The sequence below is a fragment of the Anabrus simplex genome, chromosome 2 (assembly GCF_040414725.1).
Source record: "Anabrus simplex isolate iqAnaSimp1 chromosome 2, ASM4041472v1, whole genome shotgun sequence".
Classification (NCBI taxonomy): Eukaryota; Metazoa; Arthropoda; class Insecta; order Orthoptera; family Tettigoniidae; genus Anabrus; species Anabrus simplex.
This window is the reverse complement of record NC_090266.1, coordinates 1,046,446,021-1,047,022,736: the sequence shown is the minus strand read 5'-3', so window position 1 is coordinate 1,047,022,736 and position 576,716 is coordinate 1,046,446,021.

The following is a 576,716-nucleotide window of genomic DNA, read 5'->3' as shown; positions in this document are numbered from 1 at the left end:
AATTTGATAAAAGTACAGTGCATTAGGTTTGGATTTCGCTTCTGAAAGCTTAACGTCTAAACATAGACCGTTCAAACGCTGGTTTGACAACTCTCGATTGCTATTGGCAGTTGTCGATAATTATCTTGGATGCGACTGGCTATGCTCCTTGGAGGGGTTCACTGACTTGCGACTTTCTCACAGAGCTTTTTCTTAGGTCTTTTTCGTCTCTAGTTTAAACACACTTCAAGCCCATTTGATATAGTCCCTCTGTCGGCAGCCCTGAAGATGTTTTTCCGTGGTTTCCCGTTTTCAAACCAGGCAAATGCCGGGGCTGTACCTTAATTAAGGCAACGGCCGCTTCCTTCCACTTCCTTGGCCTTTACTATCCTATCGTCGCCATAAGACCTATCTGTGTCGGTGCGACGTAAAGCAAATAGCAAAAAAGATATAGTCCCTCGTCACAGTTCACTTCACTGATATATAATGAACGATGCTAATAATATTAATGTAAGCGGTTTTACGTACAGTAGCCATATTTTCACAATATATATATGGCTTTGCTGGCAGGACCTAGTGTTTACAATGCACTACGTCTTCTGGAATGGGCTAGAGCACTTTTGTTACTTTCATTGATCTGTCTCTGTCCTATCCTTGGCTTTGACAATATGAAAGTGACTGAGGTAGGAGCGATGCTAGTAATGCCATTCCTTCTGCAGCCAGTCCCTGCTATGAATGGTGTAAAAATGTTGCTCATAGGGTCTGTTGATGCATGCATTTCAGTGGGCTTGGCAGACTGATATGTAATAGCAACTTCTGGCTCAGTAACGAAAGCAACGGGAAAGTACCTCACTCCTCATTTTCCTAGGCCATCTATGACAGCTGATGACACAACTGTTGAGGATCAAACCAGCCTTCGGGCTGAAGACTGAACCTACATACACATATGCAGCACGTGCATCATAAAAATGACATACGTTAACAAGACTGAGGTAATTCGAATTAAATAGCAGCAATTCTTGACCATATCTGAAACAAATTCTATTTCCGAAAAGTTTCCTGTGATGTGAACAATGTATGCCTACCGCACTTTACTAGCATTTTACAGCCGATCGGGGATGCAAATCAAGAAAGAGATCATTCCATCAGCCAGACAGACAGTAGACACATTCCAAGACCACTTGTCACAGTAACCCATAGGCAAATAAACTATCGCTTTTGTATATCTCCAGTTTTATTTGCTCTGCTATGAATGTTACCTACTTATCCCGTAGTTTATCCTTTCCGGTAACAGCTTATAAATTAATTATAAAGCGTGTAACCTAATTCAGTTACGAAATATTTTTGCACTCTAACCTGTCATATCATTAAATCCCGAATTTATTAATATATATTTTCACTTTAATCAGAAATGGTGTCTGCCCGCTACCGGACTTCTGATATACACATCGAGTATCTCACATGGCATGATCAAAGTTTCAATGAAATGTTGTTCAGCGGATGATGATGCTCTTTTTTGAGCCAATCTAAGCGCCTATTTATCAAGATGCCGGCGCCGCGACGCTCTTCGACCGAATCTAATCTTGTGGTCAATTGACCCAGTGACCGCTGTCAACTACCAGCTAGAAACAAAGCTCCATCGCCATCACGTCGTCCAGAAGAAGGAGAAGAGAAATGAGTCTGAGTAAGGATTCTGCCTTGGAGTGAAAAGGATGTCCAGTGAGATTCGGCTTAATGATACATCCAGTCTGATCGATAAGGATTACATTTTAAAGTATCCATATGAAAATATAATCGTAGTTTATTGTTAATCAAGGTCAATAAAACCTTCCAGGCTTAAACAATATATAATTTGATGATAATGATATTGATGACGATGATGAAGATGATGATGATCGTTATTGTTGTTTAATGGGACCTAAGATTTACGTACAGGCCCCTAATGGTACGAAATGAGATGAAATGTAATGACAGTTTAAAATTCCATAATTCATCCATTGAACATAATTCAAAACTTGATGATAAAGAATGAATGAATATGAATGTAAAATAATCAGCGGATCCAACTCACAATATTGAAAGTTAAAAATAATTCCAAAATAAGTTCACTGACTAGAATGAAAAAACACGACGAAAAACTATGATTATGAACTTAAAACGATCAGTGGATCCGACCCACAATGCTCCACTTTCCCAGAAACTATCTTAATACAAAACGCAATCCTGAATCGATGATGCGTGTTGTCTAAATTGGTCCAAAATCCAGTCAACGGCCCCTCATAACGGTATTTAGCGCTAGTAAAGTAGAACCATGGTATTTCACATGTAGCGATACTAATCACAAGTAACGTAGACTCACGGTATTCTACTCATAGGTAATGTACTACGCACGGGTAACGCAGACGTATGGCGTTTCTCACATAATGGTGCCACTCGTAGGCAAGGGAAACCCATGGTGTTCCTCACATAGTGGTACAAATCACAGGCAACGCAGACCCACGGGGTCGCTCATCACAGGTAACGCCCACATTACTCCGTAAAGAATGGCTAAGGAGTGCAAGTGTAGGAACTGTTGGTGTGGCCAGGCATTAAGGAGTACGAAGGAGCAGTTGGTGAGATTGTGAGAGATAATTAGGATTTTCTCAGAGGACAGGAAGGAAAGTTGGCCTCCCTCAAACAATGTACAGGATACAGTAGGTGTAAAAGAGGGACTGGCAGGAAAGGCGGGAACTGTAGAAGACAGGTGGTCTAATGTTTTAAGGGAAATGACATTGCAGGCTAAGGGCTCTATTCAGAATCAGAATTTAGGACAGATGTCTTGTGGGAAATCGGTACGAATCACTGAAGGTAGAACAACAGAGGGAAGATGAGGAACAGGGAACTGTTGCTGAGAAGTGTGGAAGAAAGATGAAAGGAAAAGGTAGGAAAGGGAAATGTAGAGTAGAGGATAGAAAAGCCAGGTGGAACAGTGTCATGGGAGGGAGAAAAGGGAGGAGGAAGTAGTTTCTGCAGCCGTCAGAAAAGGGTACAGGTATCTGGAAGTCAAGTAGGGTTGACATAAAAATGTTAGTGTTGAACTGTAGAAGTATTGTAAAGAAAGGAATAGAATTAGGTCATTTAACAGATATATACTTACCAGATAGTTTAATAGGAGTTGAACAGGGTTGAGAAATTATATAATGGATGCAGAAATTTTATCAGGGGATTGGAGTGGGTATCGTGGAGATAGGATAGTAATGGTGGGAGTGGGAGTATTCATTCTGGTGAAAGAAGAATTTGTAACCTACGAAAAAGTTAAAGATGACAAACATGAAATTCAAAGTGTAAGACTCATCACTAAAGATAATAGGCAACTTGATGTCTTTGGAGTGTACAGACCGGGAAAGGGTAACGCTGACTCTGATTCGGAATTATTTGATAAGATTATCAGCTATGTGGGAAACGATTTGGAAACGAACGTGATTGTAGCGGGTAATATCAATTTACCAAATGGCAATTGGGAAGGTAATGCAAACGACAGGATGCATAACCAACAAATGGCAAAATAAGTTAATATGGGAAGGACAGCTGATTCAGAAAGTGATGGAACCAGATAGAGGAAAAATATTCTGGGCGTGGTGCTGGTACAACCATATGAGCTCTATAGAGAAACCACAGTAACAGATGGTATTAGTGATCACGAAGCTGTTTTTGTGGTAGTTAAAAATAAACGTGAAAGAAAGGAAGATATTAAAATTAGGACTATTAGGCAGTACCATATGGCTGATAAAACAGGCATGAGGGAGTTTATAAAAAGTAACTATGATCGGTGGAAAACGATAAACAAAAATGTAAACAGATTCTGGGATGGGTTTAAAGCATTTGTTGAGGAATGTGAAAACAGGTTTGTACCTTTAAAGGTGGTAACTAATGGTGAAGACATAGTGGCGGATACTATAGTATACACGGGTACTGTTAACCCATAGTAATCCACCCACAGGCCCATTATATTCCTCACATAGTGGTACTATTCGCAAGAAAAGTCGAATCATGGTGTTCCTCGCGTGATGGTACTAATCATAGGGAATCTCGTGGTTCAAAATTCAGCATCCCTTGGTCACCCATTAAAACAGAGAAGTAAAGAGACTAAGAAGTAGGTACAGATTGGAAATAAATAGAGTGAGAAATGGCTGTGGAAGTAAGGAGAAATTGAAGGAACTTACTTGGAAATTACATCTAGCAAAGAAGTCAGCTGAGCATAACATGATGGCAAGCATAACTGGCCGTCACAAACATTTTAGTGAAAAATGGAAGGGTATGTATGGGTACTTTAAGGCAGAAACAGGTTCCAAGCAGGATATTCCAGGAACATTTTCAATTGGGTAATCACATAAATGGGATTGTAAATAAAGGGTGCAGATCTCTGCACACGGCTATGAGGGTATTTAGGGGTTGTATTAAGGATGTAAAGGAGAGGGCATATAAGTCTCTGGTAGGACCCCAACCAGAGTATGGTTCCAGTGTATGGGGCCCTCGCAAGGACTAGTTGATCCGCGAACTGGAAAAAATCCAAAGAAAATAAGCTCGATTTGTTCTGGGAGATTTCCGACAAAAGAGTAGCGTTACAAAAATGTTGCAGAGTTTGGGCTGGGAAGACTTGGGAGAAAGGATACGATCTACTCGACTAGTGGTATATTCCGACCTGTCACTGGACAGATGGCGTGGAATTACATTAGTAGACGAATAAGTGTGTGTGGTGTCATTAAAAGTAGGAAATGTCACGATATGAAGATAAAGTTGGAATACAAGGGGACAAATTTGGGAAAATATTCATTTGTAGGAAGAGGAAATAAGGACTTGAATAACTTACCAAGGAAGATGTTCAATAAATTTCCAGGTTTTTAATTTTGGAATCATTTACGAAAAGGCTAGGAAAGTAACAGAGAATGATTCTGCCACCTGGGCGACTGCCCTAAATGCAGATCAGTAGTGATTGATAGTGAAAATAGTTCCTAGAAACGCAGACCCATGATGTTTCATCATCTGGTTGTGGACATCCCAGCGAGTGTAGCCTCTTTTTGTCTCGTTGGGGGTGTTCAAAATGATATTGGACAGCGGGGAGCCTCCGTCATAGTGGCGGATACTACAAACCCATGGTACTAATCATAGGTTAATAACATGGTTCGAAATTCAGCATCCCTTGGTCACCAATTTAATCGCATCCTACGACAGGTAGGGAATAACGTGGCTGTATTCTTCGTCTGCGTCCCCCACCCACACGGGTTGTGCGTTTGGTCCGCGAGAGCAATTTTATTTCGCTCAAGTCCGCCGGCAAGCCGGTTTGGACCCCTGTATACGCCACGTGGGAGTATCACCTCTCCCCCTGCGATGACAGCGTAGCAGGTTCGTGAAATATGTAATTTACTAAAGAGTAAGGTATGTGCAGTAGTGTAGCATACAACACAACACAACACAACACAACACACTTCTTCAGGAAAGTGAGAGGTACGGTTCAGGGTGACTGTGAGAGGATCTTCCATCTGAGAATCACAAGGCGTCAAGCAGAACATCCAATCAAACTACAACCGAGTCATAAATGAGTGGTATGAACTGAAGATCCATGCCTTACAATCAAACTAAAGTTTACAACAGTGTTTAAGACTGTCCGATGAAAATATGCTTTCCTCAACAATGTCAAGTCAAAGATTTTGCTGCGTACCTTACTTTAACGTGAGTGTTGATGGTACAAGTGTTCTAAATTTTACCTTTTTCTACTTATGCAGTTAATAATAATTTTGTTTGGCAATTACCCGGTCAGCCATTGCAAGGCAGACCCTCCAACGAGGGTGGACGAAGTCTTCTTTCTGGAGGAAAATGCGTGTCAATGTGGTAGAGTATACAGTTGTTAGCGGTCTGTCAATCACGGGAATTTTTGTAACTGCACAAACCCCCACTCCCAGAGCTAAGGGAATTAATAATTCAAGATGCAAGTACCACAACCCAGCCAGGAATTAATCCGGGACCAAAAAGGCCATGTCGTAGACCATTCAGCCAAAGAGCTGGGCACCTATAAAGCTGTAGACTCTTTAGTGTGTGTGTGTGTGTGTGTGTGTGTGTGTGTGTGTGTGTGTGTGTGTGTGTGTGTATTTATAACTGAGGAAACATTTAGTTTCGTCCTTTACGTTATTTACCATAGATCACATCCAACTGATGTTACAAGACATGAAGACTGAAAGTGTTCAGCATTTTGGAATAGTATTCACGGTTCTTGAATTAATACAGTAGTAAACTATTTTTCTGAAATTAGTTTGGAAACCGAGGGAGAAAATCTCACTCAGGATTACCGAATGAAGGCACTTCCTTCTATTTGTCTGAAAGTTGAACATTTCCTGAAAAGCCATTATGGCAGCTATATACAAAGATATCATTGTCCACATCTTATAATGCACGTTTAAGAAAGGCACGGCTTACCAATTATGCTTGCCATCACATTGATATTTAACTACGACAAAAACAGCTTCATGATCATTAATACCATCTATTACTTCGCTAACATCTCCACGAGCGAAGTAGTCACCAGAGTCAAGGAAGGCGCACCGAACACATGCATCTACATTTATGCAGATGATATGGCTCTTGCCTCAAAAACCATAGATGGACCTCGTTGTAGAGTGGACAGAAGAGAATTACTTGGTGATAAATGAACGAAAGACATAATTTGTAGGTTTTAGAAAAGGAGGTATCAATCAATCACTACTGATCTGCATTTATGGCAGTCGCCCAGGTGGCAGATTCCCTATCTGTTGTTTTCCTAGCCTTTTCTTAAATAATTTCAAAGAAATTGGAAAGTTATTGAACATCACCCTTGGTAAGTTATTCCAACCCTTAACTCCCCTTCGTATAAATTAATATTTGCCCCAATTTGTCCTCTTGAATTCCAACTTTATCTTCATATTGTGTTCTTTCCTACTTTTAAAGACGCCACTCAAAAATAACACGTAAGAAAAAGATTTCAGGCTTGTATGTCATGCCAAATAATACCTAAGTGGTTGTTATAGTGCCTACATTGTATATGAGGCGCCTGATAACTGCACTACCTACTTACTAATCGATGTGAGGAAGTACAGTAGAGTTGTTTCACGGAAGCGATCGATTTTAACGCGGAATAAACGTACACAGTCCGCCTCTGTGGTGTAGTGGTTAGCGTGATTAGCTGGTACGAGGTACGAGGGCTGGAACGGGGTCCACTCAGCCTCGGGAGGTCAACTGAGTAGAGGTGGGTTCGATTCCCACCTCAGCCATCCTGGAAGTGGTTTTCCGTGGTTTCCCACTTCTCCTCTAGGCGAATGCCGGGATGGTACCTAACTTAAGGCCACGGCCGCTTCCTTCCCTCTTCCTTGCCTATCCCTTCCAATCTTCCCATCCCTCCGCAAGGCCCCTGTTCAGTATAGCAGGTGAGGCCGCCTGGGCGAGGTACTGGTCATACTCCCCAGTTGTATCCCCCGACCAAGAGTCTGAAGCTCCAGGTCACTACCCTTGAGGCGGTAGAGGTGGGATCCCTCGCTAATTCCGAGGGAAAAACCGAACCTGGAGGGTAAACAGATGATGATGATGATGATGATGATGATGATGATGATGATGATGATGATAAACGTACACATCACCTCATAGGTGATGTTCTAGAGGCGGTCAAAAAAGGGGTTTTCATTTATAGTAGGTTTGCTTCCTTTCCTACCAAACACAAACAACTTCGGACACTCCCGGCACTAAGAGACATACGCCATTTCATTTCATCTCATCTCATCTCACCCCCGAACCAGTATCAGGTAACGGGACTGTGGTATAGACATACATAATGTGTGGTAGTATTTTAGGGGGATTTCTGAAATATTCGGCATTTTCAGATAGACTAAAGTATCAATGAAAAATCATCAAGCAAGCGTAAAACATAACATGACTGTTAATCCCATGACCATATATTACAGGATTTGTGGGTTTACGTGGGATCTAAATCACATTCAATTGCGTTGATCGGGATTCAAACTAAGACCACCTGCACTTGTAAATAATGATAAATGTGGTGGTTCGTTATAAAGCATGAGCACATGTTACTTTCTTTGCCCACAAGTAGTGGATAGCCTAGTAGCCAGTAAGATTGTGTAAGCTGAAGATCTACCAATTCCCTCGCTTCTGTAGTAGAGGTTCATTCTACACACCTATATACTTGTACGCCAGGATTTCTCAGTCCGCGATTTTCCATGACTGAAAAAATCTTTCCCACACTCTGTATTGCCGGTTGAGTTAAACAGAAGGCTGCTAGAAAGTGGTGTACAGTTTATGAGTTATTTTTATCACCACAAACCGAATATCGAAATTTTCTTCTGTAGAAAAAACCGGCTTATTTTTTTGAGTCTCGACGCCTTATTCTACACAGGTATTTGTGAATGTTATACGGACATTTGGAAAATGGTGCGTTATTCGTTTAACTTCTCAACTGTTTATATTTAGAGACATTAGGTTTGTTACGGAGTTATCCGTGGTAGTTAGAGGTGAAAGAAGGTGCTGGATGGAATAGGTCTCAACAACGAAATTAAAATTAATTAAAAATTTAACAAAGGTTATATATTCTTTTCGAGATCAAGAAATAACAAGTATAACAGGAACTCAGTTGTATATCAACAAATTAAGAATGTACAATTACAATTTGTTAATGGTTTTGGGCTTCGAGCCCCTAGACACACAATCCTTGAGCAATGAGCCCAACTTTACTTATGTATAAGGTTCAACAAAGGAGCAGAAAACCCCAATCATACCAAGGAGCACTAGCTCCCAATTACCCAGAAAAGCCTCCTCGAGGCACACAGAAAATCTACTTTTAAGAAAGAGCAAACCCGCTCTCAAAATTCAAGCCCATCAAAGGCCACACCAAACTCCACCTTCAAGCTTCCCTCCAGGCACACAAGAACAGGGGTAAAAATACCCAATCTACTGAGGCCTCTTAAGTAAAGAAACAGGTCAATTACATGGCCCAAAATTCTGAGTTGAATGGAGGCGTAACTTGCACTCCTAATACCCCTTTTTAAAACCTATTTGGCTCTTAGGCCGCTTATGCAAGGGCTAATCCCATACTACGGAGGTGACACGAGAGGAAATTAATTACATTATGAAGCGAAGAAAAACAGTTATGAAAACGTAGTCACCTCAAAAATAATATGAGAGGGAGCTCGAGAGGGTTAGGCACTCTCTATCCCGATTTGTAGTTAAAGAGACGGAATTTATACCAAGTGTCTTTTACATTTTAAAGGAAGGTTGCATGATAAAAGTTTCGAACCTGCCCCGAGGGTTAAACTGCTGAGCTAGCAAGCAAAGAAGTTATTAAAAGGCCATTACCTGATGGATGAACTGCCGCCTGAAGAAAGAGGCGCTTCCCGCCCCCTGCTACATAATCACACTAAGAAAGATGTTACTGAAGTGGCCCGGAGACAAGAAAATCAGCAATTTATATACCCTCGCAGAAAATTCGAGACGTTTCGTGATTGAGAACCCACACCCCCCTCAATTTTATTGGCTAGGATCAAGCAACATATCCATATCGGAGAAGACATACGTAATTGGTCAAAAATTAATTAGAGAAATTCGGGATTGGCTAAATTCAAAACAAGCGGAAGGAGAAGGGTTATACAGCCAACCCAAAAAATGACTGAAAGAAATTTAACAAAGAACAAACTTATGAACACAAAATTTCTCAAAAAAAACAGTTCCTTCACTTCGCACCAGGGTGCACAATTGTAATTCTTCAGTAGTGCCATCTAGAAGAGAATGTTCACACTTCTCACTACAGAGAAAACAAATATAAATCGAAAAAGACACAGTTCAGAACTCCACTAAATTTACAATAGCGGCATCTTCTGAGAAACTTTAGAATTAACATGGTTGTTAAAGTTCAGGCTTCCTCCAGTAGAGGAGTTTCAACTGGCGCAATGTTTGAATTAGCGGCGCGGAGGTGTACCGCCCGTTACATGGTTATTAGAATACCGAGCGAATTGACCATGCGGTTAGGAGCGCACAGTTGTGAGCTTGCTCTCGGGAGATAGTAGATTCGAACCCCACTGCCGGCAGCCTAGAAAATGGTTTTCCGTAGTTCTCATTTTCACACCGGGCAAATGTTGCGGCTGTACCTTAAATAAGGCAACGGCCGTTTCCTTCCCACTCCTAGCCCTTTCCTATCCCATCCTCACCATAAAACCTGTCGGTGCGATGTTAAGCTAAGTGTAAACTAATGTTATTAGAATTACGTTGCACAGGATTTACTTAACGTGCTGGATGCCAGCGACACAGAAGTAAGTCACATTTATGCACTCTGAAAAGCAACAACCTCAGCCGGGACCAAGCCAGCTATATTAGGAAGAGGACGACTAACCAACTGTGCCGTCGACGTTTGAATTTATAAGAAACCAAAGCTTTTCAATTTCTAAGTCTACTTTCTGGTTTAATATAGGCCTCTTGTCTGTTACACGATCGACCCAGAGGTTGTTTGGATCCTCACATATCACCGTCAAATGTTATGCGGTTATAGGTGCCATAATGAGGCTTACTAGAAGAGCGAAATTGTTCATTATTGTTTCCTCACTGAGCCAGAAGTTCCTATGGCAGTATGACTGATCCTATGAGTATCGGCTTCCACAGCATCCAGATGCACTAATCGAGCTATTAACGTCACCACCCATAGCTCAGCAGCTTCCATACCTACTTAGACAGAGATGAAACCGAAGACTTCAGGGAGAGCTACATTTTGCTCTGGGCTGTGCCAAAAGACAGATGAAATAAGGGATAGTAATAGGCATAATCTAAACCTACAGGTGAAATCAATGCATTCACACTAATTCGACGATATTAAATTTTGGCTCATAGCATCCCTCTTCACTTACACTCTAAGAAACATTCGCTACAAATTCTTCATTGGAATAGAGAGATATTGTATGTTAGATCAATCTACTCATATTTAGTCAAATGCCTTGAGCAGCTGGAATAAAATGAATGAGATTTTGGTTTGATTGTGCTCTACCAAGTGTTCACAGATCATTTCAGGGAAAATTAATCAGGTGTCTCAATGTCACTTCTAAATAATAATAATAATAATAATAATAATAATAATAATAATAATAATAATAATAATAATAATAATAATAATAATAATAATAATAATAATAAAATTGTATGACCCTTGAACTCTCGTTAGTGTAAAAAAACCTGGGCTGAGTCGATCAGGCGGTACAGTGTTTGTTTTCTGAGCTCAAGTTCGATTCCGGATAAGTCTGGTGGTATGTGACGCTGTACAGATACGTCAGTCTCATGTCGGTAGGTTTACTGGCACGTAAAATTTTGACAAATTGTCGCACAGGAAAGATACATCCGTACACGACACTATTCGTAAGCTGGGCTTACTTGTCAGTTGTGATAGAGTGTTGCGGAATGCATTTACCCTTAACGATTAGCCTGATGTTCATTTCTAGTGTGGAATGAGTAAACTCCAGAAATGGAAATCTGGTTTCTAAATTTTTCGAATTTCTGACGGGGAATTGCATCTGTCTTTGTGAGAAATACAGGACTCACCTTCACCGCCTCGGCCAAGCATTCTCCAAAATAATGTTGAAATGGAGGACTTTCTCCCTGAAATCAGTATATTAATGAGACTGCAATGGAATTCTAGTGTTCACACATGACCACCTGGGGGCTACATTCGATCCCTTAGCTTACGGCAAAGGAGACGAAAACTTAACCAATAGTGCCAACTCATCAAAGCTGGGTGGAGGGAGTAACACTGTCATTAATTTTTTGTTTCTACTATCGTGGAGTTTTAACACAAATGGTCTCTGTTGTATGTCCGGCGCTCCCTTCTCGCCTCCGCCAGCCAGCTGCACGCGCGCCTGTGTATCATTCTGCTAGCTTCGACGCGCAGCCCTCAGTGCGCGTGCCTGACCATCGAGTGTACTATAAATAGGAGCTCCCTGCCTGCTCACTTGCCCACTTGCCCGGTGTCCAGCTCCAGAATACACCCTACGTCGAGCACGGAGGCTACTCCTCTTGAAAATGTGCTTCGACCAGGTGGACTGAATTTCTGGCAGTACGAGGTTTCACCTCTGGTCACCGCTCCCTTACCTGTTTCCGCTGCCTATGTTCCGTAATTCTTTTACAAGCCATTTTCATTCCCTAATTTACGCAAGCTCCCTTAGTTTCGCTAGGTGGAATTTCTTCAATCAATTGAACTTGCTTTTTAGGAATTCAAGCACTTCCACAAACAAGGACTCTCAAAGACATTTATGTTAGTGTGCCAGATAGTTCTCGACTATCAACGTGTCAATTCACAAAGACTATCTTTTCAAGATAGAAGTGTATATAAAGACTGCAAACCTGTACATATTGTATAAAGACAGACTTTTCTCAAGATTCAATATTCCTTTTTGCTTCAAATTAAATTTCAGTTATTTGTGTAAATATCATAAAGTGAAGCAATAAAAGTTGTGTTTTGTAAACTTCAACCTTGGTTACAACAGTCTCAATCCCTCTTCCATGAAAGTACATGGCTCGGACGACAGGTATTTTATGTACTGTACCTAGAGACACGAATGGCTGGGTCAGATAAATCAATCATTGGAATGAAAGTAATTTCCACTAAGTGTTTGACGCTTTTAATGAGGACAACACTGGATTCAATTAGAAATTCACTGGAGTGAAACCATTTATTCTAATGAGTGGAGAAAGAAAGCTTGTAACATAACATTGTGTTTCACTTTAGTGCAGCTAGTTATTTGCGATAATTTCACCTAATGGGGTGATCGTAAATGGAATTAAAAAGCTAACAAAGTATTGAAAATGGGATTTCATAGGAATGTTTCCACGTGAATGGCTCTCAAACTAAGAGTACTTGAGGAGTCTTTAAGACAGCCCTGCAGGTTTTCGTAACTCTTACGTGACTTTCAGACGTTTGACGAACCTCCAGTGTTATGTGGAATCAGAACTTCCGTGACATAACATTTCATTTGAGAAACCTCGCAATCGTTTGGCAGGGATTAGAACCGTGGTCACATGGGTGGAAATCTAGTGACGATTTTGCTCACGATGAACTCACCTCACTTCGAGGTCGGGAAAGCTAATTATTCTTAATATCACTATAAGTACCACATAACACCTCTTTGTATGCGCATTGAAATGAAATGGCGTATGGCTTTTAGTGCCGGGAGTGTCCGAGGACATGTTCGGCTCGCCAGGTGCAGGTCTTTTGATTTGACACCCGTAGGTGACCTGCGCGTCGTGATGAGGATGAAATGATGATGAAGACGACACATACACCCAGCCCTCGAGCCGGCGAAATTAACCAATGATGGTTAAAATTCCCGACCCTACCGGGAATCGAACCCGGGACCCCTCTGACCAAAGGCCAGCACGCTAACCATATAGCCATGGAGCCGGACCTTGTATGCGCATTATTAGGCCTAGTTGCTAAATGAAATACCTTGTAGTATGAACAACGAAGGGAAATTTACCTGTGGATGATGCAAATTTACGTGTGTCTGAATAGCACGATGACCTACAGGGCATACATTTTGCAAAAGTGGTGATTGTCCGAGTTCACAAAATGATCAGAGCAGACATTTAATCCGCACCATGGACAAGTCACTACACTAATCACTCCAATTAAATCAAAAGCTAATCCCTGGAATGAAAGTTATACAAGATAAACATACATGTATAGTGTCGTATTCATTATGTCATCTTCAAGACTGTTAGAATTCAATAATACCCTTTTGCTAATAGTTTTAACGTCAATCCAACGCAGACAGTTGTTCCGCGACGCTGGGATAGGAACAGGGTAGGACTGGGAAGCAAGTGGCTTTGGATTAAATTAAAGCTTAGGCTGGCATTCACCTCGTGTAAAAATACAAAACAACCAAAAACGATCTTCAGGCTGGGCTATCTTTTTTTTTTTGCTAGGGGCTTTATGTCGCACCGACACGGATAGGTCTTATGGCGACGATGGGATAGGATAGGCCTAGGAGTTGGAAGGAAGCGGCCGTCGCCTTAATTAAGGTACAGCCCCAGCATTTGCCCGGTGTGAAAATGGGAAACCACGGAAAACCATCTTCAGGGCTGCCGACAGTGGGATTCGAACCCCCTATCTCCCGGATGCAAGCTCACAGCCGCACGCCTCTACGCTCACGGCCAACTCGCCCGGTCTGGGCTATCAATGACGGTGTTCCAACCCACTAACTCTAGAGGCATGGAAGGAACCTCTATATCTCACTTAGTACCTAGGTTACAGATACCGGAAGCCTTCACCTTTCATTCCTCCAGGTACCTTCATGGCCTGTACAAAGATAATATTGTCCTGTATTGGATTAAGAGACGCCTTCGTCACCAGGAATTAACCTGGTACTAATGTCGGCTGAGTGGATCCTAGGAACACGTGCCTCTCTAAACATAAAAATCTCGTTTCGACTTCCTTACGGGAATTGTACCAACGTCATTTACCACTTCGGTTCGTTTCCGACAAATAAACCCAAACAAAACAAACCCCATAGCACAACAGCCCCGAAGGGCCTTGGCCTGCCAAGCGACCGCTGCTCAGCCCGAATGCCTGCAAACCACGAGGTGCATGTGGTCAGCATGACGATTCCTCTCGGCCGTTATTCTTGGTTGTCTAGACCGGGGCCACAATCTCACCGTCAGATAGCTCATCAACTGCAATGACGTTGGCTGAGTTGACCTCGAACCAGCTCTCAGGTCCAGGTAAAAATTCCTGACCTGGCTGGGATTCTAACCCGGGTCTCCGGGTAAGAGGTAGGCACGCTACACATACACCGCAAGACCGACCTCCGATAAATAAGTAAAGTAATGCATACACAACCTTATATGGTTAATGGCCCTTAAATTGTATGAAGAGACGTAAACTACCTAGCAGAGGTAGTAATGGCGTGCTAGGCTAATTTAGAAGGTAGAATCCTAGAAAGTAAACAACAATAGAGACGATATTTCCCTGGAGACTCACTCAGCTGATACTGTACAGCCGAGCAAACTTCTAACCACGCTATCCTATTTAGTGTCGAGGTTACGAATGGTGGAAGCCTTTATCTTCCACTTCTCCAAGATTCTACATGGCCTGAACGGAGATTACTTCGTTCCCTTTGCTGTTACTATTATGACAATTCTCGATTCACCTGTATTGTTATAAGTGTTATAACGCTTGGAGCTTCACATCGAATACGATCCACTGGTTCCTGATTTTCAGTTTCTAGAACTTCACTAGTATTCACCAGAATTTGCACCATGATCCTCCTGGTGAGGAAACACTCAGTTTTCACGACCGTTGATTGGTTTCTTCTGCACAAATTTGATGTTTTAATGAATTTAGTTATTCAAATTTTGTAATTTAACTTGCACTTTAAGATTAAAGTGAGCTTTTATTTACATGGTAAGGCATATGCTGCCTAATCTTTTACTGTGTATTAAATCCGGAGACAGTAACTTTGACGTGTTTATGTGTACAAACGTAGCAAATATAAACAAATACAGTTAGCAAAAGCAAGATGATGTAAGTGTTAAATGCAGTTTTTATATCCTCTGCAGGATGTAACCTTGAAGCGTAATTAGAATTCTCTTCAAATTATGACAAAATTTGGCACTCTCATTTTTAAAACTGGATAGGATATTATGAGTCTTTGGTTGTTCATTGTTGTGTATAAATTTCTCGTTTCATATATGCATCAAGTATTTTCACACGACAAACTCATTATTTATTGGAGGTACTTGAATGTTTAACACTCCCTCCTGAAAAATAATGTTTTGTGACAAGTAAGTTTACCCTACGTCGGCAGATATATTCAATTCAGTGCATCTGCATTTCATTCGCGGAAATCACGTAATACAACAAAGTACCCCAGCAATCAAACTAATTACTTTCTATACAAAAAGTCTAGAAATTTATTAATTAGAACACCACTTCTGAAAATCCACAACCTTGTTCTCGTTGGTGTCGATTTCTTAACAGTGTGAAAAGAACTTTCTATGCGATCGAACACGATTTAAAACAGATACAAAAAGCTGAGACGTGTATGGCTCCTTGGATGAACGGTCAACGTTGCAGCCTGTGATTTACAGGTTCACGTGTTCTATTACCTGCCTGTTTATGGATTTAATGAGTGTCTCTTTAATTCATCTGACTCGGCGCTGAGTTCTTGTGTTTGTCTCAATATACACCTCTTGATATACACACAACACACCTCACTACAAACCACCACAGACACACACGACAGTGAATACATTCCTCCCCCTCATAGAGTTGGCGTGAGGAAGAGCATCTGCAGAAAAACAGGGCTACAGTCACTTTTGTGGCACAGTTCGCACTCGTGGCCGCACCAGACAAGGTGTGGTTAATGTAGCAGAAGAAGAAGAAGAAGAAGGAGAAGAAGAAGAAGTTAAGTCATATGAGACATATGAACCACGTGTTTCGTCTGATTAAGTCAGCATCTTCAGATTCCTTACATCAAAATCAATAATAAAAGATCTCACTGGAAAATATAATACATGTATTACACGTAGAAAATTTGATGAAACACTTTTCAGTAAGATGAACAAAATTGTGTAAAAATGGTTGTATATATAGCACATCCATACGTAGCTCTACTTGGATTTGAAATCTAAACACCCCTAGTCCGAGCTATTCAATTTTGGGTGAACAGTCTAGATTAGTTGTTCTGCTCGAACCAAGTTAGATGATTATTGGGTGACATGTACTTCCTTTTGTACTACCAAGTGTCGCGTTACAGTTTATTATTTCAATGATGCAAGGTAATTTAAGTCTGGGAATGTGTAGCCGAACTGTGGCGACCCCGTCCCATTTTCCGCTTGCGACCTGACCACCAAATTACATCACAGCACACGTCTCATCCCGCATCTCCCGCTGCATTATAATCTCATCTCACAGAAGCCTTCCACAGCTTTCCGGCCTGTCACTAAAACCACCCAATCCCATTCAGGCATTTAAATTAGTTCAGGCCACGTCGCCCTACTTAGGAATATAAAGGAAGTTTTTCTAGTGCAGTTTATTGGAATCATATACCAAGAAATGCCTTTCTCCCCGTAAATTTCGAAGTTATGGCTACTACTTCGTTCAACTAGGATGAACTGTTAGAATTAGCATTTCTTCCTTCAGTTTAATTATGTTTGTGGAAGTATCACGACATATCTACCTGAGTGATTGCTACGAAAGCTGGTATTTCAGTAGAAGGCATACTGGAAAGTAAACTAGTTTACACATTCTTAAAATATTCTTTATAGAGAAGGGTTTATAGTTGGCTCGTAAGTGCTCTAGCAGATATACCCTGACCCCCAGGGTTTTGTACGTGCACCTATCTCCGAAGAGATAGGTGGTACGTCAAGTACCGATACCGGTGCGCCCATTGGCGCTCCCTCACTCGGTCTTGTTGGGTATGTATGTGTGTGAGTGTTTGTTTGTTTGTTTGTTTCAGTGTAAAGTGGTGTAGCAATTTAAATGTAATTGTTTGTCAAGGTTTCTATACAGTTAATGTGTTGTAGTGGGTTTGTGGTGTGTTTTCAGTATTGTGTGTGTTGCCAGGGGAGTCGGTATTCTGTTTGTGAAGAGGCTTACACAGTAATTAAGTGTTACATTGTGGCAGTGTTGGAAGGTGACCCATCAAGGTACTAATCAGGCCCATTGTTGGATTGGCGCTACTTATTTTGCGTACGCGTTAATACGTTGTTGCGGGTGGAATTCAGTTTAAACATCCTTGGTTTAGCAGCTAATGGCGCTCCGGCTCGGCTGTACCAGAGGTTCTAGTGTTTGATACATTAGCAGTTAAGGAAGTTGAGAAGGTGGGAAGGTCTTACTGGACTTGCCGGGTGGTATATTACTTGGTCGAGGAGGAGGGGGGGGGGGGTCTGATTAAGCCTGTTGGTTATAGTTTTTTTTTTTTTTTGCTATTTGTTGTACGTCGCACCGACACAGATATGTCTTATGGCGACGATGGGGCTGGAAAGACCTAGGAATGGGAAGGAAGCGTCCGTGGCCTTAGTTAAGGTACAGCCCCAGCATTTGCCTGGTGTGAAAATGGGAAACCACGGAATACCATCTTCAGGGCTGCCGACAGTGGGGTTCGAACCCACTATCTCCCGAATACTGGATACTGGCCGCACTTAAGCGACTGCAGCTATCGAGCTCGGTGTTGTTTATAGTATTTGGGAGTTAAGGCCACTCCCGTACCTCTGAACAGAGGGGCAGGGTGTGTGCTGGTGGGTTTTTAGAGGTGTGCGTATCTGTAACGTGCTGCAATTGCCTTCCTTATGTATGGGCAGCCTGGGAAGGAAGCGGCGTGGCTGCCTGGTTCCGAGGAACCTTACAATCAGTGTGGCGGTGAGAACCACCACACCTGTTGCAACGGTTGGGTTCCACAACGATTCATTTTTGAGGAAGAGTGTACAATGGAAAGGCAGTAGAAACATTTTGAACACTTTCTGTTCACCTATTTTCTTGTAGGATGATCCATTATTGGTATCATCAACATCTGCCAATCAAGTATTAGGCCGGGTGGCCTGTTATGGCCTCAATCCATCTTGTAGCTGAAGTCCAGTAGACCGTGTAACCTAGCTCGGTATCGTGCTATCTGCTTTGAAACTCGTTCACTAGGCATTCTGTCTCGCCAGTTTTTCGTGTAGATTCCTATGTAATTCAATATACGTTCTAATTTTAGTTCTTTCACCACAACTTTTTCCTTTTATGATTCCATCGTGTGTACCCTGCTGTGCGTCTCATACATTTCATCTCAGCAGCTGTGATCCTGGTTTCATCTTGTCTCCTGATCGTCCATATGTGAGGATTGGTCTAGCTAGTGATTTGTAGACTCGAAGTCTCTCTGTACTAAGGATGGGTTCATTATTGAGTTCACTGTGCCTATGGATTTGTTGAACTTCACTATCTTATTAGAAATATTTATTTATTTTATGCCTTTGCATGTGGCGAAGTTAAGGCTCACGGCCCTTTCATACACTTAACTACAATATACACTACATAGTCACATCACTTGGAAAAATCACACTGTTTATAGTCTCTATAAACTATCTACATTAAGGGATTAAAACAGTATTATAAATGTTGTTTTGTGAATGATTAATATTATCTATCTAGATCACCTAACAATAGCTCCATTTTTTTTTTGCTTTACGTCTCGCCGACACAGATAGGTCTTATGGCGACGATGGGACAGGGAAGGGCTGGGAGTGGGAAAGAAGCGGCCGTGGCCTTAATTATGGTACAGCCCCAGCATTTGCCTGGTGTGAAAATGGGAAACCAAGGAAAACCATTTTCAGGGCTGCCGACAGTGGGATTCGAACCTACTATCTCCCGAATACTGGGTGCAATTAAGCGACTGCAGCTATCGAGCTCGGCAGCTCTAAATTATACTTGCTCTCAACACATTCACATTCATACAAGATGTTCACGTCTTTATTAGGAAATCTCGACAAAACCGTTTAACTGAGGCTATTGAAATGCTTTTACGTATATTGACAGGGAGAGTGTTCCATAGCTTTGCCCCAGACACCTGGAATGAATGCCTGTATACGGATGAGTGATTAACTGGGATATCTACTTCATTGTCGAATGATAAGGAGTAACCGAGATAATTGAAGGTGTTAATTCTTCCTAACAGTTTGGTGTTGAGACAAATCTTACCCGGGATTGGTTCTATACCCTTGAAAGCAAATATCTGTGCTTTTTCTGTAGATATTTCCATGTCATATTCAGTGGCTATTCTAATGAGATGATATAAGGAACCATTGCTTATCTATCTGTGAATATTCGTTAAAAATCGTATCTGGTTGCTTTCTCACAGGGGGATGTACACTCTTATTCTGAGATATCAGGAGAACATAGATCAAGAGATTCCGCTTAAGGAAAAAACGAGTCGCAACATGGATTGTGTTAAAAAGCGAAATGTTGTATCTTTAAAATATCGCTAATATACATAGAATAACAAAGATAGTTTACCAAGACAGTTAAGTTACAGTTCCAGTTCCAGGAAACAAAAACGAATTTACAGAACTTAATTTCCTACATATAGATCCCTCACCCGTCCGGCTCCTTGGCAGAATGTTCAGAGGGCCTCGGGCTCGAGTATCGGCGGCGCCGAGCATTTCAACTTATAATGGTTAATTTCTCGAGCTCGAGGAAAGACACAATATGTGTCTTTGTCTTAAAATACGTATTTTACTCTACACAAACTCTCACTACACTAGCAACCATCGCAAAAGCACTCAACAGTGAATGCATCCTTTCACCTAAGATTGGGTTAGGAAGAGCATCCGGCCGTAAAACTGGGACAAATCCATATTAATTGTCGACTGCAATAAAATTGAGAAAAAGACCAGGAAGGTGAAGGATCCACTAGCCCTGTAGTCGGGACAAGCGAATCAAAATCAAAACTATCATTTTTATAATGTTTCATAACAATAATACAACAAGTCATCTGTAATTACAGTGGCAGACCATTATAATGCTATTACATAATAAGGCAACTGGAAAAGCAAATTAATAAATATTCTGTCTCCATTAAAATTTAAAAACCGGGCAAGTTGGCCGTGCGGTTAGGGGCGCGCAGCTGTGAGCTTGCATCCGGGAGATAGTGGGTTCGAACCCCACTGTCAGCAGTCCTGAAGATGGTTTTCCGTAGTTTCCCATTTTCGCACCAGGCAATTGCTGGGGCTGTACCTCAATTAAGGCCATGGACGCTTCCTTCCCATTCCTAGGCCTTTCCTATCCCATCATCGTCATAAGACCTATCTGTGTTGGTGCGACGTAAAAGAAGTAGCAAAAAAATTCTACTTTCCTTAGCTGAAAATGTCAATTTATTTTCCAAACACAATTAACACTTAGCAGCACAGGTCACACACAGAGGTTGGTTGTCCGCGCGGTCATCATGCATCCTTTCCTTGGCACATAATCCACTGTTAGTGTCTCATTCAGCTCTTCGCGACATAGACAACCAGTATTAACACCTTCCTCTCTTCCCTAACTTGTTTTACTCAGGTAGAACCTGACGTATGCAGAACCTGGTAGAGTTGGCTTAGTGTGTGTATGCTTCAAAACAGAGCCGGCGCAACCAACAACGCTTCACTGTTTCGAAGCAGCGAGATTGCTTCGTGTGTCGCGTCGCGTGAACAGAAACTCCAGTCGTTCCGTACATGTTAGCCGTATCGATGCTTCGAAACAGAAAATGTTTGAAACAGTGGCGGTACTCTGTTCATCCTCTCGCTTCGATAGAAACACTCCGCGTCACATTGCCCTGAAGGTGAGCGACACTCGTTAATAGACTTTTCATATACCGAAACTCGAGAGGAGTTACTAAAAGAACAATGTACTCCGCAATGTAAGCTCTTTGTTTTACACAGAAAAAGGACAAAGCAGGGCCATATTTAAAAAAAAAAGACGCTCCCGTTTGTCAGGACCAAAAGTTTCGAAAATTATGTTTTTAAACTTCAATTTGAAAATGAAAATCCACAGCTTGTTTCCAATCATTCGACCGGGTCAGGAATGGAATGAATGAAGCCCTAATCTAGCGGCGAGGATAGGAATTGTCCCAGCTGCCGAAGCCTGTCGCACTCCTCTGAGGCAATGATTAATGACTGACAGATGAAATCTTAATGGAAAGTGTTGCTTTAAAGAAAGATGACAAGGAAAACCGGAGTACCCGGAGAAAAAACTGGCCTGCCTCCGCTTTGTCCAGCACAAATCTCACATGGAGTGACTGGGATTTGAACCACGGTATCCTGCGGTGAGAGGCCAGCGCGCTGCCGCCTGAGCCACGGAACCTTTCAATTTGAAGTATATTTTTAAACTGGATTAGGTGAAGTCTGTTACTGTACATATAATACCGATCTTAGACTCTTCTTAGATTTACTCATTTTATAATCATTCAAGTTAATTAACTATCATACTATGGTTTCGTAACTAGTTTATGTTGTTTGCTAGTATACGTAAAATTCCGATTTCCGATTCTGTTTAGATTTCATTACTCATTTTATAATTATACCAAGTTCGTTCATTTAATTAACTATTTTACTGTGCTTTTGTAAATGGTTTAGGCAAAGTTTGCTTTTGTACACTTTTCTTACATGTCATTAATAATTTTATAATTATTCAAATTAGTTAATGTTCTTGTGTACTTTTATCTGTAAAACTGTCCGCTTTTAGTATCATCGTAAGCGTGTAAGCATAGTGAAGAAACAAATACACTTTATTAATACTATAAACTGCAGGGGCGGTGCATGGTATTGTTGCAGCGTTGCAAAACACCCAATAATTTCACACGTCATTTGTCGTCTTTCCTTCCAATTTTGTAGTTTAATAAACTTAACATACACTCTAAAATGTGTTAAAACCAAACATCGTTGGTCGTTCGGTGTACTAATGCGTCGTAATGGACCAAAGAAACTCTGCCGTCTTCGAACCAAACTCAGGGGGTTTGCTTTCCTACGGAACTCCCTAGCGCACAGCGCGCCGCCATGTAGTTTCAGCAGGGACGAGCTTAATAAGCCTGTGCACAGTGTTATAGCATCAGGTAGCAAGCCCGCCAGTATCGGTCCTAGGGAGTTGCACGAGACAAGCAATTTCCCTATCGAGAAACAATTCCAAATGCCCCAGTTGGATTGCACCACTCTGCGCAGATGACTTCCCTGCTTTCTCTCCTCTTACCCCTCTGGGTGGGGGCGGTAGAAATAACACCCACGATATCCCCCGCCTGTCGTAACAGGCGACTAAAAGCGGCCCCCGGGGCTCTCAACTTAGGAGCGTGGGTTGGTGACTAAGGGGCCCTTAACTGAGTCCTAGCATTGCTTCCATTTACTTGTGCCAGGCCCTCATTTTCATCTATCCTATCCGATCCCATTAGTCAACTCTTGTTCTTTTCCGACCCCGACGGTACTCGAGGCCCAGGGAGTCTTTCGTTTTCACGCCCTTCGTGGCCCTGATCTTTCTTTGGCCGATACCTTCATTTTTCGAAGTGTCAGATTCATTCATTTTTTCTCTCTGATTAGTGTTAAGTAGAGGATGGTTGCCTAGTTGTACTTCCTCTTAAAACATAATCGGGCCGATGACCTAGCTTTAAAGAACAAACGTCATCAACAAAACAATAGTACCACCACAAACTTTCTCTCCTCTTGCAACGGTAATTTCTTTTCCACGCCACCACTCACAAAGTTACCACCATAGGTATTTCATCGGCAACCATAATCAATTTGATTCATCCTCAAATTTGTTTTGAAGATATACTTTCGTAGGAAAAGTTTTCTTATCCCCATAACTTCATGTTAACCGTGAAACGAGCTCTGGGCCAATATTGCCACACGTGGGTAGTTGGGTGGACTATTGCGACATGGTGTTGTTGGTGTTATTGCAAACGTTATGTTTACATTTATCATGTGTTGGTCTTAGTGTGTTTTGAAGTGACTGAGTGTTTTGGTTCTAGATAGTTTCTGTATGCGTTATTATTTCTGATGGATTCTGGACTGTGAGTATGAGTTCGTCACAAACCTGCCGGTGTTTGTGTAGTTTAGTTTTTACTATTTGTTGGTGTCGTTTCAAGGCATTTGCTCTCAAACCTACAACCTGTGGGTGTATTAGTATTTTATTGTAACTGAATGTTTAGTTTGAAATATTAACTTGTCAAGGTGTAATCCTATGTTTAGTGGAGTGGGAGTGAAAATTAATACTGTAAATAATTTACAAGTTAGAGAGCTTTTCCAGCTTTCTGATGAGGAGAAACTTACTGTAAAGACACTCGCAAGACCATTCTATCTTCTATCTTAATCTGTTTACCCTCCAGGGTTGGCTTTTCCCTCGGACTCGGCAAGGGATCCCACCTCTACCGCCTCAAGGGCAGTGTCCTGGAGTTGCAGACTTTGGGTCGGGGATACAACTGGGGAGAATGACCAGTACCTCGCCCAGCCAGCCTCACCTGCTATGCTGAACAGGGGCCTTGTGGAGGGATGGGAAGATTGGAAGGGATAGACAAGGAAGAGGGAAGGAAGCGGCCGTGGCCTGAAGTGAGGTACCATCCTGGCATTTGCCTGGAGGAGAAGTGGGAAACCACGGAAAACCACTTCCAGGATGGCTGAGGTGGGAATCGAACCCACCTCTACTCAGTTGACCTCCCGAAGCTGAGTGGACCCCGTTCCAGACCTCGTACCACTTTTCAAATTTCGTGGCAGAGCCGGGAATCGAACCCGGACCTCCGGGGGTGGCAGCTAATCACGCTAACCATTACACCACAGAGGCGGACCGCAAGACCATTACCGGATTTAAATATTGTGCAAAAGATTAATACTAGAAATGGACAGTTTACGAGGGGGTTTAAATGGGTTATCTATAAACATTGTGATTGCGAAGTAAAAAATGCGTTATTCTGCTTCCCGTGCCTGTTGTTTGGTGTGGAACCTGCGTGCACCGAAGTAAGAGTTACGGACATAAACCACTTAAGTACCAAAATAAAGAAGCATGAATCTTTAGTTGTTCACATGCAAGATTGTTTAATACTGACACTTCATGGAAGTTCAACGTAGCTGCACAACTGGATAGTCCGTATAGAAGGAAAATTGCGGAGTATTACGAAGAAGTTAGGCACAACAGGCATGTGTTAAATATTTTAATAAACTGTATTCGTTCCTGCGGTTCTTCTGAACTGGCCTTAAGGGGGCACGATGAAACTAAATCATTATCAAACCCAGATGTTTTCAGAGGACTAACTAATTTTAGCGCTGAATTGGATGCTGTGCTAAAAGATCATTTGGAAAAGGCAACTATTTTCAAAGGAACATCCAAAACAATCCAAAATGAACTTATGAAATTATGTAGGAGGTATGCCAAGAAGAAATATCAAAATAAATAAGGGAATCAGAATGTTTATTGAGTGTATGAACCAGATATTGGAAGTTGACTCTGTAATGAGTGAAACTACAATTGGTCAGGCTCTAGGCCATATAAAAGTTATTTCCATTTGTATTTTCAATTATTGGTTGGAATTCTTCCGTAAAGTTATACCACTAGTCGAAGTTCTCTTCGGTGAACTGCAGCACGGAGACACTGGTGCGGGTTCTGGACATAAGGCCGTTTCGGAATTTGAAGTAAATGTCCGCAAGATCCGAGAAGAAATTGACCTCCCGAGCGGTAATGAACCTACCGATTGCTCATTGAAGAAAAGGAGAGTGAACAAGACTGAGTGGAAAAGAGAAGCAAAGGAAGTGTGCGATGTGATAATTTCCCAGGCTAAGGATCGTTTTAGCTTCTCAGGTCATCTTGTAGCTTCATCACCGTTCTTCCAGAGAAGTTCCCCTAACTGAAAGTACGCCATCAACTATCTTCCATCTATTTATCACACGAATTCAGGTCATTGTCGGGTGCTGTTAGTCTAGTACCACACGACACCTCGTAATCTGCAGGCCTTCAGGCTGAGCAGCGGTCGCATGGTAGGCCAAGGCCCTTCAAAGGCTGTAGTGCCATGGAGTTTTGTTTGTTTTTGTTAGTCTAGTAGAGTTTATAATAACCAACAACCTAGAGAGGACGTTCGCTGATTGCTTGAAACTGCTGAAGTTTATTCTTACAATTCCTATGACGTCTGTCGAAGCAGAAATACAGTAAGTTTTTCTACTTTGAAGAGAATAAAAACTTTATTTATGAACTCTATGACCCGGGACAGATTGTCGGCCTTGGCAATACTTTATACTGAAACAGATCTGGTGATGGAGATCGCAGACTTCAATGAATGGATGACTGACAAGTTTGCATCAATGAAAAACAGGAGGGAAAATTTTCAATTATAGTGAGGTCGGAATAACTGTACCATAGTTATATTGTATAATTAGCCTCTGTCCGACTCGTTGGCTGAACGGTCAACGTACTGGCCTTCGGTTCAGAGGGTCCCGGGTTCTATTCTCGGCCGGTTCGGGGATTTTAACCTTACATGGTTAATTCCAATGGCACGGGGGCTAGGTGTATGTGTTGTCTTCATCATCATTTCATCCTCATCACGACGCGCAGGTCGCCTACAGGCGTCAATTAGAAAGACCTGCACCTGGCGAGCCAAACCCGTCCTGGGATATCCCGGCACTAAAAGACATACGACATTTCATTTTTCATTGGCCTCTTATTTCCTGTGTTTTAATTGCTGGATATATTTCAGTTTTAATAGGAATGTAGTTCATTACTGAACAATAATAGAGTTTCTTGTTATTTCTGTAAGCTTTTGATTTTACAATGCGCCACTGATAAACTGGTACCAATTATACTGTACATTATCTATAATACTGTATTTTGTATATTTGCTCATTAAATATTCCACGAGCCTAATATTTCGCCGTTATCAGAACGTCGAGTAGTTTATTTATTGAATTGATCTTAGCTATGAAGCGTGGTTCATGATTCACCACGCCATCGCGAAACACTGCTTCTCTTGGAGTCCGAGACGGATGTGCGCCGTGTGTCAACACAACTGTTTTATCACGCAATCGCGAAACACTGCTTCTCTTGCAGTCCGAGACGGAAGTGTGCCGTGTGTCGACACAACTGCTTCATCATGCCATCGCGAAACACTGCTTCTCTTGCAGTCCGAGACGGAAGTGCGCCGTGTGTCAACACAACTGCTTCATCACGCCATCGCGAAACACTGCTTCTCTTGCAGTCCGAGACGGAAGTGCGCCGTGTGTCAACACAACTGCTTTACCACGCCATCGCGAAACACTGCTTCTCTTGCAGTCCGAGACGGATGTGCGCCGTGTGTCGACGCAACTGTTTTACCACGCCATCGCGAAACACTGCTTCTCTTGCAGTCCGAGACGGAAGTGCGCCGTGTGTCAACATAACTGCTTCACCACGCCATCGCGAAACACTGCTTCTCTTGCAGTCCGAGACGGATGTGCGCCGTGTGTCGACATATTGCTTCGAAGCAATTCGCTGTGCCGTACTCAATGTTTCGAAACAGGCAACAGTTTCATTTCGCCCATCTCTAGAACCAGGATGATGTCGTCGCTCCGGAAGAACAGTGACACAACTGCACAATTTGATCAAACGGAGTTACGTGGTCGTCTGGGTTCAGAAATACGTAGCGCACACGTGTGAATATCGTTCGAACTGTAGTTATGCTCTAGGCCGCTACAGGGAAATTGCGCCGTTGTAGAAATGTTAGCTGTTTGTGACCGCACTTCAGAGCAATATCGCCGCATGCCTCAGTTTTGACTTCGCGAGTGATCCTTCGTGTCCATTGGAACAATGACGTAAGTGTGATTCCTGGTCGAAACTTCATTGGTTGAGAAGCTCATTACATGACAGTTTTGTTTTTTATTACTTTCAGTGTTTATAGTTTTATCCTGTTTCGTTAGCAGAATGGTACCAAGACGTAGGATCTTTTTCTTCCTGATACTACTGACAGTTTCAGAAGTTCGACTCCATGGCTAAATGGTTAGCGTGCTGGCCTTTGGCCACAGGAGTCCCGGGTTCGATTCCCGGCGGGGTCGGGAATTTTAACCATAATTGGTTAATTTCGCTGACACGGGGGCTGGGTGTATGTGTCGTATTCACCAGCATTTCATCCTCATCACGACGCGCAGGTCACCTACGGGTGTCAAATCAAATGACCTGCATCTGGCGAGCCGAACTTGTCCTCGGACACTCCCGGCAATAAAAGCCGTTTCAGAGTAACAATGACGCATTTGCAGAAAAGGGGTCATTTTGGGCAAAAATAAAGTAATTATTTTGAAAACATGCCTGTATCTTGTAGTGCGCTTGTATATGTTACAATTTTCCCTGGTTACAATTTCCTACAAATCTAATATTTTGCGTAAATGAATCTTAACGAAAAATAAATCGGTTTTTCGCGTCTCCTGCACAATTGCAGTTTTGACAGTTATGACACTGTTCATCCGGAACGACGATGTGACCACTTTAGATTTTGTTTCCATAGCTTTCAAGAGTGTTTCTTCATTAAATTTTCTCTTTAAGCGGAAATGTTTATCACTTGTTATAATTTACGGTTAACATTTTGTTTCTTTTTATTTCATTTCCCTTGTGGACTCTGACACATAATCAGAATTCGTAATTTGCGTTACTAATCAATGTATTTGGAGCAAGGGAAGAGAAATTGTCGTAAACTATAGGAAAGGACATGCGAATCCACTGGACGCACTTGCCCTTACACAAGGTGGATTCACTTCCACCATATCATTCACTTAGATCATTGCGTGCTGGCCTTTGGTCACAGGGGTCCCGGGTTCGATTCCCGGCAGGGTCGGGAATTTTAACCATAATTGGTTAATTCCCCTGACACGGGGACTGGGTGTATGTGCCATCTTCATCACCATTTCATCCTCATCACGACACGCAGGTCGCTTACGGGAGTCAAATCAAAAGAGCTGCATCCGGCAAGCCGAAGTCCTCGGACACATCCCGGCACTAAAAGCCATACGCCATTTCATTCACTTGGATAAATAAACGCCTGTCTTCGAGGCTAGTACGTAGATTGCGACCAATTCTATGTGTTTGATGTTAACTTTTGTGCTAATATAAAGACAGTTGTGAAATGTCCCACAATTACTAGCACTTGGCAATATTAAAATATCAGTTCTGTGAAAGCAATATGAGGAAGAAAGAAACATTTACGTGTGACTTCCGGCTTAAGCTGCAGGACGTTCATGTCATCATGTAGAGTACATCACACACTGGTATCACCAGCTACTAAACTAGCATCATTCAGATGATTCATATGTGGTATGAAAGAAAACGCAAGAGTGCAAACGAACTTGCTGCCTATGCTCACTTGTCCAACCCTCCCCTATCTTGGTTCACGTCCGGGATCAACAGCTACGAGAAAAGCTTCCTTTTAAACGAGGAATTATTATTGAAATTACTTCTCTAGTACCTGAAGAGGGGCTTTCATTTTTAAAAAGTACCCTGTATATAGAATAGGATAGTTCTTGAATAACTGATACTCATATACGTACATTAAGTTTAGACCTGCACCTGGCAAGCCGAACATGTCCTCGGACATTCCCTGCACTAAAAGCCATTTCATTTCATTTACTGACCCCTAAATTGAGCAACCTCCTCCACAGCGTAAGAGTTTGCGCTATTAAATGCCATCTTTGGAGACCCGGGATCTATTCCCGGTACAGCAAGGTATTGAAGAATGCAAGGAGTGCTGGTTGGTATCTAGTTGAAAAGGTACGTGCAACTCAACTCCATTGGGGCTGTGCCTGAAAAGAGCTGCGTAACGTCGAAGAATACAAGAACATGACTTTATTTCACTTTTACCTAAACAGAGTTGCTAGCCGTAATTCGTATAATTTACAGTCCCAATCGTGCCTTTTCTGGCGACATCTAGCGTTTAAAGTGTTACTTTCATTGACCTGTCTCAGTCTGATCCATGGCTTTGACAAAATTAAAGCGACCGAGGTGTGAAATTGTATATGTTATTTGCTTTACGTCGCAACGACACAGACAGGTCTTATGGCGATGATGGGACAGGAAAGGCCTAGGAATGGGAAGGAAGCGGCCGTGGCCTTAATTAAGGTACAGCCCCAGCATTTGCCTGGTGTGAAATTGGGAAACCACGGAAAACAGTCTTCAGGGCTGCCGACAGGGTTACGTCTCAAAACTCACGAGTCTCAAAACTCACGGGCTAAAATTAGTAACAAATAGTATCAAAACTCACGCATACAAACTGGTTACTTACTTACTCTTACCCATGGCGCTACAGCCCTTGAAGGGCCTTGGCCTACCAAGCGACCGCTGCTCAGCCCGAAGGCCTGCAGATTACGAGGTGTCGTGTGGTCAACACGACGAATCCTCTCGGCCGTTATTCTTGGCTTTCTAGACCGGGGCCGCTATCTCACCGTCAGATAGCTCCTCAATTCTAATCACGCAGGCTGAGTGGACCTCGAACCAGCCCTCAGGTCCAGGTAAAAATCCCTGACCTGGCCGGGAATCGAACCCGGGGCCTCCTGGTAAGAGGGAGGCACGCTACCCCTACACCACGGGGACCGGCGCATACAAACTGGTAGCTAATGTAAACATTGTAATGAGTCTCAAAATTCACGACTCCGGACAGCAGGTGCTTGCGATGACCGCAGGACGGATGAGCTGCGCGATGACTCACGCTTTCCTTCAACCCATGTTTTTCCACCGACTTTTAGAATGGTATTTTTTCATGTACTATTAACAGGCATTATCATCCTACCAAAGATCAACTTCTCCAAGTGTAACACTGATCTTTACTCAGTTATTTTGCTTGGTGCCATCGAACAGTGCACAACATGCAATTCATTTCTTCACAAAAGGGTAAAATAAATTTAGTGTACAATGGTTATAGGCAGTGGAGGCTCGTGATGAAATTTTCAGGGGGTTCACAACAACATTTGTGTTCACGTCTCAAATATACCAAAGTAGAGTGCAAATACGAACAAAATCATTTACTTGAATCATTTCACTAAAAGTTCCTTGTACGGTTGCTTCTCTACTCATAATATGGTAGAACCCTTATAACCGAGAATACATTTTTCTGAGACTAATTTGTGAGTGTACAAGAAGATTAAAATTACGACTGCCGGCCTGAGTCACTCAGGCTTTGGCTGAGGTTGAGGCTCTGGCTTTCTGATCCCGTGATTACGAACACCTGTTCAGAATTACCTACTGGCGAAATCTTCCGGCGATGTAATGCAATAGTAATTTCTGGGAGGTGTGGCCAACAGTAACAGGGGAGGTGGTGGACCCTTGTGGTCAGTTGTAATACTATCTCTGGTTTGAGGGTGGTTGTAGAGGGAAAGGCACATTCCGTACCGTGCTCCTCGCTTATGGAGATATCTGTCCATAAACCATGACGTAATCTCCAAGCGCATGCGTATAGAGTTAAGGCTTGTAGCAAAATATCCAATGTGCTCCCTGGCATTGTCAGCCGAAACGAACAGCTATCAGTGTAACGGAGCTTCGATATAAGTCGAATGCTTTCAATCGATTGACGAAATCAGGTCGAATAAAGGATAAAATTTTGAATTACAGGTATCCATGAATGCGTGAATATGCGTTAGAACTGGGTGTTCACGTGTTCATGTGCTCTTGAGAGCCCACCGCCACTGGTTATAGGTTTTGCAAGCAACGAGAGAACAAGTCGGGCGTAACAGTACGGTTTTGCCATAAAAGACTGTCATCCGCGTGTGCCGGTAAAGTGATAACTGCAAGTGACAATAGCGTTTTTAGTGAAAAAGCTCACCAGTGTGTACCTGATGAAGCAAGCCTCGATGTGTACAAAGCAGTCAGCCAAGTCAAGAAATGAGATCGCGAAGAACATGGAACATCAGTTACACAGGTAAGTTAAACTTTTTTTTACGAGTTGGTTTACGTCGCCCCGGCACAGATAGGTCTTACGGCGACGATAGGATAGGAAAGGCCTAAGACTGGGAAGGAAGTGGCTGTGGCCTTAATTGAGGTTTTTAAAATTAATTTCGTGTGGCTATTTCTAGCCGAGTGCAGCCCTTGTAAGGCATCCGCCATATGTAGGTAACTGCGTGTTGTTGTGGTGGAGGATAGTGTTATGTGTGGTGTGTGAGTTGCAGGGATGTTGGGGACAGCACAAACACCCAGCCCTCGAGCCATTGGAATTAACCAATGAAGGTTAAAATCTCCGACCCGGCCGGGAATCGAACCCGGGACCCTATGAACCGAAGGCCAGTACGCTGACCATTCAGCCAACGAGTCGGACGCCTTAATTGAAGTAAAGCCCCAGAATTTGCCTGGTGTGAAAATGGGAAACCACGGAAAACCGTCTTCAGGGCTGCTGACAGTGGGGTTCGAACCCAGCCGCGCGCCCCTGAACTCACGGCCAACTCACTCGTTTTTATTTTTGAAGGGTCCGCAGAGAAAACTAAAGACCGTTATAAAATCGTGCGCGTGTCTGCTCATGCATTGTAGCTAACAGCCTATTATCTGTATAGTTTCAATAGAAATTGGACCGATGACCTAGATTTTAGGCCCTTTCAAACAACAAGCATCAATAGAAATGGTTTATAAATTACATTTGTTCCGAGTGAGTACTTAAGGCATATTGGTACTATTGGTCATTACGCTATTACTATAAGTTAGGTACAAGAAGGTAAGGATAATATTTTTTGTTTCAGGTCTGCACGGAAGAATTTGAATCCTTGCGGCAAAGTGGATATGAATTTATCACTAGGGTACGTCAATTTTCCAGTGTAAAACATAACTCTACAGGCACCGAAATAAAGCCCATGGAGTCCAAAAAGAGCCAACACATCGAAACGATACTAATTTAGATGAAGACACTCTACGCATGACCGATGGCAGTACATTTCTTCTTGGAGACAACAGGGATGGAGAAAGAATATTAGTATTTTCAAGCGCAAAGGGAAGAGAATGTCTCAAAGCGCCTAGGACATTTTTAATGGATGTTACTTTCAAAAGTTGCAGCAGCCAGTTTTCACAGCTATATACGATACATGCTGATCTTGGAAGCACCAGTGAGGAAAAAAACATAACACCTGCCATATTTGCTCCTCTCCCTTATAAGACAGAAACAAACGCTAGATTATTTAATATCATAAAACATGAGATCCCAGAATGGAACCCAAATGAAATAAACGTCGACTTTGAGGCAGCCGCTATCAAAGCAATAAATGAAGTATTTCCTTCTATCAAAGTGCAAGGATGCTTCTTCCATTTAGGCCTATGTCAAATTCTCTGGCGAAAGGTTCAGGATGTCGGCCTCACTGAAGCCTACAAAACGAATCAAGAAATCCAACAAACAATTACAATGTGTGCGGCACTTGCCTTCCTGCCGCCTGAGGATGTAGACGAGGGGTGGATCTACATTCATAGTAACGCCCCCGAAGATCAAATGTTGACGGTATTTTTTGACTATTTTGTCGATTATTGGCTACAAAATCCACTAGTTCCCGTGGAAACGTGGAACTACTATAACAGAAGACACACAACAAACAATTCTGTGGAAGGGCGGAAACAACAACAAAAAAAAACAACAACAATGTTCTGGGAAGACTTCACCCTCGAATAAAAGACTTCATAAAAGGACTTAAGCAAGAAGCTGAGAAATCAGATAAGAAGGTAATGAGGATGGAGTTGAACCTAGAGAGTTTAAAAAGAAGAAACAAATACTACCAACTTGATAAGAGGATCGAACGAAACACAAAAGAGTATGAGGAGACAAGAGATGTAGGTGCATTTCTGAGAGTCACTTCCCTCATTCTTAAAATAGGTTAAACAGAAAGTAAATCTTTCCTTGTTAAATTAATCATGTAAATATGTAGAAAAAAGTAATGGAAATAGTGAAAGAAAAGACCAATTGAACCAAATTAAGCATACTAAACCAATTGACAGAAATATAAATAGTAAAAAAAATAAAAATATAAAAATACATAAAAATAAAATGCATTTAAAAAAACAAAGCTTTACAGCGGCTTATGGAACTATGCCCTAATTTGAAAGGCCGAGTGTGGTTATCCGCGCGGGTCCATGGCATCCGTGTGTTTCTCAACCCCTGTCGCGTATACTTTGTACAAGGCTACTGTTCTCTATTAACCTTGGGCTACACGACAGACCCACCTCTTGAAAAGGGGGTTGTCAATTACAAGAGGGCACGCAGTTCCGGCTGGCGCTAACAATGGACCTTGTCGCACAATTCCGATTACATTTTCAAATATCTACAGTCGGTATGTGGGTAGGTTGTAGTGATTGAAAAATTGAATACAAATTATTCGCATATTCGATTATTTAATTTTATTCTATTAATCCAACTGCTTCATTTTTCGTTTATTCAATTACGGTATTTCTTCCATTCGATTATTTTTTCGATTATTAATTTGAAATTCCATTCGAATGACTGGGGCAAATGTATAGTGAACGCTTTCGAAATAATGGAACGAAAAGTAATCCTAACGTCATCAACTCATCAATCTCATCACAGGGAAATTAAAATCACCTATCTCCACCCCCTTACAGGAAGTGTACGAACTCATGCTGCTCACGTATGAATGAACCATGCACTCAGATGCCATTACATAAAATGCAAAGATTAATATATTGCATCACGCGCCCACGCGGTTACGCAAAGTGCAATGCTATTGTAATAGCTACTTAGCTCACCATATTTATCAAGTCACAAATTAAAATTCGTCAGAATTTTCTTTAAAATATGGCGAAGTCGTTGCTCGCTATCTTTGAAATGATGTCGCTAAATTACTTCAAAGAGACTCCAGATCGATGATGGTGATATTTTGTGATATTGGTTCTTTCCCACGCCAAGAAAATACACAGTAAGGGTTGAAAACAATGAAGGTAATTTTGGTGGTGGTACTGTAAAATGAAGTGGCGTATGGCTTTTAGTGCCGGGAGTGTCCGAGGACATGTTCGGCTCGCCAGGTGAAGGTCTTTTGATGCAACACCCGTAGGCGACCTGCGCGTCGTAATGAGACTGAAATAATGATGAAGACAACACATACACCCTGTCCCCGTGTCAGCGGCATTAACCAATTAATGTTACAATTCTCGACCCTTCCGGGAATCGAATCCGGTACCTCTGTGACCAAAGGCCAGCACGGTAAACATTTAGCCATGGAGCCGGACTTGGTGATGGTTATTACTGTTTTAACGGGAAACCTAATACCGCCGGGGTTTGGAAAATACCAAGAGTTGACTAAGGATAGATGAAAGCAAGGAGACTGCCACAAGTGAGAGGAAGCAATGCCCGGATTCAGCAAAGGGCCTCGAGGTCGCCAACCCACGTTCTCTTGCTCAATCAATCAATCAATCAATCAATCAATCAATCAATCAATCAATCAATCAATCAATCAATCAATCAATCAATCAATCAATCAATCAATCACTACTGATATGCATTTAGGGCAGTCACCCAGGTAGCAGATTGCCTATCAGTTGCTTATCTAGTCTCTTCTTAAATACCGGGCGAGTTCGCCGTGCGGTTAGGGGCGCGCAGCTGTGAGCTTGCATCTGGGAGATAGTGGGTTCGAACCCCACTGTCAGCAGCCCTAAAGATGGTTTTTTGTGGTTCCCATTTTCGCACCAGGCAATTGCTGGGGCTGTACCTCAATTAAGGCCATGGACGCTTCCTTCCCATTCATAGCCCTTTCCTAGCCCATCCTCGCCATAACACCTATCTGTGTCGGTGCGACGTAAAGCGAATAGCAATAGTCTTTTCTTAAATAATTTAAGAGCCCCGGGTCCCCTTTTTAGTCGCCTCTTACGACAGGCAGGGGGTACTGTGGATGTTATTCAGCCATCCCAACCTACAGGGGAAAAATAATGGCTGGTGAATGAAAGAGACAGGGGTGTAGCTTATAATTATTATTTTTCGAAAATATTTTGCTGTTGTCTTAAAGCTAATGTAATGAACTTTTTCCCTTTCAGATAAATTTATAAGAATGGCGTGTGGCATCCGAAGAGGTCTAGTGCAGGTCTTTAGAGTTGACGCCGTATAGGCGACCTGCACGTCTGTGAGGATGAGGCCCTACCTAAGGTGAAGTTTAATGCTGAAGACGGCCCAAACACCCAGTCCACGAGCCATAGGAATTAACTAATGAAAATTAAAATCTTCTATATGACCGGAAACCGAACCCCTGGACCCCTTGGCCCAAAAGCCAGCATGCTAACTATTTATGCATAAAGCCGGACGACATCAAATTAAAGTAGGTATAATGCCCGCTGCCAGTAAAAAGAAACAGTCAGATGGTAATACTGGGGCTTAGTTCCATTATGCGGCCAGAAGGCGGCATTTACTTCAATAAGGAATTTTATTTAGACATATTAGAAATCAAGATAGTTAATTCAATCATTTAGTTTTTTTTTTTTGCTAGGGGCTTTACGTCGCACCGACACAGATAGGTCTTATGGCGACGATGGGATAGGAAAGGCCTAGGAGTTGGAAGGAAGCGGCCGTGGCCTTAATTAAGGTACAGCCCCAGCATTTGCCTGGTGTGAAAATGGGAAACCACGGAAAACCATCTTTAGGGCTGCCGATAGTGGGATTCGAACCTACTATCTCCCGGATGCAAGCTCACAGCCGCGCGCCTCTACGAGCACGGCCAACTCGCCCGGTCATTTAGTTTCAACATTTGGAGATTCGTTTGGAAAAATACGTGTTTCTGTTTTTCGTAATAAGAGTTCATCTATTCGCTTATTTCAATCGATTATCTACCCGATACACTTAAACCAAAACATTTATTCATGGCGCATCCGATTACTCTGCGCGATATAAATGGATGATATTTGAAACTCATTCCATTAATTGATTTGGTTATTGGATTATTAAAAGTATTTCATTATCCCGTCACTAATACGGTGGACATTTATCCATTCAAAGAAGAACTGGCCCTGCTCGTGAGTTTTGAGACTGGCCCAGGTAGAGAAACTTGCTCGTACTAATCGTCTTCCTGGAATTCGTGAGTTTTGAGACTCGTGAGTTTTGAAACTCGTGAGTTTTGGGACGACACGGCCGACAGTAGGATTAGAACCCACTATCTCCCGGATGCGAGCTCACAGCTGCGCGCCCCTAACCGCACGGCCAACTCGCCCGGTAAATTGTATAGGATGATGCTGGATTTAGAATGTTAAACTAGTCGTATTTCTTGTAATATTTCTTTTCCATGGAATTGCTTGTACTCTTGTTGTTGTTGGTGTTGTTGTTGTTGTTGTTGTTGTTGTTGTTGGGTAATTAGGTTTTAACATTATTATCACACTACTGTAACTGGCCATTGCCAACGGGATATTTCCCAATTGTGATGTTATTATTGTTAATAATAATAATAATAATAATAATAATAATAATAATAATAATAATAATAATAATAATAATAAGCGATGAAACTAGTAATGTCATTCCTTATGCAGCCAGTCTCTGACATACTTGATGTGAAAAGTCAGTCATAGGGTCGGTTGGGGTGTGTATTACAGTGGGGTTGGCAGAATAATATGTAATAACTTCTGGTTCGGTGAGGAAAGCAACAGTAAACTACCTTACTCCCCACTTTCCTACCATGCCCCTTCATTGACACCTAAAACATCTATAGCAGCTGATGGCGGCGATGTTGAGGATCAAACCAGCCTTCGAGCTGAATACTCAACAAAAACATAGTTCTGATCACATAGGTAATTAATATTACAATATTCAAGGTTGTTGCTTCATGGTTTTCATGCTCTACGCTACATTCTTCGTTTTCGTACATAGACGTGCAGCTAGTTCATACATAAGGTTTAAGAATTGTTCGAGAGACCGCAAAGGCATCAGACGGATATTTCATGGCCAGCTATCAGTATAAGTTCGAGAAATGTAACATTTTTCCCCTCCTGGCCAATCCTCAGTTATCCTGTTCCACTATAGAGCTCATACACTCAGTATGAGATTGTGGCCGTTCAACCACAATAATGTGAGTGTATCGGGATCTGACCACTCGAGAAGAGTTTCGACACATAGAAAACATCTGAGAGTCCACTCTTGACAACGACAAGTTAGTGATGCTGGACCAAATCTTCTTACAACATGCAGTGCAGTGCTTGGCAATAACTAGATGGCATTTTAATTACGGCAGTTTTCAATATTCGTTTATAATATTATGAGTTCGACAAAAGTGAATATTTCTAGTTGAAGTTTTTATTACTACTTCTAGGCCTACTGCTGCTGCAGTACCTACTTTCTACAAAGTTAATAGTTTTACATCTCACAAACTACCTTCTCGGCCTGAATGATTGTCCCATACGGTATAGCGCTGTCCTTCTGCGTATACCTTGGCGGGTTTGATTTCGCTCAATATAGTGGTATTTTAAGGTGTTAAAATATGCCAGCCTCTTATCGGTAGAGTTACCTTTTCATAAGGGAATTCCTACGGGACAAAATGCTGGCAACTCGGCGTCTCCGAAAGCCGTAAACGTAGTTACTGGAACGTATGTCCTATAACGGGTGATGATGATGATGATGATGATGATGATGATGATGATGATGATGATGATGATGATGATGATGCTTGTCGTTGGAAGGGGCCTAACATCTACGTCATCGGCCCATAATGTCACGAAATGAGATGAAGTGTAATGACAATTTATAATCCAAAATTCATCCACTGACCAGAATTCAAAACGTGATGATGAAGAATGAATGAATGAATTTAAAATAATAAGTGGATCCAACTCACAATACTAAAAGTTACAAATAATTCTAAAATCGATCCACTGACTAGAATGTATTCAAAAAGGCGACGATGGACAATGATTATGAACTTAAAACAATCAGTGGATCTTAAAACAATAGTATTACTGATCAAAGAACTGCTTGAAAAGCACAATCCTGAATCTATCATGCTTGTTGTCTAAAGGGGTCCAAAATCCAGGTAAATGGCCCCTCATAATGGTACATATGGCTAGTAAAGGAGAGCCATGGTATTTCTCATTTAGCAGTACTAATCAAGAGTAACGTAGACTCGCGGTGTTCAACAGATTATGGTACTACTCACGAGTAATGTACCCGGTACATCGCACAGGTAACGCAGACCTATGGTGTTTCTCAATTAATGGCGCCACTCATAGGCAACGCAAACATATGGTATTCCTCACCTAGGTGTACTAATCATAGGGACCCGAACTATCCCGTGATGTTCCTCACATAGCAAAGCAAAGTCATCTCCGTACAGGCCATGAAGGCCCATGGAGGGGTGGAAGGTAAAGGCTTCCACTATCCGTAACCTCGGCACTTGATGGGGTAGAGTGGTTAGCTCTACGCCCGGCCGCCTTTGCCCCCAGGAATTAACTTGGTACTCATTTTTGGTGTAGGCTGAGTGAACCTCAGGGCCATATGCACCTCCGGAAGTGGAAGTCTCATTTCTTAAATTTTACGACTTCCTGACGGGGATTCGAACCCAAGTCCTTCCGGGCGAGCCGAGCACGCCTTTACCGCCTCGGCCAGGCAGCCCCTATGTTCCTCACATAGTGGGTACTAATCACAGGCAACGCAGACCCATAGCGTCCCTCATATTGTGGTACTGTCCGGCTCCAGGGCTAAATGGTTAGCGTACTAACCTATGGTCCAGAGGGTCCCGGGTTCGATTCCCGGCTGGGTAGGAGATTTTAACCTTAAATGGTTAATTCCCTTGGTTCAGGGACTGGGTGTTTGTGCTGTCTCCAACATCCCTGCAACTCAAACACCAAACACAACACTATCCTCCACCACAATAACACGCAGTTACCTACACATGGCAGATGCCGCCCACTCTCATCGGAGGGTCTGCCTTACAAGGGCTGCACCTGGCTAGAAATAGCCACACGAAATGATAATTATATAGTTGTACTAAGCACAGGCAACAGCCATACCCGTGGTGTTTCTCATATAATGGTACTAATCACAGGCAACGTAAGCCCGTGGTGTTCCGCATATTGTGGTACTAATCACAGGTAATGTGAACGCACAGTGAACCACTCTTTACTACTACTAATCACAAACCTATTGTGTACCTAATATAGTGGTACTACTCGCAAGTAAAGGCAGCCCATGGTGTTCCCTGCGTAATGATACTAATCACAAGTATTCGCATGGTTATTAACCAATCATCCCTTGGTCGCTCCTTGTAGTCGCCTCTTACGACAGGTAGGGGATAACGTGGGTGTATTCTTCGTCTGCGTCCCCCACCCACAGAGGGTTGTGTGTTTGGTCCGCGAGAGTTATTTTATTTCGCTCAAGTCCGCCGGCAAGCCTATTAGGACCGCCGTTTCCGCCACATGGGACGCGCCACGTGGGATTATCACCTATCCCCCTGCCACGCCAGCGTAGTAGTTTCGTGGAAATCCTGTAACATTACTTTATTATTATTATTATTATTATTATTATTATTATTATTATTATTATTATTATTAATGTTTTAGGAAATGCCGAGGTGGCGAAATTTCGTCTCGCAAGATTTATTTTACGTAGCAGTAAATCTACCGACACCAGCCTGGCTCATACACTGATGTTGGCATAAACAGTATGTGACATATACATTTTACTATTACCGAGCAAGTTGGCCGGGCGGTTAGGGGCGCGCACCTGTTAGCTTCCATTCGCGAGATACTGGGTTCGAGCAACACTGTCGGTAGCCCAATTATGTGGGGTAGGCACTACAGAGATTTAGGGCCAGAAGCATTCACTATCCTCGTGTGTCTGTGGTGGTTTGTAGCGTGATGTATTTTGTGTATATGGAGAGGTATGTCTTAGGATGAACACAAACACCGAGTCCCCGAGCCAGAGGAATTAATGTGACGTGGATACAATCCCCGACCCGAGTGGGAAACAAAACCGGGGCCTTCTGAACCGAAGCCCGCTACGCTGACCAGTCAACCAAGGAGCCAGACTCTTAGCTTACATTTCCAATAATATATTATATCTAGACATCATTGATTCAGTTAATTCTTTATCAACCGGGCGAGTTGGCCGTGCGGTTAGAAGCGCGCAGCTGCGAGCTTGCATCCGGGAGATAGTGGGTTCGAATTCCACTGCCGGCAGCCCTAAAGATGGTTTTCCGTGGTTTCCCATTTTCACACCAGGCAAATGCTGGGGCTGTACCTTAATTATGGTCACGGCCGCTTCCTTCCAAATCCTACGCTTTTCCTATCCCATCGTCGCCATAAGACCTACCTGTGTCGGTGCGACGTATAGCCACTAGCAAAAAAAATCTTTATCATTAACATTTTGGTAAAATGTCAGAGTTCTCCTCAGAACTCAAGAGGATATCTTGTTCCATGCAATAGGCTAGTCTTTCGGAATAAAATACTAACAACCATACAAGCCTCCAGTCAGCCAATTGCATGTAGTCGCGCAGTCTCCTATTCCCCACCCTCTGCGTCTTATAGCTCCCTGTGGCGGTCCGTCCGAGTTCCATCTTGCCAATTAGTACAATGTAGCACATGGGCCTAGGCCAACAGTGGCTGCTTCCGAGCGATAACATCATTATCTTGTTTTATGTGATTTTGAAATGAGCTAAATATTTATACTGCCATTGTGTTGTGTTTGTATGTGTATCGTTATCAGGACTGTGTATAACAATTTAGAGTAGTATACATTTTAGGGTCCGCCTCTGTGGGATAGTGGTTAGTGTGATTAGCTGCCATCCTCGGAGGCCCAGGTTCGACTCCGGACTCTGCCGCTAAATTTGAAAAGTGGTACGAGGACTGGAACTCGGGAGGTCAATTGAGTAGTGGGGGGTTTTGCGTCGTATCCCACTTCTCCAGGTAAATGCCGGGATGGTACCTAACTTAAGGCCACGGCCGCATCCTTCCCTCTTCCTTGCCTATACGTTCCAAACTTGTTTCGTAGTGGCTTTACGTCGCACCGACACACATAGGTCTTATGGCGACGATGGGATAGGAAAGGCCTAGGAGTTGGAAGGCAGCGGCCGTGGCCTTAATTAAGGTACAGCCCCAGCATTTGCCTGGTGTGAAAATGGGAAACCACGGAAAACCATCTTCAGGGCTGCCGACAGTGGGATTCGAACCCACTATCTCCATTGTTCCCATCCCTCACAAGACTTCTGTTCAGCATAATAGGTGAGGCCGCCTGGGCAAGGTACTGGTCCCCCTTAGCAATTGTATCACCGATCAAAAGTCTCACACTCCGGGAAACTGAACTTGAGGGGTAGAGATGGGATCCCTCACTGAATCCGAGGGAAAAACCAACCCTGCGCCGTAAACTGATTAAATAATAATAATAATAATAATAATAATAATAATAATAATAATAATAATAATAATAATAATAATAATAATAATAATCATAATAATAATAATTTCGTGTGGCTATTTCTAGCCGAGTGCAGCCCTTGCAAGGCAGACCCTCCGATGAGGGTGGGCGGCATCTGCCATGTGTAGGTAACTGCGTGTTATTGTGGTGGAGGATAGTGTCATGTGTGGTATGTGAGTTGCAGGGATGTTGGGGACAGCACGAACACCCAGCCCCCGGGCCATTGGAATTAACCAATGAAGGTTAAAATCCCCGACCCGGCCGGGAATCGAACCCGGGACCTTCTGAAATGAAGGCCAGTACGCTGACCATTCAGCCAACGAGTCGGACATAATAATAATAATAATAATAATAATAATAATAATAATAATAATAATAATATGCAGTAGTGTGTATTATAGCATATTTTAACTTAATTCTTCTTATATGTTTTGGAACCCATTCGGGAATCGAACTAGAGACCCCTTTGACTAAAGACCAGCATGCTAACAGGGTTGAGTAGCTCGGACGGTAAAGCGGCTGGCCTTCTGAGCCCAACCTGGCAGATTGAATCCTGGTTCACATCGGTGGAATGTGAAGGTGGTCAAATATATCAGCCTCGTTTTGGTACGTTTACTGGCACGTAAAGGAACTCCTGCGGGTAAAAGTCCGGCACCTCGCGTCCTCGGAAATAGGAAAAGTAGTTAATGGGACGTAAAAGCCAGTAACATTATTACTGCTAACTACTTAACAACGGAGCCGATCTCTATACAATACTCTAAATACTTTAGCACCCAGTATAAGATAGTTAGATACATTGAAAGAAGTTTGGAAATATCTTACTGAACAATGTAACTTTCATTATACAAAATTTTTGCGATCGGTCAAGTCCTTCTCGACTGCACACTCCTGTCCCCCACATGTTATATGCGTTGCACGTCCCAGGAATTCAATGAGTGTTCGAAGTCCTCAATATAAGATCCTTTAAACCAGACAATTATAATTATGAATTCCAGTGAAATCTACTGTTCCCTATAGAGTAAGGTTACACAGAAACTCACCTCAGGAAGTTCTGCGACAACTTTCAAAGTAACTTTAACGTCGTTTATTAATAATATTATTAATAATGACAATAAACCGCCTGTTTTCAGTCATTCGACCGGGTACAGGAATGGAATGGATAGAGCCCCCATCTAGCGGCGAGGATAGGTATTGTGCCGGCTGCCGAAGCCTGTCGCACCTCTCTAGGGCAATGATTAATGAATGACAGATGAAATGAAATGATAATGGAGAATGTTGCTGGAATGAAATATGACAGGGAAAACCGGAGTATCCGAAGAAAACCTGTCCCGCCTCCTCTTTGTCCAGCACAAATCTCACATGGAGTGACCGGGATTTGAACCAAGGGACCCAGCGGTGAGAGGCCGACATGCTGCCGCTTGAGCCACGGAGGCTCTAATAATAATAATAGTAATAATACTAATAATAATAATAATAATAATAATAATAACAATAATAATGATACGCGTCCGCCCCTGTGACATAGTGGTCAGTGTGATTAGCTACCCCCCTCGGAGGCCTGGGCTTGATTCGCGGCTCTGTCACGAAATTTGAAAAAGTGGTACGAGGGCTGGAATGGGATCCACTCAGCCTCGGGAGGTCAAGTGAGTAGATGGGGGGGAGGTTCGATTTCCACCTCAACCATTTCCGAAGTGGTTTTCCGGGGTTTCCCACTTCTCCTCCAGGCAAATACCAGGATGGTACGTAATGAAGGCTACGACTGCTTCCTTCCCTCTTCCTTATCTATCCCTTCCGAACTTCCCATACCCCCAAAGCCCCTGTTAAGCATACCAGATGAGGCCACCTGGACGTGGTAGGCATATTGGTCCTCCTTCCCAGTTGTATCCCCGATCCAATGTTTCACGCTCCTGGATACTGCCCTTGAGGTGGTATCCCTCGCTGAGCCCGAGGGAAAAGGAAACCCTGGACGGTAAGCGGATTAAGAATGAAATGAAGAACAATAATACGCTTTAATATTTCCTCGAGCAACACTGATTTTTAAGAGGTGGTGGGTGAGAGGAGTTTTGATCTGAAAGAGGATTTGTCGAAGTACCTTTAAACGTACAGCTTCACTTCTTTCATATTTAGGCATTTGTACCGGACACGCGGAACGACTGTGCTGGGATTAGAACTAGCTGACTTCAGAACAGAACGCGATCATCGAGCCTACGGTAGACAGTCAGTTGTACTAACCGTAAACGAGTTTTGAAATATATATATAAACGATGGTCACCTGTCACCCAGTCGTGTCTGTAGGAGGACAGCTGTTGAAGTCGCCAAGGTCGTGTGAAAAATATAGTTCTAAATAATTTTGTTTAGTTTGGCTCGAAGCTCAGAGATGCGAAGCACATTACGTTAGGATGAAAAACTACGCATCGTACCTTCAGATAGCCTCTACTCCTTGGTCTCAACGTTCAAATTGTTGATCCCACCCTGTCGCTCGTATTCGATTGCCAGCTGTACAAGTTATTTTGTACTAAAGGTCTTTTCTGCTCTGATGGCGGGCGGCCAACATGATGTCAGGGAAAGCGGGGAGCATAGGGCCGACCAATCCAGCACGACGCGAGAGGCCGTTAAGGGAAAGAGACAGAGGTCATTATTACAACGTTGCCAGGTGCGTCCTCGCGCGTGTTAATGTTGTGTTGAAATCCATATAACTTTGAAATACAGAGCTTCGTATGCTATAGTTCAAGTATGGCCTGTGGATGAGTTTTATTATTTTTATTATTTTATTATTTTTTATGTTTAATATTTTATTATATCTTCGATGTAGTACGATATGAGTTAATTAATAATGCATATAAAAAGTGCATTGACAACAGACAGAACAATAATTCGTTCAAAAGTACAGAGCTACACAACACATTTGTTCAGTGTCGGAAATTCACTCTTTACGTAATACCGTAACTGAGGAGAGTTCTTCTTATTGCATCTTTATGGAATCCTTCGATTGCCTTTGTTATACAGTACCTTTTGATTCATTTGCGCGGTGATTGAAATGAGATGGAACCAGATAACTGGGTACGTAATGTCTTTACCTTCCTTTACTATTCGCTGAACGGTTCGCGAGTTATGCATACCAACCCCAGTAGTCGAAGGCAGGACCGCAACGGTCCATCCATTTGAGTTCTAAGCAGAACTTCTTATTTTATTATATTAAGAAGTACATTGTAATTACTTCACTCCCTGTTGGTTCATAACAAGGCTTATATAAATGATCAATAAGACAAGCTTATATAAATTGTCAATAAGATAAGAGGCTAGTTTCAATAATAACTAACCCTAACATATTACAATATATTTCGTAACTGTGTCACAACGTATCCTTGAGTGCAACTCATGAGTAACTTTTTATTGTAACCTCCCAGTAAATAGACAATGTACGTCACCTTTGTCATAACATATTTTGTAAGATGTTGACACGTAAATCCAGAGATGAATATACTATATAAGATAGCGCAATCAAGCTATAATTAACTAGTCGCCAACCACGATTCGTTCACACAACATCTCTAGGCTTCACGTCTCTCCATCAGAGATACTGGACTCTAACATATCAACCGATATGTAGTTCAGACACTGTATTAATTGGACGGCTGTTAATAATATTAAAACCAACTAACATCAACTGGACTTCTCTTTATTTTGATTGAATACCACGCAGCGCGATACTGAACTTTCGGAACCTTGATAGCTTCAGTATACGGAATAAAAATATAAATTTTGTTAAGCTATCAAAAAACTTAACTGGGGGGGGGGGGCTCGTCCGGGATAGCTAATGATTATCCAGCCAGATAGTAACTCTAGTACAGCGTTCTGACAATCTCACAGGAGACCTTTCGTCACTCTACTAGCGACACTAAACAGCCACGATATTCTACGAGTAAGGTAGTAAAGTATTACAGACAACTTCACGAGGAAGCCTTTCGTGACTTTACTAGCGACACCAAGTTAGCTATTCGCAATTCTGCTGAAATTCAACAAAATAAGCCAAGCTGCTCTGAAGGAAGTAGAACGACAACTCCGCCAGGGGCCTTTCGACTACTTCATCATCGCAGACTGACGGAGGCGAGCGACAACTCCTTTCGAAACATCCGCCTACTGACAACGCCAGTCGATTGGGTGAAACCAACAACGCTGACCAGGCGCCTTTTGGATCATCACGACGACCAGAGAAGACCAACCGGACCACCACAGCTCATGCAGGATGCAGTCAACGCTGATCATCTTTTCATGTCTGTAAGTCCACTTCAAGTAAATACCTTATTTGTGAGCCATAATATTGTTAACCAGCCTAGTTCATTTCAAATGCAAAGTAGAAGCCATTAAATAATCATTAATAATAATAATTATTCTTGCCTTTTAAATAAACTTGACATTAATTTTAAATTAATAATAAATTAAATAAAAGAATAAATTCAACTAATTAATTATCTATAAAAACAAGTTGAATACTAAATTAATTTTCTAAACATTTCTAAAAATGTCTCAAACTGAATTATTATCTAAATTTGAGTACGCTCAAATACAATTATTACCAGAATTCAATGGTAATTCTTCTTGCAGCTTAGACTATTTCATAGCAAGAAGCGAATCATTTAAAAATACACACAAGAGAACCGCAGCTGCTCCCAATGCTAATATCATAAATGATTTCTTATTTAACGTAGTAAAATCGAAATTAAAGGGTGAAGCAAGTAGCATTTTAGATTTGGATGCTAATAGCAGCTATGAAAAATTCAAGGAAAAATTAATCCGAAAGTATGGCAATGTTAAAGATGAAAGACTCTTAATTCAAGAGATTTCTAATTGCTATCAGAAACGTGGCGAATCATACACAGATTACCACGATAAACTTGACACATTGACTCTGCAATGCAAAAGCCTATGCAAAATTAATTATAGAGATCAGATACTAGAATTAAAAATCAGAGAGCTAGATGAACTAAGTTTAAACACGTTCAAAGCTGGCATACTAGAGCCTTATCGCTCCTACCTAAGATATGCCACTGTAACTGATCTGAACCAAGCTCTCAGACATTGTAGGTCGTATGACAAGGACAGGGCTCATGAAAACTATATGGACCAGTTAAGAGGAACCCAGAGAGTACCTCAAAAACGGATTCCAACACACATCACCTTTAAACTACACTAGACACAACCCATTTACAAACTCTAACTTCACCACTCAAGGAGGACAGAATAATCAGTTCGTTCCTCAGAAACAAACGTTGCCTAGCCCAATGGCTACCCAACAAAGTATCAAACCTTTCCAACAGACAAGACAAGCACCTTTTAAAACTAATGTACCCACAAATTGTCCTTACCCGACACCAAACAATATTGGTAGACGTTTCACTCCTAACAGAGGTTTCCCACAACCAATGTCTGGTGTCTCAACAATAAGAGGTAATATGAACTCACACGAAGACACACAGCCAAAAACTTCTTATCACATAGAACAACTGTTTCAAGAAACAGACGGATTCGACCCTCAGTCAGACGAATATAACAACCAGAATGATTTTCATTATGGGTTGAATGAGTACGAAAATGAAGATCAGAATCAGGATTTTCGTATTACCCAGCCATCAGAGTCGAAGACCTGAATCACATTAGTAACACCCCTAAGCTACCGTTTATCAATCTATTCGGACTGAAGATATTAATTGACAGCGGAGCTTGCAATTTAATAATGAATCCAGAAGTAGCATATTCATTATTTTCAGAATTCTTATTCAAAGAACCTTTTTGCATTAAATCAGTACATTCCGAAACGATAGGAGAAGACAATGTGCAATTCCCTATTTTTTCTGAGCATAACATAAATTCACCAGTAAATTTCAGAATCATGCAATGGCATGATTACTTTGATGCCTTAATAGGTACAGCCGATTTTGCCCAGCTAGGCGCAAAAATCGACTATGCATCGAACCTAGTCACTCTAGCTGACAAGGACATACCATTTTATTTTCACTGTTCTGCTAAACAAAAGAGTTTTCGACCGGTAAATGAAGCATACAAAATTGCTATTCCCGTTAATATTCAACAAGGAGATGCATATGTTCCTAGGTTTGAATACGATGGCGTACACTTTCAAGACGCAGAAGATTATCAAATCTTTTGTCCCTCGGATACTCAGTTAGAACGAGAATTCACAAATCCAGTTCTAGTGGAATCTTTGGAAAATATTCCTATTCAACCAATAGAAATAAATGCAAATGACGAAACAGTTTCAAATGTAGCCATCCCCGGAGATGATACATACCAGAATGATATGGACAATGAAACTGTGCACTCCAACCAAGAAGACATCTGAGCGGATTTTAAATCAAAACCGTAATCAGATCATAGTGAAATATGGTAATTCTCCCAAGATTCTTGAACAGAAATTATTCAAGAAATATACCAGACACATTATGATTGTCACACAGAAAAATCTCCAGAATGATTTGAGTAATCATTTACTAAAAATTATCGTCACTTCAAATAAGTATGCCACTTATTTTAACGACGTAACTCTAGAGATACCTTTCATTAGAGCATGCCAGAAGCTATTCACTTCCGAGCTAATTATCATCAGAACCTCCAAATTCTTAGAGGATATTGAATGCTCAGACACTCAGAGGCAATTAATACTACATTATCACTCTGAAAATCATAACGGTATAATAGAGACATATGAACATTTAAGAACAAGGTACTATTGGCCTCACTTAAGAGAGCAGATTAGAACCTTGATGAATCAATGTAACCTTTGTCAAAGGAACAAGTATGAGAGACACCCTAACAAAGTAACGAACCAAGGTCCTATTACAGCTGACCACCCATTCTCTCAAATACACATTGACACATTTCACTTTGAGCAGAATCGTATATTAACTATACTAGATGTCTTCTCAAAGTATGGACAAGCTTATGTCTTACCAAATGGTACAACATTGGCTGTATTAAGTCAACTGCAAGTGTACTTTTCACACCATGGGTTTCCGAAGAAAATCACTCATGATCAAGGAGGAGAATTCGAGAACAAACTCATTAAGGAATATTGTGCAGCCACTAATATTGAGTATCATGCCACTACTCCATTAAATTCTTCATCTAATTCCCCAGTAGAAAGACTGAATTCTACTCTTCTCGAGAAGTTACGTATTTCAAGGGACTACGATAAATTCACTCCCATCTCAGAAAGCTTAACTAATATAATTACAAATTACAACTCCTCAATCCACTCCACAACTAAACAACCTCCTTTCAACGTTCTATATGGTCCATATTATCAAGCTTTAGACCATATATTCTCACCTTCACCCAAAATCAATGAGTACATTGAAAGACAAGGTAATCAACTTAGAACCTTAAAAGTCAATCACACTAAATCTAACTCTTCCAATTGGGATCATACATATCAGATCAATGATACTGTATATGTATTAGACCCGCTCACTAGGAATAAGAAATCAAAGAACCTGTACAATGAAGGTATAATAACCCGAATTGAAGAAAACAGGGTATATTGCAAAATGAAAAACGGAAAAATCCACGTAAGAAACTTTCGGGATATAAAACCTAAAAGGATTCTTACTATTCCAGGTTCGCCGCCGGATATGGCACCATCCACTACCAGTCCATAAAAACACAAGGATTCTATGCTGACCCAATGGGATCCGCAATAATAATTAATGGTTACCATAAGTTCATGTTTCATTTCAACCTCACTAGTTTGAGATATTCTTTTAATAATATTCAAAACACCGCTAATAGTCTAATAAAAAGAAGTAATAATACTTTCCCTTATTTGATGACAGAACTAAATGAAACTATTAGGTAATCTAAGACAGAATTAAATAAATTACTACCCACCACTTTTATAACAAAAAGAGGTTTAATAAACGGTTTAGGCTCTGTAATAAAATTCATCTCAGGTAATCTAGACCAAGATGATTTAGACAATTTAAACAACCTATTAAAAGCATTAAGACAGTCACACCAATGAAATTAAACATATAAATAAATTAATATCATTTAGCAATCTATTGCTCAAAAATTTTATAATGAAATGAATGTGGTAAACAACAATATGAAGGTAATCCAAGGTATCCTTCAAGAACAAGACTTCAAAATAAACATACTTGAACATCTGCAATATATTCTATTCAGTGTTAATAAATTTAATAAAATTGTGCAAGTGCTTCAAGAGACAATTAGTTTATCATTCAGTGAAATGACAAATGTTAAATTATTTTCTCAAAGAGAATTAACTAATATTGTAAACCATTTGAGATCAATTTATCCAACCAAATCAATAATTCATGCTGACCCTTATCATCAGTTTGAAAACTTAAAAATGTCTAAAACACAAATTCTAATGCTAAATGAGGAAATGACAGTGATTCTCGCAATGCCAATTACGGATGCCAATCAATATCAACTGTATTCAATCTCTCCTGTGCCTAACAAGAATAACTTAATATTAATTCCTACAGAGAGATATTATTTACAAGGACCTACCTTAAAATGGTCTAATGTACCATGTGTAAAAAATACACAATCCTATGTGTGTATGTACTATAATATCAGAATTACTAATTGTAATCTGACAGGCACTTCAGGATGTGAATTTGCTTTCATTAAGAATAATGTACAATTGTTTCAATCACTGAACAAAGAACACATTTTGTTCTATAATAATGAACCCAAAATAATATTACAAACATGTCCTAATTACCAGAAAACTATAAAACTTTCTGGACCACATATTGTATATAGTAATGAATCTTGTCCTAATTCAAGTATGGGTGTAACCCTACAACCCAATCCAACGAATTATATCCATTCGTTCCCAATCTTGTCAAACCAAAATAATCCTCTAATAAAGAATGAAATAAATTTCCATTATTCCCACCTTGATGTAAATAAAATGAAACTAGATCTAAAACCTATCCCTGAAGGTATAACCACTATAAAACAATTTCAAGCTGTAAGTGGAACTTTTATACTCATTATAATATGTATAATACTGTTAGTTTTTAGAAAAAGATTGTATAAACTTTATACTAATTTTAAGAAAAGAAAAATTAACATAGATATTACCGAGGACGGTAACAACCCACTAAGGGGGGAGGAGTTATGTATACCAACCCCAGTAGTCGAAGGCAGGACCGCAACGGTCCATCCATTTGAGTTCTAAGCAGAACTTCTTATTTTATTATATTAAGAAGTATATTGTAATTACTTCACTCCCTGTTGGTTCATAACAAGGCTTATATAAATGATCAATAAGACAAGCTTATATAAATTGTCAATAAGATAAGAGGCTAGTTTCAATAACAACTAACCCTAACATATTACAATATATTTCGTAACTGTGTCACAACGTATCCTTGAGTGCAACTCATGAGTAACTTTTTATTGTAACCTCCCAGTAAATAGACAATGTACGTCACCTTTGTCATAACATATTTTGTAAGATGTTGACACGTAAATCCAGATATGAATATACTATATAAGATAGCGCAATCAAGCTATAATTAACTAGTCGCCAACCACGATTCGTTCACACATCATCTCTAGGCTTCACGTCTCTCCATCAGAGATACTGGACTCTAACATATCAACCGATATGTAGTTCAGACACTGTATTAATTGGACGGCTGTTAATAATATTAAAACCAACTAACATCAACTGGACTTCTCTTTATTTTGATTGAATACCACGCAGCGCGATACTGAACTTTCGGAACCTTGATAGCTTCAGTATACGGAATAAAAATATAAATTTTGTTAAGCTATCAAAAAAACTTAACTCGCGTACTAACTTGACAAGCTTCCGACACTCTCTACTGCACTTTGTACACGCTCACTAAAGGGCCATTATTTTCTGCTTCCTTTTGAAAATATTCATGAACATTGCTGATCATTTTTCTACCCTGGCTCCTTATCTCCTTCCTCTTAGCCATTGTAAGATATATAGTGCAGTTATTACATACAACAACAACAACAACAACAACAACATAGAGCAATGCAAATAGAAACAAACTAACGTCACATCACATGCCACGAACACGCTAATCGAAGAATGCAGTAAAGGGCGCGGCAAGCATTACTCATAAAGCAAGAATTATCCTAAAACAAACTTGTCTAGTACCGGTAAGCTCTTTGTAATGCCCACACGCACACTGCAAGGCTACTCGGCAACACAGCAGTTCGGAGAGCGAAGTGAGCGCGGCAAACTCCCCGTGAGACTGAGTAGTTCTCAGCGCCACCGCCAGGCGATCTTTTGCTTGATTGGGCAATAACATACTGCTTGCACCCCACTTACCCTGACAGCATTTAGGCCGCCCGCCATCAGAGCAGAAAGACCTATAGTTTAAGTGACTGAAACAGGATGAAACGAAGCTCAGACCATAACTAATCTGAGAAGAGGGTTAAAATCCCAGACTTGTCCACACCATAATAGGCCTTCCGCGGCTTCTTTCTTCAATTTCAGGTGAACGTCTGGATGATGCGTAATATTTAGGCCGCTTTCTTTCTCATTGTAAGGTAAGGATGTATTCTGCCCGAAGGCAGGTCCGAACCTCCGCAGAGGTGTGCCTGAGCCGGAGTTTACGTGCGGTAGGGTGGCCAGTTCCTTTCCGCTCCTCCAATTCCTTCCCCCCACCAACAGCGCGTGGCAACCCATCCAAATCTTGACCACGCCCAATGTTGCTTAACTTCGGAGATCTCACAGGATCCGGTGTTTCAACACGGCTACGGCTGTTGGCTTTCTCATTGTAACCATAGTCAGTTCAAACAGCACACATGAAGACATACACTGACTGACAGAGCAAATGCAACACCAAGAAGGAGTGGTTCGAAAGGGATGAAAGTTGGGGAAAAAACAGAGACGGCAGGGACGAATAATTGATGTTTATTTCAAACCGATATGCAGGTTACACAATGCGCACGGCATCGACTCAGTAGGATGTAGGACCACCGCGAGCGGCGATGCACGCAGAAACACGTCGAGGTACAGAGTCAATAAGAGTGCGGATGGTGTCCTGAGGGATGGTTCTCCATTCTCTGTCAACCATTTGCCACAGTTGGTCGTCCGTACGAGGCTGGGGCAGAGTTTGCAAACGGCGTCCAATGAGATCCAACACGTGTTCGATTGGTGAGAGATCCGGAGAGTACGCTGGCCACGGAAGCATCTGTACACCTCGTAGAGCCTGTTGGGAGATGTGAGCAGTGTGTGGGCGGGCATTATCCTGCTGAAACAGAGCATTGGGCAGCCCCTGAAGGTACGGGAGTGCCACCGGCCGCAGCACATGCTGCACGTAGCGGTGGGCATTTAACGTGCCTTGAATACGCACTAGAGGTGACGTGGAATCATACGCAATAGCGCCCAAAACCATGATGCCGCGTTGTCTAGCGGTAGGGCGCTCCACAGTTACTGCCGGATTTGACCTTTCTCCACGCCGACGCCACACTCGTCTGCGGTGACTATCACTGACAGAACAGAAGCGTGACTCATCGGAGAACACGACGTTCCGCCATTCCCTCATCCAAGTCGCTCTAGCCCGGCACCATGCCAGGCGTGCACGTCTATGCTGTGGAGACAATGATAGTCTTCTGAGCGGACGCCGGGAGTGCAGGCCTCCTTCAACCAATCGACGGGAAATTGTTCTGGTCGATATTGGAACAGCCAGGGTGTCTTGCACATGCTGAAGAATGGCGGTTGACGTGGCGTGCGGGGCTGCCACCGCTTGGCGGCGGATGCGCCGATCCTCGCGTGCTGACGTCACTCGGGCTGCGCCTGGACCCCTCGCACGTGCCACATGTCCCTGCGCCAACCATCTTCGCCACAGGCGCTGCACCGTGGACACATCCCTATGGGTATCGGCTGCGATTTGACGAAGCGACCAACCTGCCCTTCTCAGCCCGATCACCATACCCCTCGTAAAGTCGTCTGTCTGCTGGAAATGCCTCCGTTGACGGCGGCCTGGCATTCTTAGCTATACACGTGTCCTGTGGCACACGACAACACGTTCTACAATGACTGTCGGCTGAGAAATCACGGTACGAAGTGGGCCATTCGCCAACGCCGTGTCCCATTTATCGTTCGCTACGTGCGCAGCACAGCGGCGCATTTCACATCATGAGCATACCTCAGTGACGTCAGTCTACCCTGCAATTGGCATAAAGTTCTGACCACTCCTTCTTGGTGTTGCATTTGCTCTGTCAGTCAGTGCATATCACGTAAACATGTATTAGTAGGTACAAGGCTACTGACAACAATGCCCTAGCCCCTATCATTAAGCAACTAAAAGTGCACGATAGCCGACTCACATAGTCACTGGGTTTTTTTTTTTTTTTTTTTTTTTTTTTTTGCTAGTTGCTTTACGTCGCACCGACACAGATAGGTCTTATGGCGACGATGGGACAGGTAAGGGCTAGGACTGGGAAGGAGGCGGCCGTGGCCTTAATTAAGGTACAGCCCCAGCATTTGCCTGGTGTGAAAATGGGAAACCACGGAAAACCATTTTCAGGGCTGCCGACAGTGGGGTTCGAACCTACTATCTCCCGAATACTGGATACTGACCGCACTTAAGCGACTGCAGCTATCGATCTCGGTTCACGGGGTTTTTAATAACACAGCCAAAGCATACGGAATTTTCTGAAATGTTATGTCTCTTCAATGTGGATTGTAATGTACGTAAAACTGCAGGTCCCACGGCTAAGATCACAACATCAACAATCACCTGAAACTACAAGCTTGCTTGCTTCAACCAACAACAACAACTCATTATTTACTTATTTTAATAACAATATAATATATACTTGATATCTAATCAACACTTCGCCGGGCGAGTTGGCCGTGCGGTCAGAGGCGCATGGCTGTGAGTTTGCATCCGGGAGGTAGTGGGTTCGAATCCCACTGTCGGCAGCCCTGAAGATGGTTTTCTGTGGTTTCCCATTTTCACACCAGGCAAATGGTGGGGCTGTACCTTAATTAAGGCCATGGCCGCTTCCTTCCAACTCCTAAGCCTTTCCTATCCCATCGTCACCATAAGACCTATCAGTGTCGGAGTGCCGTGGAGCCACTAGCAAAAAACTCACTTTTTCTCATAGAGAATTAATATTTTTAAAGTAAAAAATTTGACTATCGTCATGATGTCCATTTATGGACGGTGGTAGACTTCTTTCTATAACGGTTTTGATTTGGGAGTTTTTGTGTTTGAAATAAATTAAAGTAACTGACTCTGGAAGGGATACATGTACAGTATTTAAATGTGCTTTCCTTTCCTTGACATTCTCAGCATAAGGAAAGAATGTACTTTAGAAGAATGCATGGGAACCTCTCACTGTTGAATTCAAGAGGCCAAAAGCATGTACAAGTCTATCAAGAAGAGATTGAGGGAATTAGCTCCAGCAAGTTAACGCCGTGCTTGCAATCAGTGAGGGTATGTGAGGTCGGCATCTGTAATACGATAGATCAGGCTGGCTACGCGGTATGGATCATATAGTTCTAAGCTTGCATTCGGAAGATGGGAGAGTTCAACCTCTACTGCCAGTAGCCCTGAATCGACTATATTATGATTATGCAAAATTTCATAGAGCTTTCATTTCGCTGCGCGGTAAAAGTCTTTAGTTTTACTCATTTGATATACAAATTAATCAGAAACATATACTAATGCAATATCAATTAATTCCTGCCAACGTTGGTTCAAGTTTAAAATCGAATCTTAGTTTGCGGTTCCTAATACCTCAAGAAACCACGGAAAACCATCTTCAGGGCTGCGACAGGGGGGTTTGAACCGACTATCTCCCGAATGGAAGCTCACAGCTGTGCGCCCCTAACCGCACGGCGACATCCTCGGTACGTAGCAGACTTAGAATATCCACGACAGCCAGGCTCTGAATATTCAAGTCCTGACACCTATGAGATCCATAACCTGACTCCACAGAACATTACAAATCTACAGTAGGCCTAATTGTTTTGTTAGTTGAAGACAGTACAAAGAGGAATAAGCTCTACACCTAGGTGTTAAGAATGGCAAATAAAATACATGTTTAAGATCATTAAAATTCAAGTTGTGGTCCTTCAGATCATCAGATAGTATTTATGATTTCTTATTGTGATAAATCGCCGGCTCGATCGTTTAGGGGCAGCCAGTCTGCCTCTTACACGGAGGCCCCGGGTTTAATTCTCGACCACGACAAGGATTTACACCTTGATCTGAGGGTTGGTTCGAGGTACACTAAGCCTACCTGGAGAACAATTGAGGATCTATCTGGTGGTGAGACAGCGGTCCCGGTGTACATCGCCAAGAATAACGGCTCAGAGTATTCGTTACGCTGACCACGCGTCACCTCGTAATCTGCAGGACTTCGGGTAGAGCGGTGGTTGCTTGCTAAGTCTAGGTCCATCAGGGCTGCAGTAGGCCTACCATGGAATTTGTTTGTTTGTTTCTTTGTTTGCTTGTTGTGATAAACTTACTTTTAATAAATGTCTCACCGAGCGAGTTGGCCGTGTGGTTACTGTGGCGTAGCTGTGAGTTTGCATTCGTGAAGGTGCTTTTCCGTGGTTTTCCATTTTCAAACCAGGAATATTTAAGGCCGCGGCCGCTACCTTCTATGTGTCTACTCAAGTTTTCATTCCGTCCCTGTAGAGGACGGTGGGCCTCCTAGACTCTAACGCCGTCCCTCAGCTGAGGAGATTTATTACATTTAAGGAGATATCCGGAGAAGGTGAGAGGTTTGGCAGCCGTGGCCTAAACTAGGAACTGTCTCGGCACTCGCTAAGAGCAGAATAATGGAAATCTACGGAAAACCGTTCTCAGGACAGCCATCCTTGCGTAACCGAAAACCTTCCCTGTTAGTGCGAAGTTAGACCACTAACAAAGAGTCTTAGGAAGTAAAATAACAAATTCAATAAAAACTGAAGAAGTTCTAATTCCACATCAGATCACTGCATAAATGCGTTTTGTTTTCCACGTGAACACTGCTCGGTGTGAATTTTAACGGTTCTAGCAACTTGCCGTATTTATTCATTTGGTTCCTAGAGGAAGGATTAGTAGGCCTAATCTGGCGAAATATACAATACGACCAATACGAAATATTATGATATGCCAGGAATGTCAAGATCCATCTGAAGTATTAATTCAAATGGTTACATAATGATACATTTCAGATTTCCTCATTTCCGTAACCCCACATAAAACGAATCTTGTTCTTCTGAACACAGATGATGATGGCCAAGCTAAACATGTATATTACCGAGCTCGATAGCTGCAGTCGCTTAAGTGCGGCCAGTATCCAGTATTCGGGAGGTAGTAGGTTCGAACTCCACTGTCGGCAGCCCTGAAAATGGTTTTCCGTGGATTCCCATTTTCACACCAGGCAAATGCTGGGGGCTGTACCTTCATTAAGGCCACGGCCGCTCCCTTCCCACTCCTAGCCCTTTCCTGCCCCGTCGTCGCCATAAGACCTATCTGTGTCGGTGCGACGTAAAGCAACTAAAAAAACATGTATGTTATTATTCTTTTCTAACTGTAACAGGGTAAGAGACATGATAATGATTGTGATAGTTGCCGTTTCAAGAGGCCAAACATCGACGTCCTCGGCTCCTGACGACATGAAGTGGAACTAAGCTCAAATGTTAATGTAAATAAGTCAGTGTCTCTTCAAATAAAACTATATGAAAGAACAACTGATAAAATCTGATAGCCGCCTCTGTGGTGTAGTGGTTAGCGTGATTAGCTGCCACCCCCGGAGGTCCGGGTTCGATTCCCGGCTCTGCCACGAAATTTGAAAAGTGGTACGAGGGCTGGAACGGGGTCCACTCAGCCTCGAGAGGTCAACTGAGTAGAGGTGGGTTCGATTCCCACCTCAGCCATCCTGGAAGTGGTTTTCCGTGGTTTCCCACTTCTCCTCCAGGCGAATGCCGGGATGGTACCTAACTTAAGGCCACGGCCGCTTCCTTCCCTCTTCCTTGCCTATCCCTTCCAATCTTCCCATCCCTCCACAAGGCCCCTGTTCAGCATAGCAGGTGAGGCCGCCTGGGCGAGGTACTGGTCATACTCCCCAGTTGTATCCCCCGACCAAGAGTCTGAAGCTCCAGGACACTGCCCTTGAGGCGGTAGAGGTGGGATCCCTCGCTAACTCCGAGGGAGAAACCGAACCTGGAGGGTAAACAGATGATGATGATGATGATGATAAAATCTGATCAAAAATATATTATATTGTACACATTTATAAACAGCCCTGTTCAGTGGTAGAAATGCTGAGCTTAAGGCTACGGCCGTACGAGCAGTTAATGCTGTTGGAAGTCAGCAGCAAATACAGGAGAAATAAATGTGCACCTTGTGTTGCAATGTGATGGGCCACACTTGCCAGTAAATGCAGTTCGGTATTCGGGAGATAGTAGGTTCGAACTCCACTGTCGGCAGCCTTGAAAATGGATTTCCGTGGATTCCCATTTTCACACCAGGCACCGCCCTGCAATAATTGTACCTTAATCAAGGCCACTCCCTTCCCAGCCCTAGCCCTTTCCTGTCTCATCGTCGCCATAAGACCAATCTGTGTCGGTGCGACGTAAAGCAAAAAAAAAAAAAGAAATGCAGTTCGCCGGGAGCAGTTCAAGATCATGCTGATGAAGGGATAGGCCAAAGCCCATTTCTTTCACTGCATAAGCTGTTGGACAGTGGCCACATGAGACAATATTTACTGCGTATTTCATTTTCGTTCATCACGTATATAACAATAGTATATTTGCGAAATATGGAGTATGTGGACCGTGAACGTGTCATTCTGAAGGTGGAGAAGTATGCATGTTTGCGCAATACGCTCAGTAGCAGAGCTAAGAAGCTCGGCCTCCCCAGCAATAATTGAAATTGGAAAACCGAGCTCGATAGCTGCAGTCGCTTAAGTGCGGTCAGTATCCAGTATTCGGGAGATAGTAGGTTCGAACCCCCACTGTCGGCAGCCCTGAAAATGGTTTTCCGTGGTTTCCCATTTTCACACCAGGCAAATGCTGGGCTGTACCTTAATTAAGGCCACGGCCGCTTCCTTTCCACTCCTAGCCCTTTCCTGTCCTATCGTCGCCATAAGAGCTACCTGTGTCGGTGCGACGTAAAGCAACTAGCAAAAAAAAAAAAAATAAAAAAAAAAATTTGAAAATGGGCCCTCGTTTCCCGATGGGGAATGTTACATGTTTATTTCGTAGGACCGTAATTACAATGAACAGCAACGACAGCGACATTTCGCCACTTATAACTGACAATAGATCGTGAAAAGAGCTCACTGACATTCGATAATATTTAAAAGATGTGTCTGGATAAAGCTTTAGGTTCTCATGAATGGCAGATTTACCCTTCATTGACCTTTCACTGATAATAGGATGAATCCAGTGTTGCCAACTTGGCGGATTTTCCGCTAAATTTGGCGGAATTAGAAAACTGTCGGCGGAGAAATATATCATTTAGCGGACAGCGGATTTTTTGGCGGAATTCTACGTTTATTATAGAGGAATTTAATGTTTTATCCATTTTACTTTTTTTTTTTTTTAATGTGTACCCCACTCTGTCTCCGAGCCATTCCGCATTTCTTGTTAGGAGCTAGCAGCGATATGAGGAAAACATGTTATTTGGATCTGATGTTATGAGATCATGGTATTATAAATTTGTAATGCGTGAGGAAAGGTTACTTATCTCTTAGTTGACGAATGACGACAGATAATGAAACTGCGAGACAGTAGCATTTATTTTATGCTATGAAGGGAGACCGTTTAAAATGAACTAGCCTGTTCTGTGTGTGGCCCTGGGGGTAGGGGATTCACCTAGTTTGCACCCGGCAGTAAAACGCCTACAAGTTTTACCTCGCCGGTTTCGAAGCAGGGGGCTAATCCCAGTGAAACTCACAGATCAGGTGAGTGCAGATATTGACTTGTATTATTATTATTATTATTATTATTATTATTATTATTATTATTATTGCTCATTATTTGAGATCGGATTTCTTGGCGGAATTTTAGCGGATTTTTAGTAGAATTTAGCGGATCTTGAAAATATAAGTTGGCAACACTGGATGAATCCACCACTTTCCTTTTTGTCAACGCCGCCTCAGCCGTACAAGTAACACGGATAAAGCAACATTCGCAGCAAGATTCATAACTGAACTAGATCTTCGGGAACAACAGGTGTTCCTTTCTCTGCAGCAACTGTGCTACAACTGCATTTGCTACCGCCGTGTGGCATCCAGCGACAGCAATTGCCGTGGTACAATGTTCGCTGCTTGCTGCAACTGCATTTACTGCCTCATGTGGCCTTTGCCTAAGAATGAATGAATGAATGAATGAATGAATCAATCAATCAATCAATCAATCAATCAATCAATCAATCAATCAATCAATCAATCAATCAATCACCACTGAACTGCATTTAGGGCAGTCGCTCAGGTGGCAGATTCCCTATCAGTTGTATACCTAGACTTTTCTGAAATAATTGCAAAGAATGTGAAAATTTATTTAACATCTCCCTTCGTAAATTATTCCAATCCCAAACTCCTCCTCCTATAAACGAATATTTGCCCCAATTTGTTCTCTTGAATTCCAACTTTATCGTCATATAGCGATATTTCCCTCTTTTAAAAACACCACACAAAATTATTCAGCTACAAATGTCAATCCACGCCATCTCTCTAACGACAGCTTGGAACATACCACTTAGTCGAACAGCTCGTCTCCTTTCTCCCAACTCTTCCCAGCCCTAACTTTACAACATTTTCGTAATGATTCCTTTTGTCGGAAATCACCAAGAACAAATCGAGCTGCTTTCATTTGGATATATTCCAGCTCTCGAATCAAGTAATCCTGAGGAAGGGTCCCATACATTGGTGCCATACTCTAGTTGGGGTCTTACCAGAGACTTACATGCCCTCTCCTTTACATCCTTACTGCAACCCTAAATACCCTCATAAGTATGTGCAGAGATTTCGAACATTTATTTATAATTCCATTTATGTGATTACCCCAATGAAGATCTTTCCTTATATTAACACGTATGTACTTAGGCCTACAGTGATCCCCACAAGTAACTTTCACCCCCATCAATGCAGTAAATTAAACTGAAAGAGCTTTCCCTATTAGTGAAACTCACAAGGTGACTTTTAACCCCGTTTATCATCATACCCTTGCCTGCTGTCCGTCTCATAACATTGTCTGTCTTTTTGCAGTCCCTCACAATCTTTTAACTTATTTATTACTCTATACAGTATAATATCAACCCCAAAATGCCTTATCTCTGATTCCAGTTCTTTACTCATATCATTTATATACTGTAGGCTAAATAGGAAGGCATAGAAGTCAAATAATACTGCCTTGAGGAATTCCCCTCTTAATGATTACAGGATCAGATAATGCTTCACTTACTGTAATTTTCTGAGTTCTATTTTCTACAAATACAGCCACCCATTCAGTCACTCTTTTTGTATATTTACCGGCACGTAATGGAACTCTTTTGGGACAATATTCGAAAAATGTGGCACAAATCTTGTGAAGTGTGATGTGTAGTAATGTATACAGCCACAGTCTTGGAATATGTTCTTCAGGTCTTTAAACAGTCACTTTTACACAGGTATTCTGGCTACGTGCAGTAAATCATTCAATACGAAATCAGGGGAAATATGAATTGTTCGGAGACTCACTGGCATTTCCTAACCGTCTTTCTTCCCATTCTAATTATGGCGGAGATTTTTCATAAGTAACGAGTCTCGGGCCTCCTCTCCTAACAATGGCTCATACCGGGCGTGTTGGCCGTGCGGTTAGGGGCGCGCATCTGTGAGCATGCATCCAGGAGATAGTGGGTTAGAAAACCCCACTGTCGGCAGCCATGAGGATGATTTTCCGTGGTTTCCCATTTCTACAACAGGCAAATGCTGGGGCTGTACCTTAATATAGTCCACGGCCGCTTCCTTCCCAGTCCTAGCCCTTTCCTATCCCATCGTCGCCATAAGACCTATCAGTGTCAGTGCGAAGTAAAGCAACTTGTAAAAGAATAGGAAAGAAAAATGGCCCATGCGACGCAAAGACCAGACTAAGGAAACAACATTGTTGGGAGATACAAGGGTTTCTGATGTATCTGAACGTTGCTTTGATTGTCCTAAACTTTGAACAAACACAGGATTTCCGGAATCTTTCCGTGAAAAGGAGTTATTTAAACTAATAGTAAATTGTAATATGCCGAGTGCGCATATTCAGGACAGAATTCGAACGCCTCAATCAGCTACGCTGTATTGAACACTTGACCGACCTTCGTCGATCGTCGGTCAGCTGCCTGGGCTTCCGTAGTAACATTTGAATTTTGTATCTCTCGGCGTTGCGGGTCTCTTCTTGTCACTTCCTTGATGGATCGACAGGTATCAGAGAAAGAAATAAATACTTTGTATGAAAAACGAAATTATGCTGATTCAAATATTTTTTAACAAAACGCTTTAAAAGTTGTTAATTTTATAGAGGTAATTTGACAACGAAAAAGAAAAATGTTACAATCACATTGATTAAATATTGCTTAAAAATAGCTGAAAGACAAACATTTCCCTCCTTAATTACTTTTCTTGAAATTGAAATGTGTGAGAGGCAAAACCATTATGAAAAGTACGAAGAACCAGAAAGTCGTAAACTCGACTTCCGAATACGACTGTCTGTTAATCCACTTGATTCGTGGAAAATCTGGCTTTCATAATTCAATACCGAACTTTCATTTAATTACGGTGTCCGGCTCCATGGCTAAATGGATAGCATGCTCGCCTTTTGTCCAAGGGGTCCCAGGTTAGATTCCTGGTCGGTTCGGTGATTTAAACCTTTATTGATCAATTCCGATGTTTCGGGGGCTGGGGGTTTGTGCCGTCCTCCACATTAGAATTCATCATAGGCAGAGCCCCATTCTCACAGACCCGCTGGTCGGAAGACCTGCAAAACGCCTCTCTGGAGCCACACGCCGTAAATAAATTTAAGTTTATCCACCGATTTAGGTACCATGCGTTATGACACATATTTTTATGCCTGCTAGTGTAACACTACTCTGTAATTCACTTCACAGTTAGTAAGGTAAGACATGCCAGTAAATGAGTCCCACTAACACACACTCCTTTACCTAGTCCACCACCAAGGTCAATAATATTATTCACGAAAAGAACAAATCCTACATCTCCGAAAACCGTAAAAGTAGTTAGTGGGACATAAAAAGAAATAACGTTATTAACAAATCCTTAATAATTATATCTCCAAATATTTATAACAATGTCTCGACCCAGTCCTATCCTTTAGAATACCATCAATGAACAACGGACACCTACTCCTATCGTGTACCGTATCCATATAAATAAAATTGTAGGGGGTCCGCTGTCTGTAATTTCTTTTGTTATGCCAATTTTTCAGAAATTTATCCCTTTTAGGTCAACTCAAGACCGAATCGGTGGTTTTTACGTTTCGCGTCTGTTTGTTTGTCTGTTTGTCTGTCTGTCTGTTTGTCTGTTCCACAATCACGTCGAAACGGCTGGATAGATCTCAACCAAACTTCATATTTAGAGTATACTCATCCCGGGGAAGGTTTCGATATGCATATCGTTTTAAAATCTTTGAATACACGGGTGGTTTACAGGAAAACCAGAATGGTTTTTCCTCCATCACGTCGAAACGGCTGGATAGATCTCAACCAAACTTCATATTTAGAGTATACTCATCCCGGGGAAGGTTTTGATATGCATATCGTTTTAAAATCTTTGAATACACGGGGGTTTTATAGGAAAACCAGAATGTTTTTTCCACCATCACGTCGAAAAGGCTGGATAGATCTCAACCAAACTTCATATTTAGAGTATACTCATCCCGGGGTAGGTTTCGATATGCATATCGTTTTAAAATCTTTGAATACACGGGGGTTTTATAGGAAAACCAGAATGTTTTTCCACCATCACGTCGAAAAGGCTGGATAGATCTCAACCAAACTTCCAATTTAGAGTATACTCATCCCGAGGAAGGTTTCGATATGCATATCATTTTAAAATATTTGAACAGACGGGGGGTTTATAGGAAAACCAGAATGGTTTTTCCACTATCACGTCGAAACGGCTGGATAGATCTCAGCCAAACTTCATATTTAGAGTATACTCATCCCGGGGAAGGTTTCTATATGAATATCATTTTAAAATCTTTGAACAGACGGGGGTTTATTGGAAAACCAGAATGGTTTTCCTCCATTTTCTCTTATACTATTGATTTTCTGTAAACTTCGTCTACCGTACGTGAAACATCTTTTCATTATAAACAACTTTCGTTATGTTCATAATTTACCTTACTCTTCACATGACGGAGAAATTTACAATTTTCCGCTGGTATCATGCTCTGCATTTAGTGACCGACAGACCGACAACGAACCTACAGGTTACCATGGCAACGTCTCTGATTGCATGCCAGCAGGGAAGTAACGTATTGCCATTTTCCTCATCATGCTTTTAAATTCGTGGTTGTTCCTTGGGTAGAAGGCAAGAGAGGCGTCAATCGGCCTATCTGCGGGATATTGGCGGAATATCGTTGGATGTTATAACCGCCCTCGAATAGATTAAGTAATAACACCATTAGTCATCTTCTTATTTGTTTACCTAAGAATCACTGGACCTAAATTTCTCCTCTGTTACCGCTTTATTATATCCATAACTCACACTAGCATAATTTATTGAGGGGCATTTGATTTTCCAATACATTCACTTGGCATTTACATATTTGTCGTTATCCGGCTGTCCTCAGTTATAATCCATTTTCTATTACTTTTAACTTTCTTAACTGTATTATTTTCTTCCTTAATTACGCCGTATGTACGCGAGTGCTACAAACTACTGGATGTATTTCCACCAAGACTCATATTTAGAATACACCTGTCCTTGATAGGTTTTAGGGCAAATATTGTTTCTAAATCCCTGAACTGACTGGGGGTTTATACGAAACCGAAACAGTGATTTTGTACTTCCACAAAATATACACAACCAAACTTAATGGAAATCTACCTACCTTGGTAGAAATTAATTTCTAAACCTTTTTTCTCATGTGCATCATTTCGATACGAGGATTAATAAGGGAGATATCATTAACGGACCGTTTTTCTGTACAAGCCCCATCGGACTTAACTCACGAGCGGGTGCGTGTAAAGCGTATCCCTTACAACTTGAAAACTACTGAAGACATTCGAACCAAAATTTATATTTAGCATCCACCTGTCCAAAGGTAGGTTTTAAAACTAAATAACATTTCATGTTCCGGAATGGACTGGCGGTTTAGAGGGAACCGAAATGGTGACTTTACTCTTCCACAATATATACAGAACAAGACCAACCTGACTGGAAATCGACCAAACGTAATTGAATTCCACCTCTAAACCTTTTTTTCATGTGCATTTTTTCGTCAGGAGGATTAATAAGGGAGATATCATGAATGGTCAGTTTTGCAGGTTAAGTCCAGCGGACATAGCCCAAAAGGTGTTTTACATGGGGCAGATTCCTTATCTATATAAATCAAATCGTAACGACTGTGTGCCTCTACATTGACTATTTTGGCGAAATTTTCGTACACCTTTCCGTTTAAGGGGTAATAATGACCATCTGCATAAATTTTTGGTTTAGTTTCCTGAAAGTCCTACTTTTTACTCGCCTCGCCCAAAATCCAGATTGCGGCATAATCTGCCAGAAGAAGAAAGAAGATTATTGAAATTTGACAAAGTTATACCTTTTAGCCTGTAATGAACGGAAAACTACCAAGATCATTAAATTTTTCACTTTTTATCCCCGAAGAATATCGAAATATGCAGGCAATTTTAATGATGGTGCACACCTTCGGAAATTCTTATCACATAACGGATTGCACAATCTCCGTTCAATTTCGAATGATCTACAACCTTGGTCTTATGACTTTTTGCCGTATCTGTATGCCTTTTACGTTTGATTTTTCTCTATTAATCGATGCTAAGTCAATTTGGAATGTTCACATGCATAATTCATACTTTTAATTACTTATATGAAATACAGAATCATCAAACTCTTCACGAAAATTGGCCCACCCAGTAGCCATATATGAGCCAAATGCTATGAACGTAGCTGTCACATAATTATCCGAAAAGTAATGTAATGTGAGATAATCTTACAAAAACTTTACCCTGTTCCACGTTTCTAACTCAATCTGACCCAAGAATAGACGACATATCATAGGACCAGCCGTTTAGGCCACTAAATCCGGCGTGTCTTATGGTATTATCCTTTGTCGATATGACGCACGTTTAGTAGCAGTTAATCTGTAAATGAAGGTCTTCAATATTGTAAACACGCATATACTTTCGTATGTCGATCTATATATATTCACTGATGTCGATTTGTAGCGATCGAGAAAAGGTGGGTCTGCTATTTTAATCAGTACTCCCCACACCGACGTTGACTGGCAGTAGGAAAGGGTTCCTTCTCCAACTCCTGTGTAACTGTCATTAGGAAGGAAGGCCTAAAATTGTAATGAACAGTTCACTTCTCGATTTGACTTGCAGCAGGCAAGTGAGCATGCAGTTTTGTGTAAAACTCCCCTACCCGATTGTGTTTGGCAGTAGGCAAGGGTGCCCGCCATTATAAAGAAATGTCCTCATCTAAAATGTGACTGGCATTAGGCATAGTGGCCTGCTATTTTGATGGAAACTCGCCAACTTGGTGTGACTGGCAGTAAGCTGGCTGGCAGTAGGAAAATGGGCCTGGGATTATAATGATAACTGCACAACTCAATTTCGAGTGATAGTACGGTACTGCCTGCCATTATAATAAAAACTCGTCAACTATAATCTGTCTGGAAGTAGGAAAAGGGGGCTGCCATTTTAACGAAAACTCCCCAAATCGATTCTGTCCGCGTAGTAGGCAATGGGGCCTGCAATTATAATGTAAACTCCCCAACTCGATTGTGAATGGCAGGAGGCAAGTGAGCCTGCCATTATATCACAAATCCATAACAAACACTTTACATTGGAAACAACGTACGGGGACCTCCCCATGCTCTTTCTCGGATAACGCTAAGATACATGCAATTTTAAAACAATCTTATTTACTGCATGTACACTATTTACTTCGATATTCGAATACAATGTAGAATACGGTAGCGAAGCACGGGTACATTCGCTAGTCCTTAATAACGTCAATAATTAAAGACCAAAAATAGTATTTACTACAAACTGAGGGCTCAGGCTTATCACGATTCTATGTTCAAGCACAAAGTAAAATTCCAATGAAAAGTTAACTTATGCCCGTTTGATCCATGACAAACTACGGTTAATAGTTTCACACAAGAAGATCAACTATCAGTAACCAAAAATATTCCTTTCTTAATCTTCTTACTCTCCAGGGTTGGTTTTTCCCTAGAACTAAGTGAGGGATCCCACCTCTACCGCCTCAAGGACAGTGTCCTGGAGCGTGTGACATTGGGTCGGGGGTACAACTAGGGAGGATGACCAGTACCTCGCCCAGGCGGCCTCACCTGCCAAGCTGAACAGGGGCTTTGGTGAGGGATGAGAAGGTTGGAAGGGATAGACAAGGAAGAGGAAAGGAAGCGGCCGTGGCCTTATGTTACGTACCATCCCAGCATTTGTCTGGAGAAGTAGGAAACTTCGGAAAACCACTTCCAGGATGGCTGAGGTGGGAATCGAATCAACCTCTACTCAGTTGACCTGCCGAGAATGAGTGGACCCTGTTCCAGCGCTCGTACCACTTTTCAAATTTCGTGGCAGAGCCGGGAATCGAACCCGGGCCTCTGGGGGTGGCAGCTAATCACAATAACCACTACACCACAGAGGCGGAAACCTAAAATATTGAGAATCCAAAATACCTCCAATGTCGTATCCACTGAGTGACGATTCGAACTATGCAACAAATTCAATCATGTTCGATCCCAAACGCGTATCATTTATTCAAACATCGGTTCGCTTAACTCACTCAAGCCTCCGAAATGTCTCCAATAATGAAACTTAAAATCAATGTGAAGTTGTCACACAACAAAATATCTCGAATTATAACGAAAATACATCTCCACTTTGAGGAGTCTAGTATTCAAATACTTGAGGTCTATGAATGATATGCATAGTACTTGCCTTCCTCACACCTGCTGGACGGGCAGTAACAAAATTAAGTTCGGTGGACATACAGTTTCAGGAGAAACCATGCTCATGGGATAAAGGTATTTGTTACGAAAATAGCACCTCGCTTATCTACATTTACATGGGCATTATCTCCATCATAACGGGGCTCCATATTGTATAAACATTTCACCTCATTGGTGCGTTATCTTACAAAGCCTGTCCCAAACCTTCGTCCCACCAAATTTCCACAGGTCATTCCAACCTCCTATTAACTGCACAATATCTCACTCAAAATTCACAGGACATCCCACTTCCTGTTAACATATCAGAGCACATTTGACTTTACCTGAAGTGATACCAATATCCAATACTAAATACGATGACTGATTGTTAATGTTCGATATTTCGACATAAGGAATTTGATCTAAACACACCCAATTTAACATAAGTTGTTCCAAAAATAACACGCCACTTAAATCCGTTTAACATATTCGATATTTTACATTTTACGCTAAGAGCAAATCGCATAATTACCATTATTATTATTATTATTATTATTATTATTATTATTATTATTATTATTATTATACTCTTCACCAACACTAGCACTGAATTTATTATAATTATTTTAATGGCACACATATGAACGCGGGATTTATCTAACAACCAAACCGTGCACATACAGACACTGCACCGACCTACACATTAAATTACACAACTTAAAGTTCCACACGTACAACGATTTTCTAACAATCTAACATACGTAAAGTGATGGTGAAATCTACCATTTATGAAACATTAAGGCGACACTCTAGGACATGTTAATTACACATAATATAAATCATCTTACATACCTTGTTGTTGGCGGAGAGTAATCTCCGGCCAAATTTCAAAGCCGGCAGCACCCCAGACGCTTACCCCAGGGTGATAATTGCCACAGTTTCCACAATGCAACTTCCTACTGTGGATTTTTTTATCGACTTATAACTTGCATACTAACACCGGTTTTATATACACTTAGTTGCATCGACACACAACCGATAAATATTCTTCCTCATGAACACTTCGCGTCCACGCTCTTAATCACTCGACAAAAGACTGCCTAACAAACCTCCCAGACGATCGCCACCACCTCATATTTCACTAAGAATACCGGCGCCATATAGTTCGTCTCAGTGACCCGGATTTAGATATCACCACTTCTTCTGTTGAAACTGATGGAAAGAACAGATAACAAAGTGTCAGGTAAAACCTGGATCAAGTAACCGCTTCCTGTTATAGGGACGGTGCGCATTGCAAGTGTTGCGCTCTGGCGGCAATGCGGTGCGTCAGCTTTCGGGAGTCACGTGCAATGTGTGTGCTTAGGACAGTGTTGCCAATTTAGGGGTATTTAATCGCCCCAGAGGGGAAGTTTGGGGGATACAAGAGACAGGGGAAATTGTTTTCTTTGGGGGGGGGGGGGGTTAAAATGTTGAGGGACTATGGGATGACATAATATTTATTTATTTATTTATTTATTTATTTATTTATTTATTTATTTCATTGCTATAGCATGGTAGTGTGTCGATTTTATCTTGAGGCTTAATTTTTCGCTGTTGGCCCGCCCGTCTTAGACATTGTAGTTAATCATGCAACGTCATGATTTTATCTTCTAGCAGCTCTTAACGTACGAATCCTTCACGCGCCTTGAGATTCCCTCTTCTCGTCTCTTTTAGGAACGCAACAGCCGCCTTATCCTTTTTTTAAATATCGACTACCAGCGGATAGGTGTATTTATGGACAGTCTACTGAAATTTTTCAATGAATAAGAATTGCAAACTACCGATACGTCAAAACATTAGAGACATGCATATCTCTCGCCTTCTCTCTCTCTCTCTCTCTCTCTCTGCCCCTCATTCTCCTCGCCATCCGCAGCAGCATTTATTCCTTTTGGTAAATGTTGAGGAGAATCACAAGCTTCGGGTCTCGCACGTATTTCATTGACCCGTTGGTAGAGTAAACGTTACTAGTTGTCAAAGTCATGTAGGAGGGAAATCCCCGCAATACGTGGAAGTAGCAGTCTGATAACTCGAAGCAACAGTTCACGCTATTTGCCCGGTATTTTAATTAAATTCTTTCTTTCTTTCTTTCTTTCTTTCTTTCTTTCTTTCTTTCTTTCTTTCTTTCTTTCTTTCTTTCTTTCTTAATCTGCTTACCCTCCATGATTGGTTCTTCCCTCGGACTCAGCGAGGGATCCCACTTCTACCGCCTCAAGGGCAGTGTCCTGGAGCGTGAGACTTTGGATCGGGGGATACAACTGGGGAGTATGACCAGTACCTCGCCCAGGCGGCCTCACCTGCTATGTTGAACAGGGACCTTGGTGTGGGATGGGAAGTTTGGAAGGGATAGACAAGGAAGAGGGAAGGAAGCGGCCGTGGTCTTAAGTTAGGTACCATCCCGGCATTTGCCTGGAGGAGAAGTGGGAAACCACGGAAAACCACTTCTAGGAAGGCTGAGGTGGCAATCGAACCCTCCTCTACTCAGTTGACCTCCCGAGGCTGAGAGACCCTGTTCCAGCCCTCGTACCACTTTTCAAATTTCGTGGCAGAGCCGGGAATCGAACCCGGACCTCCGGGGGTGGCAGCTAATCACACTAACCACTACACCACAGAGGCGGACTAATTAAATTCTGTGAATTTAATATTGTGAATAATGGCAATGCTATTCTTCTTATGATTTATTGATTATTATCATTTGGGGTTTATTTTCTCACTTATAGGGATTTTAGAAGTGATCTGGACCGGGCGAGTTGGCCGTGCGGTTAGGGGCGCGCGGCTGTGAGCTTGCATCCGGAAGATAGTGGGTTCGAATCCCACTGTCGGCAGCCCTGAAGATGGTTTTCCGTGGTTTCCCATTTTTACTCCAGGCAAATGCTGGGGCTGTACCTTAATTAAGGCCACGGTCGCTTCCTTCCAACTCCTAGGCCTTTCCTTTACCATCGTCCCCATAAGACATATATGTGTCGGTGCGACGTAAAGCCACTAGCAAAAAAAGAAGAGGTCTGGAGGGAATTAGGACTTAAATGTTGGCAAGACTGCCTTAGGCTTCTCGTCCATTGGAAGCGGAAACCTGCAAACGGTGAGTTCGGATGAATCTGTGCAGTCTGTTCGTCCGAAATCCTTCGTACGTTATCGTCCTTTGGCTGCGTATTCGGCCGAGTTGTTTTATTACAGGTGGTGCTTTCTGACGGTTTATGTGATCTTTATGCATTGCATGAGGGGCTGCCTGGCCTAGGCGGTAAAGGCGTGCTCAGTTCGCCCGCAAGAACGTGGGTTCGAATCGCCGTCAGGAAGTTGTAAAATTTAAGAAACGAGATTTCCACTTCCTGAGGTGCACATGGCCCTGAGGTTCACTCAGCCTGCACCAAAAATGAGTACCAGGTTAATTCCTGGCGTTTAAGGCGGCCGGCCGTAGAGATAACCACTCTACCCCATCACGTGCCGAGGTTACGAATGGTGGAAGCCTTTGCCTTCCCCCCTCCAAAGGCCTTCATGGCCTGTACGGAGATGACTGCGCTTTGCTTTGCTTTGCTTTGCTTTGCTTTTATGCATTACGTACACCTCTGCTAGCAAGAAGAGCTCTAAAAAGGAGTCGGGTGTGTTTAAATGATATTTTATTAAAAAGACAGCCCCGGCTCCAGGGCTAAATGGTTAGCGTGCTGGCCTTTGGTCACAGGGGTCTCGGGTTCGATTTCCGACGGGGTCGGGAATTTTAACCATAATTGGTTAATTTGGCTGGCACGGGTACTGGGTGTATGTGTCGTCTTCAGCATCACTTCATTCTCATCACGACGCGCAGGTCGCCTATGGATGTCAATCAAAAGATCTGCATCTGGCGAGCAGAACTTGTCCTGGGACACTCCCGGCACTAAAAGCCATACGCCATTTCATTTCATTTCATTTCATTTCATTTCATTTCATCGAATAGACAATATTTGGTGAATATTGACGTAGCCCTATGTGACCTGATATGGAAAAGGAGAGGGATAGTACTTCGTTTATTTTCGCATGAAATGTAAAATATTTCGATACATATTAAACGAAGTACAGCATCATGTAAAGAAATACAGTAACTTTCGAGAAACTGTTTCACCTGAAGAATATCTAGCTGCAAATTTAAAGTAAGCAATGTTCATTTTGAAGTGGGAAGCTGGGGAATTTTTCTCCTTCTACTTATGTTCCCTCCCATTTTAACATTCCTTTCATAATTCCCAACCAGGTAGAGAAAGTTCAATGTCATTAGAGACAACAGCGAGAGAGAATAGGAACAGCGGAAATGAAAAATGAAATGGCGTATGGATTTTAGTGCCGGGAGTGTCCGAGGACATGTTCGGCTCGCCAGGTGCAGGTCTTTCGATTTGACACCCGTAGGTGACCTGCGCGTCGTGATGAGGATGAAATGATGATGAAGACGACACATACACCCAGCCCCAGTGCCAGTGAAATTAACCAATGATGGTTAAAATTCCCGACCCTGTCGGGAATCGAACCCGGGACCCCTGTGACCAAAGGCCAGCACGCTAACCATTTAGCTATGGAGCGGAAATGATTCACTGCCATCAGCGCGATAAAGCTTGCCTCGAGTGGCCACAGCACTCGGGAGTATGTGTGAAGGGTGGCGTGCCAGATGCGACCCGTGCCACTAGCGACCGCATAATCTGTAACCGTGCCGGATGCGACCGGCGTTGACAGGATGCGACCGGCGTTGACAAGCAAATTGTCATTTGATAAGTTGTGTCATCACCCAAGATAAGGTAAGCTAAACGAAGTGCAATGTAATTTAAAAAGTCTTATAAGCAGCTACTGCCCCTACTTTACATAACACTTCTGGGGGAAACTCGTTTTACAACACGAAATATGGTGATGCGTTTACGTCTTTTCCCACCGGGCGAGTTGGCCATGCGGTAATAGGCGCGCGGCTGTGAGCCTCCATCCGGGAGATAGTGGGTTCGAATCCCACTGTCGGCAGCCCTGAAGATGGTTTTCCGTGGTTTCCCATTTTCACATCAAGCAAATGCTGGGGCCGTACCTTAATTAAGGCCACGGCCGCTTCCTTCCCACTCCTAACCCTTTCCTATCCCATCGTCGCCTTGAGACCTGTCTGTGTCGGAGCGACGTAATACCACTAGTAAAAAAAAATGATCCTAATTCTCTGAAATTATTTACGACTTAGGCCTACTTACTTATCGTGTCCTATTAGTGCCGGGAGTGTCCGAGGACGTGTTCGGCTTGCCTGGTGCGCGTCTTTCTACCTGACGCACATGGGAGGCCTGCGCGTCTGGATGTGAGATTATGATAATGAGGTAGGGAAAGATGAAATCCGGTGTCGGCACGTAGCCTACTCCTTTAGAATAATACCGAGGGGTCTGCTCAATATTTTACGTCCCCTTCGACGGCCGAATCACCATCAACAGCATCATATTCCCTCACTTCATTTGAACACTGCGAAGAGGTTTGGATTTGAATCCAGGCTTTTGGCATGCAATCTAGTGATTAGAAACTGTCTACCACCAACTTTCCTACCCTGCCGGCCAACATTATGATGGTGAATATTTTTTTCATCCTGGCTAAGTGGCTCGACGGCTCAGACGGTTGAGATGCTGGTCTTCCGACTCCAACTTGGCAGGTTCGATACTGGCTCAGTCTGGTGGTATTTGAAGGTGCTCAAATACGTCAGCTTTGTGTCAATGGATTTACTGGCACGTTAAATAAGTCCTGCGGGACTAAACTCCGGCACCTCGGCGTCTCCTTAAGCCATAAAAGTAGTTACTGGGACGTAAATCCAGCAACATTATTATATTTTTCTTTCGACTAACGGCACTCGAACCTGCTAACAACGGTGTCAGACCTTTATTTGAGAAAAGACCAAGTTAGCTACTGATAAACAATCTGCCACTTGGTGACAGCCCTTAATGCAGATAAGTTGTAAGTGATTGATGGGTCGCATGCGGCACGATGCATATCCGCTCGGTCGCTATTGGTACGATAATGGCCGGGTCGCATCCGGCACGGTCGCATCTGGCACGTAACCGTGTGAAGTTTCGTTGTCAAAACGCAGAATGATACCATTTATCTGAAATGAGAAACTTCAACAAGATTGTCTATAATTTAAAGTAGATAATGTTACGATGAGGTACAAGAGAAGAAATATCAGACGTAGGAAATAGAAGAGAATGTCAACAGTGCAGGAATTTCCTTCTCCCTCGAACAAGTGATCCAAGTACATAGAAGGAATCTGGGCTGCAGCATAACACAGTTGATTTTTCTTTAATGCAAACCCCTGGACGAATTACGCGACATTTGTGTGATAAGCAATACTGACTCACCGTTACGTGCTCGTAGGTCCTGTCGTATCTAACAGCAGGAGAACTGATCTGTTTATTTTGAAGGAATTACTATACCAGATGGTCATAATCACCATCTCGCGATGTTTTTTTAACTTCATGACCTTGTCGACTGTTAGATATTCGTTTATTTCCTCTCATGAAACCATGCTGGGCACCCTGATTGTTCCCCTGTCTGAAATGCGATATCACATTTCTAGCTTGCTCTCTCTTTTACACTGACATTATAAAATTGCTGCACACCATCAGACTGCATAATTTCGAAAATTACTGGTATTATTCGAAATTACAAATTAAACAAGTTAAGCACTGAATAGTACGTATACATTCTTAAAGCACACTCCCTTTCAATAACTGTACGATAACTATTAACAACATAATTATTTTCGCTCTGTTCAATTGCTCCACTTCTCAACTGTTCCACAATCGAACGTGAAATTACAGACGTGTCATTTTCACATTCTTCTTTTAGTATGTGAGAAAAAGTACAATAGATGTCTCTTGTTTCTCCGAAAAACTCTTTCTAAGAAAGAGGTTCCCTTTTATTTCCTGTAGAGTAAATCGCACGTTTCAGTGTTTTATCGTGAATAATTTCTTGGACGGTTTCGCCTTTAGAATATGGGTGGTAGCAGGAACGTCTTGGTTTTTCCGATTGCTGGAGAACGGTTGTTTTTGAGGAATCTCTTTTACTTTTAATGAAAGAGCACAACGTAGTAATGTGTTTACAACGTTCTGATAGGTCTCTTTACATCCACATTCACCTTTTATGGCATTCCTGTCATCTTAATTCATCTGAAAATAACATGCATGCACCAAATTATAATTATATGATGTATGGTTAAAGCATTATAAATCTAATTAACAAACCGTATACATTTTGGCTGATTAAACATGATGCAGTATCTTTATATGAAACTAGAAAATAAATAATACACCTTACTTTGATTTTAACAGAATAAGGTTGGCGATTGACAGTAGTTTCCCGTAAACACTTGCCAGATATTCCTTCGCCTAGTCTCTCTCTCACGTTAAATATATGTTGGCTTTTTTTTTTTTTTTGAAGATTTCTGCCCTTTTTCAATGTGAAAGTTTTGAAATATAATGAGTCCCATTTTATATTTCAAAATTCAACGCATATTGCACTTCCTCGTAAATCAGTTCACGAAGCCGTATCTCAATATTGTGCATCGTATGCTTAGAAGGAACAAATACGAGTTACTACTTGCAAATTCCACGCGGAATAGCATACATAATCCCTCCCGTAAAGTATGTCCGTTCTTTCATCTTGAGGCGCTTGCAGTCAAAACAGTTCCACTAGCACGGTCTATATAGACGTTTATCAGCTGTACTAATACGACACTAACTCCTTACCAACGCGCTCTGCTAATTGAAATTTATTTAAAGTATTGTCGTACTGTTTGAAAATCAGTTTTAACATTTTGATGTTACACATTTTACCCAATTCGTATGAGTTTTTTCAGTTTTCATTTAGAGTTCTGATCCTCTGAACTTTTATAAGTACCGGAAGTTAACATCCAAGAATCCGTATAAACAGTTGATTCGAGATTTTAAGTCGCAGCGCTGGTAGTGTTTCTTCCGAATGCGATTTTTCCTCGTCTTCTCATCTTACTTCCTGTAAAAAAAGGAAAAGCGGAATGTAGAGGATATAATTCATTTTAAAAATCAAGTCATATCCGTGCAGGCCACGAAGGCCCTTGTTGGGGTGGAAGGTAAAGGATTCCACTATCCGCAAACTCGGCACTGGTGGAGTAGAGTGGTTAGCTCTACGCCCGGCCGCCTTTGCCCCCAGGAATTAACCTGCTACTCATTTTTTGTGTCGGCTGAGTGCACCTGCGAAAGAGAAAATCTCGCTTCTTAAATTTTTCATTTTCCTGACGTGGAATCGAACCCACGTCCTTCCGGGTGAACCGAGCAAGCTTTTACCGCCTTGGCCAGACAGCCCCTAATTGATTTTAAGCTCTGGTAAAATAAAATGGCGTATGGCTTTTAGTGCCGGGAGTGTCCAAGGACATGTTCGGCTCGCCAGGTGCAGGTCTTTTGATCTGACCCCCGTAGGAGACCTGCGTGTCATGATGAGGATGAAATGATGAAGAAGACGACACATACACCCAGCCCCCGTGCCAGCGAAATTAACCAATCAAGGTTAAAATTCCCGACCCTGCCGGGAATCGAACCCAGGACCCCTGTGGCCAAAGGCCAGCACGTTAACCATTTAGCCATGGAGCCGGACTCTGGTGTAAATTTCCTACTCTTTGACCCATACTTCCGTAACTCCCATTCTACCACTGACCTCGTTTAAGGCCATTCTTCTTTTACAAGAGTACATGAATGATGTCCACAGATGTTTTAAGTTCCTAGTACCGAGCAAGTGGCTGTGCGGGTTGAGTCATGTAGTTATGAGCTTGCATTCGGGAGATAGTGGGTTCGGAGCCCACTGTCGGCAGCAATGAAGATGATTTTCCGTGGTTTCCGTTTTTTTCACACAAGGCAAATGCTGAGGTTGTACCTTAATTAAGGCCACGATCGCTTGCTCCCCACACATCTTCCTATCACATCGTCACCATAATTATGATCTATCTGTGTCGGTGCAACGTAAAGCAAATTGGAAAAAAAATCCTGGCATGATGTAACAAGAGGGCATATACAGAATGAAGCGAAATTCGCGCACTCGGGCGTCGCAGTGCGACTCCTCACATGCCAGCAATAAAAAAAAGTCTCTCACAAAAGTTCTTCCTGCATATCCGGGAGGAAAAGGTCGTTGAAGAGTGGCAATCTAGCAACACTGTAACCACATGTAGGGTAACTACCTCTGTCAGCACAGATTAGTCGTGCTGTACAGTTTGTAACGGTTCAAATCCCGTTACAAGATTATATCTGTATTATTATTATTATTATTATTATTATTATTATTATTATTATTATTACATCTGTTATATTATTACTATTATTGTAACTATTATTATTGTTCAATTCAATTCTGCAATGCTTGTCGCTTGCGTGATTGTAGTCAAATTGTTACGTATATATATATATATATATATACATACGTATGTGTGTGTCTAGATTAACACTAAAAACATGTACAGTAAGAGTTGCTGTATATCAGATGTGGATGTAGTGTGTGCAATAACTTCCGACATTGTAATATTGCGAAATACTGCTGGAGTAACTGCAGAGTCATTGCTACGTCATCGTGAGCATTTAGCGGTGAGCTCATTTTCTTAGAGATACCCAGGGTGCCGCCGGCGGTTTCACCATTGCATGTAACATTTGTCACGAGGTGGGAGTAGATCATAGTTATTTCTGGAGATTGCGTATGTGTTTCAACCAAAGTCTATATAAGGTGGCTGTATATTGTAGCGTCAGTCATTATTCAATTGGAAGGAGAGGCCACAGTTGGTCGGAGAGTCATTAAGTGAACGAGATGGAGAGGACTCAAGTGGGTCATTGAGTCAACAGGAAGGAGAGGCCTCAGTCGCTCATTAGTCATTAGATAAACGGAAGGTGAACAGTGAAGAAGTCAAATGGATAAGTGAGCAGTGAGGGAGTCAATTGGAAAGAGAGAACTCAGCCGGTCAGTTAGTTGTGTTCGAAGGATAGGCTTCCCATGAAGTCATATAGGACAGACTTAACAAGAAGTCATCAGGATGGAGAAGAAGCAGTCACATGGATACATCACCAAATTAGGCTTGACACATCTACAGTAAACACCAGATCAAAGGAATACGTCGTAATTACACTCAAAGTGTTGAAGGTACAGTCAAGTGAACCGGTGAGGGATAAATTTCATGTATAATTGTTTAATGTCCGGTCAAGAAGAATTCAAATTCATGCCTAGTTTCTTTCAGTTGCAATGTCATAATTTCATATTCTCATCTGTTTTATAGCAGCAGCACTTACTATTGTTCTATACAATTTAAAGAATATATTTTGTTCGATCAAATACATTTATCGTTTCATTTTTAGAGTAGAATCATATAACCTCAAATTTAATGGGGAAACCGAACGCCAATCTCCTTTTCCCACAACTTATATGGTATGTTGTCAAAAGTAAGCTTATTACCCCACACTCTAGAGATATTCAAGAATCTCATTGCTGCATTGAGTTGTAGCTGGCGCCCTTCAAATAACGTATGTGTAAGTAAGCAGGTAAGAACCAGGTGTGAGTATAAGGTCCAACGATTGAGTATTTTATTTAATGAATATTAATTTTCATATTTTTCATTTTAATGCATTTTTATATATTTTTAATTTAGTAAAGGAATTTAGGAACATTTACAAGTTGGAGCAATGGATAGAGTTTTGTGTTAACATGCAGGAGGTCGAGGGGTCGATCCTAGGTTGAGGCGTATGTTTTTTATTTCGTAAATGTAGTCCAGGTCCGCCTCTGTGGTGTAGTGGTTAGCGTAATTAGCTGCCACACCCGGAGGCCCGGGTTCGATTCCCGGCTCTGCCACGAAATTTGAAAAGTGGTCTGAGGGCTGGAACGGGGTCCACTCAGCCTCGGGAGGTCAACTGAGTAGAGGTGGGTTCGATTCCCACCTCAGCCATCCTGGAAGTGGTTTTCCGTGGTTTCCCACTTCTCCTCCAGGCGAATGCCGGGATGGTACCTAACATAAGGCCACGGCCGCTTCCTTCCCTCTTCCTTGCCTATCCCTTCCAATCTTCCCATCCCTCCACAAGGCCCCTGTTCAGCATAGCAGGTGAGGCCGCCTGGGCGAGGTACTGGTCATTCTCCCCAGTTGTATCCCCGACCACGAGTCTGAAGCTCCAGGACACTGCCCCTGAGGCGGTAGAGGTGGGATCCCTCGCTGTGTCCGAGGGAAAAGCCGACCCTGGAGGGTAAACAGATGATGATGATGAAATGTAGTCCAGGTGGTATGGTATCTGGCTTCTTATTCGTCAACAGCGATTGCAGCGGGTTTTCTAGAAATGGACGAACATTCGTTTTCATTTGTCAGCTTTGAAAGACGCCCTTTCCACGTTGTGGCGTGAATTTATTCACACCATTTCATCTACTAGATGCGTTACAACGTGTTCAGCGTTACTAAATTTTGTAAATGTAGGATACATGTGACCTAAGAAACGGTGTCTTACTGTGTTACAGTATGTAATGTCCGATGGAAATTAGCAAATAAAAAACCACCTCAACCCAGGATCGAACCCTCGACCTCCTGCATGCTAACCAAAAACTCTATCCACTGCACCAACTGCACAGCACGATTAATACATGCTGACAGAGGTAGTTACCCCACATGTGGTTACAGTGTTGCCAGACTGCCACTCTTAAACGACATTTTTCTCCCAGATACACTCGCAGGACGAACTTTTGTGAGACATTTTTTTATTGCTGGCATGTGAGGAGTCGCGCTGCGACGCCCGAGTGCGCGAATTTCGCTTGATCCTATATATTCAAATACTATACCACATCACCACAAAAATCATAGTCTTAATTCAAATAATCCTAAAACCCTTATAGCAGTATCCTCTGATCAGTGGAAGAGTATTGGCCTCCGGATCCAAACTTGGACGAGGTAATCGGTTATTTGAGGGGGCGAAAGTCGGTGCATTAGTCACCATATCGACATGTAAAAGTTCGTCGATGACACGTTTAGTCTTTACCCGACAAAATTCATTAAAACTCCGAAATAGGCCGTCGAAAGACAGGTCTGGTTCCTGTGCCACTCGTGATTAAAACGTAACGTCGAAATTAGCACACAGGCAGCTTAAACGGTGTCAAATCAAAATGTTTCACATGGATGTTGAGTTCATATGATGATGATGATGATGATGGTCATCTTCATGATTATAATTCTACTTCGACTTCTTTTATTATTATTATTATTATTATTATTATTATTATTATTATTATTATTATTATTATTATTATTATTATTATTATTATATCTAATGCTGCATATAAAACAGCAAAGCAATTGTCAGTCTTTTTCTGGGGAGAGTTTGGATAAACATGGAGCAAACCGTACTCTGGATAATCGCCTCTGATTTCCGTGCGGTCCAACGTCGAACCACAGAACTTATAATTCCCGATCCTCCCAAAGCCTCCAAGAAGGTGGATCATGTGCTCATGGTTATAAATAACGTGAAAATAATACCATGATGCCGGGCTCAGTAGCTCAGACGGTAGAAGCGCCGGCCTTTGGTCCATGTTGGCGGGCTCGATTCCAGGCAAGTCCGGTGTTATTTTAAGATGCTCGTACGCGCTCACGGAACATAATTTCCAGCACGGTGGAGTTTATGAACATCTCAAAAGCCGACAGAGAGACGTAAACGCAGTAACATTATTAATACAGCGCTAGAAGGGATTTTTTTACACAAATTAGTGGAATATGTGTGGCTATATAATTGCAATAGGCGTACAGTATTCAGAAACAGTTTTAGAGTAATCTAGTGTCCCGAAGGAGATGAAATGTTGTAAAGTAGATCTGTCATTATTTTTGTGGTGTCGTTGAAACGAACTTAAACATTAGAATTCATTATTTTTTAAATCCTGGCCCCATGGCTTAATATCGCCAAAGAGACCTGCTGTCCACGTGTGGGATCGTTGTGTCATAGAATGGTTCTCCTCTGGACTCGATACTAGTGACCTATCTCATTACTTTTGATTCTTGAGTATGAATAGGCGACGCTAATGTGACATACTTATATAAAACGGCCATAATTTCAATTTGCATTACTGTAACGACAACAATTCATCCCGATTCAACTGAGAGTCAATTGCATGAGCGCAGTTATGGTGACAAAGGAGGCTGAAGTGGGGAAGACGTCTACAACAATATGTAGACTGCAAAAGCTATCATTATTCTCATATTGATTAACATTCAATATCTCCAATTCAATGCTCTAAATTATCCACAAATTTCTTATATTTCAGAGCGAATAATATAACTTTGATTGCTAGGTGGTATTTCTGTTCCTTATAACAAGATTGTTTGTCTGAATTCATGAGACTTCCGATGCTGCAGGACGTTATAAGAACTCCATCATCCTCACAATGAATTACGTAAATAAACAACTTATATTACTGTCTATTCAGAAGGCAATTTTAATGAATGTATACGTTTCTGCGTTTGTCGTGCAAAGATTTGCGAGAGGTCTATATTTGAAAGATTGTTGATATTATAATAATTGAGAATATACAGTACATGTTACTGTTCCTAGTACGGTAATACACATAAAAGGAGGGAAGTTATACTCGTATTTTACTCAACATGTACAGTGTACAGTTTTAAGACATTTGATATCTCCTGTTTTGGTCCCTTTAATATTGTTACGACACTGTATACGAATCAAAGGGAAAACCTGGCTATCTCTGAACTTACATACCCAGTTTCGAGAAATGTTGTAAAGCCGTTCTCATATAATGTCCCAACAAACAAACAAACAAACAAACAAACAAACAAACAAACAAACAAACATTGAAGTGAACGGACTTGCGAATATGGTATGCCTAATCCGAGACAAAAATGAAGTAGGAGGCAAAAATTGGAAGTTAACGGAGAAGACTGAAGTTGTATTTACATAGGTAGATGAAAAGTTTACACTCCCCATACACAGTGATGGGAAAGTACAAGAAAAAAGTAATTGGGGGCGAATTACAGTTATCTAAGACATGTTTTACTCAATTACAATTACAAATTACTTCTTCAACAGTTACAATTATTTCACCGAACGCCAGTATTTAAGAGAAAAGGAAAGTCTTTAGGATATCACTCACATTTCTTTTCACACGGGGCTGGAATTATACCAAAGTTTGCAAAGAAAAATTAGATTATTTCATCTTTTATTTTTTAGCACAGTGACATTAAGTCGCTACATCATTAAGCGAAACTAAACATGGTAGCCTGGAACCTTCAAAATTATTTTTCACGTTATTTTAAATTTAGTTATTGACTTTTCGCATTTTAAATCATTTCTCATTTATGCAATAAATAGTTCTTAAAATCCTCATCAATAAGCCTCCACCTCTTGGAGGTTTTCTGAAAAGACGCTCTGCTGGGGCACTTGAAAGAATACCTGTGTTTAGTTTTAAGAACATCCCCAGCAGTGATCGATATATTAGGATCAGTCTGTTGCCTTTGGAAATACTGGAGGGGTAAGAAAGTATCTCATCCAGCACTGGAGAATCTACTGGTTCTGTTGCAGTAAAACTGACAATGTTATTTCCATCGTCACTTAATTCCTTCTCGTTTCTGCTTCCGTGCGATATATATCGATTATTACAATGGAACGATTACAGTTTTATTTCACGAAATACTTTACGATTAAAATACATTTTGTAAGAAGTAGCATTACAATTAGAAATTACTAAAAACGTATTCGTTACATGCTCTGCTTGTACGTAACTTCAATTTTTCATAGAATTGTAGTTTCGTAATATCGATGATGTGTGGGAGTATGAATAGCTTTATTAAACACACTATGTACAAGAAAATAAAACTAAACGTTTAATATTTACACAAAATGTTAATCGTCTCCATAAACCCTCACTGGCGATGTTCTTTTGGTGCAGTCCAGAAGGTGACACAGAGAACAGTGCTGCACTGGACAAAGGCAGAAGGGAACCATGTTGTGCCTATCGTGTCGCAGGCAAATTCTGTAATGGAATCCGTGGAAAGCCATTCTTGCTGTCTTTCCACACTCCGGTAGTCATGGCTGGAGTTCAGTAGAAAGCTGGCAGTATTCATCCTGCTTCCTCGCATTTTCGTCTACGAGTTTCTGACTTGTTTCTGTATGATGGGAGATTCTGCGATGATTTCAGCTCTTCAATGAATGAGGGACTTCCAATTTAGGCGTAGACTAAACGTGATGGAGCGAATTTCCGAAGTCTGAGGGCTCTTCGAAGACAGGCAGTCCTGAGTCTCTTAAGTCCTGCCAGATGTATGTAGGTCAGGAAAGGCCATATTGCCTTGACGGAATATGAAGCAATGGGGGCTACCTTTAGTTGAAAAAGTGCATAGGCCGTCTCTAGTGATAATTGGTCGTGTTTCTTAATAGCCCATGTGGCTTTTGCTGCTATTATCGTTCTGTCTTCAATGAGATGAGTAGATATTTTGCCTGCCACTTGGAGGGTAACCCCTAGGTATTTGAAATGATTAACCATTTCTAGATTTTCTTGACTGCATGTAAAGGAGTCGCCTGCGTTGGTTAGATGCCCGCCCTTCCTGAACTTCATGGTTTTTGTTGTTGCGTTATTTGTAGTTAGATTGTACCGCCTGTAGCCTCCGTGGCTCAGGTGACAGCGCGCCGGCCTCTCACCGCTGGATACCGTGGTTCAAATCCCGGTCACTCCATGTGAGATTTGTGCTGGACAAAGCGGAGGCGGGACAGGTTTTTCTCCGAGTACTCCGGTTTTCCCTGTCATCTTTCATTCCAGCAACACTCTCCATTAACATTTAATTTCATCTGTCAGTCATTTTTCATTGCCCCAGAGGAGTGCGTCAGGCTTCGGCAGCCGGCACATTTTTCCTATCCTCGCCGCTAGATGGGGGCTTCATTCATTTCATTCCTGACCCGGTCGAATGACTGGAAACAGGCTGCGGATTTTCATTTTTCATTGTACCGCCTGACCCAGATTTCCATTTTGTCTATCGCCTCTCCCTCTTGAAGGTTGTCCTTATTTTCAGAAACATGATTATATCGTCTGCATAATTACCATTACGTTAGCTGATATGACTTCCTCCACCACATCGTGCGTCATGATGTTGAACAGTACTGGGCTGAGAGGGTCTCCTTGAAGCACCCCATTCGTCTGGGAAATTTCTTCCGATTGAGTCAATCTGTCGTGTAGATTGATTTAGTAAATTTATAATATCTCTTGAATAAGACTCAACAGTGCCTTTGTTGCAAGTGCGCTGCTTGCCGGCTGAGTGGAATATTCACAGATCTGACAATCAAGAGAATAGGTATATCATGCAAAATTATAATATGATTACAATAACCACATACCTTTGTCCAGAAGGTGTTGGAAATGCTGTCCTTGTGCCGCCACACATCATTCACACCTTTTAAGAAAATTTACATTAACACGCATTTATTATTCTTCAGAAATTCCGGTAATTTACTGTCTTATATTGTCTTTCGTCGCCTCTGTGGTGTAGTGGTTAGCGTGATTAGCTGCCACCCCCGGAGGTCCGGGTTCGATTCCCGGCTCTGCCACGAAATTTGAAAAGTGGTACGAGGGCTGGAACGGGGTCCACTCAGCCTCGGGAGGTCAACTGAGTAGAGGTGGGTTCGATTCCCACCTCAGCCATCCTCGAAGTGGTTTCCCGTGGTTTCCCACTTCTCCTCCAGGCAAATGCCGGGATGGTACCTCACTTAAGGCCACGGCCGCTTCCTTCCCTCTTCCTTGCCTTCCCCATCTAATCTCCCTATCCCTCTACAAGGCCCCTGTTCAGCATAGCAGGTGAGGCCGCCTGGGCGAGTTACTGGTCCTTCTCCCCAGTTGTATCCCCCGACCCAGAGTCTGAAGCTCCAGGACACTGCCCTTGAGGCGGTAGAGGTGGGATCCCTCGCTGAGTCCGAGGGAAAAGCCAACCCTGGAGGGTAAACAGATTAAGATAAGAAGATATTGTCTTTCATTTCTTCCAATGTATGTGGGTACAAATAAACATTGTTTTTTTTAACTTCCCCCATAAATAGAAGTCATATACGATATGTTCTGGGTATCGCGCTGGCCATATTCCCTTACTGATGAGCCTATCTCCAAAAATTTCCTCATTTAATTTTAACGAGAGATAGCTATATGGGCTGAAGCAAAATCTTGTTGAAAATATGCCTGTTTACGTTCAATGTCACAAAGTTCTTCCAGGAATGGTCTGATTATGCTTTCCCTATACCACTGCCCATTAACTGTATCTTCAAAGAATTTAGGCCCTATAATTCTGTACGCATTCACAGCACACCAAACACCATTTATTTTGTCATGCAATGGTATTTGGTGTACATGATCGGGTTTTTCGCCACTCAAGTATCTGTTGTTTTGTGTCGATATATGACCATTTAAATAAAACCATGCTTCATCAGTAAAGAAATTTTAAAAATGTGAGTCAATAGAACCATCGTTAACTTTGTCCAACACCCAATTTCAGAAATTTACTCTACTCTATCGCAGGGTTGCAGTTCTTGAACGACAGTTACCTTACAGGATTTTAATTTTAAAAGTTTAGTGGATTTCCAAGCCGAGAATTGTGAAACTCCCGATTACTGCGCTAGCTTACTCAGAGATTTTTTTCTAGGACTTCGTAGCAACTTTTGTCCTATTTCATCGAGTTTTTCCTCTGTAAGAATACGGCGCTTTACTTTCCCTTTCGTGTCAAGAACACAACCCGTTTGTCTAAATCTGTTCACAAGTTTACGAGTCGTTTATCTGTGAGGTGCACGAACACCAGGTAATTTGTCCATAAACAGCCGTTTTACTTGTCTACAGGACTCTGTTCTCACGTAGGAATCATACATGAAGATTCTGTGTTCTAAAGTAAACTCACGGTTCGGCATGATAACGGCCCTATAACACGAAGACGAACACAAACACGTTGTCTCGCAGTCTATCACGTCCCTTCAACTGTCTAACCTCCACATGGTGTACTGTACGGGAAGCGGTGCGGACAGAACCGGTTAGAAGCAGTATTGTTCGCCGCCAGGTGCCCTCGCTACGAGAAGCTTGCTGGCCGGCCACCACTTGAAAAAAAGCACTGTAGTAATCATGTGTACCTAGGACCTCTAATAGTTTTTCTAAGAGTATTCCCCTGTCAATGCTTTGGTGAAGTCCATAGAAACTGCATAAGCTCGTATTAAGTAAGGTTACCAATAACTTACCCATCAACGCTATTGTATGACCGTAAAGAGACTTAACTGAAGAATAATAAAGCTATAATGCAAGAGGCTGGGTTTAAGACCGCAGTGAATTTCGCTATCTTTCGTATCTGTGTACTTTTACTTATTTTTTTACATTCTCTGATAGTAAATGATAAAATGGCACATCACTTCAGTCATGCATCGTCTTTTAAAAAGTCTTACATCAACTAGGCCTACTGGGGGAAACAAAACGTATCAGAAAGAACAAAATAATAGTGCACTTTTAACGTCACCATTCGTTCTCTCAGTAACTGTGCAACGTTGATGGACTTAAAAATTACGACGTTTTCTTGGAGACACAGGATAACCCCAAAGTCCGTTAACATTTGACGAGGCAATACTTCACGGACTATTGCAGGTAGAGAGGTAATAATTGACACACATGATTGGAATGACATGGGGTTTTATTGACACGAATATAAAGTACACAACATGACCAACAGATACCGCTGGATAGCAACACGTCAGGTGCAAATGGCCACACATGCTTGACAAGGTATGAGGTTTTAATGTCACAACAACGAGTGCACGAACAAACCAACAGATGGCGCTGGACAGCAACACGTCAGTGATGCCGCATGTGACCCGTGTACGGTATAAAAGGAGCTGTCGTGGGAGACAGCGTCAGATGCAATCGCAGCATGATGAAGTTACCAGAAAAGGCACTGTTAGTGAACCTTTATTGTACTTTATTTTGGTGTAAGAAACCCATGTCATGCCAGTCATGTGCGTCAGTTATTACCTCTCCACCTCCAATATTCCGTGAAGTATTGTCTCGTCAAATAGTAACGGACTTTTGGGTCAGCCTGTATAACAAATGTTGAATCTGAATACATGAATTCATATACCAACGCTACCAGCGTACACTGTAAGGGCTCTTCAGACAAAATTATTTCGTGTGAATATTACATTTGATTAAGCAAAGCTAAAGCATTGATGGATAACAAGCAAAGATGCGTGATTTCAGGATAGTAAATAATAATTTCAGGATAATAGTTATTAACAACAACAACATTAGCATTATTGAGGGATTAAGTGATCAGGGGTAGTTCTGTTACAGCCAACCAAATGCATTACCGCTAACACTGCCCACAGTGAGAACTGATAGTACTGAGCTTTAGGTTAAAAGTAGCTAAAAGGAGTCAGATACGTCTGGGCTGTAATCTGTAATCCTTATTATTAATAATTTGTAAGGATCGTTTGCTGAAATGTATAAATTGGCAGGGAGAGATCCAGTACGGTGGAAATATACTAAGCAACTTGGACTTTGCCGCAGACTTGGTCTGTGCTGAAAGCCTGCAATCTGATATCTTGGAGCTTGAATACCAGATGTGCGATTATGGCATGAAAAGTAGCATTTCGATGTCCAAAGTGATGTAAGATGAAAAAAAAAAAAAGCATAAGAGGATTTAAAATCGGGTAGGAAATGCACATCTGGAGAGCTGGATAATTTCAAGTACTTACGTGTATTTTCCCGCGATGATCTAAAGTAAGTAGAGTAAAATCTAATGAAGATGTACTATAACAAATGTCATGAGATCGCAGCTGCGATCAACGCTTTCCTGTAAGAAGGAAGTAAGCTCTCGGATGAAATGGTCTTTACATCGTTTTGTTCTGTTCTCAGAACGATTTTGCTGTACGCGAATGAAAGCTGGATACACCCGGAACAAATTGGAAATAACAGCAAGAACGATTGCTGGTAGGAAGATGTGGGAACAATGGCAGGAGGGTACTACTGTAATAATGAGGTGATAGAGTTAAGTATGAACTCTATGGAGGAAGCTATGCTTATAAACTGAGTTCGTGGTGGGGTCATGTGAGTCGATGGAGAAGGAGAGGGTACCAAGGATAATAATGAACTCGGCTATGGAGGGCAAGAAAAGTAGAAGGTCACTGAAGTGATGATGGTTATATTCAGTATCAAATAGTCCAAAGATAAGAGATGTGGAGCTAAACGAGGTCACTGAGTTAGTCTTTTTCAAATAGAGATAATCACAGAGCCTTGCAGACTGAACGCTGAAAGTCATAACAGTCTACTACGAAGATCATTTTATTAATAATATTAATAGCTCAAAACGTTGTGTTAATATACGAGACGTATCCGAAGAAAGAGTACTCAAACGTCAAACGATCTTATCCAGAAGAAGAAGTGGTGTAAAGTCTACATGGAAAATAAATATCTTACACGCTTGGAATTAATTAAATTGACTGTTGTCTTGTCAGATGACGTTTCTTATTCGAAAAGAAGAGCCATGTTCAGTGTCCGTATGACTGACGAAGAATGAGGAGTTCTAATAATTGTAATATTACGCCAAATGTGAGGAAGAATCTTTCATGACAAACCACAGCGAATCACAGATCTTGAGAGAATTTTCACGGAGAGTCTGAGCAGTGAATCGAAGTGGTCTTTTTCAACCAAATGTCTTCCATAAAGAAAAAGGATCAATGTATTTCAAAATAGTAGAATCAATGGAAGTAAGGCATTTTTTTTACAATTTGCTTTATGTCGCACCGACACAGATAAGTTTTATGGCGACGATGGGACAGGAAAGTGCTAGGAGTGGGAAGGAAGCGGCTGTGGCTTTAATTAAGATACAGCCCCAGCACTCTTGGAATGAAACTGGGAAACCACGGAAACATATTCAGAGCTGCCGACAGTGAGATTCGAATCCACTATCACGCGGATGCAAGCTCACAGCTGCGCACCACTAACCGCACGTCCAACTCGCCCGATAAGATCATTTTTATAGCCATGCATTTTATTATTTTACGTTAGGCCTAACATTCACTACCATTTCGTAGAAGAAATATTTTCTTGCGTTTGCACTCTTTTGTTGTCTGGCTCCGTGGCTGAATGGTCAGCGCAGAGCTCTTTGGTTCAGAGTGCGCCGGGTTCGATTCCCGGCCGGGTCAGAGGTTTTGACCTTAAATGGTTAATTCCCTTGGCTCAGGGACTGGGTGTTTGTGGTTTGTGATGTCCCCAACATCCCTGCAACTCAGACACCACCCATAACACTATCATCCCCCACAATAACACGCAGTTACCTACACATGGCAGATGCCACCCACCCTCATCGGTCGGCCTGCCTTGCAAGGGCTGCAACCGGCAAAAAATAGCCCCACGCAATTATTAACTGTTTTATAGCATAGGAAATTCAAGAAATCTGAAAGAAATTTAATTACAAATTATCGACTTCGAAATCTATTACAAAAGCTTCAATATGCTAGATAAAAGTTCTTTCGATTTTGCTCACACGAAAACACAGAAAAAGTCTCTCCCCTTGAAAAGAATTGTTCGTAAGTTTTATTTTTTAATTATGTTGTAATTTGGACTCTCTAATGAGAGAAGAGTTGGAAAGAGATTAGTTAATAATGAAATCACAATGTCATTACCGTCGCACTGCCCCTCGTTATTTATTATTCCAGGTCTTTCACGTTGAATAACAAATGCATACAATAGCTTGCCAGACGAGTCGCAGTCTGCCACTCCACTGTTCTTTAGTCATTTGCTGCTTTCCCATATATCCTTACTTCACTTCTGATAATTTTCTAGAAATTAAACTTCGTCGTGACTGCATACGAAACTCTCAAACATACTCCAGTCGCAAACCGTTATAACAGTACGGATGACTCAGTCTCATATCCAGATACTATATCTTATTTTATGATTACGCTGTAAAAGAGGTGGATGAAAGAGATAGCGTACCCATGTCCAAGCTATACGCATAAATTGTCCTACACGCATCAAATATGTATTTTGCATGGATTGTAACACTTAAATATGTATCAATATTTATTCAATTACTGTCTTTAATTACCAAGTATGCTAAGACATCATCTCTGATAAAACCATGAAGAGTTTGGATTGTTCGTTTCTGGACCACAGTGACATTGAGTGGCCAAGTATATGTTGGCCTTTTCTTACCACCGATACTAGATCATTGCTAAGATAGCATCACATTTCACATTCTAAGAATTCACTTCAAATGCTAGGCCGTTAAAATGAGCCTTGTATAGACACTTAAATGCATGATATGATCACAAATGTTACCAATCTTCACTCAGTTTGGTTATAGAAGGGGTGATGCACAAAAAATGCATCGAATTTCGCATTTGAGGTTGTTCATAAACAACCACCCCGTGTCGTTGGCTTCCGAGAAGTTAAGGAAGTCCCATAGAGCAAAATAGCGATACAATTTTTGTTAAACATACAGCATTATATTTAGTATTCTTCTTTAGTCCCAAACATCGATCAACAACAATAATAAATGGCCAGTTTGCAAGCGTCAGTGAATGAAATTGTATGGATTTAGGCCCCTTTCACACGATCCACTTCTTTTCGCGCCACTCCACTCCACTCCACTCCACTTCTCAGACACTGTTTATTCTTACTGTCCACTTCTGGCAACTTCTAGTCCCCACCACACCTTTTGCGTCTTACTTTGACTTTGGACCATGCACGCGAATGTTTTCCTTGGAATTTATATTCTTACGAAAAAAAGATTGAGAAGAAAGAAGAGTAATACGGTTCGTTGGATACAGTTCGGCAAAAATTGGAATCACTTCTTGGGAAACTTCAGTCCACATTTGAGTTTTTAAAATTTAATTTGAATAGTCTGTCGTTCATAAATCCCACAGACAAGGACGATTTTGTATTTCAGTTATTAATTACAGCATCTATGAACGGAAAAGACATTTTGAGACAAAAACTTCGGACATGTGACGCACATAATGTTGACCGTATGAACGAACTAATCTGATCATGTGAGCTACCAGTCGCTAAGAGTGAAAGGGACTTCAGGCCGGTTGACAGCAGCCTGCTGTTGACAAGAGTGGACGGAGCTGGCGCCACCCGAAGTGTCTCGCCTGAATACTTCCAAGCCCCTTTCTACACCTGTGGTGGAGTGGAGTGGAGTGGCGTGGAAAGCAGTGGATCGTGTGAAAGAGGCCTTAACGTTCTATTTTCAAGCGTATTATAAATGAACTCTTGATTAGAGTTAACATTTATAGATGGATGCAGTATTTTCTCATTTGTATGTTCAAAAAGGCCGAAGTAAAATACGGTATATCTTCCACAGAAATATCAATCCCATCTATGGCTGAGACGGTATTGAAACTGCGCATGCATAGGTGGTGCTGAGTAATGGTAGTCAGAGCACTAGTACGTCCAAACGTGTAAGGTCAGTCGTGCTGTAATACCGCGTTTTGAATTATTTGATGAAAACATATGATAATTATCTCACTTCTCATATTTCCTAGTACACTTCATTATAGCATCACTTAGATTTTTGTGTTTTTCTAGAACTAGATGAACTTTGGTGGTGTAATTTGAGGATCCAGCCAGCCTCCTGGTTCGTGACTTTGGAGATAGAGTGTTATTTCTGCCGCCGAGTAAGAGTGTTTCAGGATTGTAAGTTATACAAACTATTATAGCTCAAACAACAACAGTAACAGACGGTAGAGCACTGACTTTCTGAACCCAAGTTGACGGGTTCCTTGCCAGCTCAGACAGATGGTATTTGAAGGTCTTCATATGGTAAATTTACTGACTCCCAGAAGTACTCCTATATAGTATATAATTTCGAAACCACAGCTTCTCCAAAAATAAAATAATAATAATAATAATAATAATAATAATAATAATAATAATAATAATAATAATAAGAAGAAGAAGAAGAAGAAGAAGAAGAATCCGCCTCTGTGGTGTATCGGTTAGTGTGATTAGCTGCCACCCCCGGAGGCCCGGGTTCAATTGCCGATTCTGCCACCACCTGGAACGAAGTCGACTCAGCCTCGGGAGGTCAACTGAGTAGAGTGGGGGGGAGGGGAGGTTCGATTCCCTCCTCAGCCATCCTCGAAGTGGTTTTCCGTGGTTTCCTCACTTCTCTTCCAGGCAAATAACGGGATGGTACCTAACTTCAGGCTACGGCCGCTTCCTTCCCTCATCTTTGTCTACCCCTTCCTATCGTCCCATCCCCCCTTCAAGGCCCCTGTTCAGCATAGCAGGATCGTCCGCCTGGATGAGGTACTGGTCCTCCTACCCAGTTGTATCCCCAACCCAAAAGCATCACGCTCCAGAACACTGCCCCTGAGGTGGTAGGGGTGTGATCCCACGCTGAGTCCGAGGAAAACCAACCCTTGAGGATAAACGGATTAATAAATAACATTACCGATAATTAGCCTAAATTTGATTCTTGTGATGAGTTGATGAAACAACTTGGCTATAAGTCCTTAGCAAAAGGCAAGTAATTGCAGTTCTCCTATTTGTCTATAAATTATTTAACAACTGTATTGTTAGCCCTAACTTGCTCTTTCTGTTTCACATCATTAGGTTTGTACCTGTCTGAAGCACAACCTATATATATAAAATAGCTTGTCCTGACTGACTGATTCATCATCGCCGAGCCAAAACTACTGGACATAATGAAATGAAATTTTGGCGATACATTCACATTAAGATTTAGGTGCTCGTTAAGAGAGGATTTTTGGATATTCCGTCGCTAAGGAGGTGAACAGGGGGGGTGAAATTTTAAAATTAGTGTATCTATATCACAAAACTTTATAAGTTTATAGATGTAAAAATTAGTATTTAGAATCTCCTTTAAAAGTAAAGAAACACGTACGTTTTTGTTTTCGGAAAATCCCAATAGGAAGGGTGGAAAAGGGTGAAAATGTGTTGAATGCCTTTAATGAGGCTAATTATATTGCAGAACCTGAAGATATTACAGACCTGAAAATTGGTATTTGGGATCTACTTTATAATAATAAAGAAACAGGTATTTTTCGTTTTTGGAAAATTCAAATAATGAGGGGTGAAAAGGGAGTGCGTTTTTAAAATGAGTGTATCTACATTTTAAAATTTTAAAAGTTTACAGATGTGAAAATTGGTATTTTGAATCTCCTTTAAAAATAAAGAAGCATGTATTTTTTGTTTTCGGAAAATCCCAATAGGAGGGGTGTAAAAGGGTGAATAATGGGTTGAATGCCTTTAATGAGGATACATATATCTCAGAAACTGAAGATATTACAGAACTGAAGATTTGTATATGGGATCTCCTTTAAAAATAAAGAAAGGCATATTTTTTTGTTTTTGGAAAATACAATTAATGGCGGTTAAACAGGAGAGACATATTTGGTTGAATTTTTTGAAAGACAATATCTACAGAATATCTGAGAAACCTAGAATGTTACAGACGTAAAAAGTGATATTTGGAATCTCCTGTAAATGTAAAGAAACATAGGCGATTTGTTTTTGGAAACTCCTCTTAAGGGGAACTAAAAAGGGGGTGAAATCTTAAAATGAGAATTTATACAGTATATCTCAAGAAACTTAACATGTTACAGAAGTAAAAAATGGTATTATTATCTCTGTAAAAATAAGTAAACGTGTATTTTTAGTTTTCGGAAATAACACTTGGGTGGAAAAGGGGGGGGGGGGGTAAAAGTGACTGAAAATGTTGAATTCTTTTAATGAGGCTACTGTTACCTCAAAAACGAAGATGTTACAGATGTATGTGAAATTTGGTATTTGGAATCTGCTTTAAAAGTAAAGAAGCACTAATTCTCGGAAAATCCAATGAATGGGGGCTGAAGAGGTGAATGAATTGAAAAATTAATTGACTTAATTGTATGAGAATACTTACATCTAATAAAAACTAAAGTTGTTAGGGCCTACAGACGTGAAAATAGGTATTTGGATCTCCTTTAAAACCAAAGAAAAGCCCGATTTTTTTGGGGGGGGGGGAATCATCTTGGGGGGCGGGAGTGAAAAGGAGTTGAATTCCTTTCATGAGGACCCATCAAACAAAAACTGAAGAAGTTATAGTCGTGATAATTGGTATTTAGAAGATCCTTTACTATTAAAGAAACAAGTATTTTTTTGCCGGAAAATTCACTTGAGGGGCGGGGGGGGGGAGGAGTGTGAAAGTGAAAAAGTGAATTATTTTAATCTCAAAACTGAAGGTAATAGACGTAAATAATGTTGTTTGGAATCTCCTTTAAACACAAAGAAACACGCCTTATTTTAATTTTTTTTTGGGGGGGGGGGTAAATAAACTTAACGGCGGTGGGGTGTAAAAGGAGTTGAGACCGATTGATTTTACTGTTCATAATGTATTTATAAGGAGCCTCCGTTGCTCAGGCGGCAGCGCGCCGGCCTCTCACAGCTGGGTTCCGTGGTTCAAATCCCGGTCTCTCCATGTGACATTCGTGCTGGACAAAACGGAGGTGGGACAGGTTTTTCTCCGGATGCTCCGGTTTTCCCTGTCATCATTCATTCCAGCAACACTGTCCAATATAATTTCATTTTATTTGTAATTCATTAATCATTGCCCCAGAGGAGTGCGACAGGTTTCGGCAGCCGGCACAATTCCTATCCTCGCCGCTACATGGGGGCTTTATTCATTCCGTTCCTGACCCTGTCGAATGACTGGAAACAGGCTGTAGATTTTCGATGTACTTATTCTGATCATAAACCGATCACTTTTAATCTTTCCTGGGTTCGTTTTCAAGAGCCACCTTTTCCTTCGGAGAACGTTCTTAGATTACAGTAGATTCTCTTGGCATATAAATAAAAATTTAAACACATTTGAAATAAACGATAGGAATGAGATTGACCGTCCAATTTTTCACCTCTATAATAAGGTCAATAATGCACGCAAGTATGTCATTCGTATGGCCAGAAATCCCCCACACTTGCCTACGCGCGACAATGGTGCTGGTCACATTATCGACAATGACAATGGTAGCAGATGTAATTTACCGCCAAGTAGCGGTCTTGCATCTTGCTGTTGGGTCCAGAACATCTATAATAATAATAATAATAATAATAATAATAATAATAATAATAATAATAATAATAATAATAATAATAATAATAATAATAATAATAATAATATTAATAATAATAATAATAATAATAATAATAATGTTCTGGACCGTCGGCAAATGTGCGGACCGCGCTGGAAACGAGTCCTGGACGGGTAATGACTAAGAATGCAGTCCGGTCGCGGGTTCAGTACCGCCAAGGCACCCAAGACGACACCACGCCTGATCTCCTGAAGGATTTGTTCCATATTAAAAATGCTTATACGAAAAGATGGCAAAGATTTAGGGACCCAAGTGACCGGGTGGAATACTTGGACCTACCTCGGGAAAGAAAGATTGAAAAATGGGAGGAAACTTGCCGTAATCTATTAGGAAAATAGTCAGATCGCGAATTTTGGCGGATTCTCTCAGAAAAAGAGCCAGATCGCGAATTTCGGCGGATTATATATAAAACAATAAGTATTCAAATATAAATTTCAGTACAATACCGTAGCGAAGCACGGGTATCTTGCTAGTCTATATATATAAAATAGCTTGTCCTGACTGACTGACTGACTGACTGACTGACTGATTCATCATCGCCGAGCCAAAACTACCAGACATAAAGAAAAGGGGGATGAATTATTAAAATGAGGATATTTATATCTCAAAAACATAAAAGTTTACAGACGTAAAAGTAGGTATTTTTAATATTCTTTTAAAATAACGAAACACGTAATTTTTTGTTTTCACAAAATCCCATTGTGGGGGATGAAAAAAGGGGGAAAAGTGGTTGAAAAAGTTTTACGAGGAGACTTATATCTCAAAAACCGAAGATGCTACAGACATGAAAATTGAAATTGGAGTCCCCTTTGAAAATAAATAAACACGTGTTTTTATGTTTTTGAATAATCTGATGAATAGGGGGTGACCAGGAGTGGCAAACGCGGTGAATTTTTAAAGAGACTATATCTGCAAATTACCTCAGACACGTAACATAATATTACAGATTTGAAAACTGATATTCGGAATTTCCTGTAAAAATAGAGAAACATAAATATATTTTTCGGAAAATCCACTTAAGGGGAACTGAAAAAGGGGGTAATTTCTTAAAATTAGAGTATCTACAGTATATCCCAAAAACTTAATATGTTGCAGACGTGAAAATTGGTATTTGGAATTGTTGTATGTCCGGCGCTCTCTTCTCGCTCTGCCAGCCAGCTGCACGCGCGCCTGTGTATCATTCTGCTAGCTTCGACGCGCAGCCCTCAGTGCGCGTGCCTGACCATCGAGTGTACTATAAATAGGAGCTTCCTTCCTGCTCACTTGCCCACTTGCCCCGGTGTCCAGCTCCAGAATACACCCTACGTCGAGCACGGAGGCTACTCCTCTTGAAAATGTGCTTCGACCAGGTGGACTGAATTTCTGGCAGTGCGAGGTTTCACCTCTGGTCACCGCTCCCTTACCTGTTTTCCGCTGCCTATGTTCCGTAATTCTTTTACAAGCCATTTTCATTCCCTAATTTATGCAAGCTCCCTTAGTTTCGCTAGGTGGAATTTATTCAATCAATTGAACTTGCTTTTTAGGAATTCAGGCACTTCAACAAACAAGGACTCTCATGAACATTTATGTTAGTGTGCCAGATAGTTCTCGACTATCAACGTGTCAATTCACGAAGACTATCTTTTCAAGATAGAAGTGTTTATAAAGACTGCAAACCTGTACATATTGTATCAGACTTTTCTCAAGATTCAATATTCCTTTTTGCTTCAAAATAAATTTCAGTTATTTGTGTAAATATCATAAAGTGAAGCAATAAAAGTTGTGTTCTGTAAACTTCAACCTTGGTTACAACACAAATCTCCTTTAAAAATAAGGGAACACGTATTCTTTGATTTTCGGAAAAAACCTAGGGGGGGGGGGAGGGTGAAAGAATCGAAAAATTAATTGAACTATTTGTATGAGAATGTATATATACCAAAAAATGTAAAGATGTTACAGACGTGAAAACTGGTATTTGGACTCTCCCTCAAAAATAAAGAAACGCGCATTTGTGGGGGAATCAACTTGGTAGGAGGGGATGAAAACGGAGTTGCATTATTTTCATGAGGATACTTATATCTCAAAAACTGAAGATGTTGCAGACATGAAAATTTGTATTTGGAATTTTCTTTCAGAGAAAATAAACCCGTGTTCTTTTGCCCTCGGAAAATCCACACAAGGGATTGAATTGAAATATTAAATTCTTTATGTGACGATATTTAAGTCTAAAAACTAAAATGTTAAAGAAGTGAAAATTAGTATTTGAAATCTCTTTTAAAAGTAAAGAAACACGCATTTTTCGAGGGAGGGTGGGTGGGGGGGAGAACTTGGGGGCGGGGGCTGAAAAAGAAGTTTAATTCCTTTTTATGAGGATACATATATCTCAAAACTGAAGATATTACAGTCGTGATAATTTGCATTTGGAAGCTCCTTATTAAATAAGCAAGTATTTTTGGTCTGCGGAAAATTCACTTAAGGGCGAGGGTGAAGGAAGTGAAAAAAATAATTATTTTTGTGGAGAAACTTATATCTCAAAACTTAATGTCACAGACGTGAAAATTTGTATTTGCAATCTCTTTTAAAAATAAAGGAACACGCATTATTTGGAGGGATGGAATCAATTTAACGGGCCTGGGTAAGGAGTTGAATTCTTTTTATGAGGACACTTATATATAAAAAACTGAAGTGTTAGAGACATGAACAATTGAATTTGGTATCTTCTTTCAAAGTAAAGAAACACGTGTTCTTTTGTCTTCGGAAAATCAACTTAAGAAGGTTGAATGAATTGAAAAATGAGTTGAATTCTTTGTATGAGGATACTTATATCTCAAAAACTAAACATGTTAAAGACGTGAAAATTTGTATTTGGAATCTCCTTTAAAAATAAAGAAACACGAATTTTTGGAAGAGGGGGGGGGGGGAATTCAACTTAACAGGCAGGGGTGAAATAGGACTTGAAGTACTTTTATGAGAATGCTTATATCTCAAAAAATGAAGATGTTACAGACGTGAAAATTAGTATTTGGAATCTCCTTTAAAAATAAAGAAACAGGCATTTTTCGGAAAATCGACGGAATGGGTGTGGGGTTGAAAATAGGTATATGAGTTAAAATATGTTTATGAGTATAATTTATCTTAAAAACTGAAGCTGTTACAGACGTGAAAGTTTGTAATTTGAATTTCGTTTCAAAATAAAGAAACACGTATTTTTGTTTTCGGAAAGTCCACTTAAGGCGGGAGAGGGGTGGAAAGAAGTGAAGAAGAGTAAGTTGAATTATTTTTATGAGTAGCCTATACATTTATCTCAAAACTGAAGGTGTTAAAGACGTACAGATATGAAAACTGTTATTTGGAATCTCCTTAAAAATTATGAAACACGTATTCTTTTGTGTTCGAAAAATCCAATTAAGGGGCTGAAACGAATTGGAAAAGCGGGTGAATTTTTTAAATGAGTACCGGTATATCTGTTTGTCACAAACTTAACATGTTAGAGACAAATAAAATTGGTATTAGGAAAGTCCTTTAAAAATACAGGAGCATGTACCTTTTTGTTTTCGGAGAAGGCAATTAACGGGGGGTGAAAAGGAGTGAAATATAGTTGAATTATTTTTATAAGGATACTCATATCTTAAAATCTGAAGATGTTACAGACGTGAAAATTGGTATTTGGAGTCTCCTTTAAAATAAAGAAACATGAACTTTTGTTTTCGGAAAACACTTAAATGGGGTGGGGGTAGGGGAAGGACTGATCAGGAGGTTGAATTCTTTTTATGGGGATACTTATGTATATCTCAAAAACTGGAAATGTTACAGATGTGGCAATAGATATTTGGAGTTTCCTTTTAAAAATAAAGAACATGTAACTTATTTATTTTTTCGACTTGAGAAAAGACTGTTTCTCACATGTACAGTTCTATGTCATCCGACTCGTTGGCTGAACGGTTAGCGTACTGGCCTTCGGTTCAGAGGGTCCCGGGTTCGATTCCCGGCCGGGTCGGGGATTTTAACCTTAATTGGTTAATTCCAACGGCACGGGAGCTGGGTGTATGTGTTGTCTTCATCATCATTTCATCCTCATCACGACGCGCAGGTCGCCTACGGGAGTCAATTAGAAAGACCTGAACCTGGCGAGCCTAACCCTTCCTGGGATATCCCGGCACTAAAAGCCATACGACATTTCATTTCAGTTCTATGTCGCATGGATGTCTTAGCCAAAAAAGGTAATACCACAAACATGGTTTACGAAGAATTTCTGGGGTAAATGAAACTCAGTTTTTGGGTGAGTTGTTTTACTCTAGGAATGTCTTAGTATAATGCCGAGGAACGATTACTTTGTTCAAATGACGAAATCCACGCGAGCGAAGCCGCGGGTAATTGCTAGTAAATAAATAAATAAATAAATAAATAAATAAAAACCGATTATTATTATTATTATTATTATTAATATTATTATTATTATTATTATTATTATTATTATTATTATTATTATTATTATTCAAATATAAATAGTGTCTAACGAAAGAGCAAAACCAGCAACTCCCAGACAAGCAAATGCTGGTATGAATTGAGCTATTTGACTTAGTCAATTAGCAATATACAGCAAGCTAACCAAGTGTTTTTTATGAGGTGGTTAAATTAAAATAATTTTCACTGACACATAATTTACGACGCCAGGCGCCTGTCCATCGATGCTTATACTCGCTCGATAACACAACTGGAAATGCAAATGGCTTGTAATGCCTTGATCCACAATGAGACAGCCACTCTGCAACAAGTGGATTCACATTTATTCTGTTTCCGCAATTCCTTGCTGCATTATAAATTGTGCATGTCAGTAGTATAAATACCTCGTCTCGTTCTGCTCTCTGTGTAATGTAATCACGCAACAACTTCAGTAATAGGTCTACCGCGGGTGGGTGTGTTGGGGGGGTTGGGGGTAATTTGGTAGGTTTTTGACTTACCTGAATAAGCGAACTTAACTATTGTACATAGTAACCCTTCTAGAGATTCTGACACACCGTGTATTTAAGAATATGCCATGAAATATCCGAGCCGGTGTAGGTGAACCGTTAAAGTCTCTGACTCTTCGATTCCCGGCTCGCCGAAGGATTTGAATCCTTATCCAAGAGCTAGAACGGAGTTTACTCATCCTCGAGAGATCAACGGCAGATCAAAGTAGCAAACCCGATTAAGAAAGCCAAGTAATAGGCTTGAAGAATCGTGGCACTCCAAAATCTACAATCCATCTGGATGGGCAGAAGTCGTCTTGGTAGGTCAGGGCACTTGACGATGTGCATTGACCATGAGTTTACTATTTACTAGTTTTGAAGGTTTATTTAAAAAATACTTACCTCTCTGTCTTCATGCGGAATGGTTTACGGAGAAAATCTCCCGGAATCTTACAGTCGTGTTTTTGCCATGCGTGATTTTTTCACTTGTATTTCATAATTATGGGAAGTGTATAACGAGGAACGCAATACGCTAATTTTTTAAAATATGTGAACATAAATGGGATCGGATGAAACTAATTTATGGGGATATAACTTTAAAACAAAGTTAACTGTAGCAGTTACGGTTGAAACAGACATAGTGGAGCTCGCCGACAGGCGGCAGATTTGCCGACCCGGCCAGTCGTTTGCTGACGGTGCAGCGACGGGTTTTGAAGACTTTGCCGCACTCCAGCGCCATAGATTGAATAGCCTACATTCAGCTGAATTTACGCGGCAACTGCATCATTGGTAAGTATTGCTGTAATAGATTATTAACGCTCTAGATCTATGGAGCCGAGCATTCATGAGAAGCGTGGGTTCGAAACCCGCCGTTGACTTTCCTGAGAATGTTTTTCTCTGGTTTTCCATTTTCACTTCCAGGCAAATGCCAGGACAGATTCTATTCATAGACCACTGCCGATTTCTTCCACCTCCTTTCCCAGTTCCATTCACCATCATTCAGTTCATGTTCATTAGCTCCTCAACTGCGGTTGATGTCAGGAAGGTCATCTGGCTAGAAAATATACCATATCAATTCATCTCACCTCATCCCGGACCTCAAGAAATGGGGCTACGGGGTAGATATGCATACATTATTAGGTTACTCCACGCTAAGTCAGCTTTGGCCCGGTACCACAGCCATGTTATTTTCTGTAGTGTGGTCTGAGAACTGTAGTTTGTCTTGCCTCATCTAACGTCGCGCTCGGTCGTGTGATTTGTCAAAGTCGGCAAAAACCGCTCTATGTGTCAGTCACAGGCGGCGGCAGACTCGGTGGCTGACTCAGTAAAAACCGCTCCGTGCGTCATCAGCCTAATCGTTTGAATTGAGTGGTCTACGGACGAACACGAACTCCACAATTCAGAAAAGGTCGAGAAAATGTCAACTAATCCCCCTAACCGAATTCTGCCAGAAAACCAGGTGTGTCTGGCAAGCTTGTATCTAGCGGGAGAGAACAGCATAGTAGGGATGAATCTAGTTGCGATAATGTAAGGTACTTAAAAGTGCTGTTAGACGTCTTGGATGTTGATACCATGGAAACAGTGGAAAAGTAGTGTATAGTAGAAGAACAGTGTAAAACTAATGTATGGTGAAAGGAGTCACACCCTCCTACTTTAATTTAACATTTAGACATTATAAGAAAGTGAAATCCACTGGTGATCAGGACTGGAGACGCCCTAAGGAGAACAGTAATGCCGAACTTTTCACACTGGGCAGTGATCATGTTTTGTTTAGGCGCGTGGGAAATCACACTCATGATCTATCTTGAGAAGAGTACAGACAGACACTTGCATTCGGTTAAATATTTTCGGCTCTGGTTCTGTACCAGAAACTGACAAGGAAACCAAAAAATGACATCCAGAAGAAAATTGTGCAATGGAAAAATTGTGAAATGGCTAGATTGCACTTCTTCAAATGTGTTTGGTACAAAGTTTAAATGTTATCGTTAACTAAAAATATATTCTGAATGAAATTACTTGCAATTGAAACTCGTTATGATATGGTTTGCTGATGTGTTGCGGGGAGTAAACAAGAGAAAATCACAAGTCTGCTGCTAGTTGCGGAGTCATGTACTAGCGGTAAGGGTTGTTTTGGGGCAAATTGCGGAGTTGAGCAGGTGTAAAGTTTCGGAGTTCGTGTGAGCAGCGGTCTACTGCCTAAACAAAATTTGGATTAATTATAAATAGAATATCGCGAAGTGTTTTCTTCGTCTTAGGAATTCAGTCACACAGATTTAAATCACGGAAGTCAGCTGGATGGTGGAGCAATTTTGGGCTTCATACATTGAGAAACTCAATCACAGCTTTTGCAACATGCACTCGAGCATGCGAGAGTATTACGCAAAATGCTTGGAACACAATCCGCGACATGTTTCAAGAAAAGTCTTCACACATCTTTCCTGCACACGTTATCCCATAATTTTGCAGGACAGAAAATAGTCTTCACCCACGTATACTTGTGAGAATAAGGAGTGACATATACAGCGAACACCACTGTAGGACAAGCGGTGACTAATATACTAAAAGTCTAACAAACGTAACCCAAACTACAGATAAGATTCTCGCATCTAAAAAGGAATCCCGAGACCTGTAGCAAAACAAAAGCACCATCTTGGCACCATTCTGGAGATATTGAGGGAAATTCCTAAAAATCTTCTTTCTGGATCTCCAGCGTCACTGCGGGTATTGAATATATGATTCGGTGAACATCTAGGCTTCAGTCTTATCGGGAAGCAAGCTTAACGCGTTCAGCTTCGATGGTTGGGGTCTGGGTATCATTAAATCATATTTGAATGCAGAGCACACTGAAGGCTGCAGAAGAATGTACCTTTCCTTTTTTTCGCTAGTGGTTTAACGTCTCACTAACATATCGAGGTGGCGGAATTTAGTCCCACAGGAGTCCTTTTAGGTGCCAGTAAATCTACGGACACGAGGCTGACGTATATGAGCACCTTCAAATACCACCGGGCTGAGCCAGGATCGAACCTGCCGAGTTGGGGTCAGAAGGCCAGCGCCTCAACCATCTGAGCCACTCAGCCCGGCGGGTGCTTTTTATTAGCTTCAACGAAGTTCATCTCCACGACACCAGCAGGGCACACTGAAGAAGAATATGCATCCACTTACGTTACTTGAGATGTTATGACAGCTTCTCACCCTGTGCTAGGCTATCACACTGTCGTCACTAGCAGACGTGCCGTATTAAAGGAAGTTCAGTCACCCAGAGTGCGGAGTGCAACAGCGTCACAGGCACTGAAATCACACTCCCTTCCGAATGCGAGAAATAACATTCAGGAATGCATTGAAAATGACCTCGTCCACGTGGACTGCTGAAAGTTTTACTCACAGGGTACCTCCAGAAGAGAAATATAAATATTTACAGAGAACGATCATCATTCACGGAAAGATAATACAATTTATTGTGTAACAATAGGTTAGTCCAAACTCCACTTCTATTATTTCAATATTCGTCTCAGTTTTAGACAGATATATGCGGGGAAGTTATAGTCTTGAGTCCTCCCTTACAATGAACCAACGATAACGCCTTTTAATTTGCTACAAATTTTAAGACTCAGAAATGTCAGAATTTTGTTCCGAGAAGGTGTTCTTTAAGTGTCAGTTAATCTGCTAACGCGGTTCTCCCACATTTATGTACAGCTGAATGTCAGGCAACTGTGCCGGGATTTGATCCCGGACCATAACACAGGAGACGAACGGCAACTCAGCTACGCTTAATACCAGTCGATGGCAGATGTTCGTCTGTAGGCCTGCAGTACCATGGAAATTTGTTGGACTTTTGAGTGAGTTTATCTTGGCGTTTATTAATGTGTTCTTGTGTCCAATTACAATATGTCCGAAAGTTTCTCGCTTAACCATACATGAAATGTTATGTTTAATAATATACTCTGAAGCATAGATCCATCTGTGATGATGTGTAACGTGTTCAGTACACTGTGTCTTCCGATCCCATGAGCTAAACAAGTTTGTTACTTCCATCGACGTGCTTCAGTCTGCCTTTGGCTTTGGTGTAGCTCCCTCAGTGGAATAGCCTCCGGATGGCAAGATTGAGTGTTCATTCTCGGCAGAGGTAGTCGGATTGTTGAATGGCAGAAATAAGTCCTTTCGACACCCTGTGTCGTACTATGTTGACATAAAAAAGATCTTTGGTGACAAAATTAACTTAACGTCAGCCATCGGTCGCCCAACAGATCTCCAATTCCTCTGCCGTCTGGCAGAATGAAATGGAAAGTTATAAATGACGTGCAAGCAGCCTAAATGGCGTCAAACCAAAATGCTTGCACACAGAAGTCGAGGCCATATTATTATTATTATTATTATTATTATTATTATTATTATTATTATTATTATTATTATTATTATTATTATTATTATTAGCGTATTCTCCCAATAATGATAGACGTTAAGCAAACAACTCAATCAAGCTTTCTTTGGGTTCTTCTTGTTCTTCCAATAGGCTTTCATTCTCTCTGAGAAGGCTTGTTTACGTTCTTCCGACCATTTCGGTCTGCACTGTTTTTGCTTTGGTTGCTCTGATGTAACTTCCCACTTGTTGACTTTGTGTCTGAAGGTGTCTCTTTCTAAAATGTCTGTTGCACATATGTTTGCGTTTTTGAGGTCCTTTCGAAGTTCGTCCAGCCAAGGTGTTGAATTCTTAAGTGAGCTAACATCCTGACTGACTGACTGACTGACTGACTGACTAACTGACTGACTGATTCATCATCGCCGAGCCAAAACTACTGGACACCGAGAAATGAAATTTTGGGCATAGATTCATATTAAGATGTAGGTGCTCGCTAAGAGAGGATTTTTGGATATTCCGTCGCTAAGGGGGTGAAAAGGGGGGTGAAATTTTAAAATGAGTGAGTCTATATCTCAAAACTTTAAAAGTTTACAGATGTGAAAATTGGTACTTAGAATCTTCTTTAAAAATAAGGAAACACGTATTTTTTTGTTTTCAGACAATCCCAATAGGAGGGGTGAAAAAGGGTGAAAAAGGGGTCGAATGCCTTTAATCCGGATACGCTACTTATATCTCAGAAACTGAAGATATTACAGACCTCAAAATTGGTACTTTTGATCGCTGTGAAAAATAAAGAAACACATATTTTTTGGTTTTTGGAAAATCCAATTAATGCGAGGGTGAAAGGGGGGTGAATTTTTAAAATGAGTGCATCTATATCTCAAAAGTTTTAAAGTTTAGAGATGTAAAAATTAGTATTTAGAATCTTCATTAAAAATAAAGGAACACGTATTTTTTTGTTTTCGGAAAATCCCAATAGGAGGGGTGAAAAGGGGTGAAAAATATGTTGAATGCCTTTAAAGAGAATACATATATCTCAGAAACTGAAGATATTACAGACCTCAAAATTGGTACTTTTGATCGCTTTCAAAAATAAAGAAACACATATTTTTTTGTTTTTGGAAAATCCAATTAATGCGAGGGTGAAAAGGGGGGTGAATTTTTAAAATGAGTGCATCTATATCTCAAAAGTTTTAAAGTTTAGAGATGTAAAAATTGGTATTTAGAGTCTTCATTAAAAATAAAGGAACACGTATTTTTTTTCGGAAAATCCCAATAGGAGGGGTGAAAAAGGGTGAAAAATGGGTTCGGATGCCTTTAAAGAGAATACTTATATCTTAGAAACTGAATATATTACAGACCTCAAAATTGGTATTTGGGATCTACTTTAAAAATAAAGAAACAGGTATTTTTTCGTTTTGGGAAAATCCAAATAATGGGGGTGAAAAGAGGAATGAAATTTTTAAAATGAGTGTATCTATATCTCAAAACTTTTAAAGTTTATAGATGTAAAATTTGGTATTTAGAAATCTCCTTTAAAAATAAAGAAACACGTACTTTTTTGTTTTCGGAAAATCCTAATAGGAAGGGTGAAAAAGGGTGAAAAATAGGTTGAATGCCTTTAATGAGGCTACTTATATTTCAGAACCTGAAGATATTACAGACCTGAAAATTGGTATTTGGGATCTACTTTAAAAATAAAGAAACAGGTATTTTTTCGTTTTTGGAAAATCCAAATAATGGGGGGTGAAAAGGGGGGTGAATTTTTAAAATGAGTGTGTCTACATCTTAAAACTTTAAACGTTTACAGATGTAAAAATTGGTGTTTAGAATCTCCCTTAAAAATAAAGTAACACGTATTTCTTTGTTTTCTCTAAATCCCAATAGGAGGGGTGTAAAAGGGTGAATAATAGGTTGAATGCCTTTAATGAGGATACATATATCCCAGAAACTGAAGATATTACAGAACTGAAAATTTGTAAATGGGATCGCCTTTAAAAATATAGAAACACGTATATTGTTGCTTTTGGAAAATTCAATTAATGGCGGTTAAACAGGAGTGGCAAATTGGGGTGAATTTTTTGAAAGACTGTATCTACAGAATATCTGAGAAGCGTAAAATGTTACAGACGTAAATACTGGGTATTTGGAATCTCCTGTAAGTGTAAAGAAACATAGGTGATTTGTCTTTGGAAACTCCACTTAAGGGGAACTAAAATGGGGTGAAATTTTAAAATGAGAATTTCTACAGTATATCTCAAAAAACTTAACATGTACAAGAAGTGAAAAATGGTCATTTTTTATCCTATTAAAAATAAAGAAAAGTGTATTTTTAGTTTTCGGAAATACAACTTGGGTAGCGGGGGGTGAGGGGGGGGGTAAAAGTGACTGAAAATGGTGTTGAATTCTTTTAATTAGGCTACTGATATCTCAAAAATGAAGATGTTACACACGTGAAATTTTATTTTTGGAATCTGCTTTAAAAGTAAACAAACACGTATTCTCGGAAAATCCAATGAAGGGGATTTGGAGTGTTAAAGGATAGAAAAAATTAACTGACTTAATTGTATGAGAATACATACATCTAATAAAAACTAAAGTTGTTACAGACGTGAAAATTGGTATTTTGATCTCCTTTAAAAACAAAGAAAAGCGCGTTTTGGGGGGGAAACAATCTTGGGGGGGGGGGCGGGAGTGAAAAGGAGTTGAATTCCTTTCATGAGGACACATAAATCAAAAACTGAAGAGGTTAGAGTGGTGATAATTGGTATTTAGAAGATCCTTTACTATTAAAGGAACAAGTATTTTTTTGCTTTAATATCACTTTGTGAGGGAGGGAGGTGGTGAGGGAGTGTGGAAGGAAGTTAAAAACGTGAATATTTTTTAAGGGGATACTTATATCTCAAAACTGAAGGTAATAAACGTGAACATTGGTATTTGGAATCTCCTTTAAACATAAAGAAACACGCCTTCTTTTAATTTTTTGGAGGGTGGGGGTAAATAAACTTAACGGCGTTGGGGTGTAAAAGGAGGTGAGACCAATTGATTTTACTGTTCGTAATGTACTTATAAGGAGCCTCCGTTGCTCAGTCGGCAGCGCGCCGGTCTCTCACAGCTGGGTTCCGTGTTTCAAATCCCGGTCACTCCATGTGACATTCGTGCTGGACAAAATGGAGGCGGGACAGGATTTTCTCCGGATACTCCGGCTTTCCCTGTCATCATCACTGATCCTGTCGAATGTTAGGAAACAGGCTGTAGACTTGCGATGTACTTATTCTGATCATAAACCGATCATTTTTAATCTTTCCTGGATTCTTTTTCAACAGCCATATTTTCCTTCCGAGAACGTTCTTAGATTAGAGTAGATTCTCCTGGCATATAAATAAAAATTTAAACACATTTGAAATAAACGATAGGAATGAGATTGGCCGTCAAATTGTTCACCTCTATAATAAGGTCAATAATACACGGAGGTATGTCATTCGTATCGCCAGAAATTCCGCACACTTGCCTACGCGCAACAATGGTGCTGGTCACATTGTTAGCATTGACAATGGCAGCAGATGTATTTTACCGCCAAGTAGCGGTCTTGCATATTGCTGTGGGGTCCAGAACATCAATAATAATAATAATAATAATAATAATAATAATAATACCTAAATTCAATTAATTTCAACCACCCTAATAACAACAACAACAACAATAATAATAATAATAATAATAATAATAATAATAATAATAATAATAATAATAATGTCCTGGACCGTCGTCAACATGTGCGGACCGTGCTGGAAACGGGTCCTGGACGGGTAATGACTACGATTGCAGTCCGGCCGCCGGTTTAGTACCGCCAAGGCACCTAAGAGGACACCACGCCGGATCTCCTCAAGGATTTGATCCACATTAAGAATGCTTATAGGAAAGCATGGCTAAGATTTAGGAACCCAACTGACCGGGTGGAATACCTGGACCTAGCCCGGGAAATACGAAATCGATTGCTGGAAAGAAAGATTGAAAAATGGGAGGAACGTTGCCGTAATCTCTCAGTAAACGAGTCAGATCACGAATATCGGCGGGTTGTATATAAAACGATAAGCATTCAATTATAAATTTCAGTATATTACCGTAGCGAAGCACGGGTATCTTGCTAGTAATTTAATATTCTTTTTGACAGTCGATTTTCTGGTAATCTTGTAATTATTATTATTATTATTATTATTATTATTATTATTATTATTATTATTATTATTATTATTATTATTATTATTATTATTATATCAAATCATAGGAAAGTGGCTTGCATTGCAAAAAGCTTAAGGTCAAACTGAGACGTATCGTCGACTTATTTCTAAAACCCTGTAAATGTGATTCTGGAAAATTGTGAGATATTGATGCTAATGATAGCAGGAATACGTCTGCTTTAACGTGTAAAATCGCCTGTGCCTATCTTCAATATCTTTTATGACAATTAAAGAACCGTATGTCTTTGAACATCAAAATATTACCTTCCAAGATAAAAAAATACCTGTACATGTATTATACAACAATCAGCGCTACGTTAAATGTCGTAAGTCTGGAAAAGTATCTGAAATAACGACATACTGTACGTAATCTGTGGAGAGGTGCTAGTCTTTGTTGAGTCCGTGTTGAACGTTATTTCTTGCCTTTACTGCATAATGGACCTGGCTCCTTGGTTGAATGGTCAGTGTACTGGTCTTCGAATCACAGGGCCGAACGTCGAATTCCCGGCCGGGTTTAGGAATGCGTAATTCCTCTGGATCGGGGACTGGGTCCTTGTGTTCTTCTTAATACGCTTCTCTTCTTCTACATGCAATACACGATTACTATTCACCGCAGGAAACACGCGGCAGTGAATTCATCCCTACATATACGATTGACGTCAGGAAGGGCATCCGATCGTAAACCTATGCCAAATCAACATCAATTGCCGACCTGAAACATTGGGGAAAAGGCCACGAATAAGAATATTATTATTATTATTATTATTATTATTATTATTATTATTATTATTATTATTATTATTATTATTATTATTATTATTATTATTATTATTATTATTAGAGGACAGACCCAACATGCAAACGGAATTTATTGAGTTGCAATATAATAGGGATTGAAGGAGAAATTCAATATTGAGGAAATCTTCAAACTTTATTCAAAACATTCTCGGAGAATACAATGCTTCCCAAGGACTACATCCAGTAAGGATTGTTTCCAGCATCCGGTAAGGCTACAAAAAAATGTTGACCATACAGTTAATGATATCTATTGCATTAATTATAGGTCTGATATGACAGTAAGGATCAAGACTAATATTCTAAAGTTCAATATTTTTTAATTGGACCTATACAATGATTTCTGTTAGTCATTACACTCGCTACTAATTACATATTTCCATGAATTAAAACTTTAAAAAGAGAGTTAGTTACAAGGCACTGCCGCAAGAAGACGTGAATATCTGCAAAATGCTGTGGAAATAAAGAAGGGCAAACTTCAACATTTCAACGTCTAAAAGTCCTCGTTCCGAGAGAGCACGCTTTACAATGTGATAAACATGCTACACAATTAATAAGTACGTGGACGATTTGTTGGAGAGTTCTAGGTTTCAGATTCATTGCAAATTCTTGCAAGATCCTTTTTATGATTAATAAATGAATAAAAGAATTATAAGGGCAGTAAAAATAATATTCGTTTTAAAGATGAAAGCACACGAAACACAACAAATAAAAGAACGTAACTCTTACTAGGGTTCACAAAATAATAGTGTCAAATGTCGTCTCATAAAAAGAGCAAAGGGAAGCAGCTCGATTTGTTCTGGGTGATTTTAGTCAAAAGAGTAGGGGTTACAAAAATGTTGCAAAGTTTGGGCTGGGAAGACTTGGGAGAAAGGAGACGACCTGCTCGGTCAAGTGGTATGTTCCGAGCTGTCAGTGGAGAGGTGGCATGGGATGACATTAGTGAACGAATAAGTTTGAGTGGTGTCTTGAAAAGTAGGAAAGATCACAATATGAAGATAAAAATGGAATTGAATAATAATAATAATAAAAATAATAATAGTAGATATGTACTTCACATTCCACTAATTACATTTACGATTTTCTGAGACGCCAAGGTACTGGAATTTAGTCCCAAAGGAGTTCTTTTACGTACCAGTAAATCTACCGACACGAGGCTGACGTATTTGAGCACCTTCAAATTCCACCGGACAGAGCCAGGATCGAACCTGGCAACTTGGGATTAGAAGGCCAGCGCCTCAACCATCTGAGCCACTCAGCCCGGCTAAGTTGGAATTTGAGAAGAAAAATTGGGGCAAATATTCGTTTATAAGAATGGGAGTTAAATAATTTTCCAGTTTCTTTGCAATCATTTAAGAAAAGGCTAGGAAATGAACAGATAGGGAATCTGTCATCTCGGCGACTGCCCTAAATGCAGATCAGTAGTGATTGATGGTGGTATTGAACAATGATAAAATTTACGAAATAATGAAAATGGGTCGTGCTTTATGTGAATTGTATCAAATATGCTCAATAAGAAAAATACATTCATGTTTCCCACAAAACAATATTGTTGGATATAATATTCTTTGCATCTCCAATGAAAATTGATGGAACAGACTTACGGGTTTTTAGCAATAAACTGACGATATATATACGTTTTCAGTGCCGGTGGGAAAGGAGAGGAAGAGGATTAGGAAGGCACTGGCTGTAGCCATATTTACGGTAGAGTGCCAGGAGAAAAATTCGGAAACCATGGATACCCATTTTCAGTGCTACCGACAGTGGGTTTCAAACTGACTGTCTTCTGAATGCGTGCTTACGGCTACACGACCCATACTGGATAGCCAACTGGCTCGCTATGAATTTGACAAAATTACAACCAGTATGAAGCCAGTTGCTGTGATGAATTATGTGGCTTGTGTGGTCGGTTGGTGAATATATTTCGGTGGAATTAGTAGACTGATACATAATAGCACCTTCTGGCCCAGCAAGGAAAGCAATCGGGAGCTAACTCACTCCTTATTTTTCGAATATGCCTCGGTTGTGAAGACCGAGATTTTTATATTAGCTAACTGTGAAATACTACCGATCAAATCATCGTTTGGGCGTAGGATTCAGCATAGTCTATATACGCAGTTTGCACTCAGTGTATTTAGAAATAATACGGGAAGTTATCAGATATGCATCAGTGAGACAATGCTGGACGATAAACTGATCCGGATATCTGCCAATGGTTCCAGTCCATAGGTGCAAATGTATTGAAATCTAAATTACTAGGAAGCAAAAATTGGCACATGGCAAAGGTGGGTCGCATATGTCTAATGCGACCTGGTCCAGTTATTTTTATTAATGTGGAAACCAAAACTAGAACTCGCTTCCCGCCACATTGTTGTATCAATGGCAAGCTTGGCGCACCACCAGCTGGATCTCCGCCAATATCATGCCTCTACTGCCGCACTTAAACCTCACTTCCTTGTTTCTTGTCCAAGGTTGGCAGTAAAGCTGGATTTTCACTCCTTACTTCAAGTTCTCGTGTGGTAGAGCAGTGCGACGTTCGTAAATCCAGACCGGAATATTAAGCTTCTGACCCAAATACATGAGATAGCCTGTTCCTTTCCTTTCCACAGGATACTCACACCAGGACTAACTTTCTAAACGGGATACAAATGAGAGGGGGAAGGGGGTGCGTTAGATCTGTGTCTACGTCCAGCCGTTTTTACACCGCCCACCTCTAGAATTATCCTAGTACTCATTCCCGGTGGAAACAGAGTGAACCCGAGCACTAGTCACCTGTCCAGAAGTCCATGAAGAATGTCCCCACCTCAATTAATTCGCGAAATATTAAGCCACATAAAGGAATTTTCATAAACGAATGTTCTCAATTGCGTAGAAATTCCAATAAAAGTTCATTTCTAAAATTTTCGATTTTGTGACGGCGAATCGAACCCATAATGATCTAATACAGAATTCAATACATTTGAGAATTGTCAAGCCATAGAAATAACGTCACAACATCCCGGAATTCGGAAATATTATGTACTACAACGGACCTCTCATGAATTACTTGAGTACAGGTTCTGTACTCTTGTTTAATTATATCAGATTAGATGGATCTTAGAGCTTAGTCCCCTAAGTCAGCCAGTAGGACGGAGTTTTGAAATAGACATTCCAAGCATGTCATAAAAGCTTCAAACTGAGAGATCATCATGGAAAAATGTTAATAATTTAATGGCACACAAAAGAACTCCTGCGGGACTAAATTCCGACCCCTCGGCGTCTCCTAAAACCGTAAAAGTAGTTAGTGGAACGTAAATCAAATAACATTATTATATTATTAATAGTAATAATGTCATTTGGTTAAAGCCCTATCAAACTGTTAATGTTCTTGAGACTGCAAGGAGGTTGAAATTTTGCAGCACATAAGTTCGTAGAAAAAAAAACCCGTGGCACAACAGTCCCCAACGGCCCATGGCCTACCAAGCGACCGACGATCAGCCCGAAGGCCTGCAGATTATGAGGTGTCGTGTGGTCAGCACAACGAATCCTCTCAGCCGTTGTTCTTGGCTTTCTCGTCGTCAGATAGATCCTCAACTGTAATCACACATTCTGAATAGACCTTGAACAAGCCCTCAGATCCAGGTAAAATTCCTTGACCTGACCGGGAATAGAAACGGGTGCCTCCGGGTAAGAGGCAGGCACGCTACCAGTACACCGCGGGGCCGGCACATAAGTTCTTAACGGCCTGGAAATAAATGGCACTAAGACACCATATGGCAAACAGGGATGCTGTAGTAGATACAGCAAGGGAATGTCTAAGAACAACTGTGTGTAAAGATGGGAAAAGGCGAACATCTTGGTGGAATGATGAAGTAAGAGCAGCTTGTAAACGTAACAAGAAGGCTTATCAGAAATGGCTCCAAATAAGGGCCGAGGCAGACAGGGATTTGTACGTAGATGAAAGAAACAGAGCGAAACAAATAGTTGTTGAATCCAAAAAGAAGTCGTAGGAAGATTTTGGTAATAACCTGGAAAGGCTAGGTCAAGCAGCAGGGAAACCTTTCTGGACAGTAACATACAATCCTAGGAAGGGAGGGAAAAAGGAAATGAACAGTGTTTTCAGTAATTCAGCTGAACTCATAATAGATCCCAGGGAATCACTGGAGGGGTGGTAGGAATATTTTGAACATCTTCTCAATGTAAAAGGAAATCATCTTGGTGGTGTTGCCAACAGCCAAGCTGATGGGGAGGAGGAAAATGATGTTGGTGAAATTACGCTTGAGGAAGTGGAAAGGATGGTAAATAAACTCCATTGTCATAAAGCAGCAGGAATAGATGAAATCAGACCTGAAATGGTGAAGTATAGTGCGAAGGCAGTGATGAAATGGCTTCAGAGAGTAGTAAGATTAGCATGGAGTGTTGGTAAGGTACCTTCAGATTGGACAAAGGCAGTAATTGCACCTATCTACAAGCAAGGGAACAGGACGGATTTCAACAACTATCGAGGTATTTCATTGATTACTATACCAGGCAAAGTATTCACTGGCATCTTGGAAGGGAGGGTGCGATCAGTCGTTGAGAGGAAGTTGGATGAAAACCAGTGTGGTTTCAGATCACAGAGAGGCTGTCAGGATCAGGTTTTCAGTATGCGCCAGGTATCTGAAAACTGTTATGAGAGGAATAGGCAGTTGTGTTTATGTTTCGTAGGTCTAGATAAAGCATATGACAGGGTACCGAGGGAAAAGATGTTCACTATACTGGGGGACTATGGAAATAAAGGTAGATTATTGAAGTCAATAAAAGGCATTTATGTTGACAATTGGGCTTCAGTGAGAATTGATGGTAGAATGAGTTCTTGGTTCAGGGTACTTACAGGGGTTAGACAAGGCTATAATCTTTCACCTTTGCTGTTCGTAGTTTACATGGATCATCTGCTGGAAGGTATAAAATGGCAGGGAGGGATTTAGTTAGGTGGAAATGTATTAAGCATTCTGGCCTATGCTGACGACTTGGTCTTAATGGCAGATTGTGCCGAAAGCCTGCAGTCTAATATCATGGAACTTGAAAATTTGTGCAATGAGTATGGTATGAAAATTAGCCTCTCGAAGAATAAATTGATGTCAGTAGGTAAGAAGTTCAACAGAAATGAAGGTCAGATTGACGATACAAAGCTAGAATAGGCCGATGATTTCAAGTATTTAGGTTGTGTGTTCTCCGAGGATGGTAATATAGTAAGTGAGATTGAATCAAGGTGTCGTAAAGGTAATGCAGTGAGCTCGGAGTTGCGATCAACAGTATTCAGTAAGAAGGAAATCAGCCCCCAGACGAAACTATCTTTACATCGGTCTGTTTTCAGACAAACTTTGCTTTACGGGAGCGAAAGCTGGGTGGACTCAGGATATCTTATTCATAAGTTAGAAGTAACAGGCATGAAAGTAGCAAGAATGATTGCTGGTACAAACAGGTGGGAACAATGGCAGGATGGTACTCGGAATTAGGAGGTAAAGGCTAATTTAGGAATGAAATCGATGGATGAAGCTGTATGCATAAACCGGTTTCGGTGGTGGGGTCATGTGAGGCGAATGGAGGAGGATAGGTTACCTGGGAGAATAATGTACTCTGTTATGGAGGGTAAGAGAAGTATAGGTAGACCAGGACGACGATCGTTAGACTCAGTTCTAACGATTTAAAGATAAGAGGTATAGAACTAACAACACTAGTTGCAAATCGAGGATTGTGGCGACGTTTAGTAAATTCACAGAGGCGCGCGGCTGTGAGCTTGCATCCGGGAGATAGTAGGTTCGAATCCCACTATCGGCAGCGCTGAAGATGGTTTTCCGTGGTTTCCCATTTTCACACCTGTACCTTAATTAAGGCCACGGCCGCTTCCTTCCAACTCCTAGGCCTTTCCTATCCCATCGTCGCCATAAGACCTATCTGTGTCGGTGCGACGTAAAGCACCTAGCAAAAAAAAAATCACAGAGGCTTGCAGACTGAACGCTGAAAGGCATAACAGTCTATAATGTATGTATGTATGTATGTATGTATGTATGTATGTATGTATATATGTAAGAAACCATGTTTAAGCTACCCAAATGCCACCGATATCAGCCGGAATCGAACCCTCCATCTTTGACAGAAAGGCGGTCGACTAACCGACAGCGCCACTGCATTTGGCGTTGAGGAAGAAGTAGAGAGACAGAGTGTATGTGAAATCCAATTTTTAGGAAACAAGTAGTGGTGTAGATTGTGTTAACTGCCACACGGGGGCTACGGGCTTCCAAGGGAAGGAGGCTTTTATGATTCTGTATAATTCTGCAGTGAGTTCAATATAAAAAACTCTCCCTTCAAGCATATTTCGGAGAGTATCTATTTAGAGCAGCCTTCAATAAAGACATCAACGCGAGGACATTTATGTTTTTGGCCATCTGTTGATGCAGAATACCTGCTGCTGAGTGGGCCGAAAGACCGCTTTTAAATAGCTGAGATAGTACATCCTTGAAGTCCGCCTAATCCATCCCAACTCCAGCCTATAACACACCATGACACAAAACAACAATAAGGGAGTCCATGGGAGAGTACTCTATGCATACAAGGTTATTCACCTCACATACCTTTATACATGGTGAGCAGAATAAAGCGGAACCGCTCCACCCTGTGCGCGGGAATTCCTGAGTGAGTGCGTCGGCCTGTGGCAAAATACAGTGCCGGATGTGCACTAGTGCTCAAAAGTTAAGCATAATCATTAAACGAGGCCATACGGCCTGATAGGAATGTCAGACGAATTGCTGAACAAACGGAAGCTGACTCATACACCATACGTCAAACAACTTGTCCAGAAACAGTATCAGACGGGTTCTGATAGCTAAGGTACAACTTTGACAACAACTAACAAAACTTGGCAATATCATTCACAACAAAATATGCTGTTAACAGGGTGTATGGTTCCCCCTAACGCCCACACATGCTTCGCAGCGACGTGGCATGCTCCCTATCAGATAGTCAAAGAGCTCTTGTGGCAGACGATAACATTCCTCCGAAAGGGCAATGCGGAGGTCTTGGAGGGTCCTTGGTGGAGGCTGACGGGATGCAATTCGCCTTCCCAACGCATCCCAGGCTTGTTCTATAGGATTCAGATCCGGAGACCTCGCTGGCCAGTCCATGTGATGAATGTCTTCCCCAGCCAGAAATTCATCCATCAGAGTAGCGCGGTGCGGTGCGGTCGGGCATTATCGTCCATTATGAAGAAGTCTGGACAACCGCACCTCTGAAAAGTCGAACATGTAGTCTCAGTACCTCATTCCTGTATCTCCGAGCGTTAAAAGTGTTCCTCGGACCACCCATGAAGATGTGCAGGTCCGTACGGCCATTCAACATGGTGCCGCCCCAAACATGACGCCACCACTACCATACTGGTCCCGTTCCACGATGTTCCTGTGGTTGTATCGGCTACCCGTTTCTCTCTATATTAATGTGCGACGGGAATCGTTCTGCAAACTGAAGCGGGATTCATCTGTAAAGAGAACATACCTCCATTCATTCATGGTCCAGTTTCTATGTTGACGGCTAAACAGTAAATGGGCCCGTCTCTGTGCTGGAGTGAGCGGGACGCACACGCTGGACGTCGGACAAACAGCCCTGTTGTTCTGAGCCTCCGGTACACAGTTTGCCTGGAAACGGCAACCCGTGAGACGACTGCAAGCTCCGCCGACAATTGTCTTGCAGGTGCAATCCGACTTCGTCGGGTGGTTAAGGCCAGATATCAGTCCTGCTGTGGCGTGCTTACCCCTGGTCGACCTCGTACTGGCCTACGACTAACATCTCCTGTGTCTCGAAATCGTCTCCAAAGCCTGGAAATGACACTTTGTGGCACATTCATAGATACTGCGATTTCGGTCTGTGTCTAGCTTGCTTCTAGGCGGCCGAGCATTCTACCCTGAAAAACGGGGTCCAAGTGGCGTCGTTGTGCCATTATGTTTTATCGTTCACCACGAAGCTACACTACGCACACTCTAGTAGGGTAAACACGACTGAAGGAATATGGGGCGCAGGCACTGGCTGTGTTTACCTTGCGGTTACGACACTAGTTAAAGCAGGGAACACTCCTTTCATACACAGAGCGAACACGTAAGCTTGGTACGTGCATACGTCGTGCGATTTGCGGTCTATTTCCTGTTGCCCTGTCCGGCTCCATGGCTAAATGCTTAGCGTGCTGGCCTTTGGTCACAGGGGTCCCGGGTTCGATTCCCGGCAGGGTCGGGAATTTTAACCATCATTGGTTAATTTCTCTGGCACGGGGACTGGGTTTATGTGTCGTCTTCATCATCATTTCATTCTGATCATGACGTGCAGGTCGCCTAAGGGAGTCAAATAGAAAGACCTGCACCAGGCGAGTCGAACATGTCCTCGGATACTTCCGGCACTAAAAGCCATACGCCATTTCATTTTTTCCTGTTGTCCTGCTTACTCGTAACTTATGCTTAACTTTTGGACACCTAGTGTACTCAAGGCCGCGCTGCCGCGCCAGATTTCAGTCTTTGTTGAACGTTTGCAAACGTGGCATGTATTTCGTTGGTGACATTGGTACAGTGCATAAATTCAGTGCAATGGCTCAGGTGGCTCAAGTCGGATTTCGGTATTGTGTTCCCAAAGAGTATTCATTTACGATTCATAAGTCCGTACAGAAAGTGCGAGGGCCGTAAGGAGATTATATCAGGAGAAGTTTTGTGATTTAAAGTTCCAGGTCGGACTTCGATTCATAGATTAGTAAATAAATTACGTAAGACTGGAAGTCTTCTTGATAATAAAAGTAATAAACCACGTACAGTACTCACACAAGAAACTGTAGGTAACATTGATTACTCTCTGGAAAAGTCTCCTACAAAATCACACATTTTAGACGAATTTCAAAATAACATTCGTCAAGAAATTGCTGCCATTTATCAGAGGGAACTGCAGAGGGTAATGAACAATTTAATAAGCTGGTGCCAGAAATGCTTGAACAACGAAGGGAGGCAGATTCAACATCTCCTGGCGTGATATATGTGAGAACTTTTAGTTTGTGTGTTGTTTGTTTATTTGTTAGAAATAGATTACGTGATAATGTATTTACTGCGGACTTCCTGTCACGCACGCAACTTCCGTGTGCAGGCTACGCTGCGGGCTGCGGGACTGGCTCCGCTTTATGTTGCTCACCTGTATACCGAGGGTTAGGGGTATACGTGCAGATATTTCTTGTAGCAATAGAGAACGATGTGACGAACCGCTATACATAAAACTTTCAGTAATCCGCGGAAGTTATTTTCTAGAGCAAAGGGATACGATGTTTTTAGAATAGGTAGTACGCCTTGTTATTGTAAATGAATAGCTTTCCGATGATAACAGGCAAGTCACGCGCCATCCGTGCCAGACTGGTTTCTGTTTATGTTTACGAGCAACTGAACTACGATAACAGCTGAGGCTGTACCAGGGTATACCATGTTACGTTACATTCTCGCCAAAATGGTTTTGTTGTTGTTAGTATTTAGTTTCCGTCTTAGGGGCTTCAGACAACCCTAGTTATCCGTTTTTGACCCTGGAGATGTATCGAATTGTCACTGTTAATACTGGTTCATTTGCTGTTACTTCCTTTAGGGGATTGGGAAATCTGTGGTCGTCAGCCCCGTGGTCTAGTGAGTATGGAAATGACCTGTACGAGCGTGTGATATCATTTTTGGCTGGGATAGGACCGCCGGGACGTAAAATACAGTACGATCCCCGTTGAGCATTGCGTAAAGGTAGAAGGAAGAAGGAAGTTCCTTACGCCAACGAAAGCAAGCATGGGATAGGATGTCCAAATGAGTAGCATCGGAATTGAATTATTGAAGCACAGCGAACGCTTTGCTTCAAACGAATAATGGACATGTTATAAAAATAAATAAATTAAACGTACCTACATTTCGTGCTTCCTGCCGGGCTGCGTTGCTCACATGGTTGAGGTGCTCGTCTTTTGACTCCAGCCTCGCAGGTTCGAACCTGGTCCATTTCATTGTTATTTGAAGGTGCCCACATACTTCACACTCGTGCCGGTAGATTTACTGGCACATAAAAAGAACTCCTGCGGGACTAAATTCCGGCACCTTATCGTCTCCAAAAACCGTAAAATTAGTTAGTGGGACGTAACGCAAATAACATTATTATTATTATTATTATTATTATTATTATTATTATTATTATTATTATTATTATTGACTACTCGCCAAATGACTACTCGAAAATACTTCTCATCGTTTATAACTATGGATCTCGAAAGTAGCATAATGCCCTAAATATGATGACATTTTAAAATTGGCTTTACGTCGCACCGACACTGATATGTCTTACGGTGACGATGGGACAGCTCCAGCATTTTCCTGGTGCGAAAATTGGAAACCACGGAAAACCATCTTCACGGCTGCCGACAGTGGAGTTCGAACCCACTATCTCCCGAATGCAAGCTCACAACTGCGCGCCCCTAACCGCACGACCAACTTACTCCAAGCTCTAATGCCGGGCTGAGTAGTTCGGACGATAGAGCGCTGGTCTTCTGATTCCAATTTGGCAGGTTCGATGGAGGCTCAGTTCGGTGGTATTTGAAGGTGCTGAAATACGCCAGTTTCGTCTGTAGATTTACTTGCATTAAAAAGTTCCTGCGGCACAACATTCCGGCACCTTGGCGTCTCCAAAGACCATCAAAGTAGTTATTGGGACGTAAAAAAATTACATTACCATTTCTTGCTTGCAAACGAAAAGCATATGTGTAATGGTAAAATAAAGCATTATAACTTACTGCTATATTTGCAGTGCTTAATAAATTTATCAAAATAAAAGTGGCCAGTCTGAGTTGCTCAGACGGTTAAAGTACTGGCTTCTTGGTTCCAACTTTGCAGGCTCGATCTTGGCTCAGTCCGGTGGTATTCGAAAGTGCTCAAATACGTCAGACTCGTGTCGGTAGATTTACTGGCACGAAAAAAGAACTCCTGCGGGACTAAATTACAGCACATCAGCGCCTCGAGAAACAACAAGAGTAGTTAGTGGGGCGTAAAGCTAATAACATTACTGGTATTATTATTAAATTATTATTATTATTATTATTATTATTATTATTATTATTATTATTATCAGGTCATTAAGAGCTGCAAGGCAGGGAAGAAAATAGTAAAATGTGCGTGGTTTAGGAGGAAACAAGATGAAATGTACTTCACACGTACCAACATCGCTCGCAGTAATTAAGTACAGATTACAATGCGTAAGACCAGAACCAGGTCTCTTGGCGATGAGTCAGCTGTCCCTTCGTATTGTGTTTAGCACGAAGGACGAAGTGTGACAAACAGGTTTTGTGTATAAACATCAAACATGCACATCAACAGACACACACACGTAATGAACCCAAACCACTTTCAGTGTAGGATTGAAGAACTGGCGAACTGCGTTCAAGGTATTGACCTAGCGTCTTAACAAGCACGTTTTCCATGTGTTGTGTTCAGCTTTCGCCACGTACAAGGCAATCGCCCACAAACTCTCGACTTATAATTTTTGTTACCGGTACTTCAATTTTTCTGCTCGGATTTATGAGAATATCGAACAATCGAGACTAAAAATACTACATCGATTGAGAACTGAACTCCCAACTCAATACGCTGCAGAAATGCAATTGTTCAAGTGACCACGCTGGGCTTCTATGAAGGCTTCACTTCTCCGTACCGGGTGTGTTGGCCGTGTGGTTAGGAGCGCACATCTGTGAGCTCGCATCCGGGAGATAGGGGGTTCGAACTCAAATGTCGGCAGCCCTGAAGATGGTTTTCCGTGGTTTCCCAATTTCACACCAGGCATTGCTGGGGCTGTACCTTAATTAAGGCCACGGCCACTTCCTTCCCATTCGTAGGCCTTTCCTGTCCCATTATCGCCATAAGACCTGTCTGTGTTTGTGCGACGTAAAGCAACTAACAAAAACAAAATCACTTCTCCGAATCCAGTGGCGACGCATTCGAGCCATGATACCAGGGTTGTTCCGAATATCCTCTGCTGCTTAAAATATACGTTCTCGGAGGTCATCTGAAGTCGGTACTTTAGTTCGATATACTTTATTTTTGTCTCTCCCCAGACATAAATATCCATTAGATTAAGGTCTGGAGATCTGACGGGCCAATTGATTGGTCCACGTCGTCCTATCCACCATTGGCCAAATGTCTGATCCAAATGATCACGCAGTAAGCGGCTTATATCAGGTGGTGCACAATAGTGTAAAAATCACATGTTTCTGCGTAGTGGAAACGCTGCATCCCCTGAAAGCTCTAGTAACGTACCTATGAAGAACTCCAGGAAAGATATCCCTATGAACCGTGCAGGTAAGATGATAATAAAAATGTTATTGGCTTTACGTCCCACTAACTACTTTTCACATTTTTCGGAGACGCCGAGTTGCCGGAATTTAGTACCGCAGGAGTTCTTCACGCGCCAGTAAATGTACTGACACAAGGCTGACGTATTTGAGCACCTTCAAATTCCACCGGACTGAGCCAGGATCGAACCTGCCAAGATGGGGTCAGAAGGCCAGTGCCTCAACCATCTGAGCCACTCAGCCCGACAAGATGATTGGTGCCGCGGTGCGTAAAGTTGGGAGGTTTTGTCTTGGCTCAGTTCGGTGGTATTTGAAGGTGCTCAAATACGTCAGCCTCGTATCGGTAGATTCACTGGCACGTAAAAGAACTCTAGTGGGACTAAATTCCGACACCTCGGCGTCTCCAAAAACTGTAAGAAGTAGTTAGTGGAACGTAAGAACTATTATTATTATTATTATTATTATTATTATTGCTAGTGCCACAGATAGGTCTTATGGCCACGATGGGATAGGAAATGCCTAGGAGTTGGAAGGAAGCGGCCGTGGCCTTAATTAAAGTAGACCTACAGCACCAGCATTTCCCTGGTGTTTAAATTGGAAACCGCGGAAAACCATCTTCAGGGCTGCCACAGTGGGATTCGAACCCAATATTCCCGGATGCAAGCACACAGTCGCGCGCCCCTAACCGCACGGCCAACTCGCTCGGTATTATTTTTATTATATTACCATTATTATTGTGGAAGCTCTAATTAAACGGGTCAGATAGTCATCATTTTACCTATCGGCACTTCCTGACCAATAACAATCCTTCTATTTCAAATACCTTGCGGCACTTTAAATACTAATGTTGTTTGCTTTACGACCCACTAACTACTTTTACGGTTTTCGAAGACACTGAGGTGCCGGAATTTTCTTCCGCAAGAGTTCTTTTACGTGCCAGTAAATCTACCAATACCCCTGTGGACGGGGGATGTAGACGAAGAATACATCTACGGTATTTCCTGCCTGTCGTAAGAGGCGAGTAAAAGGGGCGACCAAGTGGTGAACTGGAATCATGAGATTACTTGTGATTATTACCATTAAGCTTGAAACACAATGGTTCGACGTTACTTGCGATTAGAACCATTATGTAAGAAACACCATTGGTTTGGGCGTTGCCTATGAATAGTACCATCGTGTGCATTCCACCGAGGCGGGGGAGCGGGCGCGCGGCATCATGGACTAGTGTCCCCTAATGGTACGAGGTGCAACGAAATGAAACGACAATTAAAACTTCAAAATGTATCCACTAATTAAAATGTAAGACGAATGATGATGACAAAATGACTATGAATCCAAAACAATCATTAGATACGTCGGTAAGGATTACGTGTACCTGTACTTCTCACATAGTACCCTAGACCGGTTTTTGAGTACAGGAACTGGTCTGGCATGTGTTTCTACCACCCCTACTTACCCAGTGGCCAGGGGGAGGCACAGCAACACGTGTTGGCCTTCAATAACAAACAGGTTCAACGACCTCTATACTCTGCTACTGTACTCGACTACGAGGCCAGTATGACCGGCGTTTCCTACTACGGCCGTTCAAAACACATTAGGCCCTGATATATTCAGCTTATTTATGGGGAAACTAATAGGACAAGGCAAAAAGTACATAGCATATGTTCTGAGATGTATTTTTCTTTACCGTCTAGCTAAATATCTGCACGTATACCCCTAACATTCTGTATATGTGTATAGTCCAATTTTGGCTGTGTAATGTATTTTTGTACATTATGTGCTGGACGCTAATGTTTCGAAAACATGCCAGCATTCGTTATCAGGAAGACTGAAATTCCCCTGCTTCATACACAGTTACTAGTTCTCCAGGAAGCTACAGTGAATATCGACATCATCATCGATTCGTTAGCCTCCTTCACCCTGAAGTCCGCAGCCCCACTGTGAGTGAACGCCACGTCGGACATGCTGTCAGTTCTAGGATAAAACCTCCCTGCCTCTGTATGTAAACACTGTGACACAAAAGTGATCGGCATTAAATACGTAATTCCCAGGATATAAGCACGGCCGAAAGACAGGAGCACATTGCCAGGAAGATTATTTGACCATTTAATACACGGAGGTTTGTCTACACTCTGTCAATACTGTGTCCTTAATTGCCAATCGTCTCTCAGACATCGGCATCGTAAGCAAATACTTACGTATTATTATCTATCTCAGGGTGGATAGGGTACTAAGGAAATCATAACTACTTAAACAAATTAAAAGGGCTTACCGACTCACATTTATTTATAAAGTTATTGAAATTTTAAGAAATTAAAAAATTTACAATGAAATTCGTGAAATTGTACGTTAAATGGAAAGAGGAAAAATAACAAACAAAACATATTAATCATTATCTAATACGACTGATTAATACTTTTATTTTCTAGGCCCTTTCTGGAAAATCTCATCTTTAGAACATCACTACACGAAATATAAAATGAAAATCAAAAGTGGATTTCACCGAAAACGTAGTTCAAATTGTATTAACTAAATAAATCTTAGTCTCTCGGGATTGACCTCCAAGCTTTCCTGGCTCATGGGGAGGAGGAAAGTGAAGTTGGTGAAATTACACGCGAGGAAGTGGAAAGGATGATAAATAAACTCAACTGTCACAAAGTAGCAGGAAGAGATGAAATGAGACCAGAAGTGGTGACTTACAGTGGGAAGATTGGGATGAAAATGACTTCATAGAGCAATAAGATTAGCATCGAATGTTGGTACGGCACCTTCTGATTAAAAAAGCAGTATTGAGGACCGTTTATGGAAAAATTGCTTTCTGCAAAAAATTTGGAAATTTACTCTTTTTATTGATTCGGTTTCATATATACGACGGTAAGACATGTTTTTGTAGAACTTGCTTTTTGCTGCAGTAATAATCGGTAGGAGTTTGAGAGATTTTCCAAAAAGCATTTTATACTACTCATGAGTTGCAGCTAAACGATTATCTACAGTACTGATTTTTATTTTGAAGTAATTGAAACGGTTACTTTTCATAACTGCATGGAATTGGTTTAAAATTAATACGATAAAGGTCCTACTGAGTATGCGATAATGTTTGGTTGTTACTTCCCGCCTGATTTTGTTCATTATGATTTTCATTGCTGAGACAAAGTCTCTTTCGTAAAAGCCCCGTACCTTCTTTTCGTTGGTCTACATCTGCACTTTCATTATAATCGGTGTCACTACTATCAACATTATTCTCGAAATAATTAAAATGGGAATAGTCATCTTCCGATTCCAATGATGATAACACCCTTATAACCTCCGATTCGGCAAGATTGCGCTCTAACGGGTGAGTTGGCCGGGCGGTTAGGGGCGCGCAGCTGTGAGTGTGCATTCGGGAGATAGTGGGTTTTGAACCCACTGTCTACAGCCTTGAAGATGGTTTTCCGTGGTTTTTCGATTTTCATACCAGACATACCTTTATTAAGGCCATGTCGGCTTCCTTCTCACTACTAGGCCTTTCCTATCCCATCGCCTTAAGATCTCTCAGCGTCAAGTAAGTTGTAAAAAAAAAGAAAGATTGCGCTCTTTGCTGACGGACGATATAACTTCTCCTCCCTGACGCGGCACAACTTTCTATATACATCCAGGGAGTTTGAATGATTTCTGATGTCAACATCGCGAGTATTGCCCAGTTATAATCGGATGTATGTCTCACTCGTAAGATTACGGGCGCAGCAAAATAGCCTAAAGATTATTATTGGTAGTTTGTCTTCTTTGGCCAGTAATAGAAGCTTTGTGATTCTCGTGCTATAGAAGTTGTGCAGTCATTAATTAAATTTAACACGTCTGACGAATATTCGATCATAGAAGAACTTGAATGAAAATTGGAGGAAGTTTTCTTACAATTTGCTTTACGACGCACCGACACGGATAGTTCTTATGGCGACGATGGGACAGGGAAGGGCTAGGAATGGGAAGGAAGCGGCCGTGGCCTTAATTAAGGTACAGCCTGGTGTAAAACTAGGAAACCACGGAAAACCATCTTCAGGGCTGCCGACAGTGGGGTTAAAACCCACTGTCTCCTGGATGCAAGCTCACAGCTGCGCGATCCTAACCGCACGGAGGCCGATGACCTTCGATGGAACGCAGTAACCAGTAACTATCTTTACACCGGTCTGCTTCCAGACCAACTTTATTTCACAGGAATGAAGGCTGGGTGGACACAGCATATCTTATTCATACGTCAGAAGTAGAAGACACAGAAAGTAGCTAGAATGACCGCTGGTACAAACAGGTGGGAACGATGGCAAGACGGTACTCGGAATGAGGAGCGCTGAGTTAGGAATGAACTCGACTAATGAAGCTTTATGCATAAACCAGCCTCAGTGGTGGGGTCTTGCGAGGCGAGTGGAGGTAGGTAGGTTACCTGGCATAACAATGGACTTGGTCATGAAGGGTAAGAGAAGCAGAGGCAGGCGAAGACGAAGATTGTTAGTCTCGGTGTTTAATAATTTAAAGATAAGGATTATAGAACTAAACGAGGCGACAGATCTAGTGACAACAGGATACTTGTGGCGGAGTTTAGTAAAATCGCAGTGCAAACTGATCAATGAAAAACATAACGTTCTATAATGAAGAATTACGTAAATGTATGTATGTTTGTATGTATGTAAGTAAGGAAAACACGATAAGGATGTAACGATGGCGGTTGAATAAATATGATAACAGTCAACACCGAACTTAATATGCAGACATACGTATCACCGGCAGTGTGGCCTTGGTGCAGATTATATTTTCATCGTGTATGTTTAAACATTTATTCCACTGGTACACCAAGGACTCGACACCAGCATTCAGGAACTCCGTGTCAAGCCTCCGAATCCACGCCAAGACGGTTTGCAGCACCATGCTGTCTGTTATAAATTGTCCCCTTATACAAGTATCCCTTCAATGGTCCGAACAGATGCAAATCACTAGGTGCCAGGTCGGGATCTAGGGAGGACGATCCAATTCCTCCCATCGGTAACGCCTTAACAGGTCACGTGTGCTGGCAGCTGGGTGTGGTCTGTAGTCGTCCTGCATCAACAAGACACCCTCATGCAATAGTTCCGTTCGCTAGGGACGAATTGTTTCAAGCATCCACTGTAGTGCGGCACAATAATGGGCAGCGTTCACCATCTGGCCATGGGTAAGAAAATCAAGCAACACCTTCTTGTGTTTCGTATAGACCATCAACAGAACCTCCTTCGCTGAATTTGAACTTGTTGGACGGTGGGGAACTAGGTGTGTTGCCATGTTCTGGACGCTTTTTTTCGTCTCCAGTGTCGCATGATGCGCCGACGTTTCATCTATTACACCAGTTTTTTTAATGTAGTATTTAATCGTTCAGCATAAATACATGCTATATCAGATTACTGTTGACAAGAGATAAAATAAAAACAACCAAACAAACAACAAACAAAAATCTTAGTACATAACAAAACAAGGCAAAAATAATCACTTACTAAGGACGAGATTTGAAGTCGACCTCCTGTAGGCCCTTCTGTAACTAGAATAAGTGAGGAAAGTTTGTAATAAAGTGCTGGAAAAGATACACACACGGATAATAAAATTTAAAAGAAAGCAATTGGTCACTAACACAAAGGGATGTTCCAGTTTTTCTAGGCAAGTTAACTCTTATTTTCTTGGTAATGCTTGTTATACTAATATTTCATTGAGAAGTAAATGGGCAGTTGAATAAAAGAAGCACTGAGCAACAATAGCACTCGAGTGGAAATTCGGTCACGTTGATGTATTTAATTTTTGATATACACAAACACTCACTCTTCATCTTCGGATTCTTCTCTTGGCGAAAGTAAAAGATCTCGAGGAAGTCTACTTTTAATCCGTCGTGGAAGTGTGGATCGTTTTCCAAGGGCGAAGAACACAGCACCAGGCACATTTTGGAGTTTCTTGAAGAACGTCTTGGCGTGCATTGAAATCACGTGTTCCAAAGTGTCTAACTGAAGTTCACGATGTAACTGTTTATTTCGGACGTACCAAGGAGCGTTGGTGATGATACGGAGAACTTTGTTTTGGAATGATTGCAGACGTCTGATAGTGGTTCGAGCCGCCCCTCCCCAGACTGGACAGGCGTAGGTGAATAAAGGACGGAGCAGTGATTTCTATTACACCAGTACGGGGCAGGAACGGCGGCAATTCCTCGTGAAACTGCATCAAGTGCGGAATAGAATGCATTTCTCCTAATGAGGTACATTGAAGTTGCACAAGGCGGAACACACTAGCATGTCACGTATGACCATGCTTCTGTACGCGCAGCTATAGTGCAGCTGATGCAGCAGGGGATGCCTGACACGCGGCGCCAGTCAACGGCCGTGCTCTACAGCTGCCCTTCGATACCCTGCTTCGGCCTCTTGGAAGATTCGAACCCTAGAGCGAATAGTACACCCTGGAGGTAGTTTTTTTACTTCATTTAATGAAAGACTTTCGTATTTTAGACGTTTAGGGAATGATAATAGATCTGACTTTTGTGAAGACAGTGAAGGTGACTTCACAGTAAACGCATCTGTAGAAATTTATCACACACTTGTTAAATACTTGTAAAACAACTAAAAGACAACGATTGCTCATGGCTTCTTATCATGATTGTGCAATAACCTAGTAAGTATAAGCGATTTATAAGCCTATTTCAGATATTGTCAAAACATGCAGAAAGATCTGGAATGGAACATACATTAGGGTGAATAAAACTTGGGTGTGACATGTTAAGGTACAGTCCTCTGTATGTGCCCAGTGTGAAAGCGGGAACCATAGGAACCCATGGTCAGAGCCACAAATTGTGGGGTTCGAACCCAGCATCTACCGAAGGCAAAGAAGTACACGGCTCACATCACGTTGGAAATTCACTCGGTTTATGAAAATTCTCTGTGGTTGCCAATTGTTAATACAGAATTCTATGATGCGATGCACCAGAATCTGACTTTAGCTGTTTTAAATCTCCCAGATGACGATGCTCGAAGTTTCGGTGAACATTCTCCGATATCCGTCTTATGAGGACATTGTTAATGTCCGGATATCCGACATACTGTGTGTGTGTGTGTGCGTGGTACAGTACTAATATGAACAAAATGAAAGCGGCTGAGTAAGATCTTATCTCCATCACCTTGAACATTCCAGCGCTTTCATAAGGTACGTTCTTCTTCTGCTTCGTCTAGCATAAGTATCACATGGATTAACTAACAAAGTAAATAATAATAATAACACTAGAATAGAATAGAATAGAGTACAATAGAATATAATATAATAGAGTACTCCCATCTCCTAGTTTCGGTTCGCCTGCAGCTAGGGATAGAGCAAACTTTTATTGCAATTTATTAAAGTTTAATACATGCATTGCATTTTCCTCTTATAATTATCTGACTATTACTACACAAAATATAATGTATATTGTCCTAGACGTTAACGAAGCTGTATTATCTAGGACAACATGTATCTTTCCTCTCCTTAGCTTATAGACTGCTTACTTTTGTGTCAAAAGTCGTTTATAGTATCCTGCCATTAACCACATGCCTTACTTAACGGCTGAATTACGAACAGAAGAAAATAACACGACAACACAACAATTCATACATTTGATATTATGTTTAACCTACTAGTCATTATAGTACTAGCTGATGTAGGGGGCTGCCTGGCCGAGGCGTGCTCGGTTCGCCCGGAAACACGTGGGTTCGAATCCCCGCCAGGAGTCGTAAAATTTAAGAAACGAGATCTCCACTTCCGTAGGTGCATATGGGCCTGAGGTTCAATCAGCCTACACCAAAAATGAGTACCAGGTTAATTCCTGGGGGCAAAGCGGCCGGGCGTAGAGCTAACCAATCTACCCCATCACGTGCCGAGGTTAACAATGGTGGAAGCCTTAACCTCCCACTCCTCCAAGGGCCTTGATTTGCTAGCTGATGCACCCGTGCTTCGCTACGGAATTCTACATTGTATACAGAATTCTAGGTTAGGTAGTGTACACGTTGTAAGATTGTATTAAACTGCATACCGGTAGCTCTTAACGTTACCCTAGAAATGCGACGGAGAAGTCACCAAACGCTTTTTCTTATGTGAAGACTGGGTTAGGGAGTTTTCATTGTAATGATAGGCCCTCTTGCCTACCGTCAGTCACAATCATGTTAGGGAACTTTCATTATAATGACAGATTTTCACTCTCTACCTGCCTTTTTACATCCTCAGAAGGACTGCCTTAGTGGTTTTCTCAACTGAAATCAACCTAGGTCATTGCATTGACGCCACTAGAAATGTCGCGATTAAAAGCAATGCTATAATGTGAAATACACGATCAAATGAAAAACCACATATTTCCTCACTTTTAACGAACTGTAACACGCAGCCCATCTAACAGTCCAAAGTTCCAGAGCTGGAATGACCAGGCCGCAGACAGCCGTGAGAGCCGTGAACACACTTTTACTTTCGTGGGGGAGGGGGTGGGGAGTCGAGGAGGTCGAGGGGGAGTGGAGAGTCCCAGGGAAGAAACTGTGCCCTTGTACTCATCTGTAGCCTAGGAGTACCCGATGAGTTGGGAAACCTCACTTCACTACACTGGAGAGGGAAAATATATCTGACTTGAAGGCAAATTTTTCCTCCAAGCCAGAGGAGAAATCCCCTCATAGCGGCTAGTTTGGAATAAATGAATGTACAATTTAATAAAAGTGAAGAGGAAGAAGTTTCTCTTAAGAAACGGCTAATTTCAGGGTTGAATTTTGAGTTATTTAATGAATTGTGGCGCTATAATTTGGAATAGACCGATATTGTAATTCTAGACCAGGTCATAAGTGAGCTTCTACCATTATTCCGTTAATTGTGCACACTGATCAATCCAATCAGTGCGTCAAAGGAGGGATCGAATAGCTGAAATATTATGATGAACCAGTGTGTTACGTACCAGCAATATCAGAAAATGTATGAACCAGAAGAATGATATGCTAGAAAGAAAAGTTACCTAACTCTACTGCTATTCCCCGCCAATATACAGGCAGACTGTTATACTCGGTACGTAGCAGTAATCTCATCTATCGGATATGAGTGGCAGCATAAGAGACAAAGAACATCACAACAAACAGTGGTCAACGTAATGTTATTGATGATCAATTTTATGAGCTTTCGATATTGTAGGCCTTCACATTTAGTTTTCTTCCGACCCTGAAATACCACTCCTATCATAGTCGGTACGGTAAAACTGAATAAAACATAAATGATCGGAAGTTGTTTTCTCTATAAATTATCTTATGTAGTACTCTTCGATAGGACCAATAACATAGGTATTTAAAAATTACAATTTAGGCGCCTTCCCCTAAACTACCATTTCATCCAGGGTGAATAAAATTGTTTATAGCTTAGATCGTAGTTTCATATTCTCCGACTCTAAATACCGATTTTCAGCAAATTCTGTTTTGCCATATTCTCATGGCTCGGCGTTGATATGAACTTAGCAACAAAAAGCAAATTCATGAATATCTGTGTTAACATAACCGTTACGGTAAAAATGTATAAGATATAAATGATCCAAAACTGAATTCCATATCACTTTAGTTATGCAGTATTTATCGATAGGGCCACTAATAACATACATATTTGAGAATTAAATTTTAGGCCTTCTCCTAAACTACCATTTCGCTCAGAGTGAATAAAATGATTTATAGCCTAGATTGTAGTGGCTCATTCCCCAACTTTGCATACCGATTTTCATTAAATTCTCTTCAGCCACTTTCTCGTGATGCGTGGACAGACAGACAGACAGACAGACAGACAGACAGACAGACAGACAGACAGACAGACAGACAGACAGACAGACAGACAGACAGACAGACAGACAGACACTACGGAAATGTAAAAAAAATGTGCATTTCCTTTTTACAGTGGACACGACCGATACAGAAATAGCATTCTTTTTAAATCCTGAGCAATGTACAGACACAGAAACCGACTGCACTGCAAGAAAGAAATACAAATGAGTGGGGTAACGCACCACGCCGGTAAGTATTCTAGGGTTAAAAATTACTGGAATTTCACATTCCGAACCTGTAAGGAAAACCTGAACTCCTACTATAAATACTGATTGTGTAACTTGCTTGGCATTTTAATATAAAGACATGTACGATAACATTTTAATGTCTATGACTTAAGTCTTTAGTTATTCCATAGAATCTCTCCACCTATATTTTTAACAATGTTATTATTTACATTCAAGAATGTTACATTGTGAGAAACTATCATCAATGCTTGAATAAAATATTTCTTTGTCACGATATTTTGACATTTTCATTTTAATAAATAAATATATATAGATTCTAGGACACGCAGGGCCCTAATCCATCTTACCCTTCAATATTCTCGTTTGTATTTGTTTTGATTTTTTTAATCTCCTTTTTCCACATACTTTTCAAAATACAAAGAATGCTCTTCTTCCCGGTGTAAACCACTCTTAATAATAATACTAATCTTCTCCTTACTCTACTACCGCTTGTCACACATCTGTGGGGTCGGGGGTGCGAACTGCATAGCACATGTGGGTTTAGCCCTGTTTTACGAACGGATGCCCTTCCTGACGCTAACCCTGTATGGAGGGATGAATAATAATAATAATAATAATAATAATAATAATAATAATAATAATAATAATAATAATAATAATAATGGAAAGAGTGAAAGATAGAAAGAGCGTACAGTATAACTAAGAATACTTGCAACAAAAAGTGCTTATCAAGAAAACTTAAAATAAAGCACTACAACACAGTAGTGAAACCAGAATGCCTTTATGCCCGTGAATGTCTAGCACTGAACTACAAGCTTGATAAATTAGAAATATTAGAAAGAAGAATTATAAGGAAAATATTAGGTCCTCTAAGAATTGCAGAGTTTTGGAAATTAAGAAGTAATAATGAAATTTACCAGAACGTAAGTAAGTAATAAGTAAGCAATATGTTTTATTTATCCTGGCAAAGTTAGGGATGTACTCCCTTTCTTACACTTAACCAATCTTAACCTAGAACACTTAATAATAACTACTGATGACAATAATATGATAATATGGACAATAGTAACAGTAATACCATTAACAAAAGTAACCACACTTAAAAAAAAAGGATCATATCATCTATATAATATAAATCGTACGTAAAGTGCAGAATATAATTATGAATAATGAGTACTAAGAATATAATTATGAACGTAGAAAACATATCAGAAAGAATAAGAAGAAGGAGATTGCTATTTCTTGGACACATTTACAGAATGGATGACAATAGACTAACTAAACGAATCTTCAAGTACCTTTGGGAAAAGAAATCAACTACCACCTGGATTCAAGAAGTCAAGAAAGACCTGGAAAGGAACAACATACCAGAAGAAGAATTATTGGAAAAAAAGATTTTTAGGACGAAAGTCTTACAAATAGAAGGATTCCAAGGGAGGAAGGAAAAGAAAGGAGGCACAAAGTGGACTGAAGACAGGAAAAAGAAACACAGTGAAACAATGAAAGAATACTGGAAGAAAAGGAAAGAACAACTAAGGAGGAACAAATGAAATTGTAACGTGGTCCTTAGAAGGCCGGAATGCAAGAATAATAATAATAATAATAATAATAATAATAATAATAATCATCATCATCATCACAATGGTGCGAAATGAAAATGGGAAATCACGGACATCAATCTTCTGGGCTGCCGACAGTGGAGTTCGAACCCACTATCTCCTGAATATAAGCTGACAGCTACGTGACCCAAACCGCGCAGTCACTTGCTCAGTATTTTCAGAAATTAACAATCAAGGTATATATTTTATATGAGTTCATGCTGGTCGCTCATTCAATCTATTCAGGAATTTCGGAGTTTGCTTCCAGTTGCAGTATAATTTTGGTGCAGTTTAGAACGAAAGAATTATTTACTGGTGACTGAATACACCAATCCTTGTTCCGAATTATTGTGCTGGAAACAAATACCCATGTCTGAACTTATTTTTGCACGTATCAGTTCCATTCCCGTTCTACGGCTATTAATGTACTAGGCGTTAACGTTCGTAGGAGAGAATATAAGAAGTTAGCGGATGCTCGCCTTGACCTAAATATATGAAAATGGGTCGCAGGAAAATACATGCTATTACTGCTCGTGAGAAGAATTCCAACGTCGTAAAACGTGGATGTTGAATGACTGCACAAATGCTGAGTTTCCAGCGTTGAATCGTTACAAAGATTATATCAGGCCACAATAAAGCCATTCTTTTCTGTACTGTCCTCGTTATATGTCCTTCTCTAGCGCAAGGCTTCCCTTAACTGTCATGTTTCATTTAATAAACTATATAAATGTTACAGATAGAGATTCTAAAAACAGGAAACGAGATTTTCCTTCGTACCGGATACACACATTTCTTTCTTATATTGTGTCGAAAATGTACGTTTAGCGTATATTAAATGTACATCTTTCTGTCTACTGTGCATTTTATCACTCCTTTATTACACAACAATAAAAACACACATTTATGAAATTTAATAGAAATTTCGTGTACATCATGAGTACGTGTTGACTAAGTAACTAACCAATTCTTTACATGTTCGAAATGTGGAATTCCAGTAATTTTTAACCCTAGAATGCTTACTGGGGTGGTGCGTTACCCCACTCATTTGTATTTCTTTTCTGCAGTGCAGTCGTCTGTGCCCTTTGGTTTCTGTGCTCCACAGTAATCTCGAACAAAGGTAATCTCAATAACACCAGCGGTGTTCAGATGGCATACTTTGAGCATAATTTCAGTGAGGAACGTGGTGGGGTTGTTAACAACCCCGGTAAACATTTACGAGTATAGGATTTTGTTCGGAGCCTGTTTGTTAGTAGCCTCTACAGCAATGGCATCTCGAGTGACTGATAAGAACTTTACTGATATGGTTCACACCATCTTAGTTGGTGAAGAGAGGTATGAGGAAAATGACAAGACACCGTTGAGATTGATTCCGATTGTCCACCTGAAGTCAGTGCACCAAAAGTGTTCGATGAAGATGCTAACCCTTCTTCTAGAGCCACTATAAAAGGCAAAAAATTGGTCCTATTTGTCTTCTTCTCCACCAACTCAAACCTAAACTCCTACAATAAATATTGATTGTGTAACTTGCTTGGCATTTTAATATAAAGGCATGTACATTCTCACCGCTCACCACCCTCTAGGACCCCGGTACAACCTAGGGATGATGAGGTGAAAAACCTTACCCACCAGGGTGAGAGTAGAAGAGAGAGAGGAAAAAGGACAGAGAGAGAGAGGAAGAGAGAGAGAGAGAGAGAGAGATAGATAGAGACCCTGGTGAGAAGGTTGCTAGCGTGTCCGCCCCAAAATGGGAGTTATAGCGAACACGAGGGAGAAAGATGGGCACAAGAAGAAGGACAACAAAGGTTCAAGCACAATAAAAAACAAGAAACCAAAGAAATAACCAAAGAATGAAGTTACCACACTTACCGGAAGCAGCGGAGGAAGACGACTTAAGGCCGTGGAAGTAAATACACAAGAAAATCGGTGACAGTGCTCCACCGAACGTGGCGAATGAAAACCAGCATGCCAATGAAGTTAAAGAATTTTAATTGAAGGGCAAATTGTAGGTAACAAACCAAGTCATTAAGTTGATAAAACCAATGTTTATTTTAAGACGTAAAGCCAAAATGTAAATAAAGTCAACATAAAGTTGAAAAGTGGGAAAGTAATTAACAATAAATAAAATAAATCAGAATATACCCAGGTATGGTTTAAAAGAAAAATTAATTCATTATCAATTAACAATTAATGGTAAATAAATACTCTTTAACAGATAATAAATTGAAATTTTTATGAAAACAACAAAGAAAGGAAAAGGATGACCTCCATACCTAATAAAATGTGATAAGAAAACAACGGAAAACCAATTGACTTCCTTACATAAATACTACCTTGAAATAAAATGTGATCGATCACGGATAGTTAATTAAATAAAAAACATACTCAGTTAACAGGTATTCAATAAAATGGATCTTCAACGCGGCCGCTTCTCATAATTACCAAATTTAAAAACGTTCAGTTTCCACCAAGGACAGTTTCCAAGACATATAGAATTTTACGTAAAAATACACACCACCCGGGGCGAGAAAAGGGTAACACAGCCTTAAAGGGTGGTCAAAATTAATAAATTAACTTTAAAACAGAGAACGATACACTCAACTCAGAAATATATACTTCTAGATGCACACAGGCTCCAAACGCCAGACAACATTAAAACCCGACAACAATCGCCCCAAACCGTTGCCAAGGTAACCACCAAACAAAAGCAACGCCTCCAAATAACAAGGAGGAAAACAGGCTAGAGAAAAAATTTTAATTCACCCAAAACCCCAGAAGGGGGAGGGGAGAAGAAAACATACCAAACGAATTAGAAAACAAAACACAGGAAAGCAAACAGAAAGCCGAAGAAGGTAAAGCTCTCTACCTTGGAGACTGTACCTTGGTTCACAAAGAAGGTTACCATTTAAAAGTGCCAAAAGGAACTCAGTAAAATTTTAAACTAAAAATCCCAATTCAGTTCACTGTGAACCTTCCACATTACTGTGATTAGTTGCCGAAACTGTTTTTCAGATTTTGATACCACACACGCAAATAGGTATTAATTTAACGACGAAGTCCAAATATTTATTATTATTATTATTATTATTATTATTATTATTATTATTTGTCCTGAAATCTTCGAAAATATCAAAATCCTCTTCTGGACGACGTTTAAAATGATTCAAACACTGGTACATACCTTTGGTGGTGAAGAAATGAGAGGAATTTAAACCTGGCCATTGTTGACGAAGAATCCAGTCACACGACCGGCATCAGACCTTGTTAGCGAGTATCCAGACGAAATATAGATCCAAAAACATGATCAGAAGAAATGGCAGGAGGTCTCCAACTAGTTCACCTGGGGAAAATCCCCGTTAATGCAGTAACTACGGGGGTTTTCTGGAAATCCACCTCTCCATGGCGTAGCACTCAAACACACAAGCGCGCGTCATGGCTGACCCAAGCGAACTGACTTTCGCGTCAGACGCGAGGAAGAAGCAAGACTCTCTGGTAGTAGGCCGGCGCATGCGCAGTTATGCGCAACCTCACGGAGCCAGAACAATGCCGCGCGGGATACATTAGCTTAAAACGGTATATGGCGGGAGTTAGTGTCAGTTTTTTTCTGTTCATGTAATTGATACGTCTTGATAATTTGAGATAAAATGGCTGAGACAATATTAGTGTGAGCCGCCCCTTTATAAACATTTTGAACTGGCCTTGCGCCCTAGAATATCTGTGTCAATTGGCTGCTCTGCAATATACCGTTTTAAGCTAATGTATCCCGCGCGGCATTGTTCTGGCTCCGTGAGGTTGCGCATAACTGCGCATGCGCCGGCCTACTACCAGAGAGTCTTGCTTCTTCCTCGCGTCTGACGCGAAAGTCAGTTCGCTTGGGTCAGCCATGACGCGCGCTGTGTTTGAGTGCTACGCCATGGAGAGGTGGATTTCCAGAAAACCCCCGTAGTTACTGCATTAACGGGGATTTTCCCCAGGTGAACTAGTTGGAGACCTCCTGCCATTTCTTCTGATCATGTTTTTGGATCTATATTTCGTCTGGATACTCGCTAACAAGGTCTGATGCCGGTCGTGTGACTGGATTCTTCGTCAACAATGGCCAGGTTTAAATTCCTCTCATTTCTTCACCACCAAAGGTATGTACCAGTGTTTGAATCATTTTAAACGTCGTCCAGAAGAGGATTTTGATATTTTCGAAGATTTCAGGACAAATAATAATAATAATAATAATAATAATAATAATAATAATAAATATTTGGACTTCGTCGTTAAATTAATACCTATTTGCGTGTGTGGTATCAAAATCTGAAAAACAGTTTCGGCAACTAATCACAGTAATGTGGAAGGTTCACAGTGAACTGAATTGGGATTTTTAGTTTAAAATTTTACTGAGTTCCTTTTGGCACTTTTAAATGGTAACCTTCTTTGTGAACCAAGGTACAGTCTCCAAGGTAGAGAGCTTTACCTTCTTCGGCTTTCTGTTTGCTTTCCTGTGTTTTGTTTTCTAATTCGTTTGGTATGTTTTCTTCTCCCCTCCCCCTTCTGGGGTTTTGGGTGAATTAAAATTTTTTCTCTAGCCTGTTTTCCTCCTTGTTATTTGGAGGCGTTGCTTTTGTTTGGTGGTTACCTTGGCAACGGTTTGGGGCGATTGTTGTCGGGTTTTAATGTTGTCTGGCGTTTGGAGCCTGTGTGCATCTAGAAGTATATATTTCTGAGTTGAGTGTATCGTTCTCTGTTTTAAAGTTAATTTATTAATTTTGACCACCCTTTAAGGCTGTGTTACCCTTTTCTCGCCCCGGGTGGTGTGTATTTTTACGTAAAATTCTATATGTCTTGGAAACTGTCCTTGGTGGAAACTGAACGTTTTTAAATTTGGTAATTATGAGAAGCGGCCGCGTTGAAGATCCATTTTATTGAATACCTGTTAACTGAGTATGTTTTTTATTTAATTAACTATCCGTGATCGATCACATTTTATTTCAAGGTAGTATTTATGTAAGGAAGTCAATTGGTTTTCCGTTGTTTTCTTATCACATTTTATTAGGTATGGAGGTCATCCTTTTCCTTTCTTTGTTGTTTTCATAAAAATTTCAATTTATTATCTGTTAAAGAGTATTTATTTACCATTAATTGTTAATTGATAATGAATTAATTTTTCTTTTAAACCATACCTGGGTATATTCTGATTTATTTTATTTATTGTTAATTACTTTCCCACTTTTCAACTTTATGTTGACTTTATTTACATTTTGGCTTTACGTCTTAAAATAAACATTGGTTTTATCAACTTAATGACTTGGTTTGTTACCTACAATTTGCCCTTCAATTAAAATTCTTTAACTTCATTGGCATGCTGGTTTTCATTCGCCACGTTCGGTGGAGCACTGTTACCGATTTTCTTGTGTATTTACTTCCACGGACTTTAGTCGTCTTCCTCCGCTGCTTCCGGTAAGTGTGGTAACTTCATTCTTTGGTTATTTCTTTGGTTTCTTGTTTTTTATTGTGCTTGAACCTTTGTTGTCCTTCTTCTTGTGCCCATCTTTCTCCCTCGTGTTCGCTATAACTCCCATTTTGGGGCGGACACGCTAGCAACCTTCTCACCAGGGTCTCTATCTCTCTCTCTCTCTCTCTCTCTCTCTTCCTCTCTCTCTCTGTCCTTTTTCCTCTCTCTCTTCTACTCTCACCCTGGTGGGTAAGGTTTTTCACCTCATCATCCCTAGGTTGTACCGGGGTCCTAGAGGGTGGTGAGCGGTGAGAACATTAACATTTTAATGACTTCCTCGTGAAAATTCCATCAAGTGCGGGATAGAATGCATTTCTGCTGATGTGGTTCCTTTAAGTTGCACAAGGCGGAACACACTAGCATGTCTACGTTTGATCATGTTTCTGTACGCGCAGCTGTAGTGCAACTGATACAGCGCGGCATGCCTGGCACGCGGCTCCAGTCAACGGCCATGCCTTACAGCTGCTAAAGGTTAGCACGCTGGCCTTTGGTCGAAGGGGTCCCGAGAGGATTTTAACCTTAATTCCGATGGCTCGGGGGCTGAGTGTGTGTGTTTTCGTAAGCATTAGAAATCATCATAGGTAGGGTCCAATCCTCACAGACGTGCAAGACGCCTAAGGACGTCAACTCGAAAGACTTGCACTATTCAGAGGCCATACGACATTATCATCTTACTAGGCTCGAACGCCTTTGTAGATTAACATCAGACGCATTCGCTAATGTCATAGGTGAAATGGAACAGACAAACAGACGCGTAATGCTGAATCAGTAAGAGGTGTTCGATGGACAGGAAGCCACTTCCTATCATCAAGGAAAGCAGACACTCATTTTACGCTATGACATATGCGTAAGTAAAGAGGCGATGCCATAAAAATGCAGTGTTCACTAATCCTTTCTTTACATTTGTTAGCGTCGCAAAAACACAGATAGGTCTGATGATGCTGGTGATACTTGTTGTTTAAAGGGACGTAACATCTAAGGTCATCGGCCCCACAGATAGGTCTTATGGCGACGATGGGACAGGAAAGCGTTAGGAGTTGTAAGGAAGCGTCCGTCGCCCTAATTAAGGTACATCCCCAGCATTTGCCTGGTGTGAAAATGGGAAACCACGCAAAATCATCTTCAGGGCTGCCAACAGTGGGGTTCGAACCCACTACCTCTCGAATGCAAGCTGATAGGTACGTGACCCAAACAGAGCGGCCACTTGCTCGGTCCTTTTATTTACCTGTTCATCTACAAAACATTAGGAAAATTTACTTTTCGAATTACCCTCGTAGAAAAAGGTCAGATGAGCTGATGAAGGGTAGTTGAATGTCAAAGGCGGAACATGAGAATGTCGTACTTAGAGCAACGGGAAATTTCAAGTTCTGCCAAAAATTAGCCAAATCCGCTAGCGAATCATTTGAGGTGATCAAGTTGAAATCACCCGGATCACCACGTCGGGTAAATGACGTGAAAATACAGGTCAAAAATTTGTGTGAACCTTGAACTGTAAGCGCCAGACCAAGAAGTTACTGACTGTAGTACAGGAGAGTACGGCGTGTTGCCTGCACTGCAGGCACCAGTCCACGAACTTATTGACTATTATAGTATGTCTGATCTTTGCTGTGTAGTTAGTTACTTATCAATATAATGAACAAAAAGGTACTCCAACTAAATTACTTTCCGTAAGACACCATCGTGTAGGGGCAGCGAGCCTGCCTCTTACACGGCAACCCAGGGTTCGATTAACGACCAGGTCAGACATTTTCTTACTTGAATCTGATGACTCATTCAGCGACCACTCAGCCTGCGCGACAGGTATCTGACGGTGAAAGAGCATGCACGGTCTATGAAGAAAGCCAACATTAATGACTGAAACGATTTGACGCGCTAACCACGCATCACCTTATAACTTACAGGCCTTCAAGCTAAACAGTGATCGCGTGGTAAGCCAAGGTCTGTCAGGACCCTAGCGCCAGAGGGTTTCGTATGATTAGTCTTTCTTTCTGTTTTTAAGAACATGGAATATTCCGTGTTTTCAATATTCGTACATATATTTTTGGTACCATCAAGTAGTAAGCATGGCTGTGAGGCCGACCGCTAAATGAGACGCAGGTCCGTGAGGTGACGCAGGGCGACTCACGTCGAATTCTTCACGGCAGAGTGAGTCACGGCGACAATTGTCGCAAGTTGGATCGCAGTTTCAGTACGTGGTGCGACGTAAAGCAACTTGTAAAAAAAATATTACTCATAATTACTTCCTTCTCTCATACCCCCTCGTCATAAATTCGTCACATTATTTGTTACTTATTTTCCTCACTAAAACCCACTTTCTGTGTATGGAGATAAGATGTTTTCAATTTGAATATCTCAGTTTAGCCATTACAAATAATGTGTATTTGTCACATGAGTTTATTTTTGGAATTTCTCATTTCAAAACAATTATTTTTGCATTCATCAATAGACAAAACATTTAACTGCAATAAATGGGTATTTTGATGCTTTATATTGTACATTATTTCTCCCTTAAAACAAAATATATAGTTTATGGTGGTTTAGGCAAATAATACATTTAATATGATTTTTCAAAAAGAATTCCTGAGTCAGTGAAATGGTTTAATAACAATATAAACAACCAAAATCACCGTGAGTCTTGCAGGAAACTGCGAAAGAGGGACTGCGCCCCGCAGGGTCACCACGGGCAGCAACTGCGTCACGTCACCCTGCGCCGTAACATGCGTGGGTCCAGTCAGTTCTGTGGTTCGCAAAAACTTACCGTGAGTCACCCTCGTCACCTCGCGGATCTGCGTCTCAATTTGCGGCCGGCCTAATAGTTTGCTTTACCGGGCGATTTGGCCGTGCGTGTAGAAGCGCGCGGCTGTGAGCTTGCATCCGGGAGACAGTAGGTTCGAATTCCACTATCGGCAGCCCTGAAAATGGTTTTCCGTGGTTTCCCATTTTCACACCAGGCAAATGCTGGGGCTGTAACTTAATTAAGGCCACGGCCGCTTCCTTCCAACTCCTAGGCCTTTCCTATCCAATCGTCGCCATAAGACCTATCTGTGTCGGTGCGACGTAAAGCCCCTAGCAAAAAAAATAGTTTGCCACTCAGTAAATTAGATGTTAATATTACAATGCATAATGTTTTATTACTTTGTAGACCGGGCGAGTTGGCCTTGCGGTTAGCGGCGCGCGGCTGTGAGCTTCCATCCGGGAGATAGTGAATTCGAATGCCACTTTCGGCAGCCCTGAAAATGGTTTTCCGTGGTTTCTCATTTTCACACCAGGCAAATTCCGGGGCTGTACCTTAATTAAGGCCGCGGCCGCTTCCTTCTAACTCCTAGGCCTTTCTATACCGTCGTCGCCATAAGACCCATCTGTGTCAGTGCAACGTAAAGCCGCTAGCAAAAAAAGAAAATACTTCGTAGCGCTCAAAATTATTTTCCCATAATTATAGCCATATGCGTTGGAGATACAGAGAGAAAGACTACCTTCTGGACTTGTCGTCACGAACATCTTACAGTACACTGTGTATCGTCACTAACAGACTGTTGTTTATAAGTGAGGTGTGGTAAAGGGTCAGAGTCAGTCTTACCTGCCATCAAAATATTTTCAACTCATTTCGCGGACTATATCACAGCACATTGAAGAATTCGTAGATTTTAATCCTAAATTTCGTAATTTCTGAGAACTTGTTACAAACCAATTTTGCAATCAGGTCCATAATAACATATCACTAACTTTTCAAACATCGAGCTCTAGCACTCCGCAGCTTGTTCAGGAGTAATTTTGTATATTACATTATAAAAATACTGAATGACATAAATGTTGAAAATTGAGAAAAGACGCTAAATACTGTTGTGGAATTGGTTGAAATTATTTCTTTAGTATTAAGGAGTTATGTACCCTCACTCCATTTACGATACCGAAAGTATAACACAACATGAAACCTCACGACATTAAAAATAAATTTCCCCCATCTCATTTATGATGTGCACATGCAGAATATTAGATTAAGACAAACATCTATGACGGCATACTTAGAAACGGTGATACCTGCCCCATATCTGACTAGTTATGATATTGGCTTTCGGTACACAGGGAACTAGGTTCGATTCCTGCGTGTAGTTAATCCCTCTAGCTTGGGGGTTGTACTGTATTTGTGATTGTCTCAATACACATTTGCATAAAACACATCACCCTACAAACCACTACAGAAACATGCAATAATAAATACTTCCACATAGTGTGGCATTAGGAAAGGCATTCGGACATACAACTGAGCTTAATTTACATTAGTACCGACCCCAGACAATTCAACAAATGGCATGGGAAAGAAGATAACTATTCCACCAATAATCGCAAAGATGTTTTAATTGCTAATAATAATAACAATAATTATAAAAATAACAAATGTATGAACGGAAAATTAGAATTACAATACCGTGAAGCCCATATCACAGGAGATGCAAGTTTCATTCGTACACAACGTAAGTAGCAAGCCGTGCACAATTATTCGCTTGGGGCTGCAGGGTGTATCGAAAGACTAGCATTTCATGTTTTTTGTGCTTCCTGCTTGTTGTGTAAAGGGGTCTAACATCTAGGTCATCGCTCCGACTATCAATTCTTCATGCACCTCTAGCTCAAATACAGGCTGAAACTCTCCGATGAAAACAATCGTACAGGTGACGATTATCACATAATGCAACTGTCGGCGCAGTTCATAATGGGCAGTCACATGTTACGAAGACCGGGACAGACGACGCGATATCCAATTCAGTCTCATACATACGTGATGGGGGGGGGGGGAGTATTTGATGATTAGGCTGGCGAAAGAGAGGATTTGACATACACCTTGGCCCGCGAGTAGGGCTGCACAACCTATGTGTAAACGGGCACTATCATATTCGGTCCCTGTTATTATTCCTGAACGAACGACAGTAAATGAAGTTGGACAATCTTCTGGATGCCATTCGGCTCCATGGCTAAATGGTTAGCGTACTGGCCTTTGGTCACCCGGGTCTCGGGTTCGATTCCCGGCAGGGTCGGGAATTTTAACCATCATTGTTTAATTCCGCTGGCACTGGGGCTGGGTGTATGTGTTGTCTTCATCATTTCATCCTAATCACGACGCGCAGGTCACCTACGGGATTCAAATCAAAAGAACTGCATCTGGCGAGCCGAACTTGTCCTCGGACACTCCCGGCACTAAAAGCCATACGCCATTTCATTTCATTTCTGGGTGTCCCGTGCACTGTTCATTGTTTCCAGCACAGACAATCAAATTGGACATTGCAGGCAATGTTTCTCCATATCATATTCCAAACGAGGGACTTTAAGTCGTCATATGCAGGTATTCCATTTAACACGTTTTCAGTATACCGCTATTTAAAGCAATCTCGCAATCACCCTGCGAGTGGTCACATGACTTAGTGTGCTCACCATTTTAAACAAGACGTCTTTGTGTAGCATGTCAGGCTTACAGATGATATGGAACTATTAAGCTCCTTGTTGGAGTCAAAGCATGGTTTGTAAAAAGGATGAAGAGTCATGGCTTGTAAAAGGGGTAAAAAGCTTTCAAAGAGTGCTTTTTTGTTGCTATTTGCTTCACGTCGCACTGACACAGATAGGTCTTATGGCGACGATGTGATAGGAAAGGCCTAGGAATTGGAAGGAAGCGGCCGGGGCCTTAATTATGGTACTGCCCCGGCATTTGCCTGGTGTGAAAATGGGAAACCACGGAAAACCATTTTCAGGACTGCCGACAGTGGGGCTCGAACCCACTATCTTCCGATTACTGGATTTCAGAGAGTGAGTAATGATGGAAGGGTAAGACAAAGGTACAAGTTGTTAAAAAATTAAATACCTTGACTAGGGACGATTATAAGCAGCAATGGCAGATGGGGAAAAAATCGGCAAAATATGTAAATCAATATGGAAGAAATACGAAACAAGTAACTTAAAAATTAAACATTATTATTGTTTGTTGTACGCAGGTAAGGGACCGGAACAGAAAAAATACAACGGCAAAATAATATTCAATTATTTTTTGAAGGCGCAATTAATAATTTAATATTTTCCCAGATTTTCTAGTGTCATTGATTGCATTCTTTCTTTTACAATGATATAAATTGAAAACGACCTTTTAACTTCGTACGAAGTAACTGGCGCATATCTGCCAAACACGCGAATTGGACCATCTTGGGGCTAACCACCGACAGCGCAACAACTGAATGGAGCAGAAGTACTTTTCCTTCGTTAATTCCTAAATCCTTAAGTCCGTTGTTGACGAATCGATAAACTGTAGCATGATTTGTCTGTTCCAGTGGTTTACAGTAGATTAAATAAGGCCTGGATGGAGTTTCTGTATCCAGTTTACCTGCGATGAGATTTTCGATGTCTCACCAACAGCAACCCGACGACATATTATGGTGTCGGCCTAGCTCAAATCGATTTCATTCTGTCAATGTTGTCAATGTAGCAGGAGTCCAAATAGTTCCTTCGAACTGTCGATTCGTGCGCAATATTCGAGTTGCCGTATTTGCGCAGGAATGCTTTAATTTACGGCATTCCAAGTTTATACCATGATATATTTGCGACAACATTATCATGTTCAATTTCTTATTAACATACGAAGAGGGTTCCATCTACACTCGGGTAAAAACAACTTGTTTCTTCAATGGAGCAAGTTTTTTATTCCTCACATGATGATCAGTTTTTAAATCCTGCTCTAACTGAGACTTCATAGAACAGCTAATGCATTTTCACACAATGTGCAGAGATTGCTCATACCGTCGTTTGTAGAGGCAAAATCCAATCTTTCAGCTTGGATATTAGTCGAAATACGACTTCTGCCATAGCAGTACACTAACTGTAAGAATAATCTTCTCAAGAAAATTGGGAAAATATGCGTTTCCTTTCAGAACAACTGATGGGGAGTATTTGTGCAGAACGGACATACCCACAAAGCAACTGTCTCCTCTGTTCTGGACAATGAATCAGGCCATCCTTCCAATTTTCACGTCAGAACGTAAGTCAACATGGCAAAGGGAAGCCCACTCTTTGATAGTATGCATTACTTCGTTCAAAACATAAAACATATTCTAAAATATTCAACATAATAAGAAAATATTTACTAAGCATCAATATAAATGAAAAAACTTCGGAATAATGGACCTTCAAGAGTCTTCGGTTGTCTCACCAACAGCAACCCGACCCCATATAAAGGAGTCAGCTCAGCTCTAATCGATTCCATTGCGTCGATGTAGCAGGAGTCCAAACAGTTACATCTTTTCTTATATGTAGGAATATGGGAATGGAATATGAAATAACGTAAAATCCGGGCTCTACTTGATGGCAGAACATTTGTCTCTCGTCTATAATGTTCAGATTTTATCAAGCTCATTATTTCCTCACTGTTTCGGCAAACAGTTCTCAACCCAACACAAGATCCTTCTCTAGATCACCGGTGGAGTATCGGTATTCTGACCACGAGAACGTAGGTGTGAACCAGGCGTAAGTAGTCGGACGTTTGAAGGGTGGAAGAAAGTCAATTTTGGCACCCCCATATCCTCCGAAGATGTCAGGTAAATGATCCCGGCTGATACATTTGATTTACAACCAATAAAATTTTAAATAGGTCACCTAAAAGTGTCCTAGTTTCTCTGACATCTGGCAAAGTAAATCGAAACGTCGAAATTGACTAAGCATTTAACCTGTGGGGTCAAATAAAAACTCTCTGCGTCCACTTATTATTATTGTACCGGGTGGTACACCTCTACACCGCACATTTAAATCTTGCGCCAATTAGAACTCCTCTACAGGAGAACCACTGAACTTGGAACTAGACCTACTTAAACGTTTACTCAGATGATGTCACTACCTTAATTTTGTGATGGTGAAGTTTCCAGTACTGTGTGTATTTCAACTTGTTTTTGTTTTCCGTTCATCAAGAAATTTGGACATTCTGTCATAGATGTCACTACAAAAAACTATGATCATGCACCCTGGTGCGAAGTGAAGGAACTTTATTTGAAGCAATTTTGTATTCATAAGTTTGTTCTTTACCAAATTTCGTTCATTCATTTGTGGGTTGGCAATATTTATCTTTTCTTTCCGTCAGTTTTGAATTTAGCCAATCCAGAATTTCTGTAATTAATTTCTAACCAATCACAGGCTTCTTCTTCGACTTGGTGTGTAAGTTTATGCTAGCCAATAAAAAAAGAGATGGTGTGGCTTTATTATTCATGAAAGGTCTCGAACTTCGAGGGTTTATAAACTGCGGATTTTCACGTCTCTTGGCCATTTGATCAACATCTAACTGAGTGTGTGTATGTGAAGCAGGAGGCGGGTGGTGCCTCTTTCATCAGGCAGCAGTTCTTCAGCAAGGTAATGGCCGTTTAACGTCTTTATTTCTTGATAGCTCAGCAGTTTAACCCGCGGGAAAGGTCCGAAACTTTTACCATGTAACCTACTTTTCTAAAAATGTAATTTTCTGCCGGCTTATGTAAAAACTTCATAAAATATGCAACTGTAATTCGGGGATAGAGAGTGATTTACCCTCTCGAGCTCCCCTTCATATTGGTTTGGGGTGACTACGTTTTGTAACTGGTTTTCTTCCTTTCTGTAATGCCTTAAATTATTCTTATACGAGTCACCTCCATAGTTTGGGAATAGCCCCTGTTTCATCAGCCTAGTGCCTTTTAGGTTTTAAGAATGCATATTTAGGAGTGCAAGTACACGCCTCCATTTAACTTGGTGTTCCGGGCCACTTACTTAACCTGTTCTTTTTCTGCTAAGGCCCAGTAGGTTGGGTACGAAATACCCCCGTTTCATTTGTGTAAGTTGTGCCTTGAAGGCAAGTAATTGTAAAGTCTGATATTGCCTTGAATAGGCTTGAAAAACTGAGAGCGTGTCAGCTCTTTTCTAGTGTTGTAAGAATGCCTCTGGGGGGCTTGACATTGTAAAGTGGGAACAAGTGCTCCATGTTATTAGGGGATTTCTGCCCTTGAACAAATTTGTGCGTTGAGCTAGGAGCCCTAAATTGTAAAATTAGGGGCTTTTAGCCCAAGAGAATTAAGTTTCTTGGATCCTTCTAAGTTTTGTTTTTAGATTGCTATGTCTTTGTAATTTCCCTAAAAAGGAAAGCTATCAAATTTCTATTGTTTTCTGGAAAATATAATCTTTGTTAAAATTTTAAATTAACTTTGACTCTGTAGTTATACCCATTCATCCCGGCACCTTCTTTCACCTCTGCTGTTCCACAGATATCCCGGAACAATTATTATTATTATTATTATTATTATTATTATTATTATTATTATTATTATTATTATTATTATTATGCGATAGATGTTTGTAAACGTAATTCCTTTCCTGATATCGCTTGCTCTTTACTATCATAAAAGTTAATGCTGCAATTATGTTTAGCATGATTCAATTTTGTACGGATGTTAAGACAATAATATAGCAGGTATATAAGGCTTAACTATCTATAAACCCGATACCAATGTTTGAAATGATTCGTATTATTTTCCAGGATAACTGATAGTGGTATGATACAGATTTAAGTTACGTGAATGATTAATTCGTACTTACGTAACTTCCTCAGGTTATTTCATTTTATGCAATAACAATAAATATTATATAAGGGCATTGTGATAGCTGAAGCGGTGCTTTCCTAAATGATAGAAAACGGACTGAATTTGTAAACTGACGTTAAAGTCCATTTTTCAGAAATTTATTTTAATAAGGAAAGATAAAACTTCTTGCGTTTCGTTTTAATTCAAAACTCTAGATTAGGGAAGGATATTAAAAACGGTCTGTACCAAAGCTAGAGACTTCTTGCTTACGGTATCTTAAAATGTTGACACCAGAGATGAATTCAAGGAATGAAATATATTGTATAGGTTGCATTACGGACAGTGTATTATAAACCATGTCTTTTTAGTACAGCATTATACATGTTACTTCCGTCTTATAAGATTTTAAGCTAAATTATTACTATCATAATTATTGAGCCTATACATACATGTATATCAAAGACGTTCAATTGTTCGGTCACAAAATCCCAATTCCCACATAATTTTGAGACTGAGTACAATTTTATTTATATGAGCATAATATAGGAATAATAATTTCCAAATTTATTCACACTTTTAATGCGCTAGGTTTGTACGAGAGCGAGCCTATAAATAAGAAATGAGACCTATCATTGCATAAATTTACACAGCTCTCAAATGTACTCATATATAGTATATACAGAGTCAAGTTACATTATTATGACCACCATCTAATATCTAGAGTAATCACTGTGTGCTGTAACTCGAGGTGCTGAAAGCGACTCAGTATTGTGCTGATAGATTGTCTTGGGTATCTGGAAGCATGGTGCAAGCAGTGCATATTACATCCACTGTAGGGTGCGAAGTTGAGAATTCATAAAATGATCACAAAGATCGACGTGGTCCACGGATGCTCAATTGGGTTCATGTAAGGGTAATTACGGAGGCCAGGGAACTACAAAGATATCTTGGTCATGATCTTCGAACCACTGTCGGACATTCTTTGTCGTATAACATGTCTTAATGATTTGGTGAAAGATCCCATCCCGTCCACTGAAGACTATCAAGTATGTTTGAGTTTATGTGATCTGCAAGGATGGATTTACAACAAAATCGGCCGAGAGTGCCTTCCACATGAATCAGCAGTTCCGATGAATAGCACAAAAGAACTTTTCAAGACCATAACGCTGCCGTCACCTGCTTGTGTTTTTCCCATTAATGGTTGCTGAGTGTTTGTTTTCGGCAGTTTCCCGCCTGATACGCCAACGTCCATCCGTTCAATGAAGCAGAAATAAGGACTCGCTGGAGAAAGCAACTCTTCGCCAAAGAGCATAGGTCAAATTCTGTTACAGTCATGAAAGTTTAAGCCTTTTCCTCCAATACACCGTCGTTAGCATAGGTTTAGTGACCACCGCTTGCTTCGGAGTCTCATATGCAGCAGAGTTTGTTGAAGTGTCGATTTGCACACTCTGGTAACTCACTGTTTTATTTTGACGGTTTGCTACTTTACTGTAGCGTGTCAGACCTCGTCAATGGCATGCGGCGGTGCTCCGCTCTTTACTGTAGCGTGTCAGACCTCGTCAATGGCATGCGGCGGTGCTCCGCTCTTTACTGTAGCGTGTCAGACCTCGTCAATGGCATGCGGCGGTGCTCCGCTCTTTACTGTAGCGTGTCAGACCTCGTCAATGGCATGCGGCGGTGCTCCGCTCTTTACTGTAGCGTGTCAGACCTCGTCAATGGCATGCGGCGGTGCTCCGCTCTTTACTGTAGCGTGTCAGACCTCGTCAATGGCATGCGGCGGTGCTCCGCTCTTTACTGTAGCGTGTCAGACCTCGTCAATGGCATGCGGCGGTGCTCCGCTCTTTAATGTAGCGTGTCAGACCTCGTCAATGGCATGCGGCGGTGCTCCGCTCTTTACTGTAGCGTGTCAGACCTCGTCAATGGCATGCGGTGCTCCGCTCTTTACTGTAGCGTGTCAGACCTCGTCAATGGCATGCGGCGGTGCTCCGCTCTTTACTGTAGCGTGTCAGACCTCGTCAATGGCATGCGGTGCTCCGCTCTTTACTGTAGCGTGTCAGACCTCGTCAATGGCATGCGGCGGTGCTCCGCTCTTTCCACGTTGGCTATTCGAAACGGTGCCATTTTTTCTAACAATACTCTTTCACTAGCGCAGCACGTGAACATTTTAAAACTACCATGTTTCCGAAATACTCCCTCCCTCAAACCGTAAGCCGATTACTATTTACCGCATGATGAAAGGAGGAATATCAGCAAACGCACATAAATCGTCCCTGTTAACCACGGCAGTAAAGAGAGATAAATGTGGAAATGGTCTACTGGACATCTTACATAGCCCCTCCCCAACACACACACACACACACACACACACACACACACACACACACACACACACACACACACACACACACACACACACACACACACACACACACACACACACACACACACAACTCAAGACATGTGACGCACTTCATGGGCTCAAATGTTAATAATAATAATATTTGCATTACGTCCCACTAACTACTTTTACGGTTTTTGGAGACGCCGAGATGCCGGAATTTAGTCCCGCAGGAGTTGTCTAACGTGCCAGTAAATCTACAGACACGAGGTTGACGTATTTGAGCACCTTCAAATACCACCGGACCAAGGGTCAAATGTTGGAGGTGGCCATAATAATGTTACTCAACAGTAAAGTATGAACTTGATATACACGCACACTCATCACAGTATATCCCTGTGGGTGGGGGTGGTAGAATAACACCAACGGTATCCACAGTCTGTCGTAAGAGCCGACTCTTTGGGAAGCGTGGGTTGGCTACCACGGGGACTTAGCTGAGTCCTGGTATTATTTCCACTTACTTATGCAAGGCTCATCACTTTGATCGATCCTAACCGACCTCCCTTGGTCAACCCTTGTTTTTTCCAACCCCGACGGTATTAGGTTACGAGGCTTAGGGGTCTTCCATTTTCACGCCCTTCGTGGCCTTTGTCCTTCTTTGGCCCTTACCTTCATTTTTGAAAGTGTCGTACACCTTCGATTTTTCTACCTAGTTATACTTCCCCGAAATCACCACTACAACCACTCATTATACTGGTCTTTGTACACACGAGGGCTGTAAATAACGTAGTCGCAACGTAGTCCAGACACTCGCAGGAGATCGGGGATGTGCCAATAGCATATGGGAGTGGTCAACTGGCGCAGTTGTCGATGTGTAGTGTGCATTTGACGGGCATTCATTTGGGAGTGTTGTTGCTGTGTGGCGTTCAAGTGGTGAGCACCTATCTCACAGCTCTAAAAAGCATGTTTTCAAAAGGTGATCAGCGATCGTGGAATAAAATCGAGGTTGCCCGTGGCAAAAATGCATCAGATTTTTATCGAAGATTAGGGAAGTCTGTGGCGAAAATGCATTACCATACAGGACTGTTGCACGATGGATCAAGTCGTTGTCATTTCGCAAACAATGTCAAGGTCTTATTGCATCCGTGGCATTTTGAGGTCTTGGAACATCCTCCGTACTCACCTGACACGAGTCCTCGTGGCTTCGACATGTTTCCAAAGTTGAAGGAACCCCTCCGAGGCCGCCGATTTCCTGACGTGGCATCTATACTCCACGCAGTAGGACGCTCCGTCGCCATCATCAACAGAGAACGCCTTGCCAACGGTCCCCAACGGCTTCGCGACATTTGGCAAAGGGTAAGAGACTTTGCAGGTGACTACACTGAAGGAATATTATACTTGTTAGTTCATTAAATATTGCGTTCTATCAATATTGTCACTGCTTTATTTTCAGCCCTCTTCTTTAACGGTTAGACAAGGATTCTCTCCCTGAAGAGAAATCAGAGTCAAGCAGCTGAAGTCAGGAGATAAGGGCTCGCTGAACTTCACCGTTGATTCAACCTTCACTTTCCCACGCATCTATGCCAGATTAAAACAGGGTTGTCCGATACATATGCAAAGTAAAACTGTGGCAGCACGCACGTGTGTTTAGCTGACTGTTGCCTGATGTTACCGTATACTAACCTCACCCCTGGTCAGCAACTCTGATAATTTTTACGATATTTCTAGGTGTAGATATGCATTCTGATATCTGGTATCTGATCGGTGATCACACTTAGACATCTCCACCAGAGTCCTTGCCACATCCGACAATAAGACCTATCTGAGGCGAAGTTTAACGGCCGTAAAGGGAAGAGAATTCGTATTGGGTAACCCACGTAAATAAGCCACAGTACTTTCCTTTAAATGGCCAGTGATCGGTCAACAGGGAGAGGATTATCCTCCTCCTCCTCCTCCTCCTCCTCCTCCTCCTCATCATCATCATCATCATCATCATCATCACCACCACCACCATCATATACGATTTCCACATGTTGACCAGGTCTGCTTGGAACACAATCCTCTTCATCTCCTCTTGTCTTCCCACCACTTCTCCCTCGTCACTCTTGCCCAATCCTCTCCTCTTCTCCGTACACATCTTCCACTCTTTTTATCCACCCGTCTCTTGGTCATCCTCTTGGTCGCTTTCCTGTTATCTCCATTTTGTGATCCTCCTCGGTATCCTTTCTTCTGTCTTTCTCTCAATGTGTCCATACCATCTAAATCTAGATGCCTCTATCCCGTTCTGTGGCGACTCTTCTTTTACTATATCTCTAACCTTCTCATTTTTCATCTTATCAATTCTTGTCACTCCTGTCCTGCTTCTCAGAAATTTAATTTTACTTGCCTGAAAGCTAATGTGCATTTAATTTCTAACAATAGAAACAGTTTTTTAGCATTGACTGAGTTATGTAATATATATATATAGTGGCGGTCAAAATTATAGAGCCACCTCTATTGACGAGATTAAGAACTAGGATATCTATTAGTTCGCAAAATCTCCACGAGTGCCGTGTTGTCAGTCCCTTTTAAACAATATCAGGGAAGACGTCGCTGCTGTCTGTAGTCGTGCGAAAGGAAGCGTTTGAGCTAGACGTTCGAAAAGAGGCATAAAGGTAAGAATCTTATGGGTCAAAATAATAGAGCCGTTTTACAGAAGTCCCGTTCAAATTGATTTTTTGCAGTTGTTTTGGGGGCTAGTGATATTATTTGTCAACAAACCTCCACTCAATATTATTTTGTATGTAAACTGACGTTTGGTTTTGTTTACATTCTTCTAGATGGGCAGAGCAGAGCATACAAGTGATGATGGTCGTATAGTAATGTTCCGGATGTTCAAAAGTGGGATATCCATGAATCAAATAGCCAAAGATTTACACGTTTCGCGAAAACGAGTCCAGAACGCCATTAGACTGGCAAAACAAACAAAGCCGCAGGTGGGGAACAGGGGGCGACCTCGTGTAACTACTCCTCGCGTAGACAGACTCATCACTAGGGAAGTAAAGAAACCCATTTTTGACACCACCACGACTGAAAGCCATTTTGTTTAGCAACAAAAATGATGTTCAACCATCAACTTCAACGATTCAAAGACGACTGAGATCCGCATTATTGAATGGGCGCATTGCGAGACAGGAGCCACATGTTTCAAAAGCTAATGTTCGGAAAAGGTTGGCCTTCGCCCGGAGAAATGAACACAAACCCAATATTTGATGGAGGAACATCCTTTGGTCCGATGAATCCAAGTATAATAGGTTTGCCTCAGACGGAAAAGTCTATGTGCGCCACCCACCAAACCAGGAATTTAATCCCAAGTACACTTTAAAAACTGTGAAATACGGTGGCGGAAGTGTTACGGTATGGGGATGTTTTTCATGGTATGGCCTGGGTCCAATACACCGTATCAACGGCATAATGAACGCAGAAATGTACAACGACATCTTAGCAAATGTGATGCTGCCTTATGCTGAAGAGGAAATGCCGCTGAAATGGAAATTTCAGCACGATAACGATCCAAAGCATACTGCAAGGATCATAAGGCAGTTTTTTCAATATCACCATATCGAAGTATTAGAGTGGCCACCTCAATCCCCTGACGCATCATCCATCGAGAACTTATGGGAGATCGTAGACAAGAGAATTGACGGCTCAAAAGCTACGTCTTTAGATAAACTTTGGGAAGAAATCCAGAGAGCCTTGTATGCGATCAGCAGCGACGAATGCAGGCGTTTAGTCGACTCTATGGGTAAGAGGTGCAGGGAAATCCTCAAAAATAAGGGTTACACCACGAAGTACTAATGCACTCCTATGCAAAAACGACTGTTCCTGTAAATTTCATAAGACTTAGATCAAGTACAAAATATTTGTGTCAATTGGCTCTATTTTTTTGACCCTGTGGTCTGGTATTATTTTGAACATTATTGATTAGTTTCAGTTGTGTTATCTATATAACTGACTGTGGTACAATGTGACTCTGTTGTAATGGTTCCTGTACAACGTAAAATTTTGTTTCCGTCATAGTACAAACATGTCTAGTAATAAATTTGTACTTTATTCTAAACCTTTGCCAGGTGGCTCTATTATTTTGACCACCACTGTATATTTGTGTCTGTGTTCTGTTCATGAACTGTGATGAATTACTGTTGTCTGTCTCAAACGCTGTTATTAAAATGTGATACGACATTGGAATACATGACGTGACCAATATATGAAACCCGATACTTTGTGCATTAATTAAAACTCTACATGACGTAAATTAAAAGGGAGGGTTCCAATTCCATTGAGTTAATATGCGGTAAACAAATATATCCACAGACTCTGTTTGTGTAATCTTTCTAGAAATCTATGTTATTGTGGTGTCTAAAATATTGATTTGGGGTAATTATTTCAGTCAACGAAGTGGATAACAGGGATTTGGAACAATGTTCAGTAGAAACGTTAGCCTAAAGATATTGTGAAAGCGTTGAGAAAAAATAAGATTGAAGGTAGCTTGCAAGTGCCACTGTAGTTCAATATTAAGCCCCTCATCCCAGTCTTGCATATCTATCCTAGTTTCATAAACCACACTCGACTGTGAAGTTAAGGAGAAGTAATAAATCCTTGACGAATTCCCCATTCCTGTATTATTAGGATATGCGACCGATCTCAAACAGCAGGATTTTGTGTTGTCACAGATCTCATTTCAATTCCGATCAACAGTCTTGTAACTTAGCTGTTTTAAGTTTTAGCATTCAGCGTAGCTTTCATATTTCTTTTAACTGACACAGAAAATTACAATATAGTGACTAATTAGGTTACACTGAGTTGCTTTTTGATATAATAATGAGTCATGTATATCCGACTTTATTACGAAGCATCATAATATCATAGGCAGAACCAATCGACGGTACGAACAGTGCCGACTATGGTTTTTAGATGGCTTAAGAAACAAATTCTAGAACCAAATGCTCTGTTCTTTTTCTGGCAAATCAAATCTAACGGTGTTCCTAGTTGTTGCTGAGACTGGTGGTCAGTTTGCCTTTCGACAGTTTCTACAATCTGATTTATCAGACTCGTGCCTTCCTCGCTGTTGTTTATAATGTTGTGGCTCCCCGTGGACAGTAGGTAACCACATTTGGCCGATCAGGTGGTACATCAACCCAGCCGTCGATGTCAGTTTGATACCGCATTATCTTAAACTTCAGAACATCTCTGTATTTCTTTCTAAAATGTTAACTGATGAGTGTTGATATACAATATTATAAGAAAATCCCAAGGAATACGGACAAAATCCAACTTTCTCAATTTCCATTTCCCTCATTTCCTGATGCCAAAAAAAAAAAAAAAAAAAAGTGTGTTTCTCGTAACTTTTATCGTGACTTTCTCAACATTTCAATATTTTCTTGCCTTTATGACGGTCTTATCGCTTCCGAAGAGAATTTCAACCAGGTGTCTGAACCTATATGAAGGAATTATAGTCCATTCTTCTTGACAGTTTGTAGCCAGGGTTTTTAATGAGAGTCCTTAGGGTCTCGAATGAAGTCAGAATACAGGTTCATTTGAAAGGTGTGTTCAAGGCTCTAGGTTACTCAGTCAGTTTCCAGAATTTTACTGTCCACAAACTATACTCCCACGGACCTTGCCTCAGGATAGTAATTATACAGAAAAAAAGTCACCGCTGAACTAGTCTTTCCAGCAACATTTGTAACAGTGAGGGTCTTAATTGTACTCCAGTACCGGTGCGCTTCATTGCGCTCCTCATCTGGACTGTTCAGAAAATAGGTATAAGAATAATAAGTATAGTTTAAATAATAATAATAATAATAATAATAATAATAATAATAATAATAATAATAATAATAATAATAAAGTTGTATTGAAATTCTGTATAGTACGCGAACCTTTTCTTGATACCTGAGCTCCCTAGTGCTGAATCGGAACTTGGTATCAAGAAAAGGTTCGCGTACTGTACAGAAATCTTTCTTTACGCGACTTTTTTTGCTAGGGGCTTTACGTCGCACCGACACAGATAGGTCTTATGGCGACGATGGGATAGGAAAGGCCTAGGAGTTGGAAGGAAGCGGCCGTGGCCTTAATTAAGGCACAGCCCCAGCATTTGCCTGGTGTGAAAATGGGAAACCACGGAAAACCATCTTTAGGGCTGCCGATAATGGGATTCGAACCTACTATCTCCCGGATGCAAGCTCACAGCCGCGCGCCTCTACCCGCACGGCCAACTCGCCCGGTTACGCGACTGTTTAGCAACACGGTGGATTACTGGTGAATTAGACTGTTAATGACTGCTCCAGCGACAAGTGGTAGAGCTGGACTGTCACCGTTTCAGGTACTGACCACGATCAATGTTATGTGGTTTTTATGCAACGTTGGATTTTATCGCTTTCTTTCGCGGCAAAATGTCTTGTGTATCAGCGGTGTTAAGGGTGTTATTGCCGTTTATGAATTTTGAATAAGCAGCAAGTTGTTGCAGTGTCTTAGATGCGTCCCGCCTCGGGGGTTCTAGGTTCTACTGCTTCAGGCGTGTTGGCTTTAGTGGGAGTTAGGATATATGTTTGTAAGGCTTATGGCGGAGATACGTAGTTGGTGTTGGGCTGCATTTAAAAGTGAGAGCTTGGAGGCGGGTGGGGACGTTTTAGCTTGGCGGGGTTTGTGGGAGGGGGAGTACTTTTTGGCTATGAGGCTTCCGGCTACTCGATCCACTGAAGTGGCCCTGATTGGGAGGTGGGGGGCTTGGAGGGTATTTTACTTGGTGGTTTGTCTGATAGGGTCACAGGTTGAGTTACGGCGGGGTGGAGGGCGGGGGGCGGTTTGTGGTTAAGGGAAGGAATAGTTTCGCGGGTACTCAAGCTGTTGCCGAGATAACCTAGTAGGAAATGGGTTCATGCTTACCTGTGGTTTTCACCGATGAAATATAGGGGTCGCAGGTGCCCCCGAGGAATATATTCTCGAATACTTGGACAAAAGTTCTCCGAGGGGACCTGGGGAAAAGGGTTTAAGGTTCATGGTTACTTGTACCTTTCACCGACGAGACCTGATGAAGGTCCGTCGCGACGGAGAACTGGGTTACCCGTCGCACCCTGACCCACCATCAAGGGAAGGACCCTTCCAGCTCAGTGGTGTCGGGGACTGCGCAGTGCAGGGTGGGGGGAGGCAGCGAACATGCCTACCCACAAGCAGGGTGACCCCCCCGTCCCCATAACCGACGCTGAATTCCGGTCACCAGTGAAGAAGGTATTGGAAATTAAAGGGCGAGAATGTGGGGGAGATTATGGGGAGGCAGAGGAGGGATGCGTTTGAAGTACCAGAACAGTCAAAAGCATGTGGGGACTTGGTTAAGCGACAGACTTGTTGATAGAATCGTGGCAGGGCGAGATTTGTAAGTGGTTGATGCCACAGACAAGCCACGAACACAGGACACCAAGAAGTCATGACGAATGGCTTTCTTCAGTATGCAGTACTTGCCTATTGTGTGATTGACTGAAGTTCGTTGGACTGGGACTTGAGGTGTGCCAGCAGTTAGGGCTCTAGCTTGTGCCGATCTTGCCGTAACCACTGTTGGGGATTACTTGGCTTGGATCTAGCAGTGGTTGTCTCGGTACGGCGGCTGGCAGGTGCTGGTCGGGGCTGTCCTCTGTACTGCTTGGGTCTGCCCCTGATGGCAGACTGTACCGGTAGGCTGGCCGGTTGGCGGCTGGTGAGCCAGCTCTCTGGGCTGCTGGCTCCTGCTGGACGGGGTGCCGCGCCGCTGGTTGGCCTTACTCCTCCCTACATGAATGTTCCTTCATCGAAAGCTCGTCAATGAAATGAGCAATACAGAACACTCTGCTTCCATTTATACAGGTAAGTGTAGTCGTAGTGACACCTAGGCTTCTGTTCACTACATGTCAGGGTACTTTCGGTCATACAGTACTTGTATGAAATTCACTGAAGTTCTTATTATTTCTTTCAGTTAGCGTTCCTTGTTTTTCAGCCTGAAGCAACAATCACTACCGCCTAACTTACTGATGGTTCGAGGAGTTCTTGGACTTACGTTCTCAGGAGTAACTAAGACTGTCCTATTAACGTACGCTGGATTGACCTCTGTTGTTGGGAAACTACTAAAATCAGCCACTCGAGTCCCGGCGAGAAAACCGAAGCATGGATCTTGAATGAGTTAAGCCGGCAGTTAAACTTGCAGCAGTAAACCTGAAAAAGACAGCATTCTGAAAGCCATAAGGGCGCAGCATCCCGCCCTCCCACCATCATCAGATAGCTCACGTAACTTTGATAACCCATGATGAGTGAACCGAAGTGTTCAGATAATAAAAGGAATAAAGAGTCTTTGATTAATGGGGGACTACCCTGCGCGGCAAGAAATACGAATAGTGATCAGACTGGGTACGTGGGTTCTATGGATAGTGTGCCTGCCTCTTACTGGGAGGCCTTGGGTTCAATTCCCGCCAGGCCAGAGGTTTTTACTTGGATCTGAGGGCTGGTTCAAGACTACATGAGTACCTACACGACGCACAGTGGGAGGATTCATATTATCTACGGGAGATTTATTCAGTTTTCGACCACGCAAATAGTAAAGTTTAACAGCAATTTAGTTAGCCAAATATTCCATTCCAAAGGAATTTGCTAGGAATTCGGATGATGGGAGCGTGCAATGGTAGCGAATAGGGCCTGAAGTGAGGCAACGAGGTGTGTGCGCTCAGAGCCTGCGCCAGGTACGCATCGTGCTATCAGTTAATTTGACATGTGTCGTGCTGTGCTTACATGTAATGATCAGTGCAGTGCTACAATACAGTTGCTGGTGTCTTAAGGTAATACTTTGTATTTTAACTCTGAAGCTCATTGTAGGGTTCGTTCATAACATCATTTTGAAAACAGTGTAGGGGGGAAATATCTAGTTCGTTAATAACAAACAAGGTTTCTAATTAGTTGTTCCCTGGTGTACAAGCTTCTGATTAACTTTACATTAAAGCTTATGAAGTACATTAGTGAAAACAATAGAGAAATCTTGCGCAAGTTTGCGCAATAACGTTAAAACATATTTCCATTTTAGAATGGCATTCAACTTATGAAAATTCGTTTAGTGTCCCTATGGTACCTATTCAAATTTATAATATTAATAGCAATCATAAGTATGTAATTTTCCAAATACAGCTCCTTGCTCTACCAGATATTGTCGCCCCATAAAGTTTATTTTTGCATAAGAAACGGCCGGCGTTGTAAAAAGCGAAGTAAAAAAGCAGAACAGATAGCCAATCTTATTCCTAACATAATAACTGTACGTGGAAAGGATGATGATGATGATGCTTGTTGTTTTAAGGGGCCTAACATCGAAGATCATCGGCCCCTACGTGGGAAGGAATTTATCCTTAAGTCTAAGATGATTTTTTTGTATGTTGGATGGAAAAGTCTGTAATTCTGTACCCTGAGGTGCGTCTACGCTAACACGTTATATATGTGGAGCAAACCCGAGGGAGGTGAATAATCTAGGTATTTTTTCACAGGAAGATGTAGATCAAAATTTATTTGACTTTTGGACTATCACAGCTTCATTTTTGGATACTTATTATGGGATGTATTATGCACATTTCCTACAGACTGAATATAAAAGCATGACAAGAACGCGACAAAGAAAATCGGATTAAATGGAAGAATAAATGAAGTCCATGGATCATTCCGTATTGCTAGATATGCCTAAAAAACAAGCAGGAAACACCAATGATGGCAACACAGCCCACGTGTTTTTTAGAATTATTGACAAATCGTCAGAAACAACTGCAGTAAATGAAGACTTAATAAAGAGATTTCAAATAATTTTAGAACACCTAAACTGTGGTTTCCCGGTTGATACAGACAAATTTGGTGAGTACACTCGTGCTTTGGAACCGTATTTGAGGAGGTATTCTTGGTACTATATGCCCGTAAATGTGCACACTAACTGTCACTGAAGGTTTATTTAGGTATTACTGGCTGCCTTAAAAGCCGGTATGAGCAATCCGGCATTTTTAGTTTCCCTGTTTGACTGCAAGGCTCTTCAATAAAAATGTGTTTACGTTTGTGAAAAATGTAATCATTACGTTATACATAATACAAATAAAATATTATTAACCAAGGAAATAGCTTATATTAATCGACTGGGACGTCAGAACCTGACACAGGCACATATAAATCAAGCAGTGAATAAAGTTTCCCTAAATTGATGAAATTTCCCACTGTGCGACGGTGAGATAGCGGCCCTGGCCTAGAAAGCGAACGATAATCGACGAGAGGATTCTTCGCACCAATCACGCATCACCTAGTAATCTGCAGGCAATGGGGCTGAACCGTGGTTGCTTGCTAGACTGAGGCCCACCACGGCTGCAAGCGCTGTGGGGTCTGGTTTGGTATACGTTTATGAAATGGATAAAGGAGTCAAAAGTTAGCAGAAAAAATGATTGAAGGGGAAGAATTAACCTCTGAGTAAGACCAGACTAAGCAGGTGCTCCCCAAGCTGTTTAATATTTAGTACCAGGTATAGAATTATTTCACTGAATGCTAGTGAATTAGGCCATGGACCTCAGTACGGAGCATCTTGTTATCACATATACTTGTATTTTCAGATGCAAAAACCGTAATTACTTCCATTCTTGATAACTGGTTAACGTCACAATAACGTCGATAGGTTTCTGTCGTTGGTGCAATTTTGTCCGACCTCATGGAGTTGGGTGGAGGGTTCTGTCTTTAGTTCGAAGGGCATGGGTTTCAGTTCCTCACTCATCCAAGAACCTAATTTCTAGTCTGAGGGTAAGAACCGAGTCCATTCTGTCATATGCTTGCTATGAGAGCCATCGAGCAAGTTGGCAACGCGGTTTGGTTACGTAGCTGTGAGCTTGCGTTCTGGAGTCAATCTGTTCGAACCCCACTGTCGCCAGTCCTGAAGATGGCTTTCCGTGGTCTGCCATTGTCACACCAGGCAAATACTCAGGCAGTACTTTATGGAGACCATGTACGTTTTCTTCTCAGTCTTATCCCTATCCTATCCAGCAAAAGACCTGTCTGAGTCGATGCGACATAAAACCGATAGCAAAATAAGTAAAAAAAAAGAAAGGTGTGAGAGGCAACTAGCCTGATAATGAAAGTCAGGCAATGGCCAATGGGGCGAAGTAGTCATGTCGTCTCGCTGACCAATTGACACTCTAGCAATCGTCTGATAGTCTCAGTCTTGACTGTGAGATGGTAATTACACAAAAGGATAACGAATCCTTTATTTCAGCTGTTGTGCACGCCATTTTTAACACGCGCTGCGTAGTAAGTCCAAACTTAACATTATAACGACATTAAGCGAGACATTTCTTTCACAAGACATTAAGTTATACAATACCTATACGAAACCGTGTACGAAGTAAGGTTTTTATTTGAAGTAATTTAACGTAACATAAATAGTTGAAATGATCATCACATGTTTTGTGAAGCAGAGGTTTAGTCAACAAAAATTTACCTTTCTTGAATTCAAAACGTATACATGTATCGACGCTAGGAAGCTCCTAATAAGGGTCAGAAATTCATTGCATAGAGTAAAACGTGGCGCGTATGTAGTTTATAAAATGACTAGTAGTACATAATTACTCACTCAGACATGAAGTCAGACCATTCTTGTTCCAGACACGAAGCCTTAAACAAAAGAGTGCAGGTGATGATTCTCAATATTATAATGTCCTTGATGGCATTCACGATATTTTAAAGTGTGTCCTAGATCATCAGATGCGCACTAGTTAATATTATTACTGGTTCATTTTTGAGGTCAACAAAGAAATATTACAATTTTTCACGTCATATGTGATCTAATTTGTAGTATTTTTGGTTTATGCTTGCTAGTTTCAGGTAAAAAACAACAACCAATAGGAAACATATCTATCAGGTATTATCAACATACACATAAGTTATTTTAACAACACTTTCAATGTATAATATAACAACAATATTTCCTATCAGTATTAATGAGAATATTTTAAAATAGCTCAGGAACAGAAATACAAATATCGCATCAGTACGTGTAAGCTTAGACTTGTCCAAAGCTAGAATCCTGTATTTATACCTTCATCGGGCAATAAGCAAGAAACTTGAACTCATCTGAATGTCTGAAGGCGTAGTTCTTCGTCATTTACCCAATTACTAGTTTTTTTTTTGCTAGGGGCTTTACGTCGCACCGACACAGATAGGTCTTATGGCGACGATGGGATGGAAAAGGCCTAGGAGTTGGAAGGAAGCGGCCGTGGCCTTAATTAAGGTACAGCCCCAGCATTTGCCTGGTGTGAAAATGGGAAACCACGGAAAACCATCTTCAGGTCTGCCGATAGTGGGATTCGAACCTACTATCTCCCGGATGCAAGCTCACAGCCGCGCGCCTCTGCGCGCACGGCCAACTCGCTCGGTAATTACTAGTTTACAATGATAAATAGAATTTGATTCAATTTTAGCTTACTGAATATTATAAGCATATTTTTATTCATTCAGCATAGCTTACGTTACGGCCGGTGTTTCAATTACACCAAGTCTGATAGGTGCACACAGAAACAGACTTGGGATGAAACATTGACTGGTCGCGTCATGGTGCTATTCTGTTTTAAATTTATATTTCCCTCATAAATACTGCAGTCTGCACCTACGATAATCCATGTGTCCTATTTATGTCTCAGTCTTTCCTTACCATTCTTACTCCAGTCATTATACCTCATCTCTCAGAAGGAATATGGCATAAATCCTGACACTTATCCAGTATGAACATACGAATGATGCAGCCCTATAACGTGATGGTCATCAACGGAGAGCAAGTACTGTATTAATTACCGTCCTGTAAACAGATATTAATTTTAAGAAATTCCAGGCTTCCAGGACTTCCCCCTAACACTAGGTTTTCTAAACGTTTCTGTCAATTTACTCTCTGAGGTCTTTCGCATTTTAGCACACTCGAATGCCAATCGATTGTGTTAGGATAAAGTCTTGATTTATCGGGCATAGGAGACAAATAAAAGAAACACCTACGCCACACAGAGAGCATCTCATTCTCAACTGGAGCTCAGTCCTTCTGATTCTGATTCAGTTAAATATGAAAGAGCAGTTTGTACGATGGTAAGCAAATTATGCTAATATTCAGACAACTAAATGAACAAACAGTGGTGTGCCACACATTAAGATCTACAACCATAGCCTTATACGGAAGGTATAAATTATTTAACTGTTCAATACAACGTAGCAGAACGACGAAGATTTTTTAAACCGTAACAATACATAAGAGAAGAAATAATCCAACAATCCAATAATCCAACAATATTTTATTTTAGACATTTTCAGGACTGGGAAGGAATCGACCGTGACCTTAATTAACGTACAGCATTGTGCGGAAATGGGAACTACGGAAAACTATCTTCACGAATGCCGAAAGTGGGGTTAGAACCCACAGTCTCCCGAATGCAAGCTAACAGCTAACCGCGTAGCCAACTCGCTCTGATGACATGAACAAACAACTAGGTTTAAAATTTATTAAGTTTGTCTAATAATTACTTTTTATGGCTATGGTGTCGGTAATGGTGGACGCATTTGAAATTATCTGGAGGTAGGATTGGGATTTACTGTAAATGGCCGGGACGATTATATTGGATTAGGCCTCAGTTGAAATCAGAATATAACTTGTAGAATGACCAAGAGGACCAAAATAACAAGGAAACAAAGTTAGAGGACAGTGATGAAAGAGTAGAGCCATTAATAATTTGCTAGAGAGTGGCCACAATCCCTCAGACCGCGTGACACGTCGCGTCGAGCAGTAAACAAACACTCCTATCTAAACCATGTGCACGGTTGGTTTATTTCTATTCCAATCTGGATGATGACCGAGTACGTTCCTAGCCCTCACAATGCACCAGTCAGAAGCTCTTCTGATACGAATACCTATAAAATATTATCGCCGGAGACCAGAGATTCCTCACTTGAAATCAGGAGGTTAAACAAATTTTGGTAATTTTAAAAGAAAAAATTGTGATTCTTTAAAGTTCTTACCAAAGCTCTGATTTCTGTGATTTAGGGCACTTGTAGTATTATTTCTCAATTTGCCTAAAATACGTTCAGAAATAATAATAATAATATTGCACTGTAGAAATGTGTATTATGAAATTTCACACACACGCGCGCACACACATTTATTTATTTATTTGGGAAACCAAAACAGCGAGAAGCCGAATTACAGAGTTCCGCAATGAAATACATATTTACAATAGAGTAGCACAAGGCAAGCATAAAGAAAAGTGGAAGAATAATGACGAAAAAACATCTAACGATAAAAATAGAGGAAAAAATTAAAAACTAACAAAATTAGAGACACAACATATAAAAACAAAAAATAAAGGCTAAAGAAACAACGAGAAAAATTGTTGAACGTAAAACGAAGAGAAGAACTTATAGCTAGGCACAGTAAGATAAATACAGATATAACACTTAAGTAATTGTATAGTACAGAAAAAAACAATAAATATTATATTATGTACAAAAGAGATACACGATATTATGCACAACGAAGAGATTTTAAGTGACAGTGAAGGAGCTTATTGGCAATTCTGGATGTAAGCTTTAGGTAAAAGAGTTTCTGCAAATTCCATGCGTTACTTCTGTGATTATAGTTACGATTATCCTACAGAAAAATTTGCCTTGCATTTTTATTATAATATACCAATACTTTTAATCAAAAATAGCATACCGATTTTGTAAATGTTTTATTGTATCACGGATATTTTGAGACGGCTGTCATTTGATGCCCGTTAAGATTATTTCTCAGTGTCACTTAGAATTAATTGCCGGGTTATTATTTGGTTCCTTGATGGATTTGATCCTTTACACGGTTTCTGTCCCATCTCCTTGGCTAAAGGGTCGTGTACTGGTCTTCAGTTCACAGAGTCCCGGGTTTGTTTCCCAGACGGGCCGAGCATTTTAACTTCATATGTTTAATTCCTCTGGCTCGGGGATTGGGTATGTGTTCGTTTTAATACACTTCTCTTCATAGAGACACAACAGACTACACTACGAACTACAGAAACACGCAATAGCAAATAGATAGGTTTGGCATGGCATTCGGCGTTAAAACCGTTCCAGTTCCCAATGAATTGGGGAAAAGGCAATGAAGAAGAATACACTGATTCTGTCCCTTAGAAAAAGAAATTAATTTGAAGGAATAAATACCGTTAACGTAACGGCGATTTTGATATTTAACAGCCAAATAATGTTACCATAATATTTGTTTTATTCTTCTTATTAGTGGTTTAACGCCACACAAACACTCATTGTGAGACGAGAGAGAACTGTAATTGGGAACATACCAGTCGTGGCCTCAAATTAAGGTATAACACCGATATTTTAATGGTGTGAAAATGATAAGCCCCCGGATAACCATCTACACGGCTGGCAACTCAGTTCTTCAAACTCACCATCTCCCAAATGTTTGTTCACAGGTATACAAAACGTACCGCATAGCTAACTTGCTCGGTCCGTAACTTGAAGGATTGCTCACATGATTGTAACATATTTGGAGGAATTAAATTACAAATAAATTTGTCACTCGAGAAAATTACTTTACATGTTTGTAATCGTTAAGCCACATCCGAATCACTGTCTAGTGTACAGTATAATGATTAATGAACATGACAGGAAGAGTAATTAATATTCCATACCGATTTCAATAAATGATGTGGTAAAGTAATGCACCATAACACTGTTAAGTTCTTAGACATGTGATTAACTTCTATTACTGTAATACGTTTCTAATGGCGATGCTAAACATATGAGGGCTGGGGCCGATGACCTAGATGTTAGGCCCCTTGAAACAACAAGCATAATCATCATAAAACATACGAGGGCTATGGCGTGATCTAAGTACTAAGAACCACTAACGGAAGGAATTTTTCCATCAGTGGATTTCCTTTCCTGGTAGAGAACAAAATATTCCATTGTTCATATCTACTAATTTTCAAAAATGTTTTGGTCCCTCCCATCCACGGTCTCTATTCAAAACGTAAACTACGCATTTATGATAATCCGTGTGTTAGCAGTGGTTGAGTGATTATCGTATCTCATCCCTTGACTGAAATTAGAAAGTTTAATTAATAACCAGTTTCATTTCGACTTCAAAAAGCATATGACAGCATAGACCGTGGATCCATTTTAATTTGGACTAGATAAAAAGACAATAAATATCATTAAAGAAACACTCATGGGGACCAAATATAAGGTAAAATTTATGGGAGAATTGAGAAAATAATTTTCAATAGACACGGGAGTACGGCGAGGGGATGGATTATGCCCATTACTCTTTAACTGTGCGCTTTAAAAAAATTACGAGAGAATGGCGAGAAGCAGGTCCACCAATACACTGAATCGGACTAAAACATAAAGGAATACTGTAGAATTGGACTGTTTAGCATTTGCAGACGACATGGCACTAATTTCCCAAGACATCCCGTTGCAAAATAACAACTTGAACTCCTGCAAAACAAACAGTGAAAATTGGGTTACAGATTTCATTTGAAAGAACAAAATTTATGACAGACATCAAAACGGCCCCATCAATTGAATCATGACTCCAGAAAATGGAGACTGCATTTCAGTTAACAAAAAAATACTTAAAACAATTACTTACTGGAACCGCAAATTTCGATACTATGCTACAGTAATCAAACCCGAAGCTCTCTACGCATCAGAATCTCTCAACCCCCAACACAAAATACTGAATGGACAATTAGAAGTGAAGGAACGTAAAATAATGAGAAAAATCCTAGGACAGAGAACCAAAGAGAGTTCATTTTCCAAATCCAAATGCAGAAATATATAAAAGAATCTCCAATTTTACCGAAAAAATGAGCATGTGAAGAATACAATTCATGGGGCAGTTAGAAAGAATGGACTCAGACTGATTCACAGAATTTACACATTCTTCAAGAATAAAACCTCTAGATCAAATTGGTACAAACAGACAGAGAAAGACCTGAAGGAATTAGGATCACTAAATCTACTGGACCGAGATGAAATCAGAAAAAATCACACTCACAAGGGGTTTTGAGGATGCTGAGAGAAAGAGTAAATGACGTATGGTCCCGGCAACGAAACCAAAATCATTCGCTACGTATGAAGGAATACTGGGCTCAAAGGAAAGCCGACAAATGTTGATTCCGCATGGTCCTAAGTGACCCGTTCGCGACGAAGAACTAGTTTCGTTACTAACAGGGATTTTTAATCTATATTCTGATTTGACGGTAGTAATTTACTAGTAAAATAAAAAAAGAAAATCACATTTTATTAGCTCATGCATGGGTAGCGTTCGCCTCCAGTTCTTTGCTAATCTTGCTGCTCTAGTCTTTTGATGGTGTATTTATTGTGGGCTCTTTAGATCTGGGTTGATATACAGAGTTTCCGCCTGGAATGCGTAATAAAATAAGAATTAATATCCTGATACGGAATAGAGATAATCATTGGTGGTTTGGTTCTACAAGTAGAGGAACTCAACATTCTTTTTTACGTACCTAATACACCTCGGTATGAGCATCATTAGTGGTGCGACAGACGACGAGTTTATATTGCAACCCCCCCCCCCCCGATCCCAACCGTCAGTGTGCTTGGCGTTGGGGCGTCTGTGCCATTTCCTGATTGATATCTATGTGGGGAACATCGTCACTTAGTCGCAGTTGATACTCCTGCTAGAGGGACGTGTGCTGTGTTACACAGCCGTCTGAGCTGCCTAACCTTCAAAGAAGAGAGACGGATGGGACACCAACCTCGCAGGCCAGCACTAGGTTGGGATGCTTAGTTAATTAAAAATTCACAAGTTAAATGCAGTTTTCATATTTAAACCCAGCATTCGAGCAGCAAACGCGAATACTACATCTGCAATTCAACAAAACACATGGAGAGAGGTGCAATACAGTACCGAAGTCTGTCGCGCCATTAATGGTGAGCATATCGCGGTGTGTTAGATACGTAAAAAAAACCATTTTGAGTTTCTCAACTTGTAGACCCTAACCGCCAAAGACAATCTCTGTTACTATTAATTTTTATTTTGTTATACATTCAAGCCGGACACCCTGTATATTTGTTCTCATGAACGCTAATAATAATATTAATATTTGTTTTTACGTCCCACTAACTAACTTTTATGGTTATCGGAGATGCCGAGGTGCCGGAATTCAGTCTCGCAGGATTTCTTTTACGCGCCAGTAAATCTACCGACGCGAGGCCGACATATTTGAAGACCTTCAAATACCACCAGTCTGAGCCAGGATCGAATATAGGCTAGCGCCTATGCCGTCTGAGTCACTCAGCCCTGACCTATCTCAAAAATCTTATTAACTCAGACTGAATCTTAAACCAATATTCGTGAGTGCAAAAACCATCCTCTTAGGAATATCCAGGATACATAACAATAACAAGCAGAGTTACGAAATTGAAGTTTAAAAAGTTCACGAATTTGAAAGCTTTTCCATTTGATAAGTATATTGGGACGAAAATATCGAATCTATAAATAAGGATCGTGTAACGAATTATTGGGACAGTTTTCTAGCATGCAGTAACACTGAATAAAAGAGCCTTGAGAAATATTTCAGAACGCTAAGAATATTCCAGGCTAATTACTTATGGCTCATGGGCCTGATCCACTGCTCCGCTTTAAGCCGGTTATGAGGAGAGCAATGGGTGCCAGTTAGCGCCGCCAGAGGTAAAGGGGTGATAATGGCGTTATTAGCTGACATGGCTTCAAGACGCTCGGCTTGGCAAAGAAATTACGCCAACGCCTGCGTGTTCTAAAAGTGCACCGAATACAAAGCATCTCTATTGAGATGAAAGTGCTCTTCTTTTCCCTCTCTTCATTAGCAGTAATAAACTGATAACACAGCCGTATACCTTAGTACTCAAAACAGACTGAATTTGTAAAGAAACAGGAAATGTTTAATGGTGAAATATCATTTCGTGGGTGATGTCAAGTATCACTGGTTATCTGATATACAAAAATCTGTGATTTTAATTCAAGGAGTGTTTATCTTGATGACTGTTTTGCGTGAAATTATTTTCCAGTGTGTATAATCCTTATGGCCCAAGTTAGATACAAAGAAAGATAGAAGGATAATGCCTTTATCTGAGGCAAAGTTAGGGCTCAAGACCATATCTTTTATCTTTCACATAACCACTAGAACAAAACACATCTATATAAAATTACAAACACCGATAACACAAATAATAATAATAATAATAATAATAATAATAATAATAATAATAATAATAATAATAATAATAATAATATACATACATACATACATACATACTGTACCAGGAAAAGTTGTGGGCAAAGGGCATGAGTAGGACCTCAGGGAGTGGAACTTGGTTTTGGAGCTGATACAGAGTAGGATAGACTCGCAGAGCGAATAATAGATGGTTAAAAAATCTTTTTCAAAACAATTTATTAATTCTTCACCCTGCGATATGATTTTTGATTCAAATCTGGCATTGAAATTAAAAGTTTGAAAGTAATCTTCCTGAATTCTGTTCATGAAAATGGCATAAATACTACTGATTTCAAAGTCTTTCATATGTGAGAATATGAGGTATTGAATTTCCACCTAAAGTCTTTCTAAACCTAAGCACACTTATAATTGTAAGTTGATATGAGAAATTAAATTTTGGTTAATAGTTTTCAGTTCTCAGTTCGTCACCCTTGATATATAGCACACTTGAAAAGCCTAAAGTCTTTCTACGAGATATGAAACTGAAATTTGAAATTAAATTAATCACTTCTGAGAAATTATGAGAAATCTGAAATATTTGTTCACACGCGGCACTGAAGTTTCCACTGTTCACAAATTAATGAAAAAAAATTTTTTAGTCAGTTTGTTACTACTCACTTATGGCAAGAAATGTTGCTACAAAATGTCGAAGGATGGACATCTGGAATGTTCCGTGGAGAATCAGGATCGGCGATGTTCCCTTGACACACCATGTTGACGTTCCCGATGAGGTGATGACGGCTGGAACTGGATCATGTAGAATTGCAGCTCGTTAGGGTGATTTTTCGCACACGAAAAATTCACTTAGTGCGAGTAGTTAACACTGACACTGTCATTGACTGTTGAACACTATTTATGGCGTAATTGAAAGAATCACAGTCCTTCCTGTATGAATTACTATTTACAGTCGTTATTGAAACGTTCATAAATGCACAGTTCACACTTGAAAAGGCAAGTCGATAATCACAGTCTTTGAACACAGTCATTAAGTCACTAAGAATTATTTTCTGCTTATCCTGTCATTATAATGTTATATTCCCTCAGAAAAGTTCTTAATTTTCACTCAAATTACTGTAAGTCGTATACTGACGTGGCATGAATAAAGGAATACAGTTCAATACTCGGAAAGAAACGAGTTCTGGTGATTCTACACATTAGTTTCTGCAGAAGTTCAAAATCATAAGTCTACACGTAATGACATATTCTGTGAACGTTAAATAGTTAATGTTTGCACTTCAATAAGTTCACTCCTATTACATTCTTAAATGTCTTTAGGATTAGACTGTAGTCGCGACGCGATATACTAAATATAGTGCGACGTCTTTTATAATTCTGTCGGCGATATAATTTCGCGTTCCGGAAATACGACGGAAAGTACTTTCACCGTGACTGCGCGAACATACTGTACGCGGGCCGGTCTCTCCTCTGTCTCACTAACACAGCTGTCTACTCGTCCTTGTACTGGCTTGCTGGCTGGCTGGCCTTGGCATATATAGATACCAGCGCTGGGAGGGGTAGCATCTCTCTCGGCCATGTGACCGTGATTACGTAATTTCGTTGAAACTTTAAATTATTATAACTCAACAACCATGGGATGAATTAATTCGAAATTCACAGGGATTAACTTTTATGACGTCCGCTATAATTCAGCGTTTGTCCCGTTGAAATTGGTTAAGGTTTTAAAAAGCTGGTAAAAGAAAAATTCTTTCGAGAAATATCTCTAGGGGAGGTGAGCTTCAAGCGGCAGGTGACGTCACTTGACTCCGCCTAGTGCACTCGTAGGGTCTGGCACATACTGGAACATTCTTTACATAGATGTTCGTACGTCGGTCGGATCTTTTATTCTGAAGTAATGTTTCTTTCAATTAATATGGACCAGGACCTAGGCTTTCCTGGTACATCTTCCCCTTGGTTGGACGAAAAGAAAATACGCAGGATTTTCTTTTCCAGGCTTTACTCTTCCTGTGGTACATATTGTCATTTTATGAATTAAGTTACGAACTTCTTCTCGATATTTCTCGGGTACGGGATATGGTTTCTTCTGATAAGGAGACAAGTCATTTACATCAAGATGATATTCGTAGCCAGCTATCTCTCCAGGCTTGTCATCGAATACACATGCAAATTTCTGTAGAACGTCATTTTTTGCCTCCTCCAATTTTAATTTAATTTCCGGGTCTTCAACCACACTGGCTATTGACATTATATAGTCCGGACCTATGATGGAGTTCTCATTGAATAGGGACTCTGCATCGTCCTCACTTTGGTCACCCTTTCTACTTTCCGCTACGGCTGGCGCAACCTCACTTACAGCGGGCTTAATAATGTCACCACCGGCTTCTTCGAAACGGGCTCCCTTCTCTTGAACTTCCAGGTCACTTCGTCCTACCAGCTGTAGTCCTACGGAATTATTCTTGAATCTTACGAGGTTGGCATCATAGTCAATGGTTCCTTTGTATTTGATCATAAAATCTGATCCAAGTATTAAGTTGAAGTTAAGACGTGATACTACTAAAAATATGTGTTCGAATGTCTGACTGTTAATTTCAAACTCTAAAAATGCCTGGGATTTACATTTAACAATTTTATCAGGAACTATCCCTCTTACTTTAATCTGAACTGCAGGCAATAACAAAACATTGTTCTGATTTTTAAGCGAGTCTACAAGCTTTTCAGAAATTAAAGAAGCTTGCGCTCCAGAATCGATGAGCGTAATCACCTGTAGGTTGCCTGTGCGTACTGTTATGACAGGTAGTGAACGTGTAATAATTGGCCTTAGTGTTTGTGCGTCTTCGAATAGCAATTCGGAATCGTAAATATGCCAGTAATTGATAACAGCAGTACAATAATTTGAAATTTCGTCCTCATCGTGTTCTGTAGTTAATCTCCCTATTGCGAGATCGGCGTTTTTTTATAGCGCCTGTTGATTCAGGATCAGGTGATCTTTGTTCTCTTGGTCCGAATTGACGTTGGTATTCCAGGGATGTAGCTCCAGGCTCATCAGGATTACGATTTCTCTCCCTGATGTATTCCCGTGTATCCTTCCATCTACTTTCAAGTTCTCGTCGTCTGGACTCACGATTTTCTTCAGGAGTGCTTTCGTGCTGTCTCCATAAATTCCTAGGTTGGTAAGGGTGTCTATCCTGATTCCTCTGACGTCTAAAATTCCGGAATCTGGTTGGGTTGGTAGGGCTTAATCTGCCTTCTTCACGTGTCCTGGGTTCCTCTCTCTCCGGTGGTTTTATTTCCGCAGAATTCGTATTTATTTCTCGACTCCTGTTAGTTTTCGGACTAGATTGGGTATTAGCCGTATCTAACCTACGCAAAGTAGCGTCAAAATGCTCCAATGTTTTAATGTTGGCTGCGACTAGTATTTCTTGAACATGAGGCGGATATTGAAGTGTCAGGATCTGAATAAGTTCGATATCTGGCAAAGGTGGATCTAAAAACTGGAGCTTCTTTAATTGCATTAGGCAATAATCGGAATATCGGGAAGTATTGACCGAAGTATTGTATTTACTAGAGTAGAGTTGCATCTTGACAAGGTGCTGTCTTTCTGAATCCCAAAAGCGTTTAAGAAGTGCCTTTTTAAAGTCGTCATAGTTTTTAAAGTTGCTCTTAAAAGCTATGAACCATGATAAGGCTCGTCCTTCTAGAAGTTTGGATACTACTCTAAGTTTCCTATCGTCATCTACCCTATTCTCTTCCAGGTAATCGTCGACATTTAACAAAAATTCTCGAGCAGTATACTCGTCACGTCCTGAAAATTTGACTGGTTTGTCATCTGGTACTTTAATAAGTGTTGTTGTGCTGTGTACTTCCCTCGACGAACCAGGAATTGTGACGTCAGTCGTATGTTCTTTGAGTTTAATTTGATTCATTTCTTCAGACAAACTTTTAATTTTAGAATTAATTGAGGTGTCTAAATTTGTTATTTCATTTCTCAAGTCAGTTTTAATGACTTGTGCGTCTTTACAGAAAGCAGCTATCTGGGTATGCGTGCTGTCTAGCTGTCCTGTAATACGCTTGTCGAGTTCTCCTTGCGTGCTCTTAATTAATCCTATCTCGCTTCGTAATTTACGCACGTCGCTCTTTAATGCATCTCGCAAGGTTTCCTGTACCTGAGCTAGCTTTACTTGAGTTTGTGAGATGTTACCATGGGATTCTTGAAATTCAGTCCGTAAATCTTTAAGTTCAGTAGAAAATGCTTGAACGGAAGGAAGAACATTTCTAAGATCTTTGTCTAAAGACTTGACGACCTCTTTATTTCCTCCTTGATAGACTCTAAGTTTTCAACAAACTGATCCCGCATGTTTTTCAATGTGGCTTCGACTTGTGCACTAGAATCAGTAAGTTTCTTTTCGAGGCGAGTTCCAGCTTCACGGAATCGTTGCTCGATAAGGGCACTAGATTCAGTGAGCCTTTTATTAATGACTTTATCCGCTTCAGCAAACTTAGTGTCGAAGGTCCTGTCAATTTTAGAAGTTAAGTCTTCAACCTTACTATTTGACTCAGTTAACTGCACTTGAAGTTGAGTATTTTGTGCCTGCATTTGTTGCTGTAGTTGGGAATTAGACTCGATCATTTGAGCCTGCAATTGTGTTATCTGGTTATTAGACCTATCAATCTTAGCATTCTGATCATTAATGCTAAGCCTGAGAGCTTCGATTGCTGCAAGTATGTTATCCATGTTTCCGGAATATTCGAATAAGTCAAATACAACAAGTTCTTTGTGTTCGTAATGATTGCAGTCGGATCCTGTGCGCAAAATACAATGACTTGAATCGAACCCTGAATGTTGCGATTATTACTGGCGCATCATCTATTATTATGGCACGGTTCCGAATCGAACCCTTGAAGTTGCGACGTCATCTATTATTATAACACGGCTCCAAAATCGGGCCCCTAAAGTTGCGGCGCCATCTATTATTTTACTATCCTCTCTGTACCAGGAAAAGTTGTGGGCAAAGGGCATGAGTAGGACCTCAGGGAGTGGAACTTGGTTTTGGAGCTGATACAGAGTAGGATAGACTCGCAGAGCGAATAATAGATGGTTAAAAAATCTTTTTCAAAACAATTTATTAATTCTTCACCCTGCGATATGATTTTTGATTCAAATCTGGCATTGAAATTAAAAGTTTGAAAGTAATCTTCCTGAATTCTGTTCATGAAAATGGCATAAATACTACTGATTTCAAAGTCTTTCATATGTGAGAATATGAGGTATTGAATTTCCACCTAAAGTCTTTCTAAACCTAAGCACACTTATAATTGTAAGTTGATATGAGAAATTAAATTTTGGTTAATAGTTTTCAGTTCTCAGTTCGTCACCCTTGATATATAGCACACTTGAAAAGCCTAAAGTCTTTCTACGAGATATGAAACTGAAATTTGAAATTAAATTTATCACTTCTGAGAAATTATGAGAACTCTGAAATATTTGTTCACACGCGGCACTGAAGTTTCCACTGTTCACAAATTCATGAAAAAAAAATTTTAGTCAGTTTGTTACTACTCACTTATGGCAAGAAATGTTGCTACAAAATGTCGAAGGATGGACATCTGGAATGTTCCGTGGAGAATCAGGATCGGCGATGTTCCCTTGACACACCATGTTGACGTTCCCGATGAGGTGATGACGGCTGGAACTGGATCATGTAGAATTGCAGCTCGTTAGGGTGATTTTTCGCACACGAAAAATTCACTTAGTGCGAGTAGTTAACACTGACACTGTCATTGACTGTTGAACACTATTTATGGCGTAATTGAAAGAATCACAGTCCTTCCTGTATGAATTACTATTTACAGTCGTTATTGAAACGTTCATAAATGCACAGTTCTCACTTGAAAAGGCAAGTCGATAATCACAGTCTTTGAACACAGTCATTAAGTCACTAAGAATTATTTTCTGCTTATCCTGTTATTATAATGTTATATTCCCTCAGAAAAGTTCTTAATTTTCACTCAAATTACTGTAAGTCGTATACTGACGTGGCATGAATAAAGGAATACAGTTCAATACTCGGAAAGAAACGAGTTCTGGTGATTCTACACATCAGTTTCTGCAGAAGTTCAAAATCATAAGTCTACACGTAATGACATATTCTGTGAACGTTAAATAGTTAATGTTTGCACTTCAATAAGTTCACTCCTATTACATTCTTAAATGTCTTTAGGATTAGACTGTAGTCGCGACGCGATATACTAAATATAGTGCGACGTCTTTTATAATTCTGTCGGCGATATAATTTCGCGTTCCGGAAATACGACGGAAAGTACTTTCACCGTGACTGCGCGAACATACTGTACGCGGGCCGGTCTCTCCTCTGTCTCACTCACACAGCTGTCTACTCGTCCTTGTACTGGCTTGCTGGCTGGCTGGCCTTGGCATATATAGATACCAGCGCTGGGAGGGGTAGCATCTCTCTCGGCCATGTGACCGTGATTACGTAATTTCGTTGAAACTTTAAATTATTATAACTCAACAACCATGGGATGAATTAATTCGAAATTCACAGGGATTAACTTTTATGACGTCCGCTATAATTCAGCGTTTGTCCCGTTGAAATTGGTTAAGGTGTTAAAAAGCTGGTAAAAGAAAAATTCTTTCGAGAAATATCTCTAGGGGAGGTGAGCTTCAAGCGGCAGGTGACGTCACTTGACTCCGCCTAGTGCACTCGTAGGGTCTGGCACATACTGGAACATTCTTTACATAGATGTTCGTACGTCGGTCGGATCTTTTATGCTGAAGTAATGTTTCTTTCAATTAATATGGACCAGGACCTAGGCTTTCCTGGTACAATACATACATACATACATACATACATTATCATTATAGACGGTTATGCCTTTCAGCGTTCAGTCTGCAAGCCTCTGAGAATTTACTAAACGTCGCCACAATCCTCGATTTGCAACTAGTGTTGTGGCCTCATTTAGTTCTATACCTCTTATCTTTAAATCGTTACAAACTGAGTCTAACCATCGTCGTCTTGGTCTCCCTCTACTTCTCTTACCCTCCATAACAGAGTCCATTATGCTCCTAGGTAACCTATCCACCTCCATTCGCCTCACATGACCCCACCACCGAAGCCGGTTTATGCGTACAGCTTCATCCATCGATTTCATTCCTAAATTATCCTTTATATCCTCATTCCGAGTACCCTCCTGCCATTGTTCCCACCTGTTTGTACCAACAATCATTCTTGCTACTTTCATGTCTGTTACTTCTAACTTATGAATAAGATATCCTGAGTCCACCCAGCTTTCGCTCCCGTAAAGCAAAGTTGGTCTGTAAACAGACCGATGTGAAGATAGTTTCGTCTGGGAGCTGACTTCCTTCTTACAGAATACTGCTGATCGCAACTGCGAGCTCCCTGCATTAGCTTTACTACACCTTGATTCAATCTCACTTCCTATATTACCATCCTGGGAGAACACACAACCTAAATACTTGAAATTATCGACCTGTACTAGCTTTGTATCACCAATCTGACATTCAATTCTGTTGAATTTCTTACCTACTGACATCAATTTAGTCTTCGAGAGGCTAATTTTCATACCATACTCATTGCACCTATTTTCTAGTTGCAAGATATTAGACTGCAGGCTTTCGGCACAGTCTGCCATTAAGACCAAGTCGTCAGCATAGGCCAAACTGCTTACTACATTTCCACCTAACTGAATCCCTCCCTGCCATTTTATACCTTTCAGCAGATGATCCATGTAAACTACGAACAGCAAAGGTGAAAGATTACAGCCTTGTCTAACTCCTGTAAGTACCCTGAACCAAGAACTCATTCTACCATCAATTCTCACTGAAGCCAAATTGTCAACATAAATGCCTTTGATTGATTTTAATAATCTATCTTTAATTCAATAGTCCCCCAGTATGGCGAACATCTTTTCCCTCGGTACCCTGTCATATGCTTTCTCTAGATCTACGAAACATAAACACAACTGCATATTCCTCTCGTAGCATTTTTAATTACCTGGCGCAGACTGAAAATCTGATCCTGACAGCCTCTCTGTGGTCTGAAACCACACTGGTTTTCATCCAACTTCCTCTCAACGACTGATCGCACCCTCCCTTCCAAGATGCAGGTGAATACTTTGCCTGGTATACTAATCAATGAGATACCTCGATAGTTGTTGCAATCCTTCCTGTTCCCTTGCTTATAGATAGGTGCAATTACTGCTTTTGTCCAATCTGAAGGTACCTTACCAACACTCCACGCTAATTTTACTACTCTATGAAGCCATTTCGTCCCTGCCTTCCCACTATACTTCACCATTTCAGGTCTAATTTCATCTATTCCTGCTGCCTTATGACAATGGAGTTTATTTACCATCCTTTCCACTTCCTCAAGCATAATTTCACCAACATTATTTTCCTCCTCCCAATGGGCTTGGCTGTTTGCAACACCACCATGATGATTTCCTTTTACATTGAGAAGATGTTCAAAATATTCCCTCCACCTCTCCAGTGATTTCCTGGGATCTATTATGAGTTCACCTGAATTACTCAAAACACTGTTCATTTCCTTTTTCCCTCCCTTCCTAAGATTCTTTATTACTGACCAGACAGGTTTCCCTGTTGCTTGACCTAGCCTTTCCAGGTTATTACCAAAATCTTCCCATGACTTCTGTTTGGATTCAACAACTATTTGTTTCGCTCTGTTTCTTTCATCTACGTACAAATCCCTGTCTGCCTCGGGCCTTGTTTGGAGCCATTTCTGATAAGCCTTCTTTTTACGTTTACTGGCTGCTCTCACTTCATCATTCCACCAAGATGTTCGCCTTTTCCCATCTTTACACACAGTTGTTCCTAGGCATTCCCTTGCTGTTTCTACTACAGCATCCCTGTATGCCATCCATTCACTTTCTATATTCTGAACCTGCTTACTGTCTACTGTTCGAAACTTCTCACTAATCATATCCATGTACTTCCGTCTAATTTCCTCGTCCTGGAGATTTTCTACCCTTATTCGTTTGCAGACAGATTTCACTCTCTCTATCCTAGGCCTAGAGATACTTATTTCACAACAGATGAGATAGTGGTCTGTATCATCGAAAAATCCCCGGAAAACTCGTACATTCCTAACAGATTTTCTGAATTCAAAGTCAGTTAAGATATAGTCTATTACGGCTCTGGTACCCCTAGCCTCCCATGTGTAGCGGTGAATAGCCTTATGCTTGAAGAATGTATTCGTAACGGCTAAACCCATACTAGCACAGAAGTCCAACAAACGCTTCCCATTCCCATTAGCTTCCATACCTTCCCCACATTTACCAATCATTCTTTCGTATCCTTCAGTTCTATTCCCAACTCTCGCATTGAAATCGCCCATTCGCACTATTCTATCCTTGCTGTTGCCCTGACCACGATGTCACTCAATGCTTCATAAAACTTGTCAACTTCATCCTCATCTGCACCCTCACATGGTGAATACACGGACACAATTCTTGTCCTAATTCCTCCCACTGACAAATCTATCCACATCATTCGCTCATTTACATGCCTAACAGAAACTATGTTGCGTGCAATGGTATTCCTGATAAAGAGCCCTACCCCAGACTCTGCCCTTCCCTTTCTAACACCCGTCAAGTACACTTTATAATCTCCTATCTCTTCCTCATTTTCTCCCCTTACCCGAATATCACTTACTCCCTGCACATCCAGATGCATCCTCTTTGCTGACTCAGCCAGTTCTACCTTCTTTCTTCCATAAGCCCCATTAATAATGATAGCTCCCCATCGAATTCCATTTTGTTCGCCAAGTTGTTTCCAAGGAGTCCCTCGCCTGTCAAATAGGAGTGGGACTCCATTACTCCCATAGGTCCGAGGCTTGCTTAAAGTGTTCTGAGCTCAGTAAATTCATGAAGCAGGTTGCTGCCCTACTTGCACATAGTCCTAGTGAGGATCTCTCCTCTAACGGGTTATGGACCACCGGTGAATTGTATAGTCCTATAGGGCCACGACTCAGAATATGTCCGAGATGCCCACTCCCATTCCATAGCAACTGGTATCCCGACTCTCAGGACCACTTACTAGGCCACTCAGCCGTTGCCCATGGTTCACGAACTAGGACGTGACTACAGTAACCCACAAACATAATAATAATAATAATAATAATAATAATATACTTAGTTCTAAAATAGTAACTAACATACACCTAAATGAAGTAACTACACTAATCCATTCATTCGCTTGTTCATTCCTTCAACGATTATCCAGCAAGTCAGTGGGATCTACTCAGCAAGTTCTCACGGCAAGCCAATCTAAATTTGTGATGAGAGGGAACATCCTTGATGTTTTCAGGTAGAGAAATCCATGACCTAGACGAAGTGATCTTTTTGAGATATCTTAGTAAGAATAATAAAGTATTATTTTCTCGGTTTTTGTCCAAGATTATGCATCGTTATGTCCACTTGTGCATGAAATGTTCTATAGATTTTTTTCTTTCTCAGCCTGTGATATATTCGTATAGCTAAGTCACAAACTCGAACAAATCGCGCATCGCTACTCTACTCTTTCTAGAAGAAATTTCTTGGCAATGCAATTTCCTTCACACATTTCACGGAAAAATTTATATAATTACTTACGTTCAAATTATATTGCAGGAATTAATTACTATATATCTATATGACGGATATTCTTATCGTTATTTACTCACACAGATGCGGGTAGCAAGCAGCCAATTTGAAGAAGTTCACTTTGTGAGAAGGATATAAGTTACTGTAGTCTGAACATGACTTCGGAAAATTATTTCTGACAAATTTGTCTGCAGGAGTTTCTGTTTTCTTACCAATTATATGAAAATCCACAGCCTGTTTCCAATCATTTGACCGGGTCAGGAATGGAATGAATGAAGCCCCCATCTAGCGGCGAGGATAGGAATTGTGCCGGCTGCCGAAGCCTGTCGCACTCCTCTGGGGCAATGATTAATGAATGACAAATGAAATAAAATTATATTGGAGAGTGTTGCTGGAATGATTTCTGACAGGGAAAACCGGAGTACCCGGAGAAAAACCTGTCCCTCCTCCACTCTGTCCAGCACAAACCTCACATGGAGTGACCAGGATTTGAACCACGGAACCCAGCGGTGAGAGGCGGCACGCTGCTGCCTGAGCCATGGAGGCTCTTTACCAATTATATTCACTATCAAATAGGACTGTTTTAGACATGACTCAATGCCTAAAAGAGAACTCCATCACTTGTCGAAGCAGAGTGGCTCTGACTTAACGATCTTTATCCCTAGCTACAGTCTTCAGCCTAGCATTCAACATGACGTTACAGGACATCTTCTGAATATGAAGCACTGTTAGGGAAGGTTTTTCATTTCATGTTTCCAATGCACGCACGGATGATTTACGAGGCTGAAGTCAGGACCGCACGGGCCAATCGAATGTCCAGACCTAGAGAGCGTGCTGATCACAGAGCCATCTAACCTTTAACAATGGCGTGGGCAGACAGATTTTATTATTGGAACAGTGTTATATATGTGAAAAGCGATCTCTCACAGCTTAATTAATAATACTCTGCAAGCTCTACAAATATTGGTCCGATGTGAGCTGACCACCTGGTCGACAAAGCACTCCAATGACATCAGATGGCATCAATCCCTAACCCAGGGCCTTTCAAACGCCCAAAATCTCACGCGTGCAAACTGAGGCGCAGAGTTCCTGTGCATAGTGCATCGGTCCCACTCGGCTCGGCTCGGACCAACGCTTCGTCTCTGGGCTACTCGGCGAAGCTCGGCTCAACTCGGCTCTGATTTGGAGCGCTACGGAGCAAGTGAGGAAGAGGGAGACAGGCGGAGCGAGCGAGACAGGCGTGGGGAAAGAGAGAGAGAGCGCTATTGCTCCAAATCGAGGAGTGGGGGTCTGCACTCTGGTCAACCAAGCGAAGTTGTCTTTTGCACCGTGCACAGTGCATGCACTCTGAGTGACCCTGCCCTAATCTATCAAAGGAGCATTGCCGGTAAGTGAACTTTTAGCAAAACGAGATCATTACTGATCAAAATACCCACAGTATGTTTAGGATATGCCAATATTTCCTTTTCTACCATCTTTGAAGCAAGTTCGCAGATTCATCGCAAGCTTTTCTCTTTACACCGTTAGATCATAGTACTTTGGCCATGCTAATTAGACCCACATAACACAAGGTTGTTCTTATCGCTCGTAAATAAGTGCGCATAACAAGTCCTATTTGTGCACCTCCAATTTGGCCAAGCTCTTTTAACTCACACTTAACGAAATTTCTAGAAGGCAGCAGCTCACAATTCTGCACTCTTCTCGTCGTACATGAACAACATAGAGAAGTTCATACGACACTGAACAGAATATCTTACCCGTTCTCATGAAGGGTAACCCATGACTTCCACTTCTTGCCAAGATGACCCCCACTCTCCCCCCTCTTGCAAGGGAAATAAATACCAAACCCGATGACAGCAACTCGACCAGTCTCTGAGCTTTGAATACTACCTCTGAAACTATCAGAACGTCACCAGGGGTACAACACTTGAGGATATTCTCTTCTTCACTTTTTCAATTCGATCACTCTTGGTTGACTGATTACCCCATTACGTCAATTTTAAATAATCTTCCCTTTCTGTAGCCGATGTATTTATTCGTCGAGAGATTTTTATTTTATTTTTACAATTTTCATTACTTCTTATCGGCACAGGCAGGTCTTATGGCGACAATGGGATAGGAATGGGCTAGGGTTGGGAAGGAAGCGACCGTGTCCTTAATTAAGGTACAGCTCCTACATTTGCCTAGAGTAAAAATGAGATAGCACGACAGTGGGGTTCAAACCCACTATCTTCTGGATGCAAGCTTACTGCTGCGCGCTCCTAAACGCACGGCCAACTCGCATGGTCTTCTCTAACGATTTAAGTTAAGGAGGCTGATGTCCATTGTGTTGCCTTTTAGAATAAAATAACCATCGTCACTAGGCTACCAATACAATGAAATGAAATGGCGTATGGCTTTTAGTACCGGGAGTATCCGAGGACAAGTTCGGCTCGCCAGATGCAGGTCTTTTGATTTGACACCGTAGGCGACCCGCTGCGCGTCGTGATGAGGATGGAATGATGATGAAGACCACACATACACCTGGCCCCCGTGCCAGCGGAATCGATCAATTATGGTTAAAATTCCCCACCCTGCCAGGATTCGAACCCGGGACACTTGTGACCAAAGGCCAGCACGCTGCCCATTTAGCCATGGAGCCGGACACCAATAGGATAATAATAATAATAATAATAATAATAATAATAATAATAATAATAATAATAATAATAGCGTATGTCCTCCGGAGCGGCCTGGTGCAGATATTTCGAGTTGACGCCCTATAGGCGACATGCGCGTCTGTAAGCATCGGGCCCTAAGATGAATTGTAATGATGAAAACGGCACGAACACCCAGTCTCCAAGCCAGAGAAATTAACCAATGGGAGATAAAATCACCGACCCAACCGGGAATAAAGCCTGGGATCCCTTGGAAGGGCTTTTAGCCATGGAGCCGGACAAAAATAAAGTACAACCATCGATTTATTTGGTTGAAGAACAGTAATTCCAGATCAGGAAGGCGGCATGAGTACCTCGGATGATAGAGCACTGGGCTTCGGATTTCAAGTTCACGGTTTCGGTCTCAGTTCACATCAGTGGTATTTTGAAGGTGCTTGGCTAGGCCAAGCTCGTGCCGGTAGATTTACTAGCACGTAAAAGAATTCCTGCGGGGGAAATTTCTGGCACCTCAATGCCTCCGAAATCCGTACAAATAGTTGGTGGGAGGTAAAATCAGTAGCAGTACATTAATCATTATTATGTTGCCAGGGAATTGGTATGAGTTACAGGAATCGTAATCTGTTTAGAAGATTACTGCGTGGCCATTGCGTTGTAATTTGAGCGAAATATTATTGTTTCCTCTCTTACCAGGTCACTTTATGCCTGTCCTTATTTATTGTAGCATTGGATTTCATGGCGGGCGTGAAATTAGGCCATAAGGTCAGCATACGTCCTTGTAGAGTATGTAGGGATCATATTTGATTTAGGGACTTAAAGGCTTGCTGGCATTCTCCGGCTCAAATTATGACTCTATTGGGATTTGCCTACACTGCGGTGGATGTAGCTGATTAAAGCCTCATAGCGCGGTATGGCTATGAAGCCTGCTCGAGGGATTTCTGTTCCTGAGCTAGGTTGGCCTCTGTGGCTGTGTTACCACCATGTGACAAACTTTCTTTGCGTAACGCATGTTTGTATGCATTTCTAAATTTAATCTGATTAAATCTATCATCATAGAGCAGTCAACGTGTGAATGACACGTTTATTTTTTCATTTGCTTTACGTCGCACCGACACAGATAGGTCTTTTATGGCAACGAAGGGATGGAAATGTCTAAGAGTGGGAAGGAAGCGTCCACACCCTTAATTAAGTTCCAGTACGGAAAACTATCTTCAGGGCTGCCTAAAGTGGTGTTCGAACCCGCTATCTGCCGAATACAAGCTCACAGCTGCGCGCCCCTAACCGCACGGCCAACTCGCACGGTCCCTATTTGCTCATAGGGTAAAGTTTCTGAACATGCACTTGACATCAGCGAAACGTTTGAAGTCATTTCGGGATAACTTAGAAATATATATGTCTGCATCACATCCTTACCCTAGCGCGTTTCCTCCTGCTATTGAACAGAATGTAACAGCTACTGTCTGCAGGCGACATTTCTGCACAATATGACGCACACATTAATTGGAGCAATCATCGCACTAGGTTGGTACAAGTTGGCACGGAGTGAAACAACTTTTATGCCGTGTCCCGAGAAGCAAAACCACGGTCTCATGCCAACCCAGGATGAGGCACAATACTCAAAACACCGCGGATAACATACCTTTCCTTCATGCACATGAGTATAGAACAGTAGGGTCTGAAGCAACTTGTGTACATTTTTCTTGTTGAGTGCTCAGCCCGGAGGCTGTTTTGATCGGCAACGGCTCCACCATCAGATGTCAGAGGTGGCTTAGGTGTCACTGAAGAGGAGTACTAGGGAAATGAGAAGTGAGCTAGTTTCCCGTTGCTGTCCTCACTAAGCAACAAGCTGCTATTACATCCGTCTGCCAAGCCCAATGAAACGCCGCAACAACCGACCTTATGACTGTTGTTGTTGTTGTTGTTGCTAGTTGTTTTACGTCGCACCGACACAGATAGGTCTTACGGCGACGATGGGACAGGAAGGGGCTAGGAGTGGGAAGGAAGCGGCCGTGGCCTTAATTAAGGCACAGCACCAGCATTTGCCTGGTGTGAAAATGGGAAACCACGGAAAACCATTTTCAGGGCTGTCGACAGTGGGGTTCGAACCTACTATCTCCCGAATACTGGATACCGGCCGCACTTAAGCGACTGCAGCTATCGAGCTCGGTGACCTTATGACTGACATTTTCACAAAATTCATAGCAGGGACTGGTTGCACAAGGAATGGCATTACTAGCATCGTTCATATCTCGGTCACTTTCAAGTTGTCAAAGCCAAGGATGAGACTTAGACAGGACGATGAAAGTAACAAATTTTTCCTAGCCCACACCAGAAGGCATTGTAATCACTAGGTCTTGCAAGCAAGGCAGACATTTTTCTTACTGTCTTTTAAGTTTCTATAGACTTTAAAAGGCTCTGGCATGACGAAAATTCGTCCCACGAGAGTTTCTTAACCGAGCGACATGGTTGCGCGGTTCGTTTGTTTGTTATTTGCTTTACGTCGCACCGACACAGATAGGTCTTACGGCGACGATGGGACAGGAAAGGGCTAGGAGTTGGAAGGAAGTGGCCGTGGCCTTAATTAATGTATAGCCCCAGCATTTGCCTGGTGTGAAAATGGGAAACCACGGAAAACCATCTTCAGGGCTGCCGACAGTGGGGTTCGAACCCACGATCTCCCGAATACTGGATACTGGTCGCACTTAAGCGACTGCAGCTATCGAGCTCGGTGCGCGGTTCATGTCGGGTAGGTGTGAGCTCGCATTAGGGAGGTAATAAGCTGGATTTCTACCGTCGAAAGCCCTAAGGATAGTTCTGCATGGTTTTCCCACTTTCGCATCGGGTAATTGCTGTGGCTGTGCCTTAATTAAGGACATGGCTGTTATGTTGTCAATTTTTGCCCTTTCCATGCTTGCGTCGCCGAAAACTTCGATGTGTGAGTGCGGCATTAAATCATTAGCAAAAAAAGGAAGTTCTTAGAATTCCACACGTGTATTCATTTCCACATCTCAAAGACCCTCGCGGCAACCTACGGACTCATCCACAATGACGGTACCCTCATTGCTCGCAGGAAGCGCGCTACTTACGCATGCCCCTTTCACCTCGACATTTAATTTTCGTGTAATACCTCTGTGATTCATGAGCCTCCGTGGCTCAGGTGGTAGCATGGTGGCCTCACACTGCTGGTCTATGGTTCAAATCCCGGCCACTCCATGTGAGATTTGTGCTGGACAAAGCGGAGGAGGGACAGGTTTCTCTCCGGGTACTCCGGTATCTTCTATCATCATGCATTCTAGCAACACTCTCCAATATCATTTCATCTGTCAGTCAGTAATCATTACCGCAGAGAAGTGCGATAAGCTTCGGCAGCCGGCAAAATTACTATCCTCACCGCTAGATGGGGCCTCCCTCATTCCATTCCTGACACGGTCGAATGACTGGAAATATGCTGTGGATTTTTTCACCTCTGACTCATGTTTCACCTGATCGCAATAGTGGTACTTGTATTATAATAATATGCAGTATACGTTTGCGGAATGATTCCTACATATCTGTGCGCAGATTGCATTTAGCCGGTTTCATTGTTAAAGCCTTTCTCATTTTATGTTGCTGACAAGTAGGTAACAAGAAGAACATGCGGCTACTACTACTACCAATAATAATATTATTAATAATAATAGTTATATTATAGGCTTTATATCTCACTAACTACATTTACGACTTACGGTGACGTCGAGGTGCCGGAATTTAGTCACACGGGAGTTCTTTTACGTGCCAGTAAATCTACCTACACGAGGCTGATGTATGTGAGCTTCTTCAAATACCACCGGACTGAGCCAGGATCGAACATGCCAAGTTCGGGTCAGAAGGCCATCGCCTCAACCGTCTGAGCCACTAGGGTTGGGCACTATGTCCCTGTTTCGGCACAAGGTGCCGGTGCACAGTTATGTTCCGCTGTTCCAGAACACCGAGTGTCAATTGTTCCGAAACATTCTCAAGCGAGCCGGAGACACTGACTCGCTGTCCTATCAGAAGCGCCACTATGCACTGCCCTTCGCCTACTAGCTGAACTGTGCAGCGGGCGCACGGGACGCGGGACTGTAACTGCGCAGTGTAGAGAGAACTTCGGGAGGCAACATTACATGCTCCGCGCCAGTGGGAACTGGGAGTGTGCCTGTACGGAACGTGCTGTGTTGTGTGTGCCTGTGTGTAGTTATGGCCATGGTCCAGCATAAAGCTGCAGGGAACGTGAACGAACAGTCGGAACACTGAAATTCGCGCCCAATAATCACGTTAAAGGCTGCTTTTAGGTTAAGATTTTTCTGGTCAATATAAAATACACATAACACGGTTACAGTGGCAGTGCAGGTGCTTAAAAATAACCAATTCAAGAATATTTTCACCAGTTGAATGAAATGAAATGTCGTATGGCTTTTAGTGCCGGGATATCCCAGGACGGGTTCGGCTCGCCAGGTGCAGGTCTTTCTATTTGACACCCGTAGGCGACCTGCGCGCCGTGATGAGGATGAAATGATGATGAAGACAACGCATACACCCAGCCCCCGGGCCATTGGAATCAACCAATTAAGGTTAAAATTCCCTACCCGGCCGGGAATCGAACCCGGGATCCTCTGAACCGAAGGCCAGTACGCTGACCGTTCAGCCAACGAGTCGGACTCCAGTTGAATATATTGGCCTGTATTGTGAGTAATTAGTGAGTAATTAATATCTCGAAAATTTCCCTCAACACTTTCTCGGGGATTGACGTTAAACATTAATTTGGACTTTAAGGAAACTTTTAAGCCCAAGAAAAATATGGGTCGTCGCTTTGGAATTAAAAATATAACTGGATTAATACATTGTTGTACTTTCGTGCTGTTAGGCCGGGCGCACATTGAGAAGCAGTTGGCCGCAGAGCAGGGAAGAGCAGAGCAGAATAGCGCGAAGCTTACGAAATTGCGAAGTGGACGTGAGCGCACATTGCCACGCAGGGACTCGTCGGTTTTCAGAAATAACATGTTTTCTTTAGACTCTGTGATACTGGGGCATCCAGTATAAAGAGGCTCCTTTTTTTTCTTTTTCTTCAAGCATTCGCGATTTTTCTCATTTTGTTAGTCATCTTCACAATTTCCCTTGTGCTGATGGCAACGCGGTTATTCAGCTTAAGACAATCGCAATAAAAACAACCACCTTCGCCAGTTTACAAGACTGAACAATATTTCTATGTTACCGATGCTCGGCGTTCATATGGACTAAGAAAAGAATTTAATTCATGATTATTTTTTATATTTTTTACGTCGCACCGACACAGATAGGTCTTATGGCAACGATGGAATAGGAAAGGGCTAGGAATGGGAAGGAAGCGACCGAGGCCTTAATTAAGGTACAGCCCCCCCAGCATTAGCCTGGTGTGAAAATGCGAAACCACGGAAAACTATCTCCACGGTTGCCGACAGTGGGGTTCGAACCCCCTATCTCCCGAATGCAAGCTCATAGCAAGGCGATCCTAACCGCACCACCAACTTGCATGGTAAATTCATTAATAGGATCACAGTGGGGGAGAGGGAAAAATATGTATTTACAAATGTACTGCTAGATTTTCATCTAGTTGTCACAAGACACAAGATATTAAATCAATCAACATTGACAATCTGTTGTGAACGCGTTTGCATTTATATTTGACAATACATGATAAATGATTTTCCGTATTTATCTCTTCACATAAATGTGATGATGGATGACACCGACATGCTCTCCATAATCAGCATTAGATCTTTGTCTTAAATTCTATATGTTGCGAGAACTTGGGTCACGGATTGTTTCATAGATATATGAGGATTACATTCTTTTGTTTGCTGTTTGTTTAACGTCGCACTAACATATCGAAGGTTTTCGGCGACGGAAGAAGGGTAGAAGATTGGGAAGGTAGCGGGCGTGGCCTTAATTAAGGTACAGCCCCAGCATTTGCCTAGTGTGAAAATAGGAAACCACGGAAAACCATCTTCATGGCTGCCGACAGTGGGGTTCGAACCCACTATCTCCCGAATGCAAGCTCACAGAGGCGCGACCCTAACCGCACGGCCACTTGCTCGGCGGATTACATTTTAGGCCTTTCTCTAAACTACCTTGTTACGCAGCGTGAATAAAATGATTTATAGCCTAGACTGTAGTGCCTTATTCCCCGAATTTACATACCGATTTTCATTAAATTCTGTTCAGCCATTTTCTCACGAATATACATACATACATACGTACATACATACATACATCCATACATACATACATACATATATACGTACATACTGCATTGCAGACCACATGATTCACATAGTACCTACAAAACATGGTGAGACTGAATAGCTGTGGTAATTTTCTCCTCCATTTCTTAACTAACTGCGTGACACGTGCGCAGGAAACTGTATTTCGAAGACTGCGGGTGGTAGGCGGAAGTAGGTGCAGAACCGGCCTGCTCTGCTCTGTCCTGCCCTGTCTGTCAACTTGCGATGCGTCCGGCTCCATGGCTAAATGGTTAGCGTGCTGTCCTTTGGTTCAAGGGGCCCCGGGTTCGATTCCCGGCCGGGTCGGGGATTTTAACCTTAATTGGTTATTTCCACTGGCCCGGGGACTGGGTGTGTATGTCGTCCTCAAAGAGAAAATTCAAGAAAAACAAAGAGAGAATTAGAAAAATAAGAAAAATATATCAGTAAAAATATCTAAAATTAAAAAGAACTTTAAACAGTTAAAAAAAATAAAAAATGGTGCAATGATTTGTGTGGATTACAAAAATCTGCTCTGCGCTGCACTGCTTTAGCTGCTTCTTCTGCGTCCCAATGTGCGCCTTAATGCTCTCTGCACTTCGAATTCCTTCCCTCTCAACTTCCATTTACTTTCTTCAATATCTCGAAAATTTCCCTCAACACTTTCTCGGGGAATGATGTTAAAAATTAATTTGGACTTTAAGGAAACTTTTAAGCCCAAGAAAAATACGGGTCATCGCTTTGGAATTAAAGATATAACTGGATGAAAAAATTTTGACACTCCAACACAGGGCGGCAGACAGCCGGTATCGACAGGCAGACAGCCAAGGCCAACTAATTTATCTAGTGCGGCCTTGGCACAGCACGTTCGGTTCAGGCACATTCCAGCGGAAGCGGAGCATGTCCTGTTGCCTCTCGAAGTTCTCTCTAGGACGCAGTTACAGTCCTGTATCCTGTGTCCCGTGTCTCGGCACTCTGTACCGAAACACTCCGCCTCAAGTTCCTAATGTTGCGGAACAAGTGAATGTTCCGGTCTGCCCAACCCTATGAGCCACTCAGCCCGGGATCAAGCAGAGCAATATCGACCTTAAATACTAGCTGTGTTAGACCTGCTGTATAATTTTAAGGAGCTGGTGGACACCACAAGTACAGGTTGATGCCGTTTCGAATACATTGTATTCCTTTCTCTCAAGGCGACTGATATATGGCTATATCGGCAGCCTGTACGTAATGTACACAGGTTAACGAAATGGTCCAACTAGGACGATGAAAATTACATACTGATGTTATTGTTTTTACGTCCCACTAACTACTTTTCTATGGTTTCCGGAGACGTCGAGGTGCCGGAATTTTGTCCCACAGAAGTTCTTTTAAGTGCCAGTAAATCTACCAACACGAGACTGACGTATTTGACCACCTTCAAATACCACCAGACTGAGCCGGAATCGAGCCTGCCAAGTTGAGGTCAGAAGGCCAGCTTCTCAGCCCGGCAAAAAATTTCATGACCAAGAAATATGATAATAGGGAAAGCTTCCCTTGTGTTAGGGTTGTATTTCCTTACTGACAATTTTACACTCATCAACTATCAGAATACAGAAGATTTCGCCGTTGCACCTAGAAAAGCCGCTAGGTAACATATTTCAGCTTAGAACTCTGAGCAGAAAAGTTCTGTCATCTAAGGTTCAGTATTGCATGAACTACTGTATATCAAGTGATACATGTGGTGCGGGTCAGTATTACCCCTCAATATTGACCGGTAACGATATTTCTATGCGCAACGACGATTTCTAGTTTTCAAGTAAGCTATGAAATAAGACATAATTTGCTTAAATTTGTGGTAGAATACACACATAACATATTAAAACAGTTGAAAATGATTGGTAAATATTCATAATTCGAAGTGTCACTTCACGTTCACTCACAATACCAAACCAGAAGAAATAAAACTCCCGTGGTCTGTTTTTAAAAAATGCTATTTGTTCGCGGCGTCGACCTATGAAGATCTTTTGCCCCTATTTGCACCATATGTGAGCAACCTGCGTGTATTTTGTAAATGGCGGAAGTGTAAAGTGTTGAATATGAGGAAAGGAACGTTAACGACGACACAAACACCCAGTCCCCAGGCCAGGGATATTAATCATTTACAATTAAAGCCCCCTGACCCGGCCGGGAATCGAACCCGGGGCCGCCGGGTGACAGGCGGACACGTTGCCCCCTACACCGCGGAGCCGGACCCCGTAGTCTGTTACTCTCTTCCACAATTTGGTTTCTGTAACTATTATCATTAAGCGACATGTTCCGAACACCCTCGAGTTCCGCTCATGGATACAGCTAGGTCAACAATAATCAGGAAAATACGATTTAAATGCAGTGTGGTGGTTTTATTGTCAGCAAAAGAGGGTTGAATTGGACTGCGATTAAACTTCGATGTGGATTTGTTGCCATTCAATATACGGCACTATTCCGCCCATTCTCGTACGGCACCTCAGTTCAAAACCCGTTAACAGCAGCAACTAGGGTAATGGGATTCCAATACAAAGCTTTGCATTAAGCTGCACGCTTCATTCCTTCCTAGCGTTTTCGTTTTCATTCAACTTAATAAAGGTTTCCTTCAACATATTGGAAAGTGAGATGCAGAACATTCCACGTCCTTGAGAGATCGAATTGGCACAATATTTAATTTTTTGAAAATCACTTTACATATGAGATCAAGTTAAAATAAACTCTAAAGCAGGCATCATCAACAGGCCTGGAGTTTGGTTTTGTGCACTGTGCCAATGGCTGAACAGTAGAATTTTTGCATGTAGGCGAAAACAGTAGTGCACAAAACTCTAAAAAGAGACTTATTGAGGTATCGAATAATAATAATATGTTTCTATTACAATAAGCAATGTAAAGTATTAGGCTGTGTTACTGGAACAACAGTCCGACTCGTTGGCTGAATGGTCAGCGTACTGGCCTTCGGTTCAGAGGGTCCCGGGTTCGATTCCCGGCCATGTCGGGGAATTTAACCTTAATTGGTTAATTCCAATGGTCCGGGGGCTGGGTGTTCGTGCTGTCCCCAACATCCCTGCAACTCACACACCACACATAACACTATCCTCCACCACAATAACACGCAGTTACCTACAAATGGCAGATGCCGCCCACCCTCATCGGAGGGTCTGCCTTACAAGGGCTGCACTCGGCTAGATATAGCCACACGAAATTTAAAAAATTAAACTGGAACAACAATTATAATTACGAGTTATGGCTAATAACCGTTTATTCATATTTATTAGTTTTGTATTTTTTTCTGCATTTTCATACACTAATCTAGTTTTCTGCTGTTAAAAGAAAAACTACGTTTCTATATTGTGAACATGTAGGTATCAAGGCGAAGAATGAATTCTGTTTTGTATTGGTTCAGGTACAAATCTTTCAATAATTTCATTTATTATTACACACATGAATAATACGTCTCAAACATAGTTTCGGGTACGAATAAAAAAAAAACTATGCCAAACAAATGATCAGTGTATTCGTATTCAAAATTACTTTAAAACGAAAACATCTATTTTGTTCTAAACCACTTGAATAAGAATGTCCCAAATTAAAAATAAACGTCGAATATTCTTTCATTTTAAATAAAATCTAGGCCTATTTTCACTCTGATTGCATACTGTACATTAAAAGTACGATGCCGATTAGGTGGATGACGCCGTTGCAGGAGGCCACTGCTATCATAGGATTCACACCCCCCACCTCCCCTTCCTTTACTCTGCTGCGCGAACACTGCTTGAAGAACAGGCCCGTGCATGCGAGTAACTCCAGCCTCCAAGACAGTGCACTGAGCTGATAGCTCCTGCTCTAAAAGGTATTCCGTGGAAAAATATTTAACAGACTCAAATTGCAATTAAATCAATTTTGGAGCTGGTAGAACCAGTATGCTCCCAACTGAATCACAGCCAAATGATTCTTGTAAAGTATGCAATTTTGCGTATTTAAACTGTAGACGTTTTGAGAGAGAATGGAAACGAAACAGAAACAAAGAAGAAGTTGAAGGCAAAACGAGGAGTGCACAGCAAGAGACACCCGTAGAACAACATGCTGTAGACGAATGGAACAATATAAGGATGGTCACAAATTTTTAAGTATAAGAAATGAGCTGGTTAAACAGAGGCAAAGAAAATGGGTAGTAATATCCAATGAAGTGAAATAAACTGACTGTGCCGGGCTGAGTGGCTCAGACTTTTGAGGTGCTGTCCTTCTGTCCCCAACTTGGCAGGGTCAATCCTATATTATTATTATTATTATTATTATTATTATTATTATTATTATTCTGATTAACTGAAGGAACAGAACATTATCTGTGTCATATATGTGATATCTGCAATAGTAGCCTAACACCACACAGACCCTTTGAACAACTAACTAACTAACTAACTAACTAACTAACTAACTAACTAACTAACTAACTAACTAACTAACTAACTAACTAACTAACTAACTAACTAACTAACTAACTAACTAACTAACTAACTAACTAACTAACTAACTAACTAACTAACTAACTAACTAACTAACTAACTAACTAACTAACTAACTAACTAACTAACTAACTAACTAACTAACTAACTAACTAACTAACTAACTAACTAACTAACTAACTAACTAACTAACTAACTAACTAACTAACTAACTAACTAACTAACTAACTAACTAACTAACTAACTAACTAACTAACTAACTAACTAACTAACTAACTAACTAACTAACTAACTAACTAACTAACTAACTAACTAACTAACTAACTAACTAACTAACTAACTAACTAACTAACTAACTAACTAACTAACTAACTAACTAACTAACTAACTAACTAACTAACTAACTAACTAACTAACTAACTAACTAACTAACTAACTAACTAACTAACTAACTAACTAACTAACTAACTAACTAACTAACTAACTAACTAACTAACTAACTAACTAACTAACTAACTAACTAACTAACTAACTAACTAACTAACTAACTAACTAACTAACTAACTAACTAACTAACTAACTAACTAACTAACTAACTAACTAACTAACTAACTAACTAACTAACTAACTAACTAACTAACTAACTAACTAACTAACTAACTAACTAACTAACTAACTAACTAACTAACTAACTAACTAACTAACTAACTAACTAACTAACTAACTAACTAACTAACTAACTAACTAACTAACTAACTAACTAACTAACTAACTAACTAACTAACTAACTAACTAACTAACTAACTAACTAACTAACTAACTAACTAACTAACTAACTAACTAACTAACTAACTAACTAACTAACTAACTAACTAACTAACTAACTAACTAACTAACTAACTAACTAACTAACTAACTAACTAACTAACTAACTAACTAACTAACTAACTAACTAACTAACTAACTAACTAACTAACTAACTAACTAACTAACTAACTAACTAACTAACTAACTAACTAACTAACTAACTAACTAACTAACTAACTAACTAACTAACTAACTAACTAACTAACTAACTAACTAACTAACTAACTAACTAACTAACTAACTAACTAACTAACTAACTAACTAACTAACTAACTAACTAACTAACTAACTAACTAACTAACTAACTAACTAACTAACTAACTAACTAACTAACTAACTAACTAACTAACTAACTAACTAACTAACTAACTAACTAACTAACTAACTAACTAACTAACTAACAAGTAAATTCAATTCCCACTGTAGTTTCTCCTTCTGTTAAGAATTCTTGACAGCTTTAACAGATATTATTATTATTATTATTATTATTATTATTATTATTATTATTATTATTATTATTATGATTATTATTATTATTATATATAATTCGCTGGGGCCATCAAGGACCACGTTAAGTCTTGTTGCATTTGACACTGAACTTGGCCTTCTTTAGAGCCCAAATTTCCCTCATTCTTTGTGAGTGGGCCTGCTTACGCTCCTCTGTCCAAGGGGCACCGTGTCTTCTCTTCGGTTGCTCGTCTCGGTTTAGCCCGTTCGTCAATATTTTCTTGCGGAAGAGATCTCTGTTAAGGGCGTCTTCAGCTGTAGCATTTGCAGGTCTTCTTTGGTATTTCTAAACCAGGGAATTGTGGTTTTGGGGTTTGAATCAAAAAAGTGAAAGATTTCTTTAGTTAACTTTCTTCCGTCCATTCTTTTCAGATGACCGTAAAATCGTGCCCGTCTTTTTCTGATTGTGTTGGTAATTTTCTCTATTTTGCTGTAGACTTCCTTGTTGGATCTCTTTTGATGGATTCCATTTTTGTACTTTGATCCCAAGATTCCTCTCACAATTTTGCGTTCTCTTTTCTCCAGTTCTTCAAGGAGTCCTTTGTTGGCATTTAGAGACAGGGTTTCGGCTGCATATAGAACTACTGGCTTCAGAACTGTTTCATAGTGACGTATCTTGGTGTTTTGGGAAAGGCATTTTTTGTTGTAGATTGTGCGGGATGTTTGGTAGGCTATATCCAGTTTGCGTACTCGCTCCTGAAGTGCTTCTTTGTCCAGTCCATTTTTCATGATGATCTCACCCAGGTATTTGAATTTGTCTACTCGGGTGATGTTCCCGTATTTTGTATGGAGTTTTGGTGGAGCCTCTTTGATGTTAGTCATTACTTCTGTTTTCTCAAACGATATCTGCAAACCAGTTTGTTCGGCAATTTCCTTTAAAATTTCAACTTGAGCTCTAGCGGTTTCTATGTCGTTTGAGAGAACAGCAATATCATCGGCAAATGCTAAGCAGTCTGTTGCGATTCCCTTGGATTTGGTTCCTATTCTCAATGGACTGTAGTTGGTTTCCTGTAATCTCACCCGCCAGGTTCTGATGATCTTTTCAAGAACACAGTTGAAGAGTATCGGGGATAGCCCATCACCTTGTCGGACTCCTGTTTTGATGTCAAAAGAATGCGAGAGACATCCGTGGAACTTCACCATGGATTTTGTATCGGTCAGGGTGGCTCTAATTAATGCCAGCAGTTTCAAATCAACTCCAAATTCATTTAAGATGTTTAGCAGGACTTCCCGGTCAATGGAGTCGTACGCTTTCTTAAAGTCCACAAAGACAGACACATACTGCTTGGACCTTAGTGTACAATATCTGAAGATCGTTTTGAGATTTTGGATCTGTTCAGCTGTTGAGCGACCTTTTCTGAACCCTCCTTGGTATTCACCTATTTGATGTTCGACTTGTGCTTCCAAACGCTCCAGGATGGCAAGTGATAGAATTTTGTAAGTCACGGGTAGCAAAGATATTCCTCTGTAGTTGTTGATGTTCTTCATGCTGCCTTTTTTGTGTAGTGGATGGATCAAAGCTATTTTCCAATCTTCGGGTAGGGTCTCCTTGTTCCAAATTTCTTCTATTTGCTTTTGCAAGATATCAAGTGATTCCTCTGGGGCATATTTCCATAGTTCTGCTACTACTGAGTCTTCACCCGGCGCTTTGTTATTTTTGAGACGGGCAATATGGCGCTTGATTTCATCTCTGTCGGGTGGTCTGGAATCTGGGTACCTGAGTAAGGGTTCCTTGGTCTCAATGGCGCTTTGCGGTTTAGAGCAATTAAGTAAATTCTTGAAGTAATCTGCCAGAATGCTGCAATTTTCTTCATTTGACGTCGCCAGTGTGCCGTCCTTTCGCTCAAAGCATAGAGATGGTGGTTTATAGCCAGTGAGTTTGCGTTTGAAGGCTCTGTAGTACTCTCTGCTTTCATTCTTCCTAAAGTTTTGTTTTATCTTTTCAATGATAGATTTTTCGTATTTACGTTTCTCAGTTCTGAACACCCTAGCTGCTTGGGCACGTTGGGTTTTGTAGGTTTCCCAATCATTCTCTGATTTCGTAGAGTAGTACTGTTTCCATGCATTGAGTCTTTCTTGGAGGACTAATTCGCAGGTACCATTCCACCAGGCATGCTTTTTGCTTCTCTTGATTTCTGCAACGTCTTTGGCAGCCTCAACAAGGAGCGTTTTGGCGTTGTTAAAGTCACAGTCATTTGGTCTAGCCTTCTCCTGGAACTCCTCGACCCTTTGCCGAAGTTTATCGTTGTCGAAGCGTGCGATATGTTTGGTTGTCTTCCTTGTGTTTGCGGGAATTTGTTTGAATTTGATAAGAGACATATAATGATCTGAGGCCACATTGATGCCTTTCTTTACCTTCACATTCATAATCTCAGGGCTGTTTCTCCTGGAGATTGCAACGTGATCAATTTGGAACTCTCCGAGAGCTTGGACGGGAGAACGCCAAGTCATTTGCTTTCTGGGTAGATGGCGAAAGTGTGTCGACATGACCTGCGGGTTTTGATTTTCGCAAATGGACACCAGTCTTTTGCCGTTGGGATTGGTTCTTTTGTGAGCAGGGTAATTTCCTATAACTTTCTTGTACTTCTGTTCACGGCCTAGTTGGGCATTGAAGTCACCCAAAAGAAGCTTGACATGGTGTTTGGGGATTTTGTTTAATTTTTCATCTAGTAGGTCCCAGAAATTATCAACTTCGTCTGGATCAGACTTGTTCTTATCGTTTGTAGGAGCATGTGCGTTAACTAGGGCGTAGGTTTTGTTCGCGCATTTAATTGTGAGTATAGACAATCTGTCATTCACAGGTTCGAAATTTGCAATCGATTTAAGGATCTTGGTTCTAACAGCAAACGCGGTTCCAAGCATCACAGCTCCATTGAGGATTCCTCTTTGCGCTTTGCTCTTGAAAAATCGGTAGCCTTCGGATTCAAAAATCTCGTCATCTGGGTACCTTGTTTCCTGTAGGGCCATTATGGATATCTGATTTTCGTGAAGAGCTTTGGTGAGGGTTTTCAGCTTGCCAGTTTGTGTAAGTGAATTTATGTTGAAAGTTGCTAGAAAGGTTTTAGATTTTGGCCTGAGTTTTTGACTCTCTGGGGTACACCGAGACGCTCCGACTCGTCTCTTGCATGATGTCGAGTCTCCCCCAGAATCCGAATGAGACTCGTGCGCCGTGGCATTCACGACGAGGGATTTATCCGAAGATTTACCCCCTGGGGTATGTTTCTTGAAATGTTGTGCCATCATGCTTTTTGACTTGACTTTGCTTTGGACGGGTACCCATCCTTTTACAACTAGGGTTGTTAGCCCTAGAGGTTGCCTCAAGATGTTTTCTGGGTTCTGGTCATTTACCAGTCTTCGCCGTAACCCTGGCAAGGGACCAGTTTTTTTTCACAGTGGTATTTTATTTCCCTACTACCCTCTGACTCTGCTGGCGGCAGAGCCAGCGAGCTTCACCAATTCCAATGGGACGCGCCCGATGGAGGTAACCGGTAAATCCCCACACGGGTATTATTATTATTATTATTGTTGTTATTATTATTACTCATTTTTATGCCTAAATGAGGAGTGTGTTTGAAGTATAATATTTTTCTTCTTTTCGTCCCAGTATCTTTTGATTCGTTCACTGAGTTCTTTTCTGCGTTTTTCTGTCCATCCTGCATATTTTATTTTAGGTTTCAGTGCAAATTTGTGTTTGCTTACTAAGCTTCTAAATGTTGTTCTATGTTGAATGGTTTCCTCGGTAATGCCAATTTCTTCTACATTGTTGTTTATTTCCATTGATCATTTCGTTGTGCTGTTTCATCGACAGTGCTAGATTTAGATGTGTCTTTGTCAGCCTTTTGTTATCCATTCTGTGTAGGCATCCGTAGCATTTCACTCATATTTTTGTAATTGTATTTATGATATTTTCTGTGACTTGCTAAATTTCCTGTCGTTTCTTTAAAGTATTATTATTATTATTATTATTATTATTATTATTATTATTATTATTATTATTATTATTATTATTATTATTATTATTATTATTATTATTATTATTATTATTATTATGATTATTATTATGATTGGCCTCCAGTTTTACATTGGATACAGGTAACTTTTAATTCCAAAAATTCCACACTTATTGGCCTGGATTCGATCCACGGCCGTCTTCATGAGTAGCCAGTAACAATGTCACACGGCGTCTCAAATCTTCATCTGTGCCCTTTTGTACTTTGCATTCAGTTTTCTTACACATTACGATTCCGTTGTGGGAAGACCTACTGTAGTGTTTAAAGTGCACTATATCTTCTGGTATGGGTTAGAACAAATTTGTTACTTTCATTAACCTGTTTCAGTCTCACCCTTGGCTTTGACAATACGAAAGTGACTGAGGTATGGACGATGCTAGTGATGCCATCCCTTACGCAACCGGTCACTATTATGAATGGTGTGAATATGTCGCTCATATGGTCGGTTGGTACATAATTTCTTTTCGATGCTCCACCATGTGCTGTTGATCATAGCTATTATTCACTCATACCCATACTCGTATTTCAGGTATCATTTTTAAATATATTTCTTTCTATATAATTAACATTCTAAATTACCACACACAAAGTTTCATCTACGTGGTATTTTACTGAAATCCTGACTCGAGTCTGTTGAGGTTGGTGTGGTTTTGTTATGTATAATAATAATAATAATAATAATAATAATAATAATAATAATAATACAGTACCACTGCAATGTACTGTATATAAGAAACAGAGTCTTGTAAATATGTAAACAACGTAGAGTTTACTCACTCATTACATTACTACTACTACTAGCCCTGCTTCTTTTCAGTGAGTTAGGAGATACAGAGTAGTAGCAACTTCCGGCTCGGTGAGGAAAACAACGGGAGATTACCTCACTCATTTCCCTTGTACGCCCTTTCAGTGATGCCTTGGCCATCGATGACAGCTGATGGCAGAGCTGTTGAGGATCCGCCCATCCTCTGTGTTGAGTACTCAACAAACAAGCAAACATCCATAACCATACATACATATATAGATACATACACTCTCCTTCTTCTACCGCTTTTCCTCACATCTGTGGGCTCGCGGATGTGAACTGTATCGTACATGTGCATTCAGCCCTGTTTTACGGCCGGATGCCCTTCCTGACGCCAACCCAATATGGAGGGATGTAATCACTACTGCGTGTTCCTGTGGTGGTTGGTAGTGTAGTGCGTTGTCAGAATATGAAGAGGGAGGTGTTGGGACAAACACAAATTCCCAGTCCCCGAGCCAGAAGAATTAATCAGATGAGATTAAAATCCCCGCCCCGGCCGGGAATCGAACCCGGGACCCTTCGGCTGAACGTTCAGCCAATGAGTCGGACACATACATACAAACATCTTACGGTCTGTCAGTTACCAATGGCGGTATTATTTGCAACCAAGTTTAAAATCGCCTATCCGATAGCAACATGTTCCACATCGATATAACAGCACATATGGAATGCATAGAGCTGGATCGATTGCTGTCATGGTACTTGGGCAACACATATCAAAACAATAGAGACTAAACGGTCCGATAACCCTCAGTAGCGCAGACGGTTGTCTTTCTGTTCCTAAAATCATGGATTTCTACAGGGCCGAGGTGGGTGGAATTTAGATATGTAAATACAGCAGTTTAGAGTCTCCGTAGCTCAGGTGACAGCGCGCCGGTCTCTCACCGCTGGGTTACGTGGTTCAAATCCCGGTCATTCCATGTGAGTTTTTTTTTTTTGCTATTTGCTTTACGTCGCACCGACACAGATATGTCTTATTGCAACGATGGGATAGGAAAAGCCAAGGAATGGGAAGGAAGCGGCCGTGGCCTTAATTAAGGTACAGCCCCAGCATTTGCCTGGTGTGAAAATGGGAAACCACGGAAAACCATCTTCAGGGCTGCCGACAGTGGGGTTCGAACCCACTATCTCCCGATTACTGGATACTGGCCGCACTTAAGCGACTGCAGCTATCGAGCTCGGTCATGTGAGATTTATGCTCGACAAAGCGGAGGTGGGACAGGTTTATTCCGGGTACTCCGGTTTTCCCTGTCATCTTTCATTCCAGCAGAACACTGCAATATTCATCCGTCAGTCATTAATCGTGGCCCCAGAGGAGTGCGGCATTGGCAGCCTGCACCTGTCCTGCCCTCGCCGCTAGATGGGGGTTTCATTCATTCCATTCCTGACCCAGGCGAACGACTGGAAACAGGCTGTGGTTTTTCAAGTACAATAGTTCCGTCTCGCTGGCTTCCAGCATGTTAAAGAACAAAACTCTGAAATTGCGGCGTCTCGTAAAATCGATAATAATTGAAGGCACGTTAAACAATTAGCATTACCGAAGAGGTTAGCTCAGTCCGTTACCGAACGGCTAGTTGAGGCTTCTAACTCTGAACTCGGCAGACAGGTGGGTTCGAATCCCCCATCCGCCATCCTCGAAATTGTTTTCCGTGGTTTACCATTTCAACACCAGGCAAATACTGGGATGGTACATTTATCAAGTCCCGCCTCTTTTTAATTCCAAACTCTTAATTAATTACACCTTCATCCACAGACAACACCCTCACACCCGTTGGGTGCGCCGGGGACAGCAGCTGCAGAACTCGCGAGCCGAACATGTCCTCCGACACTCTCGGCACTAAAATAGCAATACGCTAAAAACTTATGTAATATTACGCTATTTCCTTATGACAACATATCATTAACCCTCAACTAGTTCCATACGTCTGTGAGACGGCTTCCAAACTTTCCCCATGGCCATCCCCTTTCTTTCCAGGTTCCATATGAGTTTCCAGTTATTTACATCATAACAATAGCAGCGTAACTTGTGATAAGGTAAATTCGTCGCTCTTTGGGCAAAACGTCATATCTCCCAATGCTCTTCGTATCCATTATTTTCCTTAAGACTGGCCACGCCTCCCAGCCACATATGGATATTTAGTCCATCACAATATTCATTGTGTTCATATTCCTGTACTTACATATTAAGGAAAATGAACCTTACCGTACCGCACTCTAGCATATCGTCGTTGCCGGGACGGAACCTCCTATGTGATAATATTTTTGGAGGTATACTGTCCCGCAGCACATAGATTATGAAGAGCGAGAATGCCTTGACGATATGCACACAATATTGCACCTTAGCTAACAGAAAGTTACCGGCCAAAGTTCGAAGCTAAAATATTTCACATAGGAGGTTTTGTCTCGGCAGCGACGATATGTTTGCATGACTTATTTACGTTCTCTTACAGTAAAATGTACCAACGGTTCATTTCCCTTTACACGTCAGCATACGAAAATGAACACAACAAAAATTGTTCGGATGGACTTCATATCCACATGTGGCTGGGAGGCGTCACCAGTCTTAAGGAAAATAATGGATAGGAAGAGCATTGTGAGATATGACCTTTTGTCAGAACAGCGACGAACTCTTCACCCTAACAGTCATGGTTTGAAAATCAAACTATACATTTATATTTTGTTTTTTCCAGCAATTAAAAAAATGCTATTTGTTCGGGGCGTCGACCTATAGAGATCTTTTGCCCCTACTTGCGTCATGTGATATGTGCCAGCGTGTAATTGGAATGGAGGAAGTGTAGAGTGTTGAATGTGAGGAAAGGAAAGTTAAGGACGACAGAAACCCCCAGTCCCCAGGCCAGGGATATTAATCATTTACAATTATAAAACCCCTGACCCAACCGGAAATAGAACCCGGGGCCGCCGGGTGAGTAATTTTGTTACTTTCACCGATTCTAGGTTAGTATAAATACCAGAGAAATGATCATAATACGCTTTATAGATTTCTGAGAAAAAAGTCTACTTTTTCGGAACTTAATTTTAGTGTGCTTGTTTCCTGAACCGGTATCGTTATTTGTTTTACGTCTTGCGGTTAAGTGATGGAATACATTTTAAATGTACTGAGTTCAATAAACAACAAAAAATTGAGAAAATCTTGTTGGAATGAATAGTAAATATCTGGGGTCTGACAGACTTTATGATACCAGCTGCTTAAAAACCAAACAAAAAACACTAGTTGAGGCTTAAATTTTCTGGTGGCATAGAAAGAAAATTACACCCTAAAGCCACGAGCATACACGACTCAATTTGCTTTACGTCTTCACTAATCAATAATAGGAGAAAACATTCGAAAATAGCACTTTTCTGCAGTTTGGATAAGAAGGGTATAGTGAATTTACGCCGTATTTCAAATTCAGATGGGCAGAGTGAATGTATTGGTTGCCGCTCCCTTGACCATTTGTGGAAGTATATGACCCAGACTGCCTTATTCATATTTTCTAAGTTATTTTCGTTATTTCGGATTACCATGCCACACTACTGCTGAAGTTCATTTATGGTTTTACTGTGTCAGTCAGTCGACCCCTCAGTAGCTCGCCATCTGACGAAACGGCGGTGCGTAGAGTTGGCTTCAATTTTCTGAAGGTTGACCCCATTCTCTTTTCGACATGTCCAACACATTCCACTTACCTTACCTCTACATCCTCATATGGTTTTGATTCAATGGCACTGTAAAGGCTTTGGAATCACCATCCCAAGAAAATGTGTACAATGAGCATCCCTTTCTTGCAGCGAGCGCCTAAAACGTATCAATGCAGCATCAGCTTACATTCATCCACTAGTCCCTTCATAGTTTTTCTGACAGTTTTCATTTTCACTATTCATATTCTAAAAACAGAAGCTATATCAGTGCCGGGCTGAATAGCTCAGACGGTTGAGGCACTAGCCGTCTGACCCCAACTTGGCAGGTTCTATCCTGGCTCAGTCCGGTGGTGTTTGAGGGTGCTGAAATACACCATCCTGGTGTCGGTAGATTTACTGCCACAAGAACTCCTCTAGGACTATATTTAGGCACCTCGGCACCTCCGGAAACCGTAAAAGGAGTTAGTGGGACGTAAAATTATTATTATTATTATTATTATTATTATTATTATTACTATTATTATTATTATTAGCTATAGCAGTGTTACTTTTCCTGCGTCCATGATTGTAATTGTAGCAACTGAGTTTTTGGAGGTGTAGCCTCGTTTTTGCCATGTCCGATAAAATGCATGAAACACGTATACCACTAGTGTCTTCATTCATTTCAACAGCTTCTTTTGCTGCAACCTTCATTGACAAGAAATATACATTATCAGCAGCTTTATAACTTCGGTGTACTTCTGAATTCTGGAAGTAGGTGCCTTTGGCAAGGTACAGCTCCGACATTTGCCTGGTGTGAAAACGGGAAACGAAGGAAAACCATCTTCAGGGCTGCCGACAGTGCGGTTCGAACCCACTATCTCCCGAATGCAAGCTGATAACTGCGTGACCCAAACCGCACAGCCACTTGCTCGGTTTTTTATTATGTCTTTCTTTTACCAATAGATCCCATGGCATAGAAGAGGCTAATATTAGCCCCATAAATGTTGTTCTAGCGTTCTTTTGAAGAAGCAAATAAACTTTTGCTTTCACAGTTCGTGCAAATAATTACTATTATTGTCGCAAATCCATTTCTTGTTGAAAAGTCTTCCTCTAAAACTACCCAATATAAAGATTACAACATAAAATATCAGTCAACACTTGACTATTTAAAATGTTCCTATCAACTACAACATAACCTAAATCAGAACTGCTACTCACTAAAGTTTCCTCCTATGATTCCCGTTCTTCAACATGTTTACCTAATTTGGATTCATGGGGGCCGTTTCTCTTTGACTGTCTTGTGTCACATTCTGAACATCTGTTTCTACACTCCTGGTGGATCCAACCTCATGTGAGCCACATGGTTTTTATGTCTCTAACGCGCCTGTATCACAAAACTTACGCTTCCTAAATGGACAAGCATTTCTAGGCATGTTTATATTCTGTTTACCAAAATAAGTATAATAATTTCGTGTGGCTATTTCTAGCCGAGTGCAGCCCTTGTAAGGCAGACCCTGCGATGAGGGTGGGCGGCATCTGCCATGTGTAGGTAACTGCGTGTTATTGTGGTGGAGGATAGTGTTATGTGTGGTGTGTGAGTGGCACGGATGTTGGGGACAGTACAAACACCCACCCCCCGGGCCACTGGAATTAACCAATGAAGGTTAAATTCCCCGACATGGCCGGGAATCGAACCCGGGACCCTCTGAACCGAAGGCCAGTACGCTGATCATTCAGCCAACGAGTCAGACACCAAAATAACTAATCAGATTGCACTAATAAACTTCGAGATACACAAATTCACACGAAATTAGTCGTTTTTTAGTATAAAAAGCCAAGCGGCAGACATTTTTTTTACCAACAGAGTACTACATGGAGCAATTTCAGAGATATCCATGTATAATGAGACGCACGCCCAAACAATACCTAGCTTGACATATATGAAAGTAATACTATAAAATAAAAAAGTAAAATACCTCTAAGGTCTGTACAGAAATAAGTTATACACTCAGGAAACATTTCAGAATATTCTACGACATACTTTGTAAAGAGTCAAACATTAACATTTTTTCCTTTCGAAGTCCCCTTAAAAATATATGATACCAGTTGAGGTTTAAAATTCTCTGGTAGTATAGAGAGAAAAGTATTCCCCAACACCAAGAGCTTACACAACTCCTTTCTTATCGAACCTGCAGATAAGTGCGAGAATTTAATATGCTTCCTCTTATTATCGATTAGTAAAGACGTAATATGACCTCGATTTTGCTTTACTCCATGACTGCGAACGAACAAGTAACATGAGCTTGGCGTGCGGGCATGTCAATCTACTTGGCTGTAGGCACATCAGAAGCTATCCTGACAAGATTTAGATTGCATCTTGAGTACAGATTTAGTGCGATGGAGTATGTAAAGATACGTACGAAGTGTTAGTAGATGGCTTACAACAACACGTCCGCATGAAACAATGGATCATTCAAGAGTCAATTCACCTTGATTATAATTTGGCCAACTGGCCTGATGACTCACAATAGCGATTAAATTGACTTGTATATTACAGTAACATCACGCAGTTAAGAGGAGTTCGTTTGCCTCTACTGCCACATCACATTAGCAACGCTTTACGTCTTATACCGATCATGAATATGGTCCTAAATTCGTGTTACCTTCCGCTAAAGCTCTCTTCTACAAATGATGTTTGATACTTCCAACAGTCAGCCTCTTTGGCTTTGACAATATGAAAGTGATTGAGGTATAGCGATGATAATAACATAATTCCTTTTGAGTAGTATAATGGGAGAGTTCTGGCGCCTCCTCCGCCGCACGCCTCCGCCCGCCTCCTCCTCCTCCGCCGCCGCCCGCGGGAAATTTGAATTTTGGCGGGAAATTTGAATTTTGGCGCGAGATTTGAATTTGTAAACAAAGCCACGTGCTTTTTGACAGCTGTCATCGACAACAACGCAACGCTAACCTCACTGCTGCCATCTTGACGGACCTAAACCTCACTAGTACCAACCTAACCTAACTAGCGTGAGGTAAACAAACCCACGTGTTTTTTGACAGCCACGTACTTTTTGACAGACAACAACGCATCGCTAACCTCACTGCTGCCATCTTGACGGGCCTAAACCTCAGTAGTGCCAACTTAACCTAACTAGCATGAGGTAAACAAAGCCATGTGCTTTTTGACAGCCACGTGCTTTTTGACAGATTTGTAAACAAAGCCACGTGCTTTTCGACAGCTGTCATCGACAACAACACATCGCTAATCTCAGTACTGCCATCTTGACGGGCCTAAACCTTAGTGGTACCAACTTAACCTAACTAGCATGAGGTAAACAAAGCCACGTGCTTTTTGACAGCCACGTGCTTTTTGACAGCTACCATCCGCCATCTTTAAACTACAGAGCGCTGTGCTGCCCTCTTGCGTCACCTGTCATCGGCAGTGCTGCCATCTTGGCGGGCCTAAACCTTAGTGCTACCAACTTAACCTCACTAGCTCGAGATAAACAAATCCACGTGCTTTTTGACAGCCACGTGCTTTTTTGACAGCTGTCATCAGCCATCTTTGAGCACCGTGATGCCCTCATGCGGGGCAATTTCGTCAGCTGTCATCCGCCATCTTTAATCCAGAGAGAACAGTGCTGCACTCTATGTGGTGGCGGCAATTTAAAAAATTCTATGTGCTCTTGTTGGGAAACAAAGCCACGTGCAGCTGTCATCGGCCATCTTTGAGCACCGTGCTGCCCTCATGCGGGGCAATTTCGTCAGCTGTCATCCGCCATCTTTAATCCAGAGAGAACAGTGCTGCACTCTATGTGGTGGCGGCAATTTGAAAAATTCTATGTGCTCTTGTTGGGAAACAAAGCCACGTGCAGCTGTCATTCGCCATCTTTGAGCGCTGTGCTGCGGGCAATTTCGTCGGCTGTTATCCGCCATCTTTAATCCAGAGAGAACAGTGCTGCACTCTATGTGGTGGCGGTAAATTCCACGTGCTTTACAAACCTATGCGCTTTTCTGACAGCTGTCATCCGCCATCTTTGAGAACAGTGCTGCACTCTATGTGGCGGTAGCAAATTCCACGTGCTCTACAAAGCCACATGCTCTTTTGACAGCTGTCACCCGCCATCTTTGAGCACTATGCTGCGGGCAATTTCGTTAGCCGTCATCCACCTTTAATGAACAGAGCACCGTGCTGCCCTCATGCGGGGCAATTTCGTTAGCTGTCATCCGCCATCTTTTAATGAACAGAGCACCATGCTGCTCTCTGTAGTAGCGGGTAATTTGAAAAGTTCTGTTAGCTGTCATCCGCCATCTTTAATCACCGTGCTGCCCCGGTGACGGCAAATTCCACGTGCTCTTGTTTGGAAACAAAGCTTTTAATCCAGAGAGAACAGTGCTGCCCCGGTGGTAGCAAATTCTACGTGCTTTACAAAGCTATGTGCTTTTTTGACAAAAAAAAAAAATTCTGCTCTCGAGATACTTACCGAACTATACTTACGAAACTGCTCATCACCTTCTTTCTTCCATGAGTAATAAACAAAAACTCTATCCTGCAAATAAGGAGCGGGAGGAAGGTGATACCTAACCTAAAATAAAAGAATATGCCAATTCTACATTATTTATTTACATCTTGTATGTACAAGTTTTATCTCGAATCATTTTACCCTAGCGTACTTCTCGATGCAATTCTTGAATGTACAAGTTTAGACTTGCCGTACCAGCGTTCCTCTCCCGAATTGTGATGTAAGACAGCGTAACGTAAGTACACACACCTCTAGCATAATGTTTATGTAAAGTAGTACTTATCAATACTACTATGCCCCCAGGCTAGCGTGTTGGTAGAATTTGGAATGACAAACCGTTTACAATCATCGCTATTAAGGGCTACCTTACTAATTAAATGAGTGTACAACTGGTGCTTCTTGCTTCTAATGACAGACATTTGCTTATGCAAAACAGGCGGATTACTTTTAATGCAATTGTTATAGTTTTCAAAACTTAGCTGATTCTGAACGACATTCTTTTTAACCCCCTTCAATCTCTTTATTTGTAATTCATTTAAGAGTTTTATGCAATATGACTTGGATTTAGTACCTACAAATGAATCGATAATATTCCCAGCACATTCATCTTTCATTTTACCTAGAACCTTTTTGTTCACTAGCGGCAGATGATATTGATTATCTGCAGGATAGTTACTCGTATCAAACCTACCCAAGTCAGGCTTTATATCATTGTAATAGTCATCAGTTTTGATTTGATAAATAAACGAATCGGTATCTGTGTAGAGCAATTGCGCATTATGCGCGTACTTCTTCATCATATAATCGTAATGGAATTCATACATGAGTGTTTTAGCCAATTCAAGTACTGTGAAGCCGACGTAGGTAGGTTTGTCATACTTAACCTTGACACGATTCATCTGTATAATAACTAAATTCTCATGTATGATGGTGCAGCTGTGGAAATTTGGTTTACTTATTAAATAGTTAGCACCATACCTTTTCTTAATATTATCCCAGTTTGTAATCAATTTTACATCAACGCGTTTGTCAACATTCTCCATAGTCTTACCAAACACACTGTTATTCATGAGCTTGTAGAAATCTTTTTCAAACTCGTTAACCGCATTCGTTCTTAAATTATTGTTCAGATCGATATATGGCTTTAGCCACGGTGACTGATTAAATTCTAGTACGCGATGAATTTTGGATAACTTCAAACCATGCTGCAAACACTGTTTTAAATTCCGGTAATGAATTATATACTTAGATTTATCGCATAAATTAGCAATGAGCATTTTCGTCGTTGATGTAATGTACGGGGACTTCATATTTTCAGGGCAGAACGGTAGGTCATTATGAGAAGTGTGTAACTCTTTAGGATACTGTAAGTCAACTTCGAGGAAATAACCTTTATCAGCTTCATCACCTAGGGCGTGTAGCTGTAAAGCATCAATTTCGCACTGCGTCAGCCAGCGGAAACCACTCACCGGTAGATGCTGACTCATCGCCCACCCATACTGATTATTAGCATCGAGGTAAACGATATACCGAGATTCCTGACTGGAATCGAAACTCGGCATGTACTTATTATTAGCACTCGAATACCGGCCGCTGCACTGACTCAGACCGCCTCGAATGGATGCTTTTATAAAGTGCACCATATCAATATCAGTTAGCAGTTCTAAATTCACACGCGTGTGTTTCAACATCGCGTCCCAACTTAACCCAGGTGCAGTAAAATACTGACATGGGTCAAGGCTGTAGGTGTTCATGCAAACACAGCGAAAATTTTCAAAAACATCAGCTAACAAAAGTACATCTGTCTTTAAATATAAATCGGAGTATTCACCCAGCGTTTGAATGTGGAACTGCTCCCAGATATGTTGTGCATGTAAATAGTCATCATCACTAATATCTGCTGAATTCAGCGAGCTGTAAAAGGATTGTTTCGATGGTAAGGCACGTTCTTCGAGGCGGTCTAAGCAGTCGGGATATTCGTAACAAAAAACACCCTTACGCTGAAGTAAATTAAACTGCGCTTCTTCAGGGAAAACGCGTCGAATTTCTGTAAATTGTTCAGGCTGTAAATGACTAGAAAGTTTATCGAGGCTACTCGCCATAAAGCGAAACGAGTCAAGGAATCTCAGTTTTATAGAATGCTCAGCATCTACTTTTACAGACTTTGCAAACGCAATGTACCGCTCTTTATTCTGAGGGATTATATCTACTTTTTCATCTGAAGCTCCAAATTGTGAAATGATGAAATGAGAGTCGTAACCGGATAAGTTATGAAAAATTACAGGGATAAATTTAGGAACTCTATACTTAAGATTACAGCTATAATGAGCGGCACATCTGTAGAAACCAGTTAAATGATCATGATCAAAAACTTTAGGGTCATTTTCGGAAAATTCCCCATCACAAATGCTACACTTTGTAGCACGTTCATGATCATTTAACTGAATTTCGGTGAGTGGCTTCATAGGAATATTACTATTCAGAATACGACCGAGACGAACTGCATCACTTTCAAGTCTTTCTAAAAATACTTTAGCAGCATCATGTCCTCGATACAGCTCTAACTTGTTAAGCGTACTATCGTAACTACACTTGATGTAATACGCGAAGCTATACGGGACATGCATGTGCGTAGTATTAGTGAAAGAGTTGTCAGGATTAGGTGAGCATGTGTTGCATGGCGTGAGGGTGGCTTCAAAGTCTGCATAAATCACGAACGGTACCCACATCTGCTTGTGAAAATTTGTAAATTTTAAAACATTATTGCCTGTAGTAGGTATCTCCGTACGTACATGATTGCAGTCATTCTTGGAATGCTTCGTTAACTGATCTTCGGTTTTAAAATACTGCAAGCATCCATCACATAGCCACTTTTTACCATTACGTTTTGACAACTGACTGCCAACAAGTCTACTCAGATTTTTAATCCAGCAAAAGTGGCTATTCACACTGTTTTCAATATAGAGTAAATTAACGTGAGTACTCTTCTTATGACATGTATAATACAGAGGACCTACTACAGACTTTTTCTCTACACCATACACATTAATACTAATGTTATTTAGTTCCTCAAAGCGCTTAATATCCTTTATCTGCACAGGAAATTCTATACTATCAAAATTTAGCTGCGTTGAATAGTGTGGATACGATGATGTTCTATTCGCTACATTCCGTTTCACAGGATTTAAAGCTGACATCACCGCCCATGCAAAACATGCTTCGTCATTGTTTTGGATGTTTACAACAGCTTTTCTTTGCTGAATCCATGTCGGCAGCTCGATGTGCGAAGATCCACGCGTAGGATTGTACTTATTGATGTTAACTTCTAGATACATTATCTCAACTAAAGCCCACCCTGATTCCTTTTCCTGAAATTCCTCGCTCTTAGTTGAGATAATGTTAGAGACATCCCTAAGTACATCGCCAAAATTAGTCGACTGACTTATGATAAAATTCTTCGTATTAAATGATTTAATGTCCGTTATTTCGGATTCATCCGTGCTTTTAATGTACAAGGCGAAAAGTTCAAAATTAACTTTAAATAAACTATGATTGGACAAAGATTTAGCAAGAAGCTGTTGTACATCCGGTTGAACGCAATTTAAAAAGTTTGAAGTGCTCTGAAACTTTTGACTGGTGCGAATTCGGTAACTAGCAATCCTACTTTTAAATGCTGTATTAATTTCCTCGATGTTTGCGTTACTACCACTTCTACACGCATTATTTTTATGCGCATTACTCCGTAAGTGCCCCTGAAAATGCGAAGATGGTACATCAGTGTTACAGTGCTCGCAGTGAATAGTTTGAAGTTCATGATTTTTTCTAGGTTTTTTACTACTAGTACTTTCTACAGCTACATCAGTAGCTGCACGCTTTTCCCCTACTACTACCTGAGGGCAAGTAGATATTTGATGTACCTCTGCTAAGTGATCCTCATATCGCTCTACGTTAGCGAAATACACACTACAAACTTTACATAAAGCAGATGTTATGCTAGGGTGTTTTGATTTCATATGGCGCATGAAGTTATCACGCCTTGCAAACGTTACATTACATTCCTCGCAGCAGGGGGAAATCTGTTCATGATTTTTTCTAGGTTTTTTACTACTAGTACTTTCTACGGCTACATCAGTAGCTGCACGCTTTTTCCCTACTACTACCTGAGGGCGAGTAGATATTTGATGTTCCTTTGCTAAGTGATCCTCATATCGCTCTACGTTAGCGAAATACACACTACAAACTTTACATAAAGCAGATGTTATGCTAGGGTGTTTTGATTTCATATGGCGCATGAAGTTATCACGCCTTGCAAACGTTACATTACATTCCTCGCAGCAGGGAAACATCTGAAAAGAGAACGACCGATAGAGATTAGGTGAAAGTTACGGAAGAAACCAAGTTTCAGCGTATAGAGGTTGGACATGGCTGTAAGTTAGGCCTATAGCATGAGGATTGAAGAGAACAACTAAAGTTACGATGTTCGGAAGAAACCAAGTTTCAGCCCGTTGAGACTAGACATGGCTATGTATACGTGTTTGAAATTATACCACGTCTATAGTATGAGGATTGAAGAGAACAACTATTTATCAATAGACTAAAGTTACAATGTTTTAGAAGAAACCAAGTTTCAACCCGTTGAGGATAGACATAGCTATGTGTACGTGTTTGAAATTATACCACGTCTATAGCGTGAGGATTAAAGAGAACAACTATTTATCAATACTCTAAGGTTACGGAAGAAACCAAGTTTCAGCCTGTTGAGGTCAAACATAGCCATGTGTGCGTGTTTGAAATTATACCCCCGTCTATAGTATGCGGGTTGAAGAGAACAACTATTTATGATTAGCTTAAAGTTACAATGTTTTAGAAGAAACCAAGTTTCAGCCTGTTGAGGTCAGACATAGCTATGTGTGCGTGTTTGAAATTATACCTCATCTATAGCGTGAGGATTAAAGAGAACAACTATTTATCAATAGACTAAAGTTACAATGTTTTAGAAGAAACCAAGTTTCAGCCTGTTGAGGGCAGACATAGCCATGTGTGCCTGTTTGAAATTATACCCCGTCTATAGCGTGAGGATTAAAGAGAACAACTATTTTTCAATACTCTAAAGTTACGATGTTTTAGAAGAAACCAAGTTTCAGCCTGTTGAGGTCAGACATAGCTATGTGTACGTGTTTGAAATTATACCACGTCTATAGCATGAGGATTGAAGAGAACAACTATTTATGATTAGCTTAAAGTTACGATGTTTTAGAAGAAACCAAGTTTCAGCCTGTTGAGGTCAGACATAGCTATGTGTACGTGTTTGAAATTATACCTCATCTATAGCGTGAGGATTAAAGAGAACAACTATTTATGATTAGCTTAAAGTTACGATGTTTTAGAAGAAACCAAGTTTCAGCCTGTTGAGGGCGGGCATAGCTATGTGTACGTGTTTGAAATTATACCACGTCTATAGCATGATGATTGAAGAGAACAACTATTTATCAATAGACTAAAGTTACGATGTTCGGAAGAAACCAACTTTCAACCCGTTGAGGTCAGACATAGCTATGTGTGCGTGTTTGAAATTATACTACGTCTATAGTATGCGGGTTGAAGAGAACAACTATTTATGATTAGCTTAAAGTTACAATGTTTTAGAAGAAACCAATTTTCAGCCTGTTGAGGGCAGACATAGCTATGTGTGCCTGTTTGAAATTATACCCCGTCTATAGCGTGAGGATTAAAGAGAACAACTATTTATCGATACTCTAAAGTTACAATGTTTTAGAAGAAACCAATTTTCAGCCTGTTGAGGGCAGACATAGCTATGTGTGCGTGTTTGAAATTATACCACGTCTATAGTATGCAAGAACAACTATTTATGAATAGCTTAAAGTTACGATGTTTTAGAAGAAACCAAGTTTCAGCCTGTTGAGGGCGGGTATAGCTATGTACGTACCTCGCGTGAGGATTAAAGAGAACAACTATTTATCAATAGACTAAAGTTATGATGTTTTAGAAGAAACCAAGTTTCAACGAATAGAGGTCAGACATACCTTAAAATCTTCGCGCTGCAAACTGTTACTCGGATGTATAAAATGCGTGCGTTCAAGCCTGAAACTCGAATGATAATATTCTGGTCGTACCTAAAAAAAAGAAGAAACATATATGAATGTAGTGTAGGGTGCATCATCTAACCTAATTATCTTTACAACTCAAAGTTCGAAAACATACCTTTTAAAAAAATGCACGTGCTGCAGGCTGTTACTGGGATGAATAAAATTGCGTACTTTCGAACGGTACCTAAAAAAAGAACAAACATATATGAATGTAGATGTCCAGCGTAGAAGTTGCTTTGCAAATAAAAAAAGTAACTAACAGTTCTACCTTACCTTAAGATAAAGGCTGAAGAATAATATTCACTGCAGACGGGAGATGTGTGTACGTACGTAATAAACGTATACAGAGAACTGTGAGCACTTCGCGCAGACTGCAGCGGCTAAATATTCTGCTTGTTACCAAGCGGATGTGAAAAAATCGCTGACAAACTGCAGTACAGTCGGAACGAATGCAACAAGAGCACCCACCTGCAGGCTGACGTATTCGAACCTCCTGTTGATGCCGAGGTGTCAGAATTTAAGAGTTCGAGCCTTGGAAAGTTAGCGTGTGATCCTCGACTTCTCGAGGGTACATCCGCGGTATTCCTTACCTGTAGGTATTGAGCTAAAGCTAGATCATGTAATGACGATCGCGCAGGCCCCTCGCCTAGCATTTACGGCTTCTAGTTCGAACCCGCTATCTTCCGAAGTAGCGAGAATGATTGAAGAGTGTTTGAGGGTGATTCATTCGTCGGATGGAGGCGTTAAGCTATGTGCAGGCTTCTTCTAGTCGGGGTACGCGATTCAAATCCTGGCAACTTATACCGTCGGGAAGGGCATCCGGCTAGATCATGCAATGACGATCGCGCAGGTCCCTCGCCTAACATTTACGGCTTCCAGTTCGAACCCGCTATCTTCCGAAGTAGCGAGAATGATTGAAGAGTGTTTGAGGGTGATTCATTTGTTGGATGGAGGTGTTAAGCTGGCTTCTTCGGTAGGAGTAGGCTATGTCGGGATATCGATTTAAAATCCTAGTCAGGAAGGGCAGCCGGTCGTATAAAACTATGGTGTGAGGCGGGGTGTGCAAGAAAGCCAGCATTAAGTAAGGGCTGTTGATGGGGACGTTAAACCTTGTGCAGACTCCTTCGAAAATGATTTTTTGAGTACAAGACTTGACGGTGATTCATTTGTCGGATGGAAGCAATAAGCCTTGTGCAGGCTTCTTCAGCGGGAGTAGGCTATGTGTCGGTACCGGGATATCTAGTTATAAAACCCGCTACAACAAATTTATCGCGTATACTGCGATTTAAAATCCTAGTCAGGAAGGGCAGCCGGTCGTAAAACTATGGTGTGAGGCGGGGTGTGCAAGAAAGCCAGCATTAAGTAAGGGCTGTTGATAGGAGGCGTTAAACCATGTGCAAGCTCCTTCACCAGGAGAAGCCTACATGCCGGTACCGTGCAGGCTCTTTCGATAGGAGTAGGCACTGTGTGTGTTTTAACCTCTCCGTACAATCATGATATTTTACGTTAGGAACTTACATAGGCTAAATGCTACACATTCCGTAGCAGAGCCAGGAATCGAACTCGGACCTCCGAGGGTAGCAGCTAACTACTACACCACAGAGGAGGACTATTTCAGAATATTTTACAACCTTAATTGGTACTGTGTTTTAAGAGCTTGAATGGTACTCAGCTAAGAAGACCTTCGCGAGTTACAAGCCGCTTATCAGCATGTAGTGTCCTCGTTCAAGGTCGAGCCGGAAGATACGTGTACAATTTCAGCTAACACACGCATTCCACACAACTCGCTCAGAATGACTGTGCCGATACTTCGAGGACTGTAGAACAAATCTATAGCCTACAGTATGCATGCCTCTCACCCGGTAGTCTCGGGTTCGATTCTCTTGGGAATAAAAATGTGTTTAAATCGCATGAATTTGTTGAGTTGTCCTTCCTGATGCAAAACTAGCAGTATCTAACCTCATACACTATAGTTTTACGACCGGTTGCCCTTCCTGACAACTCGGATTAAAAATCTGTTTTACAACGTCTAACACGGGGAATCGGGGATTTACAGCTAGATGCACTTCTTAGATTTTAAATCACGAACTATTGTTTTACGGCCGGATGCCCTTCCTGACGCTAAACTAAGATTTTTAAATCACAAGAAATTGTTTTAAGACTAGTCGCCCTTCCTGATGCAAAACTGGCAGTATCTAGCCTCTCACGTCATACACTATTGTTTCGACCGGTTGCCCTTCCTGACGTCAAAGAACTCGGATTAAGAATCTGTTTTACAACTTCTAACACGAGAATCGGGGATTTACAGGTTAAAGATGGCGGATGACAGCTGTCAGAAAAGCATATAGGTTTGTAAAGCACATAGAATTAACCGCCACCACATAGAGGGCAGCACGGTGATTAAAGATGGCGGATGACAGCTGCACATAGCTTTGTTTCCAAACAAGAGCACGTGGATTTTGCCGTCACCGGGCAGCACGGTGATTAAAGATGGTGGATGACAGCTGCACATGGCTTTGTTTCCAAACAAGAGCACGTGGAATTTGCCGTCACCGGGGAGCACGGTGATTAAAGATGGCGGATGACAGCTAACAGAACTTTTCAAATTACCCGCTACTACAGAGAGCAGCATGGTGCTCTGTTCATTAAAAGATGGCGGATGACAGCTAACGAAATTGCCCCGCATGAGGGCAGCACGGTGCTCTGTTCATTAAAGATGGTGGATGACGGCTAACGAAATTGCCCGCAGCATAGTGCTCAAAGATGGCGGGTGACAGCTGTCAAAAGAGCATGTGGCTTTGTAGAGCACGTGGAATTTGCTACCGCCACATAGAGTGCAGCACTGTTCTCAAAGATGGCGGATGACAGCTGTCAGAAAAGCGCATAGGTTTGTAAAGCACGTGGGATTTACCGCCACCACATAGAGTGCAGCACTGTTCTCTCTGGATTAAAGATGGCGGATAACAGCCGACGAAATTGCCCGCAGCACAGCGCTCAAAGATGGCGAATGACAGCTGCACGTGGCTTTGTTTCCCAACAAGAGCACATAGAATTTTTCAAATTGCCGCCACCACATAGAGTGCAGCACTGTTCTCTCTGGATTAAAGATGGCGGATGACAGCTGACGAAATTGCCCCGCATGAGGGCAGCACGGTGCTCAAAGATGGCCGATGACAGCTGCACGTGGCTTTGTTTCCCAACAAGAGCACATAGAATTTTTCAAATTGCCGCCACCACATAGAGTGCAGCACTGTTCTCTCTGGATTAAAGATGGCGGATGACAGCTGACGAAATTGCCCCGCATGAGGGCAGCACGGTGCTCAAAGATGGCTGATGACAGCTGTCAAAAAAAGCACGTGGCTGTCAAAAAGCACGTGGATTTGTTTATCTCGAGCTAGTGAGGTTAAGTTGGTAGCACTAAGGTTTAGGCCCGCCAAGATGGCAGCACTGCCGATGACAGGTGACGCAAGAGGGCAGCACAGCGCTCTGTAGTTTAAAGATGGCGGATGGTAGCTGTCAAAAAGCACGTGGCTGTCAAAAAGCACGTGGCTTTGTTTACCTCATGCTAGTTAGGTTAAGTTGGTACCACTAAGGTTTAGGCCCGTCAAGATGGCAGTACTGAGGTTAGCGATGTGTTGTTGTCGATGACAGCTGTCGAAAAGCACGTGGCTTTGTTTACAAATCTGTCAAAAAGCACGTGGCTGTCAAAAAGCACATGGCTTTGTTTACCTCATGCTAGTTAGGTTAAGTTGGCACTACTGAGGTTTAGGCCCGTCAAGATGGCAGCAGTGAGGTTAGCGATGCGTTGTTGTCTGTCAAAAAGCACGTGGCTGTCAAAAAACACGTGGGTTTGTTTACCTCACGCTAGTTAGGTTAGGTTGGTACTAGTGAGGTTTAGGTCCGTCAAGATGGCAGCAGTGAGGTTAGCGATGCGTTGTTGTCGATGACAGCTGTCAAAAAGCACGTGGCTTTGTTTACAAATTCAAATCTCCCGCCAAAATTCAAATTTCCCGCCAAAATTCAAATTTCCCGCGGGCGGCGGCGGCGGCGGCGGCGGCGGAGGAGGAGGAGGCGGGCGGAGGCGTGCGGCGGAGGAGGCGCCAGAACTCTCCCATTATACTACTCTTTTGCATTCAGTCGCTGTAAAAGAACGGTGTGGCGAATTCGCTCATACGGTCAGGTGGTGTATGAATTTGTGTAGGCTTGGGAGACTGATGTGTAACTGCATCATTTGGTACAGTGGGGAAAGCAACGGTAAACTACCTAATTTCTCATTTTCCCTAATATGCCTCTTCAATGCCTATGCTATGTATTACAGCTGACGATGGGACTGTTGGTTATCCAACGAACGTTCGGACTTTACAGGTTAACACATGTATACCGCTGATACAGGGTGAGTCTCCCGTCTATGGCAAAGAACAATGAGGCGATTCCGAAGGTGATAAAGAAGAAAATAAAGACAAGCTGCATACACCAATTCACTGCCATTTTTAAATACAACGGCATGCTACAAAGACAGCAATTGCGCATCCAAGGCTGGCAGTCCTTATTAACACTCACAGCATACGTACTTCAAGCATAAGTGTGTACAGAATGTGTGTACGGGACATTTTATTCTGCGGGCAGCCTGTTGATGAGTACCTCTCGTTAAACAGGAACTACGCTGATCCGAGCGAAAAACCAATCACGTCACAGGAGTTGCTCGAACTGACTTCTGTCGGCCCACTTAAGGCAACACAAAATCATGGGCGTTCTCCTCCATCTTTGATTAACTGTGTACTGGAAAATACTTCTTGGCTTACTATCCTCCTTATCATCGCCCTAGTCACCACCCTGTGTTTTGTCAAAGAGGAGAGACTCGCCCTGTCGGATCATTCGTCTCCTACGTTGAAGATTACATGATCGAATTACAGAGCAGTCGATTAGCATTTGAGATTGTTAGCAACTGTACTGGCATGTAAAGGGCCCCCTTTATGGTGTAAATTTCAGGCACTGTATAGCAATTGAAGATAAATTAAAGGATTATTATTATTATTATTATTATTATTATTACTAATATTTCCGTATTCCTTCTATTCGTTCATTGAGATCAATTGAGAAGAAACCGTATCCATCCTTCTTCAGCTTACCCCAAGTTATTTCTCGGGTCGCTGCAGACATCCAGGCTCATTTTGTGAGTTTAAGACCGCATGCCCTTCTTAATGTCACATGATTCTTGAGATGAAAATCTCGACACAGAATCAACCGGGATTCCAACCTCAGACTTTCGGGTGTGAAATCAGCAGCTAAGCCACTGAGCTAATCATGCAACTATCCAAGAGATTTATTTACCGAATACAGACCTAAATGTTAAAATCGGTAAATCGATGTTCTCAACACAGCGGGGTTAATCGCGGCTGAAATCAGTTTCATTTAGGTCTGTTGAAATGCGATAACTGGGTGTCTTTGGCCTGCAGCAGATTAATAAGACTCCAGCAGGAGTAAGTTCCGATATGCAAGGGTCTCTTAAAATCTGTAGTAACTGAAGGCACATGAAAGGTTGTAATAATAATAATAATAATAATAATAATAATAATAATAATAATAATAATAATAATAAAAATAATAATACCGGGCGAGTTGGCAGTGCGCGTAGAGGCGCGCGGCTGTGAGCTTGCATCCGGGAGATAGTAGGTTCGAATCCCACTATCGGCAGCCCTGAAAATGGTTTTCCGTGGTTTCCCATTTTCACACCAGGCAAATGCTGGGGCTGTACCTTAATTAAGGCCACGGCCGCATCCTTCCAACTCCTAGGCTTTTCCTATCCCATCGTCGCCATAAGACCTATCTGTGTCGGCACGACGTAAAGCCCCTAGCAATAATAATAATGATAATAATAATAATAATAATAATAATAATAATAATTCAATTAATTAAAATAATTACAATTATAACAAATGTGGCTGAGTATTTGTACAGAAACATTTCGTTTTGAATACCTTGTTCAACCAATTATTTGAATTTTCAAATGGAAGAACCTATGGATTATTATTATTTTTGGCTCCTTGACTCCAGCAGGAGCGTCAGCGTAGTCACCTTCGGTTCAGAGGGTCCCGGGTTTGATTACTGGCTGGGTCGGAAATTTTAACCTTGAAATATTTAATTCATCTAGGTCGGGGCTGGGTGTTTGTATTGTCCCCAACATTCCTACAACTCTCTCATCGGACCTAACCCTACCATCCAGTACAATAAAACGCAGTTTCTCATACACGGCAGATGCTGCCCACCCTCGTTGGAGGGTCTGCCTAGCAAGTGCTGCAAGAGGCTAGCAAAAGTCACACGAAAATATTATTATTATTATTATTATTATTATTATTATTATTATTATTATTATTATTATTATTATTATTATTATTATTATTATTATAGGAGTACCTTACAAATGAGCCAACACGTAACTAACATAATAACAATGATTCCAGACATAATCCATTAAAAACGAGCACACATGTTATTGGCTGTACTACAACAGCTGCTCCCCAAAAGCAGTAAACCCATACTTTGTTTCAATGCATCCAATAAATTCCATATGTATGTTCAATGACATTTAATCTACGTGAATTCATGTTCCGAGTTTGAATATCGTTATTGGCATTGCCAATACATTTTAGACAGACTCAAACAAAGGAATCGCTTGTAGCACTGATAGCAATTGAAATTAAGTTAAACACATACGAACAGAAATTAAGGGGGAAGTTGAAGGCCTAAAAGTCTCTGCCATCACACTGTCAAATCCAGCTGACACTGCTGTACATGCCTTCGTCCGAGTGACAGTGCTGCTTCTTGTTGCAACGATATCCTTCAACGCATTTAGAGATGTATCAAACATCAGATCTGGGAGAGCATTGCATAAAATGTAAGATATATTCATGCACATAACCTCTCTAATGAAAAGTAGGGATTCTGAATTTATAGACCACATGTTTACCAAACACTATTGTTGAAAACTCTTCTCATATTCAATAGAATGTTTCAGTAATATTACATAAAGAGGAGAACAGGACAGACATGGAAGCAAAAAGGGGGGCAAAGACAATCCCCACATCTTCATGCAGTGCTGTCTCCATACACATAAGTTTTCTCGTCACCAACTCTAGTTCTTCTACATCCATTCCTTCGCAGCGCCCAGCGGCTCTCCTCTGCTTTCCAGCTTCATTTGGAGGGCGGGCATCAACACACTTTCATGAATCATCCTGAGAGATCTTCAGTCTTTGCCCTTGTCCCTTCTTCCTCTAGCTCCCTATCCCCACACCGACCCCTCATTATCTTTATCCTACTATATTACGTACTCTTATTTGTGTTCCTATTTTTACACATGGCATGATTCAATAATGAATTACTACAGTAATCTCTTAATTACCAGTTCGGGAAACCTACCTGTCATAAGTGGTATCTCAGGCCTGAATCAAGGCCAAACCAGTGACGGTCAAGTAATTTTATCATTGCAGAATCTGTTACTACACATCCAAAACACTCGTTAGTTCACACTTTCCGAAAGAACGAAACGAAGAATCATGTATGATACCTCAAGATTGAAGACATTATGATACTTTTCGTGGTTTACAAATTACGAGGCTAATTTTCATATTTGTATGTAAATATTAAATACGTTTTGTAAGCCGCCCTATCTTTCACACCGACGCCACATCATACAGACAAATTCTTCTCCTTTGGACAAATACATGACGCAATTCATTTAACCTAACTAACTACTCTGCTGAGACTGACGTCACGAAGGGCATCCGGTCGTAAAACACCCTACGAAATTTTATCTCACTTCAAACACGACCCCGTAGAGAGACTGGACACGGGTTAAACATCTATTATTATTATTATTATTATTATTATTATTATTATTATTATTATTATTATTATTATTATTATTGACCTTTTCCCAGTTATTTGGGGGTAGGTAAGGCCTACTTACGTTGAGTGTGGCCCAGATTTACGGTCGGATCACCTTCCTGACGCGAACTATATGTCGGGGGATGTACTGACTATTGCGAGCTTTTCCGTGGTAGTTAGTGTGGTAAGTTGTGTGTATGTGAAGAGATCCGTGTCGAGACGATCACAAACCACGTTCTTCGAGCCAAAGGTTTTAACCGTATATAGTTAGAAACCCAGGACCTTCCGAACCGACGGCCACGACACTGACTATGCAGCCAAGGACCCGGACACTGAGATTACAGAACTACGGATTGATTTTCATGAAATGAAATGAAATGGCTATGGCTTTTAGAGCCGGGATTCTCCGAGGTCATTTTCGGCTCGCCAGGTGCAGGTCTTTTGATTTGATGCCCGTAGGCGATCTGCGCGTCATGATGAGGATGAAATGATGATGAAGACGACACACACACACACCCAGCCCCCGCTGGTTAAAATTACCGACCCTGCCGGGAATCGAACCCGGAATGACCCGGGGCCGCTAACCATTCAACCATAGAGCCGGACGATTTTCATGAAGTAATACCTTAATAAGTCCGCCTCTGTGGTGTAGTGGTTAGCGTGATTAGCTGCCACCCCCGGAGGCCCGGGTTCGATTCCCGGCTCTGCCACGAAATTTGAAAAGTGGTACGAGGGCTGGAACGGAGTCCACTCAGCCTCGGGAGGTCAACTGAGTAGAGGTGGGTTCGATTCCCACCTCAGCCATCCTGGAAGTGGTTTTCCGTGGTTTCCCACTTCTCCTCCAGGCGAATGCCGGGATGGTACCTAACATAAGGCCACGGCCGCTTCCTTCCCTCTTCCTTGCCTATCCCTTCCAATCTTCCCATCCCTCCACAAGGCCCCTGTTCAGCATAGCAGGTGAGGCCGCCTGGGCGAGGTACTGGTCATACTCCCCAGTTGTATCCCCCGACCAAGAGTCTGAAGCTCCAGGACACTGCCCTTGAGGCGGTAGAGGTGGGATCCCTCGCTAAGTCCGAGGGAAAAACCGAACCTGGAGGGTAAACAGATGATGATGATGATGAATACCTTAATAACTTATCAAGGAGAACTGAAGTAGACCGCTGAGCGGCACTGAACAGGTTGTGTTCCTTTTCGTGGCCTTTTTCCCGAATAATTGAAGTCGGCACTATCCGTAAATCTGGCCCAGTTTTAGGACCAAACGTCCTTCCTTGCTATATTGAGGGCTGTATTCACTATTGTGAGTTTCTATGGTGACTGATAGTGCGGTATGTTTTGTGTATATGATAAGATATGTATTAAGACGAACACAAATGCTCCGTCCCCGAGCCAGGGGAATTAACAAGACGCGTCTAAAATACCCGGCACGATCTGGAATCGAACCCAAAGGCCCTCTGAACCTAAGAACGCTACGCTGACCACTCACCCAAGGAACTGGACCCACACTATCTATAATAAATATTGTTTTCTTCTGAAATCTCCTGTTTTCATCTGCTGTAGATTTTAGGACACGTGCCAGAAATGTGACCCGTAGGACTTATTTAACGCGCTGGAAGCCAATAACACGGATATATCGCATTTTACATCCTCAAATGACTTTAACCACAGCAGGGATCGAACCCGCTATTTAAGAAATAGAAGGACAATATCAGCCACGGAATTCAGCACCCCAGTAGAATATAATAGGACAAAATAGAATACTCCCATCCCCTAGTTCTGGATCACCGGGAGAGAGTAATCATTTATTGCAATTCATGTCATTTTTATACATGAATGCTTTTCTTGTTACATTTAAATGTATCGTCTACTACCTTAAAATTACACTTACATCATCATCATCATCATCATCATCATCATCATCATCATCATCATCTGTTTACCCTCCAGGTTCGGCTTTGCCCTCGGACTCAGCGAGGGATCCTACCTCTACCCCCTCAGGGCAGTGTCCTGGAGCTTCAGACTCTTGGTCGGGGAATACAACTGGGGAGAATGACCAGTACCTCGCCCAGGCGGCCTCACCTGCTATGCTGAACACGGGCCTTTGTGGAGGGATGGGAAGATTGGAAGGGATAGACAAGAAAGAGGGAAGGAAGCGGCCGTGGCCTTAAGTTAGGTACCATTCCGGCATTCGCCTGGAGGAGAAGTGGGAAACCACGGAAAACCACTTCGAGGATGGCTGAGGTGGGAATCGAACCCACCTCTACTCAGTTGACCTCCCGAGGCTGAGTGGACCCCGTTCCAGCCCTCGTACCACTTTTCAAATTTTCGTGGCAGAGCCGGGAATCGAACCCGAACCTCCGGGGGCGGCAGCTAATCACGCTAACCACTACACCACAGAGGCGGACCCAAATTACACTTACACCTAGGCTAATTACTATTTACACCCAATATCTAAATTTGCAAATATTTAAAAATATTTAAAATTTATTTATTTTTGTCCTAGACATTAACAGTGTTTTATAGTCTAGGACAACATGAATCTTACCCTTAATACTAATTAGTGCGAGTAGTCCGGCCCCGCGGCGTGGGGGGCAACGCGTCCGCCTGTCACCCGGCGGCCCCGGGATCGATTCCCGACCGGGTCTGGGATTTTTAATTGTAATTGATTAATATCCCTGGCCTGGGGACTCGGTGTTTGTGCCGTCAACACTTTACACTTCCGCTATTCAACGTACAAGCAGGTTCCTCCCAATGGCGAAGGTAGTGGCAAAAGATCTTCATAGGTCGACGCCACGAACAAATATCATAGAAAAATAGTGCGAGTATTTGTTTTGTTACGTGTCCGTACAGATTTCTCCTTAGCTTACAATAGACATTATGAATGAGCGGAATGACTATACGAATGAATGAACGAATGAATGCCTAGATGAGCTGCTCATTCATGCATGCTAGAATATAAATACTCCTCTCTCCCAGCCATGAATAGCCGTCAACTAGGGAGGGGGCATTTGTAATTAAATGAGTGATTGGTGAATGGATGAATGATGAATGAGTGCATGAGTGAATAACTGAGTGAGATGAATTTAAAAGTCTCTCTCCCAGTCACGGATAACCACTAACTGGGGAGAGAGTTCTTATTACTGGTGAAGGGATGTGTGAATGAATGGAGCATCCCAGTATTAGGAAGGTTGTCAGTCGGTAGTCACAAGGTTGGGAAATCAGATACCAAACCTTTAACCCTTTACTGCATACTGTTTCCCTCAGGCAACATACAACTTTTCACCTATATAAATGGATACAGATTGTGGACAGAGGTAGTTTTCCGGCACACCTTTAACTGTACAGTCATTTAAAGACATATACCAGTGATCACAAAACAACCCTACAACCAAAGGTAAAATCATGAAAAATCGTATATATACCCCGTTATGGCAATCCACATCACATCCGAGTGTTAAGCTATTAGCCCCAGTTAAGAACTGCTGGTAAATCTAAAACACTGAACGTAAGTTGAAAATTGAAGCTTGAAATTTTCTTCACCAAACGAAAACGAAAAGTAATTCATGCAGTAAAGGGTTAAGTCCTTGACACGAATGAGATCCAAACACGACTTCTTTCATTCAGTAGGCTATTACTGAGCTACTAGCCCAGGGAAGTGGGAGCTAGTAGTAAATTATTTTCAGTTCAGAGCTCACGTATGTAATATAGGTATATGTACATATTAATGCACCGTATACATTATGAGATATAAAAGGAGCTCGTAACAAGCGGTCGTATTACGTGGTGTCAATTACGCACCACTTTGTCTCTATTTCTAGCGGTGAAGGTCGTCGGGTACCACGGCTATGGTGGTCGGCCGGATATTAAAGGGATCGGACGGATGTGTCCCGGCCACCCCGCGCGGTACTGCTTAAATGAAATAAAATATTAAACATCACATGCCCTGCTATCAACAGCGAGATACGTTTTGTAAAGCTTAATCACTTTTCTTAGTTTCACTCTCTCTTTTTGTTAGTCAGGTTTCTTTTCTTTCTTTCCTCATTTAAAAGGATATGAAAGTGTCTATAAGTTCACACTGCGTAGGCCTGATTTCAAGGGCTAATTTGTCAGAAACTACTGCATATATCGTCCCTGCTCTGGCAAACTAACGAATCTGAAAATTGTCAAAAGGTTAGGGGAGCTGAAAGAAGTTGTGATTACTCATGTCAAATCAATTTTTATATTTAATTATTGGTTTTATGTGTTAGGCATACAGAATGAGCTGCAGATGGGAGACTTTGTCAGAGGGTAGACAATATATAAATAACAAAATCTAGACCAGAACTTCAGAACTACAGATTCCTTAGTTTGTCAGTTTCGCTAGTTTGTCAGAGCAGGGACGATATCATTCTGATATTTTTACATTCGCTTCAGCATACTAACGGAATCATATTTAATAAGACCAATTTAAAATATCCTTCCTATTAAATTATAGTATGCTCGATAGCTTAAGTGCGGCCAGTATCCAGTAATCGGGAGATAGGGGGTCGAACCCCACTGTCGGCAGCCCTGAAGATGGTTTTCCGTGGTTTCCCATTTTCACACCAGGCAAATGCTGGGGCTGTACTTTAATTAAGGCCACGGCCGTTTAATTCCCATTCCTAGGCTTTCCCTATCACATTGTCGCCATAAGACCTATCTGTGTCGGTGCGACGTAAAGCAAATAGCTAGCTAGAAATTGTAGTATTCTTTTTCTAGCATCATAGGTGAAGTATTTTTCAAACGAAGTGGGTGAATTCATGTTCCTCTTCCTCAAAACCTAGGTAAGGTATATATCGAAGCTTCTCAATCATATTATCAATAGCCTTCTCTAGAAAAGTGGGTGATCTATATTTATTGGGTTCATTATAAATATATTAATGATGCTGAAGTAATCACTACACAAATAATATGATGCGTAAGTTAAAAAAAACAGTTATTTCTCCCATAACGTGCCGTTAGTACCACCGAGAACTTAGTACAACTCTATAAATAAGCACACAAAGTTCCGTCTGCCTGGTATTAACATAGTAGTTTCTTAGAGAAAGGAACATTTTTATTTTATAAATGTCCTTACATTTTTTAAATTTGCTTTACGTCGCACCGACACAGATATGTCTTATGGCGACGATGGGATAGGGCTAGGATGTGGAAGGAAACGGCCGTAGCCTTAATTAAGGCACAGCCTCAGCATTTGCCTGGTGAGAAAATGGGAAACCACGCGAAACCATCTTCAGGGCTGCCGACAGTGGTGTTCGAACCCACTATCTGCCGGATAAGAGCTCACACTGCGCGCCCCTAACCGAATGGTCAATTCGCCCGATAAATGTCCTTACAAGAAAATCGCATTAAAATTTAATGTTTTCTTTTATGTGAAGGGTTGCTACTGACTTGCAATATCTTACATACAGTATTCTTACAAATGAACCTAGACAACGGATCTACACTACTATTTACACCCTTATTAGCAGTATAACGTTATGCACCTTAAATAGCGAGAAATAGTGTGTACCACTGTAGATTTAGATAAGTGCAATTTCCCTTTTAATTAAATTTTAGACAGGTAATTCACGTAATATGACCATTAAAGTATATCGCGGGTTTACTAGCAAAACACGTTGTCAAAGATCTTACTTGTGAGAAAAATAAGTTTGTGGTTTCCACAGTCCTTCACTGCAATATCTGCTCTCAGAATTAGAATTTAAAATAGAAAGAATGTCTTAAATGAGTTTGTTATAGTATTTAGAATAATAGTAATGATGTTTAGCTGAATTTCTTCGAAAACCGTTAAACAGTTAGTACGATATTAAACCATTTATTGTAGCTGAAGCCCTATTCATGTATTTTACATAGGCTCTATGAAATTTCTCTTCTCAGAATTAGCAAGAAAATGAAAATTATAAAATGCAGTGACAAAATGACCTTGTATGACTTAATTACTACCACCCTTGCACGTAAAAATATCAAAAGTTCAAAAACTGATATGTGTTCTGCTGGTAAACCCAGAATATATATTTCCTTGCTCGGGAAGATTTAGGCTAGTGATTTTACTTCTGCAATCATGCCCCTTTTTATTCGATTGGACGTAACCGTTAAACACGAACGTTGCTTCAATCTTTTACCACAATTTAGTGGACGTATGCCACACAATCAGACTGAACTCTCTGAGCTGTCACTGGAAAAGTCAACCATGCAGTGCTGCCATCCCTTAGCAGGCTCATCAGTTATTTGTAGGTTGCCATCAAATAATCAATGCCATCCATGAAAGAATCGATATCATTCAATAATCAGTCGATATTTATATGGACTCGCCCACATGACACAGGGTAGCCATCTGGTAAGTAGGCTATCTTCGTAAGAATATTACGTGCATTATAAATTTTTTAAAGTATTCATTCCCCGCCCGGAGGGCGAGACGGGCCTCCTAGATCGTAACGTGATCTCTCGGGCCAGGAACAGTGAAGAGAATAATGTGATGCTTGTAGATGTAGGAGATGGGTAAGCGATGTTAATATTATGGAGGAGCTACTCGGCTTGGGGAAATAACTTTAGATGCAGGTTTACAACGGAGTGTCGAGAAGGAAGTTGCGTGGAAAGGTAAGGTGGTTAAGTGTTGAAGCGATATGGTAAAGGACAGTAATGAGGTGTTTGAGATGTGCAAGGGTAGGTGAGGGTGGAATGGAGAGATTAGCAGAGGGAGTAGGTGGACGGACATGGAAAGAACGTTGAAAGTGCGGATGATCTGGCCGGGTATGGCGATGAGATGTGGAGGTGCGATGGCTAAGGTGGGGAGGTGAGCGAGAGGGTTCGACGGTATGATGACGGCCGTAGAGAAGGGCTCCGTTGGAGATCAGATGGTCGACGGATGCTGCGCTGTGAAGCTGAAGTCTGATTAAGTATGTCGGGCCGGTGGAGTTGTAGATACGGAATGCCCTCTTCACGGGTATGGCTTGAAGGCGAAGTTGTTCTTGAATGTTGGTTGCCGGGATGAGTGGGCTTACGCCGCGGACGACGCAACTGAAGACTTCGTTTGTAGCTGATGTTGCTGAAGGTGATGGAAGTTGATGAGCGGCTGCTGCTGGTACGACGGACGGTGGTGGTGACGTAGTGGTTGGCAAGGCAGATGTAGACGGCGTAGAAGGGCGAGTAAAGCAGCGGGGAGGAATGTCAGGTTTTACATGTAGGCTCTTTCTTCTTTCTGCCTATGTGGTTTTTCCCTGACCCTTCAATACCATACCTTAACACTATCCAACCAATACAAACTTTGCCGTGGTAGCGAGTCTGACTCGGAAACCGGCAGATACTCCTTGTATCACCTCCCACTCCTCCCTGCTATCTCTTTCTTCTTCTTCTTAGAAATAATAGCATGTCGGAGGCCATGTAGATTGAGTCGATGGTCACGCGGGGGGAGCGGGCTTCGGGGGCCCCCCCGAAAAAAAAAAAAAAGCGGGGAGGAATACGTAATAGTCGAGGTGGTCCAAAAGGAGGTAGCGCGGGAAGGTAGGTGGATAGAAGCGGCGATGCATGGGATGACGTAACAGTTGTGATGGAAAGGGAGGAGAAGGTGTGAGCAGGGGTCGCAAAGCTAGTGGTGATGGTTGATCGTAGGGAGGCTGACATCCAACGAGGAGTCGGCCTACATGCTTTGTTGACTCGGCGCGAGCAGATAGTAAAGATGTGTAGCCACCCGGCCGATCAAAAATAGCAGGAGAGTCTTCTGCGACGAGTTGTGTAGTCCACTTGAGAGACGTCGTTGAAAGACCATATATAAAAGTTTCCTGAAGGTAAGTTTTACGTTGGCAGAAACTGAATACATTAAGTAAGTATGTGCAGTAACGTGAAGTTCTATATTCCACATTATTGTGAAGAACATAAACGAATGAGATTCGGCACATACTATGAAAAAAAGCGCGGACAATGAACACCATTCTCCATCTACTTTCAAACCTGATCAATGGAAAATCGTCTATAATATACAATCTCCACCACAAAGTTCGAACAGAAATATAAATTCATAAAAAGCAGACACAGGCTATTTTCTTAGAAAAGAAAGGTGTTTGTTTGCTCATTCCAAATTCCTTCACTCAAGTTATTTCTAGTACTACCTGGCACTCGCTCTAGAAACCCAAGAATAATCGCCGAGAGGATTCGTCGTAATTATCACATGACACCTCGTAATCTGTAGGCCTTTGGGCTGAGCAGCGGTCGCTTCGAGGCTGCTCAGCCATGGGATTTGGGTTTCTAAGGTTGATGTAACCTATTTGAGCACTTTCAAATACGAATTGACTGAGCCGTGATCGAACCCACCACCTTGGGCTCAGAAATTCAGTGCTTTACCGTTGGAACCACTCAGTCTATATCTAATACTACAACAACGTGTTATAATGCCTGGTATCAATATTGTTAGTCACTATAAGTTAATGTTTCCCCTTCTCTTTCCTAAAGCATGCCTTTCAGGATCCGTCCCATTGTCATTTTGATCGAAACTTGATAGAGATTCTCTTGTCGGTAGATTTACCTGCACGTGGAAGAAGGAACTCCTGCTGGACACGTTGTGTGCCATCTCGGCGTGTCCCAAAACCATAAAAATAGTTAGTGGTACGTTAAACTATTAACGTTACAACCACGTTACGATCACATAAGTAAGATTTTTTTATAAAGGCGGGTCTCTACAATTCTTTACGGCTCTCCTGAACTGCAACAATTATTAGTAAACTACTCCTAATCGATTTCAAAAACATTTGACACGGATATATTCAATTCATTCACTAGTAGTCAATAATCAAACTAAAATTTGTGTCAACTATCTGTATGATATTACAATGAATTTTGTGTACATTATGTATGCAAACAGGTGCCTTAGTCTTCGTGCTTGGTCAGGAATATGGGTCAGACTGCTACTCTCCAGCGTATGGACTGACGTACGAAATTTCGTGGTTAGGACGTGTTAGTATTTGAACAAACAAGACTGTTCAACTATGAGTTTGGATGGCCATTCTAGTCTGCTTGACTGGTCACCGATCTCCTTGGTAATGACCTGTAGAATGCAGTGCAAGTCTGTAGTAGTTTACTCAGGTTCTTGATGACGTCAAGTATTCTGGCCGGCACTTTGCAGAGGTAGAGTACCTTGGAGCGAAACTAGGAAGTTAGTGAGGGAAGGAAGTGATTTCATTCGACATGGACCGACACAAAATGCAGTCTGTCATGACATGAATACGTTGCATGCATTCACTTTTCCGTTCTTTTGTCACATCAAATAATTGGCTTGAGTTGCTCTGGAAGAAACCAGGGGAAGTAACAGAAGGATGCAGTGAATTTCGTGGTACAACCGGGATGAGTAACACAGACGGTAGAGAACTGGTCTTCCGAGCTTAACTCGTACGGTTCAAATCTGACTCGGGGTGTTCAAATACGCCAGCCTCGAGTCGGTTGATTTTTCTGGCACGTAAGGGAACCTTTGCGGAGCAAATAACTGGCACCTCGGTACCTCTTAAAAATCACAAAATTCGATAGCTGCAGTCGCTTAAGTGCGGCCAGTATCCAGTATTCGGGAGATAGTAGGTTCGAACCCCACTCTCGGCAGCCCTGAAAATGGTTTTCCGTGGTTTCCCATTTTCACACCAGGCAAATGCTGGGGCTGTACCTTAATTAAGGCCACGGCTGCTTCCTTCCCATTCCTAAGCCTTCCCTGTCCTATCGTCGCCATAAGAACTATCTGTGTCGGTGCGACGTAAACCAACTAGCAAAAAATCACAAAAGTAGTTATTAGGACGTAAAGCCAATAAATACTATTTACCTGTGTTCCAGTACAACTGAGCTGTCCCTTAACCTTTTCACGGTTACGTGAACGAACCATATCCATGAAATTTCATTGGAATTTTTGTCCTGAATGAATGATAATAACTGCTTTCACGCAAATCAACAGTAAAATAGCAGTAAATAAATACCATTATTACTATATAAACTTACACAATAATAGACGAATAATTATATTAATTAATGAGTTATGGGCACTAGTCAACAACTAGCCCCACTAAGTAACATCAAGGAAAGCAAAGAAAAGAAGTTCAAAGAAGTTAAGTGAGCAATGACTTCACAAAAAAGTGTTACATGAACAAAAGGCATTCTGAAGCGCTGTGACGTAGTAGAATTCAGAGTCGTAATGTAGCAAAGTATGTGTGTATATTTTTCTCTAGTAATAATAGTATTTATTAACTTACTGTTAATCTTACTGTTGATTTCCGTAAAACCAATTATCAGCTTCCATTTAGGACAAAAATTGTAATGGAATTTCATGGATACAATTCTTTCAAATAACCCCTCTTCACTACCAGTTTATTTTAAGCGCGATGCATGTCCCATACTACATTTTTCTGCATGTATCGACAATGGTTTAGGCTAAAAATACCGTGTATTTTCATAGCTATTGAACAGTTATGGAACGGCAATATCGGTAGTAGTTTTTTCTTTTCTCTGTTATCAGAGCTTGGCAATGGCGTGGTAAATGTCCTCAGCTTGTTTCACTACAACTCACCTTTACTATACTCATAAAAGTGAGAGGTTCATCGTCATTCCCTAAAATGTCAGAAACATCATCTTCCTTCATTTCTGCGCACACATCTCAGAAGAGAGCTATAGAAGAAAAACACAAGGCAATTAATTATCGTCAAAATACCGTAAGGCAATTGATGACTCGTCCGCCGTCTGAACAGAGCATGTGATGTGTACAGCGCCAGACTGAACTCGGAAATGGAGAAGAGCGCATTGCTTGAAATCCGAGTTTACTCGTGTTTGGGACAGTGGGAGACATGCTGACATCCGAGTTTACTCGTGTTTGGGACAGTGGGAGACATGCTGACATCCGAGTTTACTCGTGTTTGGGACAGTGGGAGACATGCTGACATCCGAGTTTACTCGTGTTTAGGACAGTGGGAGACATGCTGACATCCGAGTTTACTCGTGTTTGGGACAGTGGGAGACATGCTGACATCCGAGTTAAATCGTGTTTGGGACAGTGGGAGACATGCTGACATCCGAGTTTACTCGTGTTTGGGACAGTGGGAGACATGCTGACATCCGAGTTTACTCGTGTTTAGGACAGTGGGAGACATGCTGACATCCGAGTTTACTCGTGTTTGGGACAGTGGGAGACATGCTGACATCCGAGTTAACTCGGGCATGCGATGGAAAAGGGCTAACACAACAATTACTATTCAGTATCATGATTTTCATTTAAGTGTCCTTGATTCATGTTCGGCCTGTCCAACTCCCACCCTCACAGCACTGTCTTGGCCATCTCCCATCGCAGCCATGTGAGTTGTCGAGCTGTTATACTGGGCGATGACGGCTGAGATCTGGATTATTCGATAACATTTGCTAAGAACCTTGAGTAAAAACACAACGCGAGTAAGCGAACTACAAAGATTTCAGTAAATAGAAATTGTACTTAGTAACACTGATCCCCATCTGTGGTCCATGTTTCACGGCTTTCTTCCTCAGGCGATATTCCTGAAGGGCTGTTATGTATAGGACTTACACCATGAGAGGACTAATGATCTGAAGTTTAATGGTCCAGTGTATGGTGACTTGTAATTGGTTGTGATGGTTGAAATAGAGGCTCTTTACCGGCAAGTAACCTTATTCGTAGTGCTGGGCACTCTTCAAAACTCTAACTCCATTCATTCAGAAGGAAACTGGAATAACGTAGGGTGTTCGATATTTTACATCTATTAAATACAACTGTATGAAAACAACATATTTTGAAACAATAACAACGAAAGGCACCCATTTTGCTGAATTTTGGATATACTGCAGTGGGCCAAAAAATCACGCATTCGTATTTTCCAGTTTCTTAGGTAAAACGTACTGAAGGGTTGGAATTTCTCACAGGAAACAGAAGCGTAAGGAGGTAATTTGAGTTTGATTGTTTTACATAAGAATTTGAAATATTTTGGAATGAAAGCAGTCGCAAAATTTGTGTTACCAAGGTAGATGAAAAATGCTATTTCTTCATTCAGTATTAGAAGGGGTAAATTGTCCTCAAATATACAGATAGAAAATATATTACCCAATGTGACAAAATTGAAATTAAAAGTTCCGACAAAAAATCGTTTAATTTCTTTTGAAGCGAAATCTACATGTTTTGTTTTCTCGAAAATCGTTCTTTACCGACATTACATTATTTTAAGTGATTTTTCTGAAAAAAAAGTTACCCGAAGAAACCTATCGCAAACCTTGCAGTAAGTATTCGTAAGAAAAACAAAAATACCTCATTAGGAAAATCCATCATCAGATATAATGGGGTAAAACCATCCCAAAATTGATAGTTATACTAATGTACAGAAAATTTACGGTACCTACTACGGTACCTTTCTCCGTAAGCTATACTGTGTTCACCTGTTGATATCATATTCAATGTGCAAAGAGCATATCGGTATAGCTTACCTGTTTACGAAAATGAAGGCTTTTCGGTCCACAGGTCAGCGTGCATTGAGGCAAGAGACACGTACTGCACACCGATTAACTGACCTCTATCGACCAGCAACGGATGGGTGATAGATATCCTGGCTTAACTTGTCACGAAGGTTTTATATACAAACGCTTAAAATTTACGGTAACTTTATCGAGCAGAAATGGAATTGAATCAGTTTTTTTAACCAAAGTTAGGAGGGTATGATGCACGATCTGAGATATAAAAAAACTGAATATAAGAGTAGAAACAATTTTCATGAGGGTTTTGATTGAATATTCCCGTGTAATCATGAATATTCCAGATGAAGTTGTTATTAGAATGATGTAAAATGCCCCACTCCACTAATACTATTCAAAACAGTGTTTCTTCCCGCGGAACACCTCTAGGTATGAACATTCCTTTAAAAAAATCTACAATAGTGCTTCTTTTATGTCACTGTACAACAGCTGCTGTTAGAGGCACGGAGCTCTGAGCTTGCTTCCGTGAGACTGTGGGTTCGAACACCACTGTCGACAGCCCTGAAGATGGTTTTCCGTGGCTTCCCATTTTCACACCAGTAAAATGATGGGGCTGTACCTTAATTAAGGCCACGACCGCTTCCTTCCCACTCCTAGCCCTTTCCGATCCCATCGTCGCCATAAGACCTATGTGTGTCGGTGCAACGTAAAGCCAATTAGAAAAAAAGTTACTGTACCAGAATTAACCGTTGTAATAAACTACCATTAACGGCTGTGGTGAGAGAATTAGACCGTTTTCGGATATTCCTTGTCTAAAAGGCTCAGAATATTGATTTCATGTAGGGCGTACTGACACCTCAGCAGTCTTCATGTCGTCAAGCACAGTACTCACACGGGACGTTTTAAAATCCAATTCGCTGCAATCCGAACATACACTATTACTGATGATGATGATGCTTGTTGTTTAAAGGGGCTCAGCATCTAGGTCATCGGCTCCTAATGGTACGAAATGACACGAAATGTCATGACAATTTAAATGTCCAAAATCCTCCGCTGACCGGAATTCAAAACGTGACGACGAAGAATGAATGGATTGATATGAATTTAAAACAATCAGTGGATCCGACCCGCAATCCCCCCACATTGGCAGAAACTAGCGTTGAAATATAGTATATTACCCAGCTCGATAGCTGCAGTCACTTAAGTGCGGCCAGTATCCAGTAATTGGGAGATAGTGGGTTCGAGCCCCACTGTCGGGCGCCCTGAAGATGGTTTTCCGTGGTTTCCCATTTTCACACCAGGCAAATTGCCGGGGCTGTACATTAATTAAGGCCACGGCCACTTCCTTCCAATTGCTAGCCCTTTCCTATCCCATCGTCGCCATAAGACCTGCGACGTAAACCAAATAGCAATATATATATTGTTACTGACCAAGGGACTGCTTCTAAAGCACAATACTTTGTCATGTTGCGGTGCGAATGAAAAGTGGCGTAGACTCGCGGTATTCCGCACATTATTGTACTACTCACAGGTAATGTAACGCACGCATGTAACACAGACCTATTGTGTTTCTCACATTGCTGAGCCATTTACAGGCAACGCAAACCTATGGTGTTCGTCACGTATGTGTACTATCCACAGGGACTTGTACTATCCATTGCTGTTCCTCACATAGTGGGTACTAATCATAGGCAAGGCAGACCCATGGTGTCGCTCACCCATGGTGTCGCTCACCCATGGTGTCACTCATACAGTGGTAGTTAATCACCGGTACTGTAAAACCCAGTCGGAAGCACACACTGTCGATACTAATCACAAACCTATTGTGTACCTAACATAGTGGTACTACGCGCAAGTAAGTGCGACCCATGGTGTTCCCTGCGTGATGGTATAATTATAAGTAATCTCATGGTTCTAATTCAATCGTCCCTTGATCGCCCCTTTTAGTCGCCTCTTACGACAGGCAGGGGATGCCGTGGGTGTATTCTTCGTATGCGACCCCCACAGGGGGTCACACTATTATTTTTTTGCTATGGCTTTACGTCGCACCGACACAGATAGGTCTTCTTGCGACGATGGAACAAGAAAGGGCTAGGACTGGGAAGGAAGCGGCCGTGGCCTTAATTAGGATACATCCCCAGCATTTGCCTGGTGTGGAAATGGGAATCCACGGAAAACCATCTTCAGGGCTGCCGACAGTTGGGTTCGAACCCACTATCTCCCGAATACTGGATACTGGCCGCAATTACGCGACTGCAGCTATCGAACTCGGTCACACTATTATTATTATTATTATTATTATTATTATTATTATTATTATTATTATTATTATTATTATTTTGCAATGTGCATTAGGTTGCACTGACAAGGATAGGCGACGATGGGCTAGGAGTATGAAGGGAGCGTCCGTGGCTTTGATTAATGTAATGCCTCAATGACTGCCTGGTGTGATCATGGGAATCAACGAAAAACCATATTCAGGGCTGCTGACAGTGGAGTTCGTACACACTATCTCCCGAATGCAAGCTGACAGCTACGGAACCCAAACCATACGGCCACTCGCTCGGTATTGTATTAATTATCACCAGTCTTAATATCTGGACAAGACTACAACAGGTGGATCTCTAGGATTGTTCACTGGAGACCACGGGATCACCAGAGAGGCATTGGAAGACCCCAGAAGAGATGGCTCGATGACATAAAGCTGTTGGCTGGAGCCTGGAACACGCTGATTCCAAGTGGCTCAAGACCGAAGACGCTGGAAGCATATGGAACAGGCCTATAACCAGCAGTGGATTGAAATAGGCTAGAAAGGAAGAAGAGGAAGAAGTCTTAATATTTGCAATTTTAAAGCAAGTTCGTTCGTCGATATAGTGGCATTCGTCCGACTCATTGGCCGAATGGTCAGCGTTCAGGCCTTCGGTTCAGAGGGCCCCGGGTTCGATTCCCGGCCGGGTCGGAGATTTTAATCGCCTCTGATTAATTCTTCTAGCCCCGGGACTGGGGTCACAACACTTTCCTATTCATATTCACACAACACACCACACTACCAATAGTGATTACATCCCTTCATATAGGGTTGACGTCAGGATGGGTATCAGGCCGTAAAAAGGGCCAAATCCAGATGTGCGACACAGTTCGCACCCGCGACCCCACAGGTTTGGGAAAAGCGGTAGAAAGAGAAGAAGAATACACTATAATTCGTATGGCTATTGCTAGACTGATGCAGCCCTTGTGAAACAGACACTCCGACGATGGTCGGCGGCATATACAGTGTGAGGGAAACTGCGTGTTTGTGTGGTGGGGTAGACCTGGCTGGTAATCAAACTTGGGGCCCCAAATTCTGAAGACGCTCATCACTCAGCGAGGCGAGGCGGTGTAGAATGTGATTTTTTGGTGCTATTTGCTTTACGTTACACCGACATAGACAGGTCTTATGGCAACTATGGGGTAGGAAAGGCCTATGACTGGGAAGAAAGCGACCCTGGCCTTAATTAAGGTACAATCCCAGCATCTTATTTGTGTGAAAATGGGGAAACATGGAAAATGCTCACCGCTGTCGACAGTGGGGTTCTAACCCACCATCTTCCGGATGCAAGCTCACAACTACGTGACCCAAACCATGTGGCCAACTTGCTCGATGTTTTTAGAAGACGAACACGATATTTCAGCATAGACCTTCGTTCAGCTTTTTTCCTCTAAAGGGATTTTTCTTAGACGAAATTAGCCCGGGGAAACTTTTACACCCAATGGAGAAAACCAGGAACCACTTTAGGATAGAGAGTTAGAGTTAGATAAAATAAATGAGCGCTATTTGGAATAGAATCTTAGATATATACTGGTAGACCTTCTGTTGGGGTATATTATAAAACACAAAGTGTTCCACATTACTTTTGTAGTACTGTATCATGATCGGTTACTGAAGACTTCCAAACATGGAATTTTCTACGAGTTCCTCTTATGAAATTATAGCCCTGATGAGTACAATTTAGATTACACATAAAACCACCGCAAAGAAGATATTGCCTTACAACGATAAGATACGTTAACGAAGCATTACTTTCCACATTTGAAGGCGAATGCGGCGTACTCCAATGCATTATATTGCTATACAAAATACGACACCATTCAATATTCCTCCTGTGAAAGAGAACGATTCCCGTGTAACATCCAACAGAGTATTAATTAGTACGATCGTGGCTGCTGATCATGGCTATTTCATTACAAACCAGACGGAACTGAACAGGACACATCTAACGCTGAGTAACATATACCACGGAAGACACCTAAGCGAGCCTGAAATATCTCCAGAGAGTTCGTCCTCTTTGATAAGTGATTTCGTCATTCAGATTGAATGAAGTAGTTATAATTTGAAGATACTGCGAGTAAATTCAGAATTACAGTATTTACAATCTACCGAATTTAAAAATATATTTTATTTATTTATTTCCTAACGATTAAGATAATGATAGTAATAATGATGACTGTTACTTTAATGACCAATCATCGAATTCATCGTGCCCTATTTTATGGCAATAATAATAATAATAATAATAATAATAATAATAATAATAATAATAATAATAATAATAATAATAATACGTCCCATAAAGTACATTATTTACGGACTTATGAGTTGCTGAGGTGTCGTAATGTTGTCCCTTTGAAGTTCTTTTACGTGCCGGTAAATGTATATATACGAATATATGACGTATATTCGCACCTTCAAATACCAACGGACTAATCTGGAATCAAATCCAGCAACCTGGGCGCAGAATGCCACCTCCGAGACACCTAGCACTGCTATTTATTTATTTATTTATTTATTTATTTATATATGGTCAATTGTCGATGGACTTGCCGTCGAAGGTGACTTTATGTAGTTGATCATTTTCACACCAGGAAAATACCAACCACGGCTTCTATTTCCTCAGTCCTACCAGTTTCTCTTCTGCCATCGCCGAATACCACTTTAAATTAGTGTGACGTTATACGAAATGCAAAATTATTCTTTCAACCATTTAAACAGTGCTATTTACGAGATAATGGAAGTAATTACTATTAGTTACGAGTATTGTTAATGACAGGAAGGTTCTAAGCTAGGGACAATAGGTACTTTCTGAAAGGCTTCATGTCAATATCCTTGTAGTCTAATTTCGTAACTAGAGACTAGAGCTCATTCCATGTTAAGAAAACAATATTGCTCTTACGACAACAGGGTTGCCTTATCGAACAGCTCTGCTCAACAGCATCACGGGAAAACGGCGGCGCATATATTGGTGAAAGTAATTTGAAAGGAGGAAGAAACTAAGCTGCAAATTATTTTTATGAAGTCAAGGGGACAGATGGTTTAGAGAGAGCTCATTTTGGTTTCCAGAGCATAATGGTAAAATGGTGTTGCATAAATTTGTGAAATCTGTATTTAAGTTCAAGATAAAAGGGGGAAGTACTGAGCTGCAAATTATTTTTTCAAATCTAGGGTACAGAACTAGAGAAGAGATAAAGTTTATAGACTAGGGGGTGGGAGATGCAGTTAATTGCATCTAATAAATTTGCCTAGGCAATACGGGTACTACTGCACCGTCGTATCGCCCCACGAAAGGAATGGTAAAAATTAAATGCGAATGAGAAAAGTTTGGTGAAATGGGTTGAAAATGGGCTCAAGAAACAACAGCTAAATAACAAAACCAGACGGAGGTATAAAATCACAGAGCGAATTTCTGTATCAGTACAAGTCAAACCGTGATGTATAGCTGCACACTAAAGTATCATCTACGGGAATGTTGGGAAAAGAAACACATACACACAGAGATGATTTCTCTTCAACAGTGACAAGCTGCCGGCGATTCACAGCGTAACAAATAACGAGTTACATGTACCACAGCAACTCAGTAGGAAAATATATGAAGGCAACAAAGCTGTGACTGTTTCACCAATGCGTTTCGTCCCTGCGAATGTATTGCTAAGTAGTTATTTTAATAACTCACAGGCACAAAAATGCCTATCATTATCAATATAAATTACGTTATAATATTCCTTAGTCACGAGGAATTTTGGGTGTCACTCGTTGTAGGTCCCTAAGGAGCAATACTGTTTTCTTAACATGGAATGATCTATAGTTGTCCTTCAGGACTGAGCTGTGATGCTGGATTTATCGACCTCTTCTCTAGTACCGTATACCAAGGGAAGTACAGAGTATTTACCACCGATCTGCATCCCTCATTAGCCAGCAGGCCAAGAGGTGTACCCAACCTCCACTCGTCCTATATGCAATTATAGCCGGTGCGACACAGTAATGAGTGTTTAGACATACAGTCGATATCGGTTATAACGATTCCGAAGGGAGCGCCAATCAACGGTCGTTACAGCCGTTAGTCGCATAAACCGTTTTTATTTTTTGTAAGGTTTAGTCTGCACACTTTTCATGGTTAATTTACAGAATATTAAGTTAAAACTACAAAACACTTAACGGACATCAGTGCTGTATTTAGAGTATAGTATTTGTGGAGTGGAACTGAGAGGAATTTCATTGGGTTTTACTTGAAGGCCGGCCCCGTGGTATAGGGGTAGCGTGCCTGCCTCTTACCCGGAGGTCCCGGGTTCGATTCCCGGCCAGGCCAGGGATTTTTACCTGGCCCTGAGGGCTGGTTCGAGGTCCACTCAGCCTACGTGATTAGAATTGAGGAGCTATCTGACGGTGAGATAGCGGCCCTGGTCTAGAAAGCCAAGAATAACGGCCGAGAGGATCCGTCGTGCTGACCACACGACACCTCACAATCTGCAGGCCTTCGGGCTGCGCAGCGGTCGCTTGGTAGGCCAAGGCCCTTCAAGGGCTGTAGTGCCATGGGGTTTGGTTTGGTTTGGGTTTTACTTGAAGAACAGGTCCATTGAACGGTACATTATTTGTTCTTTGCTGCTTAAACGATCTAAGTAAAGATTCTTCACCCTCTTTGTGCTCACATGATGTGGCCCGTTTGACTTTTTTTAATTTTAGAAAGATTGTATTTTCTCTCTGTTCTTCCAAATTTTAGAAAACGTTCAGTGTGATACACACAATTACCTCGCGATGTTTACGTTTGTTTCCCGATTTTCCGGTCGCAAAATTATGTGAGACTTTTCTCCAGTATCAAACACTTTCCTTTTCTTCTGTGACATCTTCACAACGATGCTTGCCTGGACTGTTTGACTGTATTCTAAATTTCACTAAGCAAACATATATTATTTTTGTATTTCGCGTCGCACCAACTTAGATAGGGTCTCGGCTATGAGAGGATGGGAAAAGACTATGAATGGGAGAGAAGCCGACATGGACGTAATGAACGTCCAGCCTTGGCATTTACCTGATTTGAAAACAGGAAACCATGGAACTCCTCATTCAGACCTTTCATCCGTGAGGCTAGAAGTCATCACCTCCCGACTGCAATATTACAGCTGCACGAATTGTATTGTTTAGCCGGCTCGCTCAGTGAGGAGACATGGAGCGCACGCTGCGATTCAGAGAAGTTGTTGTTCAATAATGTCAGAGGTAGAATCGCAGAAATTTGGTTTTTTTATGGCGTTATTTTAACAAGTCAATAAATCTGCCTATACTTGTCTGTAGCGTAAAATACGTACTGTATTTCACATTCGTATATTAGCCTAGGATATGAATATCTGCAGTCAGTCTGGTGACACGCGGAGTCTGTGGGGATGGAAAAGGTGTCCTACGATTAACCAAGGAAAGATAGCCAACGATTTTGAATGTCTGAGCTCCAACGATGCAACTTCCAAGACCACTCATGGAATAAAATTGGTCGCTAAACTACGAATTCTCTTTGTTAATTAGAGTAGTTATCCGCGGTGAAGCAAGGATAATATAGCATCTATTATTCTGTATACGTGGAATCTCGGCCCTTAGCGAAGACAATCCGTTAAGAACACAATATTTCTGTGCACTGGAGTGTATTTGGTTATTTACACTTTTCTTCCTTGTTCCTTCATCAGTTAGCTACAAGAGAACTGATGTAATTTAGCAATTAGCTGAAACTATTGAATTCTATTTAAGTGGAAGAACGATAGAAACAATCCGTAAGTACTAGAAGCCCTCATGATTTCAGCAAGAATTATTTTCCATTGAGGAGTATGTTGGTCCCTCCATGACTATTCTACAATGTAGCTAACGTCTTTTTAAATTCTGATTTTTGTAATGGATGAGGTAGTGTTTGAATTTTACCCTTAATGGATAGTATTTTAATCCCTGAGCACCAAATCAACTGTTGTACACAACCAACAAGAATATCTCAAATTGAAAAACGACATTCTGAAAATCTTACTACCACTTGTGGTTTAATTCTATTGAGGACGACACATTGCACAAAATAGTTAATGTTATATATCACTTGAAAGGAATTATTCCTAAGTGGAGTGTTTAATTTTCTTTTCTTAAATGAAAAGTGACTTCTAATTGGTAAGGTATGAAATTTAGGTAACTGGAGCGATGACTTACGTTCACAACACAGCTTTTGATCATTTCATTAAAGCACACGGATGTGTGGTACAAAATGTGCCTGGATACACAGTTCAAATATCATCCAATATTGCTCTTCTCGATGATCAAATCGATAGCTCATCACCGAGCTTATATGGGCGAATAATATTGCATTGGCCTAGCCTGATAATGTTTATGGTAACCCCTATGATGCGGTTTGGATGCTCCCGGTAACTGCAGCTTGAACCAGTATTTGGGTTATGCGAATGAACTGACCGCAATATGCAGTCCTATCCTACTTCCACTTCCGTCAAATCTGTTTTTAGAATATAGTACAAGAATTTCACTTTTCCACAAAACACTCACTCCCTTGTTTTCCAGTCTTCCTCCTCATTTCGGAGCTATAACGATGGTAATTTTTACGATAAAACTGGAAAATAAAGGGAGTCTGGATAATATAATCCAGTATGTAAGTTTTAAAAGATAAAGCAGACGATACTGTGTTGGTGTGCGCCATTTCATGCCAAGACGTTGGGAAGGAGCAAGATGGGTTGGCGTGTCTTCCAAACCGCTGACGTTATTACTCGCATTTTGACTGGCGCGCGGCGAACCAATCTGGGACGAGCCAGGCGCGCAAGGCCAGGCCTCTCTGCCACCATTTTGTTATTTCATTGGAGGTCTCCCGACAGTGCGGTGGGAGAGAAAACTAAAGATGAACCTAGATCATTCGAAATCGAGGAGTTTGGAGACTTCTCCTATTGCAAGGAATCTGGAGGGGCTGGTCCCTCAATTTAACGAGGGCTGGACGAGTTCAAGTGGTTCATTTCGGGTTTAGGAGTCAGTCTGTGTGTATCAGTCTCTGTATGAGGTTAAGTTTAGTTCATTTCACTTCAGTTGTGGAGTTGATCAGCGCAGTGCAACGAGTTCCGTTCGGTCGGTGAAGTGAGTGTTCGTTCTATTCTGACTGTCGTCGAGGAGTGTAGTCTCTCTTGTCCATCTGCTATGAGTGAACGTCGTGTCTCTGGCGGAGAGCTTGACTGGGTACTGTCAGCGGACAGTGAACGAAGACTGTCATGAGTGTACGGAGAGTGTACGACATACAGGGCTGTGAGACTAAGTTCTGCGCAAGCTGTGATCTAAGTGGCTGTGATAGCGCACCGCGTGAATAACTGGAAATGACAGAGTATAAGTGACAGTAGTGGAAGTGTGAGTATGTGATTGTTTTAATTTATAAGTGGAAGAGTAAACAAGCACTGCGACTGAGCAAATGGGAGCAGAGAGAGCGCAAACTGGTGTAATTATAACTGTGTACTATGTAGTGTACGTTGTGGTCCTGGTGTATGTGTGCGCGTGTAATGTGTAAGCAATTGATAGAAATTAATAAATCTTAGCCCTAGAATTTTACTATATCATGACCACATATAGTCCTTTATATCATTATACTAGATGCCTCCTCTTCCTTTATCCAGAGTTGCTTAATCTGAAAAATAAGCCAACGAAGGCCATATCAATTTAGGAAAGAAACATCATCACTTATTTTCAATTTATTTGTTATTGGTTTTAGGTTCCACTTATTACAGACTGTTTTCAGAGACGCCGAGGTGCCGGAATTTTGTCCTGCGCGATTACTTTTAAGTGCAGATTAGTACACCGACGCGAGACTAGAGTATTTGAGCATCTTCAAATCCCACGTGAATGAGCCACGATCGAGCCCACCAACTTGGACTCAGTAGGCCAGGGGTTCTACACTCTGAGCAGCTCAGCCCGTCTCATTCCTCATTCAGGTCATACACGTCGTATTTATTATTACATATTATTCTCATAACAGTTATACCTGCACATTATTTCATAAAAATAAAACTGAACTCTAAAAAATGTCAAAATCTGCACGGAATCAAGTAACTTATAACACCATATATGAACAGAAAAACATAGGGATATTCTCAGTTGTATAGTAACTAGAATATACAAAGTTTATAAATATTTATTAAAAAAGCCAAGTCGCAGCGAATGGAAGGGTGAAGAGAATTCCGAGGGAAATACACTCCAACTTCCCTGTGATTTTCGAAAAATAGTCCTGCGTGGGGATACAAAGAATGGCGGAAATTCATAAATATTTACCCTAACGCTCGCTCGAATAAGAGCATTGATTTTACCTACATAATTTAACTACAAAAAGAGAATAGAGATAGATGGCGGAGCCTAAAATTAACACGCTAAGACTTTTACATTAAAATAAATATCTCCGTCAACCAGGTGGGAAAAGACTTGAGGTACCAGTTTTCAAGAAGTAATTTCCTACCATCTTTGCCACCAGCCATTCTGTAATCCATTTTTCTCGTAAGACGGTTACTATTTGAATCACACGGCACTCTCACCTGCTGGCTGGCGAGGTCTAATGATCGGCTGCAGTAAGTACTACTTTAACTATTTCAGAGCGTTGCCAACAGAGGGCATAACATTTCACTTATTACACTTGTGTCCAAAAGTTAAGCATAAGTTACGAGTAAGCAGGGCAACAGGAAATAGACCGCAAAACCCACGACATATGCACCTACTAACCTTACGTGCTCGCTCTGTATAGGAAAGGAGTGTTCCCTGCTTTGACTAGCGGCGTAACCGCAAGGAAAACACAGCCAGTGCCTGCGCCTCACATTCTCTCAGTCGTGTTTCCCCTGTTACAATGTGCGGAGTGTAGCCTCGCGGTAAACGTGACAATATAATGGCACAACGACGCCATTTGGACCCCGTTTTGTAGGGTAGAATACTCGGCCGCCTGGAAGCAGGTCAGACACAGGCCAAAGTTGACGTATCCTTGAATATGCCACAAAGTGTCATTTCCAGGCTTTGGAGACGATTTCAAGACACAGGAGATGCTAGTCGTAGGCTAGTACCAGGTTGACCAAGGGTAAGCACCCCACAGCAGGACCGATATCTGGCCTTAACCGCCCGACGAAATCAAAGTGCACCTGCAAGACAATTGCCAACGGAGCTTGCAGCCGTCTCAGGGGTTGCCGTTTCCCGGCGAACTGTGTACTGGAGGCTCAGAAAAGCAGGGCTGTTTGCCCGACGTCCAGTGGTGTGCGTCCCGCTCACTCCAACACAGAGACGGGCCCGTTTACTGTGGAGCCGTCAACATCGAAACTAGACCATGAATGAATGGAGGCATGTCCTCTTCACAGATGAATCCCGCTTCAGTGTGCAGAACGATTCCTGTCGCACATTAATCTGGAGAGAACCGGGTAGCTGATACAACTACAGGATCATCGTGGAACGGGACCAGTATGGTGGTGGTGGCGTCATGGTGTGGGGCGGCATCCCATTGAATGGCCGTACGGACCTGTGCATCTTCATGGGTGGGCCGAGGAGTACTGTTAACGCTCGAAGATACAGAGATGAAGTACTGAGACCACATGTTCGACTCTTCAGAGATGCGGTTGGTCCAGACTTCCTCTTAATGGACGATAATGTCCGACCGCACCGCGCTGCTCTGGTGGATGAATTCCTGGCTGGGGAAGGCATTCATTGCATGGACTGGCCGGCGAGGTCTGCGGATCCGAATCCTATAGAACATGCCTGGGATGCATTGGGGAGGCGAACTGCATCCCGTCAGCCTCCACCAAGGACCCTGCAAGACCATCGCATTGCCCTTTCGGAGGAATGGGATCGACTGCCACAAGAGCTCTTGGACCATCAGATAGAGAGCATGCCACGTCGCTGCGAAGCATGTGTGGCCGTTAGAGGTAAACATGCACACTATTAACAGCATATTTTGTTCTGGAAGACATTGCCAAGTTTTGTTAGTTGTTATCAAAGGTGTACATTATCTATCAGAACCTTTCTGACACTGGTTTTTTTTTTGGACAAGTTGTGTGACATACGGTGTGTGAGTCGGCTTCCGTTTGTACAGAAGTCCGCATGACATTCCTATCAGGCGGTTTGGCCGCGTTTAGCGATTATGCTTTCCTTTTTGGCACTAGTGTAGTTTAGGTGAGCTAGGATAGGATCGAGTGAGTTGGCCACGCAATTAGGGTCACGTAACTGTGCGCTTGAATTCGGGAGAATGAGGGTACGAATTCCACTGTCGGAAGTCCTGAAGCTATTAACCGTTTTCCATTTCCTACTCACAAAAATGCTGGATCATAATTAAGGCTACGACCACTAACTTTCCAATCATAGCCCTTTCCCATAATTGCATCGCCAAAAACCGTGGATGTGTTAGTGCGACGTTAAAACACTGGCATAAAAAAGAAGCAACAGAAAACAAGGAGAAATAGTAATTGTCTAAGTATAAGGGGAAGAGAAATCTCATTTCTCATGTTGATTACTTATCTATCGGGCGAGTTGGCCGTGCGGTTAGGAGCGCGCGGCTGTGAGCTTGCATCCGGGAGGTAGTGAGTTCGAATCCCACTTTCGGCAGCCCTGAAGACGGTTTTCATTTGTGTCCCATTTTCACACCAGACAAATTCTGGGGATGTACCTTAATTAAGGCCAGGGGCGCTTCCTTCCAACTCCTAGGCATTTCCTATCCCATCGTCGCCATAAGACCTATCTGTGTCGGTGTGCCGTAAAGCCACTAGCAGAAAGATTACTTATCTTTCAGAGACCTGTGGCACGCTCAAAATTCTCCCTTCAGTGCAATTTTCGAACACTGGTGTTCTTACGACCATCAGTTGTTACTGAAAAGACAATGTTAATATCCAGTTCTACTGTAGAATCAAATAAGTACATAACTTATCAGAAAATGGATTAAAACGAAGCTAATAAAATACAGTGTTTAGAGAGGAGTATTTCAGATACGGATACCTCAAGTGTGGAGAAGAAAAGTAGCCTGTGTCACCATGGATCAGAAAAAGTTGAATTTCCGAGTCATTCGGCTTTGGATGATGATTTAAATCAATATTCATAGCTCATTTACGGAATTACAATGAACTCGTTATCTTTCTGAGTACCGTCCAACATTCATCATACTCTTCGCTGGCTCTACAGTTCACTCATAGAGAGCTGCTTTCTGCATTATTAACTTCAGAAAGGATATAAATTTATAATTTAACATAGCACTGGCTTGACCCACGTAGATATAACATACTTTTTCTCTCTAGATATAATTCAGGTAAGAAAACGTATCTTTAATTAATGTGACAGCCTGCATATCCCACTATCGTACAGGGAATTAGTTATAAATAGGGCTTGGAAGTTGATGACCTGTAAAATTGTCTAAAAAGATCCATAAAAAACCTAAAATCAAAAAAGGACCTAAATCTTGCAAAATAGGACGTAGAAATGCGATCCAAATTCATTCATAATTTTAGTTTTAATGACATATTTAATGAAAGAAAATGTACCATGAGGAACACCGAGAAACTTCTCTCAACATAAAAGGATTCGTGCTTGCAGAAAGGGACATATTACTCTTCAGAAACACACATATCAAAATGTTCTACTTTTAATATTTCACTTATCTTGCAGATTATGTTTTGATAGCGCTGTCCTTTTTTGCACTAGTTTCATGCTTTGATTTCATTTTATTTTCATTCCATTTTCTCCCTTGTCACATGTGGTTCAAATATATGTATTTACTATAGAAAAGGGGTTTAAGTGGTAATGGATCAACTAATGATTATTCGAATCGAGAATGGGCAGTAAAGATGTAAACGGAAGAATGTCAATTTGCGAAAAAATCCATTAAGATCTAAACACGCAAAAAAGGACCAATAAGCCAGAAAACGTCGAAAAAGAAAAAAAAAGACAGAACCTACCATTTTCTGGCCTATAATGACCCAGAATGAACATATATTATGTTGGGGATCGTCTTCGGACACTCGAGAAGAAAATGATTTTTCCTCAAATTCTGAGCCCTAGTTATAAACAACAAACAAATATGAAACAGAACGTATCGGAATTGTAACATACAATCCTAGCGCAGCATTGTTCTGCAATATTCACAACCGCACATTTCACCTGAAGTTCACTGGTTCTGACGAGCAGAAGGAGTGTCATGTACACCGGCTGGTTGTACGGAACGTCACCCAGTGCTACATGTTGACAGTCTGATACGTGAGACCGAAAGTCATCAGGACATGTTCCTCCTCAGTTCACAGTTAGCCGGGCTGAGTGGCTCAGACGGTTGAGGCGCTGGCCTTCTGACCCCAACTTAAGAGGTTCCATCCTGGCTCAATCCGGCGGTATCTGAAGGTGCTCAAATACCCTAGCCTCTTATCGGTAGATTTACTGGTACATAAAAGAACTACTGCGGGAGTAAATTCCGACACCACGGCGTCTCCGAAAACGGTAAAAGTACAGGAAATTCCCGATTATCCGAGTGTGCATTATCCGGTTTTCGGGTTATCCGTGCACCCCCAGAGGTTTACTGTATTATTTCCTTTAATTTCCTTTATTTTCGTCACGGCATTTTGAATACGTGTGAACTTCGCACTTCCCATTCGAGCGTAATCTTGACTGCAAGTGTGCTGGAGGCATGGTTTGTTCGAGTACTAAACACTGATGTGTTCTGTGATAGCAGTCATGGCTATGAAGTGAAAGTAGATGGTTTTAAATTTAAAACAAAAGCTTGAATTAATTGAAACGTTCGAGAATGGAGAATCAGTAAAGGAATTAGCGAATGATTATGGGATTGGGATTTTGTATACTTCTGCACCAGTACCTCAAGTATTTTACCAACAATGGACATTGTAAGTAATTTTTATATTAGCCTACTTTATCGATGCAAGTGGTTATTGTGTTAACTGTTCTACAATAATGAATTTTCAAACAGAAAAGTTCTGTATTAATAAAAGTATGTTGTGCATTAACATGCACAAAAGCGTATTATCCGTGCTTCCAGTTATCCGTACGAATTTGTCCGGTGATTATTTGGCAATGAATCATTCTTCTTATTCCTCCTCCTCTTCCCGGCCATTTTTGCCGATTACCTCGGGCAAATTTTGCGGTCGGATGCCTTTCTGATGCCAATCCTAATCCTATGTGGAGGTACGTATTCACTACTGCGTGTTTCTTTGCTGGTTCGTAGTGTGATGTGCTGTACATTATAATGATGACATGTATTAATACGAACACAAACACCCAGCTCCCGAATCAGAGGAATTAACCAAAGTTGAAATCCAAGACTCGGCTGGGAATCGAATCTGGTGTCCTCTGGACCGAAGGCCATTAAATCTGGCCATTCAACCAAGAAGATGGACTTAGATGACGTGAATACTCCCACCCCCACCCTATGGCACTACAGTCCTTGCAGGGCCTTGAATACATCTTGAAAAATCTGATTTACTGTAAAAGAAGAGTATTCTGATACACTGAACACAATTCCGAAGTTTTGCCGTATTGTATTACAGTAGTAAACCTTATTAAGCTCCATGAAAAATCATGTACTGGAAATATAGAGTAGAGAATGTTGTGAGAAACGACACATCGGCGCTACGTTCTGTAAAATCTTCTATGCCAAATTCATCAACTTCATAGAATACAACCCAGTGTGAAATTTTATACTATCAATAGGAATGAGAAATATAATCTCGTATTCGTACGCGAGGTTTGTGGGAAAGGATTCGACAAAGGAGTTTTTTTGCAACATAATCAGCAAAAAACATATGAATACGTATATATCTTAATCCAAATATCAAGAACTGGCATAGGAGGTTTGCATTTTGCACCACCGATGTACTAGTTATATGCATAATACATCAAAATTTGCAAAGTTTGTTGGGACTACTCTTAAACAGAGGAAAACGGGTTTTCTGTAAATTAATCAGGAATTAGGATACAAAAATTGACATATCAAAATAAATTCTTCGTGTTCGTGCTTCGAATAGAGAAGTAAAGTTAGAAGCTCAACAAACGAAGGAATGATAGTCGTGACCAGGAAATCCCACCAGCATGAATCCTTCACACGAGCTTTGTATAATGCCACACATTGTGAGATTGTCAAGGAGCAAGCAGATGCAGAAGTAACATTATTCAACTGTCATAAGGACAATCTTACTCTCTGCGTTCATCCGTATTCTTTTGTTTCTTAGACTTCGTAAGAATAAGGAGCGTCGTAAAAAAAAATGTGAACAATAGAGGGCGAAAGGAGAAATTCTGTATTATCCAGGATCTGTTAAACAACATTTGTATAATTAGCTACCGAATTGGAATAGATCTTATAATTATATTAGAATATATGATTTTTGGGAATACTGTAAATCGGAAGTTAAGGCAGCTAATTCTGTACGGTGCCGGGCTGAGTGGCTCAGACGGTTGAGGGGATGGCCTTCTGACCCCAACTTGGTAGGTTCGATCCTGGCTCAGTCCGGTAGTATTTGAAGGTGCTGAAATACGTCAGCCTCGTACCGGTAGATTTACTGGCACGTAAAAGAACTCCTTCGGAACAAAATTCCGGCACCTCGGCTTCACCGTAAAAGTAGTTAGTGGGACGTTAAGCAAATATTATTATTATTATTATTATTATTATTAATTCTGTACGAGAACCATTCTACGACTCTCACACAACCAGAAGTTATCCATAGTATAAATAATGAAATGTCTGAGTGTGCAGAGACCCGACTTACAAATAATTCTAAAAATTCACTCGTATTATGTTATATATTTTATAGGTACTCCTTGCCTTTAGAGGGTATTTCAAAAGGTAATAGACTTGCGTAGATCTTGCAAGTACAATAAGGTAACTTCTAATAAAATACCTCTCCTGGATAAAAATATCTCCTAAATGAAGGAACGATAGGAATCATATTAATACAGAAATTTTCCTTCCCTTGCGTGTAAAGTTCATGTTGAAAGAATTAAATGAAAGAAAAAATATAGACCTGGTTAGACTTACTTAGGAGGATGCAGACAACAGAAATGGAATATTCACACCATAAATTCACAGGCGAGCAAAGGTAAATAATAATTAATAAATTCAAATAACACTTTTTTAATGATCAGTTGCCAATGACTATGCACCTCAACAACACATGGAATTATATATATATACTAGCAAGATACCCGTGCTTCGCTACGGTATTATACTGAAATTTATAATTGAATGCTTAACGTTTTATATATAATCCGCCGAAATTAGCGATCTGACTCGTTTTCGGAGAGAATCCGCCAAAATTCGCGATATGACTCGCTTTCTAAGAGATTACGGCAAGTTTTCTCCCATTTTTCAATCTTTCTTTTCAGCAAGCGATTTCGTACTTCCCTGGCTAGGTCCAGGTATTCCACCTGGTCAGTTGGGTCCCTAAATCTTTGCCATCTTTTCCTATAAGCATGTTTAATATGGATCAAATCCTTCAGGAGATCCAGCGTGGTGTCGTCTTGGGTGCCTCGGCGGTACTGAACCCGCGGCCGGCCTGCATTCTTGGTCATTACCCGTCCCGGACCCGTTTCCAGCGCGGTTCGCACATTTGACGACGGTCCAGAACATTATTATTATTATTATTATTATTATTATTATTATTATTATTATTATTATTATTATTATTATTATTATTATTATTATTATAGATGTTCTGGACCCCACAGCAAGATGGAAGACCGCTACTTGGCGGTAAATTACATCTGCTGCCATTGTCATTGTTGACAATGTGACAAGCACCATTGTCGCGCGTAGGCAAGTGTGCGGGATTTCTGGCGATACGAATGACATACTTCCGTGCATTATTGACCTTATTATAGAGGTGAACAATTGGACGGTCAATCTCATTCCTATCGTTTATTTCAAATGTTTTTAAACTTTTATTTATATGCCAGGAGAATCTACTGTAATCTAATAACGTTCTCCGAAGGAAAAGGTGGCTCTTGAAAACGAACCCAGGAAAGATTAAAAATGATCGGTTTATGATCAGAATAAGTACATCGAAAATCTACAACCTGTTTCCAGTCATTCGGCAGGGTGAGGAATGGAATGAATAAATCCCCATCTAGTGGCGACAATAGGAATTGTGCCGGCTGCCGAAACCTGTCGCACTCCTCTGGGGCAACGATTAATGAATGACAAATGAAATGAAATTATGTTGGACAGTGTTGCTGGAAAGAATGATGACAGGGAAAACCGGAGTATCCTGAGAAAAACCTGTCCCGCCTCCGTTTTGTCCAGCATGAATGTCACATGGAGTGACCGAAATTTGAACCACGGAACCCAGCAGTGCGAGGCCGGCGCGCTGCCGCGTGATAAACGGAGGCTCCTTATAAGTACATTATGAACAGTAACATCAGTTGGTCACACCTCCTTTTACACCCCACCGCCGTTAAGTTTATTTACACCCCACCCAAAAAAAAACTAAAAGAAGGCGTGTTCCTTTATGTTTAAAGGATATTCCAAACACCAATGTTCACGTCTATTACCTTCAGTTTTGAGATAAAAATAATTCACTTTGTTTCACTTTCACACTCTCCCCCCCCCACTAAGTGAAATTTCCGGCAAAATATACTTGTTTCTTTAATAGTAAAGGATCTTATAAATACCAATTATCACAACTCTAACTTCTTCAGTTTTTGATTTATGTGTCCTCATGCAAGGAATTAAACTCCTTTTCACTCCCGCCCCCCAAGATGATTCCCCCCACCAAAACGGGGTTTTCTTTGTTTTTTAGGAAATCCAAATACCAATTTCCACGTCTGTAGGCCCTAACACCTTTAGTTGTTATTAGATGCAAGTATTCTCATACAATTACGTCTATTAATTTTTCAATTCTTTCGCCCCCCCCCCTATTCATTGGATTTTCCGAGAATGCGTGTTTCTTTACTTTTAAAGCAGATTCCAAATATCAAATTTCACGTCTGTAACATCTTCATTTTTGAGATAACGGTAACCTAATTAAAAGAATTTAACACCATTTTCAGTCACTTTTAACCCTCACCCCCACCCAAGTGGTATTTCCAAAAACTGAAAATACACGTTTCTTCATTTTTCATAGAGAGAAAAGTACCATCTTTCACTTATGTAACATGTTAAGTTTTTTGAGATATACTCGATAAATTCTCATTTTAAAATGTCACCCCCTTTTTAGTTCCCCTTAAGAGGAGTTTCCGAAAACAAATCACCTATGTTTCTTTACATTTACAGGAAATTCCAAATACCACTTTTTACGTCTGTAACATTCTACGTTTCTCAGATATTCTGTAGATTTAGTCTTTCAAAAATTCACCCCAATTTGTCACTCCTGTTCAACCACCATTTATTGGATTTTCCCAAAACAAAGAAATACATGTTTCTTTATTTTTAAATGAGATTCCGTATACAAATGTTCAGTTCTGTAATATCATCACTTTCTGAGATATATGTATCCTCATTAAAGGCATTCAACCCATTATTCACCCTTTTACACCCCTCCTATTGGGATTTACAGGAAACAAAAAAATACGTGTTCCTTTATTTTTAAAGGCGATTCCAAAAATCAATTTTTACATGTGCAAACTTTTGAAGTTTGAGATATAGATACACTCATTTTAAAAATCCACCCCCTTTTAACACCCCCCCACTATTTGGATTTTCCAAAAGCAAAAAAAAAAAAAATTCTTTATTTTTAAAGGAGATCCCAAATACCGATTTTCAGGTCTGTAATATCTTCAGATTCTGAGATATAAGTATCCTCATTAAAGGCATTTAACCCCTTTTCACCCCTCGTATTGGGATTTTCCGAAAACAAAAAATGGATGTTTATTTTTAAAGGAGATTCTAAATACCAATTTTTACATCTGTAAAGTTTTAAGGTGTATATACACTCATTTTAAAAATCCGCCCCCTTTTCACACTCCATTTTTTTGGATTTTCCAAAAACGAAAAAATACCCTTTTCTTCATGTTTAAAGTAGATCCCAAATACTAATTTTCAGATTTGTAATACCTTCAGGTTCTGAATATAAGTAGCCTCATTAAGGGCATTCAACCCATATTCACCCTTTTCCACCCTTCCTATTGGGATTCTCCGGAAAAAAATAGGCGTTTCTTTATTTTTAAAGGAGTTTCTAAATACCAATTTTTACATCTATAAACTTTAAAATTTTGAGATATAGATACAATCATTTTAAAAATTCACCCCCTTTTCACCCCCATTAATTTGATTTTCCAAAAACAAAAAAATACCTGTCTCTTTATTTTTAAAGGAGATCCCAAACACCAATTTTCAGGTCTGTAATATCTTCAGTTTCTGAGATATAAGTATCCTCATTAAAGGAAATCAACCCTTTTTTCACCCGTTTTCACGCCTCCTATTGGGATTTTCCGAAAAAAACACGTTTTTCTTTATTTTTAATGAAGATTCTAAATTCTAATTTTTACATCTGTAAACTTTCAAAGTTTTGAGATATAGATACACTCATTTTTTAAATTCACCCTCCTTTTCACCTTCCTATTAATTGGATTTTCCAAAAACAAAAATTACGTGTTTCTTTATTTTTAAATGTGATCAAAAGTACCAATTTTCAGGTCTATAATGTCTTCAGTTTCTGAGATATAAGTACCGGCATCCTGATTAAAGGCATTCAACCCCTTCTTCACTCTTTTTCACCCCTCCTATTGGGATTTTCTGAAAACGAAAAAAAAAGTTTTTCCTTATTTTTCAAGAAGATTCTAAATACCAAATTTTACATCTGTAAACTTTTAAAGTTTTGAGATATAGATACACTCATTTTAGAATTTCACCCCCCCCCTTTTCACCCCCTTAGCGATGGAATATCCAAAAATCCTCTCTTAGCGAGCACCTACATCTTAATATGAATGTATCTCCGAAGTTTCATTTCTTTATGTCCAGTAGTTTTGGCTCGGCGATGATGAGTCAGTCAGTCAGTCAGTCAGTCAGTCAGTCAGTCAGTCAGGACAAGTTATTTTATATATATATATAGGCCCTATATTCTGTATATAATTTAACCCCAACAATACATGGAATCATATACGTAAATATACTGTATATAATTTAACACAAATACATTTTATGACGAGTTAGCTGTACACCAAGCAGCAAGAGAGAATAGATGCTCACAATTGTCTATTACTTGATACACTTTCGGAAATGAAAATATTAACCTCGTTTTAGAAAGTTCACGTATTATGTTACATGAATGTTTTGTTAGGAATAACTTGTTATAATTGATGTCACTGTGAATGACTTGAGTCCGACGCGTTGGCTGAATGGTCAGCATACTGGTTTTCGGTTCAGAGGGTCCCGGGTTCGATTCCCGGTCGGGTTGGGGATTTTAATATCTTCTGATTAATTCTTCTGGCTCGCGGACTGGGTGTGTGTGTCCGTCCCAATACTCTCCACATCATACTCAGACAACATACCACACTACCAACCACAGAAACACGCAATAGTGATTACATCCCTCCATATAGGGTTGGCGTCATGAAGGGCATCCAGCCGTAAACAGGGCCAAACCCACATGTGCGACACAGTTCGCACACGCGACCCCACAGATTTGGGAAAAAGCGGTGGGAAAAGAAGAAGAAGACTGTGAATGGCTTGAATTAGTACCCTATAATTGACTGAATAGCGTTATTTATTGGACTCTGTGCATTTACCCATTTCCTTTCGGTTGTTTGACGACGATTCTAATATTTTTTAAAGACATGAAATGTACCTGTGAAACCGTTCTTAACAGATGTTATCACTGATAGAATAATGAAGAATTTTATAAAAAATTAAAAAATGCTCCCTGTGGCGTAATACACACTAATATTATAATGGCTACGGAGTATTACAAAAAATTAATTACTTCAAACAAATATTATAAGTTCGCAACTATTATTTCACAATCCAGAGAATCCTAGTCAACTCAGAGGAATTTTACTTGCTGTACTTCCAATTTCTTTCTATTTTTACTTCGCGAGTTTAGGATACGGTCCGCCTCTGTGGTGTAGTGGTTAGTGTGATTGGCTGCCACCCCCGGAGGCCCGGGTTCGACTCCCGGCTCTGCCACGAAATTTGAAAAGTGGTACGAGGGCTGGAACTGGATTCACTCAGCCTCGGGAGGTCAACTGAGTAGAGGTGGGTTCGATTCCCAACTCAGCCATCCTGGAAGTGTTTTTCCGTGGTTTCCCACTTCTCCTCCAGGCAAATGCCGGGATGGTACCTAACTTAAGGCCACGGCCGCTTCCTTCTCTCTTCCTTGTCTATCCCTTCCAATCTTCCCATCCCCCGCAAGGCCCCTGTTCAGCATAGCAGGTGAGGCCGCCTGGGCCAAGTACTGGTCATCCTTCCCAGTTGTATCACACGAACCAATGTCTGAAGCTCCAGGACACTGCCCTTGAAGCGGTAGGGTTGGGATCTCTCGCTGAGTCCGAGGGAAAAACCGACCCTGGAAGGTAAGCAGATTAAGAAAGGAAAGAAAGACAGAAAGTGTTTAGGGGTTCCGTCCCACGGATTCCATTCCCGTGAGTTCCGAAAACAAATTGCTTAGGAAAAACGTCCCATGAGTTTCTACCGCGTATTCACGCCTGAGTAAATAAGCTAAAGAGTCCCAATAGTTCCGAATGTCTCTGGAAAACCCAGCTGTCAGTTCTGACGTTCGACCAGCGACGGTGCGACGCGACCTTCAAGAGTTAATGGCCTTACCACCAGGAACCTAAGGGCTATTTTCAAGTCATTTGTGTTTGTGTCTTTGAGTGGAGCAGATAAACATGGAGTTAACAACTAGCATTAAAGGAAACCAAATTTTGATATTTAATGGTTACCGTTTTCATAAGAAATGCGACAACAAATCAAGTGAAGTGTGGATTTGTGCTGCAAAACCATGTGCCGGAAAAGTGATTTTTAAAAATCGGGAATGGATTAAAGAAGTGTACCCTGATTGTATTCCCGATGTGGCCAGCGTTGGAGTGTTCAAAGCAGCTTCCATGGCCAGGAAAAGAGCTTGCGATGAGAATGACACTTCAGTCTCACAGGTAAGGATGATTTATAAAACTTTATTATTGCTTCTCTTTATTTATTTTTTACAGGCTATTTTATTAACCAAATACAGAAAATGAACATAGGGTTGTTGGATTTTTGAGCCACTTTAAATTATAATATTAAATATAAGGCTAAGATTAAAACATGAATGATTAAATAATATAATATTTATCTTCATCTAATGTGCTTAGGTATAATATCATCATGCTTAGGGATCTAATATGATTCATGTGATATGGTTACTTATTTAACAATTATTGTAAATTAACAATATTGTAATAATTAATTACATAATTACAAGCGGTAAAGTGAACCATTCTAACGCCATGTATGTTTTTCAGATATACGACGAAGAACTGGGACACTTACATCAGACAGGATACTCGACTGCCTCAGTTCCTAAGTTTAAAGAGTTCATTGTACAGACAGCGGAGTAAAGCACAAGGAGTGCAGAAAGAACGAATGCATCAAGATGAAGTAAATTTAGCTGAAGAAACTCTATGTATGCCCGATGGCATGAACTTCTTATTGTCTGACGTCTGTGAAGGCGACAGGTTATTGATATTTGCGAGCCCTAGAGGCAAAGAAATATTGAAAAAGAAACACGTCTTAATGGACGGGACATTTAAGAGTGTCAGTAGGCAGTTCTGTCAAGTGTACACCATTCATGTAGACTTGGGAAGCAACAAAGAGGAGATAAATGTTACGCATGCTGTTTTCGCAATGCTTTCAAACAAGAACAAAGCCACTTATGTTCGCCTCTCCAAAAAAAATCCGTGATGTAATACCTGAATGGTCACCTGAAATAGTAAACATGGATTTTGAGGTTGGAGCTATCAAAGCGGTCGAAGAAGTATTTCCAAGAGTCCAAGTGCAAGGTTGTTTTCTTCCACTTAAACCAAAGTATTTGGAGAAAAGTGCAAGAAATTGGGCTTTCGGGTATGTATAAAACTAACCAGGAAATCAGAAACACCATCAGGCAGTGTGCTGCACTTGCATTCCTCAAACCAGAAAGAGTAGAAGACGGTTGGCTACACAGTCATAGCACGGCGCCGGACAATGAAAAGTTAATCGAGTTTTTCGATTACTTTGTCGAGCAATGACTTGAAAACGTGCATAGTCCGATTGAAATGTGGAATTTCCATGGGAAGATGCATATAACGAATGACTCTGAATTTAAAATGCGGAAAACCACATCCCCGTGTAAGATTCGGTGTTATGTTTGAAGAAGGAGTCTCAAAATTCAGACGAAAAAATTATGCGTGCAGAGTTGAATTTGCAAGCCACAAAAAGGAAAAGAAAATATGTTGCAATGGATGACAGAATCCACAGAGCAACTCAGCAGTTTGAAGATACCGGTGATTTAACAGTATTTTTAAGAAGTGTTTCTTTTGCTGTACATATTGACTAGAGTATAAAGAGAAGAATATTTCAGTTAAAAGATCAATTTGACGAAGCTACGTGCTGATTACTACGTGACTTGTAAATAAGATAAAAAACAGTTCAAAGACGAAGCGACGTGCTGACACTATTTCAAAGACTTTGAAAATACAACTCAAAACTAATTATTTTAAAGAGGGCACATGCTGATACAGATACTGACAAGGCGAAAGCTGCTTATGGCAGCTACCGGTCCATGGCGTCCGCCTCTCTTAGAGGAGCCAATTCATTAAAGAGAGCACGCACTCCGGCTGGCGCTAAAAATGGACCTTATTTGTTTTAGTAATAAACAAATTAATACAATTTTGCTGTAGAAAACTAAGCTGAAACTCGGTCAGGTAGTGTTCGGAACTGACGGGACTCGCTCAGGTAGTGTAATTGGCAGATAGCAAATTCGCGAAAGGATTCGGAACTGGCGGGAATCGGAACTCATGGGAGGACACGGATTTTAGGATACGACCATGGGAATACCAATGATTTGTTGACATTGCTCAGCAAAAGGCAGATATATCGATCCTTCCTCTGTGTGCACGTATGATTTTGTGCATGTTACGTTGTTGAACCAAGAAATATATGATATACACTATATTGCTTGCCATACATCAAGATTTCTTCCCTCCGTTATAGTCGCGCGTTACCTTCTGTCGTCGAACGAGAACGTGTGTGGCTTAACGTTATAAAGTTCTCTTTCATAATTGGTTACTATTATTAATTCGTGTTTGATGGCTTTTCAACTAGAGTTAGTCTGAATAGACTTCCAAGAACCAAAATGAAAGGGATTCATCTGCTGAAACTGGCCACTGGCATTGAATCCAATTGGTCTCAAATTCGGAAAAATATGTTTTCAGACTTCTTTATTGTGATGCGGAGTATTATTATTTTAAAACACTTTATACAACAAAACAGTAACTAGATAGCACAGAATTATTTTCAAAGCATTATGTATCTTTCAAAGTATATTTTACAGAAAAAATTTCAGGCTATACATAGCTATTAAGAATATTCAGTCTTATCCCAAAAATGTGTGCAGTGAGATATGCTACTGTGCAAAGAGACACATGACTAAACACTGCACCCATCATGAAACAACATGTGGCAGAATATTATACTGGATTTAACATTTCATAATTGACATCCAATGCAATGGGGTAAAACATACATGATTTATCATACTGCATGAATATCTCAAAACGATCGGAATTTGACTCACGGTTTTTTAGAAATAAGCTGATGATAGAGAAAATATGATCCTTTCCTATAATGAGATCTTATGCTTTTCAAGGGACTGCTGATAGGCTTTTTGTAACTGATTTTGAAACTCTTAAGGGAACTGAATAATAATAATAATAATAATAATAATAATAATAATAATATAGTAAGAAGAGGAGTAGTAATTTTTGTTCAAAGTCTTCATTTGCAAAAGTTCTTAGTCGATAAAAGTAAATGTCCATCACTCTCGTATTAAACGACTGGAGCTCTAAGAATTCTGTAGCAAAGAAACGTTAATAAAAGCACAGAAGTATCTAATAATTAACATAAAATGCAGTTTAGAAAGGACTTGCTGATTATGTAATTGAGATTCATTAAGACACTAACGGCGCTCATGTAGTGTGTTCACTATCCAACATTCCTTTGCAAATTGTACTCGAACGTTTCCTCGTGTACACATAATAAGGTATTATCCACCGTTCTCCACGTTTCTTTCAGGGAGAAATACAAAGTGGAGAACAATTAGTCCAAGTGATTTAGCATTCTTCAGTGATGACCGACTCTGTTAGGGTTTCTTACAACCTTGATCACAAGAGGAGAGATGATGCACTCTGATATTCAGACAGAGCACTCTCCTTTTATTTCGAGGAAAACAGGAGTACTATACCATATTTATGTTGTAGCCGTCACTCTCATAAATTATTTTACCCCATTAACTCCAGAGTTCGTGTTTGCTGAAAGTTTCTCCCAGCAATATACGGAGTTTTGAAGTGTCTGCGCCCTTTACGCAGTATAAATACAAACTGCTCATTGTATCTGTCAGACTGACACAAACTTCCTTCATTACAAACCCACTGCCAGAGTTAAGAGAGAATGATTAGCAGAGCAAGGAACTGTGCAATTTCTAAACCCTAACTTAGAACGTTTTAATTGACTGTGGTTATCTTAAGCGTAGATTCCTTCAAATTTATTTACACGTATACCATATCTTGTTTCCATATTTCCCTTCTAGTTCGATTCCCAAATCATATATTAACTCACCGGGTACAAGTACTTTAACTAAAATCTCTCTCTCTTCAACCTACGAGTATGGGTGTCCCATCACTTCTTCTTTACCCCTTAAACAGGCCACAACAAAGATATATTTAAATATTACGCAGAATAATTAATAAGAATACTGTCAATGGATAATATCTCCTTTCTTAAATTTATTAAAATTCTTAGATTCATCATCATCATCATCATCATCTGTTTACCCTCCAGGTTCGGTTTTTCCCTCGGACTTTGCGAGGGATCCCACCTCTACCGCCTCAAGGGCAGTGTCCTGAAGCTTCAGACTCTTGGTCGGGGGATACAACTGGGGAGTATGACCAGTACCACGCCCAGGCGGCCTCACCTGCTATGCTGAACAGGGGCCTTGTGGAGGGATGGGAAGATTGGAAGGGATAGGCAAGGAAGCGGGAAGAAAGCGGCCGTGGCCTTAAGTTAGGTACCATCCCGGCATTCGCCTGGAGGAGAAGTGAGAAACCACGGAAAACCACTTCCAGGATGGCTGAGGTGGGAATCGAACCCACCTCTACTCAGTTGACCTCCCGAGGCTGAGTGGACCCCGTTCCAGCCCTCGTACCACTTTTCAAATTTCGTGGCAGAGCCGGGAATCGAACCCGGGCGTCCGGGGGTGGCAGCTAATCACGCTAACCACTACACCACAGAGGCGGACCTTAGATTCAAAGAGTGAAACAATTAAGGTCTGTCATAAGAGCAGTTCATGATCCGAAGTATTTTACATAATAGATACAGTATTTGCAGTGTGATTTAGCAGCCCCTTCCAATATCGTTTGCTGCAGCCCAAATAATGTGCACATGGTCATAGGGGTGCTATTCCCCTGGAGGCCTACTGTATGGTACTAATGTTCAGTGAGACATTTTACACAGGATTTTGAGCCCTAGCGAAATGTTATATCATCCGTTCGCAAAACATGAAGGCTTGAAATCATGTAGCAACGTCCTCTTACCATGTAACTCTGTTAATATGTCGTGCCTCTTGACAGGGTATAACGCAGAAGGGAATCAATGCATAAAACTAGGTAACAGTGCAGTACTTAATGTCTTAAACATCGAACCGGATGGGGTACGTACTTTGCTCTCGTCGTACTACCAGCATGTTTCCAGCAGTGCAGCGTAGCGGATGTGGTTAGGCGTTCCCCTAGCAATCCACAGAATGTGCCAGCGGCGGTTCGAATCCTGCATCTTTTAAATATATTGCATCGGTGTGATGTTTCAATACGTATAATAACGATGTTCTTCATCTTGCGCCCTGCGCATACTCCGCTGGTTAGGGCCTGAATGTACTGTAATCTCTGCTGTCATTCGGCATGTTTTCCACAGAGGAATACGTTAACATGCTCCTCATTTATCAACAAGCAAGACAGAACGCGTGCGAGCCACTACGTCTGTGCCAGGAACGGTATCCCGACAGGCGACACTCGGCAGCTACGATATTCCGCCGTGTTGAAAGACGCCTAAGGACAACAGGCGTGATTTCCAACCAGCCGCCAGTCCGCGATAGGCCCGTTACATGGGTTGAAACAGAAGAGGCAGTTCTGGAGGCAGTTCGTAATAATCCGCACATCAATACAAGGGCGAATGCATGACAGGTGAACACCAGCCAGCCGTCCGTCTGGCGAATACTGTATGAACATAAATTTCACCTATACCATCTTGAGCTGAAATAAATAAATAAATAAATAAATAAATAAATAAATAAATAAATAAATAAATAAATAAATAAATAAATAAACAAATAAATAAATAAATAAATAAATAAATAAAAAAGTGTATGGTCCTGAAAAAAATTAATTGTTCTATTAAAGGGGAGGCACTATTTTGTAGATTTAAATTTGATCAGGTTGCCATGTTCTAATAAAAGGATGAACTTTATATGTAGAGCTTAAATCTACCGCACTATTCTGCCATATTAGAAGTTAGTTAATATAGGTAATTCGGAATATGAATGTTCAGCAGGAGGGTGGGATTCGTCGGGATTTCGAAGCTCGAATGGAGTTCTGTCGGTGGCTCTTAGGCAGGCTGGACAATGATGCAATATTCGTATCGCATATCTTGTTCTCGGACGAATCGCGCTTCCACAAAAATGGGAACGTCAATCGCCACAACATTCGCTTTTGGAGTCCGGACAATCCACACTGGGTGCGACAGGCTAACCATCAAATACGATGGGGAGTGAATGTTTGGTGTGGAATATTGGGTGATCGCCTGATTGAACTTTATTTCATTGAAGGCCATTGGACGGGCCCACGCTACCTGCACTTTCTGCATCAGTAACTCCCACTGCTGCTGGAGGATGTGCCCTTGCACGATCGTTTGACGATGTGGTTGCAACAGGATGGAGCTCCACCACATGCGACTTTGCCCTTCGTAACCATCTGGACGATGAACTGCCAGGGAAATGGATAGGACGAGGAGACCCTGTTTCTTGGCCCGCCAGATCACCGGATGTAACGCCGTTAGACTTCTTTTTGTGGGGATATTATTTTGAAGAACGTCTTTTACACCCAAGCGCCGGAAAACCTCGACCAGCTCCGGCAATCCATCACGGACGCCCGGGGAGAAATTACACCTGAAGTGCTTCAGCGTGCAAGACGATCTATTGGACACCGTGTCCGATTGTGCATAAACCAAAACGGTCATCACATAGAGCATTTTCTGCGATAAAACGTTGTCAGTGTAGTTGTGTTTCTATTAATTCCGGTCTGGATATGTCCGGCCTGCTAACTTGGCCCTTCTTAGGGCCACAAACACATTCATTAACACACAATTTGCATGAAAACTGGTATTGAACTAGCACTGCGCGCGGTACATATTCAACAAATTCTTCAAAAATTCGTAATCGTCGCCCCGGACTTGAACCTCCCACCTGACATGCAGTCCCGCTCCGCCACGCCTTTACCAACTACACCACGGTTCCGTACGGCAGACTGGGCATCTTATAGCAAGTATTAGGTTTACTGCGGTCACAATATCAATTTAGTGTTTCTCCGGCATGTCAGGTTCATATGATCTAGAAGGCACACACATGTCTTCAAGTGTTTAATACACGTATAACATTACGACGTCCTATCATGGTGAGGCGGTATCTTAAATACCAAGATATCCGGTTGTGTAATCTGAGCATACCGGCAGGGCAAATGTTTTCGGGACGGAATGAATATTGTGGGTTGCATAAAAGTACATTGGAATGGGCGGCTGTATCACCCTGTATAAATGTATTAATGATAGATGACCATTTCTCTTACGATTATGGGTTTCTGCATTGGACAAAGTACACTAGAATCAATAAACGAGTATTAAAATTATGATATAAAAACCCACAGCCTGTTTCCAGTCATTCGACAGGGTCAGGAATGAAATTAATGAAGCTCCCATCTAGCGGCGAGGACAGGAATTGTGCCGGCTGCCGAAGCCTGTCGCACACCTCTGTGGCAATGACTTATGAATGATAGATGAAATGAAATGGTATTGGAGAGTGTTGTTGGAATGAAATATGACAGGGAAAACGGGAGTACCCGGGGGAAATCCTGTCGCGCCTCAGCTTCGTCCAGCACAAATATCGGATGGACTGACCGGAATTTGAACCACGAAATCCAGCGGTGAGAGGCCGACGCGCTGCCGTCTGAGCCACGGAGCCTTGAGCGAAGAATAACACAACTGCCAAAACATTTCTTTCGTAAATAACTCATGCTTCCTACAGAAAGCGTCATTTCGCACGTTTGAACTGGCGCTCTTCGCTACGCAGAACTGCGACGTGTGCTGGGTTCACTCGTCGAGTGACCGCGCTACTGATCTTTTATATTCCGTAAGTAATTGCGTACCACGTCGTGAAATGATGTAGTGGCATTAAGAGAATTTAATTCCTGCATTGACTGTGGGTCAATAAAGGCAATAGAATAAGTCTGTTATAGTGAAAATAAAGGTTAATCAGTATAACAAGAGACGTTACTCACGAAAGCAAGTTATTTCTTATAGCAGGGCCTCTCAGAGTGCATGCGCCTAGTGCATGCACTGTGCACGGTGCAAAAGACGACTTTGCATGGTTGACCAGAGTGCAGACCCCCCACTCCTCGATTTGGAGCAATAGCGCTTACTCTCTCTTTCCTCACGCCTATCTCGCTCGCTCCCCGTGTCTCCCTCTTCCACACTTGCTACGTAGCGCTCCAAATCCGAGCTGAGTTGCGCCGAATAGAGCCGAGCTTAGGTGAGCTTAGCCGAGTAGCCCAGAGACGAAGCGTTGGTCCGAGTCGAGCCGAGCGGGGACGATGCACAGTGCACAGAGCTCTTGCGCCTCGATTTGCACGCGTGAGATTTTGGGCGTTTGAGAGGCCCTGCCTTATAGCTTCTGCAACAATGATGCTCGTGGTAGAAGTGGTGAAAACACAAAGCGGATCTACACCAACCACACCTAACGAAGCGAGGATAAGGGATTAATCTCACATGTTCCATATTTTTTTCCAACGCAAAAATAACTTTGCCTATGTAGATCACCATTGTACAAACAATCACTTGTCACATACAACATATGACGTCCTTCACTTGTGAGTATCAGTTATCATACCTAACTATACGACAAACATGAGTATCGGGATAACTCCAGTCAGCTACATTCTGACATGCAGTGTGCCACGACAGCGACACTAGCAGCGCCAAGCAAGAAGATATCAAACTTGCAATATAACGTGACTGTTAATAGTGTGAACATAGTACCGGAATCCCCAACTCCATGGTGAATCGAGACCACAGAGATGATCAAATTTATTTTATAAATTCAACATGCATTGGTTGCATTCGAACAACGGACACTTAAATATAGTAAATTAGTGTCCTCGCCCCGAGGTGGGTCGGTTCTCTTTAGGCACACCACAAGGAGGTGAGGTGTATGTACCTTTTTAATAATATAGCAGCCCTTCAGTCAAATATCTGGCGTTACCGGGAACCGAACCGGCAAATAATAACGCTAATTGTAATACTACGGAGCTGGACGCCAATTAAATGAAAACCAGTAATTATGTCACCCACCTATTACGTCCCTCGGGTGTGCTCATTCAAGTAAACATGCAGCACAATCGGGTAGCACATCTGTAGGAGGCAGTGTAGTTTTCAAGTCGATTGAAGAGATTATGTCATCAATCCATGTACTGGTGTGCACAGAAACTGTCGGAGAACCTGTGTCCTTACAGAACCCGTAATAAAGTGTATAACTCAAATCAACATTTGAGTTAGTTGCTCCATGGATTGAAGTAAGCATCTCAATACTAATTATACTTCGACTGAATGTGAAAAATTGCGGGGATTGCTCGCACTCACGACAGACGCAGGTGGCATGGAAGATAGTACATCAGATCGGTGCAGCTTTTCTTTCCTATCATGGGGTTTACATAACTACCCTTTTCAATGATGCCATTTAGGATTATAGTGATTCATAACACTCTCAGCGCATTAAAATTCTGAAGAAGATCGTATGCCATCATAACACTCTGCATGTTGTAAGTATTTATGTTCTAATTACGGTGAAATGGATAAGAAACAGTACAAATAGCATATATAATTTACTTTTACTTTCATTTCTTGCATTAAGACAGGATGTGCTTTATAGATAGGCACGTGAAGTACATCTCTAAAATTGCCCTTTTATGACCTTTTAAATTATTTCCTGAAGTTTGGCGGGAGAAATATTCAACTGCCGCTTCTCTCAGACCCTGTTGGGGTCACAAGTGCGAAGTAAGTCTCACACGTGTACTTGGCTTTGTTTTACAGCCCGATGCCTTTTCTTACGCCATTTTTTGATGGATGTATCCACTGCTGCGTGTTTCAGTGGTGGCTGGTAATGCGGTGTGTTGTGTTGTGTGTAAATGAAGAGGAGAGTACTGGGACTACAGTAAAACACCTAGGCCCCGGTCTGAGGACTTAACCACACGTGACTAAAATCCTCGATCAGGTCGGACATCAAATGTGGAACTCCGAATCGAAGTCCTCGTATATATGAAGACCTCCCCGGCATCATAAGGATCTAATCAAAACATTTTTAAAAATTGAGATATCAGTGGACATAGGGTGGTATCAGCACGCCTCTGTGATGTGGTGTCATCTTATGTCTTACATTTGAAATTCAACTGGGTTACAGCAGCAAAACCTTGTCCTCCGTGGTGTCAGGATAGAACCTCACTCAAGATGGTGGACAGTGCAAGTGTTGGTTCACACCAGGTGTAATATCTCATTTAAATAAAGACCATAGATGAAACAACATATACCTGTATTTTGAAATATTTTCTTGACATTGTTATTGTTTTTATTTTTATTGCTACACTAATATAATTTGCTATCATTTTTGTTACAACTGCATGCACAGGACTTATTTTTTGTTATATAGAAATGTAAGACATACTTGCAGATTATTTTTCGTTCTATCACTTCCCATTCTTACATTATCTTTAAAACCTTAATTTATAACAATAAAAGATCGTTTTTAATAGATGCCCTCATTTGTACATTTACACAGGCAACTGGTTCAAAAATAATTTTCCTCCCTCCTGAAAAGTTACTGATTTGTTGATTACATCCTTATTCAGGGGAGGTCTTCATATGAAGGATCAATATCTGTTATTTGATGACTGTAACGTTCATCATTGTAGCAACAGTGGGAAGAATTCAAACGAGAGAACAATATTAAGCATTCTTATATCGGCATGATTATATCTTCAAAATATGATATTTTCCAGAACAATGGTCATCTTATAAAAATATACGATGACATGTAATTTATGATTATTTTAATTACTCTTTTGTTTCATAGAACTGAAAACCTTGAATCACATCTGTCCGACAGCACCATACCGTGTCACTGTAATGAAGATGTTGAATCAAATAATTATTGTTTGATGTTCACGGTGTAGAATTTAGTTACTGTTAATGGAAAATTTCTTCCTTAACTCAATGGAACGTAGTTTATACTATATATAATTTCGTGTGGTTATTTCTAGCCTTGTGCACCTCCTGTAAGGCAGACCCTCCGACGAGGGTGGGCGGCATCTACCGTGTATAGGATATTCCGTGTTGTTGTTGTGGAGGATAATGTTGTATGTGGTGTCTGAGTTGAAGGGATGTTGGTGACAGTACAAAAACTCAGTTCCCGGGCTGATGGAATTAACCTTCAAGGTTCAAGTCTCCGACCCGGCCGGGAATCGAACTCCGGGCCCTTAGAACTAAACGCTGACCATTTAGCCAAGGAGCCGGATGGAACGTAGGGTGAGAACGAAACGCTATACATTCGAATAAAAATTATCATATTCGTGATAATTACATGAAACAAGAGTGTTAATGTTAAGGTAAATGACACTTCATTAAAACGGTAAGACTAGACTTATTATCTCCTGGAATGAACCAAACCCCATGTCACAACATCCTTGATGGGCCTTGGCGTACTAAGCGACCACTGCTCAGTCGAAGGCTTGCAGTTTACGATGTAACGCATGGTCAGTGCGAACGGGGTCACCATTTTACCGTCAGATAGCTCCTAAATCGTAATGACGTAGGCTGAGTGGACCTCGAATCCCTAGCATGAAACTTTAAACAATTCATGGGGAAAGTAAGGAAAATAATAACTTATGAAAGTTTGGTGAAGTTATCAACTGGTTTCATGAAGTAGATCCCGAAACTCAGTAGCATTGGTAACCTAGTGCCAAATATTCGAAATTTATTAAAACACAACTACAGCAAGGCAGTCATTAATTCTATAGGCCGCAATATACTCCTTCAAAGTTAAGTTCGTTATTCATAAGGATCTTGGGGAATGCATATCCCATTTTAATTCCTGTTGAGTTTCACTTGTTCGGACAATGGTAAGTGATTCATAATGTAGGCCGACGTCAGTTATATTTAAGGATGATTATAGATGCTGCAAAGGGAATTCAGGGAGGAGCACTAGCTCAACATTACTAAAGCACATTTCACCTGTATTTTAGAAGAGGATTTTTTTAACTAAACAGAAGAATCAATATGGATATATTAATGAATATGAAATTAGAAACACACGTTTTATGGTACCAAATGATTTCCCAGATTATCCAAATTTGATGATCGCATTTTCAAAGACTTGTGGGTCATCTTGCATTCATTTTCTGCGAATGTTAAGCACTTACAGAGCAGCCAGTCTCATAAATGGCTTTTGACCGACTGCACGTTTTTTACTTCAAGTAACTAGTGCTTCAACGTAGTACAAACTCAGAAAGGTTTCAAGCGACGATGGGAGAGTAAAGGGCTTGATTCGGGAAGGAAATGACCCCGGCCTTAGTTAAGGTACGTCCCCAGCACTTTACTGGTGTGAAAATGGGTTTACAGGGTGATTTGGCCGTGCGGTTAGGGGCGCGCAGCTGTGAGCTTGCATCCGAACAACTCCATCATCGGCAGCCCTGAAGATGGTTTTCCGTGGTTTCCTATTTTCACACCACGCAAATGCAGGGGCTGTGCCTTAATTAAGGCCAAGACCGCTTCCTTTCCACTGCTAGGTCTTTCCTATCCCATTGTTGCCATAAAACATGTCTGTATTGTTGCGACGTAAAGCAGATTCTAAAGGAAAAGAAAGAAAAGAAAGTGGGTTATCATGGAAAACCATCTTCAGGGTTGCCGGTGGTGGTGTTCAAATAAATTCAAGTAAATTTAGATCAAACTCTTAAACCGAACCCTTGCCCCCCTAGGTTTGTTTCCGTAGGCAATTCTTTTTCTTCTTATTCTTCTTCTTCTTCTTATCATCGTCGTCGTCATCGTCGTCATCATCATCTTCATCATCATCATAATTTAGCTACATTTCTTGTTTTAAGGGATAGAAGATATTCAGTGTTGTTTTACTGATGTTTTCCGAAACAGCATTAGTACAGAACCGAATATAAACATATACTGTACGTATTTGCATTAAAGTAATAAGCGAACAATTTTGAGTGTATATTCATTTTGTGACCTTAAGCCACGGGATTTACTCTAATCCAAATCCCATAAATTTTCAAGTAAGATTAGACATACAATTGATTAAATACTGCCGATGCTATCTATGAGCTATCCGTCTCCATGGCTAAATGGTTATGGTGCTGGCCATTGGTCTACGGGTCACAGGGTTCGACTCCCGGCCGGGTCGGGGATTTTTTTACCTTAATTCGTTAATTCCAATGGGGCTGGGTATGTTTACTGTCTTAACAATCATTTCATCCTCCTCACGACGCGCAAGTCGCCTACGGGTCAAATAAAAAGACATACACCAGGCCACTTCGGAGGCCACTCGCCATTAAATTATTATTATTATTATTATTATTATTATTATTATTATTATTATTATGATTATTATTATCATCTATGAGCTATCTTGGCCACAGACCAAATCCGCTCGGTTTGTAAAGAAATTTATGTTTCTTAAAGGGAAGATATAGAAAAGGACGAATAAGCAAAGCATGTTTAATAATGGGAGAAATATACAAGAAGGAACTGGAGACCGCTATGGCGCACTTTCCTACCAATAATTCACCTAGTTTTTTTAGAAAGTGAACTATTTATTTATGTAATACATGTTCCTGCAGTGAAATTCGTACACACTTACATCATTTTTTCAGAAAGTTTTGAAACCTATGCAATATCCAGCGCCCAGATGACATGGGGAAATCATTATATATATCATGTCTGCACGTACTGGCCATGTAAGAATCAATGTTAACATAAAACTTATAAATCTAGTTTAATATGATGTGTTTAACATCTGTGACATTGCTATGAATTTTGAATGAGGTGGCACAGCATATTGTATTAACAAAATGTTGGCATCCGAACAGCCTAATGAACGAAAAACCCATCTGAAGAATAAGTATCTAATAGCTCCATGTTAAATATTAATATAAGTTTCTAAATATGGGAAATTCAGCACATTGTTCCTATGAATAGTATTCAAGCTATCATAATCTCCAGTTATCCTTTACTGGGTGGTACTTAAGAGCCAACAGATGAGTCTTATCATGTAAGAATGCACTTACGCAAAAATATAAAGTAAATGACGCAGAGGAGTCCGCGATTAAACAATATTCCATTTGTAAGACACGAGAACATCTGCTGTGCTCTGCTAATTACAAATTCATTTTCTCATTCATACTGCACATTGTAATGTCTCATTCCAGGAATAGTAATAACAGTCTTCGCCGTCGTTTTACGTCAGTGCCACTGAGCCCTGGGTTTTGTAAACGCGGCCAAGGTTACGAGCTCGGTGGTGCTTCATGTAAATTCATGTTCCGTAATTCGCTTCCAGCGTTAAAGGACGCGCTGATAGCCTATACACCTTCTGTGCACGAACCCTGAATAAAATACAGACACTGCTGTAACCCACATCAGTGCAAAATAAATCAGGATTTTAGAAGCAGAGCTCTAAGGAATTAACTGTTTGCAAAATGATTACTAATCTAATTAAGGAATTCTTTATAGATTGCATAAGAAGTTCACAAACAAATCAGAACGCACTTTAGGTGGGCGACGCAGATGAAGAATACACCCACGGTATCCCTTGCCTGTTTTAAGAGGCGACTAAAAGGGGCGACCAAGTGATGATGGAGTTAGAACCATGAAACTACTTGTGATTAGTATCACCATGTGAGGAACACCATGGGTCTGTGTTACCTATGAGTGGTGCCATTATGTGAGGTACACCATAGGTCTGCGTTACCTTTGAGTAGTCCATTACCTGTGATTAGTAGAACTATGCGAGGAACACCGTCAGTCTACGTTACACGTGTTTAGTAACGCTACATGAGGAACACCATGGTTCTACTTTACCAGTGATTAGTACCATTATGAGGGTCCGGTGACCTGGATTTTGGACCCTTTTAGAAAACAAACATCATCTATCTAAGATTTTGCTTTGGAAGCAATCTGTAGTTCAGTTTATACCATGGTTTTAAGTCATTTTATGTGAAGGTCGAGCATCGCGTGTCGGATCCACTGATGGTTCATAATCTTTGTTCATCGTCATCTTTTTGAAATTCTAGTCGCTGGGTGGATTTTAGAATTATTTTAACTTTCAATATTGATAGTTGGATCCGCTGATTATTGTAAATTCATTCTAACAGCGTATGGTTAAAGCCGGCAGCTCTGAGAATGGATGTTCATGTTCGCTTCAGAACACATCCTCTTCATGTTTCAGGCGTATACATAAGTTTTTTCCCGCTTTCACTAAGAGATGGCTCCAGCGAACGGCACGCAGCGTATGAATTTGACACGTACGTCAGTTTGTTCTTCTGATATTAACATACCAACACACACAACTTGAGTCCGCCAAACACTAGCGTCTGTGTTGTATCGTTCAGTGATCATGTCGACGTTTGTGCCTGAAAAAGAACATTTGCGGCACGCATTGCTTTTCTTATACAATCAAAAGAAAAAGGCTGTGAAAAGTCATCGTTTGCTGGTAGAAACTTTGGTGAACACGCTCCATTGGTTAGAACATGTGAGACATATTTTCGACAGTTTAAACGTAGTGATTTCAATGTGAAAGACAATGCGCGCTCTGGTAGGCCAGAAAAGTGCGAAGACGAGCAATTGCAAGCGTTACTGGATGATAACCGTTAATGCAAAACGCTATCGCCGACAAATGATTAATTTGAATCGTGCATCGATCGAAAGACGACCGGAATGGACCAGAAGACATCGCAAAGTGATTTTGTTATACGACAATGCACCGTCTCACACAGCAAAACCCGAGAAAGACATGAAATCGCTTGGATAGGACATCCTTCCGCACCCGCCGTACTGCCGCGACCTGGCGCCATCTGACTATCACCTCCTTGCATCAATGGGGCACACACTGCCGGAGCAGCACTTCAGAAATTTCGAGGAAGTTGGAAAATGGCTCCACAAATGGTTTGCCGCTAATGACAAGCAGTTTTTCTGGCATGGTATTCATAACTTACACTAGTGTTATAATTGTTTACATATACACCTATATTTATCGGATATTACATCGGTGCTTATGAACCGCAATAAAGAATTAATGTCATTCCTGAAAATGAACAAAATTTCCATTTATTTCTAGTATGGATAAAGTTGCCGGCCCCCGTGGTGTAGGGGTAGCGTGCCTGCCTCTTACCCGGCGGCCCCGGGTTCGATTCCCGGCCAGGTCAGGGATTTTTACCTGGACCTGAGGGCTGGTTCGAGGTCCACTCAGCCTACGTGATTAGAATTCAGGAGCTATCTGACGGTGAGATAGCGGCCCCGGTCTAGAAAGCCAAGAATAACGGCCGAGAGGATTCGTCGTGCTGACCACATGACACCTCGTAATCTGCAGGCCTTCGGGCTGAGCAGCGGTCGCTTGGTAGGCCAAAGCCCTTCAAGGGCTGTAGTGCCATGGGGTTTGGTTTGGTTTTATGGATAAAGTTATTCGATGCTATACTGATGTCTGCGGCAAATTAGTCATAGGCTGCAACAGCAGGCAGAGGAGAAACTCTAGATAACTCATGTAGTTTGGCCGAATAATTCGCTATAACATGCAATTACATGAATATTGAGTCATCAGCTTGGAGGCTTGTTAAATTCTCAAGATTATGTGATTGTAGAAAGACCGGAAAAATCGATGGCGGCGCTAAAATGAGGCGTACTAGGCAAGATGAGGAGTGAGTTAGTTTTCCGCTTCTTTCCTCACCGGCCCAGAAATCGTCGTCACGCATAGAAATACCGCTATGTGATAATATTTCGGATTAGAGCTCTGTCCTGTCACTTAAGGTTCACTATTACATGAACTGTATTCACGAATTTTCGTTCACCGAGCAAGGTGGCCGTGAGATTAGGGTCGCGCAGCTGTGAGCTTGCATTCGGGAGATAGTGGGTTCAAACCCCACTATCGTAAGCCCTGAAGACGATTTTCCATGGTTTCCCATTTTCACACCAGTCAAATACTGGGGCTGTACCTTAATTATTGTGATACATGAATGTGTTTCTAATTACATTTAAATTTCTCTACTACTACCTTAAACATTAAACTTACATCTAATTACTATTTCCACCTAATCTCTAAATTGTAGTTTTAAAAAAGAAAATTATTTGCATCATATGAACCTTAGATGACAGATCTTCACCAGGCAAGTTTCAAAGCTGGAATATTTGATATAGCGGTTTTCGCCGGCGCAACGACTATTTGCCGAAGGTACTTAAATTTAGATAATAATGAAGACCACCTGTGGCCTGTATTTGTACATCTGTCTCTTGGGACAAACCTTAGGAAAATGTAGCTACTACTGAAGTATCAACCTCAACTACCATACGTCCGTGACAGTATAGAAGCAACTGAGGTGTGATTGAAACTATGTAATGCCATTCGGAACATGAAAAAATACGTCCGTATGCCATGAAATAGCACTTCTGTCTCAGTGAGGAAAGCAATGGCAAGCTACTTCACTCCTCACATTCCCTAGCATGCCCCATTATAGAGCCACCATACGATTTGGCGTTTAAGTATAAGTGCATAATCTCTGGTGATGCCATTCGAGGACCCATTCAGCCTCCGAATCGGTGACTTGACAGGCAGAAAATAAAGGTTCTTGTAATTTTCCTTTTCGATGGGTTCAAAATAGACGTAATTATCTGCACAGTTAAATACAAATAGCAATTTAGCAATTTAGTAACGTGCACCGTTATTACTAGGGCACGGAAGTTGAAGTCCTATAAACTGCCTAAAAGAAAACTATTAAAAAACTAAAAATATACAAAAAAGACCTAAAACTGGCGAAAAGACAGTAAAAATTCGATCCAAATTCATTCATATTGTAGTTTTAATTACATATTTAATTCAGGAACATAATGTTTAAAAATGCAAAATTCTGGTGGTGTGCAACATACAGTGCAAAATTATATGAGTGAAAACTTCTTCTTTCAGATGTTGCATATTTAAAAAAAACTTAAGAAAGGAATTCCGTTTTTGGTCAAATACTACTTATAAAATTTAGAATAAAATATTTTCCTACCTAGAATTAATTTAGCGAACCCGCAATATACATCCTTGGGATAGAAATTGACTTTTATTTTTGCTATTTTCTTGACGTCGCACCGACACAGATAGGTCTTATAGCAACGATGGTATAGGAAAAGCCTAGGAATGGGAAGGAAGCGGCCGTGGCCTTAATTAAAGTACAGCCCCAGCATTTGCCTGGTTTGAAAATTGGAAACCACGGAAAAGCATCTTAAAGGCTGCTGGCAGTGGGTTTCGAATCCACTATCTCCCAGATGTAAGCTCACAGCTGCGCGCCCCTAACCACACGGCCAACTCGCCCGGTGAAATTGGCATTAGTATAACTGAAATGATTTTCGGCCTAACCATTCTACGGGTACAGAAAATGGAATCGGTTTTCAGACAGCATATTGCGAAACATCGAGAAAATTCTCTCCACATCAGTGGAGTCCATACTTGAAGCAAGCGCGATCTTCCTCTTCAAAAAATACTCATCAAAATATTCTCCTTTCAATATTTCACTTACCTTGCACATCATTTGATATCCCTGGTTTATTTAAAGCACAAGATTCTTTTTTTCTGATTTCACTTCCTCTCTGTTCATATATGTTCAAATATATGTACTTATTAGAGATAAGATGTTTAGGAGGTGATGGATGAATTACGGATCATTCGAATTGAGAATGAGCAGTAACATGTAGTCGAAACAAGGTGAAGTCTCAAAAAGGACGTTAAGACCTAAAAAGGACTAAAAAGTACCAATAATACAAAAAAGCCGAAAAAGACAAGAAAGGACAAATAAAACTCTCTCCATATTCTGCCCTACAATGGCCCAGAATGAACATATATTATGTTGGGCCTCGTCTTCGGACACTCGAAAATAAAAAGACTTTTCCTCAACTTCCGAGCCCTAGTTATTACATTTTCTGGTTGATTACCTGCAAGACACTTCGCTTTACGTCGCACTGATAGAGACAGGTCTTATGGCGACGAAACTGCTGGGAGTGGGAAGGAAGCGGCCGTGGTCTTAATTAAGGTACAGCCCCAGCATTTGCCTGATGTGAAAATCGGAAACCACGGAAACCATCTTCAGGGCTGCTGACAGTGAGGTTGAAACCTACTATCTCCCGAATACTGGATACTGGCCGCACTTAAGCGACTGCAGCTATCGAGCTCGGTTAGTGATCATTCAGAATTGTTGTTTAATACATTCCTTTCGGAGGGTGAAGTTTGAAGAATGCTGTGGTTTGGAAGTGATGTCCTGTTCAGAAATGGTGCTTGTGCCCCTTTTCCTTTAAAAGTACAAAATCACTTTCATGGGTGATTCCCATGAGTTTTTCATTTTATTTTGTGTGTTAGTATTATTTCCATTTTATTACTTACAGCTATATTGTCGAGTAAAGAGGTATCCTATGTGTGACACATGCTGGACAATGCTAATGCACGCTGTGTAGGGCAATGGAAACAAACATGCCCGAATAAATTTATCTTGCCTATTCTACTTGTATTTGCCGCACTTAAGTATTGGATTTGTGTTACTTTTCCTACTTCTTTTAGCCAACGGCCGTAGCCGTGTTGAAACACTGGATCCCGTGAGATCTCCGAAGTTAAGCAACATTGGGCGTGGTCAGGAGTTGGATGGGTTGCCACGCGCTGTTGGTGGGGGGTAAGGGAATGGAGGAGCGGAAAGGAACTGGCCATCCTACCGCACGTAAACTCCGACTCAGGAACACCTCTGCGGAGGTTCGCACCTGCCTTCGGGCAGAACAACCCTTACCTTATCTTCCTACTTTTTTAAAGTTATAAGTTAGAATAAGTTGTCTTGATTTTTCCATTTCAGGTTCGTGATGTTTATTATTATCATTTAATGTTACTTGTTATAAAATACTCTTTTTGTTCTATTATGAATAATAAATAAAATATACTTATAAAACACAGACGAAACGAAAGAAAAGTGCAGTTCTATCTAGTGTTTGTTACTTTGTTAAGTGTGCAGTCAAATACTAAGTGATTTTAGTTATTGTAATCACACCGCACTCCTATTTAATTATAATACATGTGTAATTATTGTTCATTTCGTGAATATTTTATTGTGTGGTATTGGACATATAAAAACCTTGCACCATCGAAAAAAATTACGTCCAACAACAGCAGTAGCCGCATGTTGACATGAGGGAAAGGAAGGAAACTCGTGGTTTTACATGACTGTTCAATGTTGTTATCGCAGCCTAGGGTTCTACAGTTTTATGTGGAATATGAATGACACGGATGTGATCCTCCGCTCCGCTGGTATTCGTACCGAGGCTACGAAGGTGAGAATTCAGCGACCATGCCACTAGGCTATATGTTCTCCTTTCCACCTAACATTGACAAGAAATGCTGAGTATGCATTCAGTACTACCAAATAATTCGTTCCTTACATAGGTATTTATCGTCATAGAATTGTAGAAATTGATTTTATCACGTTTGGTCTTTTCTTATCGACCGAATAAACGTACGAGTATCTGTCCAGTGATGCAAGGATTCAATTTGAGGCCCAAAGGTAGCCATATTTCCAGTTCTTCCTCTGGGACATGCGAGAGTGCTTAGCATTCAATTACTATTTTATCTGACGAACGTGTAAGGTATCTCCCAATTGTTTTGGAAAAAACTATACCTCAATACATGGACGCCGATTTCAAGGAAGGGTTTAAAGCATATTATTTATTTTCTTCTTACTAATATATTTAAATAGTTCTGTACATCTTAAAATCAAAGCGAGCTGGCCACGCGGTTTGGGTCACGTAGCTGTGAGCTTTCACTCGGGAGATGGTGGGTTCGAACCGCACTGTCAGTAGCCCTGAAGATGGTTTTCCATTGTTTCCCATTATCTTACTAAGCAAATGCTGGGGCTTTACCTTATTTAATGACACAGTCACTTCCTTCCCAGTATTTGCCCTTTCATATCCTATCGTCGCCAAAAGATCGGCCTGTATCGGTGTGACGTAAAACGTAATAGCAAAAATATCCTTAAAATGCACGAAATTATTTCAGTTAAACGTTGATGTGAGGCTATATATTAATATATAATGTACTGAACAACACTGCATTCAAATAATTTTTACCTAGATATTTATAAGTATTTTGAACTGGCTGATCAAGTTACTTTAACGCAACACTGACAACCTATTACCATGAAGCAGTACGTATGAAGTAATTAACTGAATAGACTAGTTATATAATTCATTTTTATATCGTTCTATCAATATTCAAACAGCAGTTACTATAGAATACGTTTCTAGTATTTTAGTTGTACTCGAATGTATGATGGGTATACACTTTTTTCTATGAACATTCTCTTCTCCAATGATCATGTGTATTGTACAATTATTTCGTTTCCGCAAGAACCCATCAAGACAAGGAGAATACTACAACACTTGGCATATAACTTGCATTTCAGATACTCACTCACTTCTTGTAGTTACACCAGAAAGTGTGAAAGGTACAACTTCATTCTATGAATATTTTATTCTCAGACGTTAATGTACATTTACTCCGTTGTATTTAGATATAATCAAGAACAAGCAGAATAATACAATATTGGGAAGGGCACCTGCATTTCAGGAGGATACCGTAGGAAGTCAACCACTTCACTCTTTGTGTGGAAGTACTTGTACTGTCGCCTAAAAGCCTGTGGACTGGCTTCCTTGTTTTTATAAGAGAGTAGCAGCGCCTCTTGAATTGAAAGGCTGACCGTAAGTGACCATTCCACCACCATCTATAGTGCCAAAGTTCGAGAACAATGAAGTCCATTGTCCGTTTGCCAACCCAAAGATGCAATGGATTGTGAAAGGTCCGGACTAACCTCCGTCCGCTGCTCTCCAAGCCAAAACAACAGGTGTGTTAATCGATAAAATTCATCTGAGCCTTCCCACCGCTTGGATACATTCGCTTGATCCCAACATATCAAAACGTATTCGTTTTTCTCAATGCTGGAAAGTATGACTGCAGCATTCTTTTCAAAAATATTCAATAATATCCACACTGCGTGGTACTGCTCTGAATGAAGTGTGAACTCTTTTGGAAACTAGTATCAACGAGAAAGAGACTAAATTCTAGTGCACTTCGATTCCTATAAAACAAAAGAATACATAATGTGAACCATTATTTTCTAGAGGAGTATATTCAGGAAGCACATGATTAATCTATGAATGCCGCTATACTAATAATGACTTCTTTTGAGGTTATCATTCATTTCCCCAGAGATGACAGTGAATATTTCTTATTTATTAGCTGCGTCTTAACAGTTTTGGAGATATCAGAACTCGGTTTTGTAGCATAATTGTAATTACCTCCACCAAACATGACTTACACTTAGTCACGATATGTAGAGTAGACAGTAACACCATTGTTCGTATATTTCGGTCCTTACTTGTAACATCAACATGGCTCATGCAAGTTTCTGTTTACATATCGTCGCTGCGGGAGCAATATCGCGTATCTGACAATGAACTTCCTAATACGCCTCCCAGCCACATATGGATATGGAGTCGATCAGAACAATTTTCCTTGTGTTAATTTTCCAATGCTGGTGTGTAAAGGAAAATGAACCTTAAGTACATTATATTGTAGGAGTGTATGTTGGCACGACGAATTTACGCACTCCTACAGTATAACGTTTTAAGGTTCGTTTTCCTTTACACACCAGTATAGGAAAGTGATTGGAACGAAAATTGCTCTGATGGACTGCATATCCATATGTGGCTCTGAGGGGTGAGCAGTCTCACGGAAAATAATGGATAGGAAGAGCATTGAGAGATAAGCGGCACTGCTCCCGCAGCGACGATATATTAAACAGTTGTTAACATTAAATATCGTACTTGTTCTGCCAAAACGGCGAATGTTACAATGCTCTTCCTATCCATTATTTCCCTTAAGACTGGTCACGCCTTCCAGCCACATATTGATATTCGGTCCATCAGAACAATTTCCGTTGAGTTCATTTTCCTATGTGCGCGTGTAAAGGAAAATGAACCTTACTGTACCATACTGAAGGAATGTATGTTCGCATGACATTTACCCACTCCTAAACTGTGATGTATTTAAGGTTCATTTTCCTTTACACATGCGCATAGGAAAATGAACTCAACGATAATTGTTCTGATGGACCGCATATCAATATGTGGCTGGAAGGCGTGACCAGTTTTAAGGGAAATAATGGATAGGAAGAGCATTGTAACATTCGCCGTTTTGGCAGAACAGGGACGATATCAATGAAACTATTCGAGTAATTGAACGTTAAATAACAAGGTGAATTACATTGTTCGTTGTTGCTGATTTATGTAAGTAACTAGAGAATTCGTCCATTAACAATATTTATGTAGGTAGGAGGTTAAGACCATCTATACAGGGTGGCGCACGAAATGTCGTGCATCGGAAATGTTTTATAAAATGTGTAAACCTGGGCTCACAACCATGTCCTTTCGAGAACGGAAACCTTATTTCATGCGTGATCCGCCAGGCAGCACCACATGTCGCGCATGCGTACCAGCTGCCAGTTATACAGCATGGCGGACAAAGGCAGATTGAAGCGTGAACAGAAGGTGAAGATAGTGTTGTTTTATGCGGAAACAAAGAGCGTAGCTCGGACCCAGGAAAGGTTTCGTGTTCATTTCCGTACTCGGTGGGCTCCTTGCCGGCAGACGGTATACAGACTGGCCAGGCAATTTGAAACAGAAGGCAACATACTGGAGAGAGAACGGCCCCGTCTCAAGACCGGAGAATGTTGCTGCTGTGAGAGCGGCTGTGGCTCGGAGCCCCTCCAAATCCACCAGATCTGCATGTGTTCAGCTGGGCATCTCTCGTCGGCCAATTTAGAGAATACTGCAGTCTGACATTGACGTGTTTCCATACAAAATGACAACAGGTCATAAACTAACGGCGCTTGACAAGCAACGGAGTCTGCTGCGTGGGCTATTGCAGAAGGTGATCCCATATTGGACAACACTTGGTTCAGTGATGAGGCGCACGTCTATCTCAATGGTGCAGTGTACAAACAGAATATCCGGTTTTGGGTGAAAAAACGTCCTGCTATTGTGCACGAAGTTGAAAGTCATGGTGTGAAAGTGTGTGTGTGGGCTGCAATTTCCAGTCATGGAATTATTGGGCCAATCTTTTTCAATGACACAGTCAATAGTGCGCGTTACTTGGACATGTTGACAAACAGTTTCCTTCCAGAACTCTTTGCATCACGACTACCAATAGAGACACAATGGTTCATGCAAGATGGAGCTCGTCCGCACACAGCAAATGCTGTTCTGGACTTCCTGAATGAACATTTCGGGCCCCGTGTAATGTCCCATCGATATTCTGAGCGTTTTCAGAACGCCTCAATCTGGCCACTACATAGCCCCGATCTCAATCCCTGCGACTTCTTCCTGTGGGGATATTTGAAGGAGACAATCTACCGCCATAAACCAGAAAATGTACAGCAATTGCAAGTTTTGAACAAGTTACCCTCAGAATTGACACACTTGAAAACAAAATATCAACTAAAAACATGTGAAACTATGGATCATAGATAATAAAATTGCAGTGTTTTGGATCCATATTTGTTGTAGTACCTGATGACCTGAAAATAACTTATATATTTCAGTCTTGTTCCATGTGTATGTTCATTTACAATTCTATATTGTGGTTTCTAGTAATTCTCATTAAATATGTTGTACATATAAAGTTATTTAACTCTCAAGAACCTTTCCTTCTGGTACATCCCTGTTAACATATCCTCACTTAAGCTAAGTATTCCTCTATTTTCATACCAAAAGAATGCTTTGACAATATGATTATGTAACATTTTGTAACGGTTCAAATCCCGTTACAAGATGACATCTGTATTTTTATTATTGTATGATTTTATCTGTATTATTATTATTATTTTTTTTTGCTAGGGGCTTTACGTCGCGCCGACACAGATAGGTCTTATGGCGACGATGGGATAGGAAAGGCCTAGGATTTGGAAGGAAGCGGCCGTGGCCTTAATTAAGGTACAGCCCCAGCATTTGCCTGGTGTGAAAATGGGAAACCACGGAAAACCATTTTCAGGGCTGCCGATAGTGGGATTCGAACCTACTATCTCCCGGATGCAAGCTCACAGCCGCGCGCCTCTACGCGCACGGCCAACTCGCCCGGTATTATTATTATTATTATTATTATGTCCGTATTATTATGTTATCTGTGATATTGTTACTATTATTGTAATTATCAGTCTTATTTAATTCGATTTTGCAATTGCCTGTTGCTTGCAAGATTGTACTTAGATGTATGCATATATACGTATGTGTAGAATAACACTCAATACCTGTACAGTGAGAATTGTTGTATATATCAGAGATTGGGTGTGACGTTGGGACATTGTGCAAGATTAGTGGCGATTCTGCCAAGTCATCGCCGCGCCATGGCTATGTCATCGTATTTATTTAGAATATGCGCTCAGAGAGTCAGCCGCCTCCGGGCTCTTTCACCACTGTATGTAATATTTGCCGCGTTGTGGGAGTATGTCATTGTTATTTCTGGAGATTACGTAGCGGTGTCAACCAACGTCTATATAAGGTGGGTGCATATTGTAGCGTCAGTCATTAGTTATACGGATGCAGTACAGTGAAGAAGTCTACTAGATCAAGAGGCCTCAGTCGGACAGTCAACAAGTGTGAACGAGAGATGGAGAGGACTCAGTGAGCCATTAATTATTGGTCATTGAGAGAGTGAGACCAAACTTGGTCCGTCACTTAGTGGAAGACACGGACGCAAGGGCTTACCATGGAGTCAGAGAAGGCAACCCTGGACCTGCCAAGAGGTAATACCATATTGACTTACAAGGAAGTCAGATGATATGGAGAAGAAGCAGTCACAAGGATGTATCACCAAGTTAGGCGTGACACATCCACAGTAAACACCAGATCAATGGATTACGTCGTAATTACATTCAAAGTGTTGAAGGTACAGTCAAGTGAATCAGTGAGGGAAATATTTCGTATAAATTGTTAAATGTCCGGTGAAGAAGAATTCAAATTCATGCCTAGTTTCTTTCAGTTGCAATATCATAATTTCATATTCTCATCTGTTTTATCGCAACAAGACTCACTATTTTTTGATATATTATTTAAAGAATATATATTGTTCTATCAAACGAATTCATAGTTTCATTTCATTGACAGTAAAATATCTTAACCTCAAAATTAATGGGGAAACCGAACGCCAATCTCCTTTTCCCAGAACTTATATGGTATGTTGTCAACAGTAAGCTTATTACCCCACACCCTAGAGATAGTCAAGAGTCTCATTCTATTATTGCTGTACTGAGTGACAGCTGGCACCCTTCAAATAACGTATGTGTAAGTAAGCAGGTAACAAGTAAGTGTGAGTACAAGGTTCGACGAGTGTGTATTTTATATAATGAATATTAATTTTCATAATTTCCATTTTAAATGCAGATATTCAGATTTTCAAGTAAAATGAAGACTTATATAATATTTGTAAATTTAGTCAGCGAGTCAGGAACATGTTACAATTTGTACCATGTTTATGTCTGTAACAGAAGCCAATCCCCATACACGTACACCATTCACTAGTTTTGAAAATTGTGAGGGAAGTAAATTTTTATACATCATCACATAGTTTATTGCATAGAACAGTCGAATAGGGTCATAATGAATTTATGCCATACTTGTACGAGTCACTTAATAGTACGATGAATTTTACTAGTGTTCCTTTGTTGCGATTATGTGTGTATGAATTTAAGTCGCGTGCTATGTTAGTGTGACTTAAGTTGTGTTGATCTTTCAACATCACGTTCATTGACGCTTTCTGCCAAAGGCCTGGGAGATTAGCAGATTAAACGTTCTCAGTACCCTTTTTTTTTGGTGTCTCAACATTTCGGAATAAATATCTACGGCAACAACCCCCAGATGTCAATCAATCAATCAATCAATCAATCAATCAATCAATCAATCAATCAATCAATCAATCAATCAATCAATCAATCAATCAATCAATCAATCAATCAATCAATCAATCAATCAATCAATCAATCAATCAATCAATCAATCAATCAATCAATCAATCAATCAATCAATCAATCAATCAATCAATCAATCAATCAATCAATCAATCAATCAATCAATCAATCAATCAATCAATCAATCAATCAATCAATCAATCAATCAATCAATCAATCAATCAATCAATCAATCAATCAATCAATCAATCAATCAATCAATCAATCAATCAATCAATCAATCAATCAATCAATCAATCAATCAATCAATCAATCAATCAATCAATCAATCAATCAATCAATCAATCAATCAATCAATCAATCAATCAATCAATCAATCAATCAATCAATCAATCAATCAATCAATCAATCAGATTCCCTAGCTGTTGTTTACCTAGTTTTTCTTAAATAATTGCGAAGAATCTGGAAATAAATTGAACATTTCCGTTGGTAAATTATTCCAATCCCTAACTCCTCTTCCTATAAAAGAATATTTTTCCCAATTTGACCTCTCGAATTCCAACTTTATTTTCACACTAGCAATTACCCGCGGCTTCGCTTGCGTGGATTTCGTAATTTGATCAAAGTAATCGTTCCTCGTCATTGTACTAAGATATCTGAAAATTCCTGAAGTATAAAAACTCACCCAAGAATTGAGTTTCATTTACCCCATAAATTCTTTATAAACCCTGTTTGTGGTATTATCTTTTGGGGCTAAGACGGCCATGCGACATAGAACTGTACATGTGAGAAACAGTCTTCTCTCAAGTCGAAAAAGTAAATAAGTTACATGTTTCTTTATTTTTAAAGGAGATAAATATCTATTCCCACATCTGTAACATCTTCAGTTTTTGAGACATACAGAAGTATTCCCATAAAAAGAATTCAAACCTTTGATCAGTTCTTCCCCCACCCTCACCCCGATCTATGTGTATTTTCCGAAAACAAAAATACATGTTCCTTTATTTTTAAAGGAGATTCCAAATACCAATTTTCACGTCTGTAACATCTTCAGTTTTTTAGACGCAAGTATCCCCATAAAAATAATTAAAATATTTTTCACTTCTTTTCACCCCCTGTTAAGTGCCTTCTCCGAAAACAAATAGGTACAGCTTCCTGTATTTTAAAGGACTTTCCAAATACCAAGTTTCTTGTCTCTAACATGTTAATTTCTTGACATATAATCTAGATACACCGGTAATCATTTTAAAAATTCAGCCGCTTTTCCAGTTGTTTTCATCCCTTTAACTAGATTTTCCGAAAACAAAAAAAAATAGTGTTTCATTATTTTTAAACGAGATTCCAAATACCAGTTTTCATGCCTGTACGTCTGTAACACGTTCTGTTTTTGAGATAAATGTACAGTATACTCATAAGAATAATTCAACTTCGTCTTCTTCACTTCTTTCCACCCCTCTCCCACCTTAAGTGGGCTCTCCGAAAACAAAAAATACGTATTTCTTTATTTTGAAAGGAAATTCAAAATTCCAACTTTTACGTCTGTAACAGCTTCAGATTTAAGATAAAGTATCCTCATAAACATATGTCAACTCCTTATTTACTTATTTTCAACTCCACATCCCTTACATCGGTTTTCCGAAAAGAAAACAAATGCGTGTTTCTTCATTCTTAAAGGAGATTCCAAATACTAATTTTAACGTCTGTAACATCTTCAGTTTTTGAATTGAAAGTATACTCATAAAAGTAATTAAAACTCCTTTTTCACCCCCACCCCCAAAAGATTTCCTACCCGCTTTGTTGATTCCCCTCTCCCCAAAAGTGCGCGTTTTTTTTTACTTTGAAAGAAAATTCCAAATACAAATTTTCATGTCTGTAACATATTCAGTTTTTGAGATATAAGTATCCTCATGAAAATAATTCAACTCCTTTTTCACTCCACCACCGCCCGGTTAAGTTGGTTTCATCCCAACCAAAAATTGTGCGTCTCTTTATTTTTAAAGGAGATTCCAAATACCAATTTCCACGTCTGTAACCTTCAGTTTTGAGATATAAGTTTCTCCAGAAAAAGAATTCAATTTTTTACTTCCTTTCACACTTCCACACTCAAGTGAATTTTCAAAAAACAAACAGTACCCGTTTCTTTAAAAGAGCTTCCAAATACCAATTATCACGACTGTAAAATCTTCAGTTTTTGAGATAGCCTATATGTATCCTTGTAAAAGGAATTCATCTCCGTTTTCGCCCCTCTTACCAAGTTGATCTCCCCCCCAATGCGTTTCTTTATTTTTAAAGGAGATTCCAAATACCAATTTTAACGTTTGTAATATCTTTAGATTTTTTGGTATATATACATACATTATCATACAAAAATTCTGCTAATATTTTTATTTTTTCACGCTCCCCGTTAAGAGTTTTTTCCGAAAACTAAAGGATACGTGTTTCCTTATTTTTAATGGAGATTCCGAATACCAATTTTCACGTCTGAAAAATGTTAAGTTTTTGAGATATACTGTAGATACGCTAATTTTAAAAATTCACCCCTTTCTCAGTTCCCCTTAATTGGATTTTTCGTAAAATATATATAAGCTTCTTTACTTTTACAGGAAATTCGAAATACCAGTTTTCAAATCTGTAATATGCTACGTGTTTGAGATAATTTTAAATTATCGTCTTTTTAAAAATTCACCCCGTTTGTCACTCCTTTTCACCCCCTACTCATCGGATTATCCAAAAACACAAAAACACGTGTTTCTTTATTTTCAAAGGAGATTCCAAATTTCAATTTTCATGTCTGTAACATGTTCAGTTTTTGAGATATAAGTCTCCTCATAAAAGGTGTTCAACCCACTTTCCCCCTTTTTCACCCCCCCTTAATGGGATTTTCGGAAAACAAAAAATACGTTTTTCTTTATTTTCAAAGGAGATTCCAAATACCAATTTTTATGTCTGTAAACTTTTAAGTTTTTGAGATATCCTCATTTTAAAAATTCACCCCACTTTTCACACCCTTAGCCAGGGAATCTCCTAAAATACTCCCTTAGCGAGCACCTACATGTTAATATGAATGTATCCCCCAAATTTCATTTCTTTCCGTCCAGTAGTTTTGGCTCGGCGATGATGAGTCAGTCAGTCAGTCAGTCAGTCAGTCAGTCAGGACATGTTATTATATATATATAGACTAGAATTTACCCGCGGCTTCGCTCGCGTGGATTTCGTAATTTGATCAAAGTAATCGTTGCTCGGCATTGTACTAAGACATTATCCGAAAATTCCTAAAGTATTAAAACCCACCCAAAATTTAGTTACATTTACACGAGAAATTCTTTGTAAACCATGATTGTGGTAATTACCTTTTTGGGGTAAGACGACCATGCGACATAGACTATACATGTGAGAAACAGTCTTCTCTCAAGTCGAAAAAATAAATACACGTTTCTTTATTTTTAAAGGAGATTCCAAATACCTATTCCCACACCTGTAACGTCTTCAATTTGTGAGATATACATAAGTCTCCGCATAAAAAGAATTCAACACCTTGATCAGCCCTTCCACCACCTTCACAATCATTTAAGTGTATTTTCCGAAAACAAAAATACGTGTTTTAAAGGAGATTCCAAATACCAATTTTCACGTCTGTAACATCTTCAATTTTTAAGATATAGGTATCCTCATAAAAAATAATTCAATTATTTTTCACTTCTTTTCACTCCCTGTTAAGTGCCTTCTCGGAAAACAAAGTTACAGGTTCCCGTATTTTTAAAGGATATTCCAAATACGAAGTTTCTTGTCCCTAACATATTAAGTTTTTGACATATAATGTAGATATACCGGTACTCATTTTAAAAATTCACCCGCTTTTCCAATTCTTTCCAGCCCCTTAACTGTATTTTCCGAAAACAAAAAATACGTGTTTCATTATTATAAAAGGAGATTCCAAATTCCAGTTTTCATGTGTGTGCGTCTGTAACAACATTCAGTTTTCAGATAAATGTATACTCATAAGAATAATTCAACTTCTTCTTCTTGATTTCTTTCAACCCCTCTCCCGCCTTAAGTGGAATTCCCGAAAACAAAAAATACGTATTTCTTTATTTTGATAGGAAATTGAAAATAAAAACTTTCACGTCTGCAACAGTTTCGTTTTTGAAGATAAAGTATCCTAATAAACATATTTCAACTCCTTATTTACTTATTTTCAACCCGACACCCCTTACGTCAATTTTTAGAAAAAAGAAAACAAATGCGTGTTTCTTCGTTTTCAAAGGAGATTCCAAATACTAATTTTCACGTCTTTAACATCTTCAGTTTTTGAGATATAAGTATTCTCAAACAAAGAATTCAACTAATTTTTCAATTCATTCACCCCCCTTAAGTGGATTTTCCGAAGACAAAAAGCACGTGTTTCTTTACATTGAAAGAAGATTCCAAATACAAATGTTCATTCCCCTAACATCTTCAGTTTTTGGGATATAAGTATTCTCATAAAAAAAAAATTCAACTCCTTTTTCACCCCAGCCCGTTAAGTTAATTCCCTCCCTCCAAAAATGCGTGCTTCTTTATTTTTAAGGTGATTCCAAACACAAATTTTCACGTGTGTAACCTTAAGTTTTTGAGATATAAAATCCTCCATAAAAATAATTAAATTTTTTCACTTCCTTTCACCCTCCCCCTTAAGTGATTTTTCCGAAAACCAAAAAACTTGTTCCTTTAATTATAAAGGAGCTTCCAAATGCCAATTATCACGACTGTAACATCTTCAGTTTTTAAGTATATGTATCCTCATACAAATGAATTAAACTCCTTTTTCACCGCCCCCGCCCCAAAGTTCATTTCCCCCAGAAAATGTGTTTTTTTTTATTTTTAAAGAAGATTCCAAATACTAATTTTCACGTCTGTAACATCTTTAGTTTTTGAGATACAAGTGTCCTCATAAAAAGTATTCAACTAATTTTTCAGTTAATTCACCCGCTTAAATGGATTTTCTAATGACAAAAGATTACATGTTTCTTTACATTGAAAGAAAATTCCAAATACAAATTTTCGTGTCCGTAACATATTCAGTTTTTGAGATATAAGTATCCTCATGAAAATAATTCAACTCGTTTTTCACTCCACCCCCGCCCGTTAAGTAGGTTTTCCCCACCCCAAAAATGCGTGTTTCTTTATTTTTTAAGGAGATTCCAAATACCAGTTTCCAAGCCTGTAACCTACAGTTTTGAGATGTTTCTCGAGAAAAAGAATTTAATTTTTTAATTCCTTTCACACTCCCCACTCAAGTGAATATTCCAAAAACAAACAGTACCCGTTTCTTTAAAAGAGCTCCCAAATACCAATTATCACGACTGTAACATCTTCAGTCTTTGAGATGCAGTATATGTATCCTCGTAAAAGGAATATATCTCCGTTTTCATTCCCCCCCAACCAAATCAAGTTGATTTCCCCACCAAATGCGTGTTTCATTATTTGAAAAGCAGATTCCAAATACCAGTTTTCATGTTTGTAACATCTTTTGATTTTTTGGTATAGATGCACATTCTCACACAAATAATTCAACTAATTTTTCAATTCTTTCAACCGCCCCCCCCCCGTTAAGAGTTTTTTTCCGAAATCCAAAGAATAGGTGTTTCATTATTTTTAAGGAGATGCCAAATACCAATGTTCACGTCTGCAACATATTAAGTATTTACGATATACTGTAGATAAGCTAATTTTGAAAATTCACCCCATTTTTCAGTTCCCCATTAGTGGATTTTCCGAAAAAAAATTGTTTCTTTTCTTTTACAGGAAATTAAAAACACCAGTTTTCAAATCTGTAATATGTTGCGTGTCTGAGATAATTTTCAGATATATTGTCCTTAAAAATTCACTCCGTTTGTCACTCCTGTTAACCCCCTAATCATCGGATTATCCAAAAACAAAAAATACTCGTTTCTTTATTTTCAGAGGATATTCCAAATTTCAATTTTCATGTCTGTAACATGTTCAGTTTTTGAGATATAAGTCTCCTCATAAAAGGTGTTCAACCCACTTTCCCCCTTTTTCACCCCCCCTTAATGGGATTTTCGGAAAACAAAAAATACGATTTTCTTTATTTTCAAAGGAGATTCCAAATACCAATTTTTATGTCTGTAAACTTTTAAGTTTTTGAAATATAGATATGCTCATTTTAAAAATTCGTTCCCCTTTTCACCCCTTTAGCGACGCAATATCCAAAAATCCTCCCTTAGCGAGCACCTACATTTTAATATGAATGTATGCCCTAAATCTCATTTATTTCTGTCTAGTAGTTTTGGCTCGGCGATGAAGAATCACTCAGTCAGTCAGGACGAGTTATTTTATGTATATAGATTGTGATCTTTCCGACTTTTAAAACCACCTCAGACTTACTCATCTCCTAATATCATTTCACGCCACCTCTCCGCTGACACCTCAGTTCATACTACTTAGTCGAGCAGCCAGTCTCCTTTCTCCCAAGTCTTCCCAGAACAATCTTTGCAACATTTTTGTAACGCTACTCTTTTGTCGGATATCACCAGAACAAATCGACCTGCTTTTCTTTGGATTTCTTTCTGTTCTCGAATCAAGTAATCCTGGCGAGTGGTCAGTACACTGGAACCATATTCTGGTTTGTGTCTCAATATAGACTTACATGCTTTCTGCTTTACGTCCTTACTACAACCCCTAAATACCGTCATAAACATGTGCAGAGATCTGTACCGTTTAATTGCAATACCGTTTATGTGATTACCCCAATGAATGGGTACTTACGCTGATCCCGATAAGCAACATTCATTCGTTCAACGCAGTAATTAAAACTGAGAGGACTTTTTCTATTAGTGAAACTCACAACCTGACTTCTAACCCCGTTTATCATCATCTGTTCATCTCATAACATTGTCGAAGTCTTTTTGCAGTTGTCCACAATCTTGTAACTTATTTATTACTCTGTACAGTATAATATCATCCGCAAAAAGCCTTGCCTCTGATTCCAGTTCATTACTCATATCATTTATATACATTAGAGGACACTAAGGTCCAATAATACTGCGTTAAAGAATTCCCTCTTAAGGGTTACAGGATCCGATAATGCTTCACCTACATTAACTCTCTGAGTTCTATTACCTGGAAATTCAGTTACCTTTTCGTCTGATCCAATTGCACTCATTGCGCTCATAAGGTTGGAACCATATTCTGGTTTGTGTCTCAATACAGGATCCGATAATGCTTCACCTACATTAACTCTCTGAGTTCTATTACCTGGAAATTCAGTTACCTTTTCGTCTGATCCAATTGCACTCATTGCGCTCATATGGTTTTCAACGAGAGCATAATGAACACTTTTCAATAATCCGCGGAATTTTTTCTTGTACTTATGTGCTTAACACCCCAATAGTTCGAATTATCTTGCCACGGATTGAATTAGCATTACTCCTTGATAATGTTACATCTACAATTAGACCTAAGAATTTAGGCGCTCGTACTCCAGGTATTAACTGTCTAAAAGTTTCAAACCATCAATCAAATTTATTTATTTATTTATTTATTTATTTATTTATTTATTTATCGAATGTTTTTTGTGCCGGGAAAGTCCGAGGACATTTTCGGCTCGCCTAGTGCAGCCTTTGTAAGGCAGACCCTCCGGCGAGGTTGGGCGACATCTGACGTGTTTTTGTAGTGGACGACAGTGTTGTGTGTGTTGTATGAGTTGCAGGAATGTTGGGGAGAGTACAAACACCAAGCCCCGAGCCAGAGGAAATAACCATTGGACGTTAAAAATTCCCCCAACCTAGTCGGGAATCGAACCAAAGGCACTCTGAACCGAAGGAGAATACGCTGACCTGTCAGGCAAAGAGCCGGACAGAACATCCGAAACAGAGGAGAAACTAGTTTTAAGAAGTTTTGGTCAGGTTAATTGTTAAATTATTCTTATAAAGGCAGTCGTTATCTCCTCATTCCGAGTACCCTCCTGTCATTGTTCCCACCTGTTCGCACTAGCAATAATTCTCTCTATTTTTATGTCTGTTACTTCTAACGTATGAACAAGATATCCTGAGTCCATGAAGCTTTTATTCCGGTACAGCAAATATGGTCTGAAAACTGACGGAGGAGAATATAGTTTTGTACGGGAGCTGACTTCTTTCTCACAGAATACTGTTGATCGTAACTGCGATCTCACTGCATTAGCTTTGCTGCACCTTGTTTCAATTTCAGTTAGAGTACACATCCTAAAGACTTGAAATTATCTACCTGCTCCAGTTTTACACTGACTGACAGAGTAAATGCAACACCAAGGAGGAGTGGTTCGAAAGGGATGAAAGTTGGGGAAAAAACAGAGACGGCGCGGACGAATAATTGATCTTTATTTCAAACCGATATGCAGGTTACACAATGCGCACGGCATCGACTCAGTAGGATGTAGGACTACCGCGAGCGGCGATGCACGCAGAAACACGTCGAGGTACAGAGTCAATAAGAGTGCGGATGGTGTCCTGAGGGATGGTTCTCCATTCTCTGTGAACCATTTGCCACAGTTGGTCGTCCGTACGAGGCTGCGGCAGAGTTTGCAAACGGCGTCCAATGAGATCCCACACGTGTTCGATTGGTGAGAGATCCGGAGAGTACGCTGGCCACGGAAGCATCTGTACACCTCGTAGAGCCTGTTGGGAGATGCGAGCAGTGTGTGGGCGGGCATTATCCTGCTGAAACGGAGCATTGGGCAGCCCCTGAAGGTACGGGAGTGCCACCGGCCGCAGCACATGCTGCACGTAGCGGTGGGCATTTAACGTGCCTTGAATACGCACTAGAGGTGACGTGGAATCATACGCAATAGCGCCCCAAACCATGATGCCGCGTTGTCTAGCGGTAGGGCACTCCACAGTTACTGCCGGATTTGACCTTTCTCCACGCCGACGCCACACTCGTCTGCGGTGACTATCACTAACAGAACAGAAGCGTGACTCATCGGAGAACACGACGTTCCGCCATTCCTTCATCCAAGTCGCTCTAGCCCGGCACCATGCCAGGCGTGCACGTCTATGCTGTGGAGTCAATGATAGTCTTCTGAGCGGACGCCGGGAGTGCAGGCCTCCTTCAACCAATCGACGGGAAATTGTTCTGGTCGATATTGGAACAGCCAGGGTGTCTTGCACATGCTGAAGAATGGCGGTTGACGTGGCGTGCGGGGCTGTCACCGCTTGGCGGCGGATGCGCCGATCCTCGCGTGCTGACGTCACTCGGGCTGCGCCTGGACCCCTCGCACGTGCCACATGTCCCTGCGCCAACCATCTTCGCCACAGGCGCTGCACCGTGGACACATCCCTATGGGTATCGGCTGCGATTTGACGAAGCGACCAACCTGCCCTTCTCAGCCCGATCACCATACCCCTCGTAAAGTCGTCTGTCTGCTGGAAATGCCTCCGTTGACGGCGGCCTGGCATTCTTAGCTATACACGTGTCCTGTGGCACACGACAACACGTTCTACAATGACTGTCGGCTGAGAAATCACGGTACGAAGTGGGCCATTCGCCAACGCCGTGTCCCATTTATCGTTCGCTACGTGCGCAGCACAGCGGCGCATTTCACATCATGAGCATACCTCAGTGACGTCAGTCTACCCTGCAATTGGCATAAAGTTCTGACCACTCCTTCTTGGTGTTGCATTTGCTCTGTCAGTCAGTGTGTTTTCCCGACCTGACCCTCAGTTCGCTTAGTTTTTTGCCCTACTGACATCACTTTAGTCTTGGCAATGATAATTTTCATATCATACTCAGTGCTTATATTTTCAAGTTCCCAGGTATTATATTGCAAGCTTTCCGCACAGTCTGCCATTATGACCAAGTCATCGCCATAGGCCAAACTGCTTATCACAGGGAGGAGTAGCATAAGTTACTGCACTACGCAGTGGATGTCGGTGGAACTGATTGCCCGCAATCCATTACTCGACTCACCGGTTAGCCGTAACAGCGAGGACGGACGTTCAGTTTCATTACGGTAGCCCTCAGTCAGGGCCTCTCATGGTGCATTGCGCGGTGCAAGGTGCAAAAGACGACTTCGATAGGTTGACTAGAGTGCAGAACCACACTCCCCGATTTTGAGCAATAGCACTGTTTCTCTCTTTCCCTACGTCTGCCTCGCTCGCTCCGCTTGTCTATCCTTCCCCAATTGCTCTGCAGCGCTCCACCATCCGAGCAGAGATGAGCTGAGCTCAGCCGACTCGCCCCGAGAAAACTAACACTGCTCCAAACCGAGCCGAGTCGGACCGATGCATGGTGCACAGAACCTCGGCATGCGTGAGATTTTGGGGGTTTGAGAGGCTCTGTCCTAAATTATTAATTGGGAGTTAATAATGAATTAAGCTGAAAACTAATGTAAAACTTACTTTTCATCAAAGTAGCTGTTGAAGTTGATGTAGATACAAACGTTGCATCAGTATAAAGACGTGTTTTCAGTCTCAGTAATGCCGATCTTTGTGAAAAACCACATTTTTGTGCCAATCGACGAGAAGATTTCCTCGGACTGTTATCCATTCTTGCTTGAATATCTGCAAGTTTCTCCTCTGTTGATACCCTCTTGTGTGGTTCTCTCTTTCTGTAGACATGATAATAAATTTTTGGGCTTTTGCCGTGTCACCGAACAAGATAAAATTCTTTACGTTTCGCAAAGAACTTAGCTCCGCGTCTTCAGAAGAAAATTTCGTCTGTTCACGTGCAACACTTCACTACCCCTCCTAGTATACTACCACCTAACTGAATCCTTTGCTGTCTCTTTATACATTTCCGTAAATGATCCAAGTAAACTAGTAATAACAAAGCTGAATGCTTACAGCTTTGTGTAATTCCTGTAAGTACCTTGAACCAAGAACTCATTCTGCCATTAATTCTCTCTGTAGTCCAGTTTTGAACGTAAATGCCTTTGATTGCTTGTAATAATCCACCCTTTGTCCCATCTTCTCTCAATACGGCCAAAAACGTTTCCCTCCGCACTCTATCATATGTCTTCCCTAGATTTACAAAACAAACATAACTGTCTATTCCTCTCGAAGTATTTTTCGATTGCTTGGCGCATGCTGAAAATCTGGGCTTGGGAGCTGTTCTGTGGTTTGAAAGCATACTGGTTTTCATCCTACTTCCTCTTAGCCATTGTTCGCATCCTCCTTTCCTAAATGACAGTGAACACCTTGCCTAGTATACTGATCAATGAAATATCTCAATAGTTGCTGCAATCCTTCCTGCTCCCTTGTCTACGCAGTTCATCAAGCATTTCAAAAAGATTACCGAAATCTTCCTATTACTTCTTCTAGGATTTTACAATGATCTGTTTCGCTCTGTTTCTGTCATCTACGTACAATTCCATCTCGTCATTAAACCTTATTTGGAGCTATTTTTGATACATCTCCATTTTACGTTTACAAGCTGCCTTGTCTTCACATTCCATCAGAATTTTCAGTTTTCCCCTATGCATTGTTTCAAGAATATGGAGAATATGCAATATTATAGATGTTTAAAGAAAACCGTCTGTCAGTTTATGTAGCATCTAGGTATCATTCAGAACAAAGATTAAGAACAATAAATTGTCACGGATGAAAATAAAATTATTTACTTACTATGAGAGTAAACTCGGGACGGACAATAAAGGGAATAAGTCCAGAAAACTCTGAAGAACTTAAAGAAAATATTGCAACACCGCCATGTACATATTATACCGGCACTGTCGGCATCCCTGAAGGTGGTTTCACGTGGCTTCCCATTTCCACGCCAGGCAAATGCTGAGGCTGATCTTTATTTAAGGCTACGGCCAATTCCTTCCCACTCCTAGCCATTTCCTATCCCATCGTCTTCATAAGACGTATCTGTGTCGGTGCGACGTAAAGCAAATTAGAAAAATAGTACTCAATGACGACTATCAAGTTAAAAGACTACTTCAAGACCTATGGGTTACAAAACACGAGTATGAGCAATTCGCCGTATTTTGCATTATGTGCCCAAGTACAACGATGTGGCTGGGTTTATGCTCGATAATACCTAGGGAATCGTTAGCGTCAATTGTAATTCAGTGATAGAAACTGTAATAAATGCGTGAAATGATCAAAGGTACGAATAAAACTTAGATTATAACAATGAGCGTACATTAAGCTTAGGCTTCGATTTGGAGAGTCCCGGGTTCGATTTCCGGCCTGGTAGTATAATTTTAACAGTGAATATTAATTCCCTTGGCTCGGCTTACTGAGTGTTTGTACTGTCGAAAAATTTCGGCAACTCGCACATCAAATGCAACACTACCTTCCGCTACATTACCATGCAGTTAGCAATACACGATAGACGTTATGCACACTCAACAGAGGATCTTACTTACAAAGGGTTGCACGAGGCTAAGAAATTACTGCATATACCGTGTACATAAACAGAGAGTTCCTCCGAATTCCTATCATTTGGCTTTATAATACCCCTAGTTTGTAGACGACCTAAAAATTACGATCTCTGTTCCTATACAGGATTAATTACAAGGATATGGATGGGTTTGAACCCGATAATACACAGGGAATCGTTAGCATCAATTGTAATTCAGTGATAAAACCTGTAATGAATGCATGAAACGACCACAAGTACGAATTACACATAGATTATAACAATGAGCGTGGATTAAGCTTATGGATCGGCCTATGGACTGCGAACTTCTTACAATTGGCTGGGCCTCGCCCTAGTGCACGCACTACTATGGTCTAAAACTAGCTCGTGTACAGACCTTCTTCTTGAAAAATGACTACTTGTATTGAATGCTACTTAGAATTGCTGTTGCGAAGTCGTGATTAAAACGAACTGTTGACAAAAAGGGCTGCATCACTGCCCGCGTTGTGTAATATCCATTGAAAATGTTTTCCCGAAGCGTGGAAGTCAGATTGTGGAGTACCAATGTTAATTTTATATAGTGCGGATGAAATTTATTATTATGTTATGCCCGCAAAACAGATGACCGGATGATTATCACCGGCGTCGTTTGAACAGCGTTGCAGGCAGCGAAAATTCTTGCCAAGAGATCAAACCCGACTGAGGTCGGTGGCTTTTAAGGGTTTCTACAGGTGACAACCCCATGTCGTTGGCTTCCGGCACGTTAAGGAACTACTGCGGGAAGAAATGCCGACACCTCGGTGTCTGTTAAGAACGGACGGACGTTGAACAACTTGGATTATTAAAACCTTTGACTTTTGAAAGTAATTTTATAATGAGAGAAATACTATAATCTACGAAAGAATAAGAATGGATTCTACTTTTGTTCCAACACAGTTTATTACACTGAAAAGGACATCTACGTAAAATCCCTGTGTACAATTAAAATTCCAATTAATGTGCCTGGGAGGCAGTTTTAAGTGCGTTGCAATATACTCAACGCCTGAGTAATACCTCATATTCTTCATGACAAATTACTATCTCTGTCAGGCCATCGTTGACTACATAGTTATACCTTGGGAATACCCAAATTCGAACCTCATATCGTTGCCTGTGCCTTGGTTCTTGGTTCTTTCATCTACATTGATCCTCACTGATATCCATAGGATACATACATTTTACTAGGACCATGAATATCACATTTCTGCGCATTAGACAGATTACACCATCACTTCGCTAACACTACAATTCTAAACACACACAAAATAAAATAAAATGGCGAACACTTGTCGAATAATTGGCACTTCCAAAGTATTAGTATTTTCATTAATATAAGTTTTAGTACGTTCCACATAACTTATGAAATACCTAACCATGAAAAACCGCAGTCGCCTGTATTTACAGAATTCATTATATAAATACCGAATTACAAATTAATAAACTCTCGAATACACGGTTCTCTCGGGGTCACACAACTTACTGCTAATATTTACAATCAATGGGCAAGCTTTTTTTCACTGAAGAGTAGTGTGAACTATTATCACAAAGTACTGTAAAGGACTACGGAGAAATGAATGCAACAAATGTAGCGTAAAGTCATCAGTATCAGTATCCAGTATGAACAACTAAACCAAGAAATTGACGTTACAGGAGAGTTGATTAGACTTGGAAGTATTTGCTGCGACAAGAAACACAAAGTTCATTGTTTTCGCATTTAGCCCAAGAGATCATAGCTAAGATGTTATCTGGTACAAACACCCATCCATCTTCTGAGTTTAAAATCAGTCTAGATGAGGCGCGCAATATTTTGAAAAACTTCATGGTTATCAGCAGTGTATGAGCCCATAGCTATTAGTTAAGATGTAATCTGGTACAAACACCTATCCATCTTCCGAGTTCAGAAACAGTCTAGCTGAGGGGGACAAGCCTTTTGAAAACTGCACAGTCATCTACCAGCAGTGTCTCAGCCCTGAGCTCTTACTTCAGACGTTATCATATTCTAAATATTCCGAGTACAAAACATTGTTCTATTCTCCGAGTGTAAAAACGGCATGGCTGATGAGCAAGCCTTTTCAGAAAACTGCACGGTCATCAACAGTGTCTGAGCCCTGAGCTCTTAGTTAAAATGTGATACAATTCTGAATATAGTACAAACATCTAATTTACGAGTTAAAAAAGGTCTACCTAAGGGACAAACCTTTTGAGCAAATGCACGGTCGTCAGCAGTGTTTGGAACACTCAGTTTTATATTTTAACTTTTCGTGCTTGTAGAGTTGAAGGCTAGAGACACTCAATTGCCTACTGAAATATTTGCATCAATCAGAGATTAAAACTTTGTGATAAGAACCGAAAAATGTTCGCGCTACACATGACTGGGAATTCAATTCGGGGCTCCTTCCGTTGGACTGAAGACTATTATTCTAATTAAATGACTGTGCATTAAAGATATGAGTTTAATTCAAAACACCCAACCTTCCAGTTACAAGAAGTTAAAATCTTAAAATCCGCGACGCAACTGAGAATCGAAGCCAAGGCTGTTTCCTTTGGACTGCAGACCATTATGCTAACTACATGATTGTGCACTAAAAAGTGTGCATTTAACTGAAAACACCTGGCTTTAGAGCTACAGGAATTCAACGTTAAAATCTCTGACACGACCGGGAATTAAACTCGGGGTCCCTTCCCTTCGGTTACAAACAAACACGCTAAGTAAGTGACTGCGCATTGAAATGGTGCGTTTAATTCAAAACGCATGAGTTTTGAGCTGCGAGAGATTAAAAGAAAACCCCAGCCTTAATAGGAATCGAACCCGCGGCTGTTTCCTTTGGATGCTGAGTATCATGCTAAGTAAATAATCGCGCAAGGCACGCGTTTAATCCAAAACAACTGACCTTGGAGCTACAGGAAAGTAAAAGTTTAGTCCCCAAACCGACCGTGAATCGAACCCAGAGCTCTTCCTGTTGGACTCCAGAAAAGCATGCTATCTAAATGACAGTACATTATAACATGCGTTTAATTCAAGACATTGGACTTTGGAGCTACATAAAATCTCTTGTCAGTTATCTTTGAAGTAATCTGTTACTACAATATTGGTATACTTACCTATGATTATAATTACAGTATGTTTATATCTTGTAGCTTGAGTATATTATCTATACATAAAATGATACTTACTTGCGATGTTATATATACACTTCAGCATATTATCATCGTTGTTTGATAGAGGTAGAATGAAAACATTTTGTTTTATATAACAAGGTTTGGTATAGGTACTAGGAGTAACAGTTATAGGGAGGTGTTATTACAGTAAAGAAATAAACAGTACAGTTTTTGCCTTTTCTACTTATAATTTCAATTATATAGTGTGCATTACATAACAATATATACTGACATAGTTTACTTAACATGTTAGAAAACAATACGTTTTTGTTAAAGTTAAACATGTATACCAAGATGCTATGATCGAATTAGTCGAAGCTATACTTCCTCAAAGTTGATGATACACGTCTTATTTCACATACCTACAGTATATACGTCGTACACGATAGTTTAAATGTAGTAGTCCATTATCTGAAATTATATTGAATCTAGTAGGTAGGAACACATTCAGTTTTCAGAAGTACATAGTATGTGAATTCCAAATCTTGTAGTTATTCTTTGCAATGAAATAATTCGGAAACCTTCGTTGACAGGCAACTCACTAAGGCGTAGAATCTCAACTGCTGCAGAACGACCAATACTGTTAATTGCATCAATGCTAAAAAGAAAATAAAGAGAGAGATTAGACATTCGGAAAAAACAAAGCATGAGCTGGTCAATAAAAGCCTGACATAGTTGCATACTTAGAAGAGAACAACAGTCGATGAACGGAGATTACACGTAAGAGTTAAGAGTCAGTCATAGTCGCAATGTTAAGATTGCAAGAAAGCAAAAGTTGATCAATAAAAGTCAGACAGATTTTCAAGTTTAAACGTAGCAGAGAAAAACAGTTTATCAATAGAGGTTAGATGTAACAGTAAATACTCAGTCATAGTTGCAATATTAAGGTAGGAAGAAACCAAAATTTGATCACTAAAGGTCAGACATGGTTACAAGGTTGAAGTTAGAAGAGAAAAACATTTTATCAATGGAAATTAGACTAATACTGTTAATTGCATCCATGCTATAAAACGAAGTGAAGTCTGTGTATAATCATAGAAATAATCATAGAATAATACACTGAGCACACTTGATGAATAATTATTTAAACTTACATTGCTTTAGCTGTAGCTTTGACGTCTTAACAATAGAACAGCTCTCTGCTACGCAAGAAAATCCACCTGCCTTAGAAATTTTCCGAGTCAAACTGCTGTTTGCTCATAAAAAGGAAAAAAATAACCAAAAATAGTAAGAGTAATACATACTAAATAGTTATGGCACTATAACATACTGACGTTTTTATGGATACCTTACCTAATATTTGAGCAGCTGCTAGAGAATCGCTCTGCTGTAATCTACAGTATACCTAAAAAATTATTATTATTATTATTATTATTATTATTATTATTATTATTATTATTATTATTATTATTATTATTATTATTATTATTGATGATGATGATGATGATGCTTATTGTTTAAAGGGGCCTAACATCTAAGGTCATCGTCCCCTAATTATTATTATTATATATACGTTTATTTGTTTACATTATTCTTAATCTGATGTATTTATCTATACAGTTCTAATAGATCATTATCTACATTTTCAAGTGGCTCAACAAATACAGGTTCTTTAAAATTTAGCTCTAGTAGAATCTCTGTTCGGTAGAGTACTCGATAGTGTTCTGCACGTAAAACTGCATCGGGGAAATAAAGTCCGTTATGATGAAACGGGAAAAAATATACATCACCTTCTTTGATATTAACAGGGATTGCTATATAATGCATACTTTGTCTGTCAGGCGAGTAAAAATCAAATGGAATGTTACTACCGGCTACAGTAACCCTGTTATTACTATAGTCGATGTTTGCACCTAAGTTAATTAAGTCTGCCGTGCTTATCAAAGCGTCGAAGTACGCATGCCATTCTATTACTCGAAAATGTACTTCTTGATCTATAGCGTATTCTGACAGGATTGGTAATTGCACGTTCTTACTGCCAAACGTTTGAGCATCATCAGATTCAATACAAAATTGTTCTTCAAAGATACGCTCAGAAAAATGTGAATAAGCTATTGTTTGATTTATTAGAGAATAGCGTGCTCCGCTAACAAGAAGAATTTTCAGCCCGTGTACAGTGATATATGGTAATTCAACAGTATTCAATTCCTCCACCGCAACGGCGATGCTGAGTGCAATTTCTTCGAGCATAGCTTTAATTTATTATTATTATTATTATTGTTGTTATTATTATTATTATTATAGTGTTTTATTTTTTTAACGTTCAAAGACTTGTTTTATACACCTCATATTCTTTTTATACTCTTAAAGTAAGGGCCTTCTTGCAGATGATGACCGATAAGGTTGCTTCTGCTGTCAGAAAAAGAAAAAAATAATAGTAAATTCCTGCTACGTAAGAAAAGAAAAGACGGAATGATATGTCCGATAGCAAGGATTTCTCTCCGCTAGAGAATAGCTCCAGTGTATACTGGGTCTTTTATCAACTATTATAAAAGCACAATTATGTAATATATCTATAGTATAATTCGTTAATAGTAAGAGAAATAAAAAGAAGGAGAAGAAGAAGAAGAAGAATTAGCACAAAAATAGGAACGTACCTTATCAGGTTTTCACGTCGAGCTTCCTATCAGTAATAACAGACAAACACTGTCAATAGCCAGCTCTGCAGTAAACTAGGTCTTAGATAATCTATAAAAAAGAGCACAATCATGTAATATACGTATAGTATGATTCAATAAGTATAGTAGGCAGAAGCAGAAGGGGAAGAAGAGTACACCTTATCAAGTTTTTACGTCGGGCTTCCTGATGAGTAATAACAGACAAACGCTGTCGATGGCCCGTCTTTAAGTAACGATCGAAAGTTCAAACGTATGCATTTTTTTTTCACACGCAGACCGGACGATGACATCTATGAGCACCTCGCTAAAGGCATAAAAATCCTCCTTCGCAAATTCTAGCTGCTTGTAAGACCATTTCGCTGACAAGTGTTATGCCATGGCTTCATCATACATTTTCAGCGTTCCTTGTTTGTATCGGATTGAGCTGTTTAGTCACACCAGTCTTCTGTCTAAAAAAATCTAGTGATCAATTCTTAGTCGGGTTAATTAATTCCTGTAGCTCGCAGGTCAGGTGAATGTATTTCTTTAAAACTTTAAGTCTCCATAAGAGCCTAGAATTCGATTCCTAGACGGGCTGGAGATTTTAACTCTTAATTTCTGGCAGGTCAAACGTCAAGTGTTTTGAATTAAACGCACGCTTTCAATGCGCAGTCATTTACTTAGCATGTTTGTCTCCAACAGTTTCTTCTCTCCATGGCGCTTATGTACGGGATCTAACATTTTCTTGTAACCTCTTTCTGGCCTCGATCATAGACTTGTAAGCATCCCTCTTGCTGATTTCCGATCCTTGTATTCCCATTTATTCCAGGCCCTTCTTCACCTCCTGCTACCAGCGCACCGTAGTTTTCCTGATCTCAAAAATCTTATCTGATTGGTCATTCTTCCCGGGTTCATTCAGTAGATATGTTCGAGGAACATGCCTCTCCTCTTCCGGATGGTATCCGAGATCTTTTCCATCTTCAGACATAATTCTTGGTTTCCTTTCTTTCTATATTATCCATCCTCTGTTCTGTGGGGTCGCAGTATCTTCCTTAGCTTGTTGATGATGATGCTTGTTGTTTAAAGGGGCCTAACATCGAAGGTCATCGGCCCTATCTTCCTTAGAATCCTTCTCTCTACTAGTTCCAACTTCTTGTCCAATCCTGTTTATATCAGGTTCAAACACTCAGGGGCATATAAAGCCTCCGGGCAGATCACTGTCTGAGTTTTGCATTCTTCTTGTTGTAAGTGTTCATAATATGAATGTATATGTCAAGTTCATCGTTTTGATTCTCGATAACAGTACCTCTCTTCCTGTCCACTCCACCAGATATTTGAATTTCTCCCTTTTTGAATCCTTTTTTCTCAACTGTAATCCATCTGGGTGTTGTTTTGATGTTGGTCATGTACTGTGTCTTCTCGAAGGAGATCCGTACGCCTACCTTACTTGCTTCTTCCTGGAGTGAGCAATTTGATTCCGTGCCTCCTCTATTGACTCTTACAGAAGCACAATCCCATCTGCAAAAGCTAAACAGTTAACTCAAATTCTTTTTTTTTTCTTGCATCCCATTCGTATACGACCCGTTCCTTGCATTTTGCGGTGCCACTCTCTAGTCACTTTGTCAAGGACACAACTGAATACAAGAGTGGATAGTCCATCTCCCTGTCTGAACCCTGTTTGAATCCCAAAAGATTCCGATAGGATCCCTCTGAACTTGACCTGTTGTGCCATTCACTGTATGTATAATGAGTCCTCTTCTCTTCCTATCTAGACCCATTTCTTCTAAGATATGAATCATTGTTTCCCTTTCTACGGAATCGTACGGCTTTTCGAAGTCTACAAATGTGAGCACGAATACTTGGTTTTCTGTTTCTGGTATGCAATGATCAATTTTAAGTTGAGGATCTGCTCCACACATAACCTGCCCTTTCTTAAACCTCCTTCATATTCACCAATTTGTGGCCCCAATTTTTTCTGCTCTATGTAGCATTGCCTTTGAAAAGATCTTATATGTCTCTGGCAGTAGCGATATTCCCCTGTAATTGTTAACATCTGTCTTGTCTCCTTCATTGTGAAGTGGGTGTATCAACGCTGATGTCCATCCAGCTGGCAGCTACTCCTTTTCCCAAGTTTTGCCCAGGATTCTTGTTAGTTCAACGATCGCTCTATCATCGGCTTATGTCCTAAGGTGCGCAATAATCCCATCTTCTCCAGGTGCTTTATTGCTCTTCAAGGTCTTTATGAAGATCCTGACTTCTTCCACAGTTGGAGGCTGGGAGTCCGAATTTGGTTCTATGTGATTATAGTCAAATTACTTCGGATAGTGGTTCACAGTTAAGGACTTTTACAAAATGGTCTGCTAGTATCCGACTGTTCTCCATATCATTGTGGGCTACTTTTCCTTCTTGATTTCTGAACTTCGCACTTGGTTTATCATATCTACTCAAGGTACACCTGAATGTTTTATAAAAAAATCCAGGTGTTACTTTCCGGAAAGCCCCGTTCGATGTGGATCAAGCGTTCTTTCTCATACTTTCCCCTGAGATTCCTGATGATCTTGGCAGTTCTCTTCCTTGTTTCCTGGAACGTCTTCTGGTTTTTGGGTGATTTACGGGAACACCAACTCACCCATGTCTTCTGGCGTTCTCCGATTGCCTCATCACCTTCACATGACCACCATGCATGTTTCCTCCTTTTCTTTAGAGGAACAGGGGGTCTTTACGGTATCAATCACAGCCTCTTTTAATTGTTCCCATCCTTAATACTGCCTTTTGTTAAATCTTTGAAATGTCTGTGTGTTTTCCGTTTTTCAGTTTCGAACTTAAGTCGTTTGAACTGTGTTCCTCCTTTTTTGGGATCTTGGGATGTTCTTGATTTTGATATTGGAGAGGAAATTGTCTGAATCTAAGTTTGCACACCTCAGGACTTTCTACATTTTTGAACTCCTTTTCTGCATGTTTAGAGACCGCTACTTGATCAATCTGGAACTCTCCCAGGCTGGGGTTGGGAGATGTCCGCGTTTTCTCTTTTCTCGGGAGGCGTTTTTCGGCTGTCGAATTCATGACCAGATTGAAGGTCTCACAAAATCCTATCAGTCGCTCTAAATTTCGGTTCTTCCTATTGTGGAATGGATATTCTCCAATAATGTTTCTGAATCTCCTTTTCCCAGTTGCGCATTAAAATCCCCCAGGACTATGATCAAACTGTTAGTTGGTGCTGTGAATAATGTTTCCTCCAAATCATCCCAGAAGTCCTCAACTTTTTCTGGGTCTGTTTGGTTGCTCTCAGTCGTGGATGAATGTGCGATGACTAGCGTGTAGACCTTATTTGCTCCTTCGAAAGAAAGGGTGGACATTCTGTCGTTTTGGGAAGTGAAGTCAGTTATTGCTCCTAGAATTCGTTTAGGACCATGAAACCAGTTTCCAGGTGAAGTACGTTTTTCATCACTATCTTGTCTGGTTTTCCTTTCAAAATCCTATACCCTTCTGATTCAATAGCTGACTCGTCTGTGAACCCGGTGTTTTGTAATGCTGTTATCAGGATATTCTGTTTGGACAATGTATCAGTGAGATGCTTAATTTTTAATACTTTGAGGAATGAATTGACATTCCATGTTGATAAGTTAGCTATTTCCTTGCTCTTTAATCTCTTGCTTGCTAGTGCCAGCTCCCCAGAATCCAAAGGCTTGCTGACGTTGTTCTTGAACGGTGGATTGCTTACCACCTGAGATAGTGCCAATGCTTGATCTTTCATTCTTGCTGAGTCGAATAATTCGATATGGACCCGAGGCTTAGACATCGATGAGAGATACAAGTCAGTTTTTTAGCCTCAGAGGAACGAATTTCACAGCCGCCACTAACATTGAGATCAGGAGTCGCCCCTGAGCCGCCCTCTATTGGTGTTCTTTTTATTATAGATCATCCAAGACCTACAGTACTTAACTGCAGTGTTTGCCTTTTATAACTGATTAGGAATTTCGACGAGAAAACTTGATAAGGTACATTCTTCTTCTTATTATTACTATTAATGAATTATAATATATATCATATGACTGAATTTTTAAAATATAGACTACGTAGAACCTGGTATTCTGTAAAGCTATTCGCTAGCGGAGTGAAATCCTTGCTATCGGACACATCAGCCTCTTTTCTGTTTACTTCCGCGTTACTATACATATTTTTCCTATCTCTGACAGCAGCAACAATCTTATCGTCATCATCTGCGTCGAGCCCTTTATTTCAGGAGTATACAAAGAATACGAGGTATATAATAAACAAGTATTTTAACGTTAAAATAAAATAATACTACTAATAACAAATATAATAATAATAATAATAATAATAATAATAATAATAATAATAATAATAATAATAATAATAATAATAATAATAATAATAATAATAATTTGAATCTATGCTTCAGGCAATTGCATGGACGTTGTGGTAGAGGAATTGAATACTGTCCAATGACCATATATCACTGTACACGTGCTGAAAATTCTTGTTGTTAGCGGAGCACGCAATTCTCTAATAAAATCAGACAATAACTTATTCACGTTTTTGAGCGTATCTTTGAAGAACAATTTTGAGTTGAATCTGATGATGCTCAAACGTTTGGCAGTAAGAACGTGCAATTACCTGTATTATCAGAATACGGTATAGATCAACAAGTACATTTTCGAGTAATAGAATTGCATGCGTACTTCGACGCTTTGATAAGCACCGCAGACTTAATGAACTTAGGTGCAAACATCGACTATAGTAATAACAGGGTTACTGTAGCCGGTAGTAACATTCCATTTGATTTTTACTCGCCTGACAGACAATGTATGCATTATACTGTATAGCAATCCCGGTTAACATAATAGAGGTGATGTATATTTTTCCCGTTTCATCACAACGGAATTTGTTTCCCTGATGCAGTTTTACGTGCAGAACACTATCGAGTACTCTACCGAACAGAGATTCTAACAGAGCCAAATTTTAAAGAACCTGTAATTGGTGAGTCGCGTCAAAATGTAGATAATGAACTATTAGAAACCTGTAGCAAAATACTTCAGATTAAGAAAAATGTAAGCAAATAAAAGTATAAGTAATAATAAAAAAATAAGGTATATATTACAGCAGAGCGATTTTCTAGCAACTACTCAAATATTAGGTAAGGTATGCATAAGAATTTCGGTGTGTTATAGTACCTTAACTATTTAGTACATATTATGCTTACTTATTTTTCCTTTCTAGTTTTCAGCAAACAGCAGTTTGACTCAAAAATATTCTAAGGCAGAGAGCTGTTCAATTGCTAAAACGTCAAAGGTACAGCTAACGCCAGGTAAGTTTAAAGAAGTATTCATAAAGTGTACTCATTGTGTTGCTCCGTCTATGGGTACATACAAACTTTATTTCTTTTATAGCATGAATGCAATTAACAGTATTAGTCGCTCTGTAGGAGTTGAAACTCTACGCCTAAGAACATTGCTATAACCACTGACTCTTTACTTTTACGTATAATCTCTATGGGTAAAATGCTGTTCTCTTCTAACTTGAAACTTGTAACTACGTCCGACCTGTTTTGATCGACTTTTGCTTTCATCCAGTCCCAACATTGCGAATATATTGGATCTTTACTCTTTCGTCTAATCTATAATAATTAATTTTTTTCTTTTCTAACTTCAAACTTCTGACATGATCAACTTTTGGTTTCCTCCTATCTTAATATTGCAACTATGACTGAGACGTCCAATTTCGATTGATAAACTGTTGTTCTCTTCTACGGTTAAACATTCAACTGTGTCTGACTTGTTTTGATCAACTTTTGCTTTCTTCTAAACTCAAACACTGTGACTATGACGGACTCTTTACTCTTACGTGTGATATCTTCTGATTAACTGTTGTTCAACTACGTTTGACGTTTATGGAACAACTCTTGTTATCTTTTCGAAGTCCTAATATTTAACTTTATTCCTTTTTATAGCACAGATGCAGTTTACAGTACTTGTCGTTCCACAGCAGTTGAGACTCTGCGCCTTAGTGAGTTGCCCGTCAACGAATGATTCTGTATTATTTCATTGCAAAGAATATCTACCTACCTACTAGATTCAATGCAATTTCAGATGATAAATTAAGAATGGTAAATAATCGTAGCACGTGTGTGACATATGACGGTATGCGAAAACAGACGTGTATCGTCAGCTTAAGGAGGTATAGCTTCTATTAATTCGAACATAGCATTTTATTATACATGAAAACTAACAAACACCTGTTATTTTCTAATATGTTAAGGGCCGGTTTCATCAAACTCCGTTAACGATTTAACGTCACATTAAACTTCTTTAACGGGATAATTAACAGAATGACTGTTTCATTAACCTTCGTTAACGCTAACGTGACGTTAAACTCTCTGTTACTTTAACGTAGCACATTCGTCCCGTTAAGCTGCTTAACGTCGTGTTACAATAAAAATGGCTGGTAGAGATTTTGTGTTTGGTGCTAAGGTGCTCTATGGATTCCCTTCAAAATGCTCAAAGACATGAAGTTTCACTTAGAAGAGATGATATACTTGAACTAAGAGAAAAGCAGTTTTTGGAGCGATATAGGTTATCTAAACCTGTCGCGAATGAAGTACGCGAAGAGATAGAAAAGATGTTAGAATACCATAGGCCTACAGGACGAAATTCACCCCTGTTTCCAATGCAGCAATTGCTGATTATAAGGTGATATTATGCAGCAGGGTCATTTAGATCGTTACGGGAGATATCAGTATTGTAAATCGTAAAAGACAGATAGGCAGGCCTACTTAAACTTGAATTCCATTAACTTACTCAAATGTAAGAAACATTGAGTTGAAATATAAATTCAAAGGAAGGAAGATCATAATCAAATGTCAAGGATCTTATAAGAGAAATCAAATGTAGCCTACACCATGTACAACCTGCTAGGCCTAATTTCCAATATGATAGTGCTACTCTATTTATTAATGATATATCCAGTTAATAAAATTCAACTTAAAAACCTCTGAATGGTAATACAAAAGAGATAATTATCTCACACAATAACAAGAATGCTTTAAAACCAAACCATCATTTCATAGGAGAGGAATGTAGGTCTTATACTAATATTCCATTAACGTATTAACATGTAAAAAACATCACATTTTGTAATTAAATATAAATTCAAACGGAGAGAGATCATAATCACATGTATCCTACACCATGTATAACGTGGTAGGCCTAAATTATAATATGACCGAGCTCGATAGCTGCAGTCGCTGAAGTGCGGGCAGTATCCAGTATTCGGGAGATAGTGGGTTCGAACCCCACTGTCAGCAGTCCTGAAGATGGTTTTCCGTGGTTTCCCATTTTCTCACCCCATTGTCCCACCAGCAAATGCTGGAGCTGTACCTTAATTAAGGCCACGGCCGTTTCCTTCCCACACCTAGCCCTTCCCTGCTCCATCGTCGCCATAAGAATTATCTGCGTCGGTGCGACGTAAAGCAACTTGCAAAATTATAATATGACTGTGCTATTGTAGTTATTAATGATCTGTCGTGTTATTACAATTCTGATATTGTGATATTCTGGATCACAAGTCGTCATTACAAAGAGGCTGAACTTTGTAGCCGATTAATGCAATGATGTTCGAAATCATCTACCGTATTTAAATGCTGGAATAAATATGGCACCTCCTGATTTGGACAGCTCCAACTCGTTTTTCGAATAATTTTCTTTTAGTTTTGCCCTTCTTTCTTAGGTTGTCGTACAGGTATTTCAAATGGAACCTCTTATGCCGGCCAAAAAATGTACAGGAAAACGATGACAAATGAATAACGTTATGCCCGACACCCTTCAGAAGAGCGAAATAATGTTAATGCTACACGCTGCTCACTTGAACGTTAACGTTTACGCCCCGTCAGTTAACCAGCTTGTTACAGTATTCTGTGAAACGCAATTTCTGTAACACCACGTTAACATTTTAACATTAGTAAAATGTGTAGTCGCCATATTTTTCTAAGTTCAGCTCCAAGCCCATGAGGTCGTTTTCAAACGTTACACCTCCTTTGAGTAAAGTATGTCTTCTTCAGCTCTGTTTACTGATCTGTTTGTCGTCCAGATTCGATCGTAACTTTCCAAGGAATTTCAACTGATAATCTTGAATTTCTGCAAGTGTTCTGTGGGTGTGGCTTATCTCCTATATGCTTCCCCGTTCCGGGCTAGAAATTCCCCTATTAGCATCTGGCATAGTGGAAATTTCCACAGCTCTAATTGACCTCATTAATTATGCCTGATTAAGTAGAGCAACTACTTTCATAACTGAATAGCATAAACTACGGTCATTTTGATGATGTTGATTACGATGATGATTATGATGATGATGATGCTTGTTGTTTAAAGGGGTCTAACATCTAGGTCATTGGCCCCTAATGGTACGAAATGAGATGAAATGTAACGACAATTTAAAAGTCCAAAATCATCCACCGTCCAGAATTTAAAACGTGATCACAAAGAATGAATGGGTGAATATGAATTTAAAACAATCGTTATCGGACTTTTAACAGTGGTTGATGAAACTGGCCTAAGTAAGCTATATCAATATATACTTCAGATTGTTATGTAATGCACACAATATGATTGAAATAATAGACAGAAAAAGCAAAAACTATACTGAATAGTGAATCCGACCCGCATGCCCCACATTCCTAGAAACTATAGTAAAACAATAGTATTACGGACCGAGGGACCGATCCTAAAGCACAATCCTGAATCGGTGATGCATGTTGTCAAAAGGGGACCAAAATCCAGGTCATCGGTCCCTCATAATGGTATTATCGCTAGTAAAGTACCATGGTATTTGCCATTAATTTCGTGTGGCTCTTTCTAACCGAGTGCAGCCCTTGTAAGGCAGACTTCCCGATGAGGGTGGGCGGCATCTGCCATGCGTAGGTAACTGCGTGTTATTGTGGTGGAGGACAGTGTTATGTGCGGTGTCTGACTTGCAGGAATGTTGGGGACAGCACAAACACACAGCTCCGGGCCATTGGAAGTAACCAATGAAAATTTAAATCCCCGACCCGGCCGGGGATCGAACTCAAAACCCTCTGAACCGAAGGCCAGTACGCTGACCAATCAGCCAACAAGTCGGACGGTATTTGCCATGTTGCGGTAATAATCAAAATTAGCGTAGGCCCGCGGTATTCCACACATTATGGTACTACTCACAGGTAATGTAATACGCGCACGTAACGCAGGCCTATGGTGTTTCTCACATTGCGGCACCACTTACAGGCAACGCAAACCTATGGTGTTCCTAACATAGGTGTACTAATCACAGGACTCGTACTATCCCATGGTGTTCCTCACATAGTAGGTACTAATCATAGGCAACGCAGACCCACGGTGTCGCTCATATAGTGGTACTAATCACAGGCAACGCCCATACCCGTTGTGTTTCTCACATTATGGTACTAACTACAGGCAACGTAAGCCCGTGGTGTTCCGCATGTAGTGGTATACTAATCACGGGGACTGTAAATTCCACCCTGATTCACATTCTGTTTGCTACTAATCTCAAACCTATTATTTACCAAACATAGTGGTACTACCCGCAAGTAATGGCGATCTATGGTGTTCCCCGCGTTATGGTACTAATTACAAGTAGTCTCATGGTTCTAATTTGATCATCCCTTTGTCGCCGCTTTTAGTCGCCTCTTACGACAGGCAGGGGATACAGTGGGTGTATTCTTCGTCTGCGTCCCCCACTCACAGGGGGATGTGTTGTCCGCAAGAGCTATTTTAATTCGCTCAAGTCCGCCAGCAAGCCGGTTACGAACCCCTATCCCCCAAATGTGACGCACCACGTGGAAGTATCATTTCTCACCCCGCTATGCCAGCGTAGTAGATTCGCGGACGTTCATTTTATTGAGCACTTTCACGTAACTTTCCTTTGCCTGGAACAATTTATGCATTTATGAGAGCGACAAATCCGTGAGTTGGTGTACGTACACACGAAATATGCTGGTGAATAAGGAAAATCGCCCTTTGTTATGTTAAACCACTGTGTGACGCTAGAGACAAAGCTACATTCCGCGTCCTGTCGCTATCCTTCTTGTTCAACTGCGAGCGTTCTCTCAAGGTCTAGCTGTACCGTGGAATTCGGGCCTTTGTTCCCAGCAGTGATATCATCTCTGTCCTCGTCTCAGCTATGCGTCGTTCGCACCCCGTACATAGCACAAATATTGGGTACGACCCAAATATTCACAAAATTGACGCGGAAAATGGCACACATGCATTACAAGGCATCGTAAAATGTTCATTAGCATGGTATTGAACGGTTTCAATATATATTCGCGCGCGCGTGCGTATGTAATAAAATGCTATATGCTTTACGCCCCACTAACTACTTATACGGTTTTCGGAGACGCCGAGGTACTTGAATTTTGTCCCGCAGGAGTTCTTTTACGTGCCAGTAAATCTACCGACACAAGGCTGACGTATTTGAGCACGTCCAAATACCATCGGACTGAGCCAGGATCGAACCTGCCAAGTTGGGGTCATAAGGCCAGCGCCTCAACCGTCTAAGCTAAGCTCTTATGTGTATTCATAAGGATATCGCTCATAATATTTTACTGAAAATAACACTTGAGCCCGCCTCTGTGGAGTAGTGGTTAGTGTGATTAGCTGCCACCCTCGGAGGCCTGGGTTCGATTCCCGGCTGTGCCACGAAATTTAAAAAGTTGTACGAGGGCTGGAACGGGGTCCACTTAGCCTCGGGAGGTCAAATGAGTAGAGGTGGGTTCGATTCCCGGCCCAGCCATCCTGGAAATGGTTTTTCACTTCTCATCCAGACAAATGCCGGGATGGTACCTAATTTAAGACCACGGCCGCTTCCTTCCCTCTTCCTTGTCTATCCCTTCCTATCTTCCCATCCCCCCGCAGCATAGCAGGTGAGGCCGCCTCGGCGAGGTATTGATCATCCTCCCCAGTTGTATCCCTCGACCCAGAGTCTGAAGCTCCAGGACACTACCCTTGAGGCGGTGAAAGTGGGATCCCTCACTGGGTCCGAGGGAAAAATCGACCCTGGAGGGTAAACAGATACAGAGGAAGAAGAAAAATAACACGTGAATTAAAGTGATGATATTCTCCACGTTACAATGGATTTGGTTTATTTTACCCACTGGCAATAGAAGACATATCGAAGATTTTCACAAGATGTGCACATCATCATGTATATCTTCATACTTTTAGAAACTATTGGTTTTACTTCTACTTCATTCACTTGTTGTAACACTAGAATATAACTTTAAAATGTGAAATAAAAATAATAAGAATTAAGACAGGGATGGATTACAAACACTAATAAAAAAATGGTGATTCCTGATATCAAAGTATAAAGAGTTACATACCAGCATTGCAAAGATGAAGCTGTACCTTAATGTGTGAGAGAATAATGAATATAGTGATGATGTACCATAACAATTCCTGCATATGAAGGCAACAAAAATACTGACTGCATTAGTTTGTTTCATTTTAACAACGGTATTCTCTCAAGTTAGCTACATATTTATGAGTTCGTCACGGTAAGAACGCTTAAGGGTAATGGTGTGCAGTCTCTAACACAAACAGCAAGGCATTTCCGTACTCTCATACTAGACTTCACGAAGGAGTGCCTATAAGCGAGTGATTCAGAGGTACAAAAAAGTTTGAAAAGGAGAGTGAAATGTAACATTTTATATTAGATACCGAAGTGTTTATTCCCTATAAGGTATCAGTGTACAATTTGATTAATGTCGTATTCAAAGATGATGATTCTTGTTCTTTAAGGGGAGCCGGAGGTGCCTGTGCTGCCCATGTTAAAATGATGAAATTTAAGGAACATTTATGGGAAAACTATTACTTTTATTAATTTGAAAATTCGTCAAGAAATACAGTGGTTCAGTCTTGAAGTCAGGACCGGGGGGGGGGGGGGAAGGGATTTTTACTATCTTTTACAGTTTCCCTTAAATAATTTTTTGTTACGAACCCTATTTTTTAAAAAAATTGCTATATTTAATTAACTTACTTATACACTATGAACGTGTTGTCAAATGGCTGCGTTAAAATGTACTTTCTACCACAAAGAGCACTATATAAAAGTTTCATCTGGCTATATTGAGTGGTTGTTGAGAAAATGTTCCTTAAATTTAAAAAAATCTAATTTTCGGGAAATGGCCTCCAAAGTTTATCAATACATTCCTGCACTATAGGATGGATTGTCAGGTTCTTCTTCTTCATCCTCCAAGAGGATTCTTCTTCTTTTCTGTCCTGTTGTGCCATCATATTTCATGTCCCTTTCTCTTCTTTCTGATTAGTCAGCGTAGTCGCCTTCGGTTCAGAGGGTGCGGGGTCGATTCTAGGCCGGGTCAGATATTTTAACCACAAAATGGTAATTTTACCCGGCTCGGAGACTGGAGACTGTCTCCAACATTCCTGCAACTCACACACAACAACATCCTCTACTAAAAAACACGCAGTTCCCATACGCGGTGGATGCCACCCACCCTTGTTGGAGGATCTGCCTTACAAGGGCTGCACCAAGCAAGAAATAATAATAATAATAATAATAATAATAATAATAATAATAATAATAATAATAATAATAATAATTGCTCAGTTTGTTTCCAGTCATTCGACCGGGTTAGGAATGTAATGAATGAAGCCCCGTCTAGCGTCGAGGATAAGCATTACTGTGCCGGTTACCCACTTTCTCTGCAAGCACGTATAGAAACATCGATAACTCAATTCTAGGGCGAGTAGAATGATAAATCAAAGTTTGCCTTGAAGAGGAATGCTCACGTTAATTTTTAGCATTAAAAAAGAAATATCGTAATTTTTTGGATTTGACCACCTCCGGCTCCCCTTAAAGGAGCCTAACAGGTCATTAGTCCCTAATGGTGTTTTAGAACTGCATTACTTCGCTTTAGGTAATGCGTATAGGTGGAGATAAATGAATGTATTTTCAACATAGATTGTAGTGCTTTTCAGCGATCAGTACGCAAAGCTTTCGTGAATGAATCAGTGCTTCTAGAATTTTCTACTTGCATTTTAGTCTTTGGCCTCGAATAGTTCCTCACCTCCTATATTTATATAATTAGAAACTGAGTCTAAACATAGACATCATGGTCCCCCTCTTCTTCTCTTACCCTCTAGGACTGAGTTCATTATCCTCCTAGGTGAGAACTACCCTCCTTCATTCACCTCACACGATCCTACTACTGAAGCTGTTTCATACGCACAGATTCATCCATCGAGTTCGTACCCAACCGAGCCTGTATCTTCTTACTGTGAGTGTTCTTCTGCCATTGTTCCCATCTCCTCGCACCAGCCATAATTCTTGCAACCTTCATGGCTGAACAGGTGCGGACGTTGAGCATGTATACGTGGTAATCCTTACAGCAGTAATACAACAGGTTCCACCATGTTGACGTCCGCTTCCGTAGCGTAACGGCTAGTGGTTCATGCGTTCATGAACGTACCATTTGTTTGCAATTTTCGCTATTTTCGGTACCTCTCCTATTTTTCTAAATTTATGTAATATGTTATTCTTACCTTAATTAGTTGTTTCGGTCTGGTTACTTTTCGTTAATTGATTACAAGTTTCCTTCGACGTGCAATCATGTCACAGGTAAAACGAACTCTGCTTGTATATTTTCTTTATTTTCTTCGCTGCCTTACGTCATTCCTTCTTGGTTGTTGATTGGTTGCAGCATCTTGGCATGACTGTTTACGTCACTGGCAACTTTCCTTTTGATTGGTACCGAAAGTGTATCTTTCCGCGCTTTTCTGTCCTTTCATTGGTCATTTTTGTGATTTGCATTTAGTCTTTGTTATATTAATTAATTGGAAATTTTTAAAATATTCTTTCTCAAGAACTGTAGCGTTACTCTGTAAACTTTTCTCATCAAAATTTCGTACATTCAACTTTGTTATTTTGATAACTTTAATTTTTTTCTAACTGTTCATGATTATTCAACTTAATTATCGGTCTGGTTTTGACCTGCCTTAAAATTAACGTAATCATTCAGATACTTTGTTCTGATTTTCTCAGCTGTCGTAAGACAACAGTCTTACATACTAGCATTTTTATACGCAAAGCCTGTGGCTACTTTTAGGCTCAAGGCCATGCGCTGGAATATCATATTTAATTATTAATTATTGTTAAAATTTCTCCAGTCTTTGTTGTTATTTCTACATTATTTATATAGTAAATCTTGTAACTGCTGATCCTTTTTCTTATTTCCCGAGAAACCTTGGAAACCCCCTCCGGCCTTTCCATTGTTTTCTCCAGCTAGTGTTATCAGCTACCGTCCTCGGGGGCAAGGTTCGATTCCCGGTACTGCCAGAAATTTAAAACTGGCAGGAGGGCTGGTATATGGTTGAATGTTACACGCAGCTAACCTCCCTTGGGGGTGTGTCTGGAAAGAGCTGCACTACCTCGGGATGAGAACACGACTTTACTTTTTACTTTACCAGCGTCTCGTGTAGCTGTAAGGTTGCATTCTGGAAATAGTGGGTTCGAACTCAACTATCGGCAGCCCTGAAAATAGTTTTCCGTGGTTTCCATTTTCACAGCTGTACCTTAATTACGACCACAGCTACTACCTTCCCAGCTCTAGCTTTTCCCCATATTATTATCACCAAGAACTTACGTTTGTTAGTTAAACCGCTGGCAAGTTAAAACGTTCTACCGTCGTTCCAGGTCAGTTTGTTAGCAATTCCTTCTAGCAAAGCAGTAGATTGGCGACTAATAGTTATGAATTTGATGATGATGTTTGTTGTTTAAAGGGGCCTAACAGCTAGGTCATTGGCCCCTATTGATAAGACAAAGACAAAGACACCTCCGTACAGGCCATGAAGGTCCTTGGAGGAATGGCAGGTAAAGGCTTCCACCATTGTTAACCGCGGCACGTGATGGGGTAGAGTGGTTAGCTCTACGCCCGGCTGCCTTTGCACCCAGGAATTAACCTGGTACTCATTTTTGGTGTAGGCTGAGTGAACCTCAGGGCCATATGCACCTCCGGAAGTGGAAATCTCGTTTCTTAAATTTTACGACTTCCTGATGGGGATTCGAACCCACGTCCTTCCGGGCGAACCGAGCACGCCTTTACCGCCTCGGCCAGGCAGCCCCTCCTATTGATAAGAGGTGAACGAAATGAAAATTAAAACTTGAAAACTTATCCACTGACTAGAATTTAAAACGAATGATGATGACTAAATGATAGTGAAATAAAAACAATCAGTGGATCCAATTCACAATGCCTGAATTACTGGGATGATGTATTATTATCTAAATGGGTCCAAAATCCAGGTCGCCGGGGCCTCATAATGGTACTAATCACTGGGAGGTGGAACCACGGTGTTCCTCATATAGTGGTACAAATCGCAGGTAATGCAGACTCATAGTGTTTCTCTAATGGTGGTACTGAAAATGAAAAATGAAAACCTACAACCTGTTTTCCAGTCAGTGACCGGGTCAGGGATGTAATGAATGAATCATATATAGGCTGTTATTACGGTGGGGTCGCCACTCCCAAAGTGATATATTAATGAATGATAGATGCTACGAAATGAGAATGGAGAGTGTTGCTGGAATGAAAGATGCCAGGGAAAACCGGAGTACCCGGAGAAAAACCTGTCCCGCCTCCACTTTGTCCAGCACAAATCTCACATGGAATGACCGGGATTTGAACCACGGTATTCAGCGGTGAGAGGCCTACGCGCTGCCGTCAGAGCCACGGAGGCTCCCTTCTAATGGTGGTACGAATCACAGGAAATGTAGACCTGTCGTACGTCGCACACAATGGCATCACTCACATGTAACACAAACCCATGGTGTTTCGCACATAAGGGTACTACTCACATGCATGGTGCTCCGCACATAGTGGGACTAATCACGGGCGCCGGTATTCCCGTGGTGTCCCTCACTAAGTGGAACTAATCACAGACAACGTATACTCATGGTGTTGCTCACATAGTGCTGCTAATCATAGGCAATGTAGACCCACGGTGTATGACACATTATGGTAACAACCACATGTAATACAAACCCATGGATTTCGCACATAATGGTACTTACTACGAGCGCCAACCAAACCTGTGGTTTTTATCACATAGTGGTACTAATCACAGGCAACGTACACCCATGGTGTTTCTCGAAAAGTCGTACTAACTACTCATAGGTAGCGAAGATCTATTCTGAACCAAGGGGAACCAACATATTACAGCACAGCGTTACGGCACGGCTGAACGTTAAGTCAGTATATGCGAGAGTGAATTCCCACAAATGAACCTGGTGTTTACCCAGAGGTGCTCAAGCTGGGCATTCCGTCCCGCGGGCGCACAGCACTGTAAGCGGGTGGGCAGGCAGGCGATGAGCTGTGAAGGTTGGGCGAAGTTCTCCCACTCACTGTCAATCACTGCTGCGGCAATACCCGAGTTTGAAATGGAGGCAGAAATAATGAACGGAAGAGGGCAGAAATCTAGGTTATTTTCAATTTACGTTGTAAGAAATAAGTTACGTCTTTATGTTCAAGCCGGCCACGTAGTGTAGGGGTAGCGTGCCTGCCTCTTACCCGGAGGCCCCGGGTTCGATTCCCGACCAGGTCAGGGATTTTTACCTGGACCTGAGGGCTGGTTCGAGGTCCATTCAGCCTACGTGATTAGAATTGAGGAGCTATCTGACGGTGAGATAGCGGCCCCGGTCTAAAAAGCCAAGAATAACGGCCGAGAGGATTCCGGCTGAGCAGCGGTCGCTTGGTAAGCCAGGCCCTTCAAGGGCTGTAGTGCCATGGGGGTTTGGGGGTGGGGCTTTATGTTCAATGCAGTTTATGTACGTTGACCGAATACAATAAAGAGTTCACTTTGGGAGTGGCGACCCCATCGTACCAATAGCCTATATCTGCTTCATTCATTACATCCCTGACCCGGTCACTGACTGGAAAACAGGTTGTAGGTTTTTCACAATAAAGAGTTAGGCCTATAATCTCAAATATTTTAATAATGTGCGTGAAAAATGAATGAAAACCTAGAACCTGTTTTCCAGTTAGTGATCGGGTCAGGGATGGAATAAAGCCCCATCTTGCGGCGAGGATGGGAATTGTGCCGGCTGCCGAAGCCTGTAGCACTCCTCTGGGGCAATGTTTAATGACTGACAGATGAAACGAAATGATATTGGAGAGTGTTGGTGGAATGAAAGATGACAGGGAAAACCGGTGTACCCGGAGAAATCCTGTCCCGCCTCCGCTCTGTCCAGCACAAATCTCACATGGAGTGACCGGGATTTGAACCGCGGTGAGAGGCCGACGAGCTGCCGCCTGAGTCACGGAGGTTTTACATTTTTATAATGCACGTAATGAATTATAATTTTCACTATTACATTTTAAGAGGTGGTTTAGAATCAGTTCTAATATAACACGGAGTTAAATTATATAAGCTGTGGCTTGTAGTTGCTTGGGTTTAAGTTACCTGATAAACTCACCAACAATCCAATCATGCTTTCCGGGAATAAAATCAATGAGACTGTTTTTTAAGGAGGGCCGATGACCTAAATGTTAAGCCTCTTTAAACAACAAGCATCATCATCATCATCATCATCATCATCATCATTTTTGAATGCATACTGTATATCTATTTCGTAGATACATTTACGTTGTTGTTGTTGTAATACTTTAATCTTGGATAGTAAATATATATGTCCTCACTCGTTATGAAACTCCTTCTCAGCATTTAGAGGTTAGCTATTATTACCGGACGCGTACAAAATTTTAAATACTATTTTCAGAAATTCAGTGAACAGGGAGTTACACAACACTACAATGTGCAAATTCATTGTTGCATTATGTAATTATATTACATTTTGCTTAATGAATAACTGGAATTTCAGTTTTTTAATTAAAATACTGGCATTCCCATCCAAGGAATTTAAATCATAGATTGTATGTTTAAATCCTGTAGACACGTTTGTAGATTGTAACACAAAAATGATAACGTGTCAGTTTTGTTTGAATGAATAAATATAAGAAAATAGAACTGGCTATTTTTATCGGGCGCAGTAGGCCTATAAATCAAGCCGAAATATCTTGTAAAGGTCAGTTTTTTCTTGCGATTACCCCATCAGCATTTGACTGGGCAGTGGAGGAGAGCTTCATAATCACAATCGAACGTCAATGTTCTCTCACTTTCCGTGCAAAGTGTGTTCGCTCTCTCGCTTTACTGTGACGTATGCTTGCGACGTAAGCTGCCCGCATTTACGTCACGCCAGCCCGACCTTAACGGGCGCCCAGCTGAGCACCTCTGTGTTAACCCCATTAAAAGCCTCACTCACTACACCTGAAGTCTCTCGCCAACTTGTTGTTCATCAAACTTGTAGGACCTCCTTCACAATTCATGATGTTTTAAGTTTTACGTCCCACTAATTACATTCGCGGTTTTCGGAGACTGCTTGATGCCTGAACTTTGTCCTGCAGGAGTTCTATTACGTACCAGTAAACCTACCGACATGAGGCTGGCGTACTTGAGCCCCTTCAAATATTACCAGACTAATAGGGTATCGAACCCACAAACATGGGCTCAGAAAGTCACCACTCACCATGAGAGCGACTCAGTGAGGATAAAATTCATTTACAATTCTTCAGCCCAACTGCATATGAGGAAGGCACGTGGATACGGGCAGCAAAAGCAGCGATCAGAACCGCAGAAAGTATAACAGTGATGTTTTGCTGCCGATCAGAAAGCTGCTCTGAACAATTTAATTCACCTGCAAGGCAATTTCCTAATCTTAATTCCAGTCATGACATATTATATTTTTACAGTCAAGGTACATGTTAAGATTATGTTCTAAAACATTTTTATTTTAACATTCTTCCGTATGGTTAAGCATTCTTAACGTTAGCAATAGATCCCACAGAGAGGACCACAAAACATTTTCTAGAAAATTAGCACTTCATATCATATAATATTATAATTAAACTGTATAAGCATAGATATTACTGCAATATTACCTTCAATTTATTACCAATCGCCGCTGAATGAATGGTTAGCGTGCTAGATGCTTGTATTAACGACCGTGTATCCGATCTCCTCAGCTGTTAAGATCATTCAAAGTTATAATGGACCTTAAAATTTAAAAAAAAATACAACTGTCGTATACTATAGGATATTCCAAATGTTCCATTACCCACTAACTAACTGTGTACTACAACCTGTGACAATAAAGTTCCGTGAATGAAGAACATGTCCTCGGACACTCCCGGCACTAAAAGCCATACGCTATTTTCTTCGTGAATGAAGTCAGAACGGTCCATCCGGTAACACTGACAACACACAAAGCTGCACCTGCGTAGCAGCAGGTTTTGACCACCTGCACCCAACGTTGTTCAGTTGAGCATCGTGTGTGTGCCGTGTAAGACCTGTCTGACTCAGTGCGCGTTTAGTGCGTTGGTTCTGAACGGCGAACAGGAACATGAACGACCCAAATATCTCTTTTTAATATTTGTTTTACGTCGCACCGACACAGATAGGTCTTATGGCGACGATGGGACAGGAAAGGCCTAAGAATGGGAAGGAAGCGGCCGTGGCCTTAATTAAGGTACAGCCCCAGCATTTGCCTGGTGTGAAAATGGGAAACCACAGAAACCATCTTCAGGACTGCCGACAGTGGGGTTCGAACCAACTATCTCCCGGCTGCGAGCTCATAGCTGTGCGCTCCTAACCGCACGGCCAACTCGCCCAGTACCAAAAGATCAATCAAGCTTGGCAAGACACCGAAAGAAACGCATGCGATGCTGGTACGTGTTTATGAAGATCAAGCACTGCCCTTGAAATTTGTGTACGAGTGGTTCGCCCGTTTTCGAGGAGGCCGGGAAAGTGTTTCTGACAACCCCCGTAGCGGAAGACCGGCAACTGCCGCCGGTGACGAAAACATTGGGAAGGTGAGGACATTCATCACGGACGATCGGCGATTAACTGTGCGCATGATAGCGGATGAACTGCAGATTAACCGTGAATCCGTGCGACAAATCGTTACCCAGAAGTTAGAGAAGAGGAAAGCGTGTTCTCGTCTTGTGCCACACCACTTGACTTACGGTCAGAAGCAGGCATATCTGGAGGCTTCAAAAGGATTTTGTCGAAACGGCAGATGCGACACCAAATTTCTTGAACTGTATTGTCACTGAGGATGAAACCTGGTGTCTCAAGTAGGACCCTGAAACGAAACGGCAAAGCATAGAATGGCATTCTCCGGGATCCCCTCGTCGGAAAAAGGTCAGCGCCGAAAAGTCACGCATCAAAACGATGCTCATCACCTTTCTCGATAGTCAAGGCATTATCCACAAGGAATTTCTACCTGAGGGAACGACGTTGAATCCTGCACGGTACATTGCAATGTTGACCCGTTTCATGAAAAGTCTACGCAGGGTACGACCACAGTACGCAAAACAAGGTTCATGGTTTTCTGTCCATGACAACACTCGTCCACACACAGCCAATATCGTCAAAGAGTTCATTGGCAAAAAAGGGGGTGGTACAACTTGAACATACCCCATACTCGCCAGATCTCAATCCTCCAGACTTGTTCCTGTTCCCACGACTCAAATTCGCTTTGGAAGGCAAGAGATTTGACGATATTCTTGACATCTAACGAAGCGTGACGAGGCTTTTGAACATCCAAAATGAAGCCTTTTTGCAAAGTTTCCAGGACATGTATCGCCGATCTCAACAGTGCATAGTTATGGGAGGGGACTATTTCGTAGGACAGTAAGGTCACAGTCGTGCGTTGTTCATCTATTTTGATAGTACAGGACTATTCACCGAACTTTATTGTCACAGGTTGTATGTGCTTTTTTTTTGTTACCAGTGATACTGTTTCGTGAAAATAATGGATGATGAATCTAATTATACCCTGAACCAATGAACTGTCGTCAGTATTTGTGCTCATGAACGACCTCGCACTGAGAAAGCTTTGAGACAGATCCAACATGATTTCAATATTGGATTGAATACAGCTGCGCCATCGAAACCAATAACATTGCGTTGGGAGAAAAGACGTTTGAAACTGGTTCCATGAAACAGAGACCGCGCTCTGGAAGACCAATAACAAGAGCAGACACGTGTGCGGAAGTTGCAGCATCAGTTGACCGGTCACCGACAAAGTCACTACGGAGGCGATCAGAGGAAATGAACGTCCCACTAATGACATCGACAATACAGCGACATATATCAAAGGTCGTAGGCCTAATACCGTTCAGACCATCGTTAGGGAATGAGTTGAGTGATCAAGCCTTGGAGAACCGACGTGACGCCTATCCGCGGTTACTGGAGGTGTTCGACACAATTCTTAAACATGGAAAAGTGATGACCTCAGACGAATGCGCTATCGGCCGCAGCGTAATTGGAATGCTTGGGATTTTTGGTCGAATCTGGTTCCAACACGATGCGGCGCCAGCTTTCTTCGCAATACGTGTAGGGGAACACCTCACCTATGTGGTCAGGGAGAGATGAAATGAAAGGGGATCGCCAACGTTTCCGGCACCTCTGAAATGGCCACCCCGAAGTCCCGATCTGACGTCCAGAGGTAATGTGTTATGGAGACGCATCAAAATAAAGTCACCCAAAATCTTTATCAGGTACCGAGGATCTCAAGGTTGCTTTTCGGAATGAATTTTCTTCCATCACGCCAGCAATGCTGCGGAGAATTTCACATCGCTCCTGGACGCGAATGATACTGTGCCGTGAAAAAGATAGCCTGGAGTAAATGGTTGTTACCTTACGTATTTACTTGTATACCCTCCTCTCATCATATACATACTGTTAAAAGAAAACTTCTCACGAATGTGTCCAAAGTGAGCGCGGTGGGGTTAATGGCCTGGTTGTCACTACCATCTTTGCAGTCCTGGTGCCAATACATTATAAATCCAGGGACAGCTTTGTTGACCACGATAGTATATAAATCTTGAATAATGAATGGGAGATGCAAACAGTGATGGAGATAAGCTCTTCGATGTTCCTAGGGAAGAGACTACGGGTAATTAACGCCCAGTAGAAAAGAGAACATTTTCACCGAGGGAGTTGGCTGCGTCCGCCTCTGTGGTGTAGTGGTTAGTGTGATTCGTTGCACCCCCGGAGGCCCTGGTTCGATTCCAGGCTCTGCCACGAAATTTTAAAAGTGGTATGAGGGCTGGAACGGCATACACTCAGCCTCGGGAGGTCAACTGAGTAGAGGTAGGTTCGATTCCCACCTCAGCCATCTTCGAAGTGTTTTTCCGTAGTTTACCACTTCTCTTCCAGGCAAATGCCGGTATGGTATCTAACTTATGGCCATGGCCGGCTCCTTCCCTCTTCCTTACCTGTCCATTCCGATCTTCCCATCCCTCCAAAAGGCCCCCGTTCAGCATAGCAGTGAGGCCCTCTGGGCGAGGTACTGGTCCTCCTCCCCAATTGTATCCCTAGACCCAATGTATAGCGCTCCAGGACACTGCCCTTGAGGCGGTAGAGGTAGGATCCCTCGCTGAATCCGAGGGAAAGGCCAACTCTGGAGGGTAAACAGATTAAGAAAGAAAGAAAGAAAGAAAGAAAGAAAGAAAGAAAGAAAGAAAGAAAGAAAGAAATAAAGAGTTGGCTGCATGTTAGAAGATGGTGCGGCTGTAACCTTGCATTCAGGCGATTGTCGGTTTCAACCTTATTGACAACAACCTGAAGATGGTTTCTCGTGGTTTCACATTTTCATAGCAGGCAAATCTTAAGGCTTAATCTTAATTAAGGTAACTGCTACTAAGTTTCGTTCCCCATCCCGGCGTCACCGAGAAACTATTTGAGTTCGTGTGGAGACAAGAACAAATAATAGTAAGGGAATTCTCTCATTGAAACTATTTTGCGTTTATGGACTGAAGGCGAAGTAACTCGTGAGCATATTCTAATCATCTAACAGTTCAAAGAGAAGACATGCAAATACCACAAAGTTCTTGTGTTTCGTGGACTTCAAGAAGGTGAAATGCTGAAAGCTCTGTACCTGGTATACCCAGTCCCGCAATAGTACTCTTCAAACACGACGAGAGTAAGAGCCAATAACACAGTTTCAGGCGTCTTCTCTGCTGCCGGAATGACATCATGTTACATCGCCACCCCCCCCCCCACACACACACACTTCTGTTTAATAGAATGTATACACTGAATACAATATGAGGGAAGTACACGAAGATCAGAATGACGCTTCATAATTGGTGTCAGGAAAATCAACGATACGCAGATGACACTCTAATAACTGGAAAAGATGAAAATAAACTAGAAACCATCACGCAGAGGCTAATCGAACGGAGCGTAGCGTATGACCTTCAAATCAGCAACACTAAAACCAAAGTGATGATTATAAATTGCCTCAATAACAGTGGACCTGACACCAAAATAATTTGCGATTGTGAGTTCGTCAGTCGCTTCAAGTATCTAGAATCTGTCGTCATGAATACCTGAGATTGTAAACCTGTGATCCATAGCCACTATGTGATTGCAAGGAATTCAAGGGGAAAACTTACTCGCATTTGGAAGGACACGTCTTTTTGTACCAAGACAAAACTCATCCTCGTGCGATTTCTTCCCTACTGTGACGTACCCAGCGGAAACGTGGATGATGAAGACGGCTGATCGCTGGAGAACTGACGCTAAAGAAATGTGGTGCTATAGAAGATTACTCCGAATAACTTATATGGCACGCCGAACTGATTATTCAAGTTTGAATTAACTAGGCGTCAGAGAAAGACTTTCCACCGTTATCAGCCCAAATCAACTCAGGTATTTTGGTCATATTGCCAGAACATTAGAGTTAATGGCAAAATTCATCAAAGTAAAGATGATGGCGGAAGACTCAGAGAACGTGCACCTTCGCCATTGATGGATGAGTCAACAGCAAGTTAGACACCACGCTCCAAACAGAGAGTCCTGGAGGCAGTCATCAACAGGATTACAGCATGATGCAGCTACACCCTTACGCAGTGTTGAAATAAGAGAAGATGACGGTATAGGCTAACGACACCAAATGCTGTGAACTCGCAGCTGGTTTAGTAAGTGAGTTCGAAACCCAAGTTACCGGGGTTTTACACCATGCGGCACATTAGCGATGTACAGGTGTACTCAGGATACACATCCGTAAACCAGAGGTTGAATACCAGGTGTGGACATCTCATATGAGTAAGGAATGAATACGTTACTAGGAACATGTGTGTGTGTGTTTAGGGGATAAATGCGAATAGCAGTAAAAGTTTGTACCTTTATGTATGGTTACTAGAATTCGCATTTAAAGGTCTTATGATAAAGAGCTCAAACTTCGACATCAGTTACAAACTGAGACAATTTTTTTTTTTTTTGCTAGTTGCATTACGTCGCACCGACACAGATAGGTCTTACGGCGACGACGGGACAGGGAAGGACTAGGAGTGGGAGGGAAGCGGCCGTGGCCTTAATTAAGGTACAGCCCCAGCATTTGCCTGGTGTGAAAATGGGAAACCACGGAAAACCATTTTCAGGGCTGCCGACAGTGGGGTTCGAACCTACTATCTCCCGAATACTGGATACTGGCCGCACTTAAGCGACTGCAGCTATCGATCTCGGTCAATAAATTATTGCTTTTAAGTCACACTAACTACTTTTACGGCGTTGGGTGACATTGAGGTGCCAGGAAGATTGTCCCGCAGAAGTCCTTCTCCATGTCAACTTGCCCTCAGATATATCTGACACATATCTGAACAAAACGTTTTGGTTTCACGTCCTATCATCTACATTCACGGGTTTCGGAGACGCCGAATCGCCGGAAATTTTTCGCGGAGGAATTCGTTTATGTGTCGGTAAATCTATCGATCGTACGGTAAATCATTACAGACATTTGGTTACCAAGAAATTACTGGACAATGATAGCCATGCTCAGTTAGACTCCCATATCAATACACAAGTCCACTGATGATAAGTCTTGTGTATGTTCTTGCAGCGCTATTTTATGTCCGGCTCCTTGCCTGATAGGTCAGCGTAGCGGCCTTCGTTTCAGAGGGCTCCACGTTCGATTACAGGTCGGGCTGTGGATTTTAATCTTAATAGAGCTAATTCCCTTGTCTAGGTCTCCAACAAACCTGCAACTCATTACCAAACACAACATTGTTCTCTACCACAAAAATACGCAGTTTCACGCACACAGTAGATGCCGCCTACCCTTGACGGAGGCTGGCAATATTCGCACGAAATTATTATTAGCACTATTTGATAATATGGAATCGCTTAAGTGATTTAGTGATGATGTACCTTCTTGAACGGCGATGTAATATGTTCTGTTTTATGTCAGCCATTTCAACTATCGGTATTCTAACAATTAGAAACCGAGATAACTTAAACAGACCATTCAATCAGACCTATGCTGAATGCAAAAATTCCAAAGTACTTGCTTCTCATGACATTTGGTTAGTCGCTATATAATAATTGTCTAAAATTTGGGGAGTCTCGAGTTATAAATAGAAAAAGCAACAGTGTGTAGAAGATCTAATTACGGCTCATTTATTTCTAATTTCCCCTCACCATTTGCAAACGTCTCTATGCATAAGACACATGGGAGTACCGGTGGATGTTCCACTGTGGTCACCAATTTGTCAATAAAGATGTTAATAGCTTTTATAGCCCCTCCAGTTCATAAAGATGTTAAGGAACGTTTGAGTTTTGGAATTCTGTTCATTAACGCCCCGAAGGACTACGACACGGACTTTCAAATGCCACCGACACCAGGCGGGATCAAACCCAGTCCCTGGGAAGCAGAAGGACAACGACTAACCAATTAACCAATTCGACAAAAGTAGGTCAAATTAACGTGAAGAAATCTCGAATATGTAAGATAGGAGGTTGATACATTAGAATGATCTATTATTTTAGCATTATACAGGGTGTTAGGTGTATACGTGCAGATATTTCTTGTAGCAATAGAGAACGATGTGACGAACCACTATATATCAAACTTTTAGTAATCAGCGGAAGTTATTTTCGAAAGCAAAGGGGTACGATGTTTTTAGAATAGGTAGTATGCCTTGTTCCATGAATGAATAGCTTTCCGTTGATAACAGGCAAGTCACGCGCCACCCGTGCCAAACCGGTTTCTGTTTATGTTTCAGAGCAAATGTACTACTGTAACGAGATGTTACGTAATATACTTGCCAAACTGGTTTTATGTTTACGAGCAACTGAACTACGATAACAGCTGAAGGCTGCTACCGGTGTACGTACCTACATTTCGTGCTTCCTGCCGGGCTGTATGGCTCAGACGGTTGAGGTGGTGGCCTTTTTACTCCAACCTCGCAGGTTCGAACCTGGCCCAGTCCGGTGGTATTTGAATGTGCTCAAATACGTCACACTCGTGCCGGTAGATTTAGTGACACGTAAATAGAACCCCTGCGAGACCTCATCGTCTCCGAAAACCGTAAACGTAACGCAAATACCATTATTATTATTATTATTATTCTTTTCCTACCGCTTTTCCCACACCTGTGGGGTCGCGGGTGCGAACTGGGTCGCACATGTGGATTTGGCCCTGTTTTACGGCCGGATGCCCTTCCTGACACCAACCCTATATGGAGGGATGTAATCACTATTGCGTGTTTCTGTGGTGGTTTGAAGTGTGGTATGTTGTCTGAATTTGAAGAGGAGAGTGTTGGGACGGACACAAACACCCAGTCCCCGAGTCAGAAGAATTAATCAGAAGCGATTAAAATCCCCGACCCGGCCGGGAATCGAACCCGGGACCCTCTGAACCGAAGGCCAGTACGCTGACCATTCAGCCAACGAGTCGGACAAATACCATTATTATTATTATTATTATTATTATTATTATTATTATTATTATTATTATTATTATTATTATTATTGACTACTCGCCAATAATGTCTGCCCAGAAAATACTTCTCATCGTTTATAACTATGGATCTCGACAGTTGTATAATGTCCTAAATATGATGATTTTCAAAATTGGCTTTACGTCGCACCGACACAGATAGGTCTTATGGTGACGATGGGACAGAAAAGGTGTAGAAGTGAGAAGGAAGCGTTCGTGGCCTTAATAAAGGTTCAGCTCCAGCATTTTTCTGATGTGAAAATGGGAAACCACGGAGAACCATCTTCAGGGCTGTCGACAGTGGAGTTCGAACCCAGTATCTCCCCAATGAAAGTTCTCAATTTCGCGCCCCTAATAGCACGACCAACGTATTCCAAGCTCTAATGCCGGGCTGAGTACCTCGGACGATAGTTCGCTGGTATTCTGATCCCATCTTGGCAGGTTCGATGGAGGCTCAATTCGGGGGTATTTGAAGGTGCTGAAATACGCCAGTTTCGTGTCTGTAGATTTACTTGCATTAAAAAAAGTCCTGCGGTACAACATTCCGGCGCCTCGGCGTCTCCAAAATCCGTCAAAGTAATTATTAGGACGTAAAAAATTACATTATTATTTCGTGCTTACAAACGAAAAGCATGTGTGTAATGGTAAAATAAAGTATAACGTACTGCTTCCTTTGCAGTGCTTAATAAATTTATCAAAATAAAAGTGGCCAGTCTGAGTTGCTCAGACGGTTAAAGCACTGGTTTCTTGGTTCCAACTTAGCAGGCTCGATCTTGGGTCAATCCGGTGGTATTCGAAGGTGTCGGTAGATTTACTGGCACGTAAAAAGAACTCCTGTGGGACTAAATTACAGCGCCTCCAAAAACAGTACGAGTAGTTAGTGGGACGTAAAGCAAATAACATTACCGGTATTATTATTATTATTATTATTATTATTATTATTATTATTATTATTATTATTATTATTATTATTCAGTCTTATTATTATTGCTACTACTCATATTGAACTACTTCTTATTACTCTTTTCCTCGTCTGATTATTATTATTATTATTATTATTATTATTATTATTATTATTATTATTATTATTCACCTGTTCATATTTTCGTCTTATTCCTCTTTTTACTCTCCTTTTAAGTCGTATACTTGTTATTCATATTTGATGTTTTGTTATTAATATTATTGTTATTTTTATATTATTATTATTCTTTTTTTTTTGCTAGTTGCTTTACGTCGCACCAACACAGATAGGTCTTATGGCGACGATGGGACAGGGAAGGGCTAGGAGTGGGAAGGAAGCGGCCGTGGCCTTAATTAAGGTACAGCCCCAGCATTTGCCTGGTGTGAAAATGGGAAACCACGGAAAACCATTTTCAGGGCTGCCGACAGTGGGGTTCGAACCTACTATCTCCCGAATACTGGATACTGGCCGCACTTAAGCGACTGCAGCTATCGAGCTCGGTATTATTATTATTATTATTATTATTTTTTATTTAGTTTAGCTTCATGTGACACAATACTTTTTTCCGTCTTTAATTCAACTTTTGTGTCGTGTGTCGGTATACTTCTATGTTTCTGTCCTGTGCTTCAAGACAGTGCTGCAAGATCTGTGTTTGTTTCCCCAGCCCGGGTGTGTTTCGTTTCTCATGTGACAGAGTTACATCTTACGTTCTGTTACATGTTTAAGTTCGGCCTTGTGATAGATCGCCTTTAATCTGCTCTGTAGCCTTTAAAAGTGTAGCATGGTCAATGACCTCAGTGCTTGTTTTGTTCACATATCTGGACTAAGAACTCGTCTCACTCGGCACAGCAAGTTCAAGGCCAACTACTTCTATCTGTTTGTTTGTTTATTTATTTACCCAGGTATGTATGTCAACATTGTACTATGTCAACATCGTACCACGAACATTTACTCAATAAACGGGGTGTTTGGGGGGTCTCTGTCCTGGGTGGTGTGTTCTGCGGGCCTACTCTGGGGTCTGTGTTGTTGCTGCGGTTATCTCTCTGTGCGTTCAGGTATTTACTAACATGTTCAATTCAATTTATTGTATGTACAAGACATACGTCCAACTTGAATTATTTCATTCTCACAACTCTACTTCATAACTCCATGGCCCAAGAGCTACACGTATAGCTCTACGAGTGTGGAAATGAAATAACTAATTTGATTGAATTTTTTTCATATTTCAGTAGTGATGAATATAAAACAAGCATTTTTTGAATTTTTATACGTGTTAATGATGATGATGATTGCTGTTTTAAGGTCATCGGCCCTTAAAAACGCAAAGTGTCTTCTGTTTTAACTTGAGCTCGATAGCCGCAGTCACTTAAATGCGGCCAGTATCCAGTATTCGGGAGATAGTAGGTTCGAACCCCACTGTCGGCAGCCCTGAAAATGGTTTTCCGTGGTTTCCCATTTTCACACCAGGCAAATGGTGGGGCTGTACCTTAATTAAGGCCAAGGCCGCTTCCTTCCCACTCCTAGCCCTTTCCTGTCCCATCGTCGCCATAAGACGTATCTGTGTCGGTGCGACGTAAAGCAAGTAGCAAAGAAAAAAAGAAAACAACATGCAGTGTAGGATTGAGCAACTGCCGAAATGCGTTCAAGGTCAATGTCTAGCGTTTTAACAAGCACGTCTTCTGCACTCGCGCACTGAAACTCTCGATTATAATTTTTGTTACCGGTACATAAGTTTCCCTGCTCGGATTTATGAGAATATCGACCTATCGAGACTCAAAATACTATAACGATACTATACTGTACTCCCAAGCCATTACGTTGCACAAATGGCGTAACATCTGACATACCAAAGTAAAACTCGTAGCAATTGTTCAAAGTGATCACCCTGGGCTTCCCTGCAGGCTTCACTTCTCCGAATCCAGTTGCGACGCATTCGAGCCAAGACACCAGGGTTGTGTCCGACTCGTTGGCTGAACGGTCAGCGTACTGGCCTTCCGTTCAGAGGGTCCCGGGTTCGATTCCCGGCCGGGTCGGGGATTTTAACCTGAACTGGTTAATTCCAATGGCACGGGGGCTGAGTGTATGTGTTGTCTTCATCATTTCATCCTCATCACGACGCGCAGGTCGCCTACCAGAGTCAAATGGAAAGACCTGCACCTGGCGAGCCGAACTCGTCCTGGGATATCGCGGCACTAAAAGCCATACGACATTTCATTTCATTTCATTTCATTTCATTTCACCAGGGTTGTTCAGAATATCCTCTGCTGCTTAAACAATACGTTCACGGAAGTCGTCCGAAGTGGGTACTTCAGTTCGATATAGTTTGTGTTTCATGTTCCCCCAGACATTAAAGTCAATTGGAATAAGGTCTGGAGATCTGGCTGGCCAATTGATAGTTCCACATCGTCCTGTCCACCGTTCAGGAAATGTCTGCACCATCGTGTAAAATCCACGTGGTTCTGCGTAGTCGAAGCGACACGTCCTCTGAAAGCTCAAGTAACGTACTGTATCTACAGGAGCAAGGTAACATTAATAAAAAGATGATTAGTCCACGTAACCGACTTCCTACTACACCCATCCAGGTATTAATTCATAACCGGTGCTGGAAATTGCCTTCTCCTACTGAATGGGGATGTTCCACAGCCCATGAGTGGGATATAGTGGGTTCGAACTCCTCTGTCGGCAGCCCTAAAGACGGTTTTCCGTGGTTTGCCATGTTCACACCAGGCAAATGCTAGTGCTGTTCCTTAATTAAGGCCACGGCTGCTTCTTCACCATCCTAGCCCTTTCCTGTCCCGTCGTCGCCGTAAGATCTATCTGTGCCGTGGCGACGTACATCAACTCGTAAGAAAATGGTAATCAGCTGTCAAAGACACTGCACCCGTTGAATATGGTCAGGATGCGCTCGTTCTTCATGCAGTGTCCTACGTATGGTCCAAGTTGGTACACCAACGGCACGTGTTATACGACGCGTACGGCGCCCGGGATCATCGTTTACTATTGTTAGGATGCCCGGCACCATGGCAAAACGGTTAGCGTGCTGGCCTTTGGTTACAGGGGTCCCGGGTTCGATTCCCGGCAGGGTCGGTATTTGAACCATCATGGTTATTTTCCCTGGCATGGGGCTGGGTGTATGTGTTGTCTTCATCCTCATTTGATTATCATCAAGGTGCGCAGGTCACCTACGGGAGTCAAACCAAAAGACATGCACCTAGCGAGCCGAACCCGTCCTGGGATCTCCCGGCACTAATATCCATACGCCATTTCATTTCCATTGTCAGGATGTCTTCTTCCGCGTCTAGAATTACACGTGGCCGTTTAGGCCATCGCTTCTGAAAGCGTGATGTAACACAACTTGCATCGCGAATACGCTGCAGTACAGCTAGTATCGTTGCTGGATTCGGCACCCGTCTGTTGGGAAGCCTTTTCCGATAGATTCATGGAGGGCAACCCGTGTTCTGTTCTGCCACACGATACAATAGCAGCATATCATGGTATTCGTGGTATTCATACACTGGAATTATTCAAATACAACGACGTTGCGCAACACATCTGCGCAGCGGCTCATCATATATTCGCGGGCGTTTGACTGTCGCGACCGATCGGACCTTGAACAAAAAATAGCCCTCGTACTACTACGAAGTAACTCGCGTACTAGTACTGTCGATAATTCGCCTCTCTGACAGCTGTTATTCAGGTCAAGGTCAGACAGACAGCTCATACCTCTAGTCCGGTGGTTTCATGTAGGGGCGGGAACCCGTCCCACCACACCCCCCTCGCTAGGAACAGCACACGACCAAACCGGCACGTGACAGGTCTAGTGAATTTGTCAAACTGCTTACGTGAAATATTCTCCCACAGTGTGATTTCAATACCATGGATTCTTGGGAGACCAACTCGCCGTATGCAGAAACACCCCGTGTTGACGTGTACGTAAATAAAGTTTCTTACGTAAACGAAAGAATGTGTGGGATAGGATTTCCAAGTGAGTAGTGTCAGAATTGAATTGTCAAAGCACATCGAACGTTTTGCTTCATATCAATGAGGGACATGTTATAAAAATAAATTAATTAAACGTACCTCCTCTTCGTGCTTCCAAATGAAAAGAACTTGTTTAATGGTAAATTAAAGCATTTTGCTTTTGCAGTGCCTATTAAACGTATCAAAATAAACGTTGCCAGGCTGAGTGGCTCAGACGGTTCAAGCTCTGGTTTCATGAACTTAGCAGGCTCGATCCTGGCTCAGTCCGCTGGTATTTGAAGGTGCTCAAATACGTCCGCTTCTGATCGGTAGAATTACAGGCACGTTAAAGAATACCCGTGGGCAAAATTCCGAAACCGCGCGTCTCCATTGGCACGTAAACATTTATTATTATTATTATTATTATTATTATTATTATTATTATTATTATTATTATTATTACTGAGCGAGTTGGCCGTGTGATTAGGAGCGCGCGGCTGTCAGCTTGCATTCGTCGTAAAGCCACCTACCAATATTATAATAAAAACTGTGTTAGTCCATTATTACTAACTATTACTAAAATAAAAGTTAAACGCCCCACTCAAACTCCGTAGCTGGTACTCTGTCAGAAAACACTACAGAAAACACTGAACTTTTAACAAGTCCGAATTATTATTAATCTTATAATTGCGGACATGTCTCCGGAATTACTGAAACATGTAGTTACAAATTGTTTTACGTCGCACCGACACAAGTAGGTCTTACGGCGACGATGGGAGAGAAAAGGGACACAAGTGGGAAGGAAGCGTTCGAGGCTTTAATAAAGGTACAGTCCCAGTATTTCCCTGATGTGAAAATGGGAAATTACGGAAAACCATCTTCCCGGCTGCCGACAGCGGAGTTCGAATCCACTATCACCAAAATGCAAACTCACAGCTGCGCGCCCTTAACCACACGACCAACTTATTCTAACCTCTAATGCCGGACTGAGTAGCTCGGATGATAGAGCGCTGGTCTTCTGATCCCACCTTGGCAGGTTCGATGGCGGCTCAGTTCGGTGGTATTTGAAGGTGCTCAAATAAGCCAGTCTCGTGTCTGTAGATTTACTTGCACTAAAAAACACTGCGGTAAAAAATTCTGGCATTTCAGCGTCTCCGAAAACCGTGAAAATTAGTTAGTGGAACGTAAAGACATTATTATTATTATTATTATTATTATTATTATTATTATTATTAGTAGTAGTAGTAGTAGTAGTAATATTATTATGATTACGGAAGTTCTAATTAAGCGGGTCCATTACAGTCATCACTTTACCTATCGGCACTTACTGTCCAGTAATAAGCCTTCTGTCCGCCTGTGTGGTATAGTGGTTAGTGTGATTAGCTGCCACCCCCCGAAGGCCCGGGTTCGATTTCGAGCTCTGACACGAAATTTGAAAAGTGGTACGAAAGTTGGAACGGGGCCCATTATGCCTCGGGAGGTCAAATGAGTAGAGGTGGTTTGATTCGCACCTCAGCCATCCTGAAAGTGGTTTCCCGTAGTTTTCCACTTCTCCAGGCAAATGCCGCGATAGTACCTAGCTTAAGGCCACGGCCGCTTCCTTCCCTCTTCCTTTTCTATCCCTTCCCATCCCCCGCAAGGCCCCTGTTCATCCTAGCAGGTGGGGCCGCTTGGGCGAGGTACTGGTCATTCTCCCCAGTTGTATCCCCGACCCAATGTCTCACGCTCCAGGACACTGCCCTTGAGGCGGTAGAGGTGGGATCCCTTGCTGAGTCCCAGCGAAAACCATTCCTGGAGGGTAAACATATTAGGAAAAGGCAGAATAAGCCTTCTATTACAAATGCCCGGCGGCAATTCCACAGCAGCTCTTTTTCCTTCGAGCAATGTTCACGATGGATGAAACTACGGTTTTTGAAATTTGTCTCATTAATAACAATTTCACTGAATACTTATAGTCTTTTCTTTCAGTGCCCACCGTCCTTTCATTGACCTGAAAAGTTTATGAAGCATAGACAACTCGCATTGTCTATTGTCAGAAATTCATCGTAGAGTGTCGCAATAACAGCACAGAAATTTTGCGCCCATTTTTCATTACTTATTAACTATTTCCTTTAATTTTGTCAGCTTGGATCACTGAGTAATGCCAATGACGTCTTATAAATCACACACAACTACACAACACTTGATTCGCATGCATGTGCTGGTACGGATCTTCGACGTCACTGTAAGAATTCTGTGTACTTTTCACACAGACTACCCTAGACCGGTTTTCGAGTACAGCAAGTGGCCAGGCACGTGAGTCAACCTCTCCTTTAGGGGAAGTGCACAACAACATGTGTTGGCCTGCGATAAGAAACAGGTTCAACAAGCCCTAGACTCTGCTACTGTACTTCCACTACGCGTGGACAGAATGACGTAACCGGCGCATCCTGCTACGGCCGTTCAAAACACATTAGGTCCTGAAATATTTGGCTCAGTTATGGGCAAACTAATAGGACAAGGTAAAAAGTACATAGCATATATTGTGAGATGTATTTTTCTTTGCCGACCAGCTTAATATCTGCACGTATACCCCTAACACCCTGTATATCTCCTGTCAATCCATGAATATAAATGCTCAACTTAGCTCTATCATTGGTATTATTCTCAACACGTACAGAGAGAAGGTGGTGATTCCCGCTGAAAAGAGGGAAATCACCTTCACTTTCAACATTGAACGCAAGGACACCACCAGTAGGCAAGTATACGCGCATTATATCAGATGTAATCGAAGTTCGGTGAAGGGCAATTAATTCCCGAGTCAACTCGCGGATGTTCCACTTTGTCAGATGCTATATTAAGCTCTAGTTGTGAAAACTGGCTACCATACCTTTGCTTATACAGGCTTTAACTATAAGGTACGGACAAACTTTCACACACGTACCTCACACGTAGAAGAAGTAAACAATGGATTCGGAAACGATACACAGATAGGTCTTATGGCGACGATGGGACAGGAAAGTGCTAGGAGTGGGAAGGAAGTGGCCGTGACATTAATTAAGGTACAGCCCCAGCATTTGCATGGTGTGAAAATGGGAAACCACGGAAAACCATTTTCAGGGCTGCCGACAGTGGGGTTCGAACCTACTGTCTCCCGAATACTGGATACTGGCCGCACTTAGGCGACTGCAGCTATCGAGCTCGGTAATAATGGATATGAAGAACATTGTAAGATATGACCATTCATAGTACTTATTCTATATTAATTTCCTCCATACCTTATGTAGGACTAGCTTCATTTTAATCAAATGAAGGGTATCGTAATACATTTTAAGCCGACTATAAAATAATTTGAAGGCCAATTTGTGGATAATACTTCTTTTTAAAACTACCTAAATTTTAACAATTACAATTTGTAAGAAGCAACAAAGCCGCCTCTGTGGTGTAGTGGTTAGCGTGATTAGCTGCCACCCCCGGAGGTCCGGGTTCGATTCCCGGCTCTGCCACGAAATTTGAAAAGTGGTACGAGGGCTGGAACGGGGTCCACTCAGCCTCGGGAGGTCAACTGAGTAGAGGCGGGTTCGATTCCCACCTCAGCCATCCTCGAAGTGGTTTTCCGTGGTTTCCCACTTCACCTCCAGGCAAATGCCGGGATGGTACCTATCTTAAGGCCACGGCCGCTTGCTTCCCTCATCCTTGCCTATCCCTTCCAATCTTCCCATCCCCCTACTAGGCCCCTGTTCACTATAGCAGGTGAGGCCGCCTGGGCGAGGTACTGGTCATACTCCCCAGTTGTGTCCCCCGACCAAGAGTCTGAAGCTCCAGGACACTGCCCTTGAGGCGGTAGAGGTGGGATCCCTCGCTCAGTTCGAGGGAAAAGCCGAACCTGGAGGGTAAACAGATGATGATGATGATGATGAAGAAGCAACAAATATTTTAACAATTTCTTAGTGTTGGAAGTAAGAATCTTGGAACTGGATGTACCGTACTACATCTATACGTTTATATGAGGACGAAATACATGTTGTTAACATATTTTGTACTGTTGTAAAAAAAACATACGAAGTGAACTGAGTAATTTTCACTTTTGTCCCAATCAGACCGTAAATTATCTCCATTATACAGTAAGTATTCTATATCGTGATGATGCAGGGAACTTACTTCACTCAACTTAACACTATCGTTATTTACAATTACTTTGTATTAGATCTACCTATATACTATTTACCTTTATTAGACGGTGCTGAGATGGAGTATAACAAATATCACTCTTACTTCGTGAGCGAATGTCAGCCAAGAAGTGCGCGTGATTTGCGGTAGATTTTTCACTTTACGTCAGATATAAAAGTCGATAGGGAGCCTCCATGGCTCAGACGGCAGCGCGTCGGCCTCCCACCGCTGGATACCGTGGTTCAAATCCCGGTCTTTCCATGTGAGATTTGTGCTGGACAAAGCGGAGGCGGGACAGGTTTTTCTCAGGGTACTCCGGTTTTCCCTGTCATCTTTCATTCCAGCAACACTCTCCATTCTCATTTCGTAGCATCTATCATTCATTAATATATCACTTTGGGAGTAGCGACCCCATCGTAATAACAGCCTATATATGATTCATTCATTATATCCCTGACCCGGTCACTGACTGGCAAACAGGTTGTAGGTTTTCATTCATTTCATACAAGTCGATATATGAAACGGAATTTATTTCATTATACATCACGTATGATAATATTTAAATGGCAACGTGCGTCCATATCTAATCGAACATTTGCCGTTGGACCCTTCATGAATACAATCTCATAATAAAGTCAACAAGGCAGAACATTACAAATTCACCTAACAATTTTAACGTTCGGTTTAATTTCGTCTCAGAGGAACTTACTGAAAGAAATTACTCAGTTCTAATTTACTTGCTTACGAACATTAATGTTAATAGCAAGTAAGTTTCACATAATAATGGTTTTATATATTCATATTTGACCTAAAGCTGGGGCTTTATGTTTACTACAACAAGCTGATACGTCTAATTAAAATATAACAAATTAACATAGGCTTGTACGAGGAGTTAATTTAAATACATGTGTAACTTAAGCGATTCTCAAGAAAATATTGCATCTTATTTATCATTCTACGATAAGCTGACGAATATAAATTTTTGTTGACCCTTCCTTCCACTATTTCTATATAAGCCTGTGTGTATGATGCTGCATATTAATTATATATATCAGCGTCTTGTGACATACATATATATCCTATTTTCAACATAACTCTAATATTGAATTTTTACGCTAATAAGCAGCTTACTCATTATACATCTAATCTTTATCAACACATCAAAGCGTACTTTTAGAAATCCTGCAAAGAAATCTGAGCACAAAATATTGTCACTCAGGAATGATAAATTTACACTCTCTTAAAACAGTACTGTATGTAATTGCATGATTAGGACAATGTCTCTGTGATTGCTGAATTTTCAGTGTGTTATTTTTAGATAATAATGTAGTAATGTTTACATCCTTTAATCCGGAAATATTCGTTACTTCAATATTAAGTTGATAATGGAGAATTAACAGACTTGCTAGAATTTAAATTAAACAACGTATATTATCTATAAAATTCATTAACTCTTCATTTATCGACAGTGGAATTTTTGCTAGAATTATTTCAATTCTATAGTAATAATTCAACATGCTTACATGAAGCATTCTACAATTAAATATTTAAATTATTCAAGAATGAATGCAATTAGCATATTCAGAACATTTTTGTCAACATCACGTTAAACTAATTCCAAATCGTAAATTACTGAATGAAAATAATATCCAATCGGTCTAATGGTAGATATTGTCACGATGGATATGTATTTTTGGGCAGTTGTTGAAAAGTGTCTCATAACATCATATCCACAAAAGTAGAGTTTAAAAAATATTTTTCCTCATATTTCGGAATAAACTACAGTAAAGTGTGAAAGAAACTATTCAGCAAGTGCAAAGGTACATTTGCACGTAATGAAATGAACTTACTTACCAAGTACGCCCTCAGCTGGAAATAAGAAGTGATAATTCGGACTGGAAGCTGGCACTCTGAAGATGTCAGTATTACTGACAACTTAATATACGGTAATAAAATTAAAATACACAATCTAATTTACTAAATAATTTGTAATGTTCTATCTCCTGACACTCGCGTCAAAATACTTTAGAACTTGATAAACCTCTAAAAAGTGGAAAGTCAAAACAATATTGAAATACCAAAACGTTAGTTTAAAACCTCGCCATCAAGGATAAGTTAAGTTTTATTAACTTGGATAAGAGAAAAAAGCGTGAGCAACTGAGAAGGCAGGAACCCCTATACTGACAGCTACAGTGAGGTGTTGGGACAAGACTGCCGGCGGGTCGTTGGGGTAGTGTGTATATGTTGACTTGGTGCGCGCTTCAAGCATGCGCGCCGAACCTGCGTGGTCTCTGACCACAACCCGTGAATACGTGTATTTTATTTCATATCACTCCAATTTTTCTCTCCGAAGGGGTTTCCAAATATGGTCCATAACAATGTTACAAGTTTCTAATTGGTGTTCCGTAATATATTAGAAGCGTGCGTTACTTCGTCTCGAATCAGGTGCTAATTCGTCAGGATGTACTCATTCCTTAGTTTCTTATTTTTACAGTGCCCACGGCATAAGTATTTGATATTTTCTTACTCCATTTAAATCAGTAGAACAACTGGGTTTAATATTATTCGCGTGTCATTAATGAAACAAAGAGTAGCAAATTGCCGTATTCTCGTCCGATCGATATCTGCAACCCGCATCACCAGCTGGCAATTAGCGTGAATTTGCCAACACAATAAGAATGTTATTTAAGGGAAACAAGTACTTGGCCTATATTAGCCATTTAGCAAACTGCAGTCACATATTAGTTCGACATACTCATTGACGCACTTATTTATTTACAACTATTCTTTTCTGAACACTAGAAGCGGACTTCCGATACACGAAATAGTGTCGTATATGACAGATAGAGCGATCATTTGGACAAATCGTTTCTGACGAGCAAAGAGTTCTGATCAGTGTTTAGCTGGTCTGAGGGGCTAAGACGGTAGGCTAAACCCAAGCGGTCAGGTTCGATCCCGGCTCGAGTCCGGTGGTATTTTAGAAAATTCTCAAAGGGCAAAACTTCGGCACTTCAGCTTCTCAAAAACCGTAAAAGTAATTAGTGGGAGGAGAAAGTATTAACAATACTACTTAAATAATATTTGAAACTAGATATTGTGGGTGTCGTTGACAGGTTAGTTCTTGTACAATTGCAGAAGTATTGTCTTCTAGCGGACGTGAGTTTTAACAGAAGAGACACTTCAAGTAAGAACAGTCAGTCTCTGTAATGTTGTTGATCAGTTTCTGAGGCAGAGGAAGTCGTAGCCTGTCACTCGTTTTCCTTGCGGGTGGTGGTATTAAAGGCGTCCAAGATCTTTTTTTTTTTTTTTTTGCTATGGGTTTTACGTCGCACCGACACAGATAGGTCTTATGGCGACGATGGGATAGGAAAGGCCTAGGAGTTGGAAGGAAGCGGCCGTGGCCTTAATTAAGGTACAGCCCCAGCATTTGCCTGGTGTGAAAATGGGAAACCACGGAAAACCATTTTCAGGGCTGCCGATAGTGGGATTCGAACCTACTATCTCCCGGATGCAAGCTTCACAGTCGCGCGCCTCTACGCGCACGGCCAACTCGCCCGGTCGTCCAAGATCTAGGGAGCCTTCCGTTGTCTTTTGCACCATTCCAATGAACTCGTTACTATGACGATTGAGCAACATCAAAATCAACATTTCCAAGATAGCGATACTCACCGTTGACGAACTTAGAAATATAATTGTAATCAGTAATCACGGAGCGAGTTGACCGTACGGTTAGGCGCGTGTGGCTGTGAGCTTGCATTCGGGAGATAGCGGGTTCGAACACCACTGTCGGCAGCCCTGAAGATGGTTTTGCGGTTTCCCATTTTCACACAACAAAAATACTTTAATTAAGGCCACGACCTGTTCCTTCCCACTCTTAGCCCTTTCCCACCCCACGTCGTCATAAGCCTAATCTGTCTCGGTGGTACCTAAAGCAGATAGAAAACAAATGCAATTAGTGAATAACCCCTCTACAATTGCTCGCACGGCAATGTTACATCAGATATAAAAAATCGGAAATTGCATTTTCTACAAAGCCAATTACGCAAACGTTTTCCATACCGCTAAAATTAATAGGGATATGCCGCATTTTCCGTTTTGGTCCTCTTAATATTGATACGCAGCAGTTCACAAATAATATATAGCCTAGTGCACAACCCATTTACCTCTGTTAAATTACCATTTTAACTAGGAAGAACAAAAGTCTTCACAACCTACGAGAGAGCGGATTATTCTTAACCTTTAAATTCTGAGTTTTAATAGAATCAGTTCAAACCATTTTCTCAGAAATCAGCTAAAGTCTAATTTCATGATTATCTCCCTTAGGCTGATGACCATGCATTTTTCAACACTCAAAATGCTAGCGCTCTGACGCCTGAGCTACTCAGCCCGTTAGCTTGATGAGCAAGCAGTTTTTCAAGATTTGCCGCATGAGGTACTCAGCCTATTAGGCAGATGAATAAACAGTTTCTCAAAGTCTCAAAAGGTCTAGGGGCAGAAAGGGATGCAGATGGTCTGAAGGAATGTCCTTACAACGTGCACCTGTCAGCGCTCCCTGCAGTCGGATAATGGGGCCTAAATGCGAGAACGCCACTCAGACCAGAACTGAGCCACCTCCCGCTGGACACAATCTTGTTAACACGCTGGATCCATAGCTTCATGGGAAATACGCCACACTCTCACGCGTCCATCAGCTCGATAAACCTGGAACCGGGATTCATCGGACCATACCACATGGTCCATTGCCGTTGTTCGCGGGCCCATGCACGTCGTTAAGCTCTGTGTCTAGGAGTCAGCAAAGGGACAAGAGTTGGTCGTCGGCTGGTGACGCTTATGCGGTGCAGTTGTCTCCTTACATTCCTGGTAAAAATGGGTTCCTGACTCCCAACATTCAACTGGGCGGTGATCTGACTCACAATAGCGTCCAGTAAGGTTCTGCGGACGCGACGTGATGTCCGTTCGTTAAACACCAGTTGTTTTCCCGTGCGGCGGTTTACGCGGGTGGGAAAATTTTCTGCGATATTGAAGATGCACTCTCGATACTGTTGACCTCAGAAACCCGAACTTGCGTGTAATCTATGACCCGTGCGCCGATGATCATCCCACGTTCAAATTCGGTTAACTCGAGACGAGTTGCCATCTTCACGACACTGGTGTCTGTGATAGACTGCTCAGCTACGCAACAGATAGTCGCAAGTGTGAGGGTTCACACACGACACATTTTCTAATGGGACACTCCTTCCCGTGACTTTTGGCTACTCAGTGTATATATGATGTAAATAAAGATCTGGAACCAGAGATAATGCTATCTGCGGATGATCTTACTCGTATACTGTACGGAGTAATAAAAGATCTACAAGATTGTGACACGACTGCAAAAAGGACCTCGGCAATGTTGTGAGGCGGACAGCAATGGTATAGTAAACGGGATGTAAAGCCAGGTTGTGAAATGAAATAAAATGAAATGGCGTATGGCTTTTAGTGCCGGGAGTGTCCGTGGACAAGTTCGGCTCGCCAGGTGCAGGTCTTTCGATTTGACTCCCGTAGGTGACCTGCGTGTCGTGATGAAGATGAAATGGTGATGAAGACAACACATACACCCAGCCCCTGTGCCAGCGAAATTAACCAATGATGGTTAAAATTCCCGGCCCTGCCGGGAATCGAACCCGAGACCCCTGTGACCAAAGGCCAGCGCGCTAACCATTTAGCCATGGATCCGGACGCCGGGTTGTGAGTTTCACCTAGAGAGAATGATCTTCATTGGGGTAATAATGTTAAGTAGGCTGTAATTAAAGGTTACAGATTTCTTCATTTGCTTTTGAGTTTATGGGGTTGTAGTAAGGATATAAAGTAGAGTGCATGTAAGTCACTGGTAAGACCTTCATCAGAATTACTTAATTCGAGGACCAGAAAAGATCATAAGGTTTTAAGAGCACAATTTTTCTGGGTGAATTTCAACGAAAGAGTAGTGTTACACAAAAATGTTGCCAACTTTGAGCTGGGAAGATTTCGGAGTAAGGAGACAAGCTCCTGGACTAATACGGTATGTTCCCAACTGTCAGTGGAAAGATGGCGTGAATTACATTATTAGAGTAATTAGCTCGATTGGAGTTTTTAGAAGTATTAAAGAAAGATGAAATGTGACGTTCAGGAAGGAAAATTGGGGAAATACCACTGATCTCTATACACGGATCGCTGATGGCAGCTCTCCGCTGCAGGAGAAAGTACGCCAAGTTGAGCGCGCGGTTCACCATGTTGGTGTACCCATCCTAGAGCTCTCCTTATGGGCAAGCAATGATAATACAATCGATTTTAAATCGCAATTAACGGCGTATTGGATTAATTAAAAATATAGGGACATGTTCACTCAAAGCATAAGGACACTGGGAACACCGACAAGTCATTCCGAGGTCAGTAAATATCCGGGATAGCAATCAAAATGAGTGTATAATAACGGCCGACAAATATTAACTTAGGTGCTGAATACATGCAGTTAGCGATCGGTAATACAATACGAGTGAAAAACAGTTTCTGGAAACATTGCTGTAAATTTTATACATGTATGCCACGAAATTATGCATTCTTAAGGGGAGGTATGACTGAATTTTTTTTATTTTGAGCCAAAAACTCGGTTTTTCTTTTTATTCATATAAAAATAGCTTTATTCTTCCTCTTTCACAAAATGTTTTATTTTAGTAATTCCGGCTTGTTTAAAGCTTGTAGAAGCCATTTAATGTGAGCCCACAGAATATTTAAAAGCCCAGAACCACAGCCACTTCTCCTGTAACGGCATAATGATAGTTTACCGTGTGTTTCTCGCTGGATATTCAAGAATTTCGCGGCGTATTTGCCGTAGAGGTACACTTAGGGATGCTGACAGTCATTTGTTTACTACGTAATCAATACAATTACTTTATGTTAGGAAATATTGTAATTTGAACTGACGGAGAGAATATTGTACCTCTTCCAAATAGTACTCAATTTATATCTGCCACACATGTATACTTTGATAGTTTAAATATACATTATGTATTTGTATTATTTACATTTAGGTATTCGTATTTGTGTTAATCGTAGTAGTACAAACATGGATCCCTTGTTTGTTTATATTTTACTGACATGCAGAAGTAAGATGTGGTTTCAATTCAGCGAGTGAAATATCTAAACTAGTGATTTTTCATTGATGTATTCCCTTGTAAATGTGTGGGGTATTGCAATAACACAGCACAGAACACCCGTGAAACCACAACCAGGAGACCTGGCGTCACTGAACTAAGCATAAACAAAGCAAGCGCGCTCCTCATGGTCTACTGCACCGTGCGCTCGCTGCCATCTTCCTACGCCAGTCATCTTCTATTCGGCTTACTGCTACCCAAGCCACCAGCCATCCATGTATAGAGATCAGTGGGAAATACTCATCTAAGGAAGAGGAATTAAGGATTGAAATAATTCTTCTTTGAATGTAGGTAAACAGCTGATGGAAGATCTGACATCTGGGTGACACCCCTAATTGCAGATCAGTGGTGACTGACTGATTGACATGATTGACTATTAATAAGTGATAGAATTTGATTCTTTGTAACAGAAGAACACTTTCTAGAAGAAAAAATCCCTAATGTGTCCATTGCTTGGAAATATTTTTAAAATATAGAATTCAGGAAACAAACAATCATTCAACTGCACGTCTTGTGAATAAATGTATTTATCTTAAACTTGTACCTGTACTCTTAAGTCCTTTTTCGATGAGTTCGTCCAAGAGAAATTTATTCAAATATTTTTTCCTCAGAATATTCGTTGGTTAAATTTACCTTTTGCATTCGCAACGCCTGGTGTGTTCTACACATGAAATGAGCATACAAAACACGAAAACTTCTCAAAACGACTGAAAATAGTTATTATTTAATTATATCTATTCTGAAGAGGAACAGATTAAAAATCGTTTCTAAAATTTTCCAAATTATTCTCACTCCGATCTTAAGGGAAGTAGTGGACTTCTCGTAATAAAATTACGTTACCTTGGAATTATTCCTTCCTACTACCGTGAAAACGACTATTGGAAATGAGTCAAAACAAGAAGAAATTCCCATTAAAACAGTTTCTCAACATTACTTCACTACATCAGGATTAGATAAATCGATATTCACTTTAAACAAAATACCTTCCCGAATAGCTACGAACACACACTGAGTAGTAACGTGCACGCCTTTGGTCCAAGTAGTTTCCTGACCAGACTAAAGGTGTTTAAATCCTATGTTTGTCTGGCTCCTTGGATGAATGGTCAGCGTCGAGGATTTTGGGTCACAAGCTCCCAGGTTTAAGTCCTTGCCTGGTCAGGGATTTTAAACGCATCTGGTAAATTCCTCTCATTTGAGGGCTGGTGTTTGCGTTTTGTCCATCACAGTCCTCCTCATATTTACACGACACACTGCACTACTACCCACCATGGAAACACGCAATAGTGAACATGTCCCTCCACATAGTGTTGGCGTTAGGAAGAGCATCTGGCCGCAAAACAGGATGAAGTTCACATGTATGATAGAATTCACGCCTGCAACCTAAAGCAGAGTGGTAAACGCTGTGCAGGAGAAGAAGAAAGAGAAGAAGATAAATGGAATGGTTTGATGCTTATGCTTCCTTTAGAGTTGTCTGCAAGTCCTTAAAGATTCGTTCCCACCTCCAAACCAACATGCAGTATCTCATAGACACCACCCATCTTCCACAGAGAACCGGTTTTAGAAGGTCACCACTTAGCTACATGAAGAGAGAAAATATTAATATTTTTATTATTATTCGCCGTACATTGAAATCCTGTCCAAATATTCCCTCGATGTGAACTGTTTTATGGTTAAGCGGTATGTGTTCTTTAGTTGCACACTAGTCATATCCGGTTAGTAAACATTACGTCTCAGGTCACTCCTTCCCTCCAAACGAGGCTGCTGACCTTGTGCACCGTTCGCTTCATCGTAGCTGGGGTTGCCGCGCGTTCTTTGCTACCTCTGAATTAATAATTTTTTATTTTTTATTGCTAGACACATCAAGATACAGGAAAAATAACCAATAAGAATATGTTCGGACACCTATTCCTAGGTGTTTGTACATCCCATCCTCTTTACCCTTTATATTACTGATTTCGTTGTGATTGTAATATTATAGCGTAACTGTGCAAGCTACTGACTTGAAGTTTTCGACATTGTGATATCTTCTCAAGATCTATTACTTGGGTTAATTTGGTGCATCAGTTACCTTCCACCCTGAATACTTATAGCTGTGATGAGATGCACATAATAAACCTAGCGATTTGGCAGTGCGGTTAGGTTCGCGTAGCTCTGAGATGAGACACAGATAGGTCTTATGGCGATGATGGGATAGATAAGGGCTAGGAGTACGGAGAAAGCGACCGTGGTTTTAACTGAGGTACAGCCCAGCATTTGCCTGCTGTGAAAATGGAAAACCATGGAAAACCATCTTTAGCCCTGCCGACAGCGGGGTTCGAACCCACGATCTACCGAACGCAACCTGATAGTAATATCGACACACTGAAGGTTGAACATAATCTAAAACTATTATGCAATTACTACAGTAGAGGTAACTTCATGGAGGAATTTATTAGCTATTTAACCCTGGAAAGGCCGCGCGATGTTCGATTACATGAAAGGGCGCGCGCGGAACTCTTCTCCGCATGGGTATGCGCTCGCAATAAAGAATGCTGAGTTTGAGCCACTCCTTATTTATTTGTCTATAAGTGAAATAACACTTCTTTGCGCAATAGGTGTAATATATAGTCACAACTGTGCTTGCATTAAGGTCCAGTAGGCAGATTACTTGTACTTGATCTAGACAATATAAATTTCATCATATTTGCTCTTATAAACATCTCATATTCTATCATTAAAGGCTACACTACATAAACTGGGTTGTTATTATAATATATCAAGTCAGTTTCCTAAACAAGATAATTTTTCTATATGAGTTCTGTCAGTCAAATTCAAAATTTATTGCTTACTAGCTGATGTACCCGTGCTTCGCTACGGAATTCTACATTCTATACAGAATTCTAGGTTAGGTAGTTTACACGTTATGAGCAAGATTGTATTATATTGCATAGCTATTAACGTTACCCTGAAAACGCGACGGAGAAGTCACCAAACGTCTCTTCTCATATGAAGAATGGGTTGGGGAATTTTCATTGTAATGGTAGGCCCGCTTGCCTACCATCAGTCACAATCAGGTTGAAGAGTTTTCATTATAATGGCAGACACCCACTCTCCACCTGCATTTTACATCCTCAGAAAGACTGTTTTAGTTTTCCTAAGTGAAATGAATATAGGTCACTACAATGATGTCAGTAGGAATGGCGTGATTAAAAGCAATATCGTATGAAATACTCGATCAAATGAAAAACGATGCATTTTTCACTTTTAATGAACAGTACCACGCTGCCGATTTAACAGTCCAAAGTTCCAGAGCTGTAATGACCAAGCCGCAGACAGCCGTGATCCGTGAACACTCTTCGTCTTTTGTTCAGCGCGGGGGGGGTCGAATAGTGGAGAGTCCCAGGGCAAATCTATGCCTTTTTACTGAACTGTTTCCTAGAAGTACCAGATGAGTCGGAAAATCTCATTTCAGTACGTTGGCGGCGGAAAAATCTGATTTGGAGGCAAATTTTTCCTCCAAGCCTGAGGAGAAACCCCCTCTTCACTGCTAATTTCGAATAAAATGAATGTAGAATATAATAAAAGTGAAGGGGAAGATGTTTTTTAGAAACGGCTCTTTTCAGGGTTGAATTTTGAATTATTTAGTGAATTGTGGTGCTATAATTTGGAATAGGCCTAAATTGTAATTCTAGACCAGGTCATACTACTATTACTAAGTGAGCCTGTGCCATATGTGCATATTGCTCATTCAAAACAGCGCGTCAGAGTAGGGATCGAATAGCTGGAATACTATGATGAACCAGTGTGTTACTTACCAGCAGTATCAGACAATGTATGAACCAGAGGAATGGCATGCTAAAGAAAAAATGTTCTAACTCCTCAGCTATTTCCCCCCAATATTCAGTCAGGCTGTTATACTCGGTACGCAACAGTAATCTCATCTATCGGAGTTGAGGGCACCATAATAGGCAAAGAACATCACAACAAACAATGGTCATTGTAATGTTATTGTTGATCAATGTTACGCGCTTTCGATATTGTAGGCCTTCACATTTAGTTTTCTTCCGACTCTGAAGTACTACTCTGATCATAGTCGGTAAGGTAAAACTGAATAAAACATAAATTATCGGAAATTGTATTCTCTATAACTTTTGTTATGTACCGTAGTGTTTTTCTATAGGACCAATAACATAGGTATTTAAAAATTAAATTTTAGGCGCCTACCCCCTAAACTACCATTTCATCCAGGGTCAGTAAAACTGTTTATCGCTTAGACTATAGTTTCTTCTTCCCCGTCTCTATATACCGATTTTCATTCAATTCTGTTCACCCATTTTCTCGTGGCTCGGCGTTGATGTGGACTTGGCAACAAAAATCGAAATTCATGAATATCTGTGTTATCATAGCCGGTAGAGTAAAAATGTATAAGACATAAATGATCGGAAATTTAATTCTATGTAACTTTAGTTATGTAGTATTTATCGATGGGACCACTAATAATATAAATATTTGTGAATTGAATTTTAGTCCTTCCCCTAAACTATCATTTCACTCAGCATGAATAACATTATTTACAGCCTACATTGTAGTGGATCATGTCCCGACTTTACATACCGATTTTAATGAAGTTATCTTCAGCCGTTTTCTCATGATGCGTGTACATACATACATGCAGACAGACAGACAGACAGACAGACAGACAGACAGACAGACAGACAGAAATTACGGAAAAGTAAAAAGTGCATTCCCTTGTTACTGTGGACATGACCTATACAGAAATACCATTCTTCTCAAATTCTGAGCAATGTACAAACAAAACTCTTATTTTATATATATAGATTTCTACATCTACCTTTCTAGAAACAGGTTTCGAAACAGCTTGATTCCAGTATCATCTGTGCTTCATAAATCAGAAAGGTCGATGCGCCTTGCCTTATAAACTCCAGCCACATATAAAAGCTCCACCATGGCTTTAATTTCTGCAAGATTAATCTCTTCGCATCACGATGCTTTTGAAATTTATCACGTTTCTTCTCAAGCAATATATTGGTGTGCGTTACTATGTTGTCCAATACGTTATTCGGAATAAATAATTCCCACGCCTGTAAAGGAGTACAAATATTCCTAGCCTTCTCTTTAGGGCCCGGTAAATGAAGTACAATAATTACAATATTTCGTCTCCTTGTACGACCACGCTTTTTAGCACAATGAATATTCCAAACAGTTTCACTGTCTTTGCCAGTGTATTGTGCGGTAGCTTCAGTGTTATGTGATGGAATATTCTCTCCATATTCCGAGTCAACTGATACTTGACTATTCGTCTCATGAGCACTTTCTTGAACTTTATCTTCTTCATCCTCGCATTCTTCTTCTGAATCTACAGTCTGTAGCCATGATAATATTAGAATGTACTGCACCACAGTGAGCATTAGATTAGGTACCCTCAAGTGCGGCCAGTATCCAGTATTCGGGAGATAGTAGGTTCGAACCCCACTGTCGGCAGCCCAAAAAATGGTTTTCCGTGGTTTCCCATTTTCACACCAGGCAAATGCTGGGGCTGTACCTTAATTAAGGCCACGGCTGCTTCAATCCCACTCCTAGCCCTTCCCTGTCCCATCGTCGCCAAAAGACCTATCTGTGTCGGTGCGACGTAAAGCAACTAGCAAAAAAAAAATTGATTAGCTACCTCGGCTAATAAATAAATAAGATAAAATAAAATAAATAAATAAATAAATAAATAAAATAAAACAGTCAGTTCAGTATCTTCATCACGTTCACCTTCACTTCTATCAAAATTAAGCTGACGAGCCGAAATCTGCGCCCGTAAAAATGAGTCCTTCCAATAAAATTATTTTTCCACACTCATAAGTAGTTTATTAATTCTTTCCTCCTTGGTGATATCCATTATTCCAGTAAATGAAGAGGCACAAAGAGTAAATAATATCATACACTGAATATAACACACTCTCACGGAAACACAAAAATGTATTGTGTCAGCAAGAGTCAAGCACGGAGAGTACTGCCGTATCGAAGACAATACCCAACAGTAACAATCACCACAGTAACAGAGTTGGACATAGAAATAAACTAACCTTGACGATTGGTTTCCGAAAACCCCCAGAACAATAAGACAAGCGCGCGGAGATGTTCTCCGCAGCGCACCCTCTCTCGGGTTAATCACCACTTTTCGGAAATACCAAAATTACAATTGCTGGACACAAGCAAAAAAAAATCGATACTATTTGGTCCTGTAATGCCCCACACCACAATTTTATGTAGTGACCAAACCTTGAATAACTCAAACTATAATTTAACAGTTTCTACCGAACGAGTTAGCCTTACCGCTAGGGTCGCGTAGCCGTGAGCTTTCATTCGGGAGGTGTGGTTCGAATCTCAACACCGGCAACGGTGGATGTGTTTTTCCGTGGTTTCCCATTTTCACACCAGGCTAATGCTGGGAATATACCTTAATTAAGGCCACGGCCGCTACCTTCGATGTGTTAGTGCGACGTTAAACCACTCACCAAAAAGAACCCTAGTTTTGGCCCTTTAGGCAAGCAACTCAATATTCAAAACATCCTAGGTATATGAGCTACGAATTTTAAGTAAATAAAATATTAAAAAGTGTGAGAATATATTCTTTATTTATTCCCAAAAATATAATCGTTTTAATCATAGTTATCCGGTCTATTAGGATAGCAGTTTGCGTTTTTCTACCATTACGAGCGTTAATGTAAATCAATGCATTGTTTCGCTTCAGTACCACTACGAGCGCTAATGTGAGTCAATGCAGAGTGTACCGGGAGGTACACCTCTAAGCCGCACATTTAAATTTTGCGCCTAAAAGGAACTCCTCTTCTGGAGAAATCGTGAACTTGAAACTAGACCGACTTAAACCTTTACTCAGAAGAGGTCACTACAGAAATCTAATGAAATTTCATTATTTTGAAGTTTCTTCTATTGTGTGAATGTCTACTTGTTTTGTTTGCCCTTCATCAAGAAGTTTGGACTTTCTTCAACAGATGTCACTACTAAAACTATGATCATGCACCCTGGTGCGAAGGGGATGAACTTTGATTTAAAGAAGCTTTGTATTCATAAGTTCTTTTAAACTAATTGATGTTCCTTATTTATGGGTTGGCAATATTTATCTTTTCTTTCTGCCAGTTTTGAATTTAGCCAATCACGAATTACTGTAATTAATGTTTTGCCTATCACAGGCTGCTTCTTCGATTCTGAGTGTCACTTTTGATGTTATCCAATAAAATCCTATGGGTGTGTCTTGATTATTCGTGAAAGGTCTCGAACTTTCCCCGAGGGTTTATAAACTGCGGATTTTCACGTCTCTTGGCTATTTGATCGTCATCTAACTTAGTGTGTGTGTGTGAAGCAGGAGGCTGGAGGCGCCTCTTTCATCAGGCAGCAGTTCTTCAGCAAGGTAATGGCCTATTAACATCTTTATTTCTTGCTAGCTCTGCATTTTAACCCGAGGGAGAGGTCCGAAACTTTAACTATGTAACCTACTTTTCTGAAAATGTAATTTCTGCCAGCTAATGTATAAACTTCATACGATCTTCAACTGTAAATCTGGGATAGAGAGTGATGTACCCTCTCGAGCTCCCCTTCATATTGGTTTGCCGTGACTACGTTTTGTAACTGGTTCTCTTCCGTCCCGTAAAGTCTTAATTTATTCTTATACGAGTCACCTCCATAGTTTGGGAATAGCCCCTGTTTCATCGGCCTAGTGCCCTTCAGGTTTTAAGGATGCATATTTAGGAGTACAAGTACTCGCCTCCATTCAATTTGTGTTTCGGGCCATTTACTTAACCTGTTTCTTTCCGTAACGGCCCAATAGGTTGGATACAAGATACCCCTGTTTCAAATTTGTAAATAGTGCCTTGTAAGGCCTGTGATCGGTAGATTCTCATGTAATGTTGCCTTGAGTAGGCTTGGAAAACTGAGAGCACGTCTGCTCTTTTCTAGTGTTGTAAAAGTGCCTCTGGGAGGCTTGATATTGTGTGTTGGGAGCAAGCGCTCCATGTATTGAGGGATTTCTGCCCTTGTATAAATTTGTGCCTTGTGTAAATTTGGAGCTAGGAGCTCAGGAATTGTAAAGTGAGGGCTCGAAGCCCAAGATCTGTTTATACCACAGGTCTTGTCTTTCCGAAACTTGATTATTGCTACTGGTACCTGTTATATTGTTATTTGTTGATTTTTGAAATTCTAAATAAATATAACCTTTGTTAAAGTTTTAAATCAATTCGTGAAATTGTAGTTAGACCCATTCATCCCGGCACCTTCTTTCTCCTCTGCTGGTACACGGGTAGCCTCGTAACACAGAGTTTCACTTAAGCCCTTATAAATGCATTCGGTGTGGACATTTTTCAAGACAATAAAAAAACGCCTGAGGGTACTGAAGCAGGAACACATTCCAGAAAGAATTAATATGGCTAGGATTTCAATTTTTAAAACGAGTAAATAAACAAGAGAGTTTAGGCTATTTTTCCAGAACTGCATTTAGGCCAGAAATGATTTTCGCAATGTTTTTTTATTTTGCTAGAGCTTTCCAAGACTCACAAATGGAAACTTTTCCGGGCCCTTCAGCCCTTCAACTTTCAGTACAATTGAGGAAATTGCTCAATTTTACGTTTTTTGCAGTATGAGGTCTCTCGCACGGACATGAATAACTATTTTACTTGTTTCATTTTGCTGCTCGAAATGAAACCATTACCTTCAAGAGGCGACCTCATTTAAGGGGGTAATGGAATATCCCATTAGTCGCAGTCTTAAGGCCGTAAGCCATATAACAGGAAGGAAATCTATAGCTCTTGTGATCCATTCCATCATTGCTAATCTGAACGCGTCTTTGTTAATGACACAGTTCACCCCTGAGCGCAGACGTCGAGGCAATGCGGGCGATGCTGCTCCTGAAATGTGTTTGACGGAGGCAGGCAAGCAATTGAAACGACGAAGTCAGTAACGCCATCTGGTTCACATTTTCTTTTTTATCGCCCATGTTCACTATTGTGCCCACTGGTGTCTCTTCACCTTCTCTCTGTTGCTTGACCTACTTTCAGTATTCCTTTTCACTGGTGATATAAAGCTTGCGGGAAGTAAATCAGATGGTGTGCGTTTGAAATGAAAGGGACTGACAGACCGTGAGGCACTTTCTCTGCTCGAATAACCACCTAGCAACTCGCTGGAGTCGTTCTCATTTGAATGCAAATTTCACCGTCAAAATTTAACATTAATATCCATGTTGACTCGAATTTCCAATATCTAATAAGTAGTAAATTAATTCCTGTAAGTACATGAGATAATTCTAATAATAATAATAATAATAATAATAATAATAATAATAATAATAATAATAATAATAATAATAATAATAATAAAACTCAATCTTTCGTGCTAAGCTTCTAAACATTTTAGTTGACTTTAAATAGGTTCTTCTTCTTCTTTTTCTTCTTCTTGTTCTTCTTCTCTTCTACGGCTCTTCCCACACCTGTGGGGTCTCGGGTGCGAACTGCATAGCACACGTGGATTTGGCCCTATTTTACAACCGGATGCCCTTCCTGACGCTAACTTTATATTGTGTGTTTCTGTGTTGGTTGGTAGTGTAGTCTGTTGTCCGAATATGAAGAGGAAAGTGTTGGAACACAAACACCCAGTCCCCGAGTCAGAAGAATTAATTAAGCACGATTAAAATCTCCGACCCGGCCGGATCCTCTGAACCGAAGGCCTCAACACTGACCCTTCAACCAGTGAGTCGGACAGGCTATACAAAGGTTACTGCTATATGTTTCGGAATCTAATATTTGAGTTTGGTTGCACCAACTTTAAAAGTTTGCATCCAGTATTTCTTTCAGAAAAAATGTTCTGGACTGGAAGGATGTTTTAAATCTTTGGGGGAAATGAATTGGCGTATGGCTTTTAGTGTCGGGTGTGTCTGAGGACAAGTTCGACTCGCCAGATGCAGGTCATATGATTTAACGCGCGTAGGCGACCTGCGCGTCGTGACGAGGATGAAATGACGATGAAGGCGACACATACACCCAGCCTCGTGATTTAAAAAATTACCGACCCTGCCGGGAATCGAACCCAGGACTCCTGTCACCAAATGCCAGCATTTAGCCATGGAGCAGGACTTTGGAAGAAAGGAGTCGGAGAAAATTAATTTATACTCGTATGTAGGTTGAGTCCGCCTCTGTGGTGTAGTGGTTAGTGTGATTAGCTGCCACCCCCGGAGGCCCGGGTTCGATTCCCGGCTCTGCCACGAAATTTGAAAAGTGGTACGAGGGCTGGAACGGGGTCCACTCAGCCTCGGGAGGTCAACTGAGTAGAGGTGGGTTCGATTCCCACCTCAGCCATCCTGGAAGTGGTTTTCCGTGGTTTCCCACTTCTCCTCCAGGCGAATGCCGGGATGGTACCTAACTTAAGGCCACGGCCGCTTCCTTCCCTCTTCCTTGCCTATCCCTTCCAATCTTCCCATCCCTCCACAAGGCCCCTGTTCAGCATAGCAGGTGAGGCCGCCTGGGCGAGGTACTGGTCATACTCCCCAGTTGTATCCCCCGACCAAGAGTCTGAAGCTCCAGGACACTGCCCTTGAGGCGGTAGAGGTGGGATCCCTCGCTAAGTCCGAGGGAAAAACCGACCCTGGAGGGTAAACAGATAATGATGATGATGATGATGTAGGTTGAATTGGTGAAAATATTACAATAGCTACTATATGAAAAGTCATATATTATTACAACTCATATCCATGCAAGCACAAAATGCTTTCATTCAATCACCATACCGAAAGTCTCCCTCTAAAATACATATACTTTATATGCATATCGGGATAGGTAAATCACAGACACTTCATGTGTGTAAATGCACATTCGCTGTAATGTCACGAACTGAACTGGAGTTGCAGTCTTCATAACGGAAGAATTCTTATTTGATTCTTAGAAGCATAGTGTCCGCCCCTGTGGTATAGTGGTTAGCGTGATTAGCTGCCAACCCCGGAGGTCCTGGTTCGATTCCCGGCTCTGCCACGAAATTTGAAAAGTGGTACGAGGGCTGGAACGGGGTCCACTCAGCCTCGATAGGTCAACTGAGTAGAGGTGGGTTCGATTTCCACCTCAGCCATCCTCAAAGTGGGTTTCCGTGTTTTCCCCACGTCTCCTCCAGGCAAATGCCGGGATGGTACCAAACTTAACGCTACGGCCGCTTCCTTCCCTCTTCCTTGTCTGTACCATCCAATATTTCCATCCCTCCACAAGGCCCCTGTTCAGCATAGCACGTGAGGCCACCTGGGCGAGGTACTGGTCATTCTCCCCAGTTGTATCCCCGACGCAAAGTCTGAAGCTCCAGGACACTGCCATTTAGAGGTGGGGGCCCTCCCTGAGTCCGAGGGGAAAACCGACCCTGGGGAGTAAACAGATAAAGAAGAAGAAGAAGAAGAAGAAGAAGCATAGTTCTCCACACTTTTGTCGAGAATCTCTCACTTGAAATATTTTCTCCTCCTGGATATAAACGATGGTCCCTATCCCGTTATAAGTGAGATTCTCACTGGGAGTATGTTTAAGTAAAGGAACATCCTGCTTCAGAGAATTTTTGCGAGCACGCTCAGAACGTTTTAAGCAAGCCTCGAACGCTTGGGAGTAACGAAGTCCCAGTTCTATTTGATAGACGAGGGACTCCTTGGAAACAACTTGGTGAACAAAATGAATTCGATGGGATACTATCAATATTAATGGGTCTTACTGAAGAAAGAATGTAGGATTGGCTGAGTTAGCGATGATGTTGCGTCTAGATATGTTAGGGGTTAACGATATTCTTGTAAGAGGAGATTATGAGGAAGAGATAGGTGATTAGTGTGTTCATAACAGGTGTGGTAAAGGGAAGGGCATAGCGTGGGGTAGGTCTGTTAAATAGGAATCCTATTTCACGCAACATAGTTTCTGTTAGGCAAGTGCACGAGTGAATGATGTGGGTAGATTTGGCAGCTGGAGGAATGAGGACGAGAACTGTATCAGTCTCTTCATCATGTGCGGGTGTAGATAAGAAACGCGAGAGTTGGAAATAGAACTGAAGGATATGAGAAGATGATGGGTAAATGTGGAGCGGATTTGGAGGAATTGGAAGCGTTTACTGGACTTCAGAGCTAGTATGGTATTAGCAATTTTGAGTGCATTATGAGTACGCCTACAAGTATAAGGATATTCACAGCTACACAAGGGAGGGTAGCAGCTCTAGATCCATAATAGACTATATCTTAACAGACTTTGAATTCATGAAATCTACCAGGAATGTGCGGGTTTTCCGGGAATTTTCGATGATACTGACCACTATGATCTGTAGTGATCTAAGTGTCTCTAGTCCTGGGATAGAGAAATTGAAATTTGTCTGCAGACGATTAACGGTAGAAAATTTCCAGGACAAGGACATTAGAAGTACATGGATATGGTTAGTGCAACGTTTCAAACAATGGACAATGGACAGTAAGCAGGTTCAAGACATAGAAAGAGAATTGGTGGCATACAGGGATGCTGTAGTAGAAATAGTAAGGGAACTACTGTACATAAAGCGAACAACTTTGTGGAATGATAATGTGAAGGGAGCCTATAAACGTAAAAATAAAGCGTATCAGAAATGGCTCCAAGCAAGGACTGATACAGACAGGGAATTATACGTAAATGAAAGAAACAGAACGAAACATAAATTCATTAATCCAAAAAGAAGCCACTTGAATATTTCGGCATTAACCTGGAAATATTTGATTAAGCGGCAAGGAAACCTTCCTGAAGTATAACAAAGAATCTCAGAAGGAAGGGAAAAGGATGGTGTTATGGGTAAATCAGGTGAACTCATCGTAGATTCTAGGGAATCACTGGACAGGTAGAAGAATATTTTAAAAATCTTCACAACATAAAAGAAATATTTCTGTGGAAGTGACGATCAAACGAACTCATGGAGAGGAGAATAGTGATGTTACTAAAATTACGCTTGAGGAAGTGGAAATGATGGTAAATAAACTCCATTCTGATATAACAGCAGATATAGACGAAATTAGACCCTAAATGGTGAAGAATATTCGGAAGGTAGGGATAAATGGCTTCATAGAGTAATGAGATTTGCATGGAATGCTAGTAAGTTATCTTCATATTGGACCAAAGGAGTAACTGCACCTATTTTCAAGCAAGGGAATAGGAAGGATTGCAACAATTATCGAGATATTACATTAATCATTATACCAGACAAGGTGTTCACTGATATTTTGGAAGGGAGGGTGCGATCAATGGTTGAGAATAAGTTGGATGAAAACCGGTGTTGTTTCAGACCACAGAGGGACTCCCAGGATCATAGTTTCAGTATGCGCCATGTAATTGTAAAATGCTACGAGAGATGTAGACCGTTATGTTCATGTTTCGTAGGCCTAGAGAACCCACATGACAGAGTACCGAAGGAAAGTATGTTGGCCTTACCAGCGGTTTATGGGATTAATGGTACATTATTAAAATCACTCAAAGGAATGTATGTTCACAACTCGGCTGCAGTGATAACTGATGGTAGAATGAGTTCATTGTTCAAGGTACTAACAGCGGTTTGACAAGGCTGTAATTTTCACCTTTGTTATTCATAGTTTACATGGATCATTTACTGTAATACATAGTGTGGCAGGGAGGGATTCAGTTAAGTGGAAATGTAGTAAATAGTTTGACCCGTGCAAACGACTTTGTGTTAATGGCAGACTGTGCGGAAAGCCTGCAATTTAATACCTCGTAACTTGAAATTAGGTGCAATGAGTATGATAAAATTACCCTTTCCATGAATAAAGCGATATCAGTAGGAAAGAATCCTAAAAGCATTGAATGCCAGGTTGGGAATACAAAACTGGACAGGTACATCATATGAAGTATTTAGGATGTGTAGTCTCCCAGGATGGTACCGCGGTATATTGAAATGGAAATGGCGTATGGCTTTTAGCGCCGGGAGTGTCCGCGAACAAGTTCGGCTCGCCAGATGCAGGTCTTTTTATTTGACACCCGTAGGTGACCTGCGCGTCATGATGAGGATGAAATGACGATGAAGCTATATACCCAGACCCAGTGCCAGCTAAATTAACCAATTATGGTTAAAATTCCCAACCCTGCCAGGAATCGTAACCGGGACCTCTGTGACCAAAGGCCAGCACGCTAACCATTTAGCCATGGAGCCGGACACCGCAGTATATTAAGTGAGACTGAATCAAGGTGCAGTAAAGCTAATGCAGTGATCACGCAGTTGCGGTCAACACTATTCTGTAAGAAATAAGTCAGCTCCCGGACCAAACAATCTTTACAGCAGTTTATTTTCAGACCAACTTTGCTGTGTGGGAATGAAAGCTTGGTGGACTGAGTATATCTTATTCACAAATTAGAAGTAACCGACATGAAAGTGTCTAGAATGATCGCTGGTAAAAACAGGTTGGAACAATGGCTGGAGAGTACTCACAATGAGGAGATAAAGGCTAAGGTACGAATGAACTCGATGGATGAAGCTGTACGCAAAAATCGTCTTCAGTCGTAGGGTCATCTGAGGAGAATGGAGGATGACAGGCAACATAGGAGAATTGTGGACTCGGTCATGGAGGTAGGAGATGTAGTGGGAGATCCAGATGACGATGGTTAGACTCATCCCAATGATTTAAGAGGTATGGAAGTAAATGAGACGTCAGAGCTAGTTACAAATAGAGGATTATACAGGGGTTTGCAGACTGAACTCTGAAAAGCATAACGATCTACAATGAAGATATATTGCACCCATAAGCGAATTTACGTAATTAATTTACAAATTAAATTTGAATATTTCGCATATTGGGATACTACAGTAGGCTGTGAATCTAGCAGTCACAAAGGAACTTTCTGGTGCCAGGCTGTCGGCAAGGAAAATCCACGAAACTCTTCTTAGAGCACGAGCAACTTGTAAACCGCCCTGAGTACTGCATCCAATAAATTTTATGGTACCGCCTAGGAGTGGCGACTTTCTATTTGGTTCTCACGAGAAAATCACGCGTTGAGGCCTGACCTACTTAAAAGGACAAGGAGACAACGATAACACCCACCAACCCTTGGGAGGAAATGGAAGCATCCACGCTGCGAAGAGCGCGAAAGTCTCAGCCAATCACAAAATTCTAAATTTGAATGTACTGTCATAGCGGGAATCTACAGTCAGTATTTCGCTATTTGGAGCCCCGAAGAGTTGTGTAAAACAGTGTCCTGACTTCCTAATAATATTTGAAAATTTATCAGTGCGAAGGTGTGGTTAATTACTGGCTAATTAATTAAATTTTAACTTCACACGGAAGAGTAGTATCGCCCAGGAAAGGAACTGTCATGGCGGGAAGGAGCCATTCGCTGGAAGAAAATAACGCCGGTGACGCGCGCCGTCGTGTGGATTATCCTGTGATCGTTTCCCACGGCGCAATATAACAAGTAAGTCAGACCGAAATTAGGAAGATTTTGTACATAAATTTTGAAACTTTAACCTACGGATGTATGATAAAGCGCTCCCAAGTGCTGGATCACTACGCCACATCCCTTCCACAGAACTACTTTCAAGGTGGGGGGAGAACTCATTACATAACCAGTGAGCAGGGTGGTGAATCTTCAGTGACTGTGTGTTCAGTGTGTTTTTCACTAGTGTCTTCAGTGTGTTTAGAGTGTGTCAGCTAATTCAGTTAATCAGCTTTGAACTTTAGTTTTGGCTGGTAAGAAAGCGATCAGAGACACTTGTTGGTTTCCGAGTGAGCCATGTATTTTACTTGGGAGAGTAATATTTCAGAGATGAACACTTTAACAAACTTTACTTTACTTTGAATTTATGCAGAGATAACAGGCAATAGCTACACTTTCAACACTTGGTTTAAATGAGCTCACATTACGAATCGAGAGGGACAAGTCCATGTTTTCAGCGCAGCTGCATAAACCTTTCCAATCCACGTGTAGTTTGACATTTGTTGAAAAGCTATTTTATTCTTCATTTTGGGAGGACGATCAGCATAAATTTCTCCACATCATTGGAAACTGTACTTTAGCTTGCCTTTACCACTTACAATAAACTGTTTTAGCAAGCGAGATGTTTTTCGGGAGAAACTAGTTAAAGCAGACAGGGAGCAGAATGTCTTTTCATGAATGAAAGGCCGCTGTGTTAAAGACCTGGAGCAAACTGTTATGTTCCGAAGGGGTGAACGATCGGCAAGCCACTAGGTAAACAAAAGCTGAGAGAGCGGTGTGCAGACCAGCAGGTGTTCTTTCAGGCAGGTAGCGGAGAGGAAACTTCCGACTTCACGTCAGGAGTCTCTGTAGTGCTATCGTCTAATCTTCACTGGAGTGCGAGAAAATGCGTGTGTTATATTAATATAAGCGTGGGTAACGCCATGATAAAAATGTATCAAGTTTGCGTGTGTGAAAATTTGGAATACCACATCAGCTTCAAGATGGAATTCTATTTCACCATGACGGAGCCCGGAGGGTGATCCAACATGCCTCCATCACCCAGGTATGAGCATCAATAAATAATGTAAATAAATATGTAGGACCGTGACTAATCGATGATCAAATGTAGCTTAGACTGTTAGATAAGATTGTAAATAATTCACATAATAATAATAATAATAATAATAATAATAATAATAATAATAATAATAATAATAATAATAATAATGTTGCACTTTCAGCTGGGGTTATTTGCGCACTTCCTTTATGTAGATGTGTTTGCGTATTGTTATGTATTATTCTGTAGTATGTCACTTTGACAGTTTAGGATGTTATATTATTTGATCTCAATGAGTGTAATGCCGATTCATAATAATAAGAATAATAATCATCATGCTATTATAACTTTAGTTTTGAGTGATATTTCTGTTGGAGTTGTGATCTTGTAGACGCCGCTTTGTTGATTTTAATGCTTATTTTGCTATTTTGCGCATTCAGCTTGTTTTGTGTTGTGGAATCATCCTTCAGATGACCGTTTCCGGTAGTTCTTATCCCGTGTATTCTGCGACGATATTTTGGCGGACGCGAGTATTTATTTCTGTGTAGTTGCGGTTACACATTTTTCTATAGCTGTGTTTTGAGAGGCAATCTCGTCATTTTAGTAAACATTTAGTGACAGGAAGCCATTGATGAGTCAGCTCTGATATTTTGTGATATGTGAAGCAGAGAATGATCTAGAGATCGAGCTAAATGAATAATATCCCTGATGATCTATGTTGATAATGGAAATGTGATATTTGTACCATGTCATGAACTGTCGTAAGAAATAGTGATGTGCACGACAGATATTTCGCCCGCCGGATACGAGCGAGGCCGTATTATGAAGTACTACGTTGAGATTAATGATGAGTAAAATAGAATTGAGAGATGAATAATTTAACCAAGAGTGTTAAATACGTTACGACATGGGTTATGATTGTAGGCAGGAGCCTGTATTTTGTTTCAAATAATTCCAGGGAAAGTAGATGCTCGGCAAATATGCTAGCCGTAGTACATGTGAGCAGAGCGACGAGTCAATGTGTGTTTTGATAGTCAGGTAAAGTCATGGATGACATGGAATAGCAGTAATTATGGTCCATAAAGGTTAAATAGTGTCATGGCCAGACATTTGTCGTCTGAGGTTAGAGATTGCCGTCAAATACACAACATTGTGCTACTCGTAGCGGGGTAAATTTTCTGTAGACCCCGACATTTTGCGCATTTCATCTTCATTTAATTTTCAGTAGGCAGCGACGTTGGGATCTAGTTTTGTTTATTTGTTATTCCTTTTGAGTGTACCTTTTATTACCGTTTATTTGTAGGATGTAATCGTATGTGAATTATTTATATTTTGTTTGATGTAAATAGATAGGTGTAGTTAGGCTAGTTTGATTTCTGTATTTTCTTTTGGTTGGAGCAGTGTTTCTCCGTTAACAGATTTAATTATGTAGATAAGATTTCATGTGATAGGATAAGGGATCATCGATTAGGTCACAGTCAAAGCCATAGTAGTGGTATGCTCATACCAGGCATTCAGTAATTACCAAACCTTTAAAATCCACTACATTTTATTTAGGAAATGAAGCGATCTTTAATAAACCAGTTGTATAATAATTGCCGCAATGAATGAGGTAAATAAGATGGCATCTGCCTCCATCTAGTGGTGGTACCACAAATAATGAGTTCATAATGAAATGGAGTTAGCGGCAAAATTAAGTAAATTTTAATGTACAAGGATCGCTTTCATTTGAAATGTAAACATGAGGCACTTGGCCTAATCATTTGGATTATTTTAAAGAAGTCCAGGCTGTCACAGTCATGCAGGTGAAATTTAAATAATTAAATGAGTGATTGTAACACTGAGGTTCATGTTTCAATAATTTCTTTTGTTTAATAACGAGGTGTTTGAATATGGCAGTGGTTACGTGGTAAATGGAGTGTGATGTTCACGGCTGTTTTTCTTTGAATTATTCCTTATTTGTTACATGGTTAGTGCAATCCACGATTATTTTAAAGTTGGGTGTTTCCCAAATGAGCTACATGTTTTAAAGGCTTGATAAACACCTCTGAGTCAGTGTTGATTTGATGACGTAACTAATTAATTAATTATTCAAGTACATTAATTTTATTTTGAGAGACATTTCTACGTTATACCATTCTGTACTTCAAATGAGATGGTATTTTCTGACCTGTGTATGGAATTTATTCACGTTATCAACTTGAAGACTGTGTCAACGGAATTTGGGATATAAAATTTTGATCGACTTTCAGTCAGTTTTATTAGGCAAGACATCTGTGTTATTGAAAGGCAGATCCTCAATCTTTAATTTTCTTAGTCTCATTTATTTCACTTTGTTTACATTTTTTTCACCAGTTTAGTTTACTTTCATTTTTGGCACTTTGCACTTTATTCAATACATCAGTTTGTTATTTAAATTTTAATTCAGTCTTTGGGTACCGTCATTTATAGTTAGTTTACCCCTACTTTTCATTTCCTCACTCCCTGATCGACGTGTGGCCTATCTTCGGGGATATACGGACGGTCCGCGACTGAGGAAGAAGAGTCTACATGCAGCGGTGAGTATCATTTAAACGTCATTTATTACAGGAGCAGCCGGCGCACAGAAGAAGGAAGAAGTTCACCGCAGTTGTTGCCTTGAACAGGGCACAATATGTATGTACGAAGTTTGGAACTTAAATAGTGGCAACTATTTACTTACAGCAGATACAAAAGTGTTACGTGTTAGCAACCTTTACTGTCCTTCAATGTAGTCACCAGCGTTGTGTATAACCCGTTGCCAGCGATATGGAAGTCGTAGTATACCTTTAGCAGAGCCTGTTCTGTTGAAGGTGGGAATGGAGTAGTCTACTGCCTGTCGAATCTCTCCAACAGCGTATGTATGTATGTATGTATGTGTAGATATAATTTCACTCAGTGGTCCAGTGAATAATCTCCCATCTAATTTCTTACTGAAGACATTATTCAATTAAATAGCACTGACTGATCTTTCTACTCTAGCCTTTATTAATGGCACTGTCTCTAGTTTTACACTAAACAGTTTTATCAAAATCAAAATTACAATTAAAATGCATTTAAATCGTCATTTACCACTTTTTACCCTCACAAAAATAAACTGAAATGATTTGTCACCTTCTAACTGCTCTTCCTTTGTAACAAATGAGTCTTTCCACATTTTGACATTTTAGTCTGCTGGATGTGCTCAAAACTCTCATTAATGGACATCATGAAATGAAATTCACAGATTATCCATAAACTATTTCAAAATGTCAGTAGAAATAGCATCTGTGAACTCAATAAGTGACTGGAGACATAAATATTACGAGGGCTGTAAACAAAGTAGTAGCAACGTAGTCCACACACTCGCAGAAGATCGGGCAGGCGCAAAGAGGATATGAGAGCGGTTAGGTGGCGCTGTTGTCCATGTGTAGTGTCCATATGACGGGCATCCATTTGGGAATGTTGTTTCTGTGTAGCGTCCAAGTGAAGAGTGTCGATTTCACCGTTCTAAAGCATGTTTTCAAAAGGTGATTAGCGTTCGTTGATTAAAATCGAGATTTCCCGCGGCAAAAATGCATCAGAATGTTATCAGAGATTACGTAAAGCCTGCGGCGAGAAAGCATTACAGTATAGGACGGTTGCACGATGGGTTAAGGCGTTTCGGCATGAGACTGCGGATTTGCACTGCAAGGGTCAGCCGTCCATTCCTCAAGATCAGAGCGACATCGTGAGTGGTCTCGTTCCAGTAGACCATCGATGGACTGTCTGGGTATCATCCGTAAAGGTTGGTCTCAGTCATCAAACGGTGTGTCACATACTGACGACGAAATGTCTTAACATGAATAAAATTGCGTCCGTTGGGTTACACATCAAGTCACCGACGTACAGAAATGGCACCGGTATGCGCTGGCTGGCATCCGCCTGGACACATACCTCAACGAAGGAGACGCATTTCTGCAGCGTATTGTCGCTATTGAAGAGACGTAGGCACGACCCTACGAGCCTGAATTAAAACGTCAATCGAAAGAAGAGGTGACCATACACACATTATTTACTCTGTAAAATCGCGACACGTTGGAACGGCACGGTTCGCACACGCGAAAGAGCGGCGCGTGGAAAAACTGCCTTCTCCCAGACACAGTACATTACTCACCTGAGGATTTAGCACGTGATACCACGGCGCGTTCCGTTTGCGAGAGAAAGATTGTGAGTGTATGGACGAAAACACTCATATAAACTGGCACGTTGTCATGTGCAAATTTTCAACGTGACAAAATCGTTCCTCAGCCAGGCTCCTCTGTGTGCATGTAGAGTTGAAACAAGCGTGTTGACTAACGATATGGATGAGAGGATAAGAAACGAATATGCATCTCTTCCTGTGCTGTAATCGGAACTTCAGTTAACAGAAATAGAAGAAAACAACGATTATGGCAGAAGAATTGGATAGCTAAAAGAGATAAGTACTGTCACATGCCTCTATTGAGAGAACTTAGAGAGAATAATCCGGAAGATCATAAGAATTACTTGAGGATAAAGGGAGAAACCTTCTACGAACTTTTGAATTTCATGTTACCCGATCTTGCAAACCAGGATACTCCAATGAGACGAAGTATACCTGCTGAAGAACGGCGTATTGCTACTCCCCGTTTCTTCGCCACCGGACATAGTTATAGAGATCTCAGTTTTACGACAGAATTTCTGGTCAGGCTCTGGGAAGCATTTATTGGAAATCTGTAAATATCTGTATAATGTTTTAAGGCAGAAGTGTTTAAATGTAGGTAAGTTTCTGTCCATATCCCTTTTTATCCAAATTCTGCTGCCCTTCAAGTTCCTCGCACTATTCAAAATTCGGCTTGCCATTAATGAGGAAACAAACTTAATTCTAACGGGTCTTCTTCCTCTATTCTTTCCCATCCTATACACATCATCTATCTCCCTTTCGGTACACTCAATTCCTAATTTCTCTCTCATTAGCTTAAGGACTGAGCTCATCAATTCCATCTTAGATTCTCCTTCCGTTTCGTCCAGTCCGTAAATAATAATATTTCTTCTCTTCTCCTCCTCCGTTCTTCTGCTATCTCGCCATTGAAGTACCTGTACTTGTTCTTCTAGCTCCTGTATCCTCTGATTTATTATAGCTCTTTCTTCCTTGTCTTCTCTTATCTTCGCCTTTATTTCTGTTAGATCTTTGGTTATGCTTTCCTTCATATCGTTGATTTGTTGGAACTGTGCTTCGAACATTTCTTTGGTCTGGTCAGCCTGAGAAGCATCGCGAACAACTTCCTTGATTTTCTCAATGTCCTCCCATGTCAATGGGCCTGGGTTCATCTCGACGCCTCCGATGACTAATAGAGTAGCCACTATAGCTGCCGCCATCAACAGTTCTCTCAGTCCTATTTCTTTATTAAATCCTGATTTACAGTCCGTCTTGATCCACTTGACCCGGTTGTGCCATCGCCCTATCACACTCCTATACTGCTGCACTGTTACGCCCATATTGCTTTTCCTGCACTTCCGCACCGTTACCACGCACGTCTGCTCACTAGCTCAGCTCAACAAAGACTGTGTAGGTAAGTAAATATTTGCATTCTTCACAGCAGTATCACCTCGTCCAGAATCCATATAAGAATAGCAAGATTAAAATGCATTAATTTCTAAATTAAATGCATTTATTGTTCGACACAACATAATAATCCATACACGAAGAATATAAAATGAGAAACTACCAATCACTCTACATTAACACTAATGTGAATAGTTGTCTCATTTCGTAGCGTTCAGTCCCGCATTGGTACAGGGTCCGATTTTAAAACTGCCATCCTCCACTTCCTGCGGCCAAGGGCGTCAGCTTCAGTGATGCCTACAAGACGCATGTCTTCCTTGATGCAGTCAAACACTCGCTTCTTGGGACGATCTCCAGGATCAAATTGGAGGGCTGTATGTACCACCGAGTCTGCAGGGTTTCGGACGACATGACCACATCTTCTCTGGGATAGGTCCCACTCCCAATCGACTTCAGACTTCTTCACTTCTGACATGATCCATTCTTGTAAGATACAGTGACCAACGTAACATTTTCATCTCCATACTATGTAGAACCTGCTCGTTCTTTTTAACTATTGGCAAGAATTCCGACCCATAGAGTGCAACTGGTCGAAGCATGGATTTATAGACTTTTCCTTTCAGGCGGGTGGGAATTGTCTTGTCATATAGCACACCAGTGACCTGACGCCACTTCAGCCATGTAGCAGTCTTCGTGTTCGGGTGTCTGGTAATGTCTTGCCGTCTGAGTTATCCAAGGTTGGTTGGATTTAACAAGGTCTTGCCCGTCGATGCGAATGGCACCAGCAGTGTGTAAGCTACATTGCACATACCCGGTTTTAGTGATGTTAAGGCGCAAGCCATATTCCCCTAAATGTTCATTCCAAATTCGCAGAAGATTTTCCAAATTCCTTTGGGATGTTGTGTAGGCGACGGTCAAGAATACGTTCAAACATCTTCATCGTTGACCTAATAAACGTATTGGTCGGTAGTTGACGTATTCACTATCCCTTTCCAGATAGGGACTGTAGTGCTGGCCAGAAAAATTGCAGGTATGCTATCATAATGACGAATTATGTTACAGAGCTTCACGAGAACCAGAGCTGCACCCTGTCCAAGGACCTTCTAGACCTCAGATGGTATATTTTCTGGACCTGGTGCTTTGTTATTTTTCATATTTTGCATATCCCCTGTGACTTCATCGAAGGTCCATTAACTGGATATCCACATACTATCGGTGGATGGGGAAATTCCTCATTACTCATATCCTTGAAATAATCTCTACATCTGTGAAGTATAGTGGTCTGGTCATGTAGGTTTTGATGATTGTTGTAATTTATTTGCATGACACGACCAGCGTCTTAGGTCACACTATGACGGGATTTGACGAGGCGATAAATCTCGTTTGCTCCATCTGATTATACATGTCTTAGTAATAGTTGTTCTTTGCAGTATCGACTGCACGTTTGGCAGCTGATCTGAGTGTTTTATACTGTTAGAGATCCTCTCTAAGTCTTGTTTGTCGCCAGGTCTTAAAAGCTTCTCTATTTGCTTTGATGACCATCTGAACGCCCACCTTCCACCACCAAGTCTGCTTATCAATGAACCGTTTCCCTGATTTAGTCTTGCCAAGTGCTTCAGATGCTCCTCGGAGTATACGATCAGTGGTTTCATTCCACATGGTCTCACCTCGCTGGTCAGTATTTATGTCAAACGTACTTAGCTTTGATATCAGTTGCTCCGTCTGCTGTATTCGTTTCCAACATTTTATCTCCTCTGGGGACACTCAACAAATGCTCTTGTACGGTGAGCTGCTGGTGCAGTTGATCTTTTATTTCTTCACAAACTGAAAGTGTAGATGAAAGCGCGGTAGATGAGGTGGAGAAAGTATTTGGATACCGGGCGAGTTGGCCGTGCGTCTAGGCGCGCGCGACTGTGAGCTTGCATCCGGGAGATAGTGTGTCGGCAGCCCTGATGATGGTTTTCCGTGGTTTCCCATTTTAACAGCATGCAAATGCTGGGGCTGTACCTTAATTAAGGCCACGGCCGCTTCCGTCCAACTCCTAGCCTTTCCTATCCCATCGTCGCCAGAAAACCTATCTGTGTCGGTGCGACGTAAAGTCACTAGCAAAAAAATATTTGGATAAGCATTTAAAATAGTAGGCCAAACCGGCGGTTGCATTTCGGAAATATTTGTGTATTCCGTTATTATGTTTAATACAGTCTTATTTAATATGCCTGTTATTAGGGTCTCCGCGTACGTTCGTTGGGCTTAAATTAACTTTGCATTTTTTGTGGCTACAAATTTCCCGAAAGCTGCACTTTCTGACTGGCATTACATTGTGTTAAGGCTTCTCCACAAGTTTTCATAAACGAAACTTGTTCTTATTCTTGAGTGGTGAACCATCTGTTTGCTCTTTTGGGTGACACCATTATATTCTTGAAATATAAAACAAAACATGTAAGATACATTCGATTTTTAATACAGACCCTCCCCTCCTTTCACATACAAATAACTTTTTCTCTACAAATTATCTTATTGGATATCGAAATTAACGCAATTTTTGTTTTATTTTGAATTATAAAGTAGCATTCACAAACGATTGCAAGGGAAAGTAATTCCTCAAAAGAAACTCATATTTATATTTTATCTGCCATCAAGGAAGGAAGAATGGAAAACTGTTGCTGAAGGCTTTAACTCAAACTGGAATGTGCTGAACTGCGGAGGTGCTATGGATGGGATATTTTAAATGCATCTCTATTCAAATTCAAACTCACATTTTTGATATAACACTGTATCAATCAGTTTATTACATGCACTACATGCTATTTTTTTCTTTTCAGCTGCCTTTCTGTGATAGTCTAATTTATCATGCCTTTTTTTAAGGTTTCGTGAATCTCCAGTAGTTTTCTATACTTTGTAAGTGGGAGTTTGACGAAAATACCGCCTGCTTTTTGCTGAGCGGATGAGATATCATTTTGTAGTATAATGATCTTACACTACATAAATCAACACCTTTGCCTTTGTCAAAAGTAAGCAATCTGTACTTAAATGACTGTGAAGACATACAATGATTATATTCCGGATTAGGTATTACTTCCTTTTCAGGTTGTACTGGAGAACGAAGTCTGAGAAGTTCTTGCATATGGGAAATATTACCACCACCTCTTCTTTCACAGATTCCAGAGCAATAAGAAGTACCAGCATTCATATATGAGTTATCATCAGATGATATAGGCTTTGCCCTATTTATGAAATGAGGTAACTAAGTTCCTTCTTCACGCCACTCACATTAGTTAGTCCATACGACTGCTGCTATACACCTACAGAATCACACTCGACTGCCTACCGGTATTTTTAAACTTACTGGCACAACTGTTAACGTTTTTTGAGCATGTTAAACGTTATTCATCTCACAATTACCGGGCGAGTTGGCTGTGCGGTTAGGAGCGCGCAGCTGTGAGCTTGCATCCGGGAGATAGTGGGTTCGAACCCCACTGTCGGCAGCCCTGAAAAGGGTTTTCCGTGGTTTCCCATTTTCACACCAGGCAAATGCTGGGGTTGTACCCTAATTAAGGCCACGGTCGCTTCCTTCCCATTCCTAGCCTTTTCCTGTCCCATGGTCGCCATAAGACCTATCTGTGTCAGTGCGGAGTAAAACAAATAGCAAGAAAAAAGAAAGCATCTCACAATTACAGAGTTTTTCTGACTCTCCCACCTAATCAGTACTATTTATGTTTTAATTCAACAGAAACATGAACGGTTATTCCATTTTAAGACGTAATTTATGACATACTCAAGAAGTGGTTTTTAATGATTGTGTGTGTACTACTTTAATTGTTAATATAAACAACTGAGGATGATCCATGGATCGAAACTAGTATTGTAATTTAGATGTTAATAAATTAATTATATAACATAAATAGTATTGATTAGGTGGGGACGTCAGAAAAACTCTTGTAACTGTGAGTCAAAAACCATCAATACAGAAAAATGAAACTAATAACACATGAAACGTTATTCAAAGACAATGTCACCTCCGTACAGGCCATGAAGGCCCTTGGAGGAGTGGAAGGTAAAGGCTTCCACCATTGTTAACCGCGGCACGTGATGGGGTAGAATGGTTAGCTCTACGCCCGGGCGCCTTTGCCCCCAGGAATTAACCTGGTACTCATTTTGGGTGTAGGCTGAGTGAATAGGCTGAGTGAACCTCAGGGCCATATGCACCTCCGGAAGTGGAAATGTCGTTTTTTTTTTAATATTACGGCTTCCTGACGGGGATTCGAACCCACGTCCCTCCGGGCGGAAACGTTATTCAAGTCAAGTTAAAACTTGAGGCTGGTAGCATAAACTTAAACATTGGAAGTATGTCTTTACCCATCGTTCTAGAATAACATAAGTCAATGTTAAATAATTGCAGCTGGTGCCAACATTTGAAATATTAAAAAATTGCAAAAAGACAAATCTTGTATATTCGATAATGGGACTGTTATTCATAATACAAAGATTTCAGGTTAAAAGAAGGATTGATCTCCATTGCAATAAGAAAAAGTGGAGCTACTACCTTCTAAACCACTGGAGCTAGTAATCACTTACTTGGTGCTGCTGCCTGTAGCGTGTGTCGCTAGGTAACAAGGTAACAACTAAGACAGAGGCAACGTTCCGTGCCAGTGATCCAAGAAACGGTTATGGGTAGTGATCCAGTCACTCCTCGTAATAAGGTCTGTGTATGAGAAAGCTGTTTCGATCGTTTGCTTTCAACTACGCAAAAAAAGCCCATACAATTTCAGAATAGTATGCTCCTTTGGAGGATTTTGAAAAGGAATAATTCTGGGACCGTAGAACACATAACGAAACGTTACGCTAAATTCAGTAAGAAATTAGTTAATACAAATTTCGTGTGGAAATGTAATGCGGTGGAAGTTCGTGTTGTGTGTGGTATATGAGCTGCAAGAATGATGGGGTCAGAATAATACCCAGTCTCCGAGCGAAGGAAATTAACCGTTTAAAATTAAAATTCCTCGACCCGGCCGTTAATCGAATCCGAGGTAAAGACGATGACCGTTCACCCATGGAACCGAGCATTAATTACTAATTAATAAGAAGTACACATTATCACTAAATTATAGATGAATATCACCACATCAGCCACAAGAACGGAATCTTATTACAATTCGTTTACCACAGTTCGTCCAAATTTCATCCTATATCATTCAATCAACTTATAACGTATTGCTCTCATTTTCCTTTCCAAAGTGATATGCTGTGTTTCTATTCTATCTGCAGGTATTGGAAACTTTCCAAATCTATAGTATTTTCCTTGTGTTCCTTTGGCTACACGTTTTGTTTTGTATGTTCAGCATTATGGAGCCTCTCTTCATTATTGGCACCAGGTACGGAGCATATCAATACCACATTTCCCACTCGGTGGATTGGTCGTGGTACTACCATTCTGTGGTCACCCATGTCTCCCGACCTCAACTCCTTACATTATTGTTTATGGGGTTGGGTGAAGAAACGTTAATAAACGAAATGAACTGCTTGCTCGTATAATGGGTGTTTTTGCTGGCATACGGGAACGTCACGATGATCTTCGATGGGCAACCCGTTATATTCCTTAGCGAGTTGACAAATGCACTGAGTTCAATTTGGGGGGGGGGGGATCTTTGAGAACTTATAGTGAAGTCATTGTCACTGGACCACAAAATGATACATGTTACAAAAAGGTTGTTTATTGTAATCTTGTTACTACTGCTATGGAAAGAAAGAGAGGCATAAAAGCAATTAAAATCATAAGCATATTTTTCTATGTTATCAATGTTTAAATTCAGACAATGTTATCTCAACAACCGTCTCATGTCGACCCCATGTCAACTTCTTTGATCACTCTTTTCTTACAAGTTGTTTTACGTCGCACCGGCACAGATAGGTCTTATGGCGACGATGGGACAGGAACGAGCTAGAAGTGGGAAAGAAGCGGCCGTGGCCTTAATTAAGGTACAGCCCCAGAATTTGCCTGATGTGAAAATGGGGAACCACAGAAAACCATCTTCAGGGCTGCCGACAGTGGGGTTCGAACCCACTATCTCCCGAATACTGTGTACTGGCCGCACTTAAGCGACTTTAGCTATCGAGTTCGGTTTTGAACACTCTGACGAGTACTACCACATCCTAGAATATTGTCCTTTCTTCTCGGGTCACGCTGTATATAATTAACAGCAAAGCTCAATGGCCTTAGAGAATATTTGACAACACTCTGTGATGTTGTGTCACCGAGCGAGTTGGCCGTGCGGTTAGGAGCGCGCTGCTGTCAGCTTGCATTCGGGAGATAGTAGCTTCGAACCCCACTGTCGTCAGGCCTCAAGACGTTTCTCCGTAGTTTCCCATCTTTACACCAAGCGAATGCTGGGGCTATACCTTAGTTCAGCCCACGGCCGCTTCCTTCCCTCTCCTAGCCTTTTCCTGTCGCATGGTCGCCATAAGACCTATCTGTGTCGGTGCAACCTAAAGCAAATTGCTGTGGTGTCCGAGATAATATGTTTGTAACCGCAGATATTTGGACTAATGATTTATAAAGTTAAGCCGAAATTTGGAAGATATATACTCTCCCTGCAATCGGACTGTCTTGATGGAGTTTACTGTAGAAACGAAATAGTCATGCGCAGGGGAGTTACTTCAGCACCGTGAGTCGGTCATCAGATGTCTTAATGGCATGACTTCCCAGTTTTCTCAGGAAGTGGAATTGGAACATTAATATTATTCGTTTAAAGTCCTTTCAAACTCGTGACAGTCTTATCAGATGTCGAGGTTTAGTATTTTTTTTTTCTTCCAGGAATTACTGAACGTGTAGAGTACGATAACACAGAGTTAACACATGTAAACATCCTTAAACGCACCGAACAGGTCATCATGAAAACACATGGCCAACGACAAACCAACTATGATACTGAGGACAGGCTGGAGTGAACTTGAACGATCGGCTAAGAAAATGAACACCAAGACTCATTGAAATACACTGACTGACAGAGCAAATGCAACACCAAGAAGGAGTGGTCAGAACTTTATGCCAATTGCAGGGTAGACTGACGTCACTGAGGTATGCTCATGATGTGAAATGCGCCGCTGTGCTGGGCACGTAGCGAACGATAAATGGGACACGGCGTTGGCGAATGGCCCACTTCGTACCGTGATTTCTCAGCCGACAGTCATTGTAGAACGTGTTGTCGTGTGCCACAGGACACGTGTATAGCTAAGAATGCCAGGCCGCCGTCAACGGAGGCATTTCCAGCAGACAGACGACTTTACGAGGGGTATGGTGATCGGGCTGAGAAGGGCAGGTTGGTCGCTTCGTCAAATCGCAGCCGATACCCATAGGGATGTGTCCACGGTGCAGCACCTGTGGCGAAGATGGTTGGCGCAGGGACATGTGGCACGTGCGAGGGGTCCAGGCGCAGCCCGAGTGACGTCAGCACGCGAGGATCGGCGCATCCGCCGCCAAGCGGTGGCAGCCCCGCACGCCACGTCAACCGCCATTCTTGAGCATGTGCAAGACACCCTGGCTGTTCCAATATCGAGCAGAACAATTTCCCGTCGATTGGTTGAAGGAGACCTGCTCTCCCGGCGTCCGCTCAGAAGACTACCATTGACTCCACAGCATAGATGTGCACGCCTGGCATGGTGCCCGGCTAGAGCGACTTGGATGAGTGAATGGCGGAACGTCGTGTTCTCCGATGAGTCACGCTTCTGTTCTGTCAGTGATAGTCACCGCAGACGAGTGTGGCGTCGGCGTGGAGAAAGGTCAAATCCGGCCGTAACTGTGGAGCGCCCTACCGCTAGACAACGCGGCATCATGGTTTGGGGCGCTATTGCGTATGATTCCACGTCACCTCTAGTGCGTATTCAAGGCACGTTAAATGCCCACCGCTACGTGCAGCATGTGCTGCGGCCGGTGGCACTCCGGTACATTCAGGGGCTGCCCAATGCTCTGTTTCAGCAGGATAATGCCCGCCCACACACTGCTCGCATCTCCCAACAGGCTCTACGAGGTGTACAGATGCTTCCGTGGCCAGCGTACTCTCCGGATCTCTCACCAATCGAACACGTGTGGGATCTCATTGGACGCCGTTTGCAAACTCTGCCCCAGCCTCGTACGGACGACCAACTGTGGCAAATGGTTGACAGATAATGGAGAACCATCCCTCAGGACACCATCCGCACTCTTATTGACTCTGTACCTCGACGTGTTTCTGCGTGCATCGCCGCTCGCGGTGGTCCTACATCCTACTGAGTCGATGCCGTGCGCATTGTGTAACCTGCATATCGGTTTGAAATAAACATCAATTATTCGTCCGTGCCGTCTCTGTTTTTTCCCCAACTTTCATCCCTTTCGAACCACTCCTCCTTTGTGTTGCATTTGCTCTGTCAGTCAGTGTACATACGAACACAAAAAAGTAAATATTGAACTTTTACCTTTACAGCCAGACATTTCCATCAAGAGTTGTGAATTAGGTACTGTCTTTATCTCCTACTCGATATGTTGTCTTAAGCAGCATCTGCAAGAAGAGAGAGAGATATTCACAAAATGAAAAAATCTACAAAAATATGTATTCGTTTCAATTTAATCCTATTTATATTTTGTATAAAACAAGTCATGTATTAATTCTAAAAATTGAATAAGAAATAAGCAATATGCACTATTATTACAAAACTTGGATGCCATCTTATGTAACTAAACCTGCTTCAGTTTGGCAAAAATAAACATTTCTGTATATATGTTGTGTATTAAAAATGTTCTTTCCTCCTCTTTCATATATAAAGAAAAATAGAGTCCACATTTCCATCACTCTTATAATTTAAATATTTTCTGAATTTACTGAATGTGCTACGTATCACGTTTGTCGAAATTCCTATGTTTGCATGACACTAAAACTTCAATATTGGAAATTTATCTAATTATATTAATCTCTGTAACAATAGTTTCGATTGAGATGATTGTGTTTCAAGTTCATCGATTATACTGTACGATGCACAAATAATTTTCACCTCAGTAACGGATTCTACACTGATACCGAGCTCTTAGAGTTTACCATACACGTAAAACACTGATGTTTTCAAAACCAGGGAATTCTTCACTACTAAGATGAACTCAAGTGCCAACTTTAGAGTAAAGGTTAGTAATTGAATCATATAGCTGACTGATGAACTGCCTGCCTGGCATGAATATTATCTTTGAACTTTTCATGAAACTATTCTACCAATCTGGGAGCAGACAAAGATATATGGACCACAAAATGCAACGCTACAGGGGGGCCTGGATTCTTACAGGGCCCAAACGTTTAGGGATTTAATAGGGGGTTTTCATTTTATTTATATATACGACAGAGAAAGAAAGGAATTGCTGGCAACTAAAATCTCATGTTTCAACACATGTGGCATAGAAAGGAATATCTAAAATCATTGCTATCTAGATGGTGAACTATTCATCACATGTCAAAGAACACTCATTTCTTGTGGTACTCCACACAGAAAATGGAGTTCAAAGATAATATATAGAATATAAGACCATTGGCTAGCAGAACGGGGAGTGATGCATGCAGAATCAAATATAAATCGTTTTTAAAATTACTTTCATTTACGTTACATCATTGAATAATTTGCAAATCGTATATAAAGACGAATGTAATCCACATTTCTTTCACTCTCATAATTTACACACTTTATGAACTTATTGAATGTGCTCCGTGCCATGTTTGTCGAAATTTATATGCTTGCATGACCCTAAAAGTTCAATATTTGGAAATAGATCTAATTATGTCAATCTTACTGGCCAGTAAACATTTGCGAATGAACTGAGCACATTCACATTCCTTTACTTGCAACAAGCACTTTACTCCATCAAGTTTTACACCTGTACCTAGGAAACATTAACAATAGAGTCAAACTATCGTCATTAGTCGCCCTCTGTTTATCCTAAGCTCCATGGCTGAGCAGTTATTCTCTTAAGTAATCTTCCCCTCTCCATTCGCTGCAAATGTCTCGTCCAGCAGTGTCAGTTGATTCGCAGAGCTTCATCCGTCGAAAACATTCCCATCCTAGCACTTACATCTTCATTGCGAGCACCCTCCTGTCATAGTTCCCATAAGTTCAAAATTCTTGCTACTTTCATATTTGTTATTTTCTGTTTAATGATTAAGATTTCACCCTTGATGCAGCAAAACTGGTCTGAAAACTGAGCGATAAGAAGATAATTTCATCTAAGTGCTACAACTTCGAGCTATGAAACACCTTAATTCGAATTTTCTTTATTATTCTAACAGCCTGGGAGCAGACCAAGACCTATTGACCTTAAAATCCCGCGTTACAGATGGGCCTTGATCCTTACAGGGCCCAAACCTTTAGGGATTTAATAGGGGCTTTCCAGTTAGCTTCAATTTCTTTCTGTTTGTTACGTTTAAGCGCCTTCTTTTGCGGACAACATTTGTGGATTCATAAATCAGGAGCTCATATTCATTACTTTGCGATAGTTTCAGTCTCTTCCTCGACTACAGTCTATATGTTAGCCATTGCGGATTCGAAATAAATTTCTGTATGTTGCATAGTATGCTTTTTTAAACTCCTTTTATGTAATATGTAATATTTATTATAAATAGGGGTGCATCTGTGTAAGACATCATGAAGCAAGTGGAACAAAGTATAAGATTTAAAAGACGACGGCAAGGTTCAGAAAACAAAATGTCCACCAAGGAAATAACGAATTTCTATAGTACTTACTAAAAGCAATATGACCATAGTGCAAACTGGCTGCGAGAGAAATGTATTACTCGTGAAGAATGAAATCGCAACTTCATCGAAGCGGTTAAATCCAACTGAATCCTGTAAGAGGATACTCAGTCGCAACGATAATGCAGTGGCGGGAAATATAACTCCAACTCGGGAGACATCAGTTTAGAGGAATGTAATTTAGGTTAAGCAACTCTCTAAGTAACACACTCCAGTTTGCGCGAGAAAACATGTGACATACATTAATAACCGCTGTAGTCACCACGAATTTGAATGAAAACAGGCAAACGTGCATGCACTGTGACGTATGTCATTTTGTGGGATGGAGTTCCACGCTAGTTGCACTTGTTCAGTCAAATCAACAACCTTTAATGCTGGTATTGGATGACGCTTGACTTTTATTCCCATAACATTCCATACGTGCTCAACGGGCGAAATGTCTTGTGATCCCGCAGGCCAAGGCAACTGGCCACAATCTTTAGAGCACGTTGGGTGACAACAGCGGTATGAGGACGAGCCTTATCCTGTTGGAAAACATCTCTTTGAATGACAGCACAACCAATTCAGTCTTTAGTCTGACGTGCAACTCTGCTGTCAAGGTTCTTGGAACAACGATAAGAGTATTCCCGCTGCCAACGGATTTTTTTTTTGAATTGGCTTTACGTCGCTCTGACACGGGTAGGTCATTTTTTGTTTTGCTATTTTGCTTTACGTCGCACCGACACAGATAGGTTTTATGGCGGCGAAGGTAGATATTACGGCGACGATGGGATAGGAAAGGCCTAGGAGTGGGAAGGAAACGGCCGTGGCCGTAATTAAGGTACAGCCCCAGCATTTGTTTGGTGTGAAAATGGGAAACGACGGAAAACCATCTTCAGGGTTACCGACATCGGGGCTCCAACCCACTATTTCCCGGATGCAAGCTCAAAGCTGCGCGCTCTTAATTTCAAGGCCATCTCACCCAGTCAAAGGAAATCGCCCCACACCATAACTCCTGGTGTCGGTCCAGTGTGTCGACGCCGCAGACAACTTGGTCCCAAGTGCTCGCTTTGCCTCCTCCTTAAAAACCTACGGTCATCACTGGCACCAAGACAGAAACGGCTCTCATCTGAGAACATACCAGATCTCCACTCCGCCTTCCAATGAGCTCTAGCTTGACACCAGTGAAGTCGCAGATGGCAGTGATTGGAATTTAGTGACATGGACGCTACAGAACGTCTAGCTCGGAGTTGTCCCTCCAGTAATCGATTTGTAACATTTCTTTATTTCACTCTGGTGTCAACTGAAGCTCTACGGCCCCGATCCACTACTTTCCACGCCACTCCACTCCAGTCCACTACACCAGAGGTGTAGAAAAGGGCCTGGAGTAGCCACACGGGACACTTCGGGCTGCACCACCTCCCTCCACTCTCATCAACAGCAGGCCGCTGTCAACCGGCCTGAAGTCTCTTCCACTCATGGCGACTGGTAGCTCACGAAATCAGATTAGATCGTTCTGACGGTCAACATTGTGTATGCCATAAGTTTGAAGTTTTGTCTCAAAATGTCGGTGGAATACATTTTCTCATGTTGATGTCCTGACGCTGTATACTTGCTTCAGTGATTGACAATAATTCATCAAACTAATTCCCACTCATACGAAAGTATTTAAAGAACTTTCTTGGGTCACTGGTACGTTCATGTAGAAGAGAACGATGAGCTCCTCGTTCAAGGCGATATGAATTCAATGGATGGACCTAATGAACCCTAGTACTCTTCTTTCTCCTCAATCTCCTTTTCATACGAATATACGTCCCAAGGATAACGTTCGCGTCCATGGTCCAAAGTCAAACAGAAACGCAAAAGATGTGGTGGGGACTATAAGTTGCCAGCAAGTTGCCGGCAGTGAACAGCAAGGAAAAACAGTGTCTGAGAAGTGAAGTGGATTGGTGTGGAATGTAGTGGATCATGCGAAAGGGCCCTAATGGGTGCTGCATGTTCAGCACGCTCCACCACAGCCAGGCGGCGAATACGGCGTTCTTTCCTCTCCGTACTGGGCTGTGTGCGGCCGGACCCAGTTCTTCTTGAGACAGTGCCTTCCCGTGACCATTTTTGCCAACACCGATGTACTGTGGATACATTTCTGCCAAGTCTTCTTGCAATAGCCCTATTATTCAGCCTCGTTCAAACTCAGTACGCTGCTGATGCTGCATTCTTCATCTCCTTAAAGGCATGTTTGTCCTTCACCTACATCATAACGTCAACATCGGAAGATGACTAACGCTCATGAAGTGTACAGCTTGTATTTAAAGCAAACTTGCTTTGCAAGGACATCATGGCGCTGCTAGCACCGCTCTTCGTCGACTAGGGCACAAATTTGTACATGCGTCATCTTTCAGGTAATTTATATCTCTTAGGTTCTTCAGTCTGCTGAAACTAATTTTGAGTAATAAATCGATAATCTACCTCAAGGAGAAAACATATGGTTATAGTTTATTAGAGCAAATCTCTCTGTATTATCCTAGATGTTCCTCTAAATGCTGATGATTTATTAAGATGTTCTTTGAAGTCCTTCTACAAATGTTAACTGAAATTGATCAACACGCGAAATATGCCTTTATTTTCCAGATTTTCAGATTCACTGTGTCTTCAGATCGACTAAATGAATGGACAACAAAAGCGAACACAATTTATAATTAAGTTCAATACATATCTGTTTCCACTCACTTGTTCATGTTAGGCCGTAGATTGTTGACCGCGCGAAATTAATTGCTTATTATCTCAAACATAGACGAACTCATTATATTGTTCATAAAACCAAACCAAACCCCATGGCACTACAGCCCTTGAAGCGTCTTGGTCTACCAAGCGACCGCTGCTCAGCCCGAAGGCCTGCGGATTACGAGGTGTCGTGTGGTCAACACGACAAATCCCGTCGGGCGTTATTCTTGGCTTTCTAGACTACAGCCGCTATCTCGCCGTCAGATAGCTCCTCAATTCTAATTACGTAAGCTGAGTGGACCTCGAACCAGCCCTCAGGTTCAGGTAAAAATCCCTGACCTTTAGGGGAATCGAACCCGGCGCTTCCGGGTAAGAGGCAGGCACGCTACCCCTACACCACGGGGCCAGCATTTACATTGTTCATACAGTATGTTAATTTGTTTTATCATGCTTTTTTCATTTTATCTCTCAGATGCACATGATGTAGTAACACCGTCCTTTGACCAGGATGTCTCTCATTGTAATAGTGCACAGGGAAAAGAAAACAACGCATTTTTATCTTCACAGCAACATAATCACTCAATTTTTTATACATTTCAGAGTTGAATTCTCGCCATCCACCAACTTCAGCACTTTGTTTTTTGTACGTAATGTTTAATTTTTGTATGCTAACTGCTTCACTTTCATATTATAACGTAGAAAACTGATTCTAAGAAGAGCGCCAACCGAATTCATAACGTACAACACATTAGAAAATATACAAATCGTACTGCTGTGACAAAGAGGCTCTGTCACATACCCGACTTCCTACGCCCGAGCGTATGCTCGCAAATTTTCTTGCCATGCAGCAGCCGCCAGATAGCGGATCTGTCCGTGACAGTCACTCGAGTGCAAGCTGTTGCGGAGGGAAATCGTTACTGAAGTTTTCTCTGTTCTCTAACAATGTAGTATAAACTGTACCTACAAATAACTATTTTCATTCCTTCTTCAAAAATCAAGGGAGTTACACGTCTCCGTGTCCCTTTCCCCGATGTGAACTACGAACGGTAAAGGCGAAACATTACTGTCCTGTTCGTCTAACCCCTGTAACTACTTTGAACTAAGAACTCATTATACCATTACCGGGCGAGTTGGCTCTAAGGTGTGAATAGTGTAGCTCTAAGCTTGCATTAGGTTGATGGTGGGTTCGAAATGATGGGATGGGTTTAAAGCAATTGTTGAGGAATGTGAAAATAGGTTTGTACCTTTAAAGGTGGTAAGGAATGGTAAAGATCCAATATATTATAACAGAGAAGTAAAGAGACTAAGGAGGAGGTTCAGGTTGGAAAGAAATAGAGTTAGAAATGGCTGTGGAGGTAGGGAGAAATTGAAGGAACTTACTAAGAAACTGAATCTAGCAAAGAAGTCAGCGAAGGATAACATGATGGCAAACATAATTGGCAGTGAAAAATGGAAGAGTATGTATAGGTAGTTTAAGGCAGAAACAGATTCCAAGAAGGATATTCCAGGAATAATTAATGAACAAGGGGAGTGTGTATGCGAGGATCCTCAAAAGGCATAAGTATTCAGTCAGCAGTATGTAAAGATTGTGGGTTAGAAGGATAATGTCCAGATAGATAGGTGACTAATGCTAAAGAAGTATTAAAATTTACCTACGACAACAATGACATTTACAGTAAGCTACAAAAGTTGAAAACTGGAAATGCAGCTGGAATTGATAAGGTTTCGGGGGATGTACTAAAGACAATGGGTTGGGATATAGTACCATATCTGAAGTAATTATTTGATTATTGTTTGCATCAAGGAGCTATACCAAATGAAAAGAGAGTGCTATAGTAGACCCGGTGTATAAAGGAAAGGGTGATAGACATAAAGCCCAAAATTACAGGCCAGTCAGCCTGACATGCATTGCATGTAAGCTTTGGGAAAGCATTCTTTCTGATTATATTAGACATGTTTGCGAAATTAATAACTCGTTTGATAGAAGGCAGTTTGGGTTTAGGAAAGTTTATTCCACTGAAGCTCAACTTGTAGGATTCCAGCAAGATATAGCAGATATCCTGGATTCAGGAGGTCAATTGGACTGTATCGCGATTGACCTGTCTAAGGCATTTGATAGTGTGGATCATGGGAGACTACTGGCAAAAATGAGTGCAATTCGACTTGACAAAAGAGTGACTGAATGGGTGGCTATGTTTCTAGAAAATATAACTCAGAGAATTAGAGTAGGCGAAGCTTTATCTGTCCCTGTAATAATTAAGAGGGGAATTCCTCAAGGCAGTATTATTGGACCTTTACGTTTTCTTATATATATTAATGATATATGTAAAAAAGTGGAATCAGAGATAAGGCTATTTGCAGATGATGTTATTCTGTACAGAGTAATAAATAAGTTACAAGACTGTGAGCAACTGCTACATGACCTCGATAATGTTGTGAGATGGACAGTAGACAATGATATGATGATAAACGGGGTTAAAAGTCAGGTTGTAAGTTTCACAAATAGGAAAAGTCCTCTCAGTTTTAATTACTGCGTTGACAGGGTGAAAGTTCCTTTTGGGGATCATTGTAATAACTGGGTGTTAATATAAGGAAAGATCTTCATTGGGGTAATAACACAAATGGGATTGTAAATAAGGGATACAGATCTCTGCACATGGTTGTGAGGGTGTTTAGGGGTTGTAGTAAGGATGTAAAGGATAGGGCATGTAAGTCTATGGTAAGACCCCCAACTAGAGTATGGTTCCAGTGTATGGTACCCTCACCAGGATTACTTGATTCAAGAACTGGAAAAAATCCAAAGAAAAGCAGCTCGATTTGTTCTGGGTGATTTCCGACAAAAGAGTATCGTTACAAAAATGTTACAAAGTTTAGGCTGGGAAGACTTGGGAGAAAGGAGACGAGCTGGTCGACTAAGTGGTATGTTCCGAGCTGTCAGTGGAGAGATGGCGTGGAATGACATCAGTAGACGAATAAGCTTGAGTGGTTTCTTTAAAAGTAGGAAAGATCACAATATGAAGATAAAGTTGGAATTCAAGAGGACAAATTGGGGCAAATATTCCTTTATAGGAAGGGATTAGGGAATGGAATAACTTACCAAGGGAGATGTTTAATACATTTCCAATATCTTTGCAATCATTTAAGAAAAGGCTAGGAAAACAACAGATAGGGAATCTGCCACCTGGGCGACTGCCCTAAATGCAGATCAATAGTGATTGATTGACTGACTGACTGACTGACTGACTGACTGACTGACTGACTGACTGACTGACTGACTGACTGACTGACTGATTGATTGATTGATTGATTGATTGATTGATTGATTGATTGATTGATTGATTGATTGATTGATTGATTGATTGATTGATTGATTGAACAATCAGCAGCCCTGTTTCCCTTTCTAACTGAATTCAAATGTACCTTATTTAATATCACAGCCGCTTCCTTCATGGTTTTAACTCTTTCCTAACCGATCATCGCCGAAAACCTGTATGTTTTAGAGAGACGTGAAACCATCAATTGTTACTACAACCTGAATGTCAATAGACTGTGTATGACACTGATTGTCTGTAATAACCTATATTTGATTCCATAATCCTTCAATTTATCCAAAATATTTTCCCTTTGTACTCCGCCATATGCTTTCCCTAAATCTACGAAACGTAAATATAAAAATAAACATAATAACATAATAAAATTAACGTTATTTGTCTATCGTCCTAGAGTGTGATAGCCGAGTGGTTTAGTCACTATTCAAGGATGCTACGGTTGAAAATCCAGCGAACTGATGTAGGATTTTTGAAATGAAGCTTCACGTCACGTAACACTATAAGGTTGCTATTTTAACATCCCCCTTGAAATTCTATGGATTTTAAGACACACCGGGGTGTTGTAATTTTGTTCCCTAGGAGTTATTTACCGTGCTGAGAGTCAACGGGACGGAGTTGTCACATTCCTCTGGGTCTATTCATCTTCGACTGATTCTTCCACATCGTTGTGGGGTTGCGGTTTGAACTGTGTCGCACTTGGCCCTGTTTTATGGCCGGATGCGCATTTCTGTGGTGTTGGATAGTGTTATGTGAAGTAACATGATGTAATGTGATTTGTGTGTACGAATAGTGTGTTGGGACAAATACAACAAACAATGCCAGAAATCAGAGGAATTAACCAGCCGCGATAATATCCCCGAACCGACCTGGAATTGAACCCAAGACTCTGAACATAATGCTTTTATACTGACTATTTGGCCTTGGAGTCCGATACGGAGTTGTCACATTAAACATACTCCAAATGCTACAGGCCACGGCCGGGATTGAAAACGCTGTCTTGCGAACAGATGGACAATGCCTAACCAACTGGTCTACTAAATAGAACGAATAGCACATATAAGAAAAGGTTAGGGATGATACCCACAAGTACCTCTCTCTGGCCAACGAAATAAGAGAGACATCACAACAGAATAAAGTTGTCATTGTTTGAATAATGATGGGAGCACTAGGAGAAATTTCCTACCAACTTGTACGATGCACTTCACCAGCTAAATCTTAACGAGAACATCTATATTGAACTGCAAAAGATAGTGGTTTAAAAAAAATAGCAATTGATGAGGAAAGTGCTGAATTGGGACTTGATGGATCCATAAGTGACGACATTCAGAAGATCAAAAGCTTTTCACTAGGCTTGGAGAGTAGTTCCACCTAATGAAACTGAACACCAGGGAAGCCCGAGAAAAGAAGATGCAAATGTATCAGAATTCCACTAATATGTACGCTTTGGGAAATAGTTCTAATAAGCCAACTTCCAGTTCTCTCCTAGCACATAAGCCCTTGTATGCTGTTCTTTATCTAATACCGCACTAGTTCCACCAAAGAACTTTCTCAGTCTCTGTATCTTTCTCTCACTCATATTATTATTATTATTATTATAGAGATTCGTTCAAATGCTAATTATCTCCTGTTTTGCCGTAATTCGAGAAATGTGCCCTGGAACGAATTCTCGAGCGTGTCGAATGAAAAATCTACTGAGAATATTCTCCAAATATCAAGCACCCTAACACACCCACCTCAAGGAACAAAATTCGATACTACAACCCTCAACACAGTTAGGCGAATGCTTTATCAGCCTGGCAATATGGAAATGATGTGATGAATAAGAATAACATCGTTCGCAAGGTGCAAGCAAACCCAGTGAAAAAGTGATGATATCTTAGTACAATAAGCTAAGCTGTTCGTACTGTTTTCGACTTGGGATATTTCTAGAGACTGTAAGTTGGACTGGATGGCTCCGCCAAATAGGATCGGTGAACTTAACAATAAATCTTAAAGAACTTCTTCCATGGTCTAGTCGTTAGAACCTTACAATAATGACGGATTACTTGGAGTTTGTTACACGACTTCATCACGAGTGTCTCTGGGGTAGGGTGCATATAGTCAGGCTAGTAAGGCTTTTTGTGGAGCTGCTTGATATGATTAGTGACCTCAACAGTGTGGGGAGTATGTTCGATCACTACTTTATTTAAGTATATCCATGAATAAAAGTCACATGTCGACAAGTCTGGTGACTGTTAGCCACAACCTCTGTTCACCCTCCGTTCTATAGTAAAACTCTGATGAAGACGAGCAAGTGTCCGTCCAGACGTACGATAAGTCACACCATCTTACTAGGAGAGTCAGTTATAACACACACATTGAGAATTAGGTTCCTTAAACGAGAACATGCTAGAGTATGGAGTCGAATATTGGGCCGATGATGCGTATGGCTGTCCCAGTACACCTGGCGTGGTCGTGCAGGGGTTTCTCAGGATTAGCGGTAATCCAATTCCTGCTGTCCTGGGAGTTTATATAAACCGTCAAACGAAACAAGACTCTTGAGTTATACAAATCGTTTCGACGGATGTTTCACTGTAGGATTTCTTCAGCTCGTAATCCTTCAAGGAGAACAACTTTGTCATACGCTTTCACTAAGTCTGTAGAATATGAACCCTACTGCTAGTTCTCTCGTAGCACATAAGCCCTTGTGTGTTGTTATATATCTAACACCGCACTGGTTCCCTTTGTATTTTACTGTATTCTCCACCAAAGATCTTTCCCAGTCTCTGTCTCTTTCTCTCACTCAAATTTACTCACTGTCTCACAATTCCTATAAAGATTTTTGTCTCGAATACTGATAAATTCAGCTTTTTCCTGTTTGGTTGGTTGTGAACTGGTGTAATTACTACATTCGTTCGGTTGAAAGGTAAATTTAATATTATCTCTGATAAACTACTCTTTAGCAACTGCCGACCAACCCACAAATATCTGACCGAATGTAATTCGCTCCTATTCACACCCGCTCGCTTACGGCACTAACATATTTTTGTAAATGTAGTGCTCAGTAATTCACCACAGGTACAGGTCATGTCAGGTTACGGTTGACAAGAAAAACAAAACCAAAAAAAGGTTACCTAAAAATACAAGGCCAAAGTAAATTCTTTTCAGTGACGAGATTGAAGTCGACCACCTATATGCCCTTCTGTAACTATACAAGAGAGCACAGTTTTGTAACAGAAAATAGCTGAAAGGCAAACAAAAACGTGCAATAGTTAGCGGTTTATGTAAGCTATGTGGCTCTCCATTCCTCTCATATGACCAAGCCTTGCTAAAAGTCGTTAAGCCATAAGACCTATCTGTGTCGGTGCGACGTCACTAGCAAAAAAAGTCATTATAGGCGTGCTTCGGTGAAGCAATGAAGGAAAAACAGGAATACAACAAAACAATAAATAAATTTGATGAGTATAGTGATGCAATCCATTTCTTATTGAATTGTTTGTTAATAGTGTGGAAGTCATTCTTCTACTTTTTTCTCTTGTTTGCCATTCCGAGCTATGTTCCTCCAGTCAGTTCTGTTTCACGCCTTAATTAAATGGGCTTTTTTATTCCTTCCACTCATAACAACTGCGATAGCCGTCCTGTTTTTAATACCTTAATCCTTAGATCGTGCAGTCGATTAGCCTCAAAGACGGGATTAAAAAGCCTAGGGGATAAAAAATGTGAAGGGAAATCGTTTATTGCGATCGCATTGTCCATATTAAACACTACGCTATGGAATAGAAGTACGTACCATAGCCGAGAATATTTGAACCTCGTATCAGTATTCATGTGTTTGAGTCAGACAATGGAATTAAGTATTAGTCGTTCAGAAGGTGATATTTAGATTACACCGTATTTGCTCCAGGCTATGCTAGGAAGTTACCTACAATGAGTCCCACGTCATCTCCAGAGTGAAAGCCGTGCACAAATACCAATGTGAATAATAAAATAGCTTGAATTAAAGATTTAATTAAAATTAAAAGAAATGAAAAGCGAGAACAATAAGGAAAGATATTGTCATTTTCTAAACAGAAAAATGTTCATGAAGAAATTGTAATTTGAAATTACCGTGCGAGTTGGCCGTGCGGTTAGGGGCGCACAGCAGTGAGCTTGCATCCGGGCGATAGTGTGTTCGAACCCCACTGTCGGCAGCCCCGAAGATGGTTTTCTATGGTTTCCCATTTTCACACCAGGTAAATGCAGGGGCTGTACCTTAATTACGGCCACAGCCGCTTCCTTCCCATTCCTAGACCTCCCCTATCCCATCGTTGCCGTAAGACCTATCTGTGTCGGTGGACGTAAAGCACATTGTAAAAAATGTGTAGGACCTTTGTTTCTTTGTTGCGTGTTATTCCCTCTGTAAATATTGGAACCTTTTTCAAGGGCACCCTATGTAATGAGGGATTCCAGTTGTTTGCATATTGTGTAGAAGACCTTTGTGCCAAACCTTATCAAATGCCTTTGTAAAATTTAAGAAGACACTACAATCTACTAATCATTCTCTCTGTAATGGTTACTTACGTCCGCTAATCACCTCCCTTCTCGGCATCTGGTCCCGTTACACGCTCCTCAGATCGTGGACCGAAGTGAGTTGATGCGTACGCTAAAGGTACGCTGGTTCAAGAAATTGTAGATAATTTTTGATAAATATATATATGTATTATTATACACATTAAGAAATTGAAAAAGGTTCCAATATTCCAGTATTTACACATGAGGCAAGACACAGCAAACGAAGGGAACAAGGTCCCATAAACATCAAATAACTACTCTCAACTTTTGGCGAAAATGTTGATACGATAATAAGTTACCACTTCATTTGTTGTTGCTGCTGCATCATTTAAATAAATTTAAATCCGATAACTTACTTCTTTCCGTCGCCATAAGACCTATCTGTGTCGGTCCGACTCATTGGCTGAATGGTCAGCGTTGAGGCCTTCGGCACAGAGGGTCCCGGGTTCGATTCCCGGCCGAGTCAGGGATTTTAAACGTGTTTGATTAATTATTTTGGCTCGGGGACTGGGTGTTTGTGTTTGTTCCAACAAACACTTTCCTCTTCATATTCAGACAACCCACTACACTACCAACCACCACAGAACACTCAACAGTGATTACATCCTTCCATTTAAGATTGGCGTCAGGAAGGGCATCCGGCCTAAAACAGGGCCAAATCCACATGTTCGACACAGTTCGTACCCGCGATCCCACAAGTTTGAGAAAAGCGGTAGAATAATAATAAGAAGAAGACCTATCTGTGTCGGTGCGAAGAGGCAGACCCGCCCCGACCAATCCATCGCCTATGGAAGACCCGTGTTGGGTGTCACCTAATCCTACGATGAAAATGGGCCAATGCCCCATTATAAAATTACGCGCTGGTAGGTTTACACCGAATATTTAAGAGGGAACGTATTTCCGTTTCCCCACTTTTGTCGGATAAGACTGTCCGTAAATTTGCTTGTAGGGGACGTATAAACTTCCTCATGGTCACAGCTTTGAATTTACGTGGCGTCTCTGAAAGCCATGAAAGTAGTTAGTGGGCGAAAGACTAATATCGTTATTGTGGTTGTTGTTGTTGATGATGACGATGATGATGATGCTTGTTGTTTAAAGGGGCCTAACATGTAGGTCATCGAAACCGTCGTTATTGTTATAGTTGAATTTAGGCATTTATTATGACAAACACTTGGATTACCAACGTTGAAGCTGAAGATTGTGTCATTTTGGCAGTTTTGGATGAGTAAGTTTCGTTGTAGCCTATATTTAATTAGTAATTATTTAAATATATACTTTTATTTAAATATCATATAATAGTATCCTTAGTTTTGAGTACTGAGTGTGAAACATCATATGAGAAGCAGCCAATCAAAACGTGTAATGTTCATTAATAAAAAAATGAAATGGCGTATGGCTTTTAGTGCCGGGAGTGTCCGAAGACATGTTCGGCTCGCCAGATGCAGGTTTTTCGATTTGACTTCCGTAGGTGACTTGCGCGTCCTGATGAGGATGAAATGATGATGAAGACAGCACATACACCCAGCTCCCGTGCCGGAGAAATTAACCAATGATGGTTAAAATTCCCGACCCTGCCGGGAATTGAACCCGGGACCCTTGTGACCAAAGGCCAGCACGCTAACCATTTAGCCAAGGAGCCGGACTCTATTAACACAAATTTTTCAGGAGAATCGAAAACTGATAGCTCCTAAAGTACTCAATAAAATATAATGCGGATTTCACAGTTTGTTTATGGGATACTGAATTAGATGTTCTGTTACAAGAGATCAATAATTCATTGAGGGTGTTAGAATGTTAATTTACATTTTGGACAATATAAGTTTTGTTCTATTTTATCGGACATTACATGTTTTGATGAGGTTGGTGTACTTTTATCATCATTAGTTCACATTAATTTTAATACCTGAAAATTATAACTTACAAAATTATACTTTCAGTCACTTCAAATTCACAGTACCTACTTAGAACAGCATAAAATGAATATCTGCCTGAAGGAATTCAACGACGGCTAAAATTACTTTGTGAAAACTGGTTCAGTATAATAATTTGTTATAGGCGGAATATTATTGTCTAGAACAGGCTACATTCATTACATTTTGTGCATTTTATGAAAGGGAAGTAAAATGAAAATATGTCATACGTGCTGATTCAGTCACCCGCGGGGCAATACACGATTTGCTTTAACCGCTCACTTTCAAGATATTATTTTAATGTTACAGTATATATAAGAATAAAATCTGAATGCGATGACATATAGAACACAAAAAATACTCCGCTAAACTGCATCAAACTCAATTTTGTCCAGAGGTGGACATTATATGTTTTGATTGGTTGCTCCTCATGTAGGCTATGATGCAATGCTGCAGTACATCAAACTGCTTCCATTTTTACTGTGTCGTAACCCAACTTAAGTTCTTACTCCAGTCTGTCCTAGCTTTAATGGGAAGTAGAGCATAATAATGTTGAGCATTTTGCTTGCTTTTGTGTGGTCAGCGAGCGTTCTATGCGCTGTGAGTTTCATACTTGCACATTGTACTTTCTTGAGATATTCTATGTAAATACAGAATAACGAGGAATAGTATGAAGGCCACAGACGAATATATACGAATGGAATAAAACATTGTAACATCTGCTTTTTTGTTACAAAATAAGGATGCGTTTAGTAATAAAGATACATTTCACTACTTCTCCAACATATCCCGGCTTTCAAATTTGTAAACAAACACACAAAAATTGTACTCTTAGAACATCCAAGTTGCTTAAATAATAATAATAATAATAATAATAATAATAATAATAATAATAATAATAATAATAATAATAATAATAATAATAATAACTTAACATCCCATTAACAACTCTTCTGGGGTTCCCGTAGTCTCCAAGATGCCGGAATTATTTCTCGCAGGAGTTTTTTAATGCCGGGAAATCTACCAACAGGAGGCTGGCGTACTTCAGCACCTTCAAATACCACCGGACTGAGCCTGGGTGGAACCCGGCCAGCTTGGGGTCAGGCGGCCAGCGCTCCTACCCTGCATCACTCAACCCGGCACGAGTATGTGACTTATTTACTAAATTCTCTCCTCATCCTAGTATTACTCTATTCTCTTGTTGAGAAACCTTCAGTGAATGCGACCCGGACGATAATAAAAAATCGGACGGTCAGAGTAATGGCCTTTTAAAGGGGAACATTAAACTGTTAAATACTACTACATTATACAATGCAATATTCTGGATTAATGCAGGGTGGTCTGAAGGATACCGGGTTCGATTCCCGGTCGGGATTTTAATCGCTTCAGATTACTACTTCTGTCTCGGGGACCGCGTGTTTGCGCCTGTCCCAACACGTTCCTCTTCATATTCAGACAACACACTACACTACCAACCACCACGTAAACACGTAATAGTGATTACATCCCTCCATATAAGCTTGGCGTCAGGAAGGGCATCCGGCCGTAAAACTGGACAAAATCCACATGTGCGACGCAGTTCGCACTCGCGACCCCACAGTTGTGGAAAAAGCTGTAGAAGAAGAAGAAGAAGAAGAATAGGGTGGTTTGACATTTTGAATTTTTTTTTACAATTTGTTTTACGTCGCACCGACACAGATAGGTCTTATGGCGACGATGTGATAGGAAAGACCTACGAATAGGAAGGAAGCGGCCGTGGCCTTAATTAGGGTACAGCCCCAGCATTTGCCTGGTGTGAAAATGGGAAACCACGGAAAACATCTTCAGGGAAACCAACAGTGGGGTTCGAACTCACTACCTCCCGGATGCAAACTCACAACTGCGCACCCCTAACCGCATGACCAACTCTCCCGGTGGTGGTGGTTCGATGTATAAACTCAAATACTTTGCAGAATAAGAGTACATTAATAGACATTTATTATTTGTGATAAATATTTTCTGCGTGTAGACTATAGAAAAAACAGCACAGTACTTCACAATCTGCCCTTCTTCTGGTCATGCATTATTGACATCCGTATCACTTTGTGAAACATTTATTGGACAGAATATTTTCACATTATTTCTCGACCTCAGATAGCAAGTATATAATTTTCTGATTCCGAAGTTCACGGGCAAGGGAATCGTGACTTGCTATACCTTGCGATGTCTCGTTATGGGAGATCGGCTCTATGTCGTGCGCGCCATCTTCACAATCAGCTTCTTATCCATCATATTTAGGATCAGGACGAATTTCCGAAGCCACTTCTTCCCAAAGTTCCTCATGATTGAAGCACGAAATCTGTTCATTTATTACAGAAACGGTATCTACTTCAACACTGGCAGCACTACCGTACTCAGGTGAAACTACCTCACTTTAAATTAATTTTCACTGCGCTCTGGCCATAATTGTTGATTTATGTCCAAAGCTGATGGCTGTTGGTCGAGGAAAGGGGTAGTCATTGAAAAGAGAGTGAAAATACATAAATACATGGAGCTTTTGAGAATATAATTCCGTGCTGGATAACAGTAGTCGGGTATAAGGGTGATTGGCTTTAAGGAGTGGTCATCTGGAGGTGTTCCACTGCATTATCTTCTATTTCAAGTACCCACAATGCTTTCATGATCATAAACAAATAACGTTATTGGTTTTAAGTCCCTCTAATTACTTTTGCGATTTTTCGGTGTTTCTTTTCACGTGTCGGTAAATTTACTCACACGAGGCTGGCGTATTTGAGCACTTCCAATACTGTCGAACTAAGCCGGAATTCTACCCACCAAACTTGGGGTCAGAAGGACAGCGACTTCCCGTTTGAGCCACTGGGCCTGACATTTCTCAATCGACTTTTAACATATACATAATTTCTACTGGTCTCTCAATGTATGGTTTCTGCACCTGTTCTAACAACCTTGATCGAAAATTTAAATGTTCTAAATAGCTTCAGATTTCTAGAATTAAGAGCTTGAAATTAAAAGAAAACATTTTGGAACCTAGTTTTAATTGTTGTCATGTCCGACTAACAAGATTGTAATGTCTTCTAATGTTGCTTGGCAACAATAACATAAATCCCCTTGAATAGCATAGCCATTGTAGCTTTGTTGGAACTATACAGGTTCTGAGGGAACCGATAGATTTACCGAACTACTGATTGCCTAATTGTTCGATGCTTTGGTCTAAGGAACTTTATATCGATCTCATAGAAAGAAAATACAATGTATATTTAAGGTAGGCCTACAGGCAGAATCTGAACTGGAATAATTAGAAGAACTCAACGGAAGATTTAAGGGACCCAATAATATTTTGAAGCATACTTGTGTAGTAGGTTTAGATACTTGATTTAGTTTTATACGCGCCTATATTCGTTTTAAACTGTAGCAGAACTAGAACTTAGGCTATGAGTTACCAAGTTGAAAGGACCACCCTTCAAGTAATATAGGTGACTGCCTCCAGAACTCTACCTTTACGATGATCAAATGTTTACACAGTTTACCTCTATTATTAGTACAACGTGAAGAACCATGTTATGCATGGTTGATAACGTAATTGTGTATTATCATTATTGAGTTTTTTGTGACTAAGAATATTTCAGCAAAACGGCTCATTCATTCCACAAAATAAATACTCAGTTCTATAGACCTGACATGGAAAATATATAGGCTACGTTTATACATGGACGCTAAAAATTTAATCCATACCTCTAGGAATAACTACATATTCATTGTGTCTAATTTAAACTACTTATCTCCATTTTCAGATACATGCTTGTTTATAGGAATCCTATTTATACAGGGGATTGAACAATGTAGATTTACCACTGCAATCTCTACAGCCTGAACTACGTATGTTAGTGATTCATGTCGAATGAACAGTAGAAGCGTTGAATGTTCGCATTCCAGGTAACGCGAAATATGAATGAAGATGAAAGCTGGTACTGTAAGCTAATCGAGTTTATAACAGTCCTGTGCTATATTTCAATTTCATTTTATGCGATAATTTAGTACTGATGGTTTTTATTGAATATGATGTGGAATACAAACACAAAGATATCCCTAGAGCTTCCCCATGTAGCTATGATCAAATATTACGTTGAACGATGAATGGCTGACAGATACAAAAACGTACTGCAAGACTCATATGGTAAAGTAGTAAGCGAGCTTAATTTGAGTGCTCTTGATCCCGACACTTTGACGAATTTCAGTGGCTAGTCTCAATGTAGCATTAGGCGATGGCATTCGTACACTCCTCTGAAGAATCCCTCTCTTGGACTTTTTTCCCATTTCTTGGTGTCACTGTGTGACTTGGATTTTACCCAGTTTACACCCGGATGCCCTTCCTGACGACAACTCCATGTACAGGGATGTATTTCATCTTTTGCGTTTCTCTGGTGGTTTGAAGTGTGATGCGTTGTTTGTGGATGAAGAGAAGACGAACATCAAAACATAAACACCTAGTCCCACAGTCATAGGAATTAACTTTACGCAGTTAAAATCCTCGGCCCGGCAGGGAACCGAACCTAGGGCCTTCTGATCGAAGGCCATTACGCTGACCATACAGCTAAGGAGACAATACTATGCAACTTGTGAAAATCTCATCATAAATCAGTTGCATCCTTTGCTACTATAATAATAATAATAATAATAATAATAATAATAATAATAATAATAATAAGATGAAGAAGTTAATCATCTTCCTTTTAGCCTTATTTCAAATTGATTACTAAGTCCATCGTAGGCATGCAAAGGTTGTTCAGGAGATAGTATGGTGTTCACAATCATCCTAACAGAGACACGATACTGGCAATAGTGAGAAAATTGGAAATAACTGAATCTTTGATGAGCGAGTCTTGCATGCATCACACATCTGGTTTGGCAGACGTGGCAGGCAATACATTTTCAGACTCGTTTGCTTCGGACGTTTGTCTCAGGAGGCGGGGTATTCGTATTCCATACGTCAAGGAGCGACCAGGGCAAAGAAACTGCGGCAATACAAGATGGCTGCCATTCACGCGTGGCAGGAGCCGGACAAGAAAAAACGTGTCCGTTGCAGCATACGGGTCTTGGATTTTACTGTATGGCTACCGGTAATTCCCTACATCACGTGATTCCTGGTTCCATTTGACTGGTTACGAGAGTCCTCAAACTACACGCATTTGGGACACGCATAACCCACACAGCATTCACGAGAGACCACTGAACTCACAGAATATCAGAGTTTGGTGTGTAGTCTCGGCAAACCGAATAGCGGGTGTATTCTTCTTCTCAGATACAATGAGCACAGACCAGTTTTGTCCTCGCATTATACCTCTGCCGCTGAGTGACCGTGCCCCACAATGTGGAGGAATGTCATATGAATAGGAATAGAATCACAACTAGACCTTTCACTTTCTCAGAAATGCAAGGGTCACTCAGCGACAGAGATATAACGCGTGAACTATACCAGGACATTTTCCTGCAATTTGTCGAGCAACTAGACGCCATTGAGCTAACCCAGGGTTATATTCATCACACTGAGTCTCTGGCTCTGATCAGATTTTTTTTATGACAGAGTGATCCGTAAGAATGTCTGGCCGCCAAGATCACCGAACCTAAGGACACCAGAATGTTTCCTGCGGGGTCATTTCAAGGTTAAGGTGTATCAAAATTGACCACGAGCAATTGAAGACTTGATGACCAACATCATGACTGAAATCAATGGAATAGGTGAGGAAATGTTGCAGCGAACTGCCAGAAGCATGGAAAGATGGTTACGGTATTGCGTGTCTACACAAAGAATGAGGTTATTTCCAACACGATGGTAAGTGAATCTTCCATTATGTCCTCACGTAGTTGCATCTTCCTATCTGCTACGAGATGGAAATGAGCAACCAAACGAAACCATATGGCGCAACAGAGCCGAAGGGCCTTGGCTTACCAAGTGACCACTGCTCAGCTCGAAGGCCTGCAAATTACGAGGTGTCGTGTGGTCAGGACGACGAATCCTCTCGGCCGTTATTCTTGGCTTTCTAGACCGGGACCGCCATCTCATCGTTAGATAGCTCCTCAATTGTAATCACATAGGCTGAGTGGACCTAGAACCAGCTCGCAGATCCAGGTAAAAGTCACTGACCTGGCCGGGAATCAAACCCGGGGCCTCCGGGTAAAAGGCAGGCACGATGAAAACAATCCGCTTATTATAAATCGCCCTGTATAAACTCATTATCATATCGGGCACTTGCACTCAATAGATATTAAAAGTCATAATATTTTCGTTACAACAGATAATACAATTAAATACCATCCTAAGGTGGTCATGAAACCGTGATCCGGGAAACTAGCAAAATTGTGTTCTTCCTGGAGTCTAATTTAAAATATCAATCAAAGAATAAGTAGGATATACAAGTGCACAGTAGTACAGCATTTTATTAGTAGAGGAGAAGCACTGAGAATGGTATACGTCATTACTCGTAAAATGCCTAAGTTTTACGTGTCGAATTTCATACTTAAGGAAAGGGCGAGACGGTTAATGGCGGTGTCCTCTTTTCAAGATGCCTATTACTGTACGACCTCCGTCCCGGCTCCATGGCTACATGGTTAGCGTGTTGGCCTTCGGTCACAGGGGTTCCGGGTTCGATTTCCGGCAGTGTCGGAAATTTTAACCATAATTGGTTAACTCCGCTGACACGGGGGCTGGGTGTATTTGTACTCTTCAACATCGTTTTCATTCTCATCACGACAAGCGGGTCGCCTAAGTTTGTCAAATCAAAATACCTGCAAATGGCGAGCCGAACTTGGCCTCGGACACTCCAGTTTTCCCGTGGTTTCCCAATTTCACACCAGGCAAATGCTGGGGCTGTACCTTAATTAAGGCCACGTCCGCTTTTTTTCCATTCCTAGCCTTTCCTGTCCCATCGTCGCCATAAGACGTAGGGCCTATCTGTGTCGGTGCGACGTAAAGCAACTAACTAGCAAAAACATCTAAATTCCTTCCAACTCCTGGGCATTTTCTATCCTATCGTCGCCATAAGACACCTATGTGTCGGTGCGACGTAAAACCACTAGAAAAATTCTACCGACATGAGACTGACGTATTTCAGCATCTTCAAATACCACCGGACTGAGCCAGGATCGAACCTAAGAAGTTCGGGCAGAAGGCCAGCGCCTCTACCGTCTGAACCACTCAGCCCTGCGCAAACAAATTATTATCGGAGAAGGAAACAAAACTCATTGTACGGGCACTTAGAATTGCTATTATCACCAAAGTGAACCTAGTTAATATATATACAGTGTTTTCTGTACCGGCTGGTACACCTCTACGCCGCACATTTGAATTTTCCTCCTTAAAGTACTCCTCTACAAGAGGAACTCTGAACTTTAACTACTGTATCAACTCATAAGTTTTCTCAGAAGATGTCACTGCCGTAAATTTTGTGATTACGAAGTTGTCAGTACTGTGTGGAGTTCAACTTGTTTTGTTTTCTATTGATCAAGAAATGTGGACAGTCTCTGATAGATGTCTCTAAAAAAAAAACTATGACCATGCACCCTGGTGCGAAGTGGAAAAGCTTTATTTGAAGAAATTTTGTATTCATAAGTTTGTTCTTTACTAAAGTTCGTTCTTTCATTTGTGGGTTGGCAATATAAATCTTTTCTTTCCGCCAGTTTTGGACTTAGCCAATCCAGAATTTCTGTAATTAATTTTTGACCAATCGTGTCTTTCTTCTTCGATTTGGATGTGTAACTGTAAGCTACCCAATAAACGACTGTGGGTGTGTTTTAATTATTCTGGAAAGGTCTCGAATCTTCCAGGAGAGTATAAAAACTGCTGATTTTCCTGGCTCTCCGACACTCGAACAACATCTAGCCTAGTGTATGGCAGCTCTTCACAAACGTAATGGTCGTTTAACATCTTTATTTTCTTGCTAGCTCAGCATTTTAACCCTCGGGGAAGGTCAGAAACCTTCATTATGTAACCTATCTTCAAACATGTAAATTGCCGTCACTTTTATAAAACTTCATATATCTTTAACTGTAAATCGGGGATAGAGAGTGCTTTACCCTCTCGAGCTCCCCTTCATTTTTGCCTTGAGGTGACTAGGTTTTGGTAACTTTTCTTCCTTAATGTATTAAATTTTCTTATACAAGTCACCTCCATAGTTCGGGAATAGCCCCTGGTTCATCGGCCTCGTGCCTCTTAGGTTTGAAAGATTTCATGTAGGAGTGCAAGTACTCGCCTCCATTCTACTTGGTGTTGCGGGCCATCAACGTAACCTATTATTTTTCTACTAAGGCCCATTAGGTTGGGTACAAGATACCCCTGTTTCTTTTAAGTGTGCCTTGAGGGCAGTTAATAGTAAAGTCCGTTGTGGCCTTTGATAGAATTGAAAAATTGAGAGCGGTTCAGCTCTTTCTTGTATTTGGATATGTGCCTCTAGGAGGCCTGACAGTGCTAGGTGGGAGCAAGTGCTCCATGTAATGAGGGGATTTCTGCCCTTTGGTAATATGTGGTTGTGAGCTGAGTGCTCAGAAATTGTAAAAATTAGGGCTTGTGGCCTACATTGTAAAAAATATCTCTAAATCTTGTTTTTCCTGGTATTGTACCTGATTTGACTTGTTGTAACTTGTTAAAATCTGCAATTTTATGTGAAAATTGTTTTGCTATTTTTGAAAATATAACCTTTAATGCAATTTTAATCAATATCTCAGCTTTGTAGTTAGACCCATTCCAGCCCGCACCTTCTTTCACCTCTGCATTCCACGGGTAGCCCCGTAACATTTTCATTGCAAAACGTTCCAGCTTAAATCATGACTTAATTAATTTTTTATTTAACTTCATCAAATGACACATCAATTTAGATATTGAGGGGGAAGTTTAAAATTAAGGTTAATTGAATTTTAGGTTTCAAATAACATTGCTATATATCTATACTTATATTTGAAGGAGCATTCATTTCTTGTCATATATTTCGTTTTCAGCCTAGATTATTATTTTTGTTCATCAGGGCTGAAGAGAATGAAATACAACAGACTACTGAGCAAATATTAATAGAATATATATGGAGGTGAAAATGGTTGTACTCGAAAGGAGCCACCTGAGAGGTAAAAATGTAAGAGTGAAGATAATTCATTGCATGATTTCTACTTGAACTAACCCTAACAATTCATCACCGTCCGAGAACTGATAACTGGACTCGTCTAAGTACTTGGGTAAGGTGGCAAGTACTTCACAAGGTTCCAAACAATTCCATTCTTTTCATTCTGATCACATATATTTACCTTCCTGCTACTACTGCGTTTGTTATAAATAACGCCCCAATGCGTTCTGGTAAACTAACTACAAAAAAGGTCTAACTGAGGTAAAGAAAAATGAATAAAAATTTTACTCGTGTCTAAATTACTGCATCCTGCCAATTTCACTACTCCACTGCGTGCTGGCTTCCACAAAATGCATCCTTATCCGCGTCTTTTAGGAATAATACACATTTTAAGCTTGATGAATATAGTCTGGCAGAGCTCCAGTAGACATCACATAAAACCCCATGAAGACCACTAGGAAAATAATGAAATGTGTAAGGGATGATGCCTTAGTTCTGTCTAATTAGACCAAATCGCACGCTTACTTCTATATTTAATGTGGTAAATACGTAATAATTTCATGTTCTAACTAACTCTTAGGCATGATTTCAAATTTTACCCCAGGCTTTTAATTTAAATGTACCGAGCGAGTTGGCTGTGCGGTTAGGGGCGCGCAGTTGTCAGCTTTGCATCCGGTCATAAGGACTGTTTCGGTGCGACGTAAAGCTACTTCAAAAACACTTAAGTGTTATTTCATCCAAAATTTTAAAATAATTTCGAGCTATTTCGCTTTATAAGCGTAATATTTTAACCTAGTTTTTTAAATAGCAAAGCCTCGTGTCATTTAATCACTTCAATTATACATGCAGTGTGTCCTTGAAAAAGGTTCCAATACTAACAGAGGAGTCCGGTTCCATGGCTAAATGGTTAGCGTGCTGGCCTTTGGTCACAAGGGCCTCAGGTTCTATTCCCGACAGGTTCACGAATTAGTTAATTTCGCTCTCACGGGGCCTGGGTGTATGGGTCGTCTTCATAATCATTTCATCCTCATCATGACGCGCAGGATGCTTACAGGCGTCAATTCAAAAGAGCTGCAGCTGGCGAGCCGAACATGTCGCCGGACACTCCCGGCAGTAAAAACCATACGCCAGATAGGAGGCATCACGCAACAAACGAAGGATGAAAGGTCCTGTAAATATTGGTCGCAAACCCAATTTCTTCCGGTCTTATGGTCCGCTACCACTACCATCAACGATCACCATGTCTTTGTTCTATCACAACACGTGCTCGATATGACCGCCATCCTTTGCAAAGTAGCCTTACATCCTGCGTCACATTGAATCAATATTCGTTGGAACACTCTTGGCTATTGCCGGATTGCATCATAGGCACTGAACCATGCGTTCTCGTAATGTATCCACATCACTTACGGGAGCCGCATACATCATGGTCTTTACATGTCCCCAAAGCCAAACATCTAAAGGGGTAAGGTCAGGTGAACGGGCAGGCCAAGGTACTGGCCCTTCCAGACCAATCCATCGTGTTAGGTGTCGCCTAACACTACGATAAAAATGATCCTATGCCTCATCATTCATGTACCACATTTGCAGTCGTTCCTGCCATGGCACATTCCCCAGCAAGTTATTGGTCCTGAAGGAAGGTACGATACGCAGGACCATTCAATCTGCTGTGTAGAACGCAGGGACCCGTAAATGCCTGCCCATACGTTGATACTAAATTTGAGCTGGAGTTGTCTGTCTACCAATGCATGCGTAGTTGCATCGGCCCATACGTAGGTATTATTAATTTTTTCGATACCGTCTCTCGTGAAACCTGTCTCGTCTGTAAGCAAAACCTTCGGAGTTAAATGCAGATCATGGATACATGTTTGGAGAAACCACAGGCAGAAATGCAATCTCGCGGGCCGATCGTGTGGCAGCAGAGCTTCTACGCGTTACACATTGTACGGATAGAGCAACCGCTCTTGGAGGACTGTCCAGACTAGGCTGAGAGCAATACCTTCTCCGGACACTCGTTCCAGAATTGTCCTCCATATCAGGAGTGTGAATTGTTCGAGTTCTGGCACAGGGCACTAAACAACTTTACAGACGGTGAACGGCGTGTTGGATAATTGTCAGCATACAGATTACATTAGGTTGCTTCCATTTGCTTGCCCGTAACAGAAAATCATGTCAAGCATTTTCCGTGTTGAATAATTGCCATCCGTTACATGCTGTAAGGCCAAAGAGGAAAGAGAAGAAAGCAAACTATATTACGGCAGTGTCACAACAAAACATGTGCCATTTGAGAACGACTGTCTTACCTGAATGCGAGAACAATACGGTCTGCAGTACGCGTTTCGTTTTTTCCTGATACAGTACAAATGCACACACACGATGCACGATGTACTGCATCCGTACAATTGCTTTGCATTTGTTTCGTGACAAACTGCTCGGAGTGCGAGATATGTCCCTCCTACACAATGAGACAATAAAACAACACGCTAGTAGGTTCATTACCAATGTTTTAGGTAGGAACGTTTTTCTGTCTTTTGTTCCATACAAAAATTCGTAAATTATTCGAACATCGTGATCATTGATAGTTGTGATAGCGGACCATAACTCCGGGTTTCCGACCGATGTTGGTTGCGTGCTTCCTCCTCTGTAAATATTGAAACATTCTTCAACGATACGCTGTATATATAAAAGTATATATTTCTGTTTCTTAATTTAACCAAGCAGGTATCTTTAAAGCCAGCTCCGTGGTGTAGGAGTAGAGCACCTGCCTCTTACCCGGAGGGCCGGGTTCGATTTCCGGCCAGGCCAGGGATTTTTACTTGGACCTGAGGGCTAGTTCGAGTTCCACTCAGCCTACGTGATTAGAATTGAGGAGCTATCTGACGGTGAAATGGCGGCCGCGGTCTGGAAAGCCAAGAATAACGGCCGAGAGAATTCGTCGTGCTGACCACCCGACACCTCGTAATCTGCAGCCCTTCGGGATGAGCAGTGGTCGCTTGGTAGACAAAGGCCCTTCGAGGGCTGTAGTGCTAGGAGGTTTGGTTTTAGGTACCTTTCAGTTCCTAAAGTGACTATTTTAATGCTTTCACCATGTCCACCATAGCGAATGGAGAAATTGATATCATTTCGTTTTACTTCATATCAGCAGGGACCATTTAATTAGACGTTCGGTCCCTTAAAATAACAACTAACAAAATATTCTAAATTACTTTTAGTAAAACGTATTCACTCTCCAATTAAAATATTTTAAACAAAGATTCTAATTGCGTTGTGCGACAAAGTAATGCTAATAAGAGCATTTGAACCACTTATCTTCAAGAAGGCTAAATATGCCATACTAATACCAATATCTCTCTTGTTAATTTTAAATGTTGTAAGATTTGTTACACTTCATATTACAAAGACTCCCATCAAGATGCAATTTCATTAGTTTTTCACAGTAAGTTCGAGGAGGTCTGAGTAAATTATATCGTATTTTGTTTTATCTGACATCGTTCCTATTTTGTATTTGGATAACCACATGATAACCCTTCCTATGAACTGTGGGTTGATGAATCTAGAATTCTACAGCAATGCTGGTAATTTTAGAGGACTACAACGTGCAGAGTTCAAGAACTACGTAATAACTTAGTTTCTACAAAAATATTTTCGATGCATTCTTCCTTCCTGTGGTGTTTCGTAGTCTTTTCACTGATATAGAATTAAAGAAACCGAAAAGCCAACAGAGAGGTGGGTGGATTGCGTAGCTTTCGTGTAATGAACACATGTTCGTGAGCTGAAAATAAGACAAATTTTACAGGGCGTGAAATCTCTAAAGGTGAGATAACAATTTCATTACACCTTATCGGACGCCCACACTGCATTCCCTGTAGTGTGCGACCTTTACCATAGGGGATTCAGTTACAGAACGACTGACTCTAATTGCTATGCGATGCGCATGGTTTGAATTCAATCCTCTGCGGGATGGTGACGGTAGGAGATGAAGCACACTGGTAAGCCATCGCCGTGGATTAGGGGTGCGTGTCTGCCTCTTACTCCGAGGCGCCGATTTCGATTTCTGTCCAGTCTATGGATCTTAAATCCGGGTTGAGGGCTCGAACGAGATTCCCCGCGATTACCTGATACAAGAGGCAGCAGATCCAGTCCCGAAAGGACAGGGTGAGTTGGCCATGCGGTGAGCTTGCATTCGGGAGATAGTGGTTTCGAACCTCACTGTCGGCAGGTTTAAGATAATCTTCCGTGGTTTCCAATTTTCACACCAGGCAAATGCTGGGGATGTACCTTAATTAAGGCAACGATCACTTTATTTCCACTCCTAGCCCGTCCCTATCCTATCATCGTCATAAGTCCTACCTGTGTCAGTGAGACATAAAGCCAATTGTAATAAAAAAATGAAAGTACCGAAAGCCAAGCAATACGGCTGAGAATGTCGTGGCATATGCTCAGCCAGTAAGGGGATGCTGCATTACCGATGTTAATCCCTGCTGAGTCAGCCTCTGTGGTGTAGTGGTCAGTGTGATTAGCTGCCACACACGGAGACCCGAGTTTGATTCCAGGCTCTGCCACGAAATTTGAAAAGTGGTACGAGGGCTGGAACGGGGTCCACTCAGCCTCGGGAGGTCAACTGAGTAGAGGTGAGTTCGATTCCCACCTCAGCCATCCTGGAAGTGGTTTTCCATGGTTTCCCACTTCTCCTCCAGGCAAATGCCGGGATGGTACCTAACTTAAGGCCACGGCCGCTTCCTTCCCTCTTCCTTGTCTATCCCTTCCAATCTTCCCATCCCCCTGCAAGGCCCGTGGTCAGCATAGCAGGTGAGGCCGCCTGGGCGAGGTACTGATCATCCTCCCCAGTTGTATCCTCGACCTAGAGTCAAACTCCAGGACACTGCCCTTGAGATGGTAGAGGTGTGATCCCTCTCCGAGTCCTAGGGGAAAACCGACCCTGGAGGGTAAACAGATTAAGAAGAAGAAGAATCACTGCTGAATGATCCTAGTAACGGAGATACTCTAATAGGGCAAGTAAATCCTGAGTACGGTAGGCTATTGTCAAGTGGGCTGGATACTAACAAGAAAGCATTGTATTGTTTATAATGAGCAGATCGCCGATCGGGAGAAAGATTAATAAGTTTATACACATGCTTTGTTTAATTGCCTTTGATAATTTATTAATTAACGCCACATATAATATGCGGTATATTTCCCTTGACATAATTAAAATAACTCAACCAACCAAAAATATCCTCACTTGTTCTGGTATAGTCTGTCAGAAGAGTAAGTGCATGTGCAACAACAGAAATCGAAGTTTTCAATCTCAAGGAACTTCAATCTCGATAAAGGTAAGATAAACAATCGGAAGAAAGAAGCCTGTCATATTTTACATGATTCCCTACTGTTTATTATTTGGAAAATATAGAGGCACTGGATGCATAATTCTTACCACGGAGGGCCGATGACCTAGATACTAGGCCACTTTAAAGAACAAGCATCATGATTATCATTATCGTCATCATCATCATCCTATCACCACTTCTCTGAAGGAAACCACTGAAAATATTCGAACGGGTTCGTTCCCAAGTTTGGCATTCGCATCGTCTGCATACGCAGAAGTTCCTACGGGCATGCTTATGAAAATGCGTAATTGTGTCGCCTGATAAATGAAAACACGCCTACGCCTAGCAATGCCATTTACGAGAGCACGCTACACCTCAATTATACGCGTTTTAATGGACGAGGGAAAGTCAGCGGCTGTTCATTTGTTTACGCATAGCTGTTTCATATCATGAGCAGTGAAGATAACGATTTACAAATTGATAAATACGTTTCGGGTTTGAAAGTATACAAAGGATCAGATAAACATCTAAATGGCGTATGTATTGTGTTGATATGGTAGAAAGAGATGAATAACCCCTACTCTGAACCGCTGAAAATACTTGATTCTGATTCCTTTCGGATGTTGGCCCTGCAGAATAAGAACAACCAAACTTGTAGTTTTACCTGACTGCTCTTATTGTGAACATAGCCACGGGATCTCCAGTTTGACGTAGAATCCGAACCATAGGGACGTGGCTTTTCATTTCAACAATCCTACGTAGACTAGTTGAGATTCGAACAGCGGGCTCATTACTGAGAAACTGGTGACGATGATTCAATGCTTTTTTTTTTTGCATTTGCCTGGTGTGAAAATGGGAAACCACGGAAAACCATCTTCAGGGATGCCGACAGTGGGGTTCGAACCCACTATCTCCCGATTACTGGATACTGGCCGCAAATTCAATGCTTTTACGACGGCTGCTATACACAGTACTCACCATCTCGGTTATCTCTTGCAAGTGATCATCTTGAGTGTCCCGACTCGACGAACAGGCTATACAAATCTTCTTCTTCCTCTTCTTCTTCTTCTGCTTCCTATTTTTCTACCGCTTTTCCCACAACTCTGAGATCGCTGGTGCGAACTGTGTAGCACAAATGTATTTGGCTCTGTTTTACGGCCGGATGCCCTTCCTGACGCCAACCCTATATGGAGGGATAATCACTTATTGCGTGTTTCTGTGGTGGTTGGTAGTGTAGTGTGTTATATGAATATGAAGAGGAAAGTGTTGGGACAAACACGAACACCCAGTCCCGGAGTCAGACGTGTTAATCAGATACGATTAAAATCCCCGAACCGGCCGGGAATCGAACCTGGGACCCTCTGAACCGAAGCCCTCAACGCTAACCACTCAGCCAATGAGACGGACTGAACAGACTACAAATATTTGAGCAAATTGAATGGAAGTGAAAGTTTTTAATGTAGTCCGAAAGGAAAGTGTACAATGGTATAAAACAGTTGCATAAAACATTTCTATATATTTCTCATAATACTGCCTTATATATTCTTACAACGGATGGTCACTTAAAGAAAGTACGTAAGTTAGAGGTTTTCCTGCATAGGCCTACTTGATGGACAAAATAATTCACAATATAATGTGGCCTATAACCATTACGTTAAATAAGCATAGATGAGCTTCAATACTCTTAAGAATCACAATCAAGTAGACCAGACTTTAACTGATGAAGAAATAATTAAAAGTGCTCAAGAAAGTACAAATCAAAGTGATTAAAAATAGCAGGAGCAGAGAGCTTGCTAGTGCCGGAGCTGCAGATATTTTCCTGGAGTGTATAATGCAACAACCAGATACGTGCGGTACCATCGAGCATCTTATTGCGGCAACTGAAAATTCGGGTGAAGTTTTATAGTGAGTGAAACTGGGTGAAGGAAAATCAAGGAGTAATTTCTTCGATGTTAGTTTTTTCTTACATATATGAATTCTACATTGTAACATTGGATTTTTAGCCTCCGTGGTTCAGACGGCAGCGCGTCGGCCTCTCACCGCTGGATACCGTGGTTCAAATCCCGGTCACTCCATGTGAGATTTGTGCTGGACAAAGCGGAGGAGGGACAGGTTTTTCTCCGGGTACTCCGGTTATCCCTGTCATCTTTCATTCCAGCAACACTCTTCAATCTCATTTCATGCCATTTATCAGTCATTAATAATCACCTTGGGAGTGGCGACCCCATTGTAATAATAGACTATAACTAGTTCATTCATTACATCCCTGACCCGGTCAATGACTGGAAAACAGGTTGTAGGTTTTCATTTTCAACATTGGATTTTAAAAAATGTACAGTAAGTATTCAACCACAGTTTTCGGAAACTCTCAGTAAACCAACACACTCAATAATTCGGTACGCCTCTGTACAACGAATGGCCAGATTACCGCGAGTCCAGTGTATAAATGACTACAAGGGCACAAATTAGGCATGCAATAAATAATGTTTTGTAAATATTTATCTTCTCTATGTTTCACTACTTATTCAGTGCTTTTGTCAGCTGAAGTTACCTACGAATGGGAAAACATACTGGATAGTTGAAATTTGCAGTGACTTCAGTCTCTCTCAATGAGAAGGAGAGACCAGAAAATCGTACTTTCTAACTTTTCTTTATTTATATTCTGAATTAAACGTGTTCTATCATAGTAGAAATGCATAATACTTGTGTTACTTTAGGCACAATCCGTTAGAGAATGAACTGGTTTCGCAGTGCAGCTCTAAGATTGCATTTGTGACATGGTGAATTCAAACTCTATCATTGGTAGTTCTTAGGATTGTTTTACGTGATTTTTCACTTTAACACCAAGAAATTCCCTAGCCCAGCTTCGCCGGAAACCTATTAAGCGCACTTAGACGTATATCCAGAAGGTAATTGAAGCGGTATTTTGTTTCCATTATAGGGCCTATGTGGTAGAAAAAGAGAACGTAAAAGCACTTTACTTGGATTCTGGAAGTGACTAATTAGTCTCCGGAGGTCTATCAACTTGTAGCGTGGTCCGATGAACCATGCTAGTCCATTTTCAAACTCTTGTTATGGATGTGGTGAGGCAAAAGCCACATGGGACCGTAAAACTTTATTGTCAACAAGGCACGTGTAACCTCATTATAATACGGAACTGGTGAAGCATGTGCTCACGTGGAATAAGTTTAGCTACGATCTAGAATTAGTTCCAGGAACATTTTGGACATGTCTCTCTAATGCTATGTCAACCATATCAGTGCAGCAGAAACTCAAGGGTATTTATGGAATGAACTGTAGTTCATTCAAAGACAAAATACTGCGCCTCTAAACGACATTGCTTAATGTATCTCAAGAGGTATTCTATTCATCTGAAGTATCGATGCCGCATTGAGTTTCTATGTTTCGCCAAGAAAAAGAAGTGTTATACGATGTGGGTATCGAAAATAACAATGCAAAGATTCCCCGTACAAGCCATGAAAGCCATCAAGTGACTGGAAGAATATGTTACGGCGTGTAGCCTCCGGAGAGGCTTGGTGCAGGTCATTCGAGTTGACGCCCGTTGAGCAACCTGCTCTTCTGTGGCACAGACCCAAATCGGAGGTCAACACATCAGAGAAAGTTCCAAGAAGCAGTTTAAAGTAGAATATTTGTTCTCAGAGTTCTCACTGAGGGGATAAGGCAAATTACTATCGGATGCAGAACAGATTAGCTTGTTTCCAGACGACGTTTCGAATGGAAATTCCTCCCGGGACAGAAAACGAAAGCGAAAAGTCCGGGATATAAAATAAATCGACAGGCCGGTAGAATACAGGAAATCAGTACCTAGAATGACATGTACGGACAAATTTGGGACCACGCTGAGAACCCAGTCCCAAGGTATGTTGTGAAGTTTTTTAGAAGACACATTGTACTGTCCACCGGGGAGACACTTTGACAATCGGCAGAGGCGTAAACCGGCAAATTCCCCTGAACCAAAAGTAGTGTGAATTTCATGCACTTCAAAAAGGATTGGATTATGAAAAAGGGGGTGGCGCTAGTATCTAATAGGCCAAAAAGTGGGCGATTACCGAACAGATCTTTGACCATGGTGAAGAAGAAGGCAAACCACAAATTTAATGTTTTGTACTGTCGGCGGTCACCAACGCGGGGTCATCACGTTGGCCTCCGCTTGGTTTCCCTGACAGAAATTACAGCGAGGGCATGAATTACGATTAACACCTCGTAATCCACACTGGTTGCACGCAGTTTACGACCTGACTCGGCACTGTCGGGAAATGCGTTCGGGATGTCCACAAATCCAACAGATGATCTCATCTCTACCTAGTCTACAGGACTCATCACGTGTATGAACAACATTCGCAACTGGACGTGAGGAAGTCGGTGAATCAGAATTCGGTCGCGGATCACCAAAGTCACCAACGGCGAGGAAGACGACACAGACTTATAGGGCATACGACAGGCAGTATCAGGCAATGAACATTCCGGAAGACGGGAGGGGAGGCTGGTAGAGGTTATTCTGAAATAAAGTAGGCTCCATTTCACGCCTCACGACGATGATATCATCAGGCTTTTAACTTCAGACCTCTTAATGTAAAACTTGTAATTTGGAACAAGAGTCCTGTAGGAGGTAACGAAGACTTCCCTTTTCTCATATTCAACACTTTACACTTCCGCATTTTCCAAATACACGCAGGTTCATAACATATGGTGCAAAGTGGGGGCAACGATCTCCTTAGGTCGACGCCCTGAATAAATGGCATTTAAAAAAAAGTGCTCAGATCCACAACTCAAAGGCAAAGAGAACACGGATTACGCGAAAATTTGCAGAATCGAACAGGAACGAAAAAACGGGTCTTAAACTTAACCTGAATACAATATAAAAGGAATTCTAGCCAACGATTCCTAAGTGAAAGAACAATCCTATTGAAAGAGCCTAATTTTACCTTATGGAAACTTCTGCTCTCGATAAGGTATACTGGTCGAAACCACGCTTTACGGTTACCATTTGACACAGAGCGTTAGCCTAGGCCAATACTTGACAGAAAGCTGAGTAAGAGAGTGTAGATTGCATGATAATAAACCTAGCAGAGATATGAAACGCAGCAGTGATGTATGGCCTATGCATGAGGCTATGTACACTAGTGGCGTGCATTATTCGAACTTAAGACAGGTAACCAAGACAGAGCAAGATGTGCCTTGCTGCATATAATACCACCATTACGCATGAGTGGCGCGTGCAATCCAAAATGCCCGAATTTGCTCCAGTTCGTTCGTCATTGACCGGGCATGTTCGAAATGAAGCTGGCTGACTAGGAAGACCTTGTTTACTTTACTGACGTTGCAAGCACTGTGGTTCATCACGAGATGAATAAGCACTTGAGTACAATGAGCGAAGGCCGGAAATTTGGAGGAATAAAAGGATGATGGAATGGTTGAGTTAACCATTTCTTTCGAGCTGAAGTTATTTTATTTACAATTTGTTTTACGTCGCGCCGCGAGATGAAGTTACCATGCCACGTGAACCGACGGACAGCGTTATGGCTAAACTTCAAAACAGTTCACAAAATGTAATGAGGAAAGATGGGCTCAGTTCTGATGTTTGGAAGAAGTTCCTGTTGGTGGTCAGCAGACAGAGTATGTTCCCTGTCAAACGTGTAATGCACTATTAACATATACATCCGATAAACTCATTAAAAACTACACTTGAAAATGTAATGTTAGCGCTTCTCGCCAAGGATTGCCCAGCAATAAAAACAAAACATAATTAGCAGGTGTGTCTTCAAGTGTGTCAAAGATTTCCGACCATTCAACACTGATGCGGGGAAGACTTTAAAGAACTAGGGCATGGACCGTTCAATATCGGTGCTAACTTTGGCAAAATAGATATTGTTGATGTGTTACTACATCTTTCCACCATAAGTAGAAACAAGGACGAACGAACGAACGTAGCTCACCTCGCCTTTTAGACTCCTTCTCCTCCACCAGAGATGTCTGTCTGTTAGGTCATCAGCCCAGAGGCTGGTTGGATCCTCAAATAGCATCACCAAAGGCTATGCAGTTGTAGGGAAACCACAAAAACCAATGGCAGTACCAAAATGAGGCGTACTAAGCAAGATGAGGAGTGAGGTAGTTTGCCATTGCTTTCCTCACTGGGCCAGACAGTGCTATTGTAGCACAACTAACCCTATGAGCAACACCTTTCATGACACTCAGCCACACTAGTTGTGCTCTGAATGTCATTAATCAGCACCACCCATACCCCAGCAGCTTCCATATTGTCACAGCCATGGATGAGACTGGGACTTCAGTGGAAGCTACACTTTGCTCTGGCCTGTGCCAAGAGATGGATGCAAAATTACTGTAACCATCAAGAAATGACAGCAGGCAGACCACCAGAGATACCGAACGAATAACAAACCTTACTAACTAAAAGGAAACAAGGAATAAGGGATAACACATAAGTTTCTCAAAGTGAAGTTTCCGGTGGAAAATTAAGGCATAGTTGTGCCATCCCACCCAGACACCAAGACGTATTCACAGATTCTTTTCATAAATCCCTTCAACTTTCGTAGCCTGTTTTTATCATATCTGCGGTAACTGGTATATCATCTCATTCCTAAAGGCAGTCAGAGCTTCCGCGGCTAAGGCGGCAGCGCTCCGTCCTCTCACCGCTGGGTTCAGTGGTTCAAATCCAGGTCACTCCATGTAAGATTTGTGCTGGACAAAGCAGAGGCGGGACAGGTTTTTCTCCGGGTACTCCCGTTTCCCCTGTCATCTTTCATTCAAGCAACACTCTCCAATATTTCATTTCATTAATCATTCATTAATCATTGCCCCAGAGGGGTGCGACAGGCTCAATTCCCATCTTCCCCGCCAGAAGGGAGCTTCATTCATTCCATTACTGACCCGGTCAAATGACTAGAAACACGCTGTGGATTTTCATTTTCGTAAAGACAATCAAATTAGAGGTAAGAAGACTTGGTTTACCTAAGAATTAACGGGTTGTACGATAATCAGAATAAAAATATCGGCACCGGACATGCGAGAAAACAATCCCATGCCCCTCAAAATGCCAATCCAACAATTCCTGTCCAGAACAAAAGTTAAGGTACAAGTAAAGGAAAGAGGACGTCACCAAAAGGTATGATCTCAAAGGAAAAAGCAGTGATTCGCTCACGGATCCGGACCAATTTGGCAGACCCCCATGAGATAAAGAAAAATAAACAAACAACTGGTTGCTATGGATCCACACAAAACATAAGAATAACAAGATTCCAAAAGAGAGAACTCAAATTGAGAAAGCAAATACACTAGGAGAAAAGAAATAAACCCCCGGTAGGAAAATAAATTGAACACTCCTCCTTCAGTTAATAAAAGTTTCGGTCTATTATATCCACTCTCTCATCACAACGTACAATCCTATTCTCAAGGCTCACGTGCCATAATCCAATGTCACACGAAATCAGGGTACACCAGTTATAATCCGGAGATACAGCCATGGGTTTTGCCCCATACTTACTGCCTAAAACTGCATGTCATAACCAAGAAAGACGCAATATCGTAACTTACTCACCCAGACTCCAGTCTCACAGTGTCAAACTTCGACTATAAATACAACACAGGCATTTACAAAGCGGGGTATAAGACATATATCTTACCGGACCAAAAACCGAGCTTAAATAAATCCCCAGCGGTTACCCGAAGAATACGGCACATACCAGAGCACAACAACCAGACGATTCACAGAAGAATAGACCGAAAACATGATATTAAATGAGGCAGTAGAACCAAACGTAACTCAAAGGAGTAAAACATATGATCTTAAACAACGTAGCACCCGTTTAAAAGCAGGACAGTCAAAAACGGACGAAAATGAATTACAAATAGGCTCCTAAAGGTAAAGGTAACCAATCAAGAGATAACAAAAAAAGGATACCGGTACAGATAAATATAGTACCTGGGAGGGATATATTGTGATAGTACATATATCACAGCCTCGCAGTGTATTCAGAAGTTAGGGGTATTATGGTCATTATTCGCATTATTATTGTTGTTATTATGATTATCATCTTCATTTTTATATTTATTCTTAATATTCTGCTAGGGCTGTACCTTAATTAAGGCCACGGCCGCTTCCTTCCAACTCCTAGGCCTTTCCTATCCCATCGTTGCCGTAAGACCTATCTGTGTTGGTGCGACGTAAAGCCATTAGCAAAAAAAGTTTTAACATTTTAAGCTGGAAAGTCTCCACATGTGATATGAGAATTTTTTTTGTACAAGCGGATGGAATAACAGTGCAATTTACAGCTCGGAAAGTTACGTGAGTCATGTGGATGGCCCAGCGTCGGAAGAGGTTGCCTTGTTGTTATTGTCTTTGGACCCGGAAGAGGTTCGGGGCGTGGTCTGAATATGAAAAGAGGATCTTCCACTCCTGATTGGATGAGCAGGATCTATCTAGACGTACCCTGTGAGAGTAGGGGAAGCTGAGGTCTATTTAGGCATGTGAAAAAAGGACGGAGAGGACTTGGCTTAAAACAGCGGAAGAGAGGAGATGTAACTTTTGTGGGAATGTTGTTGCCGTGAAATTTTGTGGAAGGTGATGTGTGGTATTGACCTTCATACTCTGCAGTGCTTAGGCACTTGCTATTATATCACTTGTGGGGCTTGGTGTCTTATATGTTGGTGAAAGCTATGGTGTACTGTATCTCAGACTTTCCATAATTTATGTTCTGGAAAAACAAGCGTGTGTTGCTTAAGTGAATGTACCTTTAAACCAAGTGTTAGAATCAGTGAACATAGAATTATCAAGGTACATTATCTGTGTGATAGAACAAGTGCCAATTATGAAAATATGCAAGTTGTGTTGATACAGAGAGACAGTGAAGGGTACTTATCTACTGGACATATATGTGCTTTGTAATTAATGTTCAATGTACTGACTGAAAATGGTACCTTGGCCCTCGCTTTTGGTTTCCCACTGTTTTGTCGTTGTTGTAAATATGGAGTCTTCCAGCAATATTCTGTGAATGTATTTTATTTATAGTTTGGTGTGTTGACGGGGTGCCCATGCACGGTTGTTATTTAGAATCTTCTTCTTCCTCTTCAACCACTTTTCCCAATCCAGTGGGGTCGTGGATGCGAACTGAGTCGCACAATTGGATTTGGCCCTGTTTTATCACCGTATGTCCTTCCTGACGCCAACCCTATATGGAGGGATGTAACCATTATTGCGTGTTTCTGCGGTGGTTAGTAGTGCTGTGTGTTGTCTGATATTAAGAGGATAGTATTGGGACAAACACAAACATCAAGTCCCCGAGCCAGAAGAATTAATCAGAAGAGATTATAATCCCCGATCCAGCCGGGAATCGAACGCGGGACCCGCTGAACCGGAGGCCAGTACGCTGACCATTCAGCGAACGAGTCGGACACATGGATGTAATTTAGAATATAGTTAGTTATTTTAGAATCAGTGGAGTTATTGATGAATCTAGGTCCAGTTCCTATCTAGGCCTATTTAGTCGTTTTCAGAAGGTTAGGTAAGGCCTGAAACAGATGTACCAGTACGCAGCCTTATGTACTGGGAGAGAGAATTATCATGCTTTATTAAAATTTGAAGGATCCATTCTGGTGAACTCTGACGCCCATACTACGGACATTTCGATTAATTATTATTATTATTATTAATTTACTTTATCTTAATAATTTATTTCAGTTGTTTATTCATACATTTTAATTAGATTACAATTGACGCCCAAGCGTGAGGCGATGAAGTATTTTATTTTATTCATATTTTATTATTCTAATCATATTGCATTGTATAATACATAAGTGAAAGTCCGTTTACCAGAGCGATATGTTGAACAAATCATTTTTAAATCTTGTGAAAATACGACGATAACATAGAAACACAATCAGATCGCGGCTGGCCTCCATTTTAGTCATAGTGAGTGTTCCTGAAATATCAGGGAACAAAGAAGGCCTAAGAGGGGTAAAGAAAATAATCTACGAAACGTGATGGAAAATCAGCGGCATCTATCTACACATTCGAAAATAAAGCAGCATGTAGGTGGCAATAAAAATTTACTGACGTGAGTTGACAGGTACTAGGAGCAATTATGGAACATGAACGGAAATAAATTTACAAAGAGACACATAGGGCGTCTCAACTGTGAGAATGAGGCTCTACATTTGATCATTTCTAGTCATGAAAACTACAGACACACCCAGTCCCCAAACCAGCGGAATTAACGACTGAAGGCTCAAATTGCCCACCAGACACGGAATCGAATCCAGGGCCCCTTGAACCAAAAGCTAGAACGCTAACGATTTGGCCATGGAGCCGGATGACTGGAAGATAAAAGCTATCCCTAACCTCGGCACTGAATAGCGCATATGCTTAGCCGTTTGCCCATTTGGAATTAACACGGTACTCATACCTCATGTAGTATCATGTGTGTCTTCAGAACTGGAAGTATCGTTTGCAAACATTTCGACTTTATGACGGGGAATCGAACCTACGTCCTTCCCAGTGAATCATCCATTATCAAGGCAGCTCCTTACCTAGGTCACTATTTGGTATGTGGGTGGATATACTGTACATCTGTCTGTACCTATCCAAATAGTAATCAACAATAGTAGCGAAAACCATACTACAATAAAAATCACTCCGGCATACGAATTCACATACACAAAGAACACAGCACATGTGTGGAAACAGGTCTTGTGGGCCTCTAAAGTTAATCAATAGTAACACGGTGCCCTCTCCAGTAGGTAAGAAATTTCCCAAGTTACATTCTTCATATTACCGGTGCTTGATAGTCGATTCGATCTTTTATCGCATTAATTCCTACCAACGACAATATTTCCGTCAGAAGTCTTGCTTATGAGATTCAGTCCGTTATAAAGACTATATCAGCCTAATTTTGAATTTTATATTCCGGTGCACTGACGTAAATATCTTGTAGTTTGTCGCCGATCTGTTCTGGCGTTTCATTTTTCCCTTCTTTAGACATATTCATACGAAGTGCTTGATGGTGCACCTAATTGAATGTACGTGGCAGAAATTGCCACCACCATTCAAATAAATTGAGAAGTTTATTTTAAAGTAGGAACTTATAACTTTCTGATAATGACCTTTAGGTCAACTCTAATTTAATCGAGTCTAGTAAGTGGAGGCAGCAATTTCAATGTCAGTTTATAAATTCGATCTCGCATTACAGTTCTAACTGACCTTTCCATACGCCGGAGAGCCAGTCAATGGAGAGACGTGCAACCACCTCAACATTGCCACGTCATGAGCCGGTCGATACGACAGGACCTAGTTTCAAATTCACCGAAGTGAACCAAGGTTGGTCACGTGATTGCCTTCATTAATCCAATGAAGTTAATTATACTACTGGAGGTTATTCTTCATAATCGGTCTATTTCTATTCGTGCGGCCCACCCCTATAGCTTAATATTCCCCAGGCTAAATTATTTAGAACGACAGAAGAGATTGAATTTGGAATAACCACTTTACAACGTTACTAGCAAACATATTTATACCAGTAGCTACATCATCCAATGGCTTGAGTTTCATGGTCAATCTGTAAGAAGAATTTTGGTGATAAGAACACTGAGAGGACAAGAAGGAGCCGATATGACTCATATTACAGCAACATACCTTGATTCATTATTCCAGTAGCAAACGATTCAGATGGTGGCAGAAACTCTTCAACGCCTTTAGTCAATCTGAACATCGAGTACAATTACATGAGCCTCCGTGGCTCAGGGGCAGCACGCCGGCATCTCACCGCTGGGATCCGCGGTTCAAATTCCGGTCACTTCATGTGAGATTTGTGCTGGACAAAGCGGAGGCGGGACAGGTTTTTCTCCGGGTACTCCGGCTTTTCCTGCCATCTTTCATTCCAGCGACACTGTACAATATCATTTCATTTCGTCTACCAGCCATTAATCATTGTCCCAGAAGAGTACGACAGGATTTCGGCAGCCGGCATAATTCCCATCCTCGCTGCTAGATAGGGGCTTCATTAATTTCGTACATGATCCGGTCAAATGACCGGAAATAGGCAACGGATGTTCATGTAGTATGATTTCAAGACAAAGTGAATAAATATGCATCAGCATATATCACTCATCTTCCACCTGCTGTAGGTTATGGAATGTAAAGAAATGTTTAAGAATGATCACTTTTTGAGCAATTCGTTGCTAAAAATGAATAGGTGGACGTAATATAATTGAATGTTTTAATATTTCGTCTTAGATAAAAATGAACTGTCAACACCACAGAGTAAACTACCATGATGCTATATGCCACACTCGAGTATTTGAAATATTCCGGAAAGGGTGAGAAATGTGATACACGGAATCATACGGCTGGAAACTGTTCAACTACTTCCATGATATAATTTACAGGACTGGATAGTCAAAAGCAAGCCGTTTGACTTTGAGACAAGTAAATTTCCTGTTGCTATCCTGGGTATGGTGAGAACCGTTTCCTCCGGTTCTTTACACATTTCTTCCTAATAAAAGTATGGAATATTGCTCTGTTTCAAGTTTCTATCCACAAAAGCAATCATAGTCCGTTGTAATTAGTTCACACTCCACTACAGACACAGAAACAATCAAGACTCATATGGATGCACATTCTCAAGTATAGAGGCTTCGTAACTGAAATAAGGCTCGTCTCTACACTGAATCAACAAGAGTAACAAGACTGTCTGGAGCAAAGTTAATGGCGTGCGGAATTATAGAATGAATGAATGAAGAATGCAGAGAGTTTGATGAATATTTCAGCATATTACAACAATATTGTAAGACGAAAATGGATCCTCTACTCGCATATACAGTAAGTGATGAACATTAATTAACTTCACAGAAGTTCTGTAAGATAAGCTTTCAATTTACGGATATGTTCAACTTTTGAAATGTAACTGACAGGACTTCAATGAATTTTCTCCCAGAGCAGTGAAATCTGTTTCACATGCTCAGCCTACAAAATCAAGCGATGAAAGAAACTTCAAAGTTTCGGTAGAAAAAGTCAAAATGTACAGTATATATTGCACCTCACCTGGCTTAACAATAATGTTGAGAATTGCATCTTCAAATTCCCACGATCTTCTTGTTTTGCCATGAGTCGAAGGGATGGATAATAGTTTGACAAGATGTTTCCGTGAACTGCATACCTTAAAGAGACTAACTCTCTGAAGGAATGGAATTCTGTTGAGTAATCTGTTATTGTACTGCACTCAAATACTGAAACCTGGTAAATGGTGAAATTCTGTACGAGTCTCTAAAACATTTGACCACTAATTATTCTGATAATCAACGCAGGAAAACTTTGTCGCTGTAAAACTATAAACCGAAACGTCCTCTTGATATTTAATAGGTACTGTATTATAAATGCTCAGTTGAAACTTAGAGAATATTATGGAACACTGCTTAAGTTCGAGAATATTCTTTCCGGAATAACTGCGATATTGAAGCAGTTAAAACTTTGACTGGAAAGAGTCTGTCCTTATTTATCACTATCTATTGGATATGGGACCAATACATTGATTACACTGATCAACAACAAATAACTTTCGGTGGTTATCTTAGCATCTAACACGTGTTATGAGACATGTTGATTCGAAATATACAAACCATTCGTCCTATCACCCGCTGTTTTTGGGATATACGACATCAACCATTTACATATGTTTAACATTTTATCAAGGAAACCAACTTCCAGACCGAAGATTCACAAGAGCATTTATTGCTACATGGAGTACTAATGAACATGGCTTTAGCTAAGATTAGTGCAGATGCACCATGTGACACATATTGGATTTGTTTGTTACATAACCGCGCACGTAGCAAAATAGATCTGGTGAATTTATACAACCTCTTGAGCACATAATGTTCACTGGCACTGACAATAAGTTTTCGATGAATGCTGTTGCATGAAAAATAAAACTTCGTCAGCACCTTCAAAATCTGACGTGATAGAGCAAAACAGTTTTCAGATTTTGAAATCATCATTGAACACTTCACTGAAAAAGTAAACATCAGATCAGATATTTTATTTTTCTTCTTCTTCTTAGCATGTATCCCGCTTAATTGCTGGGTCTGCTGTTGTGCATTTTCTTTTCCACTTGATGCGGTCTTGTGCACCTTTAAGAGAGACTTTTTCCACATACATGTCCTCCCGCAGAGTGTCGAGCCAGCACCTGTTTGGTCGCCCTCGTGGTCTCCGGCCCTCACGACTTAAGTATAATATCCTTCTCGCAACTGAAGAACAGTTTCTGAGTAGCATGTGGCCGTACCATCGCAAACGATCCTCTCGCTTTTTCTTAGGAACTGGGGCCACACCAAATGCCATCCGAACATCCTCATTTCTGATGTGGTCCAGTCTAGCGAGTCTCATTGGCCAGCGAAGCATCTTAATCTCCATGACATGCAGCTGTTCTTCGTGTCTCCTTGTAACTGGCCAACACTCGGTTCCATATAGTGCCAATGGTCCAATGAGGGTTCTATAGATTTTAGATTTGATACATTGGCACCCTCCGATCAAAAAGGAGTCCTGTGACCTGGCGCCACTTCATTCAGGCAGCGTTGATTCTGCTTCGAACATCTGGGAACGTGTCATCATCCGATTGGATAAGTGATCCCAGATGTTTAAATTGAGATGTTTTCAGAATATCAACGCCGTCGATATTAATTGCCCCATCAGTTTGTAACCAACACTCTAGGTACTCAGTCATCCCAATGTTAAGTCACAAGCCATATCTGTCCAAGCAGTTTTTCGAGCGTTGGGCTAGTTGTTGAAAATCTTGGCGGGATTCACAGGAGATCATAACGCCACCAGCATAGAGAAGATTCCACGGGTATGGTGTTAACACTTTTGTGGTGATGGTATCGAGACAGAGAATGAACAGAAGCGGAGATAGAGCCGATCCCTGATGAACGCCAACTTGAATATGAAATGGTGCAGACAATCTAGCAGCACATTGGACAGAACTGGTAGTATTCCGATACAGAAGCTGCATTCATGGAATACATATTTCTGGTACACCATGCAGGCTGAGTGCATGCCAAATATGATCACGAGGCACCGTTTAAACTCCTTTTCGAGATCCAAGAAAGCGATATGGAGTGGTTTCCTCCTTTCATTGTGACGCTCTATCAACAGACGTGTTGCACGTATAGCGTCGAACGTTCCCGTTCCTTTCACAAAGCCACATTGGCTTGGGGCAATGCAGACTATGGCACGAAAGCAGGCGTCTAGGACACGCTCGAAAATCTTCATCGTATGACAAAGCAGACGAACTGGTCGATAGTTGGAGCAGTCTCTGACATCTTTCACTTTGCAGATGGGAATCGTAACACCGGTAAGCCAACCAGAAGGTGCACAGTCTTCATCAATGATCTTGTAGAATAGGTCTGCCAGGAACGTAGCTGATTGTGGTCCAAGCATCTTCCACACCTCTGATGGAAGGTCATCCGGTCCAGTTGCCTTTCCGTTTGTCATTTCCTTAATGGCGACCTCTACTTCAGCAAACATGATGGGTGGAACGAAACCATGCACAGAATTTACTTTTGGTATTGGTGGGTGTAGAAATTCTTCATTGATGATTTTTTCGAAATGTTTCTTCCATCGGTGAAGGATATCAGTTGGTCTTTGTCGTAGTTTATGGTATTCATTCATTTTTTGCTTTTTGTTACTTGTTTTACGTCGCACCGACACAGATAGGTCTTATGGCGACGAAGAGATAGGAAAGGCCTAAAAGTGGGAAGAAAGCGGCCGTAGTCTTAATTAAGGTGCAGCCCCAGCATCTGCCTGGTGTGAAAATGGGAAACCACCGAAAACCATCTTCAGGGTTGCCGATAATGGAACTTGAATCCACTATCTCCCGGATGCAAACTCACAGCTGCGCGCCCCTAACCGCACGGCCAACTCTCCCGGTGTATTCATTCTTTATGATTATGACATGTCCAATATCCTCTGAGAAACGGTGGTGATTTTTGCTAGTTGGTAACTATATTTTGCTCCTTGTGGGGTGTTTAATTTAACACACATGTTTCTATAACGTTCGTGTATAGCTTTTGCCACTTCCAGTTTTGCTAGTGACTTTAGTCTTCTGTATTGCTGACGATCATCATAAGCTCCCGAATTGAGCCAGGTCTTACGGGCTAATTGTTTGCTTTAATGGCCTTTTGTACGTGTTCCCCCCACCATCAAAGCTCCTTTGATGAAACGACATCCAGGTTTTGCTGTACCTACAATGGTCGTGGCACAGGTATTTAAGTGTTCGGTGATTGTTGTCCGGGCCTCGTTGACGCTTTGTCCATTTTGTACAAACTAAAGGACCGAGAGAGGTTTTCAGCTGGGTGTAATGCTGATTTATTTTCCACCACTTAATTTTCTCAGACGTGATGATGCTTGTTCTTTAAAGGGGCCTAACATCGAGGTCATCGGCCCTTTCTCAGACGTAGACTTCAGGATTTTTCTACAGAGATCGAGGTACATTCTAAAACTGAGGAGGCGCAGATGATGATGGGGTGCAATATTATCAGATGGAATAACCTTAGTGTCAATGACTGACTTCAGGTCACTCCTTCGTACTAACCAGTAATCAATCTGTGTACTTCTTCCACGACTGCTAAAAGTAATGCGGTGCGATAGACGTTTTATGAAAAAGGTGTTGGCTACCGCGAAGTCAAATGCCGCCGCACAACCCAAGATTCTGTTCCCAACCTCATTTCTCTCTCCAAATCCCTGATCTTCATGTATTCTCTCATATCCATCCCTACTTTTCCCGATGTGTCCATTTAAGTCACCACCATAGAAGAGGAGCTCGTTTTCCTCAAGAGATTGTAGGTGGAATTCAAGGCTGGTCCAGATTTTATCCTCAGCACATGCGGTTTGTGAGACATGGCAGGAGATTACGCGCAACAATTTCGTTTCACTTCTAATCTTGATGGACATCAAATGGTCGGATAAACAGCTAACGTCGATAACATGATATCGGATGCTAGGGCTGACAGCAATAGCTACGCCATTACGGTTAGGTGTTTTCCAGTGGTAGAACAATTTTTCCTTCACCAATACCTTTAGCCTTGGAACCAGTCCACTTTGTTTCTTGGATGCACGCAATACCTATGTGCCGGTTATTCAGTACATCAGCAAGTCCTCGACTTCGACTATTCAGAGTACCGATGTTGATGGATGCCATCCTGATTTGTTGGACCTGCTTCTTTAGCCCACCCCGTCCTTAAGTGGGTAGCCATTATCCATTTCTCACACCATTCTGGCGATAATGTTGCGCGTCGCATGAAGCGGGGAACGCCCTAGCATTTTGTATCCCAACATTTCTTCTAGCCAGTGCATTTAGATGCAAATACTTCCTTATTCTTATTCTTCTTCCCCCGATTTTCCCACTTCTGTGAGGTTGCGGGTGGGAACTCTGTCGTACATGTGGATTTGGTCATGTTTATGGCAGTATGCCCTTCCAGACGCCAACCCTATATGGTTGGATGTAATTACTACTGCGTGTTCTTGTGGTGGTGGGTAGTGTAGTGTGTTGTATGAATATGAAGAGGAAAGTGTTGGTACAAACACAAGCACTCAGTCCCCGTGCCAGAAGAATTAATTAGACTTGGTTAAAGTCTCCTACACGGCCCGGAATCGAACCAGGGAACCTCTGAACCGAAGACCTCAACCCTGACCATTCAGCCAATGAGTCGGACTTTTAGATGCAATGTTACTGAAGTGAATACCGATATTTTTCTATTTACCCCTACGAAATATTTCAACACGCGTACCAAAATGCATATAGGATCACATATTGAAAATCTGTGCACTTGCAGCTAGAGAAATTACATTTTAAGCTTATAGTTATGTATCATGTCAAATAAAATAGGGGAGTAAAATTTCAGACGATTTTTGCGTACATAGCGGATTTCACGACTGAGATTATTTCAGTCTTGAAAAGTGATAGATTCCGCGGAACATGTGTTACCCGGAGTGAGCACGAGAAAGACGGCAGGGACCATACTGATGACAGGAACACATAATCAATTTGACCCGTGTTAGAAATATACAATTTGTTCCTGCATCCTCCCCTCTTAGCAGCATGCCCATTACGCAGGTTTATATAATGACATGTCACAAGTCATGGTATAGAAGTATTTGAATTAACAGTCCATGGTGCCACCATACGGTGACACCTTAAAGTGCTCAGACCTGCGTAAATCTTGAGAGGGAGTGTAAACACCGTCACCGCTGGAGCCAGATGAATGGAACATTCCAATATCGAAGTTGGGCGGACGTTTAACATACGTGTGTATTTTTAATATTTCATCGAAGGTATTACCACCCACAGTGAACAGTAAGTTAGGAACACTTTTACAAAGTGGCGCCCAACGTGGGGCTCGAATAAATTCAGAACTTGTTCTGAATGCCATCATATCATAGGTTCATTTTGGGAAGAGTATGCACATTTAAGCCAACGAAATTATTACCGGTAAATGTGAGGAGTGTAATTTTGTGATATATATTTGTAGCTTGGTGGCAGGTCAGGGGATTTGAAGAGGGAAATTAATTTGAGATCGCGTACTATCACTAGTGAACCAATAATGGACAAGGAAGACAATAGTAAGTCACGTGATGAGGAGACTGTTGCTTCTAAGAACATCCAAGGTGAAGTTGAAAATAGGGAGCAGGTGAAAACGATGGAAGCTTCTGAGGTAATTCAGAAAAGTGCAGAAATTGAGAAGCACGTTGAAATTCAAAAGGAAGTCTCAGGGGCAATGACCTTACAACTTTTTAATTTGCTGATGGCCAGAATGACCGAGTTCAACGAAAATAGTAATAAACGAATGGAAAATATGACCGAACAGATTGAAAATAATAAGGAAGAGATGTAATAATTATTTAGTAGTAGTAGTGAATGTAATAAGAAACAGATGGAAGAAATGATTAGTAGTAACGAAAATAGTAAGAAAGAGGTAAGCAGTAAAATGGAAGAAATGATTGGCAATAGTAATGAAAATTGTAATACACAGATTAACTCTATAATTAGTAAAATCATAGATGCTTAATGAACGCGATCAGTGGCGTCTGGCTGGAATTGTTCGTGGTAACACATAAGCTACACTGGCTCAAATCACATTCATATCCAGCAGGTCAGTGGAGCGTTCTTTAACGTCAGTATGATATGGGAGCGGAAGACAGCACGACAAGAATGAGGCGGTATTTAAGAGAACGAGGTAGGAAGTGTTGAAACAAGAGTCACTGAACCTGGTCGTGACAACCAAATAATACTGCTGGGGGAAACTTCACATTAACCTCGTGTCATTTCAATATCAATACGCCTTTTGACTAGGCTGCAGGTATCCTAGATAGACCTGAGCTCTTATGAATAAGAAATGAGACGCTGTTTTGAGGAAAATTTTACATTATAGCAAAAAAGGACCGTAGAGGAACGAAGGAAAGGATACACACATACGTACATACATACATACATATAGTACGCGCACCTTTTCTTGAGCCCTGGTTCCCATTCGTTACTATGGAGATTCGGGCTCAAGAAAAGGTGCGCGTACTATACATACATACATACATACATACATACATACATACATACATACATACATACATACATACATACATACATACATACATACATACATACATACATACATTTCAGAAGTTGTCAGCCCGATTATCTTTCGGAGGTGAGCAAAAAACCAATATTCTTACTTTTGGACATAATCTGCGTTGACTTCGACACACTTCAGGTATCTTTGAATAAACATTTCTATGGCTAAAACTGAACCATTCACGACATTCTCAACCGTAAAGTTGCTTCCATGTACAACTTTCCCCAGCTTTGAAATAATAATAATAATAATAATAATAATAATAATAATAATAATAATAATAATAATAATAATAATATTCTGAAAAGTAACGGGACGAAGACAGGGAGTTGAGCTATCTCCATTGTTGTTCATAAGTGTAATGGATGAAACCGTGAAGGAGACAAAGGAAAACACGCCTAACGAACTATGTTACGGAGCTGTTCTCACCAAGAGTGCCTTGTTCTATCTCAGCCATCACTTTAATTTATGAACACCCTCCTCTTATTGATTCCACTTTTGATACAACAATCATTTTCAGTGGTTTCATAATTACATGCAGGTTGCAACAAAAATGCCCTCCAATAATTACTGGCGGTCACAAAGGCGATCAGGACGAACCAGTTATCTAACTTGCATATTTTTATTCCAAATGGACTGGAGGAAAGTAATGTAATGTTGTTTCTCAACCAAAATTTATCATTTGGGAGTCTTCGCGGACGTCTGCTTCATTTCAGATCAATTTTCAATTTCGAAATATGCTGCGAGTGAAGGGGGTATTGTATTCGTCGGGAAATTCGACATCAGGGTTTTGACCGTCCCTGACGTTCATGACTACTAGACACCAAAAAGGTGGATTTCGCAACATAACTGCGATTTAATATGTGGTGGAGGCTCCTTTAGAATCATTTCGGGGGCAGACATTACTCCCTCCATTTGAAATTCGATGAAAATTCCGAGCTAGAGACTGGGTTCTCATCCACATTTTAGTTGTACTGATCGCATTTGTTATGGTTTGTTATTGGACGGCATTTTTCTAATATCAGAAAACGAATTGAAGATCATGCAAGAAATCGCTTTTTCCTTCTCTTTGACTCGGGGGATGGTTGCCTAGTTTTATTACATATCTTCTTCTTTTTCTACCGCTTTTCCCGCACCTGTAGAGTCGCGGGTGTGAACTGCGTTGCACATGTGGATTTGGCTCTGTATTACAGCCGGATGCCCTTCCTGACGCCAACCCTATATGGAGGGATGTAATCACTATTGTGTGTTTCTGTGGTGGTTGGTAGTGTAGTTTGTTGTATGAATATGAAGAGGAGATTGTTGGAACATACACAAACACCCAGTCCCCAAGCCAGAAGAATTAATCAGAAGCGATTAATATCCCGACCCTGCCGGAAATCGAACAAGGGACCGTTTGAACATTAGGGCAATGCGCTGACCATTCAGAAAACGAGTCGGGCCCTAGTTGTACTAATATAATCCTTTCTTTAGGAAACTGACCCTAAACGGTTTTGCCATAAGACACAGTACTGTACAATTTTTGTTTTTTAATATAACCGCTTTTTTTTGGTAGCGGCTTTACGTCGCACCGACACAGATATGTCTTATGGCTACGATGGGATAGGAGAGGCCTAGGAGTTGGAAGGAAGCGACCGTGGCCTTAATTAAGGTACAGCCCCAGGATTCGCCTGGTGTGAAAATATTAAACTACGGAAAACCATCTTCAGGACTGCCGACAGTGGGATTCGAACCCACTATCTCCCGCATCCAAGCTCACACCCGCGTGCCGCTAACCGCATGGCCAACTCTCCCGGTAAACTGGTTTCTTAAAGAAGCACGGACCCACGCACAGCCGCCTAAGCAATTGTAACTAGGTAACTTTCCTTGAGGGAAAACCCCTTCCATGACTAGGCCATCATCCCCGGTATGGTACCTCTTGCACCCACTAACAATCCGTAAACGGTCACGGAGTTCACGTGATATTTCTTCGTGATGTAATTGGAAAATGGAACGTGGATTGCCTGCTTTTCAGAGTGCACATCGTGCGGCTGCTGTTCGCCTGAATCTAGACGTACCGTTGGGTCCAATTTTACTAAGAGATCTCTCTGTTTATCGATGGCTATTATTCTCGTGCTACCATTTTCAGCTAAGCAGTTCACTTCTTTGTGTACTTCCCAGCCGTTATCGCGAAAGGCCACGAATTGCATGATAGCGGGAATTCCTAAGCAATAAGCCTAACGGACAGTAGCCGAGAACATATCCCAAAGTTTCAATATCACCGCAGGTACGCCTGCAGTGGTTGTTCGCCTGGCTTCCACCATACAGGCTTCTTACTGGAGGCACGCCTGCAGTGGTTGTTCTCCTGGGTTCTACCATACAGGCTTCTTACTGGAGGCACGCCTGCAGTGGTTGTTCTCCTGGCTTCTACCATACAGGCTTCTTACTGGAGGCACGCCTGCAGTGGTTGTTCTGGCTCCTACCATACAGGCTTGTTACTGTAGGCACGCCTGCAGTGGTTGTTCTCCTAGCTCCTACCATACAGGCTTGTTACTGTAGGCACGCCTGCAGTGGTTGTTCTCCTGGCTCCTACCATACAGGCTTGTTACTGTAGGCACGCCTGCAGTGGTTGTTCTCCTGGCTTCTACCATACAGGCTTCTTACTGGAGGCACGCTTGCAGTGGTTGTTCTCCTGGCTTCTACCATACAGGGTTCTTACTGGAGGCACGCCTGCAGTGGTTGTTCTCCTGGCTTCTACCATAGAGGCTTGTTACTGTAGGCTTTTTTGATAATTTCAGTCCACCCTGATGTTGAAAGGTCTGCCTTTTCTGTGAACCACTTATTTCCTTGAGGGTGCTGTGCGAAGAGGGAAATTTGTTTACCTTTTCCAGGAATGGAGCACTATTTTTTAAACTCCTTGTTCCTTAGTCTTTTCCTGAGAACTTTGCTAGTTTTACCCACATATCGTTCAAGCAATAATGACCACCATCCCACCACCACTTCCTTTGCGTTGATTTCTCCAACAAAGTTGAAAAAAATGAAGGGTATGAACCAAAGAGACAACGTGCACTCTGCTCTACCATAAGTGTGCCACAAACATTATTCTGCAGAACAATGTAAATTTCACTTTAATGCTTCCACTTGTAACCTGAAATAACGACGTCCAAGTCTGGACGTAAAGGAAGGAACATAAATATATTGGGGTAATGTTTATTACAGCAATAACACAACGATTTCAGTATTGTAAGTATAACTTGAAAGCAGACTATTTAGAATAGGTGAAGTTAAAAGAAAGTCAATGCCCGCTACGACGTCTCGAATAACACCGCATTAACCCACAAGTTGGAAAGCGTGTCGTAAACCTACTTTAATGGCAATAAAGCTACTGTAAACAACAAATATCGTTTAAAAGCAAGCTCATAACGAAATCTCTATATTTCAGGGAAATACCTAAGACATTCTCAACACTTTCTATGCAGCAGGGACTTGTATTTTTTGCAATTTTGTTTCAAAAATCCTCTATCTCCTATTTCTCTCTTTACTGAAATGGTAAAATAAGTCGCCTTTATGAAGTCTATGACCATATTTTCCTATGATCTGCAATTCAATATCTTTAACCAGAACATGTATACTTTTGTGAATGAAGTCCACATTGGATATACTAATTCTAAATCCGATCTCACATCCCAGAATTTCTGTACCGTAAATGTATTTGAATGTCGACAGAGTCCTACAAACAACATCACTACATGAATATTGGAAATATCATGCAATATTCCTCTAGGGAATAAACAATGGATGAGAGAAGTAAACAACAAGTGGGAGTCAAAACCCACGCCACTCAGCCAAACGAGATTAGAACCGCCTATGCTACTGATCAAAATTACACTTCACTAATGCAAGCTGACCTGTGCGCGATTGAAATTCATGCTCATCACTCATGATTGAGCCATAGGAATAAATTCAGCTGGATACACTTACAGTATAAAACGTAGTCCAGTACGCAGCACGTGTGCATTTATCTCTTAGGAATACTATTTCTGTACTTAATACTTCTACAGGTTGCATGCTACACGTGGAGGTATTGAGTTCGTGGTAAATACAGTGTACAGATCACGTGAAAGAAATATAGCAAATTTCGAAGAACATTCCACCATAAAATTGCATTTCGTGATGTCTTGACATAATGTACAGTATGTTAATCATAATCCCTCAAACAATTATACGAATATAGTCCAACACATAAAACAAAATCTCCCTAAATGGCATAAGAAATATTTTCTGCTGTATAAATGTTTGCGGGTTACTGTAGTCACGTCCTAGTTCATGAACCATGGGCAACGGCTGAGTGGCCTAGTAAGTGGTCCTGAGAGTCGGGTTACCGGTTGCTATGGAATGGTAGTGGGCATCTCGAGCATATTCAGAGTCATGGCCCTCCTTGTGCTCAGCCGGCTAGGACTATACAATTCACCGGTGGTCCATAACTCGTTAGAGGAGAGATCCTCACTTGGACTATGTGCAAGTAGGGTAGCATCCTGCTTCATGAATTTACCGAGCTCAGAACATTTTAATCAAGCCTCGGACCTATGAGAGTAATGGAGTCCCACTCCCATTTGACGGGCGAGGGACTCCTAGGAAACAACTTGGCGAACGAAATGGAATTCGATGGGAGCTATCAATATTAATGGGGCTTATGGAAGAAAGAAGGTAGAACTGGCTGAGTCAGCAAAGAGGATGCATCTGGATGTGCTAGGAGTAAGTGATGTTCGGGTAAGGGGAGATAACGAGGAAGAGATAGGAGATTATAAAGTGTACTTGACGGGTGTTAGAAAGGGAAGGGCAGAGTCTGCGGTAGGGCTCTTTGTCAGGAATACCATTGCACGCAACATAGTTTCTGTTAGGCACGTAAATGAGTGAATGATGTGGGTAGATTTGTCAGTTGGAGGAATTACGACTAGAATTGTGTCCGTGTATTCACCATGTGAGGGTGCGGATGAGGATGAAGTTGACAAGTTTTATGAAGCATTGAGTGACATCGTGGTCAGAGTCAACAGCAAGGATAGAATAGTGCTCATGGGCGATTTCAATGCGAGAGTTGGGAACAGAACTGAAGGATACGAAAGAGTGATTGGTAAATGTAGGGAAGATATGGAAGCTAATGGGAATGGGAAGCGTTTGCTGGACTTCTGTGCTGGTATGGGATTAGCTGTTACGAATAAATTCTTCAAGCATAAGGCTATTCACCGCTAGACATGTGTGGCTGGGGGTACCAGATCCATCATAGACTACATCTAAACGGACTTTGAATTCAGAAAATCTGTTAGGAATGTACGAGTTTTTCGCGGATTTTTCGATTATACAGGCCACTATCTGATCTGTAGTGAACTAAGTATCTCTAGGCCTAAGGTAGAGAAAGTGAAATCTGTCTGCAAACGAATAAGGGTAGAAAATCTCCAGGACGAGGAAATTAGACAGAAGTACATGGACATGATTACTGAGAAGTTTCGAACAGTAGACAGTAAGCAGGTTCAGGATATAGAAAGTGAATGGGTGGAATACAGGGATGCTGTAGTAGAAACAGCAAGGGAATGCCTAGGAACAACTGTGTGTAAAGATGGGAAAAGGCGAACATCTTGGTGGAATGATGAAGTGAGAGCAGCTTGTAAACGTAAAAAGAAGGCTTATCAGAAATGGCTCCAAACAAGGGCCGAGGCAGAGAGGGATTTGTACGTAGATGAAAGAAACAGAGCGAAACAAATAGTTGTTGAATCCAAAAAGACGTCATGGGAAGATTTTGGTAATAACCTGGAAAGGCTAGGTCAAGCAGCAGGGAAACGTTTGTGGACAGTAATAAAGAATCCTAGGAAGGGAGGGAAAAAAGAAATGAACAGTGTTTTCAGTAATTCAGGTGAACTCATAATAGATCCCAGGGAATCACTGGAGGGGTGGAGGAAATATTTTGAACATCTTCTCAATGTAAAAGGAAATAATCCTGGTGGTGTTGCGAACAGCCAAGCTGATGGGGAGGGGGAAAATGATGTTGGTGAAATTACGCTTAAGGAAGTGGAAAGGATGGTAAATAAACTCCATTGCCATAAGGCAGCAGGAATAGATAAAATCAGACCTGAAATGGTGAAGTATAGTGGGAAGGCAGTGACGAAATGGCTTCAGAGAGTAGTAAGATTAGCATGGAGTGTTGGTAAGGTACCTTCAGATTGGACAAAAGCAGTAATTGCACCTATCTATAAGCAAGGGAACAGGAAGGATTGCAATAACTATCAATGTATCTCATTGATTAGTATACCAGGCAGAGTATTCAAGTATTCACTGGCATCTTGGAAGGGAGGGTGCGATCAGTCGTTGAGAGGAAGTTGGATGAAAACCAGTGTGGTTTCAGACCACAGAGAGGCTGTCAGGATCAGATTTTCAGTATGCGCCAGGTAATTGAGAAATGCTACGAGAGGAATAGGCAGTTGTGTTTATGTTTCGTAGATCTAGAGAAAGCATATGACAGGGTACCGAGGGAAAAAATGTTCACTATACTGGGGGACTATTGAATTAAAGGTAGATTATTAAAATCAATCAAAGGCATTTATGTTGACAATTGGGCTTCAGTGAGAATTGATGGTAGAATGAGTTCTTGGTTCAGCGTACTTACAGGGGTTAGACAAGGCTGTAATCTTACACCTTTGCTGTTCGTAGTTTACATGGATCATCTGCTGAAAGGTATAAAATGGCAGGGAGGGATTCAGTTTGGTGGAAATGTAGTAGTCTAAATAGTTTGGCCTATGCTGACGACTTGGTCTTAATGGCAGACTGTGCCGAAAGCCTGCAGTCTAACATCTTGGATCTTGAAAATAGTTGCAATGAGTATGGTATGAAAATTAGCCTCTCCAAGACTAAATTGATGTCAGTAGGTAAGAAATTCAACAGAACTGAATGTCAGATTGGTGATACAAAGCTAGAACAGGTCGATAATTTCAAGTATTTAGGTTGTGTGTTCTCCCAGGATGGTAATATAGTAAGTGAGATTGAATCAAGGTGTAGTAAAGCTAATGCAGTGAACTCGCAGTATTCTGTAAGAAGGGATTCAGCACCCAGACGAAACTATCTTTACATCGGTCCGTTTTCAGACCAACTTTGCTTTACGGGAGCGAAATCTGGGTGGACTCAGGATATCTTATTCATAAGTTAGAAGTAACAGACATGAAAGTAGCAAGAATGATTGTTGGTACAAACAGGTGGGAACAATGGCAGGAGGGTACTTGGAATGAGGAGATAAAGGCTAATTTATGAATGAACTCGATGGATGAATCTGTACGCATAAACCGGCTTCAGTGGTGGGGTCGTGTGAGGCGAATGGAGGAGGATAGGTTACCCAGGAGAATAATGGACTCTCCTATGGAGGGTAAGAGAAGTAGAGGGAGACCAAGACGACGATGGTTAGACTAGGTTTCTAACGATTGAAAGATAAGAGGTATAGAACTAAATGAGGCCACAACACTAGTTGCAAATCGAGGATTGTGGCGACGTTTAGTAAATTCACAGAGGCTTGCAGACTGAACGCTGAAAGGCATAACAGTCTTTAATGATAATGTATGTATGTATGTATGTATGTATGTATGTATGTATGTATGTATGTATGTATGTATACATTTAAACAGAAATAAATGAATAATTTTATAGTAACTTTCATTCGTATCTCATACGAAATATACAGGGTGTTAGGTGTATACCTGCAGATATTTCTTCTAGCAATAGAGAACGATGTGACGAACCACTATACATCAAACTTTTAGTAATCCTCGGAAGTTATTTTCGAGAGCAAAAAGATACGATGTTTTTAGAATAGGTATTATGCCTTGTTCTTGTGAATGAATAGCTTCCCTTTGAGAACAGGCGAGTCACGCGCCATTCGTGCCAAACTGGTTTCTGTTTATGTTTACAAGCAAGTGTAGTACTGTAACCGCTGAACGCTACCTATGCAATGCTCGAGATGTTACGTAACATACTTGTCAAACTGGTTTTATGTTAAGAGCAACTGAGCTACGATAACAGCTGAAGGTGTGTATGCCATATTACGTTACATTCTCGCCAGACTGGTTTCGTTGTTGTCAGTATTCAGTTTCCGTCTCAGGGGCTTCAGACAACCCTGGTCATCGGTTTCAGACCCTGTAGATGTACCGCATACTCAGCGTTAATACTGGTTCATTTGCTGTTATGTCATTTGGGGGATTCGGATAACTGTGGTCATCAGCCCCGTGGTCTAGTGAGTATGGAAATGACCTGCAAACCTGTATCGGTGCAGGACCTGTACGACTGATATAATTATTGGTTGGGATAAGCGCGCCGGGACGTGAAATACGGTACGATCCCCGTTGTGCATTGCGTAAAGGTAGAAGAAAGATGGCAGTTCCTTACGCCAACGAAAGCAGTCATGGGATGCCCAAATGAGTAGCATCGTAATTGAATTATCGAAACACATCGAACGTTTAGTTTCAAAGGAATAATAGACATGTTATACAACTAAATAAATTAAACGTACCTATATTTCGTGCCTCCTTCCGGGCTGAGTGGCTCAGACGGTTGAGGTGCAGGCCTTTTGACTCCAACTTCACAGGTTCGAACCTGGCCCAGTCCGGTGGTATTTGAAGGTGCTCAAATACACATCAGCCTCGTGTCGGCAGATTTTCTGGCACATAAAAAGAACTCGTGCGGGACTAAATTCGGGCACCTCAGCGTCTCAGAAAACCGTAGTAGTTTTTTTGCTATTTTGCTTTACCTCGCCCCGACACAGGTAGGTTTTATGGTGACGATGGGAGAGGAAAAGCCTAGGAAGTGGAGGGAAGCGGCCGTGGCCTTAATTAAGGTACAGTCCCGGCATTTGTCTGGTGTGAAAATGGGAAACCACGGAAAACCATCTTCAGGGCTGCCGACAGTGGGGCTCGAACCCACTATCTCCCGATTACAGGATACTGGCCACACTTAAGCGATTGCAGCTATCGAGCTCGGTGTAGAAGTAGTTAGTGGGTCGTAAAGCACTTAACATTATTATGATTATTATTATTATTATTATTATTATTATTATTATTATTATTATGTAATTAAAAGCTGAAATACGTGAAAAATAGTGAAATATGCGTGGTATAAGAGGAAACAAGATGAAATATATGTCACGTGAGTTAGCATCGGTCGCAGTAGTTACCTAGAAATTACTATGCCTAAGACGAGAACCAGGTCAAGCTCGTGGGGAAGAGTCAGCTGTAATCTCGTATTGTGTATAAACATCAAACATACACGTCAACAAATCTAAGAAACAAAAACAAGGTTACACGTTAGAGCCATGTAGCTATTAACCTGAACGCCAGGCCGACGGTCGCTTTCATGAGTACAGATGAGTTATCAAATTATACACAATCCACAGATGTCGAACGTATCTAAGAAGATTCCGCCACAACTATATTACATTTTACTATGATGGTGCTAATAACAAATCGCAGCAGCTATTGGCTTTACGTCGCACCTACACAGATAGGCCTTATGGCGACGATGGGAGTGGAAAGGGCTAGGACAGGGAAGGAAGCGGCCGTGGCCTTAATTAAGGTACAGCCCCAGCATTTGCCTGGTGTGGAAATGGGGAACCACGGAAAACCATCTTCTGGGCTGCCGAGAGTGGGGTTCGAACCCACTAATTCCCGAATAATGGATACTGGCCACACTGAAATGAAATGTCGTATGGCCTTTAGTGCCGGGAGTGTCCGAGGATATGTTCGGCTCGCCAGAAGCAGGTCTTTCGATTTGACACCCGTAGGCGACCTGCGTGTCGTAATGAGGATGGAATGATGATGAAGACAACACCCACACCCAGCCCCCGTGCCGGCAAAATTAACCTATGATGGTTAAATTCGCGACCCTGCTGCGTATCGAACCCGGGACCCCTGTGATCAAGGACCAGCACGCAAACCATTTAGCCATGGAGCCGGCCTGAAAGCCGGTGATGTTGTGGTACATAAGCACCTGCATCCACGACCTGCGCGTCGTGACGAGGATGAAATGATGAAGATGGCACATACACCCAGTTCCCGTGCCAGCAAAATTGACCAATTAAGGTTAAATTCCCGACCCTGCCGGGAATCGAACCCGGGACCCCTGTGACCAAAGGCCAGCACGCTAACCATTTAGCAATGGAGCCGGACTTAAGCGACTGCAGCTATCGAGCTCGGTAAATCGCAGCAGATTACGCTACTGCGTGTTAAGATGATGTCGGTAGAATACAGTATACCTGTTAAGACATAAGGCTGCAGTAGAAGAAGTGGAAGAAGAAGGTAACGAGAGCCATATAGTCAAGCAGTACAGAGCCGAACAAAGCGCACATTAGTGACACAGACATAAGAGTGGCGTGGTCGTAGGAACTACAGTCGCATTAGTAACACTCTGTTGTAGAAAAATTATGAACTAACATACAGTACGGCCTCCGTAATTCCAGGTGAACGGTAACGAGACTATCTCTAATAGAAAAGTACCGATTTACGAACGTACAGGAAAACGCCTGTGAACCAAAAAATGTACCTATGTTAAACATTACAGTACAACAGTTTAGAAACCAAAACATACAGATTGCCTTACACTAAAATAAATTTTAAACTTTCTTTTGTAAATTAACAAAACACTCTAGGCAACCTTCTTAAGTTAAATGTTAACTTATAGTTCCTATTTCAGTAATGATGAATATAAAACAATTATTTTATTGAATATTTATACGTGATGATGATGATGATGATGATGATGATGATGATGATGATGATGATGATGATTGCTGTCTTAATGTCATCGGCCCTTAAAAACGCAAAGTGTCTTCTGTTTTAACTCGTAGTGGATAAGAAACAAAATATAAATTGCTCGAAGCCTTTCCCGATAGATTCATGAAGGGCGACCCGCGTTCTGTTCTGCCACACGATACACTAACAGCATATCATGGTATTCGTGGTATTCATACACTGGCATTATTCAAATACTATTACTGATGCTACTACTACGAAGAAACTCGCGTACTAGTACGGACGATAATTCGCATCTCTGACAGCTGTTATTTAGGTCAAGGTCAGACAGACCGGTTTCATGTAGTGGCGGGGAACCCTTCGAGCCACATCCCCGTCGCTAGGAACAGCAGACTACCGAACCGTCACGTGACAGGTCTAGAGCTTTTGTCGAACTGCTTACGTGGAATATTCTCCCGCAGTGCGATTTCAATATCATGGTCTTTTGGGAGTCCAACTCGCCGTATGCAGAAACATCCCGTGTTGACGTGTACGTAAATAAAGTTTATTACGTCAACGAAAGAATGCATGCGATAGGATTTCCAAGTGAGTAGTATCGGAATGGAAATGTCAAAACACATCGAACGTTTTACTTCATACCAGTAAGGGACATGTTATAAACATAAATTAATTAAACGTACCTTCCTTTCGTGCTTCCAACAGAAGAGAACATGTTTAAATGTAAATGAAAGCCTTCTACCTTACTGGTGATTTTGCAGTACCTATTAAACGTATCAAAATAAACGTTGCCTGGCTTAGTGGCTCAGACGGTTCAAGCACTGGTATCATGAACTTAGCAGGCTCGATCCTGGCTCAGTCCGCTGGTATTTGAAGGTGCTGAAATACGACCGCTTCTGATCTGTAGATTTACAGGCACGTTAAAGAATACCTGTGAGCAAAATTCCGACACCGCGCGTCTCCATTGGCACGTAAAGATGATTATTATTATTATTATTATTATTATTATTGGGCGAGTTGGCCGTGCGATTAGGAGCGCGCAGCTGTCAGCTTGCATCCGTCGAAAAGCCACTAACAATATTATTATAAAAACTGTGTTCGTCTATTATTACTAACTATCATGTAAATAAAAGTTAATCGCCCCACTCAAACTTCGTAGCTCGTAATCTGTCAGAAAACACTAAAGAAAATAGTGAACTTTTAACAGGTACGAATTATTATTAATATTATAATTGCAGACATGTCTCCGAACTTACCGAAACATGTACTTACAAATTGTTTTACGTATCACAGAAACAAATAGGTCTTACGGCGACGATGGGAGAGAAAAGGGATACAAGTGGGAAGGAAGCGTTCGAAGTCTAATAAAGGTACAGTCCCAGCATTTCCCTGATATGAAAATGGGAAACTACGGAAAACCATCTTCCCGGCTGCCGACACTGGAGTTCGAACCCACTATCACCAGAATACAAGCTCACAGCTGCGCGCCCCTAACCGCACGATCAACTTACTCTAAGCTCCAATACCGGTCTGCGCAGCTTGGACGATAAAGCGCTGGTCTTCTGATCCCACCTTGGCCGTTTCGATGACGGCTCGGTTCGGTGGTATTTGAAGGTGCTGAAATACGCCAGTCTCGTGTCTGTGGATTTACTTGCATTTAAAAAAGTACTGCGGTACAAAATTCTGGTACTTCAGCGTCTCCGAAAACCGTGAAAATTAGTTAGTGGAACGTAAAGATATTAGTAGTAGTAGTAACATTATTATTACGGAAGTTTTAATTAAACGGGTCCGGTACATTACCTATCGGCACTTACTGTCCAGTAATTAGCCTTCTGCCCACCTCTGTGGTATAGTGGTTAGTGCGATTAGCTGCCACCCCCGTTTCGATGACGGCTCGGTTCGGTGGTATTTGAAGGTGCTGAAATACGCCAGTCTCGTGTCTGTGGATTTACTTGCATTTAAAAAAGTACTGCGGTACAAAATTCTGGTACTTCAGCGTCTCCGAAAACCGTGAAAATTAGTTAGTGGAACGTAAAGATATTAGTAGTAGTAGTAACATTATTATTACGGAAGTTTTAATTAAACGGGTCCGGTACATTACCTATCGGCACTTACTGTCCAGTAATTAGCCTTCTGTCCACCTCTGTGGTATAGTGGTTAGTGCGATTAGCTGCCACCCCCGGAGGCCCGTGTTCCATTCCCAGCTCCGGCACGAAATTTGAAAAGTGGTACGAGGGCAGGAACGGGGTCCACTGAGCCTCGGGATGTCAAATGAGTAGAGGTGAGTCGATTCCCACCTAAGCCATCCTGAAAGTGGTTGGCCGTAGTTTCCCACTTCTCCAGGCAAATGCCAGGATGGGAGCTAACTTAAGGTCACGGCCGCTTCCTTCCCTCTTCCTTGTCTATCCCTTCCAATCTCCCCATTCCCCCGCAAGGCCCCTGTTCAGCATAGAAGGTGAGGCCGCCTGGGCGAGGTACGGGCCATTTTCCCCAGTTGTATCCCCAGACCCAATGTCTCACGCTCCAGGGCACTGCCCTTGAGGCGGTAGAGGTGGGATCCCTCGCTGAGTCCGAGGGAAAACCAACCCTGGAGGTTAAACAGATTAAGAAAAAGAAAAATAAGCCTTCTATTAGAAATGCCCGGCGGCAGTTCCACAGTAGACCGAGCTCGATAGCTGCAGTCGCTTAACTGCGGCCAGTATCCAGTATTCGGGAGATAGCAGGTTCGAACCCCACTGTCGGTGGCCCTGAAGATGGTTTTTTCCGTGCTTTCCCATTTTCACACCAGGCAAATGCTGGGGCTGTACCTTAATTAAGGCCACGGGCGCTTCCTTCCCACTCCTAGCCCTATCCTGTCCCATCGTCGCCATAAGACATATCTGTGTCGGTGCGACGTAAAGCAACTAGAAAAAATCCACAGTAGCTATTTTTCCTTCGAGCAATGTTCACGCATGGTTGCAACTACGGTTTTTGAAATCTGTCTCATTAATAACAATATGACTGAATACTTACAGCCTTTTCTTTTAGTGTCCACCGTCCTTTCCATTTACCTGAAAAGGTTATGAATATGCATAGACAACTCGCATTGTCTATTGTCAGAAATTCATCGTAGACTGTCGCAATAACAGCACAGAAATGTTGCGCTCATTTTTCATTTAGTTATTAACTATTTCCTTTCATTTGGTCAGCTTGGATCACAGAGTAATGCCATTGACGTCTTCTAAATCGCACACAACTACACAATACTTGATTCGCATGTATGTGCTGGTACGTACCTTCGAGGTCACTGTAAGGATTCTGTGTACATTTAACACAGTGTACCCTAGATCGGTTTTCGAGTACAGCAAGTGGCCTGGCACGTGAGTCATCCTCTCCTACTTGCCAAGCCTCTAGGGGAAGTGCACAACAACATGTGTTGGCCTGCGATAAGAAACAGGTTCAACAAGCCAAATGCTCTGCTACTGTACTTCACTACGAGTGGACAGAATGACGTAACCGGCATATCCTGCTACGGTCGTTCAAAACACATTAGGTCCTGAAATATTTGGCTCAGTTATGGGCAAACTAATAGGACAAGGTAAAAAATACATAGCATATATTGTGAGATGTGTTTCTCTTTGCCGACTAGCTTAATATCTGCACGTATACCCCTAACAGCCTGTATATTTGCCTTTGCTGGCACGATGTAATGTTTACAGTGTACTACGTCTTCTGGTATGGGCTAGAATAAATTCGTTAATTTCATTGACCTGTCTCAGTCCTATCCTTGGCTTTGACAATATGAAAGTGGCTGAGGTATGAGCGATGCTAGTAATGCCATTCCTTAAGCAGTCAGTCCCTGTTATGAATGGTATGGAAATGTCGCTCATAGGGTCGGTTGGTGCATGCATTTCAGTGGGCTTGGCAGACTGATATGTAATAGCAACTTCTGGCTCAGTGAGGGAAGCAACGGGAAAGTACCTCACTCCTCATTTTCCTAGGCCATCTATGACAGCTGATGGCACAACTGTTGAGGATCAAACCAGCCTTAGGGCTGAACACCCAACATACATACACGAAATATATTAGTGACAAGGCAATTTTAAACTCTAGAAAAGTTAACTAATATAATCAAGAATGTCTCAAAAGCGCATTAGAATGTATGATTATGCAGTGTACTAACATTTTAGATTTCGTAATATGGAGAAAGCAAGCATCAGAAGACTAAATTTTACAGTCAACGTCGGTCATCCGAACTGTAATGGAAGAATGAAGGTAGTAAAAATGTTAGGAGAAGCAGAAGTCGCAAACTCGAACGAAGCTACAGAATATATCGATGTGTTTGTTGGGTTATAAACCAAAAGGTTGATTGGATTCTCAATAGCTCCTCAATCAGCTGCCTAAGATAGTCTAAGCATCTCCCAAGAAATACAAGGAATGTAAAGGCGAGGTAGTTTCCCATTAGTTTCCTCGTCGAGCCATTATGTGAAATAACATATTAGTCTGCAAAGATAAGTGAACTGAAGAAACTGTTGACTCCATGAGCGACATCTCCAACAGTCGGACTGGTTGCATTAGAGTGGTGTGAGGTAAACCAGGAGGCAAGTTTCCCTATGGTATTGTAGGTAAACACACAAAAACAAGTCAACACTGCATTATTTCTGCTCCAGTCCTGTATTTTTTGGCATCACCAAAGTTATTCAAGCATTTATCATGGCGTAAAATGAGCGTTCGCTTTCCTTGATGATAGGAAGTCGCGTCCCGTTCAATGAACACCTCCAACTGAATCAGCGTCAGTCTGCTCCGATACTATTTCTTCAATGCCATTAACGAATGCGTATAATATTAATGGACGGGCACTCCTCTCTTCTTCTTTCACAACAGTCGTTCGAGCCGTTCGTTGGCCATGGTGCAAAATCACGCACCACTTCCACTCTTGGATGTGGGTATTTAGGGGTCGTAATAAGGACGTAAAGGAGAGGGTGTATGCGTCACTGATAAGACCCCTATTACTGTAGATGGTGCACTCACCAGGATTAGTTGATTCGAGAAATGGAAAAAATTTAAAGGAAAGCAGTGAGATTCGTTCTGGGTAATTTCCAACAAAAGAGTAGTGTTAAAAAATGTTTGCAAACATTGGGCTGGGAAGACTTGGGAGTAAGGAGACGAACTGTTTTTCTAAGCGGTATCTTCTTTTCCTTTTTTGCTAGTTGCTTTAACGTCGCGCCGACACAGATAGGTCTTATGGCAACGATGGGACAGGGAAGGGATGGGAGTGGGAAGGAAGCGGCCGTGGCCTTAATTAAGGTACAGCCCCAGCATTTGCCTGGTGTGAAAATGGGAAACCACGGAAATCCATTTTCAGGGCTGCCGACAGTGGGGTTCGAACCTGCTATCTTCCGAATACTGGATACTGGCCGCACTTAAGCGACTGCAGCTAGCGAGCTCGGTAGCGGTATCTTCAGAGCTGCCCGTGGACAGACATTAGTAGACGAATACGCTTGTGGGGAGCTTTTAAAAGTAGGAAATATAATATGAGGTTAAAATTGGAACGCAACATGACCGGTTAGGGCAAATGTTCGTTTATAGGAAGAGGAAGCGGAGTAATTCACTAAGGGATATGCTCAATAAATTTCCAACCTTTTTGAAATCATTCAAGAGAAAACTAGGTAAACAACTGATAGGAAATCTGCCACCTGGGCGATAGCAATTCACTTGCAATTAACTGATGATTTAGTGGATGGGCATCACTTTCTGTATGTCTGTCCGTCTACATATTCAGTCCTACTGAAAGTTGACAGATGTGTGCTCGCAGAAAGCGGATCACTCCACGGAACTTCTCCCGCTCAGTAATGCGTCATTCCACAACGGTCGCTATGCCAACTGACTAGTGCGGAATCTATACTAAAAGCCTTCAGAGCTATAAATAAAGATTTTTATGCCTTAGTAGCTATTTCTACTCCTTTAGAATTGCAGTCTAACGTCATTATTTACTATAAAGCCTGGTAGGGGAGAAAATTCTCCTAAATAAAATTACAGATAGACCGCAGGATTGCATAAGCAAAACGGAAATATCATTCGCGTTGAATATGTACTGGTGCAACTAAAGAGTTGGCAGGTGTAAAATTATCAGAATCTCCTAGTATATATGGTTCAAGAAGGGTTAGTAGTAGTAAAATAGCTACTATAATAATGAGACCGAAAATATCTTTAAATGAGAAATAAGGTTGGAATGGTATTTCCACGATAAATGGAAGGACAAAGTGAAAGGTAAAGAATCAGGTAAGAGTAGCATTGTCAACAACAAATCCGCCTCAGACTCATTGTACTAAATCAATATCTACATAAGGAACAGCTGATAAAAGGTTTGTAATTACTGTTGATCCTCAACATTATAATAAAATAATCCCCACCAAAGTCTAAATAATGTACATAATTGCAACTCCCATATATGTTATTATTCATGCAATAACTATTAACAACGCTATATCTGCAATTCGATTTTATAAAGCCGTTAATGAACCCACATTATAAGATTTAACATTTTGACAATAAATGAACAAACAATAAGAAACAAGGCCTAACCCATCTCATCCTAGTAAAAATTAAATTAAATTTGGTCAAATAATTAAAAATATTATTGATAAAACAAATATTAAAAACAAAATAATAAAACGATTAATAGTTAAATCACCAGGTATAAACCACCTAATACAACAGTTGGAACAAGTCTTGTTCCTTTACTTCTAAGCAATATAATTTGACTTAATCTCATATTATTAGTGTCACTCATACCTCTTCTACTTTCGGGTAATCAGGGCCAAGGGTGAGACTGCGAACAATCAATGACGTAATGTGCTGCAAACACTACATCCCGCTACTCGGCTCACTTACATGCGCTTCACAAGCTTTTGTAGAAAAATTGCAAATATGTGGATCTTTTGTGCAAATCATATTAAGGTTCAGTTCGCGAATAAAATGTATATAATTTCACTTTTCGTAAAACATTGTGTTTAAATGAATCACTACCGGTTAGGGCCGCTCAGCTGTGAGCTTGCATTCCGGAGATACTGGGTCCGAACCCAACTGTCGGCAGCCCTGAAGATAGTTTTCCGTGTTTTCCCATTTTCACACCAGGCAAATGCTGGGGCTGTACCTTAATTAAGGCCACGGCCGCTTCCTTCCCACTCCTAGGCCTTTCCTATCCCATCGTCGCCATAAGACCTATCTGTGTCGGTGCGACGTAAAACCACTAGCAAAAAAAACCTCAACGTATTACTGAAGTTCAAGGACAAACAAATAAGTACAAAATGACAAATAATATGGAATCCTGATTTTTAAAGCTGTTTTTTCTCTTCTGTTAAGTCCGTATGTGAAATATTTGTGTCTGATAGACATCATGTTAAACAAAGATTCCTTGATCTTAAATGAATAACGATTCCATAAAGCAAACTTGTCTCATAATCTGTTTTTACGCTGGGCAGATTGATTCAAGGAAGAGTTTAGTGAAGAAGACTATATAGATGCCAAGGGAACTATACTGTTGAACTTTGAGAACATTTTTTACCACTTTAACGAACGATGCATTACAAATGATACTAATGAGAATGCCAAAAATAGATTAGTTTCTAATTAAAAATTCTCGTTTATTTCTACTCATATAACGTAACACTTGTTGTACAACAGGATAATGTAATAAAATGCACGTATAGCCTCACATACATAAATTTAAGACCATTACCAAGGTATCTGTCTACGTGATAGAGGTCGTGAAGCTGAACGTCTGCGTTCGGAAAATGATGGGCTCAAACCCAACGGTTGGCAGCTCTCTTTCTGATTATATCATTAACCGACCAGCATTACACTTATGCTATACAGATTACGGATAATATTGCTTAAAGGATAACAAGACGGAAATACACACACCTGACTTAAGACTTGAGGTCGGCCTTCTTCAGGCTACCCAGCAAAACTTGATAAAGTTATGTTCATGTTCTAAATATTAGCGAAGATTCAGGATTGTTAAGCACTGTTTACACTTTTAACATAGGGAGTTACACTTTGTTCACATACACTGGTTATTATGGGTGATGAATATGTTCTTAATACTTAACGTACATTCAAAATTGTTAAGCACTGTAACATTTACGGTACCTACCAGGTTCTGATTCTCCTTGGAGATGATCATGTACCAAGTTTGTAGCACTACTCCTGGAATGCCATGGAGATTTGAAAGGTGTTTCTGTCTTGTGAACGGATAAACTCAATGATTGTGCTCATTCCTAGTTCATGATGTAGTTGGCCGTTGAGAACGAACCAGGGTGCCTTGACAGCAATGTGGAGGATTTTGTTTTGGAAGCACTGAACTTCACTTATCTTGCTCTTATCCACTACATTCCATATAGGTAGAGTCCTGCGCGGATAGACAACATATTATCCGCATCCGCACTTCCTTCATCCGCACCCGCACCTGCATCCGCGAATGGTAACCCGCATCCGCAAATGATAATCCGCGGATATTGTAAATATTTAACCATAGTATATTAGACCCAAGGTAATAAGGTTATACATCAGGACTGATGCCCGGTAACAGCCCCCTTAAAAGCGACAGGATTATTAAAGATTTTCTCTTGCGGCATCTACCGACATATTGACCTTCCTTTCTTCCTTCCTTCCTTCCTTCCTTCCTTCCTTCCTTCCTTCGATCAATTGCGGGCAGGAACCAATTACGCTCCTTATACAGAGTGTTAGGGGTATACCTGAAGATATTTCTTCTAGCAATAGAGAACGATGGGACGAACCACTATATATCAAGCTTTTAGTAATCCTCGGAAGTTATTTTCGAGAGCAAAAAGATACGATGTTTTTAGAATAGGCAGTATGCCTTGTTCTTGTGAATGAATAGCTTCCCTTTGTCAACAGGCAAGTCACGCACCATCCGTGCCAAACTGGTTTCTGTTTATGTTAACGAGCAAATGTACTACCGTAACAGCTGAACGCTACCTATGCAATGCACGAGATGTTACGTAACATACTTGTCAAACTGGTTTTATGTTCAAGAGCAAACGAACTACGATAACAGATGAAGGCGGCTACTACAGTAGTGTATGCCAAGTTACGTTACATTCTCGCCAGACCGGTTTTGTTGTTGTTAGTATTTAGTTTCCGTTCTCTTACTCTTACTCCAAGCACTAGCGCCGGTCTGAGTAGATCGGACGATAGAGCGCTGGTCTCCTGATCCCACCATGGCAGGTTCGATGGAGGCTCAGTTCGGTGGTATTTGAAGGTGCTCAAATATGCCAGTCTCGTGTCTGTAGATTTACTTGCATTACAAAAATACTGCGGTAAAAAATTCAGGCATTTCAGAGTCTCCAAAAACCGTGATAATTAGTTAGTGGAACGTAATTATTATTATTATTATTATTATTATTATTAGTAGTAGTAGTAGTAGTAGTAGTAATATTATTATTACGGAAGTTCTAATTAAACGGGTCCATTACAGTCATCATTTTACCTATCGGCACTTACTGTCCAGTAATAAGCCTTCTGTCCGCCTCTGTGGTGTAGTGGTTAGTGTGATTAGCTGCCAGTCCCCGAAGGCCCGGGCTCGATTTCCAGGTCTGACACGAAATTTGAAAAGTGGTACGAGGGCTGGAACGGAGTCCACTCAGCATCGGGAGGTCAAATGAGTAGAAGTGATTTGATTCCCACCTCAGCCGTCCTGAAAGTGGTTTCCCGTAGTTTCCCACTTCTCCAAGCAAATGCCGGGATGGTACCTAACTTAAGGCCACGGCCTCTTCCTTCCCTCTTCCTTGTCTATCCCTTCAATATTCCCATCCCCCTGCAAGGCCCCTGTTCAGCATAGCAGGTGAGGCCGCCTGGGCGAGGTACTGGTCATTCTCCCCAGTTTTATCCCCCGACCCAATGTCTCACGCTCCAGGACACTGCCCTTGAGGCGGTAGAGGTGGGATCCCCTGCTGAGTCCCAGGGAAGCCAACCCCGTAGGGTAAACAGATTAGGAAAAGAAGAATAAGTTTTCTGTTACAAAAGCCTGGCGGCAATTCCACAGTAGCTCTTTTTCCTTCGAGCAATGTTCACGCATGGATGCAACTACGGTTTTTGAAATTTGTCTAATTAATAACAATTTCACTGAATACTTTTCAGTGTCCACCGTCCTTTCATTGACCTGATAAGTTTATAAATAAGCATAGATATCTCGCATTGTCTATTGTCAGAAATTGATCCTAGACTGTCGCAATAAGTACACAGAAATGTTGCGCCCAGTTTTTCATTTACTTATTAACTATTTCCTTTCATTTTGTCAGCTTGGATCACAGAGTAATGCCATTGACGTCTTATAAATCATACACAACTACACAACACTTGTTCACATGCATGTGCTGGTACGGATCTTCGACGTCGCTATAAGGATTCTGTGAAGTTTTCACACAGACTTCCCTACACCGGTTTCCGAGTACAGCAAGTGGCCTGGCACGTGAGTCAACCTCTCTTACGTGCCAATCCTTTAGGGGAAGTGCACAACATGTGTTGTCCTGCGATAAGAAACATGTTCAACAAGCCCTATACTATGCTACTGTACTTCCACTGCGCGTGGACTGAATGACATAACCTGCTACGGCCGTTCAAAATACATTAGATCCTGAAATATTTAGCTCAGTTATGGGCAAACTAATAGGACAAGGTAAAAAGTACATAGCATACATACATCTACACGTATACCCCTAACAATCTGTATATCACCATTTCCTCATACCACTGTCAAAGGTCGCCTAACCACAAGCAAAAATGAGAGTATACCTGTTTGAAAATCAAATAACTTCATTATTTAGAAATTATAAGAAAAATCGTCCGCACTGCCATATATTAGACATCCGCTAAGACACTAAAGTCGCGTATATTCGCAGATAAATCCACGGATATCCGCAAACGTGCAGGCTCTACACATAGGAACACTACAAGAGAGGTATGGTTTCAATGATGACTCGTATAAGAGAAAGCTTAACTCGCTTTTAAAGACGATTGCGTGTTCATTAGTGGACAGAGATTTGCTAGCCTAGAGTTGGAAAAATAAAGTCTCGAGTTGATATGGAACATCCACGTTCGATGTCGGTCAAGGTGAACACCGACGTATATCATTGTTTGGTCAGATGGAGTCCATAGGATATCAGTACAGTTCACAGTGAGTGGGAGTGGTGTCTGAGGCCGGTTCACAGTGTAGATGATTGCTTCGCACTTTTAGGGATAACACAGCACAAATGTTTTACGAGTACAAAGTTGGTCCCCGGATTGACTCTTGATGTACAACCGCTGCGACTGGATTTGCACTTAATTTTGTGGAGCCGCTTCTGAGGAAGAACATACGGTCAGTTGGAAATCTGTTGATGAGTTTAAAGAGGTAGTTTGGAAATCAAGCATTCCTTGAAATGTGCACGAACCCTTTATGCCATACCTTATCAAAGGCTTGGGTGAAGTAGAAATACTGCCACAGTGTGCTGTTTCAATTTGAAGTCTACCGGGCGAATTGGCCGTGTGGTTAGGTGCATGCAGCTGTGAACTTGCATCCGGGAGATAGTGGGTGCGAACCCCACTGTCCGCAGCCTTGAAGATGGTTTTCCTTGGCTTCCCATTTTCAAACCAGGCAAATGCGGGGGCTGTACCTTAATTAAGGCCAAGGCCGCTTCCTTCCCATTCCTAGGCCTTTTCTATCCCATCGTCGCCGTAAGACCTATCTGTATCTGTGCGAAATAAAGCAAATAGCAATTCGAAGCCATGGGCGATGTTCTCTGTGAGGTGAAGTAGCTAATGATTTGTTCAGTGGAATTTCCGAAATACAAATTGATGTGGTGGGAGGACAGGTCTGTCTATGAGGAATCTCTTAAGGCTCTTGTGGATTACCACTGTCCATTGCAAATAACTTATGGCCAATAACATGAGGGAGGAAGATGGCGCCATACTGGTTTTATGAATAGCAATTATTTCTGCGAGTTCCCACGCGTCCGGGAATTCACCAAAGCTCAGAAGTGCGTAAAATATCGAAGCCAAGAAAGAATTAGTTATAAAGGTGAGATGTTTCAGCGCACTGCTTGGCATGAGATCGTGTCTGAGTGATTTTTTTGGTCGGCAGGTTCTTGATGATGATATGTAATTTTCAGGGTAAAATAAAGCTAATTGATTCTGTTGCGCTAGTGTAAAGGATGGGCAAGTCCTAGTTTTCCCCATCATGTTGCTGTACTATCGGTTCGTATGGTGTGAAAGCTGTTGGAAAATATTCTGATAATAGCTCACACATGTCTTGGTCACTTGTGTAGTAAATGTCTGCTTATTTAATACGGGATATGATATTCGGTTTTCGTGATACATGTTAAGTCTTCTTCCACAAAAAACATCCTTCTGGTGATAAATTACAGAGGTGTCGTTGAACGTTGGAGAATCTACGAGTGTCCACAGCCGATTTGACTCCACTGCTGAGGCAACTAAGACGGAAACGCTGCCAAGATATTCGTTGAGCCTCCCTTTGTATTTTGTGCTCAGCCTTCATTAACCCGATAATCCGAAAAGGAGTCACTGCGTGCACACCATCGGTGAATGTTCAAAATTGAAGATATGGCACTACGCAGAGATTCACTGATTGCATCTATGAAGTGGGCGATTTCTGTATCTGTATCAATCGGTTCTTTGTAAGTTCTTATCTAATTCGTCCTGATATTTCCATCGAAATTTACGTAAGATGGTGGAAGGAAGGAGAAAGTGTCTGACTGTATGGTGGTTATTAGAGAGTAATGATCCTGATCAAGTTGAGGTATGTCTGAGGATGGAGCAGAAAAAATGTGTAAAAGCTCCTGATCGTAAAAACAACCCACGCTTCTTATAATAAAATTCAGGCTACGGGAAGAATTCAGCCTAAGAAAGCAAACAGATAGACAGCGCAGAGTTCCCACCAAATAAAAATTGGATGGCTTTTTTTACTGTTTGGAAAAATCTTCAAACATCACTTAGGTACCTTTCACAACAAGTAGGAATTTCATATGACTGCGCGAAAGGCTACTAAATTGTTAGAGATTACCTCTGGGATTGTTTAAGAAATGTGTGGACCGGGCGAGTTGGCGTGCGGTTGAGAGCTTGCATCCGGGAGATGGTGGGTTCGAATCTCACTGTCGGGAGCTCTGAATATTGTTTTCCGTGGTTTCCCATCTTCACACCAGACAAATGCTGGGGTTGTACCTTAATTAATGACACGGTCGCTTCCTTCCAACTCCTAGGAATTTCCTATCCCATCGTCGCCATAAGACCTACCTATGTCGGTGCAATGTAAAGCCACTAGCAAGAAAGGAAGAAAAAGAAATGTGTGGAAAATGAAGGAGGGCAGTTTCAGCACCTCCTTTGCTGGTAAGTAACGAACTTCTTAAAACAGTTACTGTTGTATCATTGCATCACGGCCACTGAACTCTGCCGACACACGGCGAGGACTGTCACGCTCGCCGATAGGAAAGACACCGTACGGCTGGTTCTTAGTTCAAATGGCACTTGTCAGTAACAACTTGAACTTTTCGATCACAAGCATCCAATGAGGTAATGTTTCAAGTTGGTTTATTCAATTCCCTCTACTCATAACATTCTTGAAATTGTTTCAATTGGAGGAAAGAGTATTGTGGGCTGGCAGAGTCCTGGAGAGCTTAGATATGAAGATACTCTAGTTAATTACTTTCAACCATTTTTTGAATGAAGATATACATTCACCATATATACATGAACAATTCTGCAGTAGCTTACCATGTTGGAGTGCTAACTTACTCGTGATTAAATGAAGTCCCCACTCCATGTGTGTATGTGTATGTTTAGTCATCAGCCCGAAAGCTGATTGGATCCTCAACAGTTCCGCCATGAGCTGTAATAGATTTTTTTTTTTTTTTTTTTTTTTTTTGCTATTTGCTTCATATCGCACCGACACAGATATGTCTTACGGCGACGATGGGCTAGGAGAGGCCTAGGAAGTGGAAGGAAGCGGCCGTGGCCTTTATTAAGGTACAGCCCCGGCATTTGCCTGGTGTGAAAATGGGAAACCACGGAAAACCATCTTCAGGGCTGCCGACAGTGCGGCTCGAACCCACTATCTCCCGATTACTGGATACTGGCCGCACTTAAGCGACTGCAGCTATCGAGCTCGGCCTGTCATAGATGGCCTAGGCATCACTGAAGAGGCGTACTAGGGAAATGAGGAGTGAGGTAGTTTCCCGTTGCTTTCCTCACTGAGCCAGAAGTTGCTATTACATATCAGTCCGCCAAGCCCACTGAAATGCATGCACCAACCAACCCTATGAGCAATATTTTCACACCATTCATAGCAGGGACTGGCTGCGTAAGGAATGGCATTACTAGCACCGCTCATACCTCAGTCACTTTCATTTTGTCAAAGCCAAGGATAAGACAGAGACAGATCAATGAAAGTAACAAAATTGCTCTAGCCGATATTTGAAGACTTAGTGCACTGTAAACACTAGGTCCGCCAGCAAAGGCATCCCCCCATATGTCACATAAATTGCAAACAGAAGAGAACCTTGCCAGTTGAGAAAGTAAACAAATTTATGTTAAAAGGAGAATCGTGTACACACAACCCCCTGGCCGTTGTCCACACTACATCAAATATTTGCCACTCAAAAGCACACAGCCATGCTTGATAACATTTCCACAGAGATTATGAAAGGATTTGGGGAAAGTTCTCAAATTTATATGTTTAACTAGCAAGATACCCGTGCTTCGCTACGGTATTATACTAAAATTTATAAATGAATGCTTATTGTTTTATATATAACCCGCCGATATTCGCGATCTGACTCGTTTTCTGAGATATTACGGCAACGTTTCTCCCATTTTTCAATCTTTTTTTCCAGCAATCGATTTCGTACTTCCCGGGCTAGGTCCGGGTATTCCACCCGGTCAGTTGGATCCCTAAATCTTTGCCATGTTTTCCTATAAGCATTTTTAATGTGGTTCAAATCCTTGAGGAGATCCGGCGTGGTGTCGTCTTGGGTGCCTTGGCGATACTGAACCGGCGGCCGGACTGCAATCGTAGTCATTACCCGTCCAGGACCCGTCTCCAGCACGGTCCGCACATTTTGACGACAGTCCAGAACAGTATTATTATTATCATTATTATTATTATTATTGATATTCTGGACCCCACAGCAATATTCAAGACCTCTACTTGGCGGTAATTTACATCTGCTGCCGTTGACATTGATGACAGTATGACCAGCATCATTGTCGGCCGTAGGCAAGTGCGCAGGACTTCCGTGTATTATTGACCTTATTATAGAAGTGAACAATTGCACGGTCAATCTTATACCTATCGTTTATTTCAAATGTGTTTAAATTTTTATTTATATGCCAGAATAATCTACTGTAATCTAAGAAGGTTCTCCAAAGGAAAAAATGGTTCTTGAAAACGAACCTAGGAAAGATTAAAAATGATCGGTTTATGATCAGAATAAGTACATTGAAAATCCACAGTCATTCAACCGGGTCAGGAATGGAATTAATAAAACCCCCAGCTAGCGGTGAGGATAGGAATTGTGCCGGCTGCCGAAGCCTGTCGCACTCCTCTGGTGCAATGATTAATGAATGACAAATGAAATGAAAATATATATTGGAGAGTGTTGCTCGAATGAATGATGGCGGGGAATACCCGAGTACCCGGAGAAAAACTTTGTCCAGCACAAATCTCACATGGAGTGATCCGGATTTGAACCACGAAACCCAGCGGTGAGAGGCCAGCGCGCTGCCGCCTGAGCCACGGAGGCTCCTTATAAGTACACTAGGAACAGTAAAATCAATTGGTCTCACCTCCGTTTTTACCCCACCGCGGTTAAGTTGATTTACCCCCCCCCCACCAAAAAAAAGAAGGCTTGTTGCTTTATGATTAAAGGAGATTCCGAATACCAATATTCACGTGTTACCTTCAGTTTTGAGATATAAGTATTCCCATAAAAAATAATTAACTTTTTTTTCACTTACTTTCACACTCCCCGCCGCCCCCTTAAGTGAATTTTCCTGCAAAAAATATTTGTTTCTTTAATAGTAAAAGATCTTCTAAATACGGATTATATTCAGATTTTGAGATATGTGTCCCCATGAAACGAATTCAACTCCTTTTCACACTCGGCCCCAGAGATGATTCCCCGACACACCTGTCTTCACCAAAACGCGTCGTTTTATTTTTAAAGAAGATCTAAATACCAATTTTTACGTCTGTAACAACTTTAGGTTTTATTAGATTTAAGTATCTTCATACAATTAATTCAATTAATGTTTCCATTTTTTACCCCCCCCCCACCCACCCTCCCTTGATTGGATTTTCCAAGAATACCTGTTTCTTTACTTCAACAGGAGATTCCAAATACCAGTTTTTACGTCTGTAACATTTTACGTTTCTGAGATATACTGTAGATATAGTCTTTCTAAAAATTCACCCCAATTTGTCACTCCTGTTTAACCCCCATTAATTAGATTTTCCAAAAACAAAAACAAAATGTTTCTGTATTTTTAAAGGAGATTCCATATACTAACTGTCTGGTCTGTAATGTCTTCAGTTTCTGAGATATAAGTATCCTCATTAAAGACATAACCCCCTTATTCACACTTTTCACCCCTCCTATTGGGATTTACAGAAAACAAAAAAGTACATGTTCTTTTATTTTTAAAGGAGATTCTGAATATCAATTTTTACATCTGCAAACTTTTGAAGTTTTGAGATATAGATACACTAATTTTTAAAATACACCCCTCCTTTCACCCCCCCCCCCCCACTATTTGATTTTATAAAAAAATGCATGTTTCTTTATTTATACAGGAGATCCTAAATACCGATTTTCAGGTCTGTAACATCACCAGTTTCTGAGATATAAGGATCCTTATTAAAGGCATTCAACCCATTTTTCACTCCTTTTCACCCCTCCTATTGGGATTTTTCGAAAACAAAAAAATATATGTTTCTTTATTTTGAAAAGAGATTCTAAATACCAATTTCTACGTCTGTAAAATTTTACGGTTTCGAGATATAGATACACTCATTTTAAAAATTCACCCCCCTTTTCACCCGCCATTATTTGGATTTTCAAAAAACAAAAAATATGCGTCCCTTCATTTTTAAAGGAGGTTCCAAATTAAAATTTTCATGACTGTAACATCTTCAGTTTTTGAGATATAAGTCCATCATAGAAGGTGTTCAACCACTTTTCCCCCCTTTCCACCCCCTTTCATGGGATTTTCCGAAAACAAAAAATACGTGTTGCTTTATTTTGTAAAGGACATTCTAAGTACCAATTTTTACATCTGTAAAGTTTGAAAGTTTTGAGATATAGATACACTCATTTTAAAAATTCACTCCCTTTTCACACCCCCATTAATTCGATTTTCGAAAAAAAAAAGAAAAAATACGTGTTTCTATATTTCTAAAGGATATCGCAAACACCAATTTTCAAGTCTGTAATGACTTCAGTTTCTGAGATATGAGTATCCTCATTAAAGGAATCAACCCCTCTTTCACCCCTTTTTACCCCTCCTATTGAGATTTTCCGAAAACAAATAAAACATATATCTTTACTTTTAATGAAGATTCTAATTTTTAGCTCTGTAAACTTTCAAAGACCGGGCGAGTTGGCCGTGCGCGTAGAGGCGCGCGGCTGTGAGCTTGCATCCGGGAGATAGTAGGTTCGAATCCCACTATCGGCAGCCCTGAATATGGTTTTCCGTGGTTTCCCATTTTCACACCAGGCAAATGCTGGGGCTGTACATTAATTAAGGCCACGGCCGCTTCCTTCCAACTCCTAGGCCTTTCCTATCCCATCGTCGCCATAAGACCTATCTGTGTCGGTGCGACGTAAAGCCCCTAGCAAAAAAAAAAACGTTCAAAGATTTGAGATATAGATACACTCCCTTAAAAATTTATCCCCCTTCTTACCCTCCCATTACTGGATTTTCCGAAAACAAAAAATTACGTGTTTCTTTATTTTAAAGAGAGATCAAAAGTACCAATTTTCAGGTTTTTAATATCTTCAGTTTCTGAGATATAAGTACCGGTATCCTGATTAAAGACATTCAACCTGTATTTCACCCCATTTTCACCCCTACTATTGAGAATTTCGGAAAACAAATAAATACGTGTTTCCTTATTTTTAAAGAAGATTCTAAATACCAATTTTTACGTCTGTAAACTTTGAAAATTTTGAGATATAGATACACTTATTTTAAAATTTCACACCCCTTTTTACCCCCTTAGAGAGGGAATCTCAAAAAATCCTCTCTTAGCAAGCACCTACATATTAATATTAATGTATCCCCAAAATTTCATTTCTTTTTGTCCAGTAGTTTTGGCTGGGCGATGATGAATCAGTCAGTCAGTCAGTCAGTCAGTCAGTCAGTCAGTCAGTCAGTCAGTCAGTCAGTCAGTCAGGACAAGTTATTTTATATATATAGATTAATAGTTCTTTCTGTCGCTGTTTCTTATTAACTATATATAATAACGTTCAACAAGAACGTACATCAAGGACGTAGATATGCTACTCAAGCACTAACTGAAGCAATACGACGAGCGGGAAGCTGTAAATCTTTATTCTTCACCCTTATTTCATTTAATACATACACACAAAGTTAATATATTAAATTCTTATCATATTTATTAAAAGTCTGTAGCGAAATGTCTCGGAAAAGGTGCCATGGACATTTAATACTTAACAAATGATATTTCCTCGGAATTTTCTCTTTCACGTTCACTATTGTTAATATGAAATATAGTTTGAAGAACATTTCGGATAGCCCGGTCCAATTCTTTCTAATTCCATGTCCAGACTTCCATGCTATGCAGTACAGGGCAACGTAACTGAAATGGAAATGAAATGGCGTGTGGCATTTAGTGCCGAGGACAAGTTCGACTCGCCAGGTGCAGGTCATTTGATTTGACGCGACCCACGCGTCGTGATGAGGTTCAAATGATGATGAAGATGACACATACACCCAGCCCCAGTGCCAACGGAATTAACCAATGATAGTTAAAATTCCCCACCCTGCCGGGAATCGAACCCAGGACCCCAGTGACTAAAGGCCAGTACGCTAACCATTTAGCCATGGAGCTGGACGGCAACGTAACTGATGATAGACAAAACAATGCAATTTTATCACAAAGACTATCATACAGTTCTCAATTATTTTCATCTACACCACAGACAAGTACGGTGACCACTCGGCCTCCACTCCAATTGACTGCGGTGTAACTCTCCTAGAATATATCTGAGTTACATTGTATCAGGGATTCCTCGATTTTTCGGAAATTATTAGGTTCCGGGCCTGACATGTATAAATAAAATATATTCGCCTTTAAGTGCTCTATCACCTCCACTTAGTCCGAGACGGATACTGCGTCATGACCTTTGACTTCATTTTTTTTTTTTTTTTTTTTTTTTGGAAACTAAAGCATATTGACCTAAACACCAATACATGAGTTACCTCCAACTGGTATACTGAAGCTCGTGAAAACAGGTTGGACGCACGATCTGGTCTTTTCTCGTGAGAGTTCCGTAAGCAACTTAATATTACCTATAATGCATTACAGTGCACGGAATTTTCATTTAGAATATTGGTCACGTGTTCGCCTCGGTGGTGTAGTACAGTAGTTTGTGTTTATTAACTGCCACTCCCGGAAGCCCGGGTTTAAAACCGGTCTTCACAAAATTTGAAAAGTGGTACGAGGACTGGAACTGGGTCCACTCAGCCTAGAGAAGTCAACTGAGTAGAGGGGGTTCGATTCCCGCCTCATCCATACTCGAAGTGGTTTTCCATGGTTTCCCACTACTTCTCCAGGCAAATGCCGGGATGGCAAATAACTTAAGGCCATGGCCACTTCCTTCCCACCTTCTTGCCTATCTCTTCCAATCTTCTCATCCCCCGCAAGGCCCCTGTTAAGCATAGCAGGTGAGGCCGCCTGGGGAAAGTACTGATCCTCCACGACAAATTGTTTCACGCTCCAGGACACTGCCCTTGAGGCTGTAGAGGTGAAATTCGTCACTTAGCCCGAGAGAATATCCCATCCTGGGCGGTAAACTGTTAAATAATAGACATGATGCTGTATAGGTTTTTGGGCTTATGCCGTGTCAAGAAAATAAGGTGGAAGCCTTTCTCGTGGACAGTCGAGGTTTTCTTCTGATGACGCAGAGCATATTTCTCTGCGAAACGTAACGAATTTCTCCTTATTTCCTTGACACGGCATAAGCCCAAAAGCCTATACAGTATCATGTCTATAAGTACGGGCCGTGAAAGCATCAATGGCGACATTGCTTAAATAATAATAATAATAATAATAATAATAATAATAATAATAATAATAATAATAATAATAATAATAATTGTACCGGGTGGTACACCTCTACGCCGCACATTTGAATTTTCGCCCTTAAAATGCTCCTCTACAGGAGAAATAGTGAACTCAAAACTGGACCTACTTCATCCTTTCCTCTGAAGTTGTCACTGTGTGAATTTCGACGTGTTTTTGTTTACTATTTATCAAGAAGTTTGGCCATTCTCTCATAGATGTCACTGCCTAAAAACTATGATCATGCACTCTGGTGCGAAGTGAAGGAAATTTCTTGAAGAAATTTTGAACTCACAATTTTTTTTTTTTTTTACTAAATTTCGTTCTTTCATTTGTGGGTTGGAAATATTTATCTTTTCTTTTCGCCGGTTTTGAACTTAGCCAATCCAGAATTTCTGTAATTAATTTTTGACCAATCTTGTGTTTCTTCTTAGATTTTGAGTGTACTTTCAAGACAGACCAATAAAGTAAGAGGGTGTGGCTTGATTATTCATGAAAGGTCTCGAACTTTCCCCGAGGGTTTATATACTGCTGATTTTCTTGTCTCTCGGCAACTTGATTAACATCTAACCTAGTGTATGGACGTGTAGCAGGAGGCGGGAAGCGCCTCTTTCATCTGGGAGCAGGTCTTCAATAAGGTAATGGCAATTTAACATCTTTATTTCTTGCTAGCTCAGCAGTTTAACCCGCGGGAAAGGTCCGAAAACTTTACCATGTAACCCATCTCTATAAATATGTAAATTTCTACCAGCTTATGTAAAAATTTAAGTAAATTTGTAACTGTAATTCGGGGATAGAGAGTGATTTACCCTCTCAAGCTCCCCTTCATTTTGGTTTGAGGTGACTACGTTTTGGTAACTGAATTTCTTTTCTCCCATAATGTTCAGATTTCTTTCTTATACGGGTCACCTCCATAGTTTGGGAATAGCCCCTGTTTCATCGGCCTAGTGCCTTTTGGTTTTAAGAAGTTTCATGTAGGCGTGCAAATTCACGCCTCCTTTCCTTTTGTATGTCGGGCCATTTACTTAACCTGTTCTTTTTTTGCTAAGGCCCAGTAGGTTTTGTAAAAGATACCCCCGTTTCATTTTGTAAGTTGTGCCTTGATGGCAATTAAGTGTAAAGTTTGGTATTGCCTTTAATAGGCTTGAAAAATTGAGAGCGGGTCAGCTCTTTTATGCGTTATAAAGTGCCTCTAATTTGTTAATTCCGGAGCTGGTGCTCCTGGTACTAGGGGATTTCTGCCCCTTTGTAAATTTATGTTCCTCTGTAAATTTTGTTCTGGAAGCTCAAAGGTTGTAAATCTAAGGGCTCGTAGCCCATGTGTGTTAAAGATTTGATATCTTGGATTATTCTAGTCTTGTTTTTAAATTGCTCTTGTCAACTCACTAAGTGAGAAATTGTTAACTTTTTGCTTATAGAAAATATAACCTTCCATTTCAGTTTAAATTCTTTCTTGACAAAGTAGTTAGACCCATTCACCCGGCACCTTCTTTCACCTCTGCTAATCCACCAAACCTCGGTAACAATAATAATAACATATTTGTCACGTAAGTATACCTAGATTACCACTGAAAAGCATACTGCCATTTGCAATGCATTGAAGAATAAGAGAGGCCATTGACCTTTACAATGTCTTGTGAAAGTTACTTTTCCTACCATTGGCGTCGTCAAATTTTATTAATTTTATCCTACTTTGGATTTGTCTGTTCTTGCCCCATATCCTTCAAAGGAGAAGGTGTATTAAAAAAATTTCAGAAATGTTCGTTGTAATGTACTACGATTTCCCTTGAACTGAGTCATTCATGCATGAAAATACGCATAGCGTGTGCCTCTAGCAGAAGTAAACTGGTCCCGAAATAAACTGGAGGGCAGGATTAAGTCAGGTGGGAAATGAAACGGGAGTGGAGTATAGCCGTAATGAGCACGCTCTCACTCAGCCACAGTCAAGACTTGTGCTGCACGACCTTTACATTAATAATCAGAGGAACCAAAGTCATGGGACACCTGAGTCTTCTAAATACTGAATTTTTATACTTGAATAGTTTATGTAGAAGGGATACATACAACACTCTGGTAGGTAATTAGGCCTAAATAGCTGCGGGACGCCTTAGCAAGGAAAAATAAAAGGGACTAAGCATCAAGAACAGAATAAGGATCTATAAAAACTCATAGACAAGTTTAAAAATTATAATAATTGTCCGACTCGTTGGCTGAACGGTCAGCGTATTGGCCTTCTGTTCAGAGGGTTCCGGGTTCGATTCCCGGCCGGGTCGGGGATTTTAACCTTAATTGGGTGTATGTGTTGTCTTCATCATCATTTCATCCTCATCACGACGCGCAGGTCACCTACGGGAGTCAAATAGGAAGACCTGCACCTGGCGAGCCGAACCCGTCCTGGGATATCCCGGCACTAAAAGCCATACGACATTTCATTTCATTTCATTATAATAATTAATGGCATGTGGCTTCCGTAGAGGCTCTACTGCAGGTCATTCGAGTTGACTCCTAAGGGTGACCTGCACATCTATGAGAATTGAGGACCTTACTAGGATGAAACCTAGTGTTGAAGACGACTCAAGTATCCAGTCCCCGAGCAAGAAGAAATAACTAATGAAGGTTACAATCCCCTGCCAGGCCGGGAACCGAACATGGGATCCCTTGGGCCAAAAACCAGCATGCTAACACGTTAGTCATAGAGCGAGGCAATTCATGTCCTCATCCCCATCAGTTTCAGCTCTTTTCAGCCACACCGCCAATGGGAGTGAGAGCTGCATGTACTGTATGAACCCATATACCAGTAACACTGACTTTTTAAAATTTCTGGTAGAAGCGGGAATCGGATCTGAGCCCCAAGGATGGCAGCTAATTACGCTAAACGTTCCACTATGGGGGTGAGCAATTTTATAATTTAATGGTTTGAACTAAATCGGAAGCACTACTAAATAGTTAAATATGTTACATACACAATAGATCAGCTCTACCTGCTCATGGTGTCTTAAGCTTTCCCAACGAAGGATCGGGAGACGGTGGTTGCATGCCCAGTTTTCCAACCAACCAACCAACCAACCAACCAACCAACCAACCAACCAACCAACCAACCAACCAACCAACTGGCACGGGGGCTTGGTGTCTGTGTCATCTTTATCACAACGCGCAGGTCGCCTACGGCGTCAAATCAAAATACCAGCACCTGGCGAGCCGAAGTCCTTGGACACAACTCGGCACTAAAAGCCGTACGCCATTTCATTTTCGAAGGTGCTCAAATACGTCAGCCTCGGACATGTAAATTTTCTACCACCGCGTACAAAATTCCGCGACATTTGCTTCTTCCAAATCCGTGAAAGTAGTTAGTGAGACGAAAACATCCTTATGATCATCATTTATCCTGTCTCCCGGCCAATGCGTGTAAGGTCTTTGAAATGAACACTCATGACCAGGTAGTCTTCTGGGTCTCGTGGCTGTGTTCACAATAATTAAAACTACACGTTTGTTTCTGTTTTTTTGCAAGTTGTTTTACGTCGCACCGACACAGATATGTCTTATGGCAACGATGGACAGGAATGGGCTAGGAGTGGGAAGGAAGTGTCCGTGGCCTTAATTAAGGTACAGCCCCAGCATTTGCCTGGTGTGAAAATGGCAAAAACCAGAAAACCCTTTTCAGGGCTGCCGACAGTGGGGTTCGAACCCAGTATCTCCCGAATACTGGACACTGGCCGCACTTAACCGATTGCAGCTATCGAGCTAGATCAGCAAAATATAACTCACAGGCTTACATATCCTCGTATAAAACAGGCTGGCTTACGAACTCATATATATGATAGCTCCAAATATAACACCATGGCTTTCATCGCCTATCTCTTGACATCTCAGACGATAAATATCTATCAGCAATTGTCTAGCCTCACATTGATATGATCCTCGGTTCTATGACCGCTACATTCATGAATTTTGCCTGCCACCATACCCAAAGACCCTATTCTACTCTCGACGTTTAAAAATCTCCCGTTGCGTTTCCTCACAGCTGAAATTCATGCGTCATGCGAAGAAACATCCTAGCATATGCTGTCTCTGGTCTAATCCTCTGTAATATTAAGACGGCGATGGCGTACAACTCATTAGTTATTTATGAAGAATCTGCCCAAGCAACTCTATCTAAAATCTGCACACACAGTAATGAAATGCAAATAACTATAACGTACACCTATATGTAACCTATTTTCTCCCTCATACCCATCTAAATTACATACACGTACAACACATAGGTCGAGGACTTGGCATGCAAAACAGCCCTGAACGTATTCAACTTTACTAACATAAGCAACACAAATGCCATCATGGCTTACATTTACAGATTAATTCACTTGTTTAAATCGACCCTAAACTACTGCATACAGATATCACTTCACATGTTAACAGAACGAAAGGACTTAACTTGGCAGCAACCTCTCCATCAGCGACGACTCAGACAACCACTATGTCATGCGTGCTTAGTCCATGACTGCAGCACACATCACAGGTATGGAGGTCCTCTTCTCGACTCCTGAATACTTCATAGTTGCTGTCTGCTTGATTTCGGTCGTATCTGGAACTGTTGAGTTACGTTAGAACCATCTACTTCACCGCTTAGCGAGCTAGAAAACACGATTACAAACTTAGTACTGGCTACTATTTGATTATAGCCTCCGCGCAGATGTAAGTTCAATCCATGCGGCACTAAATTAAGCGAACTATCCCGGTTGAAATCAGTCCTTGACAGCGGTTATATTTTTAATGAGTCGCACAAGTTAATGACACAGTTCAAGTACGCGTAATATAATACTTCTAATTTTAGATCGTCCCTAGCTCTTGTCAGCTAACTCACGGCGATTGTACTTCAGTTTAACAAAACCTTCACAGTGTTGGCTCGCGAATTACAACACGTTACACGCGGTGTTTCAAAGCATCAGGAGCGCACTTTCTTTGTCAGCGGAGATTTTGTAGCCTCTCGAGGACGCCAGGTCGAAGGGAAACCACCAACACACAAACCCTCTTTCTTTGTAAGAGCTCGCCAGATGTCAACGGCCGCTCCCGTTAATACGCATATCTCTCAGTTCAGCACAAGTAAATAGTATTATCGGCTCCTGTTACTCTATAATTCTAACCTTAAATTTGTGTGGTGTCAAATCCGTGGAAACTAACTTAGTGGCGGATTAATTGATGATTCAAATTCAGACGATTCTAGCCCTGGAAAAGAGAAGTTTATCAACCTTTGAAAATTTTTAGGTGCATCCCCTCGTTTAAATCTCACCCCTTCCAAGTTTGCTGTGCGCTTGGGTGCGCCAATATATAGTGGTCTACATAATTGAAATCGCGGCTTGCGACTCAAGTCCAGCTAAAGGAATTCGTTCCTACCGGAGCGATACGGGGTTCTCACAACCTATGGCACGGCCAGGGTTCCTTCCTTCACTCCTCGCGACTATAGTGAGCGCTTAAATAAAAGTATGTCACAGAGTTATGATCAATAAATTGAAGCGTATTCTGATTTGGTTCAACGTTGCCCTACACAGATAGATCTTACGGTGACGATGGGTTAGGAAGATGCAAGAAGTGGTAAGGAAGCGGCCGATGCCGTGGTACAGCTCCAGCATCTGCTTGGTGTAAAACCAACCATTTCATCCTCCACTACTCCAGGTCAATAGAAAGCATTCCGCACATTGTTTCAGACTGCTCATATCTAGCGAATTCAGACTTCATTCATCGCCACGGGCAAATAGAAAAATCCATCCACTAGAAACTTCTCCTCTCCTTCTAACATCCTCTAGCGATTGCAAATACACAGCAGAAGCAATGCTTTCAAACTTAAGCTAAATACTCCTTTGGGACTGAGACGTTATAACGGAAGTCTCCTTGAGCAACAACAGACCAGAAGTCACATTTGTTGATAAGGCTTTAAAGACTTTTTGTCTCATAGACATAGCCTGCCCAAACACTTGCAATCTACAGATAACCATATGAACAAATACAGTACAAGAGACTGGCAACACATGTGGAAGACTCACTTTGTAACTCCCATTAAGCATTTTCATCATGTACAAGTTTCATTCTGAAGATTTTCCAGTTCATTAGCCAAACTTAATCTACATCCATCCACATACATAGAACTTCATGAGGCTGTTCTCCTGAAAACCTATCACATTGTAAGGGGAATTTCCTCGGTGCAAGTGCTCCTCTTCACCAGATACACTTAAGAAAATGGAAATTGCAACACCATGAAGGCATTCGTCGTTTGCGTTGATTTTCAAGATATGGAATGATGCCATGTAGGTATGTAAACGATCAAAGTTTCAGGCTCATTAGATTGTTTCTACAGGTCTCCCCACGTGATTGGTCGCGGAGGAATCACCTCCAGTACACGGACTCCAGTGTAGTGTAGTTGACTTGCAGTCTGTGCAGTGAAGTGTTCCCCGTCAAACTTGCCTCGACGACAGAGAAGAGCACGCTATCAACAACTGTCGCCGTTTGAGAGGGCTCGGATAATTGGGCTGTGTGAGGCTGAATTATCGCTAAGGACTGACGCTGCACGTGTTGGCCGACAGGTATGTACGGTACAACGTGTATGGCAGCGGTGATCAAATGAAGGTACCCACACTCGTAGACCTGGCACAAGCCCAGCGCGACAGACAACTGTGAAAGAGGATCGCCGCATCATTCGGATGGCCCGGATGGAACCCCATGCAACAGCAGCGCAAATTCGAGCAGCTGTGGCACCCCACGTTACACAAAAAAACAGTTGGTAAATAATCGCCTGCGTGCAGCTGGCTTACGAGCCCGTGTCCCTGCAGAAGGTGTTCCACTGACCCCACAACAGAGACGTAAAGGCTGGCCTGGTGTCGAGAAAGATCGACGTGGGTCGACGAATGGCATAGGGTCGTCTTTAGTGATGAATCGCGCTTGTCTTGCCGGCAGTGATCGCCGGAACTGTGTGTGTCGACGTACCGGGGAGAGGGACCGCCCAGATCTTATTGTCAAGAGGTACACAGGGCCAACACTAAGCATTATGGTCTGGGGAGCTATTGGCTTTAATGTGAAATCACAATTAGTGCTCGCTGGGGGCACTATGACTGCTCGACAGTACGTTGATAGGGTACTCAATCCAGTAGTTGTCCCTATGATGGCGAACATGTTTCAGCAGGACAATGCCCGGGTTCACACTGCACGCATCTCCAGAGGAGATCTCCACGACATCATAACCTTAGAATGGCCCACCAGGTCCCCGGACCTCAGTCCTATTGAGTATGTGTGAGACATGATGGGTCGACAACTGGCCAACCGTCCTCAGCCACCCACAACTCTGGAACAACTGACCCGTGCAGTGTAGCAAGCATGGGCCACAATTCTTCAGGAAGCGATCCAGGGCCTTATTGACTCCATGCCTCGACGAATTCATCAATGTATTGCAGCTCGTGGTGGGCACATCCTGTATCGATTATTGTCCAAACTTGCGGTCAGAGGGACCTGAAAGTGCAATCATCGAATCACAACGAACACTCGTCCTGCATGTTCAATTGCAGCAATGTAGCACCACTCCTTCTGGGTGTTGCAATTTCCATTTTCTTCAGTCTATTTCCTAAGCATGAGGATTCGGTGATAAGCGAGAGACAATAATGAAGAACTCAATGAACCCCTAGTCCAAGTATATATGTATTGTATCTGTGTAACTAAATTTAAATTTAGTCTATGATGGGTGACTCCATGCTGCGACACAGTCAGTTCAGAAACTGTAACAGTTAAATCCGCGAAAAAAAACGAAAAATACTAATAATAAAAACTGTACCGGAAATACATATTTTCCGTGCATTTGAACTGAGCGCCTTCTAGAAGGCCATCTGTGATGTAAACCCTGAACTGTATATTGGAAAAAGTGTTGGACTTTAATCTTCAGATGTCTCTACTGTCCTCCGTGGAGGGAGGACGGACAATTAATTTTCAAAGGAATGTTACATTTTCGATGTTTGTTAACCTGAAGTGTTTGTAATTTTTTATGTACTGGAGTTTTCAGCACTACATAGCCCGCTTCTTCCTGAAAATGATTATCCAATCAGGAACTTTGTTACTCATTTTGTTAGCCAATCAAAATTGAGGGTGTGTACAGGCCATCGGCCTAGAGAGTTCTGGAACTTTTCCCTCCGCTATCAAAGCTAGGAGCTTTTGGGCCATGTTGTCTTCTTCATCACTCCAGTCTAGAGTGACGTAGTGGAGGCTTGGGAAAGTCTTGCCCGCCGCCGGAAGGCCCATCAGCTCAAGGTAATGGCAGACATCTTTCAAATATGTGATAGCTCCAGATAGCTGACTTGAGGGGAAGGTTTGAAAATGATTTCTTAATGTACATTTCTAAAGTCTAGTATCATCTTTTAAATGTAAATTTTTAAGCAAGTCTAAGGACTTTATTCAAATCCCTGCTGGGAAAGATGTGACTTAGGGAATAAAGTATGTTCACCCTCTTTTAATTCCCATTCAACTTGGTATGAGAGTGACTGTGATTTTCTAAAACCTTAAATCTTAACTCTTTTTTTGAAACTTAATATTTGTCACCATCTAGTCAGCCTCTGTAGTATAGGCATAGCCTATGTAACTTCGGACCATAAACCCAAGTCATGGCTTATGCATCCGCCAGGTGTCAACGGCCGCTCCCGTTAATATGTATATCTCTCAGTTCGGCAGAAGTAAATAGTATTATCGGCTCCAGTTACGTTATATTTCTAATCTTAATTATGTGTGGTGTCAGATCTGTGGAATTTAGCTTAGTGGCGGATTAATTGAGTCAATTATGGCTTGTGTTTGCACGTATCTCTGATGCGCACAACTATTGAAAACACTGTTGTTGCTGGAGAATCCATGACAGCCTGAGTCTGGAAGAAATTTGGGTCAATATTGTTCAGATTTCTACAGAAGGTTACATAGAGATTCTGAAAAGTACGAGAGAAAATACAGTACATTGCCAGAATGAAAGGTTTGTAAAATTTACCGAGTGCCGGGTTGCTGAGTGGTAATCCACAAAACATTCATATAAGATTATGTTAATGTTACAAACAAGCAAGCTTGTAGTTTTACGTGACTGTTGACATTATGAACTGAAATAAATAAAGACTCGTAGCAACCTTGCATATTCCTTCCTATGTTGTACGAGGACGCATGTCCGGAACTGTCACACTTTGCTGTTTTCCTTTATCTGAGACGGAGTCCAAAGTCGTGACAAATTACTATTACCTACTATAAAACACTTTCCTCTTATGTAATCCTTTAAGTCCTGCATTCCTTGCTCCTCCTACATGTAAACTTAGGATTCTCTGTTCCATGGCGGTGTCTTTGTTTATGTCCCTCCTCACCCAAATATTTCCCCTTTTACATTCCTTGCTTTCATAAAATGTTGATTTGCTATCAAAGCCGATACTAACCCAACTGTAATCTCTTCCCTCTCTCTCTTCCCACCCTGTGCACGACATCAATATACACTTCATTACAGTTTACCTTCGTACGGTTTCTATCACTTCCAACACTATTCAATAATTCGTCTTAATTTTCTTTCTCAGGCACACCGCAAATGAAAATATGTTTCCCACTTGATTCCTGGTTGACCATATTCTCTTGCCATTTTACTTGTCTTAACTCTTCCTCTATTCCCTTCACACTGGCTTATAATAACAATTTTCCACCATCATTCTCCAAAACCACCTCCGGTAATATCCTCAATTACTCATTAACACACTCTTTTGACTCCTTAATTTCGTTGTATTGTTCGCACATAAGCACTCTAGTTGAAAATCCTCTCTGATCCTTAAATTTCTCAATCTCTTCCCAGCCAACTGATCACACTGCTCCAGGACCAGATTCATCTCTACACCTATTATGCCGTAAGTGATACTGCTACCACTACTCCCATCAAAGTTACCTGCAGCCTAGAATGTTGCCAAATTCTCTTCTCATTTGCCGCACGCTTGCACTTCACGTGTACGTGCCATCGACCTATGGCCACCTGATACCATTGAACAGCAATCCCCATATTCCTCGCTCAGCATGCATAATAAATACAATACAACCTTTCGCTTCATTAGCTCGATTACAACAGAACGATCCCAACCACACGGCAGGGCTTTCATTTCAAGTATCTCACATACACTGGCCAGGTTTCGAATCGCTATCGACTTGATGAGAAGTCTTATTCAATATCACTCAGAATTCACAACCCTATTAACTTTTAATTCCCTAGTAGTTTCCCAGCTGAGTCACCGGTTAGCGAGCACCCATCAGTGACTCAATGTTCAACTTCACGTTTCTAACCTGCCATCTCCCACATATTCGTAACCTGGTCAGCTGTCATCCACCACCATTTAGGACACTGCCCTCAGACCACTGCGATATATTTCAATTCCTAAAATAAATATTTCCATCTTGTTCAGGGCTACATCTAACGTTTTCTTAATCACCGCAACCACATATACGCTCTCTTACCAATGTATCTCAAATTATCTATGTTCTATATCGTTCTCACTGCACCGTAATCCAGCCCACAGAACAGCCTCCTCACCAACAATACAGCGTGATGTATAATTCATCCAACAACACAATGTACTAAATCGCATCTTCCAAAGCATAATATTCTACAAGGATGAAAATAGCACATAACCCATGACTCAAAATTAACATTATGTGGGCATTATACATTATAAAAACATTCGTCTCCATGACTAATCTGTTTCGGGGTCTGAGTGTTTTTACTGTCTTCTGTATTAGATTTATTTCTAGGTAGGGCCCCATACTCAAAGATGCGCAGCTCAACCATGGGCGTGAACTAAAGGGCTCCATCCTCACAAACGCTCAGATGTAAGTGGATGTCACATTATGGACAAATGGACACGAAAGATCGTCAAAACATCCAAGAATCAGTCGGATTTGTGAAAATATGCTACACAGGTCCTCGCTGTGAAATACTGTGAAAACAACAAATCGCTCCGCCTCGATCTCCTGGACAGTGAGAAAGCATTTGATCGCATTCCACGACTTAATTTGGCTAGAATTTTGATTATACAGAGTCCTATGGCAGGATGTAATTGGAATGCAACTTTTTTATACAGTACCATGAAGCTATGTCCAGTCCGTTGCTGGAGTGACTGCTAACTTTGACATTACATTTGGTGTCAATAAGGGCTCTGCCCTATCACCACTTCTGTTCATCCTTGAGATCAATAATGTTGCAGTAGACCTACAACAACTAATATGTTGGATCCTTCTGAAGACTGATGACGTCGTGCAAGCCAAGGAAATCAAACATGATCTCCAACGTCAGACTCAAAAATGGAATGTTGATTAGCGCAATCTGAGCTACAACTCAACAAAGAGAAAACCGTGTATAGGATATCAGAGCATCAAAAAACTGGAGCCGTCGAAGTTGTTGGCAAGGTAGTTCCGCGAGTTCAAACATCCTGGATCTATGATTGCTGACGACGACAAGCTTACCGGCGAGGTGAATGAAAGGATTAATGCAGCCTGGTTGATGAGGCGAACGATGTCAGGCGTCACCTGTGAACATTGGATGAAAGACCACATGAAATTGAAGATGGAACGCACAATGGTTCTTCTTGCTGCACTCTACCGCACCGAATGATGGCCGATTACGAACGAAGTAGGTAGAACCTCGACTGAGCGAACTTCAGCTCAATGATGCATTTGGGTGTAACGTAACTAGATAGTACTGTATATTAACAACATAGAAACATAGTCCTTGTTTACGTTCAAAAAATAGTAGAGTAATAATTTGCTTTACGTCCCACTAAGTATATTTTTTACGGTTTTCGGAAACGCCGATGTGCCGGCATTTAGTCCCGCAGGAGTTCTTTTAGGTGCCAGTAAATTTACCGACACGAGGCTGACGTATTTGAGCATCTTCAAATACCACCGGTCTGAACCAGGATCGAACCTGCCAAGCTGGGGTCAGAAGGCCAGCACCTCAACCGTCTGAGCCAGTCAGGCCGGCAACAAGCAGTACTGTTCCTATCATGCTTGTAGTTTTAAAATCAGTCGTAATTCTTTGAATATTATGCCACTTGCCTGATATATAGGACATGAATGCAAATCTCTCAAGTATCACTTTTAATATGTTCATTAATTCTACATCTAAAAACTGTATCAGATTCCCCCCAAATATTTCCAATAGGTAAGGTAAGGGTGTATTCTGCCCGAAGGCAGGTCCGAACCTCCGTAGAGGTATGCCTGAGCCGGAGTTTACGTACGGTAGGGTGGCCAGTTCCTTTCCGCTCCTCCATTCCCTTACCCCCCACCAACAGCGCGTGGCAACCCATCCAAATCTTGACCACGCCCAATGTTGCTTAACTTCGAATATCTCACGGGGTCCGGTGTTTCAACACGGCTACGGCCGTTGGCAATATTTCCAATATTAATAGCATATTTTCACCACACGTTCATAACATCAACTTTAAAAAATTTCCTTGTAAAATATTGAAACGGAACTCCATGGAGAAAAATGCAATCCTCTGAGAGTTCGTTCATGTTTGTGAATTACAAATGCATGTATATTTTCATTACAATGTCCTCGTTTCTTTTTTAAAATTTGTTTTACGTCGCACCGACAAGGATTGATCTTATGACGACGATGGGATAGGAAAGAATTAGGAGTGGGAAGGAAGCGGCCTCGGCCTTAACTAAGGTACAGCTCCAGCATTTTTCTGGTGTGAAAATGGGAAACCACGAAAACCATTTTCAGGGCTGCCGACAGTGGGGTTCGAACCCACTGAAACTTTTAAAGAGCTGTGAAAATTATACCGGTATTTCTCTCCTCAGAATATTATTCCTCGGAATGGTAAGCGAAATTTAGAACGGTTTTCTGCGAATGCAAACTTGCAAGGTTATTGCGATAATTAATGTGTAATAAGAAGAAAAATATAAAACATTTGTTACCAGATTCAGCGTAATATTCGCTGTTTACTAACTTCCTTTCACATTTATTAATCACGCCACAATTACAATTTCATTCTTCCGACCAACTAAGTTATTCTTGGGCTAACTCACGCAACCTTGCCTCATTGTAGGATTTGTTGTGGGTGTAAGGCCGAATGCCTTTCTTGACGTCCTGTCATTATTCGGGTAAACATTCTACCTACTCTTCAGGTCGTGTAGACAGAAAGCCGATATTTAAGCCATTGCCCTATTCATGTTCACGATAAATACCATCGATCGCAAAACGTTACCAATATTATTCTGGAAGATTCAAACGTTCAGAAACACCAACGTAACATCGACAAACAGAAGCATCTGTAGCTCAGCAAACCTTGAACTTTACTACTCTCAACACTCACCGCGAGAAAAAGAACATATCCATTCTTTATCCCATTCACATCATCATGATCAAAAAGGCGATCTCTAGTTCGTGCTGTTATATTGGTGTCGACATGTACCTAAAATCTCATGGAATGTTTTAATCTAACTTAACCACGATAACATGTCTGTGTCACAGTCTGAAACACATTGGTTATCAACCAAAACATACGAGTTTTTCACGTCACACCGAACCGACTCTGATAGGTCGCACGGTGACGAAACCTAATTATAAAGAATTCACGTTATTATACGCATTGGTACAAAAACTAATGGGGTGACTGTCCTGTCATTCTAATTTGATTCCATAATATTTCCATTTTTGAATTCTTCCCTTAAGCAGATCAATTTCCGTAAGATCAGCAGTCCATAAATATGGCTTTCGTTTAGATAACTACCATCCATACATTTATGAAGAAACTCTGAAAATAGTTTCTTATAAACCTTGACTACTCAAAATGCACGGTCGAATATGCAGAAAAATTAATCCATGCGAAAATAAATAATTTAAAACATAATTGGTAGATCTCTTGGTGAGCCTACTTTTAGTTTCCTATTCCACTATAGTTGTTAGAAAATTATCTTATTCAAGCGCATTTCGATAGTAGGAAAAAGTTGAGTGTTATCTGTGGCTTGCTCCTTAAAACAAAACTGGTAAACGGATTGTGTTCTACTTTGACGATTATCACACTATTTAGTCAAATTTCTGAAGGTGCTGGGTAGTAGTCTATTTTCTATGCATATTGTGTGTAATGATGTTAGCATGATCGTCGAGAGACATTTTCAGAAAACACCCACACGGATGGATGGACGGAGAGAACGGTGTGTTTTTCATTACTGATAGGTAAGAACGACCTATATTAAAGATTGTTTTATTGAAAGTGTAAGCTCGATTAGTCCTCGAAAGTGTCCTGGAAGAAGAACCGTGTGCACAACCGTCCGCTTTCCTCGTCACCCTCAGAACTGCCCTACTCCCTTCAAATGTCGTCAAGGAAGGGGCGATCGGAGGGAAAAATGGATATGAACAGTTTGCGTATGGAAAGTAGTGATGTCATGGGGAATGATAGATAAGAATATAAGAAACAATTTGAAATAATAAACTTATTTCATATACACTGAGTGGCCAAAAGTCACGGGAATGGGAGTCCCATTAGTAAACGTGCCCTGCAAGAGTCCTGAGCTTGCGGATAACTGCGGCGTAGCTGGGCGGTCTGTCACAGACACCAGTGTAGTGAAGATGTCAACACGTCGGAGTTAACCGACTCTGAACGAGTGATGAACATCGGTGCACGGGGCATGTGTCATAGCAATCCGGAGATTACACGCGAATTCGGGTTTCCGAGGTCAAACGTGTCGAGGGTGGATCTTCAATATTGCAGAGAGAATGTTACCACCGATGTAAACCGCCGCACGGGAAGACCACAAGTGTTTAACGAGCGGACATCACGTCGCATCCGCAGATCAATAATGGGCGCTCGACGGGGTACTCTGAATCAGATCACCACCCAGTGCAATGTTGGGAGTCAGGAACCCATTTCTATCAGTACTGTAAAGAGGAAACTGCACAGCATAGGCTTCATCAGCCGACGACCAATTCGTGTTCCTTTGCTGACATCTCAACACTGAACTCAACGACGTGCATGGGGCCGCTAATATCACCAATGGACCATGGAACACTGGCGGCGTGTTGTATGGTCCGATGAATCCCAGTTCCAGTTGTATCGAGCTGATGGGCGCGTGATAGTGTGGCGTATGCCCCGTGAAGCTATAGGTCCAGTGTGTCAACAAGTTTGTGTCCAGGCGGCAAGTGGCTCAGTTCTGCTCTGGGCGGCGTTCTCATGGGCGCAATTAGGCCCCATTATCCGGCTGAAGTGAGCGCTGACAGGTGCACATTATGTGTACATACTTTCAGATCATCCGCATCTCTTTCTGGCCCTTTAGTACCCTGATGGAGATGCCATGTTTCAACAGGACAATGCGCCATGTCTCCGCTCTGTGGAGGGTGGCAGGTGGTTGGAGGAGCGCTCCAGTAAAGTTACGACCATGGATTGGCTCCCCAGATCCCCGATCTTAATCCAAACGATCATTTATGGGATGCTTTCGATGCTGGTGTACGCTCCATGAACCCTGCACCGACTATACCAGACCTAAGCTGTGTAAGATTCGTGGGTCCAGATCCCTCCAGAACGATTCCAACATCTTGTAAAGTCGATGCCTCGCCGTTTTGCTGTCGTTTTGGTAACTCGCGGAGGAGCAACTCATTATTAACATCACATTCAGTGTCTTCCCATGACTTCTGGCCACTGAATGTACCGGTGCTATGCTCGTTCGATATACAAACAAGCAATGTGTTTTTGTGAGGTGAAAACTATAACCTACAAGAGTAGTTCGTGGAAAGGATACTGATTGCATCTTTATAAGTTGAGAACATCATAGAGTCGCTCCTGATACGCACTGTGCTATTTGAGTGGTGCTAATATATTTGTTCGTATATTACTAGACTGGTGCAGTCCTAGCAAGGCAGACCCTCGAGCAACGAAACTGCCTTTCTCTTTAGTGTAATGAAGGATGGTATTGTGTTGGAGCATGAGTTGCAGGAATGTTAAGGATATCACCAACGCTCAGTCCCTGAACCCAGGTAATTAACCGTTCACAATTAAAATCCCACAAATCTGCAAAGAATCCATCCCGGGACTCGATTACCAAAGGCCAATGCGCTGACCAGACAGCCAATGATACGCATGCACATAAGGTATGCCGTTATGTACCGTTATTTTGTCAAGATACGCCATATTATTTCGTCGCCTAGTGTGGCCATCTCAGTCACTCGATTTTCTCTCTCTATGTAGTGCGTCTAGTAAAAGTGTACGGTAGACGACGTCTGTGAACCACACGAATTTAACCTTGGTAGCGATGACAATGCCAATCTGCATCATCAGTCCTTCTCTCACAACGGCTACCATAAGCATGTTGTTTTTCCAGGCTTTCATGTATACCTAAAAGCATTTTCTGTGAGTACTTCTTTACACCTAACCCAATCCTAGACTGAAATAATTACAGTCATACACATTACCACTGGACTACCATACAGTGCAGGTTATCACACATTTACTATATATACATTAGACGACGTAGCTGATGAACAAAATGTCTCATTCCCATAAAAGGAATCAAGAACAAACCGTTTTTCAGTTACAGCTCTTACCTGCTCACCTTTTATGCTCCAGGTAACCGGGTCAAATATCGGTACAGTCGATTGACATTGAAGAGTGATTACGTGCGAGCCCCCGTGCAAATAGATTTTCTGACATTCACTTCACGGGGAAATTCCTACAGTTATGCGTGTTATCACAAGAAGAGAAGAAGAAGAAATCGTGTCAGTCAAGGAATAAGGCACCTGAAAATAACTTATGTGCTGAGGATTTCTTTGTATTTCCTTAGCATATTGGAAGAGCTCGGAGCCTGCAGCTTGTGATGCCCACTGTCCGAGTCCCAATCAGTGGATATTAAAGCAAAAACCAGAAAAAGTATGTCAATATATGTGAACCTAGGGCCGTAATAAGTTAGAAGAAGTCCTCTTTGAGATATATTTTCATGTTTGTTCAATGGCATTTCCTTTCTCAGATAATTGTTTGTACCCTACTGAGTGAGGGCAAGAGGTAGAATACAAATTTTGCTGATTAAAGAAGCCATTGGATGCAGAGCGTTTAACGTTTCATAAACCGGGGTCACTCAATCTCATAATTCTAAGTAGAGTTCTCTCAAAGGAACTATACCGTTCAACCTGCCCGATCTGAGTTATACCTACAGAGCGCTTAACATAAGATTTCCTGTTCACCAGCCAGCGAGTACAAATGTGCTTCAAAAACAAAGGTAGCAAGAGTTCCCACGGAGAAACTTTATTTTACAATCAGATTACAGGGTGCCAGGTCGAGGAGTAGGTAGGATAGTCTAGCTCAGTGTTATTCAAAGTGTTGTAATCGATGCCGGCATGGAAGAAATCTGCTGCGTCCAGTCCCTGAAACCACGTCATAATGGCAATCTGAAGGCGGTATCGTCGTTGAATACTTTACTCCCCAGGTGCTTCTTCAACTGTCGGAAGAGACTGAAATTACAGGGTGCCAGGTCGCGGATGTAGGTAGGATAGTCTGGATCAGTGTTATTCAAAGTGTGGTGCGTGTGCCACTAGGGGTACGCGGAGATGTCTCAAGGGGTTTGCAAATTTATCGTTGTTTCTATATTCACTGAGCGGTTCACAAATGAGTTGAGGCTGCTCATCCATATATAAATTATATAACATAACATGTCCTGACTGACTAACGATTCATCATCGCCGAACCCAAACTACTGGACATAAAGATATAACATTTTGGGGATACATTTATATTCGGGTTCAGGTGCTCATTAAGGGAGGATTCTCAGGTATTAAGTCGCTAAGGAGGTGAAAAGGGGGATGACATTTTAAATGAGGATATCTATACCTCAAAAACTTAAAAGTTAACAGACACAAAAATTGGTATTTGGAAGTCTCCTTTAAAAATGAATAAACATGTATTTCTTCGTTTTCGGAAAATACCATTAAAGGATCTGAAAGAAAGGGGGAAACGGGGTTGAATACCTTTTATGAGGATACTTATATCCCAAAAACAGAAGATGTTATAGCCATGAAAATTGGTACTTTGAATCTCCTTTAAAAATAAAGAAACGCGTATTTTTTTGTTTTTGGAAAGTACACTGAATAGAGGGTGAACGGGAGTGACAAACGGGGTGAATTTTTAAAAGGAATATAACTAGGCCTACAATATGTCTTAGACACGTGACATGATAATGACTTGAAAACTGGTATTTGGAATTTCCTGTAAAAGTAAAGAAAACCAGAAAATTTGTTTTTGGAAAATACACTGTAAAAAACTGTAAAAGGAGTGAATTTTTAAAATTGGCATATACAGAACATCTCAAAAAACTTAACTTGTTACAGGTGTTACAGATGTGAAAATTGGTATTTTAAATCTCTTTTAAAAACAAAGAAACACGTATTTCTTGTTTTCAGAAGAAACCACTTCAGTGGGGGGGGAGTAAAATGGACTGAAAAGCGGGTTGAATTATTTATATTAGGATAGTGATATCTCAAAAAAATAAGATGTTATAGATGTGAAAATTGGTATTTTCAGTCTCCTTTAAAAATAAAGAAACGTATTTTTTCGACTTGAGACAAGACTGTTTCTCACATGTACACTTCTATGTCGCATGGTCGTCTTAGCCCATAAGGCAATACCACAAACATGGTTTACAAAGATTTTCTGGGGTAAATGAAACTCAAGTTTTCGGTGAATTTTATACATAGGAATTTTCAGATAATGTCTTAGTACAATGACGAGAAACGATTACTTTTCTCAAATTACGAAATCCACGCGAGCGAAACCGCTGGAGTTTTCAATAAAATCATGTTTTGTTTTTGTGCTTTGGTCTTTTTCAATTGCCTACGTGTTGGTGGTTTCTTAAATGCCCATAACTTGGAAGTGTAACTTACGTTTTGATTCGCCCTAGTAGGTTATATATCATTACAAGGAAAGGCAAACCTCGTAATCCCACCAAGGAGAAACCCACGTTTCTCCATCTGTCTTGCGAAGACTTGCCGCGTTGCCAGAGAATGGAAAAGAAGACTCAAACAGTTGAATAATTGAGCGAAAATGTCAGGAACAGTTCACCAGCCATTGCTGACCGCTCAGTTTTAGGTTTCTTCTGTAAACTTTACTCCTAAGGAGTTATGAGGTTTCATTTGCCCAGCCACGATACATATATACAATACATTATTATTATTATTATCATTATTATTATTATTATTATTATTATTATTATTATTATATTATTATTACTATTATTGGGGAACAGAGTGTTGTAGCGGCTTAGCTGCTGGCCTGCAATCTCGGCAACCGTGGTTTGATTCCTGGTGTTGCGGGAGGTGTGGGGGGTGGGGTTCACTTGAAAATCCCGAGGTATCACAAAGTGCATGCGAACTCCCCTGGTCACAAATCATTCATGCCCCAGTGCGTGCAGGGATCCTGAACAAGCGGGATAAACTGAGGATGATAATGATTGTTATTATTATTATTAATATTGTTTGGCATTAAGCAAGAATGATTTTTTTCTGGTATAAGCGCAATATACTCGGTACCTCGAAGGTTTTCTTCACCTTCTTCCTTTTCTACCGTTTTCTCACACCTGTGGGGTCGCGGGTGCGAATTGTGTCGCACATGTGGATTTGGCCCAGTTTTACGGCCGGATGCCCTTTCTGGTGCCAACCCTATATGGAGGTATGTAATCACCATTGCGTATTTCTGTGGTGGTTGGTAGTGTAGTGTATTGTCTGCATATGAAGAGGAAAGTGTTGGAACTAGAGACGGGAATTTGCCTATTTGCCTATTTTATTCCTGTGTTCAGAAACGTAGGCTTTTGAGATATAAATCCGTTTTAGGGTCTTTTTAGCTATTTTTCGTTGGTTTTATTGTGCCTATAAATGCCTATTTCAGGGGTTTGTGCCTATTTGGAGTATAATTGCCTATTTGATGCCTTTTAACTATATTTTAAAAAAGCCAATTTTCTTCCAGTGCATTATATTGTACCTAGTGTGCTCGACAGAATTATCTTCTCTTTTCTCAATATCTGTTTTCTCCACGAACAAAAATGGGAATTCTCAGAAGTCACCAGATATAGTTCTAGAGAAATTTCCATCAGGAAAAACAAGGAACAATTTGACCTCGAAGCCTTCAATCACTCCAACCTCCTTAAGACATATGCCAGAACCAGTCAACGTCGAACTATGTTGCACAACCCATATGCCCTGTACCTTCATTTCGATGCGAACTATTGTACGCGTACGCTTTACGTTCAGAACGTGTTGTGATTTATTGGGAAGTGTAAGAGGAAGAAGAGGAAGAAAGTGTGTTTGCGGCAGTGCCCAAAGAAAAATCGTTGAGATCCTACTGGCTGAAGCAGTCGATTACAGGGGATCCCAATTTCACTACGGATGGAAGGGTAGTCTGTCAAGCTTGATGTAAGGAGGTAAGTTCGTTTCTTCCTTTTATCTTTTTTGTGATTGAGAACTATGATTGCATTTCATTGTAGCATATATATGCCTATTAATTTATGTATTGTGGCAAGTTGTTTTGTTGCAATGCTATATTAATCGTGAACCTTCAATAATTGATATTGCTAAAATGCAAATTATCATTAAATTACTGAACGAGGAGTTAGAACGCCGGTGGTCTCTTGTCACAGAATGGATGAAAATTAAATCGGAATTTTGAACTATGATTCATTTCCTGTGAAAATAGAGATTTACAACTGAAATGCAATTTTTAAAACTCCCTTTAAAAATCAGGAATTTTATTACACTTCCGCTAAGCCTTCGCGAAACACAGGTTGCAGATCCAACGTAGTCCGGCTAGGACGATGCCACAGCGTGTTTTACAAGGTTGCCAAGACTATCTTTACAAGAAAAGGCCAGCGAAAAGACCATTGGTCGGATTGGTGAGGTCCTGTTATTAACCGTTGTGCTTGGGGGGTCTGAGGGGCGTAAGTTCCCAGGTTAACAAGCCTCTAACATCCCCTATAGAGTCTAGCAAATTGTGACAAAAATAAGGTTTTTTGCTAGTGGCTTTACGTCGCACGGACACAGATAGGTCGTATGGCGACGATAGGATAGGAAAGGGCTAGGAGTGGGAAGGAAGCAGCCGTGGCTTTAATTAAGGTACAGCAGCAGCATTTGCCTGGTGTGGAAATGGGAAACCACGGAAAACCATCTTCAGGGCTGCCGACAGTGAGATTCGAACCCACTATCTCCCGGATGCAAGCTCACAGCTGCGCGTCCCTAACCGCACGGCCAACTCGCCAGGTAAAATAAAGTTATGGGCGCATGTCACGACAATTTCAAATTACGTGGATTTTCAACGAATGTGGCGGCCTTGTGGGCACACATTATGCAGGATCTATTGCAGGCAACAGAAAGTAGTCTTCATGACAGCTGACCCGGCTGACCAAAGCCGGGAATAAAAACAAATAAAATGTTCACAAATCTGAGATTTACAGTGCCTCCGTTTTCATTCTTATATACAAGTAAGAATACTGCTAGGGCCAGCTTGGTGGGTCCTTGACAAGCATAAAGAACAGATTTCTCCTCTACGCTACTCTGGTATCATTTCACGCCTTTTTATTTTATATTTCACCTGGTGAACTCGACACGATATTGCCAAATTATAACTGAATATCCTTGAGGACATATTTCCGTATAAATTACTAATTCCCTTGTTCCTACATTAAAGTTTTGTTCTTCTAGAAACATCATCTCTAATAGTCTTCTTTTTTATGAAACAAATGCATAATATATACTAGGCATTATTGCCAATTAGCCCAACTGTAGAAATTTAAGATGTAGGGACAATGTAATTTATGTCAATTTTATTATTTTTCAGATCAAATGTGAGAAAAATACCACATAAATCAACTGAGAAATACTGCGATGCATCTGATACGAATACAGAAATCTGTAGCAACGCAGCCTTTCTACCAGTCCACCTTTGGCAGTGACCAACAACCATTTTCTTCAGGCCTATGCACTGCAATGTTGGGAGCTAATATGCCCCTGAATAAACCGGAGCATCTTCAAATTTCAACAAGCTGCCGAGAGCAATCATCAAGTTGGAGAAGAGTGGCATGCCGCTGGTGGAGTCATTTATAATTGTGGAAGAAGTTAGGGGAAGTTTTGACCGAACCTCTGGGAAGGCAGCCGCTGTTAGCAAAATAAAACCAGATGAAGTGACTTCATTGATGTTTTGTCCAATCACTACATGTGATATTGAGAGATCTTCCTCTCAGTATAAAAACATTATGCATGAGAGACGGAAAACATTGAAATGTTGCTTGTAAATTCCTCTTATAGTAACTGTGTGTGTTATTAAATTATAAGAATTTTTTTCACGCCTATTTGGTTGCCTATTTTACATGTTAGTGCCTATTTAACTGCCTATTTTGGCTAATTTAAGAGCCTATATGCCTGCCTATTTTAAATGTTTTAGTGCCTATCATTCTCGTCTCTAGTTGGAGCAAACACAAACACCCAGTCCCCGGGCCACAAGTATTAATCAGAGGAGATTAAAATTCGTACTTCGAGGGTTTTGGATTCTGGGGGTACGCCAACCAAAAAGTTTGAATATCTACGTTCTAGATGGTGGATTTCCTCACCAGGGGAGTGATGGTGAATGCTGCCACTTCCTACGACGGGCTGTAGCGTTTGCGGGAAGCCATTCGCAGAAAACGACTGGACTTCCCTCAATAGAGGTCGTGTCGTTTAAAATATGTCTGCCTTTGAATGAAAAGAAACCAAATGTCACCTACCCGGTTGTACCCAATTAAACATAAGATTTCCTGTACATATATAAAGGTCAGAGTTATTCTTGCAACAGACCACACACAGCCAATAACACGTGTGAATTGTTACGGCACTTCCGGTGGCAAGTACTGCACCATAAACGTCATGTCAAACGTTTTCATGTTCATTATGCTCTTACTCATTCAGTTACTGCCCACTATTGTAATGTTCACTCTTAGCCACTGCACGTACTGTATAGTATACAGATATAAAGGTCGGACCGAGCAAGTGGCCGGGCGCACAGCTGTACGCTGGTATTCGAGATTTAGTGGGTTCGAACCCAACTGTCGGCTGTCCTGAAGATGGTTTTCCACGGTTTCCCATTTCCACATCAAGCAAATGCTAGAGCTGTACGTTAATAAAGGCCACGGCTGCTTCCTTCCCATTCATAGGTCTTTCCCGTCCCATCGTCGCCATATGACCTATCTGTATCGGTGCGACGTAAAGCAAAATAGCAAAAAAAAAAATAGCATCCGAGAGATAGTGGGTTAAAATCTTCCTGTCGGCAGCACTGTAGATGATTTTCCGCGGTTTCCCATTTACACATCAGGCAAATGCTGGTGCTGTACGTTAATTAAGACCACGGCCGTTTCCTTCCGACTCCTAGCCCTTTCCTATTCCATCGTCACAATAAGACCTGTTTGTGTTGGTGCGACGTAAAGCAACTTGTAAGAAAGTAAATAAAGGTTGGAGTTATTTCAGCAACAAATACAATTTCACATAAGCTTCGATATCAGTTACTCAAATAGTCTTACATAAGTTTCAATCTTATTTTATTCTGACTCTATTACTGATACACGTTACATTTTGACGTAGGAGAAGGTCATGTAGTAGTTCATCATTTTGATTTTATAGTTAACTTCATCTGAGCATTAATTATCATTTTTAATAAAATAAGACGAGCCATGTCATCACAGATGGCAACGTTTCTGTAGGATAATGGGCATGGCAAACAAGGACAAATTTGTTTCAGCTGCACTATACTGCGCTCAGAATAACCTGGACAGATTTTGTAACCAATAATAGTGCTAGGAAAAGCTAGAGTTGAGCGTGAGCTAGCAAACGTCATAAAAGCAAGGCAAACAGCTTTCTTTAGGCCTAGTTCTACAAGGTAGAAAGTACGGGCTTCTAACGCCTCATGTTACAAGGAAAGAAGGCAAGGGAGGAGCTGGTAGATCACCGATGTCATGGCTCCAAAACATCAAAGATTGGACTTGCATCAACAACTCTTCAAATTCGCTAAAGAATGGGGCGCATTCTCCAGAGTGATCGCCAATGTTTGGGGGACCGAATATGGCACTTGAAGAAGAAGAAGAAGAAGAAGAAGATAGTGTGCTTAGTGATGGAAACTACTTTTAATATTCGAATAACCTGCATCCGATTAGTTAAACAATCGAATAAATAATCGAATAAAATAATCGAATGATTTTTAAATATCATTCAGTCGTATCGCATAGAATAATCGGTAGAGTCATGCATAAATGTTTCGGATTAAGTGTGTCGGATGGATAATCGATTGAAATAAACCAATAGATGAACTCTTACGAAAAATAGAAACACGCCTTTTTTCCAAACGTATCTCCAAATGTTGAAAGTAAATGAATGTATTAACTGTCTTAATAACATCTGTAAAATAAAGTTCCTCTTTTAAGTAAATGCTACCGGGAGAGTTGGCCGTGCGCGTAGAGGCGTGCGGATGTGAGCTTGCATCCGGGAGATCGTGGGTTCGAATCCCACTGTCGGCAGCCCTGAAGATGGTTTTCCGTGGTTTCCCATTTTCACACCAGGCAAATGCTGGGGCTGTACCTTAATTAAGGCCACGGCCGCTTCTTTCCAACTCCTAGGCCCTTCCTATCCCATCGTCGCCGTAAGACCTATCTGTGTCGGTGCGACGTAAAGCCCGAAGCAAAAAAAAAAACAACAAAAAAACAAAGTAAATGCTGTCTTCTGACCACACAATGGAACGAAGCCCCAGTATTACCAATTGACAATCAGGCAATATACCTACTTAATTTTATGTCGTCCTGGTCCATGAATAAATAGTTAGCATGCTGACCTTTGGTCCGAGGGGTCCCGGGTTCGATTCCAGGTCGGGTCGGGGATTTTAACTTTCGTTAGTTAATTCCTGTGGCTCGAGGACTGGGTGTTTGTGCCGTATTCAGCCTTATAGGCCTACTTAATCTTAGGTAGAGCCCCATTTTCAAATGTTTTTAAGAAGTTTAAAAAGTAGTGCGTTTCAATAGTTTTCGTAAGTTTCTATAACAAACGTACGTGTGCTATTATTTTTTTAAAATTTCAAAGTAAATATTTGCCGTATTTATTGATTTTTATAACTATACGTGTTAATACTTCGACCAAATTCCTACTGTAAGTTTCCTTTCGCTAGAGGTTTATTAAGTCTCCAGTGCGTGTATAGATTCAAAGTTCCCCATGAATGTTATTGTGGAATTGCGGTGTATGTGAAACTAACGTTCTGATACTGAAGGTATTTGTACAGTGGTATTTATATTTAGTTCCTGTTTTCTGTTATATATCAAATGTATGTTAAATTTATATTTTTCGGGTGCAATAATTGGTTCTCTAGCTTCGGTATGGTTGAATGAAATTCAAGTATATTTTTGTTTATATTTACAAGTTCTTAAAGTGTATTTTTTATATGGTTTATGATTATTTTTACAGAAATGTGAGCCTTGCTTTATTGTTTTAGATAGGCCAGCATTTGTAGCCCTTCAGTCATTTTTATTTTCTCCTTAAAAATAACTACCGTTTTCATACAGAGGTGTTCGGACCCAGATGCAGGTAGTGTTATAATTTGTGTGACGCTTCATTAAGTTTCAAGTGTGTGTATAAGTTTATAGAGTTTATTTACGACAGTGATTTTATAATATCATGTGAAATTGTATATGGCATTTTTTACTATTTCTGTGAATTTGTTTAACAGCATCTTTGATTACTATTTGTTTAAACTTTCATGTATATTTTATAAAGCAATTTATGTCTGGTAAATGAAAGGCAGATGTTCACAGAAGGAAAAACATATTTTGATTTTTTTAATGTTAATATTATGCAAATTTGTGTAATGTGTTACTATGACGACAAAATAATATAATTTTGGAATGATATTCTGCACTATGAGCTGTTTTTAAGTTCAAATTCAACTTTACCTATTCCGAATCTGGGAGGAGAGCAATTATAAACTTCGTTTGAATGAGTCTAAAAGCCTAGTTTCCAGTATTATGTGACTTTCAAAGTAGTATAAGAGGACAGTTGTGCAGCCTCCTCCTCCTCGGGCCCTCCTCAGAGGCCTCCTCCTCCTCCTCCTCCTCCTCCTCCTCCTCAGGCTCTCGGGAGAGGCCTCCTCCTCCTCCTCCGGCTCTCGGGAGGGGCCTTCTCCTCACGCTGGCTAAGAGCGCGACCCTAACCTCACATCCACCATCTTGAAGGGGTATAACCTAACTTTTTATGCGTAAGAGCGCTAGCCTAACCTCATGGAAGGGCTTAATCTCAGTTTTACGCCCGGATGCACTTCCTGACGCCTAAGAGAGCTAGCCTAACCTCACATCCACTATCTTGGAGGGGCTTAACCTAACTTTTAACGCACAAGACACCAATCCTAACCTCATGGAAGGGTCAAACCTCAGTTTTACGGCCAGATGCCCCTCCCGACGCCAATTGCAAACGATGGCGGCTATACATGGCTGCTTATGAGACACCTTAATGGTGCTTGCGCAAGATGGTGGCTGCAAGATGGCTGTTATACATAGGCTCTTATGAGACGCCCTAGGGATGCTTGCGCAAGATGGCAGCGACAAGATGGCGGCTATACATGGCTCCCTATGAGACGCCTTAAGGGTGCTTGCGCAAGATGGCTGCTGCTCTTATCAAGAAAGCTAGCTTAGAGGCTAACGTGCCGTGCTAAAACCAACGGTTCGATTCATTAAAGTTGGGGCTTAGATGCAAAATGTTAAATATCTCGAAAACGGTGCGACGTAGAGCAAAACGGACAAAAATTTTCTGCCCAATACCGGGGTTCGCAGTATCAGGGACATGATAGCATAAGAAAAAAGTAGTCTGATGGTGAGATCAACGGTTCGGTTCCTACTTAGGCCTTTTGGCATTTGGTCTGTTTTAGCTTGTTATGTCTTGTCTTGAAGCAAGATTTCGTAACTTGATCAGGTCTTGCTATGGTAGAGAGTATAATGTGCCGTGCTAGAAACAACGGTTCGATTCATTAAATTTGGGGCTTAAATGCAAAATGTTAAATATCTCGTAAACGGTGTGTCGTAGGGCAAAACGGACAAAATTTTTCTGCCTACTACCGAGGTTCGCAGTATCAGAAACACGATAGCATAAGAAAAACGGAGTCTAATGATGAGGTGAACGGTTCGGTTCCTACTTAGGCCCTTTGGCATTTGGTCTGTTTCAGATTGTTATATCGTGTCTTAAAGCAAGTTCTCATAACTTGATCAGGTGTTTCCATGGTAGAGAGCATAACGTACCGTGCAAGAAACAACGGTTCGATTCATTACATTTGGGGTTTAAATGCAAAATGTTAAATATCTCGAAAACGGTGCGTCGTAGAGCAAAATGGACAAAAACTTTCTGTCTAATCCTTCGGTTCGCAGTATCAGGAACATGATAGCATAAGAAAAAAGTAGTCTAATGATGAAATCAACGGTTCGGTTCCTACTTAGGCCCTTTGGCAGTTGGTCTGTTTTAGCTTGTTATGTCGTGTCTTGAAGCAAGTTTTCGTAACTTGATCAGCTCTTGCTATGGTAGAGAGTATAACGTGCCGTGCTAGAAACAACGGTTCGATTCATTAAATTTGGGAATTAAATGGAAAATATTAAATATCTCGAAAACGGTGTGTCGTAGAGCAAAACACAACCTGTTTCGAATCATTCGACCGGTTCAGAGAAGGAATGGACGAAACTCCTATCTAGCGGCGACGATGAGAATTGTGCCGGCTGCCGAAGCCTGTCGCACTCCTGTGAGGCAATGATTAATGACTGATAGATGAATGAATTGAATTGATATCGGTTTTTTGCGGGAATTAATAATGACAGGGAAAAACGGAGTACCCGGAGAGAAACCTGTCCCACCTCCGCTTTGTCCAGCACAAATCTCACGTGAAGTGACTGGGATTTGAACCACGGGACCCAGTGGTGAGGGGCCGGCGCGCTGCCTCCTGAACCACGGAGGCTCTGACATAGAGCAAATAGTAAAATATAAAACAAAATATGGTGTTGATGACATTAGATGCTCCACACATAATTGACTTATTTTCCTCCATTCCCCCGTACTGCCACACAGGAAGTTACAAAACTGCACTTGACAGAGCAACAGACAATTTACCTCGACTCTGTCGCTACGTGAGAGGGACTTCAATAACATTCCAAGACTCCGAATCAAGTTACGGCAAGCAGTTTCTTTCGTTTCTGATCATGCATGTCACAGACGCTCCAGAGAAGGGAAACATAACTAAATGCAACAATAAACTTCAGTAGAATGAGAAAAGTACGAAGAACGTTAAAAGTTAATGATAACCATGGTAACACTTCAGAGAGAAGGAATGAGAAACCGTATTCAGTCTTAAGTGACCAGCATGCAAAGTAGAAAACAGTCCGCGTTCCGTTCGATAGACCGTGGTTCGCATTAAATATAACGTGTACCTGTCAGGTGCAGAACTGATCTTAAATAAGCAAAGGGTTTGTCACTGGTATTTACAAGTATACATTGAGTAACTTGCCATTTCAATTTTCTTCACTTTTCCTCAACCCCTATTTCACTGAATCCTTACGCAACGTAAGAATTACTTACAGGGATAAACATATTTGAATGAATTAAGTTAACGTGTTCGGTTCTAAATGGTCATTAAAGCGTTCAAAATAGCCACCACTGAATTGATCACTCAATGTTATGAAAATTTTGCGCAAGGGCTGCGTAGCTGTAAGCTTGCATTCAATTGCACAGTCTCTGTGGGTTCGAACCTCACGATCAGCAGCCCGGAGTTGGTTTCCCATTTTCGCACAGTAAATCCTGTCCTTAATTAAGGCCAAGGCTGTTAACTTTCCAGTTCTATATCTTTCCTACCCCATCGTCACGGAAAATCTACCTGAGTTAATGCGACATAAACACTAGAACTAATGTGTGCATATTGTGGTTAATCATCTTAATGACTTCTGTTGAAATTGATAAGTTATAAACCTAAACTGTTGCTTCGGTATGACGAAGCTCTCCCTGCAATCCAGCCATATGCTAACATTTCCATTTTACGCTACTCCTCTATCCTACATCCACTCTAATCGGTTTGTCATATTCATGGCTTGGCCTACCCCTACCGTTCTTATCGCTTACACTTTCCTCGAAAACTAAATAAAAATGTCTTGGCTGTCTTTGAAAACGTGCTCCATTATTCTATCGATTCTTCTGGTAGAAACTATCAACCTAAACAATGGCAGTCTAATTTGCATGAATTTTCATTTTTGAATTTTATACTAGCAATGCTTATTGGACTGCTACCGTGTACTCGATCAATTTTAGAGAATTTCGCCTGAATAACATTTACTAATGTTACTTTACCTAAATTGTAGAGACTACAGATACGCGTCACGTTTTACCAGTATGAGTGCGTTAGTGTTTCCGAAAACCGAAAAAGTAGTTAGTGGGACGTAAAGCCAATAACATTATTATTGCGTTAGTGTTCACAGTTGACATACATAAAAATTCATTATAGATTGTTAACACTTTCAGCGTTCAGTCTACAAGTCTCTTTTAATTTACTATACGCCGACATAATTCTTTGCGGCCTCGTTTATTTTTACAGGTTGCTTTACGTCGCACCGACACAGATAGGTCTTATGGCGACGATGGGATAGTAAAGGGCTAGTGTGTGGGAAGGAAGTGGCCGTGGCCTAAATTAAGGTACAGCCTCAGCATTTGCCTGGTGTGAAAATGGGAAATCACGGAAGACCATCTTCAGGGCTGCCGACAGTGGAGTTCGGACCCACTATCTCCCGAATACTGGATACTGGCCGCACTTAAGCGACTGCAGCTACCGAGCTCGGTGTAGCCTCGTTTACTGTAGTACTATACCTCTTTTATTTAAATCATTACAAACTGAGTTAAGCCATCGTCGTCTTGGTTTCCCTCTACTTTTCCTACCCTCCATTACCGACTCCATTATTCAACTAGGTAACCTATCCTCTCTATTCGCCTGACATGAACCACCACCGTAGCCGGCTTATGCTGCTGCCGTTCTTCCCAAATGTTTGTACCAATGATCATCATTTTCGCTATTTTTATGTTCCTAGACATGCTGCATGCTTTCAGCACAGCCTGCCATTAATACCAGTCATCGGCATAGGCCAAACTGCTTACTATATTTCCATCTAACTGAGTCTCTCCCTACCACGTTATACCTTTCAGTAGATAAGCCATGTAAACTACGGAGAACAAAGGTGAAAGACTGCATCATTGTCCAACCCGTGTCAGTGCCTTAAACCAAGAACTCATTCTACCATCATTTCTCACCACAGCTCAATTGTCAACATAAATGCCTTCGATTGCTTTTAAAATCCTCACTTACTGGGCGAGATGGCCGTGCGGTCAGGAACGTGCAGCTCACAGCTCGCATCCGGGAGATAGTGAGTTCGAACCCCACTGTCGGCTGCCCTAAAAATGGTTTTCTGTCGTTCCAAATTTCCACAGCAGGCAAATGCTGGGGCTGTACCTTAATTAAGGCCACGGCCGATTCCTTCCCATTCCTAGGCCTTTCCTGTCCCATCGTCGCCATAAGACCTATCCGTGTCGGTGCGACATAAAGCAAATAGAAAAAAATCCTCCCTTAATCCCATAGTCCTCAGCACGGCGAACACCTTTTCCCTCGGTAGGTCTACGAAACATAAACATAACTGCCTAATCCTCTCGTAGATTTTTTCCAATTACCTGCTACGTGTTAAAAATCCGATTCTGACAGCTCCTTCTGCGGTCTGAAATCACATTGGTTTTAATCCAACTTACTCTCAACAACTGGTCGCACCCTCCCTTCCAAAATGCAGTGAAGACTTTGTCTGGTATACTGATCAATGAAATACCTCGATAGTTGTTGCAATCCTTCCTGTTCCCTTGCTTATAGATAGGTGCGATTACTGCGTTCGTCCAAGCATTCCATGCTAATCTTATTATTTTTTGGAGCCGTTTCATCCCTACCTCCCCACTACTTTTCACCACTTCAGGTCTAATTTCACCGAGTTCGCTTAAGTGCTGCCAGTATCCAGTAATCGGGAGATAGTGGGTTCGAGCCCCACTGTCGGCAGCCCTGAAGATGGTTTTCCGTGGTTCCCATTTTCACACCAGACAAATGCCGGGGCTGTACCTTAATTAAGGCCACGGCCGCTTCCTTCCAATTCCTAGGCCTTTCCTATCCCATCGTCGCCATAAAACATATCTGTGTCGGTGCGACGTAAAGCAAATTGCAAAAAAAGAAAAAAAGTCTAATTTCACCCATTCCCGCAGCTTTGTGACAATGGAGTTTATTTACCATCCTTTCCATTTCCTCAATCATAATTTGACTGACATCATTGTCCCCCTCCTCATGAGCTCAGTTTTTAGTGACATAACCAGAAAGATTTCAAAATATTTCTTCCACCTGTCCAGTGCGTCCCTGGGATCTAATACGAATTCACCTAATTCACCCAATTCACACATTTCATTTCCTCTTTCCCTCCTTCCCTCCATTATTACTGTCCAGAGAAGTTTCCCTGCCGCTTGACCAAGTCTTTCCAGGTTATTACCGAAATCTAACAACGACTTCTTCTTGGACTCAACAACTATTTGTTTCGCTCAGTTTCTTACATCTACGTACAATTCTCTACACACATCAGTCCTTGTTTGCAGCTATTTACGAAACGTCTTCTTTTTACGTTTCCAAGCTGCTCTCACTTCATCATTCCACCAAGATATTCGATTTTCTGCATCAATACACACAGTTCTTCCCAAGCATTCAGCTGCTGTTTCTACTACAGCATCTTTGTATGCCGCCCATTCTCATTCTAAACCCTGAACTTGCTTACGGTCTATTGTTTGGAATTTATCACTAATCATATCCATTTACTTGTGCCTAATTTCCTCGCCGTGGAGATTTTCTACCGCCGGGCTGAGTGGCTGAGACGGTTGAGGTGCGTGCCTTCTGATCCCATCTAGTCAGGTTCGATCCTGGCTCAGTACGGTGGTACTGGAAGGTGCTCAAATACGTCAGACTCGTGTCAGTAGATTTACTGGTATGTAAAATAACTCCTGCAGAAAAAAATTCCGGCACCTAGGTGTCTCCGGAAACCGTCGAAAATAAGGTAGTTAGTGGGACGTAAAAACAATAACATTACTATTATTAGATTTTGTACCCTCATTCTTCTGTGGACAGATTTCGCTTTCTCTGTCCTAGACCTAGATATACTTAGTTCACTACAGAACAGATAATCGTCAGTATAATCACAAAATCCCTGGAACACCCATACATTTCTAACAGATTCCCTCAATTCCATGTCTGTTATGATGTATTCTGTTACGGATCTGGTGCCCCCGCACTTCAATGTATAGCGGTGGATAGCCGTACGCCTGAAGAATGTATTCATAAATGCCAATCCCTTATTAGCACAGAAGTCCAGTAAATGCTTCCCGTTCCTATTAGCTTCCATATCTTCTCCATATTTACCCATCACCTTTTCGTATCTTTCAGGTCTATTTCGAACTCTCGCATTAAAATCGCCCATTAGCACTATCCTATCCTTACAGCTGACCCTGACAGCGATGTCCCCCGTGCTTCAAAAATTTGTCAACTTCATCCTCATCTCACCCTCATATGGTGAGTATACTGAGACAATTCTAGATCTAATTACCCCAAGATGTTAGGCCCCTTAAAACACCAAGCATCATCAACATCATCAATTACTCCAACAGCTAAATGTGCCCACGTCTTTCGCTGATTTACGTGCCTAATAGGAACTGTCATACGTGCAATAGTGCTCCTGATGAACAGTCCAAGCTGACATATCCGAGTGACTTGGCCCTGCGGTTAGGGGCACGCAGCTATGAGCTCGCATTCGGGAAATAATGGGTTTGAATCCCACTGTCGCCAGCCTTGAAGATGGTTTTCCGCGGTTTCCCTTTTTCACACCAGGCAAACGCTGGGGCTGTACCTTAATTAAAGCCACGGCCACATCCTTCCAACGCTTAGCCCTTTCCTATCCTATCGTCGCCATAAGACCTATCTGTGTCGGTGTGACGTGAAGCAGATTGTACGATGTAAGACCAAGCCCACATTCTGCCCTTACTTTTTAACATTACTCCAAAATCTCTCTAAATAAAATCCCTGTTCTGCCTGTCATTCACAGCGATATTGAGGAGACGGGAAAATTTCAACAGCTGAAAGTGGTGGCAGGTACAGTTCGTAATGTCTTCTATACAAGAAAAATACATGCACCTCTCAAGACCATGATTTTTGGAATTCTTTAAGGAAAGTACGTTTCTATCAGCGAAGTTATTGTTTCATACTCGCCATGATGACGTAGGTGCACAGCTGTATTTTTCGGCATGTTGTCATCCACAAATATACTGAGAAAACGAGAACGTCTGGGAGACTTAAACGGGTACCAGATATGGGCTAGAAGAACAATGCAATGATGGCCATCATAGTTGAACTGCTCAGTGAAAAATACTACGTTTCAGTGAAAAGGATGAAACTTTTATTTTTGCCATTCTGGGTATGAGAACACTTTATCGATAAGCATGGGATAGAATAGCCCGCCTGGTGGCTATGGGGCACTAACGCGTGGTCTATTTGGTCTGGCACCGTGGATAGCCGGTTAGAGTCTCGTTTCTTTGATAATATTTTTACCATCACAACGAAGATCGGGCGGAGCCTCCGTGGCTCAGACGGCAGCGCATCGGCCTCTCACCGCTGGATACCGCTGTTCAAATCCCGGTCGCTCCATGTGAGGTTTGTGCTGGACAAAGCGGAGGCGGGACAGGTTTTTCTCTGGGTACTCCGGTTTTCCCTGTCATCTTTCATTCCAGCAACACTCTCCATTACCATTTCATAGCATCTATCAGTCATTAATAAAGCATTTTGGGAGTGGCGACCCCATCGTACTAATAGCCTATATTGAACCCATAGTTCTACGATGAAACATAATTCCAGGTATTTATTTCAGCTACAAACAACTTTTTGAGAGTAGCCATGTTTTTATTTCATGAGCCTCGCTCTCTCGTGGGAACGAACTCACTATGCCAAGCGAGTCGCGATCTCGTGAAATGCCGGAATACTTCGGTTGACCTCGAGTACCGAATAATTTATCAATTTCAGAAAATCCTCCATAACGAGATATTTGGGCGATGTGGTATATTCAGGAATAAAGAATCTAAATTATTAATAAACCTTACGTGAAAATAGAATCCCCAGGATAAATATAAATGCAGTTAAACCTGAAGGAAAGTTGGCGTCATACTCGCGGATTTGCGACACGTGTCAAGGCCGATTGCTGAAGAAAGACCGCGAAACTACATGTCAAAAATAAAGTCATTACGCCCGTTGCAAGTATGGGAAAAATATGAAATTAACACCATGGTGAATTATAAGTCTGTCCGAATTTATGGAATAAATGTCAGGAAAATTGGTCCAGTGGATGTGGAATTAGCAGATTGCACCTTCGAGCTTCATGGTTAGGATGGCGTCATCTCAGAGGGTATATATGAAATCCCCTCCACCTACATTTTTCATTCTATCTGATGATCTGGATGGTGAAACCCACATCGCTCGTCTGCAAGAAAGTGCGGGTTCTTTTTTCTCAAAATCACTTGTTATATATTCGTGTCAATGGAATCTCCAGGTTGACTACGATTACAGGGCTATGTATATATTTTGGATTAATGTTGTAGTATAGAATTTGTTTGTCCCAATAAATTTTTCAGTGCGTGTATCGAATTAATATTAAATAATGAACAGGCGAATGTGTTATATTTCTGGTCGTCGTGTGAAACTCTTCAGCGCAGTAAAATCCACGTCGAGAAACTGTGAAATGCGAAGTTTAAAATATGTGTTAAAATTATTTGAGATATTGTTCAAACTGAGTAAATTTAGAAAGGTGATAACGATCAGGTAGTCGTGGTGAATGCCTTAATTTCGAATATCGCAGGAGTTCAGAAACTTTTTGTCGAAATAATAATAATAATAATAATAATAATAATAATAATAATAATAATAATATTTACAGCAGGATAAAAATTGTCTGAGTTAAAAGGGTATTTAACAGATATGTTGAGTAAGATTTGCGTTCATCTCGAAATCCAGTGGAGTCTGATAAAGTTCTATTTATTTTTGGGAAGGTAATTTTTGTGGCATCGTGTATGTCGGTGATATTGGAAATCACGGTGTGTTATTGTATTCTTGAGGTCCGAAAGTTGTAGATTCTTATAAAATTATTCGTCACGGGAGTATTGAGGTTTGAAAAACTGAAACAGGAAGAAATGGATTGTGCCGGAATGATATGTTGAGATAATAGTTGTATAGATGTTGAAGGCATAGTAAGCCTGTATTTCATGTGTTATGCTGCAGTGATAAGCGATGAAGATGAATTTTAGAGACAGGCTTTATTGGTTGATGGCGAAGAATTTTTGAGACATTCTGTACATTAAATGCGATATTTCTGAGGCAGGCTGTAGTGAGATTCCGCTAACAATCCGGAACAGCTGACCGGGTGAAGGTTGGTTCGAAATGAGGGCTTTGTGACGGACATTGTGATTTCAAGTTAAGATCTCCCAGTGAAAGACATTTTCTGTAGAAGATTGTAGCTCTTGGCAGTTAAGTCCAAGTGACGATTTATGTAAAGTCAGCATAATGAATACTATAGTATGCGACCTCAAGTGTAGAAGAGCATTCTGAATACACGGTTGGTGTTATTTGACTGTTATAAGAAATTTCCACTCAGTAAATTTCATAAATTACGAGACGATAATTTATCATTAAACCGGAAACATTGTGGGATGAGATATTGGACGTTATTAATGCGATAGTTTGGCTGTGTAGACTCTTTGATTTTCACTTCACTGGGTAGTTTATGGATATGAATGTTTGGAATAGTGAGATGGTAGACGATTTTGGGCCTCACCCTAGAATTATAGTGTGGATTTTTGCGATGGTGATGATTACTGCTTTGGCGATATTCATGTAATGTTAGACGTGTGCTGAAATTCATTATTATGTTTCCAAACTTCATTGCGTATGTCGAGATCGTGTTTGAGTTGTGGATTGCTTGCCACGCGTTATTTATTTTCAATTTCACGTTTTATTGACAAGATAGGGACTTAGGTGTATTTTCAAACATGCGTTCATTCAGTGGCAAGATTCGTTTCATTGTGTGCTATAGTTTCGAATAGGTTTCCAGCTAAATATCAAAGAATGTGTTTGAAGTTACGATTTTCGCCTGATACTCTAGAGCAGGGCCATCCAGCTACTGCGCTCCGAGAGCGCGCCCGCGCTTGGGGAGCACTGGGCAGTCAGACGAGCGCTCCTTCCCCTACCACTCCTACAGTGTGGCAGCGAGGAGACCTGAGACGGACGATGTTCGGAAACGCGCTGAATAGATACGTACAGTCGTGCGTCCGACGGCTTTTGTGGGTTTGTTGACATCATATTGATAGGGCTGTTTTGCCATAACACATATACCGCATATACAAATCGAAAGGCACTCCGATGTATGGAATATGCAGGAAACGAAATCAAGTGTTAAGTAAAGAATACAGTGATGCGATTTATTCAAAACTGAAATTATGAACATATCTGAGAGGAAAATTAAATAAAATTTTACCAATATTTTACCAATATTCTTAAACAATTACGCGAGTTTCTATCGCTCATCGTTGCACGATGTTTACTTTTGGTAAGCTTAAGAACCGAAAAGAAACGCTCACAAACGTACGTTGAGCCGAACATTGATAGAACTTTACATGCATGTTTATATAAAAGGGGGTATTCTTTTTGCGGAAAACCGCTGTAAAATTCTTCCAAACTTCGTGACATTAGAAAGCGGTCTTTAAGACGAACATTGCACTGCAGTTCAAGCAACCCTAACTGAAATAGCTGTGGAGCACTGTCTGCACTAAGTGAAAATGTTCGAACAAATACATCTAACACCGCTTGGAGTTCTGATAATTCTGAAAATCTCTTTTCAAACTCTTCTTGTAATTGGCGAATTACCTGCCAGTACTCATCAAGGTCGACACCTTATTTCACTGTTTCAAGCAATGGAAAATGTCCTGTGTTCCTTGCACGCAACTAGTTTTCCCACAAAATCAATTTTCTTTTGAACGCTTGAATTTCTTCCACCAAATCGCAGATATTGTGCTTTCCGCTCTGAAGCGAAGTTTTTTTCTTTTTTGCTATTGGCTTTACGTCGCACCGACGCAGATATGTCTTATGGCGACGATGAGGCAGGAAAGGGATAGGAATGGGAAGGAAGCGGCCGTAACCTTAATTAAGGTACAGCCCCAGCATTAGCCTGGTGTAAAAATGGGAAACCACGGAAAACCATCTTCAGGGCTGCCAACAGAGGAGTTCGAATCTACTATCACCCGAATACTGGATACCGGCTGCACTTAAGCGACTGCAGCTATCGAGCTCGGTAAGCGAAGTGTTCAAGTATTCAGACGGACAGTAAAGTCACTTAAAAAGGCCAAGTCCGCCATCCACTTAGGATCACGCAAAAGAATTTCGGGCCGCCCTTTTATGTCATAAAAGGTATCTCTTGCATTCTGCAAGCAAAAAACTCGATGAAGCACCTTCGCCTTGCTCAGCCATATTACTTCTGCATGGTACGGGATATCCGGATACTCCACTTCGATGTCATCCAAGAACTCTTTGAATTTCTTTTTCTTTTTTTCTTTTCTTTTTTTTTCTTTTTTGCAATTTGCTTTACGTCGCACCGACACAGGTAGGTCTTATGGCGACGATGGGACAAGAAAGGCCCAGGAATGGGAAAGAAGCGGCCGTGACCTTAATTAAGGTACTGATTAAGGTACAGCCCCAGCATTTGCCTGGTGTGAAAATGGGAAACCACGGAAAACCTATTTAGGGCTGCCAACTGTGGGGTTCTCCCGATTGCGAGCTCACAGCTGTGCGCCCCTAACTGAACGGCCAACTCGCCCGGTGCTCTTTGAAGTGACGGTGCATGAGTCCATGGGATCGAAGAAAATTTACCAATCGCACAACTGTTCCGATTACGTCTTTAAGTTTGGCGACTTTTGTACAGATTCCCTCCTGGTGTATCAAGCACTGGTTCGCCGCCATTAGGGTACTACCGCTCTCAGTCATTTTTAATTTTACATAGCTGAGGGACCCCGTGCGTAGACTACGTAATGCAGGAGCTCCATCCGTCGTTACACTCGTCAACCGCTCCCATTTTAATCCCATTGACTCAAAACGCCCCCCACTGCTTTGAAAATATCGAAACCGGTAGTGGTGTCTTTGAGAGCTACCAAGTCTAGGAAATCCTCTGAGACCCGAATATCGTCATCTGCCCCTCGAATGAAAATAACGAGCTGAGCTGTGTCCGCAGTGTCGGTTGATTCATCGAGGGCGATGGAAAAGGATACAAAATTTGCTGCATTCTCCATTAATTGCTGTTCCATATCACCCGCCATATTGTCTATTCTGCGAGCCACAGTGTGAGGAGAAAGAAAGATTTTGTGAAACTTCTCAACTAGCTTCATAGGACAAGTACATGCCGCCGCGTCCATTAGGTACTCCTTGATTACATTCCCTTCCGCGAAGGGTTTCCCAGCTTTGGCAATTTGCGACGAACATTTGTAGCTTGTTCGTAAAGTGGATCCACCAACCTCACTCTCCTCAATCTCCTGTCAGACAAAAATACGGCAAGTCACAACTTTAGTGTTCTTCAGATAATTGAATCATTTATTCATTCTCGTTTGTAAACAAGTATTAAAAATTAAAACAATAATACTTACAGAACAGTGCTGCTTGAAATTTTCTTTCAGTTCTTCCAACTTCGATTGGCGACTGGCGTCTGTCAAATCACCGTAATCATCCCTGTGGTTGGCACTGTAATACCGTTACAAATTGTGTATTTTAACACACAAAATCTCAGTGGCACACTAAAAAATCGGCTGCTCTCTTCGGCCCGGCGGGCAGACCGCTCGCTCAGCTAGCCAAGCTCCTCCCACCATTACCGAAACTACCTTACCCCATAGCGCTCGGAGCACTGGCTTGGAGCGCGGCCAGAGCGCTAGCGCTCGGGGAGCGCTGTTTGGATGGCCCTGCCCTAGAGGATGCATAGACGTCCCAGTTTCCGCTCGGCGATAGATTTAGGACGTCACATGTTATCATAGGAGTATACTGATGATGAGACGTCCCAGTTTCCGCTCGACATTAGATTTAGGACGTCACATGTTATCATAGGAGTATACTGATGATGAGACGTCCCAGTTTCCACTCGACGATAGATTTAAGAAGGTGTGTGTGTACATAGAGGTTAGTGTTAGGGTATGCAGACATTACGTAGGCCCGACGATAGGTTTAGGGTGTAGTCTGTATATATTCAAGTCTTAGGTTAGAGGTTTTTGCGAAGTGACTTGAACGATGGTAGTGTCTTCAGTAGTGTATGTAATGCGAAGAGTGTTAGCGAAGTAATATTGAGGCCATGTTTTGGCACAGCCCTTACCAGCTGGAAGGTGTTTACATAAGATTATGGAACCACTAGTGGCATGAACGTGAAGGTTGTCCAATATTGGATACTGAGCTAACGGTGATTGAGTATTTACTGCTGTTCGCCATGCGCGTTTGAGTTCATTGAACTTATTTTATTTTAGTTACGGACTTAATTGTTTTGTCGTTCGGACGTCTGATTGCTTTGTTAGTGTGCGTGTTGACACTTAGCTTCTTTATGTGAAACTTGAGTTACGAATGAGGGTTCGATTCGTCAGCTGGGAATATATTTTATTTTCTATTTTTCATTCTTTCATTTTTATAATAGTTGATTGTGGTCGATCAATAACTTTGTAGTTAGTTTGTTGGGACGAACAATAAGTAGATGAATCTGTAATGGTAGTCGTTGTTGTAAAGGAAATAATTCCTAGATTTTTGATTTTATTTTTACATGTGGACTTGTAAATTTATGAAGCTTAACGTAACCGTTTATAACCTGAAAGTTGGTTTCATAAGAATATTTTTAAAGTGATTTACCACTTTTTTCTTTAAATTCAGTGTTTTGTCATTTCTTCTATATGCATGATGATTAAGTGTTTCCTGCTTTTCGCAGTTTTGTTCCTTCAGAACGACGTAAGGAAAGATCCTCTCGGATCGAATTGTTGTTGGTTCCTTCTGAACAGCTGTTTGGGTGATGCATGTTTCAGCATCGGGATTATTCCATAACTTACGGGTGTCACGAGATGACAATACATGGTCGAATTTTATTTTTAATTATGACTGCTGCTGTTACCTTGTAGTGAACACCATGCTTTCCAGTAGTATCTCGCAACCTATCCAAAGCAACTGATAATCAATTTGGTTCGATTAAAGGTCCATTCGGCGGGTGTTTCCATATCCGACAGGGTATTTGACTGGTGGATAACCTTAATTAAAAGTAAATCTGGAATTCTACTTGTTGAAGGTCAGATTTTCCACGGATCATGTGGATTAATTCTCAGTTATCGTTTGGATCAATAGGTGCCCGATTTTCAGGTTTTCTTTTGATTTTTCCAGTTTTCGCTGTCCACTAATCTGTGATATTTCTACTTTTCTCCGAAGAAATTCTTCGATAATTGTAACTAATAAAATCACGCCATGCAATGTGATTGTGTTTGAAACATTAAATAATTTTAAAAAATGTTGACGAATGGTTTTATAAAAGTAAACTCGCTTTCGCTCGTTGGGGGCTCTACATTACAAGTGGTCTCATGGAAAATTACTGTGAGGAACCGGTACTTCGTTACGAAAAACGGATTGTGCCACCAGACGGCCCATTTATTTTCGTATATTTTTGGTCCTATAATATTTTCTCGTACCGTATATTCACGATTTATAGCAAAGATAGCGTTAAACGGTTGGACGTGGTGCAAATTTCGTACGATTCTCACAAGATAAGAAATATTTTCCTAACGTAACGGGGAGTTATAGTCTTGAAACTTGGTAGGTTTATCGTGGTTGAAACGCACTATATTTACGTTCTTTGATGTTCTGTCGTACCTGCATCGAGTTCAGCGAGGATTGGTTTCGAACCTTGGATTAGGAGTACAGTGTTTACGTATTACTCCCGTTTTTCCATTTTTACAGGGTGCTAGAATCATGCATTTTGCTCACATATGATCCACGAACGTTCCAATGAGGCTGCCAAATTTCATGATTCTATCGATCTTATAAGTGTGTAAAACAGTAACATTAATTATGGAAAATGTAAAAAAAATGGACGTCAAATCTGAAAAAAGCAGCTCTATCAAAGGCATAAGGGATCAAGATACGACTAAAATTCCCGGGACCGAAGTTGTAGATCTCTTCATGATGGGATCCGAACGTCTTGTCCATTTGGCGGTACGACTTACAGTTTAGCCACCAAAATCCACGAAAAGTTAGTTATCACCATCATGAAAATTGCTTCCAGATTTCGATAATTTCTGGAGATAAAAACGTTAAACAATGCAACTCTTTCGAATTTCTCCGTCGGTTGCAGGCCAAAGTTGTAATTGCGACAAATATTAATTTTCTTGCGCACGGCAACACATCGTCCACAATTTAGTTTAAGCGAAGGGATATAAAAATAACAAAATATCAACATTTAGCCAGGCAATGTGCATGCTAAATAATGCAGGCTTTCATTTGGAAATTTATTGCGGGCAAACGGTGCGTCGCATCGTGGTACGGATTGCGGCGTTAGACGACCATTTTAGTCGTCTACATTACTGTTTTAGGCGCTTTCTCGTATCCCGCATATTTATACCATAGAAAGAGGTGAACGTTTCGACCCATGTCAAATTTCGTCCACTTTTCACAAATTGAAAAATAATTCTGCCAACTTAGCAGACGGGTACAGTCTTGAAATGTTGCAGGCAGGTTGACGATGAAACGACCTATAATTTTAGTTATTTGAGGTTTTGCCGTATCTCAACGGGCTTCGCCATAAATTGCTTAAGAATCATAAATTAGGCTAAAATTTCAATAGTGTTTCCACATATATCAACCGTTTTCCCATACTTGCAAGGAAGCTAGAATAACGAAAGTCGGTCTACATATGACCAATGACGTTGCCAAGGAGCGTGCTGAATTTCGTTCATCTACCCATCTTATGAGTGTGTGAATCAGTAAAGTAATTTATGGAAATTTAACAAAAATGACCAAAACCGGGAAAATGAAGCTCAATCTAAGGTAGAAGGAGTCGAGGTACGACAAAAAGTCATATGACCAAAGTTGTAGATCTCTTAGTTTTAGCGTGCGAAAGTGTAATCCGCTTATTGATAGCGATTACCGTTGAGCCGCAAGATAACTCGTAACGAAAGTCTGCACCGTAATTCAATTTGGCTTAATATTTCGAATTTTTGAGTGGGTAAAAGGTTAAATATTTGAACTTCTTGCAATTTCTACGTCTCTTACAGGTTAGGAGATAGATTTATTCCAAATTTTAATATTGTGGGGTACTGCATTATGGCGTCCGCCACTTTGTTTGGTGCTAGGAGGGCAGAGGATTTTGATTGGGCGGTGCAGGGGTAAATATGAGAAATTGTAATGCTTTGGAATTTTTCCTTGACTTACAGCCCAATTTCTATCAGATTGCCTAATTTCAACTTCCTAGTTCATCTGGAAGGGCCTAACACGAAATTTGAGTCCGATATTTTGATTGGGCGAGGAGGATGCTAAAAATGAAAAATTAGAACTTTTTGGAGTTTTTCCTTGGTTTGCAGCCTAATAGCTATCACACTGCCGGATCTCAAGTTCCTAGCTCATCTGGGAGGGTATAACCCGAAATTTGAGTCCGATATTAAGATTCGGGGAGGGGGCTAAATAGAAAAAAATTGACCCTTTTGTAATGATTCCTTTGGTTACAGCCTAAAAGGTATCAGATTGCCGACTCAAAGGGTCCAACACGAAACTGAAGTCCGATAATTTCATTGAGCCGGGGGGGGGGGCTAAATATGAAAAATTTGAACTTTCCGAAATTTTTCCTTTCGTTACGGCCTAATAGGTATCAGATTGAAGAGGAAAGGGTCTAACACGAAATTTGAGTCCGATAATTTGATTGGGCGAAAGGGTGTAACACGAAATTTGAGTCCGATATTATGATTCGATGCTGGGGGCTATTAAGAAAACTTTGAACTTTTTGGAATTTTTCCTTGGGTTATAGAATAATACCTATCAGATTGCCGAATTCCAAGTTTCTAGCTCATCTGGAACGGATGGTTCTAACCCGAAATTTGAGTCCGATATTTTGATTCGGTGGGGGGGGGGCTAAATATAAAAAATTTGAACTTTTGGAATTTCTCCTTGGGTTACAGCCTAATAGCTATCAGATTGCCGAATTTCAAGTTCCTAGCTCATCTGGAAGGGTCTAACACGAAATTTTAGTCCGATATTTTGATAGGGCGGAAGGGGGGCTAAATATGAAAAATTTCAACTTTTTGGAAGTTTTCCTTGGGTTGCAGCCTAATAGCTATCAGATTGCCGAATTTCAAGTTCCTAGCTCACTTGGAAGTGGGCAAACATTAATGTCAGTGAGTCAGTGAGTCAGTCAGTTAGCCAAGTTTTAAATATTTTACCTTAGGGCCCAAAATTAATATTTAACCTCAATGAATGGCTTCTAAAACTCGAAAGCGGAGAACTAGGCCAAATGGCACTATTGAGATTAAACAAAATAGTATTTCAAAATATTCACACAGCAATGTTCGCCATTATAGGGACAACCACTGGATTGAGTACCCTATCAACGTACTGTCGAGCAGTCATAGTGCCCTCAACAAGCACTAATTGTGATTTCACATTAAAGCCAATAGCTCCCCAGACCATAATGCTTGGTGTTGGCCCTGTGTGCCTCTCGACAATAAGATCTGGGCGGCCCCTCTCTCCGGTACGTCGGCGCACACGATTCCGGCGATCACTGCGGGCAAGACAGAAGCGCGATTCATCACTAACGACGAACCTATGCCATTCGTCGACCCACGTCGATCTTTCTCGACACCAGGCCAGCCTTACACGTCGCTGTTGTGGGTTCAATGGTTCACCTTCTGCAGGGACACGGGCTCGTAAGCCATCTTACATCCTCAGCTACCCACAACACTGGAACAACTGACAAGTGCAGTGCAGCAAGCATGGGCCACAATTCCTCAGGAAGCGATCCAGGGCCTTATTGACTCCATGCCTCGACAAAATGTAGTATTTCATATAATTAAGCATATGCTGAGAATAATAATAATAATAATAATAATAATAATAATAATAATAATAATAATAATAATAATAATAATAATAATAATAATAATAATATTAACCCACATGCTCTGTTGTGCCTGAAATGTTAACAAAAACGTTATCACCTCTGTTTTATAACTACAATTATTATTATTATTATTATTATTATTATTATTATTATTATTATTATTATTATTATTATTATTATTATTATTCCAGCAATAATGAAAAGCAAATAATATTATCTTCAGTGCGATAAACCACAACACACAGCCACTATTCGTGCAGTCACTTCTATCTCACAACTGCCGTGACGAGAGAACTGACTGCGAGCTCTGGGCACATACTCATGGCAAAACTACGGCGAAAGCCACCAGTGACCAATTTTGACAGCGTTGATGTAGCTGAGTTAATCGACTGAGAGCCTTTCTAAAGGTGAAAGTTAATTCCATGGTTGTTGTCACCTTTGAACATCGTGTCAAAGATTTTCTTTATCCAGGGTTTAACAATTTACTAGTAATCTTCGCTGGCATCCATTCAATCTCGATTCGCTGAAAAAAATATCACATTTTTCTTTTCACTAGGTCCTACCTGTGTGCAGTTTTTATTCCATCATTCTCCTAAGCAATGTACGAGTATATTCAAGACAATATTACAACATGAGGCCTAAAGTGCATTTCCCGAGAACGAACATTGAACAGACGACGCCAAGCGCTCGTGGTATTAACAACACAAGGTGCATGTAGGAGGAAGGAGACACCGATGGCCTCTGGGCACTCGCGGCCACACCAGCAGGACTAGCAGCCAAGTGAGCTAGCCCTCCCCGCCAAGACTCAAAACAGGTCGCCAAGTGCGGCTGGCCCAGCAGCCAAGTACGCTGGCCCCGGCACACCAAGTCAACCAATCAGAGCTCACCTCATCGACCAGACGACAAGTCAGCATTCACCGGCTACCAGCAACAAGAATCCAAGAAGCTCAAACCAAGGTTCTGTACTGCTACCACGTCCCACCAAGCAGTATGGGGACAACCAAAATTGAGCCTATCGACATCTCATCTGGTAGACCAAATACCAAGCTTCAAGGTGCCAGCAAACTCAGTGCTAAAAAGCAATTTGTCAGGGCGGCACGGTGTCCTGTGTTCGTGACTTGTCAGTGGCGTTAACCACTCAAAACAAACTACCCCTGTCACAACTCAGTCAACGTGTTGCCATATAGGTCGGTCCTCCAAGTGCGTATGACCCTTCTGATGTTTCAAACGCACCCCTCCACTTCCTTCTCCAGCCCCATGGGGAAATGCCCAGTACCCATGGAACCTCATTCCAGGTCCCCACCTAGCGGCTTGCCCCGTGAACCCGATCCTCACTCCCTTACGTCAAGGGGATACGCCCACGTACCTGCGACCTAACCCCCCTCGCCGATTCGGTGACTTCACCCTCCCGGTCGCGAATTTCATGGTCTCTCCCAATACCCGGGAATCTATGCCCACCAACTCCCGATCCCTATACCATCCCCTTCAAAAAACCCATCAAAACCTCCCCATTCTGGATCGAGTAGCTGAGACCCTGAATCCAAGTAACCCATTATTCCCGCCAAGTAATATACAATCCTTACTAACTTTAACAAGTTCCGCCAAGTACTCACTTCCTGGCCGCAACTAGCATAACCTTCTTAGCCTTACTACTCAACCTAACCCAAACTTCAACCTAAAATCACGGAAACACCAGAAACCGGATACCGAGGTGGGTGTCGAACAATGCCGAATTGCAATACTGCTCACCATCTAACAACTGTGACCAGTTAAGCAACATCGGGCGTGGTCACCCAATGGATGTGGTGACCACGCCCGTACTTTACTTATTCACTACATTCGCTGTGTCACCACAATGGTTAGTGACAGTGACTGACTCTACTTAATTTCTGAGAAATCAGAACACTTCTAAAGGGCCATGGCCTAACTTACTTATCATCTGGGGTGCAGGCACACACTGCACCGGCCTAAGATATTTGTATCACTTCAAACGTCGTAAAAACAGCGCTTAGACGCACCGTGGACGACATTACAACTTGTGCCCTCCTCTTTGAGGTTTAGGCACAGTAAGGTAAACTTGAAACAAGAGACTCGAGTGCATTTCACTTGTGTGCCACATTAGGTATATTTTTAAATGAATTTCTATTGCATAAATATTAGCAACCGACGTACGATTACTTTCCTTGAAAATTCACTAGAGAATATCATCATCTCTAGGTAAAGTATCTGTTCTTCGTGCGGATTTATGAGAAAGAACTAAAGTGGCTATTTTTTTTTTTTTTTTTTTTTGCAAGTTACTTTACGACGCACCGACACAGATAGGTCTTATGGCGACGATGGGATAGAAAAGAGCTGGAAATGGGAAGGAAGCGGTCGTGGCCTTATTTAAGGTACAGCCCCAGCATTTGCCTGGTGCGAAAATGGGAAACCACGGAAAACCATCTTCGGGGCTGCCGACAGTGGGGCTCGAACCCACTATCTTCCGAATACTTGATATTGGCCGCACTTAAGCGACTGCAGCTATCGAGCTCGGTAGTGGCTAAATTAAGGTGGTCCGCAAGTACAGGGTCTCTCTTATATACCCAGACAGAACGCACGGTGTTTGGACTCTGCGCTACGGCAGCTGCAGCATGGGAAGCGCGCGCATAGTTCTTCACCTTGCAAGCAGCCTGCACGAGTTCGACCTGACAAGCATGAGTCGCCAGTCTGTATCTCAGCTGTTAACATGATGAAACAGTTATCATTGCAACACCGTATTTTCGTATGTAAAACTTCTGATTTTATCTTAATGGTCGTGTGAACAATCAACTCACACTATTGGTGTGCAGAAAATCCTATGGTGTTTATGAAGTCCCTCATTATGAGAGGAAGATTGATGTTTGGTGTGCTGTTAGTGCAAGACGAATAATTGGACCCATATTTTCGAGACAGTAAATGCAAAGAGGTACCAAGATGACGTTTCTACGTCGTTCCTCCATCAGTTAACGGAAGAAGAAAAATCGCGTGTGTGGTTTCAGCAAGATTCGGTCTCTGCTCATACAGCAGAAGATTCCGTTCTTACAATCTCGGAACTGTTTGTAGACAGAGCGTTCAGTGCTGGTCTATTTCTCCCCGTCCTCCAGATAATGTAACATTGTGTGATTTTCACTTGTGGGGTGAACTAAAAGAAAAAAATTATCGAATAAATCCTCACACATTGGACGAACTGAAAGAAAACGTTACGAATGAAATCAGAAATACCGAGCTCGATAGCTGCAGTCGCTTAAGTGCGGCCAGTATCCAGTATTCGGGAGTTAGTAGGTTCGAATCCCACTGTCGGCAGCCCTGAAAATGGTTTTCTGTGGTTTCCCATTTTCACACCAGGCAAATGCTGGGTCTGTACCTTAATTAAGGCCACGGCCGATTCCTTCCCACTCCTAGCCCTTTCCTGTCCCATAAGACCTATCTGTGTCGGTGCAACGTAAAGCAACTAGCAAAAAAATAAAAAAATAAAAAAAGAAATCAGAAATATTACAACGGCAGAACTCACTCGCGTAATCCAGAATGTGGTTACCAGATATAATACATGTATAACCCAGAAAGGACGACACTACCAGCATCGTTTATAAGGTAAGATTTCAAATAAAATTGTATACACGCTTAAAGTAGGGCAGCCGCGCGCGACGTCAGTTCGGCTGAGGCAGCTGCTGTAGTGCAGAGTACAAACATCGTGCGTTCGGTGTGGATTTATAAGAGAGATCCTGTGAATGTGCACCTTACAATACGCTCTCGTAGACAATACAGTATTTACGACCTTCTCATTGGATAAATACATATGCCCACACGACACTCGAGTGGGAGTTCGCACAGGAAAGATTATAGGAGGAGCCGGGCGCAAGTAAGTGGCACCAATGCCGGACTCAGCTCGGGGCCTGTGATCTTACCATCACGTGTCACAATGAAATATTTCGCAAGATTTTACTATAAATTAAAAGAAAACGGTAGGCTGCAAGGATAACTGAAGAAGAGACTAGGCAAACAAAGTTAAAAATATACGTACTGGATACGAGTACTAAACCTACACAATGTAAAAAAGATAGAAACACGGAATATATGAGTATAGTACAAATATTGGAGCCTCTGTGGCTCAGACGGCAGCGCGTCGGCCTCTCACCGCTGGATACCGTGGTTCAAATCCCGGTCATTCCGTGTGAGATTTGTGCTGGACAAAGCGGAGGCGGGACAGGTTTTTCTCCGGGTACTCCGGTTTTCCCTGTCATCTTTCATTCCAGCAACACTCTCCATTCCCATTTCGTAGCATCTATCATTCATTAATGTAACACTTTGGGAGTGGCGACCCCATCGTAATAATAGCCTATATCTGCTTCATTCATTACATCCCTGACCCGGTCAATGACTGGAAAACAGGTTGTAGGTTATCATTTTCATTTTCAGTACAAAGATGATCGTAATGAAACAAACTGAAATGTGATATCACAAATCTACTAAATATGAATCCTAAACCTATACAATGCTAAAAGGATAGAAACAGGGAATAAAAATATAGCACCATGATAATGAAAATGGCTGAATAAATAAACGGTAGCTGACAGTAGTTCTCATATATGGATAAGCACGCTTAGATTTCTCAATAATACAACTTTAGCCTCCAAACGCATCCCGCACAACGGAGCTCTCATTCTTGAGTTGGCCTCTTAACAAACGAACGACTTGACACGACTGATGACGAACATGGCTTCACTCAAGCGCGAAATGACTAGTGAAGGTGACCACGCAAGAAAATTAGATTTTCTAGAAAACCGTTCGAGTTACGAAGAAAATGCATATATTTCTTGTAGATAATTCAATTTTTGATAGGACCAACATTTTAAAAGCCTCCGTGGCTCAGGCAGCAGCGCGCCGGCCTCGCACTGCTGGGTTCCGTGGTTCAAATCCCGGTCACTCCATGTGAGATTTGTGCTGAACAAAGCGGAGGCGGGACGGATTTTTCTCCGGGTACTCCGGTTTTCCCTGTCATATTTCATTCCAGCAACACTCTCCAATATCATTTCATTTCATTTCATCTGTCACTCACTAATCATTGCTCCAGAGGAATGCGACAGGCTTGGGCAGCTGGCACAATTCCTATCCTCGCCGCTATATGGGGCTTCATTCATTCCATCCCTGACCCGGTCAATGACTGGAAACAGGTTGTAGAATTTTCATTTTCATTTTCACTAACAGTTTACTCGTTATTTTCGTCGATGTAGGGCAAAAATTGCCCAAGTCAGAGAAAAATACCCAACTAGTTCGAAACAGTAAAATATATCAAAAGCACAAGTATCCCTTGTGTGACTCGGTATTTCAAGCCATGTCCTTACCATTTCAGCTCAGTCGTTCCAGTGGTTCCCGAGCTTATCCGGGACAAACAAACACATACACACAAACAAGGAAAAAACCACCACCTCAATTTTATTAATAGTAGAGATTTACATGACGAGTTATTCATTTAGAAACCAGCAACATTTGGGTTAAATTTCTGATGTCTACCATTTCACTGAAGTCCTTTAGTGTTATGAATGATTTTCGTCCATTAATGGTTCGGAGAGATGGTTCGCGTCCGAATCTCGAGAGCTATTTCATTTTTTAAACCTCTCTCTTTACGCAGACATAGAATCGCCACAACTGTCCAATGCATTTTCAGGTGTTTCTGAGATATCATTTCTTCTATTAGCAATAAGTATATCCAAATATGCTTTCGTATTTCTCGTTATGACAAAACATTTCGCTTATGGTTATTTTATTATTATTTTACAATTTTCATTACATCACACAGACACAGATAGGTCTTAAGGCAACGATGGGATAGGAAAGGCCTAGAAAGCCATCTTCAAAGCTACCGAGAGTGAGGTTTGAACCCACTATCTCCCAGATGGAAGCTCATCGCTGTGCGCCCCTAAACGCACGGCCAACTCGCCCTGTATATATTATTATTATTATTAGTATTATTATTTGTTATTCCCAAATTTGTGATACAATTTAAGGATCGAAGATACAAAAAAGTGGCTTCAGTGAACAACAAGTTCTATCTTACAGAAACAACGTAGACACTGTGGATTGGAAAACTGCCCTTCCGATTATGGTAGTGATCATGATGATGCTCATAAATTCTCCACAGCTACGTTCCAAAGTAGTATTAGTTTACCTTATCACAACTGAATTAAATAAATAGTCACAGATTTGCATTTAACGTTTAATTGCATGGTAACTGTTATACCCATCAATGTAGGGAAAGCATTAATTTCGTGTATAAAATACATCCTTTGAATTACTAGTGTGTATGTTTTGTATCGCGCGAATCAGTATCATATGTCTAGCGGAAAGATCATTCCCGACTTCTGTTGGTAATTTTGATATTGTAATATCAGTGTGACATTTTTGGACGCACGGGCAGTTTTAGCTTTCCATCACGTACGTTTTCCTTCAAGAACGCACATTATTCGCAGAAAATATTTCTGAAATAACCTGCAATGACAAATCATTATTTTCGTATTTGAACATGATGCGTTAGAAGAGCAGAGTACATGTAGTTAGACTTAGAAGTGATGTCAGTAGGAGCCATGCTACCCGTGCCAAGATAACGGACCACTGTAATGTTCCAATGTTACTCTTGGAAACAGAAAGTCACTCACGTTACCAGTCCGGTAAATTGGCCTACATACTTAGTGGTTCGAAAATTAAACCGACACCAACAGAGAAAAATCCGGTTTAATCCACGTTAGTACAGGTCCCAGATAATTGAGGAAAAGCGCAGATGATTTGCCATCTGTGTCACAGCTGATTAACACGTGGGAAAACGACCTGCTTCCATGTAATATAACAAAAAGCATTTTCTTAATTTACTGAAAGGTAACGCACTGTCAGTGAAGCAATGGACTTGAAATTGTTCTGAATGTAACAACGTATTTGAAATTCCATGTATGTACTCCAGCAAAAGTTGGAAAGACTGCGTAGTCATAAAAGTAGTTAGAGGCAATTGCTGTATCATTGGAGAGAGTGAAAACTGAACATTTACACGCTCTATGTTTTCAATAAACTTTAGAGTAAAGTAAGTATTTTTGATATGTGTGATCACATTAAAATCGATCAAAATTCATATTATAAAGATGGCGTGTCTATCATCAACAGGATGTTTAGGTTTCACGTTTACCACGAATTATTTATAATGATCTCGCAAAGTAGTCCCATTCTCTTGTAAATGTAATTAAAATTCTAAAATTACACCTACTACACCGAGTAATAAATGACGCTCGTAAATATTTACGAGCGTACAGTATACAACGTAATTTGTTTACCATACGCCACCACGAACGAAAACTGGTGTTATAATTAGTAATAATAATTCGCGTCTAGATCGAGCACCTTCAAAGTTCACCATCGACTTCATGCCAGAGAATGAAATATGTAATAGATAAGGCGAAATATCCCCGTTTGACGAGTGATAGAACAATCAAAGAAGGTCATGTACCTTCACGAATGTTGAAGACTCGGTCTTGGGAGTACACATTGTAGCCACTCTTGACTAGCCATGAACGGCCACAATTCTCATACGAGCGTCATGTTTTAGAGGTAAAAGTAATCAGGTTCAATCAAATCAGTTATCTGTCTCGGTAAATAGAAGGTAATACGCACATCGTTCATCAGGAGAATTTGTTGTTCCTGACTACTTTTATGGTTTGACATTATATTATTACCTGTCCCGTCCACGTGAGTTTCCCTGAGCTATCATGAAATATCTGAAAATGGCCATTATAATGTTCTCTGGATCACTGAGTATAGCCGTAAGTTTCTAATCAACTCATTGCATAATGGAAAAGAAACTTGAATTTAACGTACACGATCAACCTTTTCCAGCATTGGCTTAAGGAAAACGTCACTAAGGACAAAGCACGGTAGCAGCTATAGCTCACGATAGAGTGAGTAAATTAGACTCTTAGACGGGCATTTTATACTAACACAATCGGCTTTTAAGGTTGGTTTCTAGTAAAATACATGGTTTCTGGGTGTAACGTGAAACGAATACAAGTCTACGAATAAAGAGATCTCGCTTAGAGGGTAAAAACTTTTAAATTGTTTTCAGTGATTTGAGTAATTTCATAAACAGTTCAAACTGTTATTCTAACCAGCGATTTTCTCTTACTTCTGTAAAGGTATTACTTTAAAACATAATAAGATGTTTGTATTAATGTTCCATGCACCCTAATATTTTGCCGAACTTTTCTACGTCGTGTTTTGCAGAGATGACTTTAGATCTTATCCGGATCTTCGAACTGATACTTCCCTTAGCGTACCGTAGCGAATATTTCTCTAATGAAGGGTCAACGACCAGTATATGATTTTTCCAATTATACTTGAGTAATTTTCAGTATACCTCATACGTCTACAGCTTTTGAGCTACCTGCTCTTGTGACTATTATATCGGCATTGACCATGAAGGTGCTTAGAAATCAGATATTATTTTCGTTTTAATGTTTCAACCCCTCAGGCCACAGCTACAAATTTAGAGTACTTCGAGAGACATGAACCCCATCCGCTACCAAGCTAAAATTCTGTCTGAATTTACCAGAATGGAACAGCCTGCTAGTAAACACGTAGGCAATGCTTCAGGTCACGCAAGTATTTTCCAATTTTGGAAAGAAAAGGAAACACAAACGATAATATGCACCACTACCCCCCCCCCAGCGAGGGCAGCCACGAAATACGTCTACAAGGAATTTCTGAACTTGCGAATTTACACAGAGTGTCCTTGAAGTAGATTCCTAATAAGAATGATGGACCATGCAGTGAAAGAATACCAGCATATGTGTGCTTGTGTCAAGTCTCATGTAACAAAAATTGAAATGCTGATGAAAAGTGCAGGAACACAGCTCCGACTATCACCGACGATGGTGAGGCCGGCATCCATAAGAGACATAGGCCTACGCATTAATATTACTCTCAGAGACTTCATGAAAGCCTCCCTAAGGAATTTACGATGGTTGATGTTTTAACAATTGACTCCAAAGAAGTCAGTTTTTGTTTCTTATTTAAAAAAAAGTTTTGGAATGGTACCGTAATACTTCCAAATGAAGAAACGATACCCCCCATGGCGCAACAGCTCTGAAGGGCCTTGGAATACCAACCGACCGCTGCTCAGCCCGAAGGCCTGCAGATTGCGAGGTGACGTGTTGTCAGCACGACGGATCCACTCGGCCGTTATTCTTGGCTTTCTAGACGGGGATCGCCATCTCAGCGTCAGATAGCTCCTCAATTATAATTACATAGGCTGAGTGGACCTCGAACCAGCCCACAGATGCAGGTGAAAATCCCTGACCTGGCCGGGAATCGAGCCCGGCGCCTCCGGGTAAGAGGCAGGCACGCTACCCCTACACCGCGGGTCCGGCTAGGAAACGATACAGATGTAAGAAAGATGCCGCACTGGGACCACAAGTCTTGGTAAAAGAGATAAAGACAAACAAAATAATGAACTCTCTAACTCAACAGTCAACTGGGCGATGTATCACTTAAATATAATTTTGCAATCACAGTTCAGCCTCTGTGGTGTAGTGGCTAGTGTGATTAGCTGCCACTCCCGGAGGCCCGGGTTCGATTCCCGGCCCTGCCACGAAATTTGAAAAGTGGTACGAGGGCTGAAACGGTGCCCACTCAGCCTCGGGAGGTCAACTGAGTAGAGGTGGGTTCGATTCCCACCTCAGCCATCCTGGAAGTGGTTTTCCGTAGTTTCTCACTTCTCCTTTAGGAAAATGCCGGGATGGTACCTAAGTTAAGGCCACGGCCGCTTCCTTCCCTCTTCCTTGTCTATCCCTTCCAATCCTCCCGTCCTCCCGCAAGGCCCCTGTTCAGCATAGCAGGTGAGGCCGCCTGGGCAAGGTAATGGTCATCCTCCCCAGTTGTATCCCCCGACCCAATGTCTGAAGCTCCAGGACACTGTCCTTGCGGCAGTAGAGGTGGGATCCCTCGCTGAGTCCGAGGGAAAAACCGATCCTGGAGGGTAAGCAGATTAAGAAAGAAAGAAAGAAAGAAAGAAAGGAAGAAGTTAGTCGGGTGGTAGCCTTTGCGAACATCCTGCTTTGTACCAATTCCATTTTTGCTAGTGATGGGCAAAACTCTCGTTCGAGATATTCGAGACTGACGTCACTACTCTCAATGCATCTTCGAGACGGACGTAGGGATGGGCATACGTCTCGTTTGAGGTACTGGAGCCGGACGTCACTGCAAGCATCAATTGGACCTCAGCCGGGACGAACATGGTACTAACAGAAATGATCAGTAAACGTTAAACACGAGCTGTCAACGTTGCTCAGTTGGCTAAATAGCGTAGTTGGATACAATCCTTCGCTCCGATGTGTGATAGTTCGAATCTTCTCTTCAAAAATTTGTGTTTGTTTTTATTTCTCAATCGGAGTTTCGGCTATCAAACATACGCCTGTTCATGCAGAAACAATCAAATCGCTAATAGAAATAATTGTACCATTACTGAAAAAACAAAATAACCAACAGATAATATAATCTCTACCACTTGAACACATGCAATATAAACCAATCATAATAAAAACAAATCCGATTACCGCGTGGCCACGTCATCAGATCAGTCAGTTTTGTATCTGTATTGCGCTGATAATGTCCGCCTCTGTGGTGTAGTGGTTAGCGTGATTAGCTGCCACCCCCGGAGGTCCGGGTTCGATTCCCGGCTCTGCCACAAAATTTGGAAAGTGGTACGAGGGCTGTAACGGGGTCCACTCAGCCTCGGGAGGTCAACTGAGTAGAGGTGGGTTCGATTCCCACCTCAGCCATCCTGGAAGTGGTTTTCCGTGGTTTCCCACTTCTCCTCCAGGCGAATGCCGGGATGGTACCTAACTTAAGGCCACGGCCGCTTCCTTCCCTCTTCCTTGCCTATCCCATCCGATCTTCCCATCCCTCCACAAGGCCCCTGTTCACCATAGCAGGTGAGGCCGCCTGGGCGAGGTACTGGTCATTCTCCCCAGTTGTATCCCACGACCAAGAGTCTGAAGCTCCAGGACACTGCCCTTGAGGCGGTAGAAGTGGGATCCCTCGCTGAGTCCGAGGGAAAAACCGAACCTGGAGGGTAAACAGATGATGATGATGATGATGATGATTGCGCTGATAATACTAATACTAATACTAATACTAATAATAATATTTGTTTTACGTCCGACCTAAATTCTAGTTCTTTTTTTTTGCTATGGGCTTTACGTCGCGCCGACACAGATAGGTCTTATGGCGACGATGGGATAGGAAAGGCCTAGGAGTTGGAAGGAAGCGGCCGTGGCCTTAATTAAGGTACAGCCCCAGCATTTGCCTGGTGTGAAAATGGAAAACCATTTTCAGGGCTGCCGATAGTGGGATTCGAACCTACTATCTCCCGGATGCAAGCTCACAGCCGCGCGCCTCTACGCGCACGGCTAACTCGCCCGGTGAATTCTAGTTCTTGACAGACGCCAGGGTGTGGGAATTTTGTCCCGCAGGACTCCTTTAACGTGCTGGAAAGCCAACGACATGCAATTGTTACCTTTAAATTAGCCTTTACTGTATAGCACATTAAGACAACATAGTGAACACCCCGTGATAAAAGTGTACATATTTCGACAAATGATTATCGTGTTGTACGTTTTGATTGTTGAATATTGCAGTATTTCTCTCAGTTGTGAAGATATTTCATCATCATCTGTTTACCCTCCAGGTTTGGCTTTTCCCTCGGACTCAGCGAGGGATCCCACCTCTACCGCCTCAAGGGCAGTGTCCTGGAGCTTCAGACTCTTGGTCGGGGGATACAACTGGGGAGAATGACCAGTACCTCGCCCAGGCGGCCTCACCTGCTATGCTGAACAGGGGCCTTGTGGAGGGATGGGGAGATTGGAAGGGATAGACAAGGAAGAGGGAAGGAAGCGGCCGTGACCTTAAGTTAGATACCATCCCGGCATTCGCCCGCAGGAGAAGTGGGAAACCACGGAAAACCACTTCGAGGATGGCTAAGGTGGGAATCGAACCCACCTCTACTCAGTTGACCTCCCGAGGCTGAATGAACCCCGTTCCAGCCCTCGTACCACTTTTCAAATTTTCGTGGCAGAGCCGGGAATTGAAGCCGGACCTCCGGGGGTGGCAGCTAATCACGCTAACCACTACACCACAGAGGCGGACCTCTGAAGGTATTTACACAGAAATAAGGTTGTTTGCGGCAATAAAACCGAATAATTCATAATTTAATTATTATCAGTTCTACACTATAACGAGCCACCAGAGACCATGGGTCCCTTGTATCAATATACAATACACAGATGTTTCTCTGAACAATGTTCAAAAGTTTGTCGATGGAGTTCATCTTCATCCTGTATACAGGCTTTCAGGCCTGGTAATACTGTAGCTGGTCTTGAATGATCCTTGTCATGAAAACGATCTATTTGTTACCATACTTATTTAAAAGTATCGACAGTCCACAAGGAGAATTAACCCAAGAACGGATCCCTTTTCAGATACATGCTCAAATATACCAGTATCTTTATGCCATTGCCGGTATATTTTCCTTTCTGTTCAAATTATTACACTATTCGATCGTGGTAAAAGAAATAGTTTGAGTTAAATCTTAAAAATACGTCACACTCTTCATTACTATCAGTGGCGTATCCTGGATTCCCCACGGAGGCATGCAACTAGTAACCATGCAGTAGCACAATGTAATTAGTAAATTCCAATTCTAATCATCCTAATTACACTTAGGTGAAGTCGATCCTGCAATTCTTTTTTCAGAATTCCTTGTTGAAGTCACTGTAGAATTCCTCACGTGTTTTCAACTCAACAAGATTATCCTTGTCTATAGACATCATTCCTAATGCAGAGGGATGACTCTTACTTTAAGAATTGTGGATGAAGGATTTTATTCGCTTTAGGGCAGAGAAAGAGCGTTCTACAGATGATATAGCGGGAATAGTTGTAACCAATGTGCACAATTTATAAAGCTCAGGAAGACCACTATAGATATCAGTAGTCAATAGGAACTTCCGGATTTAAGCCGCAGTCATATCTTTGAAGTGTTCAGAAGTGAACACTGCCCTCAATTCGGATTTAAGTCGTACTGTATCAAAATATTTCCCATAGAATTCCATCAGTTTACTGAATTGATCTTTAGGAAACTCGCCAGAAGAAAATGAAAATTTCTTACAATCATTGTGTGGTGCCCCAAACATCGTGTGAAGTATTTCAGGTTAGAACTATGGCCTGTAAAGTTCAGTTATCTAAGGCTCAATATTGTGCGAAATTCTATCAAGGAATTATCGTTATTACTGATATACCTGCCGCGTGTCAGTACTCCTTCGACACCATTCTCAGCAATATTTTCAGACGCAACGGTGATATAGCCTGGTAATTGGATATATTAACAAATAGATTTTTTTAATTTGGAGTGATTTAAGGAATATGAAAACTGCCCATTTTATTTGATGAAATTGTATCCTGCGTTATAAATGTTTTTATTCCAGCTTATATGCCCAAACTTTACTGTTAGATTAGCCTATAAATTGTGTTCAGTCGAATGTAATATTTTTCTCCACATTAACGAAAAGTAGAAATATTAATATGTGTGTTATTTTCTTATTTGTTTATGCAAGAAAGCCAATAATACTGTAAATTGAATATTCCTATTTGCTGAGTTTAAGTGCATGTTGGGTATTTTCCTGAACTTGGGCAGCTGCTAGATTTAGTGTTGCCAACTATCATGAAGTCACTAACTGGGATAAAATGTCAATACATGAAATTTTTGGAACTAGGTCTACATGGGATAATGTTGAAGGATTAAGTGGATGAATAACTACAACATACCTAATTAAAATGAGAAGAATATGCAGCTGAGGTTCCTGTTTACGCAAGGCCTTTTCATGGAATTAATAATTATGTATAACAGGTCTTCCTAACACTTTCAAGCGCGTTTATGGCATCTGTTATGCATCTCTATTTTCACCAAGTTCAGCTGACTAAAAGGACCTTCTACCTTTGAATTTATTAATAGCAACAGCATCTAAATCCAAACATCCTCCACACAGCTTTGGGCTGGCTATCGTCGTTAAGGCCAGTCTTGGAAAATGGAGCAGCTGTGGATTCGTCCCGAAGAGAGTTCATCTCGCCAGGGGGTAATCCGTGCTTCGCACTCGACGTTACCTTGGACATTCCGCCTTTCTTCAAAGCTGTTAGCAGTTGGCCGAGGGTAGCAGGTGAATGGTGACAAAGATTGAAGTGCAGTGACGTCATGCGGAGGGTTTCAGAACTACGTCTGCCACCGAATGCAATTTTAAGATTGAATGCGTTACGTCCGTAACTTCTACATTTGCTCTCTCTTTCTTTCTACGGTAGAGTAGATGGCGAGACTACAGCAGCGTCACACGTAGTCAAGCAACGGAACTAATGCAAGTTGAGCGGAACTTTTAAACTTCTGAAAGATGAAATTAATAATACTTGACTTGAAACAGCCTACAATCGTACTTCAGACAGTTCTTCGCGCTATCGTAACGCATGCAATGAATGCCTTGCATGCAAGGCAAATACGCCCCTGATTACTATTTATTTCGCACACCCAGTACCCGAACCATAGGAACTAATCAATGTAGGTTACAATATCCCAGCTAGCCGAGAATCGCACCCGAAAAACCCTTGGACCAAAGGCCAGAACGCTAACCATTCAGCCATGGAAGTAGACAGTGCGTAAGTACAACGCAGGAAGTACGTAAGTTGACTGCGAGTGGATTATAAAGAAGAGGGCGTAACCGTCATTAGTTGATCAGCAGGCGAAGTATAGTCGAGTTATAACACACCGCATGCGCATGATATCCCGATTCAAATTTCAAGATAGGATTACGAGGCATGGACTGCATCGGTTGCTCGAAATGCATCGAGAGCTCTAGATACGCTTCCCAGCACTGCCTCGAGACAAAGATCGCATGCGCCTGACGTCACTATACGACATCGAAATAGCATTATGAGGCACGTGCTGCATCGCTTGCTCAGAATGCATAGGGAGCTTTGCATCTCGCGACCCATCAATAATTTTTGCTTTCGAACGAGGATAGGAGTGAAGTACCTATTGCATTCGTGCAAATATATGACCTGCGGTCTTTCGTGGATGACCCTTAGAAACCAAACAAACGGGTTTTGTAACATAACTGTGATTTGAGACGTCGTGGGAGCTCCTTACGAGGCATTTCAACTGATAATATTGCCGAATACAACGTCTAATATGACATGTCTTCGCTTGAGTAATAGTCCCACTTATAACACTATATTTTTCTATATCTATTACACAACTGATTTCTGTCCACTTTTGATCCAGTGAATCCGAGCAACGGAAGTTGTGCAGGAGATATTATTACAGAACTTGGTGTAATCATTCCTGCGGAACAAATATTTTATGGTAATACTGGTTCCAGAACAGTGCCATACACATTTATACATTTCATTAGGTTTTGGCAAAGGAATAGAGAGCAAATAATATTATTTAACGGATTTTTAATTCGCATTGTTCGTAAATCAATAGTACTTTTTATAAGCTGTAAGTGCATCACATCTGCAAAATATCTGAAAAGTATCATAGAAGATATCTCAAAATTGGGACGCATTTGATGAAATAGAAAGATTCCGCGGCTCAAGCGACAGCGCGTCGGCCTCTCACTGCTGGGTTCCGTGGTTCAAATCCCGGTCAATCCATGTGAGATTTGTGCTGGACAAAGTGGAGGAGGGACAGATTTTTCTCAGGATACTCCGGTTTTCCCAGTCATAATTCATTCCAGCAACACTCTCCAATATCATTTCATTTTATCTGTCAGTCATTAATCATTACCCCAGAGGAGTGCGACAGGCTTCGGCAGCCGGCACAATTCCTATCCTCGCTAAAGATGGGACTCCATTCATTCCATCCCTGACCTGGTCGAATGACTGGAAACAGGCTGTGAATTTTCATGAAATGGGAAGCAATGGAATCTATGTCTAAAAATGGGCAAATCCTTGCTCGGTTAGGAATTTAGAGAAGCACATAGACCACGTGTAGACATGAAAACTAAGGCCCTTCTAATGTAATCATTATTAAATAACATAGCAACGGACATAATAAGAGAGTGACTTCTCACCAATGCTAAGTCAACAGAGCTGAGATTTTCGAAACGGAAATTTTAGAATGAACTGTTCGGTTTATACGTAAAACTGTAATATCCATTGCTTATGAATGAAGATCAACAGTCACGGAAGAGTTCAAACGCATCGTCGTGTCTCCCCAACAGTAATTATTAAGAGTAAATCCTCTTCGTTAATTTAACAACATCTGAGGACTTTGCCCTACGACACTTGAGACAGGATGCAGAATCAAATGGACAGGGTGAGTACCAGACTTTAGTAGAATCGAATTGGATTACTTTATTAAGTTTGCAAACGAAGGGATCATTAATTTTAATCTTGGTTAGAGACGCAATATGCCGTTTATTTACCAAAAGGTCAGTGTCCTTGTTAAAGGACAGAATGTGGAGGCTAGTTACAACAAGTGAGGTAATTTTACGATCGATAAAGGGAGAACTAATCTGAAACTTCGGAGCCGAGAGAGTTAGTAAGGATGATAAACTGTTCGTTGTTCAGGAACTGTGGACCACATTGAGGGTGTCTCCCGTATCTCCTCTTCCTCGTGAGAAATGGTAACTATGATTTCTGAGCTGAATTAATTTTTATTCCGTAGGCTGTAAGAACAAATAGATTAATTCGGATCAACGGATGTACCTAGCAAAGTCGCATAATAAATTATCCATATAAAAACTGTGAATCGAATGTTACTGCGTTGATCCAGACTAATTTCGTATTTTGGTAGGTATTTCAAAATGTGTCATTTTCTGTTGATTCACATTTAAGGTAAGGAAATACTGGTGTAATATACAATCACAAGTCTCGTGGACTGCGTCTCAAACGGTGGTCCAAGAAAAGGGTAACCGAAACCTTTTTCTGATAACGTAATTAATTAAACGCATTTCTGTTACAGATCTGAGAATTTAATCATGCCACAGTACACCACAGAGGAACGTGCCTGGTCTGTAGAGCATTATTTCCGCAGATATGGTACTGGAGGCAATAACGGGCCATCTCTGTAACTAGTGTTTTCTGGTTTTGAGGAGACGTTACGTAGACCCCCCACTACGGACAAAAACAACGCTGCAATGCGTTCAAATGTATAGGATTACAGGTAACGTCGGTAATCATAATGAAGGAATGTCTAAAAGGTCAAGAACCACAACATCTAATGACAATACAGGACGGGTGATGGAAAAACGCCTCAGTTCTCCAAAGAAAAGCGGACATCGCATAGGCCTATCAAGAATGTTCTAGCGTTCAACGCATTATCGCGGACATTGGATCGCAATCATATCGATTGCAGATATTCCACGAGCTGAATGAAGTAATCTTCAAAGCAAGTTTGCTTTATTGTGCACGTGTTCTGGCATGTTGTATGACGATACTCTTTATCTCCAAATTTTGTGGTGTGTCACCACACAAGTGTATAGAGAACAAGGCATTCAGCGTTTCTAAGCGGATGTGGCAATATTCAGTAAGCTATATAATCCTGAAATGGACAAGCAAGTGTTTAAACCAGATGAAGCTACCGTATTTACTGGCCCAGTAAATAGACGTCTATTGCAAGAGATGTTTCCCGGTTGGTTGAGTTCGATGATGATGATGATGATGATGATGATGATGATGCTTCTTGTTTAAAGGGGCCTAAGATCTACGTCATCGTCTCCTAATGGCGCGAAATGAGACGAAATGTAAGGACAATTAAAAATTCACAATCCTCCACTGAACGGAATTCAAAACGTGAGGACGAAGAATGAATGGATGGATATGAAGTTAAAAAAATCAGTGGGTTCGACCCGCAATGCCCCACATTCCCAGAAACTAGAGTTAAACAATAGTATTACTGACCAAGGGACTGCTTCTAAAGCACAATACTGAATCGATGATGCTTGTAGTCGAAACGGGTCCAAAATACAGGCCATCGGCCCCTCAAAATGGTAGGCCTACTTATCGCTAGGAAAGTAGAACCATGGTATTTGTCATGTTGCGGTACTAATCAAAGGTAGCGTAGACTCGCGGCATTCCACACATTATCGTACTACTCACAGGTAATGAAATGCGCACATGTATTAAAGACCTATGGTGTTTCGCACATTGCGGCGCCATTTACAGGCAATGCAAACCCATGGCGTTCCTCACATAAGTGGACAAGCCACAGGGACTCGCCCTATACCGTGCTGTTGCTCACATTGTGGGTACTAAGTATAGGCAAGGCAGAACCATGGTGTCGCTCATATAGTGGTACGAATCACAGGTACTGTAAAATCCAGTCGGAAGCATACACTGTCGCTAGTATTCACAAACCAATTGTGTACGTAACATAGTGGTACTACGCGCAAATAAAAGCGGCCCATTGTGTTCCCTGCGTGGTGGTACTAATTACAAGTAGTATCATGGTTCTAATTTGATCATCCCTTGGTCGCCCCTTTAGTCGCCTCTTACGACAGGCCAGGGACACCGTGGGTGTATTCTTCATCTACGTCCCTCACCCACAGCGGGTCGTTGAGTTCAAAAGGCACATTGTCTACACCTGGGGTCTGCTCAAGCCTTAACATCTCCATCGGACGGACGAATCACCATCAACGGCGTCATATACCCTCACTCCATATGAACACTGCGGAGAGGATTGGAATTGAATCCAGGCTTATGGCACGCAATCTAGTGATTAGAAATGGTACACCACCACCTCTCCTACCAAGCCGGCCAATATTCTGATGGTTAACATTTTTTCCATCAACGCGACTCGAACCGGCAGACCATATATATTTGACGCTTTAACGATCATGGCCACTGGTAATTCTTGCAATTTCCTGGCATCAACAGATTTATTTCTGTGAAATTTCAGATAATTCTGTGCTCGTTTAATACATGAACTCACTTCAAAATGATTTATGAAAAGACTCACATTACAATAATAGTGTATGGTCTTCGGAGAAGCCTGGCACAGGTCTTTCAAATTCACACCTATAGCAGACAAGTGAATGTGGTCAGCACGACGAATCCTCTCGGCCGTTATTCTTGGCTTTCTATACCGTGTCCGCCATCTCGTAGGCTGTGTGGACCTCTAACCAGCCCTCGGATCCAGGTAAAAACCACTGCCCTGGCCGGGAATCGTACCCAGGGCCTACTACACCGCGCGGCTAGCTCCTATACCATGCCTACGATAAATTCTAATGTTGCAAACGGTGCACATGCCCAATTATAGAGACGATCAATTAACCTATGAAAGTTAAAATCCCCAACCAGGCCCGGAATCGAACTCAGGACCCTTGGACCAAATGCCAGCATGCTAACCACTTAGCCAAAGCCGGGCAGGGTCGTATTGATCACTAAGAATGTTTAACAAGCAATTGAACTGTCGGATTGTATTGCAAATGTTCATGTTATACGTGTTTATTTAATTTTTTCAAGTACGCTAATGTGTGCTTTAATACTCCTGATGTGTATGTCCATGAATTACTTCCAACAATGTGGTGAATTCACATGTTTAGGATAACGGAATCATAAAAGGACATAACATTTAAATAAATGAGTTCCTACATCATACCAAAACCGAACAATACAACATGGCTGAACAGCCCCGAAGGACCTTGGCCCACCAAGCGACCACTGCCCAGCCCGAAGACCTGCAGAGCATGAGGTGTCGCGTGGTCAGCACGACGAATCCTCTCGGCCATTATTCTTGGCTTTCTATACCGGGCATGCCATCTCGTAGGCTGTATGGACCTCGAACCAGCCCTCGGATCCAGGTAAAAACTGACCTGGCCAGGAATCGAACCCGTGGTCTCCGGGTAAGATTCAGGAACGCTATCCCTACATCGCGCGGCCGGCTCCTAACCGTTCCGCTACATCAAAAGTGAAATATGTGAAACAATAATGGAATTGTATATACTGAACTTAACAGAATATCCTGGGGTTACAAGAATCAGTATTCACGAAAACTAAAGATTTATCATAGTCTATAATTTAATTATAATGTGTGTTAAAGCGTTAAACTGTGTGGTATCAGGATTTAAATATTCCATGACTTTAAAACGTGCTATATCGAGTCTTTACCCATGAGAATCAAGTAGTCGATATCAGCTACCCATTCTTCTGGGTTATGCCAAAGTGTGTTGCTGATTATGAATTTTAACACATTTCACGGGGTTAGAAGATCTACAAGTATTAGTAGTATGGATGAACCGAGTCCTTTGAATATCTGTGTGCTCTTCAGTACTCTCACTTCCGAAAATGCCGTGCGGGTAGGAGCGCGCAGCTGTGAGCTTGCATCTGGGAGATAGTGGGTTCGAACCCCAGTGTCTGCAGCCCTGAAGATGGTTACCCGTGGTTTCCCATTTTCATACCAGGTAAATGCTGGGGCTGTACCTTATTTAAGGCCACGGTCGCTTCCTTCCCACTTCCAGGCCATTCCTATTCCATGGCCGCCATAAGACCTATCTGTGTCGGTGCGATGTAAAGCCACTAGCAAAAACTTCCGGCAATTATTTCAAGATTAGGAGTATAGCACGTATGAAGCGTGACTAAAGCGCTCTCAAGCTCTTTGCATGGGATGTTTATCATGTATTTTCATGTTCATGATTTCCATAAAAGAACATACAAAATTTCTTCACACTCACCAAAATGCTAGTCATTTGTCGTCTGCGCCACATTTTCTGAGAGGTGGAAATACTTTTGCCTGGGAGCAAAGGAAACACAACTTGCACACATCCCGATTCAGTAAACGTAACTGTTGTGTAAATATTATGTAAATGCTTTGGTGAAGCGCTGTATAAAATGTCCCATGTGCTAAGACAGCTGACCCCTCAGAACATAGGCCCTAAATGTTTTAGATTCGCATTTCACGTAACATACACAATTCCAGATGTGAAATCTACTTTGTAGATGTTGCCTACCCCTATTCGTTAAAATTGCTCTATTATTTCATTGGAATAATGGCTCTGTGGTTGATTTAATTACTGTAGGGAAATATTTCTCTTTGGTTCTGTAAATAAATAAATAAATAAATAAATAAATAAACAACTGCTCTAAATAGCTTATTTATCGACAGCATAACTCCAATTATCGCAAAGAGATGGACGTATAATTTTTGTTTGAGAGTTCACTCCCTTAGCTCTTACATTAATTTCGAATCATGTGTTTTTGTACTTACCTGTCACTTAGATTTTCATGTTGGTATTCACCTTAATCATCAATTATTACCCTATCTTCCGAATCAGCTTCAATTAATTTCACATATTTATTGACAGTGTACTTCTAAGATTTATTCGAGGACTTGGTATTCCGATTTAAAACTAATGAATAAAATACAACCATGTCCAAATTTGTCGTCTCTTAGGAGCACTTCGGATTTTCCAAGGTCACTTTGTTAAAACAAGAGAAAAACCTTGCCAAGTTTGCATACGCCGGAATATATTTTCGACAACCATAGTGGTGTATAACTGCGTAAATGAAAGTAAATTTTTGCGCTGAAGGAATAGTTAATTTTTTTCCTTCTGCGCATTAGAAATTTACCGGGTATTGAGTGTAAAGTCCCGTGAAAACTTGAAAACCCAGGGAACTTTAAAGGGACGAAAATATAATAATAATAATGTTATTTGCTTTACGTGCCGCTAACTACTTTTACGGTTTTCGGAGACGCCGAGGTGCCGGAATTTAGTCCCGCAGGAGTTCTTTTACGTGCTAGTAAATCTACCGACACGAGGCTGTCGTATTTGAGCACCTTCAAATACCACCGGACTGAGCCAGGATCGAACCTGCGAAGTTGGGGTTAGAAACGAAAATATGTATTAGGAAAGACCTGGATTTGGAAGGAATGAAATATATCAGAACGCTACGAATTCACTTAGGTAACGTGCGGAACTCAGAGATGAAGGCATTTAATAGTGGAAATAGATTAACAGCGATGAGCAATTCTTGAAGCAGAATATGACCCGACAGGTAGCTACAGGAAATTGAAGAAGGTCCTGACGTGTCATCAGTGACAGGGAAGGTCAATGCAAGGGCAGGCAGTTAAGAGCTCCTGTTGCTCAGACGGTCGGAATTGGAAGTCTGCTGTACATTCCAGGTCAGCTGTAGGCGAAGGAGAGAAGAATATTTCGAGGATGGAGGACAGCATAGGAAGGAAAGAAAAAAATAAACGTAGGTACCAGTAAATTAGCAAGACACTTAACCTGAAATATGAAGGGTAGGCCTAGATGTGAAGACAGGGGTATAGTACGGAGGATAAAATAACTAGGTCAACAAGTCGAAGCATTACTCCAGATGGGAAATCACGGGTCACTTCAAGTCGACCTGAAAATATAGCAGATATAGCGACAATAAATAAGTAGAATGGCAAATAGGTTGTATAAACATAATGGACGTATTGAGTAAGCTGGGAAATGAGGTGGGCGGAATTAAAGTGTGAAAATGAGATTACAGGAGTGACTGAAAGACGGCTCTCAACAAGAAGTGGATCACACATACCGCGTTAGAGTATTTGGATAGAACCAAGCAGAGGAGAGTTTGTAAACGATATTATCAGGGAGAGATATATGTGTCTGTAAAGGAAGCACTATGCAAACAAGTAAATCTAGTAGAATCAGACTTTGATAAAGAAGACTTGGTCAAAATAGGTACAATTACTGGAGGACAGAGAGAATATACCAAGGGCTTCTTTTACAGTCCTCCACAAGGATCACCCATAGCGAAAAAAAAATATTTACTTACTTCATTATGGAATAAACCAAATATAATTAAAGAACGAAGAAGTGGGGATAATTCTAACGGAAGATTTTAATACAAGTGTGAGTGAAAAAATTGCAGTATGATAGAGAAGTGGACAATATATTAATGGAGGAAAGGAGAAGTCAAAACAAATAAATGCAACAAGAATGGAGATAAACTGTTATATTATTATTATTATTATTATTATTATTATTATTATTATTATTATTATTATTATCGTATGGCATTTACAAGCATAATGTGTAAAAATATACAATGAACATATAAATTAAAATATAGAAGTAATTAAACTAGAATGTCCAGCTTCGACAACCAGTCCACTGCACTTGCTGTCAATTCATGCAGAGCGCGTAAACCATCCTTAAATACTGACAGTGGACAGCTCTCAACAACAGGAAGCAATTCTCAGCACCACACTCACACGCAGCACTTTCACTATATCCTCACTTTTTCATAATATATCGGCACCTGCCGTGGTCTGTTCTGAGACGGTTGAGTTTTGACCACTCATGTCGAGGAAGATCAAAACCTGGCACTTTCTTCGTTGGGTCTGTAATCAGAAATGCGTTGGTGGGTGGACACTGTTCCTACCGCTGTCTCCATTCTGCTGTTACACTGAATCTTTTATGGGAGTGTAGATCAGTCCAGAGTGGATTCCGGGATTTTAACCTCATCACAGGTGGATCTCGTTAGGCATTGAACAAGAGTGAGTTCCAGTGTGCAAAGGTCTTGTTGAGCAACTGTACTTTCGCTGTTTTTCTCCTCAGATCTGGAGGAGCAATGTTTGCTATAACAGGCAGCCACTGAGTACGAGTGGACGTCACTGTATCAGTAACAACTCTCACGGTTTCATTGAGCTGTACGTCAATCTTGCTCGAATGTACGCTGTTTTCCCACACAGGAGCGCAGTACTCACCAGCCGAGTATGCTAGGGAAAGTGAAGCAGTGCGAAGAGTGTTTGCACTGCAGCGCAGTTGCTGCGCGCCAGTTTATGCAGCAGATTTACCCTTGTACTCAGCTTCTTTGACAGATTCAAGCAATGCTGTTTGAACGACAAGGATCGATCCAGTGTGACACCCAGATATTTTGGGAAGAAGTTGTGGGAGACTACTGTTCCGTTAAAACCCACATGTAGCTGCCAATTAGCTTCCATGTTATGCAAGTAGAATGATGTTACTTCCGTATTATTAGGATTTGGCTGGAGACTCCATTTGTGAAAATAGTCACACGTGGTAGCTAGGTTCTCTGTAAGTACATCCTCACAGTGTGCCAAATCCGTACTCTAGAAACTGTTATAAATGTGTACCGTCCACGAACTACATAATATACGGAACGGTTGGTGGTTGGGGGCGATGTGCAGTAGGGGGCTTAACGTACGTGATCGATTCAGGAGGGAGCACTATCGATCGAATGATATCCTCTAGAGAGGAATTACACAGGATTAAAGACCTAAATATAAAGAACTGGGCTACATCTAGTCACTCCCCGGTAATTATCCAATTGCAGAGGCAAGAAGAAAACCCGAAGTGAAAGCAATAGAGCAATAAATGGCAGAAACAGTTGGTACGATAGAGATGGAGGGAAGAACTTAGGGATTATTTCAGGTGGAAATGGTTTGAAAACTTGGGAGTAGGTATTGAGAATATGATAAAGAATTATAAGATAGAATAAGCTGTACGAATGGTGGACAGAACATTAGTGACAGACGGAAGAAAAATGACTGGAAAAAGAAGAGACAAAGGTAGGTAATCAAACCAGTTAGTATAACGCTGATTGTAAATAAAAGCTAAAGAAATAACAACATGTTAATCGACAGAAATAATGGAACACGAGAGTTAAGGATAAAAATTTGTTAGAAAAGGAAAGAGGGTAAAGACGTAATGAGTGAAAATCAAAAGAATAGACAGAAAAAAGAGGTACAGTCATTAAATGGACATTGTAAGGGAAACGAAACCAGGAATTCTGGAATAGAATAAACATAAATCGTAAAGAAAACAGAAATAACTTAGTAGCCTAGCAAACATAACGAACGATGAATGTATTTAGTGTTTCAAGGGGTTACTAGAGAGGAGAGGTGAACTGAAAATTAATAACAATCATACCAGTAGACCTAGACACATGGACAACACTCTGTCCTTACTAGACGATCTAGTAACTAATGATGAAGTACTGGTTACTATGAAAAGAGGGGTTCATCTGTATTCTGGAAGGAAATGAGAAATTTTGATAACGTACTTGTTCAATGTGTGTAGGTGTAGATTTGTATTAAAATGATCACAAACTCCCCACTTTCGAACTAGAGGAATTAATTAAACATAGTTAAAATATCCGGCTCAACCGAGAAATGAACACGGAGCTCTACGAAGTACGGGCCTCTGCGCTGGCAATTCAGCCAAGGAGCCGGATATCTACAAGATTTTTATGCTAGTGGTTTAACGTAACACTGACACATCGCATGCCTTAATTAAGGTAGCCTACAGCAGCTGCATTTGCCTGGTGTGAAGATGGGAAATCACGGAAAACCATTTTCAGGGATGTCGGCGGTGGGATTGGAACCCACTATCTTCGGATTGCAAGTTCAGAGCTACGCGATATTAACTGCACGGCTCAGTTGTCGGGTAGGAGAATTATATACAGAGGTTAAATATACGATGCCCGGCTCCACGGCTAAGTGGCATGCTGGCCTTTGGTCCAAGGGGATTGTAACTTCCACTGATTAACTCTTCAAGCTCGAGGCTGGGTGATTGTGCCATATCCAACATTAGAATTCATCTTAGGTAGGGCCCCATCCTCAAGACGTCAACTCGAAAGAATTGCAGCAGGCCTCTCCGGAAGTCACACGCCATTAATTCATATACGATTAAAGTAAAAGGAAGTCTTAATGGTAGGAAAAATGCGTTCAAATATTGGACTAAAGCGGGATGCAAATTATTTTTTTAAATGATGTAAGAGAGATTATTTTAAGCCAGTTTCTTAACAATAAAGAAATTCCTGGCTTGTTTTTCGCAGACGTCATCCTTCTGTTCTCTCTAATATCAGTTGGTACGCAAAGCAGTGTAACAAAAATCTACTGTCTATTGCAGAAACTGGAATTTTAAAATCAGCATTAAGAAAACAAGTACACTCTATGCAAAAAATAGGAAATAAAGTAAAGAAGAATAAAATAAGAGGTGGACAGAAGCAACAGAATTACAAGTAGACAATAAAATATTTAGGAATTATATTATCATTTAACGGTGAGTGCGGTGATCAAATAAAACGAGCGAAAATTAAAGGGTTGGTCGCTCTGTCTATAATGAGAAGTTTCGAAAGAAAAATGTCAAACATTGACGATAATCTGAAGAAAAAAATATTGTGAATCATCTAGTGAAATCCAGAACACTGTATGAAGCAGAAATATGGGGCACTGAAGAAACCAGTCAAAGGCGGATGTTAATAGCTAATAAATTCAGCAAAACAATTATGGGGCTACCAGAATGTACATACATCTAACAGCGAAGTCAGGAAGGTAAAGGTATAATCACGCAAAAAAACATTTTTAAGAAGGTAATAAATACTGGTTAATTCCGACTAGATGGCTGCATGGTCAGCGTTGAGGCTTTCGGATCATAGTGTTCGGGGTTCAGTATCCGGCTGGGTTGGAGATGTTAATCGCGTCTAAATATTTCTTCTAGCTCGTTGACTGGGTATTTGTATTTGTACCAGCACTCCCCTGTTCGTATTCAGACAACACACTACACTACCAACCACCACAGAAACACGCAATAATGGATACATCCCCGCAGAGAGGGTTGACGTCAGGAAGGGGATCCGGCCGTAAAACAGGGACAAAACCTTGTGTGCAACACAGTTTGCTCCCGCAACCACACAGCCGTGGAGAAAGTGGTAGAAAACATACTGGGTAAGATTGAACAGGAGAAGCGGAAATGAAACACTGAATTTAGTTTACCGACATCAGATGAAACACTCACATGAAGATTACTGGGTAAGCAAGGTGAAAAGAGCGTTAGACAGAATAGGAATGAGAGACTGCTGCGATGAAGTATTCATGATGAAGAGAAGATGCTGAGTAAGAAAGTAACTACTAGAGTGAAGGACATTAAGAAACAGATTGATGATCATGTCAGAATGCAAGACCAGAAGAACATTACCAGAATTCTGCGAAGTTAGCAAATATTCGACACGAATGAATGAATGAATGAATGAATGAATGAATGAATGAATGAATGAATGAATGAATGAAATAGATGTGAGGGGTATGGCGTGGAGGTTCATGGTTACGTACAGGAAAAATGGTCAAAGAGAGGAAGATGACCAGAATCAGTGTTTGTTGCGTGGAGAAACAATGGAAGAGGCACATCTGATGAGAGTCTGTAGGGAGACAGATTCACTTAGATATCTTGATAGTGAATCTAACCGAGCTCGATAGCTGCAGTCGCTTAAGTGCGGCCAGTATCCAGTAATCGGGAGACAGAGGGTTCGAACCCCACTGTCGGCAGCCTTGAAGATGGTTTTCCGTGGTTTCCTATTTTCACCCCAGGCAAATGCTGGGGCTGTACCTTAATTAAGGCCACGGCCGCTTCGTTCCCATTCTTAGGCCTTTCCTTTCCCATTGTCGCCAAAAGAATTATCTGTGTCGTAAAGAAAATAGCAAGAAAATAAGTGAATCTGAAGCTAAAACAGGACGACAGAAATCATGTTTCATACAAGTGTTCTACTTTGAAAGAAAGTGTAGATCGCACCGAAAAGAAAACAAAAATGTTTGGGGCAAAAGAAAATAAAGAAGCATAAAATAATCACTAATGTACATAATGAATGGTACAAAACACGTTTGTCCTTGAATATATAACACTGTTAAACACATACGACAAAAAATTAAGAATATATAAAATGAGTATTAGAACACACTTACTAAATCTAATTACAACGCTGTATGTAGTTATAGGCAAATGATCAGCAGCAAGAATTGCTTAAATGAGTGTATCACAAACATTTTGAAAGCAATAAATGAATACTCTCTCCCTTGTTTCTTATAATCCGGAACAAGATGAAGGGTACCCCCTGTCCGACTCCTTGGTTGAATAGTCCAGACGTCACCACGTAGTTGCTCTAGGGAGCCGGTGTTACTTGCTCCTCTTGGGACGGCTGTTGTCACGTGACAAGAGAGCAGTGGACAGGCGGGTTACATACCGTGGCCGTACTGTTCTTGCCGCTCGGAAATGTTACCATATGAACAACAGCTTTTATAATTATAATAATAATAATAATAATAATAATAATAATAATAATAATAATAATAATAATAATAATAATAATTTGGAGCATTGATCATGTGAGACGAATAGGACTCTGATTACAGAATATAAGAGGACAAGAAAATTATTCACTGACAAAGGAAATATACAGCAGTGTGCAATATTTCCTGAATAAATACATTTTCACGATTAACGGAAGTTTTGGGACATGTACATTCCCCGAAACAAAATACAATTTATGTGATTTGTACATATTATTTGCACTCTCATTAATATACATTTCAATACGTGTATGTCATTTATGACTATGACAACAAATTAAACACACGAACTGAAACATATCACTGGTGTGGTCCCCCTTCACGGGACTTTTGGGCTCGTTTAGATAGTATTGTATCAATGTTTGGCACTAAACTTATCGTTTACGTACTGGCAAGTCGCAAAACGTGGAAAACGAACATAAAATTCAGTCAAACTGTTTGTGTTTGCAAACCCATATTTCATTTGAGTATCGCACTGTAAGTCAATCAGTTCTAGCTGCAGTTCTGGTCTAACAGTTTGCACATCCACTGAGAAGGGCATAGCGAACACCTTCAGATCCTTTTCTAATGCCTGAATAAAGTGAAAGCTACTCGCAAAATCGTCATTAAAACCTCTTTATATTCTTCTAATTATTTTTATGTGATTCAATATTTTATTACATATTAAACATGTTGCTGTGTTATTTTCTTGAACTATTAAACACTCTTCTTCCCAGGAAGATTTGGACCTTGTTGGTCTACACTGTGCTGAACTCTTTTCCATAGTAAATGCAACATTAACCGACTAGATTTGAACGTTGTGTGGTGTGAGGATAAAGAGGGAAACACACTACTGTCACCTCACATGAGTTCACGCGTATGGTGTCGCAATCTAAACTGTCCAGAAAGATGTTCTACACCTTTGTGCCACTGGCCTGCAGTACGTACTACGTCATGCACTTCCCCTACTTGCTCGCTAAGCTGCTCTCGTTCCTCGACAGCGGGGAGCAAACTGGCTCCGAAGGCATTTCGCTCTCGATTGACGATGCATGGAATAGTCGGCATACTGGCCTTCGTTTCAGAGGGTTCGGGACTCAATTCACGGCCCAGCCAAGTATCTGAATTAAGTACGATTAATTCCTCTCGTTCGGGGACTGGGTGTTTGTCTTCGCCCTACTACGCTTCTCTTCATATGTAATCAACGCATTAGTAAATACATCCCTATAAACAGGATTGGTGCCAGAAAGGACATCCGACCGTACAAGTAGGCCACATCGCCTGCAAGTAACGGCTCCAGTGTCCGACTCGTTGGCTGAATGGTCAGCGTACTGGCCTTCGGTCCAGAGGGTCCCGGGTTCGATTCCCGGCCAGGTCGGGGATTTTAACCTTCATTGGTTAATTCCAATGGCCCGGGGGCTGGGTGTTTGTGCTGTCCCCAACATCCCTGCAACTCACACCCCACACATGACACTATCCTCCACCACAATAACACGCAGTTACCTACACATGGCAGATGCCGCCCACTCTCATCGGAGGGTCTACCTTACAAGGGCTGCACTCGGCTAGAAATAGCCACACGAAATTATTATTACCGGCTCCAGTGAACTGGGAAGAAGGCTAGTAAATAAAAGTGATTCTATATTTCTCTCTATCACTTGCAGGTCAAATGTGTATTATATACACCCCATTACAATAATAAGGGTGTTTATGCTCAGATTCTCAGTGATGTCATTATGCTACTCGCTCGCATACAAATAAAATAGTTCAGTCACAAAGAGTTGTATGTGACATTGAGAAAGTGTAAAGGGAACGGCACAAGAGACCTAACATTTTGATTGGCAATCAGCATTCCACGTGCACACAAAAGTCTCTGAACTTCAAAAGAACAGTCTGAAGCAGAACTCACGTCAAAAGAAGTAAGACTTGGAAGAAATGTCAGGACTCAACTAGAGAGACAATGGGTGGCTTTACAAAAAATAATTATATAACATTGCCGAGCGAGCAAAACCTCGTATCTGACAATAATCTTCCCACCCATTAGTTTCTTTAAGACTTGTCGCGCCGCGTGCGGCTATTTCCAGCCTGCTGCAGCTCTTGTAAGACGGACTATCTGACGAGGATGGGCGGCATCTGCCGGGTATGGGAAACTGCCTGTTGTTGTGGTGGTGGCTAATAGAGCTAGGTGCGGCGTGCGAATTACAGGGATGTTGGGGACATTATAAACACAAACACCAGGTGAATTAACCGTTTAAAGTTAAAGTCTCCGACCCAGTCGGGAATCGAAACCTGGGCCCTCTGAAACGAAGGCGACTACGCTGACAATTCAGCCAAATAGACGTAATTTTTCCCAAGTGATTTATTATATTCTTCAATTTGCAACTTATACGCTACTTAGATATTACTTTTTAAGACATAAGGTTGTTACGAATAAAACTCCGTCCGTTTTATTACTCGTAATTCATTACAGTATGACTCCATAAATGCACACACACACACACACACACACACACACGTCTATTCAGCTATGTATGGCCTCACTTAATAATTACTGTCTATTTACAGCTGGCGGTCCGGCCCGTTGCTATACATGCGGACGGTTAATCCTTACATTCACTTCCCCAAGTCCAGTCACCTCATACAGCAGCTGTGTGTAGCCAATTGGATCTGAACACAGGGCTACGGGCCACTCGACACACAATGACTGTTCGTTGGTTCGACTCCACAGACAGTCTAGTAATTCACAGTCACATGCATTGACACAGTATTCAACAGCAGAGCGATACTCACAACAGCGAACATTAATCCAGGTCCATTTACCCTCGCACTCACGGTAGCTGCTCCCCTCGCTGATTCATGGCGATCCTCAGTCCATAAAAATTCACCAACACACTACTCTCAGGTAGAACACGTATTCCGTTTCGTCTTCGACATCTCCCTACCCACTGGAGTCTCCGATACCACAAGAACAGCTTCCCGTTCAGACCTCGGTGGGACACTAGAGACAGCCAACACCTCTCTCGCCCTCAGCCCAGCCACCGGACCCCAACACACTGACAAGGGAACGGATTTCGGTGTAAAATGCTAATCTGGTTGAAATTTAGAACACAATATTTCTACAAAGTTGTACAATGACGCAGTGAAAACCGCAAGGACCACTTTCAATTTTGAAAGCCAATATCGAACGCCGAAAACCTGCCGGGCGACGGCATTTTTTTCTTCTCAGTAATGGCTTTTGGTTAGGCACCATTTGGTCAGCTGGTAGTGATAAGGATAAGGATGGTGCTATATCATCTCGGCATGAGGCCAGTCATAGCATTGCAACAGGGTGGGAAGGCCATGGTAGAAAGGTAGTAGTTAATGGGGTGTAACAGTCAGGAGATTATCTGTATTAGCTATCTCAGATGAGGAGACGTTAGTTTTACCTGACTATATCAATGTCATTAAAAACGTTGAATTTGCAATATCCGACACTGACAGTGAAAAGGGTGCTACCACAACACCTGCAATAAATATCGCGAATAAAGGAAAGGCGGTTGATTATTGTCTGAACAAAGGAGGAAAAGGTCATTTAAAGTCGTTCAGCACCAACTTAAAAAGCTACGGCACCAGCCGTACCTTTCTAGATGGAAGTTCAAAGTAGAATCAGGTGGCACAAAGGCTGAAAAACCGAAATTTATCACTAAAGAAACATTTGAGGAATTTAAAAAGGCGATGCTGAACGAAAACAAAAACGTCCATGACGTACATATTAGAAAATGGGCCATGAAAATGGGCCATGAAAATGCTCGGCGTGATCATGACGTTACCTTCTGCACCTCAACTTTCTGGGTAGGAAAGTTTAACAATTAATTCAATATTGGTTCCCGGAAAGTTACGAAATTTGTAACCAAACGTTACATAGCCGATCAGCTTGACCTTGAATCAAACGCAACAAATTTTTTTTTTGCTAATTGCTTTAGGTCGCACCGACACAGATAGGTCTTATGGCGACGATGGGACAGGAAAGGTCTAGGAGTGGGAAGGAAGCGGCCGTGGCCTTAATTAAGGTACAGCCCCAGCATTTGCTTGGTGTGAAAATGGGAAACCACGGAAAACCATCTTCAGGGCTGCCGACAGTGGGGTTCGAACCTACTATCTCCCGAATACTGCAACAATTTTTGTAGGAGAGGTATCCGAATTAATAAACACTCACTCTCCAAAGTGGGTTTCTAACACAGACCAAGCGCGATTAACGAAGAGTTTCATGCTGGACATACGCTACATTTAAAGCGAGAGAAAAACATATGCGCAGAAGCGCAATCGTTGAACTCATTAATACACAGCTATACAATTCAGCCTATAATTTCTGCCCATGGCGATCTGTTACCTAAACTGTTAGTTGTGTTAAAAGAAAGGGACGGTGAATTTGTCCCTATTGTTAAAAAACGTTTGTTTACAGCAGATATTTTTTGTTTTGAATTCACCGTCTTGGATTTGTGGACAGCACAAAGCGAAGCAAATATATTATCGTCAAAACCCGCCAATAAAACTATTATTGCTAAAACTACTCCCTAGGGAACTACTGGAAAGATTCCGCCATTAGATATGCTTGGTTTCCGGATATGGAAAACAGTTGTCCTGATTGTATTATGCAATTTTGCTATTGACATTCATTTGCGCAACAATATTTTAAAAACTGAATCACTGACCCACAACAAATTATCTTCTCCGCGGTTTCGTAACGTGTAGATGTATAGTTGGTACAAATGCGGTTATGTTGAAACACAACCCGCTTGCTTTGTGAACCCCGTTCGCTTTTGTCTCAAGTATGTTGCAATCCGAAATACTTGCGATATGCGTACAAAAATAAGTTTTGCAAGGTGCGCGTTGTGCGAGCAGTCTCTTTGTATTGACCACTTTTTTGTAAACATCCACTATTGCAAGGAACACAAAAGGAAAAAAACGGGGGGGGGGGGGGGGGGAATAAAGGTCCGTTTATTTATTTATTTACAGTATGGCCAAGCGCAAAACATCTAATTATGTTGCATATTATACACTAATCTATAGGGTAGAAGAGTGAAGGGAAGTTGGGGAAAGCTTTGTTGCATATTATACACTAATCTAGAGCAGGGCCTCTCAAACGCCCAAAATCTCACGCGTGCAGAGCGAGGCGCAAGAGCTCCGTGCACTGTGCATCGGTGCCGCAAGGTGCCGCTCGGTATGGCTCGGATCAACGCTTCGTCTCTGGGCTACTCGGCTATGCTCGGCTCTACTCGGCTCAACTCAGCCCGGATTTGGAGCGCTACGGCGCAAGTGGGTAAGAGGGAGACAGGCGGAGCGAGCGAGAGAGGCGTAAGGAAAGAGAGAGTTAGCGCTATTGCTCCAAATCGAGGAGTGGGGGTCTGCACTCTGGTCAACCAAGCCAAGTCGTCTTTTGCACCGTGCACAGTGCATGCACCACGCGCATGCACCCTGAGAGGCCCTGATCTAGAGGGTGGAAGAGTGAAGGGAAGTTTAAGTTGGGGAAAGCAACGCAGCACGGCAGGTCGCTGTCTAGTTGCCACGAGCCCTCGCATGCTACTAGGATTCAAGGTCAGCTTTACCTCTCCCCACCTTCTCGCTAATGCCGTCGCCCGACAGGTTTTCGGCGTTCAATATTGGCGTTAAATTTGAAAGTGGCCCGTGCGGTTTTCTCTACGTCATTGTACAAATTTGTAGGAATATTGTGTACTAAATTTCAACCAGATTAGAATTTTACACCGAAATCCGTTCCATTGTGAGTCACACACTGACTTCACCACGGAGTCCAACACTGACCCTGAGTCAGCACCAACATTGATTCCACCACGGAGCTCAACTCTGACTGGCTGTCCGCAGATACCCTCCCTTTTTATACACTCATGTTCATAAAAGACAGAACACCTTGAAAGACTAGAGATAAGATGTTGATATTCACAGGACATGTTCATTAGTATGTTCTGTAGAAACGAATAGCATTTCAGTTACCTAGGTTCAGCATGTGTCTTGTTGCCTAGGAGGCATTGGGTCCTCTATCGGCACTTATAACTTGTTTCATGCGTGATGGCATCTGGGGTATAGCCATCCATGCTGCATTTACTTGGTTCCACAGTTCATCTTTGGTGGTTTGCACTGGGTCACAGCGCCGCAACAGTCGTTTCACCATACCCCACACATTTTCGATCAGCGGCAAGTCCGGGGATCGAGCGGGCCAGGGCAACAGTCTGACATCCTGTGACAACAAGAAGGCATGTGTTAGTGCAGCAACATGTGGTCGAGCATTGTCCTGCTGAAATACGGCGTCTGGGGTGTCGTACAGAAAGGGTAGGACTACGGGTCGCAGGATGTCATTCACGTAGGTTAAACTGGTCACAGTGTCCTGGACACGCACCAGCTGGTATTTGTGGTTGTACCCAATAGCACACCAAACCATACGGCCTTAAGGTGGCTCTGTATGTCTTGTGCGAATGCAGTCAATGTGATGCCTCTTCCCCTGTATGCATAAAACCAAAATGCGGCCATCATTTTCGAACAAACAGAACCTGGATTCGTCCGAAAACACTATCTGCTGCCATTCCTGCCCCAGCGACGTCGTTCCATACACCATTGCAGTCTAGCATGTTTATGCACTTTAGTCAATGTTAGGCGGAGAAGTGGACGACGCGGCGGTAACCCAGACCGTAATAAACGGTGACGGTCTGTTACTCCTGATAGTGTACGATGTGATACACTCTTCTAGTGTTGCGCCAGAGCCGAGGAGAACACAGATCTGTCCTGCAATGCCATTTGGGGGAGTGGTCTGGGTGTCGGACCAGACCCATCTCGTCGTGTTCTACGGCCTTCTGCGAACCATTCTGTACACACCCTTTGCACTGCCGACACACTTCGTCCCACATGAGCAGCAATTTTCCGGTTGGATGTATCACGTTCTCTCATGCCAATAATGCGCCCTCTTTCAAACTCACTCATTTGACGGTACGGTTCTCTAAGATATCTGCGAGGCATCCCGCACGTCTGCTCACGTCACACTGATCCATTACCTGATCCGTTTATAGCGACAAAAGCCGCAGGCACATTTTACCAGTCGATGATGGTGCGCCGAGATATCGATGTGGACCTTGAACCTGAGGGCCGACACGGTTTAAAAGCTAATAAAGCCTTCAGAACATGCTACTGCACATAACCCGTGAATATGAACTTCCTACCTCTAGTTTTTCAAGGTGTTCTAGTTTTTATGAACATGAGTGTAGCTCGAATGATGTGAACCAGAAGATTCGCGAGGTGGCTAGACGCAGAACATTCCCGCTGAATCTCCAAGAAACTCACAGGTAAGCCAGCAGACGAGAACAATACATGGAAATAACAGCCATGCCCTTCAGGCCGGATGGGAGCTCCCCGGTCGGCTGATTCACAATTCCCTTCCAAGAAGTATCGAAAGGCCTGCCACAGGACTGGCACGTAACAATATCAATGACAATGATCCACACCATACAGTACATTAAATGTGGAAAGCTTGCTAACACCACGTACACATAGTTACATGTTTTATAGTTCGAAATAGTACAGTAAAACTACTAACACAGATTAAATTTCTTATACTAGTTCACGGAGTTGGGATTCGATGTTGCAACGTTACTTACCTACATTTTTCTAATATTTACATTGTACGCATCTTTGAATTCCGGTACTTTTTCTCAGATTAATGGGGTCTGCACGTGATGTGAAGTTAGCCTAACTTTACAGCCAGATGCCCTTTCTGATGACAACTCAATGTGGAGGGATATATTCTGTATTCAATATGAAAATGGTACCTCATTTCAAGTTCAGGAATATCTATCACAAGTTACATCTATGTTCGACTAGAAATATTTACTTCCCTAATTAGGTCGACAAACAGTTCCTATATACGCACAAATGAATAAGGATGATAACCAAACGTGTACGAAATCCTGATATATATATAACAGCACTAACAATAATCTCGTAACAAAACCACTGTAAGTTATACTAATTACGTAATTTTATTTATTGTTTACATTGCGAAATAGAGCTTCATTTTGCAGTTCCTCTGCCTCGATACTTTCGAACGTGGTACTCCCAATTTATGGGGCTTGATACGCCGTAGAGTACAATAACAAACGATAGGCCAACAGAGATCGAGACGCTGAAGTTATAACGCAGAGAAGCGGCCCTTGAAAGAGGAAAGAAATGACGATCTTGTATGCTGGATCATCTCGCAACTATTTGAAGAAAAAAAAAAGAAGTCATTTTAACTAGCTCCTCTCATGATAGGCAGCCTAGAGTATTGTGCTGTAACGTGGACTGCATAAGACGATCTGTGGTAGAAGAACAAACTGGAAAGTAGAAGGAGTTTGGGCAAGACGTAAGTTGAGTTCAGATTCAATCACAGCTTCTAGTCCATCTATGGGCACAGTGGTATTATCTGCAAGTGTACGACTTTAGGTATCACTAGTCACATGCAATATCTTGGTTTTACCTATAAAATTACTTAGCACTTTTTTTCAAAAAAAATGAACAGTGATTGATTTAAGAAGTCACATACCGGTATGTAATCGTCGTATTTCGAGCTTCCTGTAAACTGCCTCATTAAATACACTGATGAAGGAGGGAATTCCCCACTTACAGGACTGTGCTATCCACAGGTTATTTACTTTAAACCAATAATAATAATAATAATAATAATAATAATAATAATAATAATAATAATAATAATAATAATAATAATAATAATAATAATAATAATAATAATAATAATAATAATCCAGCTCCTTGGCTGAATGTTCAGCGTACTGGCCTTCAGTTCAGAGAATCTTGGGTTCGATTCCTGATCAGATCGAGGATTTTAATTGCGTTTGTTTAATTTCTTTGGGTCCAGGACTGTGTGTTCCTGTCCGTCTTAATGCACGTCTCTTTATCTACATAAAACACCACCACCTATCACAGAAAGAGTGAGTAGAGAATGTATCCCTCCACATAGGTTTGCCTAAGAAAGGACACCCGGCTGGAAAACTGGGCTAAATCCACGTCACGTATCGACACCAGTAAATTGGGAAAAGTAAACAAACAAACAAATAAATAAATAGATAAGTAAATAAATAATAACATACATACATACATACATACATACATACATACATACATACATTATCATTATAGACTGTTATGCCTTTCAGCGTTCAGTCTGCAAGCCTCTGTGAACTTATTAAACGCCGCCATAATCCTCGATTTGTAACTTGTGTTGTGACCTCATTTAGTTCTATACCTCTTATCTTTAAATCGTTAGAAACCGAGTCTAACCATCGTCGTCTTGGTCTACCTCTACTTCTCTTACACTCCATAGCAGAGTCCATAAATAATAAATAAATAAATAAATAATAATTCTTTCCTATCGTTTAGCCCAGCATTGGTGCAGGATTCTTTTAATAACAACAACAATAATAATAATAATATTATTATTATTATTATTATTAATAAATATTATTATATTATTATTATATTAATAATAATAATAATAATAATAATAATAATAATAATAATAATAATAATAATAATTTACTAACATCTCTTCAATCATAGGAAAGGCCGAGACGTCAAAAGTTTGTATCGATGCTGCTTGTTGTTTAAATTGGGCCTAACATCTAAGGTCATCGGCCCCCGAAGTTTGTATCACAGGAGTTACTTTCGTAATGCTGGAAGTCGACAATACGAAATTGTTGCATTCAACTGCTCTGAAATGTCACGGTCTAAGCCAAGCTTGAAACCAGCCTGGAAATAGAAGGTCAACGAATAACCGATTGTGCCACTGAGGATGATAAGAGTTACAAACATTCAATGAATACGTTTCACAGTCTGGCGAATATACTTGTTTTACCTGAGGTGTTGTATTCAAGCTAGTATAGCTAGTTAACCTTGCATTTCAGACTACATCGTGGCTATGAACACGATCTCAGGTCACGTAAAACTAAAAGTTTGCTTAGTATTGGAGCCCAATATCATGACGTCAGCATTAGCACCTTAATTTTAAGAATTCACACTGAAAGCTTATTCAAAGCACTTACTACGAACGTCCCATGGAGTTCAGGTTTACACCAAGTGCTTGAACCAGCGTGCGACAAGGGGGGGATAATTCAACAGATAATGGCAGGATACAAGCTAGCATATCGAGGGATAGAATTGAGGTCAACCGTTTAACTATTCTAAATTAATTACTAGTAATGACTGCATTTGTTGAGCCCTACGATAATAGGCTATATTAGTGCTCTGGGATATTCTACCCCTCCCTCGCCCACTAGGTGTGCACAACGCAAATCGACGGCCTAGTACTAACACAACGTATCTGACAATGTTGTTTCTATCGATTATTTCCCTTAAGACTGGTCACGCCTCCCAGCCACATATGGATATGCAGTTCTTCAAAACAATTTTTGCCGTGTTCATTTTCCCATGTTAATGTATAATGGAAAATGAACCTTACAGTACCGTACTGTAGGAGTGTTTTTTGTACGACGTATTTACGCTCTCATTCAGAATAATGTATTTAAGGTTAATTTTCCTTTACAAGTAAGCAAAGGAAAATGAACAATACGAACGTTGTTCTGATGGACTGCATATCCATATGTTGCTGGAAGGCACGACCAGTTTTAAAGATAATAATGGATAAGAACAGCATTGTTACATACGTGGTATTACAACTAGGCCGTGGAAATGTACTTCTCCGGGCATAGGCGTAGGAGGCAATTACCGTACTTCAATGCTTATTGATTCTCCAAGTTTGCGTAGCTGTGGGCATGCATTCAGGAGATGGTGGGTGCGAATCACATCGTCAGCAGCCCTGAGTATGTTTTTCCGTGGTTTCCCATTTCCCCACAAGGAAAATGATGGGCTGTAGCTTAATTAAATCCACGGCTGCTACCTTCCCAAGATTAGTCCTTCCCCACACTTGCGTAGCCAAAAATCTTCGAATATGTTAAGTGTGACGTTAAACCACTAATACAACTTTAAAAAATACAATTTTAAATGGATATCTACCACTGTGTGCGACGTTACGAGCCCAGGATATCAACCCAGAGAAAATAAATAATAATTCACAAGTAATTGGCGAAAAGCCCGGGAAAGAAAATGTATATACTGTACGTGTCCGTCAAAGCAGTTCTTAAACGTGAAAATATTGTCAAAATATCATCCTCAGTATATTGTTTATGTATTTATCGTCTTGTTTTCTATGCCTTTTAATTGATATGAAATTCTGCAGCATACTAAAATTGTGTAACGTACAGACTAACTGGAAAAACATATCGTCTAGTTTCTACGGTTAATATTTACATGAAGTAAGCACGTTATGTTGGAAATCTTCTATAGGTTATATTCTTATATGTAAGTAATGTTTGCCACACCTTATTTTGAACACGTTGAGTACTAGAAAAGTCTCTCATGTCTCTAATTTCAGCCGACAGGTAATTCCACAGGCGGGTAGTAGCGGGGATTAATGAATCAATGTAACTTGTAGAGATACTGTATTTGCTAGTAGTGTGATGGGTAGGGAAACTTAGCAGGGAATTAGTTAATGACCCTTGTTTGGTCATTATTTCTGGATGATAGGTACTGAAGATGCCTTTACTGGAAGGACCTAGTGTTTACAGTGCACTATGTCTTCTGGTATGGGCTAGAGCAATTTTGTTACTTTCATTGACCTGTCATAGTCTTATCCTTGGCTTTGACAATATGAAAGTGACTGAGGTATGAGCGATGCTAGTAATGCCATTCCTTATGCAGCCAGTCCCTGCTATGAATGGTGTGAAAATGTTGCTCATAGGGTCGGTTGATGCATGTATTTCAGTGTGCTTGGCAGACTGATATGTAATAGCAACTTCTGGCCCGGTGAGGAAAGCAACGGGAAACTACCTCACTCCTCATTTCCCTAGTACGCCTCTTCAGTGATGCCTAGGCCATCTATGACAGCTGGTGGCGGAGCTGTTGAGGATCCAACCAGCCTTCGGGCTGACGACTGAACATACATACATACATACATACATACAGGTACTGAAGGTCATCTCCCAGGTAAATCGGTGTTTCGCTCCGTGGAACACTATGACTATTTGACACAGAGTACCGATTTCGTCTCTCCTCTAAATGTAGCCAAAATAACTGATTCAGGTAGCGGAGGATATGGCAATGTCTCTGTTTATTGAAGATAAAGCGGATACAGTGTAACAATATAAGATGTTCAATGTAGCTTTCAAATAGACTTATTCCTATAGTGTCATTACCAGCTAATTCCTTCAAGCCGCCCAGCTTTTTTAGCATTAATATTATAATACTACCCCTGACTTTGCGACAAAATGATCATCAAGTCGCACTAATATATCGAAGGTTTTCAGCAAGGATGATAAAGGGCTAGGATTGGGAAGGTAGCAACCGTGGCCTTGATTAAGGTACAGCCCAAGCAATTACCTGGTCTGAAAATGGGAAAACTTGGAAAATATCTTCAGGGCTGCTGAAAGTGGGATTCGAACCCACGATCTCTGAAATGCAAGGTCGCAGCCACACAACTCCAACATCGAGGCTAACTCACTCCGTGCAAGTTTCTTTGAAATTTGTTAGGTCCAATCCAAAGAGTTCCCTGGTAAGCGTATCGTTACCAGCCGCTTAGTTATTCAATTGATCCAGACAATCACCAGTACCTCCACCAATTTCCTTCTGAGCTATCTGTGATCATTACTCTATGTTTGCTTGCTAGCTTCAGTAATTCAGCTACTCTTCGAAAGGCACGTTCCCGGAGAGCTGTCATCCAAAGTAGCGGTTGTTTGCAAGGAATATATTATCCCGGCGCCATGTTAAACTTACAAATGAGTGAAAATTTATTTTTAAAATATTGAACACTTTCCATTGTTATTGTTTGTCACGCATCTCATGGCAAACTGTCAAATCTGTAGTTGTTAGCGAGGGACTACAGTGACCCTTACAATTTGACGAATATGAGATTTTTCTGAAAGTGGCCATGTTAAAGTTGCGAATAAGTCATATTCTTAGGTTGTCCTCACACCCATGGCCAGAAAAGTACACTAACGTTCATTATTAATAAGTGGCCAGATTTATTTATTTATTTATTTATTTATTTATTTATTTATTTATTTATTTATTTATTTATTAGTCTCTTTTTCAGTGGCGAAGTTAGGGCTCGATACCCTCTTTTACACTTAACCACATACTAAATAAAATGCTAAGATACTTAAAATAGTTAAAGTACATAAATTCATAGAATTAAAATGAACTTAGATAAATTACTAACTAAATTACATCAAAAACTTTTAAAGTCCTCAGCAGGTAGTCTCGGCAGGTGAACTTACATCTTGATAAAGAGCTAGTTTCTCCGACCTGAGCTGGCAGGTAATTCCTTAATTATGGCGCCGGTCACCACAAATGATCTCTTAATTTTATTTGTGCGGTGCACTGGAATAGAGAGAAAGGATCTCGAACGTGTATTTAAGTTGTGAAATGATGATAAAAAGTCATTTTAAAGAAATATGCAGCGGCTGATCTTCAGCTTACATTCTAAGCACCATTGCTAATATATGTAGCTGCCGACGTTTATTAAGCTTCAGCCATGAGAGAGCCTGATAGTATGGGGTGACATTAACATCATGCCCGATATTGTAAATAAATCGCATGCAAGAATTTAGAGCTCGTTGAAGTTGAAGTTGAAGTTGTTTCTTCTCTTATCAAGTGAACTAAAACAACGTCACAATAATCAAGAATAGAGATGGCCAGTGTCTGTATTAGTTTGGCATTTAGCTCATATGGAAATGCGTATCTCTGTCGTTTAAGAGGCTGAAGCGCTCCAAAAATCTTGTTTAACGGTTTATTTCATGTGGCCAGACCAATGAAGTATTTCATTCCTAACTACGCCGAGATTTCTAACCGTTTTACTGTAGGGAATAATGTTCCCATTCAGAAGGATAGGTGGGATTACTGCATTGTTTAAGCAGCTCAGTAACTGTCGTGATCCTATAATAATTTCTTGAGTTTTTGTGGCATTTAGTATAAGAAAATTTCGTTGCGCATATATACTGGGTACTGAGTCATCGGAGGTCATTATTAGTATCTTGTATTATTTCACTTAAGTCTGAAGTCTTGCAGTGTCGATATATTTGAAGATCATGAGCATAGAGGTGGTGCGTGTTGTTGTGTTGTTTCTTATCACAGATGGTACGTAGTTAATATAAATAAAGAAAAGTAAGGGACCAATATTCAGATAAGGAAATCTGTACAGCCCTCAGAACCGCCCAGTATATTTATACACCCTCTCTCTCTCTCTCATCGGTCAGAGCAAACACACACACAACTGAAGAGTGACGAGAGACAGACGAAGTTAAGCATGTCAATTTTATTTGTGCGGTGCAATGGAATAGATAGAATGGATCTCGAACGTGTATTTAAGTTGTGAAATGACGATAAAAAGGTCAATTTAAAGAAATATGTTGATAATAATTTGATACCCACGGAGTATCAAATTCTTCCGTTTATTTGTAGTCCTTGTGTGCTGAAATGTTAGCGATCTCGGCCACGACTTTATTACTAAATGGCGTCGCGCTCAACTAATGTAAGAATGAATGACACTTATTTTCGTCAATATAGGCCCTATCATATTAAACTACATTAATAATTTCGCGAGCACCGTCAAAAGATGAGTTAATATATTTTGCTACTTTGCACTAAATAAAAAAAAATAAGCACAAAATTAAGAAGAAACAACGTAACTTTCACTGAAACTCAATAAGGCGATTGGTGTTTCATTTCATGACATACTATTTTAGAGAAATATCATATCATGCTTTATTCTTAACATTATTGTGGGAAATGTAACCGAAATTAAATGGCATTAAATGCCGTATAAAAATAAAGGACTGAGGAAATGTTTACAATTACAAAGACTTGTAAGTGAAGAATATTCTTCAAAATCCAAAAAATTTAGACATACCGAGCAAGTGGCCGTGAGGTTAGGGGCACGAAGCTGTGAACTTGCATTCGGGATATAGTGTGTTGGAAACCCACTGTCGGTAGCCCAGAAGAAGGTTTCCCGTTGTTTCCCATTTTCACACCAGGCAAATGCTGAGGCTGTACCTTAATTAAGGCCACGGCCGCATCCTTCCCACTCCTAGGCCTTTCCCATCCCATCGTCGCCATAAGAACAATCTGTGTCGGTGCGACGTAAAGCCAATTGTAGAAGAAGAAAAATAAAGATAGATGAGCTGTAATAAACAACAAGTTATTCGCATAATATCATAGTAAACTGTCTTAAAGATACAAAGGAGTGCATATTTTAAGAAAAAAGTAAATAAAAGGAACGCTTACTACGTACGAAAATGTAATTGGACTCTTCAATGAAAACATACAAATGAAAGATATAAATATTGTGTGTATTTCTGTTTTATAACATGCTGCATTCTTTGAACTGGCCACTCATATTTATTCTAGGATTATACTTTGACTGGCTGTAAATACGAGAACAATGAGACTGTAAATAAACTTATGATAGTAAGTGCTTTAGTCGAAACCGGATAAAATATCATAGACTACATCGTGCATATTTCTTCACAATGAAATTACAATTAATTATTTTTCTTGGTTAGGGATAGCCAGTACAGCCAGAAAGTTTAACCGTAGAAACACCTTACTCAGTTCCCAAGAAAATACCAATCCAGCAACAGTGATCAGCGAATGTGTACCGTCACAAGCCACACCTCTGGAAGAAGAACATATGATATATGAGTTTGGGCGTACATCTGCGGGCGAGAAAGGGGTAGTATATCCCAGAGCACTGCCGCAGCGGACAACAAATTAAAAACAATTACTATTAATTTATGTTAGAATAGTTAAACAGTTGCCCTCAATTGGATTCTTCGCCGTTAATGGTTATACACATATCGAAATAATGGTAAATGAACTCTGGTGTAATTTTAACAGCACGTAGAGTGTAATCACTAAATAAATGAACTTTCTTGTGTTGTCATAATAGAATACAAATTAATGTATGGATATGAGGACTAAATGTTTCGACCATACTAAAGGGTGAGTGCTTCTGATTTATCAATATGAACTGACATCTTCTGAACACAGACCAGACCTATATGTAACTCACAAAATGATTTTCCTTTACATACGCCTATGTTAAAAACAACAGTTTAAAAATACTATTAACGTTCAAATGACATACATTTTCTGGAAGGTTGAGATTACATGTGATTTTTAATGAAGACAGAGTCCATCCATTAAGAGAGTAGCTTTGAACTTGCAATTGGAAGATGGCTGGTTTCGAATCCCACCGGCGGTAGCCCTGAACATTGTTTCTCGTGGTTTCCCATTTTCGCAGCAGGAAAAATCTTGGGCTGCGCCTTAAAACCACGACTGCTACCTTCGAATTCCTAGCCCTTTCCTGCCCTTGCGTCGCCGCAACTTTCGATTGTTGATGGGACGTTAAATCACTAGCAAGAAATCTACATTAACGGTCCCATTGGAAGGTATCCGAGGCTTCCAATATCCGCATTGCTTTCTTCCGTGGGATGTTCATTTTCGTTTACCCCCATTCCACACCCTCACAGAGGGAAGTACTTTGGAATTTGTATACGAAGGATATTCCTCACTCATAAAAATTATTTATTTGTATTGGACAATATCCTAAATGTAATATATAGCGCTGTACTGGCGAAACCCTAGGTTTGTACTGAAATTTCAAACACATTCAGCATTGGCCCATTACTTTCAATTCCCGGTCATCATTTACATTTCCTAAAAAATTGTTCTACAAACTAATGTAGACACACTATACCAATTGTCATAGTCTTAGACTTTCAAGAGACATCTCATGAATGGCTGATCCATCTTAGCTGTTTTGAGGATGGTACTTCTCCATACTTCTCCTCGCTTCCTCTAACTCAGTGCTGGGGGAGTATTTTTATTACTTCTCCTCACTTATTGCAAGTGAATGCTCGGGAAGTATTTTTCTTTAAACTCTGAATGCACCTGCCTTAATTCCAATAACACGAACAAATATAAGAAAGGAATACAGGCGATTAAAGAATGAAGTGGATAGAAAGTGCAAGGTAGCTAAGGAAGAATGGCTGAAGGAGAAGTGCAAGGATGTCGAAGACTGTATGGTCTTGGGAAAGGTAGATGCTGCATACAGGAAAATCAAGGAAACCTTTGGAGAAAGGAAATCTAGGTGCATGAATATTAAGAGATCAGGTGGAAAGCCCCTTCTAGGGAAAGAAGACAAAGCAGAAAGATGGCAGGAGCATATCCAACAGTTGTATCAAGGTAACGATGTAGATAATTTGGTTCTGGAACATGAAGAGGCTGTTGATGCTGATGAAATGGGAGACCCAATTTTGAGGTCAGAGTTTGACAGAGCTGTGAGTGACCTAAATAGGAACAAGGCACCTGGAATTGATGATATTCCCACTGAACTACTGACTGCCTTAGGAGAAACCAGCATGGTAAGGTTATTTCATTTAGTGTGCAGGATGTATGAGACAGGAGAAGTCCCATCCGATTTTCGGCAGAATGTTGTTATACCTATTCCCAAGAAAGCCGGTGCTGACAGGTGTGAAAACTACCGCACCATTAGTTTAGTATCTCATGCCTGCAAAATTTTAACACGTATTATTTACAGAAGAATGGAAAAACAAGTTGAAGCTGAGTTGGGAGAAGATCAATTTGGCTTCAGGAGAAATGTAAGAACACGTGAAGCAATCCTGACTTTACGTCTGATCTTAGAGGATCGAATCAAGAAGGACAAGCCCACGTACATGGCATTCGTAGATCTAGAAAAGGCATTCGATAATGTTGATTGGAACAAGCTATTTATGATTCTGAGGATGATAGGGATCAGATACCGAGAACGAAAAATTATCTACAACCTGTATAAAAATCAGTCTGCAGTGATAAGAATCGAGGGCTTTGAAAAAGAAGCAGCAATCCAGAAAGGAGTGAGGCAAGGCTGCAGTTTGTCCCCTCTACTTTTCAATGTTTACATAGAACAGGCAGTAAAGGAAATCAAAGAGAAATTTGGAGAGGGAATCACAGTCCAAGGAGAGGAAATCAAAATCTTGAGATTTGCTGATGATATTGTTATTTTATCTGAGACTGCAGAAGATCTCGAGAAGTTGCTGAATGGTATGGATGAAGTCTTGGGTAAGGAGTACAAGATGAAAATAAATAAGTCCAAAACAAAAGTAATGGAGTGCAGTCGAACGAAGGCAGGTGATGTAGGAAATATTATATTAGGAAACGAAGTCTTAAAGGAAGTAGATGAATATTGTTACTTGAGTAGTAAAGTAACTAACGATGGCAGAAGTAAGGAGGACATAAAATGCAGACTAGCACAAGCAAGGAAGAGCTTTCTTAAGAAAAGAAATTTGCTCACTTCAAACATTGATATCGGAATTAGAAAGATGTTTTTGAAGACTTTTGTGCGGAGCGTGGCATTGTATGGAAGTGAAACATGGACGATAACTAGCTCAGAAAGAAAGAGAATAGAAGCTTTTGAAATGTGGTGTTACAGAAGAATGCTGAAGGTGAGATGGATAGATCGAATCACGAATGAAGAGATACTGAATCGAATTGGTGAGAGGAGATCGATTTGGCTAAATTTGACGAGAAGAAGAGATAGAATGATAGGACACATCTTAAGACACCCAGGACTTGTTCAGTTGGTTTTTGAAGGAAGTGTAGGTGGTAAGAACGGTAGGGGTAGACCAAGGTATGAATATGACAGATTAGAGCAGATGTAGGATGCAATAGTTACGTAGAAATGAAAAGGTTAGCACAGGATAGGGTGGCATGGAGGGCTGCATCAAACCAGTCTATGGACTGATGACTCAAACACACACACAAAAAACACAAATGTATTCGATGGACCATTGCAACTGAGCCTTCACAGACGTAGCCTCTGCAAAGAGGGCTCACGAAAACTGACTATCTTAGCGAAATCTGGCTCTACAATCCACAATGACCACTGAAATTTAACTATTTTCACTTTGAGATTGGCATCATAATCGTCGTATCTTCATTTTACCGTGACGTTAGTAATAAAGATTACCTTTTTGTTTCTTTAACTAAGTAAAAGCACACAAGCAGTTTCACCAAACCTCGAACAAAGGTTTTAAAGATATCGGAGGGGAACTAAAAGACCTTCAATTGCTCATAATTTGTGTACAATTAGCTTCGTGGGAAGTGAGAGTCAGACATTTGTAAATAAGACTTTACTGTTACTACTATAAAATACTTTCATTCCTCCCATGAAGGGGGAGGAGACCTCCTAGACCGCGACGCCATCTCACAGGCCAGGAGATTTTCATTGGAGGAGGTGAGAGGGTTGGCGACCGGAGGCGTAACACTTTCAGCCAGAATTGGAATACGCATTCTAAAGTCACTTGGAAAGAAACACACTCGAGGCCATGCAATAAGTCTCTTATCACAGCTCTGTACTCATTTATTAAGACAATATCAATGCAATAAAGTCGGTTGCCAACACGTTTGGTCTCCCTGGATGACTACTGTGTCATACATTTCATACCAGGTAGTTCTACAAGAGGCTCGACAAACCGAGTTCCTCCACTCCATGAAGCAGCCGGAATTGATTCCAGGACCTCCAGCTAAGAGGCAACACACTAACTCTACACCATGGAGTCGGTAAAAAAAAGTACGAAGTAAGTTTAGGCTCTTTCTCGAGACTGGAACAAGAACGCAGGTTAAGAGATGATTCCCATCGCTATTCCAAAGATATTACAGGTCTACGACTTCGAATGTGCAGTCTCATCTGCCAATGCTAAGTATACAGAGTCTCTCATAAACCTAGACAGAGCGCATGGTGTTTGGTCTCTGCACTACAGCAGCTGCTTACGTCGCGCGCGACCGCCCTGTTTTACGCGTGTACAAAATCTGATATGAAATCTTACCTTATAAAAGATACTGGAAGTGTCATCCGTCATAATGAGGGAATTCATGAATACCACTAGGAATTTTTGCACATCAATAGTGAGAGTTATGAGTGTTCACATGACCATTAAGATGAAGCCAGGCCTCATCCGAATAGGGCACAAACTGTGGGTCGAATAAACGATCATTCAAAGATGCAAGATACCACTCACAATATCCCACTCTTGTGGCTGGATCAGCGGGTTTTAAACAATGGGCCCGTGTAAACCTGTACGCTTTGATGTATAACAGCTTTGTAACTCTGTGTGCAGAAGAAACCGAAACCCCACCCTGTTGTGCTGATTTTGTGAGTGATTTATTCGGTGACCGTTCAAGATTCGCACCAGTGTCATCTAGCTTTTCCTGCGTTAAAAGTGTCCGTGCTTTTTTACTGAGTACTGAGCCAGTAGTTTCAAATTAACTTACAATTACGACAATCTGTGCTCGTGAATGTGACACTTCACCAGGAAATTGCTGGGGAAAAAAATGCATCGCGTCCCCGTCGAGCCGACTCGTACTTAAAATAACTTTTTACGTACGAAAATACAGTGTTGCAATGATAACTGTCTCATGTTAACAGCTGAGGTTCAGACTGGTCAAGAACTATGCGCGCGCCTCCCGTACAGCTGCTCAGGTCTCGGCGAGTAGAAACGGCGCTCGACGGTCTGATTTTATAAGAGAGGCTTTGTAGATGGATATGAAGAATTGGAATGCTGTGGAGAGTCAAAACACTTAGCAAATAGTACAGATAACTGTACACGACAAATACAAGAAAAATGTATGCCTTGTACTCAATTCGTTTCAGTGACATGAAATGAATTTTTTGTCCATCATTGAAACAAACTACAAGTTCACTTATAGCGCAAATTCGAGTAAACGGATTAATTGTACTCATTGCAGTGACGGTATTGGAGAGGACATGGATAATGGCTTACTCTTTAAAGGCTGGCCGCAGAATGAGACGCAGGTCCGTGAGGTGACGCAGGGTGACTCACATCGAATTCTTCACGGCAGAGTGAGTCACGGCGACAATCGTCGCAAGATGGATTGCAGTTTCAGTACGCAGTTTATGACATATTTGTGTCGGTGCAACGTAAAGCAACTTGTAAAAAGAAATAGTACTCATAATTACTTCTTTCTCTCATACTCCCTCGTCATGGCTTCGTCACATTATTTGTTACAGGTTTTTCTCACTAAAACGCATTTTTGTGTATGGAAATAAGTTGTTTTCTATTCGAATATCTCAGTTTAGCCATTACAAATAATTTGTATTTGTCACATGAGTTTATATTTTGAATTTCTCATTTCAAAACAATTATTTTTGCATTCATCAATAGATAAAATATTTAACTGCAATAAATGGGTATTTTGTTGCTTTATATTGTACATTATTTCTCCCTTAAAACACAATATATAGTTTATGGTGGTTTAGACAAAAATACATTTAATACGATATTTCAAAAAGAATTCCTGAGTCAGTAAAATGGTTTATCAACAATATGAACAACCAAAATCACCGTGAACCTTCCAGGAAACTGCGGAAGAGAGACTGCGGTCCGCAGGGTCACCACTAGTGATGGGCGATATTTCACGAACTGTGATTTTTTCACTGATACCAATAAATCACGAGTAACGACTGTTACTTTCTGCGCTATCACAGTGATCAGCCGTGATTTCAAGATTTCACTTCAAGTGATCACCGTGCGCCCTCTTAACTCCTAGAATGTGACTGTGATCGATGTTGTGATCAGTCGTGATATCACGACATGTGCTGCCGCAACGGTATCCACTCGAAGCGATCCGTTCAAGGAAGGAGCATCGCCATGATTACTAACTCTATGGACATCTGTACATTTCATTTTTTTAAGGACGTCAACATATCGTCAGTATATAAGATATTTATAGAAATTGAGCACATTCCTCCCGAATATAATAACAACTAAAACTCTTGTAATCCTCGGCATCGCTTGCAATATCAGTTTTAGGAAATTGTCAAGTTGACTCGCAGTGTGGTATTATTTTCAAGCGCGCGTTCAAAAAAATCGTGGCACGCGGGACTCGCCCAAAATTGTAACAAACATGTATTTCTCCTGTATTTTGTAATGCCCGTGGGTATTTCCCTTTCTTACCACTCATATTGTCCACCTGAGCTCAATATCAGGAGGCAAGTTGACCGAAATGGCGATTTCTAGAAAGAGGAAGAATAGTGACATGTGCCAGTTCTTTAAAGAAGTGGATGAAAACTTCGCATTATGTAATGTGTGCAAACAGAAATTGTCTTATAAAAGAAGTACTTCAAATCTGAATAAACATATGAAATGCAAGCACCCCTCAGTTGCTTTGCCAAAAAGCTGTAGTCAAAAATCGGTATGTATCTGATGATGCAGACCTGGGATTTTAGACTCAAAAAAAATTGTTTTAGGCACCTAAAATAGGCTTTTTAAACAAGTAAATAGGTTTTAAAAGATAATATAGGCACTTCAGATATGCTTTAAAATAAGTAGAAAATAGACTTTGACAATATAGACCTGCACTGTAACGTGATCTTTTTTTACTTTAAGTAATGCGGTATAGGCTACCCATTCTTAACAGGAATAACTGCAAAATTAAGGCATAATTAAACAGACGTTTATCACAAACAGCTAAGGATTAGCTATACAAAAAATCTTCATCAGTACTGTACTAAAATTACTGAACACAATTACAACACTGTAGGCATCCCATAACGGTGTAAATGCGGAGTACCGGTATGCGTATTTATTTGTGAGGAACATTCCTACTGCACCTTTCATTCGTAGTTTGCTTTACAGTAGATAACAACAATCTTCTCCAAATTTTCCAGTCAGGCTGTGTCTTTTGTCTTTTCAAGTACGGTATTTGTAAAGCAGAAAAAGTGCACTCTACACTCACACATGTTGGAGGGGTATAGCAAAATTTACCTACATCTTTCAGTTCAGTTTCACTAGGTAGGTCTAATTTTTCCCCATCCATTACCTGATGTACCCTTTTCTGCACTTAATTACCTGGATTCTTCTGCAGTACACTAGTCCACCTGTCTTTCACTTTATCTCCTACTTTACCACTAGTACTTTTTACACTGACTGACAGAGAAAATGCAACACCAAGGAGGAGTGGTTCGAAAGGGATGAATGTTGGGGAAAAAACAGAGACGGCACGGACGAATAATTGATGTTTATTTCAAACCGATATGCAGGTTACACAATGCGCACGGCATCGACTCAGTAGGATGTAGGACCACCGCGAGCGGCGATGCACGCAGAAACACGTCGAGGTACAGAGTCAATAAGAGTGCGGATGGTGTCCTGAGGGATGGTTCTCCATTCTCTGTCAACCATTTGCCACAGTTGGTCGCCCGTACGAGGCTGGGGCAGAATTTGCAAACGGCGTCCAATGAGATCCCACACGTGTTCGATTGGTGAGAGATCCGGAGAGTACGCTGGCCACGGAAGCATCTGTACACCTCGTAGAGCCTGTTGGGAGATGCGAGCAGTGTGTGGGCGGGCATTATCCTGCTGAAACAGAGCATTGGGCAGTCCCTGAAGGTACGGGAGTGCCACCGGCCGCAGCACATGCTGCACGTAGCGGTGGGCATTTAACGTGCCTTGAATACGCACTAGAGGTGACGTGGAATCATACGCAATAGCGCCCCAAACCATGATGCCGCGTTGTCTAGCGGTAGGGCGCTCCACAGTTACTGCCGGATTTGACCGTTCTCCACGCCGACGCCACACTCGTCTGCGGTGACTATCACTGACAGAACAGAAGCGTGACTCATCGGAGAACAAGACGTTCCGCCATTCCCTCATCCAAGTCGCTCTAGCCCGGCACCATGCCAGGCGTGCACGTCTATGCTGTGGAGTCAATGGTAGTCTTCTGAGCGGACGCCGGGAGTGCAGGCCTCCTTCAACCAATCGACGGGAAATTGTTCTGGTCGATATTGGAACAGCCAGGGTGTTTTGCACATGCTGAAGAATGGCGGTTGACGTAGCGTGCGGGGCTGCCACCGCTTGGCGGCGGATGCGCCGATCCTCGCGTGCTGACGTCACTCGGGCTGCGCCTGGACCCCTCGCACGTGCCACATGTCCATGCGCCAACCATCTTCGCCACAGGCGCTGCACCGCGGACACATCCCTATGGGTATCGGTTGCGATTTGACAAAGCGACCAACCTGCCCTTCTCAGCCCGATCACCATACCCCTCGTAAAGTCGTCTGTCTGCTGGAAATGCCTCCGTTGACGGCGGCCTGGCATTCATAGCTATACACGTGTCCTGTGGCACACGACAACACGTTCTACAATGACTGCCGGCTGAGAAATCACAGTACGAAGTGGGCCATTCGCCAACGCCGTGTCCCATTTATCGTTCACTACGTGCGCAGCACAGCGCCGCATTTCACATCATGAGCATACCTCAGTGACGTCAGTCTACCCTGCAATTGGCATAAAGTTCTGACCACTCCTTCTTGGTGTTGCATTTGCTCTGTCAGTCAGTGTATATTATTCTCAGCTTGCTCAATTACAAAAATAGCTGTTTGAGGCTATTTACTGGTACTTGTTTTTCTATTTTTGTAATGGTAACTGGAAGAAATGAAAAATTTGCCTGAATATATGCAATGTCTGTCTGAACACACTGGAATAATCCTTTAGCAGATCTTTGCCCATACGACACACATGCAGTGTTGTCTGTTAAAGGTGTATTGTCTGTCGCAGATGTTCCGTATAATACAGGGCAGCTTCCATTGAGGAACCTCAACGGCTATGGTGGAAAGGGAATAGAAGGGAATTTCTCTCAGAAGATGGCTATTCTTAACGGAGCCTTATAGAACACTTTTTTCATTGTTGAAATCAGATTATTTACTGCAAGAAACTTGGCCCTAACTGTTTCTATGAGTCTATGCAAGGCATGGGCGATGCAAGTAATATGAATATTAAAGAAGGGTAGAAAGTTTTGAGGAGAGGTCGAGTAGCAATCATGTAGGAAACAGCATCAGGGACAAGGAGAAGGACTTTATGGTCATCAACACTCCCAGGATACACAATTGGAACCCCTTGTTGATGATGTACACAATGCTTTGCTCTACTTTCTGAAGCTGCTTAGAGCAAAGGAGGAGAGCAGTAGGTGCCAATTGGATTCCAGTTTTCCTACTATAAGATTAGCAATTTACCTGCCCACAGAGTTGGTGGTTTTGTCCACACACAGCCATATGCAAGACTCCCAAATATCCTCCGTGACTGACAAAATTACCTCTTTGTAACAAATATCTAACAAGTAAGTAGATTTTCTTTAATGTAGATGTTGATGGTATGTCCTGTTGGAGTATTTCTGTAAACAAATCTCTGAAAACAGACTATGCACATATTCCAGGGGATATTTTCAGCAACTAGGGCTTTCCACATATCAGCATAGAAACTAGTATGTGTGGTGGGAGATATACTTTGTGTGAGCAGAGTCTGTCCAATGTTACTTTTCATGGCTGATTTTGCATTGTGACTGGCACTATCAGCATGCTGCTGAAGATGGCATTTTTTCTCTTGTGAAATTTAAAATACATTAATATGATGAAAATTACAAACTAAGATATGGAATAGCTAATGAATAAAATTTGTAATTTTCAATTATTTCATTTAAACCACTATTACTCTAAAGTTAATTAAGAACAAGAATACTCCAGGCCTCAAAAGCCTTGGCTTTCAATAACAGCTGCTGCCCAGCTCTAGGCTTGCAGATATTGGATAGGCATGTGGTCAGCACACCTCATCCCTTAGCTATATTGCCTTACTTCTGTGACCACTGCTCACTGTAGCTTCCTAATTGCCCTCACCTTACATCTTTCGAAATTACTGCCGGTACTGATATCTAGGGAAAGGTGCAGTTATATCCTTAACCTTACATTTAGGTGGCTGAGAATAGTTATTCATCATTATATTTTTCACTTATGCCAGATAAATGTATAGAATTTCATTTCCTAGCACATACCAAATAATCGGTTACGGTATAAAACATGACTGTTGTCAATATTGATCCTATTTTTTTCTTGGCATTTTGGTTGAACTTCAGCATGTCCACAAGAAACAAATGTAAATAATAAAATGATTATGTTTGTACGCCTAGAAGTAAACTGACAACGGCCGTATCTGTAATGCAACCAACATGTAAGCTGTTTATTAAATACAAAACATTAGGTGGCTGATTTTCTAATAAATATTTACACAGAGACAGCCTAGTCACAGTAACAAGGCATTCTCTCGATCACAAGTTACAAATAACAAGCAGCACGGACGATGCGGTGATTGTGATCACGTCACGATTAAAAATCACTGATATCAGAAAATCACGATATCAAATCACGCTGTGACTCACAAGTCACGGTATCGCTCATCACTAGTCACCACGGGCAGCAACTGCGTCACGTCACCCTGCGCCGTAATATGCGCGGGTCCAGTCAGTTCTGCGGTTCGCAGAAACTCACCGTGAGTCACTCTGCGTCACCTCACGGACCTGCGTCTCATTTTGCGGCCGGCCCCGTTTTGCTCCAACGTTCACGACAAACAAGAACAGTCCATGCACGACATTCTTGCACGACGACGACTCTCTACAGCAAGTGTCAGGCTGAAAATTTCAGAAGATACTACTCATGCAGTGTTTCCTGGTACAAATTCTCGTGCTGGCTACGTGACACCTTTCAGCCGTTCTACGTTTAATTGCACATATTCCTTACACACTATCGTGATATAATTTATGAATTTAACAGACGCATGGTTAGGAAACACAGAAAATTTGAAAAATTTCATTTCTTGTCCTTATTCCACAAAGTGAGATCTGGCGCTTCCTTCGCTATTACCGTCAACCACTCTTCTGTATACAACAGGTCTTTCATTGTGACTGGGTCGCGACTTTGGGATACACTTGCAGCTGATGCCAGGAACTGTAAGACACATGCACAATTTAAAACTGCTTGCAGAGATATCCTTCTCGGTTGTTTCGTGTGACTGGTGATGTGTGATCACCCTATTGAGGAATGTGAGGGAGTAGTTTAGTGATTTTTCAATTAAAATACGCTTTTCATTTCTATAATAACAATTATTATTTTATATAATAACGTATATGTGCATAACATTTAGCTTTTATTGGTGAAAATAGAATTAACGACACTATTTACCGTCACAATGTTCTTCTTTTTACGTATTAAGTAAGGTACGGTGCCGGCCCTGCGGTGTAGGGGTAGCATGCCTAACTCTTACCCGGAGAACCCAGGTTCGATTCCCGGAAGGGTCAGGGATTTTTACCTGGATCTGAGGGCTGGTTTAAGGTCCACTCAGCCTACGTGATACCGAGCTCGATAGCTGCAGTCGCTTAAGTGCGGCCAGTATCCAGTATTCGGGAGATAGTAGGTTCGAACCCCACTGTCAGCAGCCCTGAAGATGGTTTTCCGTGGTTTCCCATTTTCACACCAGGCAAATGCTGGGGCTGTACCTTAATTAAGGCCACGGCTGCTTCCTTCCCAGTTCCAGCTCATTCCTGTCCCATCGTCGCCATAAGACCTATGTGTGTCGGTGCGACGTAAAGCCAATAGCAATAGCTAGCAGCCTCCGTGATTACAATCGAGGAGCTATCTGACGGTGAGATGGCGGCCCCGATCTAGAAATTCAAGAATAACGGCTGAGAAGATTCGTTGTGCTGACCACACGACACCTCATAATCTGCAGGCCTTCCGGCTGAGCAGCGCTCGATCGGTGGGCCATGGCCCTTCGGGCTGTTGCGTCATGCGGAGGGGGATATGTATGGTATTCTGTTACGCTTATGTTATGATATCGCATCTTACTTAGATACATTTTTTATTTACTATTGGGTACTTCCTATTTTTCTTGCTAGACTGAGTGGCTCAGACGGTTGAGGCGCTGGGCTTCTGACCCCAACTTGGCAGTTTCGATTCTGGCTCAGTCCGGTGGTATTTGAAGGTGCTCAAATACATCAGCCTCGTGTCGGTAGATTTACCGGCACGTAAAAGAACTCCTGCGGGACTAAATTCCGGCACCTCGGCGTATCCGAAAACTGTGAAAGTAGTTAGTGGAACGTAAATCTAATATCGTTAAATAGTCTTACTATGTTTCTTTGTTTGATGCACATTGATTTCTTCCCTTATTATGTACTTTACAAACTACTATCTTGCATAGTATATCTTGTATATCTGCAAGTGATGCGACATTATATAACACTTTTTTCCTGATATTTACAGAATAGTTATTTTATCATGCCTTAAAAAACAGTAACATTAAAAACTAAGTTATGTACATTCCTTCAAGAATTTGATGGTGATGTGTTTCCGAGTGATGGGACAGTCCTAATCTGTAAAGTGTGTGAAAGGCCAGTGAACTGTGAGAAAAAGTGTCATATTTCCGTATGGTGTAAGAGCCCCGAAGGGCCATGGCTTACCAAGTGACCGCTGCTCAGCCCGAAGCCCTGCAAATTTTGAGGTGGCATGTGGTCCACACGACGAATCCTCTAGGCTGTTATTCTTGGCCTTCTAGAACGGGAACATGTATGAATCGCGAAATATAAATCTGCAGTGTGTGTGGAAGAAACGGAGGAGAGCCAAAAGAAACTCCAATCACTTCGTTCGCAATATCCAAACGCTAAAATGTGTAAACCTATTCAAGACATGAGAATCGTATTAATACTGAAAGGATTTAAATTAAAACCTACAGTAAACTATAGTACTTACTTTTAGTTCTCACACCGAAGAATTTTAGTGCTATAATAGTGCTTATTTACAAAATTGTTAGTGCCTTTTTGCATACTTATTTTGCAGTTTTTATGTCTAATGGAAGATCTCTAGCTACGACCATTTTCATGAAACCATGCTCTGAATATGTTAATGTGTTAAATTAGGAATACTGGTCATACTGTGTCGTCATCATATTATAGCTAAAGCCCATTATGTTAGCCGTCAATCAGTTTATATTAATCCAACGGTATATTGCAGAAAGTGAGCCCGCTGAAAAGTCCAAAGTTCAGCTGTACAGTGACAACCATTGTCACATGTTACCATGATGCTGTGGTTCCTAGTTCGATACCCGATACAATCACTCATATAGAGCTTGCCATCGTAACTGTACGAGGGTGGGAAGCATTTAGATAGCACCGTTTCCTACATAATCCTACATAGGCTTAATAAATTAAATCCAATTAAAGTACTCACCCATGCCACGCAAGTAGTTACTGGAGCAGTCTCCACACATTTCTACTTATGCAAGTATCGATAGCACGTCTTAAATCTCTTTGGGAAATTAAATTCATCTGTTGGTCAGTTTAATCTCATCACGTCGCAAGGCTGGTGGCTGCCCTTGAGCGAACACTTATCAGCCGACGCAGTTCTCACGGTCTCCTGGTCATCTGATAATTTGATCACTCGGTACTTGCCGTCTACAATTCTGAATACGGGTATAACGGTAACTTTGAACATTTTAACTTAAGAGATTTTCATCCTCATACAAAATAGGCATTTGGATTGCAAATATAACTATTCTGTTACTGTTGTTTTCTCGCCCTTACTCGTAGTGCAGTAATATCCAAGCACATTTCTCGAAGTTCAATAGAATTTGGCTTAATAGGGTAATTAAAGAGCAAAGACAATCATCAGCACTGAAACAAAGCATAATTATAAGGGGTTATCAAAAGGTTTCTCTTCGACGACCGTACAGTCCTAAATCGGGATGTCAATCAGAATAAATGGCCGGCTGTGAGCATTGAAGCACTCATCCCACCGAAGCACCAGGTCAAACAGCGTGTCCTGCTGCACATCCTCATCCGACAGGAAGCATCAACCCTTTAGGGCCCGAAGTTGATGTCGAGATCCATTGCTAGCGCACGAATGGTTATGCGCCGGTCGGCGCTAATCGTCTCATCCAGAGCCCGTTATTGTTGTCCATACTGGATGAGGCTGGCCTCCCAGATCGACCGGCGTCTTGTGTCGAAGCGCGACCCGCGTCAAACTTAGTGCATCATTCCACAACGATGGTTTTCGACAGATATGCTGCCCCCTACACAGTCTTCATTCCCTGATTGTTGTTCCACCGGTGTTTGTCCTTCGGCAGCCAAAAACAGAATAACAGCACGTTGGTCGTGTTTGGACGCATTTGGTGTAATAACTTTGCCATAGTTGACGCGGCCGCATTTAACGCACACGCCTCGGCACGACAGGACTGCGACACTAAACCCTTTGCCCACATGTCCGTGCTTATATATCCGCATCGGATACATATCCGCTGCAGCAACACCCTCAATCGGAAACTTTATGATCACGCCTTATATTTGAAATACGGTATTATTCTGGTACGTTCATGCAATTTGTGTGAAAAAATCCATACTCTGCACGTAGATCGATTCCGACTGACGTCCAGGATCAAACAACAATGTTTGGATTCTTTAAGTTGTTTTGTCACATGAACAGGACACAAATATTATAACGCGATATTCCTTCTTTCCAAAGAGAGATTTCTTGCCATTCGTGCTTGCACAGACCGCCTGAGACTTGTCAAGTGATCGACTTCTCCCTCTTTCCATCCACTTCGCTCAATTCAATGGTACACTTTACATAAGTGGTTGGAGTTGGGGTTGAAATGCTGAGAGCAAACACTTGAGTTCAAGGGGAAGGAAAGAGAAATCGCTACCTACTTAACAAAACTGCATACAGACATGTTTTCATTTGTGGAATCTTCATATAAGCTGACAAAAAGGTTTGTGTGGAATGAATGACCTTGCATTCTTTCCAATCATACATTGTTTCTATTTATATGTTCACCAACCTTCCAAGCTGAGCAATTAAACTATTTTTTGCTGATCGTTTGACGCCGCATTAACACATCGTCGGTTAAGAAAAAAATCGTATTCCCCAACGCTCTTCTTGTCCATTTTTTCCCTAAAGTCTGGTCTCGCCTCCCAGCCAAGTATGGAAATGCAGTCCGTTACAACAGTATTCGTTGTGTTCATTTTCCTATGCTACGGTGTAAAGGAAAACGAACTTTAAATAAAGTATACTGTAGTAATGAGTGCCGACCCCGTGGTGTAGGGGTAGCGTGCCTGCCTCTCGCCCGGAGGCCCCGGGTTCGATTCCCTGCCAGGTCAGGGATTTTTCTCTCGACCTGAGGGCTGGTTCCAGGTCCACTCAGCCTACGTGATTAGAATTGAGGAGCTATCTGACGGTGAGATGGCGGGCCCGGTCTAGAAAGCCCAGAATAATGGCCGAGAGGATGCGTCGTGCTGACCACACGGGCCCTCATAATTTGCAGGCCTTCGGGCTGAGCAAGCGGTCGCTGGGCAGTCCAAAGCCCTTTCAAGGGCGTTAAGTGCTGTGGGTTTTTTTTTTTTGTTTGTTTGCTAGGAATGAGTAAATTCGTCGCGCAACAATTCATTGCCACAGTACGGAACGGTATGATTCATTTTGTTTTACACATAAGCATCGGAAAATGAAAACAACGAAAATTGTTCTGATGGACTGTATATCCATATGTGGCTGGGAGGCGTGACCAGTCTTAAGGGAAATAATGGACAGGAAGTGCATTGTGAGATACTAGGTTTGGTTTCTTCAACGGCGATATGGAAGGTTTTCGATGGCGCAAGACTAGAAAAGAACAATGATTGGAAAGACAGCGACCGTGGCCTGACAAATTGGATATTACGGAAAGTCATCTTCAGGTCCACAAAACACATAAAAACATTTCTGTCTTTTGAACATTTCTTCGCGTTCGCTATGAAATGATTTTTTTTTTTGCTAGGGGCTTTACGTCGCACCGACACAGATAGGTCTTATGGCGACGATGGGATGGGAAAGGCCTAGGAGTTGGAGGGAGGCGGCCGTGGCCTTAATTAAGGTACAGCCCCAGCATTTGCCTGGTGTGAAAATGGAAAACCACGGAAAACCATCTTCAGGGCTGCCGATAGTGGGATTCGAACCTACTATCTCCCGGATGCAAGCTCACAGCCACGCGCCTCTACGCGCACGGCCAACTCGCCCGGTATGATATGAATTACTTACTTATACTTACTTAATTTGTTTACCCTCCAGGGTCGGTTTTTCCGTCGGACTGAGCGAAGGATCCCACCTCTACCGCCTCAAGGGCAGTGCCCTGGATCTTCAGACTTTGGGTCGAAGTATACAACTGGGGAGGATGACCAGTACCTCGATCAGGTGGCGTCACCTGCTATGCTGAACAGGGCCTTGTGGGGGATGGGAACATTGGAAGGGATAGACAAGGAAGAGGGAAGGAAGCGACCGTGGCCTTACGTTAGGTACCATCCCGGCATTTGCCTGGAGGAGAAGGGGGAAACCACGGAAAACCACTTCGAAGATGGCTGAGTAGGGAATCAACCCCCCCCCCCCACCTCTACTCAGTTGACCTCACGAGGCTGAGTGGACCCCGTTCCAGCCCTCGTACCACTTTTCAAATTTCGTGGCAAAGCCGGGAATCGAACCCGGGCCTCTGGAGTGGCAGCTAATCACACTAACCACTACACTACAGTGGCGGACTATGAATTGAATTACTGGTCGAAATAGTCACTTACAATCGAGCCACTACCACCAAACTCTTTAAGCTGTAATGCAGCAATTGGAATGTGGTTCAGTTTCAGTAGCGAAGTGTCACTCCCCTCTTTCACTCCCTATGTTTCCCTGATGACCTCATGCAACCACCACTATCCTCACCCCAGCAAGTGAAATAAAATTAGGTGTTCATTTAAGGAGCAGCAGTTTCTCAACTCTAATAAAATCAGATGATCACGTAATTCAGATTGACGTACTTCATTTCTTTCATTCTGAGTTGATAGTATATGATCAGTTTATACAAGTACATTTAATCATTCACAGAATGTTCGCAGGCGCATCTAGGACGTATAATTAGACAAGAACCTCGTTTATCCGGCCGTCATGAATCCGAATCTCCGGTTTATTCGGATAGAAAATAACAAAAAGATATTTTTACTTGTACAGTATTTCTTTTACGGCTTCGACTGTCTTTGAACGTCTTTTTCGCCAATGATAGTTAAAGACAGGAATTGGAAGTAATTCGGCCACGGTCTGTAAAATATACCGTTCCGGCGTTTGCCTGGAACTGAGAATGGGAAACCATGGAAAACCATTCCCAGGACGGCCGAGGTGGGTTTCGAACCCACGCTCTTCCGAATTCAACGCACTATTAATTCACTGATCGTGAATTCGAAAATGAAACCAGCGCTCTCAGAAGAAACAATGACTCATGGAGGGGCAACAATGCAGCTGGACAAACTGATAGCCTATTTAGAATCCTTGACTGAAGCCACACCGGCAGAACTGTTGTCAGTAATAGGACTTCGTGATCATGCTGCGCGCAAACGCTATACAAATGTAAAAGAGAAAAGAGTCACACATTACCCGTATTTTAATGTATGAAACAGAGTCGCAAATGTACGAAAAGTGTTCTTATATTTTTTGTACAATTGAAAAAAGGTATTACTGTACAACTTAGGTTAATAGATTATATAGCATTTACTGTATTTGTTTTTACCGGATTTTCGATAATCCGGATCAGTTCCGGCCCCACTTAATCCGGATAAACGAGGTTCTTGTGTACTTGAATTAGGCTACTAGATGCCAAGATCTACTGTAAATGACACGCCGTTCTTAGAATGCACAACATTATTCGGAATGAACGAGATTTTTCTTAGTGGTTTAATGTCATCCTAATACACTTTTCACAATTTTGCTCTACGTCGCAACAACAGAGATAGTTCTTATGGCGATGATGGGATAGGAAAGGGCTAGGAGTGAGAAGGAAACGGCCCCGAAACTTGCCTGGTGTGAAAATGGGAAACCATGGAAAACCATATTGAGGGCTGCCGACATTGGGGTTCGAACCCACTATCTCCCGATTGCAAGCTCACAGATGTGTGCCACTAACCACACGCCCAACTCTCCCGGCCATCCTAATACTTTTCGATGATGGGATACGAAAGGTTTAGGACAGTGAAGGAAGCTGCCATGGGGTTACCCAAGCTAAAGCCCTATCATTTGCCTGGTGTGAAAATGGGATTAAACGGAAAACCATATTTAGGGCTACAGATTGTGGGGTTCGAACTCACGAACTCCAGAATGCAAGCTTACAGCTGCTCTGCCAAATCGCTCTGTGAATGAACCGCACTGAGTTTGTGACTTTCATCAGCTGTCTAAACCCGATCTTTGGTTTTGAAAATATGAAAATGGCTGACGTATGTGCGACGCTAGTAACTGCATTCTTTATGTAGTCGGTGTTTGTGATGAATGGGATGAAACCGAGCAAGTAGCTGCGCGGTTAGGGTCACGTAGCTATCAACTTAGTTTCGGGAGGTGGTTGGAATCCCACTGTCAGCAACCCATAAGATAATTTTATGTGGTTTCCCATTTTCAGATCAGACAAATGCTGGACCTGCCCATTGTCGTTCCCTTCCCATTCCTAGGCCTTTCCGATCTCATCTCTTAAAAACATCAGAACTCTTTACACCTTTTCAATCATGAAATGACCAGCGTTTCGCCCCAGTGTAGCAGTAGGCTCATCAGCTCTTGGATAGCTAAACTTTTCCAAGACGCCAGCGGCTAGTGCGCCGTTCAGATACCACTACAAGCCTCGTATGCAGGACAATGCATGTGCCTGCCTTCGGCTGTACTGGGGCGAACCGCTGGTCATTTCACGATTAAAAAGCCTTAAATTCCTCCAAAAATTTAAAATTAAGCAATTCCCTCAATTGCGCCAAAATTTGAAGGGCTAATGGGCCCGGAAAGGTTTTAAACTGTGAGTCTTTGAACGATCTATCTAACTAAAAAATATTCAAAAATCACTTCCGGTCTAAATGCAGTTCCGGAAAAAACTGCCAAAATCCTTTATTTCTTTACAAGCTAAAAAAAATGTAAATCCTAGTCAAATTAACTTATTTACCTCATTCTTTCTGTAATGTGTTCCCTGAGGCCTTTTTTATATTTTGAAAAATGTCCACACCGAATGTAGTTATAAGGGCTTAAGTTAAACTCTGCATTGACTCACACTATAGCGCTCGTAGTGGTAGAAAAAACCAAACTGATAATCTAATCGACCGGATAAGGAGGATTAAGAAAAGGATGTAATTTTTAGGAGTAAATAAAGAATATATTCTCATAACATATTACATGTTCTCAACATTGAGTTACTTGCCTGTGGGTTATTAACATTTGCAATCGACGAAGTTGTATTATGGTTCCCTCCTGGGAATTTATTTTTTGATATAAAGTATCTTATTTCAATAGTATTAATGTAATTTTACTGTCTTGACATGTGAAATGTTCCTTGTTCACGAAACCATGCAAATATACCTTCGGCCAGGATTAACAATATGAAAATGGCTTTGCGTTCCGTGGCAATCCATTTGTGATGGGTAAATCCACCAGATACAGGGTATTTTCTTTTTGGCTTGCTACATGTGTCAGGGGAACACGGTCGGAAGGCGATAGCGCGACCGGGTGACTCATTTGCCGAGAGATATATTGTGTTCATGACCGGCTAAGATGATCTAATGCAGTACGGTAGCGATAACCACTGCTTCACAGCAATAGTTTACTTCAACATCTGTCGATTTGTGGTATTGGTAGCGAGTTCAATGTGTTCGCTTTAAAATAGCGTAGTTTTTATAGGAAAACTAATCGTGTGTTTAACGAGTGATGTATACAGTAAAACAGCGTGCATCCATTGTGTTGTGCTATGCGAAGCATTCTTCTTATACAGAATGCTGCTTTCGATTCATTCACAATTTTCCTGGGATCCTCTCTCCCCAGAGGAGTACGGTACGTAAATCAGTAAAGAAGTTCCGCGCCACCGAGTCCATTCTTAATAAGAAACCGCGCAGTAGACGAACAGTTTTAACAGAGGAAAAGCTTGACGAAATAGAAGATGTCTAGTAAAGAACTCCAACAAAATCCCTGTCGCGTCTCGCCGTACAAGCTAACGTGACATTACCTTCTGTCCACAGAGCAACAAAACTGTTAAAAGCAAAACCGTACAAACCCAACCCTGCCCAATATTTAAGAGGACCTGACAGATTCGATAGGGATTGGTATTGTAACTGGTTGCTTCAGTCAGTTCACGATGGGTATGTTGAACCAAAACTTTTATTTTATAGTGATGAAGCATGGCTACACTTAAGTGGCTATGTGAATAGTCAAAACAATCGCTACTGGTGTGCAGAAAATCCCTACCACCTGCATGTCCGTCCACTTCATAATGTAAAGGTAGGAGTTTGGTGCGCAATAAGAGTTCGCAAAATTATAGGGCCTATATTTTTCCGTGAAACAATAAATGCTGATCGATATATAGACCTCATGCTCAGACCATTTTTTCAAGAGCTGACGGAAGAAGAAAGGAGTATTGGTTACTTTATGCAAGATAACGCGACGGCACACACTGCAAATCGGTCTATGGAGGAAATACGGAAAGTTTTCGAAGATCGCATGGTTAATTATTCGCCTAGATCTCCTGATTTAAACCCATGTGATTATTACCTGTGGGGATGCTCAAGGGAAAAGCGTATGTGAACAACCCACACACAAGAGAAGAACTACACAACAACATTACACAAGTTATTTCGAACATCACACGGACTGAGATTCGCAGAATGTCTGCAAACCTATTTGCGAGGTGTCAGGCGTGTTTGACATCTGAGGGACAACATTTTGAACATCAAATGTAATGCCAGGTAGGTTTTAGAATAACAGTTCCACTAGAAATGGATTTCTATAAGTGTGAATTGCCGTGAGAAGTGGGGAGGAAAAGCGCGCATTATACCGGCTAGCGACGGAGTGTCTGATATAAACAGTCGCGAAGCTCTAATAAGAGGAATGTTCATCCATTTGACAGCTGGAGCGACACTAGCACCTCTAGCGGCGAGGTAGAGGCAACTTGCTAGAGAACAACAGGGAACGTATTACCACTACAGTCTAAAATGGTCATTACTTCTGAACCATTCAAGCAAATAATGTCCTGACAAGGTTATTGTAATCCTTATGAAATAGTGGAGAAGGTCAGACAATTTATTTCGATGAGGAGTTCGAGGATAATGTCGAAATATTTATTTAATTTTCAGGAAGTTATTTTTTTTACCGCGGACTATAACATAAAATTACTTCTAGAGGGCAACCGGTTGGAAATAGGTATATACCATCCCGGACATTTTTGTAGAGGTTTCTATGCTCTACAATTCGTTTGCATACACTTGGGGTCTATCGTTAACGGTTTAGGCAGCGTAAGCCAATAAAGCAAGTGACCGACCGACCATTTTGTCTCTTTCTTCGTATTTACTGTAAATCGGATCAGGGATGCTGTATTACTTCACGAGCTTTGAAATATATTCAGAAATATAAGTTATTAGCACATAATAATGTTATCGTTATTGGTTTTACGTTCCATTAACTGCATGTTTGAGGGGCTGCCTGGCCGAGGCGGTAAAGGCGTGCTCGGTTCTCCCGGAAGGACGTGGGTTCGAAGTCTTAAAATTTAAGAAACGAGATTTCCACTTCCGGAGGTGCATATGGACCTGAGGTTCACTCAGCCTACACCAAAAATGAGTACCAGGTTAATTCCTGGGGTCGAAGGCGGCAGGGCGTAGAGCTAACCACTCTACCCCGTCACGCGCCGAGGTTAACAATGGTGGAAGCCTTTACCTTCCACTCCTCCAAGGGCCTTCATGGCCTGTACGGAGGTGACTTTGCTTTGCTTTAACTGCATATTTGAGCACCTTCACCACCGGACTGAGACGGGATCGAACCTGCCAGGCTGGGCTAAGAAGGCCAGCGTTCTACCATCAGAGTTGCTACTCAGCCCGGCTATTAGCACATAACAATAATTATTATAGTGGTTCACTAAGTGAACAGTGTTCGTGTTGTCAGTATCTAAAGTAGAACCACTGTACTGATTAAAATGCCGTCAACATATTATGGAAACGCGTGCGGTTCTATAAATTGTCCGCTCGTAAAAGAACTCCCGTGGGACAAAATTACGGCATCTCGAGTCTCAGAAAACCTTAAATGATGTTAGTGAGACGTAACACGAATAACATTATTGTTATTTTGCATATTATAAAGACAATCACGGCAACAACCATCATAGCCAGTTAGTTTGCTACTGTAATGGCAAAATAATACTTCCTCGTCAGCAATGCTTGATACACTCTTCATATCTCCATTATTACAGCTCGTACGGTAAAAAGGTGTGAGATATAAATGACAGAATGAAAATTATATTTTCTATAACTATTGTAATAATGTTTTTGATTGCTGATGTTGTGCTACTGTGCTATAGTTTATATCGTCCCCGCTAGATGGGGGCTTCATTCATTCCATCCTTCACCCGGTCACTGACTGGAAACAGGCTATGGATTTTCAATTATGTAGATACTATGATAAAAATACATAACTAGGACAGAAGATCGCTTGTTGATAGATAGGATACCATTTGATATCAATTATCACGGTTTAGCTTCAATGTTCCTGAAAGCTATCGCTCTAGTTATTGTAGCCGATAAATTAGACGCTTTTTCATTGTATCAGCTGCGTCGCACGTTGATTCGTTCTGATTGTGTCACGTTACCACAGAGTTGATTTCATTTGTCAGATAACTCCGTGTTTGTAAATCTCCACACACGGTGGAAAATAAAGTACATATTTTACAACAGAGAGCAAATACTGTGCAAAGAGTCATTGTCCGTGAAACAACCGGTGATTTTAATCCTCGCATCGCAATGTTGAAAATGTCTTAAGACTAGAAGGACTAGTGTACAATTTAGACCTAGAAAGACATATTTGCCACACTGACAGATAAGAAACATAATATCGTAAATGATCATGCTAAAACTTAGATAGATAGATAGATAGATAGATAGATAGATAGATAGATAGATAGATAGATAGATAGATAGATAATTTATTTATCCTGGCACAGTTAGTGACAGCTGTTTCCGTCTTACACTATCAAAATAAGGTTGATAAATAACTAATCACATATTACTGATAAGTAACCTATCTTAAAATTAAACTATGTAAAACTACTGAACTATAGCTAAAAGTAACTACTCGTACATTAAAATCACAAAAGTCAAGGGGAAAGAACACAATTATTCAGAAAAGGAGTACAGTTTTTAAGATATAGATAAACAATGAAGTTGTAAAAACCAAAAGAGAATGATTAAACAAAATATAATTATCAGTGACATATAACTCTTGTCCTGTGAGTTTCCATCCAAATTAAGAATGGTAGAGGGGAAGGATAAAGAAGACTGGAAGAAGAGGGTTTAAAAGAAAAGAGGACGAGTAAGTAGGAAAATGATTATGTCTTGCTGCCTTGTTATTTGTATCTTTCCATCAGATATTTTGCACATGCACTTTTATATTTCTTACTAACGTAGTAATCAATGATTATGTGCAGTAAAATCTCGATGGGCATAGACCGCCTCGTGGCCATTACTGTCAAGCCGTCTTGTCCCAACGTTCTGACACCGTGGTCAGTCGGTTCGAGTCCCCGTTAAACGGTGGGGTAGGAGAGGTGGTGGTATAGAATTCCTTATGCGCGCAAAAAGCCGAAGTCATATTATGCTGTTGATTGTCATTCGTACGTTGAATAGGGACGTTGAACCTTGAGCAGACGCTTTGGTGTTATTCGACAAGAGTAGGCTAGGCACCGACGCTGGACGTCACCTTCTCCCTACCTCGTTGTCATCATTGTCACACGCAACACAACACGCACCATCCAGTTATCACACTGGACACAGAAACATATACAGTACAAGAAGTAACCAGCTTCATGACCAAAAATGGTACTCACAGATAAATTAAGATCGCAATCTGACCATAAGCACGTAACCAAGTGCCTCAGGGACATTGGAATATATTTCGGAAGACATTAGTGCGTTATCCTGTATTACACGCTCCATTTTGTTCTGCTTCAGAACATTCTCTTCATAGTGCTTTTTAAAGGACACCCCGTTCTTTCTCACCTCCCTGCCTGCTAACACTATTCTTATTCGTGTAAATGTTCTTCCCGTCATTTTTTGAGTTGGGAAGAAATGGAAAATGTTACGTTCTTTTCTTCCCAGAATGGTCGCAAAAAACAGACTTTAAGGATAATTTAAAACTGATGTGGATGGGATGAATAAAATAATTAAGAAATCAGTTGCCGATGAAAGCCCTCGTAGCAATAAGCATGATAAAGTGTTGATAATGACGTTGATGGAAGTCGTTTGTGTGCAGTCCTTCCAACTTCCATTGCAATGGATTTTAAGTGATTCTGGATCGTCAAAAGTTGGTCCGGAGGGAGCTCTTTAACGTGTCGATATATCATTATTATAATTATTATAAGAGACATAACATTGAGGCAATCGCTCACAGAAAGCAAATAAGCTTAATTTATACTTGATTCTTGATATCGTGAACATTACCACTGGGTCTACAATTTTACGCATACCTGGGCCACAAAAACGTGATATCTCATTCCTGGAGTCCAATACGCATAGATCGCGATTCGAAATCGGTGCTGATTCACTCACTTATCCCGCTAATCATCCTCAGCATCGTATGAAAAATTAATCAGTGTTTCTTATGAAATGTCAATTGGTTTCAATTCATGCTTATATAGGGTAAAGTTATAAGGTCATTAATTGTCCAAGGAATACATACATCAAAGAACATTTAAAACAGGTGACAAACAGCCTATGTTATATGAAATACCGTATAATATCTTTGAAATTAAATCTCATAAATACATCTTTAGGGTATCCATTGTCTGTAATGTTATTTATTTCGCCAAATTTTGATATATTTATCCATTTTAGGTCAACCCGAGTTCATATCAGTAGTTTCTAGCTTTCTTGTCTGTTTGTTTGTCTGCTTGTTCTACCATCACGGGTAAACGGCTGAATATATCTGAACCAAACTTCACATTTGGAGTCTACTTGTCCAGGAGCAGGTTCCGAGATGCATATCATTTTAAAATCAAAGAACAGACCGGGGATTTATAGGAAGACTACAAGAGTTTTTTCAGTTTTCTCTTACACTATTGATTAGGCCTATACGTCGACCAAATTTCATATTTACAGTCTACTCATTCAGGAGTATGTTTCAATATGCATATATTTTAAAAATCACCTAACAGTCTGGGGTTTTATGGGAAGACCAGAAGATTTCTTTAAAAATTTGCTCTTACACTATTGATTATATCTGGACCAAACTTCATACTTAGAGTCTAATCGTCCAGGAGCAAGTTTTGATATCCATGTCATTTAATATCACTGAATAGACTGAGTGTTTATAGGAAGACCAGGAGAGCTTTTTTTAAAAATTTCCTCTTACACTATTGATTATATCTACAATCTGTGTACTGTATGTGAAACGCCCTTTCATTTCAAATATATTTTAATGTACGTAATTTCGCTTACTCTTCAAATGACGGAGAAAAATGCTATTTTCTACGGGCTTCATGCTCTGCAGCTAGTGACGGACATCCTCGCACACCTACAGTTATTTGAATGACCCATAAGAAGAGAAAATCACAGAATGCATATTACTCGCGGCTTGAAATTTAACCCCACCTAATGTAACTGAACACCGAGGAAACATGAGGTAGAACTTTTCCTTTGGTGTATGTCTGTTCATCCGTTTGTATGTTCCTAAAATTGGAAAACTTGTGGACTTATTTCAACCAAATCTACTCACTCCGGGTTGTGTTATCAGGTGCATATGATGTCATGGTAATCACATGGAGTTGGTATTTATAGAAGATTACTCTCAAATATTTTCGTTGATATTAGGTCTATCAAAACACTGCATATAAAAACGTTTAAGTACAGTATATGTTATTTCCGTTCCTTTATGCCTTGTACGGATTTACCGTACAACGGATAATAACGCAAACGATTACGAACGATTGGATTTTTAGTCCAAGACCCGTGCGGCGTGTCGTGCATGTCACTTCAAGGTGAGTGACGGGAAAATCTTAACAGCCATTTTACTCTCGTCGGTAGGGCAGAGATTAAGGGAGGTATCATCAACGCCAGAACGCCACACAAATCGTCAGAGATACGATATGCAAGCTGAGAATCACCGAGAATTTCACACAACTTCGGACCAGGAACTGTACCGTACAATAAATTCGGAAATCGTCCTCATTCCCTCTCGACTTTGTTCAGCTTTATCGTATTTTCGTTACTGCCCCGCACTGTCGTAGGAAAATAATTTTAACACATCGCATTAAACGTGTGAATAGAGCCGTGTTACTTCACACAAATTCCTGAAGGGAACATGTAATCCACAGCAAATTCCCGTACGAAGAACGGGTACAAATGCTAGTATATTAATATGCTGGTATAGGTTGCTTCATGTGAAATACATTAAAATATTACATATCTAGGTCACCTTGTCATCTCCCGCTAAATATGCAGTTTTCCCGTCGTCATTCGAAGAGCGTTATAACGTGGTTTCACTCTAATAATTGTTTAGATTTTAGAGCAATAATGCACAGTAGTCAAATATTAAAGAACAGCAAGGAATAACTCATGAACCAGAGAGGAAAAAGTCTCAGCAAGTAGTTCAGATACAGCATATGTACCGGTACCTGATGATGATGATGATTGTTGTTGTTTAAAGGGGCCTAACATCGAGGTCATCGGCCCCTGATGGTACGAAATGAAATAACAAAAAGTACAAATTCATCCACTGACCCAAATAAAAAATGTCATAAAGAATGAATGGATGGACATGAACCAAACAAACAAAAACAGTGGATCAGACTCAAAAAAATATCGTAAGTGATAGTATTACTGACCAAGGGACCACTTATAAAGCACAATGATGCTTGATGTCTAAAACGGTGCAAAATTCATGTCTAAGGCCCCACAGAAAGGTACATGTCGCGAGTAATGTAGAACCATGGTATTTGTCATGTTGGGGTACTAATCAAAAGTAGCGAAGACTCACGGAGTTCCACACAAGATGGTACTACTCACAAGTATTGTACTTCGTACAGGAAACGCAGACCTATGGTGTTTCTCACACAATGGCGCCACTCACAGCCTACGCAAACCGATGAGGCTCCTCACCTAGGTGTACTAGTCACGGGCGCCGGTATTCCCGTGGTGTTCCTCACATAGTGGGCACCAATCACAGGCAACGCAGACCGACGGTGTCGCTCATATAGCGGTACAACTCACAGGCTACGCCCAGACCCGCGGTGTTGCTCACATGGGTACGACGCACGGGTACTGGAAACCCCCAGGCCAGCCTCTTTACTGCTACGAATCACAAACCAATTTCGTACGTAATTTAGTGGTACTACTCGCAAGTACGCTGCCTGACCGAGGCGGTAAAGGCGTGCTTGGTTCGCCTGGAAGGACGTGGGTACGAATCCCCGTCAGGAAGTCGTAAAATTTAAGAAACGAGTTTTCCAATTTCGGAGGTACATATGGCCCTGAGGTTCACTCATCCTACACCAAAAATGAGTACCAGGTTAATTCCTGGGGGCAAAGGCGGCCGGGCGTAGAGCTAACTACTGTACCCCATCATGTGCCGAGGTTAACAATGGTGGAAGCCTTTACCTTCCACTCCTCCAAGGGCCTTCATGGCCTGTACAGAGGTGACATTGCTTTGCTTTTACTCGCACGTACAGGCAACCCATGGTGTTCCCCGCATGAAGGTATGAATCAAAAGTAGTTTCATGGTTCAAATTCAATCATCCCTTGGTCGCCCCTTTTAGTCGCCTCTTACGACAGGCAGGGGATATTGCGGGTGTGTTCTACATGTGCGTCCCCCATCCGCAAGGGGAGTGTGTTTGGTCCGCGAGAGGTATTTTATTTCCCTCAAGCCCAGCGGCAAGCCCAGCGGCAAGCCCACCTATCCGCCACCTGGGACGCGCCACGTGGGAGTATCACCTCTCCACCTGCTACGCCTGCATAGTAGGTTCGTGGTGTACCGGTACCCGCAAAGGGGAAGATGTAAAATGTTTACGCTATTTTTAACAAATTCCTTTCAGAAATATGAGAAAAATATTACGTACACCGCCGTAAGGAAACTACCAGTTCACTTACAGAAGAACTTCGTGTATCAAGACTAATTAGGGTTTATTGTTATTCATAAAAATACGAATCAAACTGATCTATAGATACGAATATCGATTGACGAAATTGAAAAACTGAAAATTATAAAACGTCTTACATTTTACTCTGTTCCTTCCCTTCAGAATATAAAACAAATTATATTAGTAAGATTTCATTGCCTTTTATAGAAACAACTCAATGTTTACGACAGTATTTACGTCCGCAAACAATGTAGAATTATGAAAAATAATTTTGTGTATTGAAATATTTCGGCTGAAAATACAGTCTAAACCGGTTATAACGACTCCGAACGGAGCGCCAATTAATGGTCGTTATAGGCGATAACCGCATAAACCGCTTTTTTGTTTCTTGTTGGTGCTAAATATGTCATATCTGTAAGTTTTATGCTGCACACTTTTAAGGCTAATTAAACTAATAAAGTTCATACTTCTAAAACATAAGTGATGTAAGTACTGTATTGTAATTACATTATTTGTGGAGAGGGATTGAGAGGAATTTTTATTCTAGTGTTTACACAGTACGTACAAGAAATATGTCAGGAAAATATAATCAGTGAGGAAAGAAGTAGTAACAGTCTAAATTGATCAATAATGTCGTACACGACCTTGGCTAATCAAAGAGATGTTCCCTCTGTCCTTCCAGATTGTAGAGATCGTTCAGAGCGATACACCCAATTCCCTGCCGACGCTGGTTTCCCCATTTTGTAATCGCCGTATTATTTGTGACTTTTCTTCAAAATTCAACACTTTCTTTTGGGAAACTTCACAGCGATGCTTGACTTGACTATATAACAGACAGACAGACAGACAGAGAGACAAGCAGACAGCCAGACAGACAGACAGACAGACAGATGTGACATCTACAAACTACTGAAAACAAAAATTTGAAAATAAGCTTTACACTGTTTTCATCAATCCCCAAACGCGTAACAAATAAAAATGAACTTTGGACGTTAAAGCCGAAACATTTTTCCGAAAACGTGATAAAAACACGCCGTTTTATACGGTATGTCGTAATAAGCGATGTCGTAGTACGTTATTTTTTAAACGTAGTGTTTATATGGGATCTGGACAGGACCTTTAGATTTCGCCGTTATATCCAATACGTCCTTAAAAGCGATGTCGCATTAAATGGTTTCAACTGTGTATATAGTACGACAGATATTTTACATAAATATAGTATTTCCTTATCTTAGTTATACTAGCTTTGTATTGTTACATTACATTTAATGCTATTTGGCGTCTTTAGATGACTAGAAGATTTCACTGAATAATAGTAATAATGTCAGAGTTTCAACAAGTGTCATCCCTCCCTTAACGTCTGTTCCCACAGCCATCTAATTTCATAACACAGCATAACTTTTGTAATCCCTTATTCCTTTCTCATGACTTTAACATCAAGTTATTTTAATTTCATATTCAATTCTGCAGTCTTTCCAACCTAACCAATTTTCGCTGATCTTCTTAGACTCTACAGACCTGTCCTCATCATATTTTTTCTACAAATCTGTGATTATCTTTCAGTTATTTCCTTCCTTATACTACATAAGTAGCACAACCAAGGACAGTTAAATTTCTCATCCCTTACCTAATGGCGACAGTATCTCAATTACTGGCAACGTCATTTCTGTTCTTTGCCATCAGATGGCAATAAAGGAAGTACAGTCGAAGTCAGTTATAACGACTCCGAAGGGAGCACCAATCAACGGTCGTTATAGACGATAGTCGCACAAACTGTTTCTATTTTTTGTTGTTAAAAATGTAATATCTGTAAGTATTAGACTGAACACATTACATGGTTAATTAACAAAACATTAAGTTAAACCTACAAGAAACGTAACTGACATCAGTACTGTATTTAGAGTATAGTATTTGTGCCCGTGGGGGTTTTCTTGCCTGTTCCCCTTTCGGGCGAGTCCCAGGTGGCGGATAGGTGGGCCCTCCGGACTTGTCTGGAGGGTCCGAGGGAAATAAAATACCCTCTCGCGGACCAAAAACAGGTATTGCCAGAAAACGTCTTGAGGCAATGTGATTGTTACTAGCCCAAGCCAGGGCTTGGAAGTGGAAACCTCGCCCACACATGCTAGAGAGGCATCCATGTTACCTCCGCGTGGGTTATATGGTGGTTCAGGTGAAGTAGGTGCTGGTGATCGAGGTGAAAGCTCACTGCGGTTTGCTGGAACCAATACATCACTTTGCCCTATGTAGCCTGAACGAGCCGCGGGTTGGGAACGGGCGAACCCAACCTAGGGGGAACCCATGGCTGTGAACTCAGTCATGGTAATGCCAGGTGGGAACCACGTGAGTAGGTCTACTGAAGGTGGAACAAACCCGGTCGGATTTGGGCCAGGGGCGGACTGCTGGATGGACGGCTGAGGGGCGTGGCGCCTGCTACGGAGAGCCTGAGTTGCGGGAGGACAATGTCTGGCGGAATGCCTCGTCACGGATGGCGAGAACGCCGCTCAGGACACTAGAAAGGGCAAAAACCCTACGTCATATGGAACCATGGACATAGCAAATGAACCACCTAAACAAAAACCAAGGGAAGCTATGGAAGCTCCAGAAGAGCAGGTCCAGCGAAAGACCCAAGAGAAGAATATGGAGACAGAAGTCCCAGTAGGGCAAGCTGAACCGAAATCTGAAGAAGAAACAGAAGAATCAACAGGAAAGCAGACTTCTTGACAAAAGGAAACAGGAGACTTCACTGATAAATACGTGAAGATATCGACATTGAAACTAAATAGGATGCAAATAGATAGATCACCTCGCACAAGTGCCTACAAGGAAAAGCAAAAGGCGAGGAAAGAAGCCAAGATAGCGGCTGGGACTTCGGTGGAGAAGAAGCCAAGGAACAGGGATCGACGAGACGCTATGCCAATGACTACGCCCAAAAGGCCAAGGTCGGAGGAAAGCACGCCATCAAGTTCGGCTACAAAACCACCCTCCAAGAAACAGAAGAAAATATCATGTCCTGAGTTAAGGTCGCAATAACACCTACGACCTTTCCAGATGGAAAACTTAAGGAGGAAGACGTGACTGAATTGTAATCTGCTCTGATAGCACAAATGAAACCGCTGTCAGACGGATATTTGCCAGGCTTCCTTGAGTCACCAAGGCTGGAAAGTTGAGCTATGGTACTGATCTGTGCAAATCCAAAAACGAAAAGTTGGCTGGAACAGACAGTTTCAAATTGTAATCCAAGGAAAGGGGAGACCCTAGAAGTGGCGGACGCAAAAAGGTGCTGAACAGGCCAAGGTCATCATCAAGTTCCCACCTCCTTTTGACAAGATGAAAGTGGAGTATGTTCTTGTCAGAATCAATCAGCACGATACCAAACTTCTTACGCAAGAGTGGAGAGTGCTGAATGACACTTCAATCGTCAAGACAGGAAGGACAGTCGTTTTATCCCTTTGTGGGAAGACTTTGAAGAGCTCAAAAAGAGAAGCCTTAAGGGTAAGCTCGGTCTTGGGCAGATCAAGTTTCAGGTCATCAGGGGAAAAATGAAA